We start from the raw sequence: 491,622 nt of genomic DNA on the forward strand, positions 1-491,622 counted from the left end.
CTTCCTGTGAATACATAACCAGATGGCAACCTTCATGGACTCACTGATGATTTATGTTTTCCTAAATCAACATGTAAGTGGGAGGTTTCCATGCCATTAACTACTTTTCTGTGCAATTTATAGTAGTGCCTGGAGCTGTTATAAGCATGGATTGTTCCCAATTTTTTTTAACTAAAAGAGCTCCAGTGTACATCTTTACAAATATTTGTCCTTAGGATAAATTTCTGCAATTCACTTTCTAGGTAAGCACACTTTAAAAGTTTTGAGAAGATGTTTGCTGATCCCGAAAAGCTGTGTGAATTCCACTAGTGGTTTCACTTTCACTGAGGGGCTCCTCTTCCCAGAATGTATCTTCATCAACTGTGGGTGGTACTTAAAACCTGCCAATTCAAGGAGTGCTTGGGTGTCACAGTTGGTTAAGTGTCCAACTCATGGTTTCTGCTCAGGGTCATGAGATTGAGTCCTGCATCAGGTTCCATGCTCAGTGCAGTCTACTTGAATTCTCTCTCTCTGCCCACCCCCCACCCCCTGCAATAAATCTTGAAAAAAAAAAAGTTCCAGGTCAGAAATATGAAACATTTCCCCTCTTAAATGTACATTTCTTTAATTACTAGTAAGGATAGACATTTACAAAACATACTCAGAGGTCATTCATAGTTATTTTTTAGTAAATTGCCTACCTATGTTTCCTTTGCCCATTTTTACAGTGTTTTCCCCTCCTTTTTTTTTTAATTAAAATTTTAATTCCTGTTAGTTAACATACAGTGTAATATTAGTTTCAGGTGTACAGTGCAGTCCTTCAGCATTCCATACACTGCCCCGTGCTCATCCCAAGTGCTCTCCTTAATCGCTATCACCTATTTCATTCATCCCCCCACGACTCCCTCCCCTCTGGTAACCATCAGTTTGTTCTCTATAGGGAAGAGTCTGTTTCCTGGCTTGCCCCCCCTCTGTCTTTTGTCCGTTTGCTCATTTGTTTTGTTTCTTAAATTCCCCATATGAGTGAAATCATAGGGTATTTGTCTTTCTCTGACTGACTTATTTCTCCTGCATTATACTCTCACTCTATCCATGTTGTTGCAAATGGCAAGATTTCATTCCTTTTTACACTTGCAGTTTTTTTTTAAGTAATTAGTTGTCTCTCAGAGGTTAATTGCAAACATTTTCCTCCCATTTGTCCTTTAATACTGCTTAAACTGTTTTTTAACATGAAAAATTTTAACATTTTAGTTTAATCATATATTTGAATCTGGCCTTTGTGGTTTCTGTCATGCTTGAAAGTAGAAACAAATGGAGTCATGATGCTCTGAAGACCAAATGAATTCAGTAAAATGAGGACTAATTATTAACTGAATAAAAAGAAATTACTCCATTTTTTTGCTTAGCAATTGAAAAAAACTGAATAAGCAAACTGAAATTGATACAAAACATAAATCCTCTACTGAAAAGTCAGCTATTATTATGAAAGGCAGGAGGCAACCTGGAAAGTAATGGCTATGAATGTTTTGGTGAGTTTTTTTTAGATGACATGTTTTTTGTTATTAAAAATACTTGGATAATATATAATTTAGAAAATGGTTTTTATATGTATTGTCTAAAATGTTTGAGGAAGACTGTTTGGCATGGTTCCCCTTGGCCCTAGCTTTCTGTAAAGCTATAGGTACTATAGCACATACATTTTTCAGGATTGGGCTCCAGGTGTTCTTACCAGCAGTGCAGGTGGTCTCAAGCTGGGCTAACCAGTATGACAGGTGAACTGGCCTTTGTTTCCAGTTTTACTGAGTAGAAATTGCATGCTATACTTAGTGACCTTCACATACTCTAAATCAAGGCTATTTCTTTTATTCTGTTTATGGACTGTAAGTAAGAGCTACTAACACATGACATGCCATATATTTGGAGGCCTTAACTCTGGAAGTAAATGTATTTGTTTTATTGGTAGTCTTTCTCATTATAATGTAAGGTGTGTAAGCTCAAATATTTTGTTTATAAATTAGGGCTTAGAACAATGATTCCCACATAGTGATTGCCTAATAAACCTATTGAATGAATATGTGATAGACAATAATTTTGAACTCCAATAAACCACATCATCTGAAAGTTGGGGAACTAGAGGAAGAACCTTCTAAATGATGTCACTGCTTCTAAATGTACCCTTAGGAATAGGTTTCAGGAGGCCTGGGATGTAAGCCCTGGAAATTTTCCTTGAGGGTTTTATGACCCCTGGCTTTGTTTCTGCTAAATCTTTGGTAGGTCTGTATCCTTTGCTGCATGTAGTGAATTTCGTAAATCTTTTAAATTCATCTTTCTCTTCTAAATTCATAGCTTTCTTTAACCTTGTCGATGACATTCAAGGGAGTGCTTATTATTAGTCCCTTAGATTGTCTTGGGGTTGAAGATTTGTCAACCTTAGACATACTTGCTTCTTGGCTTTTAAAAAATCATTAATGGGGCCAAATTATGGTAATACTAAGACATGCCCTGAGGCGTGTTCTGTGTTCTAGACACGCTCTTCCTCACTTCTATTGTGGAGGAGGCGTCCAGGTTCCCCCTGGGGGTCAGAACTCCCTTCCTTGCTGGTTGATTGAGAGGCATGAGGACCGCAAAGTGCTGGACAGTAGTCTGAACTTCCATTTCAGTGGAATCATTGTTGTGTCTCCTGGTGGAAACGTTCCTCCCTTTGGAGCTAGAACTCTAGTCTAGCAGCACTGGTTCCTAAGGTTACAGGAACAGGAGACAGAAAGTTTGCTAGTGGGTCATTACGGATAATGGTGAGTGCTACCACTCCCGATTCTACTCCTCGATTCTACCTGTGAACCCCGGCGATGGGAGAAGTACCACCATATATTGAATACAGATTCAGGGCGAATACAACCTCCTAGAGTACCTTTCTTCAGCCCTGCGAGGTATGGCCACCTAGCGGGCACCGTAACAGTCTTCAGAAGGACATTCCACCATTCTGTCGAACCAGCTGCTTCAGGATCGTGGGAAACATGCATGACCAGTGAATTCCGAGGGCATGGGCCCATTGTTGTTGTTCTGCTGTGAAGTATTTCCTAGATCAGAAGCACTGCTGTGATGATGGTGGGCAAGGCATTCTGAAAGTCCACAGATAGTAGTTTTGGCAGCAGCTTTGCGCGAAGTTCAAGGCATATCTGTACCCAGAGTAAGTGTCTGTTCCAATAAGGACAAATTGCTGCCCTCTCCATGATGGGAGTGGCCCATTTCAGTGAACCCACCACCAGGTAGCTGGCTAATCTCCCCTGGGTGTGGTGCCATATTGAGGTCTCAGTGTTGGTTTTTGCTGCTGGTGATTAGGCATGCAGTTGGTAGCCATAGCCAGGTGAGTGTGATGAGTAGACGTGCACACTGCTGAGCCCGTGCCTAATCTCTACCCTGCCATCGTGGCCACTTTGCTTCTGAGCCCATTGGATCATGACGGGTGGCGGGGAAAGAGGCTGACTGGTATCTGCAGAACAGGGAGTCCCATCCACTTGATTATTAAACTCCTCCTTTGCCAGGGTCCCCTTTTGATGAGCAGTCACATGGGACATGAATATCTTCATGTTTTTTTTCCCCATTCAGAGAGCACTGTCTGTACTACCTCTGCCCCAAATTTCAATTTCCTTGTTACCAGTTTTCTAGTCATGTTTCTTGCTGACCTTCTAGCCAGATCACTGGACACAACCCATGAATTTATAATTACGTGTCTGGTCATTTCTCCTCCCAAGCAAAGTGAACAACCAGGGGCATCGGGAGGATTTCCCTTCACTGCTGTCTCAGAGGGCTCTGGTGCTGCAGCTGTCCACTCTGGGTGGTGTCGTGCAGAACCATCTGTAAACCAGGCCTGAGTCTTTTCTTCCCTCTGTCAGCTGATTGTAGGGAACTCCCTATGAGGCCCTAGGCGCAAGTTGGGGAAGAGAAGTAGTAGAGCAGGAGTGGAGACCATGGGCATTTGGGCCACTTGTTCACGTAACTTACTTGTACCGTCAGGGCCTGCTTGGGCCTGATCTTATGTATACCACTTCTGTTTGATGATGGAGTATTGCTGTTGCATGTCTGGTGTTACAGGTCGGTGGGTCAGATAACAAACACCCTGTTCATCATGGGCAGCTCCAGTCACATGGTAACTTGGTGGCTCATGGTCAAGTGTTCAGTCTCTTCTAAGGCCCGGTAACAGGCCAAGATTTACTGTGTTAATTAAATTAAATTACAAGTGTTACTTAAACGAGAATGGTTATCTGTGCAGGGCTGTCCTTCAGATATATCCCAGAGGGGCTGTAGTGCTGTAGGGCTTTGCTCTAAAGTCCTACGGGCCTGTGCTGTGATCCATCTATAGCACCTGCCAAAGGCTCCACGCAGCATTCCTGCCTGCCATGGACACTTCAGGCATCGCTGGGTTTGCGGATCAGATGGCCTACATAACAGAGCAACTTGTACAGCGGCCTATACTTGTTGCAGAACCTTCTCTTGTTCTGGACCCCACTGTAAACTGGCAGCTCTGGGCGTCACTTGGTAAGTGAGCTGCAGTAACACACCCAGAGGAGGAATAGGGGGCATATATTACCTTCAAAATCCCAAGAAGCCCATGGACTTTGTGCCTTTCTTGGTTGTAGGAAGAGCCAGATTCAACAACTCATCCTTTGCCTGAGAACAGAGATCCCCACGTCCACACACCACTAGACCCCTAGAAATTTCACTGACATAGAAGGCCCCTGAATTATTTTTGGATGTATTCTCCACCTTCTGACATGAAAATGTCTTACCAATAAGTCTAGAGTACTTGCTACTTCTCGCTCACTACATCCAGTCGGCACAGTGTCATCATTAGTATGGGCCACTGTGACATTTGGTGGAAGGGAAAGGCGATCAAAATTCCTGCAAATTAAATTGTAACAGGGCTGAGGAGTTGGGGTGTCCCTGAGGTAAGACAGTGAGGGTGCTTTGCTGGCCTTGCAGCTGAAAGTAAACTTCCTCTGGTGGGTCTTATGGACAGAGATGGAGACAGAGGCCTCTGTCACATCAGGAGTCATACACCAGGTACCACGGTATGTGTTAATTTACTTAAGCAGTGAAACCACATCTGGAACAGCAGCTACAGTGGGGGCCACCACCTAGTGAGGCTTACAGTAATCCACTGTCATTGTCCTAAGGTCTGTCTGTTTTGGGGATGTGGGAGTCACTACTTCTGCGTCTTTCAAACCCTTGATGGTGGCATTAATCTCTGCATTTCCTTTGGGGATGTGGCATGACTTTTGGTTTACTGTTTTCCTAGTTAGAGGCAATTCTGGGGGCTTCCACTTGGCGTTTCCCATTGTAATAGCCCTTACTACACAGGTCAGGGGACCAGAGTAGGGGTTCTGTTAGCTGTGAAGTATATCTATTCCTTATGCATTCTGGCACTGGGGATATGACCACAGACCTGGTTTGCAGACCCACTGTGACACATGTGAGACCTGAGCTAACACTCAGTTGACCAGCTGACCTCCATAAGCCTTTGCTCTGACTGGTGGGCCGCAATGATGTTTTGGGTCTCCAAAAGCAGTCCCTGAAAAGTCTGATGATTTCCTTTACCCCAGTGCAGTTATATCATCCATATTCATTTGTCAATCATTTACCATCTTGTAACACTTAACGAGATTTTCTTAAGTTGTTACTTGTCTTTTTGTGTTAAGCTTTTGTGAATTTATGCCAAATTCTTTGAGGTCTCAGAATATGTCTGAAATTCTCTTAATCTCCCACGGATCACTGCTCCAGTACTTCCACACTGAAATTGTCCAATAAAGATTCATCGTTGAGTGAATAAAAGTTATTTATTGTGTCATTAGGAATACCTTGGTAAAAAGGAACTTAATTTGAAAACAAATGTAATGGCTTATCCTGTAAAATTGTCAGTATGGATGGTTTTGATCACTTGTGCCTTTAGTGTGTAAATCATATGGATTAGGCCACTGTATGTGTTGATAATGCTTTAGTATGTATAAAAATATTTAGTTTGAATTAAATATAGTGTCTGGATTTGGGCCACTTGGGTTTGAGATGTTACATGTTAACCAGATTACGTTAGAATGCCACTTCACTTCTGTGGGCCAGAATTTAATAACATAAATAAATAAAATATTACCCTTAGTTTTAAATCTGTATCGTGTAGCAAGATGTATCTCTGTCTACATGGGGAAAATGATTAAAATAGCTTGGAAAATGTGATACACAAAAATGATATTGGAGCTAGAATGGGGCAGAATGGTAATCTGGTCATTGGCAGTTTTAGCCCAGGGTCTATTTTGCTTGTCAGCTGGATGTTGTGAGGTGTGTCCCATCATTCACTTAGTGTGGGTATGACATGCCGGCAACGATAGTTATAGGATGGTACAAAGAGAGCAGAGATGACAAAATGGTAGCTAAAATTTGTATTGTCACTTTTATTGTTAAAATTGAAAAAGGGTAAAAAATGGACAGAAAAAGAAAGCATCTATTTGTATTCACTTTCTTTGTATCTTGTTAAAAACCTAGCAGAAAACTACGAAACTTTTCAGTTCCATAAATTGAAAAACTGATACAAATGCTTAATGGGTTTTCCTTTCGGGGTGATAGACATGTTTTGGGGTGAGATGGTGGTAGTGGTAGCATGATTTGTGAATGCACTAAATGCATTGAATTACTTCCTTATTTAAATGGTAATTTTATGTAATGTGAGATTAAAGTTAAAAAATAAACAGGAATAAATCTTTGGAAGGTAGGAGAATGATGGAGTTAAGTTGTAGCCTTAAATAAAGTCAGGAAATAATTCTTCAGTTTTTTGAGGTATCCCCCACTGGGGGCCAATTTTTGCTAAGCCGTTCATACTTATTTATGAAAGAGACAGAGACACACGTTTATAACATGATTGCCTAGTTGACATTTAGGTCTGTTAAAAGATAACCACCATGAACCTGACTAGTCTTTTCAAGGTATGGGTGTTTTATTTTGATTTTTCAACAGGAATAGACAATATGCTATTGTGGATATCATGAAGGAACTATGCAAAATCCATCTTTAATTTAGCCATTTTCAAGTCCCACAGAAGATTAAAAAAATCAGACTTCTAGATTATAAGCAATTAAACTTAAAAATAAGTATTACATCTACTTATGTATAGATATTAAATCAAAGTCAGTCCTTCATAAAGTTTAATATACCATTATTAGTTAAATGTTACTAGTAGTTTCTAATTAATTGGTCTTAATAGTCATTTGTCATAGTATGCATCACCGTAGTTACTGGATATTAATGGAGGTATTGTTTATAAAAATTTTAAAAATGAAACAATCTAAGTGTCAAAGTAAGAAATTTGCTTAATTGAATTTTGGTAAATCCTAACAGTGGAGTGCTTTCTTGGCCATTATAGATGATGATGTAGAAGAGTATTTGTTGATAGAGAAAGATGTTGAAAAACATGTTTTTCCCTGGGTGGCAGGATTAATTACAGGATATAGACATTTTTTTGGTGCTTGTATTGTATAATATTTCTGCAATGGACATGTATTGCTTTTTTGTTACAAGAAAAAGTTATATTAAGGTAAAAAGTTTCACAACTCATTGCTAACGTTGTTTTTTAATTTTTGTTTTTCTTCTAATAGACGGAAGCTGTTCTGATTCTGAGGTTCACACAATACTTACTGTTCAAAAGCAAACTTGTCTTTCTCTAAGGCTTCTGCTTTCTTGGTAGAATTTTTTTATTATATAACTCACTTTTTGACAATAGCGTTAGATCCTCAATTCCACTGCAATACTGATTTTAACTTAGATTTGTCATTTTAGAAATTATTGAATATGGCTGAACTCTGATTAATTTTCTGTTTTAAATTCATGAAGTGTTTGGTCTATATGATAAATTGTAGATCATTTGTTTCATAGTATTTTATGTCAGATTTTGGAATATTTTGTGACTCCAGCAGATGGAGCTAGAAGTTAATGCATCCTATGGTGATCTGGCAATTCAGTTTGGTTTGGTTTGAAATGAAGTATTCTAGGATTAGTAAATAACCTTTGTTTAAGTTCAGATACATCTTTGGGAGATAGGCATAGGACATCTTTCAGAAAGGCTGTCGCTGATACTGATTTAGACAAACTACAAGGTTTTTGAATTTTTTGGGTTATATTGAAGGATTTTAGCTATATGAAGTAATTTTAGCCTTTTGAAGTAGAGAAATTTGATTATTTTTATTTTATAAATTAATATGTAGTCATATAAATAAGTTATATTATAAATATTAGTCCTAATTTAAAATTAGGAAAGTTTCATCAAAATTACAGAATAATTCTTAAGGGATATTTACGTATATATGTCTGATGTATGTTTGTAAACTGTTGGAAACTAATTAAGTCTTAATTGTCAAGAATATAATTACTACTTAGGAATGTATGTTAGATATATTTCTCTATATTAGATGTTTTTCTCATAGTAACTTTAACTTATATGTTGTAGATTTAATAATTAAATTAGCATAAGCTAAGCCTGAAACTTTCACATTTACTTACTCTGGTAAATAAACTTAATTCTTTGCATTTAATTATTTAGACTTTGAATAAAAACTGGTTATTTGTGTAGATGATTATTCTGTTAAGATAAGACCTCAGCTCTCAAATTCTTTGTGTTAAGTGATATTTCTTGCAAAAATAAATGCAGTGGAGGTTCTGTATCACATATCCCTTTCTACAATTGTGGTTGTCAAAACCATTAGTAGTAATGTTGAGTCTCCTGGAAAAGGGGCAATTGGGGGAAAATAAAAAAAAAATTTAAATGATATATGTATATATACACACACACTTATGTATTATATATGCACACATATATAGCATATACATATGTACACACATATATTACTTATATATAAAGTTCAGTATGTAAAAATGTAGGCATCTAATTTCCTGTCAAACTAAATGAGTTGGTATTCAGAATCTTTGTGATCATACTCATCATTTTCTCCACTTGTTCTGCAGACATTGCTGCTTGTTGATATCTGTTGATACAGATTTCTTTATTTAGCTTTTCTTAATTATCTTCATTTTAAGTGTGTAGGTTAGTCAGAGCAGATACTTTTTCTGATTTGTGAGCTTTTGCCCAAGGCAGAGTTTTATTTCTTTTTTCTTTTTTTCAAGATTTTATTTATTTATTTGACAGAGAGAGACACAGCGAGAGAGGGAACACAAGCAGGGGGAGTGGGAGAGGGAGAAGCAGGCTTCCCGCGGAGCAGGGAGCCCGATGCGGGGCTTGATCCCAGGACCCTGGGATCATGACCTGAGCCGAAGGCAGATGCTCAACGACTGAGCCACCCAGGCGCCCCCAGCGTTTTATTTCTTAACTTTTGATTTTCAGAGAACAATTTGTAGTTTTCCCTGCATGAAAGGAGACATATATGATCAGAAGGATGAATTCTGGGAGTACGTGTATTTATAGTTCAATAACAATAAAAAAGTTCCTTTCTGTGCTATGAATGTTGTTTCAAATTACAAAAACTAATAAAGTTTTACCCCTTATTATAAAAGTATAGTGGATTTTAAGCATTCAGGGGTTTATATTCATGGTGGCAACTATTTGAGAGCAAGCTTTGACCTCCCTCCTAAGTGGTAATCTGTGACTTGGCTGAAGCTTGGATTTGAACTGTGTTGTCAGTGAGGCTGGTAAATAGAGTGAATGGCATGGCTGACGGGAAGCCCAGCATTTTGTTGGGAGATTACCTAACAGGGATTTGGAGAATTGTGAGTTTCACAACAAGGTTTAAATATATTTCATTTTTTTTAAGGGTCTTTATTTGCTCCTTATAGAAAACTAATAATATGTAGAAAAGTAGGAAGCAAATCATCCATAATTTTAGTACATTCACATTGTTAGTAATTTGGTGTATTTCTTTGCAGCTTATTTTCTGTTTCTGTTTTTGGTCGTTGTTTATATATATATATGTTTATATATATATATTTAAAGATTTTATTTATATATGTGATGAAAAGAGAGACAGCGAGAGAGGGAAGACAAGCAGGGGGAGTGTGAGAGGGGAAGCAGACTCCCCGCTGAGCAGGGAGCCCGATGCGGGGCTCGATCCCAGGACCTTGGGATCATGACCTGAGCCGAAGGCAGACACTTAACGACTGAGCCACCCAGGCACCCCTGTTTTTATATATTTTTAATGTGTGTATACAGGTTTTTGTTTTGTAAGCTTTTTGGGGTATAATTAATGAGAATCATGCTTTTTAAAAAAATTTTTAAAAGATTTTATTTGAGAGAGCAAGTGTGAGAGACCATGAGCTGGGGGATTGGCAGAGAGAGAGGGAGAAGCAGACTCCCTGCTGAGCAGGGAGCCCGAAGAGACTCGAAGAGACTCGGGGCTCCATCCCAGGACCCCAGGATCATGACCAGAGCTGAAGGCAGATGCTTAACTGACTGAGCCACCCAGGAAGCCCCTAATGAGAATAATTCTTTAGGGAAAGGTTGAGAGCTGATTTTAGCTGTAAATCACTGTCTTGTCTTTATCAGGTCAAAGCTGGTGTGCATTAGAATTTTTCAGTTGTTTGGAACATTTACATTATTTTGAGATGGCTGGCGGGAGGCACTGACATTTGTTTAGTATTTGGTATGTTATTTCTCTTCTTTATGAGAGCCCTATGAGTTAAGTTGTAGCCTATTTTATGAGGACACAGAGTTGAAGTTCCTCTTCCAGCTCATGTATAGCTGATAGATGCAATCTTAGGCTAGTCAGACATAAAGTGCCACTTACTCAGACATCTGGCCTCAGGACTTTTAGGCCTTTTAAATCATGAATAGTGTGAATGCCTTGTTTTGTTAGAGGACATTATAGCACACAGAGTACATATAGTACAGTCAGTGTTTTATCAGAGTTGGATTTGTTAAAACCTTTCTGTGTTTGATGTTTTCAGAGGCTTGGGTGTACATGTGCTCACATATAATGTAGAAGTGCTACATGTAGAAGTGCTGAATTCTGTTTCAGTGTCTTTCAAACTAGTGCTGAATTCTGTTTCAGTGTCTTTCAAACTAGTGCTGAATTCTGTTTCAGTGTCTTTCAAACTGATCAGAAGCTCCACTAATTTTGTTTTACACCGATGGATAGAATTAATAAGCTGTCATATTCTCAGTTTAAACATTTCCTTTAGTAAAATCTTATTAAACTGATAGCTTTTTTCAGCAGATAATATTAACAAAATTCAAAATATTGTGCTTTTTTCATCCAGAATGGTAAGTGTGAGATCCATACAGTAGTGTAGAAAGAGCAAGAGATCTTGGATCTGATCCTTTGTCCATTATTTGTAAGTTTTGGAATTTGTGTGGCATTTATTTAACCACTTTTAAAAATTTTAAAAAAAGAATTTGGTTTCTGAGTGAATTAAACAAGGGATCTCAAAGTTCTTTTCTGCTCCAAAATTCTGTGTTTACTTGTTATTCTTGGTGCATTAAAAGTACACTTTTGCTTATTTTGAATAAATCTTAATTTCAGAATCTTACAAATGTATGTCTACCCTGCTTAAGTATTTTGCTAAAGAGATCTTTATTTAGACCAGTAGAAACAGGAAGAGAGGTCCTTTTAATTTAACACAATTCTTTGAGAAGATATAAAACTGGTACTTTTTTTCCTAAGTGATTTTTTTTTTTCCTTTCAGAGTGTAAATTGAAAGTAGCAGGTATTGAATAGTATAATAGGAGCTTAACAAAGTGAGGCTTTGCAATGATTTCATTATGTTTAATATGTTTTTAGGACACTATGTTTTTTTAAAAAAGATTTTATTTATTTATTGACAGCGAGAGAGAGAGAGAGAGAGACAAGCAGGGGGAGAGGCAGAGGGAGAAGCAGACTCCCTGCTGAGCAGAGAGCCCGATGCGATGCGGGACTCGATCCCAGGACCCTGGGATCATGACCTGAGCTGAAGGCAGATGCTTACTGACTGAGCCACCCAGGCGCCCCTAAGATACTATCCTATTTGATTAGAGTGCACTTTCTAAATGTATCAAAGAATATAATGGGCAGGGTATAGAAAAGGGAGAAAAAAGAATAAGCATGATGGTTTTGTGAACTATCCTAGAGGCCCACTATAGAATGTGTACTGGAGCAGTTATATTTTAGGAATTTAGGGCAAGAGAGTAAAGAGAATGGATATTTTACAATAGGGTAATAGGGAACAATTTTGTCTAAGACATAGGAGTTGAGGCTTAGGCTTTATTGAGTTGTGTGTTGAAACAATTTAAAAAAGGGTCAAGGACCTCAATAAGTATTTGGGAAGTCAACTTCAAACAGTGGGTAACTACCCGTTAAAAACAGCTTTTTAAAGATTAACAAATCCATGAGGACAGTGAGTAAAGAATGAGTGATCTGCTATGGTATTTTATGCCCAGAACATTCCCTGTGTTTATTGTTTTATCAAAAACTAAGGCTCAGGTATGAAGTAAGAAAAATTAAAATCAGCATTCAAGTTTAAAAGCTACATATAGTCTAGCCAAGATGAAGTAAGAGAGACTGTATATACCCTGTCACCTAAAACAACTAAGTTTTCAAGAAAACCTAGGCACTGAAGAATAGCAATTCAGCATATAAATAAATACATTCAACTGCTGGAGGATGCTGCCGAGAGAATGGGGGTGCAGGCTATAGTTGGGGGGCAGGTGGCTGGAGGTTCTGGGCAGAGTACTAGACAGGTGAGAGTTGCACAGAGAAACATCTTGTTTTACAGATGAATAGAATTAAGGGACTATCATAATCTCAGTTTAAACATTTCTCTTTGTAAGATCTTATGAAATGGATGTTCTTTTGTGGGGGGAAGCTGAAATGAAGGTTTTCGTGAGGTTGCATTCCTTATTGGAGGCTCTGGGGAAGAATTTGCTTCCAGGCTCATTCAGGTTATTGGCTGAATTTGGTTCTTTGTGGTTGTAAGACTGAAGTCCTCCATTTCCTTGCCAGGTGCTGGTCTTTGCCCTAGAGGCTGCCCACCTCTTATGTTTTTCATGTGACCCCCTCCAGAAAAAGTGGCTTGAGTTCCTCCCTGATTTACCCTTCTACTGCTTCTCTCTGACTTCAGCTGGAGAAAGTTCTCTGCTTTTAAAGGTTCATTGGGTAGGTTTCACCCACCTGGCTAATCTAAGATGATCTGTCTCCCTATATTAAGGTCTATAGCCTTAATAATTATATCTGCAGTCTTTTTGGCATGTATACTGGATTGAATAATGGTCCTCTTTCCTGCCCACCCTTCTTTCCCCCATCAGGTCCACCTAGAACCTCAGAATGTGGCCTTATTTGGAAATAATGTCTTTGAAGTTGTAATTAGTTAAGATAAGGTCACACTGGGTTAGGGTGGGCCCTAATTTAATTACTGGTATCCTTATAAGAAGATAAAACAGAGACACAGACACACCTGAAAAAGGCCATGTGAAGACAGGTAGATTTGGAGAGATACTTCTGTAAGAACTAGGAATGCAGCTACCTTGTCTCTACCAGAGATAAGGAAGGATTCTTGTCTAGAGCCTTCAGAAGGGACATGGCCCTACTGATACCTTGATTTTGGACTTACAGCCTCCAGAACTGTGAAAGAACAAATTTCTGTTGTTGGAAGCCATCCAGTTTGTGGTACTTTGTTAGAGCAGCCCTAGAAAACTAATATACCATGTAATGTAACATATTCACAGATTCCAGGGATTAAGATATGGACATCTTTGGAGGTTCACTCTGCCTACCTTGAGTCTACAACTGAGTACAAAGCAGGAAAGGAAAACTCATAACAAAGAGAAAAATAAGTCAAAACTGACTTACAATTGACACAGATTCAGAATTGGTAGACAACGTTTTCATGAGGTTGCATTCCTTATTGAAGGCTCTTGGTAAGAATTTGCTTCCAGGCTCATTCAGGTTATTGGCTGAATTTTGTGGCAAAATATAAAAGTTTTTATTATATGTCTTTTAAAAAGATAATTGGGGGCACCTGGGTGGTTCAGTTGGTTAGCGTCTGACTTCGGCTCAGGTCACGATGCCAGGGTCCTGGGATTGAGCCCCTGCATCGGGCTCCCTGCTTAGTGGGGAGCCTGCCTCTCCCTCCCCCCCCGGTTGTGCTCTCTCAAATAAATAAATAAAATCTTTAAAAAAATAAAAAGAGGGGCGCCTGGGTGGCTCAGTTGGTTGAGCGACTGCCTTCGGCTCATGTCATGATCCTGGAGTCCCGGGATCGAGTCCCACATCGGGCTCCCTGCTCAGCAGGGAGTCTGCCTCTCCCTCTGACCCTCTTCCCTTTCATGCTCTCTATCTCTCATTCTTTCTCTCGAATAAATAAAATCTTTAAAAAAAATAAAAAGATAATTGGCTGCTTAAAAAGTAGTAACAATGTATTGTGATTTTATAGTATATACAGGCAAAATTCATGACAACAATAGCACAGAGGCAGAAGGAAAGAAATGGAAATATACTATTGGAAGGTTATTATGCTGTACATGAAGTATTATATCACTTGAAAGCAGATTGTGATGAGTTAGGGTGTATGTGATAAACCTGCAGATAACCGTAAAATAGCTCAACAAGGAGATACAGTCAATAAGCAACTGTAAGAAATAAAATGGAATCATAAAAATTAATCCAAAGGAGCACAGAAAAAGAAGAAAAAGGGAAGATAAATGGGACAAATAGAAAACAAAGAGCAAATCAATAGACTTAAACCTGACCATATCAGTAAACATTAGTGGTCTAAACATTCCAATTAAAAGACAGAGATTGGGGACACCTGGTTGGGTCAGTCGGAAGAGCATGTAACTCTTGATCTTGGGGTTGTGAGTTCGAGCCCCACGTTGGGTGTAGACATTACTTAAAAATAAACAAATAAATAAACTTAAAAAAAAAGGCAGAGATTATCAGACTGAATAAAAAGGAAGGACTCAAGTATATGCTGCCTACAGTAAACCCATTTTAAATATACAGACACAAATAGGTTTAGAGCAATAGAAGAAAAAGGTATACCATGCTAATTCTAATAAAAAGAAAGCTGGAGTAGGTATATTATTATTATTAGAAAAGGGTATAGATTTTGCCAGGCATAAATAAGATCATTTCATAATGACGAAATTCATCAAAACATAATAAACATGTATCTACCTAATAAGTAGCTATTAAATACATAAAGCAAAAACTTAATAGAAATGAAAGGATTAATGGTCAAAATCACAGTTCTATTCAGATTTATCAATATCTTCTTTTTAATAATTGATAGAATAAATTAAGAAGACAACACAGAAGATTTGAATAACATTCTTAACTAATTTGGCCTAATTTGCATTTATAGACCACTCTGCCCAACAGTTGTAGAGTATACATTCTTTTAGCACAGTAGGCACATTTACCAAGAGAGACCATATTCTGTGCCATAAAATAAATCTCAGTACTTTTAGAAGAATTTAAGTCATACAAGATAGGTTCTGTAATGAAATTAAATGGGAAACCAGTAAAAGAAACATATTTAGAAAATCACTCAATTATTTGGTAACTAAATAATAGGTCAAAGAAGAAATTAGAAGGGAAGTTTGGAAGTTCTTTGAACTAAATGAAAACAAAAATAAAACATTTGAAAATTTATAGCACTAAAATGTCTATTTTAGAAAAGAAAAAAGGTCTCAAATCAGTGCCCACAATTTCCACCTTAAGAAAACAGGAAGAGGGGAACAAATGAATACCGAATTAAGAAAATTGGAGGGCGCCTGGGTGGCTCAGTTGGTTAAGTGGCTGCCTTCGGCTCAGGTCATGATCCTGGAGTCCCGGGATCGAGTCCCGCATCGGGCTCCCTGCTCAGTGAGGAGCCTGCTTCTCCCTCTAACCCTCCCCCTCTCATGTACTCTCTCTCTTTCTCATTCTTGCTCTCTCAAATAAATAAGTCTTAAAAAAAAAGGAAAATTGGAAATAAAAAAAGGATAAGGGGAGAAATCAGTGAAATAGAAAACAGAAAATACAGAGAAAGTGAGATCGATAAAATTGATAAAGCTGCAGCAAGGTTGATTAGCAAAAAAAAGAGAAGACACCAATTACCAATATCAGGAATGAAATAGATGACATCACTATGGATTCTACAGGTATTTTTTTATTATTATTATGTTAATCACCATACATTACATCATTAGTTTTTGATGTAGTGTTCCATGATTCATTGTGTGCGTTTAACACCCAGTGCTCCATTCAGTACATGCCCTCTTTAATACCCATCACCAGGCTAACCCATCCCCCCACCCCTCTCCCCTCTAGAACCCTCAGTTTCTTTCTCAGAGTCCATAGTCTCTCATGGTTCGTCTCCCCCACCTATTTCCCCCCCTTCATTTCTCCCTTCCTACTATCTTCTTTTTTTTAAAACATAAAATGTATTATTTGTTTCAGGGGTACAGGTCTGTGATTCAACAGTCTTATACAATTCACAGTGCTCACCATAGCACATACCCTCCCCAATGTCTATCACCCAGCCACCCCATCCCTCCCACCCCCCCACTACTCCAGCAACCCTCAGTTTGTTTCCTGAGATTAAGAATTCCTCATATCAGTGAGGTCCTATGATACATGTGGATTCTACAGGTATTAAAAGGATAATTAGTGCACATTGTGAAAACCTTTATGCCAATACAACACCTTAGAGAAATGGAAAAATTTGGAAGGCAAAAACTACTAAAGTCTCTCAGACATTGTAAAAATGTTACAAATGTTCTCACAAATAAAACTGTAGGCCAAGAAGACTTCACTGTCAATTCTATCAAATATTTAAGGACGAAGCAATACCAGTTCTACACAGACTCTTTTAGAAAATTAGAAATGAAGGAACACTTCCTAATTCATGGTGCCTAGCATTACCCTGATTCCAGAACCAGACAGACATTACATGAAAAGAAAATTACAGACTAATATCCCTCATGAACATATATGCATAAATTCTAAACAAAATTTAGCAAATCAAATACAGCAATATATAAAAAGGATAATACAGTATGACTTTTGAAAAATCAGTGAATGTAATTACTATATTCAAACCCTAAAAAAGAAAAGTCACCACAATACATGCAGAAAAAGCAGGAAAAAATTCAACATTCATTCTTTTTTTTTTTTTTAAAGATTTTATTTATTTATTTGACAGAGACATAGCAAGAGCAGGAACACAAGCAGGGCGAGTGGGAGAGGGAGAAGCAGGTCTCCTGCAGAGCAGGGAGCCCGATGCAGGACTCTATCCCAGGATCCCGGGATCATGACCTAAGCCGAAGGCAGACGCTTAACGACTGAGCCACCCAGGCACCCTCAACATCCATTCTTGATAAAATCAGCAAACTAGGCATGAAAAGGAATTTCTTCATCCTAATAAAGAGCATCTGTAAAAACCCTACAGATAACATCATGCTTAATAAAGACTGAATGCTCTTTTCCCTGCGAATAGAAATAAGGCAGGGATGTCCCCTCTCACCACTTCTATTCAACATTGTTCTGGTGATTTTTAGAAAGTAAAGGACATTGAGGTTGGAAAGGAAAAAGTGAAACTGTTTCTATTAACAGATGATATGGTTGTGTATATAGAAATTGTGATGGAATCTGTTCTTAAAAAGCTATTAGAACCAATAAATGAATTTGCAGGGTTGCAGGATACACGATAAATATACAAAACTCAATTGAATTTCTATATTCTCGCAATGAATAATTGGATATTGATTAAAAAAAACAAGCCCACTTGTGTACAGTAGCATCAGAAACCTGATATAATTAGGGATGTGTGGGACCTATATACCATAAACTATAAAACACTGCTGACAAAAATTAAAGAATGCCACAATAAATGGAGAGATATACCATGTTCATGGATAAGAAGACAATGTTAAGATGTCAGTTTTCCCCAGATGGGTCTCCCAATTAAATGCAACCTCATTCAAAATCCCAGCAGGCTTTTTTTTTTTTTTTTTGTAGAAATTTAAAAGCTGATCTGAAATTCAGATAGGACTTCAAAGGACTTAGAATAGTCAAAACAACTTTGAGAGAGAACAAAATTGGAGGACTTACTACCCAATTCGAAGACTATATTCAGGCCATAGTAATCATTGATGGTGTGGTATTGGCATAAAGATAAATAGATCGACTCGATGGAATAGAGGATCCAGGAATATATCTACACATATATTGTCAATTTACTTTCAAAGAAGGTGCAAAGGCAATTTGGTGGAAAAAGGGTATTCTTTTCTACAAATGGTGTTGGAGCAATTGGATAATCATAGGGAAAAAAATGAACTTCAGTCCATACCTGGCACCATATACAAAAGTGACTCAGAGGGATCATAGATCTAAATGTAAATCTTAAAACTGTAACCCTTGTAGAAGGAACCATAGGAGAAAGTCTTAGTGTTACTGGGCTAGACCATATAATTTCTTGGGTAAGATGGTCTGTAAAAGAAAAAATTGGTAAATTGGACTTTGTCAAAATGAAGAAATTTTGTTCTTTGAAAGATACTTGTTAAAAAAATGAAAAGACAATCTACAGATGGGGAGAAAATATCTGCAAATTATATACCTGATAAAGGACTTGTATTCAGCATATATAAAGAACTTGACAGACTCAACAATAAGTAAACAATCTAATGAAACAATGGGCAACAGACTTGAAGAGACTCTTCACCAAAGAAGATATACATGGGTGGCAGATAAGTTAATGAAGATGTTCATGTTATTCTTTATTGATTAGGGAAATGTAAATTAAAACAGTAAGGAGATACCACTTTATACTTGTTAGAATGGCTAAAACTGAAAAGATTCCTCATAGCATATTTTGGTGAAAACAAAGGTTTTGTGTTTTGTTTGTTCCTGTGTCTCCTGTGCTTGGAACGGTGCCTTCTAAATAAGGGTGTTGAAAGAACGTTGGTTTCCCATTTTCCAAAGCACTGAATGATAAGTGCATGTGATAGATTGAATTTATGCTTAGCATAATTTTATCTTTAACTTTTGATTTTATAAGTATTATAGGCATTATTTTGGCACGCCTGGGTGGCTCAGTTGGTTAAGCGACTGCCTTCAGCTCAGGTCATGGTCCTGGAGTCCTGGGATTGAGTCCCACGTTGGGCTCCCTGCTCAGTGGGAAGTGTACTTCTCCCTCTGATCCTCCCCCCTCTCATGTTCTCTCTCTCTCTCTCTCTCTCATTCACTCTCAAATAAATAAAAATCTAAAAAAAAAGTAGGCATTATTTTGAAAATTGTTTTAAATTTGAGTGTTATACCTATAAAAGGTATAAGATGTTTGGCCAAACATAATCCCAAAGACAGACTTAGTCTTCTTTTTCTAAATCTATTTTTATTGTCATCTTAGTACCTTTTTATTGTGGTTTTACAAGAGTACAGAATGTGTCAAAAAGGGAAAAGGTAATATGAATTTGCCTGCCTCTCTTACATTTTCCTTCCCACTTAGAATTGCTTACTTAAACTTCTATGATATAGTGGTTTTTAAAAATCCCAGGAGTTAGTTCTGCCACTGGCTCTGCAACCTTGGCTAAGTTATATAACCAGCCTGTTCCTCTGTCTTGTTGGGGGATTCCTATGAAGAGTATGTGAGTTTGTATAATATTGGTAAATCACTCAGAATAGTGCTTGGCACAGAAGGGCTCAGTAGATGCTAATTATTACCCTTAGTGTTTTTACTAGGCTTAAGTTAAATGATATTATGCATGTACAATGTCTAGTAGAGTATCTGGCATTTATTAAGTGCTCAGTAAATGCTAGTGGATCTAATTTAAATATTCAGTTGCCAGTATGTCTAAAGAGACTGTGTCTTTGGATCTCTGCATTTGTCATATCTTTAGTGAATTTGTTTTAGGACATGAGGAAAAATATTTCTAGTTTCTATATTGGCTTTTCCTAATAGGTTACAAGTTACAAAGTTACAGAAATTTGGATGTGTAATTATTTTCTCATTTCTAAGTTTAGGTGATTCGTTAGTCCACTGTCCTCAAGTTTATGTTTATTTTTATTAGTAAAAAGTATAGATCTTCGACTAATACCATAATTTAGCATAGTAATTTTTTTTTACAAGGCCTGTCTCTAATCTTTATTGTTTTTTTTGCTATCTCCTTATAGGCTTGTGGAATCTTGCTCCTCTCTTTTCCAACCTTTGTTTATTTGTGTTGATGCCCTTTGCCTTTTTCTTTCTGGAATCAGAAGGTTTTGCTGGCCTGAAAAAGGTAAGGGAATCATATTTTGGAATTAAACTTGTCAAATTAAGAAGTATACGTCATTCATGTTGAACTAGTAAAAGCAGGCTTGAGCCACCATTTGAAATACAAAAGTTTAATTAGTAATAATAACATCTTATTAATATTAATCATGTTGACAATACTATTAATAATAGTGCATATTGAATGATTTTGTGTGCCCACAGGGAGGAAGTCATCTTTTGGCCTTTGAATGTTTACTTGGTGGAATGTTTGTAGAGAATAAAGCTGATAAAATAGCCATTCTTCCTTTCCTAGGCTCTCTCGCATTTAGTTTAAAGCATGACATGAAATTCTCAAAATAGTAAAACATATCTTGATGTAAAAGTTATTTTATATCTAGTATTTTCAGAAGAGTAGCATTTTATAAAATCAAACATGCCCTGGAGATAGTCAAATTCTCAAGATACTGTGAGTTACTGATCTTAGTGAATGTGGGAGGTTAGAAGTGAGCAAAACAGGAGACTTTGCAAGGGCATCTTAAACAATCAGTCCAGACTGTATCAGTGGTAATAACTTCATCTGTCTTTGAATATAACATTTTAAAGTGAAATGAACAATGTTTCTGTTTATAGCTTGTGGAGGTCTTTGCTATAAACATTTGGAATATAATACAAAGATTTAAGTAGTTAATACTTTTTGGCAAAAATGAGTTCTAGGTTACAGTTTATTTATAGACACATTACACCTTTTTAATTGTTAGTTCTATTCGTATTGTGATACATGAAGTGAAAGTATGCCTATGTATGTTATTGTTGAATAATACTATAATGCCAGTTCCATAAATTTGGCAAGGGAAGCCATAAACTGTGAATTTATATGACTTTTTATTTCATATAACTTTTTGTAGGTACTTAGGAATGAAATTGTTTAGTTTCACATTTTGATAAGTCTTCTGATTTTAAACCTTAAGTGCAGCACTTTTTAGGTCTGTGTGTTGAAGGATGCTGGGAAAGAGTCACAGAGGTGATAAAGTATTGTTTTAGTGGATGCACCTTTTTGCTTTCTAGATATTATTCCATACTTGAATAGTTTGAAGCTGAAAAACTCAGCGTTGATTTCATATATAGTAAATGTGCTGAGATCAGAATGGATGGTTGTATTTGGTAGTCAACCCTGACATTGAGAAAACTGGCTTTGGTATATTGGAATTGTTTTTTATCATGATGTATTTGAATTATTTAAGTCATCTGTATAATGTGAAAGAATTGTGTAGTTTCAGTTTAAAAAGCTCTTTGAGTGTTTATGACTTCTTGAAGAAATTATAGGAGTTTTGCTGAATGGGATTCAATACAAACCTTCCTTTTGTAAGGAGAAAACTGAGGTCCAAATATATTAAATATTATTAAATTGTCTAAGGGCCATATATGTACAATTCCAGAACTGGTACTAAAACCTAGGGTCACTTTTAACCACCCCAAAGTGGTTGTGATCTTCACACGTCAACACTGTGGAGTGTACTGAGGCCGCCCAAGGGGATGAGGTGGCCGAGGACAAGTGAGGCTGGAGCAGAGAAGAGGGCTACACGGCCTGCTGCGGGGGGAGGAAGCGGAGGGGATTGCTGAGCAGGTCCTGCCAGAAGGCAGGGGAGCAAGAGAAGTGTGGTTTTCTGGGAGCCAGAAGACAGAGTTTCTAGAAGAATGGAATGGAAAGAACATCAAGAAGAAGTGAGGGCATAGGAGACACTTGAGAAAGCGATTTCTGTATAATTTTAGAGCCAAAGCTTTTGATGGATATTCATTCATTCAACAGAGTTTTACTAAGCACCTACTAGAAAGTAATTATTATGCTACTGTAGGACCTTGCTGGGGACAGAAATGAAGTCAGGGCTTCTGCCTCCCAGGGGTAGGCGGAAGGAGAAAGAAGAGGTGCAGTCTGCCAGGACGCAGTGTGATGGACTTTCACACCGCTGCGGTGGGGGGCACTGCGGAGTGAAGAGCTTGATTTGCCTAGGGAATTGGGGGAAGGCACGGGTTCTGACTGGATTGCGGGAATGGCTGACCCTTAGCTACAGAACAGAGAATTGGTGAGAGATCAGGGTGCGTGGAATCTTGTTGGGGTCACATCCTGGAGGCCTTGAATCCTCTGCCAGTTAGTTTGGATTTTGTGCTCCATTATCTATAGATAACGGTGTTGGCAACAGAATTTTGAAAAAGATTTTTGCATCTACTGTTTTATTTGAGTATGGAGATAAATGCACATGTCAGAGTTTAAACATACGTCACTAAGGGAAGGAGTACATGTGGAGACACCACCATACTGAATCGGTCACGCACCTTGTCCTGCTAAACAGCGTTGCAGCATAGGTCCCCAACATTGTTGTGCTGATGTTTGCGTTAAATATGCAGATTGTTCTTTTGTCCTATCTCTGCCTTGTGTGTAATCTTGCCAAGTACAAAAACAATTGGTAAAGCCCAGTGTTAAGTGTAATTTCATATTTGGTAGTATACGCTTCTCTACCTAATTTATACTCTTTATAAAATTCTAGTTTTTAGTTAAATAGGTTATTTTAAAAAACAGTGTGTAATGTGGACAGACCTCTTGTCTCCAAATTGTTTTCCTCCCTTGTTGTGAACTAACCAACTAGAAGAGGGACTTGGCTACATTTATTGGAGTAGAATTACCATCTCTAGAATAAAAAAAAGACTGACAAAAACCCCAGTGACATGTCACTGTTCTCTTGTTCCCCCTTGTAGACTAAGGTCCAAGGGGAGAAGCAGCTTGAGGAAGGACACAAGAAGGTACTTGAAGATATTTCATACCTACCACTGTAGAGCATTCTTTCCTCTAAGTTTTTTACGTCTAGTCTCTCTATACGCACTTAAAAGACTATTCTTTTCTAAGCACATCTTTGTTAGTCTCCTCAGAATCCCTCAACATCACCAGCCCCATTTCGTGATCTCAGAGGGGACTGATGTGTTGGATGACTGTAGGGTACAGTCGACATGACCAGTCCAGGTGATTCCCCAGCTCAGCGAAGGATCTAAAGGAGGGCAAGGAGACAGAGCTCAGGATGGTTGGTTACCATTTGTCCAACTTGCATCTCTGGACAATGATTGGGCGTTGTAGGAACCAAATGAAAGAACTTGGTCTTTAAAACTCTTAGAGGAGGGAAGGGAAAATGGGGCTGTAGCCTGGAGGCAGAAGAGGCAGAATGATTCTGCTCTTTTTGCACTGAGGGGCCTGTGGCAGAGAGATGGAGGGTGAGGGTGCTAAGGTGAGGAAATCTGCCCTTTGAGTCTCACAGCCTGGGCCAGTTTTTCATCTGGACCTCACGTTCTCTTTCTGTAAAATGAGTATAGTAATGATTGTTACCTTACTGTATTATTTAAGGATTAAATGAGAGGAGATTATTCATGTAGAACACACAGCCCAGGGTATGGTAGCTATTAGTGCTGTCATTCTAGAGCTTAATGCATTTCACCAGTAAGTGTTCTATGGGGCCATCAGAAAGCAACGGAGTACAGTACAGTCAGTTCTTAATTATTCACTTATTATCTTGGGCAATTTTAAGGTTACAAATTATTTTTCCCATTTTGAAATGACATGGACTGAAGCAAAATCAAACCTGCTTGAAGATAAGGTGCATTCTAGACCCTATTAGAATTGTTTGGAAAGCTTTAAAATTGAGGTAATTGTGACATATTATTTTAAATATTCATATTTTTCAGTTTTAAAATCAGTTACGTGAAAGTTGCAAGGGTTATTAGCATTGCATGGTTAAGTCTTAAATGTGTAAACTATGTTTGAGCCTTTCATTGTTAGGCCTTTCTCTAATACACGATCCTAGGAGTTGACTTGTGCAGGTTTTACATCGTGTTTGTTAAGATCTGTAGTTCTTTACACAGTGTTGTAGACTGTATCCCAGACTTGTACTGCTGCCTCACTGAAGCGAATGTATCACAGACATTGACTTTTAACACAGCTGGCTAGCAAGGATATTCCTTTGTGTATATCCTTTAAAGCTTTTTGCTCATTGGCATTAGACACATCTAGTCTGAAGGGATATTGAAGAGGGCTTAGAAAACACTTCTAATTGGTAGATTCCGCACAATGATTTGAGTAATGACAAACTTGAAATATGGTTAAGTTAAATTTCTTTTTTATTCCTTTGGCCACCCTCCTGGTGCTGTTTTACTATGTCTAAGTCTGGTGGAGTCCCTAAATGGCATATGGCTCCACCATACTCCCATTGATTCCCCTGGGCAATCGATTTTAAAACAGCCCCTTGCATATTGTGCCGAGACGCGGAAATTGGCCACTGGCCACGGGCGGATGCAGAGCTTGAATTGAAAATCAAATTAAGCAGAATTCTCTACTTAGTTTTTAATTAAACCACTATGTTAATTCAAACAGGACATTTTAGGCCTGGGGGGTTGACCATGCCCTTTTAAGGGCCTTAAATAAGCCTTTCTTCTCTCTCCTTACCATGGTGCATGTTTCTATTTTATTAGGACCATCTCCTCACTATTCCCATTCTTTATATTCTCAAGGGTAGGAGAATGTAAATGGTTTGGATAAAGCAAAACATTTTTTTAGTAAGAAGGTAACTTTTATCTTAGAACTCTAACTTATTATTAGCACTTAAATGTTTATCAAATTTATATTATTAGTCACCTTTATGTATTGTGTCAAGCATTATATTTGTTCATGTGTGTTTGAACCTGATCCCATGCTTGCATCTTAATGTTTGTTTCAGTTCTGATAAAAACGGTTGCATCTGCTGAGTGTTGTGTGTTGTGGTGGAGATCCTTTCTCTGCAGTTTTTGTCTTGGTCACTCAGTCATATACCAGAGTACAAGGGTATTGGGGCCGACAGCACTACTGTTCCTGTCACACCTCAGATCAGCTGTGTGGTTTTCTCTTCCCATTCTGCCTCGGGGAGGCCTCTGGATTATGTGGGATGATGTCAGAAGATGTTTGCTGATTGCATCGTGAACTCTGAGGGTCTAACCTCTGGCCAGGGTTGAAATAAGGGTTAGGAATATATTTATTTCATATTATATTTTAACATCTTACTTTGAGTTCAGATGTTACGAAGTAAAAATTCAACAATTTAATGAGAGTGAAAAAAATATAATCAGTGACAGATTAATTCGCAAACCAAAGATGTTTCTGGGAGTAACTTTATATCGTGCCTCACCTTAGTGCCTATCTTTGATTTGAAGCCTTTGCATAAAATTTAACATAAGCGACAGCAACATCCTGACCAATTATCCAGCTATATCCAGACATCCCCAAATGTCCAGAACATAGCACACGGTCTGTAGGATTAAGAGGTTAACTCCTATAACTTCAAACGAAGTGCTTGATAATAAAAGCAAAAAGTACAGAATTTGAGGTAACTTCCTTTCTTAATTAATTAGACTGACCAGGTGGAAGCGAAGAGCCCGGTGCCGGTGCCGGGAAGGCCTATAAACCTGAGCACTGTGACAGCACAATGGAGGAGGAACAGAGATTGTTTGAATATGTTTCTATCCTGTGTCACAGTGTGAAATTGTCCTGGTTTATGTCCCTTTTGGCAAACTTACATAAAAGTGACCTTGTACTGTATTTTATGACCAGATGACTTTTCCCCCCAGTGGCTAATTTGTATCAGGCCTCCATCTGAAAGAGACACAGAAATGAGTAGGAAGTCCAGCTTGGTCTCAGGGAGCTTTCATGGCATTCTTTCGTTATTTTTGCTCGTTTTTGCCACTGATCATCCATAAATTGTTGGACATGAGTGAATAAGGAAGTGCTGCTTAGTGTTAGCGGCACATGCGCGTATTTGGCCTGGTTTTTGTGGGTGAGAGGAAATCGCATACAAACAGGAAAACTCCTGCTGGGGAACTTGCAAGGAAATTTACCTTGGGTGCGTTTTGATCTTGGTGTTTATTACAGAAAATGGAGTCATATCTCACTAACTATTGTTATGTGTTAATTTGATTTTCCCAACACCTTCAAGAAAAAAAAAATCATTCAGTAATTTATTAATAGAATTCCTCTGCCCTCCCCCACTTGGGAGCACTCACTGTTTTCCATAGAAACAACATGGATAAAGATGATTATTTTTAAAACGTTTGATTCTGGTAGTGTTGTTATGCTCAGGGTTCTTTTTGGAATTGTTAATCTACTGTAAAAGGCGTGGTTATAATGATTTATTGAAGCTTGGCATATGGGATCTCAGAGAAAGATGTATAAAAGTACTACTTTGAGGAAAAGAATACATTTGTTTCATTTAAAATTATTTGAGTTTATAAAGATTTTGAACTAAAAATCATTTACTTCATGAAATGATCTTAATTTTGTCACTGTTCTTAGTATAATGGCATATTGGAGGGAACTAAATTATAATTTCAGTAACAGTAACTGTTACTGTTAAATAGCAGCTGTGTTTCTAAAAGTTATCACTGGTATACCCATATACTTTGAGATGGTATGAGTGTTGAATTGGACCAATATATAGCACTTTCATCTTTCTGTCCTATCAGAAAATGAGAGATTTCTACTCTAAGGCTAAATTTTCTCTTTATTTGCATAATAGTATAGTGGACAAATTGTGAGCTTTGGCATTTAGACTGACTTAAATCCTGACTCTTCTCCTTACTGACGTGGGACTTCGGCATGTTTCTTAGTGTCTGAATCTGTAAAATGGGCTGGCAGTACTTATCTCGGTGTGGAGTTGCTGAGGGTCTTGTTTGTCTCACCTACCATATGAGATGCAGTAGGAGCAGCCACTCTTAGTAGGTGCTTAAATGTATTGGCTGTGTGGAAGTTGATATGAAACATCAGGAAGATTTGTGTAGGATTATTTTTTACATATGATAGCAAAGCTACATATAAGATACTATTGTGGTGTCAACATAGCTTTATTTACTTTTTGAAATAGGAACTGCCTTATCTTGTAACAGTATAAGTTGTAAAAATATAGGTATTATGTTTAATAGGTAACTAGACTTCAAACTTTATTTTATATGATGATTAAAGTATTAACTAAAAGTCTCACAATTTTGGGCTCCTTGTTAAATGAAGAGTTTTAGTATGGACGAAATAAAAAATAGGTTCAGATTTTAAAGTAATTATACTCGTAATTAAATTGGCCCTACTACTTCCAACATTCATGAAACAATTTTATGGAAATAATCATTGTCGATTAGAGTCTCTTTTCCAAAACTTTTCTTGGGGGGGGACTTGAAAACTATCTACCCTTGGCTGGAATAAACTTTATTTGAAAGTAAAATTAATGTCTAATTTCATGCTGACTAGAGACCTGCTTACCTGGTTATGGCACGTTATGGCACATGCGCACAGGTCCACAGGACGGCTGGAGTTTGGGCTGTTAAAATCTGTTTGGCATTTAAACATATTTATTTGTGTATAAAATAATTTATTCAGCATGGTACAGTGTTAATCTTCTGATCTCTATGAAATGTTTGCCAGTGTATAGTTGAAACTTGGTATATTACTTTACCAACCCATTTATTTGGCCCATTTGTATGGGAAATAAATGTTGCATAAGCAGATAAATCAAAGGCGATTGGATTGTTTGATAGGTTTTTTTTTTTTTAAAGATTTTATTTATTTGACAGAGAGAGAGAGACAGCGAGAGCAGGAACACAAGCAGGGGGAGTGGGAGAGGGAGAGGAAGAAGCAGGCTTCCCAGTGAGCAGGGAGCCCGATGCGGGCTCGATCCCAGGACCCTGGGATCGTGATCTGAGCCGAAGACAGACGCTTAATGACTGAGCCACCTAGGCGCCCCTGATAGTTTTGACATTAGGGAATATTTTAGGTTGTGATATACCTACTTTTTTTAAAAACTGAAGTTATTAGCAGTTTCATTACTTACAAATTTACTGGTTTGCACATCTGGTAAGCAAAGGAAGTTCTTATCTAAAAAAGACAAGTTCTTACTGTTCTAGAATGATTGAATTTTAAAGCATTGAATTGTCAGAAGTATATATATGAATGTATGTTCTTTTAGTTATTAAAAATAAGATTAGCAGGCAAAAACTGAAAAAATAAGGCTATATCAACAGAAGAAAAAGTTAAAATTAAGTACTGAAATGACCAGTTCTTAGAAAACATTTCCTGTTATCTTTTTTTTAGAACACAAAGAAGAAATTTGAAGTTGTTCAGAATGCTAGATTTAAATACTTGTATACTTTCATATTTTAGTTGGGATTACTTGATATTTAATGTTTCTCTTTACACATTAATTAATGAGTATTAATTTTTATTATAAGCGTGGGATTTTTTTTTTTAAACAGGCGTGGGAAGGGCTTAAAATGTTTTAAAGCTTTTTTGAGTTATCATAAAGATTTGTCTGATCTCATGATGACTTTTGTTTCCTTCTTAAATGCCCAGAATTAAATTATACTTCTGATTTATTTTTTTTAGAAGAGATGTAATAAAGTACCTTACCTTGTAGTAAGAACTTAGTGCATTAGATAGCTTAAAAGTACTGGATTCACTACTATGAATAACTTCTGAATAAGTGTTCTGAGTGTTCCTCTTTTCTTTTTGCCGTTACCTTAGTTCAGGCTTCATCATTTTTTGCTTGGATTTATTTAAACCACTGTCCTACTGTTTTTTCTGCTTCCAGTTTCCTTCCTATACAATGTACTCTCCACACTGCTTTCCAGCATTGTTTTCTTAATGATATTGTGTAACTAACCTCCATAAAATCTGTTGATAGTTTTTAACTGCCAACAAAATGAAGTCTAAAATCTGTAACGTTATATCTACAACTCTGGAAATTTGGCTTCCGTCTGTCATTTCGGCCACATTTTTCAGGAGGCTCCCCTATTCCCCAAGCTGTATCCCCCTGAGCTCCTCACCTTGCCCAGGACTTTCCAGGTGCTTTCATGGCCTCCTGTCTTCATGTGCTGTTCTGCCAGGAAGCCCTCTACTCACTTCCCAGTGGAATCTGTCTTTTAGTGCTACCTCCTGGTGCTCCTTAAGTCTTTCCGGTGGGCCTCCTTTGTGGTGACCTGCTTCCTCCCCCTGCAGTTAGGGATTGTAATTCTATTGTGATTGTTTGTAGGTGTGTCTTTTTCTCTTATTTACCATGGTATTCCCAAATATATATACTTAGCCTACTGCAGACAAAGCTTTTGTACAGGAAAAATAAAGCATAAAAGCTGAGTAGGTCTTAGGTTCCATTGGTTTGTCAGAGGAAGGATCTAAAAATGCATCAATGCTCCCCTTTCTGGAGGGGGCTGGTTATGGGTTCCTGCATGGTTATCTTTCAGGGTGTGTTATTTTTAGAATCATTTTAGAACCTCAACACAAATGAAGACATGAGAGTTTGCATTGTTTTAGTACAGCTTAGGCTTTTAGTCCAGAACCTCCAGGTTAAATTATACTGAGGCTCTTCACTAATGAAGTGAGTCTTTACAGGATCTTTACCATCCTTGGCTTGGTTTACAAAACCGTATCTCCCCCACCCCATCCTGGTTCTTTAGCTGGCTGTTAGGAATGAGCCCCACAGTCACCACCGTGTTTGCCTGTTGGGTGAGACTGGTAGTTCTAGCTCTCTTGTTGTGCTAGAGCTCAGCCTGACTGTAGCCTGCCTGGCAGGATGTTGACCACCTGCCAGGGTGTGAGGTCTTCCTTCTCCTGGCCATGCCCTTCAAGGGCCACGTGTTCAGCAGTGGAGCTTTCCTCTGTCCATAGTGCTCCATTCCCAGTTTCCTTCTCTGCCTGGCCTGTCAGTGGAGGACTAGCATGCCTCCTGGGTTGGAGTGCCTGAGAGGCAGGAAGACAGGTGCTAGTGTTTACTTGTGATAGAAATTGATGAAAAGTTAAACTTTGAAAATAGCGTTAATATTGTTAACCTAATGTCTTCTATGCCAAATCTGATTCTCACATAGAATAGGCACTAGCCTCTTTTTTCCCTGCAGCCAGGTATTATTGAAGGTTCATGCCTGCTTTGTATTTTATTGTTTTTAAACTGCTTTCATATATTTCATTTGATTTGTTAAATATCTGAGAAGTAACCAAGGCAAGTTATATTGCACATTTCTTATAGATAATGTCTTGAAGCCCAGGTTTCTTGGGAAACTTCCAGGACATGGTCCATGGCAAAGCTCATAATAGACTCCGAAGAGTGTGTTTTCCCTGTGTTAGTATTTACTAATCAAATAGTTCTCAAACCTTCTCAAGATTAGAGAAGGGTTACTGCAGTGCAATTCTAAAAAGAGATCTCATACTATTTCTATTTTTAAAAAATCAATAAATGTATATTTTTTCCTTAAAAGAAAATATCTTGAGAGCTTGTGAATGTGTATTTGGTGAGATTGCCAGGTTTTAGTGGAGATTCAGGGAGCATGCTCATGGTTGCAGTACTCCACTGATTGATCACTCAGGTGAACCCCACAAGCCACAGTAGTGGTTTTGAGCATTGTGTGTTTTCTTTTTTAAAAATTCTTAGTCATTTAGTGCTACAATGAATGATTGTTTAAATACCATGAATCTAAGGGGCACTGAGGTTTAAGTGCAATGTGGATAGAGAACATGCAACTAATAATGAGACAAATCATGATTCTGCAGACCCACCCAGTAACTCCTCACCGGGTTGTGGTGAAGGTATTTGCCTCATTAAAAATTCTGTACTGCACATTAAGATGGCCCTGGAGCTTCAAAATTAATGCTAACCAGAGAAAATTGAATAATAATTTTATCTAATTTGGCTTTTTATGTATTAAAAATAGACAACTTGGGCCTGGAGTGTTATTTATTGAGGAACATTTGCAAATAACTGCTTGAAATGTTCTCTTACTTCAATATGTAGAAATAAAATATGAAGGTTATAAGAAATAGTTTTTTAAAAGTTTGAGACGTTAGAGTTTAAAAAAATACTGTAAGATGTAATACATAGAGAAAATTTAGTCTATATATTTTATACATAAGGCTTTGTTTAGGTCTGCTTATATGATGTTTGATGCCAACTCATGAATTTTTTTTTAAAGATTTTACTTACTTGTTTGACAGAGAGACACAGTGAGAGAGGGAACACAAACAGGGGGAGTGGGAGAGGGAGAAGCAGGCTTTCCGCTGAGCAGGGAGCCCGATGCGGGGCTCAATCCCAGAACCCTGCGATCATGACCTGAGCCGAAGGCAGATGCTTAACGACTGAGCCACCCAGGCGCCCCCAACTCATGAGTTTTCTTACATAGTTAGTTTAAAGGAAGTTAAATAGCATCTATCATTGTTAAAGAGAACCAAGTCAAAAATTTAATTGTATAACCAAATCCCTGTATGATTAAATGCATAGATAAGTTCCAGGAAAGCAAGAAGATCTCCAAAGACTAAACTGAAAAGGCACCAAAAACATGAATAGTGAGTAGGTGATGCCCTGGCTGCATTGGTCAGGACAGCGAGGTGGTTATATGGTGACAGAGGATCATAGGCGCATAGAGGCAAGGAGATGGAACTGAGGCCCCTCTGAAAACCTTCAGCAAAAGGGCCTCCTTGTTTAACACAGACACACAGACACATACACACACACTCACACCCTTTGCCCACTGATAGGGGAAGACTGTACTGTCAACCTTAGTTCTGGGTAGAGAGTTACTGCACAGGCCTTTACCTCCTAGGAGTTGGGGTTCAGTATTTAACAACTGCTGGGAAATCCCAAGACAAGAAATTAGCATAAAAGTTGTTTCAAAGCATTATGCATCATTTTGTCATTTTAACCTAGTGTGTAATACTTTTAAGTAAATTTTAGTTAAAAATGGTTTATATAAATATATAATTAAAGTTGGTTTTAGAAAGTTCATTTACTATAATTCAAGATTCATAATCCATATATGTTTTTGACCTGGTCCTATTTAACTATGACATGTGTTGTTTAATTGCCTTTAAATTAATTGTGTGAGAAAACTCAGGCCTGACAATAAATGTTACATAAGCAGGCCTAAATAAAACCTGGTTTCATTTTATCCTAGCTTTTGTACACTTTAAACTTATATTCTTTCTTAGTAATTTGATATTGGTTTAGTTTGTTAAGTGTTATCATCCCTCAAAGTCAAGAATGAATAATGTAGTCTCTTTTATTTTAGCTACCCTTTTCTGTGAGTTTTTACAAAGATCTAGTATTTTAATCTATGTAGTTAATTTTGTGAGGTGATTAAAAAGAATGAATCTAAATTATTTTTCTCTGTATTATTCAATTCTAAGGCAATTTATATAAGAATATTACTCTTATCTATTATTTTAAATATTTTATTGTGTTCTGATCTTTTCTATATTTATCTATAATTTTTGGATTTTTTGACTAGAAGCTTATAGCTCTTAGAATCACTGCTCTTTTCTTATTTCCCCCCTTTTTTTAAGACTATAATTTCTCTATAGATTTGATCCCATCTACTTTCTATCATTTAGGGATTTCTTAACATTATTAGTCTACTGATGGCAGTCTTGTCTTCTAGCATAGTTCATTCAGTTAATTCCTGTTGGCCATTTATTGTATGCTTGGTATTATTACAGCTGCTAGGGATGGTGCGGATTAATTGATTGATTGATTATTATATATTTTTCCTGTCTTCTATGATAATCCATCATCTTGAACCAATCTCCCTGATTCCTCTTTTCTCTCTACCTGTTAACTTTACTGGCCCTTTATCTGGAATACAGTGTTAATTTGCTAATTGTTAATTTGGGGACATTCTTGGGTCTTTTTCCAGATTGGGAGATTTTGTGGTCTCTGTTTGAATTGTCTCTGATTTTGTCAGCAAATATGGGGGTCCAGTCTTTCCTTTTGGCCTCTCCTCTTTAGCTTTGTAAACTGTTTTGGCCTCTCATGGCCTTACTGTTCAAAGAAGATCTTTTTCAATCTAATGTTCAGAAATCCTCAAGATTCCAAGATGGTTTCTACAAATGTACACATCCTTCCTGAATGCATCTGTATTGTAGGATCCTTAATGTTTACTTTTCCTATGTCATATTGGGCTTGCATGAAGCATACTTATGAGGCTGATGATTTTGTTTGTCCTATGTATCTTGACTTCTGTTGCTTTTTCATTAATATTTTAATTTTAGACAATTTCATAGAAAGCCAATTAATCTGTCATTATACTTTATATCATTCAGATTACCTGTCAATATTTGTGTTTGGAGTATTGTGTAATTATAATTAGTGTGTACATATAGTTTATATCCTTTTTATTTTAATAATTTATTTTGCATACATAAATTTTCTGGTGCCAGGAAGAGTTGTCCAAGACTTGGAAATGGGCAGAGGAGATCCTGGGTGTTCTGTCAGTGGAGTCCTAGGCATTGTGTAGTAGACCGTGGTGGTCATCCGATTTTGTAGGGGTGTGTATCTTTGGCTGACTTTCTATTGACTTGACTATTTTACATCTCTTTAGGATTAGAGTTAACTTGTAGGAAAGTAAGAGCAATGAAAATGATTCTGTCTGATAGAATTGATTCCTTTTCTATACAAAAGATAACGCCAAACATTTTATTATGTTGTCCCATAGGATACTATCCAGTTTTGCATCTATTAGCAAATTGATTTTAGCATTTCCAGTTACCTAAGTATATCTGTGTTTTTCACATTTTTTTTAAAAGATTTTATTTTATTATTTATTTGAGAGAGAGAGAATGAGAGATAGAGAGCACGAGAGGGAAGAGGGTCAGAGGGAGAAGCAGACTCCCCGCAGAGCAGGGAGCCTGATGTGGGACTCGATCCCGGGACTCCAGGATCATGACCTGAGCTGAAGGCAGTTGCTTAACCAACTGAGCCACCCAGGCGCCCTGTTTTTCACATTTTTGTTTGACCTGGTCTTAACAAAAATTAAAACCATCTGGCTCTGCTGGTAAAGGATGTGAGGAACAGAAAGGATCAGGGTACTCAGAGGGGAGCTGCAGTTAGCAAGCAGCAGTAATACTGTAGACGACATAGAAAATGGGGGTTCTGGTGGTAGAGCGTCTGGTAAATACTTAAAAGTGTCCACCAGGATACAAGCTACCAAGACACGTCACTCAGAATCAGATCCTGCCTATCTAGATCTATTTTCTAGATTCACTTACTAGTTCTACCGTCACCAGAGTCAGGAGGTGATAAAGAGAACTGGGAGGGACAAAAACTCTTAAATATAAGGATGAGTAGGGACTCAGAAGATGACCTGACATTGGGAAAAGCCAACACTGTGAGAGGTACCGAACTCAATGTATTGCTCAGAATAAATAGACAAAGAGAAGATTTCAGGGAGATTTAAAAATATTTGATCTAGCATTTTAGACATTTTTTGGCGGAGGGAATTAAGGATATCTTATTCTCAATATTGCCAGAAATGAAAGTTCTATAGTCATTAGATTTAAAAAAAATCAAGTCCAGACAGTTTGCAAGATATTTTGACCAGACTTCAAAGAATAGGTGACTTCAGTTTCTTTCTTTTTTTTTTTTTTAAGATTTTTAAATTTATTTTTTGACAGAGAGAGAGAGACAGCGAGAGAGGGAACACAAGCAGGGGGAGTGGGAGAGGGAGAAGCAGGCTTCCCGCTGAGCAGGGAGCCCGATGTGGTGCTCGATCCCAGGACCCTGGGATCATGACCGGAGCTGAAGGCAGATGCTTAACGACTGAGCCACCCAGGCGCCCCTAGATGACTTCAGTTTCATACAAATTTGTTCAGAGATTTGAAGATGGAACGAACACTCAGAGTTTTATGGGACTAATATAATCTCGATACTGAAAGTAGACAAGGACAGTATAAGAAAGGATCATTATAGGCCATTCTTATTTGCGAATACTTGTGAATCAGAAAATATTAAGCTGAATTCAGCCATATATGCAAAAAATCATCATCAAGGAAAATTTTATTTCAGGTATGTAAGATTGGTTTCACATTAGAAAATCAATGGCTGTAATTCATATTAGGAAAGTAAATGAGGAAAAAAAAAGTCAAGCGAGCACCTCCAAAGAGACACAAAACACATTTAGCAAAATCAGTAACCATTCATGATTAAAAAGCAAACTAAGAACTTGAGTGAACTTTCTTAACTTGATAATGGATATCTACTCTAAGTCTGTAACTGACATTGTACTTAATGGTAAAAATGTAAATAGTATTTACTTTAAAATTGGGATGCCGTCTTAAATCCTTTATTTCTAATAATAACACTGTAATGGAGTTACTAGTAGTACAATTTAGACAAGAAAAGGAAAACTTGAAAGGAACAAATAAAATAGTCATTATTTTATTTGTTAGATGATATTGTCTATTGAAAAATCCCATAGAATCTAAAGATAAATTATTCAAGTAAAAAAAAATTTAGCAAGGAACCTGGATATAAGATTAACATAGAAAAAATTAATATAGATTAAAATAGAAAATTAATATAGAAAAATCAAATAACAACAAAGAAAATCTAATTAAAAATATTTTTATAGTAGCAAGATAGCCTTAAGGTATTTTGAAATAAATTAGACAAATGATATGCAGAATCTTTATGGAAATAATATATGGAAACAAAAAATCTCATTGAAGGATGTTACAGGAGACTTAAACAAATGGATAGGTTATTCTGTGTTTATGACTTTCTTTATATGGTAAAAATAACAGTTCTCAAATTATTTTTTAGAGTTTATGCAATTCTAAAAAGAGTTCCAGCAAATTATCTTAAAGAATGTAATAAGCAGATAGTAAAATTCTTATGCAGGAACAGAGAGCCAAGAATAGCCAAAGCAATTTTGAAGAACATGGTGATGGTACCTGTTCTATCAAATAAAAAAGGAACAGAGGACTGGAATAGACATGTCTCCAAAGAAAACATACGTGTGACCAATAAGCACATGAAAGACCTCAGCAGCACTAGTCTTTGGGGAAACGTAAATCAAAACCGCAGTGAGGTACTTCTTCACACCCACTAGGATGGCTGCTAACAACTGCCAAAACCCCCAAAACAATAACAAGTGATGGTGAGGATGTAGAGAGAATGGGACTCTTGTACACTGTTGGTGGGCATGTAAGATTGTGTGGATGCTGCGGAAAACAGCATGGTGGTTGCTCAAAAAATTAACATAGAACTACTGTATATGATCCAGCAATTCCACTTCTGGGTATATACACAAAAGAATTGAAAGCAAGAACTCCACAGATATTCCTTTATTTATTTATAAAAGTTTTTATTCAAATTCCAGTTAACATACAGAGTAATGTTAGTTTCAGGTGTACAGCACAGTGAAACACTTGCATATACCTCCTGGTGCTCATCGCAAGTGCACTCCTTCATCCCCATCACCTATTTCCCCCGTCCTCTCGCCCACCTGCCCTCTGGTAACCAGTGAGCCTAGGGTCCTCCTTCTCCACCGCCGTCTTCCTCTCTTTCCTTCACAGACCTTTCTATGCTTATTTTCCTGGCAGCATTATTTATAATGGCCAAAAGGTGAAAACAACCTAAGTATCCACCAATGGATTAATAGATAAACAAAATGTAGTTTGCATCTACAATGGAATATTATTTCACCTTAAAAAGTAAAGAAATCTTCTGACACATGCTGCAACATGGGTGAGCCTTGAGAGCATTATGCTGAGTGAGGTAAGGCTGACACAACAAGGTAAATACTGTGATGCCACTTATATGAGGTCCCTAGAATGGTCAAATTCATTGAGACAGAAATAGGATGGTAAGTGCTAGGGGCTGGGGGTAGGAGCAGGAAGGAATGAGGAGTCATTGTTATAATGGGTGCAGAGTTTCAGCTGGAGAATGTGAAAAAGTTCTGGGGATGGATGGTGATGGTGATGGCAGAACAATGTGAATGAATGTATTTAATGCTCTAGAACTGTACATTTAAAAATGTTCAAAGTGGTAAACTTTATGTTCTGTGTATGTTACCACAATCCAAAATAAAAGTAAATAAATGACAAAGATGGCAGTTCAAATTAGTGGTTCCATTTGGCCACTTTGGTATGGAAGTTTGGTGCAGTTGGGAGGGCCACATGGGTGCCGCAGTGGTTGTGATGATGTTCCTTTAAGTTGGGTGGTAAATCCACAAGTATTTAATAGACATACAGAGCTAAACAGTATCCTGTCATTATTTAAAAATAGGAAGGAACAAAAGGCTGTTTATTTCTTGGTGATGGGCTCACATTACCCAAATTGAAGCTGATAGGTAAAACTAAAATGCCAATTTATTGGTTTTCAGTGGAAAACTGTAAAATACACATGCGTGCACACCTATCCACCCAAAGCAGCTTTTATTGAGAGCTGGAGGGAATGTGGAAATCAGGGAGAGATGGGCCCAACTCAGATAATGGAGTGAGGGCAGATAGCCCTAAGGTTTATGTAGTATTTTGGAATTCCTAGTGCTTTTTGTGTGAATGTACTGTTTGCCATATAAGCGATGTGACGCTACATCTAAATCATGTGGCAGTATTTTCTATTATATTCTACACTTTAGTATTTTGTACATTTTGCTCTAGTAATGTGATAAAAACCCTAATCTCTGTTTTGTTGTGTCTTTATTGGAGTTTATGCTTGGGTGTTTTATGAAACCAATAGTAAGGTATTGACTTCTTTTGTATTAAGTGTCTTACGGGACTGAGGATTTGACCTCAGCATGAGTTTGCTATTATGGGATTGAAAATTAATGTTCTAGTAAAAGAAGCTTTTATGTATTTTGCTTTATTTCTTTTACTAAATTAGAGGTTTGTCTTAAATATGTTTTAAGCATTCTCCCCCACGTCCCTATTTCCATGTCAGTTTGTCTTTGGTGTCTTATTTCTGTTGTGTGAGGAGGTGGAAAGCACAGGCTTTGAAAGCTGACAGACCTGTGTTTACTGTGAGTGCAGGCAAACCTTGAACAGGGTGACTCTAGGCAGATTATTTAACTTTTTGGGGTGTGAGCTTTCTCATTTATAATACAACTTACCTTCTAATTTATCATGAAGGTTCAGTGAGCACATATAAAACAACTGGTAGGAGCTTGGCAAATGTCATTTCCCATCTCTTTTCTGTGAAATTGATAACTAAAGATTATTGGAAAAGAAGTAGAAGGAAAGGTCTTTACTGGCTGTCCATTAAGTTATTTTGATATGATGTAGTATACCGAGAAATACTTTTTTTCCAAATTTAGAATTACGTTTTAAAATTTTAATATAAATTCTTTGCAATCTTTTTATGGTTCAGTTCTTTTATTTACTTGTTTCATTTACTTGCCGTATTAATTTATTTACTTGCAATCTTGAGGATTTTTGTTTGTCTAACATCATGGGAGGTTTCTTATAAATTTGAATACAGTGAACATCTTAGTTAAATAAACTGGCAATCATAGTGTTTTTATTTTATCTTATCCTAAAATATATTCTCTCTGTCAAATTTTAATAGCTTGAACATCTTATAGTTTTAATCTTTCCATCTTAAATAGATTAAATGCAGAAAATATTAATATTAAAAATATTTCACTGTAGCTTAACAAAGCTTTCTGTAAAGCTGTTTTCTTTGCCCTGGGACCAAAACTTTTTTTTGTCCAAATTCTTAATGATTACCTTGGGAGCAAAGGGGGGAAATGTGTGACACTCTACTGATGCCTGTTTGTAGCTATTTTCATGGTTTAAAATAATTAATACCTGCCTTTATTTTCTGTTCCTTATTAGTGTTTCTGTCAATCTTCCCCAGATGACAGCATATATGTTTGGTGCAGTCTTTTTTTTTTTTTAATTAATTTATTATTTTTTAAAGATTTTATTTATGTATTTGACAGAGAGAGAAACAGCGAGAGAGGGAACACAAGCAGGAGGAGTGGGAGAGGGAGAAGCAGGCTTCTTGACAAGCAGGGATCCCGATGTGGGGCTCAATCCCAGGACCCTGGGATCATGACCTGAGCCAAAGGCAGACACCTAACGACTGAGCCTGTTTGGTGCAGTCTTGATGGCATGCTGAGCAAACCGTATCTTAGTGTTACTAAGAGACTCTTTTTGTTAAATGAACAGTGGCTTGATACATATTTTAAATGTTCTATAATTGTAGAAATTTTTACCAGGCTTTCCTGATGGGTGGAGCCATAGTATATAATATGGTGTTTACATACCTTCTGAGAGGTCAAGATGTCCAGGCAAAATCTTGTTTAAATGTTCATCACCACAGAAACATGTCAGCTTATTGTTAGAGCTTTTGTGTATACGTTGTAATTGTCACTTCATTGATCTTCAGCACAAAGCAATTAAATGTGTAATTGACCAGCACGAAAAGTTCAAAAAGCAATAACTATTTTAATGTTTTAGACTTTTACCCATTCAGTGCTTATTTAAATGTAAAAAGAAATCTCTGTTTACATGTATTTCGTCTTTATTAGCCTACTTAATTTAACCTGTTACTATGTTGTGATGGTTGTAATTTTTCAAAATGATATTGATATGAAACTAGTGTAATTATGTAGCTTGCTTTTCTTAAAAACAATGTAGTGTTTCAGAAAGTGTTAGCAGAAAGAAGTACTTAGTTTCGATGCTGTTTTTAACTAGACATTGAGTGCTTATTGAACTATGATTTTAATAAAAGGGGTGGAGTTTCATTAAAGTAACTTAGGTTCATGGTTTTTGGGAGGGATTATCCCAGTATTTATACTGGGGATAAAAATATTATGGAGTTCTTGAAATCTTAGTAATATATGATAGAGGATAAGCATTCAAAAGTACTTGAAAGAAGTACAACTGTTTAAGTTCAAGTTCTTATAGTTTGTGATCTTATTATATTCAGGAGACTTTCCTTACTTTTTAAGATAAACATGGAAACCTTTTCCCCTCTGACAATGTTTTGCCACTTTGTTATTTGCAGGGTATTTCAGTCAGTTATTCTGACATCTGGCACATCTTTCAGCTCAGCATATGCGAGCATAGAGTTGATAGGAACCTTCCCCTTGGGGATCCTAGCTCCTCATTCTGACTCTTAATGGAAAAATGAGCAGTAGGCATATTTTTTGCTTATATGCTGTCCTGCTGGTGATTAGTGGTAGCGATAAAAGCTCTCTCAAGGCTTTCATTACTTTTGCAGGCAGAATCACGTACAAAAGTTTAAAAATCTCACATATTCCATGCCACAAAGCCTGTACTTTTTAGGCTTTGTCATACTTTTATGGTCTCAAGAAAGGTAGTAACCATAGTTTATGTATTTCTGGCACTTGCAGGAGCCAGTCAATTCTGAATTAACAGATGAAGTCTCTGGTTATTTAGAGCCCCATTACCCCTCTTCTCTCTGTCCTAAAGTTGTTGAGGATAAAAAAAAGCTGCCACGTTGCATTTAATGAAAAAATTTATATTTTTCTATTGGTGTTGCTAAAGCTCATAAATGTGACACTTCACTGATTTCAAGTTGGGCTGATTTTTGTCTCGTTTAATTAAAAAAAAAAGAATACAATTAAAAGAAAAACATAACTGTCCTGGCCTCCTAGTGGACTGAGTCAGAATAACGGTTATTTCTTCCTACAGCAGTTATCAGTATTTCATAACAGGCATAATCCTATCCAACAGTTTTGATGACCTGCTCTGTGGCAGCCTTTTCTGTACATGTAATATTGCTAATTCACTCTTTTGTGCTTAGATTGATAACTGAAAATGAGCAGATTTCTTTTTGTGTTATTTACTATTTTTTTTAAAAGATTTTATTTATTTCTTTGACAGAGAGAGACACAGCGAGAGAGGGAACACAAGCAGGGGGAGTGGGAGAGGGAGAAGCAGGCTTCCCACGGAGCAGGGGGCCCGATGCGGGACTCGATCCCAGCATCCCGGGATCATGACCTGAGCCGAAGGCAGACGCTTGACGACTGAGCCACCCAGGCGCCCTATTTAGTACTTTTCAAAAGAAATATTGATAGTAAATTTTGAACCACTTATATGATTTGACTACAGAGGTCTTTTTTTGCTAAATGATTTTTATATGACTGCTTAAGCATGTGAGTATACATTTTAGACATTTCTTCTTGATATTATTCATATATCTGTAATAGAAAAAAGCATCTTCTTGGAATTACACAGCTTGTTTCTTTTTAGAAAAACTGTTCACATATCATTTATTTTTTTTTTAACACAAAGAGATTTATTGAAGGACTTGGTTTGTCAGTGTATGGGAATAAGTGTGTGGGTCTTGAACCTTAGTATCAGTGTTAGATGGGTCATATGTAGGCTGCATTTTAAAAACTTTTTCTTAATGAGAGAATGTAATTTTTCTTAATATAAACAGAAGGGGGCAGTTTTTGAATTAAAAGTAGATTACCTCTTTTTGACATAAATGCTAATGAAAATACTAAGTAGAGCAATAGCATGTTAAATGAGGTTACTTTAACCAAGCTGTTTTTCAAATAATTTTATATCAAGGTTAAATTTAGAAAAATAACCAGAAGGTAGGGGCGCCTGGGTGGCTCAGTTGGTTAAGCAACTGCCTTCGGCTCAGGTCATGATCCTGGAGTCCCGGGATCGAGTCCCACATCGGGCTCCCTGCTCAGCAGGGAGTCTGCTTGTCCCTCTGACCCTCTTCCCTCTTGTGCTGTCTCTTTCTCTCTCTCTCAAATAAATAAATAAAATCTTAAAAAAAAACAGAATAACAAATGGATTAAAAAAAATAACCAGAAAGTACTTGAGAGTACAGAGAGTACTTATATCAGATTTTATTAGCAACAGGCTGTTAATAATCTTCTCTGATCAATATGGTAACCATTAGCCATATGTGGCTATATAAATTTAAAAGAACTAAAATTACATAAAATTAAAAATCAGCTCTTCGTTCATAGTAACGACATTCTAAGTGCTTGATAAACACGTATGGCTAGTTGCTATCTTCTTATTGGATAACACAGAACATTTCCATCATCACAGAAGGGTCTTTTGGACAGCACTTTTGTATGCTATTAAATCATAAATAATTTGTTTCATCTATATTTGTTTTGTCTTTAATTATTTTGTCTACCATCTAAACAGCAGAAGACAGAGTAAGACCCAGCTTTAAGGATCTATGTGTATAGCACCTCATTTTCTTAGAAGTGATGCTAATGAGATTTGATGTTTATGTGTTGTTGCATTAATGCACCTGTTTCCCTGTTGCTGGCCTGTACTTCTGTTAGCAAGTTCTGACTAAGAGTGACACGATCAGAGTTGTGTTTTGCAAAGATTGCATTCCCACTGCAATGTAGGCAACAGGTCAGGCAGAAAGAGTTAAGAGTTGCATTTTGGACTACTAGCTAGCAAAGTAGGGAGTTGTCCAGGTGAGTTGGATGTAGTGGCAGAAAGAGAAGCGGATGGATTTAGTTGTAATGACACAGTAGAATCAGAAGGACTTGGTGTTTGAATAGATCAGAGTCCAAGGTGTGTGTGTGTGTGAGAGAGAGAGAGAGAGAGCGAGAGAGCGAGAGAGAGGGTGCAGCAGCAAGGGGGATGATAAGGATGTTTGCAGCATCTGGAAAAAACAGTGGGTAATGGTGCCATTAATTGGGGTATGTAACACTGAAGGAGCTTGTTTAGGGGATAAAGTGATGAGTTTGACTTTAGAATTGTTTATGTACTTGTGAGATACTTGAGGGGAGGTGGCCGTTTAGATGTATGGATCTTGGTCTCAGTGGTGAGATTTGGACTAAAGATGGAAACTTTAGAGCCGTTGGTTACGTGAGGAGCCGAGATCACCCAGGGGAAGAACAGAGCGGTCTATCTGGACTGGCTTCGTCACATGAACTGGCTTCGTCAGAATTGACTGAAGTGTCTTTGGGCTGGTTCTCAGGGATTGGCAAGCCCCTTGGTAATGCTGACATACGCTGAAGTTTGAGAAGCACTAATCCGGCATGTTGAAAGGATGAACATCTAAGCCTGAGCCATGGAAAAAAGGGATCTGAGGCATTTTCCTTTATATAAAGAATGAAAGAAAGAATGGAGACAGAGAAACCAGAGATAGGGGAAGGAAGCTGAGGGATGTGCAGTCTCCCCAGTTATGTCCTACTAAGGAAGAGGTAAGGGCAGCTGCAATTTGCTAGAAAGCAGGGGATGAGATTTAGGGTCAAGGAGAATGGAAAACATTTAAAAAATCATTGAGGGAATCGTTAGCCAGAGATCAGCATAAGTATTGCCAGGTAACAGCAAAGACCCACTTTGGAATGTAGTAGCACATGTTTCTCAAGATTTTGTAAATTTCTTTCACAGGACTGAGAATTCAAAGGAATGAGCCGCCAGTGGAATTAAGGTAGTCTGGTGGAAATCAAAGGGACCAGGAATATTAGAATATTATTGGTACTGGATTTTCATTAAAATACACAGTTCAGGGCGCCTGGGTGGCTCAGTCGGTCAAGCGACTGCCTTCGGCTCAGGTCATGATCCTGGAGTCCTGGGATCGAGTCCCGCATCGGGCTCCCTGCTCAGCGGGGAGTCTGCTTCTCCCTCTGACCCTCTTCCCTCTCGTGCTTTCTATCTCTCATTCTCTCTCTCTCAAATAAATAAATAAAATCTTTAAAAAAAAAAATACACAGTTCAACATAGGGTTTAAGCAAGTGAAAACAAGACTGATTGGAGGAGTTGGGTGGATTGAGGGAGTGGAGGTTATAATGATGAAGACACAGTGTAGGTTAGAGGACTGGAGGTATCAGAGAAATATGGAGCAGTCTCACAGTCTGAGATCTTAGGATGGGTCTGAGAGACGAGGGAGTCAGGCTAGTGGATGTGCTGTCTTACAGGTCTGTGAATGATAGGTGACAGATGGAAAGAAGTTGATAAGCTGGCATTAGGAGAAATAAATTTAATCCAGAAACACAAATGATAGGTGAACTACAAAGGCTTGGAAAATTTAAAAACAAAGGCAGTAATTTGAGCCGTTACAGTTAACCCTTATATTGTGCTTACTAAACACCTAGCCTAATGCTAAGCATGTTACTTATTTTAACTTATTTGATCCTTATAATGACCCCATAAGGTAGGGATAAACCTATTTTATGAAGAAATAAACTGATGCACAGAGAGGTTTAGAAATTTGCACAGTGTTACACAGTTGGTCAGTGATGGGACCAGGCTTTGAACCCAAGCAGTCTGTTGCTGGAGTTGGGGTCCTGAACTAGCTCGCTATACTGTCTCATAAACTGAAGTTGGATATTTTAAAAAATTATTTTTCTGAGTGTCAATCTCTTGGAAGTTAGTTCTTTTAAGAAAAAAATTAAAAATTAAAAACAACAGGGCGCCTGGGTGGCTCAGTTGGTTAAGCGACTGCCTTCGGCTCGGGTCGTGATCCTGGAGTCCCGGGATCGAGTCCCGCATCGGGCTCCCTGCTCGGCGGGGAGTCTGCTTCTCCCTCTGACCCTCTTCCCTCTTGTGCTCTCTATCTCTCATTCTCTCTCTCTCAAATAAATAAATAAAATCTTTAAAAAAAAAAATTAAAAACAACATTAATTTGTTCTCATATTACTTAAAGCCCTGCACATTCACTCTATGAAATTTGGAAAATACAGAAAAGGACAAAGTATACAAGAAAAATAGTTCCTTGTAATCATAGTCTTTTTAGTTGGCCTTGTAGGGCTTGGTGTTACACGAACATGATAACACCCCTACTCTCTGGGAGAAGGGGCTATGACCAAGCTCCACCTGTAGCTCAGCCTCTGACAGGCATTAGCACGTCAGGTCCTTGGGGGACTCATACTTCTCCCACTTGCCTACTGCTTGGGTAAGAGCATTCCCTGCTAGATCTTGGGAGTTTTCTCATTGCCCCTAACCCAACCTTGTGGGCCCTTATTTGTTCTTCTCTAGAAAGCCATGTTAGCTGCCTACCCTTGTCACCCAAAGCTGCAAGAATTGTGGAGGGTCTGAGATTTTACTGTACTTGCAAGCTGACAGTCTGCTAGATTCCTGCATGGTAGTTGTAGACATGAGACTCCTGGATCAGAGACAAAGGACTTCATTACTCAGAACAGGCAAGCCATGAGTTTCCTGTTCTCCAGGACAACACCCGCACCCACCAGCTTCATGGGGGCAGTGTGGCTCAGGTGGAGGCTGTTCCTACAGTGGGCTCAAGTCATAGCTGAGGAATCTCAGGGGAACCCACAAATGGGCTTCAAGCAAACTTGTCTCTGCTTTGCTCTGTATGAAACAGACCTGCTTCAGAGAGACGGCGTCTCTATTTTCCAAGGCTGTTTGCTATCCAGACATCCTTAATAAGATAGTCCAGGGGCTCCTGGGTGGCTCAGTTGGTTAAGCATCCAATTTGATTTCGGCTCAGGTCATGATCTCAGGGTCATGGGATTGAGCCACTTGTTGGGCTCCACTTTCAGTGGTTTGTCAGCTTGGGATTCTCTTTCCCTCACCCTCTCCCCCTCCCCCCTGCATGCATGCATGCTCTCTCTCCAAAATAAATAAATCTTAAAAAAAAAAATTCCAGAACAAGGTCTATCCCTGCCTCTGAGATGCACAGAAATGAGAGAGGCCCATGGAGCATTAGCTCCCGAAGCAGAATAACATATTTGAAGAAATATACATTTAATTGCCAACAGATATTTCTTACCAAAATAACAGAGGAAGTGTGTAAATCTTATGGTAGATTGATTCCCCAACACTTAATATCATCGTAATGGTTATATACTTATTACGTTATTACAATTGTTTAATAATTATATTATTAAAACACTTTTTGGGGACAGTGGGTCTCAGATGGTTCCAAGGATCACTACTGTTTTGTATCAAACATGGTTGCAGTGTTTAGCTCATATGTCATAACACTTAAGACACATGTGTTAGGTGTTTTGGGAGCCCTTAGTATTCCTAAGTTCTGGTTGGAGGCAGGCAGGATTTGGGCTCCAGTCAGAGATAGGAGGAGACAAGCTGAAAGGGTGTTACACATTCTCATCAAAGCACCTGTGCTTTTTATCTGTTACAAGCTTTCCACGTAATATTTGATGTGTAATAAGAAGATTCTTGCTTACAAAAAAAGACTATTGCTCAGAAAGAGAGAAGGAAGGAAAAAGAAATTACCATAAAAAGGTGGCTGTCTGGGCCACCTGGCTGGCTCACTTGGTAGAGCCTGTGACTCTTCATCTCAGGGTTGTGAGTTCAAGCCCCACACTGGGCGTGGAGCCTACTTAAAAAAGAAAAAAGGGGGGTGGTGGTCATGTTTTGGTATCCTAAGTGGTTTGAAAGTTGTGAAGTGCGGGTTTGGAGAGTTCTTTAGGAAAGCTGGAGTGTGTTTTTTAGTAGTATGTTTGGGGACTGTTCATATTTCATCTTACTTGAGTCATAACTACTGTTAGATCTGATGTGTTAAATAAAATACAAGCGTCATTTACTCTGGTCCACCGATGTCCCTACTGGAAACACTTAAGGTGTGCTGACTCCACACCTGGGGACATCTTTTAACCGGCCGAGGGCAGTCCTGTGTAAGACTGGGCTATAAGAGCAGGCCCCTCCAACTCTTTTATCGAGAGACATGGATTTACTTCTAATTTTGTTTGTTGTATTCCATGTACATTATAGTATAAAACAACAATGTGAATCTTTGAATTTAGGTATGGATTCAATCATTTGGTGACTTTTCAGGAATATAAGAAAGTTGTTTTTATTCGTTTGTTTGTTTGGCTTGTCCAATAGGTTTCAAGTTTAGGAGCCCGGCCTCTGGTTTGGCCCTGAGGTCAGAATTTGTTTTATATTTAAAACAAAATTGTGCAGAAAGATGGTTTATTATATTCCAGGCACATGAAGTAATGGCGGTTTTATCTAATGTAAAGAAAGAAGTGTAGTACATAATCGATAACCGTGCACTGCGCCTGGCCTTGGTTTCTGCTGCGGGCTTTGCTCAGGGAGTCCTGGGCTGCTGGCGGGAGCAGGGGGGACATGGGCTTCGGGAGCCGGAGGTGGTCGCTGGCAGAAGTCGGGGAGGGGGCACTGGCCGCTGCAGGGCGGGGGGAGAGGGGAGGGGGGCGCTGGCGGGAGCGGGGGAGGGGCACTGGCCCTGTGGGCGTGGGGGGAAGGGGGTGGGGACGCGGGGGGCTGCACCCGCGGCTGCGGGAGCGGTGCAGGTGGCTGGCGCCCGGGGACTGGGGGCTGTGTGTGCTCGCGGGGTCCGTCGCTCCCATGGCTGCTTGGCCCCGGACCGTGGTCGTCCTCGAGGCCCTTGCTTAGAGCCACAGACAAAAATTCATCAATCTATGTTTTAAAACCCGTTTTTGTTTTTTCTTTAAGATTTTATTTATCTGAGAGAGAGAGAGGCGGTGACAGAGATAGCAAGAGAGAGTACAAGCGGGAGGGAGAGGGAGAAGCAGGTCCCCACTGAGCAGGGAGCCCCGCGTGGGGCTGGATCCATGACCTGAGCGGCAGGCAGGCACTCGACGGGCTGAGCCTCCCAGGCGCCCCTTAAAACACTGCTCTGAAAAATGCTTTCGTGACGAATTTTTTTGGTTTTTTAAAGCTTGATGGTATTCTACATAATTTGGTAAAACAAAGGTAGTCTAAACATGACACTGTAAAGCTAGTGTTTTCTGTCTTCCTTATAAATAGAAATTTCTTCCCTTTCCAAAGAATTTTTGTGCTTTCTTACAGATAGAAGCCTAATTAATCATGAGATGAAATGAAATACAGTTAGATCTCCATTATCTTTTTCAGGGAATCCGAGCCCGAATTTTAGAAACTCTGGTCATGCTTGTCCTGCTTGCGCTCCTCATCCTGGGGATGGTGTGGGTGGCCTCCGCGCTCGTTGACGAGGACGCCGCGAGCATGGAGTCTTTGTACGGTCAGTCGGCTTCTCTCCGGGACCTTGAACCGGCCTATGACTACACGTTCGCTGTCGTGAACGTTGTAGTGATTCTTTGTGTGGTCAGCCCTTGTTGTTAATTTACAGAGTTAACAAGTCTTTAGACAGGTTTAAGAACATAAATGAGTGTTCCTGTGTTTGCTGTATTCAGAACGAGTAAGCAGCTTTTAAGATTTTTCTTTGTTTCTTAGTTGGTTTCTGTTCTTAAAATTCCATGGAGACTTTTTTTCTCCCTCCAAACAGGTTTTGCAAAAGGGGTATTTCCTTTTCTGTTTTAGATCTTTTTATTGTACAATTTAGAAATTATATGGTTTAGTAGACTCAAATAGACAATTATGATGTTTATCAAACATTATAGTCAACCTATATCTTAATGTACAATATTTTGGATTTACTAAAATATATTTGTGTTTCTTTACAGATCTCTGGGAGTTCTACCTACCCTATTTATATTCCTGTATATCTCGGACGGGATGTTTGTTACTTCTCTGTAAGTATTTTTCTGGCTTAATGTTGATGGGAAAATGGAGTTCTTTGTTCTAGAAAATTATACTAAGGTTTCCTGATGAAATTACTTAACAGCTTGGAGATGTTTTTAAAATTGGCCCTTAACTTTTTTTATGTTAAGATAAATTTTGATAAACTGAAGCCATGAAATAATACTCATGTGCTGTTCTGTAAGGAAAGCCTCTCTTGTGGAGAGACACACACACAGGCCCACACTCACTGAAGCATTAGATTCTACTTTTGAGTGGTAACATAGACCCTGTGTGGTGAATTTGTGGTTTAATTTAGTTAAAATGTACTCAGTTTTACCTGAGGCATTACAGCATATCTCAGGGATATTATAAGCAGATAAATGTAGTTAAAAGGAGTTAAGATAATAGTTGTTTGGTTCTCAACTCCTTCAGTACTTGAAATTTTAATCTGTTCTTTAGTTTTTTTTTTTAATTTTTTAAGTGAAAATACTATTATTCAACTGCTAGAGTCTTGCACGTGCTAAGCCTTCTTCAGTCTTTGGGTATCTTTCATCTTTCACCTGTCATCCTCTCTAGCTTCTTTATTGATGAAGGCTCCTCTGATAAAACACTGAGAGAATCTAAATTTGAGGCAAGACTTTTCTTACAACGATCGTCTTGGAGTCTGTTCTGTATTTTGCACTAGCCATTTATCAGCCTCCTCTCTGTGACCTCCCCTGCAGTGTGTACCCCTGTTGGCCTTTCCCGCATGTTCACAGTGATGGGTCAGTTGCTGGTGAAGCCAACAGTAAGTGTGTCATCTTGTTTGTTAAATGTGTTTACATTTGAACATCTTTTAGGTTGTGAATTAGCAATCAGAAACATTAGTGTATTTCTGTGGGCTTGTGACCTCCTTGTTGTTGCTTTTATTTTAATCTTTTTCATCTTTGGAAACAAATTTGTTTTTGCTTTTAAAATACTAACTATAGACACTCAGGTAGAAATTCTTCTAGCAAATTTTAAGACAAAATTTACAAATACTTACAGGTATTTTAGGTGTCTGTTGTATCAGTAGTAACTCTGTTATGTTTCAAAATTTACCACATATATTCCTTGATTTACAGAGCAGTTATGTCTCTGAGAAGTTGTCTGCATGTTACATTTTGATTATACTTTTCACTTGAATCTCAGAGTTGCCATATATTCATTTTTGATTTTCAGTTGGTAGTAATTCTTAGCTGCATTTAAGGAACTTGCCATTTACATTCTTTTCATGGGTCCTCACTGCCTACAGACTCAGGTCTGAATGACTCACAGCCTCTTCCCTCGTCCGCTGACCTGTGCTCCTGCCCCCGCGGCTCGGACTGCACGGTCGCTGCTAATGGGCTGTGCTCCCAACGGGCCACGTGCTTTCACTTAGCAGGCGTGTCCGGGGCTTTCTCCTGTCAGTGCCCTCTGCCTGCTCCAGCCGCCCGACCGCCTCCTCAAGGCCTGGCTCTGATGTTGCTGCACCCACTGCCTACTCTTGAACCTTGCCTCACCTCTTCTTTAAGTTGAGATAATCAAGCTCCTTTCTCTGCACTTTTCATATTCCCCTTTGTTAGTACCTATTAAATTATTTTGGTTATATGTTTGTCTTTCCTATTGAGGTGATTAATCAGAAAAAATTTGAGGAAATATTGTAGTAGACATTCCTTTAGTAATGCTTGCTTAATTTTGAAAGATTTAAAAAAATAAGTGACAAATAATTTTTTCCTGTCTTTTAAAAAAATAAAATTGGATTATTTAACTTGCTACATAAATGTATACACACTCAAAACATGCTATCAAATCTTGAAATTCACTTCCCTCTTGAAGAGGTTTCATGACACTGCATTCTTAATTTTTTCCTGATTCTCTGGCAGAGCTTTTCTTTTTGTTTTTTGGTCTCCTTTTCCGTTTTTATTTCCTAGCCCCCTAAGATAGGCAAATGTTCCAAGTTCTGTCCTTGGTCTAAAGTTGCTCTGCTCTGTTCTCCTTACCACCTCTGCCACTTTCATGACACTTCTAAATGTGTAGCTCTAGGGAGCAAAAGGCACCGAAAACAAACTACACCACATTGTAAATGCTATACCCGAATACTCAACGGAGCTGAAAGCTCAGCTTATAGAAAACCAAACTACTTACTTAGTGCCCTTCCCAAAGCTGATTTTTGTCCTAAACTTGTCGCTTTATTAACATTATTCTCGAAACTTTAATTATCTTCACCTCTTTTCTTGTTCCTAACATCCAATATTAATGATACTCAATTCAGTGTAGGCTCTATGTTTGTGATAAGTACTATATTTTACACACATTTCATTTAATTGTGTTAACAAACCCATAAGTTAGGTGGTGGTCTTATTTTATGGCTGAATTAACTGTAGTTCAGGGAGATTAAGTCACTTGTACGAGATTACAGATCAGTCATGATGGGGTGGGATTTGAACCCAGAGACTGGTTACAGACCCTGGGCTCTGGACCACTGTTTTGTTCTGCCATAAGCTACAGAATACTCGAACCGCTTTATTGCTGAGTGTGCTTCATACCTCTTCATCTCTGTGTTTTGCTTACAGTGTTTTCTGATCCAAATGCCTTTCCCCTTTTTAGTAAGCTAAGCTATCAGCTAAGAGGCTACTATTATCAAAAACACTCGCCAAAACTTTTTTCTTCCCACCTAGAATTTGGGGGTCTTTCTTCCTCTGAACTTTTGTAACATTTTGTTTTTGCTTCAGTTATGACAGTTATTTTCACCCTATAATTATTTTTTTGAGTTCATTCTGTTTTTCCTGGACACTAGAACGTAAGCTGTTTGAGGTCAGGGACTGTGTTTGACTCATATTTAGGTCCCCATCAGCTCAGAGTGTTTAAGAGTATAGGCTTTAAAAGGCAGATAACTTTTCTTTGCCAAACCCTTGTTTCTTGGCATATTATAAGATGGGGGTGATAACAGTCTGTTTTACATTGGATTGTTGTAGAATCAAGGGGATGAGGCACACAAGCATTTAACACAAATATCGGTGTGCCATTCGTTGTCACTCACTCACATGAAGACAGACCCATGGTGGTAAGTCACTGATGGATAGTTTGCATCGTAAGAGGAAATCTTTTTGTATGGGCTAGACCTTAGGAAAAGTAAAAACTGGATTGTGATCCAAATGGTAGAAATGGTGAGAATATTGATGGGAAAGAAGCTTGATATCATGACCCACAAAGATAGGGCCCCTGCCTACTGTAGGCTCAGAGCCTGTCTTGGATTAATTTAGCCCAGTCCGCTGCCTGTACCGGTGCTGTCCATCTGCCCAGTCTTTCCCATTTAGGAATCAAGGGTCATCTCCTGGGGGAGGCCCTCAGTGGTGGCCTGCTGAAGTGGGTCACCCCACCCTTTTCTGCTAGGTCGGTCAGCTTTTGTACTTATTTATTTGTGTGTTGGTATTTATTCTTATTTTACTATTTTATTTTGCTGTGAGTGTTAAACCTGTTGATAATAAGGGATTATCAATATTTGTTGAAATACTGGGAATTATTGGATTGCTCTAAATAAATTTTATAGAAATTAGGCAGATTTGATACCTGATAGGAGTTACATGCTTTGAGACTGCTTTTTATGAATGTACCTCATCAGGGAGCTGAAAGGATATACATATATAGGGTTTCTACCCTTTTGCTTTGTCCATCAACTTCTCACAATTTATTGTTTTGTTGGGAATAAGTAGTTTGGGTTTGAATGACGTTAAATATATCAGCTCTGGTCTTCTTTCAGATTTTCCCCAGAGCTAGGAAGATATTTAGGATCATTTCAAGAAGGATACCTATGTTAACAAAGCTAGAATTAAACATATTTTAGCCTTTATCAGTTGTGAAGATAGTGCAGATCATATCCTATGTAATTGGTGATTGATTAGTGGTTCTTGTTTTTTACTAGTGTTGTACGGTATGGTAGTGGGTGGGGTATATACAAGCATAATGTTTCTCTCGGATTCTGTCTACAGAATGATTTTGATAATACCAGTATTCATACTTTGCAGAAAATTTTTATTATATACAGATGATGTAATTGGAAAGTATTGCATGGTAGTTACTGAGTTTATAGGTCTCTTGTGTTAAATATTATGTAGGTAAATATAAATGAGAAACCAGTGTTGGACGGAGTGATCTATTCCTTCTTGCTCTAAAATGTTGGTTTGGGCATAAGAGGTATAATTGTATTTAGCCTTTTGGATATTGCGAATTCATACATTTACTTGTCATTGAGAGAACTGCAGTGTTCTTTAATCCTTTAAATTTAAATATATGTAGATTTTCTAATAGTCAACTTTTGATGTGTTTAGTTATATGCTAAAATATTTTTCCTAAACTTATAAATAAACTAGTTTGAGTATTTTTATTTTAAATTCCTAATGATTTTAAATGGTTATCTAAGTCATAGGCCAAATAACCTAAGTGTTCTCATAAGCACTAGTTTTCTAATGTTGCATTAGTCAAAGGTTTGATCTTTGAATTTAGATTCTTGAAGACCTGGATGAACAAATTTATATTATTACCCTAGAGGAGGAAGCACTGCAGAGACGACTAAATGGTACGTATGTATTCCATAGTTAGAGCTCAATAAAAAATTATTTAATTCACAAAAAGACAGCTAATTGAGGGGGGGAAAATACAAGCCTCTTAGCACATTGTGCTGATGCACTAGGTCAAAACCTGAGAGTAACATGTGAACGTCCCAGGTGAGGATAGTTTTGCTGAAGACTAGTGGCACTGTGGTCAAGTTCCTGTCTTTCCCTAGCTGTGATTAGCTATAGTCTAGCAAGGCCAGTTCAGTTCTGAGACACTGGCCACTAAGGCACACCTCTACTGCTATGTATTTTAAGCATGACGACTTAGTTACTGAGGTTTTGCAAATTTGCATGTTTTCTTAGTGACTTTAATATCCCTACTGCATTTCTTTCCTGTTGAAATCTTTAAGGTTAAAAGTAGTATGTCTCTTTGCTACTAGGTGCTAAATTTGACTGTCTCAGTTATGCTTAGGAGCTCTGTTGTTATTTAGGAATGCTATTCATAATCAGCTGTGATAACCAAGTAAGCATGTCAAAGATCTTAAAGTTCAATTTTTATTTACCCATCCTTTTGGCTTCAAATGAAGGACCAGTAGAAAAAAGAATAATGACATAGTTTAACAGAGAAATGATATAATTTGGGTAAATTTTCTATTTTACTTAAATGCTTTGCACTCTGCACTCTCTTCTCCTGAAAAGCTGTTTTTTTTTCTTTAATGTTGAAAACCAACCCCAAGATCAGGTTATTAATAGCTAACTGTATTTCAGGGTCATAATTAAAGAGTAGATATAAAATGGAAGGGTACTTTAAGTATGAAATAGGAAGAAATATACCTACTTTCTTAAGCTACAAATAGTGAATTTAAAGATTTTATTTTTATTTATTTATTTGAGAGAGAGAGTGAGATAGAGAGCACAAGGAGGGGGAGAGGCAGATAGAGAGGGAGAAGCAGGCTCCCCATGGAGCAGGGAGACTTATACTAGGCTCGATCCCAGGACCCTGGGACTATGACCTGAGCCGAAGGCAGACGCTTAACCGACTGAGCCACCCAGGTGCCCCACAAATAATAAATTTAAATCATCAACTCAAAAGTGTTGCTAACATTTAGACCTTTATTCTTAAATCAAATTTTATCTATTTTAGAGAATTCTTGGCAATAATATTGTATCCTTTGGTACCAATAACTTTTAGACTGGAACTACGTGTATCTTTTATTCTTCTAACGTTATTAAAGCTATTTTAATATTTAAGCCTATTTTGTTTCAGAATTATAACTTTACACTCAATACCGTCAGCTTTATAAAATTTCGTTAAAGTAGTAAATATTATAATAAATTTGTCTTACTTAGGTAATCATGCTAATAAGTGATAAATATGCCTGAATTGTCATGCTGCCTGCAGTATGCAGTTATGTTTCAGCCTGAAATATATGGTCTTTCTGTCTTACAGATCAGGAGGCTGAGAACTAGGAAGGGTAAAAGATAGCACCCCATGGAGGCCCCTGGGTAGCTCAGTTGGTTAAACGTTCGACTTTTGATCTCAGCTCAGGTCTTGATTTTAGGTTTGTGGGTTTGGGCCCCACATCGTGCTCCACGTGGGATGTGGAGTCTACTTAATTAAAAAAAAAAAAATATATATATATATATATATATGTATATATATATAGTGCCCCATGAATTAAAGAAGTTGAGTTAAAACAAAACTAAACCAAAAATACAACCTTTTCCCACTTTTTGCTTTAAGAAAAAGTCCCTCCAGAATCTTTCTAATCCTTTGGCTCCTCAAATTCAAAAGTGAATCATTATATCTAAAGAAATTGCAAAAGAAGTAGTTGCCAGAAGGCTAGATATATTACAAAATGAAGCCCAACCCAAATAAACAAAATACCCTGACTACCACAGAAATATAATTTGGAGAGGATTAAGCATGTTATGATAGCTAATGCTAAGTATAATTTTATTTTCTGCCATTTTGGTAAGCCATGCACCACTTCTAAGTGCTCTGTTGGTAGGTTTTTAAAGTCTTTCTATTCATGCTCTTTAATGATATGTTGGGATAGTTGCTGTAGTTTTGTTATTTGCTGCTTGTTAGCACTGTGGACTGTTTCAGGTGGAAAACAACAGGCTTGTAACACAAATGGTTCTATAGCAAAGCGTCCCGCTCTTGATCTCAGCTCATGTCTTGATCGCAGGGTCATGAGTTCAAGCCCCATGTTGGGGTCCACACTGGGCATGGAGTCTACTTAAAAAAAAAAAAGTATAGATCATAGAATGTAAGTAGTGGAAATCATCCCCATGGGTTTGATTTAATCTAGTATTATGTCAAGTGCATTTTGTTGTAACAGTTATTTTGCATTTTAAATTATTTTTTTAAAAGTGAATTTAAATAATACATTATATGTTAAAAAAAGATAGTAAGAAGGGAAAAATGAAGGGGAGGAAATTGAAGGGGGAGACAAACCATGAGAGACTATGGACTCTGAGAAACAAACTGAGGGTTCTAGAGGGGAGGGAGTAGGGGGATGGGTTAGCCTGGTGATGGGTATTAAGGAGGGCACGTACTGAACAGAGCACTGGGTGTTATATGCAAACAATGAATCATGGAACACTACATCAAAAATTAATGATATAATGTATGGTGATTAACATAACATAATAAAATAAAAAAAGTGAATTTAAAATATTTGTTATTCTGGGCTATTTTTTCTTTTTCTTTTTTTTTTTTAAAGATTCTATTTATTTATTTGAGAGAGAGAGAGAGCATGAGAGGGGGGAGGGTCAGAGGGAGAAGCAGACTCCCTGCTGAGCAGGGAGCCTGATGTGGGACTCGATCCCGGGACTCCAGGATCATGACCCGAGCCGAAGGCAGTCGCCTAACCCACTGAGCCACCCAGGCACCCTGGGCTATTTTTTCTTAAAGGTTTTATTATTTATTAGAGCACTTGTGCAGAAGCAGGGGGAGGGGGAGGGGCAAAGAGAGAGGGAGAAGCCGACTCCCTGCTGAGCAGGGAGCCCGGAATGGGACTTGATCCCAGGACCCTGGGGTCATGACCTGAGCCAAAGGCAGACGCTTAACTGACTGAGCCACCCAGGCATCCTATATTCCTATATTCTTGAAAAGAATATAGGAATAATAATAATAGAAAATTAAAAATTTTTTACAGCAGCGATTTACTCCAGAATTCATGGTGGTGTTTTGCTAGTGGCCATTGAGTGTGCTTTCTTGGTCTGTGCGGGGATGTGTGAGGCACATCACAGGAATCTTTGGGACATCAGCGTGGTTTGCTCTGAGCTCAGCTTCACAGTCATTGAAAAAAAATAACACTTTTTTTTTCTGGAAGATATGTAACTTGTTGTGGTAGTTCTTATATTATTGGAGTTGAATTTCCATGCATAGTTTTTAAAATATCAGTATACTTTTTGATAGAATACTTGCCTGTGACTTCTCCATTGTTCGTGTTTATCACTTGTTGGTGCTAGTTTTGTTCTTATGAATATTAGTATTACTTCAGAATGTTAATATGTTATAAAATAAAGGTATAAAATTATAAAGTTATAAAGTTAATGTTACAAAACAAAACATGTTAATATGTTATTAAAATAAATTTAATGTTATAAAATATAATATACGTTAATAAAATAAAGCTAACCTGTACACTATTATAATGTAAATCAGTGTTCTAAAGAAGCCATCCTGCTAGTGGTCTGCTTGACTTTTTGTCCTCCCTTTTCTGTTTACTGCTCATCTTCTTCTAAGCAGCAGACCTTGAGCAGATGAATTTAAATTCTGAGTCTCAAGATCATAGATGAGTTGGCTGAAGAAGAGAAAAACAAGGGTAAGGATCTATAAGATTTTATCCAGAACTGGAATACTTGAAAACAAAAGAAATAGATGGTGGGAGTCATATGTATTCCTGGAGCAGGGGGAGCCCCGGATTTCCAGCCGTCTGCTGCAGACAGCCCTCCCTAGTGTGCACATCACATGCAGGAGTGAGATGTCCCAGGACTCAGCACTGTCCCACGAGGCTCCTGCTCTTCTCGGCCGCAGCACACGGCCTTACTTTGGTGTCTGCCTTGAGGCCAGGGGGAGTACTGCTTGCATTCTTCCCTCCCCCTTTCTGTAGTCAGCATAAGGAGCCCAGAATATCCAGGACCCTTGCATCTCAGATTGTCCCTCACATCTCTCTACGTCGCATTTCTGACCTGATTTCCCGCTGTCCCTGAGCTCCTGAAACTCTGCTTATACCATGTGGAACCCTGTGGATCTAAGAGCTGCTGGGACACAGCAGCAGAGCCACCGAAATCCTCCGTCTTCTCCCTCTTGCTAGAAGAAATTTGGCTCCCCCAGCACATACTGCTTCTCAGTCCCTCTCAGGTGATAGCTGTGTTCTTTCCCACGCCCCTTACTCTGCTCCTGCGGGGGTCTGGGCAGGCGTCCTCCCGTCCTCTTCTGCTTTCACACGCTTTGAATCTCATCTCATTAGATCGTGGCCTGATTACTTCTTCTTTTCCTTTCATTCCTCTCCTTCCAGACAGTTCCTCTTCCATCCTTCCTCTTCCATCCTTAAGGTTCATGATCATTCTTTCTTTTTTTTTTTTTTTGATCAGTCTTTCTGCCACTACGCCTGTCGCAACTGGGGACTTCGGCGTCTGTGTGGATGACCCTTCCGGCCTGCCTGGCCAACCCTACACCTCTCTCGGTGGTCTTCCTCGGCCGCTGGCTGCCTGGGGCCACAGCGCAGGCCTGTCACTAGCAGGACAAGCTCTTGTGCGGTCTCACCATGAGTCACCCTGCCCTCCAGCTTGCTGCCTGAAGTGTGCCATGCCCCGTGGTTCTTCATGCCGTCTGTGCATCTCAGTAACTTTTTACTGCGTTTTCTCCCGCACCTCCTTCAGACCCTTGCTGTCTCACACAGTTTCAATTCCTGGGCCATCGTTTTACTCAGTGCCCTGCTTTCTCAGTTCCCTTTCCCTCTCTCTGCTTGGCCAAACCCTAGCCTTGGTCACAGCCAGCTCTTCACGTTCTCGGCACGCACGCCTGTTCAACTGCCTGCCTGGCCTTTCCTTAAATGTGTGACCAGTATATTAAGCGTACTTTATGTTCTCCTGGAGTCATTTTATGCCTTCTCTTTCCTCAGGACTTCTTCACCATCACTCTCAGCCAATGACCTTGCTTCCTCTTTTCTTGAGAAAATAGAAGCAAGCATGCTGAAATGTTGACAAGCTTTTTCCTTCGTATTGACTCATCTATCTGCACCCCCCCCCCCCCACAGGCTGCCTTTTCTACTGATGCTATGACCGGACTGAAGCTCAGCCCTCCCCTCAGGCACTGGATTCAGTCCCTTCTCCCTGATTCAGGGACACATCTATGACCATTCTCCTGTCTCTCTGACATAACCAGTCTTTCTCCAGCTGGATCATTTCCTTCAGCACAGAGATATGCTATAATTTTTCTCAATAGAATGAACAAATGGAAGGAAGGAAAAGAAAAAAGAAAGAAGGAAATGAAATCAATCTGTGTTGACTTCCTATCCCTTCTGGCTCACCATCTCATTGCTTTGCTTGTCTTCATAGCAGAACTCGTGGGGTTGTACATGCATCGGTTTCATTTCTGTGCTCCGTATTTGGTTTTGGAGCCACTCTCGCCTCCACTGCTGTACTTGACATGCTGTTGTCAAGTTGGCTAGTGACTTCGGAGTCCTCAGCCACACTCCTCATTCCACTTGGTTTTCAGTTCACTACACTCTCCTTGTTCTTTTACTTAAGGAGCTACTGCTTCTCAAAAAACTGCTGGTTTTTCTCTGTGTCCATAGCTTTTTCACACTGGAAAACCTCATGCCTCAGTCCTTAAACTCTTCCCTTTGTTTACCTGCACTCCTTTGGTTATCTGGTCTCATGGCTTTAAATACCATCTATATGCTACTGATCTCCCTTCTGACCTCTCCATCTGTCCACTGACGTTTCCACTTGGATGCCTGATAGGCATCTCAAACATATCTTTGATATGTCCAAAATCAGCTAAAGATCTCATTTCCCGTTTCTGCTTCTCTTATAGCCAACCTGTCTCTATAGGTGGCAAATCCATTCTTTTAGGAGCTCAGGCCAATTCCTTGGAGTCTTTCTCTTAATTCCCGTATGGATTCCTTTTAGCAAAGCTGTTGGCTCTAGCTTCAAAGTATCTGTGTGTCACCACCTTGGTTTGAGCGACAGTCCCCTCTTGGTTAGATTGTTTCCTAATTAGCCTCCATGCATCTGTCTTTGGCCTTATAAGTCAAAGTGTTTGAGATGTAAGCTGGATCTTCTCACTTACTTGCTGAGTGTTCTCCAGTGGCTTCCTTTTTCAATCTGAATAAAAACCAGTTTTTGCAGTGCTTCCCTTTCTGCCCCCCACGTACTCTCTGACTTCCTTTCCTGCAGTCTCCTTGCTGTTCTTCCCTGGCCCACTGCCTCCTGTTCCAGGGCATTGCGTTTCCCTTTTGCCTCCTGTCTTTCAGGGCTTTACCTAAAGATCCCCTTCTCGGTAGGCTTTCCCACACTGGAGCCTTGTGGGTATGACTAATATTGCCAAGCTCCACCTCTGCCCTGGCACTTCTTTCCCTCTTTCCTGCCTTATGTTTTCCTGTAACACTTTCCACTTTCTCCACTTTTTAAATATATGGCCAGTTTCTTCATAGTAGAACAGGAACTGCACAGGGGCAGGGATTTTTGTTTGTTTTCTTCCTTTCCATACTCCTGAGCCCATGATATCCCCAGTCACGTAGTGGGTTGATGGTAAATATTTGTTGCATGAGTAAATGAAGAGATGAAAAACATGCATGATGGAGAGTTGTCATTTTATCCAGAAGGAAGTGAAGAAGGCAGAAGAAATAAAATTTGGTGATAGGATAAAAGAATTACGTGGAGACACTATTTAGGAAGGCCCACAGTAGAGACCTCTGAAGACAAGCCAAGATTGTGGGGCTGGAGGACCTTATGCCCTGGGGTGTTAGTAAAGAAGCAGACATAAGGTGATTTCCCCTAGTGTGAAGCCATGAAATACAAGCAATCAAGATCCATTTCTATCTACTCCAAGACCCCAGAAGAGTAGCCCAACAGAAAGTCCCATTACATTAATTGTGGTAGAAAATCTTTTGTAATTCCTACCCAGGATTAAGAGGATGCATATATCATTAGCATGTTTAAATGTTTAAGTAATGCAACAGCATTAATTGAAATAATTAGCTTTCGTGTGTATATAGCCTATGGGTGTACTGGGTAACTTTAGAAGTACCATAATGAATAGGAATTATTTTTTATTGTTTAAGTTCAAAACCTTGACAGTTCTTTTAATGTAATTTATTTAAAAATATTGTAAACTTTGAACTTAATGATTCAATTCAACTTTGTTAGGTACTAGTTTCATCTTCATGATAAAAAGTTAGTATATCACTTTTGGTAGCAATTACTTTCCTGCTTGATTTAGATCTTTTTTTAAAAAGTCCTTTTTCATTGAAGCTTGTATTCTTTATTCTTAAGAGCACAGAAAATGTACTTGTTTCATGTTTGTGGAGTGTCAAGTTGCAGTACCTTTGTATTCTGAAAAATAGAAGATTGATAAAAATTAACTCATTCAATCTTCTCGTGGAACGTAGTTACCTGTCAGAAGCAATTGGTCACCATCAGTCTTAGAATCTTGCTTATTTATCACTACATTGAGTTTGCCAGGCAGTTTTATGATGATGTCAAGGTTTATGGTGGTATTTATGCTTGGTTTAGAGTAGTTACATCCTGTCAGAGGCATTTTTTATCATTACTGTCAGTACAGTTTGCTGACTTGGTCATTCCTTATCTGAATTAAGGTAACACCCATAATGTAAGGGAGCTTGTATCACATCTTGTGTTCTCTACATACCTTCCTCTTGACTTTCTTTAGCTATTCTTCTATAGTCTAGCAATGGTTATTCTAGGAATACGATTTACTGTTGGTTATAGCACTGAAATTGAGAATATCTCAAATGTATCAGACCCTGGGCCACTTTGAGCAGTGATGGGCTTGGACTGGCTGAAGGTGATCAAATACCAGCTCTCATCAACAACATACATATCAAAAATTGTTGATACTCAGTGACCCCCTCCTTTTGGCAATACTGTGATAGAAGAAAGTGTCTAGTAATATCTTGACTTCCTGAGCTAACAGGAAAGAATATTAACTCTACTGTTGAAGTTAATTAAATGGTTTCTTTCTAACATGATTACCAACATTTGGGTCCAAATGTCTGAAACAATGAGAGATGCCTTGTTAACAATTTATTCGGCTTCTTGGGCCATATAACCACTTTCTTGACTATAAATTGTGGCCCAAACAAATGATCTGTTGCAAGATGAAATGAGGTGACTGAAGAGATGTAAGATAAGATATATTATCAGTAGATGAGCAATAGTTTGGAGTAACAACCTATAGAATAACTTAAGAGTCAAGTATCATATAGTCTCTGAAATTTAGAGAAAGATTGCTGTACATAAATGATCGAAATTTGTTAGCAGAAGAAAAAATTTAATATACACGAGCTACTTGTTCAGCCACAACCTATTTGGATGATAGTATTCACTATCTTAATATCTTATCTAGTTTAAGATCTACCAATAACTTATATCTAAGGTTTAAAAAAAAAAGCCAAACAATTACTTTGATTGCTTGATTTTTTTTAAAAAAGATTTTATCTATTTATTTGAGAGAGTGAAAGAAAGAGAGCACGAGTGGAGTGAGGGGCAGAGGGACAAGCCATCTCCCTGCAGAGCCTGATGCAGGGCTTAATTCCACGACCCCCAGATCCCGACCTGAGCCGAAGCCAGAGGCTTAACTGACTGAGCCACCCAGGTGCCCTGGTACGTAGCTTTTTATAATGTTCTTAAAACTGATTGTTTAATGTCTTACTGTGGTCGTTTATAATGAAAGTATATTTGATTCTTCAAATTGTGTTGGATATGAAATGTCTTATAGTACTTGATTTCTGTACTTAGCCATATTTTTGTGGATATGTCACGAGTAAATAGAAACTAATATTTTAACAAATATTAGCATTGCAAATGAAATAGAAATAGAGTGTTTGAGTGTATGAATTGTCAATCTCTTTTATAGATAATAACAGAGTTTGCTGATGCTGAGATAGATGCTTTAGAGATTTGAATGTCCGGGCTTCAGTTTTCAAAAACTTTCTGGGGCCTGCCTCATTGGCAGTGGCTCTGTGCTGAACAGTAATTGCTGTTTGCTTAGAGGATGGAGACTGTTCACTCTATGAAGTTTTAGGAGTCTTGGGCTTTAGACAACAAAATTATCTGTCTAAGTGATTAGAAATAATTAAAAAGTACTTGAGGGACCTCACAATCTGTTGATAGAGATCACATTGGTCAATTTAATGTATTAAGTACAATCAAAATTTTAAAGAGTTACTTAGGCAACAGATTTTCTAATCAACTTTCTTTGGTTATATGCTAAATTTAAAAAAATGAAAAACTAATCTGTTTATACTAGAGATGTCTACTTCTAAATAGTATTCATTATGAGACTTAGTTTAGGACACTAAATTGTCTAGGGAGATTCGTTGCTTCACATTATATGAGTTGTTTACATACCAATTTAGAGATTTATATTTATTTTAAAAATGCATTACATATTTTAAATAGTATCTGCCCTTTAACATATGAGTATCAGTTAAAGCTTTTTTATGCATTAAGGCTTAGTTATTGAAGAAATGCTGGGCTTTGGGAAATTTTGTTATCTTGGACGCAAAATATTTTTAATACCACACTAGTTTTTCAGCTTAAGAATAAAGCCGGGAAGAGTTGCCTTCAGCTATTAGTTTTCCTGAATCCAAAGAGACGGGTGGGACAGGATCAAAAATACTTACTTGATCAAAGTTATTGGCTCTGAAGGTATTCTTACCTGTGTAAGGAAGATGAAAGGTGTTGTTTTTATTGCACGCTAGTAACAGTGTAATTTTGAACTAATTGGTGTTGAACTGCCAATCACCTAGGGGAATGCAAATAGATACTCTTCTAATTTCCTTTGAGGTAGTGACATCTTATGTCGAGGCTGGAAGAAAAACAGAATAATACCGTTAAATTGACCTTAAATGAGCTGCTTTGTGGTTTTCTTGGAGAATCCCTTTTTATTTTTCATGACTAGTCCAGACAGGTTTTGTCTACCGATTTGACTTATTGACTAGACAATGCTGACATGGAGCATGTTAGATTCATTTTGAAATAAAGTAAGGATAATACAATTGTTCAGGATATTTTGATGATTTTTTTTTAGTGCAACTTAAATTCCCGTCACATTCCAATGTGTTTGCAGTGTGTCTTGATTCCTTACAATAGCCATCATTCCTTTTGGTCATTTGCACTGGAAGACTCTGCCTAAACACGCTTGCTCTTCTCACTAAGGTAATGATACATATATAGTAAAGGATGGTAATGTCTTTGAAAATTGTGTTATTCCAGGTGAATCAAAGCATGCTTTGTTTGAAGATAATGAGAATGTATTCTTAATTTTTGTATGCAAGTCAGTATTTATTAACTGTTGTGTGCCTAGCGTTGTGTCGCCTGAAAAAAACACAGCATTTCAGATACTACTTTAGTTATTTTTCCTTTGAAAAATATAGTGATTGGTCTAGATATTTGTATTGAGCTTTGCAGATACCACACCCACAAAGTAGGCATTTCTTTCTTTTCACGTAACTTAAAATTGGCAGCAGGAATACTGTTTCTTCTGATACCTATTCCATTTTAAAATTCTGAATATTCATCAGATTATTTTTCTTTAGCACTGAACTGGTTACTGGAATAATGCTTCTTTATAAATACAGGGAATGAAGTATAGTTTGGAATTGTATTTGTAATTAATCAGATAGAGAAGTTAAATGAGCATTAACTACAGATACACACCATATAATTTATGAAGAAATGGGGTAAAAAGCAAAAGATATCTCTAAGACTGTTATGTAGTCTAAGCTTTGATGCAAAGACACTTGAAAACCTTATAATACCATGCCATCTTACTGTAAGTCTCCTTCTTATATGGAGATAATTATTGATTCCATAATTTAATTGTCTCCCTTTGGCTTTGGCTACCAGAAACTCTATAAACTACATTCATAGTCAAAGTTTAGTAGTTTTGGGCCACACTTCCTGAATATCTCTGTCTTTAACCCTGTTCTCCTATAACCTGAATATCTGTGTCTTTAACCCTGTTCTCCTATAAATGTCAGTTATATATTGACTAGTAAAATGATTAAACTCAGGAGCTCTGGAAATGCTGTAGAACAGTTTAGTGCATTCAAGACCTCAGGCTCTCCAAAAGAGAAGGTATTGAATTTCTCTCTCTTCAGTGATGGACACAAGTGAGGAAGGCGATGCAGAGGGCACAGTACTTACCTTTCCTAGGAACCCAGGGCAAGACTAGAGTTTAGTGATTCTCCAGGAGGGCTTAGAAAAAGAGCCTCTGAATTCCCCTAGTGCATTAGCACCTTTGCCATCTTGCACTTTGGGTGTGAATCCTCTGTTTTCTTTCTCCCTCTGAGAAAGGAGTACAGCTGCAGAGAGAAACCCCAGAGCACCAACGCTTCTTCTTCCTGCATCGTTGTTTCTGGCCAGTTCATCCCCAGGCCCCCAAAACAGAAATTGCTGGGCCCTCAAAGTGGTTTGTCATTGTTTGAAGGACTGTCTGACTTGATTAAGTGTGAAGGGAACAGTAGCAGTGCATAAAGAAAAATGATCACTTGCTTAAGGCTGAGTGATGAAGGTTAAGATGAGTATCTACAACAATGATTCCCACTGAAGTTAAAAGTTAATGGAGAGACAAATAAGAATTTGTACTTAGTCCCCAAAAGTAATATGGGCTTTTTTTTTTTTTAAAGATTTCATTTATTTATTTGACAGAGAGAGACACAGCGAGAGAGGGAACACAAGCAGGGGGAGTGGGAGAGGGAGAAGCAGGCTTCCCGCTGAGCAGGGAGCCCGACGCGGGGCTCGATCCCAGGACCCTGGGACCGTGACCTGAGCTGAAGGCAGACGCTTAATACCTGAGCCACCCAGGCGCCCCAGTAATAGAGACTTTTAAGGAGCTATAATTAGAGAAGAAAAAAGACCACCTGGAATGTGAAAAAAGTTAAAAATTCAGTAGACAAAAGATGAAATAGACCTTATGGTAGGCAGAATAGTGACCCTGCAAAAGTATCCAAGTCCTAACCACCCTGATCCCATAAACATGTCCCCTACATGGCAAAAAGGACTTTGTAAGGTAATTAGGTGAAGGGTCTCAAGATTATCCCAGATGATCTGGTGGGCCCAGTGCCCTCACAGCATTGTCATAAGTGAGGGTTAGAGAAGGAGATGTGACAGTGGAAGTAAAGGTGTCTAGTGACCTGAAGAGGGAACCATGAGCCAAGGAGTGCAGGTGCCTCTAGAAGTTGGAAAAGACAAAGAAACAGATTCTCCCCTAGAATCTCCAGAAGGAACACAGTCCTGCTGACACCCAGATTTCAGGCTTCTGACCTCTAGAACTGTAAGATAATAAATTAGTGTTTAAGCCACTAAGTTTATGGTACTTTGTCACAGCAGCAATAGGGAATGAGTGTAGTCTTTCTGAAAACTGAACTAATTATCTGGTAGAATCAAGTGGGAGAACTATTTCATGTCACAAGCCAAAAGTACAAAGAGAAGGAAACACCAATGAAATGGCAGACACAGACTAGAGCTAAGCTGCTTAATCTAAATAGTAAGCATCTAGAAGGAGGAAAAAGAACAAGTAGAAAAAAAATAAGTAAATAGATAATAGAAGAAAATGTCAATGAACTGAAGAAAAATTTTAGTGCAGATTAAAAGACCACAGAGTCCTAGACAAGATTATTAAACGGGACATTTAAAAGATCTAGATTTATTGTGTAACATTGTTGAATTCCAAGAATAGTGATAATAAAACACCTTACAAGCTTTCACATAGAAAAATCACTTATAAAGGAGAGAGAAATCAACATTAAACTTCCCGTTTGTAACCTGCTAAGGATTATTGAATAATATCATTAGTTTTAAAGGTGTGGGGGGGAAAGATTGCAATGAAAAACTCATATATTTATAAATATGTCGTATGTATATTAGGGCCAAAAAAGACATTCATTTATTCCTTCATTTCTTATCTGTATATTGAGTATCTAATTTGTGCTAGGTACTATTCTAGGCATTAAGGATATGGCAACTTTTATATTGAAAGAAAAATTTAATAATAATCTTATACGAAATATTTAATTAATTAATTAATTAATTTGAGGGGGTTAGGGGAGGGGCAGAGGGAAGGAAGAGTCTTAAGCAGGCTCCATGCTCAGCGTGGAGCCTGTCCCAGGGATTGGTCTCACGATCCTAGATCATGACCTGAGCCGAAATCAAGAGTTGGACACTTAACCAACTGAGTCACTCAGGTGCCCCGGTATACTAAATTTTTTTTTTTCTAAAGATTTTATTTATTTATTTGACAGAGATACAACAAGAGAGGGAACACAAGCAGGGGGAGTGGAAGAGGGAGAAGCAGACTTCCTGCTGAGCAAGGAGCCTGATGTGGGGCTCGATCCCAGGACCCTGGGATCATGACCTGAGCTGAAGGCAGATGCTTTAATGACTGAGCCACCCAGGTGCGCCTATACTAAATATTTTTAAAGCAATCCCAGCAAAATCCAGGGTTTAGGAGGAATGGGTGGGAAGCAATGAAAGAATAGATAAAAGTATCATGAAAGCTTCACCTTGGTGCAGGAAGGTTATTCAGTAAGGCATCACTAGGGTTATAACTATGTTATATTTAAAAAAAGTACAAGTCTACTTTTGTTAACAGTGAGAAAGTAACCACTGAAGTGCCAAATTAACATAGGGAAAAAGAATAAACGGAAATTCTACTAGCTGGGAAAAGAAGAAAAGAAAGAGCAAAATAAACAGAAATTATGAAATTACATTAAAGAAGAAAGAGCCACCAGTCTTCATATCAAGCCAACTTGTGGATGGCAGCACTCAGTCCCTGGATGTCACTGTTGTGCTGTGGGAAAAAACCCACTTTGAAGCCCACTCTGTGTCTAAACTTCTAATTTCATGAAATTATTTTCTTTTTTTAAAAGCTACTTTGAATTGAGGTTTTTGATTGAGTGGAAAACATCCTAATAAATACAGCTCATTCACATATGAGAACAATGAGGTTCAGAGAATGAGAACTTGAGAAAACCCCAGTAAAATTTTGGAATTTAGTAGACCTGAGAAAACCTTAGAAGTAACCAGTTTAGCAGACCCAAGGAAGCTAAATCCTAAGCCATCTGTGCTTGATTTATATCCTGGAATCTCCCAAAGTCTCAAGAGGTGGCACCACCAGATAAGGAGGTAGAGATGAAGTGGAGTAAGTTTAAGGTAAGGAGGGCTCGTTGAAGATCCTGTTGGTGAAGCATTTTGTTCTCTACACTTTTTCCCTCCATCCAAGGCACCAGGCTCTTTCCTAGCCCAAGAGAAGAGTGAGGGTGGTTCTCCAGAGAGTGAAACAGAGTCTGTGGCCTGGTGAAGTAGAGGATGGGGTGTGGGCTCACAGGCTCCCATCTCCCTTCACTTGGACAGCCAAGCTTCAATACCCCAAGGAGATCAGAAGAGTCTTATCTGGGGAGTCTGTCTAACCCAGGAGGAAAGCCCCACAGAAGCCAGCAGTAGGGTGTCCTCCATGAAAGGCCTGACTGGGTTACCCAGTAAGAAGTTGTCAGCCACCACCTACACACTCTTGGGTTTCACATGAGCATGTTTAATGCTTTGTTCTTTTTTTTCCCCCCAAGAATTTTATTTATTTGGGAGAGACAGAAGAGCCTATGCGAGCGGGGGGAGGAGCAGAGGGACAAACAGACTTCACGCTGAGTATGGAGCCCCATGTGGGGCTTGATGTCACAACCCTAAGATCATGACCTGAGCTGAAACCAAAAGTTGGAAGCCCTAATCAACTGATGTCCCAGTGCTTTATTCTTAAATATAAGCAGGCAGCTACGGTTCATCAGACTTCTGAGCCACATGAAAGGAGAGGTCAAAACAAGTAAGACCACCGGGGGAGACAATATACACAGAGAAAATATTTAAAAATAAACCTGTTGTTAATATCCTGAGAGAGACCAGGAGTGCAGTCATGACAAAGGCCAGGATTTCATAAAAATGGAGTATCTAGTGAACAGAAAGTGACTCTTGATAATTAGAAATAATGACTTATCTAAAAGACTGGAAGATAGAGAACTTTTTTAGAAGATAGGTCAAAATGACAAAAATAGGAGAAGAGTTTAGAATATTAGAGAACCAATTCAGGATATCTAACATCCAAATAATAGGAATTCCAGATGGAGAGAGGAGAGATTCCTAGATCCGAAGGATGTGAATTTGGAGATTGGAAGGGCTCATTAGTGCCCCACATAGTACGTGGAAAGGGACTCACTGCAAGAACATTGGGAACAAAGATCCCACACATTTCACAGGATGGAAAGCAGTTCACACTCAAGGGGACAAGAAGAAGAACTTTAGACTTCTCAGAAGCAGCATTAGAAGCTGGAAGACAATGGAACAATGACAATAATTCTGAAGGATAGTTTTACCCTAGATTTCCTTATTTAACCAAACTATAAGAGCAAAAGTAAAATATCCAGGCCCCTCAGAATACCAGGCTCCCGAGCAGGGTCCCTGAGGACTGGGGCGGTGGTGTGGCCTGAGCAGAAGCACAGCGGGGGAGAGTGGCAGGAGGTGGGATCAGACGCGGCAGGGGCCAGACCATGGTGCAGAATGTGGGTTTCACAGTCAGGGCAACGGATGAAGGGCTCCTCTGTGACCCCAGCGGCACTCAGCTCCCTGCGGGGCTTACTGACTTGCTCACTCTGCTCCCAACTTCACACACAACCAGCTTTGCTCTCGTTCACATTCAGACTCAAGACCATTCAGATATGCTTCCAATTCTAGAAAAAAATCTGTGCCTGATTTGATTTTGTCAAGAAAATAGCAGACGTGGTATGTGATATACCTACACGATGCAGGGAAGCTGCTGACAGTCACTCATTATGACCAACACGGCAATTCATACAGATCTACCTACTAAGAAACGCACCCTTGAGAAGCAACGTGGAGGACTCAGAGTCAGTGGAGAGAGTCCAGTCTGTAGGTAAGTTAAAGAAAATTAAAATAATCATAATGAGCTATTTGTCCATAAAGCTCACATCTTAAAAATCCTAAGAACTCGGCGGGTCAGAAAGAAGAGTTTTAATTGACAAGTACACAGACTTCCACAGGCAGGCAGGAAGTTTTCAAGAGTTCACAGGGTGCTGCTGGGCTTGGGGCGGAGTGGAAACCCAAGGAGCACCTTCTGGGTTCATCTGCGGTGCTCTCTTCAAATCATGAACGGTTAGGGCTTAATAAAACCACTGCTATTGTCACATAGCCGTAAGAATCTGTTATTTCACGAAATACTGAGTCACAAATAAACGTCAGTGGACTATTTTCGGCTGACGGCACACACCCTCAAGGCCCGTGAACAGAGAATGCGGATAATCTTCAAGGAAAAATAAAACACAAGTTCACTTTACAAGTGAAAACTATCATAGAAAATGTATCTTCAACTAAGACTGAAATACCACACAGGAAGCAGAAGGTTGAGTTTACACGCATTGTATATTTTGGTCAAATGTTCGTATAGTTTGCTTTTTAATGTTAAAAATCTCTAGAAGCTCAAACCTCAAACACTAAGTTGACAGAGTAATTATAATTATCATCACTATACTTAGTAATGTGCTAATTTATAGAATTTTAAAATTTAGACCTCCGCTCGTCTAGTAAAGTACTTTACAGTAACATGACCTATGAACAAAAAAACATTAAGCCTACCATTTTGAGAATTACAGAGATAGATCATAAGGTAATGGATACCAGTTACTTTAAGCTCATTTTATTGCTAACTGACCAACTGTGATTTTGTGATCAAGAGATCCATTTCAAATGAAGTGGAAAAGCTGTCTGCCATTTTAGACAGTCACGTGAACAAGAAGGCCACGGTGGCCCTCGCTGTCACACACACCGAAACGGAGCCCCTGGACTCTGCGCAGCGTCAGGAGTGTCAAGAAGGGGCGCCGCAGCCGAGCACAAGGCTGACCGGGGAGCAGGCGCCTCCTGGGGGCTCCTTCCTGACCAAACAGTCCCACCTGGCCTCACCTCACCGCCGGGAAATGTCGGAGGAGGGAACCCGAGCCCTGGAGCAACAGGAGGCCTATTTCCCTCAGTGCCACGGTGGGGCCAGGACCCCACTCAGCCCACCCGCTGCCTGCTGCATTCAGACTGTCCTGTGATACGACGGTGCAGTGGCGCTTGGCGGCACTCGGGCTCCCGGCTGAGCCAGGCCCTGCGCCTGCAGCGCTCCCCAGGGAACGCAGCCGCCCAAAAGGCCTCACACACTCCTGCCTGACTGAGGCGTATGTGTAGATCTTAATCTGAGCAAAAGAAAAGTCATTTTAATGAGAAGTTCTATCAAAAGTAATCAAAGCTTTTTCCTGTAAATTGTCATCTGTGGGAAATGGCACAGATACCGTTTTATCTGAATCTCCCCCCAAATTTTTCATTTTGGGACATCTTTAACCTCTTCTTGGGGGTGTGGAGCCCAATGTGGGGTCTAAATCCATGACCCCAAGATCAAAACCCGAGCTGAGACAAAGATTCGGATGCCCACTGAGGAAGCCATCCAGGCGCCCCATCCACCTCTTCCTGACACACCGTGGATGGCAAGGGATGGCACCAAGATCCTCACTGGCTGCACTCTCCCAACGCTGGGCACGTGGAGGGGAACATTCAAGTCTCTTCTAGGAATCTGGACCTCTGCCCTGGGCTTGAGACCAGTGTATTCTGTTGCCTGCAGACGATCCTACCTCAGACTCATCACAGATCTCCTCTACAGGGATATATACAATGGAGGGTAACATTCCCCCTTCCTCGTCTTCCGGTGCCAGACAAAACAAAACAGAGAAATCTACTCTTTCTCAAGGAGGAGGAAACACTCCTTGGGACCACCTGTCACCTGAGCCAGAACTGCCGAAGGACTCCAGGCTCCTTTTCCCTTTCATTTCCCTTATCTCAATAATCAACTCTGGCCCACTCAACCTCCCCAATTCTCCGAACCCTCTTTCTATGCTCCATCAGGAAGAGGCATGGCTAACTGAATTTTACAGGATTAAGGCTAGGTATGACTTGTACTGATTTTTTAATTTCCAAATTTACCAGTTCTGTGATCTTGGACAAATGACACACTTGATCTTTCTGAGCCTGTCATAGTACCTCTAAAATGCCATCTACAGGGAAGGTCACTGTCGGTATCGGCACTCATGCATAAAAGCAGGTTACGGAATTATGTTACTGGAGCAGAATATCACTGTCTCAACAGTCGGGAGAAGGTTTTATAGAAAAGATGAGCCCTGAGCTAAAATGGAACGGACCCGGGCGGGCAGCATGTCGCGCACCACTAGGGGAAGGCGGGTCGTCAGCAAACCTCCTGAGCTTGGAAGGTACCGATGGCACGTAAGTGGAACAAAGGTGGGTACACACCTAAATCCACTGAGAGTCCACCTGAACCGCATCAACTACACACACAGACACAAAGAATGTACAGCCTTCGGCCCTAAGAAACAAAAAATCTGGTAAGGTATGAAAGTAGTTTAAATTGGCATATGCAAATTCTACATCACATTATTAAGTTTTTGAATGGGTGTGGGAAGATGAGAGATTGGAAATGAAATAGGAGAAATAAACGGAGCTTCGAGGTTCCAGATCAACTGAAGCAAAAAATGCCAGAGCCACAAGGAGAGTCAGAAGCTGCACACGAGGCAGCGGGATGCCCGGGAGTGTGCCAGGACCTGGGGCCCCCCAGAGGGCTCCGAGAACACACCCTTGCTCCGTGCCACACTTAGGGAGACGGGGGCACAGTAAGGACGGTCTTCAGGGAGACTCGCCTTTTCGCCTTCTGTTCAGAGTGATGTCAGCCCCAGCTCCTCAACATCCCCCACAATCAAATATTAATCATAGGCTCAGATTATCAGGGTGAATGGCAACAGGTAATTTAGGCCTTCCCCACCATTCAGAGTTGTTTCAGTGTTTACGTGGGGGGGCCACGTGAACTACTGCATACACTATGCGCCAGCTGGAGTCGAGAGGGGGTGTGTGTGTGTGTGTGTGTGTGTGTGTGTGTGTGTGTGTGTGTACTGACAGGTAAAACACACCATACAGCAACAGCATAAAGATATTTATGCAGGAGTGAGGCCAAATATTTTGTGTCAATACGTGAAAGAGATAAATATTCCTATTAAAGGGCCAGCACTTCCTGTAGTTCATAAATAAGAGTACTAATTAAATGCAATTTGGTACACCTTAAAATGAAATGTCTCTGGTAGTCTAAGAATAAAGGAATGGCAAAGGTGTATAAGACCCCAAATTAAGCATGTAGCGGTTGTGTCAAAATATTCATAAGAAAGCTATAACCAGGCTAAAAAAGACCAGATGAACAGGTGGAAGGCAGGGATGCCTGGGTGGCTCAGTCAGTTAAGTGTCTGCCTTCAGCTCAGGTCATGATCCCAGGGTCCTGGGATCGAGCCCCACATGGGGCTCCCTGCTCGGCGGGGAGCCTGCTTCTCCCTCTGCCTGCCCTGCCTGCCCCCTCCCCTGTTTGTGCACGCAGTCTCTCTCTGACAACCAAATAAATAAAATCTATAAAAAAAAAAAAAAGAAAAAAGGTTGAAGGCAGAAAATCAGATGCTTTTCAAGGTTGGAAAAGCTCAGCTCAACTCTCTACCCGAAGGGGACAGTAACCACAGTGAAACCAGGGCAGAGTATAGGACTGGGAGGAAACGCCCCCTAGTGCCCCCACGATGGAGCCCTGCAAATAGAGCGGGGACGAGTCACGCCCTTGCTGGGCTGCAAGGCTGCAGCAGCAGAGGCACACCCCTGCTCTGAGGTCGGACCGGGGCACTGGGCCTTGAATATCCAGGCTACGCACAGTGAGGCAGTGCTGGGTTCTGGGTTCTGGGAGCACCAGTGCACTCTCAGTTTTCCTGAATCAGTTTCAATAAAGTGTGTAATTACGGGAGCAGAACATGAGCCTGAGACCGCTAACACCATCTGTGCAGGCAGGTGAGGAAGATGGGGCACAGAAGACACTTAAGCGGAAGAAGGCAGAGTCAGCAGACGGGGAGAAGACCCAGAGGGCACTGGGCTTCTTGTTCGAGCCACACCCAACAGATCGCTCTTCTCATCTTCTTTGCACCTGTTTGACACACAAAGTCCCCCTTTAACTTAACTTACAAACCGCATCTATAGATCTTTCATGAAAAAGTACCACAGTCTAATGAAAAGGCAAATGAGATAAATATATTTGCAAATATGAAAGAGCTGTTCGTTATCATATGAAAAGACAACACAAACTGAAACAAGAAGAGCCAGAAGGACAAAGGCCTGAAGAGTGAATCCAGCTACTGGTGCAGTAAAGACCACTTTACCCTGAGAAGGAACAGAAGAGACCAATTGAGGCCACAGCAGGAGTGAGGTGTCCTCAACCCAAGAATGCAAACTCACAGCCCCCAGACTCCAGAGCCTGAGACCTCCACCTCCAAGTATATACCAACTCTCGTGGATGGTGATGACAGTGTTTTGCTTTTTTGTAACGTTTTCTTTTTAAAGATTTTATTTATTTATTTGACAGAGAGAGACACAGTGAGAGAGGGAACACAAGCAGGGGGAGTGGGAGAGGGAGAAGCAGGCTCCCCGTGGAGCAGGGAGCCCGATGCGGGGCTCGATCCCAGGACCCTAGGACCATGACCTGAGCCGAAGGCAGACGCTCAATGACTGAGCCACCCAGGCGCCCCGCTTTTTTGTAACTCCTAACTTTGAAGTTGTTTTTAGACTCACAGAAGTAGCAAAACCAGGGGAGTTCCTGGGTGCTCCCCCAGTGGTGACACCTTAGGGCATGAAACACACTCTGCACAGCCAGTGTTACAACACGATTAAGTCAAACGCAGGCTTCATTCAGGCTCTGTCAGGTTTTACACACACTCTTCTGCTTTATGGGTCCCAAGGACAGATTCGTGTTACACCCTGTCCACCATCGGGATCAGACAGTTCCATCTCACAGTCCTCAGGTTAACCCCCAACAGTGCTAGCTGCCCCCAACCCGAACCCTGGCAACTGCTGAACTGTCCGTCATTATAATTTTCTAACTTTAAGAACATCCTATAAATGCCCAAGTTGTTCTATGTATCAATACTTTATTCCTTTTTATGAATGGATAGTATTCATCGTATAGATAGACCATAATTTATCCAGGTCACATTTTTTTTTTACTGTCACCTTGCATTCCCCAAATTTGCTATGATATAGTTGCACTTTGTTGTTAAAACAAAGCCTGCTGCATTCTCAAGAATAAAGTTTATCACATTTGGGGCCTGAAAACTTTACCTACCCTTGGAAAGTACTGCCAACAAAGTTAATCAGAGAGTTTCATTCAAATTTGTCTAACTTTCATTATACAAAACTGCAAGAAAGTTCTGGGATCTTGGGTAACGGTAGGCTATACTATTTGAACCAATGTTCCCACTGAAAACAGTAAGAAATACTGTATAAAATGTTTTTGAAATTTCTTAAAAGAAATAAGGCACTGACTAGATACGAATTTCTGGGTCGAACCCTCATCAGTTTCCACAAAGGTTAAGTGATCACGGGCCAGGCCCCAAGAATTTGAATTCTCTCTTCAACAGACTACCTGTGCAGGAGCAAAAACAAAGACCGGGACCATCAAAAGGTGGAGGTCCAACAAGAGGCCCTTCTTTCCCTGAGAGGCAGGGCTGTGAGGGGCTACACTGTCACACTAAGGGGGAAGCTGGAAAGCGAGGCAGGTGCATGTGGAGATGGCACCAGGCTCACATGATTCGGTGACTGTGAATCTCCAATTTGGGGGAAGATGTTCCAAGACAGGTGGTACCTCCAAGTACACCGCAGAAGCAAGTGTAGAGTTTTCAGAAACACGTCACTTTCATCTTTGATCTCCCATTACTCATATAATTAGCTTTTCAAATACAATTACCAAAGAAAACCTCCCCAAATAAACCAAAAACAAAACACAACAACAAACAGCACAGCACTCAGGGGACTGTACTAGGAGCGAGAGCCAGAAGGGAAAAACAAGAGGAAGGATCAACAAAAGCAGCAGATCCCACACGTGACTGACACAGGCTGTAAAACAGGGAACGTACGGAAAACCAGAAAGACATGTGCAAGGCAGAGACAAACATAAAAATGAATAAATCAATGTGATGAAGACACCAAACAGAATTTCCCAAACTAAAAAGTATCAATAACTGAAATTAAGAACTCAATTGGTTTGACAGAGGCCTAGACGCAGCCACAGATGAGATCAGTGACTTGGAAGTCGGATTGCTGGGAATGATACAAAATGGAGAATGGGGACAGAAGGTGGAAAATAGGGAAAAACAGGAGAAAGAAAGTGGGGTTAGGACACTGAACAAATCCCACATTCATGTCCCCAAAAGAGAGGGGACAGAGCAGTATATAAAAGGAGACAACAACCAGTTTTCTGGGATGGGAAAGGACCAATCCACAGACTGGTGCATTCGAGAAACGCACCAAATCCTAAGCATTATATGAAAAGCAGCTTCTGTCCCCACACAGCGCCCAAGCCCAGAGCAACAAGACACAGGTCGGAAAACTGCTGCAGGGCGGAGGGCACCAAGGAGCAGCGTGGGGCACGCAGGTGGAACTGTTTCAGGAAGGAAAGCCAAACAGAAATCTAGAGCATTCCCAACAAACCCATAGTAAACAAAACAATAAATTTTTGACAGAAGGAAAATCATTCTACATGAAAGGCCTGACGTATAAGAAGAAATGAAAAAACACACGGATACACCAAAGTGCATAAAGAATGTAGAAAACGACAGTATCTTTGGGACTTAAGAATGACTTGAATTTAAATACACGACAAAAGTGGCACAAGGTCGAAAGGGTGCAGGGAGGTAAACGTTACTCTGAGACAATAATGTAAAGGAAGTAACTACCTGCAGATTTGATAGATTGAGAATAATGATCTCAGTTCACAGGCTAACTACTAAAAGAATAAATATGGCTTAAAATCTTCTAAACTAGTAGAGAAGAAAGTGGAACTCTACTAGAATTATAAAATGGTAAGACAGGAGAAAAATACAGAGCAGGTGAGTCATACTAAAAAAACAAAATAAGATGATAGGTTTAAACCAGAAATACAACAGAATCACAATAAGTGTGTAGGCACAGTTTGTCAGAGTAGGTAAAAATGAAACGTAAGAGACACACATATACACACACACACAGAAGGGAAAGTGCATATTTAACCTATGGTCATGGTCTGGGGGTTATGGGGTCAAGCCCCGTGTCAGGCTCTGTGCTCAGCTTGGAGTCTGCTTGAGGATTCTCTCCCTCCCTCTCCCTCTCTCTCCCCCATTCTCTCTCTCTCTCTCTCAAATAAATAACTTTAAAAAAAAAAAGGCTTTAGCAGAGACAAAGTCACTTTATAATGAGAAAATGCTTAATTCAGCAGAAATATTTAACAGTTTAAATTTGTATACATCTGATATCAAAGCCACAAAATATATAATGCCAGCAATAGAATTCCAGAGAAAATAGATTCCCAATACCAATGGGAGATTTCCACCTGACGCTTTGCAAGTGTGACAGAAGGCACAGAAAAGCCAGCGGGGGTGCGGAGAAACTAAAAAACAAGATTAACAATCTCGGCCTAACAGACGTGCACACATTCCAGCAATCCAGCACCCAGGTTTAAGTCAACTAGACACCCAGCCCTACAATGCATCTCAGCAAAGCGCATGCATCTGAAATGACTAAGATACATTCTTTGACAACAACATAAAAAAATAAATATGAACACAGATAATAATTAGGAAATGCAAATATGCTTATAATAACCACAGGTCAAAGAAGAAATCACAGTGGAAATTCTGTACTGACAGTAACAAAAATACCACGTACAGAAGCATCTGGGATGTAGCCAAAGCAGTACTTCTGTGTGAATTTATAGCCTCAATGACATATTCAGAATGGGAAAAAAGGCTGAAAACTCGTAACTGAAACATCTATCTCAAGAAGAATAACACAAACCAAAAAAGGTGTGAGGAGAGAAGATAACAATAAATTAGAGAAATATTATATAGCACAAAGAATCAATAAAGCCTAGAGAAGGTTTTCCCAAAAGACTTCTACAGCTGATACACCTGCTGGAAGACTGATCAAGAAAAACAGAAAAGAGGAACAAGTATCAAGAGTGAGTGACAAAGATCAACCCCACAGACCCTACACATTTGAGGTCAAAGGAAAACATTATCAACAGGCTTGTGGGAATACACCTTAATACGGGCACAGGGGACATATTTCCTGAGAACTGTTAACTGCAAAACTGACTGAAGAAGAAATTAAAAACTTGAAATCAACTTTTTAACTATTTAACTATTTACAACTACTTGATAAATATATTTAACCTATTAAAGACATCCACTCTGCCAAATATCTTTTCACAGTAAAAAATTCAGGCCTCCCTAATGTGTCAATATCAAGGAATAAATCATTATAATTTTACAGAAAATATTTTAGAGAGGAGAAAATGAAAGAAGACTTGTCAATGTACTCATGAGAATGGCATGCTCCTGACACTAAACACCATCAGGAAAGTTACAGCGGAGTCAATCATATGGACCAATGCAAAAATTCCACAAAAAATGCAAACAATGGGACCCAGTAACACAAAAAGAATGGTATATCATGATTAAGTTGCATCTTTCCCCCAAAGAATAAAGGCAGGGACCACATTAGAAAGCCAAACAATATAATTTTTCATAATAAAATATTAAGGAAAAATTTAAAGATAAAATATCATTTCAATAGATTTTAAAAATCTATCGAAAACTATAATCATAATTTTAAAACAAATTTTAGCCAAATAGTAATAGGAAAAACTTCCTCAGGGGGCGCCTGGGTGGCTCAATCAGTTAAGCGACTGCCTTCAGCTCAGGTCATGATCTCAGGGTCCTGGGATGGAGCCCACATCGGGCTCCCTGCTCAGAGGGAGTCTGCTTCTCCCTCTCCCTCTGCTGCTCCCCACCTGCCCCCCGCTCGTGCTCTCTCTCTTGCTCAAATAAAATCTTTAAAAAAAAAACTTCCTTAGGATAAAAATGGTTTCTATAAAAACATAGAGCATACTTGATGAAATCTTGGAAGTTTTGCCTTTTATGATGGAAACAAAAGCAGAGTCTATTATTAGTACTTCTGCTTAACGTTGTATCAGGAATCTTTGATACAGTGATCAGGAAAAGAAATAAATGGTGCAGGAATCAAAACTGTCATTATTTACTGATGATACAATTACCTTAGAGAAAGTCCAATAAACCCCAGATTAATAATTGAAATCAATAAAGTTTTACCAAAATTGATGGATTCAATCATTTTATAGAAGTCACTTGATTTCTCCATACCAGTAACAAATACAAAGGAAACAGTTCCTTCAAAACCCATAGTATTTACAACAGCATTTGAAAAATATCAAGTATCTAAGAACAGCTCTAATAAAAGTTGTGCAAGATTTCTACGGAGAAATTTTTTAAAATTTGAGATACGGCAGAAGACCTAAAAAATTAAGAGTTACGTTGGGGCACCTGGGTGGCTCAGTCGGATGAGCAGCTGACTCGTGATTTCGGCTCAGTTCATGATCTCAGGGTCATGGGATCGAGCCCTGTGTTGGGCTCCATGGTCATCAGGGAGTCTGCTTGAGATTCTCTCCCTCTGCCCGCCCCCCCATAAATGAATTTTTTTTTCTTTAGATTTTATTTCTTTATTTGACAGAGAGAGACATAGCAAGAGACGGAACACAAGCAGGGGGAGTGGGAGAGGGAGAAGCAGGCTCCCCGCCGAGCAGGGAGCCTGATGCGGGGCTCGATCCCAGGACCCTGAGAGCATGACCTGAGCCGAAGGCAGACAATGACTGAGCCACCCAGGCGCCCCTGAATAAAAAAAGTCTTAAAAAAAAATTTAGAGATAGGCTAGATTCATGGTCTGAAGATACAGTATTAAATGCAAACAGCCAGTGAGAACAAGGCTGCTCTTGAAGAGCACGAGGAGGAAGGCCCTTTCTAGGAACCACTAACTCAGGACAAAGGTGTGTGAGTTCTGGCTCAGGAATAGACAAACCCCCAAGGGGACAGCACAGGAGACCCAGAGTGGCCTGTGCGTGTCTGAGTCCTAGCGTACGACGGAGGGGCTCTCGTCACTGAGGAACAGTCTTTCTTACAAGGTCTGCTGAGACAACTGGTGTGGAAAGCAGTGACACATGAAAATCCTGTTTCACACTATTAAAAAACCCACCACTTCCAGCGGTCAGACAACCCTGCCATGCTTTCAGAAGCTAATGCAGGAGGGTAGCTCCATCATCCAGAGCCCAGAACGGCTCTCTGAACAACATAAAGAGAGTGTAACCAACAGCAAAAAAGACTTATAAATTTGACTCTGCAAAATTAACATTTTTTCATAATTTCACCAATAGTAAAACTTCAAGCTATAGATTGAGAAAGACTATCAGTAAAACACGGACCTGAAAAGAACACCCGTATCCTGCCCAGTAGGGCCAACTCTTTCAGGTTAGGAGAGCTGGGGACAGTCTTTTGTGACTGGATGCTCCACTCTCTGGCCCTGTGGGTCCAGGCCTGTGCACCTGTGGCCACAGTGATTCTTCCTTTCTCCGCAAGGGTAGCACCAGTTTGCAGCGGGGCAGCTCTATCAGCCTGTTTCCTGCCTGTCGGATTTGGGGGGTCCAAAAGGCTTCCCTCATTTTAGCCTGTCTCTGTTCCTTCCAGCCCAAGCTGGTAGTGCTCCTGCTGATCCAGGATTCTCAAAAACTCTGTGCTTCTCCAATGTGTGTTATGGGGGTCCACACCACCTGACAAGAGGCTTCTGCACACATCTCTCCTTGGATAACCCCATCTGCTCCAGGCTCTGGCCAAGTGGGTGAGTGAGTCCATGAGTTACATACCTAACCTCTTCAGCAAAGAGCTGTCCAGTGACACCCTTGGCCTCTATCCTGTGCATGCTTTACAAACCGTGAATTTTCTATATTAGTATCTTTTGCAATCTGGATAGGCTGCAAATTTCCAACACCATTGACTGGTTTCCTAGGTTGGAAACACTTTTTTCCCCAAGCATGCTAAATGGAAAAGGAGGCCCTACTGAGATGTTAAGAGAGTTCATTTCTAGGTTCCGAAGCAAATTCTGTACCCATGTTACCTGACATTTTCGATACTTGATTCTTACTGTGCAGTGCTCTGAGCAGAGCTGGGTACTCACTCCTTCAGGCAGTTAGGTGGCAGAATGGGGGCCCCGCTGCCCAAGCCACAGGGCCCCCACCGATTGCAGTGCTTTAGACAAGACGGGCCCATGTGTTTCTCAGAAGGGACAGAGTCCTCACTGTCAGCACCTTTCTACCCCCATCACCCATGCGTGCCCCCGTGAGAGTAAAGGTCCCTCTGACCCAGCACTGATAGGACAGTTTTCTGGACCATCAGCTAGAACGTGACACAACACTTGGAAATCATGTGGGGAGAAGAGCGACTGAACCAACAAGCAACCACCAGTGCCTGGCCTGACGGAGCCATGAAGAACTCTGATGGTGTGTGTGTTGTTACGAGTGACACAAACAATGCAGGGAACATATATCCATTTCAATTACAAGACTTAAACCCTGTAATGTTTTCCTTGAAAGACAAAGTAAATTATATCAGGTGGCTCAAAAATATTTTATTCTGTCGAGAAAAATTTCTAGGAAACAGCCTAAGTTTGTTAAATTTGAAAAGCCTTTGAACCCACCAAACACACCAGAAACAGACTCACAGACACAGAGAACAAATGGGTGTTTACCACAGGAAAGGGGGCTGGGGAAGGGTGAAGCAGATGAAGGGGATTAACAAGTACGATCCTCCAGTTAAAAAATAAGGGAGTCACGGGGATGAAACGTGCAGCCCAGGGAGTGTAGTTGGTAAGACTGTGGTAACTGCACGGTCACCGGCAGGGGGCAGACTTACTGCAGGGAGCGCCTGGTAAGGCGTGGAGCTGTCCAATCGCTATGCTGGACACCTGAAACTAACGAAACACTGGACTTCCATTAAAAACATGTGTTAGGTCAATAGAGGAAAAAGCATTTAACTTTCCAAAATTGTGCACTTTCAAAAAAAATTTTTTTAAATCTATCCTTTATTAAATTGAAAAGCGTATTTGGCAAATACTGAAACATTACTATTCATATTTTATGGAAACTTTGCAAAAGGAAAACAAACTTTGTTGAATCAAATGTAAACATGAAGTCCTTAAATCAGCATCCTAGGCTTTTCACATTTTACAGTTTTCATTTCTTCTGCCACATTTGTCTAACTGGATTCTCAAACTGTGAAAAACAAGACAAAGGATCATGTTGAAGTAGGCGTGAGACATTTTGGAGCTAAAAAGAGGTGCAGGTATAATTCTGTCTAGTAAGTCTCTCCACACTTGACTGAACATGTAAATATAAAACTGTTGACTGGAGGGGCCGCCTGGGTGTGTCAGTCACTGAGCATCTGCCTTCGGCTCAGGTCGTGGTCCCAGGGTCCTGGGATCGAGCCCCACATCGGGCTCCCTGCTCCGCGGGGAGCCTGCTTCTGCCTCTCTCTCTGCCCCTCCCCCGGCTTGTGTTCCTGCTCTCGCTGTGTCTTTCTCTCTCTCTGTCAAATAAATAAATAAAATTAAAAAAAAAGAAAACACCAAGAAACTGTTGACTGCAAAACCAGAACAAGACAAACTTGCAGAAACTTAGTACATTCCTCATTTTGTAAACAGACTTTTAAAAAGGCTATATAAGCTAAACAAACAAAAACAAAGATCTGTTTTTGTGTAAATGCTGGTATATTTACATATATGTAAACATGCACATTCATATTTATAAGTCTGTATATGTACACGTATCTGAAAAGTTTTAGTTTTTACCAATAGTAAAATTACAGATACCTATTTCTTTCTCTTTTATTAGATATTATCTAATTTTTTACTATAAATATATATACAACTGAAATCCAAAAAAAAAACATTGAAAGTTAGTATCAGCCTAAAAATGCTTATAATGTATATTTCATACCTATAGTTCATTTTTCCTGTTAATTTGACAAAAGAAATGGGAAGTCTCTTTATACTGTCATTATGCTGAAGAAATGAGAGTCCATAGGAATAAAATATTTCACTAAAAAATATAATAAAAATTTGAATAGTGTTCAGTGGTTTCCACTGGTTAAATACGGAAATGCTCCCGAAAAAAGAAGGAACAAAGTCCCCAAGAGGCCTTCTGCACTATGAGAGTCTTGAAAGGGACATCAGAAAAACACCTTAGAACTGACAAAAGCAACACAAATGAAGAAAAACAAGATTAATGAAGCAAAAACACAAACCAAGGCAAAACAAAACAATACAGGATTTACTAAGAAAATAGGTGTTTGCTCGATGGATGCAGGAGTAGGAGACTTTTGTGGGCAGCTGAAGGAGAGTAGAGGAGTGTGCTAACAGGCTAACACCTGCAGTGCCAGTCCCTGTGGACACAGCCTGAGCAGGGGAGGAGGGGGCTCCCCACCAGGCAGGGGGACTCGCACCAGGGAAGGGGGCTGGTTCACACCGGGCGGGGGGCTTGCACTGGGCAGGGGCGTTGGCTCATACTGGGTAGGGGGGGTTGGATCATTCCAGGCAGGGGGGCTCACAGGGGTAGTGGGGTTGGTTCACACTGGGCAGGGGGGTTGGCTCACACTGGGTAGGGGGGTTGGCTCACACTGGGTAGGGGGTTGGGTCACACCAGGCAAGGGTGTTCCCACTGGGGAGTAGGGTTGGTTCACACCAGACAGGTGGGCTTGCACTGGGCAAGGGGGCTGGTTCACACTGGGCAGTGGGGTTCACACCAGGCAGGGGGGTTGGTTCACACCGGGCAGGGGGGCTGGTTCACACTGGGCAGGGGCCTCCTGTTGGGCAGTGGGGCCCCAAGCTCACACCTTCCAGCACTAAGTGCTGCTGGTGCCTAGTGGGCTGTGTGTGGGGTGCTAGGCATGTGGCCTTCTTTCCCGTGGCAATTGTAGAAGGAATCCTTGTCGGCCTCAGACTCGAGTCAGGAAGCTCCTGGGGAAAGCTGTGACATTCATTCAAAGCAGAAATGACATCAAGGTCCTTGATCTAGGGAGCAACAAAGTCAAGCTACATCAGCAGATACAATCCACAGAAATGGGTGGTGGAGTGGACATAGAGAGTAAGGGAAGGGAGGCTTCCAATGCTAGTTTTGGGAAACATACCCACTGGTGTGCCACGTCTGGCAGGGAACTCTGTATTGCATTTACTGTAAAAGAGTGAAAACACCAGCAACACAGACTTATCACATTTGCAAGCTGACTTTCCTTCGGGGCCGTTCTTTCCAAGCCCTGCACTGAGGATGTGGTGTGTGCCATGCACCAGGCTGGGGCTGCTGGAGCGGCAGTAAGCTGAGCCAAGGCCCTCTCTGCCGGGTTCCACGCACGCGTCGGGCCTACGACTGCATCCATGTCCCCAGGGGACACTGGGTGACGTGCCGGGTGCAGATCAGGGCTGTGGGGGGATGGTGACTAGGCATCCGGGCTGCGTGCGTTCAGACCAGGAACTGCCCGCTGGACCGTCCCATCTGAAGGAGTTGGCTCGGGAAGACTGATCAATGGCTATATTCTGCCTGTTTCCACTTACCCAGTGAGTTTCTGGGGACAAAGCTCTGTCACCAGAGCCCCCTGCTGGCACTCGGTATGCATCTAGGTGCTAACGACGACACTGCATGATAGCTCAACCGATGGTCTGCACACTCGCAGCTCCTCAGAGCAGGGCGGGAACTCTGTGCCGGGTCCGTTCAGTGAGGGTGTGAGGAGCCCTGGGGCATGCCCTGCACTCTGTTCTAAGCATGGAGCCAAACGCAGCCCCTATCCTCACGGAGCGTGGTGAGCACAGAGCATCAGAAAAGCAAGACCAAGTATCAGTGACCAGTGGAAACGTCAGCAGAATTAAAACAGGCTGATGTGATACGCCAAGAGGCTAGTTGGCAGTGAGCACCGAGCCCAGGTTAGGAGAGGCTTCCTGCAGCTGAGAAGGGCCAAGCCTGGAGTGTGGTGTGGTGGTGGAGGAAGACACACAGGGCTGGGAAGGCAGGCTGGCCACAGCAGGCACGACGCTGAGGCAGTCAAGGGGAGAGCGGCCACGGGAGCAAGTGTTCCAGTTCCAGCGGAAACAGCCGCGAATGCACAAGACTGCGTGTTCTTGGAGGAGTAGAGACAAGCTCCCCGTCTCAAACAGCAAGTGGGGCTGGATGCGTGAGCGGGCTGCACACAGGACACTGTCGTGGGCACAGCACCCTGGGGGCACGCTACAGCTCCACTTAGATGTACGTAAGTGAAAGAGACTTCACCTTTAGACAAACTTTTGGAGAAAGCTGGTCTGTAAAGAAGCCTTTCCCTTCAGAATGTTTACATCCTTGCGCAAGACTGTTCTAGTCTATGTTACTCTGTTCTGTGTTACAAAAGATGCTTATTCTAGCTTCATGCTTTATACATGATTAGGCTTGAATTGCTCATTCATGTAAAAATTTTCAGTCTTACATATGAAGCATTTTTTAAAATATACTTTGTGGAAATATTTTAGAATGGACTTATATATATCTGTACTGTAAATATTAGTAAATTAAACTCATTAGATACCTAATATTAACTATTTAGATCCTAATTTCAAGTTAGAGGGGTTATCATTTTGAAAAATTGTTCATATTAAAGTCTGTCTTACTCAATATTTTATCTCACTTGACAGATATATTAGATTGTTTCTGAAATATAACTTAGTGATGCATATAATCCAATGGCACTAGAAATAAAGTCTATTGGCAATAAACAAAACTGTTTGTTTTATCAAGAAACATCTCTCAATTCTTGAATATACTATCAAAACATTCATATAAGGAAGAGCATCAGATTTCTAGATTATTCTAACAAAACTGACTTTGCCTCCCCAAAATACTATTTTTTTTTTTTCCCCAAAGATTTTATTTATTTATTTGACAGAGAGAGACAGCGAGAGAGGGAACACAAGCAGGGGGAGTGGGAGAGGGAGAAACAGGCTCCCCGTGGAGCAGGGAGCCCGATGTGGGACTCGATCCCAACACCCTGAGATTATGACCTGAGCCGAAGGCAGTCGCTTAACCAACTGAGCCACCCAGGCGCCCCCCAAAATACTATTTTCTACAGAAGCATTCCTTAAGATTCATCAGAGTTGTTGGCTCCTTCCTCTTTAGCTTTGTATGAATAACTTCTTCCATGCCGACAAAGATAAATTTCAATAAAATCAAACTCAATGAAACCAGTTCCTTGTTTTCTCTTAATTCTTACACCTACCTGATGGGAATGATGTAGGAGAAGAGAAGGAGGAACCGAAACAGGTTGTGGTACCACGGGCCTACAAATCCTTGTAAGGTCACCATAACAACCGAGAGAGCAACTAAAGCCACAAACAGTGCTTTGGTCAGCTGATTGAGTTCAAGGTCCAACAAACCAACCTGAAAGGAAAACACAGAATTAGGGCATAACCATAATGTCTCTAACGTGACAAATGTGAATACATGATAGTGATGAATGACATCCTTAGATCTCCTCTTGTACTGACCTTAACTATAATAAAATACAAAACGGTATTAACTTTACTCTTCTCCTGAAAAGCCTCTGAGAGATTTAAGCAGAATTTCTGAAAGGGAGTCATGATCCCCAGGAAATTCCCAGAAAGGATTTACTGCGACAACGGGAGTCCAGGGTATCCAACCAAAAAACACCCAGATCCTTTGTCAAGATGAAGATGCTATGACAGCTGACTAGGGCAGACTGGGACGGGGGGGGGGGGGGCGCAAAGCACAGCAGAGCCCTGCTCAGGCTGTGGAGAGTGCATGTGTGTCTCTCTGCACGTGGAATGCCAGCTAACTGATGCTTAAGTGCATCCCACGTAAGGATTTCATGTTCACGTAGAGGCTCCCAGGAAGAGGACAGTGTCTGTCATCCCTCTCTGCCAGGAGTGTCTCTGAAAACACCTTCTCTGAATCAAGCAGAAAAGCAACAGACAAGGTAGTTAGCTTGACTGAATGCCTTTTTAATGTGCACAAACCCTACGCTTTAGGTTCTCCCCATAAGGTATACAACCCCAAATTCATTCTGTGGATTGTGCCCGATTGGGCAAACCGTGAGGGGAAGCTATGTCCATGGGAATGAACTCATTTTGGGGTGCATTCTGTGTGGGATCTTGGAAACGGTGAGAAGTAGTGTTCATTCCTCAAGTCAGAAGTGATCTCAAGCTCTGGTGGTCTGCATGCTGCCCTCCCCTGCTAAGTTGCCTGGCTGAAGGACCACAGTGTGGTACAGCATGTGGGTGGACACAGGGGTGGGGTCCTGGGCTTTGCAAAAAGCCTTCAGAACCACACAGGGGGAGAGGTGGGGTCACACAGCAATGATATTTTCTCGGGAATCAAAACGTAGGCTCATTTGAATGCTGGCTCTGCCACCTCACAGTAGGACCTTGGGCAAACTGTACACCCATTTTCTTATCTGTAAAACAGGGTTACAGAAGTGCCTCCCTAACAAGACTCAGGGGGTTAAAGACGAAACACAGCTCCTGGGACAGAGTAAGCCCACACACGTTTTCCTGTTCTCGTTCTTTGAGTTAGGAAACACTGAGATCTGAATCTGCACTTCCCACCTCTGTGGCCTTGGCCTTCCCCTGGCTACCCTCGCTTTCCTCAACCCCAAGCTGCGGCTCCCCACCTGCTAACCAGGTGGGCTCCCTGCCGGCCCTGGAGAACCCACAGTCGCCCCTGGTGACTGCCCACCCTGCCTACTCCTCACTCACGGGACCCTGACAGGCACCGAGTCCTACCACCTCTGTCATTCACCACCATCTGAGCTCCTCCCGAATCTCGTACAAATTGTGAAAGAGAATAATCTAAAAAGAAAGTGAGTGCCATAACTTTGATAAAATAAACGAGATACTACAATTCTCAAACTAAAGTGTTTGAGAATTACTGAGCTAATTAATTAGTAACTTGGTTTATTTTTTAGTACTTTTGAAAACCCCTAATTTTGGCCAAAATGAGGTTAGCTTTCCCCATGTCTCAGTCTTTAGTTTGTATCTGGTTGTGATTAACATCCGCCACAGACTTGCATGAGAACATTCGAACCTGTAGTTAGAAAAAAACACCAAACTTTGTCAGAAAGTGCAGGTAAGTAAGTGTAGCTCGGACGAAATCCACTCACTGAATAAATGGAAATGTCTGCTGAGCTTTCTGCTACAGCGTAAGGCGATGAAAAATGAGCCCACTGAGATTCCACCCGCAAGAAACAGCCAGTCTAGTAGGAAAAATAAGATGAAGAGCAGTGATAAAATTACAAAACAGAAAGTTTTCTTGTCTAACCCAGCTGCTGCCGGATGCCACTCCTATAGGCCTTTAAGAACAGCCTAGAAACACGGGAACCACAAGAAGCCAGAAGTAACCACTGACGTTTCTCTAGAGCCTGGGTTCTACCTGCTCACCCACCAGGACAAGGCAGGGTCTGCGTCCTGGGCGGGGCTCGGCAATCCCCCGACAGGCCCCACCCCAGAGGCTCCCAGCTCCACCCGTAGGCCCCGCCCCCAGGCCCCACCCATCGGACCCGCCCCCGTGGCCACGCCCCCCGCCCCGGGAAGAAAGCGCGGGGCCTGCGGAACGCGGTGTGGTCTGGCGACGCCCTAACTGAGGCTGTGGGCAGGTGCCTTCCCGTCCTGCACAAGCGGTCACCTTCGGGCCAGGGGTCACCGCGAGGCCCCCCACCTGCAGGCCCCGCAGGCAGCGCCCGCCCCCTCCCCAGAGGACGGGCAGGCTGCACAGGAGCCCTTTGCGAGCTTCTGGAAACCTCCGGCAGGGCCGCCCAGTAAAAGCCCTTGAGAACAGGGCAGCTCAAGAGCCCCGCACTGGATTTATCAACCGCGTTTGAAGAGCAGCACAACCAGGACAAATATCTTGCAATTTCCGCCACTTCAACTACTACATAGTTTATGCTTGAATTATTGAGAATAGGTTTTTGGATTAGAATGAAGAAAAATTAAGCTGAGGAAGTAGAGCATGTTTCAAAGCCCAGACCCTTCTGCTGTGACAAAGGAGGCCTGAGTGTCAGGCCTCGCTGAGGGTAGGATGAAGTCATTATTCATTCAGTCAGGGAAAAAAGACTCAATTACCTCAACCTAAAGATGCTATCAATGAATGCAAAGTGCATATTTTACTCTATTCATCCAAATCCCATTAAAAAGTGAAAGGAATGATTTAATCTGGCCTTGCAGAGTTGGTCTTTTTTCTGTAATAAAATAAAGAATCACTGTCTTGCAAAATGCATAACCACTACCTCACATTCTCCCTGCATCCCAGCAGTGAAAGACTGTAAGCACAGGGACAAAAACAGTCAGAAATGAGTACAAAGTTTCCTTTGAAAAAATGCCACATAGAGGACCGCAATGAGCAGCAGCCCACTGCACACTGCTGTGCAGATAGCTCCAAGTATTCATACCTGTCTGACCAGGACGCAGGCGCTCAACTGCCTGACTCCCGCTAGGCGGGTCCTCTCCCACACCCCTGGGATCCAAAGGGAAGCTTCATCACTTTGAACTTTTTAGGTTTACAGAGCAAAATACAACTTTTCAATAACAGGTTGTTCTTTGCATTCTTTCAGGTAGCCCTTGTTGAACTATGATTATTTTTCCTGGAAAATCACTGCAACCAAGCTACAGTATATAGCATGATCTAAATTTGCTGGTTTTTTGGGTCAATTCTAATAAAGTCCACTTTTAGTTAATAGTTAATATTTTTATACTCATTTCTCTAAAACATGCTTAAAAAGTTTCTACAACTCGCTTAAAATGCAATCTGGACTCTTAAAAACAATATTCAGTATAAAAACTAGTTAACTCGTAAACTTACAGGTTTTATAAAGAAGATGGTAACTTCACTTTGATGTGAATCTCTTCCTTCTTTAAAAAATTTCTTTAAACACCTGAACAGAGCAAATACCTTTTGCTGTGATTGTAAAACCTTTCCACCCATAAAATATATTATTAATCACTCGAAGTAATTATGACTGTGTAAGAAAAGGTAAATTATGTACACTAGCAAGCAATTTTCAACATTTATTGTAAGTTCCTATATTAGTAAAGCAAATTTTCTTCTACTTGTCATAATATTTGTTTTATTTGAAACAACTGTGATAACAAAATTAAATACGCTACTGGAAATTTTAATCTCCAGGGGAAAATTTGTGCCTAATGTCTAAGATACCACAGTGGTTCTGCAAAGGGGCTGTTCTAGGATAATGAACACAATAATTGCCTGTATAATCTAAAATGGTACTAATCTAAAACGATCACAAATCCATTTAGCTCCTCTTTAATTTATGTACCAAGTTTAAATAGCTAATGGTTCTCAGTAAAATAACAGTTTCTACCAACAATAAAGGGTAAATACGGTATTCTCCTGCTTAATCAAGAAAAGATCAGTCAGGTTTTTGTAAATGGACGAATGAGAGCCCGCCTTATCTCTGAGATGCAGCGCTGTCCCATCCATCTCACAGTGAAACCCCTACCGCGCTACCAGGTCCCTAAGAAGTCAATGTACACCCCAAACTCGAACAAAGGTCTCGTGCTATACAAACTTAGAGACAAAACAATGGGCCTTGACACCCACTAAGTGCTGACCATATGGTATTATCCCTGGAGGAGCATGATGTGAACATCAAAATGTTTTCACCATTCTTTTAAAACTCACATTTAACTCACCTGTTACACAGAAGTATTTTAGAATAACTAAACAGTAAGATGTGAAATGTCAAAAAGCCAATTTAAACTCTTGCAAGGAGCTAAATAATATTTTAATTTGTCCTATATTATCCCTGTACATGGATCACATTTTGAAACAGAAAAGCCTCCAATCTAAAAGCCTAATAGCTAATTTACTCAAGATGACTCTACACGGGCAGAAGTACGGCGTCATACATGAAAGATCACTTAGGGGAAAAAATAACGTTGTTAACGCTGTTTATCTTTTAGCAGCTAAACTACTCTTGGACCAGCCCACCGGTTCCTCATCATTCAGAATTTGGATCTTGACTAGAAAACTGAGACAGGGCGACACTTTAACGTAATTGAAATTCCTATAAAAAGCACATTCCTTTTAAATATCTTTGAAACAAATCAGCCCTGTATTTTCTACTTTTAGTAGAATCTTAAGAAACAAGAAAAAAATAAGTCATCTACAGACCTTCATTTGTACTTATGTATTTCAAATAATTGAAACTCATTTAACTCCTAATTCTTACAGCAATAACTTTTTCCATTTTGGAGTTTCAATGGAAAGTATTAGTTTTTAAAAAGTGATGCTATATAGCCTTTTATTTTTTTCCTCAAGTCTACTTACTTACTCATCTTTGGACATGAACTACTAAGTCTGACGTGTCTGCTGCACACACAGCCTGGCCACACGCTGCAGCCGTGTTTGAGCTCTTACTGCTCACCGCCCCAGTGATCTGCGAAATAAGCAGCGTTTCTCTGAGCCATTTTAGTCTATTGGCTCAAGAATCTGTGCTTTTAAAAGCTCCCTAAATAAGTATCAGTACGAAAATTCTTAATGTTAAAATATATCACCTTAATTTTTAAAAATAAGAATGTATATTTACACAATACACATTTTAAAGTCTGTTGTTAGAGAATATTTCATATCCTACAATTTTACCTACCAACAAATTTTGCCTGACTCTCCTATATTCAGCAACTAAGGTTTCTTCCTGTGCTTCCTATACAGTTATTACGTAAGATGGTTTTCCTTCAGTGTTGAACATTTAAAAAGAAAATGGGGTTGTTCTATTTTTTACAGGAACAAAAAAGTACTGGTGGGAGGATCAGCTATTCAGCAAGAAGTAAAACCACTTTGCATATCAACGGGAGAAACTTAAGAGAGGAGACAGGAGATTCAAGGCAAACCCTAAGTGAGCCTGGTTTACACAAACTTGGGACTGAGCTCCGCTGTCAGACCGTGCATCGTCAGCTGGCTGTCAGTAAACACGCTGCTGAAGGTGAAAGCCTTGCTGAAATCTGCAAACATGTCACCTGCTAAGTCGAGTGCACAATGAAGCTGTTTGGTCAAACTGCTGGCCCTGCAGACCCCTGGAGAAATTTCAATACTGGTTTTAGCATTTCCGATAGGACACATATCCACTCAACAGGGCACTTTTTATAACTGACAAAAATGTCACAAAAATAGCAGGTTGTCTATGAACATATGTATGCACACATCTCAGATTTGGTTTTCCCAAATGCAGGCTTGCTGTATGGTCCTGAAAGACAACCTACCTGGTCACGTCGGCTACTGTCTGACAGCTTCCTCTGTCATATTAGAACTTTTATTAAACGATAACCAATATGTCAGAAGTCATCAAAATTAATGCAATACAGTGGCTTAGAAATAAGTGCTAAGTTTAATTTTTAACATAAATTATTTCAAATACTCGTGTATACAACTTGTGGCACATCAATGCCATATTTAAACAAAAATGGAGTGAAAACATGCAAAACAGCCTGGAAACTATTTGGAAATTTAATGTGTACTCCATGTACACAAGTTACATCAAAATCCAGCACTAAGTATTAAGAAAACCCCGTAACTTTCTAATGTACAGTATTCCCAATCTTATTTCACAATAGTCCACATAATTTATTTGAAAATCAGGGACGTAAGAAGACTAAAATGCACCTGCCAGCGCTGTACCGACTATAACCTGAGTGCGCCGCGGTCGCGGGTCATGTTAATGTCTTGCTGCTCTTTGTGGCCAGCAGAGGGCGCGCATGTCTCACGCTTATTTTTTCTGAATCCTGAATGCCTGCTTTTTGAATGCAGAACTTCGATCTCTAATTCAACCAATTCAGTATATTGAATACATGTTACATACATGGATGTATTTTTTTTGTTGCCTAAAAGGGTTACCCTAAACATCTAATTTCTGCCATGCAGAATTCAAGGCAGAACTGATAAGGACTTCCAAGAGGGGAATTTCCTGAATAGAAACATACTGTTCTAGAAGGAATCATGTTTAGAGACCAGACATCCAGAATACGTTCAGAATACTGCAGGTAATCAGCAGAGTACTACGGGACTAAGGCTTCTGAAGATTTAGATCTATTATAAACTAAATTGATAAAACAGTAACAACAGCTTCCATTGATGGTTTCAGAAGATCCTGCATATATTTAACCTTATTTTTGTCCTAACAGTGTAGGAAGCTATCAATTTTAAATGGTTTTGCCAAGCCACTCACCAATTTAAAATAATTACTTCAATAACCTAAGCTATCCACTGACACCAGAAACCTTAACATTCAACATCATTCACATAAGTGGAATTCCAAGTCAGGCATTTGGATTTCAAAGTCATTAAATAAGCAGTTGATTTTGGTAATTTTATATTTAACAGATATTGACAAACAGCATTAACCTACTTTCAAATCCTTACTATCTACAAACACAACACCCACGAGTTGGGGGTCTAGCCATGTTATTGTGTTTAAAGGACAAAGCCTGGAGGGATGTGGGAGGAGGGACGGGGCCCAGGTTGCAGGTACAAGAGCCACCTCACGCCCAGGGTCACGGCCTGCGGTACACCCGACGCTCTTGGGATTTCTTTGTTCCCTAGCAACATGAAAATCAGATTTTTCTAATAATAACCCTAAATGGTACTGATACTTTTACAGAAAGGCTTTTATTAGGAATCTTAAGAGTTGAAAGGTTTTTATTAGGAATCTTAAGAGTTGAAGGGGAGACTGTGCTTCCTGCAGCACTGCTGGTGGCGGGGGGGGGGAGGTGCGCGTGCTGGCCTCTCCCGCGCTCGTCTCTTCACCGGTCTGCACGGACGAGACCAGACTGCCCAGCACCGTCTTCTTCTGGGAGACACGTGCACGTGTGCATCTTTACTTTCTCCTCAACGTGGCAAGTCCTCTGTTTTAAATATCTTGTGTGTGTGTTTCAGAAACACCCTTAAGACACATTCTTATTCATTAGATATAATCTGTAAAATATTATTGGCTAGAAAACAGTATTGTACTGCTAAGGATGTTAATAATACCAGTACTAAAATCTGGGCTCCATGACTACTTGTTAAGGAAATTACTAAACATACAGCCAGGCCTTCCAACTCTACTGCATCCTCAAACTGCCAAGCACAGTGACAGCTTCCCTTCAGGAGACCCTCTGAACTCTATTTAAAGAGCCAGAAAATAATTATGCGATCCCTTTCTGATATCCAGAAAATGAGGTGTTGAAGGAATTATTCTGGTGAGTGGCTTGGAGCTGCTGGACTACAGGTGATATGAAAAGGCTGGGTTTGGGGGAGGATACAGGTCAGAGCACCCCTTCCCCAGCACAGTCCACAGCGGGGATGCACGGGGCTGACGGGGGGATGGCCGGAGCAGCCCTTGGCCCTGGAGCCTGCCTGGCAGTGCGCCATGAGAACGGTTTCCGTTTCTTGGGGGAGTGTGTGTGTGTGTGTGTGTGTGTGTGTGTGTGTGTGTGTGTGTGTTTTTAAGAAATTGTATGTAATGGGGCCAGGGGTTACCACCTTTCCACCTGTATTTTTTCCCTTATAAAATTCTGGTTAAGGAAATGGCTCAATTTTTATTAGTAAATGAGGTCCCATTAATTTAAAATGAAACCTTAATTTCCAACCTGAGATCCTCTTTCATAAGAGGTCACGATACAGAGGAGTCTCCAAAATAAAGTCAGAAACTTGCTCAGTGATTAGCTTCAAAACGTTACTTACATCTAAACTCTTCCTTCGACGTACCAGCAAACACAATGTACATAATGGTTTGTGCAGGGGAGTTTACCAACTTTAGTCAACAGAGTTTTCATATAATAGATTCCAGAAAGTCTGCTTTCATGAGAGACTTGAGTCCAACACTAAACACAGCCTATGAAGCTGCTAGTTCTGAATCAAACATCTTGGGGTGGGGACGGATGACAATTAGCAGGAAAAGAAGGCTTAACTGCTCTAGTGGTGCAGTTTCATGTAGCACGGTTCCACGTGTGAGCCTCTGCAGCGAGCCCCACGGGGACCCACACTGTGTACCACCAGCCGCCATGTCACATGAAGGCTGCAATGGTGTCCGGTCACGCATCACTGTCTCCCCTCAATGTTTCTTAGATTATTGTGTAAATATGCAGGAATTTATGGACCACATAAGGTCCCTACCCCAATCTCCGAATATCCGGCACCTATCATTACATAAACCAGTCAACAGTGCTTTTAAATCAAGAGTCATTAGCTGACTTGACAAGATCTATGACGAAGATATTTATTGGAACCCAAGCTAGGATCATGGTTTCACAGAACTCGTGAAGCTCCCTGACAATGCGACGCATGCCCCCGACTGTACCGGCATCAAGCATAGGGTAGATCCATAACACACTGGGGACCGGTGTCTCAAACATCTGGGGATGACACTGTCGTGAACACAGGGGCTCGTTCTGCCCATGTCCTGGCACCCCCGAGTCAGCATCAGCAGTGACTAGCCCCTTATAAGGCCAACAAAGAATGGCAGAGAGAGAGACACCGATGGAGAGTGGCCAGTGGGTCTAACATCTAATTTTGAGTCAGTCCACGGTTCTCATGATTTACATTCTTATTTTTCAAGAAAAATGGAATTTAGCAGATTGGCTAAAAATTTTAAATGACAACTTCAGGTGGTTGAAGAAACTTTCCATCTTGCTTTACCTCCTTTATTATGAGAACTGTCTGTGTAAGAGCTTTATTAGTGGCATCTTGGCAAAATGTAACACTATTTTAAACATCTAAAATTTTTGTGTTACTTTATGTTTTCAAAGACATTTTATGAACCATTTCATACTTAATGGCTTGTAAGCAATCCCAGGAGTTAGGAATTGTGTGAAAAGTTGCCCAGATTGACGGATAAAGTGAAAAGGTCTGTATTAATTTCCAAATAAAGAAATGCATGGCGTGGTATCTCACGATGATTACACTCTAAAGTACCAATTAGAACGCATCAGAAACTAGAGCAAGTTGACACTCTACAATAAAGCAAATAATTTCCAGTTGGAGGGGCAGAAAATGTTAATATGCAATGTTCAAGACTACAAGAATCTTTGTAAAAGGAAGTAGCTAATAAGGTTTAATGATGCATGTCAGGAAGCCACAGTATGTAGGGAAACACAGCTGGCTTCATTTTGTAAACTATTTGATATACACATCTTTCTAGTTCGCGATTATCAGCTGTGCCAGTGCCACGGGGGACAGTTTAGCCTTCAAATCAGGGCATTCCTCTTGTTCTCTAAATTACAAGTAAAATACATTAATATAATATGGTGCTAGAGGCTAAGTGCCCTGACTAAAGTTTATCCGCTCACAAAAGAGGATTTAAAGAAGTCTTCTGTAAAATGTCATGGAAACAATCCTACCAGCCTAAATAGGCTACTAAGTACTAGACCCATTAAAACAAATCATAAAACAAACACAACGCCAGGATTTAGTGAATTAATTACCTTCACCAAACGGTCACCATCTTTCCTACCTTGTGCATGAAAATACAGATGAACTACCACATGGTTGTACTGAGAAACCCCACGGCTCTGCTCCCCTGCCAGGGGTCCACGTGTGCGTGTGTGGAGGACCCCACTCCAAAAGGCCATACTCGTGCTACTCACACACTCTCAGCTCTGGGGGACTGCAACGTGCAGGTGCCAGCAATTACTAGCAGATGACAGAAGCACTCTGATTTTGTACCAGATGGCAGCTTAGGGTCACTGGAAGCCAGCAGGCCTTCCACAAGGAAACCCCGTGTTAGGCAACTATCAAACGTGAAAGCTCTTAGACACAAATTAATTATTCAGCCACCAGAAGACAACTCCTAGGTCACAACACTAATATCAAAATGCTGTTAAAGCACTCGGAGCCACTTATTTTAAATGTAATTACACATATTAGCTGCTAAAAACAAGCATGCCACGTAATGACGAAAAGGTTGTCCTAAACTAAGAGAGCTAAAATTCTAGTAATTAGTGAATTGTCTTATGGCAGAATATACTCAACAGGTTCTCACTCTGGATGAGGGCTGTTTATGGCTGAAGCCGGGAACAGCCATGGCCGAGTGGGTCTGCACTGAAAGCTCCTCGGCACCTCAGCTGCTCCCGGAGAACACACGCCACGGATCACAAAGAGGGTACGGGGTTGCGGCTCCTCGGCGATCTGAGAAGAGTCTCAGAATCTCAGAGGTCGTCGTCTATCAAGCCTTGGTGCTCAAAAATATGACAGAGCACCCAGGCCAGATGTGAGGAGACAAGGGGCAGTATGATCTCCGAGAGGCTGTGCATTTTGACTGGGGGACGGACCCACCGTGAGCTAGTTCAATACTGGAGTCCGTCAGGCTACATTCTACATGAAAAAAGATGCAGGCAAAAGTGCTCCAGGCAAACAAAACATAAATGCATAAGTAACTGATTTACTTTAACAAGAGTAATTCCACACTAATAATTAACATAAAAGAGTTTTCATTTTTGGTCTGATTAATTTCAGACCTCTTATGACCTTAGCCATTTCCCACCCAACGGCCTTCCCCAAGTGCTGCTGCATGATTGCCGTTGGTGGATCTTCCTAACTCCATCAGAGGTCAGCACTTGTGGCTGACCTCCGGGGAGCTTCGGTCTCCTCCTCCAGTCTGGCCTCCTGGGCCAGACACAGCCCAGCTGTGGATGCTCCCTGGGACTACTCATCCCCATAATCAGATCTCTGGTAGCACTTCCCTTTAACTACACACACTTCCACAAGGTCCATAAAATAAAGACTGGTCAAATTTTGCTTATCAAAATGTTTTTCTCCACTGTTTTTATCTAAATGTGCTAAAACTTGCTGACATGGCACCAACTACTTTGGGGAAAGCAGAACAGACTAAATCAAACGACTGACCAAAACCAACGACCAAGAAAGTAAACAGTCAACAAAGGCAAGTCTTTTATCCAGCAAAGTCATCAAAGGACAAATAACCCCACGGTACCTGCCTGTTCTACCTCAAGCCTTCCTTCCCACACTCTAAGTGGGTTCTACCGAGTTCCAAGCAGGGACGGGGCGGTGTGTGTGGAGCCCTGAGGTTCTGGGTCGGGCAGGAAGGTGTCCTCAAAGAGCCAGGGTGGGGGCACGTGGAAATGCAGTCCTGAAGGACTCCCAGAGATGCACTCTACACTGCTCTGTGTCCTTCAGCATCTCTCAGAGCCTTGATACTTGACTGATGATTAACTGTCCTTACAAAACCATGCTCTCAAGGAAACAGCAAGGTGAGACACATATTCTTCCCAAAGGATAATCCTATAACTTACATGAAGAGCATTTTAAACTATAGAAGAAGCTGCTGTGAATTGCCTGAAGTGAGTGTTGGTCATCAGATTTCTCTTAAACAATGATCCACCGCAGGTAAGCTAATTTTTCTTCAATTTCCTTTCAAAGTAAGTATGACATGATGGTAGGAAATGGCACCATAATGACTAGAATTTAAACGAATTAATTCTTCCCAGACTATTGTTAAGTACCTATAATCCACGGCGGCACACCCCATCTTCCCACCTGCCTGTCACGACGACAACAGGCCTCAGGCAGGCTTTAGCTCACGTGTCTTCCCAGAGCTCAGGGGCTCACGCTTCATCCTGGGGCCCCACTCCACGAGAATGGTCCACGTGCACAGGGCTGCGTGCACAACGTCCGCGTGAAGTGCCACGATGTCATCTGGCCTGTGTGCAAATTCGCCATCTTTGTTTCCTCTCTAGATGCACAACTAGTGACGGACTGTGGGCAGGAGAGACACACGGAGTACTGGCGGGCACGCGGGCACAGCCTCGCCTCTCAGCCAGGCCAACTCAGCACCGCCAGGCCGCTGGCCCCACGCACCGCCCAGTGTGGCCCTTGGAAGGGCCTTGTCCTCTTTCAAGGCGAGATACATCTGGGCCCGCTGGGGTCTCTGGCTGAAAGGCACCCTCTCCACGGTGAGCCCTCTGCATGAACGACTCAGGCTGCCGGCCTGGGATGCGGCCCTGGAACCTCTGCAGTCTGGCCCACAGCTGGAACAGGAGAACCGCTCACGGCAGCCAACCACCATCATTCTTGTTCTAATGTCATGATGAAGCATCTACTTCTTATTTGGTCTCATTTCTTTCAAATCCAAGCAAAAACACTGTTACAGAATAGCTGACTTGGAGGCTGCAGATCTTTCCCCCTTTTGAAATCCAATCATTGGAACAGCTTTCTCCAACAGGAGGTCATGTCGGCTCCTGGCCCCTCAGCCACTGGTCACACACATCACCATCTCAACAGCGGAGGAAGAAGACAGAAGTGAATTTCACAGCCTGTCCACACAGAGCTCGTGAGTGGGGTAGGGGCAGAAGAGTGACTCAGGACCGGTCAGGACGGTCAGGGGCAGGCTGCGCCCACAACTACTAAGGAGCTGGCTCTGGCCTGGCCGATTCCATGAGTGAAAAGTAAGATCTGGACTTTGGCAAGCATCTTCAAAGCGACACCCCATCGCTCCGAACACACATGGGAGTGTACGGAGTTGGAATAAAAATGGCGGGACCGACGTGTTCAGGGTCATCCTGCACTATGGTCTTGCACATCAGCAGCCCAAACTGACAAGTCACTGTGCTTTCTCTTCCAGTGTTTCTGTGAGCCTCTGCACCGACACATCAGGGACCCACCATCTGCCTCCCTCACACAGACAGGAAATAGCTTCCACAGGGCCCTGAGGTGGCCTCAGCACCTGACCAACAGCAGTGAAGTCTTGTGCTACAAGTCACCAAGTTTCTCATTTAAAAAACTATCAGCTGGCCAAACAGGGTAAATATTTTTTCTTAGAGGGGTGGGGCAGAGAGACAGAGTGTTAAACGGGACAACCTGAGATCATGCCCTGAGCCAAAATCAAGAGGTGGTCGCTTGACTGACTGAGCCCCCCAAGCGCCCCAAGACAGGGTAAATTCTTGAGACGACAGTGCTCAACATCTGACTGGGATCTGTAATTAAAATGCAAAGTATGCATTTAATATTTTTAATGGGAAACCAATTTGGGAATAAAAGGCTTCACTGCAACTATATTTTTATATGTCAAGAAACAGAAAATGAAATTTTAAGAAGGTAACAAATAAAACAGCATCAACAAAATCTAACTACCTAAAAATAAATCAAACAAAAGGTGTACAAAACTCTACAGAGAACTACTGGGTATTTACCACAAAGATACAAATGTGGGGATCCGAAGGGGTACGTGCACCCCAATGTTTATAGCAGCAATGTCCACAATAGCCAAACTGTGGAAAGAGCCAAGATGTCCATCGACAGATGAATGGATAAAGAAGAGGTGGTATATATACACAATGGAATATTATGCAGCCATCAAAAGGAATGAGATCTTGCCATTTGCAATGACGTGGATGGAACTGGAGGGTGTTATGCTGAGTGAAATAAGGCAATCAGAGAGGGTGCCTGGGTGGCTCAGTTGGTTAAGCGACTGCCTTCGGCTCAGGTCACGATCCTGGAGGCCTGGGATCAAGTCCCGCATCGGGCTCCCTGCTCAGCAGGGAGTCTGCTTCTCCCTCTGACCCTCTTCCCTCTCATGCTCTCTATCTCTCATTCTCTCTCTCTCAAATAAATAAATAAAATCTTTAAAAAAAAGAAAAGAAACTTATAAGTTAATCAGAGAAACACATGTATCATATGATCTCACTGACATGAGGAATTCTTAATCTCAGGAAACAAACTGAGGGTTGCTGGAGTGGTGGGGGGTGGGAGGGATGGGGTGGCTGCGTGATAATTGGGGAGGGTATGTGCTATGGTGAGTGCTGTGAATTGTGCAAGACTGTTGAATCACAGATCTGTACTTCTGAAACAAATAATGCAATATATGTTAAGAAAAAAAAAAAAGAAGAAGTTAGCAGGAGGGGAAGAATGAAGGGGAGTAAGTTGGAGGGGGAGACAAACCATGAGAGACGATGGACTCTGAAAAACAAACTGAGGGTTCTAGAGGGGAGCGGGGTGCGGGGATGGGTTAGCCTGGTGATGGGTACTAAAGAGGGCATGTTCTGCGTGGAGCACTGGGTGTTATGCACAAACAATGAATCATGGAACACTACATCAAAAACTAATGATGTAATGTATGGTGATTAACATAACAATAAAAAATTAAAAAAAAACTCTACAGAGAAAAATCGTAAAACACCACTGAAAAAATGAAATCATACCTGAAAAAACAGAAAGGGATACACAATATTCATCAAAGTTCTACGGACAGTGACTGCAATCCCAAACTCCCTACAGTAATGGAAGATTATTACCATGGAAACTGATGCACAGAGCACGCACACCCACTGTCCTCAGACACGGGACCGCACCCGCAGCGACACAAAGGATGGATGGACCTTCCACGTGGTTATGGGCCCATGGATATCTACATGGGGAAGAAGGTGGAAACTGTCCCATCTTCACATGAAACACAAAACTTAGTTCCAGACATCTAGAGATGTGAGAAAGGTAGAACAAAAACTTCTAGAAAATAGAGTATCTTCATGACCCAGGGTACAGAAAGATTTGTTAAACCATAAAAAGAAAAAAATAACTGATGACATGAGAATTAACAATCGCTATTCATCAAGTCCCCACGAAGAGCACGAGGAGGCAGAGGGGGAGGAAGTAGTGCACCTGGGTGGCCTCGCACTCCCAGCAGGGCACAGGGAACCCCTACAAGGCGGACACCGAAAGACTAGCCGTCCAATAAAAAGACAAGTAAAAAACACCCACAGGTAATTCTCAAACCAACAACGTCTGGACAGACAATAAACACACAGAGGACGCTCAATCTCACTAGTCATCAGGGAAATGAAAACTACGAACACGGTGGGACATCAACACACGCCCACTAGAATGTTACAACTGGAAAAAAACGGACAACGTGAGTGTGCGCAAGGTCCCGGAGGAACTTGAACTCCCAGCACTGAGAGGAATGAAAACGGGTGTGCTCGCTGTGGAAGACTGCAATGACGTGAAATGAACGTAGACATCGTGGGACCCAGCAACCCCAGTCCCTGGGCACCCACCCAAGAGAAACCGAATCTGTGCGCACACAGCACAGACACACCCACACCCATGTCCTAACAGCCAAGAACTGGGCGGAACCATAGATCCCACAACCGCCGAAGGACGTGCCACACAATCACGGTTTATTTACACCGTGGACTGGTGCGCAGACATGGCCCAGGGCAGAGCGCTGCAATCAGCTTCACACGTGAGGAGCGCTGTGCCGCGGGGGCCAGACATAAGAATCTATTTCACATAAGTGCATTTTTTGAAAACTTCAAAATCCCAACAAAAATAATGTTGATTAGATAGGGGAGGACAGTGGTTATTTTTAGGGAGGAAAGGGCAGGGGAGGGAAGCTTCTGGAGTGCGGGTAAAGTTCTATTTCTTGCCCAAGTAATGGACTAGGAGTGTGTGCTCACTTTGTGAGGACTCGCTGGCCTGCAGACTTTTGTGCGTGTGCGTGTTAACAAAAATTAAAACAGAAAATCAAAACAGTATAACAGAAATTAAGTAACATTCCTGTTGTCAAACAAAACCCAAGCACTGAGGAAAACCTTCAGAGGTGAAGCAGGAGATGAAGGGCTGGTAACAAGACACGTGGATGGAAGACCATTCCAGAGGAAAAGTAAATAGGTGTGGAACTGCATCTCCCGTCTTAGAGGAGACGAGCTGAAGAGCCTTTCTGAAACGGCAGTGACTGCGTGAGTAGCTCATGAAGTACAGCACACGGCCCTCCACGACGGCCCTGCCAGGCTGCGGGAGTCCTCGCAAGTCCAGAGGAGGAAGGACCCCACGCGGCTCCAACCCAGCACAGCGTGGATGGATGGAGCCAGAGCAAGCCGACGGTGGCGGGGGGAGGGGGGGTGCTCCCATCAGCTGCGTCTGCACTTGGCGACCCACGGGGCACAGCTCTTCCTGCTCCCCCCCCCCCCCCCGCTGCTGGAGCTGGTCTTCTGCGAGGGCGACTGGGGAGACCGTAGAGGCAAGAGGGGTTTCACGCTCTGAATTTCTAAATCATGTGACCGTGTTAAATCTAGAGGCGCCTCCCCCCGCTGGGCTCTGGAAGACTGCGGCTAACCCTCCGGCGGGGCTTCCTCTCCCCTCAGGCTGGTGGGAAGGCTCCAGGAGCCTGCCATCTACCACCCGCCCCGGGCGTCGCTCCCTGGCCCTGAGGAGGTGCTGCCATGATCGCCGCCTACCCTGGCGGTGTGCGCTGTCCTTCTCCAGACCAGTGCTCGTACTTTCTCTGGCTTCCGTCAAGGTTGTCTCTCTGCCTTTGGGTTGCTCCGGTTTCAGTGGGATGCAAGCGGGTGTACGTCTTTTTGGTTCTGGCCTGGCTTGTTCCCTGGGCTCCAGGATCTGTGGTTTGGTGTCTGTCATTAACTGTAGGACGGCTCCAGCCGCTTGTCAGCTCCGTCCTCTCTGGCTGGCACGTTACACCTTTTGAGACCGTCCCTCACTCTCGGAGGCTCTACTCAGGGCTTCCGTTCCCTTTTGCATTCTTTTTTCTTTTTGCTTCTCATTTGGGAAGTTCCTTTTGTCCTGTCTTCAGGCTGGTGGTGAGCAGCCCATCGCAGCCCTTCTTCCCGTGTCACAGGGATCCTTTTGGTCTTTTCGATAGTGTGTCCCCACCCGCACCACCCACACCAGCTCCTGCACAACGTCTGCTTTTCCTACAGGAGCCCGTAACATGTCGACCATGGTGCTTTCACATCCCGCCCGCTAGCTCCTGAAGCTGCGCCCTCTGTGCGTCTGGGTCTCGCGTTGGCTTTGTTTCTCCAGGCTGTTTTCCTACCTGGCAGCACGTCTTACAAGGTTTGCTGAAAGCTGGACATGATGTACCAAGTAACCTGGGCAGGGGCTGGAAGTGCCTGAGGACCTCCGGTGTCCTCGGCTCCATCTTCCCCGCTGACTCGGGCTTCTTGAGTGTGGCTCCTCGGGGAGTCTATGCCCCGAAGCTCTTCCATCTGGAACTTGCCACTGTGGCCCTGGAAACCCGCCGGTGTGCGGCTAAGGTGTGGGGCCGTCATTCACTCCCAGGTTTTCAATGGACCTGTCACCTTCACAAATGGGGGACTGAGTGGGAGAAATGCCCTCCCCAGGTGGGACAAAGCCAGACAGGCTTTTCACTGTCTACAGTAAGACTCTGCTACGTAGGGGACACTCCTCCCTCTCCCCTTCCTGCCTTGCGGGGGCGGGGGTGGTGGCTCTGGAGCCCCCAAGATGGCAGCACCCGGGTCCCAGACTCAGACAGTCCACACTCGTCCTCCAGAATTGGTCAGAATGACTTAATTAGTCCTTCCAGTTGATGGCTCCAGCTCAGATCTCAAGCCTGTCTCTCAGCTTTCGGGTGACAGTGGTTGATTTTCTCAGCTCAACTCCTTTCTGCTGTAGGGCCAGGTGTGCCAACTTCCCAGGCCGACAATGGACGGGGCCCACTGTGCTACCCCCTTCTGGCTAGATGCGGGGATGGTGCCGTGGCCCCGGGTGTTGGAACCACAAGGTAGGAGAAACCCAAGTCCCCAGGGACCCCAAAGAGAGCACTCCGCAGGCAGGAGGAAGTTCAGAGCTGTTTTCTGAACCCCTGTGATGTCAGGGCCCATTTGTTACTGCACATTAGCTTACTGTGGCTCACAGCCTGCACAACCCTGACAGCAAAACCCAACATCCCACTTTCTGCTTCTGGAGGAGTTTTGCTGGAGAAAGTCACACAGCAATTTACAATCATCCTTCTAGAAATGGCGTCTCCAGCCTCTACTAGGGCTTCAGCAATATGGGTCAATCTACTTGCTTTGTAATGGCTTGTTTTCCCAGCCTTCTCTACTCCATATTCCCCAGGTTTTTCTCCAGGCCAGAGGGCTCTCCCCTGACTTTACTCTGACAGACCAGCACATTTCCTACCTCACCCAGAACATGGAGCCGAGTGGTGTGCCATGACTGGCCATGTCTGATCAAATCCGTACTGACCAGACCTTGTCCTGCTCTTTCTCCTGTCCCGTGAAATGGGATGCCCCTCACCCAGTTCAAGAACACCCTCCTCTCTGCTGAAGACCCTCCTGTGTCCTTTGGGACTTTATTCTACTTTGTCTCTCTGGAATCTTCCCTCTCTTCCTTGCTACTCGCATCGCCCAGAAACATGGCCACGTTGTTCGTGTCCTGTAAACACTGCCCAGCCTGAGAACACTCATCGCCTCATCCCCCCTCCCTCCCTGCTCATCCTGGAGGTCACCAGAGCCCTGCACATGGTCAGAGCCACATGTGTGCTCTAGTCGGCTGCATTGGACAATGGTGATCGTTCCCTCCGGCTGCAAACTCTTCTCTTTGATTCAGCTCGTGCCTTTGCCCGTTTTTGTGGGTTCTGTTCCTCTGACCATACTAGTTCTTGTAGGAGCACAGGGGTCCTCCTTGGCCCAAGCCTACTCAGACCGTTTCCATGAGAACAGTATCTATCCCACAATCTCAACTACCAGTCAACTCTCTACCCTAACCAGGAGGTACAGAATCCTATCTAACCGCACCTAGAATTCTCTACCTGCAGGTATCAAAAGCTCCTCAAATCGCCAACATCTGGGAAGTTTTAGAGTAGTAGGTATCATCTTTAGAGAATGTAGGCTGAGAGGTGCAAAGCTTAACTTTATTTTCCTAAAATAATTCCTGAAATATTCAATCTAATAGAATCTGGTCACAACCTAAAATCGTAATTAATATTTCAGATTTAAATTAAATTGCATTCTGGCCTTTACCACTCTGTTTCCCCACCCCCACTAGACCCAGGATGGGGTGGGAGGGCCTGGTGGCACCTGAGGATGAGGAGGCTCCCTCCTCTGCCCACTATCTGCATGGTATCGGCTCTGGGTGCTGAAGTCCCAGGGTCGGCGGTCAGCACCATGGCAGACATTTTCCTGGGCCTCCCATCTGCCCCTGCGGGTGGCACGGGAACTTCTGAGACTGCCCTGCGGGACTTGAAGCCTGCGGCACCCGTGGGAGGGGCTCAGCTGGGGAGGACCTGGGGCCGTGGCGTCCTCCGCCCCCACAGCTGTGCTACTGGGGCTTCTGCTCCAAGAGGCACGAACTCCACACCCACATCTCTCTTCCTTGCTCCTCCGACTCTTCTCCTTTCCCCTCCGGAGCAGGCTGTGACAGGATGTCTACGGAGGGCTGGTCTGGCTTTCCTACCGCTCACACACACATTCCACCGCGGCTTCTCTAAGACTTGGCTTCTCAAATCTCAACAGCACACAGCTCTTCCAAATCAAGTCTCAGTTGTTAAGACCATCAAATTTGTTTTAATCTATTTAAAAACTCAAAAGCTGAGCACCAAGCTACGTATTTTTTTCTTTCCATTCATATTTTAAAATTTCTAGTTTCTTGCACCTCTGACTGAATTTTTGAGCATTTAGGAAGTGTGTAAATAAAACACCACAGCATCCTCACCTCAACGTCGTGCTGCCGAAACGACACCGAGCTGTCTGAAATGGGGCTCTCCAGACCTCATCTGCCGCCTGTCCTGCCTTCTGAACTGGTCTCCCACGGCGCTCAGAACGATCTACCACACACATCTCCTGGCCCTGAGCTCATTCTACTCTGGCTCTGGGATGTGGGTCACGCACTCCACAGCGGAACGGAAGGCCCCGTGCGATCGAGGCCTTCACTGTTTCTTCAAGGACAGTTCTTGTCGCTCCCTTCCATAACCACACACAACAAAAGTGCCAAATCACTCCTGGTCCGGGACCTACGCACCCAGGGTCTCTGCTCGTCCCTGACCGAGAGCACCCTGAAGCCCCCTCCTCGAGTCTGACCCCCTCCAGGCCAGACCTCCCAGGTTTGTTAGGGTCAGTGTTCACTGCCCCCCAGACACCTGAGGACTAGTAAGACTATAAAGGACAAGTCCGTTTGAAAATGGTCTGTTAATATGTCTCCCACTGAGCAGATGATGAGCTCCTCCAGGGACAGATGTTTAGGTCCCCATGTTTTTCCTGTGCCTTAAAAAGCCCCTGCACAAAACCAGTGTCCACGAATGGATGAAGGAGCGAGTTACCAGCATTCCAGGTAATTCTGAGGAAAGCAGTGAAGCACGAAACAGAAAACAGAGAATTTATACTCCATTTCTTATTATGAAACATATATGGTGAATTGATATCAAAAGATTTTAAACAGGGGTGCCCAGGTGGCTCAGTCAGTTAAGCATCTGACTCTTGATTTCAGCTCAGCTCGTGATCTCAGGGTCGGGAGACGGAGCCCCTCGTTGGGCTCTGCGCTTGGGATTCTCTCTCCTCTGCCCCGCACCCATAAAAAGAAAAAAAAGGTTACAAACAGAAACAACTTCATGTTAATTAGTAAGAGCGGCAAATAGCTCAACCTGTATCCAACCACCAAACTAACAGAGAACTTCAGATTGGACAGTAAGCAGGAGCAGGCTGCGCCAGTAAGAGGCTCCCTCCGCCCTAGGGTGACAGAAGGATGGATGAAAACCTACCAGTTTACTTTGAAAAGTTAGCATCGAAGCACTAACAAAATAAGAAACTGAACATTTTTATACTTCTTGAACTACTTACATTGACTTTAAGGGGAAAAAACATTAGAGTACTCTTCATTTATTTTTAAAACTTGCACATGGGGCGCCTGGGTGGCTCAGTTGGTTAAGCGACTGCCTTCGGCTCGGGTCATGGTCCTGGAGTCCCGGGATCGAGTCCCGCATCGGGCTCCCTGCTCAGCGGGGAGTCTGCTTCTCCCTCTGACCCTCCCCCCTCTCATGTGCTCTCTCTCTCATTCTTTCTCTCAAATAAATAAATAAAATCTTTAAAAAAAAAACTTGCACATGAACTATCTCTTCTAAGCAATGTGAATCTTACTTTGAAAAACAGACCCAGGTCCTGAGCACCCTCCTTTTCTCTTCAGTGCACTAATTCAGCATTAAAACAAAAACGGAACACCCAGCTACAACCCAGCATGTTACATACACATCCTTAAAATGACTTAAAATGTGTATTAAATGAAATTGTGCCATCACATGGATACTTTATTTTTTTTTTAAGATTTTATTTATTTGAGAGAGAGAGAGAATGAGAGATAGAAAGCACGAGAGGGAAGAGGGTCAGAGGGAGAAGCAGACTCCCCGCTGAGCAGGGAGCCCGATGTGGGACTCGATCCCGGGACTCCAGGATCATGACCTGAGCCAAAGGCAGTCGCTTAACCAACTGAGCCACCCAGGTGCCCTCACATGGATACTTTAAAATGTCCAAGAACCCATTTATTTATTTACTGGTGTTAATTAGCAACCACAAATATCTTTAGAAGTGTTATGATTCTTGATGCAGAAAGCCAAGGTTTGAGAATAGATCTTGAAGAAGACTGATGACTAATTAAAGAATGTGAGGAAACTTCTCAATCTGTTTTTCTTCTAGAATGTAGCATACAGGGATGCCTGGGTGGCTCAGTCGGTTAAGCGTCTGCTTTCAGCCCAGGTCATGATCCCTGGGTCCTGGGATCAAGTCTTGCATCGGGCTCCTTGCTCAGTGGGGAGCCTGCTTCTTCCTCTGCCTGCCACTCTCCCTGCTTGTGATCCCTCTGCCTCACAAATAAAAAATCTTAAAAAAAAAAAAAAAAAGAATCTAGCATACATTCTGTAGTAACCTGATCTGACTGCCAAGAAGGCAAAGTGAGCACATTCCCCTGAAATCAAGCTGCTGCAATGTCATCTGCATTCATCTAAAGTATGGAACAAATGCATCATCTTAGCCCGAAATGAAAACTTGGAAGTAGTCATTTTTCTTTATATTGTTTGGAATTAAAAACATATTAAATTGGTCCATTATGAAAATTCTGTTTTCTATGTTGTGTGTTTCAGACAATGTCTGTATCTTAAGGCTATGAAACAATTTTTGTAATTGTAATAAAAAAACAAATTATTGACTTTAACCTAAGATGGGTGCTTGAATGACTAAATATTCAACCAAAACAAAATAAATCCTTCTCTAAATTGTACCCTGCACAAGCCACTCATTTCTACAGGTTAATGCACTTTACGTACTAATGTCCCATTTCTCTCTTTCTCTACTTCTGCTGCGTGTGTCTGTGTTTGCAGTAGCAGGAGAGGATCTGTAATGCCGCTCCGCAAGCACACGGTTCTACGCAGCACGGAGCTGGCCATCAACGTTCCCGCAAAGGAAGAGTAGTACGTACTCCATGTTCAGTGAGCATCACTACCCACGGGAGAGTCCACAGGAATCCTGCTCTGTGTCTGGAAGACATCAATCTGAGTTCTAGGCCTAGCTTCCCGAGTCTGCTCATTAACTTGGAAGTCACTTAATTTGGAATATTAAAACAAAACAAAACAAAAAAACTACCCTGAATGTCAGCCCAGCAACTCATACTTAAAACAAGTCACTATTTATTGAGGGTGTACTGTGTGTAAAATGTAGGGACAGAGACAGAAAATAAATGTATCCATGACGAATTCCCTCTTTTGATTATAATCTCTTTCAGGACAGTATTTATTTCAAATCCCAAGCAATAACAGATGCAAAGAGCAATTCCAGTTAAGTCAGCTCTACTTGTTTAGAAAGCAGCAGACAGAGAACGGGAAGGAACATGGCTTCACTTGTCTCTTTGCCCAGGGTCCTACACACAGCTGTGTGGCAGACGTGGAGTGTGGGGAGCCAGAGTTGGGATGAAGAGTCAGGCCTCAGCACCTGTGTCCACCCAGGGCTTTCTGTGGACAGCTGGAGGTTCCCCAGCAGGAGCACCTGTTACACTGGCACAGCAGTCTGTGACCACAGACTTGCAAACAATACAAACCCTGCTCACCAGACAGACATTATATTCAATGCCCAAAGAGACTCTGAGCAACTTTGATCTCACTTCCTCTTAAATCAACTGAAGACAAATACTATTCTGTACTCACCTAAAGGCTCTTTCAGGGTGAGGCTTTAAGTATTTAATACGCCTCTCAGTGGTTCTCTCAACAAGTGACTCCTCTGTTCATTCAATCAGCATTTACTGAACACCTCAAGTGTCTGTCTTAACAACCTATAGGCTTTGGCTGAGGTCTACAAAATGAATAAACAATGGTTTTAATCTTCATTGAAACGAAACAAAAATAAAACAACTGGAGAATAATTACTTCCCTGTGTCCCTGTCCTTTCTAAACACAGTGCATGTGGCCTGTGCCCGAGCAGAGTCGTCCAGCCCCACGAGAGGGCACAGGCCCAGGTTGGGGGATGGCACTGAGGCCACCGAGGAAGGAGACAGGCAAGGGTGGTCGGGCCCAGAGGCTGGAGCTCAACAGCTGAACAAAGAGGTACAACTGGAAAGTGTGGGATCAATCAAATAAGTAAATACATCAAGGGCAACAGTACCCATGTTTCTCACTAGAGAGAGAAAACTAGAAGAAACCGGAGCAGCAAGTGTGCCTGAACTCCCAGTGTTCAATATACATAAATAATATTAGGCTTAACAGCGTGTCTGTGCACGCACGGGTCCATCCATCCGTCTTCCTGTCACACTTCCGTCTCCTTACTCCGTTCCACGCCTGGGCCTGGGTACAGCACATCTCAACAGCTTCGAGCACACCCAGGTCCCTCCTGACTTCCAAGTGACATTCTCTGCTGGAAGGAACCCATGGCTGATCCCAGGGCAGGGGCAAAGAAAGTACAAGATGAATCTGGAACATCTTTTGTGGCAGAAAGAAAAAACAGTATTTTTATTTTTTTAAAATTTAAGTTTAATTTAGTTATAATATTCTGTATTATTAGTTTTAGGGGTAGACTGATCAGTTGCGTATAACACACAGTGCTTGTTACATCCCGTGCTCTCCTGAATGCCCATCACCCAGTGACCCCATCCCCCACCCACCTCCCCTCCAGCAACCCTCAGTCTGTTTCCTATAGTTAAGAGTCTCTTAGGGGCACCTGGGTGGCTCAGTTGGTTAAGCAGCTGCCTTCGGCTCAGGTTAAGATCCCAGCGTCCTAGGATCGAGCCCCACATCGGGCTCCTTGCTTAGCAGTGAGCCTGCTTCTCCCCTGCCGCTCCCCCTGCTTGTGCTCTCTCTGTCAAATAAATAAAATCTTTTTTTTTTAAAGTGTCTCTTATGATTTGTCTCTCTCTGATTTCGTTGTTTTATTTTTCCTTCCCTTCCCCTATGATTCTGTTTTGTTTCTAAATTCCACATAAGAGTGAGATCTTATGATAATTGTCTTTCTCTACTGTATTTTGTTTAGCATAATACCCTCTAGTTCCATCCACATCATTGCAAATGGGCAAACGGCAAGATTTCATTTTTTTGGTGGCTGCATAAGATTCCATTGTATATATGAACCACATCTTCTTTATCCATTCATCTGTCACTGGACATCTGGGCTCTTTCCACAGTTTGGCTATTGTGGCCATTGCTGCTATAAACATCGGGGTGCACGTACCCCTTCGGATCCCTCCATTTGTAGCCTTGGGGTAAATACCCAGTAGTGCTATTGCTGGGTCATAGGATAGCTCTATTTTCAACTGTTTGAGGAACCTCCATACTGTTTTCCAGAGTGGCTGCACCAGCTTGCATTCCCACCAACAGTGTAGGAGGGTTCCCCTTTCTCTGCATCCCCGCCAACATCTGTCGTTTCCTGACTTAATTTTAGCCATTCTGACTGGTGTGAGGTGATACCTCCCTGAGGTTTTGATTTGGATTTCCCTGATGCCGAGCAATGTGGAGCACTTTTTCATGTGTCTGTTGGCCATTTGGATGTCTTCTTTGCAGAAATGTCTGTTCATGTCTTCTGCCCATTTCTTGATTGGATTATTTGTTCTTTGGGTGTTGAGTTTCATAAGTTCTTTATAGATTTTGGATACTAGCCCTTTATCTGATAGGTCATTTGCAAATATCTTCTCCCATTCTGCCGGTTGTCTTTTGGTTTTGTTGACTGTTTCCTTTGCTATGCAAAAGCTTTTTAGCTTGATGAAGTACCAATAATTCATTTTTTTTTACTTTGTTTCTCTTGCCTTTGGAGACGTGTCTAGCAAGAAATTGCTGTGGCCAAGGTCGAGGTTGTTATTGGCTGTGTTCTCCTCTAGGATTTTGATGGATTCCTGTCTCACATTTAGGTCTTTCATCCATTTTGAGTTTATCTTTGTGTGTGGTGTAAGAAAAAGGTCCAGTTTCATTCTTTTGCATGGGGCTGTCCAATTCTCCCAGCACCATTTACAATACTTCTAAATGATGGCTTTATAATAATGGGACACAGACACTGGGCTGAATGCACTCCCATAGGCCAAAGGGACAATATAACCATCAATCAAAGACAGTAAGACAGATGATAACGCCAGGGGCAAACAGAAGACCACCAGTCACAGATAAGACAGTGTAGGAGATGCTAAGAGTAGTATCTGAAGTATAGCAAGTGCTCCATAAATGCGCCCTCCATCTTGCAGCGCCCCCACCCCCTCCGCATACCGCCAGAGCACTTCAACCACCCAGGACAGCATCTCAGTCTCCAGTGAGCCCACGTCCCCTACAAAGACACCACATAACTTTCAGGCAAATCATCTTGAGATCCTTCTTCGCTCCTCATTAAACTGCCCAACATCAATTATGTCTGAGGAGCTTGGACTGCAGCAAGAGAAAAAGACACAGCTTCTGCCTCCAGGAAGTTTAAAATGTGTGGAAGAGGCAGACAAATAAACAAACAGTGGCCCCAGGTTTACTCCTTTGTTCAAACAGTTTCCTTAAGCATGTACATTGGGCAGGGCACCTGAAATACAGACATGAACAATCTCTGCGGTAAAGAAGCTTACTTGTTAGTAGAGGAGGCAGACAGACTAGTCATACAATGATCTCGTTACGTCTCTCCTCGGAGCTCAGGGTTAGTGCAGGGAGCTCTGATTCTGCCCAACGCTAAGCAAGTGCGGGCCACTGAAGCTTGGTGAGCACAGAATCAGAGGTGAGCCTCTGGGCTAAGCACCAAGCAGGTGGAGGGCGGGGGGCTGTGTAGCCTACAAGAACACCTGCAAAAGGTCAGGGCCTCCTGGCTAGAGCAGAGGTGCTGGTGTTTACTCTGCAAGAAATGGGGACCCCTGGAGCCCTCCTACACTGTTGGTGGGAATGCAAGCTGGTGCAGTCACTCTGGAAAACAGCATGGCGGTTCCTCAGAAGGTTGAAAATAGAGCTACCACACGATCCAGCAATGACACGACTGGGTATTTACCCCAAAATACAAATGTAGTGATCCGAAGGGGCCCATGCACCCCAATGTTTATAGCAGCAATGCCACAACAGCCAAACTATGGAAAGAGCCAAGATGTCCATCGACAGATGAATGGATAAAGCAGGAGTGGTATATATACACAATGGAATATTATGCAGCCATCAAAAGGAATGAGATCTTGCCATTTGCAACAACGTGGATGGAACTGGAGGGTGTTATGCTGAGTGAAATAAGTCAATCAGAGAAAGACATGTATCATATGTCCTCGCTGATATGAGGAATTCTTAATCTCAGGAAACAAACTGAGGGTTGCTGGAGTGGTGGGGGGTGGGAGGGATGGGGTGGCTGGGTGATGGACACTGGGGAGGGTATGTGCTATGGTGAGCGCTGTGAATTGTGTAAGACTGATGAATCACAGACCTGTATCCCTGAAACAAACATTATATGTTAATAAAAATAAAAAAGAAAAAGAAATGGGGACCCCTGGAAGGGCTCTGGGCAGGAAACTAACCTCAACCAATCTGCACTTTGTGAGCATGTGTGATGCCAAGAGAACAGAACTGCAGCTGTCTGAGCTGTGCAGGTGAGGGAATGGCAGCACTGCCTGGAGGGGGTGCCATCCCAGAAGTATGGGAAACCCTGATGGGCGGAGGGGTGCCCCAGACGTGAGTGGGTGCTGGTAACCATGGGGGGATGGGGGAGGCTAGCCGCACGGGAGGGGACGGGGAGGCTGGAGGGTGCAGGTGCAAGGGAAGACGACGATGAGAGCCTGGCGCTCCAGCCACCAGCCCACAGGTACGCCACCCTCTCACACAGCGCGCACATCTTCAATTCACCTGAGTTTTTACGACCCCATCTCCTGCCAGAGGAGCCGCTGCGGAAACAGTGATTTGCAGCTTGGGCAGTAACTGTATTTTCAAAGTAATACCCACACTGCTGTGCATCTGTATAAAACAGATCATTTTAAATCCCTAAATTATCAGGGTGAAAACTTTTACAAACTTTGCATTCCAAACAATTCTCCTCTGTTTTGAAAGTAATTTTTGTGAACTAGATGTGCTTCAAAAAATAAGATTCATAATCAGAACGTAATGTTATAGTTCTGTCTATAATGATGTCTTGGTTGTTTAAAAATTTAGAAGTTTTAATGGAGTCAAAGAGCCAATTCACACAGGTGCCCAGGGTGACACGAAGCCCCCGGGCGGCACCGTCGGCACCTCGGGGTCACTGTGGGTCTGCCTGTCATTTGCCAGCGGCCCTCCTTCTTCAGGGTGAGAGTAACACAAGACAGTGCTCTTCTGAAGGGCCCTCTCAATCTCGGCCTCATTTCAGCACAAATTCAAATCAACCAACCAAACAGCTCACTCAGCCAGCCCACTGCACGAACTAACCCAGCCTCAGTTATTAACTAACCTGCATCAGGACCAAGCTCACATGATCACTAGGATGGGGGTTTTTACACTACGTGAAACACCCAGCGGGCCCCGCGCATCCCTGTCCCCTGTGACCTCAGGACCACCATCCTTCTGAGCCAACCTCCCAGCCCCGCGCAGCGCTCCTCCCACCAGAATTTAAAAACATCAAACAGTAAGTATTTCACTGATCTTTGCTAAAGCTTTGCCACTGGAGGCTCTGTTCACTGGAGGAAGGAACTAATTAACCTTTAACCAGTATGTTTTGGGCTCGCTCAAAACTTTTCCTATTGCCTCTAGAAAATACTATGAAGAAATACCCTGGCATGTTGATTTCAATTTATACTGAAACCAAAAAAAAAAAAAAAGGAATGTCTGACGTGTAACTTATCCCACAGAAGTTTCTGTGTCCTGTGTTCAAAAATGTCATTGTGACTCAAGGCCTCAAAAAAGTTTTGATTTTGATGGTATTACACAGTTTAAAAACAAGACTCAGAGATGCTTGCTGTGGATGACTGGCCCTCAGAAAGAAATCCCAGGCAATCAACAGTTCATCACAGTGGGAAAGCTCACACACACACAGACACACACACGACATATTTTAAAGTTTTACAAAAGGTAATTATTAGCTGACACCGCTAATTACATAGGAGAAAAGAAAGCCATTGAATTTCATGTTAAATTTATCATACACACGTTTTAGTTAATGCAGTTTTAAAAAAGAAACTTTGGTACAGTTGCTACTCTAACAACAACTCAAATTTTTTAAAAAACGGTAGCATTCAGAATATATTTTCAGATGTATGAGAAGACAATTAAGTTGAAACCAGATGTTTTAAGATTTGTTTCTGAGGAATATTTTTAAAAAAATTGTCGCTTAGAAAAAATTAACTATGGAGGGGAAAAAAGACAATCAGCTCCTTAGTAAAACTATCTAATCATTCAGCACACGTGCTGGGCGCTATGCCAGAGGTCTGACACGGTCATGGTGGCCAGCGTGGGGCCAGCTCTCTGGGGGACAGGCTTGGGGCCCGGGCAGCAAGCTGGAGGCGCCCTGCACAAGGAGCCAGCGGGCCTCCAAATCCACCGAGACCTCAGCCCCCAGGACAAGCACCCTGCACGGCCTGCCAAGTGCTGGCTAGTCCATGTCCCCACCGAGGACCAGCTTCTCTCTCTAATGAGGAGGAGCCAACGCAGGGGCCAAACACGCTGCACAGTAGGCCTTCCCAGGACACAGTAAGGAGCCCATGTGGCCTTCCCTTCTAGCTGGCCTGGCTTGGAATTTACCCCCAGGAAAGTCTGCTTCTGAACCCACACCGTGCACACAACCTGTTCCTGATCCGGAGGAAGGCCCCCGTGTGCACAGTTGCACTGTGGGTCTGTACCACTCAGACCCACCACAGCCCTCTTGGGAAGAAGACATGACTCTGGGAATCTCAAAGCAACAGGAAAACCTCATTACCCCCCTTCCCAGTCTCCACTCATACCATCGTCACCCACACTCCACCTTCCTTCAGTTCCTGTCCCACGTTTTAAAACTGGTCTTACTCCTTACTCTCGGTTCTACTAGATATTCCAGATCCCATTTCTCACCTGTCCAAAATGGCTTCCACCAAAAAAGGCTTCAGGATTATCTGATGATGGTAAGTACTCAGTTTTGTGAGCTCATAAAAGATGGAAACATTGTGACTGAAAGGCATCACAACTTCCACAAATTTCTAAGTTTTTATAGGCTCGGAGTAAGGAAACAAGGATTTCAAAAAACAAAGACAATTATGAAAATATTTGCTTCTTGAATAAACTATACTTCTTTCGTTTTTTAAGATTTATTTACTTATTTAGAGAGACAGAGGGAGCGGGCACTAGGTGGGGGAGCTGAGGGAGAAGGAGAGAGAGGATCCTAAGCAGACTCCCTGCTGAGCGTGGAGCCCTCCTCGGGGCTGGATCCCAGGACTCTGAGATCACCACCTGAGCCGAAATCAAGAGTCAGACGCTGAACCAACTGAGCCACCCAGGTGCCCCTGTACTTCTTTGTTAAGACTTTGGTTATAAAGAATTTAACTATACTGCTCAGAAATGATAAAATACTATCGAGTAGTTTTCGACAAATGATTAGTAAGCCCTCCTCATTCAGAACTTTATGTAAAACTAAGGCTTTTTAGTGATACAAAGTATTTAAATAACAGATACGCTCATGTTCCTATTTAGAACACCTGCTTTATAATCAAATTCATACTTAAAAGGAACTTAGGGACTAAATCCAGGTTTTCTGGTGTAGATATTTGCTGCATACTCTGATAGAGCATTATGTCCCAGATGTTATCATTAGGATTGCTTTTTAACCATTTAGCATTTTGCCTCTTTATTGCTTTCCTGAAATTGTAAGTTTATTTACATTCACAATGCTGATGAAGAAACACAACTTTCCATGGTGAGCAGCTGCAATATGAAAGTGTGCAGTCACACAAGTGCAGCAAAGGCGGGGTATGTGGGGCCATAACCCCTAGAGCCACCCTGGGTCCTGTCGGCATGCCGCTGAACCACGTTATTGTAGGCTTGTTTCTCTTGTTGATCTTTTCCTGATGAGGCTTTCAAACACTATGATTTGTTAATATTAGTAACAGTTATCCAAAGACAGCATTCCTGAAGTCTCGTTATTTAGTTGCCGCATTCTACAGCACACAGCACGTGCGCGAGGCACACGATCACGTTTCTAAACAGATATTTAAACCCAGGGATATTTTATTACTCAAGAAGACAACTATTAGAAAAATTAAGGGGTACTATGATTGCACACAAGAAACCACAAGAAAAAAGAGAAGGAAGTTATTCTATGGTAACATCTTAATACAAGTCAATACAACTTTTAAAATATTAATAAACTGTCCTTTTTAAAATAAGAAAGCTATTCTCCAACACAGCCTGATATTTCAACCTACAAAGTACAGCATAAATGATTCTATTTTGTTCTGTTATCTGAAAATGCCTTTACGATAATTCAGAGAACAAGAAGTAGCTCTAATTCACATAATGGCACATATCACCTGTCTGTCAGGGAGACATCTGAAAGCATCTTTTTATTAGAAACACAAATCAATATGCCCAAGGGATTACAATAACTGCCTGAAGCAATCTGTATTACCATTTCATCCCTGATGCTCTTGCTCTGAGCAACTTATTATTATGAATGGCATGAAAATGGCAGCCTGTCACAACTGATTTTTCTTAACCTCCTGTAAGAACTTTCCCTCTTAAATGTAATCAAGTATCATCTTATTAAATATATCTCAAGCTAGGCTTTATACAACAGTCCATTACTCAAGTTGTATTCCTTATAATTTAAACTTTCACCAAATATTATTATAAAAGTAACTCCTTAGTAATAAAAACTTTTGGTTTGTTTGAAGTTTTAAGATAACAATTTCAGACTGGGTAGACCCCATGTCCCTGCCTTGCGCCTGTTGGGAGTCCTGGAGGCATGCATTTTTGTCCTGAAAAAGAGCCTCGAGAACTGGTCTATATCTCAGAACTCTCCTCCATCGAACAACATCACAGAATTTGGTATTAATCGACACAACTAGATAAAACGTGCTACATTTAAAGAGTACTCCGATAAACCCTTGTAATAAGCTTAAAGCTGTATACTCTGATTCTATAAAAGGATCACCTTGGATTCCAAGGACCACTCTGAAAGGGTGAACTAACATGGCTCATCTGTCAGTGATGTATCTGGCTGCAGCTTAGTTCACCTGCCTACGAATTCTCTTTCCATCTCAGATTGTCGTGGCCACTGAGGAGGCGGTGGCTCTCAGTTATCAGTATGGGTCCCAGCCCTCAGGGCTGGCTGCACCCCCAATCTCCAATTCAGGAGGTCTAGGAGGGACACCCCGGGGCAGTCTCCGTGCAGGCAGAGGTAACACTGATGTCACCAGCCCAGGGCCACTCAGCTGGGCCACGAGACAAGGCCGTGTGGATAGGGAGGTGCCGCAGAGTAAGACAAGTGGCTAAGGCAGCAGGTAGAGAAACTGCCTTCTCTGTTTCTTAAAATGCATGCCTGGGGTAGAGTGCAGGCATCTGTGGCCACAGCAGAAGATGAGGCAAGTGATCACATTTTTCTCCTCATTTTTCTGTTGGATGTTTTCTTTCTGACAAGCAGCTAGAGAAGAACGAAACAGACAAAATGAAGACAAAAGGAGAAAGGCCCAAAATAAGGCTTGGGAAATGGGATGGGCAGAAGGACAAGTTTAAAAACAGGTTTTATGAAGCAACGAGCAACACTGGTTCAATGGCGAACATCCCTCTCCTCAGCTCTGGGAGGGTATTCTGACAGGTACAAATGCTGGTGCATGAGCACCTCCGGCCTCCACAGGGAAGTCACACGCACATCCCCTGACCCGTGGGGACGGCTGGCGCTTTTCCCAGGGGGAGACAGGGCTCTGTGCGACAGTCCTCACCGACTCCACCAAGGGGAACGGGGGCCCTACGAGCGGGCCATGATGTTGAGTACCGCCAACTGTGTGCACCTGCGACTGTGCAAGTTCCCCGACTCGCCTGCCCCACCACCTGTCACTCTGGACCAGCCATTTCTCCGCCCATGTCTCTGCTTCTGCTCTGGGGCTCTTGAACATCGGCCTGAGAAAGCCACACACTCCTTACTGGCTCCATTACAAACTTAAGAATCCCAGCAGCTGTTGGGTCCTTCCATCACTCAAGAACTGATGAGGCTGAATCGTTTGGCGAATCCTCTCCAACTCCGGCCATGCTGTGCATCCCTCTCCCCACCTGAATGACTGTTATCACTGGCTTCTCCCCCACCTGTCAGCACTGCTCTCTTCCCGCAGTGCCTCCATCCCAGAAGCGCACAGACGTTTCACAAATGAGCAGGTCCCTCCTCCGCACGCTACGGGAAGGCAGGGAATAAAGGCACTACGGAGCGACAGCAAGGACACACCGGCTGACGGACTGAGGACCGTCCACATGTGTCCAGAGCCATGGAGCCACGCCCTACTGCACACAGCAGCTCTTCCGCCAGTGACCACAGAATCTTCTCTTCGGTGACCTGAAGTGACTGCGGGATGACCGTGGAATGCGTTCTTCCATAGACTGCAGCTTCTCCTTTATAAACTAGGGCCCTCTCTTCTTTTATGGAAAGCATGAATAATTTTACAATTTTCTCAACCAGAAACAAACAAAATCAATAAAGCCCTCTGCCCGCATCCCTGCTGCTGTCCTGGTGCTTCGGGCTCCCTCCCAACCCTCGGCCCCACTGTCCTTCCCCTCATCCCCGACCTTCCTGCTGCCTTTGCATCTGATTCCCCCGGAACAAATCAAAGACAATGATTCTCCTGTTGCTAAATCTACTCGTCTCTTTTCATTTTTCTCCCCAACAACCTCCAGAGCGCCGGCACGCTGTGGACCTCCACCCAGTGCTACAAGTGCCTTCCTCCTTCAGCCTCTTCCTCCCTGGCCGCTCTTCTGCCACTTCAACCCTTCACTGCCAGCACTAGGAGGTTTGACGAGGTTCCTGTCTCGTTCTGGCTCTTACTGTACATAAAAGGCCTGGGAGCGCTCATCTAGGACCACGCTGGGGTAGCCAGTGGTCCTAAGTTATTAAGTAGTCCCCTTCCTCTCCTTCTGCACTGGGGGTTGGCCTCTACCCCCGTGACCCACTCACCTTCTGTGAGGGCCATTCCTTGCTCTGGCCAAGGAAAGGTGACCTGAGCCACTTGGTATGTAACCCGCCCCGTCTGTGTCTTCGTCCCCAGTGGTCCTGGAAGCACGTGTCCAGGAGGGCTCCCCGAGGGACCACGATGAGCAGAGCACCTGCCAACGTGTCAGACCCATACTGAGGAGGAAAGCGGTCTTTGCTGTAGTAAGCCACTGTGGTTTTCAGGGCCATGTGTGTCACAGCATGACTCAGAGACAGGACTCTTCCGTAAGTACGTATTTCCAGCCCCAATTACTCTGCTGTCGTGAGCACCACAGCGAAATCTCACCGGAGCACTGTGTCTGTCACTGCCCTGCGTGCACACAGAACGGAGTCTGAGGAACAGTGCGCTTCCCTAAAGAAGAGAAACTCGGAAATGGTCTGACTTCCCTCTGAGATGTTTCCTTTGTGTTTCGGGTGGCCTTCTCTGAAGTCCAAATGTTGGCTGGTTTAGTAAGCCACTGCAAGAACACTGAGAGGTCATCTTTACATGATGTCTTCCTTTCTCTCTTTAGGGATCTGAATAGATCCCATCATCTTTTCATTCAACATGTATCAGTCCTTCCCCTAGATAAGTTACATCCGTTACTTTTTGCCCACTCTAGCATGCTTATGTTTCCTGAATTTTTTTCTTATAAATCTGGCATTTGACACTTAGAGATATTTAATAACGTATGCAAATTTAGAGATTTTATTCTTCTCCTAGGAGCATTCCTTAATTTACAAAAGCGCTTCCTCTCAAGCTGACGCATTCTGACCCGCAGCGCTTTCAGGGAGAAGCACCACGGTGACTGCACCACAACGTCCCCGCTCCAAAACCAGCTGCCACCATTTCCTCCGAGGGTGGTCATGCAGATTCACGACGTTACGTACCGGGTGCTTCAAACAGCACCTGCCATGTGTTGGCGCTCTGCCTGGGCCTCAGCCATCACAGGTACAAAGACTTCCACCTGGAGCTGATGGAGCACCAGGAAGGTGCCGGCCATGGAAGAGCACGTTTGCTCCACCTGTGAGGCTGACACGTGGCAGAGCAGGGTTCTGAACCCAGTTCTGCAAAAAGTCAGAGATGCCCTTCCTATTACAGGTGTGCTGTGTTAGCACCAAGGACATTTAGAGGTTTTGTTTGGTTTTAAAGGAGGGACGGAGGAAGAGGAGGGGAGCGCAAGGACGGCTGCCGACATGGGCAAGGAGCAGGTCTCCGGGCCCCCTGGCGGGACAGCGTGGGGTGGGGTGCCCGCACAGCTAGGGGCGCACTGAGTATTTCTGGGCACTCATTCCCAATGCACACTTCCCTATCGAGGAAGACAGTCATGGTGGGTAATGTGTACTGAGCGGTAAGACACAGAATTAAGCCATTTGCCCAGGGTCACAGAGCTGGCTAGTGGCAATGCCCAGACGCTGACCGGGCAGCAAAGCCCCAGGCCGGAGTTCTTCACCTCCGGTATACACCTGGGAAAGGTCACCCGACGGCTTCTGTGTCCACGCCCAAGGGGAAGAGCATGGAGCCAAAACCAAAGGTGTGTGCAGAGCAGTGAGGTGAGGACAGACAACAGGAGGGAACAGAAAAGAAGCCACCCCAAAGAGTAAGCTGGGAGGAAAGAGGAGTTGTGTTCCATGACAGGATCACTTTTCAGATTTTAAAGCTTACTATTGAAAATAAAATCGACCCTCAAAGTCATCCTAAAAGTAAAACGATTAGAAATGATTAAGAAACAAAACATACCCTAGAACTTGTATATGCACAGGTAGAACATTCTCGTTTTGCTTACTAAAGAAAAAAAAATATTGCTATACTTCACAGAAAACATACACAAATATGCATGTAATCTGTCAATAATTTAATAATTTATTTTTAAATAGATTTAACTCTACTGAAAAAATAAGGACTTGAAGTATATTCAATTTCCTCAAATGAGCGCAAGCTTTTTAACAGACATCAACAGGGATAATTTTCCATGTTATCACAATCAGAATTTAAACTAATATGAATGTGTCACACACAGACATTTGGAGTCCTAATGAACACTACTTCATCGAGCTCCCTGGGATGACCCGTGTGGCCCGGCGGGGGCAAGGACACTTGCCAGCCAGCAAACGTGTCAGAACCACTCTGAAGCACTGCAAACAGGCACGGACATTCAAAGGGTAAGGAACGCTTTCCTAATGTTGGAAGGGTTTTTTTGTAAAACAATATTTAGCTGAAAAAATGGAATACATCTTGTCCTTAAAAATATCTTTTCAAAGAGTTATTTTATTTCTATTGCTTTGCAATAAAAATTCTTACAAAAGACAACCTTTTCTATTGATTACTCAGAAAGCAAGGTATGAATCCACGACAGCACTTTTTTTGTTCTACTCAGATACACCTCAGATTATATTTCAAATAAAAAGGAGTAAAATGCACAGTTAAAAAGAGCTTCTCATAAAGTGGACATCGGCAAATTCTGTGACCTGACCATACAAAATGTATTAACCAAATAATAGCAACTGAGATAGCAAACTAACTTTTTCTTTGTTCCTATGTAACTTGCATACACATGCTGCCTACCTAAACAATTTCAGAAGTATAACAGAAAGATGATCAATTTAGGAATATAATCAAGCAGTCTTTAAAACTAAAACCTGTTTTCAACATGCTATGAAATGAAAATAACTTAAATGAGTTCAACAGTGTCGCACTATCAAATACTGTAACATACTAATGTAGATTCTATTTTAAAAATGAGCCATCGACATAAAAAAAAGAACGCAAACTGTAAAATAAACTGAAGAGAAGAGACCACAACTCACTATTTATGGGCAAATTGTATATCCAACAAAGAAAACTTAAGAGACACGGAAACTTTGATTAACCAAGAAAAGATACTTTTGGAAGTTCTTCAGTATGAGCATGCTGTTACATAAATACAGAGAATTCACATCTGAAAACACCAACATTTTTGAAAGTCTGTTTTTAGGTTATTTATATTAAGCTAAAATGAACAAGCTCTTCAGGACTGCATGTACTTTCTTACTGAAAGGGAAAATCAAGTCATTAAAGCAGCTGCTCCTTAATCTAGCCTACCTTATTTTTTGGATTGGATGTGTTCATTACACTTCGAGTCTCTTTTCCAGTATAAATGACAACACCTATTACAGTACCTGCAAAAACACGAAAGTGGTCCTTACAGAGATGCCTCAAAGGGGAAGCACAGAGAGAACACTTTCTAATCAATTGTCTTGATGGAAAATATTATTCACTACTTAATTTTATATAAATTTATCTAACAGCACATTTGATTTGGCTAGGTCAAGAAAGTCTAATCTCAACTTTAAAAATAAACTTTGAGGAACTCAACTGATTTTTTAAGCTATACAAATTTACCTATATACAACAACATTAGAAAATGTACTGATAATCTTTTCCCTGTCAAGAGAAAGGGTGACATCACTCGGTTCACGTGTGCAAACACCACAGGTAAGTGAAGAGAGGCTGTGTTCTCAAGTGGTCAGGTGCATCATGGGACCTTCAAACCAAGACCGCACCAGCTGAACCACCTTCCCTGAGCGAGACTTGAGTATTACTAGGTATAAGAGCCTCCGCTGACATTTTAGCACCTATACAATTAAAACAGTAAGAGACAATTACATAAATAACATTTGATATTGAATTTAGATGTTATTAGCCTTTTTTACTCATGTCTCCTCAAAGTTTGGTTTTCTAAGTGTGTATGCCTATCAAACTTAAGGTAAAAGAATACTAAAATACCCCTAGAACAACCATTGGATTACAAAGGCTCAGAGGCACTCACCTCTGTAATATTAAATTAAAAACCACAGAACAGGTCTGTTTCTAAACTGCAGCTATGCATAATCTATATTCCTAGTTTTCGTAAATTCTGAGGATGAGAAATGATTAAAGAAAGAAAATCACGTCCATAAATACTCACTGAGACCAACAGCACTGCAGAATTCACTATAATAATTGTACAAAAACTCTTTGATGTCACATTAATGTAACGTGTGAAATTTAGGGCGTTGTAAGTCAGGACCCAGGGAATAAATGTGATCCTAGTGATCTCTTGGATTTATATGAACAGACAGCTGCAAATCATACGCATTAGATAATGAACGGTTTCCTCCATGGAATGTTCAGGAAGACAGGGAGGTGCTAGAGGGCTGCTCAGTGGTCACATCTGCAGAGGTTACACGTTTCTTTCAAAATAAGCATTTCCTTTCTTCCCCCTGTTTTACTTGTGAGCCGCTTGCAGAGCTGTGTGGTTGAATTTCCTGAGCCCCTTGAAAGCAGAGCAGCCCCTCCAGCACAGAGGGCAGCCCAAACTGCACAGATGCGGCCTCTGTAGAGCAGTGCCCAGCAGAGCTGCAGATGGCAGGTCTGCACTTAGTGCTCAGGAAAGCACAGATTACGTAATGAGCCAGTGCCGTAGAGGACCCCACCCCAAACACACACAGCTCTCGTGTCAAACAGTACATTCAATCCGACTGCGTCAGTAGTTTCTTCCTATTTTGCCAATTAAACTTAAAATATAGGAGTGTCTCATGTGAAATGAGCTCACTAATGTTAAAAAAGTACAAAAACAGAAGACAAACTGCAAAATTATTTTTAATATTAGCAGAACAAAGAGTCTCAGAAAAGACTTAAAAATTAATTAGGCTAGAAAACACTGTCCTAAAATCCAGACAAACTATTAGTAATGTTGATTCTAGGCTGGTATTGCAGTTACAAGTATCCAAAATGCAATCTGAGAAATGACAAGACTAAGAAAACGTAATGCATACAGATACACATAGATAGCATATTTAATCAGTACTGCAGGTTAAATATAACGTACATAAAGAGTATTTAACAGAATTCCTCCATGGTTTTCCTTGTATAATCTACTGAAGTCTGGTAAAGGCTCTCCCATGCATTATCTCATCCCATTCTCACTGAAAAGGAATTAGAATAATGCATTTTTTTCCAAGTCGGTCATGCTTTTTAACTACTAAAATTAGTGAAGTCAGTATGGAGTATTTGCAGTACTCTCCATTCTTTTTGACAAAGGGCACCTACTTATGGACTAGTACAGGCTGAAAGGTTGACCAAACCCTGTATGTACGGCAAATCTATCTATAGATACATATATATAGATATATATGGCAAAGTGGTCCCCTGTTCATTTTGGAAACAAGACCAGAGAGGGAACACAACAGAGCACATTCATCAGAAAGTCTGACAGAGAGAACGTGTCAGAGACAGACAGACACATGGACAGACCTCGAGAATGCTCAACCATCCGAAGTATTTCCTGACTGTCACTTAGGCACCTGCTGGCTCCCATGCAGAAGTGCTTTCCTCGTGCCAGTCTCAACGAAACCCTGAGCGTGGGCGGCCCACCCACTGCAGAGTTTTCGTGTGCCTGCAACAGATGGGGAGCACAAAGGCGGCCAGCAAAGACTATGGATTTGCCTCAGGAGAGCAACACGGCGAGACCGAGCCAGGGACACAGGCGGACACTGCGACCTGCACCAGGTCTGGGCCCCGCCCGGTGAGCGTGCCATGCGGCCGGGGACAGCAGGGCAGCTGCACCCACTTCCCAGCGGCCAGGACTGCCCAGTCCCGAGACCCGAGGTGCAAGCAGCAGCAGCGTGCGGCGCCGCTGTGTCCTCCGTGACCCCCGCTGCCCTCCTGCACCACAGCTCGCGGGTCGTGTCCCTCAGGGGACTGCAGTGGGGCAGCTTCTCCTGCTTTCCCGAGGCCCATCAGGCAACCGCTCTGCCGCAGGAGCCTCACACACCATGCCCACTAAAGGGACAGTGTGATTTTAAGTTTCTAATCTGGCACGAGGACTAGTCTCATAAAATATCATGCCAAAAATTACCAAGAGAAATGAAACCACACAAAAACCAAAAAGAATATCTATGTTCCAATTTTTTCAACCTAAATTATTTCATCAAACTGCTATAAAAGTATCCAAGTGTTTACTCTCATTTTCTGTATTTATCACAATCAGTACCAGCCCTGGACCCCTGTCTACGTACAGGCCCCCCTCTACAGGGAGGGGTCACCCTAGATCCCCGTTGGCACACACACCCAGCAGCCCTGCTCTGGGGGGGTCACCGCCGTCGGCACAAAGGCCCCCGCTCCAGAGGGGTCACCGTGGACCCCCGTCACCACATACACCCAGCAGCCCTGCCCCGGGGGGGGGTCACCATCGTCGGCACACACGCCCCCGCTCTAAAGGGGTCACCCTGGACCCCCGTTGGCACACACGCCCAGCAGCCCTGCTCTGGGGGGGTCACTGCCATCGGCACACAAGCCCCCGCTCTAGAGGGGTCACCCTGGACCCCGTTGGCACACACGCCCAGGAGCCCTGCTCTAGGGCACATCCCTGCTTCCAGGCTCTTGGCAGTTTAATTTCAGAACACTCTCTTGTCCACTTATCACTTGCAACGTGGCAGCTCTCTGGGACACTGACTCTGCTCTGGGAATGGCGTTCACTGACAGACAAGGGGAAGAAGATGGAGGGCACCACAAGCAGTTGTGTTTGTCCCTTTTCAGGGACCCTTGGCCCTCGGATCCTCTGTGGTGTTAACGTGAGCCCTCATTCCCATGCACTCAGAACCCCAGGATGACGGAGGAAGGCCCAAGTTCACTTCACCTAGGAGGCAGCCTGAATTCAGTGGACACATATTTAAAAAGTAAGATTTAAAAAAATTCTTTCTCAACTTATAATCAAGTATAAAGAAGATATGAGCCCTTAAATTACTCCTGGAAACCCAAGGTCTTTCAAACATTGCTCAGGATACAGCAGTTTCGTAATATATAGAGTCTAGTAATTGCTCACATTATTAAGGTTTTTAAATAAAGGTAAGTATGTGTTAAAATATTTAAAATTAATGAAAAGAGCTTGCATTTTTAAAATGTCCAAACACAAATGAAACTTAAGAGGCGTCTTAAGACTTAAGTTTTTTTGAAAGGATGGTTTTTGAGCAGCATAAATACTTTCCTGGAAGATAAAAAGCCCGGGTGCACTGAATTCAACCCATGAGAGAATGAGAAACAGTCCTCAATGTGGCAAGCATATGTGACGCCTAGATTTGTGTCTGTTCTGCCCACGTGTGCAACCAGGAGCTTCCACGTGCCAAGGTCGCCTGGAGAGGAAACGTATGTACGGGGGTTACCGGGCGCATCACATAGGCCTTCTGCTCGGGGGCTTCTGCCTCTGTGAGAAGAAAGGCCACAGATCGATAGCGCTAGGGTCAGTAGCAACATTCTAATACACAGGGAACAAAAGAGCAAATAAAACGTATTTTTTTTTTTTAAAAAAAAGCATCTTCAGTATGATGGAAACAAAACAGAATACAGCTCTAGACATGGGGAAAATGTGAAATCAGTGACCAAGTATCAGCTCATATGTGCTATGTTTTAAATATTTTCCTATCAGCTATTAAACGCTAAAGGCTGAAGGGTGACAGCTGTCGAGGATGGATTCCAATCCCGACCCTGGGACAGCCTGGCTGTGTGACCGAGCGAACAATGGGGGCCGGCGCGATGCGGCTGTGCAGCACCACACCGAGCCAGGGCGCAGCTGTCAGCAAGGTCAGCAAAGATCGGCAGCGTGGAGGACGCGTGAGCTCAAGATTCGGAGACTCCTCCTGGCCGCAGTGCCCTCTCCAGTGAGCCCCCAGGCACAGCCAGTCTCCCCGTCCTGGGGTCTACACAGCCCGAGACCTGGCCTGCTCCCCACCCCTCCTTGGTGTGCTATCCTGACTTCTCTTTCTCTTTAGTTTGAGAAATTTAAAAAATCATCAGTACAAAAATCATGAAAGACCTCAATTTCTATTAAAATTGTCCTAGTTGCCCTCAGATTTTTATTAAACATAGGAAACATTAGTATAAAACTAAGGCCCCTCTCCTCCTCTACTTCCTAGAAGGTGCACACGTGGACCCCTACAGGAGCCTGACTGACACACTGCTGTGCACACAGGCCCCCACGGCACACGCGCACAGAACTGCCCGGCCTTTCCCCGAGCCCCAGACACCAGGCCCCGGCACCATCCTCGTCAGCCTGCAGCTCAAGAGGCCCTCACGTAGCTGCTGGTGCGCTCACGAATCCTCCCCACACCTTTCCACCCCTTGACCTCACGCACCTGTTTGCTCTTCCTTCAAACTCTGATCAGGTAAGGATTTTGGCTTCTTTGTTTTGGGGGCACCCTATACTTCCCTGTGGTACTCAGCAGAGCGTAAAGCACCCGCCTCACTTTATTAAAGTAGTCCTTGCCCATGCGCGCTCCCGAGGACAGTGCATTCAACAGCGCCTGGTCTCTGCAGAGGGATTCTTACAAAACCACCAGAAGAGCAACCAGGCTCTATGGGCGCTGGGCCACAGATTAAGAAGACAGACAGCCCTACTCTGAACATCCCCTAGCCTTCCTACCCCCACCAGCAGCCTTCACGCTCCCTGCTGCTAAGATTCACTCCTGTTTACCATTAGCAAGTCAACTACTTTCTGAAAAGCTGACCAGCATTTAGATTTCAATACCTCCCAGAGAAATTTACTTCCCAAAATGTATATTTAGGTGACCTCCCTGTTCAGCCACTAGAAATACTCCAACATCCTCCAATTTCACTCAGAAGAAAATTAAGACGCTTTACTCTGGTCCCCAAAGGCCGAACAGGAAATATCTCCCCAGGCCCCCTATCTCATCTAATACTTTTCTCCCTGACAGACAAACCCACCACAGTGATCTCTTCCAAATTCTACTGGGTGACTGAGGAGTGGGAAAACCCCCAAATACCACCACTTCCTTCCCCGGTTGCGCTAGGCCACCTCCCAATAAGGGACATTGACAAGTCTGGCGAGAAGAGGGATCAGAACCCACGAAATGCCGCTGCCCTGCTCCACGGAGGCCTTGCTCCTTGCAGCGCACAGCCCACAGCCAGCGCTTGCTTAGCACTCAGCCCCTCAGGTCCTGCCCCACACCCGCCAACTACAGGGAATGATCCGTAAGGTCCCTGGGTGGTACAAGGTGGTTATTTTCAGAGATACTGCACAGAGTCACTCCAGCACAAAAGCACCACCAAATGTGAGAGCTGACACTAACAAGAGAACTTGTTTCTTACCTGACGCAACAATGGTGCTCGCCCGCAGTGTATTTTCTAGGCTGAGACTCTCATGAATGGGTGGGTCGCAGTCTTCCTGTTCACAGAGAAGGGGAAAAATGGCAAGTTAGAAACTTTTTTTACTTCAGATATCAGCAGTGATAAAACAAGCATACAAGCTGGATTCAGTGAATGAGCAGTGAAATGGCACTGCAGAATAAAGGTGAAAAATGGGAATTTAAACAGAGGCTCCTGGGAAGAGGGCAGAGCAGGGAGCACCAGGAATCTCTGCCCACCGGGCAATGACCACACGGCAGAATCTGTCTGATGGGACTATTTGGGGACTGTGGAGTCGGCTGAAGGCTTGCGGCTGTCCAGGAGAAGTAGTCAGTTTTGGTTTCTTCTAGCTCCCAGCACAGAGCAGCTACCCAGCCGTGCGGCAGGCAGCTGTGCACGTGTTTCTGGGGCAGCCTGCAGACGCCAGGTGGGCAAGAAGCACCCCGTCCTCCAAAGAGCAGGAGTCTAAGCTCTGACCACTGCCGGCTGCTTCTGATCACACAGGTGCAGACACAGACCCTGGCGGCCCTTGCTGTCGGCCCACCAGCTCCAGTGACTCCAAGGGCATTGGAAGGGCGAGGGCCCCCTTGTCCCCCTTCTGGGAGCCAGACATTAAACACTAGAACATTCTAATACAACTGCATATATGGAAAAAAACACAAAGTGACTGTGGGTGCCCAAGAAAAAGCTCAGAAAAGACCTGAAAAGACATTAAATGTACACCTCAGACTGATAACCCGGCACAGAGACAGTCTATAATCATAAAAAATAAGTAAATCAACAAATAAATATAATGACTAAAACCCCAGCAAGCCCGGAAGAAGGGTGAGAATGGACTTCCAGAGGTACATCACTATACTAAAAACAAAGTGTTCAATAACAAGGCATTAAAAACAAAACAACAACAAAAAAAGTATGGCCCATTTATTTATTTTTTTTTAAGATTTTATTTATTTGAGAGAGTGAGAAAGAGCATGAGAGAAGAGAGGGTCAGAGGGAGAAGCAGACTCCCCACTGAGCAGGGAGCCACATGTGGGACTCGATCCAGGGACTCTGGGATCATGACCTGAGCTGAAGGCAGTCGCTTAACCAACTGGGCCACCCAGGCGCCTAGTATGGCACATTTAAAGGAACACTGTAAATCAACAGAAACAACCCCTGAAAAAGACCTGATGTCAGATATACGAGACAAAGACTTTAAAAGGAAAGTATTAAGGATGTTTAAAGAAATGAAGATGTGGAGAATGCCAAGAAAACAATGTGTGAACGAAACGTAAATATGAATAGACAGAAAACCTAAACAGAAAGCAGAAGAAAGTCAAGAGCTGAAAAGTACGATGACTGAAATGAAAATTCCCCTAAAGAGATTCAAGGCAGATCTAACCACGCAGAAGAATCAGCAAACCTGAACACGGAACAACGGAAATGACCAAGTCTGGGAAACAGAATGAAAACAGGTGGAGGAAAATTAAAAAGGTCTGAGGGAGTGCAGGACACCAAGGTACAAACCAATATAGGTATTGTGGGAGTCCCAGAAGTGGAAGACAGAATGAAAAGGGCAGAGAGAACATGTGAAGAAGTAATGGATGAAAACACCCCAAATCTGATGAAAGACATGCATGTAAACAGTGAAGAAGCTCAAGCAAATCCAAGGAAGATGAACTCAAAGAGACCCACATAGAGACACATTATCATAAAAGTTTTAAAAGACAAAGACAAGGGCGCCCAGGTGGCTCAGTCATTAGGTGTCTGACTTTTGTTTCGGCTTAGGTCATGACCTCAGGGTTGTGAGACTGACCCCCACACTGGACTCCACAATCGGCGCAGAGTCTGCTTGAGACTCTCATTCTCCCTCCGTCCCTCCCCGCCACGTATTCTCTATCTCTTTCTCGAAAATAAATAAATAGGTCAGCACTATTTTTAATTTTTTGAGGCACCTCCACACTGTTTTCCAAAGTGGCTGTACCAACTTGCATTCCCACCCACAGTGTAAGAGGGTTCCCTGTCTCCACAAGCTCTCCAACATTTGTTGTTTCTTGCCTTGTCCATGTTTGCCATTCTAACTGGTGTAAGGTGGTATCTCAATGTGGTTTTGACTTGAATTTCCCTGATGGCTAATGATGATGAACATTTTTTCATGGGTCTGTTAGCCATTTGTATGTCTTCTTCAGAGAAGTGTCTGTTCATGTCTATTGCCCATTTTTTTGACTTATTTGTTTTTTGGGTGTCAAGTTTGAGAAGTTCTTTATAGATCTTGGAAATCAGCGCTTTGTCTGTAGTGTCATTTGCAAATATCTTCTCCCATTCTGTGGGTTGCCTCTTTGTTTTGTTGACTGTTTCCTTTGCTGTGCAGAAGCTTTTTATCTTGATGAAGTCCCAATAGTTCATTTTTGCTTCTGTTTCACTAGCCTTTGGAGATGTATCTTGAAAGAAGTTGCTGTGGTCAATGGCAAAGAGGTTACTGCCTATGTTCTCCTCTAGGATTTTGATGGATTCCCATCTCACATTAGCTACCCTATGACCCAGCAATTGCACTTCTGGGTATTTACCCCAAAGACACAGATGTATTGAAAAGAAGGGCCACATGCACCCCAATGTTCATAGCAGCAATGTCCACAATAGCCAAACTGTGGAAAGAGCCGAGATGCCCTTCAACGGATGAATGGATAAAGAAGATGTGGTATATATACACAATGGAATATTATGCAGCCATCAGAAAGGATGAATACCCAACTTTTACATCAACTTGGATGGGACTGGAGGAGATTATGCTATGTGAAATAAGTCAAGCAGAGAAAGTCAATTATCATATGGTCTCACTTATTTGTGGAACGTAAGGAATAGCAGGGAGGACGTTAGGAGAAGGAAGGGAAAAATGAAGGGGGGTGGATATCAGAGGGAGAGACGAACCATGAGAGATTATGGACTCTGAGAAACAAACTGAGGTTCTAGAGGGGAGGGGGGTGGGGGGATGGGTTAGCCCGGTGATGGGTATTAAGGAGGGCACATACTGCATGGAGCACTGGGTGTTATACGAAAACAATGAATCGTGGATCACTACCTCAAAAACTAATGATGTACTGTATGGTGACTAACATAACATAATAAAATAAAATAAAATTTTAAAAAATTAAATAAATAAATCTTTAAAAAAAAAGACAAAAAGAGAATCTTGAAAGCAGTATGAAAGAAGCAAACCATCACATACAAGGAATTCCCAATAAGGTTCTATGCAGATTTTTCATTAGAAATAGTGGAGACCAGAAGGCAGTGTGCTGATACAAAGTGCTCAAATGAACAAACACCCATGTCAGCCAAGAATCCCATATCCAGCAAACTGTCCTTCAAAAATATGGGTAAAATCAAGATATTCCCAGACAAACAAAAGCTTAGAGAGTATGTGTCCCACTAGACCTTTCCTGCAAGAACTGTTCAAGGGAGTCCTGCAGGTAAAAGAAGAGGGTACAATAACTCGAAACTACATGGGGAAATAAAGATCTCAAGAACGGTGACAATACAGGCAATTATAAAGGCAACTATTATTGTAGCAATGGTTTGTAACTGCACTTTTTGTTCTCTACATGACTTAAAAGAATAATATATAAAACCTAGTATTGTTGTAATTTTGGTTTGTAACTCCAAATCTTGTTTTCTACATGAAGAGGCTGGGTGCATTTAAAAGAACTATTCGTTTACATTTTTAGTCACAGACCGTATAAAGATGTAATTGTGTGAAATCAGCAAACAAAAGGGGTGGGGACAGAGCTATAAAGGAGCACAACCTTTGTATGTTATTGAACTTAAGTTGGTATAAAATCAAATTAGAGTGTTATATCTTTAGAATGTTAAATGTAATTCCCATGGTAACCGCAAAGAAAACAGCTATAGAATATGCACAAAAGGAAAAGAGAAATTTAAACATTTCCCTACAAAAACCAACTAAACACAATAGAAGACAGTAATGTAGGAAATGAGGGACAAAATATATATATATATAAGGCACACAAAAAATTGAACAATGACAGAAGTTAAGTCCCTTCTTTTCAGTAATTACTTCAAGTATCAACGGATTAAACTCAACCATCAAAAGACAGATTGGCACAATGGATAAAAATACATGATCCAACTATATACTGTCTACATGCTGAGACTCACTTTAGATCCAAAGACACAAAGAAGTTGCAAGTGAAAGTACAGGAAGAGCTATTCCATGAGAATAGTAAGCAAAAGTGAGCAGGTGTGGCTACACTAATATCAGCAAATTAAATGTTAAACCAAAAAAGGTTATAAGAGACATTATATATTAATTAAATGTTCAATAAGGCAGGAAGATAGGATTATAAACAACTGTGCATCTAATGAAAACCTGTAAAAATATACGAAGCAAAAACTGATAGAACTTAAGGGAGAAATAGCTCAATAGTAATAGAGACCTTAATATTCCACTCACAATTATGGCTAGAACAACCAGACAGAAGTAAGCAAAGAGAAAACTTGGCAAAATAAGCCAACTAGATCTAACAGACATGCAGAACATTCCACCCAAAAACAGCATACACATTCTTCTCAAGTGCACACGGGACATTTCCCAGGACAGACCTTATGTTACAAATGAAGCTCCAACAGATCATCATACAAAGTATCTACTCCAACCACAATGAGATAAAGAGAGAAATCAATAACAGAAAATTCACAGAACTGTGGAAATTCAACAACTTTTAAACAACCAATGGATTACAAAGAAATCACAAAGGAAATTAAAAGATACTTAGAGACAAATGATAAAAAACTTGGGAGGGCGCCAGCTTTGGCCTTAGCCAGCGAGCGGCGGAGGATGGAAAGCTGCGACGAGGCGGCGGTCGAGAAGTGCCGCGTCCACTTGCGCCCCGGCACGCTGCACCTTCTGCCCTGCGAGGTTCTGGTTAACGGGCCCGCCCCGGTGGAGCGCTTCTTCACCCCAGCCATCCGGCAGGGTACCGATGGACTCGAAGTGTCGTTTCGGGGCCGCAGCCTACGGGGCGAGGAGGTGGTGGTGCCGCCCGGCCTCGAGGGATACGTGATGGTGATGGAAGAGAAGGGAGAGGTGCTGGGGAAGGACTTCTCGGAGGGTTCGTCGAACCTGCGAGAGGAGCAGGAGCTGGCGGCACCCCCAGAGGCGCTGGAGCGGGACTTCGACCGATTTATCGGAGACACCGCCAGTTTCAGCCGCTTCACGCTGTGGGGCCTGGAGACCATCCCCGGTCCGGATGCCAAAGTGCGCGGGGCCCTCACCTGGCCCGGTCTGGCTGCAGCGATTCACGCACAGGTGCCTGAGGACTGAGCACTGGAACTTGACATTGAAAGCCACCGGTCCCTCCACCCCAATAAACCAGCTCTTCCTTCTGGAACCACTGACTGATTCCATCACCCCCCAATAAACACGCTCTTCACAGCAAAAAAAAAACAAAAAAACAAAAAAACAAAAAAAAACTTGGGAGGTGCAACATAAGTGGTGCTAAGGGGGAAATTTGAAGCTATAAAATATGCTTATATTAAAAAAGAGGACAGATTTCAAATCGATGACGTAACTTTACAACTATGGAACTAGAAAAAGAAGACTAAACTAAACCTAAAGCCAGCTGAAGGAAGGAAAAAATAAAGATTAGAGCAAAGATAAATGAAATAAAGAACAGAAAAACAATTTTAAAAGTGAATGAAAGCAAAAGTTCATTCTTTGAAAACATCAACAAAACTGGCAAACCTTTAGCTAGTTGGACTGAGAAAAAAACAAAAAAGAAGACTCAAATTACTAAATTCAGAAACCAAAGTGGGAAAATATTACACTTCAACGGAAATAAAAAGGATTAAAAGAGAATACATTAGTACCCATGTGGCAAGAAATTGGATGAATGGATGAATTTCTAGAAACACAAAACCTACTAAGAGTAATCATGAAGAAAGAGAAAATCTGAATAGACCTATATCTAGTTAAGAGACTGAATCAATCATAAAAAATCTGACAGAGAAAAGCCCTGGGTCCAATGACTTCACTGGTGAAATCTACCAAAAATGTAAAGAAAGACTAACATCAATCCTTCTCAAACTTTCAAAAAATTAGAGAAGGGACATCTCCTAACTCACTCTATAAACCCAGCACAACCCTGATACCAAAGCCAGACACAGACATGACAAGAAAAATAAAGATCAACATTCTTTATGATCACTGATGCAAACAAAAATCTTGTAATACTAGCGAACAGAATTTAGCAAAACATTAAAAGGATTATACACGATGACCAAGCAAAATGCAAGGTTGGTTGAACATGTAAGCCAATCAATGTAATACATTATATTAACAGAATGAAGAAAAAAATCCACATGATCATCTCAACTGATGCAGAAAATGCAAATATTCAATACGCTTTTGTGATTGAGGGGAAAAAAGCAAAAGCATTCAATGAAACTAGGAAAAGAAGGGAACTACAGGGGGGTCTGGGTGGCTCAGTAGGTTAAGCGCCTGCCTTCAGCTCAGGTCATGATCCCAGGGTCCTGGGATCGAGTCCTACATTGGGCTCCCTGCTCAGCGGGGAGCCTGCTGCTCCCTCTCTCACTGCCCCTCCCCCTGCTTATGCTCGCTCTGTCAAATAATTTAAATAAAACCTTAAAAACAAAAGCGGGGGGGGGGAACTACATCAACATAAATACAAGCCATACATGAAAAGCCCACAGTGAGCATCATACCAGATGGTGAAAGACTGAAACCTTTTTTTTTGGTCAGGATGCCCACTTTCACTATGTCTATTCAGCTTAGAACATAGTACTGGAAGTTCTCGCTACAGGAATTATGAAAGAAAAAGAAATAAAAGCCACGTTATTGGGAAGGAATAAGTAAAATTACTTGTTTGCAGATATGATCTTGTATGTAAAAAACACTGAAGATTCCACAAGAAGATTGACCTAACAAATGAATTCAGCAAAGCAGCAGGTCACACAGTCAACATACAAATATCAGCTGCATTTCAGGGGCGCCTAGGTGGGGTAGTTAAGCATCAGTTAAGTGTCCAACTCTTGGTTTCAGCTCAGGTCATGATCTCAGGGTAGTGGGATCAAGCCCTGTGTCTGGCCCTGGGCTCAGTGTGGCGTCTGCTTGAGACTCTCTCTCCCTCTCCTTCTGCACCCCCCCAAAATAAATGAATAAATCTTAAAAAAAAAATCAGCTGCATTTCTACACAATACCAATGAACAATCTGAAAAGGAAATTATAAGAACAATTCCACCTAGCTTCAAAAATAATAAAATATTTAGGAATTAACTTGAAAGACTTGTACAATAAAAACTGCAAAACTGATGAAAGTAAAGACATAAATAAATGGAAACACATCCCATATTCATGGATTGGAAGACTTAATATTGTTACAATGTCAAGAATACCCAGAGTGACCCACAGATTCAATGCAATCCTTTATCAAAATCCCAATGACATTTTCTGCAGAAATAGAAAAACCCTCTTAAAATTCATATGGAATTGCAAGGGATCCCAACATCAAAAACAATCTTGGAGGAACAAAAGAACAAAACTGGAAGAATCATACTTGATTTTAAAATTTACTACAAATCTACAGTAATCAGAACGGTGTGGTGCTGGCATAAAGACAAACATACAGACCAGTGGAATAAAATGAAGAGCCCAGAAACAAACACTTGCATATATGGTTAAAATAATTTTTGATGAGGGTGCCAAGACCTTCCACCGGAGAAAAGAGTCTTTCAATAAATTCAATAAATAAATGATACCAGTGCAAAACTGGTATCCACATGCAAAACAATAAAGTTACCCTTCCCTAATACCACATATAAAAATAACTAAAAATGTACCAAAAACCTAAATGTAAGTCTTACGACAACAAAACCCTTAGAAGAAAACATTGGATAAAAGCTTCATGAAACTGAATCTGGTAGTGATTTCTTGGATGTGACACCAAAGGCAGAGGCAGCAAGAGAAAGAACAGACAAATCGAACTTCATGAAATTTTTAAATTGTGTGCATCAAAAGACACTATCCAGAGTAAAAAGACAACCCAAAGAATGGGAGAAAATATCTGCAAATCATAGATCTGACAAGGGATTAACATCCAGAATATAAAGAGAACCCCTGAAATTCATCACCACCACCAAAAAAACATTCAAAAATGGGAAAATGACTCAAATAGACATTTCTCCAAAGATATATAAATGGCCAAAAAGACATGAAAAGATGCTCAAGATCACTAATCATTGGGGAAGAGCAAATCAAAAGCCCAATGAGGTCCCACTTCACACCACACACTCATGAGGATGGCAATGCTCAGAACAGGAGGAAACAGAGGATGTGGAGAAATGGGACCCCTGTGCGCTACTGGTGGGAAGGTAAAATGGGGCAGCCGCTGTGGGAAACGGTAGGGTGGGTCCCCCAAAAGTTGAAAACGGAATTATGATTTGATCCAGAAATTCCACTTGTGGGTATAGACCCCCCCAAAATGGAAAGGAGGGTCTCGAAGAGATATTTGTACCTCCAAGTTCGTAGCAGAATTATCCCCAGGAGCGACCACATGGAAGCAACCCAGTGTCCGTGGATGGTTGGATGGATGGATGGATAGAGGCAGACTGTGGCCTATCCATCTAATGGAATATTACCGAGTCTACTGCACCTGCTACAACACAAATGATCCTCGAGGGCCTGGTGCCGAGTAAAACAAGCCAATCCCAGTAAGACAAACACTGCATGATTCTAGTTACATGAGGTACTTAGCCAAAAAAATCTCAGAGACAGAAAGGAGAATGGTGCGTGCCAAGGGCTGCAGGGAGCAGGTAGGGGGAGTGAGTCTTTCATTGGGACAGAGTTTCAGTTTTATGATGTGAATGGTGGTGATTCCTGCGCAACATAATGAACATATTTACGGCCACTGCACTATACACTTGAAAATGTTTACGATGGTAAATTTTATGTTATGTGTATTTTACCATAACAAAATGAAAAAAATTACAAAACATACGGGAATACTTAAAAAAATGAAATTATAAGTGGAAAGAATGCCTTTAATCAATTCTTTTTAAGATATTTAACTTTAATATAAATAATTTCAAATTTGCATTAAACCACTACATGTTCTATTTCTTTCAGGCAGCAAACTAAAATTTTATCTTCCAATATGTAACTTAATAACAACCACAGCCCTCCTGGAAAAGTATAAAATATTATCACAGATAAATATAAATTAACCCATCAACCTCTACTTAGTGGCTATTGTAGAATATGGCGTCCTCGCCTTTTGCTAAAGAGAAGGGTTATGTTTTTCAAATACATATATTCACGGGAGAAAAAAGTCTATCTGTGAACATTTTAAAACGAATACATATCTGTATCTATCTCTATAAAGGCGACATTTGTATTTTATTTTTCTTTAAAATTATTATTATACTAGACATTTTTCATTTAAAAAAAGGTCAGAGGTAAGCTGTATGTTAGGAACTACTGTGTACAGATCTCAAGCACGGCCATAAGTCATTATCACAATAACAATAACGCACACTCTGGTTTTATCTTTACATTATAATGCGTATGTTTAAACACAAAAATATTTCAAATCCGGGAACTTTTCGCCTTGATCTGAAGACATGGTCTATACAGCATTCTTGCCATTTTGATTATGGAGTGTTTCTAGAATAGAGAATTACAAAAGCCCAGAGCCTTGCCCCTGGAAGTATCCCAGGAAAGATTTCAAGCGTGGTGGCATATTGCCTTTATGTGTCTGAGGTACCAAACCTTCACTGTCCCGAGTGGCATGAGTCTCTCTTCTATAATGCCACCTCCATGGAGAATTGTATTTTAAGATCAGAGAAGTAAAAGTAACTTGGGAAGGAGGAAACAAACTGAAATTTTCAAACATGTGTGTATGAAACAGAGGTTTGTGCTCCTGGTGTTTTCTTTCCGTTCACTCATCAAACCATTTTTTTAAAAGATTTTATTTATGAGAGAGAGAGAGAGAGAGAGAGCACAAGCAGGGTAAAGGACAGAGGGAGAAGCAGGTTCCCCGCTGAGCAGGGAGCCTGATGTGGGACTCGATCCTGGGACTCTGGGACCATGACCTGAGCCGAAGGCCGACCCCCTTAACCGACTGAGCCACCCAGGCGACCCTCATCCAGTCGTTTTCAATGATATAAATTCTGGCCGTTTTGCTAATTACTTGGAAGACACTTGCTAGATATTTGGTTCTCTGATTTATTTGTGAGGTACAACATCTAAACCAATCCTGACAAGTTGCCACAATATTTCCCCTAGTATTGCAAATATTGATCAGGTGAAACACTGTAATTTAAATTGAATTCAAGGGAAGAGCTTGGCACACAGCGGCCTCGTGGACATGGGACAGCAGGACCAGCCGCTGCTCAGCCTCTTGCATTCCAAGCACTGGACAGTCAGCAGTTAAGTCCTCGGACCACAGCCATCTAGAGCCCTCGCGAGGCCGTCAGAGAGCCCTAAAAAGAAAGCTACCACTCGACAGATAAGACAGGCTTCGTCATTTGACTGCGATGCCATTCAGTGTTCAAAACACAGGTGGGTGCTGTTTCTTGAAATACAACCCATTTTAGGAAGAGAGAGGGGTATATAATGTAAATGTGCTTAGGGTACATCCTGTGGGAAGAGGAGAGTTCATTCTACTCTTTCCAGTATGCACTCGGTTCCTAGGCAGAGCCCACAGCCCGTGTTAGAGGCTGGGGCCGGGAGGAGAGCTGAGCACGCCTTTCACCGCAGTTGTCCCTGGTCTAGTGCAAGAGCCAAAAAGGGACACACACAGTGACACACAGTGCGCCACCGGCGCACGCACGGACGGGCAGGAGCGCAACGGTAGCAAAGAACAGAACAGAAAAGGAAGTCTTCTGAGTATCAGTTCTTAAACTGGGTCTAAGATCCAGGAGCTCCGCAGACGGCCCTTGATGAAAGGGATCTGTGGACCACGGCCCCCGTGTACGGCCAAAGCTCTGCTTCTGGAGACACACTCACTTTCTTTTTCATCTTACAGTCACTCTGAAGTTACTTCTTCAAATATAGTTTCTCAAGTAAAATCTGTTCTACACTTTGCTGCATTTAGTAGGTGTAGCTGGAAAAACCTATTGATAATTACATAACGGCATCAATATACAAAATACTATGGAAAAGTATTTTTTAAGAAAAAAAAAACATCAGGCTTCCACGATCCCACTAAAAATGTGTTTCTGAGAAACAACTTGGAAGAGTCAGAAGAGTCACACTAGAGTTTACGTCAGAAGGAGAAAGACTGTCCCACTTCGGAGCACTTGTAACCACTTCAGTTTATACAGCTTCACAGCAATGGTGACCACAGCCTTACAAATGTTCAAACACAGCCGGCCTCTGACGGAGCTCCCGCACAGCAGCCCGCGTACCATCATGAGCGTCTTTACCACACGGGACGGTATGCAAGTACTGTGCTTGTGCGCTCGATTCTTCCACAGGAAAATGCCCGGGAAGGGAGCTGCCACTTGGTCCCTCTGTGTAGAACCAAAGCAGCTGTTCAAAGCAGAGGTAACAATCACCTGAGAAATAAATCCTCCAAGAAAACGGAGTTCCCCTTTGACTTTTATGATTTTACAGAACAAAGCATCAACATTCAAAAGAGGAGTATGTGGCCTCTCTGCATCAACTGTTTTGTACTTGAATTTATTTATAGCTGAACTAAAATGTCTAACTTCTGATCCATTGAGAGATGGTCTTAGAATCCAACCCTGAAAGACACTGTTGGATAGAGAACAACGTATGTACACTCACTCCTATTTCCCAAATATGGTCCACATGGCTTATCTTTCAATTATATGTTAATCTAGGAGTTACAGCCACAACCTAGCAAATGGAGTATATAATTTGGATAAAACCTGCCAGTTGTTGACTCACACACTTATCATTTAAAGTATGAAACAGGGGCGCCTGGGTGGCTCAGTCGCTTAAGCGGCTGCCTTTGGCTCAGGTCATGATCCCAGGGTCCTGGGATCGAGCCCCACATCGGGCTCCCTGCTCAGCGGTGAGCCTGCTTCTCCCTCTCCCACTCCCCCTGCTTGTGTTCCTGCTCTCGCTCTCTCTCTGTAAATAAATAAATAAAATCTTTAAAAAAAATAAAAAAAAAGTATGAAACAAATAAAATGATTCTCTAATGTGAACTCTGAATTATCTTCATGTATCGTGGCAATTTCCATGCTTCTCTCCCCCCGACCCAGACTGTGAGCTATGTAACTATGGTGTTGACCTAGATCTTCTGAGCACCAAGTGCAGAGCAGGCACCCATATTTGCCCAGTAATTGAAGAAATCAAAGAGTAGAAACACGTGGAGCCCCCCCTCTACTCTCCAGCACCCCTTATCTTTGCACTCCGCGGGAAGCCAGCAGTCGGCTGTTATTCTAAGCTGTCCTAATCCGTGGCATGCCTTTGAAGCACTCCTTTGAGGCACAACCTGCCTGTAGCTGCCCATCAACAAGTGACCACAAAAGTACAAATGAGTACAATTTTATGACTTTGAAACTCTTCCTAGGGGTCCCTACATATGGACATCTAAACATTACCTATGCACACATACCCTTTAGTACAACATTTCCCACTGTGTCAAACTCCAAGAAAATAAGGCATTAAAAAATAGACATGGGGCAGCTGGATGGTCCAGTCGATTAAGCATCCGACTCTTGATTTCAGCTCAGGTCATGATCTCAGGGCCGTGAGATCAAGCCCCGTGTCAGGCTCTGCACTCAGCAGGGAGTTTGCTTGAGATTCTTTCCCTCTCCTTCTGCTCTTCCCCCCACCACCCCACTTGTGCTCGCTCTCTCTCGCTCATTCTGTAAAATAAATAAAATCTTTTAAAATATGTAAATTTTGTCAGTCTTTCCATTATTATAAGGCTTTCTAAACTGCAAATAAAAGGTTCAATACAATTTCATTTTAGAAACTTAAGTTGGTTCTCCCATTACTTTTCTACAACTATTTAATCATGTGAATTCATTCTGTCTATTTCTAGCACAATTACGTACTGAAGAACACACAATATCTATGCAGAATCTTTTCAATTCTGTAATAACAATGAGGGACTTTAAACATTAAACTTTTTCTAATATTCAGAAAATTATTGTAAAAGATAGCTCTTTACCAATCTCATAGAGTACAGAATAAAGATTGGGAAGATGGGTAAGAAATTATCTCTAAGTCACTTTGTCTCTCGGTTTCCTTCTCCTTAATGTTACACAGTTTGCAAAGATGAAATTTGCTCTGGGGAGGGAGAAAGCAAAATGTCACCACATGAAGCTGTTTTCACAATAGTGCACCCCTCTTAACAAACAACAGAGATCTGCTTTTTAGAAAGGATAGAGTATTTTGATTGGAAAAGACCTGAACAATGATGAGTGTGCTATGGTTTGCAGAAGAAATGACAGCAGAAAGTACATATAAAGAACATTAAATGGGAAGGCGATGTTAAAGGCCTAGGAACACTGATAGTATTTCAAACTGGCTACAGTTTTAAACTCTAAACTTCAGGGAGAGTTGCTAGGTCCTGAACAATAAGCAAATCAATTCTATCAATAATAACATGGATCATTTCTATCACTCGGGATGTCATGCAGTGAGCAGTTGGGGTTACCCTGACATTATAGGGTAAGCAGCAGACAGTATTCACAATGTGCATAATTAGATGCTGCTCAGGCAACAGAATACATAATACGTGAATTGCCACAGGACACCTGAATTAATTCGCTCTGATTCTTATTTAATTACTTAGGCTGATATACACTATGTTTTCTCTCCCTTGTAGTTCATACTCTAGAAAAGGAATATATGCAGATGTCACTTCTTTAAACGCTCACTTAATACTGGTGATTTCCACTTTCCAGTTAGAAAACCAGTTATTTAGCATGGTTTTTCCTTTCCTCCTTTTTGAAAGATGTACACAAAAAATAAAGCTTTTTCTCCTAAAATAATCCGGAATTCACTATGAATGTATTTAAAAGGAGTGAAATAAAATCTTGTCAGAAACACTAAATGGAGGCCACGAAAGGCCAGGACTGTTCCCATCAAGAACATGCGGTAACTCACACGAGCTAAATAGAAGTTCAGAGAACTACAAAGCCGCCCTCAGATCCAAATCCGGAGAGAAAATCCTTGTGCCCTCTCCTGGCTCTGGAGGTGACTGTGCCATGTGGGGTCCTTTTCCTCACCACAGAAACTGGAGCTCACAGTGTTTTCTTTCTCCCCTGTGTGCTGCGTGCACGAGCTACAGGCAGCCCGAGCTACCTGCACCTGACCCGTACGGTTTGGGGACGCAGTGGGACGGGAGCAAATTCAGGTGACTGCCTTCATCCCAAGCAAACCGGAAGTCTAGAGGACTCTTTTACGTACACCAATATTACAATCTCTCTTCTAAGCTGAAAATCCTTAAATGGCCTCATCCTTCTTCTGACAAGACCTTCAGGAAGGAGCCTGGCTACCCTTCCCCCACATCTGCACGCTCACTCACATACAGTCTCACACGCTCGGCCATGCACACAGGTCACGCACTGTCCCATGCTCAGTCACGCACTGTGTGAACTGCGCTTTGCAGCCTGGCTGTGTTCAGCCAAACTCTTGCTCCCTCGCACTGATTTCAGGGGGATTCCACACATTGTCTAGCAGACATTTCCAACTCTTAGCAAGTGATAAGCAATATAAATCTGTGAAACAGAAAGGAAGTAAGCAAATATTATTGCAAAATATTAATAGTGGCTAAGTTAATAACTTTTTTTTTTTAATTTTATCCATTTTTTTTGACAGAAGAAAGATTTGAGAGCGCACAAGCAGGGGGAGTGGCAGAGGCAGAAGGAGAAGCTGAGCAGGGAGCCTGATGTGAGGCTCAATCCCAGGACCCTGGGATCATGGCCTGAGCCAAAAGCAGACACTCAACTGACTGAGCCACCCAGGCGCCCCTAAGTTAATAACTCTTACCGTACTAAGGAAGCCCTTTGGAAAGGCTTTTTCTCAAATAATGCTAAATTGTCTTTAATTAGAAGATGCTTTCTTCATAAATATTTTTACAAAAACACATAAAAGATCTCGGTATTCTCTCCAGATCTCATTATGCACTGCCTCGTCTCCCTCATCTGTTTCCATGAACACCTTGAACATACTGTTACTGAAGCACTCGTAAAAATAAAGTTACAAAGCAATGGCCAATGACTATCTCCTCCACAGGCATCCTCATTTTTACATCCCCATAATTTCCTCATTATCTGGCATTAGCAAGTGCTTTCTCAAATGATGACAACTGCTCACTAATCCTGGTACGTGAACAAGAGGGAAACGAAGCACACTATACCAACAGAAATCTGCAGCAATTAAAAGTAAACTATAGACATATACTAGAACCCCTTAAGGATTATATATATATTTTTAAAAGATTTTATTTATTTGACAGAGAGAGACACGGCGAGAGAGGGAACATAAGCAGGGGGAGTGGGAGAGGGAGAAGCAGGCCTCCTGCTGAGCGGGGAGCCCGATGTGGGGCTCGATCCCAGGACCCTGGGACTGTGACCTGAGCCGAAGGCAGACGCTTAACGACTGAGCCACCCGGGTGCCCCCACAAACTCCTTAAGTATTATGAAGCATTTATAATATCAGCTGTTAAAATCAAAAGTTACTGAGTCCTCCAAATCTGATTGGGGAGTCACTGGGGAGAAGGGACTTCAAGCTATAGCAAAACACCATGATCGTGCAAAGAATCAAATGAAGCACACACGGGTACATGAGCAGATGCACAGCCATCCAGTCAATACAAACCAGGAAACAATGTGGGTATCACAGTCTATTAAATCCTATCCAAACTCACACTGAACTAGTGAAAGTACTTCATCTTACTGGCTCGTAATATTTTCAGGGAGAAGGACTTTCTCCAGAGTAAATATGCTGAACAAAAACACTGTACTGAGTATATCCCACAGAGACCGGATGTGGGAAAATTTAAGAACTTGAAACATTGTCTAGGCTTTTCCTTTTCAGTTCAAAGCTTCTGTTCTCATTTATTCAAATTTAAGGTTTGCTGTTTTTAACGTATATACACAATGAATATATTTGTATTTAACAAAAGATTTAACTTACCCTGGTAAATGTGCCTTCAAAACTATGAATATCCAGTTGTGGCTTCTGGGCATACACATAAGCACTGACTGAAAAAAGGTCCTGGAATACAGAATATCTGAATTAATTACATTATAATTAGACAAAATTACTTGGAAATTTTTCAATCACCAACTAATATTTTTCATATGTTATGTACCAAAAGCGATGGTTGGTTTTCCTATACTTTGTGTGCCAACACTAGGTTAGGATGGAGGATAACTAAGGGAAATAATTTTTAAGCTCAACAGAGGTGTGGCAATTTCTCTTGGTTCTAAAAGACTACTACTTAACGATAGGTGTATGTCGAGCACTTGGGAGTTGCTCAAAAGCTCCATGTCGCCTGGGGCTGTCCCAGATTCCAAGTTTAAAGGTGGAAATATACTTCGTGGAGTTCTGTCATACTGTGTATGAGTACTCAGGAGTTACATGGGTACCCAAGAATTTAGTGGGATTTAAATAATCCTCACAATTCCGCATAAGTTCTATAAAACAATTTAGCGAATTCCTAAATTTACTTGCATGATTTTCTTCTAACAGCTACTGCATTTGCCATAAACAGCTGACTTCCTTGAAGCTATGAACATATTGCATTTCTCCCATGTGCCTGAAGCACATCCCCACGATCTATATTTATAAAATTGTATGGGAAGGCTTTAACTATTCACACATCACAGCAACTTTCCCAGAACTAGCTCTGAAGTAGAAAAAAGTCGTTTAGATTACCCGACTCACAGGCAACAGGTAAATGCTTAAACAGTAAGTCTCTGGACATGACACTGAAGCACCTTATTTTAAGGCAATTTATAAAAGTACATCTGTTGATTTATAAATTTTAGTTTTTAAAACTCTGTATAATTTTATTAAAATAATGTTATAATAGGTGAAAACGTATTGATAACAAATTTTACTTTTTTAATGGTGCATGATTATGTTTACCAGGAGATCACAAAGAATTTATAGTACCAAAAAGTTCCTTGCCTGTATGGACTTTAACCACCAACACCCACACAGGATTCTGACTGTACTGCCTACTAGACAGCCCAAGGGCGAGTGACTTCCCATTTCTTCTGTGTGGTGATCCCACACATCCTAACGTGACCAGCGTGTAACTGACATTAGGAGACAAAACTCCAAAGCACACAGGTAGGAAGCATACCTGAGTTCACAGAGGGAGGATGCAAATGATCATGTGGATGTAGAGTGACCTACTAAATTTGTTATAATCTAAATATGCTCCTGTATTTTTCAAACTGATTCATGTGGACACAAGTAATATTCTTAGTGGGTGAGTTACATCCACCAATGGAGATGATACTGGAGCCTTTCAGAGTAAACTATCAGAAGTCTTTGAGTTCTTGGGATTTCAGTTGTTTTAAAATATATATATCTATTCTTAATTGGCTATCAGAAAGCTGGACAAGTACAATGCTATACGGAAGTTTCAGAAATCTGTCCTTATTACAGGCCTGAAATTTAAACAAGACCCACATCAGCTAGGAGGGAAAGAACCCCAGCCCGCTGTGTCCCCATGCTCCTCGCCAGGGCTGCTGCCTGCCTGCCCTCAGGACCCTGAAGCCACAGTGCCCTGGCCCATGCGCTGCCCGCATTTCCAGTCTCCCTGCTGCCCTCTGAAGGAAGACTAGGATTCCTTTTCCGTTTCATTAATAATCTACGCGTTAACAACGGGCATCACGTACATCTGAAGATACCTGAAGGCATTTGGGGTCTGTTGAGTCCAGGGTTCCAGATGATGGGACTTCCAGGCCATGCTGTGAGAGCTGTGCTAAGACGCAGCATCAGCCCTGCTCCAAGGAGGGCTTGAAGATACCTGAAGGTACTCAACTGGAAAATGAAAAGAGACTTCTAAGTTTAAGGTAAATTCTGTAATACAAATGCAGGTTTGATACAACAATCTAGCAACTACTGAAAAAACGAATGGAAAAAGAGAAAACGAGCCACTCACACAAGAACTCGTCAGACTCAAGCTCACTGCACAGCAAGGTAAAAGCTGTGGATGGAGGGCCAAGCTGGTGTCTGAACAGGGTGGGCTTCCCAATGTGTCCTGAGAACGAGGCACCCCCCTCCCCCATCTCCACCGTCCCCTCAAGCCCTCCTTGGAGCAGGGCTGATGCTGCGTCTTAGCACAGCTCTCCCAGCATGGCCTGGAAGTCCCATCATCTGGAACCCTGGACTCAACAGACCCCAAATGCCTGCACTTGACTCTAAGCTGGACCCTACGTGGTCTCCCAGGGCTGTTTCAAGCATGGCACGATCAGCGCCAAGCTGAATCGAGGAACAGGCTCGCAAACAGAGCTGGGACCTGCAACAAGTGCAAGAATTCCCAACCCCTGGAGGGAAATGAACCATTCAAACAACCCGGATGCTGGCTGGGCCATCTGGTTTCCCTGAGCTGCCCACGATCAAGGGCCCATGCTCTGATGGGCCATATGAAATCAAGATGCTAGGGGCACCAACTTGTGACCCCTGCCCAAAGCTGCAAGAGGGAGGTCCATCCCATGCTGGTGACCCTCCACAGCCCCATCTGTCTCGGGAGTGTCTGGCTGCTGTTAACTTGTGCTTGGCATTCCAGATCAGCTGCAGTTTGCAACAGTGGACCACGAGCCTGAACCCACTTCCCTCACCTCCCCCTGTATGCACCTGAGAGTAAGGTAGTTTGATTAGTAAGTGCCACTGCCCCAGAAAGTACATGATCTCTGTGGGCCATTCCCCAGATAAATGATGGGGACAAAAGCGGTGGTGGGGTATGTAAAGCCATTTTGAAATGGTTTGAAGATTCAGATTTCCTCTTGACCAATTCCTAAACATAATGTGTCTTCAGGATTAAGTTGTATAAAAGTATTTTCCTGTATGGGGAACCTGGGTGGCTCAGTCTCTTAAGAGTCTGACTCTTGATTTTGGCTCAGGTCATGATCTCAGGTCATCAGGCTGCTTAAGATTCTCTCTCCTTCTCCGTCTGCCCCTCTGCCTCCACCCGCCCCCCCGACACTATCTCTCTTTCTCTAAAGAAAAAAATAATTTCATGTAAAAAATGCTTTGTGCTTCTTCTTCTTCTTCTTTTTTTTTAAAGATTTATTTGAGAGAGAGCAGGAGAAAGAGCGAGCGGGGGTGGGGGGAGAGGCAGAGAAAGAATCTCAAGTGGACTCACCGCCAAGCACGGAGCCTGATGTAGGGCTCAATCTCATGACCCTGAGGTCCCTCGATCCCTCAATCTCATGACCTGAGCCAAAACCAAGAGTCAGACACTCAACCAAATGAGCCACCCAGGCTCCCCAAATGTTTTGTGCTTCTTGCATAAAACCCTTTCAGCTGAAAGTCTGGGAAGACAACATGAAGACTCCTGGTGGCACAACACTGGGGAGGAGCAGAGGAAAGAGGGCACTTTTGCTTCTCACAACTGTCGGCAGGCTCTCCAGTCCAGCAGGAAACCCTCCTGCTGCCAGTGATTGGCATCTGAGATCCAAAGGGGCTGCGAGGCCTACAGCACGTCTGGCAGCTGGGATTTCTCACTTGCACATGGTGGTAAAAGGTGAACGGTACTGTTTTAACGGGCTCTGGCCAGGGCCTATACGAGGCAGACCTGGCAGCAGGCATGCAGACTGGTCTCACCCGGCTGCGTGAGGTCCCAGAACAATACTGCTAGCACTTCTCCTGTGAAGACACCTTGGCTGAGGCAGTAGGCTGTGCAGAAAAAGGAACGCAGACTTGAGAAAGGCCTGCTCACAAGCAAGGCTGGCCTTTGGGTGAGGTCTAGAGATGTGGATTTCAGGAGCATTCCCACCATTCCCAGATAAGAAAGACTCCCTGTACCTGAATGATTTATTCAAGCAGCGTGGTTTATACCGAACATAGGCTTCCTTCTGGGAGTCTGGCACCTTGACATGTGCCAGACAGAGGAATGCCTCCATGAGTCTCTCCTGTGTTTCCTTGGTAGGCACCATCTCACTTGTGTTCCCGTAACGTGCTGCCGGGGGTGTGCAGCACGTCCTGTGAGGGTCCACTGGGAGGCGCTCCGGAACCGTGCGCCATGCTTCCTTCAGATTCACCCCAGGGCCTTTCACTCGGCTGTCTGTGCCCTGTGTCCCGTTGCTAAAATCAATCATGGTCATGAGGAGGACTATGTGCTGAGTCCTGGGGGATTCTCCCAGGTAATCATTAAAACTGGGGGTGGTCTTGAAGGTCCCCCAAAACAGAGAGTTGACCATTTTTATACTTCTCATTTTCATTTTTTGTTATTTGTTATATTTTGGGTTTGCCTCAGAATAAATGTTTTAGCGTGGCTTCCGCACTTAGAAAAATCACAGACTTGAAGGCATGAAGACTCAGAGGCCAAAGATGGGGGTAACCACAGCGGCTGAGGAGCGACGGGGGACGTGGAGACCTGAGGTGGGAGAGTGCCTCGGAGGGGCCCTAACTCTGGCATCCTCTCACCCCGACCCCACATGACCCACATGCGGGGCGGCTTTCCAGCAGTCCAGCTGAAAGAAGTGAACAAAGACCCCCAATTGCAGGGAAGCTAGAGCTCAGAGTTCGACTTCAGCCCAGTGAACTACCAAGTAGAACAAAACCAAATTCAAAAAACAGCACCCTTTAGAAGACCATAAGGCAATCCAGAGTGTCTATAATGTATCATTAGAAATGCTGAAGACACCATCCAAACAAACTTCTAGACGTATGAAGACAGAAGAACACAAGATCCATATTCAGGAAAGAATTCAATCAATAAAGACTATTTCTGAGATGACCAGATATCAGAATTAAGAGATGAGAATTTCAAAGCAATTTCAACATCTCAAAGAATAAAAGGAAAATCTTCTCCTAAAGCAATGGGAAACCACAGTACAGAAAAAAGTATATGTTTAAGGAAAAAGAACCAAATGGAAATTCTAGCGTTAAAAAAATACAATATCTGAAGTAAACTTATTAGACGAACTTAACAGGAGATTGGAGATGAAAGAACAGAGTCAGTGAACTTGAAGAAAGATCAAGAGATAATGAATCTGAAGACACAAAGAAAAAAGATTTAGGAAAGGATATGGTTGCAGTACCACTGACAGGGTATCAGGAGATCTAACGTGCTTACAACTGGGTTCCTGGAAGGAGTGGAAAAAGAATGCGGAAGGAAAACTATTTGAAGAAATAATGACTAAAAATATGCAAAATATGTTGACAGCCCAGACAGATGTATGAAGCCTAGAAAACCCCTAGGCAGATAAATAAAATTAAAAAAAGAGAAAGAAAGAAAGAAAAGAAAACCCAAGGTAACACCACTAAAAAACCAAAGAGCAATCTCAAAAGTACCCACAGAAAACGACATATTACACACAGGGAACAACTATCAAAATAATACTGATTTCTCATTAGAAATAATGGAAGCAGGAGACAGTGGAACAAAACAGAGTGCTACGGGGGAGGGGGGATATCTGTCATCCAAGAATTCAATATTCAGCAAAAATATCCTTCACAAAAACAAGTGAAATAAAGATGTTTTCAGATAAATAAGAATGAGAATTCACTATAAGCAGATATACACTACAAGAAATGTTAACAGAAATTCTTTAGGCTGAAGGGAAATAGTATCCAGTACAAATTCAGTCTTTAGGAAGGAATGGTGAGGAACAAAAATAATAAATCCTGTTTTTCCACTTAATGTTTCCTTAAAATACAGATAAAACATCGGAAGAGTTCATATGCAGACATAGTGCATATAAACGTACATGCGTACAGAAAGGGCACAATACGCTTTCAGCATAAAGGACAGGCAGGGGAAATGGACCCATCCAATGACAAGGTTCTTACATTTTATGTCAAGTGACACAATTTTAACTTTCCACAGCACACTTTTAGTTAAATGCATAATATGATCTCTAGCAACTGTGAAGAGGTATAGCTAAAAAGCTAACAGATTAAGTAAAACAGAATTCTAAATATATTCAACTAACCTAAAACTGCGAAAGGAATGTCTGAGACACTGGAGCTGTGGGCAGCAGTGGAGGAGACAGCCTGTGAGGGAGGGTCAGGAAGAGAGAGGGCAGGGGGTGGTCTTGCTGCCAAGGTCTCTAAACAGCAGTGTTAGGCCAAAGCGGTGGAAGAATTATCCTTCAACAGGAGAAGGAACCATTCTTCATCATAAGAGGTCAAAGGGAGAAAAAATAAATACCAGTACGCATAGTACTGTTCACGTACTGGCGGGAAAGAGAAGGAATTTCCACTCGCTATAATCCCTTTCCTCTGTAAGACAAGCTCCTGCGAGAAGGATCACACACCTGCCCTTCTCTCCTCACGTGACCTTACCTTGCAGGGGGAAGCGGTGATTAAGGGCAGGTGTAGGAGGAGCCGCGGGAGAGCTGAGAAGACTGAAAACACTGGCCACTGGTGATAGGACCACAGGTGGTCACAGACACAAAACAAGGGCTACGGACTATCTTATCTGTGGTGATGGTTTCAGAGGTATACTGAAGTGTACAGCTTAATGATGCGCAATTCATTGTCTCCAAAACTTACCTCAATGCAAGTGAAAACACACACATAAAATGATTACAGGTAGTATTAAGGACCGAGCTAGGAATGGTAGTCACACATGCATGCTTCCCACCTCTGGCCTACGTTCTCAGAGATGCAGAACAATCCATCTTCCAGTCCTATTTACGTTTTTATTTCAGCAATCATGTCTTTCTAAGAGGTCTACTTTCCATGTGATCTTTTTTTCATAGCTTCTGTTTGGGCTGTAATATCCCCTCCAATTTCTTAAAATGTATTAGAGATTTGTATTTCTTGTCTTCTATTCCTGGAAACCCCAATTTATCTAACCTTGTCTGATCTCCTCTGTTCGTGGGAGCCTCGAATGGTGGGCTGTACATCAGGCTCTATCGCTTAAAGAAAATGTTCTTTCACAGAAAACAAGCAACAGCCTAAAAATGATAGAGCTTCCTTCATTTCTAGAAAACATGGATTTCGCGGTTTACGTTTCATTTCCTACTTTAATCTAGGTGGGTGGGGAGCACACAAATCTTCAAGTGGCTTAGACTTACTGGAAGAACAAGTGTGAAAGACCTGATTCTCATAAAAGTGGTAACCATAACAACCCCAGAGGGAGCATTCTGCTCTGAGGGCAGCCAAATCCTCCAGGAGAACTAACTGAAAAGTTTTAGTGTGCACCACCCAGGAGGAAGTACGAGAGGAAATCAAAGAAACTCACCAGAAAACAAACTGCAGAAATGGTGCCGCAGAGACACCGCACACCCCACCGTCCTCCCCAACTCTCGTTCAAAGACAGGACTCCCAGGCCTTCGACGGGCATATGGCCCCCGCTGCAAAACGCAGCCCTCGCCCCGCATTCTCTCCAGCCAGCTCGCGCTGCGTGGGGCGGAACACGACGAGACGCGCTATGGCAGGGGGGGGAGCAGTCATGTGGGACACAGGGGAGAGTCACCTATCGATGATGACACAGCTGCCTTCTCAGCCTGGGACCACCCACCTCTGGGCTGTCAAGTGAGGGGAAAAAACTTCTCTCCTAATTTGTGGTGCAGCAGTTCAGGAAACAGAAACCACTCCCGATCTCAGAAGCAGAAAGGGATTTAGTATGTGGAGTGAGGTCCTTCCAAAATCACAGGAAGGAATGAGACTCATGACTGAACCTCCAAAAATTACTCTCAGAATATGACCAAAATGGCCCTCTCCATGGGAAATACCCTTGAACTACTGAGTTCAAGACACACTCATTGAGTCTGACTCCAGGGCGCAGAGGCCACTGACCACACAGCACCTGCCACTTCTGCCCGTGACACTGAGGGTGGCCCCTGCCAGCAGAGAACGCCGACAGGGCAGAAGGAGACCTCATCCCCATTCCTGCCCTAGAAATTCTTTGAGAATCTGATTTGGGAAAGCTCATTCACACACCTTCATCAGGGCCTGGAAAACACACACTGATGAATTTTCAATTTTCTAGAGAACACAGATGCTACACTGGATAAAGCATGGAGAGAGCAGCTAACCACAGCGGGTCTGCTATTGCAGTTTACAGAGTATACATTAACTAATTAAAAGTTATTTTCAAGTTAAGTCAAGCTGGTTTACACAAGACAAAACCCACACCGTGTGATAACTGTGGACTTAGGGAAATACAATGAGAATGTTTCATAAGCAGGCAAACGACTCCTGGGATAAGGCAGGTCTAAGAACCCTTCATCATTTAAGTATTACCCTGTCGAAGTATTTTTCAAAAAATGAAGCTCTCGCATAACAGACTACCTTTTGATACATGGAAATAAAGAACAATTCTAGCAACAATCCTCATTTCTACATGCATATGAACATTCAGAGGAATGCGTTTCATTTAGTATATTAGACATCAAATGACTGAATAATGGCACAATAATGAGAATGTCATTCGAGGCTTTTCACGATCATTTAAAAATCATTCTGAAGTTTTCAATAATGTAGGAAAGCCTCTGCTATTAGGTCAAGGGCAACATTTGTTCGCATTACTTAAAGGTCATTAAAATACATCCTTAATCATAACAGGTGGTTCATTACAAATAAAATTGCCTTTCGTTCAAGAAAACTAATTAAATGTAAATGGTATTGTTTACTGCTATATGGATCTTTTGAAATAAATCAGCAAGTCATGATTTATTGTGACCTCACTGTTGTTAATAAATCTGCCTGATCACAAAAGCCAGAGACACGTTTCCCAAATATCTACGGGTGCTGGAGAAGCATGCCTTCCAGCTGCCTGTGTGGCAACGAGAAGCTGAGCCTGCCGTCACAGGGTCTGCAGCACAGTTATTATCAAATGGCTTGTTCCGATTTTAACGGATCACATCGTGAGATCAGGGAATACAACAAAATCGGAGAGGGTATTCTTGGTGGTATCCTCGGTTCTTTAAAGCTCTGAGGTTTGCAGGTTTACTGCTTGGTGTCACAATGCTAAACTGATGATGCGACAAACAGGGAAGGACACCAAATATCCCCAAATCCATTACATCAGAGACAGAGAAGTCAAAGTGAGTGACAGGGGAAGAGTAAGCTATTAAATGAAAAACCAAATTGCCGTGCCTGAATCCATAATGAAATTGGAGCTTTTTTCCCTATGAAATCTAGCCATATGTGCCAAATTATATGAAGCTAGAAAAAATTGATTAATGAACCAGAAATTCAGTGAAACTCCCTTTTTTCTAGAATATACTGCTTTTTGAGTTTATGGTCATATCAAAACTTAAAATGTTTTCATTTACTAGTTACTTTACCTAAATGCTTATTCAAACTCTCTATCAAAGTACATCAACCATAAAATTTTTTAAAAATTAGCATTATATGAACTGTATACTATAACTCTGTAACTGTTTTTGAAATTTATACACCTCTGTCACTAATAAAAATGAAGAAAAGATCCTTATAATATTGAGCATAATAAAATGTCACTTCCTGTGGATCATGGCCAATAGGACACTCAAAGGTACGGATGATAACAGAGTGGGGTGTTAACTACTCTTCTAAGACATAACTTACATGCAGTAAAAGTGTACAACTGTGTACACCCGCACACCCACACCTGTCTATGACATCCGCACAGCCAAACTGCGGGACACTGCCGCCCCCCTCTGCAGGATGTGCCACCCGCTCTCCCAGAGTTCTGCGTTACCATCGTCACCTCAGGTACACTTACTGGTTTGTTAGCTCGGGATTTTCTTTCAGACACATTCTTTCCAATACAGTGTTTTAACTTTGCACTTTCCTTTCTACCACTCCTAGCAAACTAAAGCTACTACAAATGGTTATCTAGTGCACTCACTTCCAACTGTCCATGCCAGTGACTGGATTCCTGCAAAGGAGACGCAGGGTGGGGCCCCCATCTGTGCATACGGCAAACAGAAATCTTTCCCAGTCCGTTATGATTAATCATCCTTATCTCCCCCACCGGTCTAAATCCTGGAGGGCTTACTGAGAATGGACGCCAGAAAAAGAGAAACAGGGCACAAAGGAGAAACACACAACTGAGAAATAGCAGCACCAACCCCCGAGTCGGCTCAAATCACATCAGGAAGCCAAGAGGCTGCAAGAGCGTCTCGTGATAAACACAAATCCATTTTCACAAATAGTATGAGAACTGTAAGCTAGATGTCCTAAGTAATACAACGACAGCACAGCTTGATTTTGCCACATGAAGAAAAGCAGACAACAAACACAGGCAGTCTGAGTGAGTCTCGGGAAGAGCTGAGAAAGGGGGGGACCAGAGGGCGGATTCGCGGGCTCCAGCACCATTAGGCCTGTGTCACACGATGTGATACGAAAGAACCCACTTGACACTCACTCTTACGACAGCCTTGTAGCCACACAGATGTGGTGACGTCATGAACCTTCCTTCTCTGGGAGTCCATGTGCAAGCGACGCTTTAATAACTATAATACCAGAAATACTAATGAACAGTCTCTTATTTCCTACTGACAAACCACTTACAGTGGTTAAAATTATAATATTGGTAGGAGAACAGCCTTCTGATCACAACGAAAAACCCATAAGCATAAAGGAAAACAAATAATTACCTAAATAAAATGTAAAATATTTACATGGCAAAAGATATTCTAAGGCAAAGAAGTTCAGAAGCAACACACACTTGGCAAAGGTAGGGAGAGACAGGCACACTCATGCACTGATGTTGACGGTTTAAAACGGTGAGACCAATTGAGAGCAATTTTAAATTTTTGCTAAAATAGTGAGCAGTGCGTGGTACTGCGACTGGCTAACAAGTTGTTTTCTTAAGTTTGATTTCCCACTCACAGCTTGACTCAAAATAAATGCTACATGGATAGGAGATCTTACTGTAAAGCAGGGGTTGTTTTCAAAGTAATCATTTAAAATATAATCATGGAGTGGAAACATTCTAAACATGAGACCAAAGGCAGTAACCACTTGATTTTTACAAGTTGTTTTTACTGAAACACATCTAACCTCTAACACATGCAAGTTCACGGTGCACACCAGGACGCAGCTGTGCCGAAGCATGGCCGTCACTGCAGCCAGGGGCCTGGGCACAGCCACCAGCAGGCAGACTTCCACGGGGACAAAAGAAACCATCAACGAAAACACTCAGACAAGACTTAAAGAAACGGGAGACTGATCCATGATGAACAAAGTGCACATAAAGACCTCTGAACACACACAACAGGAAAACAGGCAGACACCACAAACAGAAACTTATGAAACTAAAATACAAGAAACAGATTTTCTTAGGTAAGAGGTATCTTCAACCTCACTAAAAAATTAAGTGCCAATATAAACACAAGTTATACTTATCGCATGGGAAAGACGGGCAGGCCACCAAGAGATGCGCATGCTGCTGCAGTGTTGGGGCGGGGTGTTTTGGCAAAAGAATCGAAATCTTTCAACTATCTCTATCTTCTGATTTCTAACACCATCTATAAAATGTCAAAACTGTTACCGTTCATATTCACTAATAAATACCAGGCTGGTTACTGAAGTTATAGTTTGTCAAGTACTAGGCAGCATACTGTTGAACAGTTAAAAAGTACGTACAGTATCATCCAGCCATGCAGGTGCGTGGTGGAAGGAAGGGTGGAGAAGGGGCACCGCCAGGAATAACTGTTACCCAAATGTGAATGGCAGCCAACGCTAACAAGTAAAATTATGACTGGTTCCCATCTTTTTTATGATGTATAGATTATTTTCAATGATATTACTATTATAAGCAGGAAAAAATTAATCTCCATTTCTTTTTTGCAAGAATGAGTCCAGAGACAAAGGACTGGTTAGCTTGAAACACAGCAGAAGTGAGGCAGGAGGATGGCCAGCACAGAAGTGTGCTCCGGGTCCCATATCCTCCTGGCAGGGATGTCCCTACAACAACCAAGTCCACAAGAAACAAAGACCCAGTAATTTGGTGTTTGAAATTATTATGCTCGATGAGCCACCTTTTAAGTATAATTTGAAATGTCACATAGATTGGTTAGTCCACAGACATTGGTATTTCTCATTAATCAAAAGCTTCTATAAGCTATGTTGTTGTACCTGGTATAAGACTTGCCCTTCCACCAAAAACACTGGGGAAATGGACACAACATGTGAAACAGCTGTTTTCAGACATGGACACAGTGCTTCTGAGAGCATCACAGGCCCGTGACGCCTGGGAGAAGACCACACAGATAGGAGCCTGTGGGAAGCTAGCTTCTCGCAGAAGTGGATTTCCCATACCACAGGATGAGGGGGAAGCCAAGCCCCAAATGGCAGTCTTTCTACATTTAGGGACAGAGATCAGAGCTCTGGGGAGCACGACTCTGAAAGGGAAACAAAGGGGAAGGGACTGCAGGCTACCGCACCGCGCTCACAAGTCTGTCTACTGATGCCGCCACACACCTGGGTGGGAAACATGAGGTCTGGCCGGGAAGAGTGCTACCAGAGAGCCCTACCCTGAACCAACCTCAGAGATGACACAGAATGGGGGACAGGTCAGGCCCGACTGGCCAGTTACAGGCACCTTTGAACGACCAAGAATTTCCAAGGCTGTGCCACAAAGATCAAGCCCTTGTACTAGGATTAGACCAGCATCACTAATAAAGGGGACTCGAGGCCCACCCCAATCAAGTGTAAGCACAAGCCTTGAAAAGATCAAGTTTATTCACAAGCTGCTAAACTAAGAAAATAAAATCAATGGTTTTGAAAAAAGAAAAAATATGGAACACTTAGAATATCCAGCATCCAATAAAATAATTACCATACATGCAAAGAAGCAGGAAATTGTGACCTGTAACAGGAGAATAACTAAAAACTTAAAAACTGGGAACCTAGGGGGCGCCGTCAGTTAAGCATCTGACTCTGGGTTTCAGCTCAGGTTGTGATCTCAGGGTCTTGAGATTGAGTTGCATGTTGGGCTCTGTGCACGCAGCAGGGAGTCCGCTTGAGATTCTCTCTCTTCCTCTCCCTCTGCCACTCCCCCTGCTCATGCATGCACACTCTCTCTCAAATAAATAAATCTTAAAAAAAAAAACTAGAACCATACCAAGAAATAACAGAGACAATGGAATTAACAAATGAAGAATAAGTATTATAAAATGCTGAAAGATTTAAATGAAACGATGAACATATCAAGAAGGAAAGAAAGGTATCTAAACAGTAATGAAAATGAGAGAACCACATGGCACTTCCAGATATTAAAAATATAATATTTGGAATAAAAAATTTGCTGGATGATCTTAATAGAAGACTAGATACTTCAGAAGATAAAAATCAATGAATTAAAAAAGAGAGCAACAGAAACTACCAAATCGAGTCACAGAAAGTAAAAAGCAAGGGACCTCAATGACCTGTGGAAATGAGTGGTCTAACACACGTCGTTGATGTCTCAGATGGAGGGGGTTGGGCAGAAAGGCATGAAAAATAAAGGCTAAAAGTTTTTGAAATGGGGGGGGGGGGGAAACAAGAATCTCCAGATCTGAGAAGCCCAACAAACGCTAAGCAAGACAAATGAAGACACATACACCAATTCCTGAAAGAAGACATCACAAAAAAAATCTTCAAAATGCCTACAGAAAGGGAGAGACAATAAAGAGGAGACAGCATATGCTGTAAGGCAAAGCAGAGAGAAGAGAAACTGTCAAACAAAAACTTGAAAAATCTCTTCCAAAAATGAAGGTGAAATAAAGACCTTTCTCAAGCAAAAACTTTCACAGTTAATCTAGCAGACTTCTCCTACAAGACATACTGAAAGAAGTTCTTTGATTTGAAGGAAAACTACATTGAAAGTTAGATCCACATTCAGGAAAGAGCACTCTGGAACTGTGTAAATGTACAGGAAAAGTGGAAAAGAGGGGTTTTTTTTTGTTCCCTTCTTAACATGCTTGACAACTTTTTTATTTTTTTATTGTTATGTTAATCACCATATATTACATAATTTGTTTTGGTGTACTGTTCCATTATTCATTGTTTCTTCATAACACCCAGTGCTCCATGCAGAATGTGCCCTCCTCAATACCCATCACCAGGCTAACCCATCCCCCCACCCTCCTCCCCTCCAGAAACCTCAGTTTGTTTTTCAGAGTCCATCATCTCTCCTGGTTCGTCTCCCCCTCTGACTTACTCCCCTTCATTCTTCCTCTCCTGCTATCTTCTTCTTTTTCTTTTTTCTTAAAATATGTTGCGTTATTTGTTTCAGAAGTACAGATCTGTGATTCAACAGTCTTACACAATTCACAGCGCTCACCGTAGCACATATCTTCCCCAATGTCCATCACCCAGCCACCCCATCCCTCCCACCCCCGACCACTCCAGCAACCCTCAGTTTGTTCCTGAGATTAAGAATTCCTCATATCAGTGAGGTCATATGATACATGCCTTTCTCTGATTGACTTATTTCACTCAGCATAACACCCTCCAGTTCCATCCACGTCGTTGCAAATGGCAAGATCTCATTCCTTTTGATGGCTGCATAATATTCTATTGTGTATATATACCACTTCTTCTTTATCCATTCATCTGTCGATGGACATCTTGGCTCTTTCCACAGTTTGGCTATTGTGGACATTGCTGCTATAAACATTGGGGTGCACGTACCCCTTCGGGTCCCTACATTTGTATCTTTGGGGTAAATACCCAGTAGTGCAATTGCTGGATCAAATGGTAGCTCTAATTTCAACTGTTTTAGGAACCTCCATACTCTTTTCCAGAGGGGTTGCACCAGCTTGCATTCCCACCAACAGTGTAGGAGGGTTCCCCTTTCTCCGCATCCCCGCCAACATCTGTCGTTCCCTGACTTGTTAATTTTAGCCATTCTGACGGGTGTGAGGTGGTATCTCATTGAGGTTTTGATTTGGATTTCCCTGATGCCGAGCGATGTTGAGCACTTTTTCATGTGCCTGTTGGCCATTTGGATGTCTTCTTTGGAAAAATGTCTGTTCATGTCTTCTGCCCATTTCTTCATTGGATTATTTGTTCTTTGGGTGTTGAGTTTGATAAGTTCTTCATAGATTTTGGATACTAGCCCTTTATCTGATATGTCATTCGCAAATATTTTCTCCCATTGTGTCGGTTGTCTTTCGGTTTTGGGGACTGTTTCTTTTGCTGTGCAAAAGCTTTTTATCTTGATGAAATCCCAATAGTTCATTTTTGCCCTGGCTTCCCGTGCCTTTGGTGATGTTTCTAGGAAGAAGTTGCTGCAGCTGAGGTCGAAGAGGTTGCTACCTGTGTTCTCCTTTAGGATTTGGATGGACTCCTGTCTCACGTTTAGGTCTTTCAACCATTTGGAGTCTATTTTTGTGTGTGGTGTAAGGAAATGGTCCAGTTTCATTCTTCTGCATGTGGCTGTCCAATTTTCCCAACACCATTTGTTGAAGAGACTGTCCTTTTTCCATTGGACATTCTTTCCTGCTTTGTCAAAGATAAGTTGACCACAGAGTTGAGGGTCCATTTCTGGGCTCTCGATTCTGTTCCATTGATCTATGTGTCTGTTTTTGTGCCAGTACCATACTGTCTTGATGATGACAGCTTTGTAATAGAGCTGGAAGTCCGGAATGGTGATGCCGCAAGCTTTGCTTTTCTTTTTCAATATTCCTCTGGCTATTCGGGGTCTCTTCTGGTTCCATACAAATTTTAGGATTATTTGTTCCATTTCTTTGAAAAAAGTGGATGGTATTTTGATGGGGATTGCATTGAATGTGTAGATTGCTCTAGGTAGCATTGACATCTTCACAATGTTGGTTCTTCCAATCCATGAGCATGGAACGTTTTTCCATTTCTTTGTGTCTTCCTCAATTTCTTTCCTGAGTATTTTATAGTTTTCTGAATACCGATCCTTTGCCTCTTTGGTTAGATTTATTCCTAGGCATCTTATGGTTTTGGGTGCAATGTAAATGGGATCGACTCCTTAATTTCTCTCTCTTCTGTCTTGTTGTTGGTGTATAGGAATGCCACTGATGTCTGTGTATTGATTTTATATCCTGCCACTTTACTGAATTCCTGTATGAGTTCTAGCAGTTTTGGGGTGGAGTCTTTTGGGTTTTCCACAGAAAGTATCATATCATCTGCAAAGAGTGAGAGTTTGACTTCCTCTTTGCCGATTTGGATGCCTTTGATTTCTTTTTGTTGTCTGATTGCTGTGGCTAGGACTTCTAATACTATGTTGAATAGCAGTGGTGATAGTGGACATCCCTGCCGCGTTCCTGACCTTAGGGGAAAAGCTCTCAGCTTTTCCCCATTGAGAATGATATTCACTGTAGGTTTTTCGTAGATGGCTTTTATGATATTGAGGTATGTACCCTGTATCCCTATACTCTGAAGAGTTTTGATCAAGAAAGGATGCTGTACTTTGTCAAATGCTTTTTCTGCATCTATTGAGAGGATCATATGATTCTTGTTCTTTCTTTTGTTTATGTATTGTATCAGGTTGATTGATTTGCGGATGTTGAACCAGCCTTGCAGCCCAGGGATAAATCCCACTTGGTCGTGGTGAATAATCCTTTTAATGTACTGTTGGATCCTATTGGCTAGTGTTTTGGTGAGAATTTTTGCATCCATGTTCATCAAGGATATTGGTCTGTAATTCTCCTTTTTGATGGGATCTTTGTCTGGTTTTGGGATCAAGGTAATGGTGGCCTCATAAAATGAATTTGGAAGTTTTCCTTCCATTTCTATTTTTTGGAACAGTTTCAGGAGAATAGGTATTAATTCTTCTTTAAATGTGTGATAGAATTCCCCTGGGAAGCCATCTGGCCCTGGGCTTTTGTTTCTTGGGAGATTTTGGATGACTGCTTCAATTTCCTTAGTGGTTATAGGTCTGTTCAGGTTTTCTATTTCTTCCTGGTTCAGTTTTGGTAATTGATACATCTCTAGGAATGCACCCATTTCTTCCAGGTTATCTAATTTGCTGGCATAGAGTTGCTCATAATATGTTCTTATAATTGTTTGTATTTCTTTGGTGTTGGTTGTGATCTCTCCTCTTTCATTCATGATTTTGTTGATTTGGGTCATTTCTCTTTTCTTTTTGATCAGTCTGGCCAGGGGTTTATCAATCTTGTTAATTCTTTCAAAGAACCAGCTCCTAGTTTCGTTGATCTGTTCTACTGTTCTTTTGGTTTCTATTTCATTGATTTCTCCTCTGATCTTTATTATTTCTCCTCTCCTGCTGGGTTTATCCTTTATTTGCTATTCTTTCTCCAGCTCCTTTAGGTGTAGGGTTAGATTGTGTATTTGAGACCTTTCTTGTTTCTTGAGAAAGGCTTGTATTGCTATATACTTTCCTCTCAGGACTGCCTTTGCTGTATCCCAAAGATTATGGACAGTTGTGTTTTCATTTTTATTGGTTTCCATGAATCTTTTAAATTCTTCTTTAATTTCCTGGTTGACCCATTCATTCTTAGTAGGATGCTCTTTAGCCTCCATGTATTTGAGTTCTTTCCGACTTTCCTCTTGTGATTGAGTTCTAGTTTCAAAGCATTGTGGTCTGAAAATATGCAGGGAATGATCCCAATCTTTTGGTACCGGTTGAGACCTGATTTGTGACCTAGGATGGGATCAATTCTGGAGAATGTTCCATGGGCACTAGAGAAGAATGTGTATTCCGTTGCTTTGGGATGGAATGTTCTGAATATGTCTGTGAAGTCCATTTGGTCCAGTGTGTCATTTAAATTCTTTATTTCCTTGTTGATCTTTTGCTTAGAGGATCTGTCCATTTCAGTCAGGGAGGTGTTAAAGTCCCCCACTATTATTGTATTGTTGTCAATGTGTTTCTTTGCTTTTGTTATTAATTGCCTTATATAATTGGCTGCTCCCATGTTCGGGGAATAGATATTTACAATTGTTAGATCTTCTTGTTGGGTAGACCCTTTAAGTAGGATATAGTGTCCTTCCTCATCTCTTATTACAGTCTTTGTTTTAAAATCTAGTTTGTCTGATATAAGGATGGCCACCCCAGCTTTCTTTTGGTGTCCATTAGCATGGTAAATGGTTTTCCACCCCCTCACTTTCAACCTGGGGGTGTCTTTGGGTCTAAAATGAGTCTCTTGCATACAGCATATGGATGGGTCTTATTTTTTAATCCAATCTGATAGCCTGTGTCTTTTGATTGGGGCATTGAGCCCATTTACATTCAGGGTAACTATTGAAAGGTATGAATTTAGTGCCATTGCATTGCGTGTAAGGTGACTGTTACTGTATGTTGTCTGTGTTCCTTTCTGATCTTTGCTGCTTTTAGGCTCTCTCTTTGCTTAGAGGACCCCTTTCAATATTTCCTGGAGGGCTGGTTTCATGTTTGCAAATTCCTTTAGTTTTTGTTTGTCCTGGAAGCTTTTTATCTCTCCTTCTATTTTCAATGACAGCCTAGCTGGATATAGTATTCTTGGCTGCATATTTTTCTCGTTTAGTGCTCTGAAGATATCTTGCCAGTCCTTTCTGGCCTGCCAGGTCTCTGTGGATAGGTCTGTTGCCAATCTAATATTTTTACCATTGTAGGTTACAGATCTCTTCTCCCGAGCTGCTTTCAGGATTTTCTCTTTGTCTCTGAGACTCATAAGTTTTACTATTAGATGTCGGGGTGTTGACCTATTTTTATTGATTTTGAGAGGGGTTCTCCGTGCCTCCTGGATTTTGATGCCTGTTTCCTTCCTCACATTAGGGAAGTTCTCTGCTATTATTTGCTCCAATATACCTTCTGCTCTTCTCTCTCTTTCTTCTTCTTCTGGGATCCCAATTATTCTAATGTTGTTTCGTCTTATCGAATCACTTATCTCTCGAATTCTGCCCTCGTGATCCTGTAGTTGTTTCTCCCTCTTTTTCTCAGCCTCTTTACTTTCCATCATTTGGTCTTCTATATCACTGATTCTCTCTTCTGCCTCATTTATCCTAGAAGTTAGTGCCCCCATTTTTGATTGCACCTCATCAATAGCCTTTTTGATTTCGACTTGGTTAGATTTTAGTTCTTTTATTTCTCCAGAAAGGGTTTCTCTAATAACTTCCACGGTTTTTTCAAGCCCAGCTAGTATCTTTAAAGTCATGATTCTGAACTCTAGGTCCGACATCGTACTAATGTCCGTACTGAGTAGGTCCCTGGCTGACGGTACTACCTCTTGTTCTTTTTGCTGAGGTGATTTTTTTCGTCTTGTCATTTTGTCCAGAGGAGAATAGATGAATGAGAGAACAAAATGCTAACAGGTTTACAACGTCCCCAGCAAATATACTGTATACAAATCAGAAAAGACCTGAAACCAGGGGAAAAGGAAGGGAAAGAAAGAGAAAAGAAAAAAAAAAAGAAAAAAAAAGATAAAAACAAAAAAAAACAATACAAAAAAAGCAGAATGTGATCAAATATGATCAGGCTAGTGCATAGATCAGTGCCACACACTAGATTTTGGGCGTATTTTGGTCTGTTAGAAAAAAGTGCCTCCTAAAATTTTAAAGGAAGAAAGACATATATGTACAAAATAAGGGTTGATACAATGAAGGGATAGAAGATGACTGTAAAGATGAAAATTATAAAAGATTTTATAAAAGGACTTGATAAGATAAGAGGTTGTTTGAAAAAAGAAAGAAGATTTAAAAAAAAAAAAAGAAAAAAAGGAGAGAATGTGATCAGGCAGGAGACTACCTAGAACAGAACCATACACTAGTGATTTAGGGTATATTTTTATCTGTTAGAAGAAACTGTATCTCAAAATTTTAAAGAGAGAACAACTTATATATATATATGCCAAAAATAAGGGTAACTACTATGAAGGGATAAAATATGACTCTTCCAGTAAGTGGTCGCTTCTCTGTTCACAGAGTTGTTGCTACTCTCCTCTTTGATCTCCTGTTGAGTTCGTAGGTGTTCAGAATGGTTTGATCCCTATTCAGCTGAATTCCTGAGACCAGACGAAATCTAGGTCTCCTACTCCTCTGCCATCTTGCTCCACCCCTGACAACTTTTTTTTTTTAAGATTTATTGATTTATTATTCGTGGGAGAGGGGCAGAGGGAGAGGAAGAGAGAATCTCAAGCAGACTCCACGATGAGCACAGAGCCCGACATGGGGCTCCATCTCACGACCCTGAGATCATGACCTGAGCTGAAATCAAGAGTCCGATGTTTAACTGACTGAGCCACCCAGCTGCTCCACATGTTTGACTGCTTTAAAGAAAAACGATATATATTCTATTGTGTGCCTTATAACATGTAGAAGTAAAACATACGACAAAATAACACCAAAGATGAGAAGAAGGATGTGGAAGTCTAGCTGTGCGAGTTTCTTAAATCATATACAAAATGGTGTAACACCCTTTGGAGAAAGAGAATACTGAGTTAGGAACACATATTAGAAACCACAGAACAACAACTGCAAAACACAACTAATGGTTACAGCCAGTAATAGTAGTTAAACGGAAATCTACAATAATATCTAAAGATGGAAAAAAGGAACGAAGAGATGAGGATAAGCAGAAAATAAACGGCAAGTAACCTCCTTTAACTCAGCCGTTACTGATACTTATGGTAAATGTACTCATGAAAATGCAACAGAGTAAGTGAGTCAGAGTAAGGAAGAAAGCGGTATCTACTTGTGTTACGCTAACAAGAAACCCACTTCATATATAGAAACAGACATAGTAAACATAGAAGCACGGAAAAAGATGCAAACACCAATCAAAAGAAAGCTGGAGTCACTATATGAACATCCAAGCAGATGTCACAATCAAGACTGCCACCACAAGGACTGAGCAGACTTCAGTTCACCAACAGGCTATGAGAATTCTGAATGTGCACGGACCCTCACGAGGTACACAGGACAACAACTGATAGAACCCAAAGGAGAAAGAGCGTATCTTAAAAGTCTTCTTTCATTAATTAAGAGAATAAATGGTAGAAAGCAAGTAAAAATACACATTTAAACAACAGTTGCCATCGACTTGACCTAATGAGCATCTACAGGCTACCCACAGAACAGCAGAACACACTCTGTAACAGGCTTGAGCACTGACCCACAGAAAGCATGTGCCGAGTCACAAGTCCCAACCTGTGACATAAGACATGACGTGGTCCACGAACAGAACAGAATTAAGTAACAGCGAAGTTACAGAGGGCATCAGGAAAATCCCCCGCCACATGGTAAGGAAGCAATGTTTCCAAGTAAAGGGAAGGTGAGAAGAAATCACAAAGGAATTAGAAAATATTTAACAAAAACATAATGAAAATACAGTGTATAAAATTTATGTGATACAGGTTAAGTCATGCTCAGGAGAGTTACAGCTCTAAGGGCTTATAACAGAAAAGAACAAGGTAAAAAAATCAAGAGTCTCACTTCTGCTTTAAGAAGTTAATAAAGAAAAGAAAAATAAAACACAAACTAACTTAGAATGAAGGAAAGGAAATAAAAGTCAGAGGACAGAAAATGAACAAACAATAAAGATTATCAAAGACACCAAAAACAGGGTCTTTGAAATGACTAAGTCAATTAACCGATGGTGAGACTGTCCAAGAAAAAAAAAAAAGAGAGAGATATAAATTACCACTATTGAAGACGCAAGAGGATATCCTACAAAAACTAAAAAACAAGAACATAACAAATTTTATACCATAAAATTTGGCAACTTACATGAAATAAACTCTTTGAAAAACACAAATTTCCAATGAACAAAAAATCCGATTAACTCTACTATCTACTTCAGAAATTCAATTCTCAATTAAACACCTTCCCACAAAGTTAACTTGTAACTCAGATAGTTTCAAGGGGAGTAAGTTCAATAGAAAAAAAAATTAATAAATAACACCAATCTTACACCAACTACTTCAACAAATACAGGAGGCAAAAAGACTTCCCAACTCATTTTATGAGGCCAGCACACCCCTAGGTAATAAACCAAATGCATTACAATGAAAACAAAACAGACAAATACAAACAAAAGCAAGAAAATCAATATTCCTCGTGGAAATAGGCATAAAAGTCCTTCCCAAAATATTAGCAAATCAAATACTGTAATATATGAAGGGAACGCTTTGCATGAACAAATGTGATTTGGTTTACCCCAGGAATATGAAGTTGATACAATCAGTCACTCCATACAGATCATCCTATTAACAGATGACAAAGAAAAATCATACAATCATGTCAATAAACAGAAAAACTTCTGAAAAATCCAATCCCCATTTATGATAAAGCCTCTCAGCAAACTAGGAATAGAAAGAATTTCCTCAATCTGATATGGGTAATGTAAAAAGAACCTACAGCTACCATCACACATGATGTTAAAAGGTTACGTGTTCCCCGAGATTGAAAGAAGACCAGGATGAATGGTTTCACCCCTTCTGTTCACCAGTGCATTAGAGATCACAGCCGGTGTGATATTGCAAGCAGAAGAAAGAGAAGGCTGTCTACTACGCACACTTGCATGAAAGAGCAATACTGTCTTCTTTGCACATGATATAGTCGTGTAGAGAGAGCATTCGAGGGAATTACACAAAAGCCACTAAAAAGACATGAATAGACATTTCACCAAGGAGGATACACAGATGGTAAACAAGCACAAGAAACAATGTTCAGGGGATGCCTGGGCAGCTCAGTCAGTGAAGCATGCGACTCTTGGTTTCGGCTCAGGTCATGATCTCGGGTTGTGGGACTGAGCCCCGTGTCGGGCTCTGCACTCAGCATGTAGTCTGCTTCGGATTCTCTCTCCCTCTCCCACCTGCTTGCTCTCTCTCAAATAAATAAAAATCTTAAAAAAAAAAACAAAACAGAACAAAAAAACTGTTCAGCCTTGCTAGCCATTACAGAAACACAAACTCAAATGAGGTATCACCATGCACTTACCGAGATAACTAAAATTAAAAAATGACACCACCAAATATTATCAAGGCTGTGGAGAAACTCGGGCACTCATGCATTGTTGGTGGGAGTGTTTCATGGTATAGCGACTCTGAAAAGCACTTTGGCAGTTTCTGCTTCTGCATGCACACTCTGCCACACATCCCTGACTTGGGACTTAATGACTTACTAGCTTCCCACTTGTTCCTGTCCACTGTGAAGTGGACAAAGGTCAGCTGCTTAGTGAGAAAGAGTCAATGTCAACCTCAACTATTACCTTCATCAGCTGGTCCAATAGAATCTGCTTTCCCTCATTCACAATCAATCAATAAGTTGTACTAACCCACATCATATAAATTATACATAATATCCTACAGAATTTAAACAAACCGTCCCAGAACACTGAGAAGTAAGACTGAAAACAAATCATCTGAGTGGTGGGCCACCTTGCATTGACTCAGAAATTGATCTAGAACGGCAGTTTGGACAATTTTCAAAACCAACTTCTGATCTGAGGAATGATGGGAGACCATAGATGTACAGGAGATACAAAATTATTTCTGTGTCTAAGAAAGGAACAATTAAAAACAGGACATACTTTGCATATATCTGGTGTATTTTTTTTAAAGATTTTATTTATTTATTCATAAGAGACAGAGAGAGAGAGAGAGAGGCAGAGGGAGAAGCAGGCTCCCAAGGAGCAGGGAGCCCGATGCGGGACTCGATCCCAGGACCCCGGGATCATGACCTGAGCTGAAGGCAGACGCCCAACCATCTGAGCCACCCAGGCGCCCGCCTATATCTGGTTTTATCAACTCAATACAATACACCACATGAGCATATATGTAATTTTTTAATTGGCAAACACCAATACAAAAGTGGGCAAAAGAGAAGGGTAAACCAACAAATAAATACAAATTTCTAATGAACATGTGGTGGAAAATTTCAACCATCCTGGAACAAAGAGGTACAAATGAAAACAATGAATGGTCTAAATTTTCTCTATCAGAGATTTTTTTCTTCAATAGTGATTTTAAGTGTTTTGAAGCACATTCACCAATAATCACATTCTGCTGGTTACAGGGGTTTGGGCACAACTCTTCTGAGATGACCTACCATGAGCTGAAATCACATGTGTTCCTTCACACACCCCCTGTTCTACTTTTCAGAATTTACATGAAAAAGGAAGACTTGCTATTTACATGCCTCCTCTTAATATTTATATATTTAAAAAAGCCAAAAACTAGGAGTTGCCTACTTGCTCCCACCCATGACAGAGGTGTCCAAGGTTAGCTGATGAGCCGAGAGGGGTCATTCTCCAGCTCAGGGGTTAGGAAACCAAGACCTGGGGTTCAAATCTGACAACCTGCACTCTCTTCTGCATCACCCTTGGGGTAAGAATTGTTGTTGTTGTTGTTGTTTTTTAATCTTTAAAGGGTCGGGGGAAAAAGGGAGCAGGAAAGGCAGGAGGTTAGGCTGTGACAGACATATTACATGACCCACATTGTTATGTGACGATGAATAAATGGACAAAAGAATCAGCCACCGCTCACTAGTGACCAGAAAATCTTTCAAGATATACACAAAACATATAAAGGAATAAATTTCAACCTAGCGACCACATAAAGCACAGACAACCAAAAACACCTAAAGAATCAAATATTTCCCAGTCTTATACATGTCAAACGTATATAATTTCCAAAAGGTCCAGTGTGCACAAGAATGAGGAAGGCCCCTGCTGTTCATGGTAAATTAAGTGTACACCATATGTAGTGCAAGTAGCTACTCCTATCCAAACCCAACCAATCCAAGGAAAGTGACCAAGTCTATAATACTACCCAAGTTCCCTTGCCTTTACCAACAAGTGCTCGAGGCAAAGGTCACTCGTAGACCATCTCAGGTTTTCTTTACTCTCCACTGCATATCAGCAGATCATGTAGGAAGAATGAAGCTCTTCTCATTCAAATACATACTAACGTCTAACACAAGCACCAAAAGGCCTCAACCGCGGCTTTCTTAAAAAAAAAGATGTGTGCCAGCTCAGCAGATTCTCAGCATTTGTGAGAGACTGTTGAAAATGCTGGAATCCATAAGTACTATTCTCTCTGATCCTATCTCTTGCCTATTGCCCAGGAACAAAGGGGCACTGGGCAAAGACCAGGCAAGGTGCCTGACGGTGTCCTCTCTCTTCTCTCTCGGTCACAAGACGCAGTAACATTCCCCTCCTCCTAACAGAAGAGGGTTCTCTACTGTCCCAACTAAAGCAGAGTGCACATGCCTGTCTCCAAAAGGAGGCTTAACTTCGTCTGAGTCCCACAGTCTGCCAAAGCTAATGGACACCAGCCTACCACAGAGTTAAGTCAGTCAGCAAAAAGGGACTCAATTATGGACTCATTTAACCCTGCCAAAAGTTCTCAATCTTAAAGATTACTCAACTGCGAGGTTTAAAAACAAAAACCAGAAGGGAAAGGAAAGCGAGAGAAAACAAAAGAGGACAAAAGTGTCAGGCCGACAGAACGCCACACACCCACACCTAGAGCAGGTCATGTGCCCAGACACCAGAGAAATGATTCTGGCGTAGTTTTCAAGGGCCCTCTGTTAGTAATAAGAGGATCGTTTCTAGGAACCTGTGCATTCAAGAAGTCAGCTGGTATGTGCAGACGTGGATTTGCTGCCTGGGAACGAGCACCAAGTGAGATGGCGCTGTAATTACAAGAACGCTCATCCCCAGGGCTGGCAGCCTCTGTGTGCAGCTCACCGCCACCTTCAGCTTCCAGTCAGTTTCACCATCAAGCCGGTCAGTTCGAATAAAACACGAACCTTGGAAGGAGACAAGAAGATCCCAGAGTTACAGGTGCGTGAAGACCACAAGTGTGCGGCACAGTGGGACACAGCAATGACACAAAAATCTTCAAAAGCCTTTATACATTTGATTCACAAACAAGTGTGCTGAGAAGATACAGGTCACTAACTAATCACTTACCTGCTATGTCGTGTCCTTGCCTATGGAGGCTTATTATTAATTAGGGCTTTATTTAAAAAAAATGGCTTGGATCATTTCTACCTTTAATTCATGTTTTAATAATAAAATAATAAGTAAATACACAAAAATATCCAAGAGTGTGCCATAAGTTCGCTAATAAACTATCTGACGTACCACCATAAAACATACGTTCAATAATAAAAGCACAGCTAAAATGCCAAAACCCAGGTAAGATCTATTGTCATACAACCCAATCAAATTTTAAACATGAAAAAATATTAAAGTAAACCTCCATTCACCCTCTGACCATACTATCATACCATTTCATAGAACAGAAAACACGAAGTGACATACATACAAAATGATCCTGTAACATTTATTTATTGTAACAAAAGGCTGGCAACAGATAATGTGAAAATCAATGAATAAAAGGGAGTACAAGCAGCCACATAAGAAAGATAGGCTCCAAGACTGGACTCAGACCGGAGACAGGGAGCAAGGCAGGAGGGGAGGGAGGGGGCGAGGGAGGGAACAAGGGAAAGGGAGGGAGAAAGACCTCAATGTTTACTGTTCACGATCTGCAGGGTGTACATCCCTCCGTGAGGAAAGCAGGGTGTAAATGCTGCTCACGGACTAGTACCTGCCACGGAAGAGCCAGGCGGGAGAGGGAGGGGATGTGCAGGTATGGACATGGGGACGACCTCTGCGGAGGGGGGACGGCAGGAAGGGGCTGTTTCATACTGCGCCCTCGGCAATCACACGTCTTACAGAACTAAAAAAGCAAATCACACCAAACTTTTAAAAAGCAATCCCTAAAAACAAGCATATGAAACAAAATCACATCACTTTCATCACCAAATGAATTCAAGTGACTTGATACAATAAACGAGGTACAAAAAGTCCAAGAGCATCCGCACATCCTAGTGACTTAGGACAAGTAACTTGTAAACAACCGCGAGACCCTGAGAAGATCCTGCGTGTGCCCTGTCCCCCCTCCTCCTAACACTATTGTCATTTGCACTTCCTGGCTCTGATCTGGAGTTTATCCCCCAAGTGTACATCCTCAGGACACTACAGTTGAGCCTTGTCCATTCTGGGTCTGTCTCCAACGTCCCTTTTTATCTACAGGCCCTCCCTGCCCTCCCTGGTTTGCATGTCACTGACTGAACACATAGGATGCAGGCAACCATCTCCCCTTCCCCTATGGGTCCTGTAACCCTGGTTCCTGCACCCAGAGCCCAGCTCACACTCCAAGGACCCTCAGCAATGCTGCCCAGCTGCCATCCAGAGGCACCACGTCCAGGCTCTGCTTTGATACCAACAGCCCTTTGTGCTCAGAGCCCACATCCACGACCACAGCACAGGCTGAAGAAAGTGGAAGGAAGTGTACCCTTCCTTTCCACCATTTAGCTACAATACAATGTCAAAGGAGAGGCATCTGCTCTTTGGATTCAGTCTGGTCACCTGGTGAAACAGTTCCTGTAAGAAAGCACTGATTCCTTGTAATTTATCCACATTTTAAGACAATGAGTTGGCCCCCTGCCATCCTCAAGAGAAGACCAATCAGGCGTGTATATGCACGTGTGCATACACGTGTGTGTGCTGCATGAGCTGCGGTAATTGAGAAGTTTCAGTGCAATGCCATTACTGTTATTACCGAGTCTCAAGTTGACCTACTGTTGGGGGGTGAGGATTTGAGTTCCAGAGTTACCACATTATAAAGGTTAAAATGTCCAGGGTTCAACAAAAATCAACAGGCGCACAAAGAAACAGGAGAGTATAGCCAATTTAAAGGGGAAAAAAAGGGGCGCCTGGGTGGTTCAGTCGGTTAAGCATCTGCTTTCACTAAGGTCATGATCCCAGGATCCTCAGATCAAGTCCCACATCGGGCTCCCTGCTCAGCGGGGAGTCTGCTTCTCCCTCTACCTCTCACCCTTGGTTATGATCTCTCTCAAGCTCTTTCTCTCTCTCAAATAAATAAAATCTTAAAAAAATAATAAAACAAAGGAACAAAAAAGATAAACAGATACTGTCCTTGAAGAAGACCTGATGTCAGATTCAATAGACAAAGACTAGTCTAAAAGATGCTCAAAGAACTGAAGAAAGATGTAAGTCAAGAAAACAAATTAGGAACAAAATGGAATCAATAAAGAGAAAGAACACATAAAAAGAAAAAGAAATTCAAGAACTGACAAGTACAGTAATAGCAATGAAAACTTCCCGGGAGGGAGCAGAAGGCAGAAGGAAGAATCGGCAAACTTGAAAACAGGACAGAAATGGTCCAGGCTGAGGGACAGAGAGAAAAAGAACTAAAAAACCGTGAGCAGAGACAGAGGGGTCCGTGGGCTCCAGCCCCTGAATCAGCATACGTACTGTGGGAGTCCCAGCAGGAGTGCGGGTACGGGGGCAAGGGAATATCTGGGGAAATAATTACTGAAAACATCCCAGATGTGATGAGAGACACGCAGCCTAGCATCGAAGAAGCCCAAAGAGGGTCAAGTCAGAGGAAGTCAGAGAGACCCACTCGGAGACACATTATAATCAGACTTTCAAAAGACAAAGAACCCTGAAAACAGCAGGAGAGAAGAGACTCATCACATCCAAGGGATCCTCAGTAAGATTATCTGCAGATTTTTCATCAGAAACTTTGGATTTCAGAGAAAGTGCACCAATATGGTCAGAGCTGTAAGAGGAAAACCCAAGAATCCTATATCCAGCAAAACTGTGCTGCAAAGTGAGAGAGAAATCAAGTCATTGCCAGACAAACAAAAGCTGTGGCAGTTGGTGACCACCTGGACCTTTCCTGCAAAAGCCGCTCCCAGGAGGCCGACAGGCGCAAGGGAAGGACCGGAGACAGCAGCGGGAAGCCGTGCACGCAGTAAGGTCTCACGGAGGGCCTACACATGGCCAGTCCCACCAGCCAGCACCACTGCAGCAACAGTCTGTCCCTGCACTTTGTTTCCCTCATGATTTAAGAGACTAAGAAATTGAAAGAAAAAAGCAATCATTGCTCTAAAAGTTGGAATTACTGTAACTTTGGCTTTTAACTCCACACCTTGTTTTCTATGTAATTTAAAAGGCTAATACACTTAAATAATTATTAGTTTATGTTTTTTTGGATATCAGATCAGATAACATCTAAAAGTGTAATTCTGTGACATCTACAAGCAAAGGGGTGGGGATGGAGCTGTAAAGGAGCAGAGTTTTGTACGTTACTAAACTTCAGCTGGTACCAATTCCAATGAGAGAGAGCTACAACTTAGGCTGTTACATGGAAACGCCACGGTAACCACATGGAAATGAGAAAGGAATTTAAACATTTCACTACAAAATATTACCTGAAACAGAAAATAATGCAGAAAATGAGGATGAAAAAGAGCTCTGAGGCACATGGAAAACAAACTGCACAACGAGACAAGTCTTTTCTTATCATTACTTGACCCTGTAAATGCATTAAACTCTCCAATCGGAAACAGAGATTGCCAGAATAAGTGACAACACATAATCCAGCCATATATGCTGTCCAGAAGAGACTCACTTGACATCCAAAGACACAAAGAAGTTGAAAGTTGAATGATGGCAAGAGATACTCCATGGGAAACAGTATGGAAATTCATCAAAAAATTGAACACAGAATTACCAAATGAGGCAGGCCATTCCACCTCTGGGTATAAACCGCTAAGAGCTGAAAGCAGGGTCTCAAAAAGATATGTGTATTCATATGTTCACAGCAGCATTATTCACAAGAGCCAAAACATGACAAAAACCCAGTGCCCATTGATGGATAAATGGATTAAAGAAAAAAAAAAACCAACTGTGGTCTGTATGTAGAACATGATATTATGGAGCCTTAAAAAGGAAGGAACTGTGCAATATACCACAGCACGGATGAACCTTGAGGACATTATGCTAAGGGAAAGGAGCCAGTCACAAAAAGACAAATACTGTAGGATTCCACTTATGTGAGGTTCCTGGAGGAGTCACAGTCATAAAGACAGAAAGTAGATGGTGGGTGCCACTGGAGGAGAGGAGGGGAGAATGAGGAGATATTTTTAATGGTATAGAGTTTCTGCTCTACAAGATGAAAACAGTTATAGGGATAGATTAGAGGGGCAGCTGTACAACGATGTGAATGTATTTAATAACACACTACTAAACTACATATTTAAAAATGGTTAAGATGGGGCACCTGGGTGGCTCAGTTGGTTAAGCATCTGTCTTCAGCTCAGGTCATGATCTCAGGGTTCCGGAGTCAAGCCTCAAGTCAGGCTCCCTGCTCAGAGGGGACTCTGCTTCTCCCTCTGCCCTCCCCCTGCTCGTGCTTGCACTCATCTGCTCTCTCTCATGCACGCACACATTAATAAAAATCTTTTTAAAATACGGTTAAGATCGTGCACTACTGTGACTTATGAGAAATATGTATTTGGTCATTCAGATGATTCAGAGGACCAAATATGTATTTCTCATAAGTACGTGGTCTTCATCAACAGCGCCTGGCTCTCTGCTCCCCAAACCCTCAACATTTCCCAAGTGTTGAGAGTGATCAAGGTGTCTTTTATTAATGAAGCTGACTTTTGGAACCCACGCACTCAAGCTGCCAGGAGGTCCAACCATGGGATCAGAGGGCTGGAACTTTCGGCCCCACGCCTGACTTCTGGGGAGGGGAAAGGGCCCGGAGGTTCAGTCAGCCAACGGCCAATGATTCAATCAATTGTGGCTATGCAAAGAAGCCTTCATAAAAACCCAAAAGGGCTGGGTTCGGAAGCTTCTGGATTGGTGAACTCCTGGAGACTGGGAAGAGTGGCTGTCAGGAGAGGGCATGGAAGCTCCACACCCGTTCCCCAGACCGCTCCCTGTGCACCTCTTCATCTGGCTGTTGATTCTACCCTTTCTCATACCCTTTAACAAACAGGTCAACGTGTTTCCCTGAGTTCTGTGAGCCGCTGCTGCAAATTATGGAGGAGGTCACTGGAACCTCCAATCTGCAGCCAGTTGGTCAGAAGCACGAGTCACAGCCTGGGACTTCCGACTAGTGTCTGAGTTCGGCGGCAGGAGGCAGTCTTACAGGACTGAGCCCTTAACCTGTGGGATCGGATGCCATTTCCAAGGCAGACAGTGTCAGAATTGAGTTGAAGTCTCAGACACCTTGCTGCTATCCCAAGAATTGCTTAGGTTTGTATGTGTGGGAATCTCTCTACTCCACGATGGAACTAGCTCTGGGAACTCAAAAAGAGGTAATACGTTTTATATTATGTGTATTTTAACAAAGTAAGAAAAAAGATACATTTAAAAATTAAAACTGTTCGCCAGCCTTGGGAAAAAAAAAAAAAGACTTAACGGCAAAGCTACGGTCATCATGGCGGTGTGGTTCTGGTGAAGGAGCACACTCAGGTCAGTGGTGCAGAACAGAGCCCAGAAATAAGCCCCCGTGAGCACGGTCAGCTGCAACAAAGGCGCAAAACTTGTCTCCTGAGGAAATGGGTGCTGCGACGACAAAACGCCCCACAACAATGGCATCCAGACACAGACCTCACATCCTTCTCAAAATTTAACTCAAAATGGGCCACAGACCTGAATGTAAAATGCAAAACTAGAAGTCCTAGATGAGAACAGGGGAAAACCTAGGTGAGCCTAGTGTAGTGTGGTGACCACTTTTCGGATACGGCACCGAAGGCGCAATCCAAGAGAGAAATATGTGATGAGCTGGACTTCATTAAAACTCAAAACTTCTGTTCTGCAAAAGACAGTATCAAGAGAACGAGAAGATAAGCCACAGACTGGGAGGGAGAATGTCTGCAAAACACACACCTGACAAAAGACTGTTATTCAAAATATACAAAGAACTCCTACATCTCAAGAGTAAGAAAATAACCTGATTAAAAAACAAACCACAGACCTGAACAAAGAAGACACACGGATGTCAAATAAGCACATGAAAAGGGGCTCCACAACGTCCTGTGTCATCGGGGAGACAAGTTTCAACCACAAGGAGACACCACTGCACACGGATAAGAATGGTGACCAGTGCTGACGGGGATGGGAGAGCAGTGGGAACTCGCACTTGCTGCTGGTGGGGATGCAACGTGGCGCAGCCAGTGCGGAAGATGGGCAGAAGTCTCACTAAGCTAGACACAACCGTACTGTATAAACCAGCGACTGTGCGGCTTGGCACTTACCCAAAGAACATGCGAACTTAAGTCAACACAAAAACCTGCACACGGATCTTACAGCAGCTTTTCTCGTAACTGCCAAAACCGGGAAGCAACTAAGATGTCCTTCAATAGGCAGATGAATCAACTATGGTGCATCCAGACAATGAAGAATTATTCAGCGCTAAAAAGAAATGAGCTGTCAGACCACGAAAGAAAGCTCATAATGCACACCACTCAGTGAAAGAAGACAATGTGATACGGCATTCTGGAAAAGGCAAAACTATGGAGTAAATAAAACGATCAGTGTTTGCTGAGGGATGAATAGATGGAGCACAGAGAAGTTTTACAAATAGTATCATGAACGAAAACACTCCGTATGATGCCATAATGGCAGATACATGTCTACATTTGTCCGAGCACACAGAGGGCATCCCAGCAAGAGCGAAGCCTCATGTCAGCTGTGGACCCTGGCTGATAGCGATGTGCCGGTCTGGGTCTATCACTGGTAACAAATGCAACACTCCACTGGGGCCTACTGATGACGGGAGAAGCAATACGTGTGTGAGTACAGGGGTACGTGGAAAATCTCTGTACCTCTCTTTTTGAAAACCTGTGATTGCTCTAAAAAATTAATGTCTGAAAATATATTTTAAAAATGCATTCGGGGCACTTGGGTGGCTCAGTTGGTTAAGCGTCTGCCTTCAGCTCAGGTCATGATCCCAGGGTCCTGGGATCGAGCCCTACATCGGGCTCCCTGCTCAGTGGGCAGTCTGTTTCTCCCTCTCCCTCTCCGTCTGTGCACTCTCTCTCTTAAATAAATAAAATCTTTAAAAAATAAATAAATAAATAATAATAAAAAATAAAAATGCGTTCAGATTAATACAAAAATATATCAACAAAAATATTATAAAGTTGATCCTTTAATGGGCCCACTATAAATGTATTTTCTCTTCCTTATGATTTCAATAACATTTTCTTTTCTCCAGCCTACTTTGTTATAAGAATACAGCAGGTAATACAGAGAACATATAAAATATGTTAACAGACTTGATGTTATTGGTAAGGGCTCCAGCCAACAGCAGGCTATTAGTAGTTAAGTTCTGGGAGAGCCCAAAGTTATACGTGGATTTCCAACTGCATGGAGAGTGGGGGATGGGCGGGGTAGGGAGGGTAAGCAGCCCTAACCCCCGGGGTTGCTCAAGGGTTAACTGTACAAACATGGGATCTCTGCAGTAAAGAGAGAAATGCTGCAAATAACTGGAACTGCACCACAAAAACCCACATTTCAATTTATATTTGAACACCTGCAGAGATGGAGACTCCCCTTCCTTGTACTTTTCTCATATTTATATTTCAGGGCTCCCTTCTGCTGTCTATCTGTGTTGGCTGAGGCAGTAGGCTGTGCAGAAAAAGGAACGCAGACTTGAGAAAGGCCTGCTCACAAGCAAGGCTGGCCCTTGGGTGAGGTCTAGAGATGTGGATTTTAGTTATGGATCTAGAGGCCCTCTCTACTAACCATTGGCTACCACATGTCCCCACCTCCTTTTACCAGCCTCTGATTTTGGGTGTTCTATAGAAGTTTTGAAATCTGGAATTCTTGTAGTTTCCAGGTTTGGTATTATGCTGGGAGAAGTCATACCCATACTTTCTGTGGGGGTTCCTCGGCTGTTTCCCTTGGCTTTCCCAGTGATGACCCCTTAAGCCACCCAACAGCTGTCGGTGACTCACCCCACATCCGCTGCAAAGCACCCCCGTTTCCCACAGCCTCCTCTCACGTGGCTGACAACACGTCCCTAATTCTGAGGCAAAGTCAACCCGACCTCAGGGTGAGAAATCATGAAAAGCTAGCTTGATAACAACTGAGCAAATCCTACAAAAAGGACTTGTTCCATGAGTTCATTAGGCAGGGTTTAATACCAGCCAGGAATTTGCTCCCACATGAATCCCCTTTTCATGAGCGGGGCTCTGGAGTTTCTACTTTGTTCTGCTGAGCTGTTGGTCTCTTTCACCTGTAATACCAACCGCTTCGACTTCTTTAGCTTTACAGAAAGTTTTGATATCAAATAGGACAAGCACTGTTTTCTTTTCCAAAACTTGCTGGCTAGTCTTATACATTTTCTTTCCTTGTGACATTTAGAAGTGGTTAACCAATTTCCATAAAATATCCTGTTGCAATCACATTCATTTTTTGATCATCAAACACAGTAGGTAGATGGCATGACTGGGAGCTGCAGAGCAACGAAGGCTGGCTGCTCCATAAACATAATGAGGACAATGACCACGTTTTCATAATTAACTGTTTAAGGACTCTGGGAATTAAGCAAAGGCCTGCAGCAATCCAAGGATTATTCATTTATGCAAGAAAATTTGGATTTAGGTAAGAGCAGGAGCTTTGTGGTGCTTCGCCCAGGCCTCCTCCCTGCCCCTCCCTGAAGCCCAGTCCAGCAGCCGCAGCCCCACAAGGGGCAGGACTGGGCAGGAGCGCCATCAACACTTACATTCAAAAATGAAAGAAAGATCCCAACTCAGTAACCTCAACTTCCACCAAGAAACTAGAAAAACAAAAGAAAACTAAACCAAAGGTAAGCAGAAGGAAGTAACAAGCCCTAGAGCAAAAATGAGTGAGATCAAGAATGGAAAAACAAGCCAAAAATGGGTTCTTTGTTTTTGTGGTTGTTTTAAAGATTATTTATTTATTTATTTATTTATTTATTTATTTATTTATTTGAGAGCGAGAGAGAGAGAGAGAGAGAGAGAGAGAGAGAGGGAGGGAGGGAGGGAGGGAGGGAGAGAGCGCTAGAGAGGGAAGGGGCAGAGGGAGAGGGAGAAGCAGACTCCCTGTTGAGCAGAGAGCCCCATGCAGTGCTCAATCCCAGAACCCTGAAATCATGACCTGAGCCGAACGCAGATGCTTAACTGACTGAGCCACCCGGGGTGCCCCAAAAGTGGGTTCTTTGAAAAGATCAACAAAATTGACATGTCTTCATCTAGACTGACTCAGAAACACAGAAGACTTAATTACAATTAGGAATGAAAGAAACGTTACTGCCCAACTTATGAAATAAAAAGGAGTACAAGGAAACCCTAAGACAAATTTTATATCAACAAATTAGATTAACTAGATGAAGTGTTGAACAATTTCCTGGAAAGAAATACAAACTACTGAAACCGACTCAAGAAAAAACAGAAAATCCAAGTGTAGATACTGATACAGATGATACAGGATAGATGCTATAAATATTTCCATGGAAGAGAATTAAGAATCCACAAATAAACCCCTGCATTTAGTCAATGGTTTCTGACTGACAGTGTCAAGACAATCAACAGAGAAAGACGGTATGTCTCAAGAAATGCTGCTGGGATGGCTGGACATCCACGGGCAAAAGCACAAATTCGGACCCCTGCTTCACACTATACGCAAAAGTTAATTCAAAGTAGATCAAAGACCTACATGCAAGAGCTCAAACTATAAAGCTCTTAGGATAAAGATGAAATCATGACCCTTGGTTAGGCAAGAGTTTCTCACATGTCACATCAAAAATACAAATGACAAAACAAAAAAAAATAAATAAATGGGAATTCCTCAAATTTACAAAATTTTCTGCTTCAACAGACACTTTCAAAAAAATAAAAAGACAACCCACAGAATGGAAGAGAATTTCTGCAAATCTGGTAAGGGAACAGTATCCAGAATATATGAAAAATCCTTACAACTCAACAATAAAAAGACAAATAATTCTATTAAGCAATGGGCAAAGGATTTGAACACTCCTTTCCCCAGGGAATGTATATAAACAGCCAATAAACAATTGAAAACATTCTAAACATCATTAGTCATCAGGGAAATGCAAATCAGAATCACAATGAGACAGCATTTCACACCCACTAGAATGGCTATAATCAAAAAGACCGACAACAACAAGTATTAGTGAGGATGTGCAAATACTGGAACCCTCACATACTGCTGGTGGGAATATAAAATTGTACAGCCATTTTGGAAAACACTGGCGGTTTCTTAAAAAAGTGAAACATGTTATTGCCATGTGACCCGGCAATTCAACTCCTCTCTAACCGTGAGATTGGAAAAGGTACATCTACACAAAAACTAGCACACGAATGTTCATAACAGCATTATTCATAATAGCTAAAAAGTGGAAACAACCCAAATGTTCATCAGTGGATAAAGGGATAAACAATATGTTGTATATCCATACAATGGAATATTATTCAGCCATAAAAAGGAATAAAGTACTAATACATGCTAAAACATAGATGAAACTCGAAAACATTATGTAAAGTGAAAGAAGCCAGACACAAAATGCCACATACTGTATGATTCCATGTATCTGAAATGTCTGCAGTGGGTAAATCGGCAGAGACAAAAGATAGATTAATGTTATTCAGGGACTGGGGGAAGGGGAGAACAGGGGGTAATGCAAATGGTACAGGGTTTCTTTTTAGGTCATAGAAAATGTTCTTTTTAGGTCGTAGAAAATGTTCTGAAGGGGCACCTGGGTGGCTCAGTCATTAAGCATCTGCCTTCCACTCAGGTCATGATCCCAGGGTCCTGGGATCGAGCCCCATGTCGGGCTCCCTGCTCAGCGGGAAGCCTGCTTCTCCCTCTCCCACTCCCCCTGCTTGTGTTCCCTCTCTCGCTGTGTCTCTCTCTGTCAAATAAATAAATAAATAAATAAATAATCTTAAAAAAAAAGAAAATGTTCTGAAATTAGATAGTGGTGATGGATGCAAAGCTCTGTGAATATACCAAAAATATACCAAACTATTTGATTATACACTTTAATGGTGTGTTAATTATATCTCACATCAAAAAAATATATATAACAGGAATCTATGTACTTACCATGAAGAATAAAGAGTAGTCAACATTTTGCTTTATTTACTTCAGAACTCTGTCAAAAATGCACGCAGATAGCACTAAAGCCCTAGACCCAACTGATAACCTCTCCTTCCCTATAGATTGGTAATGACAAAATCTAAACCATCTTTACTTAATTCAGGTGTTTATACCTTTACTGGTTATGTAAATATCCAAACAAGATACCATAATGTACCCCTACTTGGTAACTGGGCTTTTTACAGTCAACCCTGTTACTGAGATTTATGCATCTCGATACATGTAAATCTAATTCATTCATTCTAATGCTGAATAATTTTTGACTGTATGAATAAAACAGATGCCTGGATCTCCTTACTGAGGCCAATAAGGTAGTTTCTACCATTTTACTATTACAAACACAGTAGGCCCAAATCCTTGGTACCTGCCAGCATCTTCTCTAGAGCAAATACCTGAAAATGGCATTGGTGGGTCATATTATGTGCACACTTTCCACTTAGTCATGTAACCAAATTCATCTCCAAAGCAGTGATACCAATCAGTACTTCCAAGAGCAAGGTGTAAGAGTTCCCACTTCCCCCACACCTCACCAATATGCATTAACTGACTCGCCAATTTGATGAATATGAAAAGATCCCTCATTGTGTTAATCCATTTATCATGGATTAACAGAAAAATCAGTGTTCACACAGGTTTATAAAAACCTTTCTGGTTTCCTCATTTTGAATTGTCTTTTTACAGCCTTTATTCATTGTAGGCTTATTCCTTCTAGATCTCTGATATTAATCCTTTTCATGTTTTGTGACTTTCAGATGTTTCCTCCTGTCTGTAGTCTCTTTTAATTCTATAAAACATCTACCATACAGATTATTTTTCTACATAATATAGTCAAACAAACTAGTCTTTTTCCTTACAGTTAGTGCTTTTTGTGCCTGGTTTAAGAAATTCATCTGCACCCAGATGTCACAGAAACTCTTCTGTCTTCTCATCTGTAAGTGTTAGTTTTGCTTTTCACGCTCAGGATTTTATTCCATCTAGAATTCAGTCTCATATAGGAAGCACTTGGTAGGGATCTAATTTTATCTTTACCATAGGGTAGAAGATTATCCCAGCAATATTGACTAAAAGGTCCATCCTTTCCCCATTGACTTATAACACAACCTCCAGTATTATGCATTCCTATGTGTGAGTATGGTTGTGTGGGGGGGGTGTGGGATGTGTGGGATGTGGGGGATTTGAGTGGGGGGTGTAGATAGGTGGTGCGTGGGTGTGGGGGGTGAGATGTGGGGAGTGGGGTGTGGAGGGTGTGAGTATGCTGGATATAGGTGGGTGGGCATGAGTACAGGGGGGTGGGGGGTGTTTGTGGGGTGTGGATATAGGAGATATGGGGTGTTTGGTGTAGGTAGGGGTGTTAGGGCATGTGAGAGGGTATGGCTATAGGGTGGAGGGGGCTGTGAGTGGGGGAAGCATGGGAGTGTAAATAGGTATGGGCAGGTGTGGGTACGTGTAGAGGGGTGTGATGGGGGGTGTGAGAGGGTGTGAGTATAGGGTGTGGGGGAGTGTGAGGGTGGGAGGGTGCAGAGGTGTTTGTGAGGGGGTGTGGGTTCCCTAATTCTGCTGCACAGACATATCTGTCTGTTCCTGGGCCAACAACAAAATTCCTAAATACTACACCTTTATAATAAGCTTTGGCATCTGAATGGGCAAGTCTCCCAGTATTTTTTTTTTTTTTTACTTACCATTTTGGTTCCTTACTCTTCTACCTGTATTTTAGGATCAACTCTTCAAAACCCATGGAAGCCCTGCCAGGATTTGATTTTGCACTTTACAAATGCCACCTTAATGCTGATCGCTCACATCATTAACAAGATAAAACTAACAGTGTTTATTCATGCCTTCTCTTTTTAGTTTTTGATCAATCTTACCAAAGGTTTTTTTTATTTTTATTTTATTTTATTATATTATGTCAGTCGCCATGCAATACATCATTAGTTTTTGATGTGGTGATCCACAATTCATTGTTTTCGTATAACGCCCAGTGCTCCATGCAGTACGTGCCCTCCTTAATACCCATCACCAGGCTAACACATCCCCACCCCCCTCCCCTCTAGAACCTCAGTTTGTTTCTCAGAGTCCATAGTCTCTCATGGTTCATCTCTCCCTCCAATTCCCCCCCCCATTTTTCCCTTCCTTCTCCTAATGTCCTCCATTCTATTCCTTACGTTCCACAAATAAGTGAAACCATATGATAATAGACTTTCTCTGCTTGACTTATTTCACTTAGCATCATCTCCTCCAGTCCCATCCATGTTGATATAAAAGTTGGGTATTCATCCTTTCTGATGGCTGAGTAATATTCCATTGTATATATGGACCACATCTTCCTTATCCATTCATCTGTTGAGGGGTATCTCGGCTCTTTCCACAGTTTGGCTATTGTGGACGTTGCTGCTATGAACATTGGGGTGCATGTGGCCCTTCTTTTCACTACATCTGTGTCTCTGGGGTAAATACCCAGGAGTGCAATTGCTGGGTCATAGGGTAGCTCTATTTTTAATTTTTTGAGGAACCGCCACACTGTTTTCCCAAGTGGCTGTACCAACTTGCATTCCCACCAACAGTGTAGAGGGTTCCCCTTTCTCCACAACCTCTCCAACATTGGTTGTTTCTTTCCCTGTCTATTTTTGCCATTCTAACTCGTGTAAGGTGGTATCTCAATGTGGTCTTGATTTGAATTTCCCTGATGGCTAATGATGATGAACATTTTTTCATGTGTCTTTTAGCCATTTGTATGTCTTCTTCAGAGAAGTGTGTCTGTTCATGTCTTCTGCTCATTTTTTGACTTGATTATTTGTTTTTTGGGTGTTGAGTTTGAGAAGTTCTTTATAGATCTTGGATACCAGCCCTTTATCTATAGTGTCATTTGCAAATCTTCTCCCATTCTGTGGGCTGCCTCCTTGTTTTGTTGATTGTTTCCTTTGCTGTGCAAAAGCTTTTTATCTTGATGAAGTCCCAAAAGTTCATTTTTGCTTTTGTTTCACTAGCTTTTGTAGATGTATCTTGAAAGAAGCTGCTGTGGCCGATGTCAAAGAGGTTATTGCCTATGTTCTCCTCTAGGATTTTGATGGATTCCTATCTCACATTGAGGTCTTTCATCCATTTTGAGTTTATCTTCGTGTATGGTGTTAGAGAATGGTGGAGTTTAATTCTTCTGCATGTGGCTGTCCAATTTTCCCAGCACTATTTATTGAAAAGGCTGTCTTTTTTCCATTGCATATTTTTTCCTGCTTTGTTGAAGATTATTTGACCATAGAGTTGAGGGTCCATATCTGGGCTCTCTATTCTGCTCCATCGGTCTATACATCTGTTTTTGTGCCAGTACCATGCTGTCTTGATGATCACTGCTTTGTAACATAGCTTGAAATAGGGCAACGTGATGCCCCCAGCTTTGTTTTTCTTTTTCAATATTTCCTTGGCCATTCAGGGTCTTTTCTGATTCCATACAAATTTTAGGATTGTTTGTTCCAGCACTTTGAAAAATGTCATTGGAATTTTGATCAGGATGGCACTGAAGGTATAGATTGCTCTGGGTAGCACAGACATTTTAACAATGTTTATTCTTCCGTTCCATGAGCATGGAATGTTTTTCCATCTTTTTGTGTCTTCTTCAATTTCTTTCATGACTGTTCTGTAGTTCCTAGAGTACAGATCCTTTACCTCTTTGGTTAGGTTTATTCTGAGGTATCTTATGGTTTTTGGTGCTATTATAAATGGAATCATTTCTCTAATTTCTCCTTCTACAGTTGCCAAAAGTTTGAAATTTTTTTTTTCTTTACAAAGAAGCAGCTTTTTATTACTTCTATTTTTCTTTGTTTCCCATTTCACAAATTTCTTCTCTTACCTTTATCATTTCCTTCCTTATACTTTCTTTTGCTCTCTTAACTTCATAACTTGGGCACTTATTTGATCAATTCTGAGCCTTTGTTTCAAATAGGTAACTCTAAGGATGTAACATTCCCCCCAAGCATGGCCACACTCTACAAACCTTAATTTACATTGTTATAATCAGTTAATTCTGGAGAATTCCACTGTGACTTCCTCTTTAACTGGAATGATTTTTAGTGTTTTTTAAATGCCAAATACATAAACTTTCCTTCTCCGTGTTTCTATGATTGATTTGTGGCTTAACTTCACTGGGTCAGAGGATAGGGTCTGAAAGAACTTGAGGTCTACTTTGTGACCAAATGCAAGGTCAGATTTGAAATGTTTCATGTGCCTCAAGAGAATATGTATTCTTCAATTGATTATTGTTTTTTTATATGACCAAGAACTAGAGCTTGTTCGAATCTTGTACACTTTTATGTATGTGTTTGTATCTGACCTATCGATTCCTGAGAAAGGAACATTAAAATAGCCCATATGACTGCAGAATTATCAACTTCTCCTTGTAAATCAGCCAATTTTTCTATATATTGTGAGGTTCAGTTATTGCATATACATATATATATGCATATTGCATATATATATATTCAGAGTGATTTTATCTTTACGATTATTTTCTTTTATCGTCATATAGAAACATTTTACATGACAGAGCTTTTGTCACCACATGCACCCATCTGATACTGATGGAGCTGCACCAGTGTTGCTGGCATTAACTGCCCAGTACATTTACTTCACACACACTGTCAAACTCTCCCCCAGATAATATCATCAGAAGTATTTGAGTGGATTTTGTGTTGTTTAAATCCAATCTTAAGATCTGATGTTCTCACCAACTCGCTGGGTGCCCGGAATCACAAGATTTCCCGGAGGACTGAATGTAGGGTTTGAGATAAGAAGTAGAAATCAGGGAGGCTCCAAGACTTCTGGCTTGGAACCCCAGTGGAAAGCTCAGGAGCTCAGTTTTGGGTGTGTAAGTCTGAAATGGTTGTTTGCCTTGTGAGTGGAGATGTCAAATAGGTGACAAGACACCTGAGTCCAGAGGTGATAGGACAGGTCCAGGCAGGGAGCCAACAGAACAGAGAAAGGGTAAGACCCCTGAAGCAGTGAGGGGCGTGGAGATGTAAGTGGCCACACTGAAGGGAGCAGAGACACAGCAGGGAAGGCAGAGCACCCGACAAGGTACAGACAGACAGCCCGTTCGGGGCAAGAAAGCAAAAGGGCAGAAACGTAAAAACCCATTACATTCCCCAACCCCTACACTGAGGCAACGTATGAACACGACCAGAGTGTGAGGAAGTGACTCTGTGCAAGTCCCACTTGCAGCTGCCCTGGCAAAAGGCCCCCTTCCAAGCCAAGCCAACAAGGAGAACACCCACTGTAGGCAAATGAAAACCAAAACAAAACAAAACAGCAATCAGGGGCAGGGCCATGAAAGGCGCGCAGGCTCCTCCTGTGGGAAGATTTTGAGAGGAGACACGGAAGCAGATAAAGAACCAGATCCAGAGGAAAGCAGTCTGCACATGACTAAATGGGCACACGTGCATTTGTGCACACAGGAGAACAGCTGCGCTGAGCTGGCGAGAAGTTTCTCTGCTGACCAGGTCGAGTCGGAGTCACACAGCTGCACACCTTCACCATCCTTCTCCTGGTCATCGTCGATGCTGAGCATCATCTCTAAGAGCCCACGAGCTAAGACAATGCAGACCCCCACCTCCAAAAGACCCCTCTTTGAGATGGCCGGATGGGTGGCATGCTGAGAGGGCCCCACCTGCACTGGGCTCCCGCACTCAGCACGCGGGCTGGGCCCTCCAGAGAAGGTGCAGCACAGGGAGTGAATGGGGTGCAGCACAGGGAATAAAGGGGGTGCACACGGCCTCGAGGGGCCCATGCTGTGTTAGGAACAGGAGATGTGGGGCCTAATAGCCACAACGCCAGGTGGGCCAGCAGTCTCCCTCCGTCTCACAAAGGTTAACTGTGAGCTACACTGTTCTGGAAGACACTTGTGTCCTCCTGGGTAGACAAGGGAAGCGCATGGACACACAGGCACGTGGGCAGGACTGGCTATGCAGAGTCTGAAGAGGGGTGGGCCCGACGGATGGAAGACAAGAACAAGGTCAGGGGCTCAGCCCAGGTGGGCTGGAACAGAAGCTAAAGGAAAGGGAGAAGCAGTAAGTTGAACTAGAGAGGCAGGCTGCAGGCCAATGCCAGAAAACCCAGAACACGCAGTTACGGGGCTTGCTTGCTCGGGTTTTATCAGAAAGATAGCAGAATGCCAAGGAAAACTTCAGAGCCATGCTGGCATATGGAAATCTGGAACTGTATTACTTTTGGAGTAATTTCCTGAAGTCTAGACAATACATTTACCCCCAAGCTCCTGTGTGCTGCTGGGAGCCGATGCACAGCTCTCACTGAGAAAGCAGCAACACTGTGGGGCCGGGTGTGCACAGGCCGCCCTGGCTCACAACAGAGCCTCATAATCAGTACACAGATGCGGATCTTGAAGACAGCTCAGGCTCATAAGAGGCTGCGCAAACTAAACTGATATGTGTACTGTCAATGGAAGACTTGGACACAGATCATTTGGAAAAGAGAAAGTTTCCTTGAAGAGACTCAGTCTTCAAAACTGACTCACCAAATGAAAACATAGCAAAACTGCAAATTTGGGGATTTAGGGAACTGCAAATTAAAACTAGATACAGGAGAGCCTGCTGGCTCCATCGGTTGAGCGTTTGACTCTTGATTTCAGCTCAGGTCATGATCTCAGGGTTGTGGGATCGCGCCCCACACTCGGCTCCATGCTCAGCGGGGGGTCTGCTTGGGATTCCCTCTCTCCCCCTCTCCCTCTGCCCATTCTCCCCTCTCTCCAAAGTAAATAAATCCTTTAAAAAAATAAAATAAAATAGGGCACCTGGGTGGCTCAGTTGGTTAAGCGACTGCCTTCGGCTCAGGTCATGATCCTGGAGTCCCGGGATCGAGTTCCGCATCGGGCTCCCTGCTCAGTGGGGAGTCCGCTTCTCCCTCTGACCCTCTTCCCTCTCGTGCTCTCTCTCATTCTCTCTCTCTCAAATAAATATTTAAAAAAAGAAGTTTAAAAAAATAAAATAAAATAAAAAATAAAAAAATAAGATATAACTACATGTCTATTAGATTTGTTAAAATGTTAAAACCTAACAATACTAAATGCTGACGAGGTTGCGCAACAACAGGAACTCACTCTCATTCATTTCTAGTGGGAACTGTCTTCGGAAGACAGTTGGGCAGTTTCTCACAAAACTATACACAGACTTACACATGATCCAGAAATTGTGCTTCCCAGTATTTACCCAAATGAACTGAAACCTTATGTCCAAAAAAACACCTGCACATGAATGTTTAGGCAGCTTTATTCATAACTGCCAAAAACTGGGAGCAACGAAGACATCTTTCAATAGGTGAATGGATCAACAAATCGTGGTACATTCATACAACAGAATGCTATTCAGCAGTAAAAAGAAATGCCCTATCAAGCCACACACACACACACACACACACACACACACACACACACACACACACACAGACAAAGCTTAAATACAAATTGCTAAGTGACAGAAGCCAGTCTGTAAAAGCTACACACTATATTATTCTAACTATATGACAATTCTGGACAAGGCAGAACTGCAGAGATATAAAACAGACCGGTGGTTATCCGGGGCTCGGGCAAGGCGCTGAATAGGCAGAGCCCAGGGCATTTTCAGGGCAGTGAAACCATTCTGTATCACACAGTGATGGGGACTACAAGACAGTAAGCATTTGTCAAAAGTCATAAAACTTTACAACACAAAAAGTAAACCTTAATGTATGCGATTTTTTAAAAAGCCATTTAGGATGTCAGGGGAATCCCAGGGTGGAATGTGGAATGCAATGGAAGACTCTTAACTGTATTACAAATGTAGGGAACAAGCTCCCTGAAGAGAGTGGGGAATAAGGTGCTGACCTAAGCCCCCGCAGTTGAGTGCAGTCTGTAAGGAGCAGGGGACTGAACTCAAGGACCGTACTCCAGTTGATAAGGGGGCTTCCCAGGGGGTGCCAGTTAATTCTACTGCTGCTGTCCATGTACCTGGGAGCTGAGCACCTGAGTGGATGGCAGAAGGTGGGAGCCAGGTGTCTCACTGTCAGAGGATGTTATACCTAAGCAAGAGGAGGAGGCTGCAATGACCCGTGTGGTGATGGATTCAGCAAGAACTCATGTTTAGCTTCAGTGTAGACACAGATGGTTACATATGGAAGTATTTATAGAAACGCTGAGTATACACAGGCTAACATATACACACGTATCTCCTCTGCTCTGTCAGCCAAGAGCACCTCAGTAATGACTTCTTATACCATTCTTCAATAAAAGGGACCAGGTCCTGATTCTAGGGCCGGGGGCAGGATATACACACAATGAGCCTGGAGTGTCTCATAGCACCAGAAAGAAAAGAGGTGCTTACAAAACAAAACAAAGCAAAGCAAAACAAACGTGAACAACACAATGAGGGGGCCTACTGGAGGGACGCAAGAGCCAATGGAAAGGACGGGACATCAGCCTGAGCTGGACCAATCTGAGCAACAGAGCAAATAAAGCAGCATAGGACCATAAACCAAAGTCTAGAATGAATATCCATGATCCATACTGATATGAACAAATGACTGAAAAAATAAACAAATGGGAGAGAGCAGATGAATCTCCTAAGCAGATAGTTCTAAATCATTTCTGAAGCTACTCCATGGTCAGGGAGGGGAGCATAGGCCCTCACGGCTCAAGCACGCCCCATGCATAGCAAGCAACTCTCCCGGAGAAGACAGTGTGGGCAGGGGGAAAGAGCAGGTGTGAACTGGAGACAGCTGACACACACACCACAGCCAGATGGCCACCGTCGTGTCAACAGCGACCAGCCAGGTGACAGCTATATGCTATCATATATACATGTACGTGTACATATATATACATAGATATACATACTCTTAATATGTGATGAAAATGCCTTCACCTCTGTGGTCTTCCTTCCAAACACCTACACCCCCAGGCTAATCCTGAGGAAAGTATCAGATAAATTTCAATAGAGGAACATTGGAACATTCTACAGAATCCCTCAAGTAGCCCTCAAAACTATCAAGGTCATCAAAAACAAGGGAAGTTGAAGAGACGTCCTAGCCAAGAAGAGCCTAAAGAGATACGATAACTGAATGTTATGTGTGGGGTGGGGTTCTAGGGTGGGGTTCTAGGGTGGGGTTCTAGGGTGGGGTTGTAGGACAGAACAATGACATTAGAGAAAAACTCAAGAAATCTGAAGTATGAACCTTTGTTAATAGTAATATGTCAATATTGGTCCATTAATTATGACAAACACACTGTACAATATTAAACTGGCTGTGGGGTACACAGAGATTCTCTGTATTATCTTTATAATAATTCTGCAGATCTAAAACTGTTCTAAAATAAGAGGCTTATTTTTTAAGAAAACCAGTAAGTAAGGAAAAAAGACCGAGGTCACCAAGACTTCGTTAGTCCGCTTGTGGCGGGAAAACAGCAACTTTCTCGCAGCATTGTCGGATTCCGAAATATTGTCTGGTCGCTTCCAACACTGATATGGCAGAGTCACAGAGAAGGTGTTTCTGCTAGAAGGTCCAAGTTTATAGGAAAGGCTCAAGATTTTATCATCTGGGCCACCATGCACCTTGCAGTGTATCTAAGCAAGGGATTTCTCTCTGATCGGCTTAGTTGTAACGGACGCAGAACAGTGCTAGCTTTGCCTCAACAGTAGTTCTAAATCTGACACTGAATATTCAGCATAGGACACTGAATATTCCAGAAGGCAGGCTTTCAGGTCTGGACACGCCGAAACTCTCTTCTGCCTTGCTGGTCATGGCCTCAGTAGCAGCCCCCTTTACTGAGCAGCGCCAACAGCTAGACGTTGTGTATACACTGCCGCTCTCCTCACACCACCTCAGCAAGACAGGGACTATTGTTCCCACTCTGCAGATGTGGACACTGAGGCCCAGAGGCTTCACAGCCAGCAAGCAGTGGAGGCCGTCCCACCCGCCAGGCACCAAAGTGGGGGCCAGCTTCTCCTTCCAGGCTGCGTTCTGCTCCAGGCCCCTTGGCCTCTCTGAGCACAGCCAGGCATACAACGCAGTGGCCTGCCAGCAAGGGCATCGCCGAGCTGCGAGCAGAGCTCACTGGTCAAGCAGACATTTTTGTGAGCAGTGCAAATGCTCCTGGGGAACAGAGGACTCTTCCTACATGGAGAAAGATCAGGAATCATTCTGAATCTGTGCCCTTGAAACAGAGCCAGAGTCTAAAAGCTTTTACAGAACCACATGCCTCACAATCATCAATATGCCATTAGATCCCAGACATTAATTCCCTAAAAGTATTTCTGAACCTTTGAAAGGATTAACCCTTTACTATATTAAATACCCACCCCCCCACACACACATAAGCTAGAGTTGCTGGCTTTTCTTTTTCCACTCAAATGAGACTGATTTTTTCTATTTTCATTAAGATTACTCAGATAAAACTACGTTTTGCAAGTGATCCTTTTCCCTTTATTTACCAAATATTAGGAAAATCCCGATTCAGTTTCTAAAAGTTCTACAGTTCTCAAACCTGGAGCAGGAAAACAGTGATAGTCCCCTCCCTGGCTTCTCGATCAACATGGGGTTTGGTATGCAGGGTTCCAAAAGTCTCCCAGGAGAACTGGAGGGGATTTTTAGAAGTCACCTAACCTACCTGCCTCGGGCATCCTCCTACTGCCACCTCCTCCTACAAGGTGGCCCCAGCCTCTGCGGGAACAGCTTCTGGTGGCGAGCCCCATCCCTCCCCTCACGGTAATGGAGCTGGGACCCTAAGTATGATCCTTCACACACAACCACCATGACTGTCACTCACTGGTGAAGCAGGGCCAGCCTCAGCAGTCAGAGAAGCCAGGGCTGAATCCTGACACATTCACCAGGGACAAGCCTCCCGACTTGTCTCTCTCCGTCTTCCTCACCGAGGGGCAGCCAGCTTCCCGGGGCTGCGTGAGCAGTCACAGGCAGCGCGTGCTCCTGTGCACACTGCAGCCTAGCGGACGGTTCAGGGTGTCACCCCTCTGACCACCTGTCTGCACACACCAGCGACAGTCCCACTCTCTGATCCCCCTCTAGGAGCCTAACAGGCAGGCAGCACAGGGTGAAGCAGGACTACCACCTCCATCATTTGGATTCCCTGCTCCTAAGAATACAACTGTAACTGCCAAGTGCCCTCCGGAATTGATCTAATTATGCCTCAGAGGAGGATCATGTGCAACGGCCCAGAGCCACTCAAAGTGGGGCCAGAAGAGCTCACTGGGAATGCAGATTCACAGGCCTCAAACCTACTGGATCACAAGCTGCATTTTTAAAAAAGATTTTATTATTTATTTGAGAGGGAGAGAGAGAGAGCAGAACAAGGGGGAGCGGCAGAGGGAGAAGCAGGCTCTCCGCTGAGCAGGGAGCCCTGATGAGGGGCTTGATCCCGACGCTCCGGGATCATGACCTGAGCCGAAGGCAGACACTTAAAAACCGAGCCACCCAGGCGCCCCACAATCTGCATTTCTAAAATCCCAGTGCTTCACGTGCACATTAAAGTTTGAGAAACACTGGCCTAGATCCCTAGAGATGAAAAAGGATTTCAATTTCAAGGTTTCTATGAGGGAATATTTCAGAACAGAAAGCATGCTTTCTTTCCCACCTCTGCTGTTACTAACACATAGGCACATTCAGTCGGCAGGAAGAGTAAACAGAGACTGGCTTCAGGGGCCTAGAAATAAAAGTTGTAAAAAAAGAAAAAAAGTAAGTGAGCTGACAAGTCTCACAACCATGAGCTTTTCTGTCCTCTTTTTACCAGCCTCCCTCTAAGCACCTTCTCCTCTGTTGGATCAAAGTTTGCAGAGATAAATATTGTGGGTTTTTTTTTTTTAATAAACAAACACCCAATTCCTAGTTGTAAGTCCCACTGGGAACTGGAACAGTAGCAGATTGAAGAAGAAAGAGAAGAGGAATTCGGTGGTGTTTTCTGACATCTTCTGAAAGCCAGTGAGCTCACCCCGGGTTCAGGGTGGCCAGCCCTGCCCCCCTCCTCTGGGCTACGACTTCATCTAAGCAGCTAAAAGGCCAGCCCATACCATTTGGGGTTTGTGCTAACTGAACCAGCACTTGCTGGTTAAGGCAAAACTACCTCATCCTAGAGCACTGACAGCATGGGGCAGGGGGCTGGGGGAACAAAGGGGGAACCGGGTGGAGGGGTGAGGGGACTGGCGACAGAAGGGAAAAGCCCACACGAGTGGCAACAGTGAGCTCTTCTCACACGCCAGCGTGTTGGACTCTGGCTACTAGGAAACCTGCCCCGTCGGGCACACAGGCAGCGCACAACAGAAGGAAGGAACCATCTCGTAGATGTGACGAGGCCTGACTGCATCACTGCACTGCAAAAGCCCCCCAGGGGACTCTCATGTGCAGTCAGGGTGAAGAAACACTGTTCCAGGAGAAAGGATCTGCTGAAATTCATTACCACTGTTTTTGCAGTAATGAGGCAGATTTTCTAAAACACAATGCTGCTAACAAGATGGTGCAGGTGATTGCTTGGAGAGCGGGCATCCAGAATAGTGGAAGAGTCTTTAAGCCAGGCAGACAACATGCACACAGACAAAAGCAATGGTCGGTCCCAACACCAGAACATTCTCTGCGCCTCTCCCACTCCTAAGTGGACCAAATTCGTGAAGCTAAGGCCAAGCCGGCATTTTATCTCTGCCTGCTTGGCTTATGCAGGGGTCAATAAACTACAGCCTGCCACCTGCTTTTGTACCGCGTATGAGATAAAATGGTTTTTGTGATTTTAAAAGGTTGAAGGGGGGGAGAAAAAGAACATAACAAAGACTACATGCAGCCCACATACCTACAATATTTACTACGGGGACCTTTACAGAAAACACCTCCAGACTCCTGGCTAGTGGCAACCATAGGTGCCCAGGTATCCCCAGCACAGGCCTGCACTGTCAGGCACTTTCTCTGCCAACCACACAGCCAAGAAAGCTCTGAAATGCCTTGAAAGCATGAAACCAGGTGGAAACATGTGCTCAGTCATCCTGAGAATCCAATAAAAAAACAGCCACTAACTGCCAAGCTCCCTAAGGTGCACTGAGAAATATTTCCTCCATGTGCACCGGGGGACCGTCCAGCTGAGGGAGCTCAGGATGGGTGACATGAGTGTCCCAGGCACCTTGGCTGGTGTGCTGCTATGGCCCCGGCTGGTCCCTCACCCACCTGCCCCCCAGTCTGACTCCCGCTGTGCCTGGTCTAACTGTGCCACTAAAGGAAAGCACCACAATGCCCACAGCCATTGCCCGGGTGAGCCTCCAGTCGAAGACACTCCTTGAATTAAGTGCCACCAGCAGCATCCCTGCTCGTCCCCATGGTTAACCATGGCACCTGGCTGATCATGGAAAGGACAGCAGGAAGCAAAGTCTAGAACCATGCCTCAGAGACAGCAACAACCAGTGCTAATAAGTGCAGGCAGAGGCCTTGCCGCAGGGCCAGAGCACCCCTCCAAACCCGCCCCAGGGGGCCCTGCTGACAGAGGATGCAGTCACCTCACCAAAGCCAGAAAAAGAGGCCCGCCTCCCCAAGACAGCTTCTGGGGAGGCTGAGGAAAGGGCGTTACCAGACTCCCAGGAACCGAAGGCAAGCAGTATCTGGTTATCTCTCCACACTCAATTGTCATAATGTATTCAGCAGATGGAGCGCAGCATCGTCTACCTGCACTGTATCACTTCCCTCTGTAGGTCATTTGGCTCACAAAATTGATTTAAGAGAGATTATTCAATTCCATTTTACATTTTCATGTTTGGGAACTCTGCCAGCAGCAACTTCTGTTCTTCCAGAGGTCAGGAAGCTATGGACAAGGCAATCTCCCGCTCTTGTAAATGGAACTCCATATCCCCTTTATGAATTTCCTGTCAATCTTCAAATTACTTCAAATATGATTGCCCTTCATTCAGACAGTGTTTTATGTCTCCATGTCTACCTTCTTCCCATATCTGATGACGGCCTTCGCTGTAGACAGCGCTCCCGGGAGCCGCTCTGGGCGCCTACGTCAGAGGAAGTGTGGGTGGACGGGGGCAGGAGGGCCCCTGCAGCCGCCAGTCGGGAGCAAGCTGGCTGACCACAGCAAACGTGAGCTAGCTCACACCAGCCACTGCCATGTGCCCTTATTCTTTCCACGGGAAAACATGCCCACCCTCCTCGCTGTCTCCGCTTGCTCCGGCCAGGCTTTGCCTGCCCTTCTCCCAGCCACCAGCCACTCCATGTTGCCCCGGTCCTGCTGCCAGTGTCCTCTCAAGTGTTCCCCACATCTGACCCGTGTCATCCTATCTGCCCAGGGCCCCTTCGGTTCTCTGCCACCCGACGAGCTGCTCTTCTCACTCTGATGGACGTGGGTCTTCTCCTTGACCTCTTGACGCCAGATGCCCCAGCGTCAGTCCCAGGTCCTTGCCCCTCTGTGCCCCCTTCGGTAACCCCGTCCACCCACCGAAATGCAGTTCTAACCCACATGAAATGGCCTGTTCCTACCTCCAATATGACAGGTCCAAACAGGAACCTTCAGCCTCCCACCCTTCCCAACCTGAAGCCCCTTATGGTTTCTCCATCCCGACCACAAAATGCCACCTTTCCAGGCATCCTTCTCATGTCACAAGTCTATGTTTGTGAGCAAGCCCTGTGAGCTCTACCGTCAACCATATCCAGCATCCGACCCTTCACACCCCACCACTCTGGTGCACACCACAATCACCCTTTCCCGTGTCAATGGGATGACCTCCTAATGGGCTCCTTCTTCTGTCCTTGTGCCCTGAAAGAGCAGCGGAGTCATCCTGTTAGAACCTAAATCCATTCATGTCCCCATCCTGCCCAAAACCTTACAATAGCTCCGTTTCCCACAGAGTAGAAGCCAAATTCTCCCCCTGACCTCCAAGGCCCATCAATTGCTTACCCTCCGTGCCCCTACTGCCCTCAGCTCTCAGCCACCATCTCCTCACCCTCCACTCTGCCCCGCCACCCACACTCTCTGGCTGTCCCTGGCATCTGCAACTACGTCCCTGCCTCTCAGGCATTCTTTCCCAAATATCCACTCATCTAAGTTCCTTGCCTGCCCCAAGTCTGTCCTCAGATGTCCCCGGCTCAACAAGGGCAGCCCTACCCTCCCATGGCCAGCACTCCTAATCTCCCCTACCCTGCTCTGTCCTCTATCACAACATGCTCCTTTATTACAGCCCCTGTATGCTGTGTCTATCTCCCCTTGACAGGATGTAAGGCTCCTCGGGGCAGGGTTTCTAACTGATCTGTTCACTGACAGTGCCCAAGCACCTAGAATCCTAGCACTTGAAAGGTACTCCATAAATCTGAATTTAAAAATTGTTTGTCTCAAAATGTAAGTTTCCTAGAAACCAAAGTAAAAGGGGGAGTAAAATGAGTTTCAGTTTTGACTATGCATTTGGTGTGTGGGGAACAGCAAGGATGCTGATGTGGTTAAACAAAGTCAGCTGGGGCAAGTGGCAGGAAGTAAACCCTAGAACCTGTAGAGACCAGGTCATGTGAAGCTCAGTGCCACTTTGCCTTATACCATGAGGGGCACAGGGAAGACTGTGGAGAGTTTTGGACACAGGGATGGTATGATCTAACCTATATTTTTTAATTAAACTTTTGAGATTTTGAGATAATTGTAGACTCACATGGAGTTGTAGAAATAATACAGAGGTAATCCAGGTACCCTTAACCCAGTTCCCCCAAGGGCGACATCTTACAAAGTTATAGAACATGATCCCAAACAAGATACTGACACTGACGCGGTCAAGATGTAGAACACTTCTACTCCCACAAGGGTCCCTCATGTTTCTTGTTTACAGTCACTACCTCCCACTCCCATCTCTTGCTGAAGCCCTGGCAACCACCAATCTGTCCTCCATTTCTTATAATTTTCTTATTTCAAGAATATTATATAAATGGAATAATACAGTATGCAACCTTTTAGGATTGGCTTTTCTCAGTCGCCCTAATTCTCTGGAGATTCATCCAGGTTGTCCCATGTGTACAGTTCAGTCCTCTTCGTTGCTGAGGAGCATTTCATGGAATGGATGTGCCACAGTTTGTTTAACTGTTCACCCGCTGAAGAACATATGAGTTGTTTCCAGATTTTGGCTATTTCAAATAAACCTACCGTGAACACTTGTGAATAGCTTTTGTGTGAACATAGTTTTCATTTCTCTGGGATAAATGCCCAGGAGCTTTTATTGCTAGATTGTGTGGTAGTTACAAGTTTAATTTTATAAGAAACTGCCAAACTGTTTCCCAGAGTGCCTGTACCATTTTACATCCCCACCAGCCGTGCATGAGATCCAGTTCCTCCACATCCTCACCATGATCTGCTATTATCACTATTCATTTTATCATAGCCATTCTGATGTGTGTATCATAATATCTCATTGTGGTTTTAATTTGTACTTCTTGAATGGCTCATGATATTGGGTATCTTTTCATGCGCTTATCTGCTATCTAGATCTCCTCTTTGGTGAAATTTCATCTTCATGTCTTTTGTGCAGTTTCTAGTTGAATTGTTTGGTTTTTTTACTGTTGAGTTTTGACAATTCTTTATATATTCCATTATCAGTCTTTTCTCGGTATTTCTCCCAGACTGTAGCTTGTCTTTTCATCCTCCTTTTTCTATTGCAGAGAAAAAGTTTTTATTTTTCATGAAATCCAATTTATTACTTCTTCTCTTAAAGTACTCTTTGCCCAACCTTTGCCCTAAAATGAAAGCATTTGTTCTATTTTTTTCTAACTTTTATATTTTTATATTTGAGTTTGCGATACATTTTAAGTTAATTTTTATATAGGCATGAGACTTAGATTAAGTTTCATTCTTTGCCTATGAATGTTTGATCGCTCCAGCACTATTTGTCAGAAAGGCTATCCTTTCTCCCTTGAATCACTTTTGCAATTCTCAAAATCATTTGAGAAGATAATTTCTCAAAAATCATTTGGGCATATTGGTGTGATTCTCTACACTATTTTCTACACTAGGTTCCCTGTACTGTTCAGTGCTCTCGCTGTCTATCTTTCTGTCAGTACCACAAAGTTTTGATTATGGTGGCTATAAAATCTGGAAATTAGGGAGACTGATCCCTCCCCCTTTAATTTTCCTTTTCCAAATTGTTTTAGCTATTCTAGCTCCTTTATTTTCCATATGTATTTTATAATCAGTTTGTGTATAGCTATAAAAAATTTTGCTATGATTTTTAATAGAATTTACCTTAAACCTGTGTAACAATTTGGGAAGAATCATCATCTTTACTGTGTTGATTTTTCCAATCCATGAACATAGTATATCTCTCCATTTATTTAGGTAGATCTACTTTTCTTTCTTTCATCAGGGTTTTGTAGTTTACAGTATAAAAGTTCTATAAATGTTTTGTTAGATTTATACCTACATGTTTATTTTTCAGGAACTATAATTTTGGTGTCCACATATTCATTAATAATAACACACAAAAATAAGGCTGATTTTTGTGCGTTTATTTTGTATTACGCAACACTGCTAAACTCACTTATTAATTCTCGTTTATTTTGTTTTTGTTTTGTAAATTCCTTGGGATTTCCTACATGACATCTGCAGACAAGGACAATTTTATTTCATCCTTTCTGATCTGTAAGCCTTTTATTTTCTTGTCTTGTCTTACTGCATAGTCTAGAACTCCCAGCACCATGTGGAATAAGAGCAGGTATACTTGTCCTGTTACTGATCTTAGGCAGAGATCATTCAGTCTTTCATTTTAAATATGATGTTAACTGTAGGTTTTGTATATGCTATTTATCAAGCTGAGTAACCTTTCTATTCCTTGTTTTCTGAGACTCTTTATACGATGTTGGATTTTGTCAAATGCTTCGTTAAATTGAGTGATATGATCATTTACTTTTTCTTCTTTAGCCTGTTAATATGGTGTATTACACGGACTTTCAAATATTGAGGCAGACTTGCATCCCTGAAATTATACAATTCTTTGTATATATTGCTGAATTGTTTGCTAATATTTTGCTATGGATTTTTGTATCTATATTCATAAAGGATGTTGGTCTTTTAATGTCTTTTTTTCTGGCTTTAATATCCAGGCAATAATACCTTTACAGAACTGGTAGGTATTCTCTTCTATCTTGTGAAAAATAAAATAATCATGTTATCAGAGTCCCAGAAGAATAAGAAAGAACTGGAGTAGAGTAGCTACTATCTAAAAGTTTTCTGTTTTGCTAGGTTGTCTCTTTCCTGGTCCTTTGCCTAAAGGAAGCACACTTCTGTTGCATTTTGTTTTTGTTTTTGTTTTCTGCACCTGTTGCTATTTATGGGTTACCATCTTCTCAAATTCGAGGCTAAGATGTTTAAAAGAAAAAGAACACTCAGAGAATTCACTATCATGTCATTCCTTATGTCCTGAAGCCCCTAGCTGGTCTTTCTTCTCCTCATCAGAGTCTGCATTTCTTTTATATATAATGTCTAAGATCTTTACTTTTACTTAGTGGGAGAAATGAAGAAAAGCACATCAACTCCATTTTCCCAGAAAGGGAAGTAAACTACATTTCTAGAAAGAGCATTCTGGCCACTGTGGGGATAATCACCTGTAACTAGGCAAAAACTGAAGAAAAAGGAGACCTGTTAAGAGGCTAATGAAATTATCCAGGGGAAAGATAAAGGTGGCTTGGGCCCAGCCTGATAGCAGTAGAGGTGGTAAGAAGTAGTTAAATCCTGAATATATTGTGAAGAAAGTGCAGACTAAATTTGCAGATATATTAGACATGGGGCACGAGAGAAAACAAGGAGTCAAAGACGATTCCCAGGGTTTTAGCCTGACAAGTGGAAGAATGGAGTTGCCACCAACAGATATAGAGAAAACTGAGGAAGGAGTAAGGTAGGGAGAATGACGACGTTTTTCAAATGTGAAGTAAGAAATGCCATGATACAGCCGAATGGCAGTGTTAGGTAGGTAGATGAATATGAGCCTGGAGTTTAGGGGATGCGGTTCAGGCTGGAATGATATACTTAAAATCTAGAGGTGGTATTTAAAGCCATGAAACCGGGTGGGATCACTAAGGGAATGAGGCGGAAAGAGAAGAGTAAGCTCTGGGCTCTCCAGTGAGGACTGGGATATGGGAAGGAGCCAGCAAAAACATATTGAGAAGAAGCAGTCAGAGAGCAAGGAGAACGGTTGGGATAGAAGTGTGTCCCAGAAGCCAAATAAAGAAAAGTGTTTTTTAAGGAGGAAGGGGCAAAAACCTGGATTCAGATGCTGCTGAAAAGTCAGGTAAGATGAAGATTGAGACTTGACCACTGGATTTGGCAAAGTCAAAGACGTCTTTGGTGATTCTGATAAAGCTGTTTTTGTGAAGTAACAGGGAAAAATCCAGACGCAGTGGGTTCAAGAAAGAACAGGAAGGAAGTAGAGACAATAAATGTAGACCTGAGACTTAGGTGAGTCACTGACTTAAACTTATAATTGAGGATAATGATGCCCTTTCTTCCCTAAATTAATCTCTACTTTGGATTTGATACAGCAAAATAAGGAGATCTAGGGAACAGGACTTGTAGGGAGAGACATAAACATAATAAGTACATTGGATTTTAACAGGAGATCATAGACAAATATATAGAATACCACAGTGGGATGGCAAATTCTATACTGGATGGGAAATCGGGACAAAATTCTCAAGATGATAGTAATTCTTAAAGAGGGCTATCATGAGAAATCAACAAAGCTCTTTCATTAAAGTTTTTTGAAAATAAGTTCCTGCAGAAGTATATGTAATTAAGAGATAAGGATTATTGAAACTTAGGCAGTTCTACTGGTGTCACTTGCAGGGAAAGATTTAAATTCAACTTATAAGAGAAAGTTCAGTGAACATACAATGTCCTTTAAGCCAAAAGAATATGAGTGGGCAGTCCTATAGTTTAATTCTTCATCCTAACATTTATAAAGAATCTTACATGAGATTAAGCACATGCCAAGCTATGAAATAAAAACAAAAGTCTATCCCCAACCAAAAAAATAAACAAATTTTAAAAAACACACCAACATATCTTCCTCCCACTCTGCCATTATCAGTTGTTGGCTTAAACGTTCTGAGTATTGCAAACCATCATCTTAACATTACAATTAAAGACCAAATGATATACTTGCCTTAAAAATAAAAGGAAGTGACATAAGCCAGTCACAAAAGGAAAAATCCTATCTGATTCCATTTATATGAAGTACCTAGAGTAGTCACATTCATAGAGACAGAGAGTAGGATGGTCATTTCCATGTGCTGGGAGTGAGGGGGAAATGGGCAGTTATTATTGAATGGGTACAGAGTTTCAGTTTTGCAAGATGAAAACAAGTCTAGAGATGGATGGTGGTCATGGTTGCACAACTCTGTAAATACACTTAATGTCACTCAACTGTACACTTGAAAATAGTTAAGATAGTAAATTCTGTTATGTGTATTTTATGATTTTAAAAATTTTAAAGGAAAGAGACCTTTGCTTCTGCCCATAATGAAGTAACCAAGGTAGGACTTACCCCCTGACTGTGAACAACCAGAAAACTGGAAAAAAAATACATATGAAACAACTGACGTCAGACAACAGTCTGCAAAAAACTGTCAAAAGCCTTATAATTGTCTTGAATTTCTTAGTTAAAGCCCTTTCCACACTGCATGGCAAGGGAGGGAACCCAAGCAGAACATCACAGCATACTGAGTTGCTGAAACATATCAGAGCTCAGAGAGGCTGAAGCAGTTGGAAATTAATACCCCAAGTGACATACAGAGAGAAAAAAGACTAGGAAAAAAGAGCCCCAGTTATGCAGAAAGGCTCTGAAGAGAAGAGCCACTCATAAAAAGAGCTCCAAAAATCTGCTTGGGGGTCTCCTTCATCTGTTGCCAAATTCTAAGCAACACATGAAAGTCAATGAAACGAGGGAAAATTGACCAAAGAATTATAAGCTAAATAATTTTCATGGCTCAACAAAACTTTGGGAGACATAGTTTTGACCAGCCTGAGTTGAGAGCCCTAGGTGAACTACCATGGCAATAAATAGAGACAGCAGAAGGGCTGCACCTAAATAATGGGGTTAAATTAGCCCTAAAGTAAAAGATACTCTACAGTCAACCCAAAAAACTTAAAATTAAACCTTAAAAAATCCCAAGCTGATCTACAAGTAACCTATCTGCCTGAAAGAACAAAGTCCAACACTCTTGTAAAAGATGTCAAAATCCAGATACTTACTGTAATATTTATGATGTCTACCATCCAATTAAAGTTACTAAACCTACAAGGAAACAAAAAAGCATATAAGCAAAAATGGCAACCAAAAACAAGAGAAAAACAGTCAAGAGGAACAGACTGTGAAAGGCAGAGATAATGAACTGTCTAAACGAAGATTTAAGACAACTATTATACCTATGTACAAGTATTGAAAAGGCAACACGAACATAGTAGGAGATAAACAGAAGATTTAAAAAAGAACCAGATGGAACTTACAGAGGTGAAATAAATACATGTATGTCAGAAATGAAAATTTCAATAAATGAGATCAACAGCTGACTAAATATGCAGAAGAAAAGGTACTAGACAACACAGAAATAAAAAACACCCAAAGTGACATAGAGAGAAAAAAGACTAGAAAAAAGAGCTCCAGTTACCTGTGGGACAGGATCAAGTGGTGTAATATAACCAGAAGTTCCAGAACTGAAGAGGAAGGTACACAGAAAAAATATTTGAAATGTCATAAAATACCAGATAATATTCCAAGTTTGATAAAAACCAATAAACCTGCAGACTGAAAAAGCTTAACGAAATTTAAGAAAGAAAACCACAATGAAAACCATACTGAGACATCAAAGAGTAGGAGAACTTTAAGTAAAGAGGAGGAAATATAAGAATTAGCACAGATGTCTTATCAGAAATTATACAGCCAAACACAAAATCCTTTAAGTGCTGGAAAAAAAAGACTGTTAATCTAAAATTTTACTTCCAAAAAAATATTCTTCCAAATTAAGGAGAAATAAAGTCATTTCCTGATAAACAAAAGCTAAAGGAATTTGACACCAGCAAACGTAAGCAACAAGAGATGTTAGAGGAATTTCTTCAGAAGGAATTAAAATGGTACCAGGTAATTAACCATCAAAAAAATAACAAAACAACAAAAATTAAAACAGATAGGAATTGTCAGTGATGGAGATAAGAAGGAATATGAAAAGATACAGAACTAATAAAAAAGAAAGAGAAACAAAAAACAATTTTTTAATAGCAAGACAGATTTAAACCCAACCATATCAATAATTACAATAAATAAATGGTCAAAACATTCCAGTTAAAAGGCAAAGACAGGGTAAAAAAAAAACAAACACACCTTAACAATATGTCATCTACAATAATACCCACTTTAAAGATAAAGACATAAATTGGGGTGCCTGGGTGGCTCAGTTGGTTGAACATCCAACTTTTGATTTCGGCTCAGGTCATGATCTCAGGGTTATGGGACTGAGCTCCACATTGGGCTCTGCACACAGCGTAGAATCTGCTTATCCCTCTCCCTCTGCTCTCTCTCTCTCAAATAAACAAAATTTTAAAATCTTAAAGAAAGATAAAGATATAACATGGTAAAAGAAAAAGAATAGAAAAAGATATGCTACACAAACACTAACCAGAGATGAAGAACGACATCTTATAATGATAAAAATGTCAATCTATTAAGACACACCAATCCTGCATATGGATGCACACAATAATTAACAGAATTAAAAGTAGCAATAAGACAACACATCTCTCTGTACGATATAAAGCAAGTAGATATGAAATCAATAAGAATAGAAGACTTAATACCACCAATCAATTGTCCTAACTGAAACTTTTAGAACACCACAGCCAATAACTGAAGAATACAAACTAATTTCAAGTGAACAAGAAAAAATTTTAAGTAATACAAAGTATTTGACTACAAAAAAAATTAGATTAGAAATCAGCAAGAGGAGTATCTAGAAAAACCCTAAATATTTGTAAATAAAATGCCACATTTCTAAAAGACCCAGGAAACAAAGAAGATATTAAAAGGAATTTTAGAAAATACTTTAAACTGACTGAAAATGAAGATACAAGACAGTAAAAACGTGGGATAGTCATAAATTTCCAGCTGTGATGTAAAATGATACAGCCAATCTGGAAAACTGTTTGGCACTTCTAATTATACTTGCAACCATCATATGCAACCATCACATGATCCAGAAGTTGTACTCAGAGGCATTTGTCCCAGAAAATGAAATTTTATGTTCATACACACACACACACACACACACACGCACACACACACACACACACAAACACAAACCTGTACATGAGTGTTCATAGCAACTTTATTCTTAATAGCAATACTGGAAACAATCCAAATGCCCTTCAATGAGTAAGTGGTTGAACAAACTCTGGTATATCCATACAATGTAATACTACTTAGCAATACAAGGGAATAAACTTCTGATGCCTGCAACAATCTGGAAGTACTTCAAGAACATTATATTTGGAGGGGGGAGGGGGTTAATCTCCAAAGACTGCATATTATGTGATTCCATTTACATAACATTCTCAAAATGACAAAACGATACAGATGAAGAACAGATTAGTAGTTTCCAAAGGTTAGGGACAGGGGTGGGATGGAGAAAGAGCGTGAATACAAAGATGAAGTACAGGGAGTTCTTTGTAGTGAGGAAACAATTTTGTGTCTTGACTGTGGTAGTGACTACCCAAATCTATACAGGGAATAAAACTTCATAAAAGTGTACACACACATACACAGAAATATGCATGTTAAAAATACGATGAAAGCTGAATAATGCCTGTGGTCTAGTTAACAGTGCATCAATGTCAATATATCAATATATCAATATATAAGTGTCAATTCCCTGAATCTGATATTGTACCTCAGGTATATAAGATGTTGCCATTGGGGGAAAGTACACGAAGGATATTATTTTTGCAACTTCTTATGAGTCTATAATTATTTCAAGATAAAAGTTTAAAAATATGCAAGATACAGCTAAAGCAGTGCTTAGAGGGAAATTTATAGGTCTAAATGCCAATATCAGATGGGAAAAAAATCCAAAATCAATTATCTTAGCTTCTACCTTAGTAAGCTAGAAAAATAACACCAAAGTATATCCAAAGTAAGTAAAGGAAGAAAAATGTAAGTTAAGAATAAAAGTCAATAAAAGGAAAAACAGACAAGAAATAGAGAAAATCAATAAAAGCAAAATCTACATATTTGAAAAAGTCAATATAATTGATTAACTGCTACCTAGACTGATCGAGAAAAGAGAAAAAAACACATTACAAATTTCAGTAGTGGAAGAGGAGACATCATTACAGATCTTACAATAATGAAAAAAATAATAATGCAATATTAAAAAGAAATTTTGTCACTAAACTTAATAACTTAGAAAAAATCAATACCTTACAAAACATGAAATGCTAAAACTGACTCAGGACACAAAAATCTGAAAAGGTTTAAAAAGCTAAATTCATTTTTTTAATATTTCAAGTTTTCATTCAAATTCTAGTTATTCTTAATTAAAAATCTTCTCACTAAGAAAACTTGAAGCCTATATAAATTCTATCAAAAATTTAAGAAACAAATAACACAACCCAATATAAACTCTTTCAGAAAATAGAGGAACAAACACCATCCAATACATTTAATGAGATCAACTCTATCCCATCAGAAAACCAGGCAGAGATAACACAAGTAAAGAAAACTGAACAATTTCCTTCTTGATCACAGATGTAAAAGTCCTTTTAAAAGTATTAGCAAATCAAACTCAGGAAGACAGATGGATACATACATACATACATTCTAAAAAAACCATCAGGACCAAGTGGGGTTCAACCTAGGGATGAAAGTTTAACATCCAAAATTCACCAAATGCAATTTAAAATATTAACAGAACAAAGGAAAAATAACCTATGACTATTTCAATAAATATAGAAAGAGCATTTGACAAAATTCAAGAAACATTCATGATAAAAATATTAAAAATTTAGGAAAGAAGAAAGAGAAGGGATCCTCAAGCTGATAAAGTGATCTATGAAAAACCTACAGTTAACATTATAATTAATGGTGAATGACTACTTTACCCCTAAGTTAAAGAACAAGGCAAGAAGATCTACTCTTGCCACTGCTATTCAATTTTAGACTGAAGGTCCTAGACAATAAGGTGGGAAAAAATAAATAAAAGGTATACATAGTAGAAATCCGTAAGTAAAACTATCTTTATTTGCAGATGACAAGATCATAGGGGAAAAGGTTATTAAAACTGATACGTTACTTTACCTAAGTTGAGGATAAAGTTCAATATACAAGCAAAAAACGAGAACAAAAACCAAAGAAAACTATACATTAGCTAACAATGAGAAATGAAAATCTCTTGGGCCGCCGGGGTAGTTCAGCTGGCTACATGACTGACTCTTGATTTCAGCTCAGGTCATGACCTCAGGGTCATGAGATCCAGCCCAGCACTGGCTCCACACTCAGTGGGGAGTCTGCCTGAGATTCTCTTTCTCCCTCTCCCACTGCCCCTCCCTCTGCTCATGTGCCCTCTCTCTCTCTCTCTCTCTCTCTAATAAAGTATAAAACAATCTTTAAAACAAAAAAAGAAATGAAAATCTCCTAAAACTACCATTTATAATAGCATCCAAAACCATGAAATATTTGAGGAGATAAATTTAAGAAAATATGTGCAAGATTTGTATACTGGAAGAAAACTTCAAGATATTGCCAAAAGACATTTAAAACTTATTAATAAAAGGAGAGATTATGCGGCACCTGGGTGGCACAGTCGGTTAAGCCTCCAACTCTTGGTTTCGGCTGAGGTCATGGTCTCCGGGTCACGAGATCAGCCTTGCCTCCGGCTCCATGCTCAGCACAGAGTCTGCTTGAGTTTCTCTCTCCCTCTCCCTCTGCCCCTCCCTCCACCCTCTCTCCCCCTTTCTCTCTCTAAAATAAATAAATAAATCTTTTTAAAAATTAAAAATAAAAAGAGAGATTATAATTGGAATTGGTTTGCACATTCACTATTGTTTCGGTGTCAATTCTCCTTGAATTGATATATATAGGTGCCAAGCAATCTCAATCAAAATCCTAGCAAAATTTTTAGAAGTTGAGAGCCTGATTCTAAAAAAAAAAAAAAAAAAATTAATGCAAAAACCTAGGATGGTCACAACTATTTGGAAAAAGAACAAAGTTGGAGAACTTAATTTACCTGATTTCAAATATCCAGTGATCAGTACAGTGTGATATTATTAACATAATAGGCTTATAGATAGAACAGAATAGGGTCTAAAAACAGACCCAAGCATGTATGATCTAGTGATTTTGATAAAGTTGCCAAGGCATCTCAACAGGGAAAGGAAAGAATTTCCAGCAAACTACGTCAGAAGAACCAGGTACTCACATGAAGAAAAAGAAAATAAACCTGGATTCGTAACAACACCATACAAACAGTTAACTGAAATATAAAAGCCAAATCCATAACACTTCTAGACTAAAACAAAGGTGAAAATCTTTTTGACCTTGGGGTAGACTAGGATTTCTTTGCTACATAAAACAAGCAGCAACATACCAATCAAAGGAGGAAAATGGTCATTTATATTCCATCAAAACTTTAAAATTCTCCTATTTGAAAGACACTTGTTACAAAATGAAAAGGCAAGTAATAGAACAAAAAAAAATATTTAACACATGTCTGAAAAAAGACATATTCAGAATATACAAACAACTTTTGTACTCAGTAATAAGGAAACAACAGTCCAATTAAAAAAAATAGCAAAATATTTCAACAGACACATCACAGAAGACATATCAACCAGCTAAAGGAGCATATGAAAAAGAGGCTTGCCGTCATTAGTCCTCAGGAAAATAAAAACTAAAATCACAATGAAATACAATATACATCTAACAGAATGGCTAAAATAAAATGAAAATAACAACTGTAGATACAAATGGCAATAAACTGGAACTGTCATATATGGCTAGAGGGAGTGTAAAAATCATTCAAGAACTTTTGAAAAGTTTGGCAGATCCTTATAAAACCACTTACTATAGTACTGACCATACTACCTAGCCTAGCTATTTACCCAAGAGAAATGAATCCATATTCCTACACAAGAGACATGTACACAGTGTTCATAGCAGCTTTATTGATAATAGTCAAAGCTAGAAATAAACCAAATGTCTATCAATAGGCAAATAAACCAACATACCATACAACAGAATACCAGTTAACCATAAAAAGGAACAAAACACATCCACACCACACGGATTAAGCTCAAAAGCAGAGATGTTGAAAAAAAGAAGCTAAACACAAAAAAGAAGCCAGTATACACTGTACAATTCCATGGACTTTTGGGGATGATGTTCTATACCCTGACTGTGGTGGTAGTTACACTGCAGTATACATACATCAAAATTCATTAATCTGTACACTTAAAATAGATGCACTGGATTGTATCAAAGGGGGGAGGGGAATTCTGCCTTCAAGTAGAATGTTGTAGGTTAGAGCAGGGCAACACTACCGATGGAAAAAGCAGATTATTTTTTAAATGATAAACTGCATAAACTATTATTTCTAAAACCATCAAAACAATGAAGACTATATGAATTAAAATTCTACACAAGGAAGAGTCCTTCTAGATAAGCTAAAAATAAGCAACTAATTCTGAACATTGGCTAAGACTCAGGCTTGGTCTAAGCTAAAGGATTCTATGCGAGGAAAGAAAAACCAGCAGAACTTCTTTGCAGTCACAGGGGCTTCAACAGACTGGAAACTAAGGATACCAAAAGACAAGGCCTGTTCCCCCTCATCAAACAACTGCTGAGCTCTGAGACTGTGCAAAAGGTGAGGGGACTGGGCAGCAAGACGGACTGAGATCTCTTCCCATGTCTCCAGGTGTTAGAGGACAGAGTCACATGAAAGGAAAAGGGCCTTCAACAGTCCCCAGTCCATCTACCCCTCAAGTCTTGCCAGATTTTACACCATTCAGTGTGTGGCAGAGCTCAAAATCTTTAGTTGGTTGAAACTTCAGGACTGAAGAGATAGGGATTTGTATCTAAATCAAGAATCCAGGAAGGCTGCTCTCGAGATCAGGGACAGACTACAGGTTTCTAAACAATGGCCTTCGATTCTTCCTCAAAGGAGCTTAAAACAAAAAGAGCAAAGTAAACCCAAAGTAAGTTGAAGAAAAAGAAATAATAAAGAGCAGAAATCAACAAAATTTAAAACAGACTTGGAGAAAATAAAACAGGCTGAAAGTTGGTTCTTTGAAAAGATCAATAAAATGTATAAATGTATAATAAACTCATGGCTAGAATGATCACGATAAAAAAATAAAGAGAACATAAACCATCAATATCAAAAATGGAAGAAGTATCTCTACAGGTCCTATAGACAATAAAAGAAAATCCTGAACAACTTTAGCCAACAAATTAAACAACTTGGAAAAATTGGTAAAATTCCCTGAAAGACAATGATGAAAGTTCATTCAAGAAGCAACAGATAGCCTACATAGGCTCAGATCTATTATATAAATACAATTCCTAGTTAAAAACACTAAGCTCAGAGGGCACACAGGTGAATTCTACCAAACCTTTAAGAAAAAAATAATACTGATTCCACACAAACTCTTCCAGAAAATAGAAGAGAGAACACTGAACTCATTTTATGAGATACTATTATCTTGGTACCAAAACCAGATGAAGACATTACAAGAAAACAAACTTACAGGCCAATATCCCTCATGTAACTAGACACTAGAATCCTTAAAACATTCTCAAATCAAATCCAGAAATATTTCAAAAGGATAAAACATCACAATTAAATGAGGTTTATTCCAAGAACACAAGGTTGGTTTAACATTCAAGATCAATGAAATTTACCACATAAACACAGTAGTTCTCACTGGCCCCTGTATATGGATACTCAGAAGAGAAAGAGGCAAAGGATGAGGCAGACCACTCCAAATTGGTAGGCGGCAGGTATAACAAGCAAGGCAGCTTACTTACGAGGCCTGTCTTGGGCAGCCATAAGACAGGTAGGTCTCCACGCCCACCTGCCAGTTAAAAGTCTATATAGATGCCTTAACTGGATTCAGTCACATACTCGATCCAGATGGACTCAACAAGGCTATGTCCTTGGGACAGCTCCCACAGTGGGAACAAAGAGACAGAGCACACATTCCAAGGACAGGGTTGGGAGTGAGGAGCCTCCAATTGATTGCCCAGGTCAAGCTCAAGGGTCAACACATGGTCATGGTCATGTCCTCTTGATTACCTCCTCCAACATAACAGAATAAAGAATAAAAACCAAATGATTATCTCAATAGATGCAGAAAGACATTTAACAAAATTCAGCAACCACTGATGATAAGAATTCTCAAACAGGAACAGACAAATTTTCTCAGCCTGATAAAGGGCACTTATAAAACACCAACAGCCAGCTTCATACTTAAAGGTGAAATATGGACTACTTTCCTCCTAAAACTAGCAGATAGGCAAGGCTGTCCACTCTTACCATGGCTATTCAACACTGTGCTAATACTACAACATGGATGAGTCTCAAAACTGTCACATTGAGTAAAAGAAGCCAGAGAGAAAAAAAGTACACAGTACTTTTTTTTAAATTTTTTTATTGTTATGTTAATCACCATATATTACATCATTAGTTTTTGGTGCAGTGTTCCATGATTCATTGTTTGTTCATAACACCCAGTGCTCCATGCAGAACGTGCCCTCCTTAATACCCATCACCAGGCTAACCCATCCCCCTACCCCCGTCCCCTCTAGAACCCTCAGTTTGTTTTTCAGAGTCCATCATCTCTCATGGTTCGTCTCCCCCTCTGACATACTCCCCTTTTCTTCCTCTCCTGTTATCTTCTTCTTTTTCTTTTTTCTTAAAATATGTTGCGTTATTTGTTTCAGAAGTACAGATCTGTGATTCAACAGTCTTGCACAATTCACAGCGCTCCCCATAGCACATACCCTCCCCTATGTCTATCACCCAGCCACCCCATCCCTCCCACCCCCAACCACTCAAGAAACACTCAGTTTGTTTCCTGAGATTAAGAATTCCTCATATCAGTGAGGTCATGTGATACATGTCTTTCTCTGATTGACTTATTTCACTCAGCATAACACCCTCCAGTTCCTTCCACGTCGTTGCAAATGGCAAGATCTCATTCCTTTTGATGGCTGCATAATATTCCATTGTGTATATATACCACATCTTCTTTATCCATTCATCTGTCGATGGACATCTTGGCTCTTTCCACAGTTTGGCTATGGTGGACATTGCTGCTATAAACATTGGGGTACATGTACCCCTTCGGGTCCCTACATTTGTATCTTTGTGGTAAATATCCAGTAGTGCAATTGCTGGATCGAACGGTAGCTCTAATTTCAACTGTTTGAGGAACCTCCATACTGTTTTCCAGAGGGGTTGCACCAGCCTGCATTCCCACCAACAGTGTAGGAGGGTTCCCCTTTCTCCACATCCCCGCCAACATCTGTCGTTCCCTGACTTGTTAATTTTAGCCATTCTGACGGCTGTGAGGTGGTATCTCATTGAGGTTTTGATTTGGATTTCCCTGATGCCGAGCGATGTTGAGCACTTTTTCATGTGCCTGTTGGCCATTTGGATGTCTTCTTTGGAGAAATGTCTGTTCATGTCTTCTGCCCATTTCTTCATTGGATTATTTGTTCTTTGGGTGTTGAGTTTGATAAGTTCTTTATAGATTTTGGATACTAGCCCTTTATCTGATATGTCATTTGCAAATATTTTCTCCCATTCTGTCGGCTGTCTTTTGGTTTTGTGGACTGTTTCTTTTGCTGTGCAAAAGCTTTTTATCTTGATTAAATCCCAATAGTTCATTTTTGCCCTGGCTGCCCGTGCCTTTGGCGATGTTTCTAGGAAGAAGTTGCTGTGGCTAAGGTCGAAAAGGTTGCTACCTGTGTTCTCCTTTAGGATTTGGATGGACTCCTGTCTCACGTTTAGGTCTTTCAACCATTTGGAGTCTATTTTTGTGTGTGGTGTAAGGAAATGGTCCGGTTTCATTCTTCTGCATGTGGCTGTCCAATTTTCCCAACACCATTTGTTGAAGAGACTGTCTTATTGCCACTGGACATTCTTTCCTGCTTTGTCAAAAATAAGTTGACCATAGAGTTGAGGGTCCATTTCTGGGCTCTCGATTCTGTTCCATTGATCTATGTGTCTGTTTTTGTGCCAGTACCATACTGTCTTGATATGACAGCTTTGTAATAGAGCTGGAAGTCCGGAATTGTGATGCCGCCAGCTTTGCTTTTCTTTTTCAGTATTCCTCTGGCTATTCTGGGTCTCTTCTGGCTCCATACAAATTTTAGGATTATTTGTTCCATTTCTTTGAAAAAAGTGGATGGTATTTTGATGGGGATTGCATTGAATGTGTAGATTGCTCTAGGTAGCATTGACGTCTTCACAATGTTGATTCTCCCAATCCATGAGCATGGAACGTTTTTCCATTTCTTTGTGTCTTCTTCAATTTCTTTCATGAGTATTTTATAGTTTTCTGAGTACAGATCCTTTGCCTCTTTGGTTAGATTTATTCCTAGGTATCTAATGGTTTTGGGTGCAATTGTAAATGGGATAGACTCCTTGATTTGTCTCTCTTCTGTCTTGTTGTTGGTGTATAGGAATGCCACTGATTTCTGTGCATTGATTTTATATCCTGCTACTTTACTGAATTCCTGTATGAGTTCTAGCAGTTTTGGGGTGGAGTCTTTTGGGTTTTCCACATACACTATCATATCATCTGCAAAGAGTGAGAGTTTGACTTCCTCTTTGCCGATTTGGATGCCTTTCATTTCTTTTTGTTGTCTGATTGCTGTGACTAGGACTTCTAATACTATGTTGAATAGCAGTGGTGAGAATGGACATCCCTGCCGTGTTCCTGACCTTAGGGGGAAAGCTCTCAGCCTTTCCCCATTGAGAATGATATTCGCTGTAGGTTTTTCATAGATGGCTTTTATGATATTGAGGTATGTACCCTCTATCCCTATACTCTGAAGAGTTTTGATCAAGAAAGGATGTTGTACTTTGTCAAATGCTTTTTCTGCATCTATTGAGAGGATCCTATGATTCTTGCTCTTTCTTTTGTTAATGTATTGTATCACGTTGATTGATTTGTGGATGTTGAACCAGCCTTGCAGCCCAGGAATAAATCCCACTTGGTCATGGTGAATAATCCTTTTAATAGTACACAGTACTCTTAATGCAAAATATAAACTACTCTAAAATGACAAAAAGTATGATTACATAATGCAAAATATAAACTATTCTAAAATGACAAAAAGTGTTTTCCTGGGACCTAGAGGCAGAGCAAGGGATGGACTGTAAAGGAACACAAGGAATCTCTTGGGGGTGATGAAAATGCTGTCTCACGTTTGTTGTAGACAACTGTCATAACTCACCAATTATACACTTTAAATGGATATAGTTGATTTTATGTAAATCATTCTTCAATAAACTTGGTAAGAAAAAATGAGTAATATGTTTAAAAATAGGAAGTGGTGAACAAATGGATGAAAAGATGAAGAATTTCAAGTCTTAGAATCTACAGAAAAGTAGTAATAAAATGGACATTATAATTGAAGAACATAATCTCTGCAATTAAGAACTTACTTGATGTTTTTAAAGTAAAGCAGCAAGAACTGAAGACCCAGTTAGAGAAACTCAGACAGACCCAATAGAAAATATCCAAACTTTCAGAAATATGGATCTGAAACTGAGGTTTGGGCAGAAAAAAATATAAAAAGGAAAGAAAACAACTGTACAGAGCATAAAAAATACGTAGGACAGAGTCAAAAGTATCACAAATGTGTAATAAGGAAGACGGGGTAAAAAAAAAACAGGGCAATAGCAGCATTTGAATGAATAATGTCTGAGAATTTTCCAAGCCTGATTAAAGATTCTACACAATTCAAAAAGTTCCACGAATCCCACACAGGATAAATACAAAACACAAGCACAGGCACATATGCACACACAGGCACAGGCACAAAGACAGAAAATCTTAAAACTGGGCAAAGAAAAAAAGCACATTACTTGTACAGGAAAAACAATCAAACAAAAGGCTAATTTCTCAACAAGCACTATAAAAGCCAGAAGACACAAAGAGCATTGCGAAAATGCTGACATATTTAGAATGTTGGAAAAAAAAAAAAAAACTGTCAACCTAGAATCTATACCCAGTGAAGATATTTTTCAAAAATAATGTGTTCTCAGACGAAGGTCAAGAGAATTTGCTGTGAATAGATCTGCACTATAAGAATACTTCCATGAAGTTCTCCAGGCTAAAAGAAAATATTCCCAAATACAAGCACAGAACTACAGGAAAGAATGAAGAACACCATAAAGGATAAATATATGAACAAATACTTTAAAATATTGACTGCCTAAAACAGAAATGATACCATGTTGGATCTATAACATACATAGAAGAAAGAAATATGTGACCAGATCAGAAGTCTATAGTAAGTCATGATGCAATTGAGATCTCTTTACTAAAAAGATAACACAAGAATGAATAAATAAGAATTTGAGATTAAAACAACAGAGTAAGAACTACCTGATTAAGTCAAATAAAGGCAAGAAATGGGAAATAAAGGAACAAAGATAATGTGGGACAAAAAGACAACAAACAGCAAGACGGCAGAATTAAGTCCAACATTTCAAAATGGTTATAAATCAATTTTTTTTAAAAAAGACAACTAATCACAAATGGGCAAGAGACCTGAGCAGGCACTTCAGAGAAGACCTCCAAATGGACAATAACATAAAAGAAGTGCTCAACATTATCAACTGTGATACTGTGATTTATAATAAGATGTATCTATTTTGATAGATACCCTAGGTCTTCGTGGCATTCCCAGTGCAGAGATCCTAAAATTTTAAATTTTCTGAAATGATGAAGGGATCAAGGTACCTCTTGTTCTGTTAATGAGGGGACTTTTGAAAAACTCCTACATCACCTAAGGAAAGGGCTGGTCACTAGGGGAACCACCTATGTGATTAGACAGTGGGATGTTTCAATCCCACCCCCAGGTGTCCCAAGAGGAAAGAGGGGCAGGAGGCCAATGATTTAATCAACCGTGCCTAGGTAATAAAGCCTACATCAAAACCCAAAGAACAGATGTCAGAGAGCTTCCAGGTTAACGAACATCTGAAGATGTAGGGAGAGTGGTATGCCCAGAAAGCATGGAAGCTTTGAGCTTCTTCCCACATACCTTGTCCTCTGTTCGTCTAAATCCTTTATAACATCCTTTACAATACACTGGTACTTGTAAGTAAATGTTTCTCTGAGTTCTATGAGCCATTCTAGCAAACTAATTGAACCTAAGGCGGGTGAGGTGGGGGGTGGGATCCTCCAATTTATAGCCAGTCAGTCAGAAGCACAAGTTACAACCTGGACTTTTGATTGGCATCTAAGGTGATGGGGGGCCCTGGGCAGTCTGGAGGGCCTGAGCCCTTAATCTGTGGGATCTGATGGTATCCCCAGGGGGATGGTGTCAGGATTGAACTGAACTGTAAGACACCCAGCTGCTGTCAGAAAATTGCTTGGTGGTATGGGAAAAAAACCTATGTTATCAGTAATCAGGAAAATGCAGATAAAAGCCACAATGAGATGCCACCACCCAACCTGCAGAAAAGTGTGAAAAAGAAACCAGCAAGTGCTGGCAAGGATGTACAGAAACTGAATTCTCATTCATCGTTGGTTAGATACACACTGGTTCAACCACTTTGAAAAACTGTCTGGCATTTATCTACTAAAAATAAATATACCTGTGATGCAACAGGTATATTTCTGGGTAAATATGCAAGAGAAATGGGTGACATGTCAGCCAAAAGACTACAAGGATAGTCAGAGAAGCTTTAGTCTTTAAGTTTTCATTTTAATTCTAGTTAGTTAGCATACAGTGTTATATTAGTTTCAGGTGCACAGAGAAGCATTATTCTTAATAGCCCCAAACCGGACACATCCGGAATGCCCAGCAGTGGTGAAGCAGCTGAACACACCGGCACCTGTGGTATACGTGTGCACTGGAATATATAAAAAGTCCTCCACACATCTTTTTAAACTTCCGCTCTGGCACAAACTTATTGAGAATACTCTATTGATTTTTTAAAAGTTTTTCTTTTTGAAGACATTTTAAAAGTCACAATGGGATTGTTTCCTTACTTACAGTGTCTTATTAGTGAGACAGAGACAGAATACGTAGCCATAGCTCATTTTTTCATCAGATGTGGACTATTAACTTCTGCAAACTACATACAGAGGGCGTGGTGTCCATTCTGTGGCCACAGAAGAGGCAGAGGCCGGACACCACCTAGGCTCAGACATCCTGGTCACTGTGCACTAGGCACCAGGCACCCGCCTTCCCCACACACTGCTCCCCAGGTATCTTAGCGTGTCATCTCGCCTGGGCCTCACAAGGTAATCCCTAGAGATGTGGAAGACAACTTTTTTCGATTGTACTCATCAGAAAGCAGAAGTCTCATATGTGAATTATAAGAAACAGCACAGAGGATCATAGGGGAAGGGAGGGAAAACTGAATGGGAAGTCATCAGAGAGGGAGACAAACCATGAGAGACTCTTACCTCTAGGAAACAAACTGAGGGTTGCTGGAGGGGAGGGGGGTGGGGAGATGGGGAAACTGGATGATGGGCATTAAGAAGGACACGTGAAGTAATGAGCACTGGGTGTTAAATGCAACTGATGAATTACTGAACTCTATGTCTAAAACTAATGATGTACTATATGTTAGCTAACTGAATTTAAATTAAAAAAAGAAAAGAAAATAGAAGTCTAGGCAACAAAAGGACAGTAGCTATCACTTACTGCACACCAATTGTGTGCCAGCTCGAGAGGGTGCTTTAGGGCAACAGGCTTAAACACTGGAACCGTGAGTAACGTAGAAAAGCCCACAGTGACTCCAATCCCCTGGCTAAATACAAACAGGCCCATCAGGTGACCCACCTCAAAATATCCATAGGCCCTAACTAACCAATGGGCCACTTACAACCAGGCAGTTACCAAGAAAGGGACAATTCCCTACGTTCCCATACCTCCTCACTTTCCCCCTTTAAATACAGCCCCACCCACTGCCCCACAGCAGACAGTCTGCTTTGGTGTCCTGCCCACTGGGGCCTTGTGGGGTATTCAGTAAACTTCTTTTTTTGTTTTTTGTTTTGTTTTGTTTTATTAACATACAATGTATTATTTATTTTGGGGGTACAGGTCTATGATTCATCAGTCTTACATAATTCACAGCACTCACTGTAGCACGTATCTCCTTTGTTCTGCCTCAGGTCAATTCTTTCAGTGCCCACGGGGATGGCTTCCACCCGATTGGGTTGCCCCACATTTGGGGGAACCCCATCCAATCAGGTCTCCAAGATCAGGCTGAAATTGCCATCCCCTGGAAGGCCTTCTTCCATCCCTCTCTTCCCAACACTCTGAAGCTCCACATCCTTCCTTTGCTCTCTTCTGATGAGGTGTAACTGACACTTCATGGTACTGAGGAGATATGTATTTATATATTGTTCACCCCCACAATGGATTACATGCTCCTTGAGGGTGGGGGCCATTTTTCACCCATATTTATATCCTCAGCAGCCACCAGGATCCAGCTTTTCAATAAACGATTTGCTGGGGTGAATCCCTAGCATCACATCTCAGAACCTCACCTGGGAAAGCTTTCTGAAGGACAAAGCGTTCAGGGCTCACTTGATGAAAGCAAGGGCCAGCATGTGACACAGGAAAAGAAAACACAATCTTTATAAGGACTCCGGTCTGCTGCAGTGACAGTATTAATTCCAATGGAGCTCTTGGCCGGGAATGTGGGAGCCAAAAGGCTGATTAGCTCATTGCTGAAATGCTGGCAAGCATGCTGGTTCTTGGCCTGGCCCCAAAAGAATGCGATGTGAACATTACACGCCATTAAGCTGACTCAGAGAACAAATGACTAAGTTTCCGATAATGAAGGAGAAGATTTTGGCTTGGCCATTCTTCATTCTGATGCAACCTGAGTTTAATGCATCGTGAGGAATGATTCCGGCCCAACCCAAAGAAAGTATCTCTGGTGTGGTGTGTGTGTTCTCAGCCAGTCTGGCCTCACGGCAGGGGCGGGGTGAGGAGAATTTTATTGCTTTTCTAATGTTCTCCCAGCCATTCAGAATCCTCAGTGAGCAATCTTCTTCAATATCAGGCTATAAAATAGGTGATTCTGTTTATAGGAACTGTGCTATTTAAAGACCAGCTAGTTCATTAACGTCACCTGCCACAGTCCTGAGCTTTATGGAGCAACTCAAATATGGCCCACAAACAGAGGAAAATCTTCATACACCAAGAAAATGAAAGACATTAGAGGGTAGAGATCACCTAACCACACTCTGAGGGCATCAGAAAATAAGTCCCCTGGCAGGAGAGATCAGGGTTCTCCCAAATGACCCAAAGACTAACAATTCCATGTCACTGTCCTCAAGTGCATTATTCTTTCACTCTGGAGACTGTGTGTGGTGGGATGGGAGGGTGGCTGATGATGGCATTGAGACAGGAAAGCCGAAATTCAATATGCCCTCCCTCCACTGTACCCCAGCAGAGATCTCAACCACACACCCCTCCTCCTCACCTCACCCAGTTTCCAGAAAGAGACACAGGCATTCAGAAAGTCCAAAGGCACGCACAGCTTGCCATAGTGGGGACAAGAAGCCAGGTCCCTGACTTCATTTCTACCCCCAAGGAGCGGGGGGACAAGATCCACTCCCGACAATGACAGTGTTGTCCTGCAGGCACTTTTGCTCTGAGACAGGACATCTAAACCAGATGACCTGGGAGGAGCAGTAACCACTAACATGCCAACATGCTATGGTCAACGACACCCCAAGGCCCTGCAAATTCCTGTCTTTAGAAAGATTCAATCATGTTTAACATATTCTAGGCCACAAATCAGAAACTGAAACGTATGGTTTAAATTTTTTTCTAATGATGGTCTAGAAACTAAAAGGATATGCAGTTAAGCAGAATTCCCTACTCCCTACTTCCTGTAAGAAGCAGCTTTACTGTTCTTTCCATGAAGAGCCCTGGAAGCAGCCTGAGTTCCCATGCGGGAGAGGTGCTGAGACAGAGCAGGGAAGAGCACAGGGCACCCTCCCCCCAACCCCAGACACATGAGCCCCATGTCCCCACACTTCCACAGGGACAATTCCTTTTACATATAGCTCGCCCCGCCACAACGACCTCCCCGGGGCCTAGAGGCAGGCTTCTCTACCTTCGTTTCTCCGCTGGCCCCCAGTCAATGTGAGCGAGCCAGCTAACAAAGTGCTGCTTCCCGACACCAGGCCATGAAGGTACATTTCTTTCCAGAGGATCTAACCTGCCCTCCTCCGTGGCCAGCCCCCCTTCCCTCTGGCACAGGGCCCTCTGCACAGCTGCCCTGTCCCCTCTGCCGTCCATCTTCTTAGGCAGATCTCAGTTAGGATCTTGTCCTACCAACCTTCTCTCCCTCATAAATTCCTGAAAACACAAACAAGCAAACAAACAGAAACCTTAGGATCTGAAAAACTATCTACACTACCTCTGACCTCCTTCTTAGCACCTAGCACAGAGGTCCAGACGCCCTAATAACATCAGTACTTAATAAATGTTGCTGACTCACAGAATGGTCCAGGTTAAATCTCTCATTACAGAGCAGAACCTCCTATAGGGTTTTTGTCTTGAAAATCCAATTCTGATGTCAATTTCTAAAATTATTTTACTACATTAAAGTTGAAATGAATCCTTCAGACAATTTCCTTCCAAAGTCAGTCTTTCTGTTGAGCCTACTTTCCTATTAACTTCTATCTAAAAACAAATAAACAACTTACAAACAAAAAAACCAAAAAAAACAAAAACAAACTCAGTCTTCTCCCTTATTCAGTGTTTGGGGACAGCTAAATACCTCATCAGCATTCTGAGTTCTCACCAAACCTCCTGTATCTCTACTCAAGCACCACAATATCCTATGACACTAACCAGTCATTCTCAAACTTTTTGGACTCAGGACCCCTTTCCTTTCCTCAAATTATTTAAGTGGGTTCTGTCTGTTTTGACATTTACAGTACATGAAATTAACACAGAGAGATTTCAAAATTATTTATTCAGTAATTCATTTACAATGAATAATAAAGCCATTACATAATGATAAAAATAACATTTTTTAATAAAAATAACTGTATTTTCCAAAACAAAAATAAATCAGGGAGAAGAATTTCTGGAACTCTTTAATGTCAAGATTAAGAGAGGACAGCTGGATTTTCATATCTGTTTCTGCATTCAATCTGTTATGATGCATTGTTTTGGTTAAAGTATGTAAAGAATACCTATCTTCATACAGACATGTGGCTGGAAACAGGAGGAGCATTTTATAAGTTTATCAGATGACTGTGGACATTCTTCTTTGATAGAACATCAAAACTTGACAAGTGGTCATTTCGTAAAGGTTAGTTGCAATGAGAAATCTGAAACTCTATCAATAAACTTTTAAGACTGTATTACATTAAAACCCATTATCTATCAACCTTGTGCCTTGAACAGATAGTTTGCCCACACATAATTGTTTTAACACATGTTTTAGTCATTTGGAAAATACTGGTCCATTGGGTTATGCAGATCTCCCAAATGTTAACACATTTAAATATATAAAGCAAAAAAAATCACATTTGTTGATAGTGACCACTGAGTTCATCCAGAAATATCTTTAAGTATCAGAAAGCTGTCAAGGCCACCGTAGCAGATACAAATTTTCCAAAATTCTAATTTTTGACTGAAAACTCAAATTTTATCAGTTGCAACAAATACAAGCAGTTATCTCCTTTGAAAAGGGACAGGCTCACTTAGTTCAATTTTCAGACACTGTCTGCCAAAGGCACAAGTCTGAATAAGCACAGTTTGTAAGTTATTCCTTAATGTAAAAACAGTGCTCCATGAGAAGAGGAGCTAGTCCAGCTCCCGATCCAAAACCTGCACTGGCGCTTCTCCTCAGAACAATCGCTGCAATTCCATCTGTAGACGTGCCTCATGCAAGCTTCCAATTCTGTCTCTCAGAATATCAAAAAGACGTGCTCAAGGTTTCATAAAATAATTCTTACTGCTTCCTCAAGGACAGTGTTAAATGACGCTGGCTTTTTAGAGCTAGTGGCGGCAGTAAAGGACACTAGGACTATTGGCAGAGTTTGCAGCCCCGCCGCGATGGCGCTTAGGCGCCAGCAGTTGTACCCTCTATTGCTTTGTGTCATCAGCTCAAATGTCAACACAATGAGAAAGGAAATAATGGCTCAGTACCCTTATGAAAACAGTTTTGACCTCACCAACCCCCTCAAAGGGCTTCCAAGCATCTCGAAGGCCCACAGAACAGAGCTCTCAGGGGCATCCCGTAGTGCTCCAGAGCTACATGGATAACACATTCCTGAGCTGGAGTCCCAGGCAGGCCTTCAGGGGCAAAGCAATGCATCTACCACACCTGGCCCTGAGCCTGACCATTCTGGGGCTTCATCACCGAGAGCCCCAGGCCTACTCATCAGAGAGTCCTGCCCTTTCAGGGCAAAATTCAATCCTCTGTTCAGCAGGGACTGTGACTCCCTCACAGCTGGACATTCCAACTGATGTTCTGTCTAGAGGGTGCTGCAGGAACAGTGCAGAGCAGGGGCCTGTCTGAGGGGGTATGCCCACCTGAATCCGATCTGACACTGGGCAGACAGGCCCCACCGAGCACCTCAGCCCCAGCATCAGAGAGGAGGTGGGGGGAATTCTGAGGCACCACAGTGCCTGCCCACTGACCGGACCCCACATCCCACTCCTCCCACACACTTACTTCTGAGCCTAAAGGAAGGGAGGCCTGAGAGCCAGGCTAGCCTCACAAAATCCAGTAAAGCATAGAGCCTCGCCTCAACCATGCTCTGTTGTCAACGTGGGAGAATCTCTTGGGACCCTGCACAGAGCACCAGGCAGTAGGGACACTCTACCAACTCTAGGGCATCACTGTTGGCCTAGGAGAAGCTGGCCCAGAAATACATGTCCAGAGGAGGAGAAATAAATGATGGGTGCCATGTGGGACGTGTCTAAGAGCAAGAGGCCCCTGGGGATCCACCTGTGTCAGGGGAAAGGGGGAGTGCCATATGGGGGCTGGAGCCCAGGTTTGGGAGCTTCAGGAGGTAGGGAAGGGAGGTGGCCAAAACAAGCTCACAGATGCTCACATGGACACTCATTCCTAGGCCCTGAGATGAAAAGCAGCTTTACACACCTTCTCTCAATATCAGCCTCCATGCTAACCCACATGGATTAACACCCACATTTGAAAAGACCATTAAACCGAAACTTTCAGATTCCTAAGTGGACCTAGAGAAGTGTGGCTACCTCAAGATTAACAATTTTTTAATTAGCAAAACAATCTGCTTCAGTATTATCTGTGTAATTAAGGAGGTAATAAAGTCTAGAAAATGCAGCAACAGTTTAATCAAAAGGAGTTATGAAAGACATTGGTAAGAAACATAGTTCTGTTATAAAATCTCCTATTTTTTTAATATCCTATGTTTAAAATTCCATGAAAACTCAAACAACTGTCTGGGACACTAAATACTATTGACCCTTTCCTTGAACATGGATTTGAATTGCGCAGGTCCACTTACACATAATTTTTCTCTATAAATACAATATAGTACTGTAAATGTATTTTCTCTTCTTTATGATCTTTTTCCTTATGATTTTCTTAATCTTATAATTTTTTTCCTCTACATTACCTTAATGTAAGAATGCAGTATATAATACATATAACACACAAAATATGTGTTAATCAACTGCTATGTTGGGAGTGCCTCGGTGGCTCAGTCAGTTAAGTATCTGCCTTTGGCTCAGGTCATGATCCCAGTGTCCTGGGATCGAGTCCCATATTGGGCTCCTTGTTCAGCAGGGAGCCTGCTTCTCCTTCTGCCTCTGCCCCTCTCCCTGCTTGTGTGCCCTCTCTCTGACAAATAAATAAATAAAATCTTTTTAAAAAAATCGACTGCAATGTTATTGGTCAGGCTTCCAGCCACCAGTGAGCTATTAGGAGTTAAGGTTTGGGGGAGTCAAAAGTTATACAGAGATTTTCAACTGCTAGGGAGGTCAGTCAGTGCCCCTAACTCCCATGCTGTTCAGAGTTAATTGTATTATGGATGATTATTACCTGTGTCATACTACAGATAACTATAAACTGCACTCTCTATGAAGTATGGCACCTTTGGACTGTTTCTTAATCACTTAAGGATAATTATGAAGAGCTCAGAACTCTCTGGAAAAACCCAACTCAGTAAAAATCACACAGCAACATGCTCACTGACCCTCTTCTCTCTGCAATGCTGTAAATTTTCAAGGTTGGCTTAGGTACGTTATATTAGGAGCACTTGGCCTCAAAGGATGAACTTAGTGTGCTACATAAATTATTAATCCCATCAAAGTACTTCAGAATGAAATAATAATGCCTTATCCACCCAGAGAGTTTTACTATTAAACGTGCCTGCATGTCAATCATCTCATTTCACTTCCACAGTGGCCCCAAGAAAAATAAATATAGGCCAGGTCCTCACATCCCCCTTCTTTCAAAGCAAAAACAGACTCAGAGCAAGAGGAGGGCCCCAGGGTGCCAGCTACCACATGGCAAAGAGCGGTGCCCTTGTGAGTCTTCCACATCATTGCAACTTGGATTCAAAATCATTCCTTCATCAATTTTATTTACCTTATTTATATACCACCTTATTCCCCCCAAAATTGAAATGTCTTATTTTTCCATCTTGTAAGAAATCAGAAAAGTCTTGATTTTCCAACGTGAATACAGTTAAACATGGGAAAGATGGACCACCACACTATGCCCTTGTGAGGATGTCGGCCTAGAAAGCTGCCAAAAGTGTACAGCTTTATTTCCAAGCGGTCAAGAAACAGAGAAATAGAAAAGGGGTCAAATAATTCCCAAACTAAGAGTTTAGATCAGAAATCTTCCTCTTTTAAATTCTCTATCATTAAATACATATTTCAACAGAAATGAATTAAGACCAAAATGGGTTCTCTTAAGAGGGGTGATACCATAATAAAAACCATTGTCAGGCAGCTGGTAACAAAGAAGCCCTGTTTCATGGATGGCAGAGCATTTCCTATGATCACCTGAAAGCAGATCGCAGCTCAGGGAGAAGAAAAAAGAGGGTGCCAGCAGTTGGAGTGACTGTTACCCACTTTACGGGTAACATAATGTCATAATGTCACATTGGAGAAAGAGATGACCATAGGCAAAAACTGGCCAACTTGAGAGAGACAGGAAAGCATCTCGAGACAGTCCAAAAACATGGGGTCACTTAGTGGGAAAAGCCACCCTTTCTGCACCCCAAGTGTAAGATAAAACGTGGAAAATGTCCTGAAAATCAAAGGCCCACAAAGACTCCTCAATTAAGAGAGGACTCAGCTGTATACACAGATCAGATTACAGGGCTTCTTTCCCACCCATAGCCATGCCTTCAAGACAACCCTAAGTAGAAAGAGACACAGGTACAAGAAAACAAACATGAAATAGGCTGGAGGATCAAGACTTGAACAGAACTCTGGATCTAGTTATTAACACATGGAACTCTCAGAAGCACAGAAGAGAATTTGGGGGGAATTGTACTGCCAAAGAAAATTGAGCCTAAAATAAAGTCAATGACTGTCAAACCTCAGGTCTCCAAACTTCCACAAGCAGAAAGCAAGCTATGATTACTGTGCAGCCCCCAACCCCCAAGTTAGACATTCTCCCCAAGGCCCCAGCAGATGTGTCCATGGAGGACAAATACAAGGACACAACAGCCAGAAGTTCTTCCTGCCACACTCCCAGAGCGGAAGTGAGTGAATCTGACACAGAACATAGTGGGACCAAGATGGATCATGACAAGACCTTGCCATCATCACATTAGAACACAGACAAAGCATGAACGTTGTCCAAGCCGAAAAACACCAGGCATGGCCCTCTCTTGGCTAGTGTGAGTGACAGCTGCTTTCTTACCAATCACAATTATCCGCATTCTAGCCCAACCTCCCTAGATAAGAGTCATTGAGATACTCATAAAATGCTCCCACTTACTGACCTTTCTTGGCCCTTCCCTCAAATCACTCAACCAAAACCCAAAGTCCGTAACAGGTTCTTTCTAGCACTGTCTGACCTCAAAGCCCCATGGTTCCCCGTGGTGTGTGGTCCCAACCTGCCCCATCATAGGCTCAAGGTGAGTTCCTGGTGCCCTTTGATTACCAGTCACTGACAAGCACTTTCTTTCTTCCTTTCTTTCTTTCTTTCCTTTCTTCCTTTCTTCCTTTCTTTCTTTTTAAGATTTTATTTATTTGAGATAGCGAGAGAGAGAGAGAGAGAGAGAGAGCGAGCGAGCACAAGCTGCAGGGAGGAGCAGAGGGAGAGGGAGAAGCAGACTCCCGCTGAGCAGGGAGCCCGACGCAGGGCTCACTCCTAGGACCCTGAGATCACAACCTGAGCCAAAAGCAGATGCTTAACTGACTAAAGCCACCCAGGTGTCCCATGACAGACACTTTCATAATACTTGCTCACGGGGTGTCACTCTTGCTCTGGACTAAGGACTAATTTATCTTCTATTCCCTCCCTGTCAAAATGGAAGGTTGTTTTAATTGCACTTGTTCCAGCTCAGCTCCACTACTGTACAGGGTTAGCAGCAGGTAATATGTGTGTTAGTTCAGTCACCAAACCTCATGAGTCACATCTGGACTTGACTGTCTCCCTGGGAGAGTGTATCATGGTTACAAAAGTAGGATGTGCATGGGTATTTTCGTGGCCAAGGAGAAGACTGAGACAAAAATGACTGTCCACCAAACAGCTGCCAGCCATTGACTACACTTGCCAATTTCACACTTGCATTTAGGTGGGGCCATGTGACCAGATCTCACCAGTGGAATATACACAGTTATGATACATATCATGTCCAGGCTAACATGGGTAAGAACTGTGTGTCTCCTCCACGCTGTACTCCCCATCTGCCAGCTGGACAAAGGAAGTTCAGGCCCTAGAGGATGCTACCAACCTAGCGGATGGCAGAACCAGAACTATATGGAGCCAGAGCCAAATCATCATGCAGAGGAAAGCTGATCACTGATGAGGAACATCCACAATGGGCTGCTACTTTAAAGAGAAATAAATTTTCTGTGCAAAGTCCCAACATTTGGGAGATGCTGAAATTACCCTTAATAATCCAGAAATTGGGGGCTAGAGGCACAGAGTAAAAGCATGAATTGGACTCTCAGAAACCAGCCCTCAACTTGTGTTAGAACCACAAAGATCTAAACCCTAATGGTAAGATGTCCTGAAAAGCAAACCAGCCCTCCCAAGAACCACAGACTGATCTAAGGTTGGCCTTAGAATTAAGATGGCTCCTTTAAGACTGAAGAACCCTAGAGGTAACAAGTTAAAAGCTCCCCAAAAATGATACAATCATCCTAGGTCTCAAATTATCCCTCAAAATAACTCTGCAAATACAATGTCTAGCACACGCAAAGAAGTAAGACACCACAAGTAAGAAATAAAAGAAGTCACAGAAAAAATAAAAAAAGAAAAAACAGATCCACAAAGACATGAGAAGTTAGAATTACCTAACATAGACTATTAAAAAAACTACACCTGCAATAACACAAAAACAAACAACCCCTTTAAAAATGGGCAAAAGACGTTAATAGATGTTTCTCTCAAGAAAATATATCAATGGACAATAAGTACATACAGAGATGCTCAACATTACTAATCATAAAGGAAATGCTAATCCAAACGATAATGAATATCACTTCATACCCATTAGGATGGCTGGTATCAAAGAAACAGAAATTAGCAAGTGCTGACGAGGGTGTAGAGAAAGTTGGTTCCCTTGTGCACTGTTGATGGGTAAGTAAAACGGTGCCACTACCGTAGACAACACCATGGTGGTTCCTCAAAAAATTAAACATAGGATTACCATATCATCCAGCAATTCTGCTTCTGGTTATAACTCAAAAGATTTAAAAACAGGGTCTCAAAGAGATATTTGTACACCCATATTTATAACAGCATTATTTCAAAATGGCTAAAGCATGGAAGCAACCCAAGTGTCCACTGACAGATGAATGAATAAGAAAATTGTGGTATACACATAAATGGAATATTATTCAGAATTAAAAAGGGAAGAAATTCTAACACATGTTATGACATGTATGAACCTTGATGACATTATACTAAATGAAATAAGCCAGTCACAAAAAGACAAATATTATATGATTTCACTTATATGAAGTACTCAGTCAAAATCATAGGGACAGAAAGTAGAATGGTGGGTGCCAAGGGGGAGGAGAGAATGGGGAGTTAGTCTTTAATAGGAATAGAATTTGAGTTTTACAAGAAGAAAAGAGATAGATGGTGGTGATGGATGAACATTATGAATATATGTAATACCATTGCCACTAAACTGTACATTCAAAAATGGTTAAGATGTTAAATTTTGTTATGCATATTTTACTACAATTAAAAAATTGGAAAAAACAACAAATAAGCAAAAAAAATGACACTTACTATGGCCAAAAACATAAATGAGAGCTAAGAAGCTATAAAAAGTAACACAGTTTTAAATTTGTTAAGGAAAATCTAGAACTAAAAAGTAAAAAAATCCCGAATGGGTTTTTTAGCAGAGTAGGTGCTACTGAAGGGAGAATTGATGAACTGGAAACTAGGTCAGAAGAAAATACTCAAACTAAAGCATGGAGAGATCAAAATCTGGGAAACACAAAAGAGAGGGCATGAGAATACATCATGAAAAATCTAATAAATTTCATTAGAGTCCTAGCAGGAAAGAATAGAGAAGATGAGCGGAAATAATTATCTGAAGAGAATGACAGTGAATTTTCTAGACTTATGAAAGACCTCATACCACAGATACAAGAAGCCAACATACCATAGGCAGGAATATATGGAACTCAGTGAAACTACAGAAACCTAAGGTCTGTAAGAAAATCCTAAAGAAGCAATAGGAAATGCACAGATTACCTCCAGAGGCACAGCAGTTATAATGACTACTGACATCTGAACAGAAAAAACAAAAGCTAGACACTCCAACAGGCTGAAAGAAAATAACGCCAACAGGAAATTCAATATACAGGAATTAGTCTTTCAAGAATAAAGGTGAGAGGGTGATGTCAGTGACAACAGCAAAGTAAGGACCTCCAAAAATCCCCTCTTCCATAAAAGCAATAAAAAAATAGCAAAAATTGTCAGATTCAACTTTGTCAGAAATCTGGGAATTTAACCAGAGGCTTACAGCAATCTGGGGAGCATTTGTTAAAGGAAAACGGTTGAATCTCCATAAGAACAGCACATTTATAGTGTTTTAACTTTCCCTATTCTCATTTTCCCCCAATGCCACCTCAGTTCTATAGCTGTCTTAAAACCCAACAGCTTGCAATGATAGTGAAAACCAGCAGTGTGGCAGTCACAGAAAGGGCCGGAACAGGATTAGAACTCTTTCAAAAGCCTTATTCCTGGAGAACTGTCATTACTTGACATGGCTATTAAGTTCCACTTGCAAGGACGTCTTTATTTGACCTGAATCAGAGTAAGACCAGTGTGAAAAGCATTTTCCTCAGAGGTGTATGTTAAAACAATTAGAATCAATTGTTTCATTTTATAACTACCTGAGGCAGTAGACAACAGGTGCGGCAAATAATACATAAACCCAGAGCATAATAGAAAAAGGTGGAAAATGAGATGTCTATAGGGAATTTGAAGAACTCCACCATATTCCTGGAAATCTAGAAGGTCACATGTATACGTAGAGCTGTGCACATACTCAAGGTTATATGAATGCCCAGGAAAGACCTGAGACAACTATAAGCACACACACTGGGCTGACCTTGAGGCTCTGTACAAGTGGGAAGTAAAAGACTCAGGCAGAGCTGTAAAGTGCCTGATTAAATGTTGAAGCATACCCCAATATACACACAGAGCTCCTTGGGAAAGTCCAGGAGACTTACTGATTCCTGGCATTTAAGGAAATCTCTGTCCAATCCTTAGCAGATCACAAATGAGTGGAAATACATGTCACAGAATACAGACTTTGCAGAGTTAGTTCAGGAAAGTCACTAAACAAAACAACAAAAACTACTACAACAAGCAGAGGCACCAAAAATCCCAGGGGAGAAAGGAGAATCAAATTTTCAGAGTTGCCACATGTATTATTTAAAATGTTTAGTTTTTGACAAGTCATTATGAGACACACAAGACAGAGACAGACAGACAGAGACAGAGAGACAGAGAAAGAGACAGGCAATATGGCCCATAAACAGGGAAAAAGCAATCAATAGAAACTGCCCCTAAGGAAGCACTGACATTGGACTTACAAGAGAAAGACTATATATAACCTATTTTAAATATGTTCAAAGAATTAAAGGAAACCACATCTGAAAGATTAAGTATGACAATGGTGTCTCATCAAGTAGAGACTACTAATAAAGAGACAGGATATAAAAAGGAGCTAAATAAAAATTCCAAACTAAAAAGTATAGTAACTGAAATGACAAATTCACTGGAAATATTAAACAGCATATTTGAGCAGTCAAGAACAAACTGGAGAACTTGAAGATAGGTCAACTGAAATTTTCCACTCTAAGGAACAGAAAGTAAAAAGTAAGAAGAAAAATGAACAGAGCAGGTATTGAGCCCAATATCTCTCCCCTATAATACAGCCCATTGTATAAAGTGAATAAAGTCTTCCTTACAAAAAGGAGAAAAGAACAGAGCCTCAGAGACCTGTGGGACACCATCAAGCATACTAAATTTGTATAACAAAAGTTTCAGAAGGAGAAAAAAGAGAGAAAGGGGTATAAATTTCAGAAGGAGAAAAGAGAGAGAAGGAGATATATTTGAAGAGATAACAGCTAAAAAAAACTTCCCAGATTTTGGGGGGAAAAAAAATTACACATCAAGAAACTCAATGAACTCTAAGAATAAACTCCAAGATGACCATACCTAGACACATCATAATCAAGCTATTCAAACACAGAGACAAAGAGAGAATCTTGACAGCAGCAAGAAAAGCAGCTCATCATCTGAAAGAAATCCTCAATAAAAGTAATAGCTGATTTCTCATCAGAAACTGTGGTAACTAGAAGGTTGTGGGATGACATATTCAAAATTATAAAAGACAAAGACTGTCAAACAAGAATTCTACATCCAGCAAAATTACCCTTCAAGAGCAAAGGAGAAATTAAGACATCTTCAGACAACAAAAACTGACAGAATAAGCTTCTAGAAAATCTGCCCTACAGGAAATACTAAATGGACTCCAGGCTAACATGACAGGATCCTAGACAGTACCTCAAATCCAGGTGAAGAAATAAAGAACACCAGTAAAGGTAAATACAGAAGTAAGTAGAAAAGACAGCATAAATATAATATTTGTAAGTTTTCTCCTATCTTAAACAAAAGAAAACTACACAGGGCAATAATTATAAATCTGTGTTGATGTGCACAGAATGTATAAAGATATACTTTGTATGACAACACAAATATAGCACAAAGTGGGGGAGGAATGGAGATATACAGAAGCAAAGTTTTGATGTACCACTGATATTAAATCAGTATGAATCCAAACTAAACTGTTACAAGTTGCTAATACTAAGAAGCCCCATGTAACCCCAAAGAAAATAACTAACAAAAAATAGCAAAATAAATAACAAATTAAAATTGCACACTAAAAAATATCTATTTAATACAAAAAGTAGTAATGAAGGACAGAAAACAAAGAGACATGACATATAGAAAAAAATAGCAAAATGGCAGGAATAAATCCTATCAGAATTGCATTAAATGTAAATGGATTAAACATTCCAACTTAAAGGCAGAAATTGTGTTGATGGGTTTTTTTAAGTTTTTATTTGAATTCCAGTTAGTCAACATATAGTATAATATTAGTTTCAGATGTACAATGTAGTGATTCAACACTTCCTTACAATACCCGGAATTCATCACAAGTACCCTCCTTAATCCCCATCACCTATTTCTCCCATACCCCCACCCCTCTCCCCTCCGGTCACCATCAGTTTATTCTCTATAGCTAAGAGTCCATTTCTTGGTTTGCTCATTTGTTTTGTTTATTAAATTCCACATATGAGTGAAATCATAGAGTATTTGTCTTTCCTGACTGAGTTATTTCATTAGCATAATACTCTCTAGCTCCATCCATATTGTTGCAAATGCCAGATGTCATTCTTTTTTTTTTAATTTGTTTCTTTTTTTTTTAGATTTTATTTATTTATTTGACAGAGAGAGAGCACAAGCAGGGGGAGTGGCAGAGGGAGAAGCAGGCTCCCCACTGAGCAGGGAGCCCAATGCGGGGCTCTATCCCAGGACCCTGAGACCATGACCTGAGCCAAAGGCAGAAGCTTAAACGACTGAGCCACCCAGGTGCCCCAATGTCATTCTTTTTTATGGCTGAGTAATATTCCATTGTATATATATATATATCACATCTTCTTTATCTATTCATCAGTCAATGGTCACTTGAGATGTTTCCCATACTTTGGCTATTATGCTGCTTAAAACAAAAACAAAAACATGATCCAGTTATACATAGGCAGTATACAAGAGACACTCTTAAATTCAAAGACACAAACAAGTTAAAAGTGAAAGGATGAAAACATGTATACCATCTAAACAATAACCAAAAGAGAGATGGGGTGACTATACTAACATCAGACAAAATGGTCTTTAAGACAAAAATTGTGACTAGAGACAAAGGACATTTTATAATGACAAAAGGGTTGATTTATCAAGAAGTATAACAATTATATATATATATGTATCTAAAAACTGAGCCCCAGAATGTATGCAACAAAAAATTAATAGAAACTGAAGGAGAATTATACAATTCACAATAATGGTTGGAGATTTCAATATCCCATGTTCAATACAGGATGGAACAACAAGACAGAAGATTAGCAAGGAAAGAGAAGATTTTAACAGCACTATAAAACAATTAGATCTAACAGATATCTATAAGGCACTCCATTAAAAAACCAGCAGATACATTATTTTAAACTACACATGGAACATTATTTAGGACAGATCAGATGTTTAATCACATCAAAATTTAAAAGAATTGAAATCTATATAAGTATGTTGTCTGACAGCAAGGAAAAGAAATTAGAAGCCAATAGTAGAAACTTAAGAAATTCACGAATTTGTGGAAATTAAAGAACATACTTCTAAATAAGCAAGGAATCAAAGAAGAAATCACAAGGGAAATGGGAAATACATTGAGTTGACTGAAAATTAAAACACAACATATTCAAAACTTATGAGAGGCAGTAAAAGCAATGATTAGGAATGTATAGCCATGAACACCTATGTTAAAAAGGAAGATCTCAAATCAATAACTTAACCTTCCACCTTAAGGAATTAGAGCAAACTAAACCCAAAGCAAACAGAAGAAAGGAAAAAACAAAGATTAGAACAAAAAGAAATGAAATAGAAAATACAAAGCAATGGAGAAAAAATAATGAAACCAAAAGATGATTCTTCAAAAAGATCAATGAAACTGACAAATCTTTATCTGAATTAAGGAAAAGAAAGAGAAGACTTAAATTAGTAAAAATCAGAAATGAAACTACCAACCTTACAGAAATAAAAATGGATTATAGAGAAATATTATGAATAATTATTTGCTATCAAATTAGATAACCCAGGTAAAGTGGACAAATTCCTGAAAAGACACAAACTATCAAAACTGACTCAACAAGAAACAGAAAATCTGAATAGACCTAAACAAGTAAAGACGTTGAGTTAGTAATTGGGAACTTCCCATAAAGAAAAGTGCAGGACCAGATGGTTCCAATAGTGAATTCTACCAAACATTTAAGAAGAATTAACACCAATCCCTCACAGACTCTTCCAAAAAATAGAAAAGAACATTTCTCAATGCATTCTATAAGGTCATTATTACCCTGATATCAAAACCACAGAAATCACAAGACAAAAAAAAAACAACAAAAAACATAGACCAATATGCCTTAAGAATACAAATGCCTTCTTTGGAAAAATGTCTATTCATGTCTTCTGCCCATTTTTTAATTAGATTATTTAATTTTGGGGTGTTGAGTTTTATAAGTTCTTCACATATTTTGGATACTAACCCTTTATCAGATATATCATTTGCAAATATCTTCTCCCATTCCACAGGTTGCTTTTCAGTTTTATTGATTGTTTCCTTCACTGTGCAGAAACTTTTTATTTTGTTGTAGTCCCCGTAGTTTATTTTTGCTTTTGTTTCCCTTGCCTTAAGAGACATACCTAGAAAGAAGTTGCTACAGCTGATGTAAGAGACATTACTGCTTGTGCTTTTTTTCCAGGATTTTTATGGTTTCAGGTCTCACATTTAGATCTTTAACCCATCTTGAATTTATTTTTGTGTTTAGTGCAAGAAAGTGGTCCAGTTTCATTCTTTTGCCTGTTGTTGTCCAGTTTTCCCAACACCACTTGTTTAAGAAACTTTTTCCCATTGGATATTCTTTCCTGCTTTGTCAAAGATTAATTGACCATATAATCGTGGGTTCGTTTCTGGGTTTTCTATTCTGTTCCACTGATCTATGTACATGTCTATTTTTGTGTCAGTCCCATACTGTTTTGATTAGTACAGCTTTGTAATATAAGTTGAAGTATGAAATTGTGATGCCTCCAGCTTTGCTTTGCTTTTTCAAGATTGCTTTGGCTATTCAAGGTCTTCTGTGGTTGGGGTTTTTGTTTTGTTTTGTTTTACATTTTATTTTATTTTTTTATTTGTTGATAAAAACTAATTTGGTATTTATCAGACTCATAATAAGAATAAATTTTCAAAAATTCACCTAGTAAAATTCCTTAACAAGCTTTCCCATAAAGAATTAAAATCATCTGTGGTGATGACTCACCATAGGCCTTTATTTTTTTTTCTTGATGTAGTGATCCATGACTCATTATTTGCATATAACACCCAGTGCTCACTGCAATACGTGCCCTCATTAATACCCATCACCGGGCTACCCTATCCCCCCACCCCCCTCCCCTCCGAAACCCTCAGTTTGTTCCTCAGAGTCCATAGTCTCTCATGGTTCGTCTCCCCCTCCGATTCCCCCCCTTCATTTTTCCCTTCCTTCTCCCAATGTCCTCCATGCTGTTCCTTACGTTCCACAAATAAGTGAAACCATATGATAATTGACTTTCTCTGCTTGACTTATTTCACTTGGCATAATCTCCTCCAGTCCCATCCATGTGGATGTACAAGTTGGGTATTCATCCTTTCTGATGGCTGAGTAATATTCCATTGTATATATGGACCACATCTTCCTTATCCATTCATCTGTTGAAGGGCATCTCGGCTCTTTCCACAGTTTGGCTATTGTGGACGTTGCTGCTATGAACATTGGGGTGCAGGTGTCCCTTCTTTTCACTACCTCTGTATCTTTGGGGTAAATACCCAGTAATACAATTGCTGGGTCATAGGGTAGCTCTATTTTTAACATTTTGAGGAACCTCCATACTGTTTTCCAAAGTGGCTGTACAAACTTGCATTCCCACCAACAGTGTAAGAGGGTTCCCCTTTCTCCACAACCTCTCCAACATTTGTTGTTTCCTGCCTTGTTAATTTTTGCCATTTTAACTGGTATAAGGTTCTATCTCAATGTGGTTTTGATTTGAATTTCCCTGACAGCTAATGATGTTGAACATTTTTTCATGTGTCTGTTAGCCATTCGTATGTCTTCTTTGGAGAAGTGTCTGTTCTTCTGTGGGTTCTATACAAATTTTAGGATTGTTTGTTCTAGCTCTGTAAAAATGCTGTTGGTATTTTTATAGGGATTGCATTAAATGTGTAAACTGCTTTGGGTAAAGAAGACATACAGACGGCCAACAGACACATCAAAAAATGATCAACATCACTCATCATAAGGGAAATGCAAATCAAAACTACAATGAGATATCACCTCACACCTGTCAGAATGCATAAAATCAACAACACAAGAAATAGGTGTTGGCAAGATGTGGCGAAAAGGGAAGCCTGTTACACTGTTGATGAGAATGAAAATGTGCAGCCACTGTGGAAAACACAGTATGATGGAAGTTCCTCAAAAAGTTAAAAATAGAACTACCTTATGATCCAGCAATAGCACTACTAGGTATTTACCCAAAGAATAAAAAAAATACTAATTCAAAGGGGTAGATGCACACCAATGTTTACAGCATTATCTACAATAGACAAATTATGGAAACTGCTCACGTGGCCACTGACTGATGATGCATAAAGAAGATGTGATATATATACAATGGAATATTACTCAGCCATAAAAAAGAATGAAATCTTGCCATTTGCAATGACACAGATGGAGCTAAAGAGTATAATACTAAGCAAAATAAGTCAGAGAAAAACAAATACCATATGACTTCACTCATGTGGAATTTAAGAAACAAAACAAGCAAAGGGACAAAAAAAGAGAGAGAGAGGCAAACCAAGAAACAGACTCTTAACTATAGAGAACAAACTGATAGTGACCAGAGGGGAGGTGGGTGGGTGATGGAGATTAGGAGTGCACTTGTGGTGGTGACTACCAGGTGAGGTATGGAAGTATTGAATTGCCACACAGTACACCTGAAACTGATATTATACTGTATGTAAGGTAACCAGAATTTAAATAAAAACCTCTTTAAAAATTGTAAATGTAAAAATCCTCAACAAAATACTAACAAACTGAATCCAGCAATATATAAAAAGGATTATCTAGCATGACCAACTGGAATTTATCCAGGAAATGCAAGGTTGGTTCAACATAAAAATACCAATTGGTATAATGCACAAAATTAAGAAAATGAAGGACAAAAAAAGTATGATCATCTTAGATGCAGAAAAAGCATCTGACAACAATACCACTCTTTTATGACAAAAACACTTAACAGAATAAAAATAGAAGGAAACCTCCCAAACTAACAAGGGACATCTCAAAAGCCCACAGCTGACAACATACTGAATGGGGAAATACTGAAAGCTCTCCCCCTAAGATCAGGAACAAGATTAAGATGTTCACCCTCCCCAGGACAATGCAACACTGTACTATAACCAAGGCAATTATAAAAGAAACAGAAATAAAAGGCATCCAGATTAGAAAGGAAGAGGTAAAATTATCTATACATGCATATTATATAATCTCATATATAGAAACTCCTCAGGAATCCACTAAGAAACTATTATAGCTAATAAATTCCATACTTATGGACTGGAAGACTTATATTGTTAAGATGGCAATACTCTCAAATTTTTCTACACATTCAATGCAATCCCTATAAAAATTCTAGCTGCCTTTCATGCAGAAATTGACAAGCTAATCCTAAAAATCATATGGAAATGCAAGGAACCAGGAATAGCTAAAACAACAGAAGAACAAAGTTGGAGGACTCACACTTCCCAATTTCAAAACTTACAATTCAACAATAAGACAAACAATCCAATAAAAAAATGGTCAAAAGATTTGAACAGACATTTCTCCAAAGAAGACATGCAAACAGCCAGTAAGCACACAAAGGTTACCAACAGCATCCGTTATTAAGGAAATGCTAATCAATACCACAATGAGATACCACTTCACGCCCACTAGGATGGCTATAATCAAAAAACTGGAAAATGACAAGTGTTAGTGAAGGTGTGAAGAAATTGGGACCCTCATACATTGCTGGTGAGAATATAAAAAGGTGCAACATCTTTGGAAAACAGCTTGGCAATTACTCAAGAAGTTAAACATACAATTACTATATGACCCAGCAATTCCACTCCTAAGTATATACACAAAGGAACTGAAAATATGTATGTATACAAAAACGTACACGTGACTTTTCATAGCACATTATTCCTAACAGCCAAAAAAGTAGAAACAACCCAAATGTCTACCTGTACGGTACTGATGAATGGAGAACTAAAATGGGATATATCCATACAATGTGATACCATTCAGCCATAAAAATGAAGTACTGATACACAATAGAACATGGATGAACCTTGAAAATAGTATACTAAGTAAAAGAAACCAGACATGAAAGGCCACATATTTATGATTCCATTTATATGACATGTTCCTAATAGGCAAATCCTTAGAGACAGAAAGTAGATTAATGGTTGCCAGGGACTGGGACAGGGAAGAATGGGGAGTTACTGTTAATAGGTATGAGGTTTCTTTTTAAGGTGATGAAAATGTTCTGGAATTATGTAGCACTAGTGGTTGCACAACCTTGTAAATATACCAAAATCCAATGAATCAGAAACTTTATATTTTTTTAAGATTTTATTTATTTATTTGACAGAGAGAGAGAGGGAGAGCACACAAGCAGGAGGAGCAGCAGAGGGAGAGGGAGAAGCAGGCTCCCCGCAGAGCAGGGGGAGCCAGATGTGGGACTTGATCCCAGGAACCCGGGATCATGACCCAAGCTGAAGGCAGTTGTTTAACCAACTGAGCCACCCAGGCACCCGAATCAGAAACTTTAAAAGGGTGAATTTTATAGCATGCAAATTATATCCCCCCCCACAAAAAAATAAATTAAAAAAATTTTTTAAATGAAAGTGAAATCAAAATAGTTTTAGAAAGAAAAAAACAGGGAGCGTATCTACTACCAGCTGACCTGCAATAAAGAAATTTCTAAAGAAGGCTCACTCTTCAGGCAGAAGGGAAGCAACCCCAGAATGAAGGTCAGAAATGTCAGAGAACAATGAAAAGCAAAAAATGGACAAAGTTGTGAATAAATGTAAATGAACACTGATGGTACATTAAATAACAACACTGTTAATATTAGTATTTCATAGAGTTTAAAAAGAGCTTACAGAATTAAGACACACGATAATAAGCACATATAAATCTGGAGAGGGTGAATGGAGTTCAAGTGCTCTATGACACTATAATCTCTGCATGGTCCAGAAGGCAGGTATAACTGCATTATCTGGATAAGTTAATAACACATTATTTAATTTACATAGTAACCACGAAAAGAAAGAAAAATAAAATATAACCTCCAAAAAAGTGAAGAGAGTATAAGTTGAATGATTTTTAAAAATCATAATACTGTTTTAAAATAAGATAGAAAAATAAACACAGAACATGTGGGACAAGAGAAATAAATAATAAGAGTATAGACTTAAATAGATTACTAATTATATTCAACATAAATGAGTTGAATGTTCTAGTTAAAAGACAAAAATTATCAGACTGGATGAAAAACAATCTAACTGTTTGATTATTTTGCAAGATACACACTTAAAGCTTAAGAAAACAGTTTTGAAAGTAAAATGATAAAAAAACAAAGATATTATGCAAATATGAGCCTAAAGCAATCTGTTATGGCCATTTTCGTATTGGCATATGATACCATAGGCAAAGATTCATTACTAGAGATAAAGAAAACCACTGTTAATAATTAAAGTCTCAGTTCTTCAGGAAGACATAACAATTTTATATTTGCATGCCCCTAATAGCAGGGACTCAAAGTATATAGATAAAAATTGACAGAACTTCAAAGAGAAATAAGACAAATCCATAATCATAATGAAACTGGGTAATTATCTTAGTAATGGATATAACCACCAGACAAAAAAAACACTAAGAAAACAGAAGATGTGAATAGTATGTTATAAGTTAGCTGAATGGAATGTATAGAACATTGAACCTAATTCTTTTCAAGCACACAGGAATGTGTGAGAAAACTTATAGTCCATATTCTGGGCCATGAGGCACATCAGCAAATTTCAAAGAATTAAAATCATAAAGAGCAAGATTTGGGGGCAATGAAATTGTGCTGGAAAAGAATAAGAAAATATGCGTATGTTTGGAAAATTTTAAATATTCTTCTAAACGACCTATAAATTTAAAAAATCATACTGGAAATTAGAAAATATAACTGCCTTCATCTCCTTGGGCTGCTGTACCAAAACACCATAGACTGAGGGGCTTAAACGATGGACATTTATTTCTCACAGTTCTGGGGGCTGGGAAGTCTGAGATCAGACAGAATGCCAGCATGGGAGAGCTCTGGTCAGGGGCCTCTTCCTGGCTTGTGGATAGTTGTCTTCCTGCTGTACCCTCACATGGCAAGAAAGAGAAAACGAGCAAGTTCTCTGGTCTCTTCTAATAAAGTACTAATCCCATCACACTCATGACCTCAACTAAACTTAATTATCTCCCAAAAGCTCCATCTCCAATACCATCATATTGGAGGCCAGGGCTCAACATATGTATTTGAGAGGGGCACAATTTGGTGTATAGTATATACTAAACAATAAGGAAAATACCTCAAATCAAATTCCGTATGATACAACTGAATCATTATTTTATAAGGAAATGTATCACCTTAAATACACATATTAGTAGGGGGAAAAAGCTGCAAATTAATAAACCAAGTAGTCATCTCAAATTGGAGAGAAAACAGCTACGGAAAAGGAAAATTACGGGCCAATTTCACTCGGAGACATGAATGCATGAATCTCAGGCAAAACATTAGTCACTGAAATTTAATCAATATATTCTAAGAATAAGCTAATATGAACACGTTATGTTTATACAGTGGTCATCTGTGAGTGACAGAATGAAATACTTTTATTTTGCTTTTGATACAATCTTTATTTTGCAAATTTTCTAAATAAATACTCATTTATGAATCAGGAAAAATATTTTCAATATTTTTAAATTAATAATTTTCTGCTGATCTCTCATACTTATGAAGCCAACTAGTTCATAAATGGCAAGAAGAAAAGAGCAAGAGGTAGCTCAGAAAAGCCCTTTAATTTGAGTAATCACAAGGCTACAAGACCTACTGCGTCTCAGTGTCTCTATTTGGTTGAGAACAAAGAAAGGATGGATAGGAGTAGAAACGGATGTACAAAGGTAGGGATGTGATAAGAGCAATTCGTAGGCTTTTTGCCCAGGCACTAAGGGAGCGATCTCATACACAAATGTGTCTATAAACAGAATCCATACTGCACTTTAAAGAATAATTTAAAAGCACTTTGCAAATAGGGTTAAGAAAACAGGAACCTAAAATGCTCAAAAATCAATAGTTCTGTCCTATCCCAACCTGGTGAGTTACACAAACAGATGTTTGAGCTTTATATCATTTTTTAGAAACACTGGAAGCTGGGGGGCACCTGGGTGGCTCAGTTAAGTGTCCGACTCTTGGTTTTGGCTCAGGTCGTGATCTCAGGGTTGTGAGACTGAGTCCTGCATTGGGCTCCGTGAGTCTGCTTGAGATTCCCTCCCTCTCCCCCTTCTCTCCGCCCCGCTTGCACTCTCTCTCTAAAATAGAGTAAATAAATAAAATCTTAAAAAAAAAAGAAACATTGGAAGCTGGATGGTTAAGTATCAAAAGGTTTAAAAACATCTACAAGCTCTTACCTAATAATTCTGCCTTTAGAAACTTGTCCTTCATAAATTATCAGTGATACAAACAATGATTTTGGTATAGGTTATTGATTATTGATCAAAGCATTATTTATGATGATAAATATTTTAAAGCAGCATAAATGTCCAACTATATTCAATCAATTGGGACATCCACTGGAATAGTATGCAGCCATTTAAAATCATGTTTTATAAGACTATGATATGACACAAGAAATTCTCACTATCTAGTACAAAGAAAGAAAGCTGTTCATAAAACACTATGGAATGAATCCCAACTTAGGATATTCATATCATACCACACATAAAGGTAGAAAGACACAATGGCTATGGTCGTGTAGTAAGATTATGAATGTTTGTTTTGTCCTTTATACTTCCTGCTTGCTTCAATTTTTCTACACAAAACATGTGTATCACTTTCAAAAATAGAAAAAAAGTTTCAAAAAACAATTTTTAAAAATTGCTTATCTCAACTAGATTCAAGTACCCTTCATCAATCCAAATCTACTTCTAGTAAGGGTAAAGGGGAGGTCAATAAAGAACTGATACATTAGTTTTCTACAGCTGTATAACAAACTGAGCAACTTAAAATTTACATTTATTACCTCGCAGTTTCTGTGAGTTAAGAGTCTGAGCAGGTTTACCCAGGTTCCCCGCCCAGGGTCTCACAAGGCTGCAATCATGGTGTTGACCAGGCTATGTTCTCATTAGAAGGCTCAAGTGGGGGGAAGAATTCCCTTCCAAGCTCACTTGGGTTATTGGTAGAGGTTGTTTCCTTTGCTGTAGGACTGAGCTCCCCTGCTTCTTACTGGCTATCCCTAAAGGCCACCCTCAACTTCTAGAGGCCACCTGAAGTTCTTGCCATGTGGGCTTCCCCAGCATAGCTGCCACCAAACAGAATCTCTAAATGAGTTTCTAGCAAAATGGAATTTTATGTAATGTAAAATAATCAAGGAAGTGACATTCCATTACTTTTCCATATTCTATTGGTTAGAAGCAAGTCCTACTTCAATAGGAAAAGATTATACAAAGGCATGAATCATGGGGATCATGGTGAGGCCATCGTCATACAGTCATACAGTCTGTCCACTATATCTAGTCTCCCAGGGCAGAGCCCAGGCAAAGGAGGGAAACATGTGCTTGCATCTGAAGGCTCTTCTCATCAACTGACTACCCATAAACAAAACTGAACCCTGCTCTCTCTCCACAGCTGGAGCAGAATGGTACTGTAAGAAGTGAAGGGAGAGTTCATCATGAGTCAGAGTTAACACAGAGAATTTAAGCAGGGAGGTGGGAACTGTGCCAGCCCTGAAGGATAGTTAAGACTTAGATCCCTGGAAAGAATAAGAAAGGGAGGCTAGACTAAGGAGAGCTAGAGAGACAGAATTTCCAAGGCGGGCTTCTGGAGAGAGTAAGTAGGATGGTTTGTTCACAACAAATATAAACCAACATATTGGTAGTTTCACATTCTAGTCAGTCCCCTGATGACCAACATACCTGCAGACCTTGCACACTTGTAAAACTTCAAACAAGACCTAGAGAGGAACGCGGTTTGAGTTTTGGCTAACTGTGCAGTACTGACATCAATTAACCTCCAGAGTTTGGTAAATGTTACTAGTATTTGTCCTGAGCTTCTGGGACATGGAAGACTCAACCTCCCTGCTCCATTTGAAACTAAGTATGGCCGAAAAGACTCCTCCTGGCCAACAAAATGTGAGAAGAACGGTACTGCAACCCTTCTAAAGCGGTAACTGCTGGTGTAAGGCTCTCCATGTTCTAAAAGGATCCAGATCCAGAATATTTAAGAATCAATTTTGCCAAACTTCCAAGGAACAAAAATCCTTCCCTTTCAGAAACTATTACAGGGAAGATGAAGCATCACCATGATACCAAATCTGAATAAGGGCAACACAAGAAAAGATTAATATTGGTCAATACTTCTTACGAAAATATATGCCAAAACTGTAAATGAAATATTACTATATTGGATCCAATAATAATTTTTTAAAATAGTCTGTCATGACAAGGTAATGTTTATCCCAAGAAATCAATGATGGCTTAAAAGTAAAAGATTAAAATATTTCATCTCAGTCACAATTTATTTTTTTCTTTTTCTTTTATTTTATTTAAAGATTTTATTTATTTATTTGACAGAGACAGAGACAGAGAGAGAGAGAGAGAGAGCACCAGCAGGGGGAGCAGCAGGCAGAGGGAGAGGGAGAAGCAGGCTCCCCGCTGAGTAGGGAGCCCCATGCGGGGTGATCCCAGGACCCCGGGATCATGACCTAAGCCAAAGGCAGACGTTTAACTGACTGAGCCACCCAGACGCCCCATCAGTCACAATTTAAAAAAGAAAAAACATAAAATCATCTAAGTAGGTAAAGAAAATCATTTGTTAACATTCAAAATCTATTAATGGTGTTTTTAAAACCTTTTATCAAACTATTAGCAGAGGAGACCATCCTTAACCTAATAAAAGGAATCTACCAAAAAACAGGAGCAAACTTCATATTTAAGGCTCTAAAAGTATTGCCTTTAAAGTGTAAAACAGTATTAGCATAGCCCTATCATTCTACGCAACTTTGTCTAGTGTCCAAACAATGGAAATAAGACAAGAGATAAATAAAAGACTTAAAGGCTAGGAAGGAAGAAATGAAATTATCATTATTTACATGGAGAAATCAGAAACAGATCCACATGTTTGTAAAATTTTGTGTTTCAAAGGAAGCACTGCAGATCATTGGGGTAAGGATGCTATTCAATAAATAGTACTGATACAACTGGTTATGCATTTGGAAAAGTTCTAAAATTATATCTCTACCTCACACCTCACACAAAAATAAGTTCCAAGTAGAATATAAAAAGCAAACATTCAATTTTTTATAAAGATGAGAATACCCTATGACCTTGGGGTAGCAAAGAATTTCTTAAATAAGACTCAATAACCACAAACCATAAGGAAAAGATTAATAAATCTGACTACATTAAAATTAAACATCTGTTCATCAAAACAGCATTTTTAAAAGGATAAAAAAATAAGCATAAATAGAATCCAGAATATATAAAGGACTTCTAAAAAGCAGTAAAAAGGACAACCCAGGTAACAAATGGACAAACAATACACAAATACAATTTATAGAAGAGGAAGCCTAAGTGGCCCCTAAATGGATAAAAAATCCTCACACTTACTAGTAATCAAGAAAATGTAAATTAAACAGTGAGATATTTCACACAAGTTGACTAACAACAATTAAAACATCTGAAGATGCAAGGGATTAGAGAGGCTGTGAAGAAATAAACCTTTGGAAAATACTCTGACGACAGGCCTGAGACTGGAATTGGCCCACCCTATGACCCCTACAATCCCACTTGTACATGTAGACCTGAGTGCCCAGCACAGAGAAAAGGTGGGTCAGCAGGAAGCGGCAGTAAGCAAGGGTAGAGATTAGACAGACTGCTAGGAGAAAGACTTCAGATGGGAGTTAGGCCAGGAAAGAGTATTAAATGCCAGTCTGCCCAGGAGATGAAAGTAAGCATCAGAACCAAGCTCACCTGGGGCAACTTCTTCCCAACAGCAGCTACATCATTTTGTGTTCTACTGCCTATATCTGATCATGTAATTTCCTCTTTAAACTCCGCCAGCTAAAACTTTCTAGAACAGTTCCAACTTGTGTCAGGTTCCTACGGCTGCTCTAACAAACGTCCACAAACTTAGTGGCTTAACATAACAGAAATTAATTATCTTTCAGTTCTGGAGGTCAGAAGTCAGACACAAGGTCTTACTGGGCTAGAATCAAGGTGTAGGCAGGGCTGTGTTCCCTTCAAGACGCTCTGGGTGAGTATCCATTTTCCCACGTTTTCCTGCTTCTACAGCTTGCCCACACTCCTTGTCTTGTAACCCCTTCCATCTTCTAAGCCAGCAATGACGGGTCCTCTTCCTCATTTCACATCACTCTGACACTAGCTCTTCTGCCTCCCTCTTCCATATTTAAGGACCCTCTGAGTAGTTTGGGCCCACCCAGGGAAATCCCGAATAATCATCTCCTTGTTTTAAAATCAGCTGAGTAGCAACTTTCATTCCATCTATTACCTTAAATTCTCCTTGCCATGTAACATAACATATCCATAGGTTCTGGTGATTAGAATGTGGAGAGCTTTGGGAGACCATTATTCTGCCTGCCACACCACCTCCAGTCAACTCTCCCCCACACCTCTGAGTTCCAACACTTTCACAATGCCATCCAACCTTCACCACCACACATTCTGTTCTCCAGTTACATCAACCTTCTGGTCTTTTTGTAATCAATTTTAGACCCATCCATGCCCAATTACAATTCGCCCTTCAGGTCTCAGCCCAAGGCCACCTCCCTTCTGAAGCCTTCCCTGATTCCCAGCCTAAATGAATTACCCCACTTCAACACACCAACCCAACTTTCTGTGTATCCAAATTGCAGCACTCAGTGTGGCCCCCTGTAACCATCAATTTACATGTCCTTTTGTCAGTCCAAAGTAGAGCCCTTCCATGATAAATACTACGTCTCCTTCCCGTGTGGGGTTTCAAATCACAGCACAGGGCCAGGCAAAGAGTGGGCACTCAGAGAGTATTTCTGAAGTTTAGAGGAGGCAGAAAGAAGCTGCCCTGGGTTTCCCTCAACAAAACAGGTTACTCTTTCACAGAGTAATGTGAGTTAAGTGCACAGCTGATGGGGCCAAAAAACTAGTTCAGATGCTCATAGCAAAAACACCTTAACAATTCACTGCATAGTTTGATGCACAATTTACAATCATGTGGAAGAATCTCTGTACCCATTATTTCTTATTGCTAAACTGTGGGGCAATTCTAAAGGAACTGACAAAAATTAACCTCAAGAGAATAAAGAATTTATCTAAAATGATTTACAAAGATTTCCTCAAAATTATAGAAAAGAGAGTAGATGTTGCTCCAACACAGCAGAAATGCCTGACAACTGACAACTGCCCAACAGCCCCACCACATACGCAGAGGGTTCCAGTCCCTTTCTGCGAAGGCTGAAAAGCACCACATGAGTGTGAGGGGTGCTACAACTGACCTTGTTTAGGGAAAAACAAATTGCCTCTATGTACAAATATATGTATACATTACAATAAAGAGCACATTTTTAAGAGGGTGGTTGTTTAAGGAAACAGGATCCCATTTAATTTCAATGATTTGTTACTTGATGTCCATACTACAGCAAGAAAATTCCCACATGCTGAGACTAAGTGAAGGAAAGGAAATGTTGAGTCGACACAATTATCCACTTGAAAAAAAGAGACAACAACATGGCTTGAGTTTTTAAAAGAAATGCTTCCATTCAGACTCAATAGAACTTCCCTGCTCAACTGTTCAACTTTTCTTTAAATGTGTAAATTTTGAGAATGATTTTATTTTTTTAATTTGAATGCGATTAGTCAACACATAGTACATCATTAGTTTCAGATACAGTGTTCAACAATTCATCAGTTGCGTATAACACCTAGTGCTCATCACCTCACGTGAACATACTCCAAAAAACCCTCTCACACTGGAAAGGAAATTTAAGACAAAGAAACTGAAAAAGAGGACCTGTGTTCAGCACCATGGACAGCGGGCACACAACCTTGCGGCAGTCCCAGCTACCAGGGCTGAGAGCTCAGACATAGCCTGGCCGCCCCCAAATCTACAGTATTCATTGCAATGTTTAAGTTGGGACTGATTCGAATACATTAGAGGGTATTTTTCTTTGTTCTGGCCAACAAGGACCAGGCTTCACCAAAGGGATGTACAATTCCCATCTACCAAGATCTGCTTCAGTGATCTCTGTTACAGTAAAGCCCTGAGGTTTCTGTGAAAATAGGAATGACTTTGCCACTGACACATGGCAACCAGCCCAGGAGCTGGCTACACCTCCAGGAATGAAACTGTTCAAACTGAAACACAACATCCAGCCCTGAATGGCTACATTGTTTCAAGGACCTCACGACACAGCCTGCTCTCAGCCTCTCTGCAACAACAGGGAAAAAGATAACTTCCTTTTAAACGTCTGGCCAAATGAACCCATGTGTTGAAATTTTCACCTAATTACCTTAAAAATATAATCACAAAGTTGTATTTCTTCTCCAATGCTGAGTATTAATAAAGGTATCTGGAAAAGTGATATTCTGAGGTCCAGTATCACCACTAATCAGCATTACCTACAGCAACACCAGTCACAAAGCCCTGAATTCTACACCAGATGCCCAATCTTTCCAGTGAGAGGGACACAACTTTCCTCCTTTTACCATCAAAGCTTTTTCAAAACCTTAAAATATTGAGTATCAGCTAAGAATATAATGAAGTCATGTAAGTTCCAAAACACCGGCAATGAACTTGCACTGTACAGACAACAGCATCTACGTACGAGTGAAGAGTAACAGTGCTCGCAACAGCAGTGCTCTGGAGCATCGGCGCGGCAGGGAGCGCACGCGCCTCTGAAGACCCCGGGACCGCGGGGGGATCTCCGAGTCTGAAAACGCCAGCCGCAACTTCTCCAGCTGCTGGGATGGGAGGCTGGGCGAGGTCTTCCCCCTTCCCGTCCGCCGCCCCTCCGGGGGGCCGCTGGGCTGCGCACAGTCTCTCCGCCCCGCAGCGGTGTCTCTGAGACGCCTGAAGACGAGGCGCCGTTCTGCGCACGGCGGGGCCGGGCATCGGTTCCCGTCGGGGGGACGCACACCTGCGGCCAACATCTAAGCCAAGGCCAAAGCGCGGACCAGGGGCCCCACTCCCCGCGGACGCAGCCGAGGTCCGGCGGGAGCGGCGAGGGCCCGCGGACGCAGCCGAGGTCCGGCGGGAGCGGCGAGGGCCCGCGGACGCAGCCGAGGTCCGGCGGGAGCGGCGAGGACCCCCCGGACGCAGCCGAGGTCCGGCGGGAGCGGCGAGGGCCCGCGCCACGGGAGCGGCCGGCACTGCAGGGTGCGTGTGTCGCCGTCCAGGGTCCAGCCGCGCCGCCCGACGGCCCCTCCCGGAGCGCCGCACGCCGCCAACCCCGCCCGCGACCGGCCGCGCTGAGCTCACGGCGGAGCCGCGGAGGCTCCGAAGCCCGCGCTGCGCTCCAGAAAGGCAGGAGGAGGACGCGCAGACCCGGGCCGCCCCACAGCGCACTTTCGGCCGACTTTCCAATTCGGGAGGAGCCGGCACTACGCTCCCGACCCCGCAGCAGCAGCAGCGACACGCAGACCCCGCCGCGTGCCCCCGCCGCCCCCGCGGCCGCGCACCGCCGCCCGCGCGCGGGGAGCCCCGGGAGGTCCCGCCGCCCGCGCCCCTCGCCGCCGAGGCGCCGCGCCCAGCCTGACGGCCACCCCGCGCCGCCGCGCGGGAGACGCTGCCCGGAGTCCGGGCCAGGGGTCAGCCGCCCAGCACCAGCGCCCGGACCCCGCGGCCAGCAGCGCCGTCCCTGCCCCTGACTTCGGGAGCCGCGGGGCGGCCCGCGGGCGGAGCGCGGCCGAGGCCGTGGGCGCCCCCGGGGCGGCGGGGCGCACGCACGGACCCCCGGCCCCGGCCCCGCGCGCCCGCCCCGCGGCCGCCCACCAACTTGGTGGGGCCCCGGCGGGGCCCTCGGGCCCTCCCGCCCGGCCGGCGCCAGACGTGCGCCGCGCAGCCCCCGGAGCCCCGCGGGCAAAGTTGGCGGGGCTCCCCCGGCCCCCGGCCGGCCCCTCGCTCAGGCCCCGGGCTGCGACCCCAGTCCCTGCGCGCGACCCCGGCTCGACCCCTGGACCCGGGCCAGGACCCCCGCCCCCGGCCCCGCCCGCGACCACTCACCTGTCCGCGGAGGAGGGCGTGCAGCCGGCCCGGGCCGGAGCCCGGGGTGGGGCCGGGATGGGGGGGGAGCGGGTGACGACGGGGCGATCGAGGCGGCGACAGAGCCTGAGGCGACCGAGTCTGAGGCGACTGAGGCGGCGGGAGCTGCTCCTCGCGCTCCAGCCGAGGCGCTGCGCGCGGCGCGGGCCCACCCCCTCCGAGCTGCTGACCAGTCCCCCACCGCCCGCCGCCGCTGGCCCCGCCCCCCGCCCAAGGACTGGGCCTCGCGAAAGCGGGCGCGGCGGGCCAATCGAAAGGAGGAACGGCGACGGATGAGGCCAATCGGAACCCGGGAAGCTCTACGGAAAGAAACCAATGAGCGTCGCGGGGGGTGGGAGGGAGGTGGTGAAGCAGGACCAATGGTGATGGGGGCGTGACGGAAATTAGGGCGGGGTCTTGGGCCTCCGAGTCACTGGTCGTGGGCGGGGCCGCGAGCCTGTCACTGGGCAGGGGCGGTGCCAGACTTGAGGCAGCGCCCAGGGTGGGGCGGGGCCATAAGTGAAAGGGGCGGGGTCTCGGGCGAAAGGGTCACTGGCTGGGGCGGGGGCAGGGGCGGGAACCACAAGTGGGCGGGTCCTAGAACTGGGGCGAGGCCGCAAATGGGGCAGGGTAAGAGGCGGGCTAGTAGCCGGGGGCGTGGCCTGGGGGGGGGGGCTCCGTCGTAGGTGGAGGCGAAGCAGGGCCACAGTGGGGCGGGGAGGGGACGGGGAGGGGACGGGGGAAGGGGGAGCGGGTCACTGACTGGGGGCGTGGCCTGGGGCGGTTCCTGGGAGTGGCGGAGGCAAGCCCTGGGAAGGGGAGGAGATATGGCGGGGGAAGGGCAGGTCCCTGGAGCGTCGGGGGCGTGGCCTGGGCTGGGACAGTGAAGACGGAGGCGGGGCCAAAGGTGGGGGTGGGAAGGGCGGGTCCCTGGAGGGAAAGGGGTGGGGCGTTGGCCGGGCGCTTCCCAGGGCTAGGCGAGGATGGGGAGGGCGGGGAGGGGAGAGGGAAGGTAAGGGGCGGTAACTTGCCGTGGGCGTGGCCTGTGGCGGGGACGGGTCACTAACCGGGGAGTGGCCTGGTTGCTCTCGGCCGTGGGACCGGCCCAGTGGACCTGGACCTGGGCCCTCCGCGGCCGGCGCCCTCCCCCTCCTCTCTCCGCAGGTCTCGGAGGCGCTGGGCAGGGGTCCTGTAGCAGTCTACATAGCGGGCAGTCTCCCGGCCTGCGGGGCCTGGTCCTGAGACCCCGCCCCTCTCGGGCCGCCGGCCTTGCCCAAGTCGCCCCGCCCCGGGCGAGGCTGCCCAGCACCTGTCCCCGCCCCTCAGCAGGTGCCCGGCCTTCCTGCCGGCCTTGGAATCCATGTGCCAGTCTGCGGGTCCCGACGCCCCGGACGCGGCTGCGCTTCTGCCTCGACGTTCGCAGGTGCGTGGCTCAACACACCTGCCCGCAGGTGACCCAGGAAGGTGACCAAGACCGCCTGAAGAGCTACTAGGCTTTCCTCAGGGGACACAATGCCTCTCCTGTTTTTACTTTATTATCCTTTCTTGCCTACCTCCTGGCCTTCGTTCTGCTTTATTTGTATTACGGTCACTTCCGTGCAGCTGAACCCTTGTGTCTCATCTGTGCATTTGGGGCCTGTTTTTAGCAAAGATTATTTCTTCCAGTGCAGCATCGCACAGCACCAGCCAGGTCACAGGCACCGCGGCGACCTCCGACTGCGCAGGAGTGACCCGCGGGGCAGCCAGGCCTACAGGGGTCCCGGACTCCCTACCCCGCACCCCTCGGGGAGCCACGGGAAGGAACTCGCCCTCGCTCGGCCTCCTTAGGCCTCCTTGGGCCTCCTTAGCACCCGGAGGGGTCAGCTGGCTGCCAGGGCAGGGACTGGGGGATGGGCCTGGGGATGCAGCTGTGACGCTGGGCGCCCGTATTGGTACCGTTTGCCCCTAGCCTGGGGCAGGAGGCATTTCCCAGGCTTCTCCTTTGTGAACCCTACTCCTTCGTGGGCCACTGGAAGCCCACCCACTGAAAGATCACCATCATGACCACTTCTTTTTGTAGGATCCTCGCCCCGGTACACAAAGGCCCCTTTGGGCATTCAGAGACGGGCGAGGCTGGGCGACACTCAGACACAAGGCAGCAGTCCGTACAAGCATGGGGGGGTCGGGAAGAGCTGTGTCTCATTTGTCTTCACATGTCACTTGTGTATTCAAAGACAGCCTTTTAAAAAGAAAGGGCCCCAGACTTCAGGGTGAGAGGGTGTAGGTGGGACCCACCCAGAAGGGCGGGAGCTCTGGGGAGGCAAGAACACAAACAGCATCTGGGTCACGAGTCCTTCCAAAGAAAGGGGTCACAGAGGCAAGGGCCACCGCAGCAGTGTGGACAGCAGCTGTCACTTGGAGCAGAGGGACATGCTCAACCGTGTGCTCTGGGAGGACCGCTCTGGGGGTAGGAAGTCGGAGGAGGCAGAAGCCCTGACTGGATCTCACAGTCAGGGTGAGGGAGCACGGTGCTGGGAAGTGAGCAAGAAGGAACAGTGGCAGAGCATCCCGCAGGACGGGGACCCGGAGACCGGGGTTGCAAGGATTTATCACGTCCGGACTACACGGCTGTGGCTATCTCCCTCACCTTGACTCTGTGGGCAGAGAGGATGGAAGGACCCTGGGGTCTCCGCTACCAAGGCCAGAGTGGGGGGGTGGGGGTACAGGCAGAGCAGCTTCAGTCCACCCCCGAGATTGCAGGCTGCCAGCCTCGCACTTCCCCATCCTCTCCAGGGGCCCTCGTCCCCTCAGCTGCCTTCATTGCCTCCTGAAAGACACAGTCATTAGGGAATTAATGATAGTGTTTTTGGGACAGCATGTTGGACCCTAACAACTTTCAATTATTTCCAGTTCCTGCCAGCCCTGGGAGGAAAAAAGCAGCTCATCTCGTGCCTCCGCCCTTGACACACAAGACAATCCACGTCTGCTGGTGTATTATCATATGTTAGCAGATCTCTGAGAGCCAAACTGCAGACCACAGCAGCTGGGCCGGGGCCTGGAGCAGGCCTTGGCTCCTCCCCCTAAGCAGGACCAGCCTGCCTCGAATTCCCCACACACTGTGCTCCCTGCACTTCCCCTTCATTAGCACCGTGTGTGCGCTGTTCACCACCCTCTCAGTCGCTGTCACTGCAGTCCTTCCCGTGAGGAGTGCACCCAGGGGCCCGCATTTATAAATAACTCCATGGTGTCTTGTTGGGGGATACAGAGAGAGAAGAGGCTTGTAATTATCATCTGCTTGGAATGACGTCAGACCAAGCCCTAGGAAGCCTCAGAGTGCCCGGCCTTCCTGATCGTCACTCACACCCCACCACCAAAGAGTCGAGGGTGGCCTCATTATCTCCGGCCAGAGCATGGCAGGTGGGGGCAAGGAGCCTTCCCGGCTCCATATCAGGTGGCTAACAGGGTCAGGAAAAGAGTTGCACAGAAAGCAGTCCCAGTGGCCAACTGTGTCTGAGTCTTCCGGAGGAGCGCAGGCTCCAAGGCGTGACCGCACGTGGCACCCAGCACCCGTGGCTACAGAGGTCCCCTCACCTGCTACGGAGAGAGGTCTGGTGTGGCATGCGGGTGTCTGCAGGCCTGTGGGAAGACTTTGCCTCCACTCTGGGCCTGCTTTCTGCAGGGAAAGCTCGCATTGTCATCTCAGCCACCCCTTGCGCTCAGCCTAAAACACAAGGACACTACCTGGGGACAAGTCGGCAGCCTAGGGAACCAGCGTTGCTGCTAAAACCGCCTTCACAAAATGCTGAGGCAGGACCAGACCGCCGGGGGCTGGTCCGCACAGCTGCCTCTGTCTTGTCATAAAGCACGGCCTTGGGGGCGGCAGGGCTGGGTCAGCTGAGCTCAAAGGAGATTCTATGATGGCCAGAGTGGTGGAGTGAAAATCGGAAAGTGAGTAAACCAGTCCCCGCACCAGCTGCCCTGGTCAGGGAAATATACCCAATGCTGCAGATGTAGGTTCCTCCCTTGTGATGTGGGAATCGAAAGCTGTGCACCTGACCTTTCTTACCTGCTTGCTATTTTATTAGGCGAGGCAATCAAGGTGGCTCCTCTCGTAACCCCCTGGCTGAAGGAGCAGCTCCTAACCCGTCACGAGCCACGTCCCTGGCCCGTGACTGGGACGGGGGTGGGAGGAGGTGAGGCTGCACCTGCACAGAGGCAAAGCACTAGCCAGCTGGGCTTCTGAGGTGCCCCTGCCTGGCTGGAAATGTGCTCCAGAAGGAGAGGTGAGCATGCATGGAGCCTCCAAGACAGATGTGCGGGAAGAGGAGAGAGAGAGAAGCATGCCCATTAACAGCGCTGCCGCCCACCAGGACTCACAGATGCTTTCTCCTGTGGGGCTGGCAAACTGACCCACACTCTACAGCTGCCCTGCGTCCTGAGCCTGTCCTGGAACCGCATGCTGCCCCGCTCTGCATTCCCGTTTAGCCGGGCACACCCCCGACAACAGCCAGCAGACTGCTCTGTGGGTATGAGGGGCTGGGGGACAGCAAAAGCTGTCCTTATGGTGGACACGGAAAGTTACCCCCATGCTGGGAAGTTGGGCTCAAACCACGCATGGCAGCCGTGGCTCTGACCCCAAAGGATAAACATGCTGGGGGTGAGCAGAAGTCCTGCTGTCACCTGCCGGGACACTGGCTTCCCTGGTGGGGCTCCCTGCTTTTAGTCTGTTACAGGCATGGTTGTACTCCAGGGTCTGCTTGTGGATGGGGGCCTGGGTTTCGTCCAGAGTGTTGTTATCATTCCCAGGGAACTGGAATCACTGACCTATGTCCTCTCGGCCCTTCACATGAAAAAGCAAGTGAGTCACAGCTGCCCTTGACTGCATCTCCCAGTTCAGACAGCAGGCTCTGGAGCCGATGCGCCACTGCCAACAGGGAGAGAGAGCGGAGCTCGAGACAGAGAGGGGGACGGAGCCAGAGCCAGAGAGGGGGACGGAGCCCGAGACAGAGGGGGGGATGGGGCCCGAGATGGAGAGGGTGACAGAGCCCAAGCTGGAGAGGGGGACAGAGCTCGAGACAGGGAGGGGGACGGAGGCAGAGCCAGAGAGGGGGACGGAGCCTGAGACAGAGGGGGGTGATGGGGCCCGAGACAGAGGGGGGGACGGGGCCCAAGACAGAGAGGGGGGAAAGAAACAGAAAAGGAGGAACAGAGAAAGGGAATGAGACTGAGAGGGAGAGACAAAGAGGGGGAGAGAAACAGAGAGACAGGCTGCTCCTTGTGTGGGCTCCTGGCCGGATCTCTGGGACCACCCCCGCACACACTGCCAGCAGAGCATGGCACACATAAACCTTTATACGTGCAAGGTCTCTAGTGTTTGCTGTAAGGCAGAGAGGTGTGGCTTCTTCCTTCTCTCTCACAGGAGTGCGAGCCCTTCTACCTCAGGAAGACTCCTCCCAGTGAAAGTGGCAGCAGAAATCCCACCTCTTCCCACGGCGCCTCCACGGAGGCTCTAGAGTGAGAACTGCTGTCTGTGTTTCAGTGACTCCCCACCTCCCCACCCTGCACACCTGTTTGGCCAGCAGGAAGAGGCTGGGAGGGCAAAGCAGAGCTTCTAAATCCCTGACCTGAGGGAGGATCCGCCAGGCTACGCGGCTGGATGCAGGGGTGCTTATGGATGCCTGGCTTTGCCAAGTGGATCGAATGCTCCTCAGTGGACTCCTGCAGTGGCTGTGTTTCAATTAGGGTCATGGGCAAGTTTTCTGTTGACATAAATAACCTCAAATTAACATCAGTGGAGATGGATTTAAACACACAGAATATTCGTGCAATAGCAAGAGTGTGAGGGGGCAGGCATGGCTTAGCTCTTCCCACGGGAGGGTCCTATCTCCTTAGAACCCCAATTTTCTTAGGGTTTCATCCATGGCATCCTTCAGCAACTGCACAGCCTTTCAGCTTTATTGGTTTAGTCCCTTGCTGGCAAAGACCTCTGATGAGAACTTTAAGGTGGAATTCAAGAATGTAAGTGTTGAGAAGCCATTAAAATGTAAATTATGGGGCTCTGAGGGCTGTCTGTAGCCCTCTCCCAATTGCCCCCTTCACCACTGCCTCTGTCGGGTCCTTCACACATGCTATCCCAGGCCAGTGGGGAGCTGAGGAGCTTGCAGACCCATGAACAAAGGCAAGGCAACAAAGCAAATCATCGAAAGCTCTCGGGTGCACTGCACCTGCCAGCCCCCCACCAAGATGGGGAGCCAGGGGTCTAACACTAGGCAGTGTGAGCAAAATCAGAGCAGTAGCACCTAGTAGGTGTGTTGCAGACGCAGCTTCCTTCCCCCCAACCAACCCAACATCCAGACCAGCCTGAGGTCAGTCCCTCTGCGCCGTGCTTGGTGACCCACTCATAGACAGATGGTCCAAATCACAAAACCGCAGTGGAGAAGAAGCACGTCCCCACAGCCGCCTGCCCTGGGCTGCTGGACAGGCTGACTCTCACAGCAGTCAAACCTCCCAAAATGCAAATTAAAGGTGCTTGGTTGCACTAAGAATACGACAAACTCAGGAGCTAGGCAAATTGCCACCGTGTCTAATGCTAGTGGGCCCACGGGTCCATGCTGCGAGTTTCCACAGAGGGGCACGGAGGTGGCAGTCTGGATGAAGCTGGGGAAGTTTGAAGTGTGTTTGCAGAGCACTTTATATACGGTAGCACACGGCTGAACAGGGCTGTGGGCCTGATGGCAGCTGAGACGCCAGGCTGAGACAATGCACCGCTCCCCCCACGAACCAACCACACAGGCACACACACACTCTGAAGACTGTGGCCAAAACTAAAAACTGATGCCTGTCCCTGCCAACCCCTGTCCATGTGGGGAAAGGATCAGGGTGGGCAGAAGTCCTAGAAGGCTCTGCCTTATCAGGACGACACTGTTCGGGAGAAGAGGTCCCCCACCTCTCTCCCCTCCACCCAATGGAGGAGACGCTCTAAGACACTCACTCACTGGGGCCAGGCGGACAAGAGGGACACTGACACTTCAGAAACCGCCAGTGCCCACCAGTGTCCACCAGTGTCCCCCCTGCGTGGGACAGGGTAAGAGACCGCAGGAGAGTGGGGTACTCATCCCCGCCACGTGACACGGACCAGGGCTGGCTCCTCAGCTCCAGACCCCTGAAGGCAGGAGGCGAGCGGGAGCATGCTGACCAGCGGGACCACACTTCCAGGGTGCAGCACGCCTGGAGGAAAGGACGCCCCTCCGGTTCACTGGGCACCCTCCTGGCTGCCTGGGAAAGAGCGTGGATGGAAGGCTGGCAGGAGAAGAGCTGTGGGGCAGACCAGTGACCTCAAACCCCTTCCACCTCCGAAGAAAAGTTATTCGTCCTTACAGAAGTTGATAGATCCTTCAGCATGGGCTTCCCTGCCTTGTCTCCCAGCACCCCAGTGCTTAGGGAGTTCCCAATCTATTGACGTACTGTCCGCGGAAGATAAAGATGGCTGCAAATTCTTTGAAAATGTGACATCCATGCTCCTTTTCCTTGAAACTAGGTGGGTTCTTTGACCAACAGAATAGAACAGAGGGGATGCCGTGCTAGTTTCTGGGGCTAGGCCTCAAGTGGCTTCCAGTTTTTCTCTCTTGGAATACTTGCTCTCGGGAAGCCAGCCAACATGTAGGAAGTCCCACCACCCCGGACGGCCGTGTTGTGAGGAACCGCAAGCTAGCCCCATGTCGGGGCCGAACACAGAGAAAGAGGCATCTGCAGCCCCAGTTCTCACAGCCTTCCGGCCCAGGGAAGAGGGCTCAGATGGTGCCAGCCTTAGCCACCGTATGACTGCAACCACATGAAGGCCACGCGGGGCCTGCCACCCCCCAAAGGGTGAAAGAAAATTATAAATCATGGTTTGAAGCAGCTACGTTTTTAAGCAGTGTATTGTGCTGTAGGAGACCATCAAACAGGATTCCACACAACATTGTTTTCTACCAAGAGACCTATTTCAAAGTAAAGAAGGTATGAACGTCGGCACATGACCCTGGCTTCACAGCTGTTACCCTCACCCCATCACCCAGAAGCAGCGACCTAGTAAGGAGGGTGGGAAGGCGTGTTAATGGCTGAGCTAAGGTGCCCACCCTGGGCCAGAATCCCGCAGGATTCAGTCACTGTCCCCCAGGACGCACGGTTTGTGCTGAAGCGATGGTCCGTGAGTGGCCCTGGGTCCCCAGCACCTTGAATACAAGCTCCAGGAGCCGCAGAACAGAGCATGCTCGCCCTGTTGCCGCTGTTCCCGTGAGCCCCAGCACGATCGGTGCTTCCTCTCACTGCAGATACCGGCTCTGCGGGGTGGGGTATCCCGGTCCCTGCTTGGGGGGACGTTTCTGCCTACGTCTCCACCACACTGGAAGCCACGGTTACATTCGGCTACGTCAGGCTTCCCATGCCTGCGGTCGAGCACCCGGGGAGCCGACTTACTGTACTGCTAGGTAGTCAACCCCAACTCCATGAAGGGCGAGGCATGCTGATACTCACTAGGGACGGGACAGAAATGTCTGGAACTGGCAGGTTCACTGGGACACTTCCACGTCCATGCCAAGTGGTAAACTCTAAGTGGACAATGGCAGCACCCATGGCCCATCAGAGGCAAGGCAACCGCGGGACAAGCACATCAGACCAGCCAAGCTTCGAGCTGGGAGAGACCAGCCCGAAAGGGGGGTGGAGGAAGGAGTATGATTTCAGCCGTGGGGCCGGTAGCAGGGACCACTGCTTGGCTGGACAACCTGTGTTCTAACCTTTTAGTAGACGGCAGCTAGATAACATCATGAAGGATCATGCTGCACTGCCCTCTCAGGAAGTAAGTCAGGGCATCTGTCCCCGGGCCAAACGTGCATGGCATGCCTGGGATGGACTCACTTGTGGGTCTCGTCAGGTCGCCCGGCGGGAGCAGCTCTGCCAATGCGAGCGCCGGAGCCCGAGAGCTTCACAGAGCGTCGGAGCCTGATGACGACGGCTTGCGGCGAAGGGAGGGCACAAAAGGCGGCGGCGTTAAGAGGCTCTGTCCCGCGTCCGGGCCCGATGGCGTCCCCGCGGCGCGCGGAGGGGGTGTGTCCCGGCGGCCCCGCCCCGGGCTCTGGGCGCTGGGGGCTGGGCGCGTGCGCGTGCGCGTGGGCGCGCGCCGGAGGCCGGCCCGGGGCTGTGCCCCAGGTGCGCGTGTCCGGGGACGGCGGCGGCCGCGGCCCCCGGAGTCCTGCCTTTCCCGGTCGCCGGGGGCTTCCCGGTCCCTTAACTCGCCGCCTTGTCGGGCTTCCCCTGCGCGCAGGTGTGTGCGGCGTTGTCCCGCACCTACGGAATACGATTCCCGTAAGTGGCCTCCAAAGAGCCGGCCAACAGTCGAGCCAAGAGAGTGCTCAACTTCGCGCTCCTGTTGTTAAAGTTTGTTACTGATTCATAGCTTGGAAGTGTGGTCTGAACTCTTTCCCTGCTTTAAAATTGAGGTTTTCTTCTGATCAAAAATAAAGCCAGCTGTCCGCGATGTAATTGACCCGGGACCGACAGAGTTAGCTGTGCCTGCTCCCCTCAGTCATAATTGTTGACCGAAAAAACTTGACTTCCAATGCCTGCTGTTGGCCGGAAGCCTTACCGGTGAAGTAAACGGTGATGAACGCGTTTTGTATGTTGTGTGTATAACATATGTGTTCTTACGATAAAAAGCTAAAGAAAAGAAAATGTTAGAGAGGAGCTCATGAGTTAGAGAAAATGCATTTACAGCACTGTTATGTTTATTTATTGGGAAAAACCCCCGTAGAAACCCATATTATTCAGGGGCGCCTGGGTGGCTCAGTTGGTTAAGCGACTGCCTTGGGCTCAGGTCATGATCCCAGAGTCCCGGGATCGAGTCCCGCATCGAGTCCCGCATCGAGTCCCGCATCGAGTCCCGCATCGAGTCCCGCATCGAGTCCCGCATCGAGTCCCGCATCGAGCCCCACATCAGGCTCCCTGCTCGGCAGGGGATCGACCTCTCTCTCTGACCCTCCCCCCTCTCATGCTCTCTCTCATTCTCTCTCTCCCTCTCTCTCAAAAAAAAAAAAAAAAAAGTTATTCAAGGGTCATGTGTCTTGGCAAATAGATTTTCTGTTCCAAGATGGAAATGCTACCGGAGTAGTGGTGTTCTTGGTGACCTCCTTCTAACCCACCCCAGTAGGTGGTCATTTCCTTAATGCTCCTTGAGAGTCGGTTTGGAGGCACCTTTATCATGGGGTCACTTCTCAAGAGGAGACTCACTCTAAAGAGTCCCAGCGGCCCCACTGGTTCCAAGGTGCAGCCCCCTGCAGAACACCTGTCTCTCCTAGCATCCCACAGTCCGTCTTCTTGGAAGTTGCCCAAACTGCTTCCTGGCCCCCTTCAGACAACCAAGGACGGTCAGAAGTACCTGCAGACAAACTGAAGTCTCTTCTACTCCAAAATCCCACCTTAATAGGATGCTTCCCAGTCCAAGACTTTTCCCCTTCTACCTGATAAAACTCAATTTCCTTTCTAAAACCTTTGAAAGTGACATCAGAAGGGCTCCCTTGCTGCAAGTTGATGGGTAAACAGCCTTTATTAATTTTGTCTTGAGGTCGTTTTGTTTGTGATAGTTTGAGGTATTTATTTCAATGACTTTTATTTTTTACTTTGAAGATTTTAATTGGTCCTTTTTCCTATCCATCTATTCTTATTTCATTTCTGTCTTTTGTTTCTTACTTTCAATTATCTAAGGAGAAGAAAATGTTTTGACTGTTGACTTGTTAACTTTCTTAGCATTGGGTTTCTTCACATGTCCTGGAATTTAGGTTTGCGGGCAGCGGGCAGGAGATAGCGGCTCTTCCCCCTTCCCCTCCTGCTCCTCACCCTTCCCTAGTCAGTGGCCTTGCCATCGCTTCCACCTTCAGCCCAGAACGGGGTCCCACGTGGCATGTCAAGGCTTTCAATAACAGGGAGAGCATGTCAGATGCAGGGTCTGCAGGCGGTGGTATTCATTCTTGGTCTTCAGTTTGGGTCTCTGTCTTTGTACTCCTAAGCCCCCACTGTGTTCAAAAGCCCTAGGCAGCTGTCAGCAACAGGGTTTTGTTGGTTGTTTGGTTTAGTTTCCTACACCACGTAGGACAGCCTCACCCAAGCCTGTGGGGTGAGCCCCTTGCCCTCTCCGGTGGCCAACTTCCAGCCCCAGAAACCAGCCGACAGGAGCCACTCTCACCTCTGTTTCTGGTCCAATAACTTTGGTGTTTTCGAGCCCTGCTGTGTCTTTTTGTTTTCTGTTTCCATAATTTATAAATCCATTATGACTATGTGTTTGAAGCAATGTGTTCAACATAAACTTCTAAATTCTAGTCTTATCTTGACTATTTTCATGTATTACCTTCTCCATTTAAAAACTTATTTTTAAAAAAGTTAATATTCTTGAGTAGTTGCTCCAACTTTCTGGTTCCAGTTTGCTATTTCGCTGCTTTTTATGTGGCTTGAATAGAGGCCACTTTGTGGACACCCCTCTCAAATGACGCCGTGGCCTCCTATGTGCAAAATGAACTTGTGCTCATTCTTTTCCTTACTCCGACTCACTGCGGCAGCTGACATTCACCTCTTTCAACAGCTGACATTTGTTACACCAAGTGCTCGACCACACTCCACAGAGGACACTGTTAACACAACAGCTCAACCACACTGAAGACTTAACATTGTAACACCAGGTCCTTACATGTTTCCCTTCTGTGATAACTTTGAGACAAATCCTCTGGCTCTCCTCGATTAACTCACTCTCTCCTGGATAGTTCTCTTTCACAACCTACCCACTTTAAATAAGAACCCCTCCAGTCTTTTTTCTACATGCTGACCTCTCCTGGCTCCATTTCTGCATTGCTAATTTAGGTCAGTTTAGCCAAGATTCTTCATTCCCATTTTGTGCCCAGGTGAGGGATGGGTGTGGTGGGGATGCAAATATAACTAAGACATGGCGTCTGCCCTGCAGGAGGCTCTTCCTGGGCAGGGAGGCCAATCTGCAAACTGCTGGCTGCAACTTGGGCCACAGTGGAAGGAATACGTGCGTGCTGTAAGCCTAAAGTTCCGTTAGGGTCTTTGCAGGAGCTGGATGGCCTGCTGCAGCATTCAGTTGAAGAGTTTACTGGAGGAACTGTTTACAGATGTGTGGGTGGGAATAAAAAACCAAGGCAGTTGGAGGGACTTCTGGGGACAGGTAGATGGGAAACCGTTCTCACCTCCAGGCTCAAAGAGACCGGAAGAGGAAGAGTAGTACTGGAGCCAAGGGGAGCCCAGGAGCCAGATGCCCCCCCCAACCCCTACCCAGAGATGCTGAGGCTATAAAGCCGGGGTCACAGCACACTGCTCACAGGTAAAGTCTACCTGTCATCTGTTTGGTAAAGATAGTTTGTTTAGACATAACCATGCTATTTTATCAACATATCATCTATGGCCGCTTTCAAGCTATAATGGTGGAGTTGAGGAGGCCCTACAAAGCCTATGTGGCCCTTTACAGGGAAAGCTTGCAACCCCTGTTACGGAGGCCCAGGGCCTTGCTAATATCTGGGAACGGCAGGGGGGCATGCCCCGACAGCGCAGGGATGGACTGTTTCTATGGGGACAGCACTTCCCTTGAGCAGTCCCTGAAGGAATAATGAGAGAAGGCATAATAACACGTTAATGGAGGGGACTGGAGTGACAGAGAATACTTGCATAATCTTGAGGAAGGCATGGAACGAGTTTTCAAAAAAAGAACAGATGGAGGAAAGAGCAAACCAATAAGATGGTAGAGTTACACCTGAATGTCACTTCATGTACATTAAATGTAAGCCTACTAAGTACACCAATAAAAAGTCAAATTTTCAGATTGGACTACAAACCAAATCCAGATATATGCCTGAGGTCTAAGAGGCCTCATATGGAGAAGCAGAAAGTGAAAGGATAGAAGACCATGTGATCACTGGCCATAATGACGCGTCGTGAGTGTCCCTCACCTCCGCAGAGGAGGACCCCGAGGCACACCATGGGTACGCAGCTGACCTGGCTCACAGCCAGAACTCGAACCCAGGCTCCAAAGGCCATGTTTAGCCTCTGAACCAGAGTTGCCAGCTGAGCGAGAATAAAGAGAATACTGACCGCCCGAGCTTGGACATAAGGCGAAAGGAGGCTGGCATGTCATTTCTTCTCACGTAAGGGTACAGGCCACCCGAAGACTGGGAAAATGGACTTCGTTCAACTGACTGCTATTTAGTAGAGGTCCCCAACTTAGTGAAATTAGACATTTGCGTGAAGGTTTTTGCCGGTAGAGAAGCAAATAATTTCGGTCCGGGAAGAAAATAGAACATCAAAGGATATAGTTTATTGTCCTTTACGATATTAACCACTTTTGTGTCTAACTAAGTGACCTGATCCTAACAGCTGTGAATTCTAGGTCCTGAAAAACTCTCCGAGGCTGTCTTAAGGTCCTACTCACCCACAGTCAGCTAGCGGGCGATACAGAGCTAGAGCATCTCTAACACGAGACATTGCAGGAGGCATGGGGCAGAGTCAGCCCTGGCGGCAGCTAAGATCTAGAACCATCTGATGCACTAGAACGTACCCCCGCGTTGACTCGAGCCAGCCATGGAAGCAGCTCGAGAGCCTGAGCCAGTGCCCCCACAGACTAGAGCCCCTCTGCTCCGACCCGTGGACCCCGTCCACAGGCAAAACCCGCTCCGGCATGAGGTCCGGAGCAAAGCCAACTGCACACCAGTTCTCTCATCCGATCCAGCATCATTGCCAGAGTGAGAGCCAGCCCGAGATCGAGAGCCCCTTCTCAAGGCAGCTCAGTGCTGCTGTGGGAGGCTGTGCGGGGTTTCCTGTGAAAGTCACAGGGACAGGCGGTGGGGATCAGCACAGGGTGATCACCCTGGCAGGGTGGTGATCTTCTCTCCTCCTGCTGCTTCGGCACCATCTGCAGATGGAGGACTGGCCACTGCAGCGGGGCTGGTCACCACTGCAGGGTTGACGGGGCTCAGAAGCAGCTACAGACCCAAAGCCCGCTCCAGAGCTCGAGGCATTTCCATCTTCTGCTGCGGTGCCTTTGTCGGGAGCTCGGGAGCTGGAGCCAAGTGCGCCCCAGTGTGGGTAAGCCCCCTGCCCCTGCAGCCAGCTCCTGCCCCCGCTGCACAAACACAGGGGCGCTTGCCAACTAGCGAGCTAGAGCAGACGCTCAGACGTGCGCCACGCGAGCATTACCTCCACCCACAAAGCCAGAGCCACCGCACACAGCAGCCCCCGCAGCGACTGCGGACGACGGCCCCCCCCCGGCGGCAGCTCCGGGGCTAGAGGCCCCTCTACCTGCTCGCCTGGACCAGCTCCAGTGCAGCAGTCCTCTCTGCTGCCGGTTCCTCCACCAAATTTGGCAACAATGCCAGCCTGAGAGTTCACTGAGCCCTGGAGTGCATTCCAGAACCAGCTTGAGCCCCACCACCGGGACGGAGCCAGCTCCAGCTGCAGCTCCAGCTCAGGTCCCGGGCTGGTTCCACGGAGGAGCCGGGGGCATCCCTGGCATCGGCCGTAGCTCCGGCCCATGGCTCGAGCCACTCTGCCGAGGTCCACCTGTCACCGAACCTTTTTATTTTTTTCAAGAGAAACTTTTTTTTAGCATTTTATTTCTTAGAGAGAGGGAGGGAGCGCAGAAGCAGGGGGTGCAGCAGAGGGAGAAAGAGAGAGAGACCCCCCCGCTGAGCAGGGAGCCCGCACCAGGACTCGATCCCAGGACCCTGAGGTCCTGACCTGAGCCGAAGGCAGATGCTTTAACTGACTGAGACACCCAGGAGTCCCCACCCTTCACCCTTTTCTGTTACAGGTTTTATGATTTTTACATTTAACAGTTAACATTTAGATTCAGTAAAAGTTAAGCTTCCGTCACTTTCAGCTGTACCATTCAAGGCTACTTCCTCAGGCTCCTGCATGAGCTCAGGCTTGGGTCAGGTTGACCTGGGTTCAAAGCCACAGCGGAGCCATGTCACAGCCCTGGGACAGGCAAGCTCCTATGCGAACTCTTGGAATCCTGCCCGCGGCCATGGCGTGGGGAGGGGTAACTTGCCAGTCTGAATGCCAGGGGTCCCCGTGATGCACAAAGTGCTGCCATGGGAACCTACATTCCAGAAACAGCCCCCTGCCCAGCTCATTTCGTTGGAGATCCTCGAACCAAAAACATGTTTGCATGTTGCATCCCAAAGACCGGAGGCTACAGGCTGAGGAAAGCAAACTGTGCAAACACTCCCTCGCTGGGGATGTCGTGTCAGGGCTCCCCGACGTCTCTGTCCATTTGGCTGGAAAGACCGAAAGGAGACACCAGGAGGCCCAGGGCCAGCCACCCAGCCCCACAGGGTCTAATCGATGTATGCAGCCCCAGGTCCCCTCCCCGTGTGTGCGTGTGTGTGTGTGAACAGGGGTCATGTGGGGCGGGCCAAGCCGTTCAAGAGCAGGCTGATGAGGGGTCAGATACCCGGGGGACAGGTCATGTTCAAGGTCAAGGCTGGGTGGGTGGGACGGGGTGTGGGGGGCTGCGCGCTTCTGCCTCAGGGTTTATCCCGATGGCCCTGCGGGGATGGCTCAGTGTCCCGCGTGCAGGGCTGTGCACGCACAGGTGTGGGTCTGATCTGGGAGCAACAAGGGAATGGGGCAGGGGGACAGGGAGGTTGGCGGGGCAGGGCTGTGATGCCTCTGGGCCGGCTACCCGTCCCTGTCTTTGCAGGCCACAGATGAAATGGGGACGAGGCTGGCAGACACTTCCTCCTACTCCATGAGCTGGGGCGTGACCCCACAGGGGTCCCCAGGAGCAGGGGCTGGGGATTGTGGGGGAAGGCCTCTGAAACCACCCAGACCACTGTCCCTGGTGGTCATTGACTGGATTGTGCTCCAGGAGCCGGAGCCCATGGAGGTCAAGCCCGAGGCTGAGAAGCTTGGGGCTGGGTGCCTGTGGGTGTGTGGGGATGGGTCGGGGCTGGCCCCACAGGGAGGAGCCCCAGAGGCTGGTGAGGGTCCAGGAGAAAAGACTGGGCTCAGAGGGCCCAGCGGGTGGATGGCAGGCGGGGAGACGCCCCAGAGAGGGCTCCTTCCTGGCTGCGGCTTCTCTGGGAGGCCCTGGGCTGGGCTCTGTCTTGCAAAGGCCCATGGAGAGGAGCCATGGGCTGAGCTTTTCTTCTCCTCTCTCAGCTGCTCCACCATCTCAGGAGCTAGAGCCAGGCTCCACCTGTGTCCCTAACTCGTGTGAGGAGCCAGGTGCAGGGGCAGAATCCAAGCCAGTTTCCATGGGGCTCTGGAAACACAGGAACTGTCACTCAGCTCGGAGGCATCACAGCCCTACCCGATGTCCTCACTATCCCCCTGCCCAGCCCCCTGCTGCTCCCAGATCAGACACACACCTGTGTGTGCACAGCCCAGAGTCTCCCAGAGATGCCCCAGGTAGGAAGGAGACCTCCCTGGGACGTCTCCCGGACTGCAGTCCACCCACTGGACGCTCGGAGCCCAGTCTTTCCTCCAGGCCCCACACCAGCCTCCGGGGCTCCTCTCTGTCGGACCAGCCCTGACCCTTCCCCCCACACACTCAGGCACGCAGCCCCGGTGTTCTCACCCTCGGGCTCGGCCACTGTGGGCTCTGTGTGCTCCAGCCGGGTCAGCAGAAGGTGGGCTTGGTGCTCCAGGTCGGAACAGGGCATGTTGAGCTGCACATGGGCCACCAGCTGCTTGAGGCAGGGAACGTCTTTGGCTGACAGAAGTCCTCCGAGACTAGTCCAGCCATGTGCCCAGAACAGAGGAGATGGTCCTGGAGGTAGGTGGGCAAGAAGCAAAGTCAGTGGCCGGGCCTGCCCTTCCACACACCCCCTGGGCAGCCTTGGGGATGCTCCATGCAGAGGTCAGGCCCCCCCCAGCCCACCCACACTGGACATCCAGGCAGGGGCAGGTGTGGCCAGCAGGTGCGGGGGGCCGGCAATCTGCATGAGAGGGAGCCCTCCATCACGGGTGTGAGCACCCCTGCCTTCCTCAGGGGAGTGTGCCCCACGCCTCTATCTGTCTGTGGTCCCTCCTGTTGAACTGGAAACCCAAGGAGGGGGTGCTGTGGGTGCAGTGTCTGCTCTGTCCCAGCGCTGGGGAATCACAGAGGAACTGCAGAAGTCTGTGAGGGAAGAGGGAACCCAGCGGGTCCTGGGTTGGGGCTTGCTGCGCGGAGCCCACTGGCTCTAGCTCTGCAGGGGGAGCGAGCGCCTGCTCCGTGTCCGGGGAACACCCGCAGCTGACTGTGGAGCTGGGCCAGCTCGGATTTTGCAGTGGCTCTAGCTCTGGAGTTGGTGACGGAGCCGTAGTTCCAGCGGGCTTACTCACACTGGGGCGCACTTGGCTCCAGCTCCCGGGCTCCCAAGCTCCCAGCAGTGGCACCGCAACAGAAGATCAAATGCCTTGAGCTGCGGAGCGGGCTTTCGGCCTGTAGCTGCTCCTGCATCCACGTCGACGGTATGGTGGTGACCAACCCCGCTGCAGTGGCCAGTCCGCCATCTGGAGATGGTGCCCAAGCAGTGAGGACGCACGGTCCCTGCTCGCGTGGGGCTGGCCGGAGTAGAGGTCAAACGAGGACTTCACGACCCAGGGGAGTGTCTCTGATCAGGTGGGATCAGGTGCCGGGAGCAGCGGTTCAGGCCCTTGCCCCTGTCGGGCACCTCAGGACGGACCTGTATGGGGCACGAGGTGAAGGGCATGCAGGATCCTTGGGCTGAATCCCCCCGTAGCCATTACCCCCATGTAGCCGGTCCCGTCACCGCCCCGAGTTTGGTCATCCATGAAATGGGCAGGGGAGGAAAGCCGTTCGTGGGTTCAAGAGCCTTATCCAAGTGCGGAACCGGATCTAGATCATCTCTGGAGGGGGATTCAGCTCTAGCACCTGCCCCAGAGCTCGAGGCAGGTCCAACAGCGATGCGAGCTGCAGCTCCCGAGACTGGGGCAGCTGCAGCTTCAGCTCTTGCGCCAGCTCTGGGATCAGAGCCCGGTGTGCAGCCTGAGCAGCTCCGACACCAGCTACGGAACTGGCCAGCCAAGGGCCAGCACCTTCATCATCACACCCTCGCCATCGTGCACGAGGTCAGGAGAGGGGCTGGGGACCGAGAGGGTCCCTCATGGGCAGGTCACCCCGTGTGCTTTGGTCACTCCATTCAGAGCTTACCCTCCCCACCCCTCCCACAGGTCACAGCCCCGGGCGTCCCCACCCCTGCTTCCCAAACAAGGCTCAAGGTGGACAAGCAGACCATGGATGTTGGAATTCGAGACTTGTACCTTAAACACTGTATACGTGTTGACCCACAAACTCCCCTTTATGGATTCTGTTGCAAATAGGGGATTATGGACACGGGTCTTCCCTTCAACAAGCTGGGATTGAGCTGCCCACAGTAGGTGATGGGTGCACCTGCAGGCTGGGATGGGTGCTGCGCACTGTCCTCCCAGACAGGGGTGCCGTCACCCTTTCCTCCAGGGGACCTCCGCTTCCTCACGTTCTCCCCAGGGCTGCTGGTCCCCAGACCAGACACCTGCCCGTCTGAGGGTGACCAGCGCTGCCTCCATAGAGTTTTTTGTTTTTGCCAGAGTCCTTACCTGCTAGCTCCGCTTCTTTGACTCCCCCCGTGCCTGTCCCCACTTGGACTTGCATGCGTGTGGTCTCTCCCTGTGGAACCCAGTGACTTGGAGCATGGTTTGGACCAGAGTCCGCTGAAACCTTTCTCTGGCCTTGGGTTGTGAGCAATGCATTGCCTTTTGGGGTGTGTCTTCCAGCTTTCTGCATTTCCCTGGTTTCTGTGTGGGCCACAGGAGGAACCAGCCCTGTCCTGTCTGGGGTCAGGCTGAGGTGTCCCAGCAGGAACAGGGGTCTCGGCCCCAAGATTGTGCCCATAATTCCTAAAGTGGCCTCTCTGATTACGTCTGATCTGTAACCCCCAGGCATTTCAATATCGAATAAGGGAAATTCTGTGTCCAATAAACACAGAAGGAAACGAGTTCCCTTTGAAAATAGGGGGGCAGACACAAAGGCCCCTATTGCGTGATTCCACGTACAGGAAACACCCAGGAAAGGAACAGAGAGAGAAAGCAGCTTAGGGGTCGCCAGGGGCTGGGCTCGGGGAGAAATGGGCAGGGAGGCCTTCTGGTTCAGGGTGTCCTTTGCGGAAGCAGATATTGTGCAGCAATGTTCTGGGGTGCGGTGGCACAGCATTGAGAATATAATTAATGCTGCAGACTTGTCCAACAGAAAACAATTAATTTTATTTAAAATAAATAACAAACAGCGTAGAGGATAAGGAAAGATAATATAACAGTTAATATGTACCAGAGAGAAAGAACACAGGGGGAGGGGATGAAACAATCTGGCGGGGCATCAGGGTCGGGTGATGGAAATAAGGGGAATTGTACAAGGGGCTCTCCCCACGAGGATGTGGGCTCTGGCTGTGGTTCTGGGAGCCCTGCAGGAACAGGAGGAGGGGCAGGGCCAGATGGAAGAGCAGAGCCAGATGCAAGAGCAGGGACAGGGTCCGGATGCACGGTAGGAGCTGGGTCATGGGCAAGTACAGGAGCACAGGCAGGGCCAAGGGAAGGGCCCGCGGTGCTGGAAAGCAGGGGAAAGGGCATCGGCTCTTGCAGGGGCAGGGGCAGGAATGGGGACCCAGGCAGGGGAAACGGCATCGGCTCTGGCAGGGGCAGGGACAGGGACACAGGTAGAGGAACGGACAGGTGCAGGGGCAGGAGGTGGGTCATGGGCAGGAATGGGTGCACCTGCAGGGGCAGGGAAACGGGTAGGGAAAGGGGAAGGAGCTGGGTCAGAGGCAAGCACCGGAGCAGAGGGAGGGGCAGGGGAATGGACAGTTGCAGGGGCAGAAGCCGGGACAGGGGCAAGAACAGGAATACAGGCAGGGGCAGGGGAAGGGGTAGGATCCAGGGCAGGAGCTGGGTCAGGGGCAAGAACAGTTGCACACGTCGGGGAAGGGGCAGGTGCAGGGGCAGAAGCCGGGACAGGGGCAAGAACAGGAATAGAGCCAGGGGCAGGGGAAGGGGCAGGATCCAGCGCAGGAGCTGGGTCAGGGGCAAGAACAGGTGCACAGGCAGGTGCTGGGGAAGTGGCAGCTGCAGGGGCACGAGTAGGGGCAAGGGAAGGGCCATCGGCTCTAGCAGGGGCACGGGCAGGGGCAGGGACATGAGTGGGGGCAAGATTTGGGTCAGAGGCGAAAACAGGGACACAGGCATGGGCAGGGGAAGGGGCAGGACTTGGGTCAGGGGCCAGAACAGGAGCACAAGCAGGGGAAGGGGAAGGGGCAGGTGCAAGGGGAGGGACGGGGTCTGCAGCAATGGCACATACAGGAACCCAGGTAGTATCTGGGTCAGGGGCAGGGACAGGGGCACTGGCAGGGGTAGGGACGGGTCAGGATCCAGGGCAGGAGCGGGGTCTGGGCAAGGAGCAGGGCCACAGTTCGGGGCAGGCACAGGGGCCCTGGCTCCGGCAGGAACAGTGGCAAGAACAGGGGCAGGCTCTCTGGGCACAGGTTCTCGAGCAGGCCCTTCCTGGTCGGCGTCAGGCTCTCCGTGGGCAGGTGCCGGGTCAACTGCCGGCTCCTGGGCTCCTGCTGAAGTCTCTGCAGGCACCACCCCTCCCTGTAGAGCTGCTGAGGGAGTTGGAGCCGGCTCTAGCTCCTTAGGTCGTGGAACATCTGTGAGAGGAGAAAAGCTCACCCCCGTGCCTGCTCTCCGTGGGTATTTGCAAGACAGAGCCCAGCCCAGAGCCTCCCAGAGAAGCCGCAGCCAGGAAGGTGCCCTCCCCGGGACGTCTCCCCGACTGCAGTCCACCCGCTGGGTGCTCTGCACACAGTCTTTGCTCCTGGCCCCACACCAGCCTCTCGGGGCTCCTCCCTGTGGGGCCTGCCACGACCCGTCCCCACACACCCACAGGCACCCCACCCCAGGCTTCTCAGCCTCGAGCTCGGTCTCCGTGGGCTCCATTCCTGGAGCACAATCCAGTCAATGACCACCAGGGACAGTGGTCTGGGTGGTGTCGGAGGCCTTCCCCCGCAATCCCCAGCACCTGCTCCTGGGGACCCCTGTGGTGTCACGCCCCAGGTCCCAGAAATATCATGGCTGTCCGCCAGCCTCCTCCCGATTTCATCCGTGGTCTGCAAAGACAGGGATGGGTAGCCGGCCCAGAGGCATCACAGCCCTGCCCAGCCAGCCTCCCTGTCCCCCTGCCCTGTCCCCCTCCTGCTCCCAGATCAGACACATCTCTGCGTGCCCAGCCCTGCACGCGGTACAGTGACCCCCGCTCCAGGGCAATTGGGATAAACCCAGGGCAGAAGCTCGCATCCGCGCACACCCCGTCCCACCCAGCCACCCTTGACCTTGAACAAGACCTGCCCACTGGGTATCTGACCCCTCATCAGCCTGCTCTTGAATGGGGTTGGCCCACCCTACATGACCCCTCTTCACACACACACACACACACACACACACACACACGGGTGGGGACCTGGGGCTGCACAGGTGGATTAGACCCTGTGGGGCTGGGTGGCCGGCTCTGGGACTCCTGGTGTCACCTTGTGGTCTTTCCGACCAAACGGCCAGAGGCGGTGGGGAGCCCTGAAAGGACATCTTGAGACAGCATTTGCTGGGCGCGCTTTCTTCCGTCGGCAACCTCCGGATCTGGGAACGCAGCACGTGAACATCCTGGTTTCACTATCTGCAATGTAATGAGCTGGGCCGGGGGCTGTCTCTGGAATGTGGGTTCCTGGTTACCTGGGTTCCAAATTCTGATGGGCTCTGTTGTCAGGGAAGTGAGGTCACCATGGCCGGGGTCCCCTCACCCAACTTCCTCCTCAGACAAGAGCCCCAGCCGCGAGGGCCCCTCCCCCAGCTGTTCCATGCTGACCCCCCCCATGCCCCATCTATACAGTGACACCCTCACACCCCACCCCACCCACAGCCCACGCAAGGCCTGGGTGCAGCCCTTGTGTGAGGACACAGAGCTGGGTTCAGCCTGGGCTCCTGCGCGTGCCCAGGGCTGTGACCCTCGACAGACCCTGTGCAGGCCCTTCTGCACTTGGGGTTTGGCCCCTTGACATGCTTCACTTAGCCGCTGAGGCAGAAATGCAGTCCTGTGCTGAGCCCTTCCTCCCAGCCTGCTGTGGCCTCGCCTGCTGTGGCCTCGGCGTGGCCGTGAGACGAGCGGGACGTGGCCGCCCTCGGTGGGAGGGGGACAATGGCAGCAGAGCCGGCACGAACCAGTCACGGACAGTCACCCCCCAAGGCGGGCGCAAGCTACGGAGACCCCCGCCGCCCAGCAGGGCCGGCCTGCACCACCTGACCCCACGCTGCCCAGACGGGAAAGCTAAGTACATTCGTGTCGGTTCATAGCACAGAGATCCTGTGGGTGGTCCTTACGTGGTAGTAGCTGACTGATGCCATTCTACTGTGTTCTCCTCGGGTGGCCCTAACCGCACCAGCGAATTGCATCGCCAACTACATACTGGTGACTCCACGTGTCCGGCTCCCACATCTCTCTGTCCTCTGAACTCCAGCCCCCCACGTGGCATCTCCGTTTGGGGGTCCTGGGCTCCAAGCTCAGCCCCCGAGCCTGCCCGGGGCTCCCTGTCCTCGGACTGAACCTCCCTCCACGGCCTGTGCTCTCCCCCCCTCACCCTTCCCTCCGCTTCCACCACTCTGGGGTTTTTCACAAGTGGTCTCCTCTTCCGTGGAAGCCCACCCAACTTCCCTAACTACCTCTGTGCCTCAGCTCTCTTCCGAATGTCCCTTCCTCCGAGAAGCCCTCCCTGACCCCTCCTGCTCCACCTGGCATGAGTCAGACCTGCCGTTGTTTTGCACTCTCTCCAGACACTTTTCCCCGAGTCTGCGGTCCTGTGAAGGGCGGCTGCGCTGGTGCGAGCCTGTCCTGGCATCAGATCTCTGAAACTGAATTTGCCAGTTTGCCTCTCTCCGGCAGCTAGCACATGCCTGGCCTGTCACGGGTGCTTGGAAATGTTGGGCGAATAAGTGGAAGACTTCCTGAGGAAGTGTAGGACGTCAGGGCCCACGGGGACTGGTGGCAGACGCGCTGTGGGACGCATACAGAAGGACGACATTGGTCCAAGAGCCGTGGTCTACTTCCCAGCAGAGAAGTGTGGCAGACTCTTTCCCCCACGGAATCTGGAGGGCGTGGGCAGAATGGGTCCGGTCGGGCATCCTCCTGCCTGGCCAACACCTGCCCTCCTATCGCCTTCCTATCCCCATCTCTCCAAGATCATAAAGGCGCAGCCACCTCCCTGCAAACTCACATCACGTTGTGTGATTTTTCAGGATGCTTTATCCCCAGCCAAGGTGCTAACACCCCCGGGAATACATTCACTGAAATTTCCCCCCCTCCCCTTCCCTCTCTTCCCCTCCCTTTCTCAAACTTAGGGAAATTTAAGGTAGGCAAGGAAGGGCGGGCTGATTGAAAACTCAGCGGATGCACGATTGCCAGATTCTTTTCCTCTCCCTGTTTCAGAGATCTCGATTTGGAGCCCACAGATTATTCTCTGTCCCTTTCTCTCTCTGTGCCTTGCATTTCCTGCTTTCTATCCCTTGCCCACCAAAGAATGTGTGAGGGGGGCTTGTTCCCTCCCGGGGGAGGGCCCCCTGGCTTTGCTGGGAAATCCCTGCTCCCACTCTGAGGTCTGGCAGGGACCAGGTTTGCTTAGAGCTGGAAGGGATTTGCAGAGGTTTGAGTCTGGGTTTCTTGCAAGTGTGAAGTCCTTCTGGAAGGAGGGTGCACCTGGTGGGCCCCTGAAGGCATGGGGCGGGGGATGGTGAGGTTCCAGGTGGGGGTGGTGAGCACCAGGGCCCTTGGTGCGCTCACCCTCCTCCCAGCTCGCACATCGCCATGCTGGTCTCTTGTGTTCCCGGAGGAACGATGTCCTTGCCCTCACCCCTTGCCTGGCCCGCATCTTCTGGGAAGGGACCTGCAACACTGACGTCCTGAACGAGCAGTTCTAGCTGCAGAACGTCACCATGGGACTGTCGGTGTGTTGAGCACAGAGTGGGGGGACCCCGTCCTGGGGATTAATGCGAAAGTGCATGCATTCAGCAGTCTTACTGGGCTCTCGTGGGCCCGGTGAGGGGACAGCACCTGGCTCCCTCTCAGGAGGCTGCCCGTCACAGTGGGTGACAGCCCCCGCCTGCTGCCACTCCCCTCGGACAGACACAGCCCTGACCCCAGGCCGCTATCCTGCTGAGTCAAGGGGCAGAGCACCGCAACAATGGGGCTTCCGGGGAGCCCACCACCAGAGAAGTGGAAGGGGGTCACGTGTGCCCTGTGCATTGGTAGCGAGGAGATGCTTGTCGGGCTGGCCCCTCCTGTGTGTCTCTTAGAGGATGAGGCTCAGGAGGGCACAGCCTCAGACAGCACTCGGGTCAGACAGCACTCGGTGCCAGAGCCCAGGCCCCTGAGAGGGAGCTGAGCAGTGAGGCCCTGGGACCCCAGCGGACCCAGGAGCGCGCTGGGCATGGCTGCCGGCAAGTGGCCTGGCCCCTGGGAGCCTCTGGAAGCCGGGGCTGGCGACAGCATCGGCAGTCAGAGCTTCCTTCCTCCACAGAGCTCGCCGAGGCCCGCAGGATGGCCTGAGGCATGTGCAACCCTTTTCCCAGGCCATCGCAAGGGAGGCCTTCAGCCCCATGTGCGGGGGGCACTAGGAAGGGCCCAGGTCGCCTCAGAGTCGTCCTCCAGGTCCTGGAGAGCAGGGACTGAAATCACCAACCAGACCCTCACGGCCCAGGGTCCGCGGCCAGCGCCTGTGGCCCTGTCCCAGCGCTGCCCGCACAGGCGGGCCTCATGCGTCCCCCTCTGGGCCGGGAGCGCAGCCCTGGGGCGAGGGCAGGTGCCGGGCTTGCATGAGGGAGCCCTTGCCGGCAGCGTCCTTGAGGGAAGGGGCCGTGAAACCACACTCACAACGACTGGGCCTGGCCTTTCCCCTGCTGACCTGATCCGGGCCTGTGGGTTGTGTGCCTGTCCCCTGTTTCAAGGCAGTGGCCGCCTTCCCCGTGTGAGCCCTTGACTAAGCTGCCAGGTGTGGGGCAGGCCCAGGGAAGTAGCCTCAGTGCCTGCTCCAAAAAACCAGACTCAGAGGGCTCACCACACTTGCCTGACGTTGGGGGAGCTGCTGTCCCCACGTTGCGGAGCAGGTAGACCCCTCACAGGGGGACCAGCCATGTGAGGGCTTTGGACTGAGGGAGGGGCATATGTCGACCTGGATCCAGAAGCTTACCCCCTTGGATTCAAGGCTGGGGTCTAAGCAACCCCCCTCAACTCCCAGGGTCCTCTTTCCCCTTCCCTGTCCCCGGGCTGCACCTGATTCCCGGTCTGGGGGAGTTCAGGGTGACCCCTCCTAGGAATACCAGTGGTAGATTGAGGACCTTGTCAGCAAGAGGCCCCGTAGCCTTCACGGGGGGACCCTCCAGGGAGTGCAGCGAGCTGTGGGGACCAGCGACAGCCCACCCAAAGCGAGAGGGGCAGGTGGCTGGCCCTGCTTCTTCTAGCCGGTCTGTTGGGCAAAGGAACGAGGGCTGTGCCCAAAGGAGCTCCAGTCCTGGCAGGTGGGGAGGGGACCCGCAGGGGGGCGGCCAGGGGAGGGCACCTGCAGGGTTTGCCCGGGAGCTCAGCACGGGGCAGTGTCCCTGGCTCCAGCATGCTGACTGTGTGGCTGCATGGGTTTTCAGCCTCCCAAGCCTCGGGCTCCCGTTTGTAAGATGGGGTGCTGAGGGCCCCCATCTCTGGGAGCAGAAGGGAGGGAGGGCCCGCCGGCCGACTCTCTCAGGACAGGCCAGGAGGGTGGCTGTGGCTTAACGCAGCCCGGGGCGTGTCCCAGTGACGAAGGTGAACACGTGCACGGCCCCGAGCTCTGGGGTCCTGCCACCAGCCTCTGGCAGTGACTCTCCTCCCACCCTATCCCCCGTCCCTGTAGCTACGTGGTCTTTCTGGAGCCGTTCCTGCAGCCGGCGGAGAAGCAGTTCACAGCGGGGCACAGGGTCACCTACTGTGTCTTCACCGACTGGCCGGCTGCTGGGCCCGAGTGCTGCTTCCGTAGGACCAGAGAGTGCTGGTTCCAGGTCCCCGGGGCTCCCTGCTGGCAGGATGTGCCCATGCACCGCATGGAGATCAGCAACTTCTCGCATTCGCTCTTCCTTCGCAAGGTGGACTACCTGGTGTCCGTTTAGTGGACATGAAGTTGAGCGACCACGTGGGCGTGGAGAGCCTGTCCCTCCTCTTAGGCACCCTGCACCCCGGTTTCTCCAGGGTGACCTTCTAGGACTTCAGCTACGAGCGCGGACAAGGTCCCAGGGGCACACCCCAGGGACCCGGGTGACTTTTACTACGCAGGAGGCTTTTCTGGGGGTTTGGTGCCGGAGGTTCCCCGACTGACCTCAGCCTGTCACCAGGCGATGGTGGTCGACTGGGCCAATGGGATCGAGGCCCTGTGGCATGACGAGAGCCACCTGAACAGGTATCTTCTCTACCACAAGCCCACCAAGGTCTGTCCCCAGAGTACCTGTGGGACCTGCAGCTGCTGGGCTGGCCCGGGGTCATGAAGAAGCTGAGGTTTGTGGCCGTGCGCAAGAGTCACCGGGACATCCGCAACTCGTATGGGGCTGACCCCGACTCTGTCAGGTGGTGCCACGCCGAGCGGAGCTATCAGAGCAGATTCCGACCTCTGTCCCCTCAAGGGAGTCTCTGGAGCCCGGCACTGCCCACATGGCCATGTTCAGAGCCCCTAGCGCCCCCGCTCTCAGGAGGTCTGCTTGGGGGCCCAAGTTCCTCTCTTTGTGGTCGGTGTGTTTGGATCACTTCTGGGTCATTTGTAGCTGTGAAGGGGTCCAACGTGTATGTCGGATGTTTTCGGTGTCAATGCTGCAAATAACTGGAACTGCACCACAGAAACCCACATTTCAATTTATATTTGAACACCTGCAGAGATGGAGACTCCCCTTCCTTGTACTTTTCTCATATTTATATTTCAGGGCTCCCTTCTGCTGTCTGTCCGTGTTGGCCCCATCCATCAACTTCGCTGACATCCTACTACTGATCGATGCAGCTCAGCACCAGAACGGCTCTGGTGGACGGCTGACTGCATGCGCGGTCATTTACCAGTGCTCACGCTATGACAGTTATCGGCCGACTACACCTCCTCTCCACTTCAGCAGCTCATTTCATCAATAACTTATCTCATGGCCTTTTCCCTTTTATCCAGAAGACAGCAAAACAGAAACATTAAATAAAACGTTTTCACAATATTTTAAACTACTTATTTATTAGTATTGATGGCGTAACTTTCAGTGTCCTGGGTGAAAGGGGTTTTAACTTTAAAGGAAGATACAGAAATCGTAAGGTGACTGGTAGAGGGAAAGAGGTGAACAGCCTTACAAAAAAGCCCATGACTGCTCACAGGCTGTAGTCACCCAGTAAAGAGAGGGCCTAAAACTTCCACTGTGGTGGCTTCTAAGTTGCTTAGATTCAGAAGACAGAAGCAGAAGATGCTGGCTGAGTTTTCTGATATCTAATAGAACCTGTTAAAAATCACTTATCCAGGGGGGCCCGGGTGGCTCAGTAAGTGAAGCGTCCAACTCTCGATTTCAGCCTGGGTCACGATCTCAGGGTCATGACACTGAGTCCACGCTTGGCGTCTGCTTAGGATTCTCTCTCCCTCTGCGTCCCGCCCACCTTTTCTCTTCCTCTCTCTCCCTCCAAAACAAAACAATCACTTGTCCAAAAAGCAGCTGAAATGATATGGTTATTTAACCGTGACATTGTTCAAGTAATTTCAAATGGTTAAAATAAACTATTAGATATTTATAATTAAAACAACAAAAATAAAACTGGATAGTGATGGGGAGGTTGTACATACTGACAAATGTTTGAAAGAGATTTACTGATAGCTTCAAAAATGGAAATACAGACTTGAAGATTTGGCAGCAAACCAGCAGACACGGCCAACTTGTACCCCCAGCTCACGGGGCGCGGCTGCACCCTTCCTCACCACGGGCTCACACACAGCTTCTCTTCCGGGTGCACTCCAAATCCACACAACACCTACGACACCTACGACACTGAGAACATTCTTCCAGGGACCCCTGACCTCAGTAAGTATTTCGTCTAATGATCAGAGAAGCAAATGAGCAAAATCCGAAGGAGTAAAACAAGTTCTGGGAGACACATGTAGGAGAGGGCTGACAAGTAACCCAGACTCAAGATTCTAAAACAGAACCCACACTCGATCCCTTGGGGCACACCCAATGTCCTACTCTAGAAATGAGATGGAGCGGTTTCTGTGAAGGTAAGAGGGACGGGGATTCAGCTGGAAATGAAAAGCAGGTACCACCTGCAGTTCAGGGAAAGAAGACCCGTAGCATCCAGAACAGTCTCCTTTACAAAGCAGTATACTAGCTCTGTGAGTGTAATTGTCTTCTCTGCCACGACGGGGATCCCTCTGAACCTCAAGGACCAAAGGACCACAATTACAGAGACCCCTGGGGGGTGGGCAGGAGGAGGGACAACGTGCCAGGGAGAGGAATTCGGGGACATGGGATTTAATACAAGTCTACTTCTCTGGGGCCTGGCTCCTTTAGAAAATACCTTCCAAAGATCGTTATGGGGAGAAACTAACAGAACACTCCAAACTAAGAGGAAATAAATAGGGTATCTACTTTCTTGATTAGAAACTGTTCCACACTCCTCACAAAATATACAGAGACATACATGCATAATAAAAAGTCATTTCTCTCTGAACAAGAAAGTTACTAATATATACTGAGCATCTACTAAGTGCCAGTCCTGGCCTATATATATTTGAGGTCCTGTTGGACAGTCGGTAGGGAACAGGCCCCTATTTCAAGCTTAGAGGTGCACTGCCCTGAGGTCTCACCGGGACAGGCAGGATGAACGGCACAATGCCATCAGGAGGCCCATCTGACTTCAAACCCCTCTGCTGTACAATCACATAAAATTCACCAGAGTTGATGAGTGAACACTCTGAACTGTTACACAAACATCAAACATGTTGAGTGCTGGTTGTTGTTCAGACATGTTTCTTTTTTGGGACTTGGCTGACCTAATTCTGTGAAGTCCAATGACCCTGTAGCATGCACCACCCCTCTCCTGTCCCTGACCAGATTTGTATTCCTGGCTTTCTACGGGCTGCTCCTGGCCCCACACCAACTTCCTGTTGGTCAAAAGTGGTGTCTGAACTCACTGAGTCAGATTTTCACCCTTTACCACTGGATACATGTGGCTTAGAGGCTATTCTCCCCAACTGGGAAGTTGGTTCTTGATTCTGCCCCTAGTTCAGTCAGGAATGGACCAGCAGCTTGCAGGTGGTCTCTGTCCACGCTCCTGGGCCCACAGCCATGGTTCTGGCACACGTACAATCTTCTAGACCAACGGGGAGGCATGCGATTCTATTTCTAAGCTCAGCTTCACAGGAACTACCACTAGCCGTGCGCAGTACACCCAGAGACTGTGCTCAGGGCCCCTGAGACAAGCAAGGCTTTGGCTTTGCTGATGGATGTGTGTCCTGGAGGCCTTTTCAAGACCGTCTCACTCTGACCACTCCTGAGCAGAGCAGACTAGCACATGCACGCAGTGTAGAGTGTGATTCTGTGGGACTCCTTCAGGCTGAATCTTTCCCTGGTTCTGGCAATAAAGTTTCTCACTGGGCTGCTCTGTCCTTTGTTGGTACGTATCATGGATCCTCCCTTTGAACGACGGACCACCAAGCTCTCCGCTGTTTTCACCACCTCCCGTAGGCATGAACTGGAGCAAGGTCTGCAAAGGTCTGGGCCAAGACACGGGGAATGGAAGAGGACAGCACCCAGCCTTATCTGGAGGGGCCCCTGCTGGCTTCTAAGTGGGCGCTGGGTTAAGGGAGGAGTTGTGGCAGCCCTTCCGGCCCTACAAGCTAGCCGGTGGGGCTGACCAGCTGGGGCTCCATTACTCCCAGACTGTCAAAACGGGGCAGAGCTCCTGCCTCTGAGTGGAAGCTGGTGAGCAGAAGGGAGGCCCAGTCCACCAGGCCTGGGGAAGTGGGCAGCTAGTGGACACCCCTGCAGGGGGACGCCCTGGCCTTAGCCTGGCAGCAGCAGGGACATGGAGCCAGCCCCTGAATTCTTGGCTGCACTGGCAGGAGCAGAAGCTTCTTCCCCACGGAGGCAAATACCACAGAATCAGTTTGTTCTTACTGAGAGCATCTCTGAAGAATATTAATTAGTCTCAAAAGATACATAACTGAACACTTAGGGATTCTCTTCAATGAAAACAAAAAAGTCCTCCAGTGCTTTTCAACTAGGGGTGATTTCCCCCCTGGGGGGGCACTTGGAAACTTGTGGAGACCCTGTTTGTTTTCAAACCTGCTGCTGGTATCTTGTGACCTGGGGCAGGAGTGCTGCTCAGCAGTCTACGGCAGGTGAGACCAATGGCCCCAGTGAAGAGCAACGTGGCCCAGAGTGTCAGCCGCGCTCTAGGAGAGGCTCCTGTTCCCGGGGCACAGCGGGAAGGGCCAGTCTTGGGCTGAACACCAGCTCTGCACCTCACTCACCGATGCTCCCTGCCAGTTACCTCGCCCCACTAAAGTTTCCATCTGCACGGGGGGAAAAATCGGACTGACTTCAGACTTGCGTTGTAAAATTTAGAGGAAAATCTACTGAAGTATGCCAGTGAGAGCCGTACGCCTGGAACTCATTTAGCGACCTCTTTCTCAAGTCTGGGGGACTAGTGAAGGTAGAACGTATCTTCACCGAGCCCAGTCCAGGACACCTCTCACATAACGTCCTAACACTAAAATGGGTCTGTGCAAACCCACATCCGTGCTAGACGCATTTTCCCTTGAGCGCTCTGTTAGAAACTGTAGTCCTGCACATACCACGAGCGTTTTCTTGCTCTTACTACTTTTCTCCGCCAGCCAATGTACCTTCAACTAATCACAGTTCAGGATCTGGAATGTGCCCCACGCAAACCCTTCACCAATGACACTTCCAACCCTTGGAGCAGCTCTCTGCCGTGGTGCTGCCAGCAGGATTCTAGGCGCCTCCACAGAAACCAAGTCACTTTCCCAAGGCTCCAAAAGACAGAGCGCTATGAAATGACTTCTGAATCATCTACTGTATCAAGAGAAGACTTACCCAGGAGACCTTTGTCTGATTACATGTACTTTGAAAGATATATCTAAATACATAAATAAATTTTGTTATGCATTACTTGCCAAAGGACCTACCACAAGGAGAATATTTTACAAACTGGTTTCAACTAAAAAGGAGAATAGGGAAATTTGTAGTGGATGTTATTTTACAGTTAAACAGTTTTTCAAACTTGATTTTTTTTCCTCTTAAAATATATGCATGTTTATACATGTGTGTGTATGTGCTTATGTGTGTTCTGATTCAAAAGTAACCGCATACGGATCGGATTCTAGATTCTGTCGGACACATACTTTGAGATGTCAGTGCCAACAGCTCTGCTCTAGGTTTGCTTTCTAACATAGAAAATAAGAAGGGAGAATCTCTAGAGACTCTTATATTTCAAACATTCTGTTTCTAAAAGTGAAAGTAATACCTAGGTTCTGTAAACTTATTAAACACTGGAAGCAATACAGTTGTCTTTCTTTAAAGAAAAAAGGACATCTTCATGTTAAATAATTATATGCTGCTTTAAAAATTTAGGGGCAGGGCGCCTGGGTGGCTCAGTTGGTTGGGCGACGGCCTTCGGCTCAGGTCATGATCCTGGAGTCCGGGATCGAGTCCCACATCGGCCTCCCTGCTCGGCGGGGAGTCTGCTTCTCCTTCTGACCCTCTTCCCTCTCGTGCTCTCTGTCTCTCATTCTCTCTCTCTCAAATAAATAAATAAAATCTTAAAAAAAAATTCTTTAAAAAATTTAGGGGCAATAGACATATTACTTATTTTCGAGTACAGTTCACATTACTAACTTCGTAGTAACTGACAGAATTTAAAAAGAGAGAATGAACTGTAGCAAAATCAGAAGTATGGCCAACTTGCCATGTCTTACACACACCATATCTAATCATGTTTAACAGCAAGCACTAGCTACAACTGAGGCCAGTGAAGGCTCAGCAAAAATGAATTATTAAATTGGTCTGCTTATATCCCATTACAGACTTCTTATGAATACTTGATTTTATTTTGTATAACTGACAAGAGCTGACAGGAAAGGACAGGTTTAATGACAATCAAATGAAGATCAACTAGACTAGGTGTCCCACAGGAGAGCTGCCTCAAGTGGTGATAAAGTAACTGATGGGACACGACGAGACTGAGCACCGTAGTCTGTCATATACGGTGGTAAGTTATCCTGTAATATTAGTAGATTGTCTGCAACAGCTCATGAATCCAGTAGCTCTGAAAGAGATGGGTACAGTATATGCCCAACAAAAGAAAAATAGACATTGACTTCGCATATTTAATACCAGATCGTTTGCCATTAAACTTAATTTCTAAATCATTTATATGACTCAATGACAGCATGAAATTTTTAAGCTGGTGGGAAGATGAATAGCACCAGAGAGAGAATGTGGATGAGTACAGTGTCATTTACCTACCCCTGCCCCACTAACAGGTGAGGCCGAGCTATTGTAGTAGGTCCCAAACACTTAAACTATAAGGTCGTCACTGAGGAGACAAGTGAAAAAGATATTGGTATTTATAAGAGATTGGTGAAAATTAGTTCTAAAGCATTAATTTCTCTTAATAGACTAAAAGAACTGTGTGCATTCAGGAGATATTTGATCTGAATTAAGAAACTGATGAAGCAACTGATTAATTGGAATTTAAGCCATCAGTCCCCAGATCCATCAACAGCTTCATCTGCATTCTAAACAATTAGATGCCGGCCCCACAGAAAGCCCTGTGTTAATACACAGTCAATAGGACACCACAAAGAGACTCCCTGAGCTGCAACTGTCCAAGCTCCGACACACCACACAGATTTAAGACTTTTCTACTGGCTAGGGTTTGAAGATTTTTATTTTAGTAGACAATGCACTATCAGATTCTTCTGAACTGAAACTGAAAAGTAATAATATCAAGAGTATTGATACACAAAAAATTCTGAGTATGTGTACTTTTGAAAATGAGACAATTAAAAAACGTAATCACTTAAAGTCACAGAAACAGAATTTCCAAAGCTAAGAATTACTGACTTAAAGCAGTATCATGACACACATTTTATCCAGCTGTGAAGCTATTTGGTCCATTTCAGAAGAAAAACAGCATGAAATAGCAATCTCACATTTTAATACCTGTATATCTACAATCAGTGAATTTTAACCATTTAAATTTAATAGAAAAAAATAAAGAAACCGAGAACTGTAAGCTTAGGGGGTGCCTGGGCGGCTCAGTCAGTTAAGCGTCTGCCTTCGGCTCAGGTCATGATCCCACCATCCTGGGATCGAGTCCTGAGTCAGGCTCCCTGCTCGGCGGGGAAGTCTGCTTCTCCCTCTCCCTAAGATGCTCCCAACTGCTTGTGCTCTGTCAAGTAAATAAAAATCTTTCAAAAAAATTTAAAAAAAAAGATTCTCAAAGAGATCCAGGACCTACAAAATATTAAGTATCATTATACTACAACATGTCCCTATAACATGAAACCCAAGGGAAAACTAGAGGGAAAGAAAATGTTTTTAAAACGTCATCAGTTTAGGGCACCTGGGTGGCTAAGTTAGTTAAGCGTCTGCCTTCGGCTCAGGTCATGATCCCGGGGTCCCGGGATCGAGCTCCACATCAGGCTCCCCCTGCACGGTGGGGAGCCTGCTTCTCCATCCCCCTCTGCCCGCCACTCCCCCTGCTTATGCTTGCTCTCTCTCTCTCCATCAAATAAATACATAAAATCTCTTAAAAAAAAAGCCATCAGTTTAGATATGTTATTTATCCAAAGCTAACATAATATAGAGTATCTCATTTGCCTAATGCTCTAATATTCTATCTATGTTTTACTGGCTATAAGTCATTCAGAGGCTGAAGAACTAAAACTGCTGTTAGTCACACGATCTTCAACAAGGCATTCATATTGTTCAGCCCTCAGACTCCTCCTCTAGAAAATGGACAGTTCTCATCATCTTCCAGTTTTAAAGTGCTGGATTTCCTTCATCTTTTATCCCCTAATGAAACCTGTATTTCCTTTAATTTTAATTATCTAAAAAACATTTCCATATTTAGGATAATGTTCTTAATCTCATATATATTTCTACCACAATCATTAGAAGGGCCATTAATATGAAAGCATTTCTCAAATGCAAAGGTTTTTCTATTCATGATATTGAATACATTTAGAAACAAAGACAAACATCATAAACAATAGGTGATGTAAACAGGGATGGCAATGTGAAAATCTCTGAAAATCCATTTCTCCAGAACTATAATGAAAACAACAGTAAAAATCATCCAAAGCAACTTTTTCAAACTCTGCAGAATAATCCAAGCCTTGCAACAACCCCAGGTGCATTGACTCGAGACACATGGCTACATGGAGCTACAGAAGAGGTGAAGACCAGGCCTGGAAGCAGCCAGCTAGCCTCCTTTGGCCAGCCCTCAGAGCAAAGCCCCATCTCACTGGACAGGAAAGGGAGTCCAGCTGTATTTCTGAGAAGAAAGGGAATGGACTGGAAGAGAAGAGCTCTCTAGTCTGCTCCACAGGAAGAACAAAGGAAGAACAAAACCTCCCGTTGAGTAACACACAATAAAGTAAATGTATCAAGTGTACCTGATTATTAGGTGTAGCTGAACTCTTCTGTTAATGGCAGCCTTGTCTTACAATGCAAATAACCATAACTACAGTTGAAAAAACATTTCCCCCCCCCCTCAGAATACCCCTTTAAAAAAATGCTGTTTACATATGGAGAAAAAACTAAATTAACAACTCTAGCGCCTGGCTGACTCAGCTGGAAGACCATGGGACTCTTGATTTCAGGGTCATGAGTTTGAGCCCCATATTGGGTGTAGAGAATATTTAAAAATTTTTTTAAAAAAATTAATTAATTAACAACTCTACAATTTAACTTTGTCCTTTCTAGAGTTTTCACCACAATACCAATAATACATACGCTGAGCTTCCAAAAAAATAAATAAATAATATGCTGAGCTTCCTATAAAAATACTGTCCATTCGGCAGGGATGTCCACTATCACCACTGCTATTCAACACAGTATTAGAAGTCCTAGCCACAGCAATCAGACAACAAAAAGAAATCAAAGGCATCCAAACCGGCAAAGAAGAAGTCAAACTCTCACTGTTTGCAGACGATAAGATACTTTATGTAGAAAACCCAAAAGACTCCACCCCAAAACTGCTAGAACTCATACAGGAATTCAGTAAAGTGGCAGGATATAAAATCAATGCACAGAGATCAGTGGCATTCCTATACACCAACAACAAGACAGAAGAGAGAGAAATTAAGGAGTCGATCCCATTTACATTGCCCCCAAAACCATAAGATGCCTAGGAATAAATCTAACCAAAGAGGCAAAGGATCTGTATTCAGAAAACTATAAAATACTCATGAAAGAAATTGAGGAAGACACAAAGAAATGGAAAAACGTTCCATGCTCATGGATTGGAAAAACAAATATTGTGAAGATGTCAATGGTACCTAGAGCAATCTACACATGCAATGCAATCCCCATCAAAATACCATCCACTTTTTTCAAAGAAATGGAACAAATAATCCTAAAATTTGTATGGAACCAGAAGAGACCCCGAACAGCCAGAGGAATACTGAAAAAGAAAAGCAAAGCTGGCAGCATCACAATTCCGGACTTCCAGCTCTATTACAAAGCTGTCATCATCAAGACAGTACGGTACTGGCACAACAACAGACACATAGATCAATGGAACAGAATCGAGAGTCCAGAAATGGACCCTCTACTCTATGGTCAGCTAATCTTTGACAAAGCAGGAAAGAATGTCCAATGGAAAAAAGACAGTCTCTTCAACAAATGGTGTTGGGAAAATTGGACAGCCCCATGCAGAAGAATGAAACTGGACCATTTCCTTACACCACACACAAAAACAGACTCCAAATGGCTGAAAGACCTAAATGGGAGACAGGAGTCTATCAAAATCCTAAAGGAGAACACAGGCAGCAACCTCTTCGACCTCAGCCGCAGCAACTTCTTCCTAGAAACATCGCCAATGGCAAGGGAAGCAAGGGCAAAAATGAACTATTGGGATTTCATCAAGATAAAAAGCTTTCGCACAGCAAAAGAAACAGTCCATAAAACCAAAAGACAACCGACAGAATGGGAGAAGATATTTGCAAATGACATATCAGATAAAGGGCTAGTATCCAAAATCTATAAAGAACAGATCAAACTCAATACCCAAAGAACAAATAATCCAATCAAGAAATGGGCAGAAGACATGAACAGACATTTTTCCAAAGAAGACATCCAAATGGCCAACAGACACATGAAAAAGTGCTCAACATCGCTTGGCATCAGGGAAATCCAAATCAAAACCTCAATGAGATACCACCTCACACCAGTCAGAATAGCTGAAATTAACGAGTCAGGAAATGACAGATGTTGGCGGGGATGCGGAGAAAGGGGAACCCTCCTACACCGTTGGTGGGAATGTAAGCTGGTGCAACCCCTCTGGAAAACAGTGTGGAGGTTCCTCAAACAGTTGAAAATAGAGCTACCATACGATCCAGCAATTGCACTACTGGGTATTTATCACAAAGATACAAATGTAGGTATCCGAAGGGGTATGTGCACCCCAACGTTTATAGCAGCAATGTCCACAATAGCCAAACTGTGGAAAGAGCCAAGATGTCCATCGACAGATGAATGGATAAAGAAGATGTGGTTCATATATACAATGGAATATTATGCAGCCATCAAAAGGAATGAGATCTTGCCATCTGCAATGACGTGGATGGAACTGGAGGGTGTTATGCTGAGCGAAATAAGTCAATCAGAGAAAGACAGGTATCATATGACCTCACTGATACGAGGAATTCTTTATCTCAGGAAACAAACTGAGGGTTGCTGGAGGGGGGTTGGGGTGGGAGGGATGGGGTGGCTGGGTGATGGACATTGGGGAGGGTATGTGCTATGGTGAGCGCTGTGAATTGTGCAAGACTGTTGAATCACAGACCTGTACTTCTGAAACAAATAATGCAATATATGTGAAGAAAAAAAAAAAAAGAAGGAGATAGCAGGAGGGAAAGAATGAAGGGGGCGAACTGGAGGGGGAGACGAACCATGAGAGACGATGGACTCTGAAAAACAAACTGAGGGTTCTAGAGGGGAGGGCGGTGGGGGGATGGGTCAGCCTGGTGATGGGTATTAAGGAGGGCACATTCTGTGTGGAGCACTGGGTGTTATGCACAAACACTACATCAAAAACTAATGATGTAATGTATGGTGATTAACAGAACAATAAAAAAATTTAAAGAGAAAAAAATACTATTTATTTCACAGTCAGAAATGCAAGGCAGAAGGAACTTGGGTATTACCTGATAAACCTCTCATCATTTTAGACATTAAGAAAATGGGTGACCATGTGTCTAGGTCATATAATTAAAAATTGGCCAAAGCAGACTAGATTTTGGGTTTCCTGACTTCCAACACACAGTTCTTCTCCTTGACCACATGAGGCTTCCATCTCATTTCCCCTTTTCCACCTTCCCCTCACTGGTGAGAGCTCAGGTCATATAAATATCATTTATCCTGCGAAGCCCACTTCAACTCACCTACACAAACCGTCTGCTTCCTCTTCTGTTCCCCCACCCATCTTATCCCCCTTTGTATCCCAAGAGACAAGTAGTGCCTGGCACATAGTAGGTGGTAAATAAACGTTTGCTGAATTAATAAAACTGCAAATACAGAATAGCAATCAAATTTCAAGCAACATCATCTAATTACTTTGCTATCAATATAGCTTTGAACAAAAGCACTCATTTGATATAAAGGTTGTGATAGGATTATATTTTTTAAAACAAACATATACACTAAAGATTTTCATTTTAAATATCAACAGTTAAATGTGATTTAGAATTAATGAATTCAATGTATTATCATTCGAAGAAAACTTTTTATAAGAATAAATTTAACTTTTACCTTTCAAAATGAAAATTAAACTGCTAAAATACTAAATGATCAGCCATTTAAATACAAATATAAATACCTGCTTTTTCTGAAGTCCTAAGAAATACCATGTCCGATGGAGTTCTTTGATTCTGCAGAGAGTAATATAAAACACTAATTATCTATATGCAAGTTTATAAAGTAATACCATTCTATTACAAAGTAGAAATAGCTAGTAAAAACAACTAAAAAAAGTTATAATTAAAATTTATACTGAAGCAATTAACATTAATAATTTGTTTTAACAATTTGTATAATTTATATTTAAATTCATCTTGTAGTTGGACATTTTAACGATTCTTTCCCGTTAACAAACCATGAAAACAGCATTTATGATGACTTGAAAACGTCTCCATTTCTGAAAAATGTTAAATATTGCCTTTTCTGTGGCCTCTTTGTTAACTGAACTCATACATACAATATAGCAGTTTTTGCCCTATAATAAATTATGTCCTCCCTAGTAGACTAACCCTGGAGAGTGAGAATAGGATTCTTCCAAAGCCTAACACAAAACAAACCACATCATAAATAAAACACTTACTGAATGTTGAATAAATGAATAAATGTACAACTGAGCAGACAAAAAAGTCAACCCTATAAATTTGAGAGATATTCTTTTATAAAGCAGAAAAGGACAAAAACTCAAAGGGACTTACAGCATACAAACTTAGACAAGTATTTGCTATTCGTGCATTTATTTAATCATTACTAATAATTTTGTCAATTGGAAAAGCTGTATCAAACTAAAGGAAAAATATATAATAAGAACACAATTTCATGAAGTACTTATATTTTTTGAGACCTAGGTAAAGATTTACCCACACATGAAAAAGAAATGGATTACCTGTCAGTAAGCAAGCAATAAAAACAAATATAAGTCGTTAAAGGTGAAAACGATATGTTCTGGGATAAAGCTACCTTTTTCTAACATGAATAAAGAAAGGTCAATTATTAAGATCTAAAGAACTCTTAGGTCAAAAAAGAAATCACAACGGAAATTAGAAAATATTTTTAACTGAACCATTCTGCCAGAGCCAAAAGAAAATGTTAAGAGGAAAATATTCACAATTCAATGCATACAATATATAAAGGAAGCTAAAAATACAAGCTAAATATCCACTTGAAAGCAGGGGCAGGGGGAGCCAATGAACCCCAAAGAAAGTACAAGGATGTAAGCAAATATAAACACAGAAATTAATGACCTAGAAAACAAGTATATAAATAGAAGTAATGACAAGCAAGAAAGTATTTTTTAAATACGCCCATTTCAGCGATAAGAAAAACTAAGGTGAGACTATAACTAACAAAAGGCAAGTTCTCTAAACGAAAACTATCAAACATTATTGAAAGAAGTTAAAAAAAACCTAAACACACAGAATACATCATCCTCCAAAATCAGAATCTAAAGATGTCATGTGCCCATCAACTGGTAATATGTATTTAACACAAACCCAATCAAAATCGTAACATGTTTTTTGAGAGGAATTGACAAGGTATTCCTAATATTTAGAGGGAAATGCCAAGGCCAGGAATGAACAAGACAAATGTGAGAAACGTGGAAGGTGGATTCTACAATATAACAAAACTAAAGTATTAAAGTAGAGCAATGAAGACAAGATGGTATTCCTCTAAGATAGATAATTCTACCAATGGGAACAGAGAGACTCCAGAAGGGAGGCCCACATAAGAATGGACACTAGATTAATGAGAAATGCGCTCCTGCAGACCAACGAGGACACTGTGGTCTTCTCAATAAACAGTACTGAGAAACTAATTTATTAGGTATCTATAGGAGATGACAGGAGCTAATAAATACTAAAGCTCTGTATCAATCAAAACATAAGAATATATTCCAAATGATTTCTGCTTCTAAATGTCAAAGTCAAAACTATAAAGCCCTAAAAGATATTACAGATATTTTCACAACTTTTTGGCAGAGAGTAATTTCTTCCCCATCAACCCTAACAAGATTCCTCCTTCTCCACAAACAAACATTTAAAAAACAAAACAAAAATCCCCAACTAACCCCAAATGAAAAGATTAATAAAGTGGACTTAATCAAAATTAGGAACATCTCTTCAACAAAGCACACCAGGGAGGAAAAAATAATTGCAACATATAACTAATAAGAAACTCCCAGCCAGAATACACAATGGCCCATAAACAGTTAAGAAAAGAAGGGATAACTTAGAAGAAAAATGGCAAGGGATTTTAACAGGCTCTTCCCAAATAAGAAAGATTCCCCAAATCCTATGAAAAGGTGTCCAACTTATTTTTCAAGAAAATACATGTTAAAACCACAACTACTACATAAATATTGGAAATGCTAAGTTAAAAAGGCTGACAATGCCAAGTGTCAGCAAACATGTGAAGCAACAGGAACTCTTACACACGCTCATTACAGTATAATTGGATACATTACCTTGCAAAATCATTTGCAGTATCTACTGAAGTGGAACATCGCACAATCCAAAACCCAACAATTCCACTCTTTAGGTATATAAACACGAGCAATGTGTGCCAACTGAGTCAAGTATGACATGGAATTATCATTTCTAATAGGCAAGACTAATAAGCTACCCAAATATCCAGCAACAGTAGAATGGATAAAAGACATACTACGTAACAACAAAATGAATGAATTACGGCTACCCACAACAAAATGGGAGAATCTCACCAACAGTACCGGGTCCAAAAAAAAAAAAAGAGCACTCACCTAAATATACCCCTCTACCCCATGGAGTTTTCTAGGCACCCATGTTGAAAAGCAATTAACCACAAATTTAAGGCTTTGTTTCTGAACTTTCAATTCTGAATTTTTGCGAGTTCTATGCTGTCTAGATTATTCTAATGTTGAATAAAGTTTTGAAATGGAAAAGTGTGAATACTAAAATTTTATTAATCTTTTTCAAAACTGTTTTTCACTATTCTGGGTCCCTTGTTTTTCCATATAATTTTAAAATCAGCTTGTCAATTTCTGCAAAAAAGTCAGCTGGGATGTTGAGAGGGATAGCACAGAATATGTAGATGAATTTGGGGAGTACTGCCATTTTAATAATATTAATACTTCTAATCCATGATATCTAGGATGTCTTTCCATTTACTTAGGTCTCCTTTAGTATATTTTGACACTGCTTTGTAGTTTTCAAAGTACAAGTGTTGCACTTTTGTTGCTCATTCTTAACAATTATTTTATTTATAAGTATTTTATTCTTTTTAACGTTATCATAATGGAATTTTTTTCTTAAAAAAATCACTTGAGCCTTTGGGGGTGTCTATTTCTGGGTTCTCCACACCATTCCACTGATCTTTATTTCTTCTTACACACTGTGTTGGTAAATAAAGCTAGGTAGTATGCCTTAACATCAGGAAGTGACCCTTCTCACTCTATTCTCCTTATGAAGGCCGTTTTCGCCATTTTAGCCTTGACAAATTAGTTTTAGAATAAGCTTATTTTGTCTAAAAAAGTAAAAACAAAAAACAAAACTTCGGGGCACCTGGGTGGCTCAGTTGTTAAGCATCTGCCTTCAGCTCAGGTCATGCTCTCAGGGTCCTGGGATCGAGCCCCGCGTCAGGCTCCCTGCTCCATGGGGAGCCTGCTTCTCCCTCTCCCACTCCCCCTGCTTGTGTTCCCTCTCTCGCTGTCTCTCTCTCTCTGTCAAATAAATAAATAAAATCTCTTAAAAAAAAAAAAAACCTCGCTGAGATTTTAATGGGAACTGTATTAAACCTATATTCAATTTTAGGAAAAGTGGAATTTTATAGTGTCTTTGATTACTTTCATGAACACAGTTATTTTCAGCATACCTAAGATTTTGTTTTCATTAGTACTGCCTATAAGAGTACTTCATTTTTAATTTCAGTTTCCACATGTTGGAAATGGGATTGGTATTTGAGTGGTGATCTTATAATTGGCCACTTCGCTGAACCTATTCATTATCATTAGTTCCAGGTTTTTCATCAGTTCCTTGGGATTGTCTATATACACAATCATGTCGTCTGCAAATGGGGACATTTTTAGTTCTTCCTTTCCAATCTGAATTCCTTTAATTTCCTTTACTTGCCTTATTCTATGTAGCTAGAAATGTCAGTTAAATAACAGTGCTTAAGAACAAACATCCTTGACTTACTCCCAGTCTGAAAGGAGAAGCATTCAGAATTTCACTGTTAAGTATGATGTTGGCTCTATGTTTTTACAGATGCCCTTTAAATATAATTAAGGTAATTACCATCTAATCCAAGATGTGGATAGTTTTTATCATGAATGGGTGTTGGATGTAGTCACATGTTGATATGATCCTATAATTTTCTTTTAACCTGTTCATAGAGTGGATTACACCGGGTGATTTTAGAATGTCGGAATGGGCCTTAAGTACCTGGAATAACCTCCACATCATCATGATGTCGAATTTTCTATATATATTGCGGATATCAACAGGCAATTATTTTCTTAAAGAATTTTTTTTGTGTCTCTATTCACAAGGGATATTTGTTTTCTCTTGTTGTGCTGTCTTTCTCTTGTGCTGACAGGAGGATAGTAACTGGACTCCTAACACGAGCCTGGGCAGTGTTCCATCCTCAACTATATTCTGGAAACTACTGTGTAAAAATGACACTAGTCTTCTTTAAAAGTCTCAAGGAATTCTTCATTGAAAACATCTGGACCTAGATATTTCCTTCCTGGAGATTTTAAATTGCTAACTCCATTTCCTTACTGTTTGTAGAACCATTCATTCGGTCTGTTTAATTCTGACCGAGTTTGGATAGTCTGTGGTTTGGGAAGAATCGGTCCATCTCATCTAAGCTGGGGTACAGCTGTCGGTGGCGTATTCCGCAATGACCCTTTCAATGGCTCGGGACCAGCGGTAATGTCCCCTCTGTCATCCCTGAGATTGGTGAATACTTTTGCTTTCACTGATTTACTATCTTGTCTTCCTATTCTCTGTTTCACTGATCGGCTCTGATATTTATTTCCTTTCTTCTGCATGCTTTGGTTTAATTCTGCTCTTCTTCTTCTAGTTTCCTGAGTGAGGAACTTGCATTATTAATTTGAGATCTTGAGTCGGCACTGACTGCTATGAAATTCCCTCTCAGCACTGCTTCTCCCTCTCCCTCTGCCCCTCCCCACCTCAGGCTCACTCTTTCGCTCTCAAATAAATGGATAAAATCTTTAAAAAAAAAAAAAAGAAAGATGCAACCACTGGGGGGAACAGGGTGAAGGATAAGCAGGACCCCTCTATACTAAGTTTGCAATTTCCTGTAAAGCTATAATTATTTCAAAAGAAAAGGTTTTTTTTTTAAGATTTTATTTACTGAGAGAGAGGGGGGAGTGAGAGAGCAGGAGCAGGGGAGAGGGGCACGGGTAGAGGGAGAAGCAGGCTCCTGATGTGGGACTGGATCCCAGAACCCTGGGATCATGACATGAGCTGAAAGCAGATGCTTAACCAACTGAGCCACCCAGGCGCCCCCAGAAAAGTTTTTTTTTTAAAATAAAACAAAGTAAAAGGATGAAAATTATATACCATGCAAATACTAATCAAAGAAAGCTGGGAGAGAGAGAGAGAGCAAAAGAGAGAGACAAACCCAGAAACAAGTCTTAATAACAGAGAACAGACTGACGCTCACCAGAGGGAGGTGGGTGGGGAGGGACACAGGTGAAGGGGATGAAGGAGGGCACTTGTGTTAAGCACAGGGTGACGTATGGAAACCTGAAGCTGATATAACGCCGCATGTCAACTAACTGGAATTAAAATAAAGAAATAAAAATAAAGAAAGCTGGTATCATTTCATTGAAGATAGACATTATGAGCCCACAGAGAAGAAATATTATCAGATAAAGATCAATCCAACAGTAAGTTAGTAACCCTACACTCGCATCATCTGATAACATACTCTAAAATATATAAAGCAAAACTGACATAATTTAAAGCAGTAGACACATCCTCAAAGATGTTGAGACTCACACAAGTTTCTCAGTAACTGATAAGTAAACTTCGAATATGAATACAGAAGATTCAAACAAGACTATTAACAAATTAATCAAATGAATGGATTTGAATTTAATTAAAAGAGAACATTCATGATTTCAGAATAAAGCTTATCCCTGCTAATTTTGAAAATTAATCTGATTTATTCCCACTTGGATTTCTAATGCTTCTGAAACAAATCTTTCAGAAAATGAATAGTGTATGGTTCCTTTTCAGTGACCTAACTACAGGAAATGATTGAGTGGCTTTCACAAATAATTCTTCATTTAATGCTACATGTTTATTTGCATGCTTTTTCTTATAAATATTATTCAACTAACAGGTTAAATCCCACTCCCAGGAGTAGGCCAGGAGCTAAGCAAGACAGACATCACTGTAAGAAGAACTGAGTGTGCAGCCTGAGAGGAACTGAGCCTCCTCACTTGTATTGATAAAGGCTGCTGACTCGGGAGCTTGGGCATTAGAACTGGTTATGAAGATAAATTGTAGCATCCCAGTTCCCTGGGATCTTCAAAACACACACGCGCGCGCACACACACACACACACACACAGACATCCAGAGGCAGCAGGCTGGGTAAGTTTTGAGATCCCAGACTTTAACTTTTTTTTTTTCAATGTGATCAGTATAACTTTTCTTTCTTTCTTTCTTTTTTTTAATTAACATATAATGTATTATTTGTTTCAGAGGTATAGGTCTGTGATTCAACAGTCTTGCACAATTCACAGCGCTCACCATAGCACATACCTCCCTCCCCAATGTCCATCACCCAGCCACCCCATCCCTCCCACTCCCACCACTCCAGCAACAGCTCCGTTTGTTTCCTGAGGTTAAGAGTCTCTTACGGTTTGTCTCCCTCTCTGGTTTCGTCTTGTTTCATTTTTCCCTCCCTTCCCCTATGATTCTCTGCCAGACTTTAACTTTTAAAACAACCAAATGAACAAATCAATCCTCATATTCTTTTTAAAGATTGATTTATTTATTTGAGAGAGCGAGTAGGGGGAGGGGCAGAGGGAGAGAGAGAGGGAGAACCTCAAGCAGACTCCCCACTGAGCATGGAGCCCGACATGGGGCTCCATCCCACCACCCTGAGATCATGACCTGAGCCAAAATCAGGAGGAGTCAGACACTTAACCGACTGAGCCACCCAGGAGCCCCATCAAACCCCATATTGTAACGATACAGTGACAGGACAGAAAGTGAAGAGAGTACCAACTGCCCTGTGAATGTAGACAGTGTGGACGGTATGTATCATTTAGCCCAAACACTTACTCTGTCCTCAGTCCACACGAAATTGTTATTTTTTGCATTGCAACCGTGCCTCTATGGTCTCTGGATGATGTAAGACAATATACCATGGGCAGCGTAATGCAACACAACACTGCACAGCACATGAAGCAACATGAAGTCACACGACACTAAACAGGACAGTGTCTCCAGCCAGACCTCTGCTTCTGTGCTCCCCAAGCTCCCCCCGGACAGACAGCCCAGGCACGGGTACAGCCGGACATTGCACATCGAGGCTTCCACCGATGCTGCTTATGTTGGAAAAATCACAATAACGAAACAACCTTAGGCTGCATAATAGAGATGTACAATTTTGATAATGTGAGTAATAAACATTAGAGGCAGGCAAACAAATGAGTACAAAAATGTTTTTCCAGATCAGCAGTTTTCAGTGCCCACAATAAACATTTATCAAGACAGCCAATGAAAATGAAAACACCTACATCTCCTTAGAATACCAAAGCACATTCCGGGAGCATCTGAATTCATAAATTGTGGGATGAACGTTTTCAACAGGCTGGCCTAATATAATTCACAGAGATATTATTTCTTGCCCTAAGAGCACTCTCTTGCACTGTGCATTATAGGAATGTCAGGTTGGATTTATATGAAGGAGGATTTCTCTTGGAGGCATTATTGATGGCAAATGGAAGATTCACCAGACATTGGAAATCGGAAGTATTTCTGAAAAACCCCTTTTTCATTTGAAAGGGCTATAAATCTAAAAATAATTTTGAATTCACAAGCAATCCTTTTATGTAATAAGTTGATAGCAAATATATTACTGAAGAGACACATAATTACCTTAAAATCTACCATGGTTAGAAATGTATTGAAGCTCTTAAATTATAATTTAATTTTATAATAGTAAAACATAAAACAAATATTTTTACAGTTTTTTTTTGAGTTTCCCTTCTATCCTTGCATATATAAAGACAAAGTAGAATTATTTATAAACTACCCTCCCACGCTGTCCCAGGAAGCTCCAAAATTTTCCAACTACATAGAATGTTGATTTTGATGAACAAGAGAGAGGGAAATTTTATCATGCCTTTGAGTTTATGGAACCAGCGTCCTGCACTCCCTGGCATGGCGTCCCTTCAGCAAGGAGTTCTGTGGACTGAAGGAAGCCAGGAGCTACAGTCTCTAGACCCAGGCTTTCTAGTTGCATCTCAGAATTTTAATTTGGGGGGCACCTGGGTGGCTCAGTCAGTTAAGCGTCTGCTTTTGGCTCAGGTCATGATCCCAGGGTCCCGGGATCGAGTCCTGCATCGGGCTCCCTGCTCAGCGGGGAGCTTGCTTCTCCCTCTCCCTCTGCCTCTCCCCCTGCTTGTGCTCTCTCTCTCTAGCTTTCTCTGTCAAATAAATAAAATTAAAAAAAAAAAGAATTTTAATTTGGCCAGCTCAAAGGAGCACTTTGTATCTGTCTCTATCTTTGTCAATGTCTATCTATGACCATATATTTACCTCTGCATCCATAACCATCGGATCGACAGTCACAGTGTATCAATGACGGTAACTATGTTTATGGTCTCTAGATCCATAGCTACATCTGTCTCTGCTGCAGCCGCTTCTATATCCACAGGTCTATGCTCCCCTGTCCCATCCCCCGTTCACTCCCTTTCTCCTGGACTGGCCGTGGGGCACTTCACAGAGGGCTCTGGGCTTGGGACAGAGGTCAGGAATTCAGAGCTGCCTCTGCTGCTCATTCTCTGTGCCAGCCTGGGTGCGCTAATCACCATATATTTCAGACTCCTCATCTGTTGAAAGGGGTGATAACCTAGTTTATCTTGGCGGGTTACTGTGAATTTAAATAATGAGTAAAGTACCACATACCAGCAGAATGTTCTTAGTGATGGGCTGTTCAGGCCCCGCTGGGGAGGCCATCCCACTTCAAGGCCTATTCCCCAGGGAAGCGCGCAGTTGGTTCGGCTGGGCTCCCAGGGGGAGAGCCTGCGGGCAGCAAGGAGGACGGAGGAGCGGGCCGCCCGGCCTGTGCTGGGACAAGACCACGCAGAGGACCATATGCTGAGCACGGACCCCTCCCAGCCTCAGCTTCCTTCTGTGTAACATCGTCCCTCGGTTCCGTTATAAGACGTCGCCCTAAGATCTGGGCTAAGTCCACGAGGAAGGAAAAATGAAGTGTAAAGATAAGCAGGATAAATAGTGTCACCTTTGGTCCAAAAGATGTCAGTACTCTGACTTGTGATGGGCTCCTGAGCTCAAAGCCTGGGAGCCCTGGGGACAGGGGACCGAGAGCCGGCTCTGGAGGCCACAAGTCCCCAGGCGCCTGAGCGGCTCACGTAGCACGACTGCCCCCTAGCTCCGCCAGGGCTCCCAGGGACGCCGACGGCCTCCTTCAGGGCCCCTCTGCCAAGAGGACGGGGTGCAGGCTGGTGGGACCCGGCTGGTGGAGCCAGGGGGAGGTGGGGGAGCCGAGGCTGCAGCCCAGGTACCAGCCTTTGTCGGGGATGGATCCCAACCTCCTGTTAATGTTTCCAACACCGCAAGCCCAGGCGTGCAGCACCCCCATCCCACAAACGGCAAGCTATGCCTCTCTACCGGCAGCATCTTCCGAACCAGGGCTTGTGTGTGTGTGGTTCTTGTGTTGAATTTCTAAGTGTCCAGCTCGGAGGGCATTTTGCCTCAGTTGAAGATTTCTTGATGAGGTGAGCAAGCAAGGCATTTCGAGGCGTCTGTGATGGTCTGTGACCTCCGAGTCGTTGTCTACGGCAAGCCTTTCCCGCGCAGCCCAGGGAGAACCGAAGCAACACCAGGGAGAGAAATTACAGGGGCCGCGCACTGCCCTTAGAGGGCTGATACTAACGGAGACAAGACGCGCTCGCAGATACATAAACAACGACAGGAGAACTTCGGCTGTGCCATACATCACATTAGAACAGAGCCGCGCAGGGTCTCGGGCTAATGTTTTGTTTGTGTGCTCGTCTTGATGTTTTATGGTCAAAGAAACCTTCCCAGAAGGCAAACGCACGAATGAGCAGGACCTGCGCCGATGGCGTAATGCTTCTGTGTCCTCTCAGATCGCAGTTTCTCACGAAACCTAACGTGTCCCCAGCGACAGCCGAGCGGTTCCTCTGTTCCGTTCCCCGGTGTGGATCCTCATGTCCCGCTGAGCTGCCGGTAACTTCCCGAAGGAGCACATTGTGAGAGCACATCAGGGTGTCCCAACAGCATTCTGTATCTTGCTGTCCAAGTTTATGTCGTGGAGATTACGGCGCTGATGTCCTGGATAGAGTGATTTTTATGACGCTCACTTGAAAATTGGGTTAGAAAGACGATAAAAGAGGAACATAAGCAGCAGGATGTTTAGGCATGCCACAGCTCAGGAGTGCAAAAGGTAACCAAGATATTTTTGTCAGTGTTACAAGCTATATGTTATAAGCCTTTCTAGTTCCTTAAGTAACAGTGGGCGAGATGCCTGCCTCATGCCCTTGAGGTTACAGCCGACAGCTGGAGGCTGGTGCTTGTTCAGTGACTGCTCGTTATGACAGTGAACCTGGACTGTGCCCCTCCCGCCACCGCCCCTCCTGCCACCATCCCTCCCTCCCGGGCCCAGTTCTCAAACATGGAGCCTGGGCGCTCAGGGGCTAAATTAGTGTTTTCTTTTCTTTTTTTTTTTTTTTTTTTAAGATTGTGTTTATTTATTTGACAGAGAGAGACACAGCGAGAGAGGGAACACAAGCAGGGGGAGTGGGAGAGGGAGAAGCAGGCTTCCCGCTGAGCAGGGAGCCTTATACTAGGCTCGATCCCCGAACCCTGGGATCATAACCTGAGCCGAAGGCAGACGCTTAATGACTGAGCCACCCAGGCGCCCCGAAATTAGTGTTTTCTAAAGCCGCTGGAATAGGCAAGAGAGAGTCCTGGCTGACCCCTCCCTTCTGGCATTGCTGACTTCATTTACCCACAGTGGGCCTGTCCCGGGGGCGGCAGCTCTGGGGGAGGCCTGGGTGAGGTCTGCGTGAGTTCCCCAAGGTCTCTGAGGGCAGTCTCCCTCCCCAGGCCCAGTGGCCAGGGAAGACTTCAAATGTGACCCAGTCCCTTCCCAGCCAGCTTTGGCTCGGTTCCCCCAGGCGCCCCGGGAACCCTCTGCCGTGATGGACCTGGGCCCCGTGTAGCCTTTGCCAAAAGCGCCTGGGCTGCCTTGGCTTCATCTGGAGCAAACCGGAGGAGATTCTCTCCAGTGGCCCACTCGCCCCCAAGACTCCTACAGGCGTGCAAAAATATATGTACAAAGGATATACAGTATAGCACTGTTCTGATAAGACTAGAAAATAAAAAACCGCACAATCTAAATGTCTATCCACATAAGACTAGATCAATAAATGTAAAAAGTCCTAGTCAATGGAGTACTGATGAAGCGGTGGGAAGCATGAAACAGAGTTGTACATAGTGATGTGGTACCGTAGCCGAGATACGTTGTCAAATAAAAGTATCAAGTGGCAAAATAGTTCTGGCCTGGGTGACAAATACTTCTTTGTGTGTAGGAATGGGCAGAGGCCCTCACCCCTGGCTTTTCCAGAAAGCAGGTCTGAGGGAGAGGGGAGAAGGGCTCACTTCTTCAATATATGTTCCTCAGCATTTCTTTCATTTTCCTTAGACAGAAGAGTTAACAAGCTATCATAAAAAGGGGAAGGAAGGTCAGCCTCCTTTGCCTGAGCACTTAACTCCTTCTAGAGCCGTCTCCGAGCTGGCTCTGCCAGCCAAGGATGTTTTCTCAGAGAGTTTCTGTACCTTGGCTTCAGGCCCCAGCAGGCTTTGCTGAGCTGCAGGGAGATATTCAGGCCGGCACGTCGTCATGACAAAACCATGGCTGTGGTGAGTCCAAGAACACGCCTTGTTCTCCTGATTCATCCCCGACCAGCCTCGGCGTGTCCCGTCTCCTCCTGGTCCTCCTGCTTTGTTGGCCCAGGCCGCCATCCCTACTGCTGTTCTGCTCCCTGCCACCGGACGTACACCTTGGTGAGAAAGTGCGCCTCCTCTAGTTGTTTCTGAGTCAGAGATCAGGCCATTTTGTGTGGATACTGCAAGGGGAAAACCTTTAAAGATGTCTACAGGTGTCTTCTCTTGGAATTTAGCGGGTCCCCCTTTCTTGTGGCATCTGATACATTATTGTGGAAAGGGTGATGCGCGCCACAGTAAGGTGATGGCACACTAGGTGAATAAGACCAAATTCTCCCCACACGTGAATTCCTCATGTCCCTCTCCTTTCCTCTGCAAGCGACCTTTATCATCTCTTTATTCCTGCTTCAGTGACAGTTAGCAGGGCAGGTGAAAACCACGTGACTCACCTAAGACAGAATCTTGTCCAAATCAGAAGCTGACACCAAAGTTGAAGGGCAAGTCGAGGAGGGGATGCCCTTTCTATCTGTGGACTTATATTTCCCATGATTCCCTGTAATCACACCCACCCCTGCCAACGCCAGGTCCACATCCCTTCATTTCCTTTGGTTGGTCCTTCTAAGTCCCAACTCTTGGATACCCACAGCCACGCAGTATCTTGGCAAATTGAAGCTCCACTCTTCCACTGTAAGCATTGTCTTTCATCCCCTGTGTAGGAGTTACAAGTTTGCCATGAATTTCCTTGAAATTTGTGACTATTTCGTGGGTACATAACCCAATAGGTAAATGTCAGCGCAGTCCATGCTGAGGTCCTGGTTTTTCAGATGACGATGGTGATGACAGCTAAATTTCGGGTGCCTTTGCACTTCGTGGATATGGCATTTCACCACAATGACCAACGCCAGTGAAGCCTCTTCATTATTTCCAGCTGATTTACAGATGAGAAAACAGGGGCACAAAGCAGATCAGTGACTTGCCCCGAACCATCCAACCAAGAAGTGGTAAAGCTGGTATTCCAATCCAGTACTCGGATGTCTGACACTGTTCATAAACACCATCCCCTCTAGGTTTCAAAGTCGCAGTTCATCTATTGATGTTAACAAACGCTGGTCAGCACTGAGCACAGTAACTGGAGAGCAGGGCCCAGGGTGCTACTGGGCAGAGGGGGCAGTTAGATGCTGGGGTCTGGTGCCAAGCTGGAGCTTAGTGCTGCCGGGAAATGATGTGCCTTTCCTCATCCATCCTGCTCGCCCCTGGGGGCTCTGTCCACCCCTGCCCACTCCCCTACTGTGTCTACTCCTGCCCACCCTCTAGTGACTCCGCCCACCCCTGTCTGTCCCTTGGTGACTCTGCCCACTACCTCCCACTCTCTAGTGACCGTGTCCACCCCTGCCCGCCCCCTGGGGGCTCTGTCCACCCCCGCCCACCCCGACTGTGTCTGCCCCTGCTAGTACCCTATGACTGTGTCCACTCCTGCCTGCCCCTTGGTGACGATGTCATACCTCTTCTCTCCCAGGACCTCAAACACTACATTCTTCCCTCTGGAGGACGATCTTGCTGTTTCTTTCCCTCAGAAAAGCAGACAGTCAGAAGAGAACTTAAACATGCTCCCTATTGGGCTGAATTGTGTCCCTCTAAATTCACATGTGGACATCCTGATCCCAGGACCTCAGAATGCGGCTCTAATTGGGATGGGGTCTTCAAAGAGGTGATTCCGTTGGGGCACGTGGGTGGCTCAGTTGGTTTAGCGTCCGACTCTTGATTTTGGTTCAGGTTGTGATCTTAGGGTTGTAAGGTCTAGCCTTGTCTTGGGCTCCACGTTGGGCATGGAGGCTGCTTGGGATTCGCTGCTCTCTCTCCCTCTCTTACCACCCCCTACCCCTGCTCTCTCTCTCTCTCTCTCTCTAAAAAAACCCCAACAGAACAAAACAAAACAAAAAACACAAAGAGGTGATTAAGTTAAATGAGGTCATATGGGAGGGCCCTAGTTCAATGTGTCTGGTGTCCTTGTAAGAAGAGATGAGACAGACACACAGACGGATGACACACAAAGACAGCCATCCACACGCCAAGGAGAGAGCCTCAGGACAGCTAGCCCCGCTGTCGCCTTCAAGTCAGGCTTCCAGCCTCCAGAGCTTGGAGAAATTAAGATTCTGTTAATCTGCTCGGTCTGGGGCACACTGTGGTGGCGTCTACGGGGGACTGATACCCTCCCACAAGGTCTACCCCCTCTCTGCACCTGGACCTGCTTGCTGCTTCTCCCGTGACAGGGAACAGTGATTTCATCTTGGCCCTTTAGAAAACCAACAAATACACAAACCACTGGTGAGTTGTGATCAATGTGAAACCTAGTTGTACTCTCATGGGGTTAGAACTGTTTTCCTGAGAAAATCCTATTTTCCCTGTAGGAGCCCTCTACCTCTCCAGACACCTGGGACGATCAGCCACGAGTGTCTCATTCCCCTCAATTTCCCTCCAAGGACACCGACTTTGATCAGCTGGTTGTTTGACATTAGCTCCCAATATGGAAAATCTTCACTTAGGTGATTTCCAAAACTTTGGCAGCTTCCATGGTATGCTATAACTAAAAATTGCTCTACAAGGGGGAGGAAAAAGGGCCCTGATTTGTATCATTTGCTGATTTCCATGGCGTAGATGCTCCCACCATGGCTGATTCCAGCTGCCAAAGTGAGGTCACTGAAGGAAGAGTAACACATTGCTGTAGACTGAAGTAACTTTAGGAGCACAGCGGAGAGTGAAGTATAAGGTAATTAAGACATGATGGCTTTTGAATATTTGCTACCTTTTAAAAATATAAATTTTAAAAAAGAGTTTATTTATCAGAGAGAGAGAGAGAGAGAGAGAGAGAGCACAAGCAGGGAGAGAAGCAAGCTCCGTGCTGAGCAAGGAGCCCAAGGCAGGACTCGATCCCAGCACTCTGGGATCATGACCTGAGCCGAAGGCAGACGATTAACCGACTGAGCCACCCAGGCGTCCCTTAAAAATATAATTTGAATGTAAGTTTATATAACTTAGCTTGAAATAATGGTTATGTTTAACAATTGGCTCACAAAATTCCTAAAAATTAACAACTGCTGTTTGAGAGCTGGTCTCCAGCACAGCGCTGGCTGGTTATCACTTAACAAAACCCTAAAGTCCATCTGTTTCTCTAGAGAGTCTAAATTTTATACTTTGGTTATGCTGGGGCACCAGAGAACTTTGTATTTGGACCAAATAATTCCTTTAGGCTGAATCATATCCGAAGCCCCTTTCCATGTTATGAGAATCCCATATCCTGTGAGGCAGGGACTCCATCCCAAAAAAGAAGCCAAAAATATCCCATACTCACTTCCTTTGCAACTCGGGTGTAGCCACGTGACCCAGGCTCCTCCAGTTAGAGAGACCCGTTGCAGTGACGTGAGGGGGATCCCCTGTGGGGGATCCATTATGCAAGTGGCAACAGCCCCATCCAGGGTCCAGATGCAAGTCTTAGCAATGAGCACAGTCACCTCTGCGGCCCCCTGAGCACCTCCCGCTGTTCTCTGCCCTGACCTTCCTTCCTGGAAGTTTATCCTTGCCCCTCTTTCTCTATAATTCTACTACATGTTTGTATCCCTCAGTAATACCTTGTTTTGTTTTGCACGGTTTGGGACTTCACACAGACGGAATCATACAGTAGGCATTGTTTGGCCTTTTGCTCAACACTGTTTCAGAGATTTGTCCGTATTGTTGCTTGCAGCTGTAGCTCATTGATTTTTTTACCCCAGGGGATTAGTCCATTGCATGAACACATCACAGTTTATTTACCCATTCCACTGCAGAGGGATAGCTGGGCTGTTTCTCGACTTTTTCTTGTTCATCTCTCTTGCTGTATTTGGCTAAGGGAAAAAGACAAAGCTCCTCTCTGACAGAGCCTGGAAGGAATACAGGGTACATCTCAGTACTGCTTGGCTTGGTTTTGTATAGGGCATAAAGAGGTTAAAAAAAATGGTCTCTGTCACCTTATCTCTCAAAACTTTGATTTCATCATGACCAAGAAAATCAAAGCAAGGCCTAGTGAAGTGAGGGGAATTACCTGGAATTGTAGCAGTTTCAAAGACATGACATGGCAGTGAAGCCAGAGGATACAGTGACAAGCATGGCCTTTCATCACGGATGTCCGTGAACGGTAAGTTTGGAAGCACCAGCAAGGCCCAGGCAATTATTTACATCCATATAGAAATTTGAAGACATACTGAAATGTGAAGAAGTCTGGGAAATTTCTCAGGGCAACCAGCCTACTGACCAAGAAATATTTGTTAGGTGTCTACTTTGTGCAAGACATTCTATCAGGTATTGCAGGAAGTACACAGATGTTTACAAGATGCAAGAAAAGATATTCTAGACCTTAAAGAGCTTATATGTTGACTGTCACTAGACACAGATACAAGGGCATGTGTGCTAAGGGCCAAATGAATGGCTAGGAACATAACCTCTGTAAGCTTTCTGCTTTACCCTTGGATTGTGACCTCTGTGAGAGCAGGGACTGAAGCAGTTTTCTTTTCTTTTCTTCCTTCTTTCCTTTCTTTCTCCCTTTCTCTCTCTCTCTTTTTTTAAGACTTTATTTACTTGAGAAAGAGAGAGAGAGAGGGAGCACAAGCAGGGGAGAGGGACGGAGGGAAAGGGAGAAGCAGACTCCCCACTGACAGGGGAGCCTGATGCGGGACTTGATCCCAGGACTCTGGGATCATGGCCTGAGCCGAAGTCAGATGCTTAACCCACTGAGCCATCCAGGAACCCCAGCAGTCTTTCCATCATGTCCCCACAGTTTTGGATGAATGTGTGAATGAAGTGTCTGGAATCATCAGGAAAGACTTTGTGGAGAAGACAGGTCTTTTTAATTTATTTATTTATTTTAAATTAAATCAATTAACACATAATGTATTATTAGTTTCTGGGGTAGAGGTCATTGATTCATTATTTGGATATAACACCCAGTGCTCATTTCATCACAGGTCCTCCTTAATGCCTATCACCCGGTTACCCCATCCCCCAGCCACTGCTCCTCCAGCAACTCTCAGTTTGTTCCCTAGAGTTAAGAGTCTGATGGTTTGTCTCTTCTCTGATTTCATCTTATTTTATTTTTCCCCTGCCTTCTCCTATGATCATCTTTTTTTCCTTCTTAAATTCCACATGAGTGAAATCATATGATAGTTGTCTTTCTCTGATTGACTTATTTCGCTCAGCATAATACCCTCTAGTTCCATCCATGTTGTTGCAAATGGTAAGATTTCATTCTTTTTGATGCTGAGTAATATTCCATTGTATATATGAACCACATCTTCCTTATCCATTCATCTGTTGATGGACATCTGGGCTCTTTCCATAGTTTGGCTATTGTGGACATTGCTGCTATAGACATTGGGGTGCACGTACCCCTTTGGATCACTACGTTTGTATCCTTTGGGTAAATACCTAGTAGTGCAATTGCTGGGTCGTAGGGTAGATCTATTTTCAGTTTTTGAGGAAACTCCATACTGTTTTCCAGAGTGGCTATACCAGCTTGCATTCCCACCAGCAGTGTAAGAGGGTTCCCTTTTTGGAGAAGGAAGGTCTTGGTGGGAACGCTGAAGGGAAGCACTGACTCTGAATAGTAGGAAAGAGGATATGGAGTAAGTAAAGGGGCTGGCCCTTGGAATTGGGGATTGGAGAGGGAAGGAAGCCAGGCTGTAGCCAAGAGCTCTTCAGGGAATGAAGTGGGGGGATGTCTGGAAGGGTGGGGTGGGGCCCCAAAGTCAAGCTCCTGAATGCCAAGTTAAGGAGTTTAATTTAATTCTACAGTTAGTGAGAATAACTGCATTGCAGTACATTTAGCAGGGGAGAAAAACTGTTTTGGGAAGATTTATGTTTTAGAGGGATGCAAAAAAGAGTGTGTTAGATAGGTGCCAGAGAAAACTGGGATCCCTATCTCTAGCTTGGTTGGGGCTTACTTGCACAGTAGCGGTTGGAGGATGCCCAGGGGTGGTTAGAAGGGACCAGCCCTGATGCACAAGCACTTTTCAAAGTAGCTTCATAGCTTCTGCTGTCCTTCTGGCCAAAGCAAGTCACCTGTTCAGGCCCAGATTCAAGGGGGTGGAAAATAAACACCATTTCTCCTCTCCCTTCCCTTCTTCCCTTCCATTTCCTTCCCTTTCTTTCTTTCTTTCTTTTTTCTTTCTTTCTTTCCTTCCTTCCTTCCTCCCTCCCTTCCTTTTAAAAAGATTTTATTTATTGGACAGAGAGAGACAGCTAGAGAGGGAACACAAGCGGGGGGAATGGAAGAGGGAGAAGCAGGCTTTCTGCTGATGCAGGGCTCTATCTCAGGACCCTGGGATCATGACCTGAGCCGAACGCAGATGCTTAATGACTGAGCCACCCAGGCGCCCCAACACCACTTCTTGATGGAAGGAGGGGCAACACGGCAAGGCAAACAGGAGGCGTATAGGGAGGGGTGAGGTTCTGGCCATTTTTGAAGCCTCCTACCCTGGGCTAAGGGATGAAGAAAACATAAAGTTCTACATGCTTGGAGGTTGGGTTAGAAAGAGCAGAAATACATGCTCCCACTTTGTGGAATGCGCCTAAATACCTTACATCTTAAAATCTGATCTGCTTACCCTCTGATCTGGAGAGATTAACCCAGAAGTTATGCAGAGCATTTTGGACAAGTATTTAACCCAGCTCTCACAATCCGGGTGTCTCGAAAAACAGACTCAGATACTTTGTCTTTCCCTGGTTCTTTTGGATTCTGAGACATTTTAAAAATAAAAGTGAACACTGCATTTAAGCAGTTGGAAGCATTCCTGGTTTCTAATCAGCCTATGGCTGCAGGGGCACTCCCTCAGAACAAACCTCATGTTCTGAGTCCTCCCACTACCAACCGTTTACAGCCTACTGCATCATAAGCACAGTATATGGGGTTGACACGATTTTTGGAGACCTTAAAAACATTTTTTTTTTGAGTCATGAAAACATTTTTAATTCAAAATTGCAAAAGATACTGAAAAATCTAAATGCACATATATCATTAAAATAATTTGAAGGCAATTTCTAGGTATTTTTACTTCCTTAGAATTTTCGATTAGAGATGGCCCCCAACATCACACAGCCAATAGCAATTTAAATGACTTCTTTATAGTCAAATAAATCCAAAAGGAAAATGATAAATATTCCTTCAAACTTTTTTCATGGCAAGAATCCAAAAAATCCAAAAAAGATACTGAACGTACCATGGGGATGAATGACTGTGTTCGGTAGGTCTGGAGGTCCCTAATATCAACGTCTGCTGAGGGTCTCCGGGGGGTCGTCAAACACCCCAGGGGCAGGGAGGCGACTCTACCGAGTTGGCAAGGGCCTTACATTCAGGGCTATCTACGCTTCCCGAGCGGGCAAACCCGTTAGCAGAGCCACAGAAGCCAGGGTTCCAGGGGTCCGCCCAAAACGTGTCCGAAGCCAGTCCTTCCTGGCCTTTGACCTGCTTTGGCCGAGCCCAAGTTTTCGTGGGAGACCGGCTTGACCCTGCGCAGTGCTCTGCCGGCGGGGCCGGGCGCCGGGCCACGATGATTCCCTTCTGCCGGGAACAACTGCACCGAGACTGTGGCCGGCCGCCCACCTGCCACTGCGACAGAGGGAAGAACCCGTTCCAGCAAACCGACCCGCGCCCCGTCCCCACCGGGCCGGGTACTGCTCCTGACAGCCTGGCTCCGGCCTCCACTTCCTGGGGGCGTGGCCCCGCCTCCTCTCCCCAGTAGGCCACGCCCCTCGGCGGCTCCCGTTCGCAGACGTCACGGCGCGCTTCTCTGACGCCAAAGCGTCTTCCTCTGACGTCAGGTCCCGCCCCAGCCCCGCCCCGCGCCCGCCCTCCGCAGCTAGAGCGGCTTCGCCTGAGGCGGCGGCTGGGGCGGCAGCTGAGGCGGCTGAGGCGGCTGAGGCGGTCGAGGGGGCCGAGGCGGCGGCGGCGGGGGTCGCGGTAGCCGACCCTGCGGACGGCGGCCCGCTGTCAGTCCGCTCCCGTCCCGGACCGGCGGGCGATGGTGCGGCGGAGCGCGCGGATGCGGGCGGCGCGGCGGCAGGCATGAGGGAGGATGGAGGGGCAGGACGAGGTGTCGGCGCGGGAACAGCACTTCCAGAGCCAAGTGCGGGAGACCACGGTGAGTCGGCCCGCGCCCGTCGCCCCTCCCGCCCCTTCCCCCGCCGCGCCCGGCGCCCCCCGCCCTCGGTGCGGGGTGCCCCCTGCCCCTGAGCCCCCGCCTCCTCCACGGGCCCCCCGCGCCGGAGCTCCGGGGGGCGCAGCGCCGTGCCGTCGGGCGGGCGGACCTCCCGGCGGGGAGCACCTGCGTGGTCCCCTCGGCGCCCTTCTCGGAGCGCGCGTCGGGACCCGGGGGCGGCCCCGGCCCGGCCGCGGCGCGGGCTGTGCGGACGGCCGAGCGCCGTTGGTTCAGCCCTGCGGGTTTGCGTGGGGAGCCCGGCGGCGCGGGCGGCGGCGCGGGGGCTCCCTGTTCCGTCGCTGCGGCGCCGCCGGGACGTCCGCTGTGGTTGCCTTCCGCCGCGCGGCGCGGAGTGTGCTCGGCTCTGTGTCTCGTACCGGCCCGGGGCCCGTTGTACGTGTTCGCGTCCCCTCGCCCAGCGGCCGGCCCGCCCGTCAGCCCCGCGCTCGCCCGCGGCCCTCGCCGCGGCTGGGAAAGCTCTGCCGTGGCGTTGCCTCCTTCGGGCCCTTCTGGACCCTGCAGCCGGGGGACCGCCGCAGTCGTAGCTTGCGGTAGAGAGCGCTCTGAGCGAGTGGCCGTGTGGCTGTAGCCGCTCTCCGCCCTCGCGACGGGCGCTCCGGCAGTCCCCGGCCTGGGCTGCAGCGCGTCGTGTTTTCTGGTGCCCGGCCGTGTGCGCCTCTGGTCGGGGCTGTGCCTCGGAGGGGGACCCCTGCCTGCCGGTTCCCGGGTGCGCGGCCGCGGTGCCCTCCCGCAGCTCCGCGCCGGGCCCGCTGGCTGCTCTTTACCGACGCTCAGCACGTTCTTCTAATGTAAGCCATTGCAGTAAGCGTCTCATATTTACTGCACAAAAACTGTGTTCGCACTTCCCTGACGATTAATGAATTTGAGTACCTTTTCATATACTTACGGTCATTTGCCACTCTTGTGAAGCATCTTCAAGTCTTGTCCCCATTTTTGAATTAGTCCTTTAATCTCTTAAATATTGATTTGCAACTTTTATGTTTTCCGAATAGGATAGTTTGGTCGAATATATGTATTGCAATTTTTTTTCCATTTTGTGGATGCTTTCACACTCAGTGATATATCTTCTGATGAGAAATTCTTAATTTTCATATAGTTCACTTTAACAGAAATTGTTTTCTGGTCAGTTCTTTCTGTGTCTTGTTTAAGAAATCTTTGCCTATTCCAAAATTATGAAGATATTCTCTGTGTTTTCTTTAAATGCTTTATTGATCCTCTCCACCCATTTAGATCTGCAGTTCATCTGGAATTTATTTTTTGTGTATGTTTTGAGGTAGGAGTCTTTTTGTTTCCCCCCACCTGGATGTCCAGTTGCTTTAGCACCATTTAGGACCTTTGTCATGACTTAGGTAACTATAATCGTGGGGTTTAATTTTGTAATCCATGCTGTTCCATTGAGCTATTTGTTTTCGGCTTTACTTTTTAATTAATTAGATATTCTGTCATTTGGATTGAGAAAAAGACTCATGTTATAGTAGCCAGGAGCTTTATTACCTTTGCCACTCTGAAAACGACTTAGTTTTGGCACTGATTTTAAAGTTCCTTAGTTCTGCCCCTTGTCACCCCAGCTTCCTCTGAGCCAGCACCTCTGGGTGGTGAACGTACTTCACCCTCTACAGAAGCTGTGCAGAAGTGAGCACGTTCACTGGGTTTCCCGTCTTTGGCATTCTTTTCTCAAATCATTCATATTTAGAGTGAACATAGATACTTGAGTTTTTTCTAGGACATGCTGCCAATTCTTAGTTAACTCTTTTTTGGTTTTGCCATGTAATGCTGTAAGTTTTACCTTTCTGATACAGTATACATCGCATGTGGTTAACATTTTTAAGTGTACAATTCAGTGGCATTACGTACAGTCACATCTTGTGCAACCGTCACCACTGCACATCTCTAGAACTTTGCTGTTATTCCAAGCTGAAACTGTCCCCATGAGTCATTAACTTACCATTCCTTTCTTCTTCCGGCTTTTGGTAACCACCATTCTACTTATGTCTCTATGAATCTGACTATTCCAGTTATCATATAAGTGGACTCGTACAGTATTTGTCCTCTCATGTCTGGCTTATTTCAATCAGCATAAGGTTTTCAGGTTTCATGCATCTCGTAGCATGTGTCCGAATTTTTTTCCTTTTTGACATTGGATGATATTCACTTGTATGGACATAACCCTATTTTGTTTACCCATGCATTCATCACTGGACATTTGGGTTGTTTCCTGGCCTTTGTAAATAGTGCTGCTATGAACACAGGTGTACAAATACAAATACCTCTTGGAAATCTTGCTTTCAGTTCTTTTAGGTATGTGTATACCGAGAAGTGGAATTGTGGCATCATATAAAAAAATTCTACGTTTAATTTTTTTGGGAAAAATTGCTGCAGTGGCTGTACCATTTCACAGTCCCACCAGCAGCGCTCCAGGATTCCAGTTTCTCCACTAACACGTGTTGTTTTAAAATATAATTGTTATCCTAACGGGTGTGCAGTGGTATCTCATTGTGGCTTTTATTTGCATTTCCCTGATGGTTAGTGATGTTGAGCACTGTTTTATGTTCTTCCTGGCCATTTGTATATCTTCTTTGGAGAAATATCTATTTGAATCCTTTGCCTGTTTTGAATTGGGTTGTTTTGTTGTTGACTTTCAGGAGTTCTTTATATATTCTGGATATTAATCCCTTATTAAATATCAATTTGCAAATATTTTCTCCCATTCTGTGGGTTGCCTTTTACTCTATTGATGATGTTCTTTGATGCACCGCAGTTGTTAATTTTGATGAAGTTCATTTTATACATCTTTTTTTTCTTTTTTTGCCTGTGTTTTTGGTGTTATATTAAAGAAATCATCACCAAATCTAATGTCATAAAGATTTCTATCTATGTTTTCTTCTTAAGAGTTTTAACTCTTACATTTGGGGTCTTTGATCCATTTTGAGTTAATTTTTGTATATTGTGTAGTGTTTAACTTATAAATACTCATGTAATAATCCTTTTTTGTCTTTAGTATTATGAATATCTGAGTTCTCTTGTCAATTACTTCAATGATTACGTAGCTAAAATCTATTAACCAGGTGGCAATGATCTATTTTCTTTCTTCCTGTTGCTGGCTTTTTTTTTCCTTTTTATTTTGAACTTCAGGTGCACAGAATTGGATTAATTATAATCCTTGGTTCATACACAAATTTTTCATTGGTTCATGTGTGACCTGCTTTTGATTAACCTATTTTTAAATAGTATGCACACATGAACTGTTACCCAGGATACTAAACCACTGACTCGAGCTTGTTAAGTATCCAGCAGGAGAACTGAAATATGGACAGTAATTTATATGTTCCTGTTCTTTATATCTGCCATAGTTGCACAGCATCACTTGTCTTTTGGTCCATCTCTTCTTTAAGTAGGCTCCACACCTAGCATGGAGCCCAGCAGGGGGCTTGAACTCACAACCCTGCGATCAAAACCTGAGCTGAGATCAAGAGCTGGTCGCTTAACTGACTGAGCCTCCCAGGCACCCCAGTACTCTATTCTTCAAGTGCATTTACTTAGATGGTACGTTCCAAATGGTTTTCTTATGTTGCCACTTTCACTGATATAGCTGTTACTTTAAAATGGTCACAGATTAATACATAACAGTACCAAAATAGCCTCATAATCCCTTCATTAAATTAATAATAAATAACATTTATTGAGTGCTTACTAGGTATCTCATTTGAGTTTCACAACAAGCATATGAAGTAGGTATTTCGCAGCATGTAGCCAAGGCGGCATAGTCAGCGTGTGATGGAACGAGAGTTTGAATCCAGGCAGGCTGATTTCATAGCCTGTACTATATTTACAGTCTTATAAAGTTTAAATCTCCACCATAACAGGGTTATGTCGGATCCAGCTAGATTGGTTACATAAAATGCTTGTTGTAAGGCTAATGAAAGGACCAAGGAGAACTGGTGCAACTAGCTGGCAGGGAATTTTGGGGTCTAGCTGCACAATTTAAATTCTTCCTTATTCTGGCTATGGTTTAAGCTCCCTAACTTGGTGTAGTATTTTTGGTGCAGTTCTGGGGTTCACTAGGACTTTTACAACAGGGGAGATTTTAGGACCCTCTAATTTTCTTGGCTTCCTTTTGGCCACATAGAGTGGGGATATACTGGAGATGCCAGGAATCATGCTCTCTCTACTGCTTCCCTAGGTCAGTTTACCTGCCTTTTTCTACCAGGGTCTTGCCTTCATCTCCATGGCTCACTCCATGTACTGCAGATAAAAACTTTAGCCCTTCCCTCTTGAGAATAGAGGTCGGGCAGAAGATGGGAGCCAATCATCAGTCTTGTATCTAAATTTGAAATGCAGGTGTCTGGAGGTCTGTAAGTTTTTTCTGAGCTTTGTCACTGCTCTCCAGCCAAAGACCACCAGGAATATACCGGTAGTTGGACAAGTTGGGTTGATTGCATGTTGCAGTAAGGGAAAATGCACACCATTGGGAATTGTGGGGTGTTTCAATAAGAGAGCATTTGAAAGGAACTTTTAAAAATAGGATTTGGGCTTGTGTGGGGTGATTTGGAAAGAGTTCAAAGAAATGGGGCTTTGATTTGTATTGGATGCTGTTAGGAAGCAGAGATAATTCTATGATTGAGTATCTTAATCTTATATAGAAGGAAAGAAGACTGGGTGGGTTGAACTTAAAACTTATTGTTAATAAGAAGCAAGTCATTCATGTAAGCCATGGTGGGGAGATATTTAGTCATTTTTATGATTTGGATGGTATTCATGTTTTTGGCTTTGTTCAGGCATGATTACAGAGTGATGTTTATTCTTTGTCCATTATGGTCACAGAGTGCCCTTCTCTGATGTTGATGTTCTCTGAAGTTGTTTATTTTCAAGAGGAGAATCATCAAGACCTAGCTGTGAGTGCCTCACTCTGAGCTGCTAGCCAGTTTGTAGCAACAAGGCCTAGCTGATAGTAGCAGGGCTTCCAGATGTCAGGGGCTGCTTTTCTCTTTCTCAGTGTGTTCCGTAAAGTCTTACAGTTGAACGGCATAGTAGATACAAATCCAATAGCTGACATATATTGACTTTATAACATAGGTGAGCAAAAAGGAACGGGATAGAGGTATAGAGGATTCTTTGTATTTGATTTTGCTAAACTGGATTAAATGAACTTCTGGGAGGTGGCACAGTAGCCCATGAAGATGTTCGTGTGGGAATCTCTGGAACCTGTATGTTATCATAAATGGCAGAAGGGCTTTGCAGCTGTGATTGTGTTAAGGGAGAGATGGTCCTAGGTTATCTGGGTGAATGCAGTGTAATCGCAAGGGTCCTTTAAGAGGGAGGTGGGAGAGTCAGAGTCAGAGAAGGAGATGTGACAACAAGCGGAGGGTGGAGTGAAGCACTCTGCAGGTAAGGAAATTGAATAGCCTCTAGAAGCTGGAAAAGTCAAGAAAATGGATTCTCCCTAGAGTCCACATCACGGAAGGAACTAGCCTTGCTGACATCTTGATTTTAGCCAGTGATACCCATGTTGGATTTGTGACCTTTAGAACTATGAGGTAATAAATTTATGTTAGGTGCTCAGTTGCGGTAGTTGGTTACAGCAGCCACTCAGAATCCTTTATCAGGAGGCTTTGACCTTCACCGCTCTCCTTGTGAGTATACTTCACTTCTCTCTAGTTTTTTACTTGGGGTTGAAGGAGACTGAGGCATTTCTGATTGCGTGTAAGATTTTTTTTTTCTTTTTATTCTTTCCATCTTAAGTGATAGTTGGAAGTACATTTCCTGAGAGGTATAGGCATCCAAAGAATGCCGTATCATTTCAGGACGATTTCTAGTGTTAGTTTTCCTTTTGTTTCCAAGCTAATTTTATACAGTAGGATAGAATATACTCTGAGAGCTGTATGCTTTTGTTTTATTCTGCACTGTATTTGTAGAAGGTAATTGTAGATATTTACTCATGATATGGTTTTGAAGATTATATACAAATATAGTAATATAGGTTAATTTTCTGAAAACCTTGGTGGTAAGATAATTCAAAGAACTTAAGACATCATAAGAAAAAACACACATGAGGTGATAAAGTTCAGAATTTATCTTTGAAAGCCCTTGTAAATGTTTTAACACTTAAGATGAAACAGTTCAGAAAGGGTACACAATAAAGACAATAAATTCTAATTTTACAGTTAATATCTGTTATCTGTTGTATGTTAGAATTTTCAGAATCCCCTTCCCTAGAATTTCAGTGGGATCCTTGTGATGCATTTTGGATTGTTTTGAATAATATGCATTATGAGAAGTATTTCCTTATGTCTGTTCTTTCATCCAGATGTCTTTCTGATTTTTGGCTCAGAGTTGTTGACTCCTGGGACCCAACTCCTCACTATCATTCCACTGGCACAGAAGAACTTGTGTGCTGGAGGTGGGGGATGCTTTGGGTGACTTTTCCCGATTGCTGCGTGGAGAACCCTAGCTCTGTGTCAGAGCACTTGTTATCTTTTATGTTCCTGTTTTTCTCCTGCCCCCACAGATGGTAGTGCGGTCCCTCTGCAGCTCGGATTTGCCTTCCCGAGGTGACATTGTAAAAACTACTTCTCTGTCATCCCACTTTACTTGTCTTTCCCTTGCTGACCCATCGCCACCAGGAGTGACTTGAAATTTGGTGGTGCCAGAAATTTTTTTTTTTTAAAAAGCTTTGTATAATTAAATTTGCATGGACTTCAAATTGTGTGAGGGGAACTTGAAGTTGGAGAGGGAATAAAATATCATTTTCTTTTCTTTGTGGGTCTTTTTGTGGCAGTACTCATAATAAAACTTGTGTTTCAGTTGTGTAGGCCATAGATTCTCTAGATAGAATTGTTAAAGTATTCTGATACTTAATATCAGTTTTTCACATGTCTTCGGGGCTTAGGCTTCAGGAACATTCCACATATCCTTTAATGAATTAATTTTTTTTAGAGAGAGAAGGAGAGAGTGGGGGGGGAGGGGCAGAGGCAGAGGAAAAGAATCTTAAGCAGGCTCCCAGCACAGAGCCTGATACAGGGCTTGATCTCATGACCCTGATATCATGACCTTACCCGAAACCAAGAGTCAGATGCTTAACCGATTGAGCCACCTAGGTGCCACCTGCCCCACATAGTCTTTAAAGTACAGTTTTTGGCCTTTAGAAGTCATTCATCTAACAGTATTTTAATTTTTCTCAAATCTGTGTATTTTTCAAAGAGCACCATAACTAAATATGGAATTTGACAAAAAGCTGGCCATCCAGGACTGCAAGCAGGATTGTTTCACTAGCATGCTAATTCATGATTCTATAGTGATTCTATGGGATTCATGGATGAGTTTATTGATGTTGTATATTTGAATATCAGATATATTATTGAGGCCTATACCGTTGTTATTCATAGTGTAATACTTTCTTTCAAAACTCCAAATTTTAACTTATTGAGAGCCTGAGCTTCTCTTTATTGCACAACAGTGCTGAAAGCTGAACAAGGAGGTAGATTTGTTGGGTTTGGATTGGGGCAGTGTAGGTTCCAGTCATATATTTGCTATTTACTAGCTGTGTGCTACTGGGTGAGTTCCTTAATCTCTTGGAACCTTAATGTTTCTTTTCTTGTCTGTGAAAATAGGAATTATAACACCTACCTTAGGGATGCCTGGGTGGCTCAGTTGGTTAAGCATCTGCTGTTGGCTCAGATCATGATCCCAGGGTCCTGGGATCGAGTCCTGCATTGGGCTCCCTGCTCAGTGGGGAGCCTGCTGCTCCCCCTGCTTGTGTGCTCTCTCTCTTTCTGACAAATAAATAAAATCTTTTTTTTGATTTTTTAAAATTAATTCAGAGTGATAGAAACATTGCAAAAATAGCACGGTGAATCCTCATATACTCTTTTTTTTTATCATGTTAATCACCATACATCACATCATTAGCTTTTGATGTAGTGTTCCATGACTCATTGTTTGTGCATAACACCCAGTGCTCCACGCAGAACGTGCCCTCTTTAATACCCATCACCAGGCTAACCATCCCCCCACCCCCCTCCCCTCTAGAACCCTCAGTTTCTTTCTCAGAGTCCATAGTTTCTCATGGTTTGTCTCCCCCTCCAATTCCCCCCCTTCATTTTTCCCTTCCTGCTATCTTCTTTTTTTTAACATATAATGTATTATATGTATAATATAATGTATTATTTGTTTCAGAGGTACAGGTCTGTGATTCAACAGTCTTAGACAATTCACAGCATTCACCATAGCACGTACCCTCCCCCACTGTCTTTCACCCAGCCACCCCATCCCTCCCACCCCCCACCACTCCAGCAACACTCAGTTTGTTTCCTGAGATTAAGAATTCCTCATATCAGTGAGGTCATATGATACATGTCTTTCTCTGATTGACTTATTTCGCTCAACATAATACTCTCCAGTTCCATCCACGTTGTTGCAAATGGCAAGATTTCATTCCTTTTGATGGCTGTATAATATTCCATTGTGTATATACACCATATCTTCTTTATCCATTCATCTGTCAGTGGACATCTTGGCTCTTTCCATAGTTTGGCTATTGTGGACATTGCTGCTATAAATATCGGGGTGCACATACACCTTCGGATCCCTCCATTTGTATCTTTGGGGTAAATACCCAGTAGTGCAATTGCTGGGTCGTAGGGTAGCTCTATTTTCAACTTTTTGAGGAACCTCTATACTGTTTTCCAGAGTGGTTGCACCAGCTTGCATTCCCACCAACAGTGTAGGAGGGTTCTCCTTTCTCCACATCCTGCCAACATCAGTTGTTTCCGGAATTGTTAATTTTAGCCATTCTATGAGGTGTGAGGTGGTATCTCATTGAGGTTTTGATTTGGATTTCCCTGATGCCGAGCGATGTTGAGCACTTTTTCTTGTGTCTATTGGTCATTTGGATGTCTTCTTTGGAAAAATGTCTGTTCATGTCTTCTGCCCATTTCTTGATTGAATCATTGTTCTTTGTGTGTTGAGTTTGGTAAGTTCTTTATAGATTTTGGATACTAGCCCTTTATCTGATATGTCATTTGCAAATATCTTCTCCCATTCTGTCGGTTGTCTTTTGGTTTTGTTGACTCTTTCTTTTGCCGTGCAGAAGCTTTTTATCTTGATGAAGTCCCAATAGTTCATTTTTGCCCTTGCTTCCCTTGCCTTTGGCGGTGTTTCTAGGAAGAAGTTGCTGCAGCTGAGGTCGAAGAGGTTGCTGCCTGTGTTCTCCTTTAGGATTTTGATGGAATCCTGTCTCACATTTGGGTCTTTCAGCCATTTGGAGTATTACTCATGTAATAATCCTTTTTTGTCTTTAGTATTATGAATATCTGAGCCGAAGGCAGTCGCCTAACCAACTGAGCCACCCAGGCGCCCATTACTTAAATATTTTTTAAAAAGAACAGGAAGGGGCACCTGGGTGGCTCAGTTGGTTGAGCAACTGCCTTCGGCTCAGGTCATGATCCTGGAGTCCCGGGATCGAGTCCCACATCGGGCTCCCAGCTCAGCGGGGAGTCTGCTTCTCCCTCTGACCCTCTTCCCTCTCGTGCTTTCTATCTCTCGTTCTCTCTCTCTCAAATAAATAAAATCTTAAAAAAAAAAACAGGAAGGATTATACTAAATGTGGAATTTCATATTTTTACTTTCTTCCTTATACTTCTTTGAATACATTAGATTTTTTAAAAAAATTTTATTTTTAGGTAATCTCCATACCCACTGTGGGGCTTGAACTTACAACCCTGAGATGAAGAGTTGCGTGTTCTACCCACTGAGCCAGCCAAGTGCCCCTGAATTGATTGAATTTTTAATAAGGATTTTTATTTATGTAATTGGGAAAAAAATAACACTATTTTCAATATGAACAAAATAAAATGGATTCTAATAACCATGCTGGAAAGCAATATGATGGAGTATTTATACACTATGATTCAATAACCTTATTCCTGGGAATTTATATTGCATTTATGTAAAAATGTGACTTGTATGCATTAAAATTTTCTTTGTCTCATTATCTTAAACCATGAAAAACTAAAGAGAACCGTTCATCTATTGTTAATTAGTTTTTTTTTTTTTACTACTTATGATGATGTTAATAATCACAATAATGTAATAGCAGCTACTAGAGAATTTAGGAGCAGGAAGACATCTGTCAGCTACACCTTTGGGAATAAACTGGTAAGACAAGAAGTAAAGATTTAAATCCTTAGCGGGTTACCCAAGAGAATAACAAAGAGTAATAATATAATAAATGCCAGAGGAGGAAGTGGAAGACAGGTAGTAGTGGTAATAGTCATTGATTGGCGTAAATCCTCAGTATCAGAAAGCTAATCGGTAAATTCTGAACTTCTGTATTGGGTAGTCAGTATATATTGTTAATGTCAGTAAACTGAAACATTTCCTAGTATTACGGAAATGGCTTAGGAAAACAACAGATTGCCTATGGAGGAGAGTTGGATGGAAGTTTTTTTTTTTTAATACTTTTTCTCCTGAGAGAGAGTTTGTGTGAGCAGGGGGAGGGGCAGAGGGAGAGTGAGAGAGAGGATCTCAAGTAGACTCCACGCTGAATGCGGAGCCTGATGTGGGGCTTGATCTCACAACCCCAAGATGATGACCTGAGCAGAAACGAAGAGTCGGCCACTTAACCAACCGAGGCACCGAGGCGCCCCTGGCAGTCTTTCCTTGAGGTCTGTATATCACATGCATGTATATCTCTGACACAACAATTTATATATATATATGTTATTGTTATGTTAATCACATACATTACATCATTAGTTCTTGATGTAGGGTTCCATGATTCATTGTTTGTGCATAACACCCAGTGCTCCATGCAGAACGTGCCCTCCTTAATACCCATCACCAGGCTAACCCATCCCCCCACCCCCCTCCCCTCTAGAACCCTCGGTTTGTTTTTCAGAGTCCATCGTCTCTCATGGTTCGTCTCCCCCTCCGACTTACTCCCCTTCATTCTTCCCCTCCTGCTATCTTCTTCTTTTTCTTTTTTCTTAACATATCTTGCATTATTTGTTTCAGAAGTACAGATCTGTGATTCAAGAGTCTTGCACAATGACAGAACAATTTTTAAGTCATTCCTTAGAGATTTAGCTTCCATTCCTTCACTTGAAAATTTACATTATTTGAAAAAATTAAAACCAAGTAATATAATTTTTACATTATTTCTTTTTTCCACATTTAGCATTCATTTCTTAGACCACTGGTTCTCAACTGGGTCCCCTCCCCACCCCCCCAGAAAACATGTAGTAGTGTAACAACTTGAGGGGTGGATTATGTGTTGGCATCTAGTGGGTAGAGGACCAAGATGATACTAAACTCCTACATTGCAAGGACCCTCACAGCAACAAGGAATTATTTGGCCTAAAATGTTAAGAGTGCCAGGGTGGAGGAACTCTCTTTTAGACTAACTGCCAAAAAATACATAAGCACAGAAATAATTACATAATCAACACAATTTGAATAGCCTCTTACAAGTAATGCTTGTTTTCTATTATAAGTTGCCTTAGTAGGAAATGCTTATATTAATTTAATTGGAACATTGTAATAACTGAATTCCTTTCTCTTTAAAAAAAATAGGCACATTAAGAGATTAAAGGATAGATCATTCCAAACTACTTAGTATTAAAATGGGGGAGAAAGCACTTTCCATTATGATCTTACACCTTGTGTTTTTTTAAAAAATGATTAAAATAATGTTTACTCTGCCAACCAGAAACTTATATTTAAAATTAAAAGTAAAACAGAATAAGTTAGAAAGAAGCCCTGGCATAACTCATCTGGATTAAGTCTATGCAGAGACTGCATATCAGAGGAAGATCCCAAGCAGCTGCCAAATGATGAATCCAAGAGAGTTCTCCAAGAGAATAAGTATTTTTAAAACAGTATTTTACATCATATACACCATACACAAAAAATAATTTCCAAGTAAATCAAAGACCTAAAGCTAAGAGCTAAAACAATAAAACATATAGGTGACTTCTGGTTTCCAGTCCAATTTGAAAAGAGCTTGGAGTCATCATTCCCAAACTCCCAATAGTGAGAAAAGCTGAAGAACTGGAAAATCAGCAGCTCTTCTTAGATTCGTCAGAGAATTGAGATCATAGGGCACATTGCTGCCTTGAAAACTGGAAAGAGAGGTGGGTACCTAGAATCATAGCTTACCCAGAACAAAAGCCTATATAGCAGAAGCCTGCTAAGTAGCTAGTACTGGTAGGAACACTTAAGCTGTAATTAATTAATTGATGGAGGTTTAGTGTGGACTAACCAGAGTTTGAACCTCCAGAGGTCTAGTCTTCATAGGGGGTGCTTCTACACTTTAATGAGTTTTACTTCTAAGAGCTCTATTGGGTTCTCAGGTAAAAAAAAAAAAAAAAAGTCCCCTAGTGCTTCTGGCAGGGGGGAGGGAAAGTAACCATTCTGGACAATAACCAGAACATTTTGTTCACCTTGACAAAAGGCCTGCTCTCGAGGGAAATTGTTTTTACCAGAACCACCCCTTTCTACCATATCAGTCAGGCTTCTGTATAATAACAGGGGATTACAGCTAAAAGAACTGCAAGGCTCAGACTCTCTTTAAGAGGAAGTCTATAGAAAACCAGAGGCAACAGGGGAGACAAAACCAAGCACCCTAGAGGACATTCTAGCCTCTGGCTCCTACAGCTTCATCAAACAGTAAACAGCCCAGCTCACAGCCAGATAAACATAAACCTCACTGAAGACCTATTTACCCTAGTTCCTCTTACCCTCTATATAATGTCTTTTTTTTCTTTAAATTTTGTTATGTTAATCACCATACATTACATCTTAGTTTTGTTATGTTAATCACCATATATTACATCATTAGTTTTTGATGTAGTGTTCCATGATTCATTGTTTGCATATAACACCCAGTGCTCCACACAGAATGTGCCCTCTTTAATACCCATCACCAGGCTAACCCATTCCCCCACCTCCCTCCCCTCTAGAACCCCCAATTTGTTTTTCAGAGTCCATCATCTCTCATGGTTCGTCTCCCCCGATTTACTCCCCTTCATTCTTCCCCTCCTGCTATCTTCTTTTTTTTTTCTTAACATATATTGCATTATTTGTTTCAGAGGTACAGATCTGTGATTCAACAGTCTTGCACAATTCACAGCGCTCACCATAGAACGTACCCTCCCCAATGCCTATCACCCAGCCACCCCACCCCTCCCACCCCCCACCACTCCAGCAACCCTCAGTTTGTTTCCTGAGATTAAGAATTCCTCATATCAGTGAGGTCATATGATACATGTCTTTCTCTGATTGACTTATTTCACTCAGCATAACAACCTCCGGTTCCATCCACGTCGTTGCAAATGGCAAGATCTCATTCCTTTTGATGGCTGCATAATATTCCATCGTGTATATATACCACATCTTCTTTATCCATTCATCTGTCGATGGACATCTTGGCTCTTTCCACAGATTGGCTATTGTGGACATTGCTGCTATACACATCGGGGTGCACGTACCCCTTCGGATCCCTCCATTTGTAGCCTTGGGGTAAATACCCAGTAGTGCAATTGCTGGATCGTATGGTAGCTCCATTTTCAACATTTTTAGGAACCTCCACACTGTTTTCCAGGGTGGTTGCACCAGCTTGCATTCCCACCAACAGTGTAGGAGTGTTCCCCTTTCTCCGCATCCCCTCCAACATCTGTCGTTTCCTGACTTGTTAATTTTAGCCATTCTGACTGGTGTGAGGTGGTATCTCATGGAGGTTTTGATTTGGATTTCCCTGATGCTGAGCGATGTTGAGCACTTTTTCATGTGTCTGTTGGCCATTTGGATGTCTTCTTTGGAAAAATGTCTGTTCATGTCTTCTGCCCATTTCTTGATTGGATTATTTGTTCTTTGGGTGTTGAGTTTGATGAGTTCTTTATAGATTTTGGATACTAGCCCTTTATCTGATATGTCATTTGCAAATATTTTCTCCCATTCTGTCGGTTGTCTTTTGGTTTTGTGGACTGTTTCTTTTGCTGTGCAAAAGCTTTTTATCCTGATGAAATCCCAATAGTTCATTTTTGCCCTTACTTCCCTTGCCTTTGGCGATGTTGCTAGGAAGAAGCTGAGGTCGAAGAGGTTGCTACCTGTGTTCTCCTTTAGGATATTGATGGACTCCTGTCTCACATTTAGGTCTTTCAACCATTTGGAGTCTATTTTTGTGTGTGGTGTAAGGAAATGGTCCAGTTTCATTCTTCTGCATGCAGCTGTCCAATTTTCCCAACACCATTTGTTGAAGAGACTGTCTTTTTTCCATTGGACATTCTTTCCTGCTTTGTCCAAGATGAGTTGACCATAGAGTTGAGGGTCCATTTCTGGGCTCTCGATTCTGTTCCATTGATCTATGTGTCTGTTTTTGTGCCAGGACCATACTGTCTTGATGATGACAGCTTTGTAATAGAGCTGGAAGTCCGGAATTGTGATGCCGCCAGCTTTGCTTTTCTTTTTCAATATTCCTCTGGCTGTTCGGGGTCTCTTCTGGTTCCATACAAATTTTAGGATTATTTGTTCCATTTCTTTGAAAAAAGTGGATGGTATTTTGATGGGGATTGCATTGAATGTGTAGATTGCTCTAGGTAGCATTGACATCTTCACAACATTTGTTCTTCCAATCCATGAGCATGGAACGTTTTTCCATTTCTTTGTGTCTTCTTCAATTTCTTTCATGAGTATTTTATAGTTTTCTGAGTACAGATCCTTTGCCTCTTTGGTTAAATTTATTCCTGGGTATCTTATGGTTTTGGGTGCAATTGTAAATGGGATCGACTCCTTGATTTGTCTCTCTTCTGTCTTGTTGGTGTATAGGAATGCCACTGATCTCTGTGCATTGATTTTATATCCTGCCACTTTCCTGAATTCCTGTATGCGTTCTAGCAGTGTTGGGGTGGAGTCTTTTGGGTTTTCCACATACAGTATCATATCATCTGCAAAGAGTGAGAGTTTGACTTCCTCTTTGCTGTTTTGGATGCCTTTGATTTTGTTGTCTGATTGCCGTGTTTAGGACTTCTAGTAATATGTTGAAAAGCAGTGGTGATAGTGGACATCCCTGCCACGTTCCTGACCTTAGGGGGAAAGCTCTCAGTTTTTCCCCATTGAGAATGATATTCTCTGTAGGTTTTTCATAGATGGCTTTTATGATATTGAGGTATGTACCCTTTATCCCTATACTCTGAAGAGTTTTGATCGAGAAGGGATGCTGTACTTTGTGAAATACTTTCTCTGCATCTATTGAGAGGATCAAATGATTCTTGTTCTTTCTTTTGTTAATATGTTATATCACATTGATTGGTTTGTGGATGTTGAACCAGCCTTGCAGCCCAGGGATAAATCCCTCTTGGTCATGGTGAATAATCCTTTTAATGTACTGTTGGATCCTATTGGCTAGTATTTTGGTGAGAATTTTTGCATCTGTGTTCATCAAGGATATTGGTCTGTAATTCTCCTTTTTGATGGGGTCTTTGGTTTTGGGATCAAGGTAATGGTGGTCACATAAAATGGGTTTGGAAGTTTTCCTTCCATTTCTATTTTTTGGAACAGTTTCAGGAGAATAGGTATTAATTCTTCTTTAAATGTTTGGTAAATTCCCCTGGGAAGCCATCTGGCCCTGGGCTTTTGTTTGTTGGGAGATATTTGATGACTACTTCAATTTCTGTAGTGGTTATAGGTCTGTTCAGGTTTTCTATTTCTTCCTGGTTCAGTTTTGGTAGTTGATACATCTCTAGGAATGCATCCATTTCTTCCAGGTTATCTAATTTGCTGTCGTATAGTTGCTCATAATATGTTCTTATAATTGTTTGTATTTCTTTGGTGTTGGTTGTGATCTCTCCTCTTTCATTCATGATTTTGTTGATTTGGGTCATTTCTCTTTTCTTTTGGATAAGTCTGGCCTGGGGTTTATCAATCTTGTTAATTCTTTCAAAGAACCAGCTCCTAGTTTCGTTGATGTGTTCTACTGTTCTTTTGGTTTCTATTTCATTGATTTCTGCTCTGATCTTTATTATTTCTCTTCTCCTGCTGGGTTTAGGCTTTATTTGCTGTTTTTTCCCTAGCTCCTCTAGTATAATGTCTTTTTTAAAAAAGAGTTTATTTATTTATTTGGCAGTTAGAGAAAGTACAAGCAGGGGGAGCACCAGAGGGAGAGGGAGAAGCAGGCTCCCCGCTGAGCTGGTAGCCCGATGTGGGGCTCGATCCCAGAACCCTGGGATCTTACCTGAGCCAAAGGCACATGCTTAACTGACTGAGTCACCCAGGTGCCCCTATAATGCCTTGACTTTTAATGAAAAAATTTAAGAACCAAAAGGCAAAATATACAGTTGAAAGATACAAAGCAAGCATCAGAAGCAGATTTAGATATGACAGAGACTTGGGGTTTATAAAGCCCGAATTTGAAATAACTAATTAATATGCCAAGGGTGGTAATGGAAATAGTGTACAATATGCAAGAACAGATGGATAATGTAAGCAAAGAGATGGAAACTTTAAGAACGAAGGAATGGTAGAAATCAAATAAAGTGTAATAGAATGAGAAACAGATAATCTGAGTAGGCCTGTATCTTTTAAAGAAATTGAATCAGCAATTGACCTTCCAAACAGTCCTAGATGGTTTCACCAGTGAATTCTACCAAATGGTTAAGGAAGATGTGATACCAATTCTCTGTAATCTCGAACAGAAAATAGAAGCAGAGCGAACACTTCTAGCTCATTCTAGGATGCCAGCATTACCTTAATACTAAAATTGGACAAAAACATTGCAATAAAGGAAAACTACAGACCAGTATCTGTTGTGAGCATAAATGCACAGTTCTGCAAGAAAATATTAGCAAACTAAATCCAGTAGCGTATCAAAAGAATTATTATACACCACGACAAGTGGGATTTATTCCAAGTATGCAAGCCTGGTTCTACATTCCGAAATCACTTGGTGTAATCCATCACATCAACAGACTCAAGAAGAAATAGCATATAATCCTATTAATATCCTATCGGAGAGAGCATTTGACAAAATCCAATACCCATTTATGATAAAAGCTCTCAATAAACCAAGAATAGAGGGGAACTTCCTCAACTTGATAAAGAACATCCACAAAATATCTACAGCTAATATCACACTAATGAAGAAACCAAAAGCTTTCCAACTAAGATCAGAAACAAGGCAAGGATGTCCCCTTTTATCACTGCTTTTTTGTGGAAGTCCTAGCTAATGCAGTGAGAAAAGGAAAGGAACTGATAGGTTTACAAATTGGGGAGAGAAAAAGCAAACTGTCTTCATTCAGAGATGACATGATAGTCTAGGTAGACAATCCCAGGAAGTTAATAACAACAATAGAACTCCTGGGACTAATAGATTATAGCAAGACATTAAGATACAACGTTAATACACAAAAGTCCGTTGCTGTCCTGTATACCGGGATGAAAAATTGGAATTTGAAATTAAAAATAAACCATTAACATTAGCATGAAGAAAAAAGTGCTTAGGTATAAAGCTAACAAAACATGTACCTGATCTATATGAGGAAAACTACTCTGATTTAAAAAAATCAAAGAAGATAATTAGTGGAGAGCTGTTCCTCTCCTGGAAGGAAGACTTAGTATCGTTCAGAGGTCGTACTTAACTGGTTATTGTGTGGGTAAACTTGGTAGGAAATAGTTGTAAAGCAGTTTCATTTTCTCCCACTGCTGCTTGCAAGGATCCTTTGTTGGATCTCTGTTCCCTTCCTTTGGTGACAACTTTGGCTCATCTAATAGTTTTATGGTCACTCTCACATATTGAAAAATCAAGTCCAGTCGATTTTAAACTTCTGTCTTTCATCCTATTCAAAGTGTCTCCCCTTTGCCGTGACTGGGCCTCATGGAGGTTAAGGAACCAGAAGTGGGAAGGATTGTAATTTACTCTGTTTATTTTAAAATTATTTATCTAGGCACTCAGGAAGATTCAAGAGATGTATAAGGTAGTTCCTGTTTGTATTAGTACCTTTAATGTGCCTAAACTATATATAATAAGAATTTTAGGAGACACATTTTATTTACATGAAACATTTAATGGAAATCAGCGGTTGTGCTGAAATACTGTGAACTAGGAGTATTGTGAGGGTTCAGAAGAGGGGGGCTTTGTGGGTAGAATAGCTGTGCTTGGGATGTAGAACACGAAGGACAAAGTGAGTGACAGCTGGCTCTGGTGGCAGCTTCTCTCAGGTAAAGCTGTCTTTCGTTTACGTTTTGCTGGAGTCTGGGTCTCAGAAGCTTTTATCATAAATGGGTATTGGATTTTGTCAAATGCTCTGGGTCTCTAAAAGTTCTTTTAGAGAACTTTTGGCTGGTGACATACAATGTAAGATTAGACAGAATCTGAAAAATCTCAATAAGTAATAAAGTGTAATATTGTAGATGACATTACTGAATTTGACATTTACTGTGATAATCTTGAAAAACAGAATATTTACTCCTTGTTAAAGGTCTCTGTTAGATGTTTATGAGGAAATACTGTTTTACCTTTATTGAAGCACAAGTTGATGGACACAGGGCAATTTATTATGATGGTGCCGATAACAGAAAAGTGGATATCAGCTTGTGTTTCAAAGTCATGTTAATTGTTTGGGAGATAGAATATTGCTAATTTTGTTTTCTTATCTCTTTAAAAGGTGGTTTGTTGCAGTTATAAACAATGAACATATGCAAATGTATCTGAAAGGAATGCTTGCAGCTGCTAGCAACAAAATATTCACTGTGTTTTTAATTACATAGTGTTTTATTTTTCTTGTAAAAAGTCTGGAAGAACGATGTATTGGTACATGCTATAGCATGGATGAACCTTGAAAACATTATGCTAAGGAAAGAAGACAGACACAAAAAGGCGCATATTATGTTTTCATTTATATGAAATATCCGGAATAGGCAAATCCATAGAAACAGAAAGCAGTAGTTGTGAGGGGCTAGGACATTGGGGTGGCAGGACATGGATTTATAGGTATATAGCATTGAGTATGATAAAGCCATTTATTTACTGGAGCAATATTATTACTTTAAAAAAATTCATTTTTATTATTATGTATTTGGTTTGCATTTGCTTTTTCTTTGATGGTGAGTTGAAGACTCCCAACTAAAGTAGTGGTTTACATTTTCCCTTTCATACTCAGTTTTGAAAAATTATCTTGGTGTTTTTGGTACATGAGGATTCTTTCTTCATTGTGGGTGATACTGTTGTTCATAAAGTACCCTATTTTGTCTTCACACCTTATTAAAAAAAAAAACGACAGCTTCTTTGTTAGTATCTGCCTGGTTTGTCTCTGTTTATCCTTTTGTTTTCAATCTTTTTGAGTCACTTTATTTTATTTCATTTTTTAAAAAGATTTTTTGAGAGGAAGACTGAGAGCGAGAGCAAGGAAGAGAGGGAGAAGCAGTCTTCCCGCGGAGCAGGGAGCCCGGTGCGGGGCTCCACCCCAGAAGTCTGGGGTCAGGGACCTGAGCTGAAGGCAGGCGCTCAACCAGCTGAGCCACCCAAGCGCATGAGTCACTTTATTTTAGATATGTCTGTATCTGTGAGAGTTTTCTTTTAATCATTTGTCTCATTTACAATTTTGGTTTTAGTGTTTCATCTTTAATCTGTTGTATTATTATTTTCATAATGTTGGTGTCTTCCTGTCTTTTACTACATAGTCTGGATTTTTCTTTGTTTTATTGTTGTTTTCCTGGCTCTTAGGGTAACTTGAAGAATTTTAATTTTATTTTGGTGGTTAGCTTGTAATGTTAAAGGATACTTAACGTCTCTATTTTTTGATTTAGTGACCTTAAAATAAAGCAGTGTCTATTGGCTCTCAGCTGTGGTATGAGATTATTGGCTCAATTATAGTTTCCTCATTTCTCTGCCAAGATTTTGTCAGAAATGTGTTCACGGTAACAGTCCTTGAGCGTCTTTGCACCCATGACTCTTTTATGATACTCATTCCTTCTGGTTACCCTAAAATAGTTGAAGCCTATCGGCCTTGAGTGAAAAGCTACTAGGTAGTACCATTTGATTATAATGTACCAGTTTGAATTTAGGTTCAAATCTTATACCTGGAATTTAAGAATTTTAGCTTTTAACATTGTATTTTGAAAGCATTATTAGATTATTTGTGACCGGGTAATTCAGTTCCCAAATGCCTAGCCCTTTTTTTAATTAAAAAATTATAATTTAAGTATAGTTAACATACAATGTTATATTAGTTTTAGGTGTACAACCTATTGATTCAACAATTTTGTACATTACCCAGTGCTCACGACAATAAATGTAGTCACCATTTGTCACCGTATAACATTTTTACAATATTATTGACTATATTTCCTATGCTGTACTTTTCATCTCAGTGACTGACTTACTTTATAACTGGAAGTTTGTACCTCTTAATGCCCTTTATCTGTTTCACCCATCCTCCTACCCACCTTCCCTCTGGCAACCACCAGTTTATTTTCTGTATTTAAGAGTCCATTTTGTTTGGTTGTTTGCTTTTCATTTTTTTTAGATTCCACACGTAAGTGAAATCATATGGTATTTTGTCTTTCTTTGTCTGACTTATTTCACTCAGCATAATACCCTTAGGTCCATCCATGTTGTTGCAAATGGCAAGATATCATTCTCTTTTATGGCTGAGTAATACTCTATTTTATTTATATATATGTGCCACATATTCTTTACTCATTCATCTATTGGTAGACACTTGGGTTGTCTCTGTATCTTGGCTGTTGTAGAAAATGCTGCAATACACATGAGTATATACATCTTTTCAAATTAATGTTTTTGTTTTCTTTGGGTAAATACCTCGTAGTGCAAATATTGGATCATATGGTATTTCTTTTTTTAATGTTTTGAGGATCGTCTATACTGTTTCACAGAGTGGCTGCACTGATTTGCATTCCCACTAACAGTGCACAAGGGGTCCTCTTTCTCCACATCTTCACCAACACTTGTTATTTTTTGTCTTTTTGATACTAACCATTCTGACTGGTGTGAGGTCGTATTTATTTGTTTGTTTGTTTTTGGTGTAAGGTGGTTCTGATTTGCATTTCCCTGATGTTGCACATCTTTTCACAGAGGCTTATCTGTATGTGTTTTTTGGAAAAATGTCTATTCAGGTCCTCTGCCCATTTTTAAATTGGAGTGTTTGTTTTTTTGGTATTGAGTTGTGTAAGTTCTTTATGTATTTTGGATATTTGCTCCAAATATCTTCTCCCAGTCATTAAGTTGACTGTTTGTTTTGTGGATGGTTTTCTTTGCTGTGCAAAAAGCTTTTTGTTTCGGTGTAGTCCCAATGGTTTATTTTTACTTTTGTATCTCTTGCTTCAGGAGACATATCCACAACTATGTTGCTAAGGTGATTTCCAAGAGGTTACTAGCTCTGTTTGCTTCTGGAGTTTTATGATTTCAGGTCTCATATTTAGGTCTTTGATCTGTTTTGAATTTATTTTGGGGTATGTTGTAAGAAAATGGTCCAGTTTCATTCTTGTGCATGTAGCTGTCCAGTTTTCCCAGCACCATTTATTGAGAAGACTGTCTTTTCCCCATTGTATATTCTTGCCTCCTTTGTTGTAGATTAATTAACCATATAGATATGGGTTTGTTTCTGGTCTCTCTGTCCTGTTCTGTTGACCCGTGTTTCTTGTTTTTGTGCCAGTACTGTACTATTTTGATTACTTTAGCTTTGTAGTATATTTTTAAATCTGGGATTGTGATACCTCCAGTTTTGTTCTTCTTTCTCAAGATTGCTTTGGTTATTCAAGGTCTTTTGTGGTTCTCTACAAATTTTAGGATTATTTGTTCTAGTTCTGGGAAAAATGCTATTGGTATTTTGGTAGGGATTGCAGTGCATCTGTAGATAGCTTTAGTATGGACATTTTAATAATATTCTTCCAGTCCATGAGCATGGTGTATCTTTCTGTTTGTTTGTGTCATCTTTATTTCATGAATGTCTTATAGTTTTCAGAATATGGGTGTTTTACCTTTTTGATGAGTTTATTCCTAGGTATTTTATTATTTTTGGTACAATCGTAAATGGGATTGATACTTTCATTTCTCTTTCTGCTACTTTGTTATCAGTGTATAGAAATGCAAGTTTTCTGAATATTAATTTTGTGTCCTGCAACTTTACTGAATTCAGTATCAGTTCTAATAGTTTTTTGGTGGAGTCTCTAGTGTTTTCTGTATATTGTGTCATGTCATCTGCAAACAGTAGTAGTTTTACTTCTTCCTTAGCAATTTTTTTTTTTTTAAATGTAGGCTCCATGCCTAGCATGGAGTCCAATGTGGGGCTTGAACTCACGACCCTGAGATCAAGACCTGATCTGAGATCAAGAGCTGGACACTTATCGAGTGAGCCACCCAGGCACCCCACTTCCTCAGCAATATATGTCTTTTATTTCTTTTTCTTGCCTGATTGCTGCAGCTAGGACTTCTAGTACTTTGTTGAATAAAAGTGGTGAGAGTGAACATCCTTGCCTTGTTCCTGATCATAGAGAAAAAGCTTTCAGTTTTACATCATTGAGTATGAGGTTAACTGTAGATTTTTCATATATGACCTTTATTATGTTGAGGTATTACTCCCTCTAAACTCACTTTGTTGAGTGTTTTTATCATGAATGGATGTTGTCAGTTGCTTTTTCTGCATCTACGAAATGATCATATGGTTTTTATCCTGCGTCTTGTTAGTATGATGTATCACATTGATTGGTTTGTGACTATTGAACCATGTTTGAATCCCTGGAATAAATCCCACTTGATTGTGGTGAATGATTTTTTTCATGTATTGTTGGATTGGGTTTGCTAGTATTTTGTTGAAGAGTTTTTGCCTCTGTGTTCAGCAGAGATATCAGCTTGTTTTTTTTTCCCCTCAGGTTTTTGTCTGGTTTTGGTATCAGGGTAATGCTGGTCTTATAAGATGAATTTGGAAGTTTTTCTCCATCTTCTATCTTTTTGGAATAGTTTGAGAAGAATAGGTATTAACCATTCTTTAAATGTTTGGTAGATTCACCTGTGAAGCCATCAGGTCCTGGACTTTTGTTTGTTGGTGGTTTTTCATTACCCATTCAATTTTATTACTAGAAATCGGTCTGTTCAAATTTTCTATTTCTTCTTGTTTCAGTTTTGGAAGAGTGTATGTTTCTAGGATAGCCATCCTTGATCATCATCAGGACTAAAGCCATGTGGCCCCCGAGAGGGCTGAATTTTCTGCTGTCTAGTTTAGCTGGCATAGAAGACATGCAACTGGTATTGTTTCTGCTTGAGTTTCAGTAACCTTGCTCTTCCTCCCTGACCAGAAGGGAAGAGCTCAGTCTTCTTAGAGAACCATGAGAGCCTGTTCCTCTCCCTTTTTATCAGCTGTGTCTTACTCACTGTTAATGGCGAGGAGCTGTAATGACTTTCTTCTTCTTTTTTTTTTTTTAAGATTTTATTTATTTATTAGAGAGAGAGAGAGCATAAGCAGGGGGAGTGGCAGAGGGAGAGGGAGAAGCTGACTCCCCACTGAGCAGGGAGCCCCATGCGGGGCTAGATCCCAGGACCCTGGGATCATGACCTGAGCCAAAGGCAGGTGCGGAACCAGCTAAGCCACCCAGGGTGCCCCGCCTTTCTCCTTTTTTGGTTAGGAATTTCCTTTTGTTCCCACCAGATATAGGGACAATAAAAGGCATCACAACAGCTTGCTTTCATTTCACTCATCTCTGGGTTGCTTTCTGTTGAAGATGCACTCATTTAGGGGAGGCATTTGCTCCTAGTCTCACTTTTGGAACTAGAAAAATAGTCTAACCCATTCTGTGAGTTTTCTAATCCGTTATAGTTGTATTTTTATTTTCCTAATGTGTGGCTTTTATATTTAAATTAGTAATACTTATATTTGTTTTTATAATTGTTAGCCTTATTTCCATTCTTAAATGAATCGCTTTCCATTAGTCTTTTCATTTTATGCCATGCATTTTGGTTTCTTAATTTCATTTTGTTCATTACCTCTCATGCCTTCTCATCTTCTGCTTCTGCATGAACTTTCTGGAATTCCTGACACTTTTGTTCTCTAAATTCAAATACTAAGTTTAAAAATCTATAAACATTCTTTAATCATAACCTTTTCTTCTTCCACGTTCCTTGGTCTCCTGCAGTTCTTCTGGGAGCCTCAGTTGATAGACATCTCCACTTATCCATCACTGTGTACTTGGTTTCCTTTTCCCCCCCCCAATCTACTTAGGATTTATGGCCATTCATTTCACTCTTTTTTTTTTTTAAAGATTTTATTTATGTTTTAGAGAGAGCGTGCAAGAGAGCGAGCACAAGCTGTGTGGGGGAGGGGCAGAGGGAGAGGGAGAAGCAGACTCCCTTATGAACAGGGAGCCTGACGCAGGGATCAATCCCAGCGTATTGCAACCTGAGCCTAAGGGAAACACCCAACCGATTGAGCCACCCAGGTGCCCTTTACTTACTTTTGCTAATACCCTAATCCAGTGGTTTTCACACTGTTGTCCAGGGATTTCTGGGGTTGATGGTTAAAACCCTGGGAGCAGATTAGGTTACCTGTGAAGAGTTTGTGGATTGAGAACAGATTTCTGGCTCAGCCCTGAAATCATGGAGAAGAAAAATAGTGTGCTGTGTTTTGTTTTGTTTGTTTTAGAAGAATAATGTTTAAAGACTGGCAGGAAAAGGGAAGCTAGTGATGGAAAATGGGTGAATAATCAGAGAAGGAGGATGATTGCTGGAATAGGAGGGGCTGCTCAGAGATCAGGTGAAATTGTGAGAGTGGAATTCGGATGCTGGGTCTTGACTGACCACTGCCAGAGCACTTGGAGTTGGTCAGTGGACATGAAGTCAGATCTGTGACTGGAGGAGTGAGTGAGCGGTACCTAGCACAAGTCTGCCAGTGTAGGCTGTACAGGGGAGGAGAGAATAGGGTCGTTGTTAGAATCCTCAAAGCTCTGCTTGGTGTACCTGCAGCTTCCCCAGCACCTAAGAGCTAGGCCGTCGTGTTGTAGAGCAGCAGTAGGCCTCCTGCCTGGCTCGGAGGTTCAGCTTGGGCTTGCCTGGAGCTGTGAAGTCCATTTCATCTTGCCGTGGCTCTCAGGATTCCCTCATATTCTCTACTCCATTTACGGTGTCCTCCTCCTGTGTGCATTCTGTCTCCATGTGTAACTCTTATTTGAGGAACTTGGCTTCTATTTTACTAAGAAAATAGAAACCATCTAAAGGGAATGTTTTTGTGCTTTTACCACGCATCTGTTGACCTAGCTGCAGTGGAACTCAAATGTTCTGTCCTCTGCTCCTCCTCCTTCTGACTAGGGATACATTTATTTCTAGCTCCTCACCTTGAATGCATTGCTTTAGCACTTCTCCTTTTTCTTTCTTGCATCAATAATTTTTCTCTCTACCTGATTATTATTGCAATGTGTAACTTTTCTCATCTTAAAAAAAAAAAAGCCCTCTTCATAGTTCCCATCCCATTTCTTTTGCTTCCCTTTACCTTAAAATTCCTGGAAAGAACTGTCTATGTACATTTTATTTTCAGTGCTTCTTCTGTCTTAATTTACTTCAGTCAGGGTTTTACGTTCACTGCTTCAGAAAAACAGCTCTGGTCAAGGTCACCGATGACCTCCATGTTGCTAAATCCAGTTGTCAATTCTCAGTGCTCATCTAACTTGGCCTGTCAGCAGCATTTGACACAGCTGATAATTCCCTTTTCCTACATGAACTTTCTTCATTTGACTTTTGGGACATCACAGTCTGTTGTTTGCCTCCTACCTGCTGACTGCTGCTTATCAGTTAGCTCTTCCTGGTTCCTTCTGTCAAGTTGACTTCTAAATATTTGAGAGCTCCGGGGCTTGGTTCTCCGACTTCTCTGGTTGTACTCACTCCCTGGGGTGGAAATCTCATCTGGTCTCAGGGCTTTAGCTATCTATCTGCTTATGTCCCCCCTGCTCCTCAGCTTAGAAAAAAATTCTAGCCAGGCTCCTTTCCTTGGACTGTACAGATTTGTATATCCAACAGCTCATCCACCCTCTCCACCTGAGTGAATAATAAGTATTTCACATTCATCAGTGTAAACTGTACTTTTTATTTCCAGCACAAATTAACTTTACTCATAATCTTTCCTGACTCAGGAAATGGCCACTCTCTCTTTCCAGTTTCTTCGGCCAAGCCTTAATGCCTGCAAGCCCTCTCAAGTCTGTTTTCAAAACATACCTAGAACTTAATAATTTTTGATATTTCTACTACACAGGTCCAAGTGACCTGTCTTCTGGATGATTGCAGGGCACTCCTAACTGGTCTCTCTGCTTCTGACCTGTCCCTTCTAAGTTACTTTCCACATTGTACCTAGAGTGAGCCTTTTGCCCTCTGTCAGATCCTGTCACCCTTCTGCTCAGAGTCTCGTTGCATGGATTCCTGTCTCACTCAGGGTAAAAACCAACTCTTCACTGTTTGTGAGAACTGACGCTTAGTACGAACTCCTGTATGACCTCATCTCTTACTTCTCTCTTGCTGTTTGAACACACCAGAGCTTTTCCTGTCTCAGACCCTTGGTGTGACTGTTCTCTGTCCCTTGAGTACCCTCCCTCCAGATTTCTGCATGTCTTGCTCTCTCTTCTCCCATAAGTCCTTCCTCAGATGTCACCTTATTAGTGAAGTGTGCCCCCTCACCTGAGCTCGCACTCCCTGTTCCCGTAATCCTGCACCAATTGTCATTTGCCCCGTTGCCTGTTTATTGATGGGCTGTTTTCTTAGTGGAGTGTAAGCTCAGTGAGGGTGGGAGTTTTGTTTTGTTCACTGCTGTGTTCTCAGTTCTGAAAAGAATGCCTGGTGTACAGTAAGCTCATGACAAGTAATTGTTGAATGAATTGAATTTCATTTAGCTTCTGTAATAAATATTAATTGCCTTGGTCATTCGATCCCTCTGACTTTAACCTTGTAAGTCACGGAGATTCTGCCCAGTTACCCTGTTTCTAGTGCTCTTGCAGCCCTACTCAGACTTCACTATTCCATTATAAACAGTCTCCCCCGACACTCAACATCTTCTTTTTTTTTTTTTTAAAGATTTATTTATTTATTTTGAGAGAGTGAGAATGAGAGAGAGAGAGAGAGTACATGAAATGGGGGAGGGTTAGAGGGAGAAGCAGGCTCCTCGCTGAGCAGGGAGCCCAATGTGGGACTCGATCCCGGGACTCCAGGATCATGACCTGAGCCGAAGGCAGTCACTTAACCGACTGAGCCACCCAGGCGCCCTCAACATCTTCTTAGGAGACCCCCTCCGTTTACATTTCTTCACCAATAACTGGTTTCCTTTTTTGACCCATTTCCCCTACTCATAGGATTTTGGGAGGAAGTAGTGATGGTGCTAACATTCTCTTATCCATCTGGAGTTCTTAGTGGGCTCCCAGCAGTAGGCCAGTTTGATGCTTTTGACTCTTGGCTCCTTTTTGGTCACTGTCATTATGGTCCGTTGTCACTTTCCCACTCCACTGGTATTGGAAGAACATGAGGCTCGTGGTCTTCCTGTCCACTCTTAGTTTGTCATTTCCTAGATGACATTTCACAGTGGCTGTTCACACCTAGATCTAAGGTCCTTTTTAGTCATGTGGCCAACAGTCCTTAAGAAATCTATGCATAGGGGTGCTCCCTAGACTATCGTCACTTTGAATTGTTTCATTTGAGAGTCTTCACATTATTTTTACCCTGGTTCATAGCTCTAGTGAGACTGTATTTCTGCACACTTGGTCTTTGACAGGGACGAGGTCTCCCGTTCTTTGACCCACCCTCTTTTACCTATCGTTCCCATGAAATTAAATGGAATTTAATTTGAATTTAATATTTAAGAAGTTTCTCATTCAACTGCTGTTTATTTTGATATGTGGTTTATTTATTGAATGATTATTCCCCCCACATTGATTTGTGATGCTTTCTATATGTAGAACCAAATTATATAAATTTTGTGTAGTAGATGTTTCATTTGTCTGTCAAGTTTTGGTGCCATCACACTCTTTAAATGTTACTGAAGCTTTATAGTGTGTTTGATATTTGGAAGGGATAGTAGCGTCTCATTGACTTTGGTTTTCAGAATTGTTGGTGTTGGTCTTGCTCTTTACACTTCCATATGATTTTGAAAACAATTCGGTTAAGTTATGAAAAGAAAGATCTTCCTTGGGCTTTTTCTTCTGCAATGATATTAAACACTGGGCTATTTGAGTTATTAGTTCATATAAGTTAGTATTTTATCAAAACTTTATATTAGCAAAATATCTAAAAATTTTTACTTTTTTAATAGATGAAATCCTTCTTGCATATAAATACCAAAGATGTATCTTCTATAATTTATTAAAAAAATATGCCACAAATGTAAATGAACTGTTAATTTTTTTTTCCAGATATGTTTCCTTCTTTTTGCCATTCTCTACATTGTTTCCTACTTCATCATCACAAGATACAAGAGAAAATCAGGCAAGTAGAAACATTGTAGTTAAAACTTAGATCATCATGTCCGCTGGTCTGTGGTATTTGGGCTGTATACTGTGCCTGTCAGTGTGGTAGTATATATATTCAGTATGGCCATGATTGAAGGACACGATAGCCTGGTACTAAGAGTAAACAGTAACCTTCAGGGAATCTGACTGCTTGCAGGGTCGTCATTCTCAGACCTGAGCCCTCGTTTACTACCGTTCTTATGTCCAACCAAGAACAGTGTGGGGCTGCTCAGTATCTGGGAAATTCTAGAGTTTATAAGGATATATGAGTTCTTGTGACTGGCTCTGAGTTTGAACATGCATACCCTATCCCATCTTTTCTCTGACTACTAGACTATCTTTTCTTTCTCTAAAGTAATACAGAATGTAGAGTCTCCATGATACCATTTAGTATCAATTTAGGATTCAATCGTATATTATTCTTTTTATTATTTCATATATATCGTGTCTACCAGAGGGACCACTAAATCTTTGTTCTTTTTTTATTTAAAAAATTATTTTTATTTTTTATTCATATTTTTTATTATTATGTTATGTTAATCACCATCCATTACATCATCAGTTTTTGATGTAGTGTTCCATGATTCATTGTGTGCGTTTAACACCGAGTGCTCCATGCAGAACGTGCCCTCTTTAATACCCATCACCAGGCTCACCCGTCCCCCCACCCCCTCCCCTCTAGAACCTCAGTTTGTTTCTCAGAGTCCATCGTCTCTCATGGTTCGTCTCCCCCTCTGAATCCCCCCCTTCATTTTTCCCTTCCTATGATCTTCTTTTTTTTTTTAACATATATTGCATTATTTGTTTCAGAGGTACAGGTCTGTGATTCAACAGTCTTGCACAATTCACAGCGCTCACCATAGCACATACCCTCCCCGATGTCTTTCACCCAGCCACCCCCTCCCTCCCACCCCCCACCACTCCAGCATTGTTATTATTTTTAAAGATTTTATATTTTTGAGAGAGAGAGGGAGCGAATGTGCATGTGCACGAGCAGGGGGAGGAGCAGAGGGACAGGGAGGGGGACAAGCAGACTTCCTGCTGAGCAGGGAGCCTGGTGTGGGGCTTGATCCCAGGACCCTGAGATCATGACCTGAGCTGAAGGCAGACACTTAACTGACTGAGCCACCCAGGCACCTGTTCTTTTTTTTTTTTTTAAGATTTTATTTATTTGTAGAGAGAGGGAGAGAGAGTGAGTACAAGCAGGGGGAGCGGCAGGCAGAGGGAGAAGCAGGCTCCCCACTGAGCAGGGAGCCTGATGTGAGACTTGATCCCAGGACCCTGGGATCGTGATCTGAGCTGAAGGCACATTCTTAACTGACTGAGCCACCCATGCATCCCATCCCCTATTCTTTTTTTAAAAATGAACTTTGTGCTAATTCATTCACAGATTTTTGTGCCAGGGTTTTGTAAGGACCTAAACAGTTGCCTTACTGCCCTCTGTTAAATCTCAGCTATATTCTATAAATCACAGGATTTTCTACCTGTGATGCTGGGCTAATAGTAGGTACCATATGAATACTTAAGGATTCCATATAATAGGGACTCTTTATGTCATAATATTAAACTTGTTAGACTTTTGAAAGCAGTCAGTAAATGCTTGCTCTCTAGTGTTTTAGTTTGGCTCTATGATTACACTAAAATACTTCCTAGAATCTATAATCTCTCAAAAATTTGAAGACCTGCAGATTCAACACAGTATCTTAGCTATTTTTAAAGTTGTTTTGGCATCAGGTTTTAATGATTATGGACATAGAAGGTGGGGGGAGAATTAATGAATATAAATGCATCATTTTAGGGGAAATTAGGGGATGATGAGCAGGAAAATTGGAGATTTATTAGATGATTTAGATGATTTTTAAGTATTTATTTATTTTGAGAGAGAGTGAGCAGGGGTGGGGGGCAGAGACAGAGGAGGAGAGAGAGCCCCAAGCAGACTCCCCTGACCCCTTCAGTCAGCCCGGAGCCTGACGCAGGGCCTGATCCATGATCCCGAGACATGACCCCAGTGGAAATCAAGACCTGGATACTCAACTGACTGAGCCACCTGGGCACCCTTATCAGATGATTTTTAAAGTAATGGCAGGGAGAGGTGATGAATACCCTGGACTTTAGTAGAGTGTAGGGAGAAGAATTGAAATTTATATGAAGCTATTAAAACGTTCTTCAGTAGTGGATGGTTAATTGGGGGTGTGTACAACAGTATAAAAATTGTGACTGTTATTTTATGGTCCTTTTGGTTGTAAAGCTATTTTGGGCAGCCCATAATTAAGAATGGAGATTGGAGTAAGAGAATGGCTCAAATAAACCATTGACACGGAAGCAGGTGGACACTCATAATTACAGAGACTTAGAGAGAGAGCCTTTGAGGACAACCCCAGTTAGGTATTGAGGAGAAGGAGGGGCCAGGGGGTGCTGTGCAATATTCTTGTAATTGGATCAGACTTTCTTTAGCTGGTAAATTTATGTGGGAGGACAGAGAGAAGGCGAGCAGCCATGAGGGAGAGGTAGAGGAGGTGAGCGAGCATTGGGGCAGAGGGTATCTGCTACTTGTAAGAGATACAGAACTTGATACTTTCCACTCTATAACTTGCACAATAATTATGAAGTATTGAGGCAGTGGTATCTAAATGGTTTAGACTGGTCGAAGAGAATCTTCCTTAGTACCATTAATAATGACAAACTCAAATCATAGAAAACTACATGAGTTTTAAGATTCTGACTTCTAATTTTATAGTAAAGATTTTTGTTGGATACTATCAACGAAAACATTTCATTCATTAGCAATTATAATTTTACTTATATTGTATGACAGTAAACTTGATAGTGGTCCTAAGGTTCTACTGAGTTTTATTTTCTTGAGCAATAAATATTTGGAAAATTTCAATTTACATATGGTAGTTTTGTTAATCAGGATTTTGGTTAATCACAACACTCTTACCTAACTACATTCTATCTTACGTGATTTAATGAGATTTAAATTTGGATCCATGTTGAAATAAATACAGTGCATTTTGAAAATCAGTTCTTTTCAAAATAATTAAGTTTCTATTTTTGTTTAATTTCCTAATAAATTAATGAAACATTTTATTGAAGATAAAAAAATTAATACCTTAACCATTTTTACAGATGAACAAGAAGACGAAGATGCCATAGTCAACAGGATTTCGTATGTATTTTAAAATTCATTTGTTCTGTTTCAAATTTTGATGTCATAAATTCTTCAAATTTAATTCACACCTTTGGGCATAAATGTGGAAAAAATTCACCTGAAGTATTACAATGCTTTTATCGATATTAACCCTATCCTTAGAAACACATAGAGACAGATACCCAGTTGACTCTTGAACACCGTGGGGGTGAGGGACGCTGGCCCTGTGCAGTTGGAAATTGTGTATAATTTTTGACTTATCCAGAACTTAACTACTAATAGCTTACTATTGACTGGAAGTCTTACTGATGACATAAACAGCTGATTAACACATATTTTATATGTTATATGTATTATATACTGTATTCTCCCAATAAAGTAGCTAGAGAAAAGAAAACTATTAAGAAAATCATAAGGGAGAGAAAATACATTTATATTACTGTACTATATTTATTAAAAAAATTCACTTGTAAGTGGGCCTGTGCATTTCTAAGCCATATTGTTCAAGGATCAACTGTACATGGAAAAATGAGGATTGATTGTCTCCTGTTAAAATTTGCTTGTTTGAGGAGCTGACAATTTTACCTTCAGAGGTTTTAACCAGGAAGTGGGCTTATGGTTGGGGAAGTTGCTGGGCCATAAGAAAGAAAACTCTTGGCTGTTTAATGGTCTGCTGAGAAGGCTGTGACAGTCTTGGAATAGGGAACAGACATCTCTTCTAGTTAATCGAACATCTACCTGCTGTGAGCAGGGAGACGGACTCAGATGGTTCTTTAGGTTCCCGATAGCTCTTTTTCTGCTTATATATGCTGATATATGATTGATGTACCCTTTAATTTTTTTTTTGAGGTATCAAACCAGATGGGAAGCAGTGAGTTTCTTTCTATCATATTTTGCTTGACTAAAATTTGAAATCACACAGATGTAACTACATTGGAGAGATTATTATTCCAGGATTCTTTGGATTCTTGAAAAATTTTTGGCGTAGTCCTGAATTTAGACAAAAGTTAGAAATATAACAAAAAAGAGCCTTTTTGCCCCAGAACTGTTTGAGAAGTTGCTGACCTGGTTCTCCATTTCCTCAGGATACTTTTTTATATAATGCCTGTAAACAGTGCATTCTCCTGTGTAGCTACCATACAAACATCAAGATAATGAAACTGATGCTGTACCACTCCTGCCCCATTCAGATTTACCAGTTGTCCCGTTCATGTCCTTTGTTGCAAAAAGATCCCACTCAGAATCACACACTGCTTGTAGTTGTCATGTCCCTTTAGTTGCCTTCAGACTGAAACCCTTCAGTATTTTCTTGACTTCCCTTACCTTGATACTTCTGAAGATGACAGGCCAGTTATTTGGATTTGTTTCTTTGCGATTAGTATCAGATTATTCATCTTTTGCCTGGGGTGGGGAGGAGGTGAGGGAAAGGGAGAAAGGCTGCCCGCACTTACGCACACATTCACGGATACTCTCATGTCCCCGGGGATATTATTCAGCCATAAAAAGGAATAAGGTACTGACACATACTACAGCATGTAGGAACCTTGAAAACATCATGCTAAGTGAAAGAAGCCAGACATGAAAGGCCATGTAGTGTAGGATTCCATTTATGAGAAATATCCAGAATAGGTAAACCCATCAGTGTCATATTGATGGTTACCAGGGACTGAGGGGAGGGCAAAATGGGGAGCAGCTGCTTAATGAATACAAGGTTTTATTTTGGGGTGATGGAATGTTCTGGAACTAGAAAGTGGTGGTGTTTGCACAACAGACCAGAACACATCACTTAGACGTTACCTTGCAGTGTATTCTGTGAAACGGTGGCTGTGCCTCGTTTCCTTGTGAGGAGGCTCAGGAGCCCTGACCTCCCCTTCTGCTTTCATCAGTTCTGCTGCCATCGCTGTTGTGGTGGGTCTGAGGGTTCTCCTGGCAGGTGGCTCCTGCATCACGTGCCTGGAGCTGGCATCCCTTTCCTGCAGACCGACGGGTGTACTTACAATAAAGACAGGAGAGGGCGCGGGGCGGCGGGGGGGGGGGGGGGGCACCTGAGAGAATCAGGGCTGGTCCGTTCCCCCCCACCTTGCCCAGTAATCCTTTTGGCTTTCACTGCCTGTTTTCCCCCTTGTGTGATGGAATGAGTGAGAATGGAAGAGGAAGGTAGATCTGGGTTCAAATTCCGAACTCAAGATTAACTTAAGATCAGAAGAGATTGAGAAAGATTTGTTTTCTCTGTGTGTGAAGGAGAGCTGCCACTTACTCTGTCATGCTGTTGTGTGGATTCAATCACATCTGCAAAACAATCCAGGGTTGGTGCTCGTGCACAGTCTGTGGGAATTTGGGGTTGCCTCCCTTCTCTCCACCGTCTTTCCTTGCCTTGCCCCCTCCACCAAAAAGGAGGAAATGGAAGGAGAGTCCTGCTGAACAAAGAGAAAAAAGGGGAAGAGCTCCGACAAGTTTTTTTTTTTTTTTAAGATTTTATTTATCCATTTGAGAGAGAATGAGAGATAGAGAGCACGAGAGGGAAGAGGGTCAGAGGGAGAAGCAGACTCCCCACTGAGCAGGGAGCCTGATGCGGGACTCGATCCCAGGACTCCAGGATCATGACCCGAGCCGAAGGCAGCCGCCCAACACACTGAGCCACCCAGGCGCCCTCAGACAAGTTTTTAAGTGTAATGATTGGCAGCACTACCTGGCCACTTGAAACAGGGATCTCTGCAGCTGGTTCAGCACCCATGTCAAAATGGAAAGCCTGTCCCTTGGCCGTTCTCACCTCCCGTTAGACCCATGTTTGCTTTCTCCTTTGCTCCTTTGTTCTGTTCTCTGTTTGTATCTACTTGTGCCCCCAAATTAACTTTGCAACCAAAAACTACATTTTATGAGAGCTACTGTTGGCTAGTTAGTTGATTTGATTTGGATTTAAGTTATTGATATAAAAATGGAATGCCTAACTGGTGAAACTTTTGGGAGTCCTTGCAGGTGAGAGGAGAGTCTCCATTGCAGGAAGTAGGCCTGGCATGAGGTATCAGAGCCCGGGGGTGACCTGGTGTGGGCTCTCAGGGTCCAGGAGCCGGGAGGGAATTTTCCCTGCAGAGGGAAATCCTTGGTGGAGTGTCAGCTTGAGCGGTGATGAGGGGCACTCGCGTGTGTTCAGGGGTGCTCTGTTACAGGGAGTCAGAGGTTGGGGAGGGCATCCAGGCAGGATGACAGAGCCCAAGCAGGCTGAGGAGGGTGTCCCCAGAGGGATGGCCTGGCCTAGGCATCAGAGGTCCGTGGGGAGGGAGGTGGGACGGTCCAGAATGGGGCGTCACCTGAGCAGGAGGGCACCTCCGCAGGGGGCGGGGTGTCAGATCATTTCCAGGGGGTTGGTCCATTAAAGGTGAGGGGAACCATTCTGTAGTTAAGGGAAAGGGAGAAAAATGAAAATGAACAGGGTTGTTGCATTGCAGTTGGACTTGCAAGTGAACTATCAGTGTGGACTCACAGTTTTCAATACAGAGTTGTTGCACCAGATCTAGATGTGAAGGTGGGTGCGTGTTAGTGTGTATATGTACATGTAGGCGTAGTGCATACTTGCATTCCTTGCCTGTCCATTGGGAGCATGACACCCCAAGAGCAGTGAATATACTTAGCCCTAGATCTGTGCTTCTAAATACAACTTTCCACTGATAGGAACCAGGGCTCCTTGGGGAAGAAGCTGACTGCAGGGGTAAGAGAGGGGAAGTTCCAGGCTCATTTTGTACGTATGGTACTGCCAGAATGCAAGGAAGTGCTCCAAGAACGATGGGGTGCATGTCTAAAAGACCCAAGAGCCTTGAAGGGCTTTCACATCAATCAGGGACAATCTGAGTGTTCGGAGTACGATTGTAATGGATCCTGCACAGAATAAAATAGAACAATCTTGAGTCCATCCTGATAGGCATCAGTAAATGAATAAACTTTTTGGCAAGGAACAGGGTATTTTTCCTAGTTTCAAACTTAGCTTCCCACAAAATACTTACTAATTAAAAGTGGAAGAGTGATGTTAGAGTCAGAGAGCCCTGGCAGACACCGTCCTGCCCAGTGGTCAGTCAGAACGTAGCCAGCAATGGGGCAGACAGAAGTTCTAGGCCACCTGGTAGCCTGCGGAGAGGTGTGAAGCGTGGCCTCCGTGGTGCTCCTGCCTTGTGGACATGACAGACGAGGCGGGGCCAAAGGTGAGTCCCGTGTTTCCCCGCCGGCCCGCTCCAGCTGGGGCCTTCTCCGTCACGGGCGATACCAGCTCTACCCTTCCCATTCTCAGGCTGAAGGCTCAGCGTCAGCCTTGAGCCCTGGCTGCCCCGACCCCAGGAAGTCCTGTGGGTGCTGTCCTCAGAATCTGCTCCGCTTCGGAAGGTGACTTTTGAGAAACGGCACTTTAATCTGAAGGGCACTTCAGGAGGTCTGCAAGCTATGACCACTACTGCTCTTTTTCGATCTGGCCTTCCCTTGGGGACCCCTTGCCAGCATTGACCTGACCTGCATCGGCCTTTTCTGAGTAGCTTTCATGCTAGGTGCTCACAGGCAGGGTGAGAGGGTGGCGGCGGCGCTCTGTATCCAGAGCCCAGGCACAGTACCTGAGATGCAGTAGATTCTGCAAGTGTTTGTTTATAGTTAGGCTTTTCTGGATCGTTTATGATTTCAAATACTTTACCTATTCGCCCTCATAAGCTTAGTTTTTTGTCAGATTACTGGTCCCGGTTTTTGATTTGGAAACTCTGGTTGGTCTTGCTGGTTATGTGGTCAGTGTCGTGTGAGCTGAGAGGAGAAGCATTGACTGTTGAGAGGAGTGTGGAGAGTGGTGCTGAGGCTGCTTCGCAGGGCAGATGACATAAAGCGACCCTAGGGGCAGAACTGACTGTGCCCCAGAGCACAGAACCGTGAGACGCATTGAGGTTTGGTGTGTGAGCAGGTGGGTACATCACACTGTATGTGGGAGTCTGTCATGGCAAGAGGAGCCTGGCACACATAGTGGAATAGCTGTTCAGGACCTGGAATGGTGAACTTGTGGGTTTGATCCTATTTTTGGCATTGGAAGGAAGCAATGGTAGCGATTGGGATAACTTCCTCCCTTGACTTGCAAGGACAAAACCAGAGAAGCACGCTTCAGGCCACGGGCTGGTAGTTGCCAGAGTTGGCAGTAGACCTGGGTGGACATTTTTCCTAGTGCGTTTCCCAGGAAACATGCCCACTCAGCAAAACAGCTTCTAAGCCTTCTTCTGTGTCTGATTTGAGCTGCATTTTTGGTATGTATGATATGGTCTACATTTAAACATCATCGATGATTTACTGAACAGAGGTTTCGTGGTTGTTTTGGCTTTTAAGTAGGAAAACACTTCTGTTGGTTGCCACAAGATGGCATTGGTCTCAAAGTTACTCTAGTGGATGTGTATTTCAAGCGTTTATTACGTGTTTTTTTTTTTCTTATGTGTTACATTTATTTTCACGTTCTTCCTATATTGACTTTAATGGGATGGATATTAAATTAAGATTCCATCTCTAATGTTGGTGAGGTTTTCTTTTCCTTTGCCTTTTAAGTCTTAAAAAAATCTTTTAAAAATTAGATAAAAAATTTTAAACATTTCAGACATATATATAACTGAGAAAGTGAAAGCCCTTTAGAATTCCACTCTCCTGTGGGATTGTTATATATTGTGCTAGGTTTGTGTGTGTGTGTGTGTGTGTGTGTGTGTGTGTGTGTACCTCTATTTTCCTGTGTGTATAAATGCATTTTTTTTGGGGGGGGAGCATGTGTTCTATTTATTGTCCGTGCCTTTTCAGTTTTTTTAACTTAATTTATCTTAGACATTTCTCTGTATCAGTATTTATTAGCAATATCTTATTTTTAAAAATGACAAATAGTGTTTTAAATACTGTTTAATAGTAGAATATTGTTTAATAGTTCTCTACGGTTTCTTAGTATAATTTATTTTGCCTTTACCCATTTTAAGAGGTAGCTGACCAATGGCTTTGTTAAGTTTTTTTCTCTTGAAATAACCATTTTGAATTGATTTGTTTTTCATACTGTTTTCACAAGTTTTTGTTTTTTTTTCATCTGAAATCAGCTTTTGCATTGCTGTTAGGATGTATTTGCCAATGTAGTTAATTAAATGCAATTGTGAAATAAATATTTAAATTTAAAAGAGGAAAGAGACTATGGCTTATTCTTTGTAAAATGTGCAAAGTACTCTGTCTTCTGTATGTGATTCTTCTAGGGCCTGCTTGTTCAACAAGTTAATGACCCTTTTCACAGAGTGAGTAGTTTTAGAGTATACCTAATTGAACTTCTAGTATCATATATATATCATTTGTCTCCCAACTACACATATTTAATGAAAATCTTATGTAACTTTTTGGATTTAAAGATTTAAAGAGTTTTTATCCTTTTTAAATTCCTACCGTATTCCTTGCTTTTTTCAATTGCTGGTGACAATGATCTCTTCTCTTCCAGGTTGTTTTTGAGCACGTTCACTCTGGCAGTTTCAGCTGGGGCTGTTTTGCTTTTACTCCTTTCAATAATCAGCAATGAAATCCTGCTTTCTTTTCCTCAAAACTACTATATTCAATGGCTAAATGGCTCCCTGATTCATGGTTAGTATATATTGCTTAATATCACAATGAATGTTTTCATTTTTTACTGCACTGTATTTTTAGATTTGCCTTTTCTTAATTTCCTTCATAATTTGCATCTTCCTCCAATAAACCATGAGTCCTTCATAAAATCAGAAAACCAGATTTTTACTTACTATTCGTATTCTTAGTTGTGAAAGGCTTTTCTGTTTTACTTAATCAAGAAGCAGTCTTTATACTTAATGATTTGGTAAGTTCTCATTTAAATATTTAGCAAGAGAATTTTGGTTTATCTGGATATGGCAAAAGAACGCAGCCTCCATTTAAGAACTAAGAATACTAGCCATAGTTTTCTACTTAATTTATTTTCTGTTACTTTTGTTATTTAAGAATGTATAATTGAAGGGGGAAAAACTCTTTTGTCAAGTACAAACTTTAAAATTAATGTGGTTAAAAAAGTGACTTACTTACTGTGGGCAACATGGTATATTGCTTGGAGGCCAATTAGACCTGCATTCCAATCTTGACTCTGCCATTTCCTGGAAATTTTTAGTGAGGTGTATGACATTTTAATTTTAATTTATAAAATATATTACAAGATCTAATACATAGATCTTTTTTATATGTTTCATTGTCCTTCCCCTTTTATTCGTTTTGAATTGTGATATCTTTATATGGAAAGCACATCAGCTTTTTATTAGATTTTTGTAAATATGTTCTAGTTATTTTTCTTTTTAACTTTACTTGCTTTTTATTGACAGAATTTTTAACATTTGTATATTGTCCAGGGTCCAGTCTTTTTTCTTCCTTTGGTTTCTCTAATTGTTTTGTGTTTAGAAGATCCTTTCCCTTCCTGATATGTGACAAATACTCTCTTTTTCCCCCTCATTTTCTAAAGATGACTTTTTTTGTGCATAACTGTTTAATTCGTCTGGAATTTATACAGACAACTACCATTTCTCTCACTCCTTTGTGTTTAAAAAAATGCTTCGTTTGCTGGAGAATATTTGGAAAACAATATATGGTGAAGAAAATTAATGTTACCCACAATCCTACAACCCACAGAGCTATTGTGAATACTGTGGTCTGTAATCTTCAGTAAGGTGTCTTCCTGTGAATACATAACCAGATGGCAACCTTCATGGACTCACTGATGATTTATGTTTTCCTAAATCAACATGTAAGTGGGAGGTTTCCATGCCATTAACTACTTTTCTGTGCAATTTATAGTAGTGCCTGGAGCTGTTATAAGCATGGATTGTTCCCAATTTTTTTTAACTAAAAGAGCTCCAGTGTACATCTTTACAAATATTTGTCCTTAGGATAAATTTCTGCAATTCACTTTCTAGGTAAGCACACTTTAAAAGTTTTGAGAAGATGTTTGCTGATCCCGAAAAGCTGTGTGAATTCCACTAGTGGTTTCACTTTCACTGAGGGGCTCCTCTTCCCAGAATGTATCTTCATCAACTGTGGGTGGTACTTAAAACCTGCCAATTCAAGGAGTGCTTGGGTGTCACAGTTGGTTAAGTGTCCAACTCATGGTTTCTGCTCAGGGTCATGAGATTGAGTCCTGCATCAGGTTCCATGCTCAGTGCAGTCTACTTGAATTCTCTCTCTCTGCCCACCCCCCACCCCCTGCAATAAATCTTGAAAAAAAAAAAGTTCCAGGTCAGAAATATGAAACATTTCCCCTCTTAAATGTACATTTCTTTAATTACTAGTAAGGATAGACATTTACAAAACATACTCAGAGGTCATTCATAGTTATTTTTTAGTAAATTGCCTACCTATGTTTCCTTTGCCCATTTTTACAGTGTTTTCCCCTCCTTTTTTTTTTAATTAAAATTTTAATTCCTGTTAGTTAACATACAGTGTAATATTAGTTTCAGGTGTACAGTGCAGTCCTTCAGCATTCCATACACTGCCCCGTGCTCATCCCAAGTGCTCTCCTTAATCGCTATCACCTATTTCATTCATCCCCCCACGACTCCCTCCCCTCTGGTAACCATCAGTTTGTTCTCTATAGGGAAGAGTCTGTTTCCTGGCTTGCCCCCCCTCTGTCTTTTGTCCGTTTGCTCATTTGTTTTGTTTCTTAAATTCCCCATATGAGTGAAATCATAGGGTATTTGTCTTTCTCTGACTGACTTATTTCTCCTGCATTATACTCTCACTCTATCCATGTTGTTGCAAATGGCAAGATTTCATTCCTTTTTACAGTTGCAGTTTTTTTTTAAGTAATTAGTTGTCTCTCAGAGGTTAATTGCAAACATTTTCCTCCCATTTGTCCTTTAATACTGCTTAAACTGTTTTTTAACATGAAAAATTTTAACATTTTAGTTTAATCATATATTTGAATCTGGCCTTTGTGGTTTCTGTCATGCTTGAAAGTAGAAACAAATGGAGTCATGATGCTCTGAAGACCAAATGAATTCAGTAAAATGAGGACTAATTATTAACTGAATAAAAAGAAATTACTCCATTTTTTTGCTTAGCAATTGAAAAAAACTGAATAAGCAAACTGAAATTGATACAAAACATAAATCCTCTACTGAAAAGTCAGCTATTATTATGAAAGGCAGGAGGCAACCTGGAAAGTAATGGCTATGAATGTTTTGGTGAGTTTTTTTTAGATGACATGTTTTTTGTTATTAAAAATACTTGGATAATATATAATTTAGAAAATGGTTTTTATATGTATTGTCTAAAATGTTTGAGGAAGACTGTTTGGCATGGTTCCCCTTGGCCCTAGCTTTCTGTAAAGCTATAGGTACTATAGCACATACATTTTTCAGGATTGGGCTCCAGGTGTTCTTACCAGCAGTGCAGGTGGTCTCAAGCTGGGCTAACCAGTATGACAGGTGAACTGGCCTTTGTTTCCAGTTTTACTGAGTAGAAATTGCATGCTATACTTAGTGACCTTCACATACTCTAAATCAAGGCTATTTCTTTTATTCTGTTTATGGACTGTAAGTAAGAGCTACTAACACATGACATGCCATATATTTGGAGGCCTTAACTCTGGAAGTAAATGTATTTGTTTTATTGGTAGTCTTTCTCATTATAATGTAAGGTGTGTAAGCTCAAATATTTTGTTTATAAATTAGGGCTTAGAACAATGATTCCCACATAGTGATTGCCTAATAAACCTATTGAATGAATATGTGATAGACAATAATTTTGAACTCCAATAAACCACATCATCTGAAAGTTGGGGAACTAGAGGAAGAACCTTCTAAATGATGTCACTGCTTCTAAATGTACCCTTAGGAATAGGTTTCAGGAGGCCTGGGATGTAAGCCCTGGAAATTTTCCTTGAGGGTTTTATGACCCCTGGCTTTGTTTCTGCTAAATCTTTGGTAGGTCTGTATCCTTTGCTGCATGTAGTGAATTTCGTAAATCTTTTAAATTCATCTTTCTCTTCTAAATTCATAGCTTTCTTTAACCTTGTCGATGACATTCAAGGGAGTGCTTATTATTAGTCCCTTAGATTGTCTTGGGGTTGAAGATTTGTCAACCTTAGACATACTTGCTTCTTGGCTTTTAAAAAATCATTAATGGGGCCAAATTATGGTAATACTAAGACATGCCCTGAGGCGTGTTCTGTGTTCTAGACACGCTCTTCCTCACTTCTATTGTGGAGGAGGCGTCCAGGTTCCCCCTGGGGGTCAGAACTCCCTTCCTTGCTGGTTGATTGAGAGGCATGAGGACCGCAAAGTGCTGGACAGTAGTCTGAACTTCCATTTCAGTGGAATCATTGTTGTGTCTCCTGGTGGAAACGTTCCTCCCTTTGGAGCTAGAACTCTAGTCTAGCAGCACTGGTTCCTAAGGTTACAGGAACAGGAGACAGAAAGTTTGCTAGTGGGTCATTACGGATAATGGTGAGTGCTACCACTCCCGATTCTACTCCTCGATTCTACCTGTGAACCCCGGCGATGGGAGAAGTACCACCATATATTGAATACAGATTCAGGGCGAATACAACCTCCTAGAGTACCTTTCTTCAGCCCTGCGAGGTATGGCCACCTAGCGGGCACCGTAACAGTCTTCAGAAGGACATTCCACCATTCTGTCGAACCAGCTGCTTCAGGATCGTGGGAAACATGCATGACCAGTGAATTCCGAGGGCATGGGCCCATTGTTGTTGTTCTGCTGTGAAGTATTTCCTAGATCAGAAGCACTGCTGTGATGATGGTGGGCAAGGCATTCTGAAAGTCCACAGATAGTAGTTTTGGCAGCAGCTTTGCGCGAAGTTCAAGGCATATCTGTACCCAGAGTAAGTGTCTGTTCCAATAAGGACAAATTGCTGCCCTCTCCATGATGGGAGTGGCCCATTTCAGTGAACCCACCACCAGGTAGCTGGCTAATCTCCCCTGGGTGTGGTGCCATATTGAGGTCTCAGTGTTGGTTTTTGCTGCTGGTGATTAGGCATGCAGTTGGTAGCCATAGCCAGGTGAGTGTGATGAGTAGACGTGCACACTGCTGAGCCCGTGCCTAATCTCTACCCTGCCATCGTGGCCACTTTGCTTCTGAGCCCATTGGATCATGACGGGTGGCGGGGAAAGAGGCTGACTGGTATCTGCAGAACAGGGAGTCCCATCCACTTGATTATTAAACTCCTCCTTTGCCAGGGTCCCCTTTTGATGAGCAGTCACATGGGACATGAATATCTTCATGTTTTTTTTCCCCATTCAGAGAGCACTGTCTGTACTACCTCTGCCCCAAATTTCAATTTCCTTGTTACCAGTTTTCTAGTCATGTTTCTTGCTGACCTTCTAGCCAGATCACTGGACACAACCCATGAATTTATAATTACGTGTCTGGTCATTTCTCCTCCCAAGCAAAGTGAACAACCAGGGGCATCGGGAGGATTTCCCTTCACTGCTGTCTCAGAGGGCTCTGGTGCTGCAGCTGTCCACTCTGGGTGGTGTCGTGCAGAACCATCTGTAAACCAGGCCTGAGTCTTTTCTTCCCTCTGTCAGCTGATTGTAGGGAACTCCCTATGAGGCCCTAGGCGCAAGTTGGGGAAGAGAAGTAGTAGAGCAGGAGTGGAGACCATGGGCATTTGGGCCACTTGTTCACGTAACTTACTTGTACCTTCAGGGCCTGCTTGGGCCTGATCTTATGTATACCACTTCTGTTTGATGATGGAGTATTGCTGTTGCATGTCTGGTGTTACAGGTCGGTGGGTCAGATAACAAACACCCTGTTCATCATGGGCAGCTCCAGTCACATGGTAACTTGGTGGCTCATGGTCAAGTGTTCAGTCTCTTCTAAGGCCCGGTAACAGGCCAAGATTTACTGTGTTAATTAAATTAAATTACAAGTGTTACTTAAACGAGAATGGTTATCTGTGCAGGGCTGTCCTTCAGATATATCCCAGAGGGGCTGTAGTGCTGTAGGGCTTTGCTCTAAAGTCCTACGGGCCTGTGCTGTGATCCATCTATAGCACCTGCCAAAGGCTCCACGCAGCATTCCTGCCTGCCATGGACACTTCAGGCATCGCTGGGTTTGCGGATCAGATGGCCTACATAACAGAGCAACTTGTACAGCGGCCTATACTTGTTGCAGAACCTTCTCTTGTTCTGGACCCCACTGTAAACTGGCAGCTCTGGGCGTCACTTGGTAAGTGAGCTGCAGTAACACACCCAGAGGAGGAATAGGGGGCATATATTACCTTCAAAATCCCAAGAAGCCCATGGACTTTGTGCCTTTCTTGGTTGTAGGAAGAGCCAGATTCAACAACTCATCCTTTGCCTGAGAACAGAGATCCCCACGTCCACACACCACTAGACCCCTAGAAATTTCACTGACATAGAAGGCCCCTGAATTATTTTTGGATGTATTCTCCACCTTCTGACATGAAAATGTCTTACCAATAAGTCTAGAGTACTTGCTACTTCTCGCTCACTACATCCAGTCGGCACAGTGTCATCATTAGTATGGGCCACTGTGACATTTGGTGGAAGGGAAAGGCGATCAAAATTCCTGCAAATTAAATTGTAACAGGGCTGAGGAGTTGGGGTGTCCCTGAGGTAAGACAGTGAGGGTGCTTTGCTGGCCTTGCAGCTGAAAGTAAACTTCCTCTGGTGGGTCTTATGGACAGAGATGGAGACAGAGGCCTCTGTCACATCAGGAGTCATACACCAGGTACCACGGTATGTGTTAATTTACTTAAGCAGTGAAACCACATCTGGAACAGCAGCTACAGTGGGGGCCACCACCTAGTGAGGCTTACAGTAATCCACTGTCATTGTCCTAAGGTCTGTCTGTTTTGGGGATGTGGGAGTCACTACTTCTGCGTCTTTCAAACCCTTGATGGTGGCATTAATCTCTGCATTTCCTTTGGGGATGTGGCATGACTTTTGGTTTACTGTTTTCCTAGTTAGAGGCAATTCTGGGGGCTTCCACTTGGCGTTTCCCATTGTAATAGCCCTTACTACACAGGTCAGGGGACCAGAGTAGGGGTTCTGTTAGCTGTGAAGTATATCTATTCCTTATGCATTCTGGCACTGGGGATATGACCACAGACCTGGTTTGCAGACCCACTGTGACACATGTGAGACCTGAGCTAACACTCAGTTGACCAGCTGACCTCCATAAGCCTTTGCTCTGACTGGTGGGCCGCAATGATGTTTTGGGTCTCCAAAAGCAGTCCCTGAAAAGTCTGATGATTTCCTTTACCCCAGTGCAGTTATATCATCCATATTCATTTGTCAATCATTTACCATCTTGTAACACTTAACGAGATTTTCTTAAGTTGTTACTTGTCTTTTTGTGTTAAGCTTTTGTGAATTTATGCCAAATTCTTTGAGGTCTCAGAATATGTCTGAAATTCTCTTAATCTCCCACGGATCACTGCTCCAGTACTTCCACACTGAAATTGTCCAATAAAGATTCATCGTTGAGTGAATAAAAGTTATTTATTGTGTCATTAGGAATACCTTGGTAAAAAGGAACTTAATTTGAAAACAAATGTAATGGCTTATCCTGTAAAATTGTCAGTATGGATGGTTTTGATCACTTGTGCCTTTAGTGTGTAAATCATATGGATTAGGCCACTGTATGTGTTGATAATGCTTTAGTATGTATAAAAATATTTAGTTTGAATTAAATATAGTGTCTGGATTTGGGCCACTTGGGTTTGAGATGTTACATGTTAACCAGATTACGTTAGAATGCCACTTCACTTCTGTGGGCCAGAATTTAATAACATAAATAAATAAAATATTACCCTTAGTTTTAAATCTGTATCGTGTAGCAAGATGTATCTCTGTCTACATGGGGAAAATGATTAAAATAGCTTGGAAAATGTGATACACAAAAATGATATTGGAGCTAGAATGGGGCAGAATGGTAATCTGGTCATTGGCAGTTTTAGCCCAGGGTCTATTTTGCTTGTCAGCTGGATGTTGTGAGGTGTGTCCCATCATTCACTTAGTGTGGGTATGACATGCCGGCAACGATAGTTATAGGATGGTACAAAGAGAGCAGAGATGACAAAATGGTAGCTAAAATTTGTATTGTCACTTTTATTGTTAAAATTGAAAAAGGGTAAAAAATGGACAGAAAAAGAAAGCATCTATTTGTATTCACTTTCTTTGTATCTTGTTAAAAACCTAGCAGAAAACTACGAAACTTTTCAGTTCCATAAATTGAAAAACTGATACAAATGCTTAATGGGTTTTCCTTTCGGGGTGATAGACATGTTTTGGGGTGAGATGGTGGTAGTGGTAGCATGATTTGTGAATGCACTAAATGCATTGAATTACTTCCTTATTTAAATGGTAATTTTATGTAATGTGAGATTAAAGTTAAAAAATAAACAGGAATAAATCTTTGGAAGGTAGGAGAATGATGGAGTTAAGTTGTAGCCTTAAATAAAGTCAGGAAATAATTCTTCAGTTTTTTGAGGTATCCCCCACTGGGGGCCAATTTTTGCTAAGCCGTTCATACTTATTTATGAAAGAGACAGAGACACACGTTTATAACATGATTGCCTAGTTGACATTTAGGTCTGTTAAAAGATAACCACCATGAACCTGACTAGTCTTTTCAAGGTATGGGTGTTTTATTTTGATTTTTCAACAGGAATAGACAATATGCTATTGTGGATATCATGAAGGAACTATGCAAAATCCATCTTTAATTTAGCCATTTTCAAGTCCCACAGAAGATTAAAAAAATCAGACTTCTAGATTATAAGCAATTAAACTTAAAAATAAGTATTACATCTACTTATGTATAGATATTAAATCAAAGTCAGTCCTTCATAAAGTTTAATATACCATTATTAGTTAAATGTTACTAGTAGTTTCTAATTAATTGGTCTTAATAGTCATTTGTCATAGTATGCATCACCGTAGTTACTGGATATTAATGGAGGTATTGTTTATAAAAATTTTAAAAATGAAACAATCTAAGTGTCAAAGTAAGAAATTTGCTTAATTGAATTTTGGTAAATCCTAACAGTGGAGTGCTTTCTTGGCCATTATAGATGATGATGTAGAAGAGTATTTGTTGATAGAGAAAGATGTTGAAAAACATGTTTTTCCCTGGGTGGCAGGATTAATTACAGGATATAGACATTTTTTTGGTGCTTGTATTGTATAATATTTCTGCAATGGACATGTATTGCTTTTTTGTTACAAGAAAAAGTTATATTAAGGTAAAAAGTTTCACAACTCATTGCTAACGTTGTTTTTTAATTTTTGTTTTTCTTCTAATAGACGGAAGCTGTTCTGATTCTGAGGTTCACACAATACTTACTGTTCAAAAGCAAACTTGTCTTTCTCTAAGGCTTCTGCTTTCTTGGTAGAATTTTTTTATTATATAACTCACTTTTTGACAATAGCGTTAGATCCTCAATTCCACTGCAATACTGATTTTAACTTAGATTTGTCATTTTAGAAATTATTGAATATGGCTGAACTCTGATTAATTTTCTGTTTTAAATTCATGAAGTGTTTGGTCTATATGATAAATTGTAGATCATTTGTTTCATAGTATTTTATGTCAGATTTTGGAATATTTTGTGACTCCAGCAGATGGAGCTAGAAGTTAATGCATCCTATGGTGATCTGGCAATTCAGTTTGGTTTGGTTTGAAATGAAGTATTCTAGGATTAGTAAATAACCTTTGTTTAAGTTCAGATACATCTTTGGGAGATAGGCATAGGACATCTTTCAGAAAGGCTGTCGCTGATACTGATTTAGACAAACTACAAGGTTTTTGAATTTTTTGGGTTATATTGAAGGAATTTAGCTATATGAAGTAATTTTAGCCTTTTGAAGTAGAGAAATTTGATTATTTTTATTTTATAAATTAATATGTAGTCATATAAATAAGTTATATTATAAATATTAGTCCTAATTTAAAATTAGGAAAGTTTCATCAAAATTACAGAATAATTCTTAAGGGATATTTACGTATATATGTCTGATGTATGTTTGTAAACTGTTGGAAACTAATTAAGTCTTAATTGTCAAGAATATAATTACTACTTAGGAATGTATGTTAGATATATTTCTCTATATTAGATGTTTTTCTCATAGTAACTTTAACTTATATGTTGTAGATTTAATAATTAAATTAGCATAAGCTAAGCCTGAAACTTTCACATTTACTTACTCTGGTAAATAAACTTAATTCTTTGCATTTAATTATTTAGACTTTGAATAAAAACTGGTTATTTGTGTAGATGATTATTCTGTTAAGATAAGACCTCAGCTCTCAAATTCTTTGTGTTAAGTGATATTTCTTGCAAAAATAAATGCAGTGGAGGTTCTGTATCACATATCCCTTTCTACAATTGTGGTTGTCAAAACCATTAGTAGTAATGTTGAGTCTCCTGGAAAAGGGGCAATTGGGGGAAAATAAAAAAAAAATTTAAATGATATATGTATATATACACACACACTTATGTATTATATATGCACACATATATAGCATATACATATGTACACACATATATTACTTATATATAAAGTTCAGTATGTAAAAATGTAGGCATCTAATTTCCTGTCAAACTAAATGAGTTGGTATTCAGAATCTTTGTGATCATACTCATCATTTTCTCCACTTGTTCTGCAGACATTGCTGCTTGTTGATATCTGTTGATACAGATTTCTTTATTTAGCTTTTCTTAATTATCTTCATTTTAAGTGTGTAGGTTAGTCAGAGCAGATACTTTTTCTGATTTGTGAGCTTTTGCCCAAGGCAGAGTTTTATTTCTTTTTTCTTTTTTTCAAGATTTTATTTATTTATTTGACAGAGAGAGACACAGCGAGAGAGGGAACACAAGCAGGGGGAGTGGGAGAGGGAGAAGCAGGCTTCCCGCGGAGCAGGGAGCCCGATGCGGGGCTTGATCCCAGGACCCTGGGATCATGACCTGAGCCGAAGGCAGATGCTCAACGACTGAGCCACCCAGGCGCCCCCAGCGTTTTATTTCTTAACTTTTGATTTTCAGAGAACAATTTGTAGTTTTCCCTGCATGAAAGGAGACATATATGATCAGAAGGATGAATTCTGGGAGTACGTGTATTTATAGTTCAATAACAATAAAAAAGTTCCTTTCTGTGCTATGAATGTTGTTTCAAATTACAAAAACTAATAAAGTTTTACCCCTTATTATAAAAGTATAGTGGATTTTAAGCATTCAGGGGTTTATATTCATGGTGGCAACTATTTGAGAGCAAGCTTTGACCTCCCTCCTAAGTGGTAATCTGTGACTTGGCTGAAGCTTGGATTTGAACTGTGTTGTCAGTGAGGCTGGTAAATAGAGTGAATGGCATGGCTGACGGGAAGCCCAGCATTTTGTTGGGAGATTACCTAACAGGGATTTGGAGAATTGTGAGTTTCACAACAAGGTTTAAATATATTTCATTTTTTTTAAGGGTCTTTATTTGCTCCTTATAGAAAACTAATAATATGTAGAAAAGTAGGAAGCAAATCATCCATAATTTTAGTACATTCACATTGTTAGTAATTTGGTGTATTTCTTTGCAGCTTATTTTCTGTTTCTGTTTTTGGTCGTTGTTTATATATATATATGTTTATATATATATATTTAAAGATTTTATTTATATATGTGATGAAAAGAGAGACAGCGAGAGAGGGAAGACAAGCAGGGGGAGTGTGAGAGGGGAAGCAGACTCCCCGCTGAGCAGGGAGCCCGATGCGGGGCTCGATCCCAGGACCTTGGGATCATGACCTGAGCCGAAGGCAGACACTTAACGACTGAGCCACCCAGGCACCCCTGTTTTTATATATTTTTAATGTGTGTATACAGGTTTTTGTTTTGTAAGCTTTTTGGGGTATAATTAATGAGAATCATGCTTTTTAAAAAAATTTTTAAAAGATTTTATTTGAGAGAGCAAGTGTGAGAGACCATGAGCTGGGGGATTGGCAGAGAGAGAGGGAGAAGCAGACTCCCTGCTGAGCAGGGAGCCCGAAGAGACTCGAAGAGACTCGGGGCTCCATCCCAGGACCCCAGGATCATGACCAGAGCTGAAGGCAGATGCTTAACTGACTGAGCCACCCAGGAAGCTCCTAATGAGAATAATTCTTTAGGGAAAGGTTGAGAGCTGATTTTAGCTGTAAATCACTGTCTTGTCTTTATCAGGTCAAAGCTGGTGTGCATTAGAATTTTTCAGTTGTTTGGAACATTTACATTATTTTGAGATGGCTGGCGGGAGGCACTGACATTTGTTTAGTATTTGGTATGTTATTTCTCTTCTTTATGAGAGCCCTATGAGTTAAGTTGTAGCCTATTTTATGAGGACACAGAGTTGAAGTTCCTCTTCCAGCTCATGTATAGCTGATAGATGCAATCTTAGGCTAGTCAGACATAAAGTGCCACTTACTCAGACATCTGGCCTCAGGACTTTTAGGCCTTTTAAATCATGAATAGTGTGAATGCCTTGTTTTGTTAGAGGACATTATAGCACACAGAGTACATATAGTACAGTCAGTGTTTTATCAGAGTTGGATTTGTTAAAACCTTTCTGTGTTTGATGTTTTCAGAGGCTTGGGTGTACATGTGCTCACATATAATGTAGAAGTGCTACATGTAGAAGTGCTGAATTCTGTTTCAGTGTCTTTCAAACTAGTGCTGAATTCTGTTTCAGTGTCTTTCAAACTAGTGCTGAATTCTGTTTCAGTGTCTTTCAAACTGATCAGAAGCTCCACTAATTTTGTTTTACACCGATGGATAGAATTAATAAGCTGTCATATTCTCAGTTTAAACATTTCCTTTAGTAAAATCTTATTAAACTGATAGCTTTTTTCAGCAGATAATATTAACAAAATTCAAAATATTGTGCTTTTTTCATCCAGAATGGTAAGTGTGAGATCCATACAGTAGTGTAGAAAGAGCAAGAGATCTTGGATCTGATCCTTTGTCCATTATTTGTAAGTTTTGGAATTTGTGTGGCATTTATTTAACCACTTTTAAAAATTTTAAAAAAAGAATTTGGTTTCTGAGTGAATTAAACAAGGGATCTCAAAGTTCTTTTCTGCTCCAAAATTCTGTGTTTACTTGTTATTCTTGGTGCATTAAAAGTACACTTTTGCTTATTTTGAATAAATCTTAATTTCAGAATCTTACAAATGTATGTCTACCCTGCTTAAGTATTTTGCTAAAGAGATCTTTATTTAGACCAGTAGAAACAGGAAGAGAGGTCCTTTTAATTTAACACAATTCTTTGAGAAGATATAAAACTGGTACTTTTTTTCCTAAGTGATTTTTTTTTTTCCTTTCAGAGTGTAAATTGAAAGTAGCAGGTATTGAATAGTATAATAGGAGCTTAACAAAGTGAGGCTTTGCAATGATTTCATTATGTTTAATATGTTTTTAGGACACTATGTTTTTTTAAAAAAGATTTTATTTATTTATTGACAGCGAGAGAGAGAGAGAGAGAGACAAGCAGGGGGAGAGGCAGAGGGAGAAGCAGACTCCCTGCTGAGCAGAGAGCCCGATGCGATGCGGGACTCGATCCCAGGACCCTGGGATCATGACCTGAGCTGAAGGCAGATGCTTACTGACTGAGCCACCCAGGCGCCCCTAAGATACTATCCTATTTGATTAGAGTGCACTTTCTAAATGTATCAAAGAATATAATGGGCAGGGTATAGAAAAGGGAGAAAAAAGAATAAGCATGATGGTTTTGTGAACTATCCTAGAGGCCCACTATAGAATGTGTACTGGAGCAGTTATATTTTAGGAATTTAGGGCAAGAGAGTAAAGAGAATGGATATTTTACAATAGGGTAATAGGGAACAATTTTGTCTAAGACATAGGAGTTGAGGCTTAGGCTTTATTGAGTTGTGTGTTGAAACAATTTAAAAAAGGGTCAAGGACCTCAATAAGTATTTGGGAAGTCAACTTCAAACAGTGGGTAACTACCCGTTAAAAACAGCTTTTTAAAGATTAACAAATCCATGAGGACAGTGAGTAAAGAATGAGTGATCTGCTATGGTATTTTATGCCCAGAACATTCCCTGTGTTTATTGTTTTATCAAAAACTAAGGCTCAGGTATGAAGTAAGAAAAATTAAAATCAGCATTCAAGTTTAAAAGCTACATATAGTCTAGCCAAGATGAAGTAAGAGAGACTGTATATACCCTGTCACCTAAAACAACTAAGTTTTCAAGAAAACCTAGGCACTGAAGAATAGCAATTCAGCATATAAATAAATACATTCAACTGCTGGAGGATGCTGCCGAGAGAATGGGGGTGCAGGCTATAGTTGGGGGGCAGGTGGCTGGAGGTTCTGGGCAGAGTACTAGACAGGTGAGAGTTGCACAGAGAAACATCTTGTTTTACAGATGAATAGAATTAAGGGACTATCATAATCTCAGTTTAAACATTTCTCTTTGTAAGATCTTATGAAATGGATGTTCTTTTGTGGGGGGAAGCTGAAATGAAGGTTTTCGTGAGGTTGCATTCCTTATTGGAGGCTCTGGGGAAGAATTTGCTTCCAGGCTCATTCAGGTTATTGGCTGAATTTGGTTCTTTGTGGTTGTAAGACTGAAGTCCTCCATTTCCTTGCCAGGTGCTGGTCTTTGCCCTAGAGGCTGCCCACCTCTTATGTTTTTCATGTGACCCCCTCCAGAAAAAGTGGCTTGAGTTCCTCCCTGATTTACCCTTCTACTGCTTCTCTCTGACTTCAGCTGGAGAAAGTTCTCTGCTTTTAAAGGTTCATTGGGTAGGTTTCACCCACCTGGCTAATCTAAGATGATCTGTCTCCCTATATTAAGGTCTATAGCCTTAATAATTATATCTGCAGTCTTTTTGGCATGTATACTGGATTGAATAATGGTCCTCTTTCCTGCCCACCCTTCTTTCCCCCATCAGGTCCACCTAGAACCTCAGAATGTGGCCTTATTTGGAAATAATGTCTTTGAAGTTGTAATTAGTTAAGATAAGGTCACACTGGGTTAGGGTGGGCCCTAATTTAATTACTGGTATCCTTATAAGAAGATAAAACAGAGACACAGACACACCTGAAAAAGGCCATGTGAAGACAGGTAGATTTGGAGAGATACTTCTGTAAGAACTAGGAATGCAGCTACCTTGTCTCTACCAGAGATAAGGAAGGATTCTTGTCTAGAGCCTTCAGAAGGGACATGGCCCTACTGATACCTTGATTTTGGACTTACAGCCTCCAGAACTGTGAAAGAACAAATTTCTGTTGTTGGAAGCCATCCAGTTTGTGGTACTTTGTTAGAGCAGCCCTAGAAAACTAATATACCATGTAATGTAACATATTCACAGATTCCAGGGATTAAGATATGGACATCTTTGGAGGTTCACTCTGCCTACCTTGAGTCTACAACTGAGTACAAAGCAGGAAAGGAAAACTCATAACAAAGAGAAAAATAAGTCAAAACTGACTTACAATTGACACAGATTCAGAATTGGTAGACAACGTTTTCATGAGGTTGCATTCCTTATTGAAGGCTCTTGGTAAGAATTTGCTTCCAGGCTCATTCAGGTTATTGGCTGAATTTTGTGGCAAAATATAAAAGTTTTTATTATATGTCTTTTAAAAAGATAATTGGGGGCACCTGGGTGGTTCAGTTGGTTAGCGTCTGACTTCGGCTCAGGTCACGATGCCAGGGTCCTGGGATTGAGCCCCTGCATCGGGCTCCCTGCTTAGTGGGGAGCCTGCCTCTCCCTCCCCCCCCGGTTGTGCTCTCTCAAATAAATAAATAAAATCTTTAAAAAAATAAAAAGAGGGGCGCCTGGGTGGCTCAGTTGGTTGAGCGACTGCCTTCGGCTCATGTCATGATCCTGGAGTCCCGGGATCGAGTCCCACATCGGGCTCCCTGCTCAGCAGGGAGTCTGCCTCTCCCTCTGACCCTCTTCCCTTTCATGCTCTCTATCTCTCATTCTTTCTCTCGAATAAATAAAATCTTTAAAAAAAATAAAAAGATAATTGGCTGCTTAAAAAGTAGTAACAATGTATTGTGATTTTATAGTATATACAGGCAAAATTCATGACAACAATAGCACAGAGGCAGAAGGAAAGAAATGGAAATATACTATTGGAAGGTTATTATGCTGTACATGAAGTATTATATCACTTGAAAGCAGATTGTGATGAGTTAGGGTGTATGTGATAAACCTGCAGATAACCGTAAAATAGCTCAACAAGGAGATACAGTCAATAAGCAACTGTAAGAAATAAAATGGAATCATAAAAATTAATCCAAAGGAGCACAGAAAAAGAAGAAAAAGGGAAGATAAATGGGACAAATAGAAAACAAAGAGCAAATCAATAGACTTAAACCTGACCATATCAGTAAACATTAGTGGTCTAAACATTCCAATTAAAAGACAGAGATTGGGGACACCTGGTTGGGTCAGTCGGAAGAGCATGTAACTCTTGATCTTGGGGTTGTGAGTTCGAGCCCCACGTTGGGTGTAGACATTACTTAAAAATAAACAAATAAATAAACTTAAAAAAAAAGGCAGAGATTATCAGACTGAATAAAAAGGAAGGACTCAAGTATATGCTGCCTACAGTAAACCCATTTTAAATATACAGACACAAATAGGTTTAGAGCAATAGAAGAAAAAGGTATACCATGCTAATTCTAATAAAAAGAAAGCTGGAGTAGGTATATTATTATTATTAGAAAAGGGTATAGATTTTGCCAGGCATAAATAAGATCATTTCATAATGACGAAATTCATCAAAACATAATAAACATGTATCTACCTAATAAGTAGCTATTAAATACATAAAGCAAAAACTTAATAGAAATGAAAGGATTAATGGTCAAAATCACAGTTCTATTCAGATTTATCAATATCTTCTTTTTAATAATTGATAGAATAAATTAAGAAGACAACACAGAAGATTTGAATAACATTCTTAACTAATTTGGCCTAATTTGCATTTATAGACCACTCTGCCCAACAGTTGTAGAGTATACATTCTTTTAGCACAGTAGGCACATTTACCAAGAGAGACCATATTCTGTGCCATAAAATAAATCTCAGTACTTTTAGAAGAATTTAAGTCATACAAGATAGGTTCTGTAATGAAATTAAATGGGAAACCAGTAAAAGAAACATATTTAGAAAATCACTCAATTATTTGGTAACTAAATAATAGGTCAAAGAAGAAATTAGAAGGGAAGTTTGGAAGTTCTTTGAACTAAATGAAAACAAAAATAAAACATTTGAAAATTTATAGCACTAAAATGTCTATTTTAGAAAAGAAAAAAGGTCTCAAATCAGTGCCCACAATTTCCACCTTAAGAAAACAGGAAGAGGGGAACAAATGAATACCGAATTAAGAAAATTGGAGGGCGCCTGGGTGGCTCAGTTGGTTAAGTGGCTGCCTTCGGCTCAGGTCATGATCCTGGAGTCCCGGGATCGAGTCCCGCATCGGGCTCCCTGCTCAGTGAGGAGCCTGCTTCTCCCTCTAACCCTCCCCCTCTCATGTACTCTCTCTCTTTCTCATTCTTGCTCTCTCAAATAAATAAGTCTTAAAAAAAAAGGAAAATTGGAAATAAAAAAAGGATAAGGGGAGAAATCAGTGAAATAGAAAACAGAAAATACAGAGAAAGTGAGATCGATAAAATTGATAAAGCTGCAGCAAGGTTGATTAGCAAAAAAAAGAGAAGACACCAATTACCAATATCAGGAATGAAATAGATGACATCACTATGGATTCTACAGGTATTTTTTTATTATTATTATGTTAATCACCATACATTACATCATTAGTTTTTGATGTAGTGTTCCATGATTCATTGTGTGCGTTTAACACCCAGTGCTCCATTCAGTACATGCCCTCTTTAATACCCATCACCAGGCTAACCCATCCCCCCACCCCTCTCCCCTCTAGAACCCTCAGTTTCTTTCTCAGAGTCCATAGTCTCTCATGGTTCGTCTCCCCCACCTATTTCCCCCCCTTCATTTCTCCCTTCCTACTATCTTCTTTTTTTTAAAACATAAAATGTATTATTTGTTTCAGGGGTACAGGTCTGTGATTCAACAGTCTTATACAATTCACAGTGCTCACCATAGCACATACCCTCCCCAATGTCTATCACCCAGCCACCCCATCCCTCCCACCCCCCCACTACTCCAGCAACCCTCAGTTTGTTTCCTGAGATTAAGAATTCCTCATATCAGTGAGGTCCTATGATACATGTGGATTCTACAGGTATTAAAAGGATAATTAGTGCACATTGTGAAAACCTTTATGCCAATACAACACCTTAGAGAAATGGAAAAATTTGGAAGGCAAAAACTACTAAAGTCTCTCAGACATTGTAAAAATGTTACAAATGTTCTCACAAATAAAACTGTAGGCCAAGAAGACTTCACTGTCAATTCTATCAAATATTTAAGGACGAAGCAATACCAGTTCTACACAGACTCTTTTAGAAAATTAGAAATGAAGGAACACTTCCTAATTCATGGTGCCTAGCATTACCCTGATTCCAGAACCAGACAGACATTACATGAAAAGAAAATTACAGACTAATATCCCTCATGAACATATATGCATAAATTCTAAACAAAATTTAGCAAATCAAATACAGCAATATATAAAAAGGATAATACAGTATGACTTTTGAAAAATCAGTGAATGTAATTACTATATTCAAACCCTAAAAAAGAAAAGTCACCACAATACATGCAGAAAAAGCAGGAAAAAATTCAACATTCATTCTTTTTTTTTTTTTTAAAGATTTTATTTATTTATTTGACAGAGACATAGCAAGAGCAGGAACACAAGCAGGGCGAGTGGGAGAGGGAGAAGCAGGTCTCCTGCAGAGCAGGGAGCCCGATGCAGGACTCTATCCCAGGATCCCGGGATCATGACCTAAGCCGAAGGCAGACGCTTAACGACTGAGCCACCCAGGCACCCTCAACATCCATTCTTGATAAAATCAGCAAACTAGGCATGAAAAGGAATTTCTTCATCCTAATAAAGAGCATCTGTAAAAACCCTACAGATAACATCATGCTTAATAAAGACTGAATGCTCTTTTCCCTGCGAATAGAAATAAGGCAGGGATGTCCCCTCTCACCACTTCTATTCAACATTGTTCTGGTGATTTTTAGAAAGTAAAGGACATTGAGGTTGGAAAGGAAAAAGTGAAACTGTTTCTATTAACAGATGATATGGTTGTGTATATAGAAATTGTGATGGAATCTGTTCTTAAAAAGCTATTAGAACCAATAAATGAATTTGCAGGGTTGCAGGATACACGATAAATATACAAAACTCAATTGAATTTCTATATTCTCGCAATGAATAATTGGATATTGATTAAAAAAAACAAGCCCACTTGTGTACAGTAGCATCAGAAACCTGATATACTTAGGGATGTGTGGGACCTATATACCATAAACTATAAAACACTGCTGACAAAAATTAAAGAATGCCACAATAAATGGAGAGATATACCATGTTCATGGATAAGAAGACAATGTTAAGATGTCAGTTTTCCCCAGATGGGTCTCCCAATTAAATGCAACCTCATTCAAAATCCCAGCAGGCTTTTTTTTTTTTTTTTTGTAGAAATTTAAAAGCTGATCTGAAATTCAGATAGGACTTCAAAGGACTTAGAATAGTCAAAACAACTTTGAGAGAGAACAAAATTGGAGGACTTACTACCCAATTCGAAGACTATATTCAGGCCATAGTAATCATTGATGGTGTGGTATTGGCATAAAGATAAATAGATCGACTCGATGGAATAGAGGATCCAGGAATATATCTACACATATATTGTCAATTTACTTTCAAAGAAGGTGCAAAGGCAATTTGGTGGAAAAAGGGTATTCTTTTCTACAAATGGTGTTGGAGCAATTGGATAATCATAGGGAAAAAAATGAACTTCAGTCCATACCTGGCACCATATACAAAAGTGACTCAGAGGGATCATAGATCTAAATGTAAATCTTAAAACTGTAACCCTTGTAGAAGGAACCATAGGAGAAAGTCTCAGTGTTACTGGGCTAGACCATATAATTTCTTGGGTAAGATGGTCTGTAAAAGAAAAAATTGGTAAATTGGACTTTGTCAAAATGAAGAAATTTTGTTCTTTGAAAGATACTTGTTAAAAAAATGAAAAGACAATCTACAGATGGGGAGAAAATATCTGCAAATTATATACCTGATAAAGGACTTGTATTCAGCATATATAAAGAACTTGACAGACTCAACAATAAGTAAACAATCTAATGAAACAATGGGCAACAGACTTGAAGAGACTCTTCACCAAAGAAGATATACATGGGTGGCAGATAAGTTAATGAAGATGTTCATGTTATTCTTTATTGATTAGGGAAATGTAAATTAAAACAGTAAGGAGATACCACTTTATACTTGTTAGAATGGCTAAAACTGAAAAGATTCCTCATAGCATATTTTGGTGAAAACAAAGGTTTTGTGTTTTGTTTGTTCCTGTGTCTCCTGTGCTTGGAACGGTGCCTTCTAAATAAGGGTGTTGAAAGAACGTTGGTTTCCCATTTTCCAAAGCACTGAATGATAAGTGCATGTGATAGATTGAATTTATGCTTAGCATAATTTTATCTTTAACTTTTGATTTTATAAGTATTATAGGCATTATTTTGGCACGCCTGGGTGGCTCAGTTGGTTAAGCGACTGCCTTCAGCTCAGGTCATGGTCCTGGAGTCCTGGGATTGAGTCCCACGTTGGGCTCCCTGCTCAGTGGGAAGTGTACTTCTCCCTCTGATCCTCCCCCCTCTCATGTTCTCTCTCTCTCTCTCTCTCTCATTCACTCTCAAATAAATAAAAATCTAAAAAAAAAGTAGGCATTATTTTGAAAATTGTTTTAAATTTGAGTGTTATACCTATAAAAGGTATAAGATGTTTGGCCAAACATAATCCCAAAGACAGACTTAGTCTTCTTTTTCTAAATCTATTTTTATTGTCATCTTAGTACCTTTTTATTGTGGTTTTACAAGAGTACAGAATGTGTCAAAAAGGGAAAAGGTAATATGAATTTGCCTGCCTCTCTTACATTTTCCTTCCCACTTAGAATTGCTTACTTAAACTTCTATGATATAGTGGTTTTTAAAAATCCCAGGAGTTAGTTCTGCCACTGGCTCTGCAACCTTGGCTAAGTTATATAACCAGCCTGTTCCTCTGTCTTGTTGGGGGATTCCTATGAAGAGTATGTGAGTTTGTATAATATTGGTAAATCACTCAGAATAGTGCTTGGCACAGAAGGGCTCAATAGATGCTAATTATTACCCTTAGTGTTTTTACTAGGCTTAAGTTAAATGATATTATGCATGTACAATGTCTAGTAGAGTATCTGGCATTTATTAAGTGCTCAGTAAATGCTAGTGGATCTAATTTAAATATTCAGTTGCCAGTATGTCTAAAGAGACCGTGTCTTTGGATCTCTGCATTTGTCATATCTTTAGTGAATTTGTTTTAGGACATGAGGAAAAATATTTCTAGTTTCTATATTGGCTTTTCCTAATAGGTTACAAGTTACAAAGTTACAGAAATTTGGATGTGTAATTATTTTCTCATTTCTAAGTTTAGGTGATTCGTTAGTCCACTGTCCTCAAGTTTATGTTTATTTTTATTAGTAAAAAGTATAGATCTTCGACTAATACCATAATTTAGCATAGTAATTTTTTTTTACAAGGCCTGTCTCTAATCTTTATTGTTTTTTTTGCTATCTCCTTATAGGCTTGTGGAATCTTGCTCCTCTCTTTTCCAACCTTTGTTTATTTGTGTTGATGCCCTTTGCCTTTTTCTTTCTGGAATCAGAAGGTTTTGCTGGCCTGAAAAAGGTAAGGGAATCATATTTTGGAATTAAACTTGTCAAATTAAGAAGTATACGTCATTCATGTTGAACTAGTAAAAGCAGGCTTGAGCCACCATTTGAAATACAAAAGTTTAATTAGTAATAATAACATCTTATTAATATTAATCATGTTGACAATACTATTAATAATAGTGCATATTGAATGATTTTGTGTGCCCACAGGGAGGAAGTCATCTTTTGGCCTTTGAATGTTTACTTGGTGGAATGTTTGTAGAGAATAAAGCTGATAAAATAGCCATTCTTCCTTTCCTAGGCTCTCTCGCATTTAGTTTAAAGCATGACATGAAATTCTCAAAATAGTAAAACATATCTTGATGTAAAAGTTATTTTATATCTAGTATTTTCAGAAGAGTAGCATTTTATAAAATCAAACATGCCCTGGAGATAGTCAAATTCTCAAGATACTGTGAGTTACTGATCTTAGTGAATGTGGGAGGTTAGAAGTGAGCAAAACAGGAGACTTTGCAAGGGCATCTTAAACAATCAGTCCAGACTGTATCAGTGGTAATAACTTCATCTGTCTTTGAATATAACATTTTAAAGTGAAATGAACAATGTTTCTGTTTATAGCTTGTGGAGGTCTTTGCTATAAACATTTGGAATATAATACAAAGATTTAAGTAGTTAATACTTTTTGGCAAAAATGAGTTCTAGGTTACAGTTTATTTATAGACACATTACACCTTTTTAGTTGTTAGTTCTATTCGTATTGTGATACATGAAGTGAAAGTATGCCTATGTATGTTATTGTTGAATAATACTATAATGCCAGTTCCATAAATTTGGCAAGGGAAGCCATAAACTGTGAATTTATATGACTTTTTATTTCATATAACTTTTTGTAGGTACTTAGGAATGAAATTGTTTAGTTTCACATTTTGATAAGTCTTCTGATTTTAAACCTTAAGTGCAGCACTTTTTAGGTCTGTGTGTTGAAGGATGCTGGGAAAGAGTCACAGAGGTGATAAAGTATTGTTTTAGTGGATGCACCTTTTTGCTTTCTAGATATTATTCCATACTTGAATAGTTTGAAGCTGAAAAACTCAGCGTTGATTTCATATATAGTAAATGTGCTGAGATCAGAATGGATGGTTGTATTTGGTAGTCAACCCTGACATTGAGAAAACTGGCTTTGGTATATTGGAATTGTTTTTTATCATGATGTATTTGAATTATTTAAGTCATCTGTATAATGTGAAAGAATTGTGTAGTTTCAGTTTAAAAAGCTCTTTGAGTGTTTATGACTTCTTGAAGAAATTATAGGAGTTTTGCTGAATGGGATTCAATACAAACCTTCCTTTTGTAAGGAGAAAACTGAGGTCCAAATATATTAAATATTATTAAATTGTCTAAGGGCCATATATGTACAATTCCAGAACTGGTACTAAAACCTAGGGTCACTTTTAACCACCCCAAAGTGGTTGTGATCTTCACACGTCAACACTGTGGAGTGTACTGAGGCCGCCCAAGGGGATGAGGTGGCCGAGGACAAGTGAGGCTGGAGCAGAGAAGAGGGCTACACGGCCTGCTGCGGGGGGAGGAAGCGGAGGGGATTGCTGAGCAGGTCCTGCCAGAAGGCAGGGGAGCAAGAGAAGTGTGGTTTTCTGGGAGCCAGAAGACAGAGTTTCTAGAAGAATGGAATGGAAAGAACATCAAGAAGAAGTGAGGGCATAGGAGACACTTGAGAAAGCGATTTCTGTATAATTTTAGAGCCAAAGCTTTTGATGGATATTCATTCATTCAACAGAGTTTTACTAAGCACCTACTAGAAAGTAATTATTATGCTACTGTAGGACCTTGCTGGGGACAGAAATGAAGTCAGGGCTTCTGCCTCCCAGGGGTAGGTGGAAGGAGAAAGAAGAGGTGCAGTCTGCCAGGACGCAGTGTGATGGACTTTCACACCGCTGCGGTGGGGGGCACTGCGGAGTGAAGAGCTTGATTTGCCTAGGGAATTGGGGGAAGGCACGGGTTCTGACTGGATTGCGGGAATGGCTGACCCTTAGCTACAGAACAGAGAATTGGTGAGAGATCAGGGTGCGTGGAATCTTGTTGGGGTCACATCCTGGAGGCCTTGAATCCTCTGCCAGTTAGTTTGGATTTTGTGCTCCATTATCTATAGATAACGGTGTTGGCAACAGAATTTTGAAAAAGATTTTTGCATCTACTGTTTTATTTGAGTATGGAGATAAATGCACATGTCAGAGTTTAAACATACGTCACTAAGGGAAGGAGTACATGTGGAGACACCACCATACTGAATCGGTCACGCACCTTGTCCTGCTAAACAGCGTTGCAGCATAGGTCCCCAACATTGTTGTGCTGATGTTTGCGTTAAATATGCAGATTGTTCTTTTGTCCTATCTCTGCCTTGTGTGTAATCTTGCCAAGTACAAAAACAATTGGTAAAGCCCAGTGTTAAGTGTAATTTCATATTTGGTAGTATACGCTTCTCTACCTAATTTATACTCTTTATAAAATTCTAGTTTTTAGTTAAATAGGTTATTTTAAAAAACAGTGTGTAATGTGGACAGACCTCTTGTCTCCAAATTGTTTTCCTCCCTTGTTGTGAACTAACCAACTAGAAGAGGGACTTGGCTACATTTATTGGAGTAGAATTACCATCTCTAGAATAAAAAAAAGACTGACAAAAACCCCAGTGACATGTCACTGTTCTCTTGTTCCCCCTTGTAGACTAAGGTCCAAGGGGAGAAGCAGCTTGAGGAAGGACACAAGAAGGTACTTGAAGATATTTCATACCTACCACTGTAGAGCATTCTTTCCTCTAAGTTTTTTACGTCTAGTCTCTCTATACGCACTTAAAAGACTATTCTTTTCTAAGCACATCTTTGTTAGTCTCCTCAGAATCCCTCAACATCACCAGCCCCATTTCGTGATCTCAGAGGGGACTGATGTGTTGGATGACTGTAGGGTACAGTCGACATGACCAGTCCAGGTGATTCCCCAGCTCAGCGAAGGATCTAAAGGAGGGCAAGGAGACAGAGCTCAGGATGGTTGGTTACCATTTGTCCAACTTGCATCTCTGGACAATGATTGGGCGTTGTAGGAACCAAATGAAAGAACTTGGTCTTTAAAACTCTTAGAGGAGGGAAGGGAAAATGGGGCTGTAGCCTGGAGGCAGAAGAGGCAGAATGATTCTGCTCTTTTTGCACTGAGGGGCCTGTGGCAGAGAGATGGAGGGTGAGGGTGCTAAGGTGAGGAAATCTGCCCTTTGAGTCTCACAGCCTGGGCCAGTTTTTCATCTGGACCTCACGTTCTCTTTCTGTAAAATGAGTATAGTAATGATTGTTACCTTACTGTATTATTTAAGGATTAAATGAGAGGAGATTATTCATGTAGAACACACAGCCCAGGGTATGGTAGCTATTAGTGCTGTCATTCTAGAGCTTAATGCATTTCACCAGTAAGTGTTCTATGGGGCCATCAGAAAGCAACGGAGTACAGTACAGTCAGTTCTTAATTATTCACTTATTATCTTGGGCAATTTTAAGGTTACAAATTATTTTTCCCATTTTGAAATGACATGGACTGAAGCAAAATCAAACCTGCTTGAAGATAAGGTGCATTCTAGACCCTATTAGAATTGTTTGGAAAGCTTTAAAATTGAGGTAATTGTGACATATTATTTTAAATATTCATATTTTTCAGTTTTAAAATCAGTTACGTGAAAGTTGCAAGGGTTATTAGCATTGCATGGTTAAGTCTTAAATGTGTAAACTATGTTTGAGCCTTTCATTGTTAGGCCTTTCTCTAATACACGATCCTAGGAGTTGACTTGTGCAGGTTTTACATCGTGTTTGTTAAGATCTGTAGTTCTTTACACAGTGTTGTAGACTGTATCCCAGACTTGTACTGCTGCCTCACTGAAGCGAATGTATCACAGACATTGACTTTTAACACAGCTGGCTAGCAAGGATATTCCTTTGTGTATATCCTTTAAAGCTTTTTGCTCATTGGCATTAGACACGTCTAGTCTGAAGGGATATTGAAGAGGGCTTAGAAAACACTTCTAATTGGTAGATTCCGCACAATGATTTGAGTAATGACAAACTTGAAATATGGTTAAGTTAAATTTCTTTTTTATTCCTTTGGCCACCCTCCTGGTGCTGTTTTACTATGTCTAAGTCTGGTGGAGTCCCTAAATGGCATATGGCTCCACCATACTCCCATTGATTCCCCTGGGCAATCGATTTTAAAACAGCCCCTTGCATATTGTGCCGAGACGCGGAAATTGGCCACTGGCCACGGGCGGATGCAGAGCTTGAATTGAAAATCAAATTAAGCAGAATTCTCTACTTAGTTTTTAATTAAACCACTATGTTAATTCAAACAGGACATTTTAGGCCTGGGGGGTTGACCATGCCCTTTTAAGGGCCTTAAATAAGCCTTTCTTCTCTCTCCTTACCATGGTGCATGTTTCTATTTTATTAGGACCATCTCCTCACTATTCCCATTCTTTATATTCTCAAGGGTAGGAGAATGTAAATGGTTTGGATAAAGCAAAACATTTTTTTAGTAAGAAGGTAACTTTTATCTTAGAACTCTAACTTATTATTAGCACTTAAATGTTTATCAAATTTATATTATTAGTCACCTTTATGTATTGTGTCAAGCATTATATTTGTTCATGTGTGTTTGAACCTGATCCCATGCTTGCATCTTAATGTTTGTTTCAGTTCTGATAAAAACGGTTGCATCTGCTGAGTGTTGTGTGTTGTGGTGGAGATCCTTTCTCTGCAGTTTTTGTCTTGGTCACTCAGTCATATACCAGAGTACAAGGGTATTGGGGCCGACAGCACTACTGTTCCTGTCACACCTCAGATCAGCTGTGTGGTTTTCTCTTCCCATTCTGCCTCGGGGAGGCCTCTGGATTATGTGGGATGATGTCAGAAGATGTTTGCTGATTGCATCGTGAACTCTGAGGGTCTAACCTCTGGCCAGGGTTGAAATAAGTGTTAGGAATATATTTATTTCATATTATATTTTAACATCTTACTTTGAGTTCAGATGTTACGAAGTAAAAATTCAACAATTTAATGAGAGTGAAAAAAATATAATCAGTGACAGATTAATTCGCAAACCAAAGATGTTTCTGGGAGTAACTTTATATCGTGCCTCACCTTAGTGCCTATCTTTGATTTGAAGCCTTTGCATAAAATTTAACATAAGCAACAGCAACATCCTGACCAATTATCCAGCTATATCCAGACATCCCCAAATGTCCAGAACATAGCACACGGTCTGTAGGATTAAGAGGTTAACTCCTATAACTTCAAACGAAGTGCTTGATAATAAAAGCAAAAAGTACAGAATTTGAGGTAACTTCCTTTCTTAATTAATTAGACTGACCAGGTGGAAGCGAAGAGCCCGGTGCCGGTGCCGGGAAGGCCTATAAACCTGAGCACTGTGACAGCACAATGGAGGAGGAACAGAGATTGTTTGAATATGTTTCTATCCTGTGTCACAGTGTGAAATTGTCCTGGTTTATGTCCCTTTTGGCAAACTTACATAAAAGTGACCTTGTACTGTATTTTATGACCAGATGACTTTTCCCCCCAGTGGCTAATTTGTATCAGGCCTCCATCTGAAAGAGACACAGAAATGAGTAGGAAGTCCAGCTTGGTCTCAGGGAGCTTTCATGGCATTCTTTCGTTATTTTTGCTCGTTTTTGCCACTGATCATCCATAAATTGTTGGACATGAGTGAATAAGGAAGTGCTGCTTAGTGTTAGCGGCACATGCGCGTATTTGGCCTGGTTTTTGTGGGTGAGAGGAAATCGCATACAAACAGGAAAACTCCTGCTGGGGAACTTGCAAGGAAATTTACCTTGGGTGCGTTTTGATCTTGGTGTTTATTACAGAAAATGGAGTCATATCTCACTAACTATTGTTATGTGTTAATTTGATTTTCCCAACACCTTCAAGAAAAAAAAAATCATTCAGTAATTTATTAATAGAATTCCTCTGCCCTCCCCCACTTGGGAGCACTCACTGTTTTCCATAGAAACAACATGGATAAAGATGATTATTTTTAAAACGTTTGATTCTGGTAGTGTTGTTATGCTCAGGGTTCTTTTTGGAATTGTTAATCTACTGTAAAAGGCGTGGTTATAATGATTTATTGAAGCTTGGCATATGGGATCTCAGAGAAAGATGTATAAAAGTACTACTTTGAGGAAAAGAATACATTTGTTTCATTTAAAATTATTTGAGTTTATAAAGATTTTGAACTAAAAATCATTTACTTCATGAAATGATCTTAATTTTGTCACTGTTCTTAGTATAATGGCATATTGGAGGGAACTAAATTATAATTTCAGTAACAGTAACTGTTACTGTTAAATAGCAGCTGTGTTTCTAAAAGTTATCACTGGTATACCCATATACTTTGAGATGGTATGAGTGTTGAATTGGACCAATATATAGCACTTTCATCTTTCTGTCCTATCAGAAAATGAGAGATTTCTACTCTAAGGCTAAATTTTCTCTTTATTTGCATAATAGTATAGTGGACAAATTGTGAGCTTTGGCATTTAGACTGACTTAAATCCTGACTCTTCTCCTTACTGACGTGGGACTTCGGCATGTTTCTTAGTGTCTGAATCTGTAAAATGGGCTGGCAGTACTTATCTCGGTGTGGAGTTGCTGAGGGTCTTGTTTGTCTCACCTACCATATGAGATGCAGTAGGAGCAGCCACTCTTAGTAGGTGCTTAAATGTATTGGCTGTGTGGAAGTTGATATGAAACATCAGGAAGATTTGTGTAGGATTATTTTTTACATATGATAGCAAAGCTACATATAAGATACTATTGTGGTGTCAACATAGCTTTATTTACTTTTTGAAATAGGAACTGCCTTATCTTGTAACAGTATAAGTTGTAAAAATATAGGTATTATGTTTAATAGGTAACTAGACTTCAAACTTTATTTTATATGATGATTAAAGTATTAACTAAAAGTCTCACAATTTTGGGCTCCTTGTTAAATGAAGAGTTTTAGTATGGACGAAATAAAAAATAGGTTCAGATTTTAAAGTAATTATACTCGTAATTAAATTGGCCCTACTACTTCCAACATTCATGAAACAATTTTATGGAAATAATCATTGTCGATTAGAGTCTCTTTTCCAAAACTTTTCTTGGGGGGGGACTTGAAAACTATCTACCCTTGGCTGGAATAAACTTTATTTGAAAGTAAAATTAATGTCTAATTTCATGCTGACTAGAGACCTGCTTACCTGGTTATGGCACGTTATGGCACATGCGCACAGGTCCACAGGACGGCTGGAGTTTGGGCTGTTAAAATCTGTTTGGCATTTAAACATATTTATTTGTGTATAAAATAATTTATTCAGCATGGTACAGTGTTAATCTTCTGATCTCTATGAAATGTTTGCCAGTGTATAGTTGAAACTTGGTATATTACTTTACCAACCCATTTATTTGGCCCATTTGTATGGGAAATAAATGTTGCATAAGCAGATAAATCAAAGGCGATTGGATTGTTTGATAGGTTTTTTTTTTTTTAAAGATTTTATTTATTTGACAGAGAGAGAGAGACAGCGAGAGCAGGAACACAAGCAGGGGGAGTGGGAGAGGGAGAGGAAGAAGCAGGCTTCCCAGTGAGCAGGGAGCCCGATGCGGGCTCGATCCCAGGACCCTGGGATCGTGATCTGAGCCGAAGACAGACGCTTAATGACTGAGCCACCTAGGCGCCCCTGATAGTTTTGACATTAGGGAATATTTTAGGTTGTGATATACCTACTTTTTTTAAAAACTGAAGTTATTAGCAGTTTCATTACTTACAAATTTACTGGTTTGCACATCTGGTAAGCAAAGGAAGTTCTTATCTAAAAAAGACAAGTTCTTACTGTTCTAGAATGATTGAATTTTAAAGCATTGAATTGTCAGAAGTATATATATGAATGTATGTTCTTTTAGTTATTAAAAATAAGATTAGCAGGCAAAAACTGAAAAAATAAGGCTATATCAACAGAAGAAAAAGTTAGAATTAAGTACTGAAATGACCAGTTCTTAGAAAACATTTCCTGTTATCTTTTTTTTAGAACACAAAGAAGAAATTTGAAGTTGTTCAGAATGCTAGATTTAAATACTTGTATACTTTCATATTTTAGTTGGGATTACTTGATATTTAATGTTTCTCTTTACACATTAATTAATGAGTATTAATTTTTATTATAAGCGTGGGATTTTTTTTTTTAAACAGGCGTGGGAAGGGCTTAAAATGTTTTAAAGCTTTTTTGAGTTATCATAAAGATTTGTCTGATCTCATGATGACTTTTGTTTCCTTCTTAAATGCCCAGAATTAAATTATACTTCTGATTTATTTTTTTTAGAAGAGATGTAATAAAGTACCTTACCTTGTAGTAAGAACTTAGTGCATTAGATAGCTTAAAAGTACTGGATTCACTACTATGAATAACTTCTGAATAAGTGTTCTGAGTGTTCCTCTTTTCTTTTTGCCGTTACCTTAGTTCAGGCTTCATCATTTTTTGCTTGGATTTATTTAAACCACTGTCCTACTGTTTTTTCTGCTTCCAGTTTCCTTCCTATACAGTGTACTCTCCACACTGCCTTCCAGCATTGTTTTCTTAATGATATTGTGTAACTAACCTCCATAAAATCTTTTGATAGTTTTTAACTGCCAACAAAATGAAGTCTAAAATCTGTAACATTATATCTACAACTCTGGAAATTTGGCTTCCATCTGTCATTTTGGCCACATTTTTCAGGAGGCTCCCCTGTTCCCCAAGCTGTATCCCCCTGAGCTCCTCACCTTGCCCAGGACTTTCCAGGTGCTTTCATGGCCTCCCGTCTTCATGTGCTGTTCTGCCAGGAAGCCCTCTACTCACTTCCCAGTGGAATCTGTCTTTTAGTGCTACCTCCTGGTGCTCCTTAAGTCTTTCCGGTGGGCCTCCTTTGTGGTGACCTGCTTCCTCCCCCTGCAGTTAGGGATTGTAATTCTGTTGTGATTGTTTGTAGGTGTGTCTTTTTCTCTTATTTACCACGGTATTCCCAAATATATATACTTAGCCTACTGCAGACAAAGCTTTTGTACAGGAAAAATAAAGCATAAAAGCTGAGTAGGTCTTAGGTTCCATTGGTTTGTCAGAGGAAGGATCTAAAAATGCATCAATGCTCCCCTTTCTGGAGGGGGCTGGTTATGGGTTCCTGCATGGTTATCTTTCAGGGTGTGTTATTTTTAGAATCATTTTAGAACCTCAACACAAATGAAGACATGAGAGTTTGCATTGTTTTAGTACAGCTTAGGCTTTTAGTCCAGAACCTCCAGGTTAAATTATAATGAGGCTCTTCACTAATGAAGTGAGTCTTTACAGGATCTTTACCATCCTTGGCTTGGTTTACAAAACCGTATCTCCCCCACCCCATCCTGGTCCTTTAGCTGGCTGTTAGGAATGAGCCCCACAGTCACCACCGTGTTTGCCTGTTGGGTGAGACTGGTAGTTCTAGCTCTCTTGTTGTGCTAGAGCTCAGCCTGACTGTAGCCTGCCTGGCAGGATGTTGACCACCTGCCAGGGTGTGAGGTCTTCCTTCTCCTGGCCATGCCCTTCAAGGGCCACGTGTTCAGCAGTGGAGCTTTCCTCTGTCCACAGTGCTCCATTCCCAGTTTCCTTCTCTGCCTGGCCTGTCAGTGGAGGACTAGCATGCCTCCTGGGTTGGAGTGCCTGAGAGGCAGGAAGACAGGTGCTAGTGTTTACTTGTGATAGAAATTGATGAAAAGTTAAACTTTGAAAATAGTGTTAATATTGTTAACCTAATGTCTTCTATGCCAAATCTGATTCTCACATAAAATAGGCACTAGCCTCTTTTTTCCCTGCAGCCAGGTATTATTGAAGGTTCATGCTTGCTTTGTATTTTATTGTTTTTAAACTGCTTTCATATATTTCATTTGATTTGTTAAATATCTGAGAAGTAACCAAGGCAAGTTATAGTGCACATTTCTTATAGATAATGTCTTGAAGCCCAGGTTTCTTGGGAAACTTCCAGGACATGGTCCATGGCAAAGCTCGTAATAGACTCCGAAGAGTGTGTTTTCCCTGTGTTAGTATTTACTAATCAAATAATTCTCAAACCTTCTAAAGATTAGAGAAGGGTTACTGCAGTGCAATTCTAAAAAGAGATCTCATACTATTTCTATTTTTAAAAAATCAATAAATATATACTTTTTCCTTAAAAGAAAATATCTTGAGAGCTTGTGAATGTGTATTTGGTGAGATTGCCAGGTTTTAGTGGAGATTCAGGGAGCATGCTCATGGTTGCAGTACTCCACTGATTGATCACTCAGGTGAACCCCACAAGCCACAGTAGTGGTTTTGAGCATTGTGTGTTTTCTTTTTTAAAAATTCTTAGTCATTTAGTGCTACAATGAATGATTGTTTAAATACCATGAATCTAAGGGGCACTGAGGTTTAAGTGCAATGTGGATAGAGAACATGCAACTAATAATGAGACAAATCATGATTCTGCAGACCCACCCAGTAAATCCTCACCGGGTTGTGGTGAAGGTATTTGCCTCATTAAAAATTCTGTACTGCACATTAAGATGGCCCTGGAGCTTCAAAATTAATGCTAACCAGAGAAAATTGAATAATAATTTTATCTAATTTGGCTTTTTATGTATTAAAAATAGACAACTTGGGCCTGGAGTGTTATTTATTGAGGAACATTTGCAAATAACTGCTTGAAATCTTCTCTTACTTCAATATGTAGAAATAAAATATGAAGGTTATAAGAAATAGTTTTTTAAAAGTTTGAGACGTTAGAGTTTAAAAAAATACTGTAAGATGTAATACATAGAGAAAATTTAGTCTATATATTTTATACATAAGGCTTTGTTTAGGTCTGCTTATATGATGTTTGATGCCAACTCATGAATTTTTTTTTAAAGATTTTACTTATTTGTTTGACAGAGAGACACAGTGAGAGAGGGAACACAAACAGGGGGAGTGGGAGAGGGAGAAGCCGGCTTTCCGCTGAGCAGGGAGCCCGATGCGGGGCTCGATCCCAGAACCCTGCGATCATGACCTGAGCCGAAGGCAGATGCTTAACGACTGAGCCACCCAGGCGCCCCAACTCATGAGTTTTCTTACATAGTTAGTTTAAAGGAAGTTAAATAGCATCTATCATTGTTAAATAGAACCAAGTCAAAAATTTAATTGTATAACCAAATCCCTGTATGGTTAAATGCATAGATAAGTTCCAGGAAAGCAAGAAGATCTCCAAAGACAAAACTGAAAAGGCACCAAAAACATGAATAGTGAGTAGGTGATGCCCTGGCTGCGTTGGTCAGGACAGCGAGGTGGTTATATGGTGACAGAGGATCATAGGCGCATAGAGGCAAGGAGATGGAACTGAGGCCCCTCTGAAAACCTTCAGCAAAAGGGCCTCCTTGTTTAACACAGACACACAGACACATACACACACACTCACACCCTTTGCCCACTAATAGGGGAAGACTGTACTGTCAGCCTTAGTTCTGGGTAGAGAGTTACTGCACAGGCCTTTACCTCCTAGGAGTTGGGGTTCAGTATTTAACAACTGCTGGGAAATCCCAAGACAAGAAATTAGCATAAAAGTTGTTTCAAAGCATTATGCATCATTTTGTCATTTTAACCTCATGTGTAATACTTTTAAGTAAAATTTAGTTAAAAATGGTTTATATAAATATGTAATTAAAGTTGGTTTTAGAAAGTTCATTTACTATAATTCAAAATTCATAATCCATATATGTTTTTGACCTGGTCCTATTTAACTATGACATGTGTTGTTTAATTGCCTTTAAATTAATTGTGTGAGAAAACTCAGGCCTGACAATAAATGTTACATAAGCAGGCCTAAATAAAACCTGGTTTCATTTTATCCTAGCTTTTGTACACTTTAAACTTATACTCTTTCTTAGTAATTTGATATTGGTTTAGTTTGTTAAGTGTTATCATCCCTCAAAGTCAAGAATGAATAACGTAGTCTCTTTTATTTTAGCTACCCTTTTCTGTGAGTTTTTACAAAGATCTAGTATTTTAATCTATGTAGTTAATTTTGTGAGGTGATTAAAAAGAATGAATCTAAATTATTTTTCTCTGTATTATTCAATTCTAAGGCAATTTATATAAGAATATTACTCTTATCTATTATTTTAAATATTTTATTGTGTTCTGATCTTTTCTATATTTATCTATAATTTTTGGATTTTTTGACTAGAAGCTTATAGCTCTTAGAATCACTGCTCTTTTCTTATTTCCCCCTTTTTTTTAAGACTATAATTTGTCTATAGATTTGATCCCATCTACTTTCTCTCATTTAGGGATTTCTTAACATTATTAGTCTACTGATGGCAGTCTTGTCTTCTAGCATAGTTCATTCAGTTAATTCCTGTTGGCTATTTATTGTATGCTTGGTATTATTACAGCTGCTAGGGATGGTGCGGATTAATTGATTGATTGATTATTATATATTTTTCCTGTCTTCTATGATAATCCATCATCTTGAACCAATCTCCCTGATTCCTCTTTTCTCTCTACCTGTTAACTTTACTGGCCCTTTATCTGGAATACAGTGTTAATTTGCTAATTGTTAATTTGGGGACATTCTTGGGTCTTTTTCCAGATTGGGAGATTTTGTGGTCTCTGTTTGAATTGTCTCTGATTTTGTCAGCAAATATGGGGGTCCAGTCTTTTCTTTTGGCCTCTCCCCTTTAGCTTTGTAAACTGTTTTGGCTTCTCATGGCCTTACTGTTCAAAGAAGATCTTTTTCAATCTAATGTTCAGAAATCCTCAAGATTCCAAGATGGTTTCTACAAATGTACAAATCCTTCCTGAATGCATCTGTATTGTAGGATCCTTAATGTTTACTTTTCCTATGTCATATTGGGCTTGCATGAAGCATACTTATGAGGCTGATGATTTTGTTTGATTGTCCTATGTATCTTGACTTCTGTTGCTTTTTCATTAATATTTTAATTTTAGACAATTTCATAGAAAGCCAATTAATCTGTCATTATACTTTATATCATTCAGATTACCTGTCAATATTTGTGTTTGGAGTATTGTGTAATTATAATTAGTGTGTACATATAGTTTATATCCTTTTTATTTTAATAATTTATTTTGCATACATAAATTTTCTGGTGCCAGGAAGAGTTGTCCAAGACTTGGAAATGGGCAGAGGAGATCCCGGGTGTTCTGTCAGTGGAGTCCTAGGCATTGTGTAGTAGACCGTGGTGGTCATCCGATTTTGTAGGGGTGTGTATCTTTGGCTGACTTTCTATTGACTTGACTATTTTACATCTCTTTAGGATTAGAGTTAACTTGTAGGAAAGTAAGAGCAATGAAAATGATTCTGTCTGATAGAATTGATTCCTTTTCTATACAAAAGATAACGCCAAACATTTTATTATGTTGTCCCATAGGATACTATCCAGTTTTGCATCTATTAGCAAATTGATTTTAGCATTTCCAGTTACCTAAGTATATCTGTGTTTTTCACATTTTTTTTAAAAGATTTTATTTTATTATTTATTTGAGAGAGAGAGAATGAGAGATAGAGAGCACGAGAGGGAAGAGGGTCAGAGGGAGAAGCAGACTCCCCGCAGAGCAGGGAGCCTGATGTGGGACTCGATCCCGGGACTCCAGGATCATGACCTGAGCTGAAGGCAGTTGCTTAACCAACTGAGCCACCCAGGCACCCTGTTTTTCACATTTTTGTTTGACCTGGTCTTAACAAAAATTAAAACCATCTGGCTCTGCTGGTAAAGGATGTGAGGAACAGAAAGGATCAGGGTACTCAGAGGGGAGCTGCAGTTAGCAAGCAGCAGTAATACTGTAGACGACATAGAAAATGGGGGTTCTGGTGGTAGAGCGTCTGGTAAATACTCAAAAGTGTCCACCAGGATACAAGCTACCAAGACACGTCACTCAGAATCAGATCCTGCCTATCTAGATCTATTTTCTAGATTCACTTACTAGTTCTACCGTCACCAGAGTCAGGAGGTGATAAAGAGAACTGGGAGGGACAAAAACTCTTAAATATAAGGATGAGTAGGGACTCAGAAGAGGACCTGACATTGGGAAAAGCCAACACTGTGAGAGGTACCGAACTCAATGTATTGCTCAGAATAAATAGACAAAGAGAAGATTTCAGGGAGATTTAAAAATATTTGATCTAGCATTTTAGACATTTTTTGGCGGAGGGAATTAAGGATATCTTATTCTCAATATTGCCAGAAATGAAAGTTCTATAGTCATTAGATTTAAAAAAAATCAAGTCCAGACAGTTTGCAAGATATTTTGACCAGACTTCAAAGAATAGGTGACTTCAGTTTCTTTCTTTTTTTTTTTTTTAAGATTTTTAAATTTATTTTTTGACAGAGAGAGAGAGACAGCGAGAGAGGGAACACAAGCAGGGGGAGTGGGAGAGGGAGAAGCAGGCTTCCCGATGAGCAGGGAGCCCGATGTGGTGCTCGATCCCAGGACCCTGGGATCATGACCTGAGCTGAAGGCAGATGCTTAACGACTGAGCCACCCAGGCGCCCCTAGATGACTTCAGTTTCATACAAATTTGTTCAGAGATTTGAAGATGGAACGAACACTCACAGTTTTATGGGACTAATATAATCTCGATACTGAAAGTAGACAAGGACAGTATAAGAAAGGATCATTATAGGCCATTCTTATTTGCGAATACTTGTGAATCAGAAAATATTAAGCTGAATTCAGCCATGTATGCAAAAAAATCATCATCAAGGAAAATTTTATTTCAGGTATGTAAGATTGGTTTCATATTAGAAAATCAATGGCTGTAATTCATATTAGGAAAGTAAATGAGGAAAAAAAAAGTCAAGCGAGCACCTCCAAAGAGACACAAAACACATTTAGCAAAATCAGTAACCATTCATGATTAAAAAGCAAACTAAGAACTTGAGTGAACTTTCTTAACTTGATAATGGATATCTACTCTAAGTCTGTAACTGACATTGTACTTAATGGTAAAAATGTAAATAGTATTTACTTTAAAATTGGGATGCCATCTTAAATCCTTTATTTCTAATAATAACACTGTAATGGAGTTACTAGTAGTACAATTTAGACAAGAAAAGGAAAACTTGAAAGGAACAAATAAAATAGTCATTATTTTATTTGTTAGATGATATTGTCTATTGAAAAATCCCGTAGAATCTAAAGATAAATTATTCAAGTAAAAAAAAATTTAGCAAGGAACCTGGATATAAGATTAACATAGAAAGGGCGCCTGGGTGGCTCAGTTGGTTGAGCGACTGCCTTCGGCTCAGGTCATGATCCTGGAGTCCCGGGATCGAGTCCCGCATCGGGCTCCCTGCTCAGCAGTGAGTCTGCTTCTCCCTCGGACCCTCCCCCCTCTCATGGTCTCTCTCTCTCTATCTCATTCTCTCTCTCAAATAAATAAATAAAATCTTTAAAAAAAAAAATTAACATAGAAAAAATTAATATAGATTAAAATAGAAAATTAATATAGAAAAATCAAATAACAAAGAAAATCTAATTAAAAATATTTTTATAGTAGCAAGATAGCCTTAAGGTATTTTGAAATAAATTAGACAAATGATATGCAGAATCTTTATGGAAATAATATATGGAAACAAAAAATCTCATTGAAGGATGTTACAGGAGACTTAAACAAATGGATAGGTTATTCTGTGTTTATGACTTTCTTTATATGGTAAAAATAACAGTTCTCAAATTATTTTTTAGAGTTTATGCAATTCTAAAAAGAGTTCCAGCAAATTATCTTAAAGAATGTAATAAGCAGATAGTAAAATTCTTATGGAGGAACAGAGAGCCAAGAATAGCCAAAGCAATTTTGAAGAACATGGTGATGGTACCTGTTCTATCAAATAAAAAAGGAACAGAGGACTGGAATAGACATGTCTCCAAAGAAAACATACGTGTGACCAATAAGCACATGAAAGACCTCAGCAGCACTAGTCTTTGGGGAAACGTAAATCAAAACCGCAGTGAGGTACTTCTTCACACCCACTAGGATGGCTGCTAACAACTGCCAAAACCCCCAAAACAATAACAAGTCATGGTGAGGATGTAGAGAGAACGGGACTCTTGTACACTGTTGGTGGGCATGTAAGATTGTGTGGATGCTGCGGAAAACAGCATGGTGGTTGCTCAAAAAATTAACATAGAACTACTATATATGATCCAGCAATTCCACTTCTGGGTATACACACAAAAGAATTGAAAGCAAGAACTCCACAGATATTCCTTTATTTATTTATAAAAGTTTTTATTCAAATTCCAGTTAACATACAGAGTAATGTTAGTTTCAGGTGTACAACACAGTGAAACACTTGCATATACTTCCTGGTGCTCATCGCAAGTGCACTCCTTCATCCCCATCACCTATTTCCCCCGTCCTCTCGCCCACCTGCCCTCTGGTAACCAGTGAGCTTAGGGTCCTCCTTCTCCACCGCCGTCTTCCTCTCTTTCCTTCACAGACCTTTCTATGCTTATTTTCCTGGCAGCATTATTTATAATGGCCAAAAGGTGAAAACAACCTAAGTATCCACCAATGGATTAATAGATAAACAAAATGTAGTTTGCATCTACAATGGAATATTATTTCACCTTAAAAAGTAAAGAAATCTTCTGACACATGCTGCAACATGGGTGAGCCTTGAGAGCATTATGCTGAGTGAGGTAAGGCTGACACAACAAGGTAAATACTGTGATGCCACTTATATGAGGTCCCTAGAATGGTCAAATTCATTGAGACAGAAATAGGATGGTAAGTGCTAGGGGCTGGGGGTAGGAGCAGGAAGGAATGGGGAGTCATTGTTATAATGGGTGCAGAGTTTCAGCTGGAGAATGTGAAAAAGTTCTGGGGATGGATGGTGATGGTGATGGCAGAACAATGTGAATGAATGTATTTAATGCTCTAGAACTGTACATTTAAAAATGTTCAAAATGGTAAACTTTATGTTCTGTGTATGTTACCACAATCCAAAATAAAAGTAAATAAATGACAAAGATGGCAGTTCAAATTAGTGGTTCCATTTGGCCACTTTGGTATGGAAGTTTGGTGCAGTTGGGAGGGCCACATGGGTGCCGCAGTGGTTGTGATGATGTTCCTTTAAGTTGGGTGGGAAATCCACAAGTATTTAATAGACATACAGAGCTAAACAGTATCCTGTCATTATTTAAAAATAGGAAGGAACAAAAGGCTCTTTATGTCTTGGTGATGGGCTCACATTACCCAAATTGAAGCTGATAGGTAAAACTAAAATGCCAATTTATTGGTTTTCAGTGGAAAACTGTAAAATACACATGCGTGCACACCTATCCACCCAAAGCAGCTTTTATTGAGAGCTGGAGGGAATGTGGAAATCAGGGAGAGATGGGCCCAACTCAGATAATGGCGTGAGGGCAGATAGCCCTAAGGCTTATGTAGTATTTTGGAATTCCTAGTGCTTTTTGTGTGAATGTACTGTTTGCCATATAAGCGATGTGACGCTACATCTAAATCATGGGGCAGTATTTTCTATTATATTCTCCACTTTAGTATTTTGTACATTTTGCTCTAGTAATGTGATAAAAACCCTAATCTCTGTTTTGTTGTGTCTTTATTGGAGTTGATGCTTGGGTGTTTTATGAAACCAATAGTAAGGTATTGACTTCTTTTGTATTAAGTGTCTTACGGGACTGAGGATTTGACCTCAGCATGAGTTTGCTATTATGGGATTGAAAATTAATGTTCTAGTAAAAGAAGCTTTTATGTATTTTGCTTTATTTCTTTTACTAAATTAGAGGTTTGTCTTAAATATGTTTTAAGCATTCTCCCCCACCTCCCTATTTCCATGTCAGTTTGTCTTTGGTGTCTTATTTCTGTTGTGTGAGGAGGTGGAAAGCACAGGCTTTGAAAGCTGACAGACCTGTGTTTACTGTGAGTGCAGGCAAACCTTGAACAGGGTGACTCTAGGCAGATTATTTAACTTTTTGGGGTGTGAGCTTTCTCATTTATAATACAACTTACCTTCTAATTTATCATGAGGGTTCAGTGAGCACATATAAAACAACTGGTAGGAGCTTGGCAAATGTCATTTCCCATCTCTTTTCTGTGAAATTGATAACTAAAGATTATTGGAAAAGAAGTAGAAGGAAAGGTCTTTACTGGCTGTCCATTAAGTTATTTTGATATGATGTAGTATACCAAGAAATACTTTTTTTCCAAATTTAGAATTCCGTTTTAAAATTTTAATATAAATTCTTTGCAATCTTTTTATGGTTCAGTTCTTTTATTTACTTGTTTCATTTACTTGCCGTATTAATTTATTTACTTGCAATCTTGAGGATTTTTGTTTGTCTAACATCATGGGAAGTTTCTTATAAATTTGAATACAGTGAACATCTTAGTTAAATAAACTGGCAATCATAGTGTTTTTATTTTAACTTATCCTAAAATATATTCTCTCTGTCAAATTTTAATAGCTTGAACATCTTATAGTTTTAATCTTTCCATCTTAAATAGATTAAATGCAGAAAATATTAATATTAAAAATATTTCACTGTAGCTTAACAAAGCTTTCTGTAAAGCTGTTTTCTTTGCCCTGGGACCAAAACTTTTTTTTGTCCAAATTCTTAATGATCACCTTGGGAGCAAAGGGGGGAAATGTGTGACACTCTACTGATGCTTGTTTGTAGCTATTTTCATGGTTTAAAATAATTAATACCTGCCTTTATTTTCTGTTCCTTATTAGTGTTTCTGTCAATCTTCCCCAGATGACAGCATATATGTTTGGTGCAGTCTTTTTTTTTTTTAATTAATTTATTATTTTTTAAAGATTTTATTTATGTATTTGACAGAGAGAGAAACAGCGAGAGAGGGAACACAAGCAGGAGGAGTGGGAGAGGGAGAAGCAGGCTTCTTGACAAGCAGGGATCCCGATGTGGGGCTCGATCCCAGGACCCTGGGATCATGACCTGAGCCGAAGGCAGACACCTAACGACTGAGCCTGTTTGGTGCAGTCTTGATGGCATGCTGAGCAAACCGTATCTTAGTGTTACTAAGAGACTCTTTTTGTTAAATGAACAGTGGCTTGATACATATTTTAAATGTTCTATAATTGTAGAAATTTTTACCAGGCTTTCCTGATGGGTGGAGCCATAGTATATAATATGGTGTTTACATACGTTCTGAGAGGTCAAGATGTCCAGGCAAAATCTTGTTTAAATGTTCATCACCACAGAAACATGTCAGCTTATTGTTAGAGCTTTTGTGTATACGTTGTAATTGTCACTTCATTGATCTTCAGCACAAAGCAATTAAATGTGTAATTGACCAGCACGAAAAGTTCAAAAAGCAATAACTATTTTAATGTTTTAGACTTTTACCCATTCAGTGCTTATTTAAATGTAAAAAGAAATCTCTGTTTACATGTATTTCGTCTTTATTAGCCTACTTAATTTAACCTGTTACTATGTTGTGATGGTTGTAATTTTTCAAAATAATATTGATATGAAACTAGTGTAATTATGTAGCTTGCTTTTCTTAAAAACAATATAGTGTTTCAGAAAGTGTTAGCAGAAAGAAGTACTTAGTTTCGATGCTGTTTTTAACTAGTACATTGAGTGCTTATTGAACTATGATTTTAATAAAAGGGGTGGAGTTTCATTAAAGTAACTTAGGTTCATGGTTTTTGGGAGGGATTATCCCAGTATTTATACTGGGGATAAAAATATTATGGAGTTCTTGAAATCTTAGTAATATATGATAGAGGATAAGCATTCAAAGTACTTGAAGTACAACTGTTTAAGTTCAAGTTCTTATAGTTTGTGATCTTATTATATTTAGGAGACTTTCCTTACTTTTTAAGATAAACATGGAAACCTTTTCCCCTCTGACAATGTTTTGCCACTTTGTTATTTGCAGGGTATTTCAGTCAGTTATTCTGACATCTGGCACATCTTTCAGCTCAGCATATGCGAGCATAGAGTTGATAGGAACCTTCCCCTTGGGGATCCTAGCTCCTCATTCTGACTCTTAATGGAAAAATGAGCAGTAGGCATATTTTTTGCTTATATGCTGTCCTGCTGGTGATTAGTGGTAGCGATAAAAGCTCTCTCAATGCTTTCATTACTTTTGCAGGCAGAATCACGTACAAAAGTTTAAAAATCTCACATATTCCATGCCACAAAGCCTGTACTTTTTAGGCTTTGTCATACTTTTATGGTCTCAAGAAAGGTAGTAACCATAGTTCATGTATTTTTGGCACTTGCAGGAGCCAGTCAATTCTGAATTAACAAATGAAGTCTCTGGTTATTTACAGCCCCATTACCCCTCTTCTCTCTGTCCTAAAGTTGTTGAGGATAAAAAAAAGCTGCCACGTTGCATTTAATGAAAAAATTTATATTTTTCTATTGGTGTTGCTAAAGCTCATAAATGTGACACTTCACTGATTTCAAGTTGGGCTGATTTTTGTCTCGTTTAATTAAAAAAAAAAAGAATACAATTAAAAGAAAAACATAACTGTCCTGGCCTCCTAGTGGACTGAGTCAGAATTAACGGTTATTTCTTCCTACAGCAGTTATCAGTATTTCATAACACGCATAATCCTATCCAACAGTTTTGATGACCTGCTCTGTGGCAGCCTTTTCTGTACATGTAATATTGCTAATTCACTCTTTTGTGCTTAGATTGATAACTGAAAATGAGCAGATTTCTTTTTGTGTTATTTACTATTTTTTTAAAAAGATTTTATTTATTTATTTGACAGAGAGAGACACAGCGAGAGAGGGAACACAAGCAGGGGGAGTGGGAGAGGGAGAAGCAGGCTTCCCACGGAGCAGGGGGCCCGATGCGGGACTCGATCCCAGCATCCCGGGATCATGACCTGAGCCGAAGGCAGACGCTTGACGACTGAGCCACCCAGGCGCCCTATTTGGTACTTTTCAAAAGAAATATTGATAGTAAATTTGGAACCACTTATATGATTTGACTACAGAGGTCTTTTTTTGCTAAATGATTTTTATATGACTGCTTAAGCATGTGAGTATACATTTTAGACATTTCTTCTTGATATTATTCATATATCTGTAATAGAAAAAAGCATCTTCTTGGAATTACACAGCTTGTTTCTTTTTAGAAAAACTGTTCACATATAATTTATTTTTTTTTTAACACAAAGAGATTTATTGAAGGACTTGGTTTGTCAGTGTATGGGAATAAGTGTGTGGGTCTTGAACCTTAGTATCAGTGTTAGATGGGTCATATGTAGGCTGCATTTTAAAAACTTTTTCTTACTGAGAGAATGTAATTTTTCTTAATATAAACAGAAGGGGGCAGTTTTTGAATTAAAAGTAGATTACCTCTTTTTGACATAAATGCTAATGAAAATACTAAGTAGAGCAATAGCATGTTAAATGAGGTTACTTTAACCAAGCTGTTTTTCAAATAATTTTATATCAAGGTTAAATTTAGAAAAATAACCAGAGGTAGGGGCGCCTGGGTGGCTCAGTTGGTTAAGCAACTGCCTTCGGCGCAGGTCATGATCCTGGAGTCCCGGGATCGAGTCCCACATCGGGCTCCCTGCTCAGCAGGGAGTCTGCTTCTCCCTCTGACCCTCTTCCCTCTTGTGCTGTCTCTTTCTCTCTCTCTCAAATAAATAAATAAAATCTTAAAAAAAAACAGAATAACAAATGGATTAAAAAAAAATAACCAGAAAGTACTTGAGAGTACAGAGAGTACTTATATCAGATTTTATTAGCAACAGGCTGTTAATAATCTTCTCTGATCAATATGGTAACCATTAGCCATGTGTGGCTATATAAATTTAAAAGAACTAAAATTACATAAAATTAAAAATCAGCTCTTCGTTCATAGTAACGACATTCTAAGTGCTTGATAAACACGTATGGCTAGTTGCTATCTTCTTATTGGATAACACAGAACATTTCCATCATCACAGAAGGGTCTTTTGGACAGCACTTTTGTATGCTATTAAATCATAAATAATTTGTTTCATCTATATTTGTTTTGTCTTTAATTATTTTGTCTACCATCTAAACAGCAGAAGACAGAGTAAGACCCAGCTTTAAGGATCTATGTGTATAGCACCTCATTTTCTTAGAAGTGATGCTAATGAGATTTGATGTTTATGTGTTGTTGCATTAATGCACCTGTTTCCCTGTTGCTGGCCTGTACTTCTGTTAGCAAGTTCTGACTAAGAGTGACACGATCAGAGTTGTGTTTTGCAAAGATTGCATTCCCACTGCAATGTAGGCAACAGGTCAGGCAGAAAGAGTTAAGAGTTGCATTTTGGACTACTAGCTAGCAAAGTAGGGAGTTGTCCAGGTGAGTTGGATGTAGTGGGAGAAAGAGAAGCGGATGGATTTAGTTGTAATGACACAGTAGAATCAGAAGGACTTGGTGTTTGAATAGATCAGAGTCCAAGGTGTGTGTGTGTGTGAGAGAGAGAGAGAGAGAGCGAGAGAGAGAGAGAGAGGGTGCAGCAGCAAGGGGGATGATAAGGATGTTTGCAGCATCTGGAAAAAACAGTGGGTAATGGTGCCATTAATTGGGGTATGTAACACTGAAGGAGCTTGTTTAGGGGATAAAGTGATGAGTTTGACTTTAGAATTGTTTATGTACTTGTGAGATACTTGAGGGGAGGTGGCCGTTTAGATGTATGGATCTTGGTCTCAGTGGTGAGATTTGGACTAAAGATGGAAACTTTAGAGCCATTGGTTACGTGAGGAGCCGAGATCACCCAGGGGAAGAACAGAGCAGTCTATCTGGTGTCTTCATCACATGAACTGGCTTCGTCAGAATTGACTGAAGTGTCTTTGAGCTGGTTCTCAGGGATTGGCAAGCCCCTTGGTAATGCTGACATACGCTGAAGTTTGAGAAGCACTAATCCGGCATGTTGAAAGGATGAACATCTAAGCCTGAGCCATGGAAAAAAGGGATCTGAGGCATTTTCCCTTATATAAAGAATGAAAGAAAGAATGGAGACAGAGAAACCAGAGATAGGGGAAGGAAGCTGAGGGATGTGCAGTCTCCCCAGTTATGTCCTACTAAGGAAGAGGTAAGGGCAGCTGCAATTTGCTAGAAAGCAGGGGATGAGATTTAGGGTCAAGGAGAATGGAAAACATTTAAAAAATCATTGAGGGAATCGTTAGCCAGAGATCAGCATAAGTATTGCCAGGTAACAGCAAAGACCCACTTTGGAATGTAGTAGCACATGTTTCTCAAGATTTTGTAAATTTCTTTCACAGGACTGAGAATTCAAAGGAATGAGCCGCCAGTGGAATTAAGGTAGTCTGGTGGAAATCAAAGGGACCAGGAATATTAGAATATTATTGGTACTGGATTTTCATTAAAATACACAGTTCAACATAGGGTTTAAGCAAGTGAAAACAAGACTGATTGGAGGAGTTGGGTGGATTGAGGGAGTGGAGGTTATAATGATGAAGACACAGTGTAGGTTAGAGGACTGGAGGTATCAGAGAAATATGGAGCAGTCTCACAGTCTGAGATCTCAGGATGGGTCTGAGAGACGAGGGAGTCAGGCTAGTGGATGTGCTGTCTTACAGGTCTGTGAATGATAGGTGACAGATGGAAAGAAGTTGATAAGCTGGCATTAGGAGAAATAAATTTAATCCAGAAACACAAATGATAGGTGAACTACAAAGCCTTGGATAATTTAAAAACAAAGGCAGTAATTTGAGCCGTTACAGTTAACCCTTATATTGTGCTTACTAAACACCTAGCCTAATGCTAAGCATGTTACTTATTTTAACTTATTTGATCCTTATAATGACCCCATAAGGTAGGGATAAACCTATTTTATGAAGAAATAAACTGATGCACAGAGAGGTTTAGAAATTTGCACAGTGTTACACAGTTGGTCAGTGATGGGACCAGGCTTTGAACCCAAGCAGTCTGTTGCTGGAGTTGGGGTCCTGAACTAGCTCGCTATACTGTCTCATAAACTGAAGTTGGATATTTTAAAAATTATTTTTCTGAGTGTCAATCTCTTGGAAGTTAGTTCTTTTAAGAAAAAAATTAAAAATTCAAAACAACATTAATTTGTTCTCATATTACTTAAAGCCTTGCACATTCACTCTATGAAATTTGGAAAATACAGAAAAGGACAAAGTCTACAAGAAAAATAGTTCCTTGTAATCATAGTCTTTTTAGTTGGCCTTGTAGGGCTTGGTGTTACACGAACATGATAACACCCCTACTCTCTGGGAGAAGGGGCTATGACCAAGCTCCACCTGTAGCTCAGCCTCTGACAGGCATTAGCACGTCAGGTCCTTGGGGGACTCATACTTCTCCCACTTGCCTACTGCTTGGGTAAGAGCATTCCCTGCTAGATCTTGGGAGTTTTCTCATTGCCCCTAACCCAACCTTGTGGGCCCTTATTTGTTCTTCTCTAGAAAGCCATGTTAGCTGCCTACCCTTGTCACCCAAAGCTGCAAGAATTGTGGAGGGTCTGAGATTTTACTGTACTTGCAAGCTGACAGTCTGCTAGATTCCTGCATGGTAGTTGTAGACATGAGACTCCTGGATCAGAGACAAAGGACTTCATTACTCAGAACAGGCAAGCCATGAGTTTCCTGTTCTCCAGGACAACACCCCCACCCCCCAGCTTCATGGGGGCAGTGTGGCTCAGGTGGAGGCTGTTCCTACAGTGGGCTCAAGTCATAGCTGAGGAATCTCAGGGGAACCCACAAATGGGCTTCAAGCAAACTTGTCTGTGCTTTGCTCTGTATGAAACAGACCTGCTTCAGAGAGACAGCGTCTCTATTTTCCAAGGCTGTTTGCTATCCAGACATCCTTAATAAGATAGTCCAGGGGCTCCTGGGTGGCTCAGCTGGTTAAGCATCCAATTTGATTTCGGCTCAGGTCATGATCTCAGGGTCATGGGATTGAGCCACTTGTTGGGCTCCACTTTCAGTGGTTTGTCAGCTTGGGATTCTCTTTCCCTCACCCTCTCCCCCTCCCCCCTGCATGCATGCATGCTCTCTCTCCAAAATAAATAAATCTTAAAAAAAAAAGTCCAGAACAAGGTCTATCCCTGCCTCTGAGATGCACAGAAATGAGAGAGGCCCATGGAGCATTAGCTCCCGAAGCAGAATAACATATTTGAAGAAAAATACATTTAATTGCCAACAGATATTTCTTACCAAAATAACAGAGGAAGTGTGTAAATCTTATGGTAGATTGATTCCCCAACACCTAATATCATCGTAATGGTTATATACTTATTACGTTATTACAATTGTTTAATAATTATATTATTAAAACACTTTTTGGGGACAGTGGGTCTCAGATGGTTCCAAGGATCACTACTGTTTTGTATCAAACATGGTTGCAGTGTTTAGCTCATATGTCATAACACTTAAGACACATGTGTTAGGTGTTTTGGGAGCCCTTAGTATTCCTAAGTTCTGGTTGGAGGCAGGCAGGATTTGGGCTCCAGTCAGAGATAGGAGGAGACAAGCTGAAAGGGTGTTACACATTCTCATCAAAGCACCTGTTCTTTTTATCTGTTACAAGCTTTCCACGTAATATTTGATGTGTAATAAGAAGATTCTTGCTTACAAAAAAAGACTATTGCTCAGAAAGAGAGAAGGAAGGAAAAAGAAATTACCATTAAAAGGTGGCTGTCTGGGCCACCTGGCTGGCTCACTTGGTAGAGCCTGTGACTCTTCATCTCAGGGTTGTGAGTTCAAGCCCCACACTGGGCGTGGAGCCTACTTAAAAAAGAAAAAAGGGGGGTGGTGGTCATGTTTTGGTATCCTAAGTGGTTTGAAAGTTGTGAAGTGCGGGTTTGGAGAGTTCTTTCGGAAAGCTGGAGTGTGTTTTTTAGTAGTATGTTTGGGGACTGTTCATATTTCATCTTACTTGAGTCATAACTACTGTTAGATCTGATGCGTTAAATAAAATACAAGCGTCATTTACTCTGGTCCACCGACCTCCCTACTGGAAACACTTAAGGTGTGCTGACTCCACACCTGGGGACATCTTTTAACCGGCCGAGGGCAGTCCTGTGTAAGACTGGGCTATAAGAGCAGGCCCCTCCAACTCTTTTATCGAGAGACATGGATTTACTTCTAATTGTGTTTGTTGTATTCCATGTACATTATAGTATAAAACAACAATGTGAATCTTTGAATTTAGGTATGGATTCAATCATTTGGTGACTTTTCAGGAATATAAGAAAGTTGTTTTTATTCGTTTGTTTGTTTGGCTTGTCCAATAGGTTTCAAGTTTAGGAGCCTGGCCTCTGGTTTGGCCCTGAGGTCAGAATTTGTTTTATATTTAAAACAAAATTGTGCAGAAAGATGGTTTATTATATTCCAGGCACATGAAGTAATGGCGGTTTTATCTAATGTGAAGAAAGAAGTGTAGTACATAATCGATAACCGTGCACTGCACCTGGCCTTGGTTTCTGCTGCGGGCTTTGCTCAGGGAGTCCCTGGGCTGCTGGCGGGAGCAGGGGGGACACGGGCTTCGGGAGCTGGAGGTGATCGCTGGCAGAAGTCGGGGAGGGGGCACTGGCCGCTGCAGGGCGTGGGGGAAGGGGGTGGGGACACTGGCGGCTGCACCCGCGGCTGCGGGAGCGGTGCAGGTGGCTGGCGCCCGGGGACTGGGGGCTGTGTGTGCTCGCGGGGCCCGTCGCTCCCATGGCTGCTTGGCCCCGGACCGTGGTCGTCCTCGAGGCCCTTGCTTAGAGCCACAGACAAAAATTCATCAATCTGTGTTTTAAAACCCGTTTTTGTTTTTTCTTTTAAGATTTTATTTATCTGAGAGAGAGAGAGGCGGTGACAGAGATAGCAAGAGAGAGTACAAGCGGGAGGGAGAGGGAGAAGCAGGTCCCCACTGAGCAGGGAGCCCCGCGTGGGGCTGGATCCATGACCTGAGCGGCAGGCAGGCACTTGACGGGCTGAGCCTCCCAGGCGCCCCTTAAAACACTGCTCTGAAAAATGTTTTCGTGACGAATTTTTTTGGTTTTTTAATGCTTGATGGTATTCTACATAATTTGGTAAAACAAAGGTAGTCTAAACATGACACTGTAAAGCTAGTGTTTTCTGTCTTCCTTATAAATAGAAATTTCTTCCCTTTCCAAAGAATTTTTGTGCTTTCTTACAGATAGAAGCCTAATTAATCATGAGATGAAATGAAATACAGTTAGATCTCCATTATCTTTTTCAGGGAATCCGAGCCCGAATTTTAGAAACTCTGGTCATGCTTGTCCTGCTTGCGCTCCTCATCCTGGGGATGGTGTGGGTGGCCTCCGCGCTCGTTGACAAGGACGCCGCGAGCATGGAGTCTTTGTACGGTCAGTCGGCTTCTCTCCGGGACCTTGAACCGGCCTATGACTACACGTTCGCTGTCGTGAACGTTGTAGTGATTCTTTGTGTGGTCAGCCCTTGTTGTTAATTTACAGAGTTAACAAGTCTTTAGACAGGTTTAAGAACATAAATGAGTGTTCCTGTGTTTGCTGTATTCAGAACGAGCAAGCAGCTTTTTAAGATTTTTCTTTGTTTCTTAGTTGGTTTCTGTTCTTAAAATTCCATGGAGACTTTTTTTCTCCCTCCAAACAGGTTTTGCAAAAGGGGTATTTCCTTTTCTGTTTTAGATCTTTTTATTGTACAATTTAGAAATTATATGGTTTAGTAGACTCAAATAGACAATTATGATGTTTATCAAACATTATAGTCAACCTATATCTTAATGTACAATATTTTGGATTTACTAAAATATATTTGTGTTTCTTTACAGATCTCTGGGAGTTCTACCTACCCTATTTATATTCCTGTATATCTCGGACGGGATGTTTGTTACTTCTCTGTATTTTTCTGGCTTAATGTTGATGGGAAAATGGAGTTCTTTGTTCTAGAAAATTATACTAAGGTTTCCTGATGAAATTACTTAACAGCTTGGAGATGTTTTTAAAATTGGCCCTTAACTTTTTTTATGTTAAGATAAATTTTGATAAACTGAAGCCATGAAATAATACTCATGTGTTGTTCTTTAAGGAAGCCTCTCTTGTGGAGAGACACACACACAGGCCCACACTCACTGAAGCATTAGATTCTACTTTTGAGTGGTAACATAGACCCTGTGTGGTGAATTTGTGGTTTAATTTAGTTAAAATGTACTCAGTTTTACCTGAGGCATTACAGCATATCTCAGGGATATTATAAGCAGATAAATGTAGTTAAAAGGAGTTAAGATAATAGTTGTTTGGTTCTCAACTCCATCAGTACTTGAAATTTTAATCTGTTCTTTAGTTTTTTTTTTTTAATTTTTTAAGTGAAAATACTATTATTCAACTGCTAGAGTCTTGCACGTGCTAAGCCTTCTTCAGTCTTTGGGTATCTTTCATCTTTCACCTGTCATCCTCTCTAGCTTCTTTATTGATGAAGGCTCCTCTGATAAAACACTGAGAGAATCTAAATTTGAGGCAAGACTTTTCTTACAACGATCGTCTTGGAGTCTGTTCTGTATTTTGCACTAGCCATTTATCAGCCTCCTCTCTGTGACCTCTCCTGCAGTGTGTACCCCTGTTGGCCTTTCCCGCATGTTCACAGTGATGGGTCAGTTGCTGGTGAAGCCAACAGTAAGTGTGTCATCTTGTTTGTTAAATGTGTTTACATTTGAACATCTTTTAGGTTGTGAATTAGCAATCAGAAACATTAGTGTATTTCTGTGGGCTTGTGACCTCCTTGTTATTGTTGCTTTTATTTTAATCTTTTTCATCTTTGGAAACAAATTTGTTTTTGCTTTTAAAATACTAACTATAGACACTCAGGTAGAAATTCTTCTAGCAAATTTTAAGACCAAATTTACAAATACTTACAGATATTTTAGGTGTCTGTTGTATCAGTAGTAACTCTGTTATGTTTCAAAATTTACCACATATATTCCTTGATTTACAGAGCAGTTATGTCTCTGAGAAGTTGTCTGCATGTTACATTTTGATTATACTTTTCACTTGAATCTCAGAGTTGCCATATATTCATTTTTGATTTTCAGTTGGTAGTAATTCTTAGCTGCATTTAAGGAACTTGCCATTTACATTCTTTTCATGGGTCCTCACTGCCTACAGACTCAGGTCTGAATGACTCACAGCCTCTTCCCTCGTCCGCTGACCTGTGCTCCTGCCCCCGCGGCTCGGACTGCACGGTCGCTGCTAATGGGCTGTGCTCCCAACGGGCCGCATGCTTTCACTTAGCAGGCGTGTCCGGGGCTTTCTCCTGTCAGTGCCCCCTGCCTGCTCCAGCCGCCCGACCGCCTCCTCAAGGCCGGGCTCTGATGTTGCTGCACCCACTGCCTACTCTTGAACCTTGCCTCACCTCTTCTTTAAGTTGAGATAATCAAGCTCCTTTCTCTGCGCTTTTCATATTCCCCTTTGTTAGTACCTATTAAATTATTTTGGTTATATGTTTGTCTTTCCTACTGAGGTGATTAATCAGAAAAAATTTGAGAAAATATTGTAGTAGGCATTCCTTTAGTAATGCTTGCTTAATTTTGAAAGATTTAAAAAAATAAGTGACAAATAATTTTTTCCTGTCTTAAAAAAATAAAATTGGATTATTTAACTTGCTACATAAATGTATACACACTCAAAACATGCTATCAAATCTTGAAATTCACTTCCCTCTTGAAGAGGTTTCATGACACTGCATTCTTAATTTTTTCCTGATTCTCTGGCAGAGCTTTTCTTTTTGTTTTTTGGTCTCCTTTTCCGTTTTTATTTCCTAGCCCCCTAAGATAGGCAGATGTTCCAAGTTCTGTCCTTGGTCTAAAGTTGCTCTGCTCTGTTCTTCCTTACCACCTCTGCCACTTTCATGACACTTCTAAATGTGTAGCTCTAGGGAGCAAAAGGCACCGAAAACAAACTACACCACATTGTAAATGCTATACCCGAATACTCAACGCAGCTGAAAGCTCAGCTTATAGAAAACCAAACTACTTACTTAGTGCCCTTCCCAAAGCTGATTTTTGTCCTAAACTTGTCTCTTTATTAACATTATTCTCGAAACTTTAATTATCTTCACCTCTTTTCTTGTTCCTAACATCCAATATTAATGATACTCAATTCAGTGTAGGCTCTATGTTTGTGATAAGTACTATATTTTACACACATTTCATTTAATTGTGTTAACAAACCCATAAGTTAGGTGGTGGTCTTATTTTATGGCTGAATTAACTGTAGTTCAGGGAGATTAAGTCACTTGTACGAGATTACAGATCAGTCATGATGGGGTGGGATTTGAACCCAGAGACTGGTTACAGACCCTGGGCTCTGGACCACTGTTTTGTTCTGCCATAAGCTCCAGAATACTCGAACCGCTTTATTGCTGAGTGTGCTTCATACCTCTTCATCTCTGTGTTTTGCTTACAGTGTTTTCTGATCCAAATGCCTTTCCCCTTTTTAGTAAGCTAAGCTATCAGCTAAGAGGCTACTATTATCAAAAACACTCGCCAAAACTTTTTTCTTCCCACCTAGAATTTGGGGGTCTTTCTTCCTCTGAACTTTTGTAACATTTTATTTTTGCTTCAGTTATGACAGTTATTTTCACCCTATAATTATTTTTTTGAGTTCATTCTGTTTTTCCTGGACACTAGAACGTAAGCTGTTTGAGGTCAGGGACTGTGTTTGACTCATATTTAGGTCCCCATCAGCTCAGAGTGTTTAAGAGTATAGGCTTTAAAAGGAAGATAACTTTTCTTTGCCAAACCCTTGTTTCTTGGCATATTATAAGATGGGGGTGATAACAGTCTGTTTTACATTGGATTGTTGTAGCATCAAGGGGATGAGGCACACAAGCATTTAACACAAATATCGGTGTGCCATTCATTGTCACTCACTCACATGAAGACAGACCCATGGTGGTAAGTCACTGATGGATAGTTTGCATCGTAAGAGGAAATCTTTTTGTATGGGCTAGACCTTAAGAAAAGTAAAAACTGGATTGTGATCCAAATGGTAGAAATGGTGAGAATATTGATGGGAAAGAAGCTTGATATCATGACCCACAAAGATAGGGCCCCTGCCTACTGTAGGCTCAGAGCCTGTCTTGGATTAATTTAGCCCAGTCCGCTGCCTGTACCGGTGCTGTCCATCTGCCCAGTCTTTCCCATTTAGGACTCAAGGGTCATCTCCTGGGGGAGGCCCTCAGTGGTGGCCTGCTGAAGTGGGTCACCCCACCCTTTTCTCCTAGGTCGGTCAGCTTTTGTACTTATTTATTTGTGTGTTGGTATTTATTCTTATTTTACTATTTTATTTTGCTGTGCGTGTTAAACCTGTTGATAATAAGGGATTATCAATATTTGTTGAAATACTGGGAATTATTGGATTGCTCTAAATAAATTTTATAGAAATTAGGCAGATTTGATACCTGATAGGAGTTACATGCTTTGAGACTGCTTTTTATGAATGTACCTCATCAGGGAGCTGAAAGGATATACATATATAGGGTTTCTACCCTTTTGCTTTGTCCATCAACTTCTCACAATTTATTGTTTTGTTGGGAATAAGTAGTTTGGGTTTGAATGACATTAAATATATCAGCTCTGGGCTTCTTTCAGATTTTCCCCAGAGCTAGGAAGATATTTAGGATCATTTCAAGAAGGATACCTATGTTAACAAAGCTAGAATTAAACATATTTTAGCCTTTATCAGTTGTGAAGATAGTGCAGATCATATCCTATGTAATTGGTGATTGATTAGTGGTTCTTGTTTTTTACTAGTGTTGTACGGTATGGTAGTGGGTGGGGTATATACAAGCATAATATTTCTCTCGGGTTCTGTCTACAGAATGATTTTGATAATACCAGTATTATCGGGTCGGAGCTGGACGGGCTCTAGTATGTGGGGGCACTGGCTCAGGCTCTCGAGCTCCTTCCACGGCTGGCTCGAGTCAGCACTGGGGCAGGTTCCAGTGCGTCAGATGGTTCTAGATCTTAGCTGCCACCAGGGCAGGCCCAGCTCCATGCCTCCTGCAAGGTCTGGTGCTAGAGATGCTCTAGCTCTGTATCGCCCCCTTGCGGACTGTAGGTGAGATGCTGACCTACGGGTTGGGCTGGGAGCTCCGAGGGCAGGGAGGGTGTCTGGGGGTCCCCTCTGAATTCCAGCAAACAGACACAGGTGGGGATGCTGCACGAGTGGATGAAAGAGTGAACACAAGTCTGTGGCCCAGATCTCTCTTCTGTAAGCAACATCCCCCACATCAAGGGGCTGCTGGGGGATCCCTGTGATTCACTACAATGTGAACTGATACCACTACCAGGCACTGTTCTGGGGTTGGGGACCCAGCGGTGAGGAAGCACGGTCCCTGCTCACGTGGGGCTGGCCGGAGCAGAGGTCAAACGACGACTTCACGTCCCTGGCGAGAGTCTCTGATCAGGTGGGATCAGGTGCCGGGAGCAGCGGTTCAGGCCCTTCCCCCTTTCGGGCAGCTCAGGACCGACCTGTATGAGGCACGAGGTGAAGGGCATGCAGGATCCTTGGGCTGAATCCCCCCGTAGCCATTACCCCCAGGTAGCCGGTCCCGTCACCGCCCCGAGTTTTGTCATCCATGAAATGGGCAGGGGAGGAAAGCCGTTCGTGGGTTCAAGAGCCTTGTCCAAGTGCGGAACCGGATCTAGATCATCTCTGGAGGGGGATTCAGCTCTAGTACCTGCCCCAGAGCTCGAGGCAGGTCCAACAGCGATGCGAGCCGCAGCTCCCGAGACTGGGGCAGCTGCAGCTTCAGCTCTCGCGCCAGCTCTGGGATCAGAGCCCGGTGTGCAGCCTGAGCAGCTCCGACACCAGCTACGGAACTGGCCAGCCAAGGGCCAGCACCTTCATCATCACACCCTCGCCATCGTGCGCGAGGTCAGGAGAGGGGCTGGGGCCCGAGAGAGTCCCTCCTGGGCAGGTCACCCCGTGTGCTTTGGTCACTCCATTCAGAGCTCCCCCTCCCCACCCCTCCCACAGGTCACAGCCCCGGGCGTCCCCACCCCTGCTTCCCAAACAAGGCTCAAGGTGGACAAGCAGACCATGGATGTTGGAATTCGAGACTTGTACCTTAAACACTGTATACGTGTTGACCCACAAACTCCCCTTTATGGATTCTGTTGCAAATAGGGGATTATGGACACGGGTCTTCCCTCCACAAGCTGGGATTGAGCTGCCCACAGTAGGTGATGGGTGCACCTGCAGGCTGGGATGGGTGCTGCGCACTGTCCTCCCAGACAGGGGTGCCGTCACCCTTTCCTCCAGGGGACCTCCGCTTCCTCACGTTCTCCCCAGGGCTGCTGGTCCCCAGACCAGACACCTGCCGGTCTGAGGGTGACCAGCGCTGCCTCCATAGAGTTTTTTTTTTTGCCAGAGTCCTTCCCTGGTAGCTCCGCTTCTCTGACTCCCCCCGTGCCTGTCCCCACTTGGACTTGCATGCGTGTGGTCTCTCCCTGTGGAACCCAGTGACTTGGAGCGTGGTTTGGACCAGAGTCCGCTGAAACCTTTCTCTGGCCTGGGGTTGTGAGCAATGCATTGCCCTTTGGGGTGTGTCTTCCAGCTTTCTGCATTTCCCTGGTTTCTGTGTGGGCCACAGGAGGAACCAGCCCTGTCCTGTCTGGGGTCAGGCTGAGGTGTCCCAGCAGGAACAGGGGTCTCGGCCCCAAGATTGTGCCCATAATTCCTAAAGTGGCCTCTCTGATTACGTCTGATCTGTAACCCCCAGGCATTTCAATATCGAATAAGGGAAATTCTGTGTCCAATAAACACAGAAGGAAACGAGTTCCCTTTGAAAATAGGGGGGCAGACGCAAAAGCCCCTGTTGCGTGATTCCACGTACAGGAAACACCCAGGAAAGGAACAGAGAGAGAAAGCAGCTTAGGGGTCGCCAGGGGCTGGGCTCGGGGAGAAATGGGCAGGGAGGCCTTCTGGTTCAGGGTGTCCTTTGCGGAAGCAGATATTGTGCAGCAATGTTCTGGGGTGCGGTGGCACAGCATTGGGAATATAATTAATGCTGCAGACTTGTCCAACAGAAAACAATTAATTTTATTTAAAATAAATAATAAACAGCGTAGAGGATAAGGAAAGATAATATAACAGTTAATATGTACCAGAGAGAAAGAACACAGTGGGAGGGGATGAAACAATCTGGCGGGGCATCAGGGTCGGGTGATGGAAATAAGGGGAATTGTACAAGGGGCTCTCCCCACGAGGATGTGGGCTCTGGCTGTGGTTCTGGGAGCCCTGCAGGAACAGGAGGATGGGCAGGGCCAGATGCAAGAGCAGGGACAGGGGCCGGATGCACAGTAGGAGCTGGGTCATGGGCAAGTACAGGAGCACAGGCAGGGCCAAGGGAAGGGCCCGCGGCCCTGGAAAGCAGGGGAAGGGGCATCGGCTCTGGCAGGGGCAGGGGCAGGAACAGGGACCCAGGCAGGGGAAGGGGCATCGGCTCTGGCAGGGGCAGGGGCAGGAGCAGGGACCCAGGCAGGGGAAGGGGCATCGGCTCTGGCAGGGGCACGGACAGGGACACAGGTAGAGGAACGGACAGGTGCAGGGGCAGGAGGTGGGTCATGGGCAGGAATGGGTGCACATGCAGGGGCAGGGAAACGGGTAGGGAAAGGGGAAGGAGCTGGGTCAGAGGCAAGCACCGGAGCAGAGGGAGGGGCAGGGCAATGGACAGTTGCAGGGGCAGAAGCCGGGACAGGGGCAAGAACAGGAATACAGGCAGGGGCAGGGGAAGGGGCAGGATCCAGGCCAGGGGCTGGGTCAGGATCCGGAGCAGGGGCAAGAACAGGTGCACAGGCAGGTGCTGGGGAAGTGGCAGCTGCAGGGGCACGGGCAGGGGCAGGGACATGAGTGGGAGCAAGATTTGGGTCAGAGGCGAAAACAGGGACACAGGCATGGGCAGGGGAAGGGGCAGGACTTGGGTCAGGGGCCAGAACAGGAGCACAAGCAGGGGAAGGGGAAGGGGCAGGTGCAAGGGGAGGGACAGGGTCTGCAGCAATGGCACATAGAGGAACCAAGGCAGTATCTGGGTCAGGGGCAGGGACAGGGGCACTGGCAGGGGTAGGGATGGGTCAGGATCCAGGGCAGGAGCGGGGTCTGGGGAAGGAGCAGGGCCACAGTTCAGGGCAGGCACAGGGGCCCTGGCTCCGGCAGGAACAGTGGCAGGAACAGGGGCAGGCTCTCCGGGCACAGGTTGTCGAGCAGGCCCTTCCGGGTCGGTGTCAGGCTCTCCGTGGGCAGGTGCCGGGTCAACTGCCGGCTCCTGGGCTCCTGCTGAAGTCTCTGCAGGCACCACCCCTCCCTGTAGAGCTGCTGAGGGAGTTGGAGCCGGCTCTAGCTCCTTAGGTCGTGGAACATCTGTGAGAGGAGGAAAGCTCACCCCCGTGCCTGCTCTCCGTGGGTATTTGCAAGACAGAGCCCAGCCCAGAGCCTCCCAGAGAAGCCGCAGCCAGGAAGGTGCCCTCCCCGGGACGTCTCCCCGACTGCAGTCCACCCGCTGGGTGCTCTGCACACAGTCTTTGCTCCTGGCCCCACACCAGCCTCTCAGGGCTCCTCCCTGTGGGGCCGGCCCCGACCCGTCCCCACACACCCACAGGCACCCCGCCCCAGGCTTCTCAGCCTCGAGCTCGGTCTCCGTGGGCTCCATTCCTGGAGCACAATCCACTCAATGACCACCAGGGACAGTGGTCTGGGTGGTGTCGGAGGCCTTCCCCCGCAATCCCCAGCACCTGCTCCTGGGGACCCCTGTGGGGTCACGCCCCAGGTCGCGGAAACGTCACGGCTGTCCGCCAGCCTCCTCCCGATTTCATCCGTGGTCTGCAAAGACAGGGACGGGTAGCCGGCCCAGAGGCATCACAGCCCTGCCCAGCCAGCCTCCCTGTCCCCCTGCCCTGTCCCCCTCCTGCTCCCAGATCAGACACACCTGTGCGTGCCCAGCCCTGCACGCGGTACAGTGACCCCCGCTCCAGGGCAATTGGGATAAACCCAGGGCAGAAGCTCGCATCCGCACACACCCCGTCCCACCCAGCCACCCTTGACCTTGAACAAGACCTGCCCACTGGGTATCTGACCCCTCATCAGCCTGCTCTTGAATGGGGTTGGCCCACCCTACATGACCCCTCTTCACACACACACACACACACACACACACACACACACACACACACACACACACACACACACACACACGGGTGGGGACCTGGGGCTGCACAGGTGGATTAGACCCTGTGGGGCTGGGTGGCCGGCTCTGGGACTCCTGGTGTCACCTTGTGGTCTTTCCGACCAAACGGCCAGAGGCGGTGGGGAGCCCTGAAAGGACATCTTGAGACAGCATTTGCTGGGCGCGCTTTCTTCCGTCGGCAACCTCCGGATCTGGGAACACAGCACGTGAACATCTTGGTTTCACTATCTGCAATGTAATGAGCTGGGCCGGGGGCTGTCTCTGGAATGTGGGTTCCTGGTTACCTGGGTTCCAAATTCTGATGGGCTCTGTTGTCAGGGAAGTGAGGTCACCATGGCCGGGGTCCCCTCACCCAACTTCCTCCTCAGACAAGAGCCCCATTAGGCATTATCTATTTAGCTGAAATTAATACTAATGCCAGACACTTGGCCTGAAGTATCATCTTCTCATTTTGATGTAGAGTTTCCCTCTTCATTTGGTCTTCCTTTTTTTTTTTTCTTCTCAAATGATAAAGAATAAATAAGACTGAATATGCAGAGCACTATTTCGTTTGAAAATTGGCTTTCTCAGTACCAGGCATAAGTTTGTACTTTTCTACAACCCAAGGCCCATAGAACCCCTACTGTTAAGCTACTCCATGATACATATGAGATCTCTGAAATTCTGGTCTGACAGTTCTGAGATGACTCAATCTTGCTCCAAGTTCAGAATGTAGCTTATTCACATATACAAGGAAAAGGCTATAGAAACTATTTTCTTTGGGAGTGGAGTCAAATACTTGGTGGGGGAAAAAATAGCTCCATGAAGATAAATCAAGAGGAAGATGGGTAGGCAAAACTAATACTCCATTAGGAAAGGATGTGTTTTTAATCTCTATAAATAATCAGGGTTGAACCAATAGGATATCTGTATCTACCTACCTACCTAGCTACCTACCTATCTATCTTGATACTATGTAGAAAGAGATTTATTATGAGAGACTGGCTCACATTATTACAGAGGCTGAGAAGTCCCATGATCTGCCACCTGCAAGCTGGAGAACAGGAAAGCTGATGGTGTAGTTCTAATCCGAACCGGAAGGCCTGAGACCCTGGGATGCCGACAGTGGTAAGTCCCAGTGTGAGTCTGAAGGCCTGAGAACTGGGGGTGATGGTGTAAGTCTTGGTCCACATTCAAAGGCCTGAGAACCAAGAAAACTGATATTGGAGGGCAGAGAGCAAATTCACCCTTCCTCTCTGTCTTTTTGTTCTATTCAGCCTCTCAAGATTGGAAGATTAGATGATGCCCACCTGCAATGGTGAGGGCAATCTTTACTCACTCAAATGATTCAAATGCTAATATCTTCCAGAAACATCCTTACAGACACACCCAGAAACAATGTTTTACCAGCTATCTGGGCATCCCTTAGTCCGGTCAAGTTGACAAATGAAATTAACTGTCATAATCTTCAATTAAAGCATTCTTATCTGAATAATCTTCAGGACAGCAGCTCTCATATTTTTTGATTGTGAATCATCCAAATTCATTACTCCTCTTTCTATTAAAAAATTTTCAGTTTCAATTACATGCTTCAATACCTGTTTTGTCTTGAGTAGCCATTATGATCTAGCAAAGCAATGAGTAGAAAGGGAGTGCAACCCTGATGTTTATAGCAGCATTATCAACAATAGCCAAATTATGGAAAGAGCCCAAATGTCCACTGAATGATGAATGGATAAAGAGATAAAGAAGACATGTGGATTTTATAGATACATATATACAATGGAGTATTATTCCACATATGTGTGTATATATATACATATACATATACACAAATATATATAGTACAATATGTCTATAAATGGACTATTACTCAGCCATAAAAAAGAATGAGATCTTGCCATTTGTAACAACATGGATGGAGCTAGAGAGTATTATGCTAAGTGAAATAGTCAGAGAAAGACAAATACTATATGATTTCATTCATATGTGGAATTTAAGAAAGGAAACAGATGAACATGGGGGAAAGAGGCAAACTATAGAACAGATAAGACTCTTAACTATAGAGAACAAACTGAGGATTGCGGGAGGGGAGGTGGGTTGGGGGATGGGCTAAATGGGTGTTGGGTTAAGGAGGACACTTGCTGTGATAAGCTCTGGGTGTTCTGTGTAAGTGATGAATCACTAAATTCTACTCCTGAAACTAATATTACGCTTATGTTATTAACTGGAATTTAAATAAAAACTTGAAACTACAGAAAAGAGAAAGAAAGAAGTATATTAAATAAACTCATTTGGCTACCCAAATTTTGTATTCTAATAACAGCTCCATGGACTATAAAATTAGAATAATTGCGTAAAATGAAGCATAGATATTTATTGTCTATAGATTATATTACTGCTTGTGGTTTTTTGATGACTGCCATGAGTAATAAAGAATTAACTCTTTGTAAGTATGAAGACCTATATATAAGAGTGGCTAACATGGAGAGACAAGGATGATGAGATAGAAAATATTTTAAAAATAGGAATTATTAAATCTCATAAAAATAAAGGTAGTCTGAAAATCAGTAAAGATCAGGTATTTAAATGATGATGATGATGACGACGACGATGATAACACAAAGGTAATAATAATACAACCCCAAACTCATACTCTAGTACACTTATTTGAAAATAAGAATAGAGTCAGGTAGAAAAATTCAGAGAAGTAACTAGTTTGAGTCAACTGCTCTCCTCTTTTATGTACTTCCCCTACCCCAATCAAAACACTCTAGCACTGAAATGGAAAATGATGAACTAGGGCATTAACAACAGATCTCACTACCAACTTCATTAAGACCAATTGCAAATGACTTATCTCAGAGAAATGAAGAGCACCTTCATCCCAGCAATTTCAATGGGGGGTTGCGTTTCACAAGCACACACAAAATATTATGAAAATGAGCATGTGTGGAGGTTTAATAGCTAATTTTCCAAGTTGATTATCTTGGCCAGTTCATTGGGATGCTCTTGCTTCTTAGCTAATTTAATTTGTTTCATCCTTTTTATTGTCTCGCTTAAATAGCAATTAGGGGAGATAGCACTCCATTTAGCCTCCTACTTGCCCCTTTGCTAAATCATGATTTCACCCTGTGCCAGATAGTTACGGGTATATGAAGAGATGGCACTGGTGAAAGGCAGAGTGGGTGAACATACTTGACTCAAGCCTGACTAATCCAGGGAAAAGTTGCCAGTGATCAAAGTGTGTATGTGTGTATGTGTGTGGTGAATACCTTTGAACAACTCATTTATTCAGATATTCAGAAATGTGAAGCATTCCTGCTTGGAAATTCAGATTCACCTCCATGATGCCAACCAATATGCTACAGCTATTTAAAAGCCAGCTTTCAACCTAGGTAAAATATCAGAACCCATCCATTTTGTACTTCTGTTTTAGAACTATATATTTGTCTATGCGACAAAAAGCTATTAGATGCTATAATACTTTTTAGTATATTGTCATTTAAAAAAAGCTTATTAATTACTTGCTTACAGGTAGCCCCAGGTGAGTCGGAAGGGGCTTCCATGACCTGGAGTGCTCCGCTAATAGACTTTGCACACCGCTCTTAAAACTGTATATTCTGATGAGAACAGTACGAGAGGTCTCAATTCAACATGTATAGATTTTATGCCTTTTTTAATAGATAAAAAGGTAGAATTGGTCTCTGTTTGCAGACAGCTTTACTTGGGGATGAAAAGACAACATAAAACAGAATGCAAAAAACATATCCTGTAGCTGACTGAAGACTCTTCAGGGCCGACTGGTTAATGAAGTTCAGCTGGTAAACTCCTTGAGGTGGTGAAGCCTTGGTGAGAGAGAGTGACTGACATGGCCTGGATGTCAACCAGGGGACTTCTCTAGAGCCACTTGGCCCTTGCAGCTTTGTGAAATCCACAAAAAGCCACCAAAATAATGGCCCATATTTCCACCCTGTCCCTTAGTCCTCAGGTTCCTTATAGTTCAAAGTGTTGAGGGAAGATTGCAAACACCAGCTTCATTGGAACTTGCATCATTAAGGAGAAAGCAGAAAGGTATGGATCTTCCAGTAGTATTTGCCCTCAGGTATCTCATTATAAAGCATGATAGAACTCTATACACCGGGGCACCTGGGTGGCTCAGTCGTTAAGTGTCTGCCTTTAGCTCAGGTTCCTGCATCGGGCTCCCTGCTGGCCGGGAAGCCTGCTTCTCCCTCTCCTACCCCCCCTGCTTGTGTTCCTGCTCTCTCTATCTCTCTGTCAAATAAAAGCTTTAAAAAAAAAACAAAACCTCTCTAAACCTTTCGCATTACTAATTTCCTTTGTTTATCTTTCACTCTCTTGAATATGTGAAAGTAGAATCCACGCCCCTCCCAAATTGTAATATGATGAGGAAGTAGTAATCATCATCAGTAGTGGTAGTCTCACTCCCCTAGAAAGGCACATGGAGCTCAGAAACCCGACTGAGAATGTGCCCTCAACTCAGCGATTTTTGCTTTAATGTTGTAGTTGTCCAGCAACAACAAATTGTCTCTATAGCAGAAAGGAACTTGTCACATGACTCTCTAGGGACTCTTGTAACTAGAATACATATTCTAGTAACCGTAAAAGAGGTGTTTGTACACTAGGTAAAGGGCCCCGGTGTGTCTCTGAAACATAGGGGACACTCACTATTTACTGAGTGAATGAGAGAATGAATGCACAAAAATCTGGAAGGCCATTAGGAGGCTCCAAGATGCCAAGCCCTCCTTCCCTGACTGTGTGGTGTGGGAAAATGAGCAGCCTTCACTTTAATAGAGGAGGCAGCATCCTCAGTGGCAATTTTAAGATTTTTTTTTTATTTATTTATTTGAGACAGAGAGAATGAGAGAGAGAGAGAGAGAGAGAGAGAGCACATGAGAGGGGGAAGGGTCAGAGGGAGAAGCAGACTGTCCGCCGAGCAGGGAGCCCGATGCGGGACTCGATCCCGGGACTCCAGGATCATGACCTGAGCCGAAGGCAGCCACTCAACCAACTGAGCCACCCAGGCGCCCAGTGGCAATTTTAGCAGGCAGGTAGAGAGAGAGTTCTGGGAAAAGACTGAGGGTTTAGGGGTGTTTATTTACTTTGGAGTTGGAATTCTAGAATGCATCGTGGAAAGGATTATCTAGGAGAGCAGCCGTGAGAAAAATCACTTGCCCAGGGAGAAATACAGAACCAGATCAGGAGAGGAGGATGGGAGAGAAGCAATGACTAGAGGGGTTTATACTTTGACATTGAGGAAGACCTGGATGAAATGCAGAGTGGGATCCAGTGGCCCCCAGGCTTCCACTGGGAAACTTGTTTTCTATTCTGCATTGTGTCAAGGATGTGTGTGATCTCCTGATCTTCCTCTGTTTCAGTAACCCCCAGAAAGGCACATCCTGCATAGAGACTAGCACATATTAGGTATTCAACACAAACTTATTAGTAGCATGAATTCATTAGGAAGTATGGAAGCAGGAAATGCAGGATACAGGCTTGAAATGAAAGAATCTTTATTGCTTCTAACTGCTAGGCCTGCCTTGTGCTGCCAAATCACTTCTGGCCAGTTAGTTGGTATACTTGCAGCACTCTCCTGTGGAAGATATTATCTGACCTGTTCTAAAGCACCTGAAAGGGCAGAACTGAGGACACACGCTACAAGTCAGAGGCAAGTAGATTTCAGCCCCAAATATTCTAACAGCTGAAGTTATTCAGAATAAAAAAAAATGCTGCCTTAAAAATGTAGAAAATTCCAACACAGAAAGGATGCAAGTAAAACTCAATGACTGTGTCTCAGGGATGTTTTAGCGGGGGTCCCTGCATTGGGAAAGAGCTTGGTCCCTTCTACCATTAAGAGTTTAGAATTATTTTTGTGCCTGGTATTATGATAGTCTAATACAATAAGATAAAAGCAAACTAGTTAGGAAAGGAGACACGGATCCAATTTATGAAAAGGGCAATAGAGAAAAAGATTGCATCTATATTATCATTATGAAAGCATTTGCCAATAGGTATAGTGCAGAAAGTTAGAAAATGCTGTAATGTTGGGCTGTAATAGGGAACTAAGATGTACTCTGCAGAACGTAGGAGCAAATCTAAATTAGGAAGGGAGAGACTAAAGGGGTTTGGGGTCATTGAGAAAGGCTTCATGAAGCGGCTAGTTGTTTAGCTGGGCCTCCGGGAAAGGGTTAGAACTGGGACCTGTGCAGGGGGAGGTCCCTCCAGGGAGGACTGAAGTGAAGGAGGCTGCTGTGAGCCTGGCCTGCAAGGGGTTTCGGGAGGAGGCTGAATGATTGGGTTCACTCAGGCCCTCGGTGTGTGCTTTGAATGGAGATGGTGGGAACAATCAATAGTCATTTGAGGGAATGAAACACACTTAACTTCGTCTTGTCTGAAATCCTGCAGTACCCTGAGTCCATCAGCCTGCTAGTGAGGAGACCTGGGAATCCCAGCTGGGTCCGTAACTAGCTGTTTGGTGACGACACATCACTTCACCTCCCTGAGCCTTATTTTCCTCAATTATAAGGCAAGGGAGTTGGTGAAATCAGTTCTTCTCAAACTTGAACGTACAAATGGGGATATTATCCAAATGCAGCTCTGATTTTGAAGGTCTGGGATAGGGCTTGAGATTGTGTATTTCTAATAAGCTCCCAGGCAGGTAGTGCTGATATTGTTGGTAGTGCTGATACACTTTGAGTAGCATGGGGTTGGATGAACACTACACAGATTAGTTTTAATTACGTTCTCATACCGCCTTTCATAGTTGTTTCATAGTTGTATACAACTACATATAGTTTATATAACTAGGTTATAAGGTTAAGAGTGTCTAGCACAGAACTTAATCCGTGGTAGTTACCCAATAAATATTCATTTACTAACATACAGTTTCTCCCTTAAACACTGTGATTACCTATGTTGATGGTTCGATCCTGGCTTTCAAACATGTGCGGATTTAGGAAATCTCATAAAAGTCAAAGAAAAATCTCAGGACTTCCCTAGATCTTGTCTCTCAAGGCTCCTGCTTCTTCCAGGATAAAAGGAAATAATGGGCCGCATAAATACCTGACTGTTGCATTGGTTGCTTTAGGGAAAAACAATTAGATTGGCTTGCCATGCGCTGAGTAGATGGAATGGAGGTTTTCATTCCATTAACACTCATTCCATGAGTCATTCTAAATTCTTGAAAGTATGCCAATGAACCCCAGTGAATTTACTGCAGTTGCCACTGGTAGCATTTTGCCTCTGCACGCAATCAGCAATACTGTAATAACTTATTTCACAAAGAAAATGAGATTGCATGGTTTATTATTTACGCTACTGTTTTGTTTTAATACTGTTATTGTTCCTTTTTATAAGAAAGCATATTGATCTCTATCCTAAAGGACTGAGAAAGAGGAGACTTGAGAGTTCCCGAACTAGCTATGAGAGTATAGTAATAGTATTGACTAGTATTTTGTAATAGTATTGGATATCACTGAAAATGGTGTTATTGCTTTTTGGATTGATGGTAGTAATATAAAAGTGTTCTAAAGAGGTTGCATTGATTGCATAACACATACCTGATTACGGGAGATTTTTACCAGACTTAAGATGGCTTCCAACAAATGGTCTGTGAAAGTAGTAAGATTTCTTTCAGTCCTGTGATGCCCTGATATCTGACCAAAAGTCATTTACATACAGGACAATTTACAGTGGGAAAATGACATTCACCAAAGGATTCCTGAAGTTTGCCGCTTGTCACCTAATACATAAAAGGCAATGTTGATCAAAGACAAGAAGAGGAAGTATCACGTTCAGAGTCTTTCCATCAAAGTGATCTAATAGCCCAGTGATAAAATCTATCACACCGACTTGGTATGAAACCTCTGCTAATTAGAGAACTCCATTACAACATCAAGCCCATAGAATATCAGTATCAGGCTGAATCTGTTCTGTCAAAAAATAGGCTGGTTGTACCCAAGCCATATTTAAGGATTGCTCCATAATATATGTGTGCTGGGAAAAATGTATTTCAGTCACTATACTTTAGACAGGTGTCTGAAATCCATATTCAAGTAGTTTAAGAAAAAGGAGGATTTATTGGAAAGATCTTGGGGGAGCTGCCATAATTGGAAGAAGAGTAGGCCGACCAAATCAGAGGAAGGGCCTCTTTCTTGGTTTCCACTTCTCTTAGTGCTGGCTTTATTTTCTCCCACTGCCAACCAGCTTTCTCTACTTGGCAGTTATAGGGTTATTGACACCTTGTTTAACAGTTTCCCATTTTACAACTTTTTTTCCACCAGGGAGACAGACTCTCTTTTTCCCAGATCCATGTCAAAAAAATACTGGGGAAGAACTGCAATTGGCCATTTCAGGTGGCTTCTCACCCTTGGACCAATCAGCTGTGACAAGGAGGGCTGGATCATGTAAGAGCATACCGGCTCCCGTTGTAACCACATGGCTGGAGTGGGGAGGAGAACAGAAATTTCCAAAATGAGGGAGGAGTGTCTTTGCCAGAATATGGAAATAAATAGCTGGGTGAGGGCTCCTAATGTGTTGGTTGACAGTAGCATCTAATCCTCGATTTGTTTAATATTCCTCGTGTCTCCTACTGGTCATAAATCCAAGGTTGCGAATTCTGTTCTAGATGTTCCATAGTCCCCATCATACAAGCTGCAGGGATCTTCATTCTCCAGACCGTAGAAAACAAAGCTGCCAGAGTGTTTTCTGGGCCCCACACTTGCCTGGGTTAGTGGGGCTATTTTTGCTTCTGTAATTGATTCGCCTGAGTTACAGAAAGAAGGGGAAAGAAAAGGCTGACTGATGGCGTTTGCCGTGGGCACAGAAGGAAATCTGAGAGTCTCCTAATGCAAGTCCTCTTCCCTCCCCTCTGTTGCCACTAGCCCAGGAAACTTTGTGGTCCTCACAAGGAGAGTGTAAGCCACCCAGGAGCCAGGAACAATAGCATGTGTGTCTTTAAATTCTGGGAAGCTCTAACTATAGTCCTTACACAGGCAAAAGTATAACAAATATCTGTGGATCTGTTGTTAGCTTAAACCAAGCTTAACCTGTATAAAAGGTCAAAGAGGTACTTGGAGCTACATAGTGATTTGTAAACATCTCCAAACGTGAACATTTTACGTCTTGTTATTGTGTCCAGATGGGACTAACAGGGCAGAGTCCTCTATTTGTAATTCTATTTGTCAACCCCGTAATGTATTTTAAGGAAGAATATTATAGTTGATAGCAATTTTAATTATTTACCAATAATGAATGAATCTGGGTCCCTATTTAAGAAATGCAAGATTTGTATGATTCAAGCATATTCTCTCTTACATGCAAACACTAATGAGTCCTATGAAGGTAACAAACTCCAGAAACAGAAGTAGAATCCAAACAAATGTGTTTGTTAGTCTTATTTGTCTTCTGATGATAGATCTTGAACTGGACACATGTCCAGATTTGAACTTTAAAACACAGGTATTCTATTTTAACAGAAAACTTTATAGTAAGTTGATTATGTGACCGTTTATGGTAGAAAAGAAGGGGTTCCTAATGCTTACCACGAAGATAATGCTTGTGAAGATAATGGGTTGCGTTTTTCCTAAGTGGAAATCTTTTTATCGTTTTCCCCCAATTTAGTAAGTAACACAGCATCATTGTAGAAAATTTTAACAATTCAGAAATGAGTATTAAATGTGGACAATTTGAATCCCCCCATGATCCTAATCCCTAGAAATAATTCTTAATAATTTGATGTATATGGGTTTATTTTACGTCACAAGCCCTTGTAGGGCAATTACTATATTCTAAGCACTTATCTAAACACTTTACAGCTATACCTCATTGCATCCTCCTAACAACCCTACAAGGTAGATACTGTTTCCTTATTGACTGGGGAGGATATGGAGTTTCAGAGGCTTTCATAACTTGCACAAAGAAACATAGTTCTAAATGGCAGAATTGAGATTCAAACACAGCCTGACTCGAGTCCATGCTCTTACTCTATACACCTTTCCAGATCTCTGTTTATGCATATGATGAAAATGTATGTAACATGTTTCCAAGTTCACCTCCTATGGCTAACCTTTCCTTTAACATCCACTTAAAATGGCTTAACACCCCATTCCATGCAACGTGGGAGTCCAGTGTGCCTCCTCTGTAATATTTCTGTGATTTCTTGGAGGTATTTGTGTGGAATCTAAATCCTACTGCCTGGCAGCATCATGTCTAGGCATTTGCTCTCCTCTCTCTTCATCTCTGGATACCACCTTCTTTCTTCTTTTCCCCAGAGTACCACTGATATAAATAAGGCAGTTGTGTGTAGAGAACTTTTCGTGAAGATCTGGGGGTAAAAGAGAGGATTGCAAATAGGGGAAAAAATGAGTACAGTATTTACAATGATTGTTCTCAGAGCCTAAGGGAAAATTAAAACATAAACTTTTTTTTTTTTAATGTAAACATTTTCCAAGTAGCTCCTCCTTGGGCACACTCCATTTCTCTCTCTCTCTCTCTCTCTCTTTTTTTTTTTTAGGTTTTATTGACTTGAGAGTGAGAGCACAAGCAAGGTGAGAGGCTGAGAGTAAGAAGCAGACTCCCTGCCGAGCATGGAGACCGACGTGGGGCTCGATCTCAGGACCTGGGATCGTGACCTGAGCCGAAGGCAGACACCCAATAGACTGAGCCACCCAGGAGCGCCTCCATTTCTTGGTAGTACATACTGTCCTGTCTTGGGAACTTCTTTCTCTCAGACTCTGTCCTTCAGTTACTTTTTTCTCTGTCCAATATCCTTGTCCCCTTTACACCCAGGCCGTCACTCTTAAATACCACATCACTCTTATTATGCAGAGTGATATTGCTCTGCTTCTAAATTTTCCTTTCCATTTCATGGTAAGCGTTATCTTTCACAACAGAAACATTTTATGGTTGGAACTTGTTTTTCCAGGGGTTCTCAATGGGGATTGATTTCATCCTCCAGAAGATATTTTTGTGTGGAAACAAAGAATTATCCAGCCCCAAATGTCAATAGTGCCAAGGCTGAGAAAATCTGGTGTACAAGAAGTGTCCACCTTCCTTTGGGGATTGTTTTCTCTGAACTGGACAATGCAGTTTTGGTGGAGCCATAAACCATACACCTACTCTCTGACTCAGATGGCAAGGACCTCACTAGGCTGGGTCCAGGTTTGGAGCCCCACTTCCATGGCCATATGACCAAGAATGGACATTTGGATCAACCTGCACCGATCCTGGCCTGGGGATGTATCCTACAGATGCATTCCTACATATGTGCACGGCGATTGACCAGGATATTCAAGAATTATTTGTAATAGCAGTTACCACCCAAATTTTTATCAAAGGGTGACTGATTAAATTATGGTAAAGTCATACAAAGAAATACTGTCTTGTGTTTGTTTGTAAAGAGCTAACTGGGTAAGCTAGAACATTTCCCAGAATGCCCTTTCCTGGAGGATACCTGAGTTAGAATTGTCTAAAAGAGGAATTGGTGGAAGCCTTGGAAGATGGAAGTGATCAGCATCATGACTCTCTTAGGGGCGTAGAAGTGAGATGTAGTGCCAGACAGACTCAGGGGTGCTGGTGGTTTTTAGCAGGCCCTTGCTCTTTTTTACCCCATGTCCAGCTTTGCTCGATGTCCTTTTCTTTGCTCCATGTCTTCCTGACTGGTACTTTGCCACAGACCTGCAGAAGGAACAGCTGCCCATAGACTTGCCCCCCATTTTCCTTTTTGGTCCTGTTTTGGCAGCAGGATGTGCCTGGCTTCTTAGGTTGACTGGTTGGTGATTCCTCTGAAATGTCAACTCCCCCTTTTGGATCTCTGCTTCCCCAGCTACCCCCCAATATAGAGTCTAATTTCTATAATATATCCCTAATATCATAACTCTAAATGGTTTTGCTTCCCTGAGCGAACCCTGGCTGACACAACTGTGTAACCTTTGAAAGCAATGAGGCAGCTCTATATACTGATGTGAATTGATCTCCTAGATATATTAAGTGAAAACAGCAAGGTGCTAAACTGATGAAAAATATTACAGATAAAGCTAGAGTCCGTTTTGACCAATAACTCTAATCCTGGTCCCCATTTCTTTTCCCCAGAGGTAAATACTGTTATTAACTCTAAATCAATTCTTATGGTCTGGGGAAGAGTCCTCAGCAAATTGCAACTCCTGTAGGAGTTGTTGTGACAAGATTATTTTATTGACATATAAGTAACATAGAATAAAATGCACACATTTTAAGTGCTCACCTTGGTGAGTTCTGATAATTGTATAAACCTGTGTAGCCACCGCCCCAAACAAGACGTAGACCATCCCTCCTCATTTTTCTGGGTTCTTTTCTGGTCAGTTATCCTACCCACTATTGTAACCACTACCTCATTTCTTTTCTTTCTTTTTTTAGATTTTATGTATTTATTTATTTATTTTAGAGGAGGGAGAGTGTGTCGGTGCATGCGTGAGTGGTGTCGGTGGGGGGATGGGTGGAGGGGCAGAGGGAGAAGGAACCTCAAGCCGACTCTGCACTCAGCACAGAGCCTGATGCGGGGCTCAAGATCATGAACCTGAGATCACGACCTGAGCTGAAGCCAAGTCGGTTGCTTAACTGACTGAGTCACCCAAGTGCCCCACCACTATCTCATTTCTGTCTCCATTAGTTTTACTTGGCTTTCATATAAATGGAATTATATAGTATGTATTCTTTGAGTCTGGCTTTTTTATTCAGCTTAATGTCTTTTGAGATTTGTCCATATTGTTTTTTATGTATCAGTAGTTTGAGATGGTATAGGCTTGTAGGCCCCTTGCGAGCCAGGGTCATTTGAGAACTGCAGTGAGGTTAAGGACAGCCAGGCAGGCCTGGGCCAGGAAGAGAAAATGTTCTCTTCCCCTTATCTCATGTTGCAAGTTCTGGATGCCTGGATCAGCAGGAAGTGGCTCTTGCCTAGATTAGAGGTGTTCCTCCTTGAGACAAGAACATACTGTCTCCAGAGGGAGGGTGGCTGAGAGAATTCTTTAATTCAGCGAACATAAACAGGATACATTCTGTTCTTGATAAATCTTGTGTATCTTTCTTCAAGGATGTTAGTTTAATCCCATTATGTGTGAAAGTACACGTCGTTATGTTTATCTGATTGCTGCAAGTACATAGCTGTGTGGAAAATAAACGACAGCATGCAGTTGCAAGTGCTGCCTTTGCTCTGCATCCCCTGTGTCCTGGTTCTTTCGCAACCCTTACCCAGGGACCCCAACGCACTAGACGTTGACAGTAGTTGATTCTTTTTATGGCTGAGTAATATTCCATTATATAGATAGGCCCACAGTGTGTTTATCCACTTCCTGTTGCTGGACATTTGGGTTGTTTCCAGTTTGGGGCCATTATAAACCCTTATAGCATTTTGAATGTAACTAAAAAGAGATTGCTGGGGCCATTATTTGTAGTATTTTAAAGACTGTGCAAACCACTACCTTAATTTTCCCAGAGAACCTTTACTTCCTCTACAAAGAATCAGAAATTAGGTAAGAAATTGTAATTTGTACTTTTTTCCCCCAAAGTCTTACTATAATTTTGGGTAAGAAAATGGATGAATTTATTCTTACTTTACAGATGAAAGACTCATGCCACGTCTTTAAAGGACTTCCAGAATCACAGAAGGAGTCACTTGTGAATCTAGGAGCAGAGGCCAGGCATGGTGTCTCCCTCCAGAGTGCCATCTAGTAGACCACATGTGTATCCAGACCCGTAGTCCTTGGGAAACAGTGGAATGCTGGATCCCTGTCCATAGGCCCCAAAGACAAGTCTAAAGTGCAGTTTTTAAAGGTATGAATGGAACAATTCTAAGCCCAGACCAGAACATAATTTAACAGGAAAGAATATCCAAAGGAAAAAAGACCATCTCTTCAACAAATGGTGTTAGGAAAATTGGACGGCCACATGCAGAAGAATGAAACTGGACCATTTCATTACACCATACACAAAAATAAACTCAAAATGGATGAAAGACTTAAAGATGAGACAGGAATCCATCAAAATCCTAGAGGAGAACACAGGCAGCAACCTCTTCAACCTCGGCCGCAGCAAGTTCTTCCTAGAAACATCTCCAAAGGCAAGGGAAACAAAGGCAAAAATGAACTATTGGGACTTCATCAGGATAAAAAGCTTTTGCACAGTAAACAGTCAACAAAACCAAAAGACAACTGACAGAATGGGAGAAGATATTTGCAAATGACATATCAGGTAAAGGGTTAGTATCCAAAATCTATAAAGAACTTATCAAACTCAACACCCAAAGAACAAATAATTCGATCAAGGAATGGGCAGAAGACATGAACAGACATTTCTCCAAAGAAGACATCCAAATGGCCAACAGACACATGAAAAAGTGCTCAACATCACTCGGCATCACGGAAATACAAATCAAAACCACAATGAGATACCACCTCACACCAGTGAGAATGGTTAAAATTAACAAGTCAGGAAATGACAGATGTTGGCGATGATGCAGAGAAAGGGAAACCCTCTTACACTGTTGGTGGGAATGCAAGCTGGTGCAGCCACTCGGGGGAACAGTATGGAAGTTCCTCAAAAAGCTGAAAATAGAGCTACCCTACGACCCAGTAATTGTACTACTAGGTATTTACGCCAGAGATAGAAATGTAGTGATCCGAAGGGGCACCTGCACCCCAATGTTTATAGCAGCAATGCCCACAATAGCCAAACTGTGGAAAGAGCCCAGATGTCCATCGACAGATGAATGGAATACAGTGAATACAATGGAATATTATGCAGCCATCAAAATTGGAAATCTTGGGCGCCTGGGTGGCTCAGTTGGTTGAACGACTGCCTTCGGCTCAGGTCATGATCCTGGAGTCCCTGGATTGAGTCCCGCATCGGGCTCCTTGCTCAGCAGGGAGTCTGCTTCTCCCTCTGACCCTCTTCCCTCTCGTGCTCTCTCTCTTTCTCTCTCTCTCAAATAAATAAATAAAATCTTTAAAAAAAAATGGAAATCTTACCATTTGCAATGACATGGATGGAACTAGAGGGTATTATGCTAAGTGAAATAAGTCAATCAGAGAGATAATTATCATATGATCTCAATGATATGTGGAATTTAAGAAAAAAGGCAGAGGATCATAGGGGAAGAGAGAAAAAAAATGAAACAAGATGAAATCAGAGAGGGAGACAAACCATAAGAGACTCTGAATCAGAGGAAACAAACTGAGGGTTGCTGGGGGGGGAGAGGAGGTGGAGGGATCGTGTAACTGGGTGACGGACATTGGGGAGGGTATGTGTTATAATGAGCACTGGGTATTATAGAAGACTGATGAATCACTGAACTCTACCTCTGAAACAAATAATATACTATATGTTAATTAATTGAATTTAAATTAATAATAATAGAATGAAGCAAAGGAAGGCACATCTTGAAGGTCGTCAGAGACCTCCAGGGCAGCACTGGATCCAAAGAGTCTTACAAGCAATTCCTGGAAACTTTCCTGAAAGAAACACTATTTTAAATATTTCAACCCTTCACAATTGGGTTTTATAATAACTGATGCTCAAAGAAAACCATGTATAAAGCTAGCCTGATGCAAAAGTATCAGATTAGAAAAACAAGCGGGACTAAGGTTTATTCTGAAATACAGGTATTGTGGATGTGTTGATGCCCCGCCCACATCAGACTTCCACCAAAGTGAATCCTCAGCTATTCTGCCCCTGGGGCATCTCCCAGCCTAGGGGCTTGAGCTGTCTACAGGCAGGTGCAGCCCAGAGGTGTGCAGGAGTTTATGCCTCAGAGACAACTCACAGCCATTGGGATGAAAACTCAATGAGGATGAATTACAAGGTGCATCATACACAATTCCTCTGAGGGAGCTTAAAAGAAATTGAACACTAGTTGCCCTCAGTAGTCATGAGCTTATCAATGCATCCTTTATTTTCTTCACCTCCTTCCCTGTCTTATTCTCCCCACTCCCTCACTCCAGTTTCCTGGTCACCTCTCAAGTAGACTACCTGTACCAACATACCTGCCTCTGGTTCTGCTCTTGGGGAAACACACTAAGATGTGGAAATGATTCAATATTAGGAAATCTCTTCATGTAATTAATTTCATGAGTATATCCACAGAGAAAAGCAATATAATCCTCTTAACAGATAAAAAAAAAATTCACTATAATTCAACATCCATTCTGATGAGAACTACTGTTAAAATTTGAATGGAAAACATTTCCTTACTATCTCTATCAGTTAGGGTCCATTTAAAAAAAATAGAAACCACTCTAGACTTGTAAAACAAAAGTAATTTGATATGGGAATTGATTACAAGCATAATGGAAGGACGGGAGGAAGGTAAGGTCACTAAAAACAGTAACCGCAGTGAATGACCAGTATCCTCGGGCTTGAGGGACGATGTTTTCCAGCAGTTAAGGGAATGATGCCACAGAGGCTCCTGCTTTTTGGTCAGCTGCTACGCAGGACTCAGGAGCCTGCACCCCCCAACCACTGTTGGCCATTGCCACGGTCACTGTTGGTGGTGGTGTTGCCACTGTCCTTGCTGTGCTGCCACCAGATATGCCATCAGAGACTGGAAGTAGGAAGAGGGTTCCATCCTCGTCTTCTGGTCTCCCACCAGCAGAAAGATCAAAAGTCAGCTGGTGACAATACCTGCGAAATGCGGTCTTTGGTATTCCAGCCCTCCTACTATATATATCAAAGTACAAACTTGGTAACCAAAATCATACAAAACGGAAATAGTAGCCTGGAATATTTTCCTTTATTGTCAGGGACAAGACAAAGAGGCAAGGTATCACAACTCCTTTAAAATATATATATATGTATATATGCATATATATATGATGATATACATATATATCATCATCCATTTTAGGTGTACAATTCAGTGATTTTTTAGTATATTCATAGATACATGCAACCAACAGCACAGTCAATTTTTGGCAATTTTTATCACCTCAGAGAGAAATCCTGTGCTCTTTGGCTTATCACCCCCTTTGCCCCCTCCCCTGTCTCCACATGTTTCCTCCATCCAGCCCTAAACAACAGTTAATCTATTTTCTGTCTCTTCAGATTTACCTATTCTGGATTTTCATATAAATGTAGTCGTATAATACTTGGTCTTTTGTAACTGGCTTCTTTTGCTTAGAGTATTTTCAGTGTTCACCCATGTCTAGTATGTATCAGTACTTCATCACCCTTTATGGCCGAATAACATTGCATTGTATGAATATGCCTATATTTCACAACTCTTATTTAATATTTTCCTTAAAACTGTAATTTGGTTGGCTAATATTTTTAAGTTTCCTTTAAGTTGTAGCTCTTATTTAATATTTTCCTTTAAGTTATGAAAGTAAGCATGACTATTGGAAAATAAAAGAGAAAATTATCTTTATTTTCCGATTATATGATTGTCTACCTTGAAAACCAAAAGGATTAAGGAAAAATGATTATAACTAATTAAAAAGCTCTGCACAGTGACTTTCCTGTATAACAGCCAGTCAGCAAATACTGTAGAAAAATATTTCATCCATAATATCAACAAATGCTTCTATACTTATTAACAAAACTATGGTGCAATGTACAGGATACCCACACACACAAATCTCAGAAACATGAGACTTCCATAATGAAGCTGTCCTGTTGCTAAAGAGAATATTGTAAATGTACTGTAAATTAATTTATAAATATGTTGCTCTCAAATGAAAATCCTAATGACACTTATGTAGGAGCTTTATAAAACAGTTCTTAAGATTACCCAGAAGAATAAATGGATGGGAATATATCAGTAAAATTTTAAAAAAGAAAAATAGTGAAGAGAGAATTTCATTATTAAATATTTAATGTATTACAAATAAAATAATTTAAGCAGTTTTCTTATGTACCAAGAATAGACAGAGTAATTGGTAAAATGTAATATATAATCCAGAGGCAGTGTTAAATATGAGTAAGAAATTAGTATATGATAAAAGTATAATTAAGATTCATCATTATTATTCAATAGGACACCTGACTAGTCATTGCAACCTTGCAGTCATGAACGCTCCTAGTTGCAGACATAAAGAAAAAAAAAACACTTTAATAAGCTGTCTTATGCTACATTAGCTAACATTATTAGGTAGCTTTCAGAATTTTCAGAGTTGAAAGAGAATAACTTGTATACCTAGCAAAAATATCCTTCAGAAAGAAGGTGAAATGAAGGTATTTTCAGGTAAAAACTGAGAGGATTATTCACAAACAGATTTGCAGTAAAAAAAAAAAAGCTACTAAAGGAAGGTCTTTAGGCAAAAGCAAAATGATCCCAGAAGGAAATAGAGAAATACAGGAATAAATGAAGAACCACAGAAGAGGTAAATAGGTAGAAAAATATAATGGATAATGGAAAAATTGTATAAAAAAACCATAATAATGATGTTATTGGGTTTTAAATATATGCACAATTAAAAGGCATGAAAATAAGAGTTTAAAAAGGTGATGGTGATGTAAATGGAGTTGAAATATTCTAAGGACCTACTATTGTCTGGGGAGTGACAGAAGAATTGAATATAGATACAAAAGTTCTAAACAAAATATTTGCAAATAGAGTATCAATTTATTAAAAAAGGTAATATATCATAATCAAGTTACTTCTATTCTAGGTAGGCATGCAAGGTTCTTTAATATTAAAAATGTCAATCAATGTAACTCAACACATTAAAAGAATAAAGGGGAAAAATAATATGATTTTCTCAGAAGATGAACACACAGTTGGTAAAATTCAGTACTTACATTTGTTATTTAAAAACTTAGGAATAGAGAAAGCTTCTTTAATCTGTAAATATGTGTCTTCAAAAAAACCTACAGTAAAATCATAGTTAATGGTGAGATACTGAAAACTTTCCCTCCGATCCCAGGAATGAGACAGATGCCTGCCATCATCACTTCTGTTCAACATTTCCTGGAAATCCTAGGCACAGAAAAAGGCAAACAAAAGAAATAAAATATATAAAAATTTGAAACAAATGAACAAACAAATACATCTTTCATGAATTGTAAATGTCATGATTACATGTCTAGACAATCAAACAAATCTGCAGAAACACTATTAGAATTAATGAGTGAATTTCGGAAGGTCACTAGATATAAGATCAGTATATAAAATTCAAGATGCAACAAACAATTAGAAAATAAAATTTTAAAAATAATATTACAATATCACTGAAAACATTAAATAACTAGGAGGAAGATCTAATAAAAGATATGCAAGACTTTTATACAGGAAACTATAAAACTTTATAAAAACCACAAAACTATATAACTAAACGAGAGATGTATCATTCTCATGGACTGTAAAGCTCAATATTGTAAAGACATAGTCCTCCTAAATTCATCTATAGATTCAATGCAATCCCAAGTAAAATTGCAGCCGACAATATTTACAACAAAACGAGGTGACCATGGGTGGGAGACAAGGACATGTGCCCCTGAAGGAAAGACTGGCTGCCCAGCTCCGAGGAGCTCTCAGCGATTTCAGGATCTGCCTCAGCTGCAGAGAGCCACCTTGCCTGCAATCATACCTTTCCCGGGGCAGGCCACTTCCAAGAGCTGAACAAGAGGAAGTATACACTTGGCGCCGTTTGCATCCACGATGGGACAGTTGTGACAGGCAATACTTTCTCCAGACCTCTGCTGGGTTGCTGGAGGCATTGCCAGCATGCACTGAAGTTCTGCAAGTCCTTCTGCCCCATCATTCCTTTCATCTGTGTTGTTTCCTAAGAAGCACTCTGCCCTCTAAACTCCATCATAATGGATGCTTCTGGCAATCCCCAACCTGAGACATAAGGCATTCCTGTGAACTGTAAAATACTAGCAAGCAGGAAAAACCAGTAACTATCATGATACCTGCATGGGACCTGCATCTTCACTGGGGGAAAGCAGAGGGAAACAATGCAATGTTTGACCTGAGAAGAGCAGATCTCTAAAGTCGCCTCTAAGTATTTCCTAAAAAGCCTGATGGGCTAGGTTGCAATCCCTGAAAATGATATATCCCCTCTGGGAGAGGTTTTGCCAAGTCTGATAATGGGTTAGTGCAAGGGGACAGTGGTAAGGCCTGAAGAAGATGAAGAAATCTAGCCCTTGTGAATTTTCAAAACTGACCATCCAGGATTCCCTTCTTAGTGTCCCAGATGAGTATGACAGGGATAACAGGTGAGGGGAAGAGCAGGTGTAGGTAAAGGTGGGAGATGGGGACAGACCTGGGGAATATAAGAAGTTAAGCTGCTATATTTTTGAACACCAAGAAAGCAACAGAAGAGGGAGCTCTATAAAGAAAGCTGCCCCGAATTAGGCCTCCATATAAAAGTTTTGTTTTTTTTTTTTTTTTTAAGATTTTATTTATTTAGGGCGCCTGGGTGGCTTAGTCATTGTGCGTCTCCCTTCGGCTCGGGTCATGGTCCCGGTGTCCTGGGATCGAGCCCCGCATCGGGCTCCCTGTTCAGCAGGGGGCCTGCTTCTCCCTCTCCCACTCCCCCTGCTTGTGTTGCCTCTCTCGCTGTGTCTCTCTCTCTCAAATAGATAGAATCTTTGAAAAAAAAAAAAAGATTTTATTTACTTATTTGAGAGAGAGAGAGACAGAGCATGCTCAGGGGGCAAGAGGCAGAGAGAGAGGGAGAAGCAGGCTCCCTGCTGGGCAGGGAGCATGATGCGGGGCTCGATTCCAGGACCCCGATTCAGGGATCATGACCTGAGCTGAAGCCAGACACCTAACCGACTGAGCCACCAAGGCGCCCCTCCATATAAAAGTTTAGGAAAACAAATTTCATGTGATAAATAAGCCACAGAAATTATTGAGGTAAAATCCTACATAAAACCGTAAGAAAAAAAATCACTGTTACAGATAATTATACCATTCCAGAAAGACAAGCCAATAGGACAGATGAAAACTGTAAACTCCTATTTTAATGTGAGCTAGAAGACATGAAGAAAATACAAGACATGACCCACTCCCCCCCGAAAAAAATCAGAATTAGAAAAACAGAGAAATGAAGTGATAGGACTCAGAAAGAATTAGAAGAAGAAATACCATATGACCCAGCAATCCTGCTTTATCTATCCAAAGGAATTGAAATCAGGGTCTTGAATTGCTATCTTCACTCTCAAATTTATTGCAGCATTATTTACAATAGCCAGGACATGGAAGCAACCTAACTGTTCATCACAAGATGAATGAATAAAGAAGATGTAATATATAAATGCAATGGAATATTCTTCAGCCTTAAAAAAGAAGGAAATCCTGCCATTGGTGACAACATGAATGAACCTGGAGGATATAAGGTAAGTGAAATAAGCCAGACATGGAAGGAAAATTGCTACATGGTACCACTGAAATGAGGAATCTAAAATAGTTAAACTCATAGGAGTTTAGAGAGTAAAATGGTTTAGAGAGTAAAATGGTTTAGTTTAGAGAGTAAAATGGTGGTTGCCACAGCTGGGGGCGGGGAGAAACAGGGAGGTATTAGTCAAAAGCTATGAAGTTTCATTTTTTCAAGATGAATAAGTCAGAGAGATTTACTGTAAAACAGACTGTCTATACATAATAATACTGTATTTTATACTTAAAAATTTGTTAAGAGATCTGATGTTAAGCGTTCTTATCACAAAGCAGTAAAAATAAAAAAAATAAGTAAATAAATAGGGCAGGAGGAAACTTTGGGAGGCAGTGGATATATTTAAGGCATAGATTGTGGCAATGGTTTCACAAATGTATATTTACCTCCATATTCAAGTTGTGTCAATTAAATATATACAAATTTTTCTATGTCAATCATACCTCAATAAAGTGGTTTTTAAAAGAGAGAAAGAACTAGAAACTAAAAGAAAACAATAACTTCAGACATAAATACTAAACTAGAAAGAACACAGGGATAAACATTTTGGAAGAGCATTTAAATATTATTTTTATTTATCATGCATGTAGGTTTACATGCTTAATCATGAACATCTAGACTCTAGACTTCCATTCTTAAGAAAGATATTCACACAGAAAAAAATCTCTCAGTGAAAAATGATAGATTATGACATCATGAGTTAGAAAAAAAAAAACAAGTTCCCTGACTTCAGAGGAAGAACTTTTAAGTCACCCAGCCAATCTTCCCCTCCACCCGCTACCTTTCTTGCACACCTGGAATACTCTCTTGCCCAAGTTGCCAAGGGCTTTACTGCCACACTGACATGGGTTAGAATCTTATTGCATGATCTCAGACAAGTTATTCAACTTCTCTAGGCTCTATCTTCTTGATCTGTAAAAGCAGATAATATATATAATCTACCAATGGTTTAATATGTGAACTAATGTCTGCAAACGATTTGGCACATAATAGTCAGTGCTCGGGAAATGTTAGCACCCTTTCTTATCACTCATGAATTGACCCTTCGGTTTATCATATTTGGCTAGGCCACAGTACCCAGATATTTGGTCAAACATTATTCTAGACGTTTCTGTGAAGATATTTAATTTTTTTTTAATTTTTTTAAATTTTTTTAAAAGATTTTATTTATTTATTTGACAGAGAGAGACACAGCATGAGAGAGAAACAAGCAGGGGGAGTGGGAGAGGGAGAAGCAGGCTTCCCGCCCGGTAGGGAGCAGGATGGGGGGCTCGATCCTAGGACCCTGGGATCATGACCTGAGCCCTGGGATCATGACCTGAGCTGAAGGCAGACGCTTAACCACTGAGCCACCCAGGCGCCCCAGGCTGATTTTAAATGTTAATCTCATCTTTAAAATACACAGAGGGGCGCCTGGGTGGCTCAGTCGTTAAGGTTAAGCATCTGCATTCGGCTCAGGTGAAAGAATGAAAGAATCTCTGAAATGTCCTTTTTCTTCTTTTTTTTTTTTTTTAAGATTTTATTTATTTATTTCAGAGACAGAGAGAATGAGAGAGAAAGCACATGAGATGGGGGGAGGGTCAGAGGGAGAAGCAGACTCCCTGCTGAGCAGGGAGCCCGATGCGGGACTTGATCCAGGGACTCCAGGATCATGACCTGAGCCGAAGGCAGTCGCTCAACCAACTGAGCCACCCAGGCGCCCTGAAATGTCCTTTTTCCCCACTCCTGGCCAAACACTGTGCCCCAAAGCTACCCCTTTTCTCTTGCCTACCTCATCTTATGAATCCTGCTTATGACTGGGGCGCCTGGGGAGATGATGATGCTTTCGAATTGAATGCGTTCGGTGCATTCTTCAAGGAGGGCCCTCTCTGGCTCTGACAAAGGCCGTTCAGATCCTAGAGGCTGGGACTTTTGTAGGGACAAACGGCTGAGGGAAAAGAGAAGCAGGCTTTGTGCGAAGCCCTGAATGAAGCACTTTCCATATAGAGAGTCTGAATGGGAGTGGTCTTATCTTGTATTTTTGTGAAAACCAGCTTTCTTTTCCTCTCTTCTCATTCCCTCTATCCCTCTCTGTCTTCCTTCCCTTCCTTCCAAAAAACAGTTAATTAGCTGGTACTATGTTCCTGACACTGTTTATATGTGCCAGAGATGCATCAATGACCAAGACAAAGTACCTGTACTCGTGAAGCATGAGTTCTAGTAGGGGAGAAACACATATAAAATACAGATAACAACAGACAGTGGCAAGAGCTAGATAGAGAGAGACTGAGAGGTGCTGTTTATCAGGATTAGGCAGTGAAGTCCTCACATTGAGGTTGAAACCTGAATGGAAGGAGGCAACATACAGAACTCTATGGGAATATGATCCTGGACAGAGGGGACAGAGTCAAGAATGTGGTGTGTTTGAGGGATGAAAAGATCAAAGTATCAGGAGCATGGTGGGCGAGGGGAAAATGGCAAGAGATGAGATTGGAGAGGGAGGCAGAGGTCATATCACATGGACTTTGGAGGCCAAGGTAAAGAGTTTGGATTTTATTCTAATAATCGAGGGAAGCCATTGGCAGGTTTTAAGCAGGAGAGTGATGGCGATCTGATTTATGCATTCCATATATTTTTGACCTTTTCACTTGAACCCTGGCTAGTAATTTTGAGTCTGGCAGTGCCATTAGAAAGCCTCAAATTACCAGCTCTAAATCAAATTGGTCAGAAGTGCTGTCACCCTTAGTTGAGAGTTGAAGTCAACATAGGAATCAACCCAATTTAAAAATGAGCAAAGGATTTGAATGACGTTTCGTAAAAGAACATATATGAATGGTCATTAAGCACATAAATAGATGAATGAACATTAGTCAGGAAAATGCAAATTAAAATCACAGTGATACGTCACTATACACACACTAGAATGGCTAACATTAAAGACAGACAATATTGAGTGCTGGTAAGGATGTGAAGTAACTGGAACTCACATACAGTGCTGATGGGGCTGCATAATGGTACAGCCACTTTGGAAAATAGTTTGGCAATTTCTTATATTTTCACTTTACTGTAAGATTCAGAAATCCCCCCCTAAATATTTACCCAAGAGAAATGAAAGCATATGTCCACACAAAGACTTGTACACACATGTCCATAGCAGCTTTATTCATAACATCCAAAACCTGAAAACAATCCAAATATCCATCAACAGGTGAATGGATAAACAAACTGTGGTGTATTCGTACAGTGAAACTCTACTCAGCAGTAGAGAGGAATGAACTTCTGCTACAAACAAGCAGGAATAAATATGAAAAATATTTGTTTAATAAACAAAACATTGTTTAGCAAAAGAAGTGAGATGAAAAGACAGTGTTTAATGTGGGATTCCACTTATATGAAATACAAGAACAGACAATAATCCACATCGACTGAGAGGAGATCAGTGGTCGCCCCCGGGACTTGGGGTGAGACAATAAAAGCCTTGAGGAAATTTCGGGGGATGATGAAAATATCCTGTATCTTGACTGTGGTGATGATTACACTTATGTAAACAAATCAAACCATATATTTAAAATGGGTGCATTTTATTTATGTGACTATAAAAACCAGCAGGAAATACTTGCAGGATATTCCCACGAGGGAGCCCCTGCCTTTCAGAAAAGCTTGTAATCCCAGGCTCTGTTAAGCCTTGGGGAGTCAATACAGAGACACACCTATCTTCTTCTTTCCTTCCGTTTCCCACTTCTAACTCCAAGTAACCCCAACTCCAAGTTTCCCCACCAACTGAGTCAAGTATGACATGGAATTATCATTTCTAATAGGCAAGACTAATAAGCTACCCAAATATCCAGCAACAGTAGAATGGATAAAAGACACACTACGTAACAACAAAATGAATGAATTACGGCTACCCACAACAAAATGGGAGAATCTCACCAACAGTACCGGGTCCAAAAAAAAAAAAAAGAGCACTCACCTAAATATACCCCTCTACCCCATGGAGTTTTCTAGGCACCCATGTTGAAAAGCAATTAACCACAAATTTAAGGCTTTGTTTCTGAACTTTCAATTCTGAATTTTTGCGAGTTCTATGCTGTCTACATTATTCTAACGTTGAATAAAGTTTTGGAATGGAAAAGTGTGAATACTAAAATTTTATTCATCTTTTTCAAAACTGGTTTTCACTATTCTGGGTCCCTTCTGTTTCCATATAATTTTAAAATCAGCTTGTCAATTTCTGCAAAAAAGTCAGCTGGGATGTTGAGAGGGATAGCACAGAATATGTAGATCAATTTGGGGAGTACTGCCATTTTAACAATATTAATACTTCTAATCCATGATATCTAGGATGTCTTTCCATTTACGTAGGTCTCCTTTAGTATATTTTGACACTGCTTTGTACTTTTCAAAGTACAAGTGTTGCACTTTTGTTGCTTATTCTTAACAATTATTTCATTTATAAGTATTTTATTCTTTTTAATGTTATCATAATGGAATTTTTTTCTTAAAAAAATCACTTGAGCCTTTGGGTGTGTCTATTTCTGGGTTCTCCACACCATTCCACTGATCTTTATTTCTTCTTACACACTGTGTTGGTAAATAAAGCTAGGTAGTATGCCTTCACATCAGGAAGTGACCCTTCTCACTCTATTCTCCTTATGAAGGCCGTTTTTGCCATTTTAGCCTTGACAAATTAGTTTTAGAATAAGCTTATTGTGTCTAAAAAAGTAAAAACAAAAAACAAAACTTCGGGGCACCTGGGTGGCTCAGTGGTTAAGCATCTGCCTTCCGCTCAGGTCATGCTCTCAGGGTCCTGGGATCGAGCCCAGCCTCAGGCTCCCTGCTCCATGGGGAGCCTGCTTCTCCCTCTCCCACTCCCCCTGCTTGTGTTCCCTCTCTCGCTGTCTCTCTCTGTCAAATAAATAAATAAAATCTCTTAAAAAAAAAAACCTCGCTGAGATTTTAATGGGAACTGTATTAAACCTATATTCAATTTTAGGAAAACTGGAATTTTATAGTGTCTTTGATTACTTTCATGAACACAGTTATTTTCAGCATACCTAAGATTTTGTTTTCATTAGTACTGCCTATAAGAGTACTTCATTTTTAATTTCAGTTTCCACATGTTGGAAATGGGATTGGTATTTGAGTGGTGATCTTATAATTGGCCACTTCGCTGAACCTATTCATTATCATTAGTTCCAGGTTTTTCATCAGTTCCTTGGGATTGTCTATATACACAATCATGTCGTCTGCAAATGGGGACATTTTTATTTCTTCCTTTCCAATCTGAATTCCTTTAATTTCCTTTACTTGCCTTATTCTATGTAGCTAGAAATGTCAGTTAAATAACAGTGGTTAAGAACAAACATCCCTGACTTACTCCCAGTCTGAAAGGAGAGGCATTCAGAATTTCACTGTTAAGTATGATGTTGGCTCTATGTTTTTACAGATGCCCTTTAAATATAATTAAGGTAATCACCATCTAATCCAAACTGTGGATAGTTTTTATCATGAATGGGTGTTGGATGTAGTCACATGTTGATATGATCATATAATTTTTTTTTAACCTGTTCATAGAGTGGATTTCACTGGGTGATTTTAGAATGTCACAATGGGCCTTAAGTACCCGGAATAACCTCCACATCATCATGATGTCGAATTTTCTATATATATTGCGGATATCAACACGCAATTATTTTCTTAAAGAATTTTTTTTGTGTCTCTATTCACAGGGAATATTTGTTTTCTCTTTTTGTGCTCTCTTTCTCTTGTGCTGACAGGAGGATAGTAACTGGACTCCTAACACGAGCCTGGGCAGTGTTCCATCCTCAACTATATTCTGGAAACTACTGGGTAAAAATGACACTAGTCTTAAGAGTCTCAAGGAATTCTTCATTGAAAACATCTGGCCCTAGATATTTCCTTCCTGGAGATTTTAAATTGCTAACTCCATTTCCTTACTGTTTGTAGAACCATTCATACGATCTGTTTAATTCTGACCGAGTTCGGATAGTCTGTGGTTTGGGAAGAATCGGTCCATCTCATCTAAGCTGGGGTACAGCTGTCGGTGGCGTATTCCGCAATGACCCTTTCAATGGCTCGGGACCAGCGGTAATGTCCCCTCTGTCATCCCTAAGATTGGTGAATACTTTTGCTTTCACTGATTTACTATCTTGTCTTCCTATTCTCTGTTTCACTGATCTGCTCTGATATTTATTTCCTTTCTTCTGCATGCATTGGTTTAATTCTGCTCTTCATCTTCTAGTTTCCCAAGCGAGGAACTTGGATTATTAATTTGAGATCTTAAGTCGGCACTGACTGCTATGAAATTCCCTCTCAGCACTGCTGTACATGCATTCCGTGTACTTTGTTGTCTTTTCATTTTCATGCAGTTATATATATTTTGTTTCTGAGATACTTATCTCATAACTAGAGCACACTGTTTACTTTTCACATATTTTAGAGTTCTCCTGTTGCGCTGTTTCTAGTTTCTACTTTGATTCTACTGTGATGAAACAACCGCTGTATGATTTCAAATTCTTTTCCAATTTTTTGAGGTTTTATGGAAATGCTTTATCTTGGTACATGTTCTATGGACACCTGAAATAAATATGTGCTCTCCTCCTGTTTGGTAGAGTGATCTGTATACGTCAGTTAGATCTGACTGGCGGATTCAGTGAGGATCTTCTGTCACTGCTGATTTCCTGCCCAGCACTTCTATCCAAGGCTCAGAGAGTGGCGCTGAACTTCTCACTCATAACTGTGGATTTGTCTATTTCTTTTGTTCAGCTCCAACAGTTTTTGATTCATGACTTTTCTGATTCTGTTATCTGGTGAGTGCAAATTGAGGATTATTTTCTTCTTCCTGATGGGTAACCCTGATATCATTATGTGATGTCCTTCTTTATCTCCAGTCATTTTCTTTACTCTGAGCTCTATTTCACTGGATATTAATATAGGCCCTCCTACTTCTGATCAATTTTTTGTGGTTTATCTTTCCCATCCTGTTACTTTCTTTCATCCTACCTGTGTCATTGGATTTAAATTCCTCGTGAATGGCACACAGCTGGGTCTCACTTCTTTATCCACTCTATCTCAGGATTGGTATATTCAGACGGCTCATAATAAAAGTAATTACTGACACATTAGAGTATAAGTCTGCATTTTATTATTTGTTTTCTATTGGTTTCCTCTGGTATTCATTCTTCGGTTTCAAATTTCCTGCTTTCTTGTGTGTTACCTGAACCCTTTTCGGGAGTCCATCTTAGGATCTCAGACTGTATCTCTATGCATATTTTTTGTAGTGTTTGTTCTGGGTACTAAAATATACATGCTAATACTTATTAAATTGTTTAAAATATTTATTAAATTGCATTCCCTCAAAAAAACAGGATAAAGAAACTGTCTTTCAAATTTACCTGTTAAAAAAGATGTTTAGGCTGAGTAACGAAGGAGGACCCCTCAAGTGTCACCTTCAGTCCTGCTCTGCTTGTGTCCCTCTGGATCCTTCTCAAACACCTGGACTTCAGAGCCGATGTTAGGACCTGGACAACCTTCAACTTCTAAGTCTCCTGTTCCAAACAGTTACCCTCCTTGACACATTCCTCAAGTAGTAATATTTAAGTCGACAGATTCGTCTACAATTTTAGGTACTTCTTAGGAGGGTGCCTTCTTAAGCCAGGAAACAATCTTCTTCGGGTTTTCCTTCTTCGCCCTGCAAGCATGATCTAACCTTGACTCTGCAGAGTTCTAGCCTACCACTTTCTAAGTGCATGTCAATGAGCTGCTTCTCCTACGGAGAGTTTGAGGCTGGAAAACGAGGAGTTTATACCCGGACTCATCTAACATGAAAGCCCACATTCTACTCTCTCCCATTGTCCAGGCTGCTGCTCTCCTGTGAGCTGTACAACACTCCCTATACCCGCAAACCTGGTCCAGGTTTGGTGAACACACTTCAAACACCCACACAATGACTATCAATACACTAAGTTTAATTTCACATTCAGATACAGAATTAAAAGGGCTACCCTCAAATGTAAAATCCACCATGGAAATATCCAAGCATTAATTCCTGAGTAGCAGTATGGTCAAATAACAGAGAAATTACTTTTCTGGTTAGTGATAAGTACTGCTAGGATCCTTAAATAAAAAATAAAAGGACAAAGCAATTTGCAACCATATTGTTACTATTTCTTAATGATGGTTAAGTCAACCAGTAACTTTTATCACTACAAAAATCACAAAATTGGTTTAACAAATATAAATCCACTAAAAATTTATCATTTCATAGTAATTACTAGAAATTATATCTCAAATTTTTCAATATGAGTGTAAAACTGGAAATATAAAAAAACTAAGTCAGGTACAGAGGCCACCCCTATTTTTTAGCGTACAACAACATTTCCTAAAGGCTAATGAAAATATTTTAGAAGTCCTGCTGCTACCAAATCTGTAAACATCAGGGTCAGGTAGGGACCGTACACATGCTCGTATACAATATGGATCTAGTGCGGGAGGACTACCCACACCGTGCTGCCCAGGGAGCACTGAAGTGACAAACAGAAAGAAAGACGTACAGCTACCACCGCATTCAAGTAAAACGTTTCCCTGGACGTCTACAAAGGCCCACGTCACTCATCCATCTCTCACAGGTGGAGAGCAACCTGGGGGCCAGAGAGAAGCTCAAGGGGAAGGCCCAGACACAGATCTAGATGTCTGTCTTTCACATCCATCTATAGAACTGAAGAGATGAGCTCTTACAACGTGGCCAAGATGGGCTCACGTGTGACTCAGTAAAAATGGGAGCACCAAAGGGTGCACCACTCCACCAACCTAGGCTGCAAAGGGAAGGAGAATGCGCATAAACAGGAGAGCAAAGGAAATGAGAAGGCCAAACAGCATTCCCTGAATCACAACGAGAGACTATCTGCTCTTCAAACCCCACCATCAACACTATACCGTCTCTTACAAGGGAAACAAGAGGTGATGGAAGTCACTGCTGACAGCAGGTCCCAGCCCCGAGTCCACACTGCTGGCACTCCCACCTTCTCCAGGCAGGCCACTGTGAGCTGCCCTGTGGAGGGCCCCCCCCACCCTCCCCACTGTGGACAGGAATGAGGGAGGCCTCCAGCCAAAATCTCATGGAACTGAGGCGCTGAACCTGCCAACAAGCCTCGAGTGAGCTGGAGGTGACGGCCACTTGGCTGACTACAGCCCCGAGAAGGACCCACACCAATCTATACCCCAATTCCTGACCACAGAAACTGTGAGGTAATCAACACTGGTGTTTGACTCACATATGGCTCAATCATCTCTCATGTCAGCATTTATCCTACAGAAACAGGCAGAGATGGATGTAGAAGGGTGCTCACACAGCACTTTATAATAACAGCAGAACACAGACACCACCTGAAAATCTAAGCATGGATCAAAAGCTAGTAACTTACAGTGTCCAGACAACTGAATGCTATAGAAATGAGCTCCAAAATCAGTTTGTTCAATTTAGTCCCATTTTGTAAAATCAAACATACCCAAAAACATTCTCTGTATACAGATTACTGTAGCAAGATAAAGCCCACTTTAGTCTTGAGGAAAAAGACCTTCTTGTACCAAACATCTCCACGATGTGGCTCAGGCTGGGTACATGGCACCAGATGGCAGCATGGGCTCCAACTATTCTTGGAAGAGGCCCTAATAGAACTTCTCAAACAAGAATGTTTTTTCAAAGCTGTTCTAGAGCCTTAAAAACAGAGAGAAAAAAAAAGAAAGAAAGAAAAAGAAAAACCAGAGGCTGTGCATTCATGCACCGTTCCTCAGAGAAGTCAGGACATGCAGAAGTACTGCATCCACAGCAGGTGGCCCACCCAGTCACCCAGCAGGGCACCTGAAAACTTCCCAGTCTGACACTGAGGGGTTTCTTAATGGCCTTTTCCTACAATGGCCTAATAAGCCTTTTCTTTCTAAGATTCTCTTACTTCCACTGACCTTTCCTTCTTCAAGTTTCTCAATCCCAAGAATAATATCCAATTCCCATGTGTAATATATCTGTCTATAAAAGGAGGTTTTAGAAAATGAAACATATTCTAAATAGGTTCTAACTAATGTAATTCTTTGGTCCAATGAAATAATCCTAACAATGCAATATTAAGCAGTTCACACATGTCTTCTTTTAGACAAAATACACTTTCACCCGCACACACTGAGTGCACTGAAGCCGGCTCCGGAGAGTCTGGGTTTCCTTTATGTCCATCGTATCTTACACAAGGAGTCACGAGTTAGAATCAGTGTCTCAGACCATTTCTCTTCAGATTCAAAGTTACTGCAATCAGGCTAAACGTTAATCACTGGCATAGACAGGTCTAAAATATATAAAAAATGCATCAACCTTTTCCACTATGATGAGGTCTCCAACTTGTATGTCTGAACTCTTAACGTGCACTTTACCTTAAAAAAAAAAAGAAGTATAATCAACTCAAGGAAACAACAGCACACCAGAGTTAAAGTTTCAATTGAAAAATAATACTTTAGAAATAACTTTTGGGGAGGGGGGGAAACACTAGGAATTTATCTGTACTTATACTTTCAAAATAAATTTATTTCACACAGACACAGTCACTAAAAATTAACTTCTCTCAGTCAGCTCCAAAGTGCAAACAGTTAACTGCCCCCCAATCAAAGATGCGGGGTGTGGGACATGGCTCCAGCCGGAAGGTTCTTCCCAAATCTGCCATTATTTCAGGTCTGGGTCCAGCAATGACGACGAGAAGCAGCACTAAAGATGATTTAATGAGTGAATAAAATGAAGATATAAGATCCTCATATTAATATTGTGAATGCCTTGATGGACACGGAACTGACAGACAAAAGTAAAGAAAACGATACATAAAATCACCGTGCACTGGTAGCTTTACAGATGGTTCCGTACTGGTAACTGATACCGATAAGGCTGAAAGCCTTATCGAGAAGTGATTCTTCTACATGATACAGTGTGTAAATTCTTAGATTATCTATATAATATCTAGTATCATAATCATCTATAAAATTTAACAGACAGCACTATATAATGTGAAGATCATACAGAGTAGATGAAATGTTATATACATAACTCGAGATGCCATCCTACATGAGTAACAAAACTTACTCAAGTTCTCTCTCTCCCTGGGACTCTGGACCCTCCCTCCCTCCGTCAATCTCCCTTTTAGAACTGGCAACAGCCTTGTGGATCTGTTTTTACCTTTTAGTGGCTCTTTTAACATGGGAAAAGACCTATGTCTTTACATTCAATTTATTCTGAAAGCTCACAGAACAAGAGGTAAGTTCCTATCACATTATCAAAAACTAACATTACCAGCCATACCACTTTTAGACCACGTTCAACTTATTACAAACTTATTTCCTAAATACTTCTTGAAGCAGCTGAGTTTCATCAGTGTCACACCTGTTCCTAAAGATGTTTTGAGGACATCAAAAAAAAGTTCTGTAACTATTATATTTTTTCATGTTCCTCAAATATACAATAAACACATAAGGACTAGAACTAGTGGGGGGGAGCTATTTTTTTATTCATATTATAAAATAGCAATGTTCTTTAAAATTACATGTGAAACAAATCTTAAGATATCTTCATAAGTGGTAAGTATACGTCTATTCATAGCCAGAAAGTATACTTACAAAAGAATGTCTATTTTAATTATTTTTTCATTTGGTCCCTTCAAGCTTCATTGTCTGTGCTCCCACGATTATGTTTTCTATAGCTAAGCACCAGGCAGCAAAGTTACTCACTGATCTCATGCTGAGTATTACTCAACAGAATGCCTGTCTTATCACTTAATTTTATTTTCTCTCCTACTATCCAATCCACTTTTCCTTCCCTTCTGCTTTTCTATATTCTTTACAATGGACCCATTCAAAAAGGAGAGGTAGAGAAAGAGCTGTAATCATAAGATAAAATAAATGTATAAATAATTGATACATATTTTGAAACAGAAAAATATATCCTTTTCTGACTCCTTAATCAAGATCTCATATTTCTGAGAAAGAGAGATATTACTCACTCGGTCACATAACAAACACAATTTATATTTAATAGCCTTTAGTTTGGGGGCATTATATAGTGATTTTTATTCGTTTCTATGGAACTTACTTACAATTATATGTTTCAGGAAGACAAGTGAAAGTAAAATACACTGGAGAAAGTTCTCACGTTACAAATATGACAATATGAACAAAACAGAAGGCTATCATGTCAAACCAGTATGGCAATCTGCCTCACATACCTCCTCAAAGTACACACTTCTGAATTTTGAAGAATTGGTCAAATTGCTTAATGGCTCTTGGCTCTCTAACAATTTTAATTAATCTCTGTGCAGGGGACTCCTTGTACTTCCTTTACAGCCTTGGTCCCATGAACTCACTGACTTCTCTTCTCTTTCTTCAAGAGCAGTTAGGACATTAGACAGAAAAGATGGAGGAATATTACTTGCTCCCCAGGCACCTGACCCCCTGCAGTGACAGCCCAGCACCATGACCCTCGCTGCCCAATGGGAACAGCTCATGCCCACAAGAACGGTTTGATTTCCGGCCACCCTTTGTGAACTGAGGTGACAGCTGACCATAGTGACATACTATTATCAGAGTTGGGGGACTGATAACAGAAGAAAAAAAAGAAAATCCCTAAATTTTACATGTCATAGCACAAAGAAAAGACAGAACTGCCACCTGCTCTCACAACCCAATAGAGCCATCAACAACGCAAAGTGTTTTTGAAATGGGCATTTAATATTTAATAATTTCAGGGGTGCCTGGGTGGCCCAGTTGTTAAGCATCTGCCTTCGGCTCAGGTCATGGTCCCGGGGTCCCGGGATCGAGCCCCGCATTGGGCTCCCTGCTCAGCGGGAAGCCTGCTTCTCCCTCTACCACTCCCCCTGCTTGTGTTCCCTCTCTCACTGTGTCTCTCCCTGTCAAACAAATAAATAAAATCTTAATGAAATAAAATAAAATTTAAGAATTTCAGAGTTACACTTGAGAGAAGCAAGTTCTAAATACAGTAATGATGTATAGGCCAGCACTTATACCTAAGGACAGTTGTTTTTAAAAATACTGTTTTCAATTTACCTGGAGTACAAGCTGGGGCCTTTTCTGGTGAAATGGTTAACAGTGAATGTTACCAAATAAGGTTAACAGCCATCCTTCCCCCTCTCTAAACTACTGCAATGAAATCCTTCCATTAAGCTCTCCTCCTAGCAAAAAATGTTCCCAGCCACCATGCTTCCAAAGTGCAGCAGCTTACATGTTTCTCACAGAAGAAAAGCATTCGACTGGCTTGTTGCATGAACCAAGTTTCACAGGCTTCTTTGAAAGATCAAGAAGTAACTCAAAGGACTACTTCTCCTTACTCCAAAGCTTCTTAAACATAGACCCTGCCCACCAATCTCAGTGCTATTCATTTTTTACCTGAATAAAGAGAATATTCCCCTAAATGGTCTCCATTACTATCAACTCCCTAATTCAATATGAATTCCAGATGAAGTGGGTGGCAAAACTAAGGATTATGTTTATCTCCACCAAAAAAAAATCTCCATTTTTGACAATTACTTAGAAGATAATTCAGACTTACATCATTATACACATATTCTTCACAACCAATCTCAAATTAATTTTCTGGCTTTAAAAGGGTCTACATTTGCTTTTAGCACTGTATGCTACAACTCTCTGGGGCCCGAGTTCTCTATACTTGCTGTTTCTTTTGACTGGAAGCCCTCCCTTCACAGCCCTCCTTAATTCCACAGCAAACAGAGCCTCCCAAAGCCTTCAGGGACCCACATGAGCGCCCAGTATGCACGCACACCTCTGACAATGTGCTTACCTGCTATGAACAGACTAACATCACAGTGTCTACTAAACCCAGATCCTGTGACAGGTTCAAAGCATAACTGAAATATACTTTTATGACATTTAGTTTGTTTTTTGCAAATGCATCAAACTTACCCCACTTCAAAACAAGACAAGTTTATGACCAATCTATTCTTAATCAGTTAAATGAGCCAAATGTCGTAATGGACCAATGGCAAAGTAGCTCTATAAGCCACACTGAACCAGACACAGATTACCAAATAAGGATGAAATTATATCATTACTTCTTTCCCAACAAAACACACACAGGCAATAAGAGTGGAAGATAATTAAGCAACTTTTTAAAAAAGGAACTGATGACATATAAATGGCACTCTAGAAGGTCACCAGGGGATGACACATGTAGTTCCCAGGCAGACAACTGCACACTACATTAGCAGGTCGTGTGGCTTGTCTTTGTTGTTTGGGTGGGACCGGCACCCCCCACCAACTCTCTCAACACTTTAAGTGGCTGAGGAGGTAGAAGCCGAATTTAACATGGATTATGAAGCAAAGTGGGTAGCTGGGAAATGTAATTAATACGTTTATTTACATATAGAAGTAAACTATATTTTAAAAGAGACCTAGACTCTGAAAAGAAATATTGCTGAGAGAAATTTTAAAACTTAAATAAAGGGAAAGATCTATCTCATTCATGGGTCAGAAGACGTAGTATGAATAAGATGTTGATTCTCCCTCAAATTTATCTATAGATTCAATGCAATCCCAGTCCAAATCGTAGCAGGCATTTTCTACAGAAATCGACAAGCTGATTCTAAAAGTCATATTGAAATACACAGGACCTAGACGACACTCTGAAAATGAGAAACAAAGTTGAAGGGAAAACAGTACATGATTTCAAGAATTATTATACAGCAATGGTAATCAAAAAAGAATGGTATTAGCATAAAGAGAGACAAACAGATAAATGGAGAAGAGAGTCCAGAAATAAACCCACAGATAAAAGACAAGTGATTTTTTTTTAAAGATTTTATGTATTTATTTGAGAGAGAAAGAGAGAGAGCACAAGCAGGGGAAGCAGCAGAGGGAGAGGCAGAAGCAGGCTGAGCAGGGAGCCAGATGCGGGACTCGATCCCAGGGCTCTGGGATCATGACCTGAGCCGAAAGCAGGCGCTTAACCGACTGAGCCACGCTTAACCAACTGAGCCACCCAGGCGCCCCAAAACACAACTGATTTTTGACAAAAGTGTAAGGCAATGCCATGTGAAAAACATCACTCTTCCAAAACATGGTGCTAGAAGCATTTGGATATCCACATGCGAAAAAAGTACTTACACAAACACCAGGTACTGGTACAAAACTTTACTCAAAATGGATATACCTAAGGCAAACCCTAAAACCAAAGAACTTCTAGAAGAAGAAACATAGGAGAAATATAGCAGAAAATCTTTCTGAACTTTAGTTAGGCCAAGCAAAAGCACAATCCTAAAGGAAAAAACTGCCAAATCAGACTTCTTCAGCTAGAACATGACAGGGGCTGGAAGCAGCGTGAAGGCATTAAGACCAAGGAATCGGCAGCTGAAAGCCACTGGATCGGGTGTAGGAGGGAGGAAGAGGGAGAGACAGGAGTGCCTTGCGCCACGTGAAGCAGCCCTAGGCCCTGCTTGAAAAACCACCAGCACGTGACAGGGCTGCAGAGGAAGAGCGCACTCAATGAAGTCCAGAAGGTACACCAGGTACATCGGAGAGGTCTGCAGTGGGAGCCAGAGGCAGGGAAGGAACCTGAGGGCTAGAAACACAGCGGAAAAGGCAAGGGTACGAATAGAGATGGACAAAGTCTCGTGACAATGAAGGGCGCTTTACAGTCTGAGGCTGGCCCCGGTAAGCGATGGAAACAAAGACGGGCCCCGTGAAACCCGTCTGGGAGCCCACAGGCCAGGACTCTGCTCCGGCTGGGTGGCCCATTCTGCCTTCAGCTGAAGGCGGGCAGCGGCAGGGAGGCATGTGGTATCCCTCCCCCAACACAGGCTGGGGGCAAAAGTGGGAACAAAATGGGCAAGGCCCTGCCCACAGGAAACCTACACTCCAGAGAGCTGACAGAAAGCAGAGCGAGATCAAATACAGTGATGTCTGAATGGTAGTAATTACAGCCTAGGACATTAAAAAAAAAAAAAAAAGGAAATACTGCTGTTTTGGGGTGAGGGTTATAAAGCATCTTGCTGGAAGTAACCAACTTTTACTCTTAAACATTCACTAGCAATAATTAGAGTAGTTTTAAAAAGCATTCTTTAGCAATAACAAAAACATTAAGATGCTCAAGTTAAACACAATCAAATCTTTTTCTTGTTCCATCAGTAAAAAAAAATGAGATAGCTTTAGAAAGAATATGGAAATAATAAAATATTCTATGGTGGTAAGAAACATTTAAAGCACATAATGTTCTTTACTGGATCAATTATATTAGGCAACCACTTCCCCTCTAAAATGATGTCCCTAGCTAAAACAGTCTATACCATCCATGTAATTACCAACAGAGTTCAGAAGCTGCCAGAAGAGCGTATCCATACAGAATACTTTATAGCCCACCACGGCACACATCTTTTGCCTGAAGCAATATGCAGAACTAAATAATGAAATTAAGTATCAATTGCAATTCACTGCGTTAACTGAAGATTTTGTGGAAAAGTACAAGGGTTTGAAAAATTAGTATCTCAATACTAAATATTTTCTCAACTAACAGGTACAAATGAAAATTTTTAGGGTCTTACTACTGACAGGACATTTCAAAGTCTTGGTGAAGCCTGCCGGTGTTTGCATAAGAGAAATGTCTAATCTTTGTTTTCTGTGCTTAGAAAGAATTGTTATACATCTACCAAATGTTAAAATACAAAATATTGTTAATATGAACAGTCCATAATTAACAAGTTCTAAGGCTCTCAAACACGAAAACCAGAAGCTTTAGGAAAAAGCCTTCCTCTCTCCTGGGCCTACAAAGGTACAAAAACTCCAAGGCCCTACATGAATCAGCATGGTGACATTACTACTGAGAGGTATATGAACTAAAGATGGTTCAAAATTGTCCCTAGTCTCCCATTTCCTTAGATTTTCAATAATCCCACGGCAGTTTCTTACTGCTCAAAGACTCCCAAGTGTGGAGGCTGACATTGATCCTTGGTAGAAGAATGAAGAAATCACGGATGAAGACGGCAAGCCACCATGAGCTTATTTATGAGGTTTCGACGCCACTGGTCTAACTCACAAGCAGAAGGAAAAACTCCCAATCATCTTATATTTAGAGTGTTTCGTGTTTCTCAGGGAAAACAAGAAAAAAATGAAAAAGAAAAATAACTGATGGAGGAAGGGAGGGGAGGAGGGAGCGAGGGAAAGATTTTCCAAGACACTAGAACATGCTAAAAAGGAACATTATTTAAAACTGGAATGGAACTGGCACGGAAATCTGGATGAGTCCGTGCAGCAGACAAGAAAGCGAAGAAAAGGGCCCAAACAAATCTGATCCATTTCTCCAAGGTCTAAGAAAAGAGCTTTAGTCACGTTAATAACTGGTTTTAAAGGAACTAACTAACCATTTGGGGAGAAAAAAGAAGACACATCCCTTTCTCCATACAACGCACACCTGATACGTAAAATTACAAGCGGCTACGGAAAATGAACACACAGAAACACTGTAGGGAGATTAAAACACTCATTTACATCGGGGTTGAATGGACCTTCTAAGATTGAAGTAAAAACCACAGAGGAAAAGATCAGATCTACATACATAAAAAGTACAAATTTATCTACATTTAAAGAAAAAGATACAAAAATGAGTCAAACAAGACAAAAATATTTGTCACCAGATAAATTTCTTAGAGAAATTATGAAAAGGTAAAGATGTATGAAAAAAGATGAATAAACTTTTATCAAAGATCAAAATGAACAATGAAATGTTAAAAGGTAAGCAGCAAGCAAAACACAAGGAGAGCATTTTTCACCACGGAAGTTGGCAAGTTAAAGAAAGTAAAGCGGGCAAGGACGTCAGGAAAAGGGAACCCTCACTGGGCGGCTGGCTGACAAGATCAGGCCTCACACTTTTCCTATTTGATCTGGAAATTCCTCGTGTGTCATCCCATTTCCCGAGTCCCTACATATGCCAGCCGCCCTACGTAACTCGGGAGAAAATAGCGGTATGAACACAGCTGAGAAGCCGATAATTAACGGTGACCACCAGAGTGCCACCAGGTAGCAGAGAGAGGTCCCAGATGCTAGCACATATAGGTACCTACACACAAAACAACAATTACTTCTCACCTGTGAGAAGGTACTTTGTGTTAGCCAGTTTTTTCCATTACTTTCTCGTGGCCCCTAATCTCCAAACGATGCAATAAAAAACACGGTGTAAAGGGGGATGCCTGGGTGGCTCAGTCGGTTAAGCGGCTGCCTTCGGCCCGGGTCATGATCCCAGGGTTCTGGGATCGAGTCCCACATCGGGCTCCTTGCTCAGCAGGGAGCCTGCTTCTCCCTCTCTCTCCCTCTGCTTGTGCTCTCTCTGTCAAATAAATAAGAAATCTTAAAAAACAAAACAAAACAAAACAAAACATGGTGTATGAATATCATGAAGTTAAGCTCATACAGATCCTCTTAGGGTGACGTGAGGAAGAAAGACTGGTGAGGGTAATGAGTACATATCTAGTTCCGGGTATCTATGTCCACCTTGGTACAGCCACAGAGAACTGAACCGATGAGATAACAAATCTCAACTGTGTATGTGTGCCTGACACATACTAGGATCAAGAACTACTGGGCGCCTGAGTGGCTCAGTTGGTTAAGCGACTGCCTTCGGCTCAGGTCATGATCCTGGAGTCCCGGGATCGAGTCCCGCATCGGGCTCCCTGCTCAGCAGGGAGTCTGCTTCTCCCTCTGACCCTCCCCCCTCTCATGTTCTCTCTATCTCATTCTCTCTCTCAAATAAATAAATAAATAAATCTTAAAAAAAAACTACTATTCTATGGTACAAATGTAGTAATGTATACTGTACATTCTTCTATGGATGCTTTCCAAACGCTGCTCAGACCACAGACAGGAAAGAAGACCGCATGATGTAAACACGTGAGAAGGTGAGCACATTTATCAAAGGACTGCTCTGACTACATACAGAAAACACACAGAAAGGACTTCCAAGTACCCACTGTTCTTCATCTGCACTGTCACAAAAGTGGACCACTGAGAGATGAAACCACTCGAATAAGAGAAGGAAAGTCACTGGCGCCTCTCTGCGGACTGCATGGCGACAATCCATTCTGATTACTTCTGAGTTCAGGAGCTCTCAAGCAATTTCTGATGGGAAACTTCTGCTAACATTTGACAATACTATTTTTTAAAAAACCCAACTATCTGAAGACATGACTGTCACCAAAGGAAATCCTTCTTACCAAGTGGAACATGCAGTAACTCATGAAACCAGTTACATCTTAGGATTTCCCTGTGAAAGTGCACATCACCCACAATGTGTAAAAGGCAGTAAAGAGGGATTTTAAGATCCCTTGATTTTTCAAGAATAACTATGACACACAATTTCATTAAAAGATGAATTCCATTAAGATAATTCATGATATTTTATGTAAAAAAAAAAGCTACTAAGAATTTTAACAAGTATGTAGCAACAGCGTTGACAGTAAGGATCAAAGATGCTAAAACAGAGAGGAATAAAGGACATGGCCACTTTCTGTGGATAAAGTTCCTTTTTGGCAAGGAAACTGGAACACCAGAAGCATGTAAATATGTAAATGTTCTTCCTCGCATACACACACGTGCACACACGCACAATGCACACAATGTTCAAAGACAACAGACTTCCCTCTCTCTCCTATGTCTGAATGTTAGAAAGCACGTTAAATAACAAAATGCCGTAACCATGACAAGAAACAGCTAAGACTGACTGCAGTCATCACCTGCAGTCACCTGCATCATTCTGCAATCACAGAATTCCAGATCCATTTCTGAATCTAAAGTCCCACATTAGCTTTAGGTGTAAAATTGGAATTTCCACAAACAGTGGGTGACACGACGTTGTCCTGCTGAGATCTGGTGGCTGATGAAGACAAAAACAAAACTCTGAATTTATCGTCCCTGCTAGAATAGTGCATGAACTCTTTAAAAAGCGTCGTCCAGGACTTACTCATGTTTGGATCCCGTCAGGTCATCGCAGTGTCTCACACACACTGGGTCCTTAGGGACTATCGGGAACCGAACTGAGAGCCAGCCAGTGGAATGACTGCAGCCAAGTGTGCAGTTCAGACACCTCTCCTGAGCAAGAGGTAAAAAGAATCCAAGTACCGAACGGCCCCACAATTCAAAGTCCTCGTCAGGGATTTTTGTAAGAGCTGCCAACAATTTCACATTCTCCTGCTAGGCTCTGACTCAGATGCTGTCCATTGGGCTAAACATGAAGAATAAAGTAGTCACAAACAGGGAGAAAGCAGTGACAGGGGCAGCAGCAGACACAGAGAATTCCCACATGGCAAGAGAAGCAGCTTCTCAAGTTAACGACACATGCAGCTAACTAAACAGCGTCCGTGTCAGGGCACCCGGCTGGCTCCACAGGAAGCATATGACACCCCTGATCTCACAGTCGTGAGTCTGAGCCCCACACTGGGTGCAAAGATAACTAAAACAATAAATCAATAAACTGAAAAAAATAAAGAATCTCAGTGTTGACTGACATTGCATACCAGTTAAAATACTCTCTGCTTCTAACAAAGCACCCCAAAGATAGGAGCATACTTAAAAGTGGACATGGCTTTCCTTTTCCACAGAAAACATATAGCAGAGAACACTTTTCCCAGAGTATTTCTACAAGAATGTGCTGAAGAACTCCAAATACAAAAAGATCAAATAGTGTAAATATAACAAACCACAGTTAAGTCACATAAGGAAGTAGCCATCAATGCCATTCAAAGAACAGATCACTACAAAATACTAGAAATTAAGGAGATGAACGTATTCTTGACAAGAAAACAAATTTCAAACTAAAGTCAATGAGCATATACATGCATTTTTTTTTACATCCCAGATTTTACCTATCAGTCATTTGCATCAGAATAACCAGCCACAGAGCAAAGCACTACAGTTGAAAGAACACTGGGTTTGACATCAGAATGGTCTGGGTTCAAATATGAACTCTACCAAAACTGCAGTGGTTCAGGGGAAATCACATGGCCTGAGCTTCAGGTCCCTCACCTGTAACATGGAGATAAGCCAACCTACCTTGAATGGCAGTTATGCAAATGAGCAAGTAACTGACACTCACGAGGAAGTCAAAAAAAAAGCAGTATCATCATCATCTACACGTAAAAATGTCCTTCCAAAGATCACCAATGATGATCTATCTTGTTTAAAAAGGTAAATTTGCATTTGTCTTTGAAATAAACCCACTGACAATTATTTTTAAAATATTCTGAGTTGGAGTGTCACAGAAGTGTAAAAGATATGATTAGTATGCCTTCTTCAACATTTTTTACAATTTTTAGGTGACAATGACATAATAAAATCAGCCATTTTCAAGTGAATACGGCACTGAGTCCATTCACGATGTTGTGCAACCCACTCTATCAAGCTCAAAAACATTTTCCTCACCACAGAGGACGTGTCATGCCCACTAAGCAGCTGCCCCCCGCCCGCCGCTGCCGCCACTTCCCAGGGCCGTGGCGACCACAACCTGCTTTCTAGCTCCATTCATCTACCTGTTCTGATACTTCGTGTAAATGACATAGAGTCCGTGACCCTTTGTGTCTGATTTCTCTCACAGAGTGTAATGTTTCCAAGGGGCATCCGGGTTTATCAGTATTCATTAATTTTTATGGTTGGATAATATTCCAATGTGAAAAAACACCATAATTTGTCCATTCACCCACCGGTGGACATGTGGGCAATTATAAATAGTGCTGCATGAACATGGGTGGATGCCTATCTGCCTGAGTCCCTGTTTTCGATTCTAAAGGCATCTGGAAATGTCTCAATCCGCTTTCATTTGTGAATGAGAGGTTTACGGACATCCGATGCTTGGTGGACCATTTTTTTCTTTTCCCATCTTAATAATGTCACCCCACGTCCTTCTGACCTCCAGCGTTTCTGACTCAAGAGCCCTTCCTTGTGTGTTTCTCTCTTGCTGCTTTCAGAATATTCTCTTGGTCCTCGGGTTTCAATAGTTTGATTGTCATGTGTCTCAGTGCGGATTTCCTTGCATTTATCTTTCCAGGGATTCACTGATTTTCCCGAGTATGGAGAGTCATGTCTTTCATCAAATTTGGGAAGTTAATGGCTACTATTCCCTACAACATTCTCTCCACCCTTTCTCCCTTCCAAGATGCCCAGTGTGTGCACATGTAGTACACTTGGCACTACCCACAAGTCCCTTAGGACATGCTTATTTTCCTTCACTCTTCCTTCTGCTTCTGAGAATGGGTAATTCCACTTGAAATTATCTAGTTATTGAAATTACCTAGGTTCAAGGTCACTGATTCCTTCTTCTGCCAGCTCAACTCTGCTACTGAAACTCTCCAGTGAGTTTTTCCTTTAATTTATTGTACTTTTCAGCACCAGAACTTTTGCTTTTTGCTTCTTTTATAATTTCTATACCTTTATTGGTATTCTGTATGTTAATACATCATTGTTCGGGGTGCCTGGGTGGCTCAGTCGTTAAGTGTGTCTGCCTTCATTTCAGGTCATGATCCCAGGGGTCCTGGGATCGAACCCCACACCTCGGGCTCCCTGCTCAGCAGGAAGCCTGCTGCTCCCTCTCCCTTTGACCCTCCCCCTGCTTATGTGCCCTCTCTCGCTGTGTCTCTCTCTGTCAAACTATAAAATCCCTGGAAGAAAATATAGAAGTAAATCCTTGTGACCTCGGGTTGGTAAACTGTTTCTTAGCTCCAATGCCAAAGGCAAAAGCAACAGAAGAAAACACAGAGGAGTTGGACATCATAACATGAAAACTCTGTGCGTCAGAGGATACCGAGAAGAAGAAAACACACGCCACAGAACGAGACAAAATATTTCCAAACCATATATTGACAAGAGACTTAAATCCAGATTGTATAAAGAATGCTTACAAGTCAATAATTAAAAAACACTTAATCCAGTTAAAACAGTAAGCCCGGGGACGGGTGAGCCTGGGGATGGGTATTAACGAAGGCACATTCTGCATGGAGCACTGGGTGTTGTACGCAAACAGTGAATCGTGGAACCTACATCAAAAACCAATGATGTAATGGATGGTGACTAACATAACACAGTAAAATAAAATTTAAAAAAAAAAAGGTGGTATCTTAAAAGAGGTACACACAATGAGAAAAAAAAAAACACTAAGCAAAAAATCTGAATAAACATCTCTCCAAAGACATACAATCACCTAATAAGCAGATGGAAAGATGCTCAATAGCACTAGTCGTCGGGGAAAGACAAATCAAGCCACGGTGAGATACCACTTCACACCCGACAGGACGGCCACAATAAAGAAGACAGACAGTAACAGTGCCCGTGAGGATGTGGAGAAACTGGAACCTTCACACACTGCCGGTGAGAATGCAAAATGGGGCAGCCAATTAGGAAAACAGCTTGGCAGTTTATCAAAAACATAGTTACCATATAATCCAGCAATTTCACTTCTAGGTATATTTACAAAAGAAATAAAACAATGTTCACACAAAAACACTCACATACGGACATTCGCAGCAGCATTATTTACAACAGCCTAGAGTGGAAACAAACCAAACGTCCGTCTACAGATGAATCGGTGAACACAACGCGGAATACCACAGAGTGGAATATTATTTGGCAACAAACAGAAATAAAGCCTGACAGGTGCCACAACACCGATGAACCTTGAACACAGAATGCCAAGTGAAAGAAGCCTGTGACAAAAGCCCACGTACTGCACGATTCCACTTCTGTGACCTGTCCTAAGAGGCAAATCCACGGAGACAGAAAGCAGACTGGGGGCTGCCTGGGCCTGGAAGAGGGTCCGAAGGGGCAAGAATGGGATGATGGCTAATATATTCAGTTTCTTTCTAGGATGTTAAAAATGTTCCAAAATTAGGGGCGCCTGGGTGGCTCAGTTGGTTGGGCGGCTGCCTTCAGCTCAGGTCATGATCCTGGGGTCCTGGGATCAAGCCCCACGTCCAGCTCCCTGCTCAGCAGACAGCCTGCTTCTCCCTCTCCCTCTGCCTGCCACTCTGCCTACTTGTGCTCTCTGTCGAATAAATAAAATCTTTAAAAAAAAAAAAAAAAGGTTCCAAAATTAGATGGTGCTAATAGTTTCATAACTCTGTGAACATACCAAAAACCACTGAACTGTATACTTTAAATGGATAAACTTTATGTTATATGAAATATATCCCAATAAGCTACAGAAATATTTTTTGGAGAATTATTTCAAATAAATAAATTCAGTGTACAAATGTCCACATGTAAACAGAAGATACAAACTCCATTTTAAACCTCATTTTATAAACAGGCTTCCAAGTTCTTATGCATACTTGTCTAGCTCTTCAGTGCCCTCCTTCACTGTCCCTCGCTGAGGTAATGACTGTCATGGTGTCACTTTCCGACAGGCATAATGCCCGCCTATAATGGCTTCTCCCACACTCCTCTACACATCGCTTCTTCTCCACTGGGACTGAGAGACCAAATAAACAAGCTCCTTAAAAACATACAATTAGGGAAGGGTTAAAGCCCTGAATGAAGTGAAGGAGAAATGGGCATAAAGCAGTTATCATTTTGGATCATGACATTTATTGTAGGGGCTCCGAGTCCCTTCACTTAAGGCCATGGTACCAGATGTCTGTCCGACCCTTACGACTGTGTTTAAATAGAACACAAACAGAGATTTTAGGTAAGGTGATATTCACAGAAAATGTGCATACACCAGTTGGGTTTCACATGTGTTCTCTTGAAATTGTAGTCATGAGATTACTAAAAAAAATTAATTAGATACCATATGTAATCGAAAAATACTATTTTCTAACAGAATTAAGACATGTTTTCTTTCACTTATGTTAACTCCAAAATGATGATTACAGTTAGCAAATGATAAGCTAGATCAAAAGGGTCTTGCTAACCTCTTACTGTAAGCTTGCTGTATAGCTGTGAATTCACTTCCTTGTCTCGCTGAAAACGCCGGAATTCACCAATTGCTTCCCTCATGATAGTAACAGCCAAAACAAATCCCTATAAAACAAAATAAAATATGGTATTTGAGAAAACTAGCTTTAACAAAAGTTAAGAGAATACTCTTTTACCAAGCAGTTTTACTTCCCCCCCTTTTATATTACTTCTAAAACATAAACGAAAACAAAGAAAAAAGACAAAAAATAATGAAACACTACAAGAGGAATATAACACATACTAAAAGATTTACAATTCTCCCTATTCCCAAATAATTTTTTTAAATTCATATCATAACATGTACAAGCTAAACATCAGAAAATACTTAGTAACCCAAAGAAAAAAGAAATCAACAATCTGAAAAAACAAAAAAAACAAAAAAACCCCCAGGAATTCTATTTAGAATGCTCGTGCCTTTAAATATCAAATTACCAAAGGCTGACATAAAATCTTATGCTTTCTACGCTTGAATTCTGTTGGTGGAAGAAAGCAGGAAGGAACGCGGCGCAATCCCAACACCACAGCCTCCTCCTGTCAGGCTTGTCCGCTTTGTAAGCAAAACCTCAACAGGTCAACTTGAGGCTACAGAAATAAACTCTGATGTGCTTGTGATCTCTTGTGAAATCTGTTATGCCCCCAACATATGGCTGACAGCTCAGAGGCTACACTTCTGTTTTCCGAGTGTGAACACTCTTCAAGTCTACCTCTCTACGACCACAGACTCTTCAGAAGGCTGCATGTTACACGGACGCGCATTCCCCAGGCTACTCTGTGAATGACCCAACGCTGGACAACTGCCCTCAAAGGACAACAGTCTGTCACTCCAGGGCTGTGTCTGTGTCACCAACAGGCCACATGAGGTGAGCCCTTGTGTTTACTCAAAGTTGATCCTCCCTGCTACGCTCAGAGTTGTACCATCACCGCCATCTGACTGTAGACTAGTCTCATCATCCCAAAGAGAGAGAAATCCCACACTGGACAGTGGTCACCCTCATCTCTTCCAGCCCCCAACCCCTGGCAACCATGAGTCCAACTTTCTGTCTCTATGAATTCGCCTCTTCTGGGTGATGTGGCCCGTTTAGCATTTTGATGAACAGCCAAGCTTCCTCCCAAAGTGGTTATAACCCTTAACGGGAGCTTATTGGCCATTCGTATCTTCTTGGGATAAATGTGTGTTCAGATCCTACACCCACTTGTTAACGGTGTCATTTGTCTTTTCACTGTGAAGCTGTAAGAGCTCTTTGTATTATTCTGGAAACAAGTACCTCGTTAGACATGGGATTAGCATATGTGAGAGTACAAATATTTTCCCCCACTCTAGGTTATCATTTTATTTTCCTGATGGTATCCTCTGATGTCCAGAAGTTTTTAATTTGGATAAATACAATGTAAGTTTTTCTTTAGTCACTTGGGCTTTTACCGTCCAAGATCACAAAAATTGGCCTCTATGTTTTCCGCCAGGAGTCTTACAGTTTTAGCTCTTCCACTGAGGTCTATGATCCATTACGAGGGGTTTTCTGGGTATGACCTGAGGGAGGGGCCCAACTTCCTTCTTTCGCATCCAGCTGTCCAGGTGCCCCAGCACCATTCGTGGAGTGCACTGAACAATCCACCGGACGGTGTGAGCATCCTTGCCGAAAACCAATCTGTCATGAATGTAAAGGTTTATTCCTGGACTCTACGTTGTGTTCGTTGGTCTAGTCATTTATCCTTCTGCCAGTCCCACACCTTCTTGATTACTGTGGCTTTGAAATGAGCTCTGAAATGGGGAAGCAGGAGTCCTCCAATGCTGATCTTCTTTTCTGGGTTGCACTGGCTACTCTGGGTCTCCTGCATTTCCATATGAATTTTAGAGTCAGCTCGTGAGTTTCTGCCAAAAAGCCAAGTGGGATTTTTGACAGATTGTGCTGAATCTGCAGATCAATTTGGAGAGTGCTGCCACTGTAACAATACTGTCTTTCAATTCCTGAACATGGGATGACTTTTATTTATTTAGATCTTTGATTTTTTTTTAAAAAAATATTTTATTAGTTTCCAACAGGCAACCCTGTATTTTAGCTAAATCTATTCCTATTTTTTTCTTTCTGATGCCACAACAACGGAACTGTTATTGTAATTTCATTTTCAGATGATCACTGCTGGTATACAGAAATACAAGTGGTTTTGTGTATCTATGTTGTACCCGACAACCTTCCTACCTCATTTCTTAGTTCTAACATTTCTCTGTGTGTGGACACCTCAGACTTCCCAGTGTACAAGATCACGCCACTGTGAAAAGAGCCCAGGCCTCCTTCTTCCCTTTCTATCTAGATGTGTTTTAGTACAGGTAAAGACAGAGAAAAAACTATGAAAATCCAAAGCAGGAGACACCAAAATATTCTCTTAACAAACTTAGTGTTATCAAAAGCCTTAAAATTTGCACACACTTTAACCAAACAGTTTCACTTCCGGAAATTTATCCTAAAAAACAAAACAAAACAAAAAAACAAGGATCCCAGCAGCATCCAATATAAAAAACTGGAAATAACCTGAATGTCTATAAATAGGAAATTCATGGTACACTCATATGTTGAAATACTGTATTTCCTGAATTCAAAGATGCGGTTAGTCTCAGGTGGGAAGACAATACCACTTTAAAAACAAAAACTCTAAGTCTCAACTGAGTGTTAGTAACATGAAACATAACGCATCCACCGAAGCAGGAAATACAGTTCTATGCAGCTGTTCTCAGGCAGGAGAATATTTACTGTTGCAGACCATGTTCACAGTGTATACGTAATTTCTTACAATTCTACTTGTGACCCCCTTGCCTTGAGAGAGAGAGGGGACAATGGCTGTCAAGCCTATGTTCCTTAGAGACTGAAGACAGTATTGTCAGAGGAGTGGCTCTGAATCAGGCAAACGTGGCACCATCACCGGGAAGGTTTTCTGCACTACAGATCTGCTCGAGCCCTCTGCCTGGGACGTGTACTTTCACCTCCCCTCTCCAAGGAACAGGCCCACACATACATATGTCACCTAGACTCTCCAGGTCAGTCTGACTTCCATCCTGGACACCTATGGCTTAAAGACAGCAAAAGTTACTTCTCCATGCATCAAGTAATTATAAACCACAAAACATAATAGTTCCTAGTGCTTCCAAGAACTCAGGAAGTGAAAATAAGCTCTCATTTCTAAAGCAGTAATATTAGAGAAGATCACCAAATAGGGGCAGGTCCCAACTTCTGAAACTGGAGGTAAGCACTCTTCAAGGAGACAGAGCCCTGGTCACAGGCAAAGACTGCTAGGACCTGCAAGCCACTCTGGGCCACACCTCAAATCTAGGGTTTACCTGAATACAGGACAGATGTGCAGGACCAGCAACAACCAAGAGGTGTCACGCCCATACTACCATGGCAGTCGCCGGCATATCTACCCTGAGAAAAGCCCCAAGAGCCAGCCTTGCAACATAAAGCAGGTGACGAGAAAGGCACAGCCGATGCCATGCCACCATTTCCTTCTTAACAACTGGAGTCTACCACACATGGGCCTCCACCCTTAGGGTTTAGATCTACTGGGTCGTAACTGGATCAGAACAGACCGGTGGCCTATGGAAGATGTGGACAAGTGGCCCCACAGGAGTACCTGGACCCTCCCGTGACCTCAGCACCAAGCAGGTCAAAGATGGAAGCTACAGTAATGCCACCTAGAAGAGCCAAAAGCAAACCCAAGACGGTGACGGTATTCCACAGCAAAACCACAGTATTTGTGGCATCAGTCTGTCAGTCACAATGCCTGACAGGAATGTGTCACACAGCCGGTTCATGGGCCGGGACTAAATCTTGTACCACAAAGTAGAATTCCTTCTTCCTACTTCTCCGGATGGCCCAGGGGCCATGTGGAGTAAGTGCCAAAACAAGAGGTATTTTTATAAAAAGAGAAAAAATTCTACTGATATATCATGTATTAAATATTAAATTATATAATTATATAATTCTATTGATAGAATATCAGTTTAACCACACCAGAAACTTTTCTATGTATTTTAAATAAGCTACCTTTTAAATGCCACAGAAACGCTTAGCTCTACTTAAGACAGGGAAACTCAGACACAAGCAGCACACGTACCTTTGCAAAGGTCACACTAAATGTGCAGCTTATGTTAAGCATGTTTGTCTCTGGACAGCAGGAAGTATAAGTCCAGGTATGATTTGGTTTCTCCTTTCCATACTCCATCCACACCTCCAACATGCAGAGACACTCAGAAGAAAGAGTGGACAGAAGGAAGGACCGAAAATCAGAGTCCTCGCAGACTGACTGATCACCTACGCAGTCTATCTGGCTTTCCATTAACAAAATACCACGAACACAGCTTATGTGGAAGATGCCGTGTTAACGATCCAGACCTCCTTTGTCTAAGAACCGCTTGCATGGCTAGATCTATTCTACCCGATTCACTCTGATAGAAGCATTACAATCCGTTTTGTTACTATGATTACACTAGCTTTTCCTCAAAGAGCTGCTGTGGAAACTGAATGATGCAAAAGGTAATCTTCATTCTGACCCAAGAATGCAGTAAAATCACTTATTTTCAGTTTGCTCTCCTGTTCTATGGCAAATGTAACAGAAATTAGATCAGAGCTGAAGCTAGTAAATAACATTGCCCAGAGTGCTTGATATAGAAAGATTATTAAACCATCACTGTCTTCAGAAATACCCTTGAGGTGGAGAGCAGAACAAATGTGAAGTGCCCTGTTTAAAATTAATGGACGTCAGACGTAAGATTTTATAACTGCCGGCTGTATGATGGTTTTATGCTTCCCTGGCAGGCTTCTGGCAAGGAGGAATCTGGAAATGCTAACTAATTCCTTTCTCTGGGAAACCTTACAGGTACTTACAGAACCTGAGAAAGCAGGCAGAGAAAAGACGTCAAACACTGAGTGTGTGTGTAAGGACCACATGCTAGTGCAGGCCCTTGACACAGGACAGGGCCAAACACAGTGGTCAAGAAAGACCAAGGAATCGGGAGCTAGGAAGGAATCCCGCTGAAGCACACCTCCTTTATATAAAAAAAAAAATATATATATATATAGGGCGCCTGGGTGGCTCAGTTGGTTAAGCGACTGCCTTCCGCTCAGGTCATGATCCTGGAGTCCCGGGATCGAGTCCCGCATCAGGCTCCCTGCTCAGCAGGGAGTCTGCTTCTCCCTCTGACCCTCCCTTCTCTCATGTGCGCTCTCTCTCTCTCTCATTCTCTCTCTCAAATAAATAAAATCTTTAAAAAAAATTTCAAAAATAAAAAATATATATATTATATGTGTGTGTGTGTATACATTCACACATTTTAGATGTAGATTTAGTTTAAAGGTTCTTTAAGTTTGCCTAGATTAATAAAAAAGATCTTCTGTATATGATATCTGAATTTTCAGTTTAAAAAATTTTTTTTCTGAGGTGAGTTTGGATCAAGGAACCAATATACCTCAGCCTGCCTCTTGGATTCAAAGGTGAATCTAATGGACACATCACCCTTTTAAGAGTTTTGCTAAATCAGAGGTTAAGATGTATACAGCAGTGCAAGCACAGATACTAACAAATCTTCAGTATCGATTATCTGATGAAAGGCATCGATCGTGGCTGCTACCCAACCAAAGAACAACAGGACATGGTTTCGTAAAGCAGACCACTTCTGAGGTCTAATGGTGCGGTATGAGAGCAGGGACATGAGAACCTGGCCAGGCATGTCACCAGGCAACATTAAGCGTTACTCAAATGGGAAAAATGGGCTTTTCACCTTTCTTTGGGGCCCCTGACACACAAGTGCAGCAGAGTAACAATGTCCCTTCCCTGAACACCGCAGCAGGGGCTGACCTAGGCACTTCTGTAAATGCAGTCGTTAATTCTCACACGCCAACAAGAGAAGGACTAAGTACTTCCAACGCCTCTAGCTGACAATCGAGTCAGAGGACGTAAACATCACACGGAAGCACAGGAAGGACAGGCACCGACGCTCACACGCACGCTCTCACTCCAGCTCTGGCCGACACAGTCAATTCTGTGCATGAATTCCTCATCAGGAATCCATCTAAAACTAACATTTTCTTTGGTTAAAAGCTACTTAAATCACAGTTAATAGGAAAGATGCAAAAGCAAAACAGAAATGAACACATTTTACTTTAGATTTTTAAGAAGATCTTAAATTCTGAGACTATCACTGCTAAAGTGAATTTCAACCCAAGATCGGAGTGAAACTGAAGAGGTTCAGGGCAACCTCGTGAAGCCGGGGGTAGAAAAAGTGGCCAGAAATAAACACACTGAAATCGTAAGTATAGTTGTGTTTTTAGGATGAGCCAGTATTTTCTCTATGCTCTAAAATTTCTGTAATGCTCTACTGCTTTTATTGGAAACTGGGAGAAGTAAGGAGCAGTCTGTCACTCAGACTTCCAGGATGCACACAGCCTAAGGGGTCTCCGGCTCACGTGCACAGGGAACAACATACAATCACAGTGACCATTATAGGAAAGTCTGTAACTGTGAAAAATGAGAAGAAACCTCAAAGTCTCTTTTTCTGGAAAGATGGACATGTTCATTCAATGGAGTACTTCAGAGAAGTGAAAAGTGAATGTGTCACCATGGATCCATTTTAGAAATCAATGTTAAGCCAAAACAGCGTGATACAACAGGAAACAGACAGTAAGATAATCTTTATATAGATTTTTTAAAGCATGCAAACAATACTATTATTTTAGTGACACAAACATAAGTAGTAAAATTATTAGGAGATGTAACAACGGAATTTCAGACGCACAACAGAAGTTGCCTGCGGGGGAAGAAAGGTGCGAGGAACAAAGCCAACAGTCTCTGTCCTCTCTCCAGAGCTGTCCGGCCTGAACCAGCTGTGCTGTCCTGTGACAAGTGGGGTCTGAGCCTCAGTGTCCTTTGTGTGCTGTGTGACACCCACAGACACAGACAGCTCCCTCTCCCGCTCAGGAGGAAATGGGAGCCCTCACTGACCTGCCTTCCAGCACAGCCCCCGCGTCCCTGTGCTCCAGCAGCACCCCAGCACCTGGCCCCTTGGCCTGCACATCTCTTTTCCGTGTTCTGCACATGGCCAAGCCACTCTGCCATCTGGAGAGCATTTGAGTGCCGCCCCTCAGAGGGGCCTTCCTTGACCACCCTATTTAAACAACCCCGCTGTCTTCCAACCTTGCTAATTTAAAGAGTGGACATGTATTCATTCATTCGGTGATTTTGTATTTGTAGGACAATGCAGTTACTTTCACCGCTCAAATCCATGCGACTCGAAAGTCTGTGTGGATGGGAGCAGGAGGGGCTAGTTGAAGGGACCCCGTCAGGGAGATTTCGGCCCCCTCTGCCAGTCCTCCCCGGTGCATCTGAGAAGACCCTCTCTGGGGGGCCAAAAGGAAGCAGTAGGTTTTTCCAGGTGAGAGGAAGAAAGAAGGCACACATTTTGTCTGTATAAGCTGAAAATTAATGAAAATTATTGGCAAACAGCATCAAACCATTAAAACAGCATTATGTCTGAAGTTGAAATATTTGATGTTAAGTGTCACCTGCCTTCCAAAAACTTCCCCACACTGAGCTGCCAACCAGAAACTGTCTGGACTACTGACTGAGCTACTTCAGCCAAAAGGGAAGAAGTGCCCATCTATCAGGATGCCAAGAGAGTCACTGAGGAGACCCCACCCCATCGTTCCCAACAGCGCCATCGGCATGGGGGAGCCGGGCTGGAGAGACAGACCTGGTATCACAGGGCACGTACAGGATGCCCCAAGGAGACCACCCCCCATGCCCGCCAGCAAAGGCGCCCAGTGGCCTCTGAGCCAAGACGCACAGGCAGCCCACGGGCCCAACACCCCTGGCGAGGCTGCGAAGTCGGTCAGTGCAAGAGCTCTGGAAAACCCTGTAAGCGAAGTCCAATGGTACACAGCAGCAGTATCATCCTTCTGAAAACTCATCGATTTATCTTTCAACCATCTCCACTCTGAAAACCAAATACTAAATATTAATAATTTAACTTAATTTCAAAAATCTTTTCTTTTACCAGAGGAGCCCAGTAGGTGTAGAGACAGCCTATTTTCAATGCTGGCACAAACTGTGAGCAGGATACTACCAGAAAATAGAGATTCAAGAAAAACTTGAATTGTTCATATAAAACCTAAAAAGGAAAAGAAAAAATTAACACAATCTCTCCAAGGATAACCTTTAAAACTTCAATTAAATAATTAAATCAGCACAATAGCTAACTATATTTCCATCAAACAGTGACAATATGCCCTCAGTTACAGTAAATTAAGTAATTCTGACACTGGCTTTCCAATAACTAAATTCCATATATATTTATTTAAAATTATATTTAAAATAAACTGAAAAAACAATTAGAACTTCCAATTATGTTAAAAGCATCCTCTAAAAGTTTTTAGTTTCTTGTATACAATTTCCAGTTTTGCACACTCCTCTGTAAATCTCTGTATGTATATCAAAGCAAATGAGATAGCGAAATCTTCCCAATGTAAGTCAATAAATACATTATTTATATACACACAAATGTGTATCTTGATAACTCAGAAACTCTTACAATGGGAAAGTTCTATTAACCTTATATTTATGAAACGGTAAAAAATAAAATATAATAGCCACGTTTCTGAACACGAACATCTGGGTAGCTTTAAAATAACTGAGCGAACAAGCAAAACATACACAATTTGACTTCACAAAAACTGTCTTAATCTCCTCTATTTACTTCTCTCGAAGTATAAGAAATAATGACATAAAAAAGTATGTGAATTGCACACCAATTCAGGAAGGCAGCGACCTATATATTCTTTATAATCTCTTGGCAGTTGATCTGCAATAATATTTTCAAATACAAAAGAAGTATCCTTCAACAAAATTTTAGGAATGCAAATCCTGCAACTTTGTTTTTGTTTTTTAATTCAAATAGAGTTATTTTTAAGGAAGAAAACCCAAGAGCCAGTATATTAATAGACTTCTATTTACAAATTCTCAAATTATTAAATTTAAATTGAAAATCAAAATGGAACAAATTTCATGTTTATAGATGAGAATAATTCAAACGGCACACTATCACTGCAATTAAACTTACAACCTTGCAACTTCCAAATCAAAATCTCTTTGGATGCCATTTTATATGCAACTTGGAGGGTATGGAAATGTTAACAAGAGCAGAGCAATGGGTTAAGTACTTATTGTTGACTTAAAGAGTCTGGAACCACAGTTTTTATATAATGAAGTTTTCTACATTACCATACAGCTGTTTGTGCAACTCAAAAATCAGCTACAATGATAACACGTTTCTATTCATAATCATATTCAATTGCTGTCTAAAGATGTTTTGAGTCATTTCAGAAATTAATCTCAGCAGGAAAGAAAGCTCTTTCTCCTCAGTGATTTCTTTAAAATCTCAGGTAGCATAAATTATATCTATTAGCAATTCAAAAATTGCCATTTGTGCTAAAAGTGGCATAGAATTCCTACTGTGCAATTACCAAATGTTTCTAAAATACTACGTTTTAGATGAAAAGCCTAATTTAAGAGACAATCTAAGAACGAGAATTCACACGGTAACAGTGGTGCAGCCACACCAACAGGTGCTCTCAGGACACAGCCCATCCTGGTGGGCTGCAGGGATTTGCTCTGGTCAGAGTGAGGCTGCACTGTGGGCTTTAAGCCACTGTAATCAATACTCTGTTGTCTACTGAATGAACTTTGTGACCTTTAGGAAAACGTACAAGGCTTCGCCAATCTGCGAGTATTTAAAATTTAAAGAAAACAGTAACTTCATTCAAGAAAGATGAGAATATTTATCTCCCTGAAAGACAGCTTACATTTTATCGTCCTGACAAAAGAGCTGTCTTTTAATGACGGAGATAGTAGTTTTGTGTGTTTTACTAAAGAGTTAATTAGATATGAAGCATTCACCAACTATTAGATGGATGGGGGAGGGTGCTGAGGGGCAATCAATGCCCAGTATAAAATCAGCATGATTATTTAAATTAAAACATGAAAAATAAAACAGCTTTATTTCACTTTATTTCACTTTACCAAAACATTTTCTTGTAGAGAGCATAAGAGCAAATAACTAGAATGTGTCAGAAACTTTGATATAGAAATATAACCAGTACCAGCTTCCTTTTGCCTTTAGAAAGACGAATAAATTGGTCTATAAAAATAGGAAATGTACAAAAACCAAAAATTAGTCAATCATCATAAATACATACTCAGTTTTGTAACTTAAGCCAAAAATACCACTAGCAACAAAAAAAGTAATGAAATATTTAAACTTCATTATTTACACCTAGCATAATACCTAATTAAAGATAACTAATGATATAACAACATAACATGGCTTGAAATTTATAATGTGAAGTAGAAACTATTATCTATCAATGCTTATAGATATTTTGTTACTGAGTTACGTTTGTATAAAAAATTATTTTACTTTCATCATGAAGTTCCTTGGCAGGCTTTAAACTTAACATTCCACTTCACCTGCAAACAAAACTTAGGACTTATTTTCTGTTAATTTAATTTAGGCTTGATTATTTCTACAATAATATAAATATATTTATCTAGGACTGAAGTCAAACTATAAATTTTCTCACATTGAACTTCATGATGTACCCATTAAAGTGCGCATGAATTATTTAACAACTACTTGAAACATGAATGGTTCAAAAGCAAAAGGTCACTGATTTGGACAGGACACGATTAACGGGAAAAAAAATTAAAAAAAAAAAAAAAACAGTGAAAACAAAAGGAGCCAGGAATCTCTGATATGAAACCCATTCTTAAGAATGTAATAGTCTTACCCCAGGTATAAGGGTAAATACATTGTATTTTTGATTTTTTATAGAATTTCTGGGATGCTTTTCTTCACACTTTTCAGGATATCCAAGCCACACCGTGCGAGCTTCTCTTTCTTTGACAAATATTTATCAGCCAATCACAGCAAGTGCATGAAACAAAAGACACTCGTTATATATGCTTTTTAAAAAATGTTTAAATTAATGCTACATATTTAGAGCCAATACTGATTGTTTCTGTATTTACCAGACACCGAAAGCATATCTAATGTTAATCTGTAAAGGTTATCTTCAAATAGGTTATACTGAAATAACTTCGACATAAAACACTGAAAGAGACTTGTATGAGTGCATAATGACTTCTAGAACCTCAGGGAAATGATCTTCCCGTTTAGACCCTCTTACTGACAAAACCGTTAAGTTTCTGAAGCAATCAATGCTCTTCTATGAGGAGAAAAGGAGAGCCGTGTCGTTTGCAATTCTCAATACACCGCTCAGTGATCCGATGACAAAGGTCCTCAGACATCAACTCTCTCAGGTAATCACTCTTTTCCTCTCTTAAAGAGGACTATTTTAGTAGCATTCATATAAAATGAAGACTTACGGCTCCATTCAATATTGGGAAAGAACACTGATGTTTAAGGGGATAGGGCTAAAGCTATCTTCCAGTCCGTCCATGTGCCATAGTGTCAGGACTCCAGCAGCACAAACACTTCCACTTCCTGGACATCCAAACCATTATGTTTGGATAGAGAGAATAAACTTTTCCCAAAATACTTAAGAAAATGGTGAAAAGGTATCAAAATCGCCTAAACTAAGCATAAAATAATAATCGTGAATTTAAACTTCAGCATTAACAGTTTGGCTTTGCTCAAATCTCCAAACTGCAGGAGACCTAGAATGGCTTATGAAGGCAGGTTGTTGAACTGTATCTTCTAGGTGTAGTCTGGGCTACACCAGCAAGCCAGCAGCAAAAGGCAGAAGCTCTGAACTTCACTCTGTGACAGACTCAGCTGAAAAATTAACATGAAATTTTGTGTGACAATGTCAGTCTCAGGAGGTGTGATTATAAAATGAAGTTGGCATATCAGGACTTCCATCTTGAAATCACTGCATGTCTTCCACGGCAGGTGGGGAGGGCGCACTAGCCCTTTACTCCAATCACACTGACACAATCTTCAGAAGTCGCCTTACTTTGGATGGCACCCACGGTGGCATCCTATAAACTGAAATCGGTGTATCTCTACTGAATCTCTGCCTATTTCTTAGCTGTGCACAGAAAATCTTCAGTCCGGAAGGACAGGAGTGTGCCCTCCAGGTGTGGGCATCCACCTCTCGCCCGCCTGCAGGACGGGGAGCACTGCTACCTTGAGGAGCTCCCTTGGGATGGCAATCCTGAGTGCCAGGGGCACAGCCAAGCAGGTCGGTTCTAAACCACCCCCCGAGGACCCATCCCACTTCAACTTTTAAGAACACAGAGCATCCTCCACACATAAAGGATACTTTTAAATCCCAGCAGTTACAAACCAGGCTATTGTTAAAGCGAATAAGATTGCCCCAGTACGTATTCCCGCCTTTACTGCCTTTTGTTGGTGGCGGGGGGGGGGGGGGTTAAGTAGATTTCAGTAAAATATCAGGGATATGTGATCTTGCTCATGCTTGAATGAAACAAAAACTTAAGTAAGGCTTCAAATACAATATAATCTGCTTCAAATCACTCTTTCTCACCTCCTGTCGCTTTCACCACGCGGCCTGCCCCAAGGTCAGGCTTCTCACGAGCCTTCTTCCCTCCAGCACGACTCCCCTGGCCACCGGCAGACCTCGCGGCCCCACACGCACCCCTCCCCGCAGCACCAGCCCGCACAGCCCAGCGCTCCAGGGGCGCCTTCCCCAGTCCTTCCCGGCGGCAGCTCTGAATCGCCAACCTCTTACTAGTTGCACACAACACGTTCTCCTGAGGCGCGAACACCTCCGGTCCCGCTGCACCAGACAGACACGCCGCGCGAGCTCGGAGGGGCTCTGCCCTCCTCGGGATGTAATCAGTCCGACACCTGCGGCGGCACCACAGCGACGGGAGACTCACACATTTTACACAGGCGGGAACGGGAGGCCGGAAAGGTACATGACTTCTCTGAGACGAGACAACCAGGCGGGGGCAGAGCGGAGAGCAGAGCCCGACTGCGCGCTGCCCGTCAGCGCAGTGCTCACGCCGCCCCACGGCAGGCCGGGCCCGTCAGAACGCGGCAAACGCACGGCACAGACGCCACAGGAGCGCCCAGCAGCTCGAGGGGCTGCGTGCGCGTGCGCGAGAGCGCGGGTGACGGGACGGAGCGCGCTGGGGGGCGGGGCGCACCGCGGGGGGCGGCCGGCACCGCGCAGCCGCCCTGAGTCACACTCCGCCGGCTCCAACGCTCCTTCTGGCACAACAAGGGTCCGTGCCTGCGCTGCCCAGCGAAGCGTCCACCGGCCGCACGTGACTATTTTCCTACGAATTCACATGAAGTGCAATAAAAAGCCCAGTTCCTCGGTCACATTAGCCACATTTCAAGGGCTCGAGAGCCATCCTGGCCACTGGCTCCCACAGTGGACACCACAGACCTAGACCATTCCCACGTCACGGGAGTGTCAGGGGCAGGGCTGCCCGTGGGAAGCACAGCGCAGCAGGTCCAGCAGATGAGACACAAGCCTGCAGCACTGCGATGACGGCGAAAATCCTCCAGCGAGGTATTCAAATACGAATTCTTCTTCTAAAACACCTAACTGCCTAATATGACAGTTTAATGTACACAAGTCAGACAAATCTAAGAGGAAATAGAAGACAGGCAAAATTAAGTGTGTGAAAAATAAATACAAAATTTAGGAAACGTGGATTTTACCGAGTTTACGGCAAAAGGCTCTACAAATGCAAAACCACTCTGTGCGTCACATGAACGCTGCAGACCACAGCCAGAAGAAAAACCTCAACACAACACACTGTGTACTGTACCTGCAACCGACGACCCACGAAGTTCCAAAGCCTTCCACGCTATAAACTCTAAATTAAATACCAGGGGCTAAAAACACATATAACTCAACAGTTTACTAATTTTTTTCTCTACAAACTGGTAGAGGGAAAAAAAAAACCCAAGATCCCCAGACTTCCGAGATGTAACTCAACTATTTGTAACACTTTGCTACTAAGAACTATCAAGAAACAAAAGTGTTATTACTAATTATTTCCTTATGCAAGCACAGAAGCAAGTTGTCGTTAGCCATAATCAAATCACACGCTATTTCACAAAATTAAATGAAAACAACGCTTGAGGTTTTACAAGCCTGGAGCACCACCAGAATTGCCACTGGATGATGCAGACAGAAAGCAGGACCAGAAAGGAAGACAGGTGACTTGAATGCAAAGAGTAAAGGGCATAAACACCAAACATTTAAAACAAAACAAAACAAAATCTGTAACCCAAAAAGTAAATGTAAGCCTTACTAAGTTGTAGAGCTAAGCAGGAAAATAAAATTATGGACAATTTTTTAGTAAAATATACTGCTCAATACTGATACGGAAAGGGAGAACCTCAGAGACGGTGGGAGAAAATAACCAGGAGCCACAGCTGATAATACTTCCATGCAGACGGAGCATTTTCTAAATGTGTGATCACTCAGGGGACACTCCCCATTTATATATAAGTCACCTGCCATCATCAAGGCAAAGTGACACTAAATCCAATATTGCACAAAGTGTATTCTTCCTTACAACATTGTAGGATTAGCAGCTTTTCACAAAGGCCTCTATAATCAAAGTAATACTCTCATATTAAATAAAGTATCTTTAATATACCAAGATCCTGTCTCCTAAAGCTTGAACTAGCCATAGTTATATAACTCCCAAACTTCAGAGAGCCTTCTTCCCAACACAACCAAATTTAGACACTTATGCTATCCAACAGGTACCCATGGTTACCAAGAGCAGCACAGCCTACTATCTTCTTCAAAGATTAGCATCTCCCCACGCTTCTGCACTGCACATGTGCTGCAGATTCCCTGAAAGTGTAGAGACCCACTAAGAACAGGAACAGTTCCGGTGTTTGACATCCCGCCCCCGCCCCCGCCCCACCTATCCAGTCCACTGTTCCTATGAAAATGTCCTCAGTGGCTCCACTTTCCTAAGGGACAAAGTGACTTTTAGTAAGAAGTGAAATCTAAGTCTCCTGAGAAAGACACCACCACCAGCCCCAGAGAACTAGCGTATCGACGTGCATCACAGGAACTCACAGGAAGGACAGTCCAAGTTTTAGAGGGCAGATTACAGTAAAATTTCAATGTGTCAGAGCTGCAATTTTTACCAAATAATAAAAATGAGAAAGCAGTTTTTAAGCCATGAAGAAATTAAAGCCCACTCAGTTGCTAAAACTAGGAAGAATAATTTTAAAATAAGCCTCACTAGTCAGAGTCTACAGAGATACACTGAAATACTTACAACTCATTATTGTTATTTGCTACCTACCTTTATTGCAATATTCACCAACATTTCCTCCTACAATTAAACTAAGTAATTTTATGTATCTCCTACTCATTGATCCAACACCTAATAATGTTAATAAACATTGTATTTTATAATGCTTAACATTTAGGGGGAAAAAAGTAACAAATACTCAAAAATAAAAATCTGTAAGAAATGAAGAAAATAAAACGAATCTAAGTTGTTAGATGTACAATTTTGTTGTGTAAGGTGCAGTTTTTATTTATTTATTTTTAAAGATTTTATTTATTTATTTGAGAGAGAAAGAATGAGAGAGAGCATGAGAGGGGGGAGGGTCACAGGGAGAAGCAGACTCCCCGCCGAGCAGGGAGCCCGATGCAGGACTCGATCCCAGGACCCTGGGACCATGACCTGAGCCGAAGGCAGACGCTTAACCGACTGAGCCACCCAGGCACCCAAGGTGCAGTTTTTAATTTAAACAGTAATTTCTCAGTATGGCAGATAGCACTGAACAAGAAGCGCGCCGACAATATCCCGGATCACTGCTTATTCCGTACAGCAAAAAAGACACACGTCAGTGCCATACAGACTGATTAGAAACCACCAACATGGTTCAGTTAGTTTTTTCTACACGATCACCACTTACAGAGATAAAGAGTTTATATACACATCTATTATGTTTTATTGTTTTAATGTCCCCCAGACATGGGTGTTTTGCTAACATCTAGATCTGGAATATTAACATTTTCCTTTAAAAAAAGTAACATATTACAAATAAAATCCAAAATTTGTCTATGTTCCATTTGGTAAAAACAAAGTGCTATAAAAGACCAAAAATAATTCCACAATGGGGGCATCTGGCTGGCTCAGTCAGAAAAGTGTGTGATTCTTGATCTCGGGATCGTGAGTTCAAGATCCATGTTGAGTGTGGGGATTACTTAAATAAATAAAACTTTCAAAAAATAAATTCAACAATGTTTTCAACACTATGAAAAGACTCCTAACATTAAAAGTCCGTAATTGTTGGCAACTATTTGGGAGCACGGATTAAGTACCACTTCCATAGCACACAAGCCCCCTAATTTTAGAGTCCACAGCATTAACATTAACCGGTCCGTGTCCTCAGAGTTTGTGCCGGTCAGTACCCACGCCCACTTCCTCTGTGTTTTCAGCCATCTCTGACGGCTCCTGTAGCATTCATTCAGTGATTCTCCACGCACACAGATACAGCTTCTCAGCCTCCTCGACTCCAGCGATCCTCATGCCGGGTTCCCCTTAGGATGGCGAGACCGGCCTTTATCCACTTACAGACACCAGTCAGGATTAGCCTTTTTGGAGCACAACTCCTCACCCTAGCACTTTTCCCAGGCCACAGAGCAAAGAGCAAGGGCTTTGGTTTGTCAAAGGAGACCTTGGTTCAGTTTCCGGCTTGGCCCCAGATCATCACAAGAGGGACTTTTCCAGTTCTTGGCTGTAGACAGCGCTGAGAATGGACGCCCAGCTCCCGAAGAAGGTGCGTACCATGGAGAAGAGCACCAGCAGGACGGCTCCCACTCGTCCCTGCGCCCTGCGCTCGTGGAGGACACACAGCTGTGAGCTGCACACCACAGCCATGAAAAGATGACTTCTAATGGCGGCTCCACCCAGATTCCTCTGCTGCAAGCTCTTTCCTCGGTTCACAGCCCGGGGCACCCCCACCCCCAGCTCCCACAGCCACACGTCCACTGCCAAGTCTGCGACAGGTCAGGCTCTCTCACGGACAGACAGTCCTAACATGACACTGGATTCCATACAAATGCACGACTACTGATCTTCCGTCGTTGGTTACTGATCTCTCCACCAAAGCACGACCGATTCTCCCACGTTCTCAGTCCTCATCTGAATCCCAGTCGCCTCCCCACTCAAATGACCCCACGTTCCCAACTAACGGTAAAAGTCATCCTCTCCACCACCACTTCACTCTTCCACTCCTACCCCTCCCCCTGCCTAAAAGGATGGATAGTAGTCTTCCTTCCCAAAACTGTCTGTCTCCCCCAAGGTGTCCCTTTCCTTTATTTTTCAAAGACCTACACCACATGTCCCTTGACGTTTTCAGAAACGTCATCCTTCTGTGTGGCTCCCCTTAATCCCAATGATGACAGGACACTGAAACCTCCATCTCCAGATCCTGCTTCTGAATCTGACAGGATTGTCTGTATGAACACTAACCCAATACAAGATAGATTTTAATTAAGAAAACTGTCAATAGTTTTAGATGAGCAATCTAGGAAAAAAAAAAAACAAAATCCATCGCTCACATCATACTTAATGGTGAAATACTGAAAGCTTTCTAGGACTATGAACAAGGAGCAAGAAGGTACACTCACCACTGCTATTCCATGTAATAGTGTATGTTCCAGACAGACCCATAAGGCAAAAAAAGAAAAGAAAAGGCATACAGGCTATAAAACAAAGACATAAAACTGTTTGCAGATGACAGGATTGACCAAGTAGAAAATTACACGGAATCTACACAAACACTCTTGGCACTAACAGTAAGTTTAGCAAGGCTATAGGATACAAGACAAACACAAAATCCAACTCTAGTTCTATACACCAGCAATGAACATGTGGAAACCAAAATTTAAAATACCAGTTACAAACATGAAGAAGGAAAAAGAAAAAAAAAATACTTAGGAATAAATCTAACATGTATAAGACCTGTGTACTGAAAACTACAAAATGCTGATAAAAAGGTCAAAGTTCTCAATAAATGGAGAGAGGTAAACCGTGATCTAGACGATTCAACACAGTAAACATGTCATTTCCCCCAAGTTAATATACAGGTAAAACATAATTCCTATCAAAATCCCTGAAAAGATTTTACAGACTGGGCTAGATTATTCTAAAATGTCTATGGAAAGGCCTAATAGCTAGAGGGCTAAGAAAATCTTGAAACAGAATAAAATACAAGGAATCAACCTACCCCATTTGAAGACTTAGATAACGAGACAGTTCTCCAGACTGGGTAGCACTAGCAGGGCAGACGAAGGGACAATACAGGCAACAAGCCCCACTCGTGTGCAGCCAACTGACCAGAGACACAGGCATAAAAGCAATTCAACAATGGTGCTGGAGCATTTGGATATACATAGGCAAAAAATAAATCTAAACCAAAACTTCCCACCTTGTACAAAAATAACTCAAAAAGGATCTAAATAATGTTAAACTATAAAACTTACAAAAGAAAATCTTTGAGACACAGGGCTGGGTGAAAAGTTCTTAGACGTGACAATCAAAGCGCAGTGCTCAAAAGAAAAAAAACAAACAGTTGGACTTCATCAAAATGAAAGACTTTGGATCTGTGGAAAAACTCTTAGAGGATGAAAAGACAAGCTACAGAATGGAAGAAAATATTTGCAAACTACCCACCTAACAGAAGACTCACAAGTGAAATATATAAAGAACTCTTAAAACTTCACCAGGAAAAAAACCAAACCAAGAAGAAAATGGAATGGACCTACAGACACATTTACTGAAGACGACATGCCTATGGCAAATAAGACAGTGAACCTCACTAGGCCTTTAGAAAATGCAAACAACCTGAGGCCACAATGAGCTGTCAGTACACACACATTCTAACAGCTAAAATAAAAAACAGTGACAACAAGGTTGACAAGGAGATACTGAATCTCTCCTTCACTGCTGGTGGGAATGTGAAATGGTACAACCACTCCGGGAAACAGTTCAGCACTTTCATAAAAAACTAAACATATGCTTATTATGCAACCCAGCAACCGCACTCCTGAGCATTTAGCCCAGAGAAAAGAAAACTTATGTCCATACAAAAAAAAAAAAAACCTGTACATGATGATTCATAGCAGCTTTATTTGGAACATCCAAAAACTTGAAACAATCTAAATGTCCTATCGTAGGTGAATGCTTAAACAAACATTCATCCATCCCCTGGAATGCCAGTCAGCAATTAAAAGGAAAAACTATCGATACAACTACGTGAGTGGTTATCAAGGGCCCTGTGTTGACTGGAGTAGGCCAATCTCCAAAAATCACAAGTTGAATGGTTTCACTTATTTGACATTCTCAAAATTAAAATTATAGAAATAGAGACGGATTAGTGGTTGCCAGAGGCTAGGGCCTGGGGTAGGAGAGAGAACATGACTATAGAAGGCAGCGGACAGGAGACACCTGCGGTAATGGGACAGTTCTGTATCTTTACTGCAGTGGTGGTTACACAGACCTGCACATGTAGTAAAACGTAGTGAACTATACACAGTTTACACCAGCATCAACTTTCTGGTTCGATGCAACCACTGGGGGGCGCCTGGGTGGCTCAGTCAGTTAAGCGGCTGCCTTTGGCTCAGGGTCCAGTGATCCAGTTGCACCTGGGGCTCCCTGCTCAGCAGGGAGCCTGCTTCTCCCTCTCCCTCGGCCCCTCCGCACCTCAGGCTCACTCTTTCGCTCTCAAATAAATGGATAAAATCTTTAAAAGAAAAAAAGAAAGATGCAACCACTGGGGGGAACTGGGTGAAGGATAAGCAGGACCCCTCTATACTAAGTTGGCAATTTCCTGTAAAGCTATAATTATTTCAAAAGAAAAGTTTTTTTTTTTAAGATTTTATTTATTGAGAGAGAGGGGGGAGTGAGAGAGCATGAGCAGGGGAGAGGGGCACGGGTAGAGGGAGAAGCAGGCTCCTGATGTGGGACTGGATCCCAGAACCCTGGGATCATGACATGAGCTGAAAGCAGATGCTTAACCAACCGAGCCACCCAGGCGCCGCCAGAAAAGTTTTTTTTTTTTTAAATAAAACAAAGTAAAAGGATGAAAATCATATACCATGCAAATACTAATCAAAGAAAGCTGGGAGAGAGAGAGAGAGCAAAAGAGAGAGACAAACCAAGAAACAAGTGTTAATAACAGAGAACAGACTGTCGCTCACCAGAGGGAGGTGGGTGGGGGAGGGAAACAGGTGAAGGGGATGAAGGAGGGCACTTGTGTTAAGCACAGGGTGATGTATGGAAACCTGAAGCTAATATAACGCCGCATGTCAACAAACTGGAATTAAAATAAAGAAATAAAAATGAAGAAAGCTGGTATCATTTCATTGAAGATAGACATTATGAGCCCACAGAGAAGAAATATTATCAGATAAAGATCAATCCAACAGTAAGTTAGTAACCCTACACTCGCATCATCTAATAACATACTCTAAAATATATAAAGCAAAACTGACATAATTTAAAGCAGTAGGCACATCCTCAAAGATGTCGAGACTCACACAAGTTTCTCAGTAACTGATAAGTAAACTTCGAATATGAATACAGAAGATTCAAACAAGACTATTAACAAATTAATCAAATAAATGGATAAAATCTTTTTAAAAAAAAAAGCAACACAGAGCAACAGTCAACAAAAAAGTACAAATTCTTTTCAAATACACACAGAAAATTGACTAACACTGCCCATATACGATGAATCATAAAGTAAGTCTCAACACATTACAGAGACTGAAAGAAAAAAATCCCAAGTATGTTCTCGGGCCACAGTGGAATTAAGATAAAGTCGATCACATGGCACCGGGGTGGCTCAGTCCATGAAGCGTCTGACTTCAACTCAGATCATGATCTCAGGACCCTGGGATCCAGCCCCAGTGTCTCCAGTCTCCCAGCTCAGCAGGGAGTCTGCTTCTCCCTCTCCCTCTGCCCCTCTCCCACCGCTTGTGCTCTCTCTCTCTTGCTCTCACTTTCTCTCTCTCAAATAAAAAATAAAATCTTTAAAAAAAAAAAAGATAACAGTCAATTACAAAAAGATAATCAGGAAAATTCCTGACTAGAAATTAATCAGCATGGTTCTAAACTGAACATCAACTAAAGCAGAAATGGCAATGTAAATCAAAATATTTTGAACTAAATAGTAATAATAATACCATGTGTCAAAACTGAAATGCATCTATTTTTAAAAAAGAAAAAAGTACAATGCTGGTGACCTGAGAATCCATCTAACGAAGCCAGAAAAAGAAAGGCAAGTTAAACTCAGTATGAAAAAAATTAAGGGCAGACCAGACTTCAATGACACAGGAAGCAGACATCCCAAGAGGGACACAGTGTCACTCATACAGTGTCCCAGAGAATGTTTAACCTGAATCTAATGGCGAGGAGACCTCAGACACACCAAAATCTGAAATGTTCTATAAAATACCTGTTGTGTAGTTCCCATAAACATCAATGGAATGCAAGACAAAGTTAGGGCAAGAGTGGCTCCAGATTCATGGAGATGGCTCATGGAGATGGCCACCTAAATGCCAGGCCAGCCTAGAGAGGAAGGGTGCTCTGTGGGCAGGAGACAGAGCTATGTCAGAGCAAAATCTCCTGAACGTGGCAACTGCCCGGTGGCCATGTACGAAAATAGCCTCTTCCTAAGAAACATGCACGGAACACTAAGATCAAAGAGGAGTGAAGTAACAAGCAACCTCGTCTGAAATCACTCTGAAAATAACAGTGAGATATAAAGAGAATGGTCAATAAATGTGGCAAAAGATTAAACATTAGTGATCTTAGGCAAAGGGCATAGGAGGAATTCTTGCAACTTTTCTATAAGTTTGGATTTATTTCAAGATAAAAGTGAATTTATTTCAAGTCTGGATTTATTTCATGATAAAAGCTGAAAATTTCAAAAGCAAAGACAACACCAGAAGTTTGGCTCTTTGAAAAGAACTGATAACCTCCTATCAAGATTAACAGGGAAAAGGGAGAGATAAATTAACAATATCAGGAATAATAAAATGTGACATCCCTCCAGAACCTCATACATTTTCTATTACATGAATTTATATATTTGAAAGTAGATAAACCCCTTGAAAAGCACAAAGCATCACAAGGGACACAAGAAAAAACAATTCTGCATAGCCCTGCAACTGTTAAAAGGAATTAAGTCTAGACAAGGTTAAGTACCCCCAAAGAATACTCCAGGAATATTGGCTATTTAACCTAGAAAATGTTTTGTGAAAAAACTGTCTCACTCATTAAAAATTAGTAACACGAGTCAGTGATTTCTAAAACCTTGTTTAGCCATGAAATTCCTTCTTCATATGAAAAGCTTACAATACACAGGAAAGATAAAGACAGACACTAATTGGAAGCTGAGAGGGGGTGATAAGCCTAAATCCTGCTCAGTCTCACTTCCCGATTCTGCATGGTCGATCTCTTTGAGGGATTCCTCAGAGTCCCTGGGAGTCCACACACCACTGTTTGAATACCACTATGTGAGCCGACCCCAAAATCAAATTGGTTGTAAAAACATCTTTTTACAAACTTCTAAAGAGATAATGAGGATGATAAATAAGATATCTTTCTACAATTACTTGTATCTCTTTTATGGTCAAAGGGATCTAAGTTCATGATGGTTAAGAAAGGCACTGACCACAAACTTTAAAGAGGAGAAAGACTATCAAAGCAGTAATTTATTCGACATACCCCACTCAAGTTATGTTGGCATCAGTCAGCTGAAATCTTGCTCTACCCGTCCCTAGGGCTGGAGGACAGTCAATGGCCAAGTGTCCTAGACACAGAGTGTGGTTTCACAGACCAGCCTCTAAAGTCAAGGGTGAGCACAGCTGATGAAGTTTATCTCAACCACCAGTGAACTTGTTTAAATATGAGCAGGTCTTACCTTTGTTTCTTTCTGGTTAAATTTACTGAAGAATCTTCTTCCAAGTCAAAGCATTTGAGTCAAATAATACACAGAGTTCCAGTATTATTAAACTGCATTTTACAGGCCCATAATACACAGAGTTCCAGTATTATTAAACTGCATTTTACAGGCCCCTACCTGCCTTTCTGGATGAGAGCAGGACCGAAGATGGAAGAGAGCACGGTTTACAAATGCTGACACAGTGACCAGAATTGACTCTACCATGCAATCAATACAAAACCACTAATCTTTCTCCACTTTCTAAACATTTAAATGTCGCATAAAAAAAGTGAACTTGAGGACGCCTGGGTGGTTCCGTCGATTAAGCGTCTGCCTTCAGCTCAAGGTCATGATCCCAGGGTCCTGGGATCGAGCCCCACATCAGGCTCCTTGCTCAGCGGGGAGTCTGCTTGTCCCTCTGCCGCTCCCCCTGCTTGTGCTCTCTGTTTCCCTCTGACCAATAAATAAATACAATCTTTAAAAAAAGAAAGTGAACTTGGCATTCTGTCCTTTTCTAATTAGCAATGTTTGGTTTTGACTAATGTTTAACACTTTCCGTTATGTCATTTCATTGAGAGTGTCTTCTTTATCTGATATAAAAATAAGTATGTTAGAAGCCGAGCTTCTAAATACCTTAACTGTATACCTGAGGGCATAGGAAATTAGGCAGCAAGAGATCACAAACCTGGTGCAGAGGAACTTCCATCCTCCACAGACAAACCACTCTAGTCCTCTTCTTCTCTGTGTGATCCTAGCTCGTGGTAACGTGTGATAATCACTTTCATCATTCTCGAAGCCTTCTTCAGACATCATTAATGGCATTTCATCCAAATGGGCAGACTCATCTTCCAGCTGGTACCTGGTCAGAGGTAAGGAGAGAATGCTGAGGCAGGCCAAGCAGCCTTCTGTCACCAGTAAGGGTATTATTTAAGACAAGAGCTGGTCCCATTCTACTAACCACATTTTTCTTTTTTCTTCAAACTAAGCTGTCTACAGCGGAGGCAAACCATTATAAATGAGGGATGCTACTTTCCTTTACAAAAAATGTATTTAGCCAGGGTCAGAAGGAAAGGAACAGGCTGCCCAAGGAAGCGAACATGACCACAAAGCCACTGGTGTGAACAGTCGGCTCAACAGTACCACCCACTCATGGTGTTCAATTCAGGAATATAAAAACAATCACCCGAAATATTAGCAAAAAATGTATACTTCCAGGTCATATCTAAATACTCTGCTACAGATCGATTGGATATAAAATGTGCCCAACTTTACATTCATCAATCAAAGTCGTGGAAGTGACTTTTGAACTATGGAAGTATCTTCTTTTGAAAGGTGGGAACACGGTCCCTTGGTTTGTTGTCAGATTTGATATACGCAGCAAGGATGCTATGTCCCACTTACACTTACTCTGTCTCTGTTATTCCCTTTTCTGAATTTTCTATTCAAGGAAATAATTTCCTCCACAACCAGCATCCCTTTCAGAGTTCAATAATCCTCTTCTGATTCCAAAAACAGGCAGCCTACTGTATCAAGTTCCCATTTTATCTCTCCTCAATCACAGACATATGTACATTTTAAAACTAAAAGCTTACTTTGAGAACCAAGAATTCATGAGAAAGTAGAATGCAGAGCCCACGAATGCTATCTTATTTGATTTTACATCAAACCTCTGTGGTAGGTATTCACCTCAATTGTAAAAATCAGAGCACAGACCTGTGTGTCCCCGGGACATGATGGTAGTCACTGAAACTGAAATTTCCCATCGCACCCTCTGAAGTCCACAGACTTTATACAAGACAAATAAAACCAACCAAGCCCACAACTACAGCATAAATGAGTGCCAGACAATACTACAATCTAGTTAAAGACAACAGCAAGCTGAAACAGGATAAAGTCAAAGGAAATCACAAAAAGCACACTCATCAAACTACTCGAAGCAAAGATGAAGGAAAAATTCTTGGAAGGAGCCAGAAGAAAACAACTCATTACATGGAGAAGCCCATCAATTCAAATGCCCATGGACTTCTCATGGAGAGAGATGAGGCCAGAGGACAGGAACTCCATGTCTAAGTGCTGAAAGGGAAAAAGGCTCAACCCAGAATTCTATATCCAGCAAAAAGATCCTCCAGGAATGAAGGCAGAACAAAAACATTCTCAGATGAAAGATAAAACTTGGAGGGTATGTTACCATCTGACCTCATACAAAAGAAAGCTAAAGAAAGTTTCAAGACGAAGAAAAATGATACCATCAAGAAACTTGGATTTTTGGAAATAAAGAACACAAAATTCTTTAAAACGTGTATGACTATTGAAAGCAAAAGCTGTCACATCATCTGGTGAAGTTTTCAGTGTAGAAAGATGTGAATTGATATGGCGGCTATCCTGTAAGAAGCAGGCAATTCCATAGCTTACATTAAGTGTAAAATATGAACAGTGAAAAGTTAGCTATGTATATTGCAATCCTTAGCGTGGAGCTTCTCAACAGCGGTACCATTAACATTTTGGGTCTCAGAATTCTGTTGATGGAGCTGTCCTGTGCATTGTGGAGCGTTCAACAGCAAACCAGGCCACTACCCATTTGATGCCAGTAGCAGTATTCCCCCAGTCGTGACAATAAAAATGTGTCCAGATGTCACCCAATGTCACCTGGAGGACAAAAATCACTACCTACAAAAAAATAAAAATACTTGAAATATAATGGCATATAATGTTAAAAGATTAAAAGTAAAAAGATGGAAAAAGATATGATACAAACACTCGTTCAAAGGAAAAAAAGTAGCTACTATAAGACAAAGAAGACATCAAAAAAATAAAATGAAAGAACCGCCCAGGATAAAGAAGAACATTACATAATGATAAAAGATCAAATCACCCATAAGCTCTAACAATCATAAATGTGCATGCACCTACCACCAGTTTCAAAGTACACAAAGTATGAAATATGTAAGTAAAAGGAGAAAGAAACAAATCCATAATACTGCCGGAAGACTTCGTAACTCCTCTCTCAGTAATTAATGGAAGAAACAGTATCAGAAAGGACAGAAAGACATGGTCAGCACTGTCAGCCAACCTACCCTGGCACTCCACCCTGTCCGGCAGAATGTTCTCATCAAGTGCACCATGAACACTCATCCCCACGGACCACAACCTGGGCCATAACACAAACTAACAAATTCAAAAGAACTGAAATTAGACAAAGTATGTTCTCTTACCATAAAGGAATTTCTTTTTTTTATAAAGATTTTATTTATTTATTTCACAGAGAGAGACACAGCGAGAGAGGGAACACAAGCAGGGGAAGTGGGAGAGGGAGGAGCAGACTCCCCGCTGAGCAGGGAGCCCGATGTGGGGCTCGATGCCAGGACCCTGAGATCATGACCTGAGCTGAAGGCAGATGCTTAACGACTGAGCCACCCAGGCGCCCCATAAAGGAATTTCTTTTAAAAATCAGTAACAGAAAGGGACGCCTGGATGGCTCAGGTGCTTAAGGGTCTGCCTCAGCTCAGGTCATGATCTTAGGGTCCTGGGATCGAGTCCTGCTTCTGGCTCCATGCTCAGTGGGGAGTCTGCTTCTCCCTCTTCCCTTCCCCCCACTCATGCTTGCACTCTCTCTCTCTCTGAAACAAATAAATAAATCTTAAAAAAAAAAATCAGGGGCACCTAGGTGACTCAGCCAGTTAAGCGTCTGCCTACAGCTCAGGTCGTGATCCCAGGGTCCTGGGATCAAGCTCTCTGCTCAGCGGGGAGTCTGCTTCTCCCTCTGCCACTCTCTCCCTGCTCATGCTCTCTTTCTCTCACTCTCTCTCAAATAAAATCTTTAAAAATAACTTTAGAAATAAATCAGTAACAGAAAGATATTTGGAAAATCCACTAATAACTGGCGGGGGGGGGGATTTGGGAACAAATTTGGGAAGCAGCATTTGGGAACAAAACTGTCACGATGCTGGAGAATCATCCAATTCTTCACAACTGCAAATGGAAACTTACGAACAGCAGAAATTCTACAGAGATCAGCACCTTAAGCTAGAACTCACACTCAGAACCAGTCACCACAGGACAACCTGATGTCTGCCTGCTGGTGTGATACAAGAAGAAGCAGATCCAGCATTCCTGCTAACACATGTACACATTTACCATATTTACTCAATCCCAGAGCAGTGGTTCTCAAAGTGCAGTCCCCAGAAATTCTTGGAGCCACCCCCAGAAACAAGAAACTTCTGGAAGTAGCCTACAGTTGGTATCAAGAGCCCTCGCACTCTGCTGCTTGAGAAGCACTGCTCTGGGGCTAATTTTCACGTGACGGGAAGTGCACAAAATAAGAGCACTACACCCAACTCCAGGAGGTACTAATCCAGACACTACCAACCACCAGCCTGGACTCTTCAAAAATGCCACATGAGAAGAAAGAAAACCACCACAAAGATTTCTCCAAATTAAAAGAAATTAAAAAGATATAACCAAATGAGGGGCGCCTGGGTGGCTCAGTTGTTAAGCGTCTGCCTTGGGCTCAGGTCATGACCCCAGGATTCTGGGATCGGGGGACTCCCTGCTCTGTGGGAAGCCTGCTTCTCCCTCACCCACTCCCCGTTTGTGTTCCCTCTCTCACGGTATCTCTCCCTATCAAATAAATAAAATCTTTAAAAAAAGAATGACAATGGTGAGTGCTACTCCAGATGGTCAGGAATATCCAAGAACAGAATTATTTCCATTCTGCTCTAAGACGTTATTGAAATACATCTTCTACAGTACATAACAAGCTTTAAATGTATATGAAGTATACACACAGTGCAGAGTACATAAACGAGCTTTATATGTGCCAACTTAGCAGTCCCTCAGGGAATCTGTGGATGTGGGTGTTCACACACCTGCATGTGTGTGGGGGCGTGTGCATGTGCGGGTATATGCAGTGACGGTGCCAGGCAGTCCTTTGCTTACTAGGATTCTGTGAAAAGGTCAGAAGGCAAGATTCCAGAAGACTCCACCTTCTTGAAACTTTATTTTTTTGAAACAGGTGCCTAGCTGTCAAGAATCCAAACACAAGTGGGGCACCTGGGTGGCTCAGTTGGTTAAGCGACTGCCTTCGGCTCAGGTCATGGTCCTGGAGTCCCGGGATCGAGTCCCGCATCGGGCTCCCTGCTCAGCAGGGAGTCTGCTTCTCCCTCTGACCCTCTTCCATCTCGTCCTCTCCATCTCTCATTCTCTCTCAAGTAAATAAATACAATCTTTAAAAAAGAAAAAAAAGAATCCAAACACAAGTGGAATTCAACGACTATAAAGATGTCCTTGGACAATAAGGCCAATGCTGACCTGCTACCTAAGCTCCTTTTACCATCTTTTTAACATGTGGTAACTAAAAAAATAAGCCAGCAAGTGGATTACTGAGTTAAAGGTTACTGAGGTATCCCCCACTGTTGGACAGAGAAAACATTTATAAATTCCCACTAAATAACGTTTCCGTGCAAATATCTATACACAGAACTTTCTCCATATTTTTACATGAATTCTTTCAAAGAATCCCAGAACTGCAATAGTTTGTACAAAGTCATAAGCTCTAAAACACTTGAAATATTATTGCCAACTGCAAATTTAAACTCCCACCACTGAGTGCTATGAATAATGCCAAAAGCAATTTTACCTCACCCTCATCAGATGAGAGCTAAATACATGTACCCTTCGCTTAAATAAAGGGAGGAAAATGGCATCTTGTCATCACTGGCACCGATTCACGTTTGCTAGCACACGGGGTCCTGCACTACTACTTACAAACTGTGGCTAAAGCTGCTCCCCATGCTGTTCAGTGGAGCTGGGCGTATTTGGGGCGTGTGCACTGGGGGCACCCCCGGAACTAGGACCCTCTCCCGTGGCACCAGCCTCCTCACAGGTAAATCTTCACTGGCCAGGAACTCAATGTGCCCCTTCAGCAAATGTCACCAGGACTAGGACGGTTTTTGTTAGTGATGTGGTCCCCAGTGGTCTGCCCTAACTTACTTTTGCCCATAAACCCTGTTACTTCCAGGGAGCATTTCTACCAAATACGAAGTTTTGCAGGGATATATATACTATACAACAACAGAAATGGGGATGTTATTTATGCAAGAGTCCATCTCTTCCACACTGATTGGTAGTATCTCTTAAATGTATTGTATTAGAGTAATTTGGGCGCAAGAAAACAGGACTTTAACCTACAACCACATGGAACTGGACTCTCTGCAAGGACCTACAGGAGGAGATGCTGCATATTGACACCCTGACTGTAGCCCTGTGAGTCCATACGGTTCTGACCTTCAGAACTGGAAAATAATACATTTGTTTTAAGCCACTACATTTATGATAATTTTACAACAGCAATAGGACACTAATACAACTGCATAGCAATTAATGACGATTTTTTTCTTTGTATTCTGAGTCAATTTGACAATCCTGCTTCCCGTGACCTCGCTCTCATCTTTCCTCCCTCACGTGAAACGGCCCTCGGATAAGAGAGGGTGGTGAGGTGAAGACAGAGGTGTTCTCCTCGTGGAGGATGTAAGTGTGCCGACGGCCTGTGCTGAGGCTCCCCCGGGCACTCTGGTGCTTCAGTGCAGTGCCGATTAGGCATCGAGGGGACCCGACACACAGCACACGACAAACAAAGGCACCACCTGCCCTGAGATCGTAAAGCAGAGAATAAGCCTGAGGAGACGGTGGGCAGATCTTTAGCAAACACTAACCACGCAAACACTTCTCCTCCTCCCAATATAATGTCATATAAAAAATAAAAACCACGAGACCTCTGAAAATACTGGAGTACAAAGAGTACGTTAGGCTGAGGACCCCAAGGAAGATCACCTCTCAAAATCCTTACAGGAAGGTGAGAAAACGCTCTGCAAGCCGTTTGGCTGTGCTGGGTACATACCCTCAGTCACCTGCTGAGCACCACTACATGCGCGCCCACACTGAAGACACGGCAGTCAGTAACGGACACAGCTGGTAACTCACAAGCTCAGACTCACTCACCAGGAAATCTTAAATGACAGCAGTGGCTACTGGCGAGACAGTCCCCTAGCCCTTGGAAGGTGCCGACTGAGCTCAGGCTGCAGGGGCTGCATCCAGGTAGAGGGGCAGGGTGCGTGTGGAATGACCGCCGTGGACGGGAAGGTAGGGAAGGTAGGTGGGGCAGCGCAGGGCTCAGGAAGGACTGCCAGTCACCCAAGCTAAGCCACAGCTATCCGTGGGAATTCTGGAACTGGAGCTGGGACACAGAAGGCAGCCTGCTTCGAGATAACTACAACTGTCAACTCCTGTAAGGAGAGCGACGAGAGGTCTACACCGCTCTGCAGATTAGGACGCCCAGAACAGCTGTCTTCTGAAAGAGAAAACACAGACAGACAGACACACAGGTAGAAAGGATTAGAAAGTGTTTCCCATAAAAATGGAAGATTAAATACACGACTGCCTTCAACACCAAAAACACTGCTTTTTCTTAAAGCTGAAACCTACAGAACAGAAAACAAGAGATGATAACAAAATGTAGAAAGCTAGAAAGCAGATAGATGGATGGTAAATAAGCAGATCCAAGAAAAACAGGAGTCTCAGCACAGCCGCGAGGAAGCAGGAGAACCCTGGGACCCTGGAGGGGCGGGCCTGGCGTCAGGGGGACCTCTGAAGCGGGTGGGGAGGGAGGAAAGAGTAGGAACCGACTGAAAGCTACTGAAGACCATCTGGATCCTCAGGTGACCCCTCCCAGCTACAGAGCAAGGGACAGCTACCCCCTGGGGGAGGGAAAGCAGAGGGCGAGGCTGAAGGAAGGACAGTGAACGTGGGTGCAAGCCAGCGTGGCCTCCCTTCCCTGCTGCCCAGGTAGAAATTCAGCGTTGAGAGGAGGAGGAGGGACAGGAGACGCCGGCGGCCAGTGTTTGCTGAAACTGTCAGGCATGAATTTAAGCACCTCGCCTACGTTCATTTAATTCCTAGTTTTAGACAATTAACATAGGAAATTCTTACTATAAAAAAGAAAACTAACTGAAATGTCCAATAACTGAAATGTCCAAGACCAAAGGTGGTCTATCCATACCACGTGACATCACCCGGTTTAAAAGAAGTAGGCAATGTGACGTGTGCTATGGCACGAAGCTTGAAAACATTTCGCTCAGTGCAATAAGCCAGACGCAATACGACAGACCCCGAAGGGCTCCACCTCCACGAGGTGACAGCAGTCAACTCCACAGACACGGAGGTACAGAAAGGCTACGGGGGCCGGGGAGGGGGGACAGCGAGGCGTCTCCCGGGTGCAGAGCTTGGGTTTGGGAGGAGAAAGGAGGCCTGGGGGCGGGAGGTGAGGACAGTGGTACAACAGCGTGAATGTGCTCACGGCCACTGCACTGCACGCTTGGGTAGACGTGCTTAAGATGGTAAGTTTTATGTTAGGTCTGATAAATTTTTTAAAAAGGAACAAATTCTATAAATATCGCTGAAATCCAGCTCCCTAGCAGCCGCGTAACCCCCGGAAGATGGGTATTTCCTCATCACTACCCACATCTCCAACATACGAAGCTGGTTTCTACCCTGGGGTCTGCCTGAACGCACCACCAGGCCCCTTCCCCTCACCCTCCTGCCGGCTGCCGCAGTTAAGGAACTAGAATCGGTATGGCTATCCTGGAAAAGCCAAATCCTCACACACCAGGCACATTCAGGCAAGAGTTTGATCACTTGGGGAGCTGGCCTGTCAATGAGACCAAACACCAGAAGGAGAGAGAACACTCCTGAAGGCCTCCTGGACTGTGAGGCCCTGGAGAAGGGGGCTGGGGTCTACGGAGCCCTTCCCACAACCGGGCACCCAGGGTACCTGTATTCTGCATGGTCCAAGAAGAAAAGTTTAGCGCAAATGAGAAACTTTTACAGCACATGACAGTAAAACCATTCCTCAGAAACAGTTCTCACAAATAAAATTTAAAAAAGCAAACACTTGGGTGCCTGGGTGGCTCAGTTGGTTAAGCGACTGCCTTCGGCTCAGGTCATGATCCTGGAGGCCTGGGATCAAGTCCCGCGTCGGGCTCCCTGCTCAGCAGGGAGTCTGCTTCTCCCTCTGACCCTCTTCCCTCTCGTGCTCTCTATCTCTCATTCTCTCTCTAATAAATAAATAAAATCTTTAAAAAAAAAAAAGAAAAGAAACTTATAACTCAATCAGAGAAAGACATGTATCATAGGACCTCACTGATATGAGGAATTCTTAATCTCAGGAAACAAACTGAGGGTTGCTGGAGTGGTGGGGGGTGGGAGGGATGGGGTGGCTGGGTGATGGACACTGGGGAGGGTATGTGCTATGGTGAGCGCTGTGAATTGTGTAAGACTGATGAATCACAGACCTGTATCCCTGAAACAAATAATACATTATATGTTAATAAAAATAAAAAAGAAAAAGAAATGGGGACCCCAGGAATGGCTCTGGGCAGGAAACTAACCTCAACCAATCTGCACTTTGTGAGCATGTGTGATGCCAAGAGAACAGGACTGCAGCTGTCTGAGCTGTGCAGGTGAGGGAATGGCAGCACTGCCTGGAGGGGGTGCCATCCCAGAAGTATGGGAAACCCTGATGGGCGAAGGGGCGCCCCAGACGGGAGTTGGTGCTGGTAACCATGGGGGCATGGGGGAGGCTAGCCACATGGGAGGGGACGGGGAGGCTGGAGGGCGCAGGTGCAAGGGAAGAGGACGATGAGAGCCTGGCGCTCCAGCCACCAGCCCACAGGTGCGCCACCCTCTCACACAGCGCGCACATCTTCAATTCACCGGAGTTTTTACGACCCCGTCTCCTGCCAGAGGAGCCACTGCGGAAACAGTGATTTGCAGCTTAGGCAGTAACTGTATTTTCAAAGTAATACCCACACTGCTGTGCATCTGTATAAAACAGATCATTTTAAATCCCTAAATTATCAGGGTGAAAACTTTTACAAACTTTGCATTCCAAACAATTCTCCTCTGTTTTGAAAGTAATTTTTGTGAACTAGATGTGCTTCAAAAAATAAGATTCATAATCAGAATGTTATGTTATAGTTCTGTCTATAATAATGTCTTGGTTGTTTAAAAATTTAGAAGTTTTAATGGAGTAAGAGCCAATTAACACAGGTGCCCAGGCTGACACGAAGCCCCCGGGCAGCACCGTCGGCACCTCGGGGTCACTGTGGGTCTGCCTGTCATTTGCCAGCGGCCCTCCTTCTTCAGGGTGAGAGTAACACAAGACAGTGCTCTTCTGAAGGGCCCTCTCAATCTCGGCCTCATATCAGCACAAATTCAAATCAACCAACCAAACAGCTCACTCAGCCAGCCCACTGCACGAACTAACCCGGCCTCAGTTATTAACTAACCTGCATCAGGACCAAGCTCACATGATCACTAGGATGGGGGTTTTTACACTACGTGAAACACCCAGCGGGCCCCACGCATCCCTGTCCCCTGTGACCTCAGGACCACCATCCTTCTGAGCCAACCCCCCAGCCCCGCGCAGCGCTCCTCCCACCAGAATTTAGAAACATCGAACAGTAAGTATTTCACTGATCTTTGCTAAAGCTTTGCCACTGGAGGCTCTGTTCACTGGAGGAAGGAACTAACTAACCTTTAACCAGTATGTTTTGGGCTCGCTCAAAACTTTTCCTATTGCCTCTAGAAAATACTATGAAGAAATACCCTGGCATGTTGATTTCAATTTATACTGAAACCAAAAAAAAAAAAAGGAATGTCTGATGTGTAACTTATCCCACAGAAGTTTCTGTGTCCTAACTGTGTTCAAAAATGTCATTGTCGGGCGCCTGGGTGGCTCAGATGGTTAAGCGTCTGCCTTCGGCTCAGGTCAAGATCCCAGGGTCCTGGGATCGAGTCCCGCATCGGGCTCCCTGCTCCCTGGGAGCCTACTTCTCTCTCTCTCTCTCCCTCTCTCTCTCATGAATAAATAAATAAAATCTTTTAAAAAAAAAAAATGTCATTGTGACTCAAGGCCTCAAAAAAGTTTTGATTTTGATGGTATTACACAGTTTAAAAACAAGACTCAGAGATGCTTGCTGTGGATGACTGGCCCTCAGAAAGAAATCCCAGGCAATCAACAGTTCATCACAGAGGGAAAGCTCACACACACACAGACACACACACGATATATTTTAAAGTTTTACAAAAGGTAATTATTAGCTGACACCGCTAATTACATAGGAGAAAAGAAAGCCATTTAATTTCATGTTAAATTTATCATACACACGTTTTAGTTAATGCAGTTTTAAAAAAGAAACTTTGGTACAGTTGCTACTCTAACGACAACTCAAATTTTTTTAAAAAACGGTAGCATTCAGAATATATTTTCAGATGTATGAGAAGACAATTAAGTTGAAACCAGATGTTTTAAGATTTGTTTCTGAGGAATATTTTTAAAAAAATTGTCGCTTAGAAAAAATTAACTATGGAGGGGAAAAAAGACAATCAGCTCCTTAGTAAAACTATCTAATCATTCAGCACACGTGCTGGGCGCTATGCCAGAGGTCTGACACGGTCATGGTGGCCAGCGTGGGGCCAGCTCTCCGGGGAACAGGCTTGGGGCCCGGGCAGCAAGCTGGAGGCGCCCTGCACAAGGAGCCAGCGGGCCTCCAAACCCACCGAGACCTCAGCCCCCAGGACAAGCACCCTGCACGGCCTGCCAAGTGCTGGCTAGTCCATGTCCCCACCGAGGACCAGCTTCTCTAACGAGGAGGAGCCAACGTAGGGGCCGAACGCGCTGCACAGTAGGCCTTCCCAGGACACAGTAAGGAGCCCATGTGGCCTTCCCTTCTAGCTGGCCTGGCTTGGAATTTACCCCCAGGAAAGTCTGCTTCTGAACCCACACCGTGCACACAACCTGTTCCTGATCCTGAGGAAGGCCCCCGTGTGCACAGTTGCACTGTGGGTCTGTACCACTCAGACCCACCACAGCCCTCTTGGGAAGAAGACATGACTCTGGGAATCTCAAAGCAACAGGAAAACCTCATTACCCCCCTTCCCAGTCTCCACTCATACCATCGTCACCCACACTCCACCTTCCTTCAGTTCCTGTCCCAAGTTTTAAAACTGGTCTTACTCCTTACTCTCGGTTCTACTAGATATTCCACATCCCATTTCTCACCTGTCCAAAATGGCTTCCACCAAAAAAGGCTTCAGGATTATCCGATGATGGTAAGTACTCAGTTTTGTGAGCTCATAAAAGATGGAAACATTGTGATCGAAAGGCATCACAACTTCCACAAATTTCTAAGTTTTTATAGCCTCGGAGTAAGGAAACAAGGATTTCAAAAAACAAAGACAATTATGAAAATATTGGCTTCTTGAATAAACTATACTTCTTTTGTTTTTTAAGATTTATTTACTTATTTAGAGAGACAGAGGGAGCGGGCACTAGGTGGGGGAGCTGAGGGAGAAGGAGAGAGAGGATCCTAAGCAGACTCCCTGCTGAGCGTGGAGCCCTCCTCGGGGCTGGATCCCAGGACTCTGAGATCACCACCTGAGCCGAAATCAAGAGTCAGACGCTGAACCAACTGAGCCACCCAGGTGCCCCTGTACTTCTTTGTTAAGACTTTGGTTATAAAGAATTTAACTATACTGCTCAGAAATGATAAAATACTATCGAGTAGTTTTCGACAAATGATTAGTAAGCCCTCCTCATTCAGAACTTTATGTAAAACTAAGGCTTTTTAGTGATACAAAGTATTTAAATAACAAATACGCTCCTGTTCCTATTTAGAACACCTGCTTTATAATCAAATTCATACTTAAAAGGAACTTAGGGACTAAATCCAGGTTTTCTGGTGTAGATATTTGCTGCATACTCTGATAGAGCATTATGTCCCAGATGTTATCATTAGGATTGCTTTTTAACCATTTAGCATTTTGCCTCTTTATTGCTTTCCTGAAATTGTAAGTTTATTTACATTCACAATGCTGATGAAGAAACACAACTTTTCATGGTGAGCAGCTGCAATATGAAAGTGTGCAGTCACACAAGTGCAGCAAAGGCGGGGTATGTGGGGCCATAACCCCTAGAGCCACCCTGGGTCCTGTCGGCATGCCGCTGAACCACGTTATTGTAGGCTTGTTTCTCTTGTTGATCTTTTCCTGATGAGGCTTTCAAACACTACGATTTGTTAATATTAGTAACAGTTATCCAAATACAGCATTCCTGAAGTCTCGTTATTTACAGTTGCCGTATTCTACAGCACACAGCACGTGCGCGAGGCACACGATCACGTTTCTAAACAGATATTTAAACCCAGGGATATTTTATTACTCAGGAAGACAACTATTAGAAAAATTAAGGGGTACTATGATTGCACACAAGAAAGAAGAGAAGGAAGTTATTCTATGGTAACATCTTAATACAAGTCAATACAACTTTTAAAATATTAATGAACTGTCCTTTTTAAAATAAGAAAGCTATTCTCCAACACAGCCTTGATATTTCAACCTACAAAGTACAGCATAAATGATTCTATTTTGTTCTGTTATCTGAAAATGCCTTTACGATAATTCAGAGAACAAGAAGTAGCTCTAATTCACATAATAGCACATATCACCTGTCTGTCAGTGAGACATCTGAAAGCATCTTTTTATTAGAAACACAAATCAATATGCCCAAGGGATTACAATAACTGCCTGAAGCAATCTGTATTACCATTTCATCCCTGATGCTCTTGCTCTGAGCAACTTATTATTATGAATGGCATGAAAATGGCAGACTGTCACAACTGATTTTTCTTCACCTCCTGTAAGAATTTTCCCTCTTAAATGTAATCAAGTACCATCTTATTAAATATATCTCAAGCTAGGCTTTATACAACAGTCCATTACTCAAGTTGTATTCCTTATAATTTAAACTTTCACCAAATATTATTATAAAAGTAACTCCTTAGTAATAAAAACTTTTGGTTTGTTTGAAGTTTTAAGATAACAATTTCAGACTGGGTAGACCCCATGTCCCTGCCTTGCGCCTGTTGGGAGTCCTGGAGGCATGCATTTTTGTCCTGAAAAAGAGCCTCGAGAACTGGTCTATATCTCACTACTCTCCTCCATCGAACAACATCATAGAATTTGGTATTAATCGACACAACTAGATAAAACGTGCTACATTTTAAAGAGTACTCCGATAAACCCTTGTAATAAGCTTAAAGCTGTATATTCTGATTCTATAAAAGGATCAACTTAGATTCCAAGGACCACTCTGAAAGGGTGAACTAACATGGCTCATCTGTCAGTGATGAATCTGGCTGCAGCTTAGTTCACCTGCATACGAATTCTCTTTCCATCTCAGATTGTCGTGGCCACTGAGGAGGCGGTGTCTCTCAGTTATCAGTATGGGTCCCAGCCCTCAGGGCTGGCTGCACCCCCAATTTCCAATTCAGGAGGTCTAGGAGAGACACCCCGGGGCAGTCTTCGTGCAGGCAGAGGTAACACTGATGTCACCAGCCCAGGGCCACTCAGCTGGGCCACGAGACAAGGCCGTGTGGATAGGGAGGTGCCGCAGAGTAAGACAAGTGGCTAAGGCAGCAGGTAGAGAAACTGCCTTCTCTGTTTCTTAAAATGCATGCCTGGGGTAGAGTGCAGGCATCTGTGGCCACAGCAGAAGATGAGGCAAGTGATCACATTTTTCTCCTCATTTTTCTGTTGGATGTTTTCTTTCTGACAAGCAGCTAGAGAAGAACAAAACAGACAAAATGAAGACAAAAGGAGAAAGGCCCAAATTAAGGCTTGGGAAATGGGATGGGCAGAAGGACAAGTTTAAAAACAGGTTTTATGAAGCAACGAGCAAAACTGGTTCAATGGCGAACATCCCTCTCCTCAGCTCTGGGAGGGTATTCTGAAAGGGACAAATGCTGGTGCATGAGCACCTCCGGCCTCCACAGGGAAGTCATACGCACATCCCCTGACCCGTGGGGACGGCTGGTGCTTTTCCCAGGGGGAGACAGGGCTCTGTGCGACAGTCCTCACCAACGACTCCACCAAGGGGAACAGGGGCCCTACGAGCGGGCCATGATGTTGAGTACCGCCAACTGTGTGCACCTGCGACTGTGCAAGTTCCCCGACTCGTCTGCCCCACCACCTGTCACTCTGGACCAGCCATTTCTCCGCCCGTCTCTGCTTCTGCTCTGGGGCTCTTGAACATCGGCCTGAGAAAGCCACACACTCCTTACTGGCTCCATTACAAACTTAAGAATCCCAGCAGCTGTTGGGTCCTTCCATCACTCAAGAACTGATGAGGCTGAATCGTTTGGCGAATCCTCTCCAACTCCGGCCGTGCTGTGCATCCCTCTCCCCACCTGAATGACTGTTATCACTGGCTTCTCCCCCACCTGTCAGCACTGCTCTCTTCCCGCAGTGCCTCCATCCCAGAAGCGCACAGACGCTTCACAAATGAGCAGGTCCCTCCTCCGCACGCTACGGGAAGGTAGGGAATAAAGGCACTACGGAGCGATAGCAAGGACACACCGGCTGACGGACTGAGGACCGTCCACATGTGTCCAGAGCCATGGAGCCACGCCCTACTGCACACAGCAGCTCTTCCCCCAGTGACCACAGAATCTTCTCTTCGGTGATCTGAAGTGACTGCGGGATGACCGTGGAACGCATTCTTCCATAGACTGCAGCTTCTCCTTTATAAACTAGGGCCCTCTCTTCTTTTATGGAAAGCATGAATAATTTTACAATTTTCTCAACCAGAAACAAACAAAATCAATAAAACCCTCTGCCCGCATCCCTGCTGCTGTCCTGGTGCTTCGGGCTCCCTCCCAACCCTCGGCCCCGCTGTCCTTCCCCTCATCCCCGACCTTCCTGCTGCCTTTGCATCTGATTCCCCCGGAACAAATCAAAGACAATGATTCTCCTGTTGCTAAATCTACTCGTCTCTTTTCATTTTTCTCCCCAACGACCTCCAGAGCGCCGGCATGCTGTGGACCTCCACCCACTGCTACAAGTGCCTTCCTCCTTCAGCCTCTTCCTCCCTGGCCGCTCTTCTGCCACTTCAACCCTTCACTGCCAGCACTAGGAGGTTTGACGAGGTTCCTGTCTCGTTCTGGCTCTTACTGTACATAAAAGGCCTGGGAGCGCTCACCTAGGACCACGGTGGGGTAGCCAGTGGTCCTAAGTTATTAAGTAGTCCCCCTTTCTCTCCTTCTGCACTGGGGGTTGGCCTCTACCCCCGTGACCCACTCACCTTCTGTGAGGGCCATTCCTTGCTCTGGCCAAGGAAAGGTGACCTGAGCCACTTGGTATGTAACCCGCCCCGTCTGTGTCTTCGTCCCCAGTGGTCCTGGAAGCACGTGTCCAGGAGGGCTCCCCGAGGGACCACGATGAGCAGAGCACCTGCCAACGTGTCAGACCCATACTGAGGAGGAAAACGGTCTTTGCTGTAGTAAGCCACTGTGGTTTTCAGGGCCATGTGTGTCACAGCATGACTCAGAGACAGGACTCTTTCGTAAGTACGTATTTCCAGCCCCAATTACTCTGCTGTCGTGAGCACCACAGCGAAATCTCACCGGAGCACTGTGTCTGTCACTGCCCTGTGTGCACACAGAACGGAGTCTGAGGAACAGTGCGCTTCCCTAAAGAAGAGAAACTCAGAAATGGTCTGACTTCCCTCTGAGATGTTTCCTTTGTGTTTCGGGTGGCCTTCTCTGAAGTCCAAACGTTGGCTGGTTTAGTAAGCCACTGCAAGAACACTGAGAGGTCATCTTTACATGATGTCTTCCTTTCTCTCTTTAGGGATCTGAATAGATCACATCATCTTTTCATTCAACATGTATCAGTCCTTCCCCTAGATAAGTTACATCCGTTACTTTTTGCCCACTGTAGCATGCTTATGTTTCCTGAATTTTTTTCTTATACATCTGGCATTTGACACTTAGAAATATTTAATAACGTATGAAAATTTAGAGATTTTATTCTTCTCCTAGCATTCCTTAATTTACAAAAGCGCTTCCTCTCAAGCTGACGCATTCTGACCCACAGCGCTTTCAGGGAGAAGCACCACGGTGACTGCACCACAACGTCCCCGCTCCAAAACCAGCTGCCACCATTTCCTCCGAGGGTAGTCACGCAGATTCACGACGTTACGTACCGGGTGCTTCAAACAGCACCTGCCATGTGTTGGCGCTCTGCCTGGGCCTCAGCCATCACAGGTACAAAGACTTCCACCTGGAGCTGATGGAGCACCAGGAAGGTGCCAGCCATGGAAGAGCACGTTTGCTCCACCTGTGAGGCTGACACGTGGCAGAGCAGGGTTCTGAACCCAGTTCTGCAAAAAGTCAGAGATGCCCTTCCTATTATAGGTGTGCTGTGTTAGCACCAAGGACATTTAGAGGTTTTGTTTGGTTTTAAAGGAGGGACGGAGGAAGAGGAGGGGAGCGGAAGGAGGGCTGCCGACATGGGCAAGGAGCAGGTCTCCGGGCCCCCTGGCGGGACAGCGTGGGGTGGGGTGCCCGCACAGCTAGGGGCGCACTGAGTATTTCTGGGCACTCATTCCCAATGCACACTTCCCTGTCGAGGAAGACAGTCATGGTGGGGAATGTGTACTGAGCGGTAAGACACAGAATTAAGCCATCTGCCCAGGGTCACAGAGCTGGCTAGTGGCAATGCCCAGACGCTGACCGGGCAGCAAAGCCCCAGGCCGGAGTTCTTCACCTCCGGTATACACCTGGGAAAGGTCACCCGACGGCTTCTGTGTCCACGCCCAAGGGGAAGAGCATGGAGCCAAAACCAAAGGTGTGTGCAGAGCAGTGAGGTGAGGACAGACAACAGGAGGGAACAGAAAAGAAGCCACCCCAAAGAGTAAGCTGGGAGGAAACAGGAGTTGTATTCCATGACAGGATCACTTTTCAGATTTTAAAGCTTACTATTGAAAATAAAATCGACCCTCAAAGTCATCCTAAAAGTAAAACGATTAGAAATGATTAAGAAACAAAACATACCCTAGAACTTGTATATGCACAGGTAGAACATTCCCGTTTTGCTTACTAAAGAAAAAAAAATATTGCTATACTTCACAGAAAACATACACAAATATGCATGTAATCTGTCAATAATTTAATAATTTATTTTTAAATAGATTTAACTCTACTGAAAAAATAAGGACTTGAAGTATATTCAATTTCCTCAAATGAGCGCAAGCTTTGTAACAGACATCAACAGGGATAATTTTCCATGTTATCACAATCAGAATTTAAACTAATATGAATGTGTCACACACAGACATTTGGAGTCCTAATGAACACTACTTCATCGAGCTCCCTGGGATGACCCGTGTGGCCCGGCGGGGGCAAGGACACTTGCCAGCCAGCAAACGTGTCAGAACCACTCTGAAGCACTGCAAATAGGCACGGACATTCAAAGGGTAAGGAACGCTTTCCTAATGTTGGAAGGGTTTTTTTTTAAAACAATATTTAGCTGAAAAAATGGAATACATCTTGTCCTTAAAAATATCTTTTCAAAGAGTTATTTCATTTCTATTGCTTTGCAATAAAAATTCCTACAAAAGACAACCTTTTCTATTGATTACTCAGAAAGCAAGGTATGAATCCACGACAGCACTTTTTTTGTTCTACTCAGATACACCTCAGATTATATTTCAAATAAAAAGGAGTAAAATGCACAGTTAAAAAGAGCTTCTCATAAAGTGGACATCGGCAAATTCTGTGACCTGACCATACAAAATGTATTAACCAAATAATAGCAACTGAGATATCAAACTAACTTTTTCTTGGTTCCTATGTAACTTGCATACACATGCTGCCTACCTAAACAATTTCAGAAGTATAACAGAAAGATGATCAATTTAGGAATATAATCAAGCAGTCTTTAAAACTAAAACCTGTTTTCAACATGCTATGAAATGAAAATAACTTAAATGAGTTCAACAGTGTCGCAC

The 491,622-nt window shown here is 42.4% G+C and overlaps 1 protein-coding gene and 1 pseudogene across 4 annotated transcripts; one reads left to right on the plus strand and one right to left on the minus strand.

Annotated features, from left to right (window-relative positions):
- Positions 1–54,997: 54,997 nt before the first annotated feature.
- Positions 54,998–480,149, minus strand: LOC148161803 (putative phospholipid-transporting ATPase IIB). Of its 4 annotated transcripts, XM_088020545.1 has the most exons (14): positions 479,718–480,149; positions 477,657–477,943; positions 473,407–473,580; positions 457,785–457,898; positions 449,698–449,806; positions 435,120–435,178; positions 287,267–287,318; positions 170,389–170,489; positions 144,858–144,938; positions 128,684–128,759; positions 122,642–122,718; positions 85,494–85,654; positions 62,864–63,013; positions 54,998–55,180 (listed from the first exon to the last, which is right to left on the minus strand). In XM_088020545.1, the coding sequence occupies exons 3-13, from the start codon at positions 473,425–473,427 to the stop codon at positions 62,977–62,979; spliced, it is 888 nt and encodes a 295-aa protein (XP_087876671.1). In that variant the 5' UTR covers positions 473,428–473,580; positions 477,657–477,943; positions 479,718–480,149; the 3' UTR covers positions 54,998–55,180; positions 62,864–62,976. The 4 variants fall into 4 exon arrangements, 1 of the variants encoding a protein (XP_087876671.1); XR_015767351.1 differs by lacking the exons at positions 54,998–55,180; positions 62,864–63,013; positions 85,494–85,654; ... (6 more) ...; positions 449,698–449,806; positions 457,785–457,898 and adding exons at positions 413,126–413,718; positions 418,823–422,337 and having other exon boundaries at positions 479,718–480,146; XR_015767350.1 differs by lacking the exons at positions 54,998–55,180; positions 62,864–63,013; positions 85,494–85,654; ... (7 more) ...; positions 477,657–477,943; positions 479,718–480,149 and adding exons at positions 413,126–413,718; positions 418,823–422,337; positions 442,895–443,132 and having other exon boundaries at positions 449,698–449,765.
- Positions 133,531–134,156, plus strand: LOC114204226 (ribonuclease H2 subunit C pseudogene; annotated as a pseudogene).
- Positions 480,150–491,622: the final 11,473 nt, after the last annotated feature.

Source organism: Eumetopias jubatus, unplaced genomic scaffold (assembly GCF_037043125.1).
Source record: "Eumetopias jubatus isolate StellerSeaLion01/CBP00866 unplaced genomic scaffold, mEumJub1_p1.0 scaffold_55, whole genome shotgun sequence".
Classification (NCBI taxonomy): domain Eukaryota; kingdom Metazoa; phylum Chordata; class Mammalia; order Carnivora; family Otariidae; genus Eumetopias; species Eumetopias jubatus.

What these genes read in the sequence shown, in the direction of transcription:
- LOC148161803 (XM_088020545.1), bottom strand. Translation starts at nt 473,427, where the DNA reads ATGGAAGTTCCTCTGCACCAG. An exon ending in TGGAAGTTCCTCTGCACCAG is followed by an intron (nt 457,899 to 473,406) that starts GTTTGTGATCTC and finishes TTTCCTTTTTAG; the next exon opens with GTTTTATATGAACAATTCAA. An exon ending in TGCCAGCCCTGGGGATGAGC is followed by an intron (nt 144,939 to 170,388) that starts GTTCTTGTAATT and finishes TCTGTATTCCAG; the next exon opens with GACCTTTTTTCAGTCAGTGC.